Genomic DNA, 576,716 nt, shown 5'->3' on the forward strand with positions numbered 1-576,716 from the left:
TGTACTATTGCACCACAATGTTGCCAGAGGTTTTAGTTCTAAACAGTTCCGGTTTTTTACTAATGAGTGCACAAACTTTAAAAATGTCAAACCAAACTTTGAAACAAAAAATTTCAAACAAAAATCTTTGAAACAAAATTTTGAAACGAAAAACATTCAAACAAAAAATTTCAAACGAAAGAAATTCAAACAAAATTTTGAAACAAAAAAAATTTCAAACAAAATTTTGAAACAAAAAATTTCAAACAAAAAATTTGGAAACGAAAAATTTCAAACAAAAATTTTAAACAAAAATTTGAAACGAAAAAAAATTTCAAACAAAAAATTTACAAAAAAAAATTTTCAAACAAAATTCTGAAACGAAAAATTTCAAAACAAAAATTTCGAACAAAAAATTTTAAACAAAAAAATTTCAAACAAAATTTTGCTACAAAAAATTTCAAACAAAAAAATTTTCAAACAAAAAAATTTTGAAACAAATTTCAAACAAAATTCTGAAACAAAAAAAATAAAACAAAAAATTTCAAACTAAAAAAATTTTACGTTTCACGGTTAACCGTCAAACTTTATCCGGTTTTTAACTATTCGATTAACAAATAAACGGTTTTGATCATATTTATCAGTGAGTCCAAAATGTTGAACGAAACCAAGATTTTTAAATGTTAAACAAAACTTAAAAACTGAATGCAGCAAAGATTTGAAAATCAGCAACCAATCAGATTGCACGAAAGATAGTGATCAGCCAATCAGATTGCACGAAAGATAGTGATCAACCAATCAAATTGCATCAACAATAACTTTGCCAGTGTTGTAGCATGTATTCCCTTAAGGCTATGAGTCATAAGATTCAATAAGGTTAGCTATGTATCCCTGTACACTACCTCATCAAGGTCAATCACGTGGTACATCGTATTGCTTACGTTTATATTTGGCTGTAATAATCAATACCAATGACGCATTCTCAAATTATCCTACAAAGTTTCAATGTACCAATGTCCTGGACTCCTAATCCCATCATAGGTCAATAACTGATCACGTGATCATAATGATTTACCCAAAGAACAATTACCAATTATTGATATGACAATAAGAAATGTACCCCTCCCGAAATTAAAGATTGGTACACAAATACACCTGTGTGTTATGAAAAAAGTAATAAATCCTGTACTTATTCAATAATAAAGCCGGTCAATAACATTTAAATTTTGAATATTTGGCCATAAGAGGAACACCAATGGGTCCTAGAAAACGTTTACCGAATTTTGTTATTTGATAATTCCCAAATTTAAAAGGGAACATAAACATATAAAGGTAATAAACCATATAACGTGCTAAATAGGTGTCAATAACCTCCGAAATTCGATTTTTGGTAGTTCTTTACCCATGAAAGGGAACGATGTGGACCATCCAAATTTATAGTGGTACATATTGAAGTCCTGTACTATGATACCAAATGCTTATATTAAAACAATTTCTAAAACCGAGTGGATGAGCCAAGATACCCCTCCCAAATTTTTCAAGAGGTGCGTCAATGTACCCATGTTTTATGATAGGAAATGAACCCATATACATGACCATATAACCATATAAGGTAATAGAACCCCATCAAAGGGAAGAAATTGGGCCAAAAACCAAACGCATGGTACAACATATTGCTTATGTTTATATTTTAGTAATTTTTACCCATGAAAGGGAACAAGATGGACCACCCAAATTTATCATGATACATGTTGAGGTCATGTACTATGATACCGAATGCTTAAATTGGAAAATTTCCAAAATTTAAGGGGATATGGAATGGACCCCTATACATGATCATATAACCATATAAGGTAATAGGACCTCATCCAAGGGGATAAATTGAGCCAAAACCAAACACGTGGTTGTACTAAAATTTGGCAATTTCGTACCCATCAAAGGAAACGTGGTAAACCACCCAAATTTATAGTAATATATATTAGGGTTCTATACTATAATACCAAACATGTAAAAAGGGGCAATTTCCAAAACTAAAGGGGTGGGCCAAAGTACCCCTCCCAAATTTTTAAAGGAGTGCACAAATGTACCTATGTCTTATGATAGGGAATAGACCCCTATACATAACCATATAACCATATAAGGTAATAGAACCTCATCCAAGGGGATAACTTAGGTAAAACCAAACACGTGGTACAACGTATTGCTTACGTTTATATTTTGGCAATTTGTACCCCTAAAAGGGAACGAGGTGGACCACCCAAATTTATCATAATACATGTTAGGGTCCAGTACTATAATACCAAATATATAAAATGAGCAATTTCTAAAATTTAAGGGGTGGGCCAAAGTACCCCTCCCAAATTTTTAAAGGAGTGCACAAATGTACCTATGTCTTATGATAGGGAATAGACCCCTATACATAACCATATAACCATATAAGGTAATAGAACCTCATCCAAGAGGATAAATTGGGCCAAAAGACCAAACACGTGGTACAACGTATTGCTTACGTTTATATTTTGACAATTTTGTACCCCTAGAAGGAAACGAGGTGGACCATCCAAATTTATCATAATACATGTTAGGATCCGGTACTATAATACCAAATGTTTAAATTGGGCAATTTCCAAAATTTAAGGGGTGGGCCAAAGTACCCCTCCCGGGTGCACGAATATACCCATATCTTATGAAAGGTAATGGACCCCTATACATGACCATATAACTATATAGGATAATAACACATCATCAAAGGGAATAAAATCGACCAAAAACCAAACACGTGGTATAACGTATTGCTTACGTTTATATTTTGGCAATTTTGTACCCCTAGAAGAGAATGAGGTGGACCGCCCAAATTTATCAAGATACATATTAGGGTCCTGTGCTATAATACCCAATGTTTAAATTGGTCAATTTCCAAAATTTAAGGGGTGGGCCAAAGTACCCCTCCCAAATTTTTAAAGGAGTGCACAAATATACCCATATCTTATGAAAGGTAATGGACCCCTATACATGACCATATAACTATATAGGATAATAACACCTCATCAAAGGGGATAAAATCGACCAAAAACCAAACACGTGGTATAACGTATTGCTTACGTTTATATTTTGGCAATTTTGTACCCTAGAAGGGAATGAGGTGGACCGTTCAAATTTATCACGATACATATTAGGGTCCTGTGCTATAATACCCAATGTTTAAATTGGTCAATTTCCAAAATTTAAGGGGTGGGCCAAGGTACCCCTCCCAAATTTTTAAAGGAGTGCACAAATATACCCATATCTTATGAAAGGTAATGGACCCCTGTATACGCCCATATAACTTAATAAGGTAATAACACCTCATCCAAGGGGATAAATTAGGTCAAAAAACCCCGAAATTTGAATTATTGGCAATTTTTTACCCATGAAAGGGAACGACATAGAAACCCAATACTGATAGAGGTACATACTAAGGTCCTAGGCTACCATACCAAATTTTTAGATTTGGCAATTTCCAAAATTTAAGGGGGGTGGGGGGTCCTATATACCCCTGCCAAAATTTTCAAGGTGTGCATTAATGTACCTATGTCTTATGAAAGGAATGGACCCCTATACATGACCATATAATCATATAAGGTAATAGGACCTCATCCAAGGAGATAAATTAGGTCGAAAACCAAACACGTGGTACAACGTATTGCTTACGTTTATATTTTGGCAATTTTGTACCCCTAAAAGGGAACGAGGTGGACCACCCAAATTTATAGTGATCCATATTAGCGTTCTATACTATAATACCAAATGTTGAAATTGGGCAATTTCTAAAAATGAAGGGGTGGGCCAAGGTACCCCTCCCAAATTTTTAAAGGGGTGCATTAATATTCACATGTCTTATGAAAGGTAATGGACCCCTGTATACGCCCATATAACTATATAGGGTAATAACACCTAATCAAAGGGGATAAATTAGGTCAAAAACCCCCGAAATTTGAATTTTTGGCAATTTTTTACCCATGAAAGGAAACGACATAGACACCCAATACTGATAGAGGTACATACTATGGTCCTAGGCTACCATACCAAATTTTTAGATTTGACAATTTCCAAAATTTAAGCGGGGTGGTCCTATGTACCCCTGCCAAAATTTAGGGGGTGGGCCAAGGTACCCCTGCCAGAATTTAGAGGGGGTGGTCCTAGGTACCCCTAGGTCATTGACCCCGGGCCAAGGTCATTGACCTTTGACCTATGACGTCACTAAAATTTTTGCTGACTCAGTTCGCCATACGGGGGGGCCTACTACTCTATGATTGTTAGCGCTGTACTGTATATATAGTAACTAACATTATGAAAGATTTACGTTATATTTCTAATAGAGCATAAAATGATCTCTATCTTGCAAATTTCGCTGGGTATTTGTCACGTTTACGAATATGGAACTTAGAATTTGCCGATCAAAGATTCGCAGATTACTTTCTAAAATATAATTTGCTTATTGATTAATTTTCTATTGAATTTTTTTTGGAAATATGTTTCCTTCTGCACATTTCTAAGAAAACATGTGACAATTTTGATCATAAGAAAGAGAGTTATTCTCATTTATGTTATTTCTAAAGACATGCGACAGAAAAAATGAAATGTTCAAGTTTTAAGTCCCACGGTTCTGCCGGTTAGGCTAAAGGAGACGGTGAAGATAAGAAATGAATGAAATGGTGGAATGAAGGAAGTGAGAAAAAAGGGAGAATCCCGAGAAAACCCACTAGCACCGTTTGTCCACCGCAAGTCCACATGGCGCGGGCTGGAATCGAACCAGATGCGACACAAAGTCTGGACAGAAGTGTACTTCTGACGTAGTGTTATTAGCAATTTTGATATTTCGTGATCAAAAGTTTGGAGAGTTCTGTACTTCACCCAACCGTATTTTCAGGAATGTACGAAATACGTATTCAATCATTTTACGATTACAATATCTCTGCACACTTTTATTGACTTCGTTCCACTTCGTCTTCCCTTTCGGTTGGCAAGTTTCAATTCTGCAAACCCTGGCCATTGAAGAAAGCAGTGCAGTTCAATAGTAGTAGACCTGTTCTAGTGGAAAGTTACAAGACTGAAATTTTAAAGATACACACTTGTGCAGAGGAGATGAGGAGAGTGCACACTTGTTTCACAGCAACAACTATAAATGTCCATGTTCTCATACACTTTCGCGTTTTGTAATACCGCGTTTCAATGTTCAATGCAAATAAAACCAGCCTCACAAATGAGAGTAAATTTTCTCTTTTGCTGCAGGTGTCGATGGATGATCGCCATCGGGTTAGAAGATTAGAATTCTTCGAGCAACACGTAGGAAACCAACAGGATTACTGGAACAATTTTGTTTGGAGTGACAAAAAAGTATTCTGCACGGACGAAAGAGGTCCGCTTTTCGTCTGGCGACCAGGCAACACAAGATTATATCCTGGACAAGCAACATCATAGTCAAGAAAGAATATCAGTGTATGTTTGCGTTTGCATGATTGCATATGGAGTTGTAGACTTGATCGTGAGAACTCCAAGGATGAATGCCGAGGAATATACACGAATCCTGGAAATACATTTACAAGACATCATTTGATTTCCTGGTTATTTCTAACACTGTTTTATGAAACTTTGTATAACTAATAGGATACTATCTTTTTTCACTTAAAATATCGTATATCGTATTTCTATTTTATTAAGTCATTTTCTAAGAGCAATACAGGTGGTACTAGCATTTTATACTCTCAAACAACGAATTCGTAAGGAGATATTTGAGTTCTTGTTCACGAACATCTTAAAATTCTTCTGGAAAATTGTGTGATCAGAATATTTAATAAATTTGCAAAACAAATAAATACAAGAGTAAATAGTAATGAATAATGACGCTTATTTTGCAGAAGTTATATTGAAACTAGGAATTAATGAACACTTATAGTTATAATTCCAAACATGCCATTAAAGGGATGTTTTTACTCTTAGAAAGTGAAATACATTAAGTACTACAAACATATGCTATGACAGTTTAAAGAAATATGCAATTGCAATATTAATTGCTTTGAATTGCAATTAAAATCAATTCCGGTAGCTTTCTTAAATCCACAGGAAGGTAAATAACCAATACGTACTCACGCAACGCAAATATCAGATGGCACCATTTTTCTATGAAACAGTAATACATACAAAACCTTTACCAGGGTCTCCACATTCTAGAAAATAAGTAAAAGTCAAGGAAATGTCAGGGAAGTAAGAATGTATCAGGTTAAGTCAGGGAAATGGCAGATTGGTCAGGGAAAGTCAGGGAAAAATCGATTTAGGTCCATTGTTCAATTACTGAATTTATGAATTAGGGTTGATTTCGTTAGTTACTCGATGCAAAATGTGGTGTTCTCAATGATGATATTGAGGGAGTCAGTGTTATCTGATATAGTTGTTGGAACTAATTTTCTGCGAGAAAGACATATAACTGCATCCTGGCATATTTGCCCAAAAGGGTAGACGCTGGTCTAGAAAAATTGCATGGTGCCAAGAGGATATCTGGACAAGTGGCTGAGAACGCAAAGAAATAGTATCTCCAGCTCACAGTGAAAGCTCAGACTGAAGAATATGAGGAACACGCGAATGAAATCATAGCCAATGACACAGATGGTATTAACTTGATGAGTTTTTTTTTTTTTTTTTTACTTATTCTTAGGAAATAAGAACAACTTCGTTGACTTACGTTCAGTTAAGAAATTGTGTTTTATTTTCTTTCACGGAAACGCAGTTTTTGAAAGTGGTTTCACAATAAGTAAAATTCTCATTGTTGACAACTTACAAGAAGGATCTCTGATGGCTCAACGGATCATATATGATTCTGTGATGCGAATAGGTGGATCATCAGGAGATATGATAAATTCAGTGAGAAGTTCAATGAGATAATATCATGTGTGTTTGGAAAACAAAGAAAAATAAATGCTAGAGACGAGAAGAGGAGAGGGAAACGGAAGATTCAGCAACAACTAAAGAAGCTGGAGGAAGAAGAGAAGAAAACTATGAGAGAAAGGATGAAAACAAATTTCTAAATGGGTTGTATTTAACAACTGCACCAGCAGAATTATAATGTTTTTTTCTTAATAATCAGTAAAATCATATATGAATATTTTATTACTATAGGCAATATTATAATGCTGTGTAATTGGTACTATAATGTGTAAACATATAATGTTTATATTTTTTTCATATCTTAAGTACTCTGTATAATGCACACTTTCGTTTATAACTTTACATTTTGTGTAATATGTAGCCCTAATCAATATCGCCCTAATCCACATGTTTGTATATTTACATTCGTTTGGAAAGAAAATTGAAAAAACAAAGAAACAGAAGCGGAAGAGATCAAGCGAAACTATGGGGAGTGTCAAGCTGGGGTTTCTTGTTTTCTATATTTTTAAGTTATTCAGGGGTCAGGGAAATCTGTAACTTTCGTCATGGAAAGTCAGGGGAAAATCAGAGTTGGTTTTTCCAAATTGTATGGACACCATGTTTACATTTCCAGTTGAAACTGTATAAATTAGGGCGTCGTTTCAAAAATGTAGGCGGGGCTACTGCCCCTCTTGCCCCCTAATCGCCGCCCGTGCCCTGCCAAATTTATAAAAAAAAAGGACAGGAAACTTTTAGTGTATAAATAAAGCTTCACTTACTAAAAGTATATAATAAAATAGGTAACATTGCCGGGAATTATAATACTATTTAGTAAAGGAACAAGCGTGAATTCACGTGCTATGTAATACACTATTATAATTAAACGCGTAAAAATTTAACAGTTAAACACATGCTAAAAAACAGCACCCAAAACTATAAAAACCGATACTTTGCTTTAAAAAAAACATTGCGAAACTCGGCTACGGAAGGGTTCTAAAATGGCATGACATGACGCTAAAATATATATATATATTTAACACATAAAAAAAACACAAACCGCATAATAACAAAAACGTACCAAAACCAAATTATATAGTCATTTAAAAAAATATTCTCAAGACTCACGGGCGTCTCTAAATATTTATTAACACATATACTACGAGAAAACCTTGTCCTCATGCGGTCAGAGAGAGAAAAGAAAACGTCTTTGAAACGCAACAGAAAAAAAAAATCACAGAACAAGAAAAAACATAGAAAGGGGGTGTAAAATTACATAGGCCAAAGGTGTAAGGGGTAATGCACCATAGCGAAAAATCGCGCTTTTCTTAGTCCTCTTAACTAAAATTAATGTAATACGTAACCGGAATTGGGTATATTTAACATACAAATCTAAAAAATAAATAAAACACTATTTCTTTCAAACAATTTTCCTTTCTCTCTCTCTCTCAATATAATTAAACCTATTCACATACGTATAATTATACAGGGTGTCACAAAAAGATCGGGACGGTGGAATATCTCGAGAAATACACGTCTCATCAGGAAATACAAAAACACGTGGCAAATATATTTTTAAATTCTATTTCAGGGTGGAACAATGATTTCACACGGTTGCCCCCTAAGGGGGTACAGGGGACAACTTGAAAAGTTTAAATGGGACTCCCCAGTTTTTAGTGCAGCTTCAGATGCTACATTCAAAAATACGTAACTTTTACTGGGAATATTTTTGTGTATTCTTGACAGATGGCACTGCAATCTCGAAAAATCTGTTTTATTGAGTAACGCAACAGGAAAATCGGAACAGGAATATATCTCCAGAAGTACGCGTCCGAGCATGAAAAAAACAAAATACGTGTCAAATATGTGTTCGATTTCTATGTAACTGTGTGCAAATCAATGCTCCTTGGCGGCCCCTAAGGGAGCAGAGGGGGGAAACTTGAAAAGTTTAAATGGGACTCCCAGTTGGTTGTGCAGATTCAGATGCTACATACAAAAATACGTAACTTTTATCTGCAACATGTTTGTTTGTTTGCTCGATAGATGGCACTGTAATCGCAAAATTTCTGTTTTATCGAGCAACGTAACAGAAATGTCGGCACAGTGGAATATCTCAAGAAATACGCATCTGGGCATGAAATTAAATACAAATATATGGGTCTAATATTTTAAATCCCTAAAGTGTATGTGTGTGTAAGTGAATGAACTTGGTCAACCCCTAGAGGGGGTGGGTGGAGGGGGCACTTGGAAATGTGACATGGAAACCTCCAATTATTACTGTAGATTCAGATGCTGTACACAAAATCAACGTAACTTTTATCGGAAAAGTTGTTTTGTGTTTTTGAGAGATGACAATGTAATATCAAAAAGCTGTTTAATCGAGTAACGTATGAAATGTAGAGATGCAAAAAAGCCGGCTGTTTTGAATCGATGTTTTTTCACATAAAAGCCGGCTTTTTGGGAAAGAAACGAGAATTTTGGAAATTTTGGCTTTTTTCATTTTCATGATTTTTCTATCTAAATAGCTTTCTTATAGTATATTCTATAGTTAGATAAGAATTCCACGACCTAAATGCCATATTTCGCTCTAAAATTCACCAGCAAGCTGGATGGAGCACATATTTTACGAATTAAAACTAACGGGAAGAATGTAGTGTTTGAGGGCAATTTTAGAGGCTATTTAACTTTATTTTAACTTTTGAGTTATCGACATTTTTTTCTTCTCGGGATCATTTTAGTTTGTCATCTGTGTTTCATTTCTAAGAGGTTAGTACTCTAGCTTCCAGCGCAAAAGTTAAACTAACGTTTTTCTATATATCCGTCAAAGCGTACGTTTTTTCAATATATCCGTCAAACCGCACTTCCACATTTCTGTTATACTGTAGCTGTGCAACTATTTAGCAATAATTTTTCGAATACAACCTTGAATACCAATTTATACAAATAATCAGTAGCGGATTTAAAAAAGTACTTTGGGAGGGATTTCTCTGATTGTTTCGTTTTCTAAAATGTTCTAATTCTATTTGGGAGGAGCTTGAAGTTTATGAGTACAGGCATAACTAATATTTCGTTTCGTTGATATATTTAGCGATAATCTTCCGAACACAACCTTGAGGATCATTTTATACTGAGAATCATTGGCGGATTTAGAAAAGTATTTTGGGAGTTTTTTTTTGTCACTAATGTTTAGTTTTTCTAAACATTCGTAATTTTTATTTGACGGGAGCTTAAAGTTTATGAGTAAAGGCATAACTAATAGATATTTCGTTTGTTTTAGACATTCCGTAATTTTGAGAAACAGGCTTCAGTCCGAAAGACCACCCCCGTAACCTTCGCAAAATCGTCACTGCAGGTAATTAGTAATAATAACGATTTAAAAACAATAAGAAAGGAAGTCGGCCAACTCACAGAACACGCACTATTTCTTCTTCACAGATGGAATGAAGAAAAGCTTTGTCAGAATGGTCGAATGCTGAGTTGAATCCCGGACTTCCCGATAGAAGCGCAAAAGCTCCACCCAGACATGTTTGTTGTGCAGTTGTATTTATCTTAAGTTATATATATATATATATTCCATAGTCCTTTTTTTTTGGGAAGGAAAGTAGTGGGGTGATATGAAGGGTGTGAGCCAAGAGAAGGGTGATAACTAACAAATTTTCAATTGCTGAGTTATGCAGCACCAGATAGACAGCAACGCATACCGCTTCGTTTAATCCTTCATGTATAGTCTTACGTGAAAAATTAGCTTTCCGACTTTCAAAATGGATTGTGCAGCAGAAAATCTCTAATTTCTTAAAATAGTAAAATTGTGTGTTACCATGTTCTTGCCTCATACCCCTCATATGTTGAATCCCTCTTGTTAAAAATTCAGAAAACTTTAGGACTGAGTAAACCATGATGGTTGTTATATAAAACTGTAGAATTTCAAGAATATACAAACCAAAAGCTCTAGATGTGCAGCCTTTAAGTGTATCATATAAATCTAAGTATTTTTCTTATGTTTTATTTTTATTTTATTTTGTTCCAAAAAGAGGATATGGAATATTTTGAAAAATACTACATAGAATTTTGCTAGTTATTTGTGTATTTTTTTAAAAAAAATAAGTATTTACTTTTAGGGTTGGGTGGTTTACACAAGCTGGTTTTTTTTTTTTTTAATAAACAACTGGTTTAAACCAAAAAAAATAATAAAAAGAACGAAAAATGCGAATCGTGTGAACTTCATGGTGATTTTTCCACACATCAAACCATCTGCATTAGTTTTATTTCCTTTTCACCTTTTAATCAAGATGTCCCATGTTCATTTCTCGGACGAACCACAACCCTTTTTTCATGCGTAAACAAAGTAGCGGTTCGGATGTCACTTTAAGCGAAAGTCTTCTTCTTGATAACCTCGGTATTACGTAAGGATGTTAAGCCTGAACATACGAAACGAAACCAAATTGTATATTTCTGCATGCCTGAATGACTGTTGTTTTATAAAGAAGCCAAGGTTACTTAAATATATCGATATAAATTGGCAAAATTTATCGATTGCCTACGTAGCTTCAAACATTAGCTTAGATTGGACTTTCAATGATATGTACGTACTAAATTTGTAATTTTATACCTTGGTTTTAGCGTACTGATTATATGTTGACCTTTAAATTTTACATGCAAAGCAATAACAGGATTTTTCCGTTATTGATTTACATTTAGAGTATTGACGGGATTTTCCCGATGGCTAGGGCGGGAGTTTCCCAATTTAAGAAATTTACTGACCGGACTTCTTTAAGCTTATGTGACCTCTTCCAGCATAACCCCATTGTTGCATAATAACACCAAGGCGAAACAAACTTATTTCTGTCAATATGTAATATAAATACATAAAGCAAAATATGTAAACCCAAAAAAGCCTGGTTTAAACCAAAAAAAAAATAGTTTAAACTCCCCCCAAAAACGGGCTTTTGGCATTTTCAAAAACAACCACGGTTCTTGTCAACTCTGCTTACTTTTGTATGTAAGAGGTTAGAAAAATCTTATTACATACATTGGTTAATCCTTTGGAATTCATAATGTAAATATGTTGAGAAGTAAAACTGTTTGAAATATCTTTTCGAAATTCATGGTTTATTTTCGAGGTTTTATATTATTATCGACATCAACCACTAATTAAATGACTTTTTGTGTTATAGAGAAGCGAAACAAAATCTGGGTTATCAATTTAAAGCAGAATTTTTAAAAAAGCCCAAAATTTCCCAAGCAAAAAGGCGAAGCAGTAAAAACCGAGTTTTTTTTTCAAAAGAGCCGGGTTTTCTTCCGAGCCCTTGCATCTCTAATGAAATGTACTTTCGAGCAAGAGATACAAATATTGTATACCTGCCGAAAGTTTATGTGAATTGTTTTATTGGAGTTACCGTTACAGCAAGCTCTAATCATGTAATCATGATCGTTGACAAATAGGGAAATATGGGGCATTTGCTCCCTCTGGAATTTAAATTGCCCCTGAGTTTGTTAAATTATCTCTATATATGAGCACTCATTGTGCACAATTACTTTTTTAATGGTAGTTTCGCCACCCTGCCCCCGTCTTCTGAAACATCGTGCTTCCCTCTCCTCGGAAGAAGCCTGCGGTCGCCCATGACTGTAATCGCAACTACTAAATATTTCTTCCAAAGTGCACACAAATGTTGGAGTTAAAAACGCACACAATATTTCAAATTGAACGTTGTGCCCCCAAGAATGAGGGCAACGTTTGTCTAAAATAGTTCTCCGTGAAACGGAGGCATTACAAAACAAACAAGCATGAAACTACCCTAATTGCCAAAAGAGTTGTTTTCATATCGAAGCAAAGTTGGTCATCGACGTATATGTCAAATAAGTCATCGACATAGAGCTGGAGTAGTAGGGGCCCCGTTATATCGCGTCGAGTCAGCAAAAATTTTTGTGACGTCATAGGTCAAAGGTCAATGACCTTGGCCCGGGTCAATGACCTAGGGTTACATAGGGCCACCCCCTCTAGATTTTGGCAGGGGTACCTTGGAACACCCCATAATTTTGACAGAGGTACATAGGACCACCCCCCTTAAATTTTGGAAATTGCCAAATCTAATAATTTGGTATGGTAGCCTACGACCATAGTATGTACCTGTATTAGTATTGGGGGTCCACTTCGTTCCCTTTCATGGCCAAAAAATTACCAAAAATTCAAATTTCGGTGGTTTTTGACCTAATTTATCCCATTTGATGAGATGTTATTACCTTGTATAGTTATATGGGCGTATACAGGGCTCCATTCCCTTTCATAGGACATGGGTATATTGGTGCACTCCTTGAAAAATTTGGGAGAGGTACATTGACCCACCCCTAAATTTTGGAAAGTATCAAAATTAAACATTTGGTATCATAGTATAGGACCTCAATATGTATCATGATAAATTTTGATGGTCTACCTCGCTCCCTTTTAGGGGTACAAAATTGCCAAAATATAAACATAAGCAATACGTTGTACAGCGAGGAACACTTCTAAATGGTACAGTCATATGGAGATTTACGGTAAGAGTGCTCCACCGGTTGAGCACAAATTATTTGCCGGGAAGTATTGCAACCAAATTAACTATAAAAGAAGGCGGGTGGCATAATCGCCAGACACTGAAAATTCCCGTACACTTGGGTGAAATTACCACTACCATCTACAGCATCATTTCTCCGAAATGAGATCAATCTTAGACGTTTAGTTCTTATGCCAAACATACTACTTTATATTCATCCTATTCGTGAAGATAAAGTGCAAAAAAATGAAAGTCCAATCCTGTTGCTATTGCAATGAACTCTCTTTAAGTCGTTTGATCTGAAATGACTTTGCAGAACCTGAATAAATAATCTGTCACATCAGGGGGGTGTAGGAAGAGCGAATGCTCCCCTTCTACAGTATGAAAACATATACTTTTAATCAAATGCTTAGCGAGAGTGAGCCCATTGGTATAGCGCTTTTATGATTTGAAATCTTGCTCCCAAGCCATCTTTTGTCATAACTGACAACATAGGAGAACGGGAGATGCAAATATGATGAAGGAGAAATACACTCACATGTGCAAATTCAGAATTGGAGACAAAATGATCGGATAGCATCCATATTTTGTCGCAAATTTTGAGTTTGTAAGTAGACATGTAAAAGCTCGCCCGAACCTGAGAGCATTCCATTACCAATTGTTGAATTCAAGTGGAGAACTCAGTTGAGAGCATCAGATGATTAGGGAGGGAGAGAAACATCTTAAGATATGGGGAACGAACAATGGAAAAATACCAACTTCCCTCGACCGGACTCGATCCCTAAACCCCATGATTACTAACCCACGCCTTAGCTCACTCATCCACGGAGACACACAGAATGACAGACAGTCATACGTCAGGAAAAACCGTTCGTTAAGACCAGTGATTTATTTGCATGGGGAAGTTAGGGAAATTCCCCGTCTCTGGTTTTTCTTTCCTTGGCACTAACTTAATTACTGTTGTCCCAGCCTGGCAAGAATATTTTCCACCTCCCTAGAAAATTTCCTAACAATTTGCATACATTTTTAGCAACACAAAACATTTATTCAGCGCTGTTCTGCATAATCATACTTACACAACGAATTATTTCCAATTCTATGAATTCACGTATCAAGTAAACAGAAGTACTGAGTATGAAATTCTATATCTCGCGAATAGTTTTGCAGAAAATACCTAAACTAAATTTTCTATTGGAAACAGGGAGGAACACACACGCGGGGCTTAGGAAGCAGATTGCGCCCATAAGATTTGTTTTGGTCAGTAAGGGACATAAATTTACATTCAAATGGCAAAATCACACGTTTAGTTATACCATAATTTTACTTTTAAGAGCGCCAAATGCGTAGAACGAAGGCATTCTTCTTGGCTTGGAAGAATAAAATTATGGCTGAACGTGGAAGTAAACAGACTGATTATGATCAGGAACAATGGATGCTACCAAGCAGTGGCGTAGCCAGGAGGTCTGGAACGCCCAACATTTGTAGAAGTTGTTAATATAAGGCCTAAGATTGTGGTTTTATTCAAACTTTTTCCCGGGGTGAACCCCCGGACACATCACAAATGAACATTTAGCCACCGGTCCTCCTGCAATTAAATCCTGGCTACGCTCCTGCTACCAAGTGATGTATTCTCAGTCACATAAGAAAATGCAGTTTTTCCGTAAGATACTATCTTTTTCCATTACTATTAGAATGAAATCGCTACACGTTCCTTGCGATCATATCGCGATTTAATTAATTGTTTTAAAAGTTTTTAAAGCTCAATCGCTAACCAAATCGATAACTGCATGATCTATCTCTTTGCAGTTCACCCAAGACACTATAGAAATATCGTAAAACGTAATAAAAGGTAAAAAGTTCTTTCACAGCGTGAAGCTTACGATTATTGCCATATATTTATAGCGTAGATGTTTCGTGTACCTTATTCCGTAGCTCATTGGATCCGTGCAGAATTCCCATTCCCGCAACCCGTGTTCGAATCTTCGTGTCGCTATTTTTTATTTTTATTTTATTATTGATCAGGTAGGACTCCAGTAGAAAGAAACATATGGTTACAGTTCAAGGTGTGATTCGATATTCTGCAAGTATTTATTTATTTTTTTCTTTTCAAGCGAAAAAATGAAGTAGAATTTTACAAGCGTAAAACTTCTATATTTGACTGTTAATAAAAACTATGAATAAAATTACATACAGCTCAAAATAAATTGAATTCTCTTCAATTGTAGTCCATAATTAGCTACGGTCAAGGAAATAGATTTCAGCTGTTTTGTGTGTGATCAGCACATTGACTTCCATCATCCCTATTTCTGGAACTAAATATCACTAATTTTGTTTTTTTCGTTTATATATAAAATTCTCATCTTTTAGTCCTTAACAAAACAGAGATTATTGTTCAAACTGCCACTATGGGATTACATGATTACATTTCATTATATAAAGAAACGAAACTACATATATATATATATATATATATATATATATATTTAAAAATATCGAAAATAATATGACAAATATTATGAACAACTTTATCATAGAACTAAGCAATGTTTTATAATACAATAAACTGAATGAAATGCAGGGTATTTGAAGTTAGCGATAATATTGCCAGTAGATTCTGAAATACAAGTTTCTTGAACAGATATGGACACTTCACCTTGAAATACACACCTTGAATTTGATTCTCGATAGAATCTGATATATGTTAAGAACTTTAAACCTTGAATAACGCAACACAAGTTTGAATCCCATGGTTATAATAGTGTCGTTACAAACTCACTCTTTTTATATAAATCAACCAATCTAAAGCCGGATCTTTGATCAAAAAGTATTTTGTCCTTTGCGTATATTTCAGGGAGAACATTTAACGTCAACTTTTTATTAGCAAATGTAGCAACTGATCAAATTGAATAATGCTAAAAATAGCCTACTTTGCTTGCTAGAACTTGTTTGGTAGTTCATACATCAAATCGTTTTTTGCTTGTTTCTTGGTTTTTTCCTTAGGTTTCTGAATAGTTCGGAAGATTTTAACAGAAGGCTTGTAATTATACATTTATGGTTGCTCTGTTTGATATGAAAAAAATATTTCTTATGAAGAAAATGGTCTGCAGAGCTCTCTGTAGAATGTCTGTTATTAGTTGTAGTAGTTGCTTTTACTTTAGTGTCCCATTCAGCAGCGAGGCTATATGAGACATGGAGTTACAGCTTAACGTGGGATACGAAACCATAGGCTTCTACTGAAAATCGAGCTCCGTTTTTAGGGAAAAAATCTAACCACACTCATTTCCTACCCGTTGGGGTTACTGGTATTTGGAAGCAGTGATAATTGGTTACGAATTTCGTGACCTGGAAGCAATCACACTCGTGTCCCGGCATGACCGGAACAGACCAGGAGACGACCACACGTCGTCATACGCACGATGAAATTGTATGATACTGTTAAATATTAAAGTTAATACATCATTTTTATATCAATAAATAACATAATTAAAAAAGACAGTAACAATACTATTAACGTATATCTACATAGTATATAAATGAAAAATGTGTTGTCTATCATAACGAAGAATGGCTGAACCGTTTGAAATGAATTTTATTGACATAGTTAACTTCTAGCTTGGACTAGGTTGTTGAGATCTTGCTCGGGAGAGTACTCCCGGAAGTAGTAACTAAATACACGATTCTGATTGCTTGGCGTTATCCGTATCTTGCTACGTATCCTATACCTATGTATATAACACAAATCATACACTTGTTGCTATCGGTCCTCGTGGTCGTGCGCGCTAGCGTTGCAGGCTGGTAACGAGAGTTCAGCGTGGCGTGAGTTCAAGCCCGGCCGAAGGAAAATTTTCCATTTTTTAAATCGTTCATTACACTTTTTTGAATAAAATATGATGAAAAAATACTCAAAAAGGCGATTCGCTTACTTTTGGGGAGATAAGTAGTAGTGATAGTAGTAGTGGTGGAAGTAGTAAAGAAGCGAAGATATATATATCTTTCCATGAAATCATGGAAATAATAAAATTGACTTCTAATTCTATTCAGAAGGTAGATATATTGGCACGTGTCGAACCGAGTTATTTGCTACGCGACGTTATGTCTTCAGGCAAACTACTGGCTATCGACTAGGTAAATCTTAATGGCAACCATGAAGAAAGAGAGAAAGAAAGAAAGAAAAAGGTATGCTTATTTCATGAGGAGAACAAAACAGAATAGTCTATCTGCTCCTTGACATTAAGTGTTTGAAACCAATGCTGTTATGAATATCCATTTTTCTAATTTCGTGAGGAGACAAAGGGGAAACGTTAATTCTCCTATATAAGAAAGAAAAATATATCTCATATATCACACAGATAACGAAATAAAATACTATATTTATCTACGCCTTGGTGTTAAGTGTTTAAAACTGTTCAGAATATATTTTCTTATTCCCATAATAAACAGAAAAAATGAGAATTGTTAATTCCCATAGAAGAAGAAAGAAAAATATAATTATATTTATTAAACAAAAAGAATGAAATAAAATATATTTAAAATATATTAAAATAAAATATGACTAAACTAAGTAAGACATTTACTCCGAATAGTCTCTGCAAGTAATTTGTAGAATATTGTCAGAAATAATGAACATAAACTATTAGTTGTCAATTAAAAGTGTAGCAAGTGATAGTTCTAAACCCAAGTAGAATATTCACTCTGCTTCATTTAAATAATAGACAGTTTACAAAAATAATGATCTTTTGGCTGTACCGTAAATATTTTAGTAAATAAATAAATAAAATACATATGTATAATTTAATCATCGCAACTGCATAGCTGATTGCATTGGTGAAGATAATGAATATTACTACAAACTGTTACAAAGGTGGGGGCCGCAGTGGCCCAGTGGAAGCCGGTGGGTGTAGCTAAGCAGCCTGAGGTGTCAGCCTGTAGTGTTGTCAACGGCTCGAGCGGCTCGGCTCACGACTCAGTCACCACCGAGCCGAACCTTGAAGTGAGCCGACCCTACACCTCAACATACCGAACCGGTTCGAGATCCATAAAAGTGATTAGATGCTAATACAATATGAAGTATATGTTCTATAAGCCTTTCCCACAATTCTATTGCTTGGGGCTGAAATCAGTCAATACCGGGGAAGTTAATTATTCGTCCCTGAGTGAAAACTGTTCAGCGAAGACATCTTTAAACAAATCCCAATTTTATGGAACATAGTGAAATTGATCAAAGACAAGCTCCACAATTCGACTCAACTGACATATGTGTATGTGCGGCCCTTTGCCTGCTCCACAACTATGTTCTATTGTTTTGGTTTCATTTTAATGAAAATTGGCTTATGGTTTCAACTAATAATCCTATTGTTTGGGATTTAACTCTAACAAGAATAAGGGGTGAAAGCTAAAACACTCACCCTTTGCACATACACATATAAAACAATTTGTGTTATAGGCAAAAAACTTGAAGATCATCTGATTGTTCAAACCATAGGCTATTTTTACTTTAGGTCATCCGCATCATTCGAATTGGTTGCGGGTGAAACTGGCAATGAATATGCGCGTAAAAGGGAACAAGTTCCTCTGAACTTCGAAACTTGGTTATTTAAATATTATAATAAATAATTTTTAAAAATAGCTTCCACCATATTGAGTCAATTTGATTCAATGTGGCGTATATTTTCTTTGGGGCTTTTTGATCATCCCTATTAAACGAAGTCAATTGGGGTCAAGAGAAAAATGAAAATAACTTTTTCAATTTTACGTCCAAAGATTATGCCGTGTAGACTAAGGGGGACGATGATTGAGGGATGTGAATTTTGATGGTAGACTTGGTGGAATGATAATGTGAGAGGAGACGGAAGTACGCCGGCTATCAAGAATTAGAGATTGAATTACTTTACCCTACCGTTTTAAAATGATCCAGTATAACTTTTGTAAAAAGTAATTAATTTTTAAAGAATATGGTGCGAATGGAATTTGGAGTTTATGAATAAGCCACACTTTTAGGGGTAAAATCAGTCAAGAATGACCCATCGCCCCCTCCCAATCATGTTCCTTTACAAAATTCCAAATATAATTTTGTAGGTCCCCAATTATCTCCGCTGTTTGGAATTATAATTGGTCAATAATAAAGGAGTAAATTTCATTCCTCTTGTCATGTAACAAGAAATATTGCGTGCAAATTAGAGTTTTGTGAAACATAATGTGTTTTGTTTGAAATTACAGGTATAAAGTTATTGTTTGGAGTTGAAGTTGGAGGAAGAAAAGGTGAATTAATTTCATTTCGTGAAACTGTTAACAACATTTTTTCTCCAAAGTTTCCAATTTTCATGAAATAGTAGGTATGTTTTCTTTCAGGTTGTAGTTAGGTCTATTGTTTATGCTGTTACGCGTGAGAGTAGGGGGAAATGAAGCCAATTTCAAGATTACATTTTACGATAACTACTGTGCTTTTGTTAAACCTGATTTCATGAAGCAACTTTTTTTTTTTTTTTTTTTTTTGAAAGTGTAAGAACTACTATTGTTGGTTTTGACGGAAACTGATAAAGAGAAAGGTAATGTAAGTGTAAAAGTTGAAAATAAATCCGCTCGCTTCTTTAACACACAGCACAAGTAGTGGTGATAAAACGTTATTTTGTAAAGAAGAAATGAAATATATAATTCTAGCCCCAAATGTCTTTTGGGCATTAATTAGAAAAAAATAAAATTACAACTAATTTTTCTAAAAACGAAATAAAATATTTAACTCTAGCTCCAGAGGTCTCTTGGACATTAATTGGGATGAAAATAAAATCAAAGTCGAATCTGATGAAGAAAACGTAAGACATTTAATCTAGCTTCAAATGAAATGAACAACAGAAATGAAATGTATAAGTTTTTTACCATTGAACAAAAGAAGAAAAGATCAATAAAAGGCAAATATTTGGAAATGAAAGAATTCTATTTGTCTAGTCACCTTCTGCTTCTATAACGTCACCCAAACGATTATGTATACTAGCTACAAGATTCGAGAATATAGTTGGATGTTGTTGGAAATTATTCTAGAGTTCTATTACATGTGCCTCAAGAATTCCTTTGTTACGGTCTTGTCGACGTTCTTTCCATTCTTGAACCATTAACGCCCAAAGATGTTCTATGGGGTTAAGGTCTGGCGATCGAGGAGGCCATTCTATACATATTAGCTCTGGATGATCTTTCAACCATGCTTGAGTTTGCCTCGAACACCACTGTTGTCTTACATAAACATGAATTCCTCTTGTTCTGGAAATTTTTCGTGTAGAGACGGAAGCAGTGTATCCTCCAGTACTTGGATATAAGTCGCACTAGTCATTCGTCCAGGAACGGGAACGATCTCGCCCGGACATTCAGCTGTCATATAGCCCCAAAAATGGGCTGACACTCGTCTTGAATGTTCGGTTCTGTCTCGCGTGGCCTGTATAATATGATTCTCCCTTGCAGATCAGAGAGGAACACCTTCTCATCAGACCAGATGACGAGATCCCAATATGCTTGTGGAAGACTCACGTTCTTCTTAGCCCATTCTGAACGCCTTTCCTTGTGGTAATCTGTCAAAATAGTTCTTATAGCTGGTTGTGCGTGATGGAGTCCAGCCGCAGTAAACCGTTGCCTTACTGTCTTGTGTGAACATCCTAGTTCAACAGCTTTGTCTCTCAACACAGACCGATGACGCAAAGGATGGTTCCGTACTTCTTCAACGAGAGCTTTATCTTGGGTCTTTGATGTTGCCCGCGGTCTTCCACTTCTGGGTCTTGACTTAGTCCATTGTGTGTTTCCCTGCTCCCCCTGACGATCCAGCCACTTCCTCACGGTTCTAGGATCACACCCAAAATCTTTAGCAATGAGAGGCAATTTCTCACCACTAGCAGCACGGCCAATAATTTCGCCTTTTTGAGCGGCAGTCAACTCCAAAGCGCCTTTAGTTCTAGGCACTTTTGCTGACACTAGAATCACAAACGAAATACTCCACAGGTTGTATGAATGCGAAGGCGTGTGTTAAGGATCAGAGTAATATTATGTGTTGATTTATTAATTGATGCATGTTCTTTGTGGGTATTATTAATTTTATTTTTGTAAAGAAGCAAGTTACTACCCGCAAATATAAATATAATTCTAATTATACTCTTTTTTTTATTTTTGACAAAATAATATGACGAGTGTGGATCTTTTTATTTGTTTTCGGGTGTCAGACTGTTGACCAGGGTGAAAAAAATCATGATTTTTTTAAAAAAAATATCATTTTTGTTGATTTTTTACTTAAATCGATTCTTTATTTAAATAAAAACTTTCTCCTCGTATAATACAAGTCACGAACTGCAGAAAAGACATTAGGAATTAGTATTAAATGTTAATTATGTCATTTAGGTGAAAGTATTGGAATTTAATTTTGAATTAATCCTCAATCGTTTACCTATTACAACCCCAAACAATGTGTCTCAAGCATTAAGGAAAAAACTTACAACATCGTTTATCAATATGACACTTTTCTTTTCGCGAAAGTAATTGATGTTTGGCAGGGGCAAATATTTAAAAAAATCGAAACTAGCTAGCCGCACGAAATACATATAAAGTCCATAAATTTCGCCTAAAATTAACTAACTCTATGGCGTATGGAACCCGGAGGATCAATTCCACGTTCACAAAAGCTTTCCCTGACTTCTATCCTTAGCCAACTGGATCCAGTTTCTACTTTGTATTCCTATATCTGCGAAATTCATCTAAAAATTGTCCTCCCATCTAAGCCTAGGTCTTCCTAATGGTCTTCCAGTTAAGACTTTGAACGCGTTTCTACTTTCTTCCATCCTGGCTACATGACCTGCCCACCTGAGTCTCCTAGACTTGATGATCCTAACAATGTTTGGTAAACCGTATAAATTATGTAGTTCCTCTTTATGAAGTTTCCGCCATTCCCCATTCCCGTTCCTTTTGGGTCCGAATATTCGTCTGAGGATCTTGTTCTCCAATACTTTGTCTATGTTCTTCCCTCATAGCAAGCGACCATGTTTCGCAACCATACACAACAACAGGCATGATTATCGTTTTATATATTTTAAGCTTCAAATTTCTCGACAGAATTTGCGACGACAAGAGATTTTGAACTAAATAATAACACGAATTCCATGATTTCAGTCGTCATTTAATTTCTTCGTGAATATCGTTTTCGTCTCTTAATATTGATCTTAGGTATTTGAAAGTATTCACTTCATCAAAAGTATTATTCGATATTTTAACGCATCGAAAAATTGCCGTATTACGATCCCGAATAAGTTCTATGTATTTAGTACATAAATTTCGCCTGAAATTTTAAAATCTATTATTTTTTTTTTCGCATAGGGAATCGAGCTTTCCTAAATACGACCCTATTACCTGAAAACAAACAAATAGACGTGGACACAAAAGAACTTTCGTCTTAAATTTTCATGATGATTTCTCCGTTGGAATAGTTTTAACGATTTAAAAACCCTGTGTTACAAAGAGAATAAAGCAGGATTCACCCGTTAACCGTTCAAAACGGGATTTTCTCTAATCACCCTCTGCATGATACTCGTTTTCATATTGTGCTTACATAATTTGAGTCCCATTGTATTTTATTATTATCTTCCATAATCGAAATAACAGAACAGAAACGGGATTTTACTTATTTTCACTTTAAATTAATTTATTTCGGATTTTGATTTAAACCAACGACTTTTATTCAAAAAATCAAGTGATTTAAATCTTGATTAAAATCATGATTTAAATCAGACTGATTTAAATCAATCCACACTGGTGTTGACCCAATGAAATTTCCTTCAGTAGTAAGCAACTACTTATTCAATGAGTCATCACTAAACGCTATAGGCAAAGAAAGGCAAAGCAATACCGCCTGAAGGTCGCTTGAAATGCCTGTCTTGTCTTTGGTTTACCTGTGAAGTGAAAGCACTTTGCTTCTACTAAGTTCTGACACATTATGTCAATGAAATATTGGTCTGTCTGTGAAAACAAAGAGAGGAAAGAAAAAATATGAGCTATCCGCGTCAGTCTATTAGATCTTTAAGCATGATGGAAAAATAAACCATGTTTTGTATTTAACCAAAATATGGTTAATAAACTAGCATTATTATCATTAAAGGCCGTATGTGTCCTACAACCTTGTATTATACCTGGAAAAGTTCGTGTCAGATCCAGAGGAAATGTAACATTTTATGATGATGCAACGATAAATGAAAAAATGGAAGTACACTCTGTGTTCCGTGCGGAAAACCTGGGTTCGATTTCCAGTGTGAGTTTATCTGGTTTGGAATAACACGTTAGGCTGTAGGCCCATGTCTCATATAGTCTCGGTGCTGCAAGTTAAGTTAAACTTCTAACCATCCAACCCATCAGTCTTAGAGCTCATAGGATTATGTGAAAGTGATTGGTGTGATCCGTGATGCGTTGCATTTAAAAAAGCCACAATGAGAATCACAATGCTGGATATAAAAGTTGATCTCTCTCTGAAGCATCGTGACTTATAATTAAATTTCAGATTTTTAGCTTCTAAAAATTGGGCCTATGGGTCCCTAATATAAGCTTGGCAAAGTAGTTAAATATATTCTAAAACTCATAAAATAGAATCAACAATTAATTTAAAATTATTGACTGAATATAACTGTAAACCCAGGGTTTAAAAAAACAATGTAAAAATAATTAGACACATAGTTGCATTCGTCTCGATTTTGCAAAGCACGTTTTCACTGTTCACGTCAGTTTAAAAATTATCAACCAACTCATTACAATTTCAATTCTCCACACGAGAAGAATAAGTGTACGAAAATGTTATTTGGGAAGTATTTAAGAACCTTTCCTCCCCCCAGAAAAACAGCGAATGATAAAAGCTACCCCAGTCAATCCACGTGTTAACTATGTATGTTCAAAATTCATTGTAAACAGTTAAATTACTTCCTTGCTTTGACCTTTTAATTAGGATCTTGTAGCAATTACCTCCGTTCCGCACCCCGTACATTCTACACGACAAATTTTACTGGCTCGCTTGAGTGAATTTTGAAAATCCCATAAAATCAAATAAATTATCTTTTCTTTTATTCTCAAGCGCTTATACTCTTACAGACCTTGCAATTATCTTACAGTGCAATGTTTTGACACACACAGACGCACACATCAAACAAGAAAGGCAAATATAAATTTAGTGAGAACAGAAAGCAGAATCGTGTTGTTATAATTCCATTTAAAAATGAAATGAACATTAATGAAAAATTAGTTTCACGTTCCACGATAAAGTTCTTTAGGCTAAACGAGACGGATCATCAACGAAACTAATGGTTTTTAAAGTAAAGTTTTAATGATCTAACGAAAATCGAATCCGAGACTACACGAACCACAGGCACACACGCTACCCACTAGATCAACAGGAACGGTTAGCGCTTCTTTAACTGTGTCGTAAACACTTTCATTTCCATCATCTCCAGGTTTGTTCGGTCATACCGGATACAGGTAATGAAATTCTTATCTATACTGTTTCCCAATAACAAATTAATTTCGTTTTTCTCTTGACCCAATTGATTTCGTTTAATAGGGATGATGGAGAAGCTCCAAAGAAAATATACGCCATATTGAATCAAATTGACTCAATATGGTGAAAGTTAATTTTAAAAATATTTTATTATAATATTTAAATAACCAAGTTTCGAAGTTCAGAGGAACTTGGTCCCTTTTACGCGCTTATCCGTTGCCAATTTCACCCGCAACCAATTCGAATGATGCGGGTGGCCTAAAGTAAAAATAGGTTATATTTTGTCAAATCAAATGATCTTCAAGTTGTTTTGCCTATAACAAAAAATTGTTTTGTATGTGTGTGTGCAAAGGGTGAATGTTTTAGCTTTCACCCCTTATTCTTGATAGAGTTAGATCCCAAACAATAGGATTATTAGTTAAAACCATAAGCCAATTTTCATTAAAATGAAACCAAAATAATAAAACATAGTTGTGGAACAGGCAAACGGCCGCACATACAAATATGTCAGTTGAGTCGAATTGTGGAGCTTGTCTTTGATCAATTTCACTATGTTCCATAAAATTGGGATTTGTTTAAAGATGTCTTCGCGGAACAGTTTTCACTCAGGGACGAATAATTAACTTCCTCGGTATTGACTGATTTCAGCCCCAAGCAATAGAATTGTGGGAAAGGCTTATAGAACATATACTTCATATTGTATTAGCATCTAATCACTTTTATGGATCTCGAACCGGCTCGGAATGTTGAGGTGTAGGGTCGGCTCACTTCAAGGTTCGGCTCGGTGGTGACTGAGTCGTGAGCCGAGCCGCTCGAGCCGTTGACAACACTACAGGCTGACATCTCAGGCTGCTTAGCTACACCCACCGGCTTCCACTGGGCCACTGCGGCCCCCACCTTTGTAACAGTTTGTAGTAATATTCATTATCTTCACCCACGCAATCAGCTATGCAGTTGCGATGATTAAATTATACATATGTATTTTATTTATTTATTTACTAAAATATTTACGATACAGCCAAAAGATCATTATTTTTGTAAATTGTCTATTACTTAAATGAAGCAGAGTGAATATTCTACTTGGGTTTAGAACTATCAGTTGCTACACTTTTAATTGACAACTAATAGTTTATGTTCATTATTTCTGACAATATTCTACAAATTACTTGCAGAGACTATTCGGAGTAAATGTCTTACTTAGTTTAGTCATATTTTATTTTAATATATTTTAAATATATTTTATTTCATTCTTTTTGTTTAATAAATATAATTATATTTTTCTTTCTTCTTCTATGGGAATTAACAATTCTCATTTTTTCTGTTTATTATGGGAATAAGAAAATATATTCTGAACAATTTGTAAGCACTTAACGCCAAGGCGTAGATAAATATGCTATTTTATTTCGTTATCTGTGTGATCTATGAGATATATTTTTCTTTCTTATATAGGAGAATTAACGTTTCCCTTTTGTCTCCTAACGAAATTAGAAAAATGTATTTTAATAACAGCATTGGTTTCAAACACTTAATGTTAAGGAGCAGATAGACTATTCTATTTTGTTCTCCCCATGAAATAAGCATACCTTTTTCTTTCTTCATGGTGGCCCTTAAGACATACCTAGTCGATAGCCAGTAGTTTGCCGGAAGGCATAACGTCGCGTAGGAAACAACTCGGTTCGACACGTTCCAATATACCTACCTTCTGAATAGAGTTAGAAGTCAATTTTTTTATATTTTCATGATTTCATGGAAAATTATATCTATCTATCTATCTATCTATATATATATATATATATATATATATATATATATATATATATATATATATATATATCGCTTCTGTACTACTTCCACCACTACTACTTATCTCCCCTAAAGTAAGCAAATCGCCTTTTTGAGTATTTTTTTCATCATATTTCATTGAAAAAAGTGTTATGAACGATTTAAAAAATAGAAAAATACCTTCGGCCGGGCTTGAATTCACGCCAAAAGCAATTCTTGTTACCAGCCTGCAACGCTAGCGCGCACGACCACGAGGACCGATAGCAACAAGTGTATGATTTGTGTTATATACATAGGTATAGGCTACATAGCAAGATACGGATAACGCCAAGCAATCAGAATCGTGTATTTAGTTACTACTTCCGGGAGTACTCTCCCGAGCAAGATCTCAACAACCTAGTCCAAGCTAGAAGTTAACTATGTCAATAAAATTCATTTCAAACGGTTCAGCCATTTTTCGTTATGATAGACAACGTATTTTTCATTTATATATTATGTAGATATACGTTAATAGTATTGTTACTGTATTGTTTATTTAAGTTATTTATTGATATAAAAATGATGTATTAACTTTAATATTTAACAGTATCATACAATTTCATCGTGCGTATGACGACGTGTGGTCGTCTCCTGGTCTGTTCCGGTCATGCCGGGACACGAGTGTGATTGCTTCCAGGTCACGAAATTCGTAACCAATTATCACTGCTTCCAAATACCAGTATAATAATAGGGTATGTTCTAACCCCAACGGGTAGGAACTGAATGTGGTTAGATTTTTTTCCCTAAAAACGGAGCTCGATTCTCAGTAGAAGCCTATGGTTTCGGATCCCACGTTAAGCTGTAAGTCCTTGTCTCTTATAACCTCGCTGCTGAATGGGACGCTAAAGTAAAGGCAACTACTACAACTAATAACAGACATTCTACAGACAGCTCTGCAGACCATTTTCTTCATAAGAAATATTTTTTCATATCAAACAGAGCAAACATAAATGTATAATTACAAGCCTTCTGTTAAAATCTTCCGAAGTATTCAGAAACCTAAGAAAAAAAAACCAAGAAACAAGCAAAAAACGATTTGATGTATGAACTACCAAACAAGTTCTAGCAAGCAAAGTAGGCTATTTTTAGCATTTTTCAATTTGATCAGTTGCTACATTTGCTAATAAAAAGTTGACGTTAAATGTTCTCCCTGAAATATACGCAAAGGACAAAATACTTTTTGATCAAAGATCCGGCTTTAGATTGGTTGATTTATATAAAAAGAGTGAGTTTGTAACGACACTATTATAACCATGGGATTCAAACTTGTGTTGCGTTATTCAAGGTTTAAAGTTCTTAACATATTTCAGATTCTATCGAGAATCAAATTCAAGGTGTGTATTTCAAGGTGAAGTGTCCATATCTGTTCAAGAAACTTGTATTTCAGAATCTACTGGCAATATTATCGCTAACTTCAAATACCCTGCATTTCATTCAGTTTATTGTATTATAAAACATTGCTTAGTTCTATGATAAAGTTGTTCATAATATTTGTCATATTATTTTCTATATCTTTAAGTGTGTATATATATATAGAGTTTCGTTTCTTTATATAATGAAATGTAATCCCATAGTAGCAGTTTGAACAATAATCTCTGTTTTGTTAAAGACTAAAGAAAGAGAATTTTATATATATAAACGAAAAAAAAAAAACAAAATTAGTGATATTTAGTTCCAAAAATATGGATGATGGAAGTCAATGTGCTGATCACACACAAAACAACTGAAACCCATTTCCTTGACCATAACTAATTATGAATTACAATTGAAAAGAATTCAATTTAGGGCGATTCTCAGCGTTACGCACGGGACATTCGTACACAAAAACTGCTTTTTAAAACAAAAATGTACTTTCAAATAAAATAAAAAGTATGTCAAAACTAGGGGAAAAATTATTAGTGCATAGTTAAATACAATGAAACACACAAAACAATTGCAAATTTGAGTTATAAGCCAAAATTAAGCGTTACGCACGGGACTCAGACAAAAAGCTCATTTGAGAATCTCAATTTCATTGGACATTTTCTGCGATTTATGGCAGCATTTTAATTTTATATGTCATCACTTATGTTCTACATTCATTCTCCTTACTGTGCATTATAATTTTTAAATTGGAAAATAGAACTTAATTAGCTTCACACTATGTTTTCTTTTTTGACTCGCCGTTACGCACGGGACGTTACGCACGGGACAGAAAAGTAACCATGTAATTGTTTGGTTGTTCTAAGACTGTTATTATGCAATATTCTTACTAAAGAGATTGATATTTTAAGATTAACATTTGTGCCTTAACAAGCACAAAAAATTTGCATCCATAATTTAATTTAAATGAATTTAATTACATTCCAAAGTATCAAAGACGAACTTTGCTAGGCAACTCGCTTAGTGTTATTACCATGTCTTTAGGGTATTTGAGTGTTGATTGGTGGCGTTCAAACCAGATAATGTTGTACAACTGTCGAGCTTCTCGATCCTCTGTGCCATCCACTAAACGTTGAGTCGTTTGAACGCTGCCATTATCAGGTGAAATGCGGAAAAGTGAATTGAAAGGACAATTTTTTTTTTTTTTTGGTTATTTAGTATGATTGTTTGTTATTTCACAGTGAAGATTTGCTTTAGTGTGAGTTTTTTTATATAAGTAATATGGATTCACATGGAAGTAACTCTGTTCCAAGTAATATTGTCAGTGATGAATTGAATCGATCAACAAAAGCAATGAGTGGCGCTGAAAGGGCTAGAAAATTTAGACTTCAACATAGCAACAAGGTGAGACTGAAAAATAAAGTGAGAATGCAGCGTTATAGGCAGGTTAAAAGATTAATTCTTTTCCTCTCATGTTCCTTTTGCGAAACTCAATCCGCATTGTTTCGTTGTTGGCCATTTAGAAGAGGAAAACACTAAAACGTGCAGAAGAACAAGGTAATTCAAGTTAGATTGGTTCAAGGAAAACGAAAAGAGTACCAGTGTATAGAATGATATATTCACCAAGTGATGAGAGCGACATTAATTCAGAATACAACTTTGAAGACGATGTTCATAATGATATTCCAACCCTTCAACTGTCGGGCTGAGAATGGACAATATTAGAGCACGTGTATTTCTCGTAGTTAAATTTGATTCTGGTTCTTCCAGAAATAGGTATGTATTAAATATCGGTATGTATGTGTGTCTGAAAGTGATGTAGAAGAAGACATTAGAGTAACAAATCTGAAATGCATGGACAACAGTTGTACAAAGTTTTGTTTTGATGAAAATAGCAGATCTTGAGTCTCATTTGATCAAGTTTTAAATATACCTCAATCACCTAATTTTCTGATAAAGGGTGAAAGAATATAATAAAAAGTTGCGAATCCATTTGCCTCCTACAAGACTGTCAAACCAACTTAGATACCTGCCTTTCTAATGAAAAGAAAAAAGTGCGATTTATCATAATTTACTTTTAAGCCTCGTGGTAAATGTTTCTATGTAAGTTAACGTAAACGTTTTTGGTAGTTATGTTTAGTTATATTTGATTTAGTTTCTCTCAGCAAATTCATGTTTCTTTGAGTTAATATAAAAGTTTATTCTTCATTGTTTAATCTCAATAACAACAAACACGTATTGAAATCTTAATAACTTAATTTTATTCACTTCCTTGGATAAATCTGTAAATGTCCCGTGCGTAACGTTACGCACGGGACAACATTTCTATACCTCATGAAATAAATCAGGAGAATAATAAACAAATTTAATAAGTACCACTAACAGGCTAATAATAATTCTACTTTGGAGCAAAAGTTTCAATACTTTATCCTCTACAATTACAAAGGAATGACGAAAAATACATGTTTTCCGTTACGCACGGGACAGCGAAACATGACATGAGAAAACTATGATTTTTGCCTACCAGAATAGCACATTAATTAAAACAAAATTGTCAAATTTTTGCCAAAGGTCCACTTCATATTTTTTGCTATTGTTCATATAATTACAGATTTAAAATTTAATTTGAAAATTATTTGAAAATTGGGATATGTGAACAGTATTGAGCATGGTGTAGAATATATAAAGTTTATGTGGTCAAAACCTTGCAAATATATTTTACAGAAAGATTTTAAATGTCTCAGTATATAGTTACACTATTTCTTAATAGAAAAACATAAACATCATAGTTTCAAATTCATTTTGAAAATTTACTGACAATGGACCACTTGCCAGAGAATCGCCCTTTATTTTGAGCTGTATGTAATCTTATTCATAGTTTTTATTAACAGTCAAATCTATAAGTTTTACGCTTGTAAATTTCTACTTCATTTTTTTCGCTTGAAAAGAAAAAAATTAATAAATACTTGCAGAATATCGAATCACACCTTGAACTGTAACCATATGTTTCTTTCTACTGGAGTCCTACCTGATCAATAATAAAATAAAAATAAAAAATAGCGACACAAAGATTCGAACACGGGTCGCGGGATGGGAATTCTGCACGGATCCAATGAGCTACGGAATAAGGTACACGAAACATCTACGCTATAAATATATGGCAATAATCGTAAGCTTCACGCTGTGAAAGAACTTTTTACCTTTTATTACGTTTTACGATATTTCTATAGTGTCTTGGGTGAACTGCAAAGAGATAGATCATGCAGTTATCGATTTGGTTAGCGATTGAGCTTTAAAAACTTTTAATACATTTAATTAAACCGCGATATGGTAGCAAGGAATGTGTAGCGATTTCATTCTAATAGTAATGGGAAAAAGATAGTATCCCACGGAAAACATGCATTTTCTTATGTGACAGAGAATACATCACTTGGTAGCCGGGGTGTAGCCAGGATTTGATTGCAGGAGGACAGCTGGCTAAATGTTCATTTGTGATTTGTCCGGGGGTTCACCCCGGGAATAAGTTTGAATAAAACCACAATCTTAGGCCTTATATTAACAACTTCTACAAATGTTGGGCGTTCCAGACCTCCTGGCTACGCCACTGCTTGGTAGCATCCATTGTTCCTGATCATAATCAGTCTGTTTACTTCCACATTCAGCCATAATTTTATTCTTCCAAGCCAAGAAGAATACCTTCGTTCTACGCATTTGGCGCTCTTAAAAGTAAAATTATGGTATAACTAAACGTGTGATTTTGCCATTTGAATGTAAATTTATGTCCCTTACTGACCAAAACAAATCTTATGGGCGCAATCTGCTTCCTAAGCCCCACGTGTGTGCTTCTCCCTGTTCCCAATAGAAAATTTGGTTTAGGTATTTTCTGCAAAACTACTCGCAAGATATAGAATTTCATACTCAGTACTTCTGTTTACTTGATACGTGAATTCATAGAATTGGAAATAATTCGTTGTGTAAATATAATTATGGAGAACAGCGATGAATAAATGTTTTGTATTGCTAAAAATGTATGCAAATTGTTAGGAAATTTTCTAGAGAGGTGGAAAATATTCTTGCCAGGCTGGGACAACAGTAATTAAGTTAGTGCCAAGGAAAGAAAAACCAGAGACGGGGAATTTCCCTAGCTTCCCCACGCAAATAAATCACTGGTCGTAACGAACGTTTTTTCCTGACGTATGACTGTCTGTCATTCTGTGTGTCTCCGTGGATGAGTGAGCTAAGGCGTGGGTTAGTAATCATGGGATTTAGGGATCGAGTCCGGTCGAGGGAAGTTGGTATTTTTTTCCATTGTTCGTTCCCCATATCTTAAGATGTTTCTCTCCCTCCCTAGTCATCTGATGCTCTCAACTGATTTCTCCACTTGAATTTAACAATTCGTAATTGGATGCTCTCAGGTTCGGGTGAGCTTTTACATGTCTACTTACAAACTCAAAATTTGCGACAAAATATGGATGCTATCCGATCATTTTGTCTCCAATTCTGAATTTGCACATGTGAGTGTGTTTCTCCTTCATCATATTTGCATCTCCCGTTCTCCTATGTTGTCAGTTATGACAAAAGATGGCTTGGGAGCAAGATTTCAAATCATAAAAGCGCTATACCACTGGGCTCACTCTCGCTAAGCATTTGATTATAAGTATATGTTTCTATACACTAGGAGGGGAGCATTCGCTCTTCCTACACCCCCCTGATGTGACAGATTATTTATTCAGGTTCTGCAAAGTCATTTCAGATCAAACGACTTAAAGAGAGTTCATTGCAATAGCAACAGGATTGGACTTTCATTTTTGTTGCACTTTATCTTCACGAATAGGACGAATATCAAGTAGTATGTTTGGCATAAGAACTAAACGTCTAAGATTCATCTCATTTCGGAGAAATGATGCTGTAGACGGTAGTGGTAATTTCACCCAAGTTTACGGGAATTTTCAGTGTCTGGCGATTATGCCACCGGCTTTTTTTAAAAGTTAATTCGGTTGCAATACTTCCCGGCAAATACTTTGGACTCAACTGGTGGAGCACTCTTACCGTAAATCTCCATATGGCTGTACCATTTAGAAGTGTCCCTCGCTGTACCACGTATTTGGTTTTTGGTCCATTTTATTCCCTTAGATGAAGTCCTATTAGCTTATATGGTTATATGGTAATGTATAGGGCTCCATTCCCTTTTGTAAGACATGAGTATATTGGTGCACCCCTTGAAAAATTTGGGAGAGGTACATTGGCCCAACCCTTCAATTTTGGAAATTTTCCGATTTAAGCATTTGGTATCATAGTATTGGACCCTAATCTGTATCATGATAAATTTGGATGGTTCACCTAGTTCCCTTTCATGGGTAAAAGATTGTCGAAAATTTGTACGACCACGTGTTTGGTTTTGATCTAAGTTATCTCCTTTTATGAGATCCTATTATCTTATATAATGGTCAATTATTTTACATAAGACATAGGTATGTTAGTGCACCCTTCTTAAAATTTGGGAGGGGCCCACTACCCTTAAATTTTGGAAATTGTTTAATATAGGTATTTGGTATTATAGTATAGGACATTAATATGTATCACTATAAATTTGGGTAGTCCATCACGTTCCCTTTCATGGGTTACTACCAAAAAATCAAATTTCGGAGGTTATTGACTCCATTTGATGAGGTTTTATTACTTTATATGATTATATGGGCATGTATAGGGGTCTATTCTATTTCTTAAGATATAGATGCATTGGTGCATTCGCTGAAAAAATTTGAAGGAGTACATTGCCACCCCCACCTTACATTTTGGAAATTACCAAATGTAAGCATTTAATAAAGTATTATAGGATCCTAATACGTATTAGTATATATTTGGATGGACCATTTTTGTTCCCTTTTATGGATAAAAAAATTGTTAAAAATTCAAATTTCGGAGGTTATTGACCCCCTTGATGCGGTTTTATTAGTTTATATGAACATATGAATGTGTTCAGGGGTTTATTTTCTTTTATAAGGCATGAGAACATGGATGCTTCCATTTTAAAATTTGGCAGAGGTACATTGACACACCCTTGAAGTTAGGAGATTACCCAATTCGGTATAATAATATAGGTTCTTATAAATTTCGTTTCCTTTGATGTGTAAAAAATTGTCAAAAATGTAAATGAGCCCTTTGATAAGGATGAATGTGTAAAGAGGTTTATTACCTTTATATTTTTATGTTCCCTTTTAAATTTGGGAATTATCAAATAACAAGTTGGTGTCCCTCTTATGGACAAATATTCAAATTTTAAATGTTATTGACCTATTTTATTTTTCTTGATACAGTTTTATTAATGAATGAGTACAGGATTTATTACTTTCTTCATAAGACACAGGTGTATTTGTGTACCAATCTTAAATTTTCGGAGGGGTACATTTCTTATTGTCACATCAATAATTGGTAATTGTTCTTAAAATTGGATGGTATCTCATTCATTGGGTAAATCATTGTGAAATATGAGTATGATCACGTGATCAGTTATTGACCTATGGTGGGATTAGGAGTCCAGGACATTGGTACATTGAAACTTTGTAGGATAATTTGAGAATTGTCAAAAATGAAATTATGTCATTGGTTTTGATTATTCCCGCCAAATATAAACGTAAGCAATACGATGTACCACGTGATTGATCTTGATGAGGTAGTGTACAGGGATTCATTTCCTTTCTTGTGGTACTTCTTCAGTTCGAGTACACACTTGTAGAAAACTCTTGGTTCTACTAAGGTAAACAATTGACGGACACTGATATGATTAATTCTAAGTCTTAGGTATATCGAGAGAAGTATTCTTTAAATTTGGGAATTGTGATAAACAGAATTTTAACATAAGGCGCGAAATTTGAAAGAATACTTTGAACTTTAGTCACAGCGCATAGTCTAAGATTATTGGTGTAGGTTGATTTGACCTTCAGCTTTAGAAATCTGAGTCACAAGGTGATGTAATCTGACACTGGCAAAGTTATTGTTGATGCAATTTGATTGGTTGATCACTATCTTTCGTGCAATCTGATTGGCTGATCACTATCTTTCGTGCAATCTGATTGGTTGATGATTTTCAAATCTTTGCTGCATTCATTTTTAAGTTTTGTTTAACATTTATCGATTATTGTTTATAAGTGTTGGTTTCGTACAACATTTGCACTGACTGATAAATATGATGAAAACTGTTTATTTGTTAATAGAATAGTTAAAAACCGGATAAAGTTTGACGGTTAACCGTGAAACGTAAAAATTTTGTTTTCAAAGTTTGTTTAAAAGTTTTTGTTTGAAATTTTTTTGTTTCAAAATTTTTTCGTTTCAAAATTTGGTTTTAATTTTTTTGTTCGAAATTTTTTTGTAAAATTTTTTGTTTCAAAATTTGGTTTAATTTGTGTTTGAAAATTTTTTTGAAATTTTTTCGTTTCAAAATTTTTGTTCGTAAAATTTGTTTCAAAAATTTTTTGAATTTTTTTAGTTTGAAATTTGTTGGTAAATTTTTCTTTTTAAAAATTTTTCGTTTGAAATTTTAGTTTGGATAGTTTTGGTTTGATTTTTTTTTAAGATTGTGCACTCTTTAGTAAAGAACCGGAACTGTTTAGAAAAAAAACATCTGGCAACAATGTTTCTTTCATGATGCAATAGTACACGTCCAAACATGGGGTTGTACTTGAAATGAAAAACACAAAACATTGAAATGGATCATTTTATTACACTGCACATACATCGGTACCAGATATAGGATCTGGATATTGTCGATACAATGTATTTTGAACTTCTTGCACTAGTTTGTCTTTAGCATATATTTTTAATTCCAATTGAAGTCTTTTAACGTCTATTGCAATATCAATAGGTGGAAACTCAATGTCCATTTGAACACAAATAAACTGTTTATCAATTCAGGTATGCACCCACGAACGATTTTGACAACCATCACAACATCTAGATACATGTTGTACAATATGCATGACACATTTCTCAAAATAGTACTTTTTCAGAAATATATTTGTTTTGTTGCATACTTCCACAGCATGTTTTACACACTGGAATACATTGATGAATTTGTTCGATTCCGTTTGCGTCAGATACACCATGTTGCGAGGTACATGCAAAATACTCTTTTTACGTAACAGCACCAGCTTTTCTTCGAGGACTGTACGCAACACCACTTCATGATTTGAGCCTAATGATTCGACTATGGTCGTATTTAGCTCATCATGAAAATAATCATTATTTTGGTCGATACGTGTACATAATATTTGCCACTCTTCATAAGTCAGTTGTACACCAAATTTTTCTGCTTTGCCCAATCGAATCACAGGTTCAAATGTTGTAGCACTGATACCAATGATCACATGTTTTGTTTGAAATATATTTATTGGATAATAGCTTGCGTTAGAAGTACACATCTTTCCTCCTGAAACGCACTTGCTCGAATTATTTCATGGGCTGACATGGTAATTGCTGATTTCATAGTTATTGCTGACGTCATTGGAAAGAAATGTGCTAAGCAAACCAAATCCATAGAACACATTCTGTGATTGAAGATTTCATCATACAGCTACGGCTGACGTCATTATAAGGTAATGTGCTGACGTTTGAAATCATGATTTCATCACCATCGCTGACGAGACGAAATTCACAGATCAGGATGTGTACTAAATTAAAATTGATGACTTCGGCCCAAGAATCCTTTGTAACATAAAGATACAGATCCAGTATTTAAGAAACATAACAGTTCTTCTTGTTTTGATGCTTCCATGAGTAAGTATTTTGCTGGTAAAACTATATTCTTATCATATTCAAGCTTCACTACGATTCTTAAACCAAACTTTGTAGGGATTATTTGGCTAGCTAAAATTCTATAAGGTACATTTTGTTGTAAATCGGTAATGATTTCATCACATCACGTGTGTTTAGAAACTGTAGACAAGTAGCCATGAATACTAACTCGAACGATGATGCAAAACTGATGACGTTGCCATGTTCTGACGTGTACTATTACATCATGAAAAACATTGTTGCAAGATGTTGTTTTCTAAACAGTTCCGCTTCTTTACTAAAGAGTGCACAATCTTAAAGAAAATCAAAGCAAAATTTACCGAACTCAAATTTCAACCAAAAAATTTTTAAACAAAAAAATTACCAACAAATTTCAAACGAAAAAAATTCAAAAATATTTTGAAACAAATTTTACAAACAGAAATCTTTAAACGAAAAAATTTCAAATAAAAAATTTTCAAAAATTAAAATTTTGAAAAAAAAATTACAAAAAAATTTCAAACAATTTAAAACCAAAATTTGAAACGAAAAAATTTTTAAACAAATAAATTTCAAACAATTTTTCAAAAAAATTTCAAAAATTTGGAAACGAAAAAATTTTTCAAAAAAATTTCAAACATTTGGAAACAAAAACTTTTCAAACCAAAATTTTTGAAAACAAAATTTTCAATCAAAAATTTTACGTTTCACGGTTAACCGTCAAACTTTATCCGGTTTTTAACTATTCGATTAACAATAAACGGTTTTCATCATATTTATCACTGAGGGGAAATGTAGAACGAAACCAACATTTATGAACAGTAGTCGATAAATATTAAACAAAACAAAACTGAATGCAGCAAAGATTTGAAAATCATTAACCAAACAGATTGCACGAAACATAGTGATCAGCCAATCAGATTGCACGAAAGATAGTGATCAACCAATCAAATTGCATCAACAATAACTTTGCCAGTGTCAGATTACATCACCTTGTGAATAAATTTCAGTGCTGCAGCATGTATTGCCTTTCGTCTATGAGTCATAAGATTCAATAAGTTAGCTATCAGATTTCTTAAAGCTCAAGGTCAAATCAACCAACACCAATGATCTTAGACTATGCCCTGTGACTAAAGTTCAAAGTATTCTTTCAAATTTCGCGCCTTATGTTAAAATTCTGTTTATCACAATTCCCAAATTTAAAGAATACTTCTCTCGATATACCTATGTCTTAGAAAATCATATCTTTATTTGTTCAATAAGGTCAATAATGTAAGTCAATTGTTTACCTTAGTAGAACCAACATTTTTCTAGAAGTGTGTACTCAAACTGAAGAAGTAACACAAGAAAGGAAATGAATCCCTGTACACTACCTCATCAAGGTCAATCACGTGGTACATCGTATTGCTTACGTTTATATTTGGCGGGAATAATCAAAACCAATGACGTAATTTCATTTTTGACAATTCTCAAATTATCCTACAAAGTTTCAATGTACCAATGTCCTGGACTCCTAATCCCACCATAGGTCAATAACTTATCACGTGATCATACTCATATTTCACAATGATTTACCCAATGAATGAGATACCATCCAATTTTAAGAACAATTACCAAATGACAATAAGAAATGTACCCCTCCGAAAATTTAAGATTGGTACACAAATACACCTGTGTCTTATGAAAAAGTAACAAATCCTGTACTCATTCAATAATAAAACCGTATCAAGAAAGATAAAATAGGTGAATAACATATAAAATTTGAATATTTGTCCATAAGAGGGACACCAACTTATTTGATAATTCCCAAATTCAAAAGGGAACATAAAAATATAAAGGTATTAATCCTCTGTACACATTCATCATTATCAAAGGGCTCATTTACATTTTTGACAATTTTTTACACATCAAAGGAAACGAAATTTATAAGAACTTATATTATTATAACAAATTGGGTAATTTCCTAACTTTAAGGGTGTGTCAATGTACATCTGCCAAATTTTAAAATGGAAGCATCCATGTTCTCATGCCTTATAAAAGAAAATAAACCCGTGAACACATTCATATGTTCATATAAACTAATAAAACCATACCATCCAAACCATACCATACCATCCAATTTTAAGAACAATTACCAAATGACAATAAGAGATGTACCCCTCCCAAAATTTAAGATTGGTACACAAATACACCTGTGTCTTATGAAAAAAGTAATAAATCCTGTACTCATTCAATAATAAAACCGTATCAAGAAAGATAAAATAGGTCAATAACATATAAAATTTGAATATTTGTCCATAAGAGGGACACCAACTTGTTATTTGATAATTCCCAAATTTAAAAGGGAACATAAAAATATAAAGGTAATAATCCTCTGTACACATTCATCCTTATCAAAGGGCTTATTTACATTTTTGACAATTTTTTACACATCAAAGGAAACGAAATTTATAAGAACTTATATTATTATAACAAATTGGGTAATTTCCCAACTTTAAGGGTGTGTCAATATACATCTGCCAAATTTTAAAATGGAAGCATCCATGTTCTCGTGCCTTATAAAAGAAAATAAACCCCTGAACACATTCATATGTTCATATAAACTAATAAAACCGCATCAAGGGGGGTCAGTAACCTCCGAAATTTGAATTTTTAACAATTTTTTTATCCATAAAAGGGAACAAAAATAGACCATCCAAATTTATACTAATACATATTAGGATCCTATAATACTTTATTAAATGCTTACATTTGGTAATTTCCAAAATGTAAGGTGGGGGTGGCAATGTACTCCTTCAAATTTTATCAGCGAATGCACCAATGCATCTATATCTTAAGAAATAGAATAGACCCTTATACATACCCATATAATCATATAAAGTAATAAAACCTCATCAAATGGAGTCAATAACCTCCGAAATTTGATTTTTTGGTAGTATCCCATGAAAGGGAACGTGATGGATTACCCAAATTTATAGTGATACATATTAATGTCCTATACTATAATACCAAATGCTTATATTAAACAATTTCTAAAATTTAAGGGTGGTGGGCCCCTCCCAAATTTTAAGAAGGGTGCACTAATATACCTATGTCTTATGTAAAATAATTGACCCTTATATAAGATAATAGGATCTCATCAAAGGGGATAACTTAGGTCAAAACCAAACACGTGGTCGTACTAATTTTCGACAATCTTTTAGCCATGATAGGGAACTAGGTGAACCATCCTAATTTATCATGATACATATTCGGGTTCAATACTATGATACCAAATGTTTCAATTGAGCGATTTCCAAAATTTAGGGGTGGGCCAATGTACCTCTCCCAAATTTTTCAAGGGGTGCACCAATATACCCATGTCTTATGAAAGGGAATGGAGCCCTATATACGCCCATATAACTATATAAGGTAATAACATCTCATCAAAGGGAATAAATTAGGTCAAAAACCCCGGAAATTTGATTTTTTGGTAATTTTTTACCCATGAAAGGGAACGAAGTGGACCCCCAATACTAATAGAGGTACATACTATGGTCCTAGGCTACCATACCGAATTTTTAGATTTGGCAATTTCCAAACTTTAAGGGGGGTGGCCCTATATACCCCTGTCAAAATTTAGGGGGTGGGCCAAGATATTCCTGCCAGAATCTAGAGGGGGTGGTCCTATTTACCCCTAGGTCATTGACCTCGGGCCTAGGTCATTGGCCTTTGACGTATGACGTCACAAAGAATTTTGCTGACTCGACGCGGTATAACGGGGTCCCTACTACTGCTGGTAATTGTGTTTATAGTTGCAGTTTAGTTCCTTGTGGAGTAGCTTCGGCATGCTTGCTTCGAGTTAGTCTTGCATGGAAAACACTGCACAACAGTTTTCATCAGTGCAAAATTAGTGATTTACTCCGTAGTGGCCTGTTACGGTTGAGAGACAGTAGCGAATAGTGTGGAATGAGTGAGAATTGAAATCCTGTCAGACACTTCCTTATCACGAAGCCTTATTGTGAATCCAATTCGAGGTGTTCATTGTGAATGTCTTGTAAATTAAGTGCACTTTAGTGGCGAGGGTAAAGTCAAATTGTGGTGATCTCGAAGTGCTGGACAGAAATTAACTACTTGACGACATGGCCACTCTTTCTGAAGACGACAGAATAATTATTTTGATGATGCGCGGATGGGGTGATCGCCAAACATCGTATGCTGAAGTTACGGCGCTAGTTAACCAAACATTTCGCTGTCCAAACGATCTCATTTCAAAGTCGACTGTCGAACGCACCGTGCAGAGCTTCGAGAAAACGGGAAGTGTAAAGAATCGTCGAATTCCTGGGTGACCAAAGTCGTCGACTACGGCCGAAAAAAATGACGTTGAATTATTCTTCGTTGAAAATCTTCACCTGAGCACCCGTAAAGGTACTCAATAACATTATATCAGTCGCATGGCTGTCCACAGAACTTTGAAGGCAAACAAGTTCCACACGTACAAAATGCATCTGATACATGAGTTAAATGAAGATGGCTTTGACCATCGTAAGGAATTTTGTGAACAGATGATGAAGCGCATTGATGACGATCCTAACTTTCTTACTATAATTTTTTTTTTTAGACGAAGCCACTTTCGAATTAACCGACATAACTGTAGATTTTGGGCTAACAGCGATCCTCATTGGTCGGTTGAAGCACATACCCAATACCCTCAAAATTGAACGTCTGGGTGGGAGTGATTAACATCTCCATAGTTGGACCATTTTTCATTGACGGGAATTTGAATGCTCGGAAGTATGAAGATATGCTGCGGAACGACGTACTTCCAGCAATTAGAGACATTGTAGCGTGGTTCCAGCAAGATGGTGCGGGCCCGCACTATGGTGTAAATGTTAGGCAATTTCTGAATGAGCAACTGCCCCAAAGGTGGATTAGCAGAAGAGGTGAAATTAAGTGGCCAGTTCGTTCTCCTGACTTGTCGCCACTGAACTATTTTCTCTGGGGACATTGGAAGAATCGTGTTTATGAAAGGAAGCCTACCAACTTAGATGAGCTTTGGCACAGGATTATTGACGAAATTGCACTTATTGAACCCTACGTCATTAGGGCTGCTGTAGATGGATTCTATCATCGAATAGGGCATTGCCGAATCGAACAAGGTACGCAATTTGAGCACTCACTATAACAAACTGGTTACTGGCGAATATCATAGGCACCAACAAGCACCCCGACGGTGAGAGGCGAGGTGATGCCCCGACAGAATAGACCCAGGAGGGAATATACAGCTACTCAGGTACATTCACATACCTGCTCCTGTATAGCACAACAAATAGCTAATTTATCGCCTGTTGCTGTATCTGATGTACACATTAGGCTTTTCCTCCCTGATTATTTCCTTCTAAGATGACTAGAATAAAATATTTTCGATAACAACTCGGCATGTTCCTTTGTATCTTTTGATCGGAAACGCATTTCGTGCATTACAGCGGTAAAACATAATTTTGCCACTACAGTGTCATCTCTCAAGAACACAAAATACCTTTTCAGATAAAAGTTGTATATTTGTGTGTTTCGCATCTGAATCTGCAATCACAACTGCGGGGTCCTATTTCAAATTTCCAAATTGCCCCCTCTGTCTCACTAAGGTGTATGCAGGTGTCTTCATTTGCACACACACACTTTAGAGATCAAACATATTAGACCCATATATTTTTGTTTATTTTCATGCCCAAATGCGTATTTCTCGAGATATTCCACTGTCCCGACTTTTCTGTTTCGTTACTCAATAAAACAGATTTTTCGAGATTACAGTGCCATCTGTTAAGAATACACTAAAATGTTTCCAGTAAAAGTTACGTATCTTTGTGTGCAGCATCTGAAACTGCACTAAAAACTGGGGGTCCAATTTAAACTTTTGAAGTTGCCTCTTCTGCCCCCCTTAGTGGACACCCGAGTGAATTCATTGTTCCATCCTAAAATAGAGTTAAAAAATATATTTGCCACGTGTTTTTTTATTTAATGATATGACGAGTATTTCTCGAGATATTTCACCGTCCCGATCTTTTTGTGACACCCTGTGTAAGTAATAACATTACCAATCCACTCCTACGAAAACGATCACTCTTAACCTAGCCAAAAGCAGGACGTTGCATCAATATTATTACTATTATTATTATTATTATTATTGGTACTAGTAGTTAGCAATATCATAATTAAAAAATTGTAAAAAAAAAACTTTTAGTATTGTATAGCCTTAGAAGTATACCTTAAATACCAATATATATATATATATATATATATATATATATATATATATATATATATATATATATATAGATAGATAGATAGATAGATAGATATGTATATGACTTATATGTTGTAAATTTTGTTATATTTAAGCACGCACGTAGCCACATTTTTTCGTGGGGAACAATCAAATTAAAAAGAATATATATATATATATATATATGAAGAATGAATTCATGAATTAACTGCACAAAGAGCTTCATTCTACATTTAAAACTGTATTTTTTACATATAAATCATACGTTTACAAATTAGAATCTAATATATATGAAACTTTGTATATATACAAGTCAAGGAAGAATATATTTACTTCAAGAATATAATACTGTAAAAATGTTAAAAAAAAGTATTTAAATTCACTTGAAGTCTCAGGTAACACCCTGATATTTAGTGTTACTCAAAAACTACAATAGTAGTAGAATTAAAAAAGTATTATCTTCTCTCCATTGCTAGCCATCATATCAATCACCTTTCCAACAAAAGGTGATAACTGGGAACGAATGGATAACAATGCAAGTTCTATAAGCCGTTTACTACCCATCTTGTTTCGAAGATATGATTTGATTCTTTGAAAAGGAAAGGAATGAAGAAAAGGATCTTTCTACTGATGCTGTTGAAACGGGCAAGCAAGCGAAAATTCGGAGTATCTTGCTGATCGACGGAAAGAACGCTGGATCACATGCATCCAATATATCCATTATATCGAGAGATTTGTTTGGTTCTGCTCAGCAGTTTTCACAACACAGGCTGTACTGTGCTTTGATTAAAGGTTCAGAAACAAAAGTTACCCAATAGAATTAAATATTTGAAAGGTCTTGTAGTTTTCTTTTATCAGCAGTTTTTGGAAGCAGAATCGCTGGAGAAGATCAGAAAATCTTTTTTGAGTCCAGGGGTTAAATCATCCAAACATTGTAAAAATACTGATCTTCTAAAATACTCTTCTGGAGAACAGCTTGGTGGATTTGACCTTATTTTTTCGCCAATCACCCGAGGGGGCTGGATTTCATTTCCGAATATTTCCTTTGAAAATTTGGAACAAGATTTGAGAATATCACTGAACTGTGAGTCAGCATTTTCTCGCACGTTTTCCAGCTTCTTTGTTACTTGTTCAGTATATCCAACAGCAGATACCAAATCACGATTCGGATTTTGAAGGTAGGCCAACAATGATAGTGTAAAACTAAAAATCAGCTCACACATTTCACTGACACCAAAATATTACCTTTCTCTGTGGCAGCCAAATGTGACGAAGCAGTTTGTGCCACAGTTGGTGGGTCATAGATAAATCTCTCGACGTCAATCATGACGTTGCATGAATCTTGGCTCACACATACTGACGAGTCATTTACTCTTGTTCTCTGGTGATTTTTTTTCTATATTTACTTTCAGTTTTTCCTTCGCTAAAGCATTGTTGCTAAAGATATTGCACAATTCCTTCACAACATCGATGGAGTTTCTCACGCCAAGAACTGATAAAGAATGAGAAAACACCAAATTTAGCCGGTGAGAAGCACAGTGGACGTAGGTAGCTTTTGGAAACTGCGCTTTTATTCTAGCTTGCACACCACTAATTTTCCCTCGCATGTTGCTTGCACCATCATATCCCTTCCAACAAGATAAACCAGATTTAATCCCACTTATTCGAAATTGTCTCACTGATGGCTTCGGCACTGAAATCATATAATTAAAAAAAAACTCATGAAATCCTCTCTCAACGTGCTTTCATAAATGTAACGATCACACAACGAAAATTATTCTTTTCCAATCAAGTCCAATGTTTCATCTCCTAAAATGGCGAAATATTTGTTTTGATTAACTTGATTCACTATTTCTTGTTGTATGAACCTTTCACAAACTTCTATTATCTCATTTTGAATTTCAGGAGTTAAGTAAGTTGCATTCTTGGGACTGTTTATTACATGTTTTCGCAAAGTTTCATTAGAACGTGCTCTAAACCGCAACAATGCCCGAAATTTCCCATCATTATGAAGCGGTTTTTCTAGAGATAAGGAACCACTGTCTTTCCCACCTCGTAAAAGCAACTCTTGTTCTCCACAGAAAATGATAGTTTAAATAATGCTCTCAAAGTCGCTCTGTTTTGTTCTTTTTCCTTTCTTCTTTGTTCATTCAGTTACGTAGCAACATCCTCCGTTTTTGAGGTCATGATATTTAGAAACTTTTCTGCTGCCAATGTTGAAAACTGATAGAATTTCAACGTAGAATGTTCTCTAAATCTTTCAGTTGGGTCTTTCCAATTGTCGAAATGTTTTGATACCAAAATTTCCAACTTTCTGATGCAGGCTTTTCCCTGCATATTCTGACGAGGATATAACACAGTATTTACAGTAGGCTCCACATTTCACACGAGAAAATGCTAATCACTCCATTTTGTCATCCAGTCTCTCTGAAAACGCAATTTCCATTTTCCATAACAAAGAGTGGAGAAAATGAAAGATGTATCAGGTACAAGCACATTAGTTAACACAGTTAATCTTTGTTGATCTGTCAGTAGGGGATTTGTTGGATTCGAATTAAAGACAGTCCGAAACTTCGCCGATGTCTGGGAAATTAACACTCGCAACAGCTTGTGTACTTTTACTTGTCGTACACTTCACACTGTTTCTCAGATACATTTTTCTCTATTACCACTTCGGCTTAGTCACAGACAGGATTTACCGTTGAATCATTAACAACGACTTTATGACTCACAACAACCTCTGTTTATCTTTCTTTCCTACTGTCTTCACTTTCATCTGTGGCTATTTCCTTCGACATCAACTATCGAAAGAAAATTATACAGCTTTTATTGTCGAAATTTTTGTTTCCCGTTTTTAAAAATAGACGGCTTCTTTTGTAAAAAGAAGAAAGAACTGAAAACTAAGTTTGGACTTCAACGAGAAGAACACGAGAAGGCCTCTCATCTGGTTTCGTTTCGCTGGTGGCATGAACTCTAAAGGGAACGAAGCGATAGTTGTAGGGAATGAGAAATTATTAGTATAATTAAAGGAATGTGTCCGTTCAAGTCTACTCCCGTTGGTATTTTGAGCAACTGGACAAGTGAACGTTTCCCATTCCTCCTTCACGAATGTATTTAATGGATAATAATAATAATACTGATACTACTATTACTACTACTACTACTACTACTACTACTACTACTACTACTACTACTAATAATAATAATAATAATAATAATAATAATAATAATAATAATAATAATAATAATAATATAGCATAAAATTTCAGAAAAAATAAAAATTGGGACACGCCGAAATACGTTCGAACAAACCATGGTTCGACCAGGTATGCATTAAATTAACAGAGAACAGAAAACAGGCAAAATTACTCTGGCTACAAAATCCGAATGAAATAACTACACAAAATTTCGCAGTTATCAGGCGGGAAACTTCCAATAGTTTTAGAACAAAGAAACGCGATTTTTTGAAAGTTAAAATTGAGGAACTTGAAGATAATAGTAATAATAAAAACACCCGGGACATGTATAAGGGGATCAGCGAATTTAAAAATGGCTATCAACCTCGTGCTTATATATTAATGGAATCTGACAGTATAATTCCCACTGATACGGATAGCATCTTAAATAGATGGAAAGATTTTTTTTACGATTTGCTTAACACGCAACCAAAAACTACTTACTGTGCGTGGAGAAAAGGAGACACACACCGCAGAATCGTATATTCCAGAACCCAACAGAATAGAAGTAGAAACCGCTATAAAGAAATTAAAGAAACACAAATATCCGGTGTAGATGAAATTTTTACTGAGTTAATTTTAGCTGGAGGCGAAAAATTGTGGAACAAGATACACAAACTCATTCTCCTTATGTGGAACAAAGAATTGCCACAAGAGTGGAAAGAACCAATCATTGTTCCAATTCACAAGAAAGGCGACAAAACTGACTGTAGTAATTATCGAGGCATTTCTCTTTTGTCAACATCCTATAAAATTCTTTCAAATATTCTATTAGCAAGATTGACCCCATACGCAGATGAAATTATTGGAGATTATCAGTGCGGATGTAGATTAAATCGATCAAATATCGACCAAATATTTATCATTCGCCAAACACTCGAAAAAAAGTGGGAATACAATACCCCGGTACATCAACTATTTATTGATTTTAGAAAGGAATACGACTCGGTTATTAGAAAAATATTATACAACGTTCTTACAGAACTCGGAATTCCGAGAAAGCTAATTAGATTAATTAAGACATGTTTAAATGAATCCCAAAGTAAAGTCCGGGTAGGAAAAGTTTTGTCCACGAGTTTTCACGTCGAAAATGGCCTGAAACAAGGAGATGCGTTGTCACCATTATTATTTAACTTTGTTCTGGAATACACTATAAGTAAAATCAAAGTTAGCAACCAGGGTCTAGAGTTGAACGGTATTCACCAGGTTATGGCATATGTTGATGATGTAAATTTAATAGGGGATGATAGGAGAACAATAGAAAGAAATGCAGAAATCTTATTAAACGCTTGCAGGGACATGGGTTTAGAAGTAAAAGCAGAGAAAACTAAATACATGGAAGTGCATCGGGACCGTAATACAGAAATTATGGATGCGTTAAAATATTAAATAATACTTTCGATAAAGAGGATAGTTTCAAATATCTAGGATCAGTATTAACAGAGGAAAATCATATTCACGAAGAAATTAAATGTAGACTAAAAGCAGGGAATTCGTGTTATTATTCGGTTTAAAATCTTCTGTCGTCCCAAATTCTGTCGAGGAATCTGAAGCTTAAGGTTGGTGTAATGGGACAATCTTTGCCGGTAGATGTCACTACAGTCTTCGTATCTCTCATGTATTTTTACCTTTCATTAAAATTAACGATTTCTCTTACAAATTTCAGCCTAGAGACTTCAGATTTTTAGAGAAGGAATTTCATAATATCGAAGGTAACAATCTGTGTCGATTTTTTTTATTTAAACTCTTCTTCATTGTTGAAACAGTTATATTGTTAAAGGTTTTGATATCCATTCCAAAAATCACGCCATTTGAACATATACTCACTCAGAATTCAGAATCGATTATCGATTCACAGGTCTGAGGTCGATTGCTAACGCTCTACGAGCATTGTCTAGCATTTTTTGTTCATTTAGGGAGGATTGTACTGTTACAGACAATCGACATCCCCTTGCAGTCCGTATTGCTGACTCAAGTGGGAGCCCGTGGCCATCATCATCATTTTCGTCTCCTCATCTCTTTTGTGGAGGGCCAGTGCTCGCACTGACCGACATCTCCGCGAGGACGTATTGCTGCCTCAAGTGAGAGCCACAGTGGGCTTCCTCGATCATCCTCTTCACCGAAGTCTTTTGCGTCCATTTGGATGGCGTCAGGTGGCCATCCGGGACTACCACCGCAACCTCCTGGGCCGTCTCTGAACCCCACGTCAGTGGGCCAGGGGACTGACCGCAGGCATCCATCTGCTTCCCAAGGCAAAAATTCTGGTAGATCCCGATCACGCACACCGGACAAACATCACACTTCTTCAACTCAGCCACCGTCTAAGCGTCATCATACTGTTAGTGAATCCGAGCAGTCTGTTTCATCCATGAATCTCGACGACGCTAATGAATTTCCGACAATACTGGATTCTTCCAAACCTCGTCTTCATTCATTCCTGCTTACCAACTTTGATCCCAAATTTGAGAATACCAAGCTGGCTTTCCAACAACTCATAAAATATCTACCACGCGCCTCCGTCGCTCAAATTGTTCATACACGCAATGGGATAATCTTCAAGTCATACGATTCATCATTCTTAACCACTGTACGAAACAAATGTAGTTTCGAAATTTTTGGCAAACATGCTGAAATGAAGCGACTTGAATCAAAGGCGTTTAAACAGGCACCACCTCCACGAAGACCCCCGGCTCTTTCAGTTGTCATTAGGGGGGTGGATCCTTCCCTGACAGACGATGAGATTCAGGAAGAACTCACTCAAGAGGGGCACTCTATACTTAAGTGCATACGTATTAAAAACGACCATGGAGCCACATACATGGTACGAGTTCTTACTAATTCCGAAACCACCATCGATGACTTGCTAACTTATGGCGCTTTCATTTATAAAAGAAAGCATCGCGTCGAGCCATCAAAATCACCTCCACCTTTACCATTGCGATGCGAGCGCTGTCAAGCGTACAATCCCCACCCGACTTCAAAATGTACGCAACCTAGGAAATGTGGATACTGTAGCGGTGCCCACGATACTAAGGCATGTACCAACTTAGCTAAACCACCTAAATGCTCCACATGTCCGGAGCAGCATCCTACGTATAGTTATCGATGCAAAGCGAAACCTACAGCTGAACCTCTCAGCCCGGAACTCACGGTTCCTTTGCGACCTGTTTTACCGCCAACTCAGCAAGCGCTACCACCACCAGCTATCGACGAACCTATTACTCTCCAACAATTACTATCTTTTTTCACTATCGCAATGCAAAACATTCATCCTTTTCTTCGACAACACATTCTCGGGGTGGTCAATCACTCTGCTCGCCTGATCTTTAAATGTTCCTTTCAAGCTACCTACTCTGGCCCACACGTGTATTTTCATGTCACTCCATTCGAAGAACATGCCTCCACAGAAACTTCCAACCCTTCTACTGCACCATAATCATGGGTATTTCGCTCTTATTTGTTAATATTCGATCCCTTGCTACTCATTATACTCTTTTCGAACAGCTTCTCTTAGAAGAATCTATCCAAGCCTTCCTCATTAACGAAACTCACCTCACACCAGCTATGTCTTTTAAAATACCTCGATATACATTACTACGTTGTGATTCTACGGTAGCTGCACGCCGAGCAAATGGGGGAGTGGCTGTTGGCTTTCATCCTTCCATTAGTCATCGCCAATATCACCCTGCCTTATACAACATACCGGAGCACCTCATTATCACCCTCTATTTTCACTCCCTTTATGTCACTATAGCCACCATATATGTGCGCCCTGGACACCCAATCCCCCTCTCCTTTTTTCAGTATATCTCTAATAACTTTAAATATTACATCATTATGGCAGATATTAATATTCATAGCCGTTCAGATAACCAGAAACAACGTTTCCTTAACTTCATCACCAGTCATACCACAGGCCATATCTTTGACATACCAAAACCTACCCGACCTATCACTGAAACCACACCAGACGTAGCGATTTCATCTGTCAACCTTTCCCAACGATGTACTCTCGAGGTACTAGATTCCATTGGTAGCGATCATCTACCCATCAAACTTCACATTGATCAACCACAGCCTCATAGTCCTCGAACCTTACCAGAATCTCGACGTGTCCCACGTTTTGACCAAGCAAAATGGGAACATTATCGCTCAACAATCACTGCCGATTTAGCCAATCTTGAGCCGCCTACCACAGAAGATGCTCTGTATAATTGCATTTCTGATATCACCTACTCTATCCGTCATGCGTCCGAACTTCATATACCAACCACTGAAATCTCCCGGTTCCAACCCCGCCTACCACCAAGTTATCTACCTCTTATACACCGCTCCCGCGCATTTTTCCGAGAGTTTCAGCGCACTGGGAACTTGGAAGCACTGCAGCATCATCGCAAACTCCAGCGCACAGTCCGAAACTATGTTAAGGCATATAAACTCCGGACCTGGTTCAAGACTTGCAACACCTTGGCAGAAACTTCGCACCCAACTAAGTACTGGAAACGCTTTAATCTGCTGACGGGTAAGCTAACCAGGACGCCTTATCCATTGCTTATTAATGACTGTCCGCTACAAACAGATGAAGATAAAGCCAACGCTTTTGCCGACCACCTACAAACTACATTCACTCCTTTTTCACCAGACTTTCCCCGGAGGCATCCCACGGACATCTTGAACCTATCAGCACCTTACTTACAACCGAGTGAAACTCATAGTCTTCCCGACAATAATCCTCTCACCGCTCCTATCTCTACTGACGATATTTCGTCTGTCGTGAATCGCAAGCGTAATACAGCTCCTGGTTTGGATCGGATAACTTATCGCCACATCAAAGAAGCACCATACTGTCTTCTTCTTCTTCTTCTTTCTTATGTCTATACATTTATACTTCGTACCGGCTACTTCCCCTCAGACTGGAAAACATCCTCTACTTTAATGTTTCTGAAACCTAACAAACCTCCAGATTCTGTTGCATCTTACCGTCCAATACAGCTAACCTCCGTATTTAGCAAGATTCTCGAGCGCATCATCGTCGCCAGACTTCATCTCCATCTCTCTACCCATAATTTGCTTCCTGTGCATCAGGCTGGATTTAGACCTAAATTTAGCATCAACGATCAACTGCTCAGACTCTTAAATCTCATTACCAATCATTATAATACTGCTCGACCGTCTTGTCTCATCCTTTTCGATCTCGAAAAAGCTTTTGATAAAGTTTGGCATTTAGCTCTTCTGTTCAAACTACACCGCTTCCGACTGCCGCTTTCTTATCTCCGATTCATATTTCACTTTCTTTCTAATCGCCTCTCTTATGTAACCATCAATAGCTCCCTCTCTCATCCGATTTTTATTCACTCTGGTGTACCCCAAGGCTCTGCTCTCTCACCCCTACTATATCTTCTGTTTGTAGCTGACATGCCGGCACTTCCTCTCAATGTGCACACTTTCCAATATGCTGATGACACTGCTTTTCTCTGTACAGCCCGAACCATTCAACAGATTAACTCCTCTCTCAGCATAGCAATTGACTCCTTCTTTCGATGGTGCAATAAGTGGCGACTTCACATAAACTCCACTAAGACGCAGGCAATTGTCTTTATTCCACCTCGCAAGCGCTCACGAGTACAGAAAAATCCGAATCTCCTTAACATCAGTGTCGACGGTACACGAATTCAACCCACTAAACAGGTCACTTACCTCGGTCTCACTATCGACCATCATCTAACTTGGCGCCCACATCTTAAAGAAATCACTCGCAAGGCCTATAATCGTTTAAACCTTCTTAAACGTCTTATAGGTACTACATGGGGATTACAGCCTTCTACAGTACTCAATACCTACAAGGTATTTTTGCGCCCCGTCTTAACATATGGACATCCCGCCTGGGTTAGTGCATTACCTTACTTCTACAACAAATTAAAAGTGCTCGAACGACATGCTTTTCGTCTAGCATACCGAATCAAGCTTCCGAGTCCAACGCAGGAGTTGTATGACCGCATAACGTTTCCTACCCTACTTCATCACATCGAAAAATTAAGGCTCAGGTTCATAACTACCCGCTTTCAGCAACGGCACCCTCTACTTGTGGACACGATGGATATCGATCGCAACTACGATCTGGGTTATAATTTCATCACCTGTCCTTTATCTCTGCTCTTCTCCCTTTATCTCAAAACTCTTCCACCTGATCACCCCGACCATTTTGTCGCATCTGCCTATTCTTCCGATCATCTTCCCCATCATGTTTCACCCACATTTACTGCACTGTAAATCCATTATACTAACAGGGCTTCACATGTCTTCATCACTGTCCAGAGTAGCCCCTGGACAAGAAGATAACCAGCATTCGTCTTTTTAACAACCTGTTTGTGTTTGTCCTGTGAAGTGCACCTCACCATCATCTTTTCCTGCCCTTATGATTATGATCACAAGATCAAAATGTCTGATGGATACTATAATAAAATGAAATAAAGTTGAAATATAATAAAGTGTTACTGAAATACATGATGTTCCAGTTCTCCTACATCCCATAGACCAGCTCCAATCTCCTTACTACCCCAATACTTTCAGCACTCACCCCGGATAGAGGGCGTAACCCTCGCAAGGGAGCTAGCCTTCGGCTAGAAAAAAAAAGCCATTTGAACAATGAAGAAAATTCTGAATAAAAAATCGGCACAGATTGTTGCCTTCTATGGGTTATGAAGTTCCCTCTCTAAAAATTTGAAGTCTTTAGGTTGAAATTCATAAGAGAAATCGTGAATTTTCGTGAAAGGTAAAAAAATACATGAGAAAGATACGAAGACTGTAGTGACATCTATCGGTAAAATTTGTCCCTATAAACCAACCTTAAAATATATAAAACGATAATCATGCCTGTTGTTCTGTATGGTTACGAAACATGGTCGCTTACTCTGAGGGAAGAACATAGACTGAAAGTATTTGAGAACAAGATCCTGAGACGAATATTCGGTCCCAAGAGGGACGGGAATGGGGAATGGCGGAAACTTCATAACGAGGAACTACATAATTTATACGGTTTATCCAACATTGTTAGGGTCGTCAAGTATAGGAGGCTTAGGTGGGCGGGTCATGTAGCTAGAATGGAAGAAAGTAGAAACGCTTTCAAAGTCTTGACTGGAAGACCAATCGGAAAACGACCATTAGGAAGACCTAGGGTCAGATGGGAGGACAATATTAAGATGGATCTCGAAGAGATTGGAATACAAAATAGAAACTGGATCCAGTTAGCTAAGGATATAAGTCTGTGGAGAGCTTTTGTGAACGCGGCATTAAACCTCCGGGTTCCGTAGGCCATAGAGTTAGTTAGTTGTAATAATAATAATAATAATAATAATAATAATAATAATAATAATAATAATAATAATAATAATAATAATTATTATTATTATTATTATTATTATTATTATTATTATTATTATTATTATTATTATTATTATTATTATTATGTACTTTCAGCAAATATTAACTATTTCATAACCATCTTCATTAACAAATTTTAGGAATCCAAGGTATTTTACAACTTACAAAGTTTTTTTTAAATGTTTTTCTTAAAATAAATCACCCAAACTTCATTGCAATACGTTTTGTAATGAATTATGTCTTTTCTAATAACAATACAATACGATTAGATAATAATAATAGCATGTAAAATTTCAGTCAGATAGTTTATTTCAAAGGCAAATAAGAAATGCTGTTTCCTACGTCCAAATCGTGACATAACTTGCGCCTTAACAGTATGTACTGTTTTTTTTCTTCTGAACACTCGGAGCGGCGCCTTCTGAATTCTAACGCAGTAAGGAAAAATGTAAATTCCAATCAATTAATAACTGGTAGACAAACGGAGCCGCTATATGGCGCAAACAATACGTTGAGACTTTTCTCAACATTTCTGAAAATACAAGAGCTAGCTGTAGTAAAAAATTTGTTTGAAGTAGTATAAAATGCGGTTCCCTTAGCTCTTCACTAGTGATTCAAAACAAGAAATAAAGTAAATTTTTGTAAGAAGAGCGTACGTCCCCTGTGCCTGTGCGTTACCTGCCTATAAAATGAAGAGTTGAGTTGATTTTGAGTTTAACGTCCCATTCAGCAACGAGGCTATATGAGACGTGGACCCACTGATTAACGTCGAAGCCGAACCACATGAGCCCCCGCCGGGTATAAAATGAAGAGAATAGATAGTTTCTTTAAGCCAGTGTCGAAGAAAATAGCTACAGATGAAAGTGAAGAAAGTAGGAAAGAAAGAAGTTGTTGTGAGTGATAAAATCGTTGTTAGTGCTTCAACATTAAATCCTGTCTGTGACTGAAGCCAAAGTGGTAATAGAGAAAACTGAATCTGAGAAACAGTGTGAAGTGTACGCTATGGCAAGTAAAAGTACACAAGCTGTTGTGAGTGTTAATTCCCAGACATCGGCGAAGTTTCGGACTATGTCTTTAATTCGTATCCAACAAATCCCCCACTGACAGATCAACAATAATAAACTGTGTTGATTAATGCGCTTGTACCTGATACATCTTTCATTCTCCCGACTCGCTGTTACGGAAAAAGGAAATTGCGTTTTCAGAGAGACTGGATGACAAAATGGGAATGGCTAGTATTTTCTCGTGTGAAATGTGGAGCTTACTGTAAATATTGTGTTATATTCTCGTCAGAATATGCAGGAGTAGATAGGGGACACTTGGGGCAGTTTTTTTCCTACTGCGCATGCGCAAACCCTGGACGCTGATTGGCTGGCGCAGATCACGTGACCCCGCCCCCTTGGCCACGCCCCCAGCCACGCCCCTTGACGCTGATTGGCTGGTCACGCCCCTTGACGCTGATTGGTCGATTCTGGCCACGCCCCCGGCCACGCTCTTTTACGACCTCCTATCTACTGCGCTGACTGGCTGGCGGCGGACCCCGCTGACTGGCTGGCGCGGGACCCCCTTCCGATTGTCTGGCACCGGACCCCGTCCCTCTTGACGCTGATTGGCCTGCCACGCGCACGGTCCGCGCAGATCGGTCGGCGCCGGATCACCCTCCACGCACATGCCACATAAGATTCGTTCCCTTTTATGAGCACTTTTAACATAGCAGCTATTACACAGAGACTACGAACACATAACGCAGCACATATTACACAGAGACTCGTTCCCTTTTATGAGCACTCTTTTAAACAGCAAAGATTCGTTCCCTTTTATGAGCACTTTACAATCACATAGCGGAGCCGATATCACATTCTTCATCTACCTATTTAACATAACACATAGCAGAGTATGGCTTATTTTCTTTTACGGGGGTAGCAACACCCCCAACCCTCCTCCTTTCTCATCCAGGGCTTGGGACCGGCAATGGCGGAGTTTAAAAAAATAATACCATCATACTCTCATAAATGAATAAAGCATAATATCATTAGCATCAATAGTGGTGAGTGAGAATTTGTTTAAGAAATCGTGCAGTGAATAACCAGATGCACGACATGCTAGATATAGAAAACAGTAATGTCCACAAAATTGAGATAAATCACCTTGAATACGTCTATCATTCCATGTATAATACAGACAGTTTCGTTTTAAAAACCTTATATGATGTTGTATATAGGGAGGTATACCATAGCTATCGAAATACTCTCCCACACACATATTAGATATATAAACAGCAACCCAATGTTCACCAGGCTTATCACTAGAATCAGTGTTTATAATTATGGCTGCTGGAAATGTATGAATAAACAGAGGTAACTCATCAGCAGCATACACACCAATAAAATGATCTTTAGGCAAATTTTGTTGTAATGCTTCATAAAGCTCAATTGTATTTAACATTTTTTTCTTTAATTAATATATATTTTTCTCTGGAAATCAATTTCTAATTCTGAAGAGAATTCACCATAAATAATTGTTGTTACAGGAGATGGCAGTGCTTCTTTAAAATGAACCTCTAGGCGTACACTTCTCTGCCGTTGTGGACTAGTATGAAATCCAGCACTAGCACTAGAATCGGGAGTTAAATCGAACACCAGTAGAGTATAACCATTAGGATATTCGGCTAGTGAAATATTATTACCTTGATTAGAATAACAAATACCTGAACCTGTAAATAACGTGGAATATGCTTGTATATATAGCTTATTATCAAAATCAGGTTGTAGCGGTTTGGATGGCACAGGCGTTCCATCAACATACAGTGTAAAAAATGACATATTAAAATGCTGAAAATTGAACGGATTTGTCTGATAAGTACCATTGAAAGCAGTATTACTAACAAAACCAATAATAATACGTTTAGGCACTAGGCCTGAAAATAGATCTGGAAGTGTACTATCCATAATTCCTTGTGGCAGCGTTTCAGTCTTCACTTGCACTTTTGTTATAGGATATTTTACTCGAAATTTAGGATTTTGTAATACTTTATTTTGTGCTATTTTAACGGCCGGTGACACATCAACCTTTTTCACAAGCAATGTTGCATCTGTAATTACAACTTTTCCATCATCATCTGCGTCACCCATTAGACAAAATGTAGGTTTAGCTGGAATTAGTTTAATGCGCAGTTGTACACCATTCAGTAAAAATTTCTCCTGATTGAATATATCAGCATGAATATAGCCCAATAGTTCAAATGACTGACTTAAAGTAGTGAGAAGAAAACGTTGTTTAAATCCTACATTAGCATCGGCCACACTGTCCATATGCCCTGCAGTATCTTTAAACCACATTGATGTTTGAAGATGCGTTGATTTAGCTTCAGCATTATAATTTAGTAGTTTTTCAATATACGATCGATATGGATATGTATGTGAAGAGTAGGAAATAAGTTGATTATTTAAATATAATTTCAATTCACTGAACATTGCGTTGAGAAAATCGTTTACAGGGCCGATTTTCTTATCGGCAGAAGTTAAATTAGAACCATCTGATTTAGTAATTTTACCTTTAATATAAAACATTGTGTGCGGTAAGTCAATATAGTCATCCCCATGACCGGGGACAACAAATTCTATTGGTGCATTATCAGCTATCGAAGCCACAGGCTTATATGGAACTATTTTATTACCTATAATACTGGTTTGAGTGGGTAAACCAGCAAATAAATCTAATTCTGATTTCATACACTCACACTGCATTTTTCTTACTATTAATATTCACACATGGTAAAATTTATAATACCGTATTACGTTTGCGAAAATGTAATTTTACACATACACTGCCATGTTGGAAAGGAAGTGGATTACCTGTACTATCTCTTAAATCAATAATAATTTGATCAAATTGTTTACGTTGCACGGGGACATAGTGAGGATTGTCAAAAATATGTACATTATTAATACCATACTCTGTAATATTTGTATTTATAATACGTAACAACGGAGCTACTGTGTCACCCACCATTTGTGGTTCTACAATATCACTGTAAATATACATAAGTGTAGGTAGCGATTTTTGTAAATCAGGTGGATAACGAGCATGATGCACAACTGCAATATCTTCTTGTTGTATGTGATCAAAGCCTAGTATTCTGGCTAGTTCAGGAGATAGACGTACTTCTATACGCCTCTCTTGATCTTTTATTACTCTACTGACTTCGATTCGTTTTACTGTTGCTTTAACTTTTAATTGTAAATTTAATATATCACTTTTATGATTAATTTGAGATAGAATATCATCAACATTATAATAGTGTCCTGGTAAGATTTTAGTTATGTTCCAGCTTTTTGTATTCATGAGACGGTAATAAATATTATTAGTATATTTGGAAACATTCTGAAATGAATTTGTATAATGTACCTCAACAACTGCCGTCTCCCACTCACCTTTCTCTAGCACCAATGGATGATATAATTTGGTAGTATAACATGACAAAGTATTTTGTGGAAAATACTCCATAGAACTGTTACTCGGTAGTGTAAGATAAAAGCTAGTCTGTTCCATATTAATCAAAAATATCACTCTTCCTTTTCTTTTTACCACCAGTCTTTGCAAAATGAACCTTTCTCCGTTTTCTTCTTCTTCCAGATCCTTCCAACACTTGATTTATTTTATTTTGAGCTTTAGTTTTTAAATTAGTTTTAGCTTCTTGCCAACGTGATGTTAAAGCTTCGTCAATAGGTCTATTATCACCTAATACATCTCCAGCTACATTAATTCCTGTACGTAACAATTCTTTACCAACAGTTTTTGCTCCTTGTTTAATTAACGGAAATACACTTCGAAATAAACCACCTAAAAAACTTCCAATACCATAACCTTCTTGATATGGTGCACCTCTATACACGTTATAACCACCTCCTGCTTGGTGAGTATAGTATTTAAAGTATGGATCATTCATTATTATTATTTTTTCCTATATACACAAATATAACAGTTGTTTATAATATTGTATTATGGCTAAATGTTTTTTAAATGTGACACAGGAATCCATGAATTAAAGGAAGGAGGGTATCCCCGCCAACGAACAAGTACACGTTTACCTTTAACTTCTAAAATTTCATCTATTTCATAAACTTTAGGCAGAGGCACTCCTTGTAATTCCTCTTCGTAAAATGTACCATCAATTACTTCACCATTTAAGTCCTCCAACACATAAACCACTTTCTTTTCCTTATGTATCACCTGTTTTATTTTAAATATTTCTACAGTCCACTTTTCTTTGTACCCTTTTTCAAAATGCCGTTTTGCTTTAGTAATGCGCACAGTATCACCTTTTTTATATTTTGCAATGTTAGTATGTGGCATCGGTTTTATTAATTTATTCCAAACTTGTTGAAAAGTGTCCTGGTTCACACTGGCGGGTGGTAATTGATGAGCTCTATGGGGTCTAGAATTATATGCCTGAACAAGTTTCGATAGCACATCTATGTATCGGTAAGTCTTCTTGGCTGTAAAATATTTCCACATTCGTTCTTTAAGAGTTCGATTAAAACGTTCCACCACACTTGCCTTAATATCGGAGTTTTGGGTTGTGAAGAATTTAATATTTTGCTTTTTTAAGTATAACTGAAATGGTCTATTAACAAAACTCTGTACCTTTATCTGTTTGTAGACGTAAGGGTCTACGACGTGTAGATGCAAATATTTGCTTAAATGCTTTTATAATGTTTTCACCAGTTTTTGTACGTACAGGCACAGCCCAGGCGTAACGACTAAACAAATCAATCACTGTTAAAATATACCTATTCCCATCATTATACTTCTGCAGACTGTGCATATCGTTTAAATCAGCTTGCCACTGATCGTCAATATTGAACACTAAATAGGAATTACGTGGAAACTTTTTACGTACTGGCTTATGCAGAGTATAAGTCGACTGTTCTTTTACCCACTGTTGCACTTTGTGTAAAGGAATAGATTTCTTCACAGCTCTCCATAATGACGTAGCAGTTGAAAACGAGGCAGGGTGTGAAGGGTTATAATAAATTTCGGCCAGCTTCTTCATATTTTATAATCACACCATCTGTTGACAACTTTACGTTTACGTGGTGGCTCCTCCTCCTCTTCTTCTTCTTCCTGTTTTGGATCAGCGGCAGATGATGTCAGCTTACGAATATATTCTATACGCTGTGGGTTGCCTATATACTCTAAAGGTATATTGGATTTTGCTAACAGTACAGCAAAGGGTTCCCAACCTGTAGGGGGAATATTTTTCTTGCGATACCTGACAAAATCTGCTATTAGATCTACTATATTAGCTCCAGGAATTAATTTATTATAAATATTAACATTACCATTGTCATCCCAATGAATGTTGGAATTTTGTTTTAATTTACGTAATAAAGGTCTTGCTTTACGCAGACAATTTTCGGGAAGAGTAGATAGTATTTCATCCTCTTCCTCCTCCTCCTCCTCCTCCCCCTTCGTAGTACCAACACTAGTTGATGTTGTTGCAGTAGGTTTTTGCACAATGTGTAAATATTTTTGTAACACCTCTTTATAGCGTATCCATTTTTCTTCAACACTCATATTTTTATTATTTAAAATATTTTTCATCTCATCATCTAAATTAGATATAGTTTGATATTGGTGCAATTTTTCTGGTGCTATTAAAACAAGCTTTTGTGCATGCTGCATAATTATTTAATTAAAGTAGATAGTATACCTCCAATAATAGGTGCAAGCAAAGCAGTAAGAAACCCACCTTTTTGTACAATTATTCGTTTTTTCTTTTGTTTTAATGATGGACCTTCTTTCGCTAAATACCTCAATTCCTTTCTATACCTTTTTAATCTATTTTTCTCTTTTTTATTTAACGGAACATTTCCTTGTAATACGTTATAGGAACATTCACAAATAGAGCGAATTAATTCGGGATCAGCATTTTGTAAAATTGCTTGGCGTACTTTGGGTTTCGCCTTTGCTAAAAGTTTTAGTAAATGTGCACTCTCTGCTAATCATTTTTTTTTGTAGCTATTATATTAAAATTGAGTATTAAAATATATCAGTTATTGAGATTATTTTTTTACTGGTACATAAACATAATTGTAAGAATCTGAGGGGAAAATTTTTGTTCGAACACGATGTTCGTCGGGAGTGTCCTGTTTTAAATCAAAAACCAAATAACTATGAGGATCTCGTGTTGCGTCCTGATAGGCCTCCTGTACAAATTTTGTATTACCTGGATACAATTGTCGTGCGAGATAATTAATTTGAGCCTGGTCTCTGGGGTTTTTAAAACATATTATATAATGACAATTTAACGAAATATCCCGCATACCTTTTTGTTGATGAAAAATATTCTGTGTGATAAATATTACACTTATATTTCTATGATGGCTACCCTTAGTAAATATATCTACAATCCGATGGTCACACTCACGCATTAAATCATCTATAATGACAAGATGTGGACCTTCGTGTGCTTGAAATTCATTATTTTGAGGTAAACCTTCTTTAAACGTACAGTTTGAAAGAGTATCATACAACGGTTGCCATTCACCATAACACCATACAATATTTTTAAATAACTTGCTATAATGGTCAAGAAATATTTTAACAAAATATGATTTACCACACCCAGTGGGGCCAGCTATAATACAAGTAAATGGATGTTGAAACTCCATATTCTAATACACCACAAATAATTATGAATATAATAGCATATTACAATTCAAAATGTGAATACTTTCAGACATGTTTATATCTTTACATAATCGAATGCACGGCAAATGAAGCTGGAGTTTTCGCCATGTACAGACACAGAAATTTACCTGACCATTACTATCATCATCTGACAATGATATTTTATAATATACCTCCCTCATCATCTTATGCTACACCAACACATCGATTTAAAATTTGATTATCCATTTTTTTTAATTAACCTATTCGTTTTCTTTTATACCCGTAGGGAAGTGTATCAAAATTTTCTATTCGTTTTCTTTTACTAGCAGTAACCTGATAGATTTTATGCGCCTCCGGCTTAGTAATCAATTTATAATCTTTAGTACGTACAATTTGTCGACCGAGAGGAACGCTAATAGAAGGTGAATTATTTAAAATCATATCTTTCATCTGTTCAAAGTTAACATATTTTAATGTTTTATTATTCAGTGTGATTCCCTTGATTTTACATATTGTCTTTGTTTTACCATTAAGAGTGTTAACAACGGAATAGCCGTAACATTTGGGACCACCAGCACAAAATTCTTCCATATATGCATCCGGACCATATTCTACCAACTCATTCTTCCATTCCCCTAAATGCACTCCTATTTTTAACTGTGGCTCACCAGGCGATTGAGTGTAAATAATACTATCGGTATCATAATATAACACACGCTCGCCAAGTAAATCCAAATAACGAAATAACTCGAGGCGAGCATGTGTCGTGGTGTATGCGGCGATTATCACGTTAATGTTTTTAGCAGGAGCAATAACGCTCTCATTAACACTCCAGTTGAGCACACGGAATTTGTCGCCGATTGGAATACACGAATTAACCTCAATATTTGGATTTGTTAATTTATCGAAATACTCCTCGGGAGTTTTAATGATAGCGATTTGCTCCATGTTTTCTCTTTCTGCGAACTTACCCCACAGGCTCCTAGCTCCAGGCTGTTTACTCCTAGCTTTGAAATTCGTTTCTTAGGTTTGTTGCGCATAATCTTTTCCCGGTCTAATCGAATACCCTCTTTCTCATAATACTCCTGTATGAACTTGTCTTTTTGTTGTTCGGTGACGCATCCTGCAGGCCAACCGTTACACTCAGTCTTGATCTTCAGAAACAGGTTAATGTATTCCGTGAAAAGACCGCCCTCTTTCTTTTCAGCGTCATACATTAGAACCTCATAGCTCCATACCTCGTGTTTTTCTAGCACTCTATATCCTTTCTCGACAGCTACCCGCACTTCGTCTACAACCCACACTCCAGTCAAAGCTCTTTCCCCTTCCGAATGCGTGCATTCTTCTTCTTCATTCAGAGTGTCCGCGCACGTTCGGCATAAGGGGAATAATAATTTTCCACCACTCCGATAGGGCAGCACCGGGTGGTACAGATCGGCCGGTGGTAAAACCGAACACTTTATTATTCCCTCAAACGCTGAAATATCGGGACACTCGTCATCACCCACATAAACTTTCGGATGACCCACAGGATATTTTTTCACCTTACAACAGTAAGGATAGAGGGAGATTATATCGGTATACATGATACGTTCTCCCTCTTTCGTCTTTTTGTAGAGTTTCACGTTGTCGACTCTACCACCATACAGGGCATCCCGCGGGTGAATTGGGGCTTTTTTAGTCATGATGTGGTTTTTTACAAATATACTCACCGGTGGGTGTTCGTTTAGAAACTCGCGCCACCGGCATTCCCACATTTCATGAACTATATACCCCAGCTCTTTTAAACGATTAATTTTGTTTACACTACTTTCATAACGCATATTGAAAGTAGTGTACGCGTCATTATATATGGGGTTGTCACGGCCTGTGGGGTAACACTCCCGGCACCCGTGGAATAGACACCCGTGGTACTCCCAAACGTGTTCTGCACCGTTATAGTGTGCATATCCATCCACTTTATACCCACCTCTCACCACAACCTCTCGCCCGTTACCAGAATGCTGGATTCGTGTTTTCAATCTGTCGGCCTCGTACACGAGCCACTGAACGGCGCCGACAGATTGATTATCACGCCACCTGTACCCACTATGCGGGATAATACCAATGGTGTCTGGTCGCAGGAACTTTTTTCGATACATTAAGTTGCACGCGCTGGCAATGCTTATACTCTCGAGGAACGGGTTGACGCCAGATATAGCCTCAAACTCGTTCATAAATTTTACGCAAGCATTGCGCAGCACGTCCACATCGTTCACACAGTATTTTATAAGTTGTTCTTTTAAAATGAAACCCGTCTCTCCAAGTGTTTCCTTTTCCTCATTGTACCAACGCAAAAACTTCTCTTTCTGTTTCTTTTTCAAACCTCCCACATCGTAATACTCGATACCCGGTAAAGCACCCCTATACTCCTGATTAGCTTTTGCGTTGAATAAATGAGGGAAATGACCCTTCGAGACGGACAAATCGAACGCGTCGCCTAATTTGGCCAAAGGCATCGGCAAGAAATTTAGACTATCGATAAATTTTAAATATAAATATTCCATCGATAAAATTTTGCACCCCCGCATAATTATTCGCGGCGTCCACTCTTTATGAAGCATCATTGCACGTAAAATAAAATGGGCGTCGTAGCCCTTTGCGTTATGAGCTACAACGACTATTTTATTTATTTCAGAACGTCTTTGTGCTAAATAGTCTAAAAATTCGCCGATGCATTTGTCCCCATAAAATACATGTGTACTATCACCGCATACACCACACCGTTCAGTCTCACTGTTTTTACAACAGTAGCACACCTGTTGGCTGACTAACAGGTTGGGCTCATGCTCAAAAATACCACCGGCTACTTCTTTATCTTGGCGGCACTCAATATCGTAAAACGCTAATAGCCATTTCTGTGGGGTACGCGTTCGGCATGGTTGTATATAACATAAATGCCCTGACGGCATCATATTATTACACCCTGTGCAGAATACCTCCCCACAGACATGTGGATTCCGCCCTTTTTTCACGGCGTAGGCTTTACGACATTGAGGGCACACTTTCAGAATATTGCACAATGATGCCTTATGGTTTTTGAGACACTGAGGCCCGTAAAAACATCTATTGCATTCCCGGCAGTATACTACACTTTTCGTAATTGTGCATGGTGGTCTGTTCTGGCATTTATTGCATAAAGCTTTACACTTCCCCACGTGCCTGTCTTTAGTCTGAAATTTTTTGTGGCATTCTTCGCAGAAGTATCCACATGAAAAGGCTGCTGTCAGGCTAGTGATCACGTTATAATGATTGTTAATATATAACAAATTAATCTGTTTGCCATGACCGTGACCCTCAAAAAATATTTTTTCTCCCGATAACCCATCATACACGGTGATTTTATAGTCCACTAAATATGCCTGAAATTTTTTTAATTCCGGTATCCCCCCGCCATTCTCTAGGCTAACACCAGCCTTTTCACTTAGTTCGGATACCTTTTGAAACATATTTTTTGGGTATTTTTGGCGATATCTATCTCTTTCTTTTGTATCATTTTTATGTTCAATAAGCCCTATAGCTACCACCAGAGCTTGACCCAAACAATAGTATTCAGGGTTTTTAATGACTATAATACCTCTGTTATGTTTTATGTACTCGTTTATGTCAGAAAAATTCTGTTTCACCCGTCCCATTCCAATAGGTAGTTCGACATGGTGAAAATAAAGAATAAAGCGATCTTGATATAAGAATGAAGTATTGGATTGAATTACTTTTTCTAACGCACCCCACACATTTTCAGCAGTCATATTATTAGCAGTTCGAAACGACAAACAGAATGGTTTATTTGGGTGATTTTGGTTTATAAAAGTCAACCCTACACGATGATGAGGGAGCACACCTCTCATTACATACCGTACCAAATCATTAATACCATTTTCTACCCATTCAAGGGGGTTTTCTCCCTCTGGGGGAGGAGTTAATTCAATTGTCAGTAAATTCCCGTTATCTTTAAACTGTCTATAATATTGCTGAGATTCGGATATTATATTAAATCGCTCCATTTTTTTTGCTGTTTATCTAACTTTTAGAATATTGTAAAATCGTTAATGCTTGCTGTTTTATCTTAATTGATGTCTTCCAACTATAGAACACCAATTAGTGTTTTTTCTAATAACCTATTATTCTTAACGTTCAACAATTATTCACTGTAAAGCAATGCTTATATATATATTTTTTTGCAAAATTCTTCTCGGAAAAATCAGCTGTTTGCAAGAAAAAAGTAATTGGGGCTGTTCCAACTATAGAACACCAATTAGTGTTTTTCCCAATAACCTATTATTCTTAACGATCAACAATTATTCACTGTAACGCTATATTGAAAGCAATGCTTATATATATTTTTTTTTCCAAAATTCTTCTCGGAAAAATCAGGTGTTTGCAAGAAAAAAGTAATCGGGGCTGTTCCAACTATAGAACACCAATTAGGGTTTTTCCCAATAACGTATTCTTTCTAAACCTGTAAATAGAAAAAAAACGGAATTTTACTTTGCAAAACCACCACCGAAAATTTTGACAAAGTTAAAAAATGCTTATTTTTAAAAAATCTATATTCGGCCTTTTTTTGGCCGCTGTGACGCGTGGTTTTCACGATCGTATTCAGCACAACGTATATTTCAAAAAATAATCTATCATGGGTGAGGTTATGAGGAACACTTAAAATCTGCACCGAAAATTTTGAGTTCAAAAAATGCTTATTTTAAAAAAAATCTATATTCAGCCTATTTTTGGCCGCTGTGACGCGTGGTTTTCACGATCGTATTCAGCACAACGTATATTTCAAAAAATAATCTATCATGGGTGAGGTTATGAGGAACACTTAAAATCTGCACCGAAAATTTTGACAAAGTTCAAAAAATGCTTATTTTTTTAAAAAATCTATATTCGGCCTATTTTTGGCCGCTGTGACGCGTGGTTTTCACGATCGTATTCAACACAACGTATTCTTCAAAAAATAATCTATCATGGGTGAGGTTATGAGGAACACTTAAAATCCACCACCGAAAATTTTGACAAAGTTCAAAAAATACTTACCATTAATTCACACAAAATTCACTTCACTGTTCTCACACACTACACACGATGTTATCTTTTTGCAATCCGACGAATAACTGACTGAGAACTGCTTCGAACCTCACCCCTTATATAGTGTTCTGCTTTCCTCTGATTGGCTAAAATAAAACTTTTTTTCATTGGAGCAAAATCTACAAGTCAAGTATCTCATTGGCTAAAATAAAACTATTTACTATTGGCTCCAAACAAAAACGGCTAAGATATGTGCTAATATTTTCTAAGTTCATTTTTGGGTATCCAAAATTCGTAAAATGGCCCATATCTCGAAAACGGTAAAAAATATCAAAAAAATAATCGAAAAAATCCCCCCGTACCTCACCCCTTGCCGTTTTTAGACATGAAGAACCCGTGGAACCATGTTTCAATCTTGTACGACAAGTGTGGGGGGCCACGGTGGCCCCGAAAAAAACTTCTCTTGAAAACTGTAAGAGGTAGAGCAGCCATAACACATTGAAGTGCTGTTTCTCGTCTTTCATGGTAAATATTTTCTAAGTTCATTTTTGGGTATCCAAAATTCATAAAATGAACCATATCTCGAAAACGGTCAAAAATATCAAAAAAATAATCGAAAAAATCTCCCCTTTATAAATCCCCTTGCCGATTTTACACATGAAGAACCCATGGAACCATGTTTCAAACTTGTACGACAAGGGTGGGCCAAGTTGCCAAAAAAAACTTCGGATCGTCATATCTCGAGAACGGTGAGAGATAGAAATAAAATTTTAACGACATTCGATTTAGGATCATCAAATGTATAATCTACCTAAGTTTGGTAAACAAACTTCGCCCAACTTTCAACTTTTTCGAAAATCGAAATTTTTTGTCTCTAGACCGTCATATCTCGAAAGCGGTAAGAGATAGAGCCATATTTTTGACCAGTCTTTCCAGTGGAGTGCACATATACAGAGTTTCAAAAACTCAGAAACCAAATGGGTCGAAATTTTGAAAAATTCGAATCGTTATATCTGGAAAACGGTGAGAGATAGAAATAAAATTTTAACGGCATTCGATTTAGGATCATCAAATGTATCATCCGCCCACGTTTGGTAAACATCACCCAACTTTCAACTTTTTTTCGAAAATCGCAATTTTTAACACGGCTTAAAGAACAAGTTTTCAAGGGGTTTCACCACTTTCTGTTCTCATGTTGAATGAATACACTCCCTTATTATAGTGGGCTGGAAAATAAGCCATACTCTTTTATTAATTCTGCTATGTTTAAATTGGGGTTCGAAAATATGCCATACTCTTTTATTAGCTCTGCTATGTGGTTGTAAAGTGCTCATAAAAGGGAACGAGTCTTTGCTGTTTAAAAGAGTGCTCATAAAAGGGAACGAGTCTCTGTGTAATATGTGCTGCGTTATGTGTTCGTAGTCTCTGTGTAATAGCTGCTATGTTAAAAGTGCTCATAAAAGGGAACGAATCTTATGTGGCATGTGCGTGGAGGGTGATCCTGCGCCGACCGATCTGCGCGGACCGTGCGCGTGGCCGGCCAATCAGCGTCAAGGGGGCGAGGTCCGGCGCCAGCCAATCGGCGGGGTCCGCTGCCAGCCAGTCAGCGCAGTAGATAGGAGGTCGTAAAAGAGCATGACCGATCAGCGTCAAGGGGTGTAACCGTGCCGGCCAATCAGCGTCAGGGGGCGTGGCCAACGCCAGCCAATCAGCGTCAAGGGGCGTGGCCGGAGCCGACCAATCAGCGTCAAGGGGCGTGGCCAGCCAATCAGCGTCAAGGGGCGTGGCTGGGGACGTGGCCAAGGGGGCGGGGTAACGTGACCTGCGCCAGCCAATCAGCGTCCAGGGTTTGCGCATGCGCAGTAGGAAAAAAACCTGCCCCAAGTGTCCCCTATCTACTTGCAGGGAAAAGCCTGCATCAGAAAGTTGGAAATTTTGGTATCAAAACAGTTCGACATTTGAAAAGACGCAACTGAAAGATTTAGAGAACATTCTACGTTGAAATTCCATCAGTTTTCAACATTGGCAGCAGAAAATTTTCTAAATATCATGACCTCAAAAACGGAGGATGTTGCTACGTAACTGAGTGAACAAAGAAGAAAGGAAAAAGAACAAAACAGAGCGACATTGAGAGCATTATTTAAACTATCATTTTCTGTGGAGAACAAGAGTTGCTTTTACGAGGTGGGAAAGACAGTGGTTCCTTATCTCTAGAAAAACCGCTTCATAATGATGGGAAATTTCGGGCATTGTTGCGGTTTAGAGCACGTTCTAATGAAACTTTGCGAAAACATGTAATAAACAGTCCCAAGAATGTAACTTACTTAACTCCTGAAATTCAAAATGAGATAATAGAAGTTTGTGAAAGGTTCATACAACAAGAAATAGTGAAACAAGTTAATCAAAACAAATATTTCGCCATTTTAGGAGATGAAACATTGGACTTGATTGGAAAAGAATAATTTTCGTTGTGTGATCGTTACATTTATGAAAGCACGTTGAGAGAGGATTTCATGAGTTTTTTTTTAATTATATGATTTCAGTGCCGAAGCCATCAGTGAGACAATTTCGAATAAGTGGGATTAAATCTGGACTATCTTGTTGGACAGGGATATGATGGAGCAGCCAACATGCGAGTGAAAATTAGTGGTGTGCAAGCTAGAATAAAAGCGCAGTTTCCAAAAGCTACCTACGTCCACTGTGCTTCTCACCGACTGAATTTGGTGTTTTCTCATTCTTTATCAGTTCTTGACGTGAGACACTCCATCGTTGTTAAGGAATTGTGAAATATCATTAGCAACAATGCTTTAGCGAAGGAAAAACTGAAAGTAAATAGAAAAAAAATCACCAGAGAACAAGAGTAAACGACTCGTCAGTACGTGTGAACCAAGATTCATACAACGTCGTGACTCATTGAATGTATTCTGTGAGCTGTTTCAACCAATAGTTGTGACGTTGAGAGATTTATCTATGACACAGCGAACTGTGGCACAAACTGTGTCGACACTTCTAGCTGCCACAGAGAAAGGTTATATTTTGGTTTCAGTGAAACGTGGAAGCTGATTTTTAGTTTTACACTATCATTATCGGCCGATCTTGAAAATCCGAATCGTGATTTGGTATCTGCTGTTCGATATACTGAACAAGTAACAAAGAAGCTGGAAAACGTGCGAGAAAATGCTGGCTCACAGTTCAGTGATATTTTCAAACCTTGTTTCAAATTTTCAAAGGAAATATTCGGAAATGAAATCCAGCCCCCTCGGGTGATTGGCGAAAAAATGAGGTCAAATCCACCAAGCTGTTCTCCAGTAGAGTATTTTAGAAGATTAGTATTTTTAGTATGTTTGGATGATTTAACCCCTGGACTCAAAAAAGATTTTCTGATAACAAAGATATATTATCTTCCCCAGCGATTCTGCTTCCAAAAACTGCTGATAAAGGAAAACTATAAGACCTCTCAAATATTTAATTCTATTGGGTAACTTTTGTTTCTGAACCTTTGATCAAAGCACAGTACAGCTGTGGTGTGAAAACTGCTGAGCAAAACCAAACAAATCTCTCGATATAATGGATATATTGGATGCATGTGATCCAGCGTTCTTTCCGTCGATCAGCAAGATACTCCGAATTTTCGCTTGCTTGCCCGTTTCAACAGCATCAGTAGAAAGATCCTTTTCTTCATTCCTTTCCTTTTCAAAGAATCAAATCATATCTTCGAAACAGGATGGGTGGTAAACGGCTTATAGGACTTGCATTGTTATCCATTCGTTCCCAGTTATCGCCTTTTGTTGGAAAGGTGATTGATGTGATGGATAGCAGCGGAGAGAGGAAAATACTTCTTTAACTGTACTACTATTTTATTTTTTTGAATAACACTAAATATCAGGGTGTTACCTGAAACTTCAAGTGAATTTAAATACTCTTTTTTTATTTTTTTTTTACATTTTTACAGTATTGTATTCTTGTAGTAAATACATTCTTTCTTGACTTGTATTTATATATATATATGTAAAATTTCTCATACTTATTAGATTCTAATTTGTAAATGATTGGTTTATGTGTAGAAAATACACTCTCTTAAACGTGGAATAAATTTGTTTGTGCAGTTAATTCATGAATTTATTCTTCATATATATATTAACTTGATTGCTCCCCCCCCCCGAAAAAATCTGGCTACGTGCTTTTATTTAGAACATATAAGGCATATACATATCTATGTATCCATATATCTATCTATCTATCTATCTATCTATCTATCTATCTATCTATATATATATATATATATATATATATATATATATATATATATACAGGGTGGTTCAGTAATGTTGGACAGCCCTGAATAAATCGAAAACCAGAAGAGATATTAGCAAGAGTGTGGTGGATCCAGATACTTGTGGAAGGGGGACGTCTTTTGAGGTACCACACAATGTTACCAGGTCAACAGTGTTGCCAGCTCAGTGCAAAGTTGTATTTTTTTAAATGGAACATATAGAAGTTTATGCCATCGAAAGAAATAGTACAGAATGTGAATACCAACAAGCGAAACCGCACCTGTCAGTGTTGCCAAATAAGGAAGTTATAAAGCTTCAAAGATCAAGAAATTAAAGTGTCCGTAGAGCAAAACTAGCAAAAAGGCAAGAAAAATAATACTACGGAATGAAAAGAAGTAACCGAAAGAGTAAACCAAAGAACGCACAGCATCCAGTGAGTAACAGGGTTGCCACAGTAAAGGGGGGGAAAATTGAAAATTTTGCAGTTGCTATAGGAGGAAAAGTGCCCATATGACATAATGCTGGAAACACCATAGAAAGTCTATGTAAGATTCAGGAATCCTAATAGCGTTTGTTCGAAAGCGATATCTCTAACCGTTTTCGAGATACACCAAAGGTGTGCGGGGTTTGCAACACTGCATAATTGATTTGACGATTAGACACGTGTAGTTTTTACATTTTGTTGGGCGTATCATTTTCGTTACTCGTTCCTGTATTTTGGAGGGCGAGGGAATTATTATGCAGTGTTGCAAACTCCGCACACCTTTGGTGTATCTCGAAAACGGTTAGAGATATCGCTTTCGAACAAACGCTATTAGGATTCCTGAATCTTACATAGACTTTCTATGGTGTTTCCAGCATTATGTCATATGGGCACTTTTCCTCCTATAGCAACTGCAAAATTTTCAATTTTCCCCACCTTTACTGTGGCAACCCTGTTACTCACTGGATGCTGTGTGTTCTTTGGTTTACTCTTTCGGTTACTTCTTTTCATTCCGTAGTATTATTTTTCTTGCCTTTTTGCTAGTTTTGCTCTACGGACACTTTAATTTCTTGATCTTTGAAGCTTTATAACTTCCTTATTTGGCAACACTGACAGGTGCGGTTTCGCTTGTTGGTATTCACATTCTGTACTATTTCTTTTGATGGCATAAACTTCTATATGTTCCATTTAAAAAAATATAACTTTGTACTGAGCTGGCAACACTGTTGACCTGGTAACATTGTGTGGTACCTCAAAAGACGTCCCCCTTCCACAAGTATCTGGATCCACCACACTCTTGCTAATATCTCTTCTGGTTTTCGATTTATTCAGGGCTGTCCAACATTACTGAACCACCCTGTATATATATATTGTGGAAGAACTCGATTTTCGAGAATAATAATTTGTATATTTTAGAGTTATTGTTATGTTTATGTCTCGAAATCGTTAAGTAAGGTTATGGGAATTTAATGTTGAATATGTAAAGTTAATGCAAGCTGCACAATCTCGCTAATAGTTGTGTCAGCAATTCATTGTAAACAGTTGTGTATAAGAATGTCATCGTAACGTGTCTGGCAATGTAGGAAGGAAATGTTGACAATGTGTCTTTCCTCACATTAGCCAGATTCTAGAAATTGTACAAAACGTGAATTTGTGGGATTTTATGAATTTCATGAGATGACGGATGTACGGAGAATTGCTTAGAATCGGGAAGTCAGAACGTGTCGAGGGTTGCAGTTTTGAGTTTTGACACATGGAAGGAATTTGTCTCTCCATGTGAAAACGGTGTCGCACGTGCCACAGCAGACGGAAAAGCAGACGATGGTAGTTGGACCCCGCCAAACAAAACCACAGGACGAGAAGGTTTTGGAGGAGTTCCTGAGATTTCCTAGAGAGTTCGAGAGGATCAGTTCCTGAGTTCTTGATGATTAGTTCTGAGAGTTCCAAGATTGTTCATTGACTTTGAAGATACTTGGGTTCGAGTCTGGAGAACCAAGTTTCATTTAATTATCCACCAGATGACAGGAGAAAACAGTACGTTGTACTTCAACATATTCTAACGACGCAGAACTTCGAGGGAGATTTACATTGAGAGGCCCATTCCTCAATGCCCACTTTCATCGTCCAACAACAAGGAGTGTCAGCTTAAGGAGCAGAGTTCAACACCAGAACGACGTGGGACAGCAACAGATTTATCCAGGTATGTGTGACTCCGAGTCAGAATTCAAAGCTCAATACTTGATCGTACTATACCTTACTGGCAAATGACTCCGAATATCCGTTATAGCAAACATTCAGAAATCTCACAGTTCATTCATCAGATTTCAGAAATACAGTGTTTTATGTTAAATGAAGTGGACGTATATTTATTTGTTTAATCCCCATATGAAAACCTCTTGCAAGTTAAGTTATAATTTACCCACTCATTCTAGATGGTGAGTGGAAGGCGCCTAGTAGCACTCATCTTTGCATCCCCAAGTAGGCACTGAGTGGCTAGGTTGTCATGGTGGACATGCTGTGAGGTCATTTTGACCATTGTAACGATCCCAGGAGTAATTTAGAGCATGGTTGGAGATTGCTGGCTTGTAAAGATCCTAGTAAATTAATTCCCTCCCTTCCCTCCCATGGTGGAGTATGCTTAGGGTTCGAGTCCCGGCGGAAAGATCCAAGTAATTAATCCCTCCCATCCCTCCCATTTTATTAAGATTTTTAAGTGATATTTTATTACGTAACTAAAGCCCACCCTTCCCACCCTCTCTATGATGAAGTGTAAATTTTAAGTAGTGTTTCGTATTTTCTCGAATTAGGTTAAGGTGTAATGTGTTAATTGATATAGTGAATTTAAGGTTTTGCAATAAGAAATAGTGATCCGATTCTCCCGACAAGTTGATTAAGTAGCTCGAATATACGTATTATAAGAATAAATAAAGTTTAAATAAGTTTTAAGTAAATGAGTAACGAAAGTATTCGTACAAGAGCACAAAAAGCGGCAAAAGGAGTACAGGTCGGTAGTTTGTTTAATATTGCAAGTTCAAGTAAGAAAAAGCAAGAAAGTGCGAAACCAAATTTGAAACTAGGACCCGTCGAGAATTTTCCTTCCAGTCCTATAACGAAATCGTATACGGAGGATTTTACGTCAATCTTTCCATTTGAAAGTAGTGTAGTTAGTAATAATCAATCGAATAGTACAAAAGAGGATAAAATGGCGACTGGTGTAACATTTTATTCCGATGTTAACAAACTTCCAAAGTTTGACTTAAAAACAGATAGCGATATAATAGGTTTTTTCGATGAATTTGACGACGCGTGTCAAATGGCAGGCGTGAGTGAAGAAAAGAGAAAAGAGCTATTACCTAGTGTTTTCAAGGGAAATGGTAGACAGTGGATGAAGGTGTTTTTAAAGAGAAGGAATGTTAGTGAAACTAGTTATAAGCAACTACAGAATAGCATAATCGAAGAGTTCACACGTACTAATGTAACGTTAGATATAGAGGATCGTATAAGGGAAAGGTTGCATCTCGAGGATGAGCCTATAATAAATTACGTGTACGATATGCTTGTTTTGTGTGAAAGATTAGACGCTAACATGAATGATAAAAAGAAAATAGGAATAATTTTAGGTGGTCTTCAACCGTATTTTATGGAACGTGTAGGTACAAATTCATATTCGACGATTGATAAATTTGTAGAGGATCTTCAAAAAGTAGAGAAGAATAAGTGCAAAGTGGAGAAGCGCGTTAAACGGGAAAACGGAAAGGTTACCGTTAAAGATCTGTTAAAGAAGATGAGAGAGCAAGTAGAAGAGGAGGATAGCGATGTAGAAATTGATAAATTGTTGTTAAAGAAAGAGATTAAACATAAGGAAGACGTGAAAGTTAAGCAGGAACCAACGAGTATTACTCAATTGAGTGAGCTAGAAAAGAAAATAGAAAATTTACAGTTGACATTAGCTGCGAATTTTCAAGACCGAAATAGTAAAGAAGATAAAAACGGTAGTGATTCGAAGCAATACAGGAATAATAATAATAATTTTAGAGGAAATAGAAGTTTTCGGAATGGAGGACGAAATTTTTACAAGAATAATGGAAATAGGAATTGGAATAGGAATGGTAATAATAATTATACTAGGAATAGAGGTTCTAACGGATATAATAATGGTAGAGGATTTCGAAATAATTGGCGAAATAACAGAGGTGGAAGGAAGACAGGTTTCTGGCAACAAAGAGGAAACAGTTGTTGTGCTAATGGTGTTAATAGGCCAACATGGTGCCAAAATCATAGCCAAATAAATAATCCCGTACAGTATGTTCCGGTAGTACCGAACCAGATAAATGGTACAACTTATTATCAGGCTACAACGTCAAATAATTTAAACTAGGTCAAACTGTAAATGACAGAGGCACATTTACAGGGAGTAAAGTAAAAGTTAGAGAAATAGTAGCCTCTACGTTAACTGATAATAATATGCTCTATGTTCCGATAGAGGTAGATGGTAGATGTCATAAAGCTTTAATTGATACAGGATCGCAGATATCCATTGTAAACGAAAAACTAGTCCCTCCAAGTGCGAAGGTAATCCCTAGACCAACAAGGATTCGTGGAATAACACAGAATGTGTTAGTAGTGAATAAGATCGCTGTGATTAGATTTAGAATGGCCGGACAGACATTTCATTTGGAATTTCGCGTAGTAAAAGATTTTCCGTATCAAGTTTTGATCGGGAATGATTTTCTACAGAGTCAAAATTGCCAAATAAATTACGGTCAGAATAAATTGACATTGCAGAGATTTGGAAAGCCAAGATTAAGGAAAAGGGAAGAACTGGAATCTGTGACTGTGTCTGATAATGCAGCGTTAGGAATAAAACATTGTATTCGACCAAGATGGGTGTTAGGTCATAAGGTACGGTTGTTACCTAGGTCTAAGACTACGGTAGAAGTAAATTTGGTTAGTTCCTGGAATAACAGGGAATACTTGTTGGAACCAGATAGGAAGATAGAAGCCCAATACAATGTGTTGATTCCCCGTGCACTTTTATCCGAGGAAAATAACAAGATCGAGATTATTAATCCATCTAATAGAGCAGTTTTATTGAAACCGAATATAACATTAGGAAAAGCTGAAGAATGTGTGGATGAAGAGCAATTGAAGAGTGAAGGATTATCAGCCGAGGATATTGATAGTATTTTAAGATCTCGTAGAAATTTTGATAAATCTAGATTGAAATTTGGGAATGAAACGAAACCGGAAATTAGGAATAGAATTGAGAGTTTGTGCTATGATTTTGCGGATGTTTTTGCATGGCAGGAGGATGAATTAGGCCAAGTAAAACATTTTGAGCATCACATTGAGTTAGAAACAAAGGTACCATTTAGACGTCATCAATATCCGATTCCCATAGCGTTAAAAGATAAGGTTAAGGAGCAAATTAACATTTTGTTGAGACAAGGAATAATTGAAGAAAGTTCAAGTGCTTACAACTCTCCAATGTTGTTTATACAAAAACCGTCAGGGGGTATTCGTGCAGTTTTGGACTGTCGGTTTTTAAATAAACATGTTAAATTGCATAGCATTGCGTTGCCCCCGATACATCAAATTTTAACGTGTATGGGAGGACACAAATATTTTAGTATTTTGGACGTAAAATCGGCCTATCATCAAGTACCAATTTCTGAGGAGTCACGGGAGTATACTTCATTCAATATACCGGGCGTAGGAGCTTATCAGTATCGTGTTCTTCCAATGGGTTACTTACAGTCACCCGCCATATACACAAAGATAATGGCAATGACCCTGGCAAATGTAAATCCTGAGTCAGTTTCCTATTATATGGATGATGTATTCCTATATACGGATAATCAGGAGAAAATGGTGGACGTACTTCAATCAGTTTTCAAAAGATTGAGACATTACGGACTCAAACTATCTGTGGAAAAATGTCAATTCATAGAAAGGAAAATTATGGCTCTGGGACATATTGTCAGTGATGCGGGATACGAGGTTAGCCCGAAGATAATCCAAGCGATAAAAGCATGTAAGGCTCCGAATAATGTAAAGCAGTTAAAATCTTTTCTTGGTTTAACTAATTATGTTCGTAAATTCTGTAAGGATTATGCCAAAATCACATCAGCGTTTCAACCTATTTTGAAGAAGGGTCATAAGTTCGAATGGAATGAATCTTACCAGCAGGCGTTCGATCAATTAAAATCAGCACTAATGAATGCACCATTGCTAGCTCCATTTAGGGAAGATTTAGACACAAGAGTGTACACAGATGCATCGACTAGTTCGATTGGTGGAGTATTAATGCAAAAACAAACTAATGGTGAATGGACACCAGTAGCTTATTACAATCGCGTGTTACGTCCACAGGAGAAGACCAGGCACATAGTGGAATTAGAGATATTGGCAGTAATAAGTTCTTTAAGAGCATTTAATTATTACTTGTTCAATAAAGAATTTGAGCTGTACACCGATAGTAAGGCATTGAAGTATTTGCAAACGTCACCTAAATTAGCTCCGAAATTGGTAAGATGGAGTTTGGACTTAGCCCAATATAAGTATACACCGGTGCATTGTCCTGGAGAAAAGAATCCTAGCGATATTTTGTCCAGGAACACAGACATCGAACCGACGATAGAAGATGTTGAGTTAGAAACGTTGAAGGTGAATGCTGAAGATCTCCAAGTTAATTTGACTTTTGATAAGGATATTAACGTTGGCGAATTACAGAGAAAAGACTCATTTTTCGGACCGATCATGCATGCAATAGAACACCCAGAGGATGCCGATGTAAAAGCAGAGAGGCAGGCCCGATGGTATACAGTAAAGGACGATAGACTTTATAGAACACAAAGAATGGCAGGTGGTACAAAATTATTATTATGTATTCCTTATGCGTTAAGAGATCAAGTATTCAAGAATCTCCATTGTTCAGTATACGGTGGCGGACATTTTTCGTACACGAAATGCTATAGACGTGCTTTAAAAGTAATATACTTTCCAAACATGAAGAAATTCTTCATGGAGAAGATAGGAGAATGCATAAGCTGCCAGATACAGAAAAGGAAGACAGGAAGAGTACCATTTCACGCTCAGACGTACCCCTCTTATGCTCCATTTCAGTCAGTTGTGATGGATGAGGTTGGACCTTTTAAATTGTCTCGTAACAATAGAAATAAGTACATTCTAGTGTTTGTTGATAATGCAACTAGATTTGTTATCGCTAGAGCGGTACCCGCAGTAACGGCAGAGATCGTTGCGCAGGTAATTTTCGAAGATCTGATTACGAAACATGGGGTTCCATCTCAACTCCATCTGGACAGGCTATCATCTCATCGCAGCCGAATAGTGGAAGAAATGGCAGAGAAATTTGGAATGCAATTGCATTTTGCGAATACAAGCGCCCATTATTCTATAGGGAGTGCAGAAAGGGCCATTGGCTCATTACAACAGGTAATGAAGCATTACATTGATAAGGATTTTTCAAACTGGGACGAGATCTTGCCAAGTTTGATATTTACTATTAATACGCAAGTGCATGATGGTACTGGTTTTTCACCATACTATCTTTTGCATGGAATCGAACCAAGAACGTTTCTTGAGCAGGACTTAGACATTCCTTACGAATACGTCGACAATGAGGTGAGACTTCAGAGCATAAAAGAGGCACGCCAGCTAGCGTACAAAAATTTGCAGAGAAGATTCAGAGCTCAGAAGAAGCAAATAGAGAAAAAGTTTGATCAACCGAGTTTTGAAATTGGTCAGAAGGTATTAATAAGGGAAATGCCGAGAGCAGGTTTGCCCGCATGTTTTGGTAACCGTTATAATACTAAAGGGGTAATAGTGGACAAGATAAACAACAATTCATACAAGGTACAGTATGAAACGAAAAATGGTGAAAAGAAAAGTGATACTATAGACTTAAGACGTTTAAAATTATTTGTAGAAAGTAAAAATGGTGAAAGGTATGGTGAGACAGATCAAACATCAGATGGTGATGAATAAAAATTTTGATTTCGTGAAAAAAAAAATTTTTAATATTAACATAGGGTCTAATGTAACTATGGTACAAATTGGGTCTACCGATGAAGTGTCAGAAAGGGGGCACTTTCTCAACCAAACCCTAATCCCGAGATTGGAGGAAATGCTAATCTCCATCAGGAAATTTCCCGAATCGATAGACACTTTTTGAATTATAGTTACTAGAATTGTAAATAAAAATAAATGTATGGAATGTAAAATTAAAAGTATTGATTAAAATCAGGTGATACCTGGAAAGCAAAATAAAAATAAAATACATAGGAATGAAATACATTGTTGATAGTAGACTAAAATATAAATAAATAAATAAACAGTAACAGGAAATTAATATTAGGTTTTACTAATTCCAGAATTTTATTCAAGACTGAAAAGGAAACATTAGAATATGGAAATAACAATGTGGGTGATCTATATAAAATTGATAATTATGGTTCATGTTGCGAAGTCAGAAGATCATCATCAAGTAACTATGAAGGATGTAGGGGTAGCCCTAACACAAGATTCATTGGCTGTTCATGCATCAAATATGGTATATACAACCATTCGATTACATGTTAATTTTCACGAAGCTGTGCCGATGCACAAAGTGTGTAGTGAATCATATGATATTCTGGAAGAATACGCAGAAAGGGAAAAACAATTTAGACTCAATATGATAAATTCAATACCATGTCAGTTTGTATTCGTAAATGGTAGTTCTAAATGTATGGAGTCAGCAAGGACTAAACGTTCGATTTGGTCTATGTTATTAGGATTTGGGTCTATAGGGTTGTCAACCTATAACCTAATACACACACAACAGTTGTCGACCTCAATTCAAAAATTGTCCGAACACGAAAATGTATTGGCTGAGGAAATTCATAAATTGAAAATATCGCATAACGAAGAAATTTCAATAATGCATGGTGTGGTAGTTAAGGTACATCATGTTCTTCAAAATGTAAGGAGTAAACTGCAAGAAATGTATTGTTACTTGCAGCAAGCTCAGAGAAAAATTTTGACTAATCTATTTTCCCATTTAGCTAGAGAAAGAGTAACGAAAATATTCAACGACATACTTAGCAACCAATTATCTTATCATATTTTGTCAAACTTAGATGTGAATAAATTTATAAATAGTCATGATATTTTGAAGTATTCAATTTATCGTTCTGATATAGGAATGTTTTATCGAGTATCGTCGATTTATTTAATGAAATATGACTATAATGAAAATAACATCGACTTATTACTAAAAACGCCAATTGTTTACGAAAATACAGTTTCGAAAATGTTTAATGTAATTTCTATGGGTTATCTAACTAACAACTTTAGAACGTACTATAAGTTACCGGAAGTGGTATACTTAGCAAATGGAATATATCACACACTAGATCGATCGAAATGTGAATTCAAGAGTTTCTTGTATTTTTGTGAGCAGATAACATTGGATGATAATGCTAAATGCTTGAATAACATTGTGTTCAATGGGTCGTTAAGTGGTTGCGAACAACAAACAGAGAAATACCTAGGCAAGGTAGTGTACAGATACACTCATGCTGGAGTATTATACTCGTCATTGGAAAAAGGATATGTTACTAAGCTAGGTAAACATCATGAAGTTACATCAACGAAGGTGGATTATGGGAAATATCGCTCATACTTTATTGAATATGATTCATTTGATAACCTAATTTTTGGAGAATTGGCAATTCCAACTAGAAAAGTAATAAGTGTAAACAATAAGCATTTAAGTTTGATAGGGAATTGGACGCTAAAGCAACTAAATTTTAGTATACACCATGAGGAACTCAACAATCTAGCTGAAAATTTATTAAAACTGAAAGTGGATACCACTGTACCACTACTAATAATTAGGACGAATTATATAATGTATGTAATAGCAGGAATTATAGTTGTATTAATTATTTCAGTCATTGCATTAATAACGTTGTATTGCAGACTGTATAAATCGATAAGAAAATATAAAGTAGAAAATAGTGAACCATAATAATCATAATAATAATAATAATAATAACAACAATAATAATAATAACATTATTTAGGATCATATTGTATAAGATTTGTTTGTATTTCATGAACTACTATGAGAAAAGTTTAGAAAAGGTTGTAAACCAATTCGTAAACATTGGAATTAATTATTGGTAATTTTGGGAAATTTTGAGAAAAAAAAACTAGGAAATCGAATGTAAACAAACATGAAATATGTCAAAGTGTATTCAGATCATGCATTCCATACTCACCAAACAGCCATCACCAAGAGTAAACACCATCACCATATGAAGGTATAAAGTTATGTAAACAAAGTCTATAGTCTATGATAGTCCATAATAGTTATTCTACCCAAACCGGATAGGTTGTATTGTAATACGGTATATCAAACGATGTCCCATTTCCGTATAAAGTGTGAACAAAATGAAGAAAAGAGTGAAATAAGGATAGAAATAGATGAGAAATAGGTTACCTAGATGAATCTAGGATAGTGACATCAATCATCGATAGATAAAGTCTGAAAACATTTAACATTCAAGAAGGGATAAGGAAAATAAATGTAGAAAGTAATAATATTAGTAATAACAACACTAAAGAATAGTTAAAAATAGATAAAAATAGACAAAATAGTAATAGGTTACTATTATAGTAATAATAGATAGTATATATGTATAAATATTACAAGTAGTTTTAGAAAATAGTGAATAATGAATTTTATATTGTATGAAAATAGTGAATTAAAGGGTTAAAAGATGAAAATAAGCATAGATAAAGCTAGAAATAAGTCACAAATAGTGTTAAAGAATGTTTAGTGTATGTACTAATAACGTATTTATTTATTATTTTTAAAGTCCGAAAGTTTTTGTAAATTTTAGAGAAGAAAAGAAAAGAAAATAATGTATTTTATTATAATTAGTAATAATCAATCAATATTGATTGAAAAGAATCATTAAAAGCATTAATTTTAGTGTGCAATGTAATTGGTAAACGATATGAGCAAGGCTCACATGGTATTTTGTATGGGTTTGCGTTAAACAACAGTAATACTCTGAGCAGCTGGAGGAGAGAATGAGAAATGAGACCTGCGCGAGAGAGTAACTCCGCGCGAGGCTACGCTAATCTCCACTCCAGGCCCCGAGCACATGGTAAACTCGAATGGTTCCGAGTGAACACGAGCGGACACGAACAGGATTCGCTTCGTTCCAGCCGCGTTGAAGCGCCCGCAGCTTCAATTTTAATCCTAGTCCGAGCGTAAATTCATATAATATACTTTTAGAAATTCAAGAAAAATTAGTATTTAATAAATTTATTCATATTTAACCACGTAAATGATTAAAATAAGGTTTAAACTAAATAAAGACGTACGAAATAAGTAATAAAAGCTTAAATATAGAGAGATATAGCGAGTATAATTTAATGCTATATTTATGATAGAAAAAGAGTAAAAACATGAGTTTTTAAGTGTGAAATAGAGTCTCCAAGTTATGGTTTGACAGACTTCACACATAGCTAAAGTTTTAATCGTCATGCACAAAGATTACTAGGAAAGTAACAAGGGTGCTCGACACAGAGAGAACAAAATAAGACTGCTTCGAAAAATACGCGATTTTAGAACGCTATAAGTGAAGGCAGACACAAGATAGATATTTTAATAATTTAATTAACTATAATAAATGTACTTTTCTACGAATTTTAAGTAGGCCTATCCCGACTTTATCTATTTCTCGTCTATTTCAGATAATATCCGAAAGCGAAGGAAATGGACATCAATACAATATTATTATTAATATCAGCGTTAGTTTTAGGAAGTGTATTAGTAGTAATAGTAATTATAACATGCTATATTTTGTTAAAATTAAATAGGATAGAGAGAAAATACGGAAATAGTGTAAGAAATAGTAAAAATAGTGTAAGATCAAACATAGATGTAGAAATAAATGGTAGAAATGAGTCTGAGACTTACGCAGTTTCCCATGCATCACCAATTTATGCCACTATTTTAATAAGAGCAAATCTACACTAAAAACTATTCCACAAAGCACTAAAATCACTATTTTTAAGAATTTGCCAGATGGTAGTATAGTAGATTTTTGTAAGAGCACTGAAACTGAACGGAAACACACACAATTACACCACATCACTACAGAAGATGAGAAAGACACTAATACATCAATGGGACACTGTAAATTCACGAAAACCGACGTTTTCAACGAAGATTCCGACAAACACGGGAAAACTGAGTGCCCGAAACAGATGAAAAGTGAATTCTTTTGTCCGTGTGACATAGTGGTTTTGTAAAATAAAGTGTTTTAAAACTAATAGTGTAATAATTGCGACGCAATATTGGAACTTGATGTTATCCAGTCAACGGTGACGCGTGAATAGAAGGCAGGAAGTTGAATTAACCTTGACAAAGCTTGATTGAAAAACTGTTGAGCTTGCAGTTACTAGGTAGCATGAAGTGTCAGGATTTCCAATGCCCTGCTGCAGGATTTTCTTTCTGTTCAGATTAAATATCAGTGAATAAAATTTTTCATGAAAATAAAACATTAATATTTTCAAGTTTTATAGTGCAAATGTGAATATGTTAATTACATATGTTCTAAATAACTATGTTACAAGTTTTGATTTTACAGTTCCATCCATAGAGAGGTGGAAAGAGACGAAGTTAAAACATTACTGATACGGCCAATAAATTCATTGGTTGGCAAGTATGGACATTCAGAGTAATGGAAGTTTTTGGTTATTTGATACTGTAAAAGCGTTGTCGCTAAGAGGAGATAACTCAAGAGTACTTGCAAATGTATGTATGCACAATCACTCTTGACAAAATGTGATGTGCAAGTAGTTCAGCAAAAACTCGCTAGATGTCGCGAGGATATACTTTGCGACATTACATTTTGAAATGTCGTATTTTATAATGTTAGAAAGTAATACAAAGATTAAAAATTCGAATATATATATTTTTAAATAAATGTTAGGTGAAGGAAGATTAATTAATATTTATATAATTATGTTGAATAATAATACATATCTTATTTCATTTCAAGTTGATATTTATCTTTAATATGGTGTCAGTATATATTATGTACAGGGTGTTTATAGAAAATCGCCCTCTTACGATGTCGAATTTGGTTTGCGGAGCAACCAAGTTTTTAAGGGGGGACATGTGGAAGAACTCGATTTTCGAGAATAATAATTTGTATATTTTAGAGTTATTGTTATGTTTATGTCTCGAAATCGTTAAGTAAGGTTATGGGAATTTAATGTTGAATAAGTAAAGTTAATGCAAGCTGCACAATCTCGCTAATAGTTGTGTCAGCAATTCATTGTAAACAGTTGTGTATAAGAATGTCATCGTAACGTGTCTGGCAATGTAGGAAGGAAATGTTGACAATGTGTCTTTCCTCACATTAGCCAGATTCTAGAAATTGTACAAAACGTGAATTTGTGGGATTTTATGAATTTCATGAGATGACGGATGTACGGAGAATTGCTTAGAATCGGGAAGTCAGAACGTGTCGAGGGTTGCAGTTTTGAGTTTTGACACATGGAAGGAATTTGTCTCTCCATGTGAAAACGGTGTCGCACGTGCCACAGCAGACGGAAAAGCAGACGATGGTAGTTGGACCCCGCCAAACAAAACCACAGGACGAGAAGGTTTTGGAGGAGTTCCTGAGATTTCCTAGAGAGTTCGAGAGGATCAGTTCCTGAGTTCTTGATGATTAGTTCTGAGAGTTCCAAGATTGTTCATTGACTTTGAAGATACTTGGGTTCGAGTCTGGAGAACCAAGTTTCATTTAATTATCCACCAGATGACAGGAGAAAACAGTACGTTGTACTTCAACATATTCTAACGACGCAGAACTTCGAGGGAGATTTACATTGAGAGGCCCATTCCTCAATGCCCACTTTCATCGTCCAACAACAAGGAGTGTCAGCTTAAGGAGCAGAGTTCAACACCAGAACGACGTGGGACAGCAACAGATTTATCCAGGTATGTGTGACTCCGAGTCAGAATTCAAAGCTCAATACTTGATCGTACTATACCTTACTGGCAAATGACTCCGAATATCCGTTATAGCAAACATTCAGAAATCTCACAGTTCATTCATCAGATTTCAGAAATACAGTGTTTTATGTTAAATGAAGTGGACGTATATTTATTTGTTTAATCCCCATATGAAAACCTCTTGCAAGTTAAGTTATAATTTACCCACTCATTCTAGATGGTGAGTGGAAGGCGCCTAGTAGCACTCATCTTTGCATCCCCAAGTAGGCACTGAGTGGCTAGGTTGTCAATATATATATATATATATATATATATATATATATATATATATATATATATATATATATATATATGCTCTTTAACGGTTTGGAGCTTTGTATTATGATATTCCAGTAAATCTTCATATTATCATTCCACTTGCTAGTTATTTCATTTTTTTAAAGGCACAGTTCGGATATTGGGTTCTGTGTAAGGTCCTTACCTTTCTCCATTTCATTTTTTCCTTTTAGATATTAAACTAACTCTTTTAATCAGTTTACTGTTTTGTCATTTTCAACTATAATAACATAATAAATGCGAACTTTATTGTTACTATTATTAGGGTCATTCCATATGAAATCAAAAAAATTGAAACTAAAATGTGGCTCATGTGTTTTAAATTTTATTCAAATTTTGCATATGTGTTGTGGTACTCGAACATTACATATCTCTAAAATGTTGCAACTCTACCTCAAAGGGAACTGCTGTAGCAGCCATTCGAAATTTGGGGGTTTTGGGGAAAAAATAGAAAAAAAAACACCGTCCGTCCGTCTTCGACTTAAAGTACTGAAATTACTAGATCTCTGGAGATATTGAAGCAATTTGAAAATAGTTTTCACTAAAACAAACTTAGAATTTATAGCAATTAAAACATTGTAGTAATGAACTTCGCAAGTGAGGTTAAGCATAAGAATTTCATCTTCAAAAGAGAAAAAAAGAAGAAAAAAATCAAAATTTGGAAATTAGTTCTGAAAAAGGAACACCTAACACTAACTTCAAATTTTCAGAATAAGTAGCTCTGGTGTTCCTCTTTAACATATAAAAAAATTAGGAGGGAGTTATTTGGTATGTTGAAGAAAAACAAATTATGACAATGTAAGTTGACAGCAAATTTAGGCTCTTTTTGCACAAAACCCCCAATCTTCCAATAACTGTTTCCAATTTTCCATGTTGAAAATGTTTATAATTGTCAAGACTGAGGTGACTGAATAAATGAGTTGTGCCAGAAATCTGAAACTTCAAGTACCGGTACCATTGCTGAAAGAACTCAGACTCTGTCATTAGTTTCAAAATCATTGACGACTATGAAAACTGTTGAAACATTTCAAACAACCGAGTATCTCGTTCGTGATGTCCAGATGATCAGAAAGAAGCTTTGTATTTCAGCCAAGCCTGGTTCTGAAAAAGGATATGGTATTCCTGCAAACACCTTTAATTTAGTCACAGAGTTTTACAACAGTGCTGAAGTGCCCTGAAATGCTGGATTGAGTGGCAGCGTTAGTAAGTATATGAATTTCACCATCAAAGAGAACAAAGAAGAAAAATAATGTCAGAATTTTTCAATTATTTCTGAAAGAGGCTACCTAACATCAATCTCAAATTTTCAAAATAAGTAGCTTTGGTATTCCTGTTTATCATATAAAAAAATTGGAGGATGTTTTTTGATATGTTGAAGAGAAAAAAACAATTTAAGTCTAATTTAATTTTCTAGTAATACGACTTGCATGGCATTGGTTGATGATTCTTATAAAGAATCATCAACATCCTCTACATTGGTTGATGATTCTTATAAAGAAACAATAAAAAAAGTAGACACTCTTCCTTAAATGTAATTTATAAAGTTATTTTAAAACAATATGTGCCTATTACGCAGCCTACATAGTGCTTTTTGATTTAATAAAAGAAACACTGAACAGTAGTAAACTATCGTTATATAATGCGCAAATAACATTTACATGTTTGGTTAATTGTAAGCAATTTGAAATAGTGAGCCTAAGATCTCTTCTCAGTAATTAATTTTAGAGGTCTTCTCAGTAGCTTTAATTTCTTCTTCAGAAGTGCTGTCATTTCTGTCAGTACCAGTTGAAATACTGGGTACTCCACTATTAATGATGCAGTGTTCGTATGGAATCCAGCATGTGTGAGGTGTTTTTGGCCAGAAAAACATTTTCGTGGGTCCATGGGAAATTCACATTAGTCACAATGTTCCTGTGAATTCTCAACTATTTTTCCAATCCACCATTTCTCTTCAGAAATGCACGCAATAAATTCTTCACATGAAAGATTAATGTCTTTCGGTTCTGCACAAGTGTAGAGTGAATGTTGTCTTTGAAGAAGATACACGACTGACTTCAAGTTTCAACAGGCTGATGTGTTCATAGTGCTGAATTTCACGCGTTTCTTGCAACGTTATGGCTTTTCCAGTCTCTTTTGAAACATTGGACAAAGTTTCCAACGTATTTCAGCATAAAAAAGCGTTTGGTTATAGTTGGTTATAGTTTGACATTGGTTGTAGTTTGACAAAATTCGAGGAAATCGGCAACAGTAATAATCTGGTCATCCAGTGCCCTCTGTAAACTAGCATGTCTCGCTCGACATTTCAGCGTCTCAACTATCTCATTGCAAACACTTTTGCCGCGACTTGTGGCAAAATACTTTCAGGGGCGGATCCAGGACCGACTTCTGGGGGAGTTGTCATACTGCTACTTTTAAGGGCTCCAAATTTTGGGAAGGGTTTTATTTATATATATAAAATAAGAAAGTTTCATCTTCTGGGGAAGAGGGGGGGTCATCGCCCCCCTGGATCCGCTCCTGAAATACTTCCACTCACAAGTGAGTCCAAAATCACTCATGCAGGCATAAGTTGACAGTTTTTCTTTATAGTATTTATATCGGGCTGCCGACCAATCTCCAAAGTAGATTACGTGTTTAATTTCAGGAAAAACATCGTTAACATACTTCAAAAGAATAACCTTGAAAACATAAAATGTAACTGCATCGTGCTTTAACGTATCACTGACACAACATAATGAACCATTTCATAACAGAAGTTACAGGATCTTTTAGGATGTTGCATTTAAAAAGATTAGAATGTTGCACAGTTGAGTAGAATATTGGTCAAGTGCTACTCTTAAATTTCATCTTGAATAATACAGGAGTAGTTTTCAGCAAAATTCACTATAATTAAATGATTTGTCATCCAAAGTCTCTATTGTATGTATTTGAATTAGTGTTCTGGGACTTGGCTATGAAGTGATGCGCGCTAATTTATCATTTTGTTCCCCCCAAAATCTCAATGAAGTCTTCTGTACCTTTAATCATTGTCTCCATTTGGGTTCTGTCAGTTTGAATCCATTGTTTGTACTTATGAGAGTTCTTTTAATGCACGAACGAGATACTCGGTTGTTTGAAATGTTTCAACAATTTTCATAGTCGTGTGAGTCCCTTCAGCAATGGTACTTAAAGTTTGAGATTTCTGGCACAACTCATTTATTCAGTCACCTCAGTCTTGACAATTATAAACATTTTCAACACGGAAAATTGGAAACAGTCATTGGAAATTTGGGGGGTTTGTGCAAAAAGTACCTAAAGCCGACCTCAATTTACATTGTCATAATTTGTTTTTCTTGAGCATGCCAAGAAACACCCTCCTATTTTTTTATATGTTAAAGGGGAACACCAGAGCTACTTATTTTGAAAATTTGAAGTTGGTGTTAGGTTAGCTTTTTCAGAAAGGACCCCGCACTTTTCTTATGGAAAGTGGCTTTCGGCTAATGTTGTTGAAACTTCGCTGGTTGATAGTTCTTAACATGTGGATCAAAAGTCTCAATGGGCACAAAGACCGAAATCCACTCCTTCCCCCCAAAAACCGCCTCCAAGTAGCTGGGGGGAAGAACTGATTTCAGCATGTAAAACAATTTGTTGTTTTAATCAACTCAACAAGGACCCCAAACAACCACATGTTAGACTATCAAACTACCCCACTTGACACCGCCCTTTGCCCCCCACATATGCCCCCCGCGAATTACCTTACGGATGTTCCATATTACTGTAGTTTATAGTTGCGCGTATGTGTTGAAATACCTACAGTTTTGGTCTCACCGACGATATAATGGGTTTCACGTATCGCTGATTACGAATCTGAGGTGAGAGTTCTAGAATTCAAGATGGAGGATCAATATGGCGGATCAAAAACACGAAACTCCTGAATGTAGCCACAAATAGCTGTTTACTAGGGTATTTTGCGTCGTTGGTTACGAATCTGAGGTCAAAATTCTTGAATTCAAGATTTCAGATCCAATATGGTGAATAAACACGTCGAAGCCACAAATCGTAGTAGACTAGAGTGTTTTTAGATCGCTGTTTAAGTACGCAACATTCCTTGATACTTCAGCCACCATGTAGAATTATTCTGCACCCCTGCCCTTTACCAAAACCCACCACAGATATCTTAATGCTGAACGGTGTTAAAATAATTCATCAATTATCTGTTCATTATTTTCATCATTTCGGTTTGCAGCATGTAATGTGGTACTTAGAAATGAGTCATCGGGATATCTAATATTCTGTAAATGTCGTGCATGGCCTAAATACCACAAGACACTTGCAACGTGCGCACATGTACCTAATGTACGAGCACCGCTTTGACATATACAGTAGTAACCTTGAATAACATTTTGATCATAATCCTGGTCATTGTGTTAGTAGACAGAGGATACCGCGATGCAATTCCTTTACTGGAATATTTAGGAATTGATCATAGAATGCCCGCACTCCTACTACCACGTGAAAGACAACTATCAACAGAAGATGCGAGTACTTCTCGACTAGTTACTAAAAGTCGATGGATAGTCGAGGCAAGAATGGGCATCTGAGATCTGTTTTTAAGTTTCTAGCACAAACGTTGAATCTGCAACATGCAAAGAAACTGAATAGTTTCTATCGCATAGCTGGAGCTATTTTGAACAGATACCATCCCGTTATTTTCATGCAAGATGCAACCATTGAATTAGCTAGAGAAATGAGAAATACGTCAATCATGCCGAACGTTGTTAAAGCAAGAGTGGAGGTAGATAATCTTATTAGAAGGAACGGTCAATGGGTACCGCTGAATGATCAAGGCCTAATTGATTTCTCTGTACTTAACTTAAACTACTTACGAGATTTCACTGTAGGCACATATCAAGTAGATCTCTCATCCTCTTACGTCCAAGATAAACTAATACGAGATAAGGATGAGCAATTCCAGCTTGACGAAAACGTAACTGAACCGGGATTGTGCGCATACGTCTCTACACAAGGTTCCGCAATGCAACTAAGCATCAAGTTTTCATAGCATATGTAGCCAATGATGAAGATGACCAGGATTATGATCAAAATGTTATTCAAGGTTACTACTGTATATGTCAAAGCGGTGCTCGTACATTAGGTACATGTGCGCACGTTGCAAGTGTCTTGTGGTATTTAGGCCATGCACGACATTTACAGAATATTAGATATCCCGATGACTCATTGCTAAGTACCACATTACATGCTGCAAACCGAAATGATGAAAATAATGAACAGATAATTGATGAATTATTTTAACACCGTTCAGCATTAAGATATCTGTGGTGGGTTTTGGTAAAGGGCAGGGGTGCAGAATAATTCTACATGGTGGCTGAAGTATCAAGGAATGTTGCGTACTTAAACAGCGATCTAAAAACACTCTAGTCTACTACGATTTGTGGCTTCGACGTGTTTATTCACCATATTGGATCTGAAATCTTGAATTCAAGAATTTTGACCTCAGATTCGTAACCAACGACCCAAAATACCCTAGTAAACAGCTATTTGTGGCTACATTCAGGAGTTTCGTGTTTTTGATCCGCCATATTGATCCTCCATCTTGAATTCTAGAACTCTCACCTCAGATTCGTAATCAGCGATACGTGAAACCCATTATATCGTCGGTGAGACCAAAACTGTAGGTATTTCAACACATACGCGCAACTATAAACTACAGTAATATGGAACATCCGTAAGGTAATTCGCGGGGGGGGATATGTGGGGGGCAAAGGGCGGTGTCAAGTGGGGTAGCTTGATAGTCTAACATGTGGTTGTTTGGGGTCCTTGTTGAGTTGATTAAAACAACAAATTGTTTTACATGCTGAAATCAGTTCAATCCCCCCCCCCCCAGCTACTTGGAGGCGGTTTTTTGGGAGGAAGGAGTGGATTTCGGTCTTTGTGCCCATTGAGACTTTTGATCCACATGTTAAGAACTATCAACCAGCGAAGTTTCAACAACATTAGCCGAAAGCCACTTTCCATAAAAAAAGTGCGGGGTCCTTTTCGCCAAATTTTGACTATTTTTTCTTTGATGTTGAAATTCATATGCTTAACCCCACTTGGGCAGTTCATTACTACAATGCTTTAAATGCTACAAATTCTAAGTTTGTTTTAGTGAAAACCATTTTCAAATATCTTCAATATCTCCAGAGATCTAGTAATTTCAGTACTTTAAGTCGAAGGCGGACTTAGGTGCGTTTTACACAAAACCCCAAAATTTCGAATGGCTCCTACAGCAGTCCCCTTTGAGGTAGAGCTGTAAAATTTGACAGGTGTGCTATGTTTGCACACCACAAAATTCGTACAAAATTTCAAGAAAATCTAAAACACATGCGCTACCTTGATTTGTTGATTACATATGGAATGGCCCATTATTATTATTGGTCCACTTTAAAAATTGTCAAATAACAGGGACCCAGAACAAAACCGTCGTACACTCGCTAATGTGGAACATCTTTCCCTGTAATAAGAGCTACTTCACATCTCATTGCTATTTTATTTTGTTTCGTCCTATTTAAACATTTAATAGCATGGTACCTAGAGCAAACACATTTAAACATGTATCCTCGTCGCCAAAAGTGCCTTTACATCGCCGTGACGGGTATGTGACCTCGCAGTACTCCAAGGAAGGGATGGTTGCATAAGAAATTGAGATTAATTTTGAAGAGTTTTTATTTTGACTAGGGAAATAACGTAGATATAGGTAGCAAAGGAAAAGATTTGAAGCATCAGTACACTATCATCTCTGAAAAGATTCTTATTCTCGGTTTTTCATTTTATTCTCTTATATGTTAAGTTAATAACTGCTGACAACTGCTACTAGCGCTTTTCACTCTTCAGGAATTTAACACGACATGTTCGCAGGACACTTTTCTAAGTCCAAAATGTGTGCGTGAATTATTTCATTCGTCTTACTGTCCTTATTTCAGAATGGAAACTGAATATGCTGAACGTGAGTATGTTTCGCTGTCGTCAAGCAAGGGTTGTAATAAATGTAAATAAGGTTCTTATTATTAAATAAAACACAGAAGTATCTATTCCATGTATAGCACAATATAATACAGTAATTAACCAACATGATAATCACTAACGCCCGCAGGATTTTTTCAAATGAGGGGGGGGGCAAAAGATCGATATAGAGTTTTTCGATTTATTGCCCTATATATATTAAAAGTCATAGTTTATCATTGATAGCGTATATCCTTTTACTTTTTAAAATCGCCAGTGTAACCTATTAGTCAGAACATACATCTTCAGATATAATGTAGAGGGAAAAGAAGGAAAGAGATATGAAAAGTGGCGTAAGTAATTTTACTGCATCCTGGATAATCCATTACTCATACCCGCCCCTGTCCCACGCATTTCAACTGCTGCGTTATATATATATGGTTCCATGTCAGAAGGGCCCGAAAAAGGGCTAGGATAGAAAGGCCCGAGTCAAAACGGGGCTCGGTTTTAAAAGGCCCCGCGTCAAAAGAGCAAGTTCAAAAGTGGCCCCGCGACAAAAATGCTTGAGTCGAAAATGCACAGCGTGAAAATGTTCCCCTCGTAAAAGGGGCCCGGGTCAAAGATCATCGCGGGAAGAGAGTCCGAGACAAAAGGGTCTTATGTAAAAAAAAAACGGACAAAGTGGACACCGCCCCAAAAGGACACGGGTCAAAAGATCCTTGCGAGTAAAGAGGCTGAGTCAAAAGGGCCTTATGTCAAAAAGGCCGGGTCAAAAAGGACCCCGTTTCAAAAGGGCACAGGTCAAGACGGTCCCGCGTCAAAATGACCCGAGTCAAAATGACCTCGCGGCAAAAGGCCCCGAGTCAAAAAGGCCCCGCGTCAAAAGGAGCCAAGTCAAAAGAGCCCCGCGTCAAAGGGGTCGGCAAATACAATTCCACGGCTAAAAAACCTGAGATCAGGAGTGAAAATCAGGAGAAAGATACATATGACCAGTGGCGTAACTAATTTTATTGTGCCCTGATTCTTCATCCAACTCATACCTTCCCCCTGCCGCCCGCATTTCAGCTGGTATATATATATTGTCAGAAGGGCACGGACAAAGGACAAGAATAGAAATGCCCGAATAAAAAGGGTCGAAAGGGCCCTGCGACAACAGGATCCGAATGAAAACAGCCTCTCCTCACCTCAAAAAGGACACGGGTCAAAACGATTCCGGGTCAAAAGGGTTACAGGCGAAAGGGCACCGCGAAAGGAAGCCCGAGTCAAAAAGGCCTCCGTTAAAATGGGACGAGTCAAAAGACCCCTGCGTCAAAAAGGACCGACTCAAAAGGCTCCGCGTCAAAAGGGCCCGGCAAATATAATTTCACGGCGAAAAAGCCTGAGATCAGGACTGGAAATCAGGAGAAAGAAAGATATATATGACCACTTACGTAAGTATTTTTACTGTGACCTGGATCGTTGATCATGTATTTAATCATACCTGCCCCTGCCCTGCCCCACGCAGAGTTGATGTATATATATATATATATGGTCCTGTCAGAAGGACACGGACAAAAATCGAAGACAGAAATGCCCAAGTAAACTGAACCCCGGTCAAAAAGGACCGGCGACAAAAGTGTCCAAGTCAAAAGGTCCCCGCTGTCAAAAGTGCCCAAGTCTAAAGGTCGTAGCGACAAAAGGGTCCTATCTAAAAATGTCCGGTGAAAAAGGACACCGCATCAAAAGGGCACGGGTGAAGACTGTCCGATGTCAAAAGTTCCCGAGTCGAAAGGGCCACGCTACAAAATGCCCCGAGTCAAAAGAGGCCCCGCGTTAAAAGAGGCCGTGTCAAAGAAGTCCCGCGTCAAAAAGGCCCCGGGATAAAAGGCCCGGTAAATACAATTCCACGGCTAAAAAGCCTGAGATCAAGAGTGGAAATCAGGAGAAAGAAAGATATATATGACCACTTACGTAAGTATTTTTACTGTGACCTGGATCGTTGATCATTTATTTACTCATAACTTCCCCCTGCCCAACGCATTTCAGCTAGTGAATATATATCCGAAATGACCGAGTCAAAAGAGCCCCGGGTGAAAGGGCCCCATGACAAAACTCCCCTAGTCAAAAACGGTCCCGCGTCTAAAGGGCTCGGCGACCAAAGGGGCCGAGTCAAAAGGGTCCAAGTCAAAACGGCCTCGGGTAGAAAGAGCCCGGGTAAGGAGTCGGCGACAAATGAGCCCGTGTCAAAAGGGCGCTGTTTCAAAAGTGCCCTGGTCAAAACGTCCGGAGTCAAAACGGCCCCGCACCAATACCGTTCGAGTCGAAAGTGCCACGCGTAAAATAGTCCCGAGTGAAAAAGGCCCCGCGTCAAAAGGGCCCGGTTCCACGGCTAAAAAGCCTGAGATCAAAGCACGAGTGGAAATCGAGCATGCACAAGTGTATATTGTCCCTTTGGTAAGTTGATGGTTTTGTGCAAAAGAAGGAAAACTATCTGTAGTTATTAGTAGCAAATAGGAAATTTGAATGGTGATATAAGTTTTGTTTGGTTGTTGATTGTTCTGCAACAATTGCTATTACTTAAGTCATTCTCCATTAAAGTAAGGTTGCACTCCCGTCTTTCGGAGTTTCTATTCTCGTTACTTTATATATTATTCATATTCCCCTTAGTTCTAAAATTCGATTTCTAGCCCTGGATCAAAGTATAGTATGAAAAATATTCTGTGAAAGGGATTAGTTTAATTTTGCAGTGAGAAGACACATGTGGAGCTGTATACAGGGTTAGTCAAAAGTATTGGGACAGAACAATAATAACGACGTGCGTGGATGGAGGCAAAAAATGTTACAATTGGCATTATTGCATTGACTTGGAGTGGGGTCACCTTCGAACCGATATTGAATTCCGCCATATTGCATATCACACAATATTATTAAATATAAAAGTTATGTTTTTATACTAACTTATACCTTAATATTCCTACAAATGAGAATGTGAACTCGTTTGTGACACATCATCTGTTTGAGACAGAGTATGTTCTGTTTTGCAGGGTGTCCGATGTTTAAAAGTAAATTACAGACATTCAGTAAAGCGACATCAGCATCATCCCTATTTATCGTATGATCATACTTCAGGTCTCGTTTTATCACAATACAGCAGCCTTTTAAATGGTAAACTCCGTATCAAAAAATTGCGACAGCTAACGCCGTGCAGTTAGGCCACCAAATATACATCTTCTTATCACATAGTCGTGTCAGGTAAAGAGACCCCTCTCTCACCTCCTTTCTTCTCTCCCATACTAAAATTAGCTAACAACATGAGCGCAATTCTTATTTCAAACTATACATGTATTAGTATAGATAAAAATAAAAAACAAAACCGAGACGAAACAAGATACACAGGTTGATGTAGGGAGAAACTCAAACACCCACAATGAAAAATTGAAACCAATGAATGTCTATTACCCAGAGATTCAGAAATGAGCAGAGAGAGAGAGAGAGAAGAGGAAAGGAGAGGAGAAGAAGAAAAAGTAACGGGAGAACAGATAAAACTGTGGAATTCAAACGTAGTAAGAAAATAACCTAACATTATAAAGTTCCGTTTCCAGAAATCCAACAGTAATATAGAAATAATGTTTGTTTTTACATAGTTTTTCAGAACTATTTGAATATATAGACGATCCTTTAAATATTTATTATGTTACTTTCATAATGGATAGCATACTCAATTTCAAGTAGAACTGTAGATCTCCGAGACACATCTAGGATAATGTCAAAGGTTTAACACACATGCTTTGTTTCCGCGTGGTTAGATTGCAAATTCGGTAGTGGTCGTTGGACGTAATGATCCAAAATACATTCTAATATACCTAGTAGACAGCGTTGGTCATATCTTCCATTTCAGACTACTAATGCAAACTGAACGAAAAACAAGAAACGAAAAGAAAAGAGAAAGAAAAAAAGAGAAAATTGAAGAGTGCTATTTTATTGCTAAATATCTATCAGATATAACCTATATTAAAAGTCCAAACTGTATCGTAATGGAAAGCTGCAAATGTTGGAAAGGAAAAGTTCATGTTTCTCATAGATGTAGCATCTTTCAAATTTCAACGTGAATAAAACACATTGAAGTATAGGACGGGAACAAATATTGTGTCGAACTAGTAAAATAAAATTTTGTTTTCAAATAACCAGAGAGGAACCATTTTCTAGTCTTTTCCGAAGAGTTATCTATTCCGAACATCCAGCATTGATTTCATCTCTTCCGAATATAACGTAATTTGCACAGAGAAAGAACACGCTAAGAGCTCATACGCATCATCGTGTCAGTCGTATAATGTTGGTTAGGTTATAGACCACCACTGGATCGAGGAATTTAAATCGGTAGTGAACCGGTAATTCGACTGAGATTCGGTAACCCAGAGGATAAAAAAGAGATTTTACTTATTTCCTTGCGTTTAAACAGTATTTCTGTCAGAGATGACTAGGACCGTTGATGTTATCCCCAGAGCACGAAAAACACGACGCCAAAGTTAACAGTTAATTAGATTCCCCGGACCAGGCTTCTGCTCCGTTTTAACTTTGGAATATGAACTGCATGTATGTGCGAGAGGGAGAGAGAGATAGAGAAGTGAAAAATGCAAAGACAGATAGGGAAACGTCAAGAAAGAAAGAGAGAGGGACGGGACGAATATAAATATGAAGCATACTTACTATTGCAGTGTATGATATAGAACGCACACACTATTTACTCGAAGTATCGCTAGTGATGCCTTGTAAGTTCTCCATCAGAAGATGAATCTCTGCAGCCATTATTTTATGCGAAAAAATCATACTACCTGATGAGGAATCGAACCAAGATTTTCAAATTGGGAGTCTGACACGTTACCACTACACCACCGATTGCTTTAGCCAAACTTTTTTTAACAAGTGGTGTAGTGTTTCTTTCTGAGAACGATAACACGAAAATTGCATACTGCAGATCAATGATGTCTTTGGAATGTCCTGGTAATTCCTGTCCTCTTTCCCATCCAACATTCGTAAATCGTCTCTATCATGATACAGGTGTTTTCTTTCACATTGCTATGTATTGCCTGTCCAGTATGATAAGTCGATTCTTCACAATCACTATGCTACGAGGGTCATCCGGAAGTTGGTACCCGTTTGTGCAATAAAGACACAGCAGTACATATTAACAAATATATTTATTGGAAAGAGCATAGTTTATTGGAAAGAGCATTTTTATTGGAAAGAGCATAGTTTACACTACTTCTCCACATAATCACAAAACAAATTTAGGCATTTGTCATACCGTGTGACGAGTTTTTGTATTCCAGCGTCATAGTCCTCCGCCACCAGCGTATTGAGATACGTAGTCACACCTCGTTTAAGTTCGTCATCACTGTCAAATCTTTTTCCCGCCAGAAAGTCGAGACACATTAGGAAAATGTTCACAGAGTTCATCAATTGTGACGCGCCAATCGTTCCTCACTCATTCGTCTACTGACCTCAGCAGTTCGTCTGTAATGACAGATGGTCTCCCTGAACGCTCCTCGTCGTGTGTACGCCCCCTCCCCAGGTTGAAGTTGCGACACCAGCGCCGAACAGACGACTCGTCCTTCGCATTGTCTCCATACACCTCCTTTAATTGGGGATGAATTTCACAAGGTCGAACGTTTCGTTCATTAAGAAATTTAATCACGGCCCTCACTTTACAACTGGCGGGGTTCTCAATTAGTTTAATCATTATAAATGAGCACAGACAGAACAGAGGCACTGCTAGCATCACGCAACCTCGCATAGAGCAGGCAGACAAACCACTGACGCGTTATGACCTTGCCCAGCGGCTTTCCGAGTCGTCAGCGCTTCAAGCGGCGCAAACGGGTATTACTTTCTGGATGGCTCTCGTAGATAGCAATATTATTCATAAGGCCATTGCGTTACCCCTACACTATCATGCCATCTAAAATTTCAAGCCGAATATTACTTTCTTTAGCCCTGATCTTTGGAACGAATCGGCCTCTTCCTGTAACGTTATTTGCAACAAAGTGCACAACAAAAGTGATTTGTTCGACGACCTACAGAGAAATAAGTGCCCACTGATAAAAAACTTACAATCGAGGAAACAATGTGAAATTAAAACATATTTTGCAGTAATTTCTCCGTGCAAGTTCAAAAGTAAGAAAAATAATAATAATAATAATAATAATAATAATAATAATAATAATAATAATAATAATAATAACCTATATTATAAAATTGAAAGTAACTATGTGTGTGGCTCCTAATCTCTTGAACCACCCAACTGATCTCTATAAAGCTTTCAACATAGATAAGGTTCGGATCTGGGACTACTTTTGTCATTTCAGTTTGACGGTGCAACGTAGGGGCCGGTGAGAGGGAGGTACATGTAAAAAAAAACTGAAAATGAAAGTGTCTGTCTTTGTGACTTCATCACTCTTGAACCACCCGACCGATCTCAATTAAATTTTCAACACAGATCAGGTTCGGGCCTAAGATAGCATTTATCTATTTACTTTGACGATATAGCTTAGGGTTGAGGAGAGGGAGAAGTTAAAAAGTATAAATAAAAGTTGATAACTCGCGAAACAAATGATCCATCATGATCAAATTTTCAACCTAGATGAAAATCGAACCTGAGATAGTTTCTGTCATATCACTTGGACGTTGGAACTAAAGAGATGAAGAGGAGGAACGACATTTAACAAAGAAAAAAATTACTGGTATAAGTGGTGTATCTGTAATTTTTGGATTCGCTGAGATTAATAGTGACACATCTGATGCTGTTTAAATCCTAATTCAGTCCCTCTAGTGGGAGGAGGGAGTGATATATAAAAATGATCGAAATAACCAATATCAGTGTCGAATTCACAGTTTTCCGGCTCGCTGAGATCAACAATGACATTGCAGATGCCGTGCCCCACAACATAGGGATGGGAGAGGATATAAAAAACACAACGAAAATGACCGATATCAAAGAGGGCTTTAGTAATACGAAACAGTGACTGAGTAACGGACCATATTAATATTTTTTCTCAATTTAACCCAATGAAGCGGGTAATTGATGCTAATAATAATAATAATAATAATAATAATAATAATAATAATAGACTACTATAGTGTGAATGTACACATTTATTATTATTATTATTATTATTATTATTGTTGTTGTTGTTGTTATTCATGTACTTTTGAACTTGCACGACGAAATTACTGAAAATATGTTTTATTTCTGTAATTTTTCCTGGGTTGTATGCATTTCCTTCATTTATTAGTGGGCACAAATTTCTCTCTAGGCTGTCAAATAAATCAATTTCGTTGTGCACTTTGATTCGTTCCATAGATCACACCTAAAGTAATATTTGGCTTCTAATTTCAGGTGGCATGAAAGTGTTCGGGTAACGCAGTGGCTTTATGCATAATACAGTTATCTAACATAGGTTCAAATCTTATTCACGTCAAAGTTAATATTTTTACAATGTGATTGTGAAGAATCGACTTATCATACTGGACAAGCATTACGTAAGAATATGAAAGCAAACACCTGTATCATGATAGAGACGATTTACGAATGTTGGTTGGGAAAGGGCAAGGGAATTACCAGGACATTCCGAAGACATCATTAATCTGCAGTATGAACTTTTCGTGTTGTCGTTCTCAGAAAGAAACACTACACCATTTGTTAAACAAAGTTTGGCTAAAGCAATCGGTGGTGTAGTGGTAACGTGTCAGACTTCCAATTTGAAAATCTTGGTTCGATTCCTCATCAGGTAGTATGATTTTTTCGCATAAAATAATGGCTGCAAACAGAGATTCATCTTCTGATCGAGAACTTACAAGGCATAACTAGGGATACTTCGAGTAAATAGTGTGTGCGTTCTATATCATACACTGCAATAGTAAGTATGCTTCATATTTATATTCGTCCCGTCCCTCTCTCTTTCTTTCTTGACGTTTCCCTATTTGTCTTTGCATTTTTCACTTCTCTATCTCTCTCCCTCTCACACATACATGCAGTTCATATTCCAAAGTTAAAACGGAGCAAAAGCCTGGTCCGGGGAATCTAATTAACCGTTAACTTCGGCGTCGTGTTTTTCGTGCTCTGGGGATAACATCAACGGTCCTAGTCATCTCTGACAGAGATACTGTTTAAACGCAAGGAAATAAGTAAAATCTCTTTTTTATCCTCTGGGTTACCGAATCTCAGTCGAATTACCGGTTCACTACCGATTTAAATTCCTCGATCCAGTGGTGGTCTATAACCTAACCAACATCATACGACTGACACGATGATGCGTATGAGCTCTTAGCGTGTTCTTTCTCTGTGCAAATTACGTTATATTCGGAAGAGATGAAATCAATGCTGGATGTTCGGAACAGATAACTCTTCGGAAAAGACTAGAAAATGGTACCTCTCTGGTTATTTGAAAACAAAATTTTATTTTACTAGTTCGACACAATATTTGTTCCCGTCCTATACTTCGATGTGTTTTATTCACGTTGAAATTTGAAAGATGCTACATCTATGAGAAACATGAACTTTTCCTTTCCAACATTTGCAGCTTTCCATTACGATACAGTTTAGACTTTTAATATAGGTTATATTTGATAGATATTTAGCAATAAAATAGCACTCTTCAATTTTCTCTTTCTTTCTTTCTCTTTTCTTTTCGTTTCTTTTTTTTCGTTCAGTTTGCATTAGTAGTCTGAAATGGAAGATATGACCAACGCTGTCTACTAGGTATATTAGAATGTATTTTGGATCATTACTTCCATCGAACACTACCGAATTTGCAATCTAACCACGCGGAAACAAAGCATGTGTGTTAAACCTTTGACATTATCCTAGATGTGTCTCGGAGATCTACAGTTCTACTTGAAATTGAGTATGCTATCCATTATGAAAGTAACATATATATTTAAAGGATCGTCTATATATTCAAATAGTTCTGAAAAACTATGTAAAAATAAACGTTATTTCTATATTACTGTTGGATTTCTGGAAACGGAACTTTATAATGTTGGGTTATTTTCTTACTACGTTTGAATTCCACAGTTTTATCTGTTCTCCCGTTACTTTTTCTTCTTCTTCTCTCCTTTCCTCTTCTCTCTCTCTCTCTCTCTGCTCATTTCTGAATCTCTGGGTAATAGACATTCATTGGTTTCAATTTTTCATTGTGGGTGTTTCACTTTCTCCCTACATCAACCTGTGTATCTTGTTCCGTCTCGGTTTTGTTTCTTATTTTTATCTATACTAATACATGTATAGTTTGAAATAAGAATTGCGCTCATGTTGTTAGCTAATTTTAGTATGGGAGAGAAGAAAGGAGGTGAGAGAGGGGTCTCTTTACCTGACACGACTATGTGATAAGATGTATATTTGGTGGCCTAACTGCACGGCGTTATCTGTCGCAATGTTTTTGAATCGGAGTGTACCATTTACACTTCCCTATTGTGTCTCTGAAGTGAGAAATTTGGGAGAATTTTTGTCTGATTTTTAATTTTTTTTAGTCCCTTTGGACCCCCGTGTAAACATAGACATCTTAAAATCAACTGAAAAATATTCTATGTGTGTACAAAATTTCAATTTTCTATCTTGAATAGTAAGGGCAGGAAAAGTATTTCATTTATCAGTAATCCCCACAGTGCCCCAGACTACCGCAAAAGACCCTGATGGCAGGTAAAAAATTTCCTGAGGCATCCATGTTTATTCTAGGATCATGGTTTGCCATCATTCTCTTGAGAATAGAACTACCTTTCAAACGGTATTATTCACATGTCTCTATCATGTATGTAAAGCGGGAAAATCGCGAAAAAAGAGATTTTTCATCAAAATATCCTTTTAAAATTTGGCCTTCTGGAACTCTGTTTTAACGCAGAGATCTGAAAGAAATCTGATAAATACTATTCGGTGGAGTGAATATATATATATATATATATATATATATATATATATATATATATATATATATATATATATATATATATATCCATAATACCCCAGATTTCCGTATAAAACAGGATCTTGTGTAGAAGTTTCCTTGAGACATCCCTATTTATCCTAGAATCGTGGGTCGTACATAATTCTCTTCAGAACTGGCTTTCAAACGATACCATTCACATGTCTCCATCGTGTATATAAGGCGTGAAAATCGCAAAAAAAGAGATTTTTTTTTTGGTTAAAAATATTTTTTTACCTTTTTGCCCCTAAGGACCCCCAGTGTTAACGCAGAGATCATCTGAAGAAATCTGATAAATTTTGTTCGGTGGACTGCATGTTTGTGCAAAATTTCAATCTTCTAGTTGCAAAAGTAAATCCGCCAAAAAATAAAAAAAATAAATATCGGCCTAATAAAAAAATATTTTTTAAAGTTTTGACGTCATCACCTCCTATGTCTCGACGCAGAAAGGCGTGAAACCATACATAACGTGTTCTACAGTGCATCTAGGCTTGGAAAACAGAAAACCCAAAGTAAAAAGCTTTATTTGTTCTTTTTAAATCGAATAATGAAGACACTACTTTAGTAGCTAAAACATATTAACAATCCACAAGAACTGTCACTTGTTGAAACCTTCATATCGAATTATGAATGGATTTCAGGTGCTGTACTCAACAAACGAAAGTCAAGCCTGATGTGTGCAAACACAGCTGACCAACTCATGGCAGACACGTAGACTACAACTTTCGTGCCACAACATGCACTGTGGTAGTGGTTGTCCTTATTCATCAAAGTAAAGCCCGCCATGTAAGTTTTGCAGGCCGAGTATACCTTTTAAATGTTTTTATATTCAGTCGTCTTTGGTTCCTTACAAAACTATTTTCCTGCCAAAGAAATATCTCAGTATCATACGGAAACACAAAATGCAACTGCTGTGGCATACTCACTCCCTAAGGGTGAATCACGCGACAGTGTACTTATCAAAATGTGTTGGTGGCCTTGGCCTTGAAAACATTCAACTTCAGAGCTGCTCGCACATAGCTTGTGCCAAAAGGACTAGCTCACTGTCAGGAGAGTAATGCTCTCGGAAGTAGGAACGAGAAACACAGTTCTGATTGGTTGGTGTTATCAATTTCTTGCCACGTTGCATTTAAATAGCAGAAATCAAATAATTGTTGTTGTCGGTCTTCGTGGCCGAGTGGGCTAGCGCTATATGCTACTAATGAAAATCCCTTTTGGCGAGAGTTCAAACCCGGCTCGAGGATTTTTTTTTACTTTTTTTAAATATTTTTATAACACTTTCTAAATTAAAATAATATGAAAATAATATTCAAAAAAGTGATTTACTTACTTTTGTGCAGATAAGTAGTAGTAGTAGTAGGAACGGGTTAGAAACCCCGCAGGGCTCGTTTTGTTCCCCTTGTACTCCATGATATAAATTTTGTGACCAACTTAAAACAACTGGCTAGGATAGCGTTTAGAACAGCTGGCTAGAGTAGCGCGCGAAAAAACGTACTTCTGGGAGCATTACTCTCCCGAGTGGGTCGTGTGCCAAACACTGCTCATGGAGTCCCTTTCCAGCACAGTAAAAGGGCGAAAAAAAAGAAAAGAAAAGAAAGGAAAAAATAAAGAATACGGAAAACTGTTCCTTATGCAAAGAGCGTTTGAAAACATTTCAAAAAGTACGCTATGACTATTATCAGTTAATTGGCAAACAACCGATATCACGGACAGATCCAGGAAGTTTTGAGGGGGGGGGGGTGGTCAGGTCTGAAAAATAAATTTGAGACATTTTTTGATATGTGGTTGGCTAACCAAAAATGTGAACTGGAGTGCTTCATAATACGTATTTATCGCCCTACTGGAGGCAGCATTGAGGAAAGCCATGTTGTTCAACACGAGAGAATCCAGGATTACAATAAAAAACTTTTTATTACCATCTTTTTATTATTGCATTATTTTATTTTATTATTATCATTATTTTTCTTAAATTAGATTATGTAGAGTAAACTATTTTTAATTTAATTTCCTATTAACATAATTCATATTAACTCTTTACTAATATCCTTATTTTTATACTGCATAAGTACTATCGTGGGGTCAGATTTAACACCATTATTTGTTTTGAAATTAAAATATGTTAATACGTGTTACCATTGGCAGTTGATTGTGGACCGTTTACTAGTGCTATACCTTAATGGATTTAACTAGTTTTGGGGACAAAATTTTCAAAATATTTTTTGACTAATGGTCTTTTGGTAATAGATTATTACGAAGCGAAAGAACATACTTAAATGAAATAAAGTATTTTGTTATCCGAAAATAAAGTATGAAAATAAACTTATTTTTATGTAAAAAAAAAAAAAAGCATTCAATTATTAGTGCTGAGAAAATGTAACTTGTCATTCAAAAAGCTGACAATTGATGCTTTTGTGTTTGATTAGTTGCTTGGCTACAGGCCCGTATCCACAGGGGAACTAGGGTGCCGGGCCCCCCTAAAGTTTTACTGTTCTCCCTAACAGGGACGTACCCAGAAATTTATTTCGGGAGGGGCGTAAAGCGTTTTGGAGGGGTCCAAATACAATTTGAGGCTAAATTATATGAAAATTTCTAAAATTGCCCCTAAAAGTAGATTACATTTTTTAAAAGTCGGGATTTAGGGGGGCGAACCCCCAGGACCCACCCCTGCGTATGAACCCTAAAATATTCACGGTAGGCTTGCAAAGAAACTGCTATACTATAATGATGAACTATAATATGGTTAGATCGGCCCCCTAACTTCTACTGCCTCCTTATATTTTTGGGCTGGCTACGGCTACCTGCTTGGCTACCTACAAATACACACAATGATTAGTCTTAAGGGGCCGTCCACATATTACGTAACGCTATTTTTGACCAATTTTTATCCTCTCCCTCCCCCTTGTCACACTTCGTAATGCAAGGCTGAACCCCTCCCCCGTTCGTTACGTAACACTTTTGGATTTTTGTTTTCTCACCAATTTTCCTTATTTTGGGAGTTATTATAATAAAAACTATTTTTAATAGCAGAAATTTTATTACAAAATGCTCTTTTTCTGAATATATTTGTAGTATTTTTCACTAATAAATCAAAGTACCGGTACGTATTAGAAAATGGTAGGATGGTAATAATATTTTAACTCCATAAGATTGCTTAATTAACAGTCCTAATTCTTCAAAACTGCATACTGTCGTTTCCCAAGGAGATCACACCTAACCTTTTCGGTGAGATGATGACAACGAGGGTCACTACGAAAGTTTTGAGATACGCATTGTTGTGGCACACTATATGAATTCCAACAATTGCGTTCGGTAGTGGTATCCAGATCAAAGAAGCGAAGCAGGTTTCAACGGCGTATCGCCTTCACTTGTTTGTTGATGTGAGCAGTATTCGGCTGTCTAGAATGGAGCTCGAAAGGGAACCTTTTCGGGCAATGATCCTTTAAGATTTCAAAAGTGGTTTCAACGAGACACAAAGCCTTGACCGTTTGCAGGGGGCATTTTAGGGCCTTGCTAATTCCCGTGCTACAATTTTTCGGTGGTTTGGTGAATTCAGAAGAGGCCGGACATCGCTTAAAGATGGAGAGAGAGCTGGACGTCCTGCAAAAGCTGTGTCAGATGAAAACATTGCCGCTGTGGAACAAATGATTCAAGAATATCCTCGAACAACTTTCAAGGACATTGAATCTACAGTGAACATTGGATCGCCAGCAGTAACAAAAATTCTTCATGTTCATCTTCGGTTCATGAAGGTTTCATCTCGTTGGGTGCCTCACACTTTGACTGAACAGCAGAAGCGCATGCGTCTGTAATGGTGTGAAGAAATGCTTGCAAGATTTGATGGAGGCAATTCTCGACGCGTCTCTGACATCGTTACTGGTGATGAGACTTGGATCTATCAATTTGACTCTGAAAATAAACGCCAGTCTACAGTTTGGATCTTTCCAGACGGAAATCCACCGACGAAAGTGAAACGACCACGAAGTGTGGGGAAGAATATGGTCGCAACTTTCTTCTCCAAATCTGGCCATGTTGCAACTGTTCCACTTGAAGAACAAAGGACTGTTACTGCTCAATGGTACACTACTGTTTGCCTAACAAAAGTGTTCCAGAAGCTTCGAGAACGGCGTCCAAGAACTGGATTGCGTGGGATCCTGCTTCATCATGACAACGCGTCCGCACACACGGTCAATATCACAATTCAGTTTTTAGAATCAAGGGAGGTCAAACTTATGTCTCATTCGCCGTATAGCCCTGACCTGGCCCCGTGTGATTTTTTTCTGTTCCCCAGGATCAAAGATCGCATGCGTGGGAAGATATTTTGCAGCCCTGAAGAAGCTGTAGTGGCTTACGAGAACGAACTTTCAACACTTGAAGAAAAAGGCTGGCAACACTACTTCCAAAAGTGGCTTTCGAGGATGCAAAAGTGTTTACAGTGTAATGGTGAATACTTTGAGAAAATGTAAGTGTTAAATTGATTTTAAGTAAGTTATTTGGGGACGCGGCAGAAGTCCTAAATGGCAGAAGTCCTAAAATGCAGAAGTCCTAAACGGCATTAGACATAAAATGCACAAGTCCTAAAAATTATTTCGCGGCACAAGTCCTAAATGGCAGAAGTCCTAAAGTGCAGAAGTCCTAAAGTGCAGAGGTCCTAAAATGCAGAAGTCCTAAAGTGCAGAAGTCCTAAAATGCAGAAGTCCTAAAAGGCAGAAGTCCTAAAAATCATACCGAGGCAGAAGTCCTAAAGTGCAGAAGTCCTAAAGTGCAGAAGTCCTAAAAATCTCTTGTGGCGCTACCATCGCGTCCGTAAGAAGAATACTGTCAATCTGTTAGTCAAGTTTTAGATATACTGTTTCATATTACAGAGCCTTAGTTCTTACAAGTTATTTGTATAAATACATATTCTATCGTTCTGAAATAATAAATAAATAAATAAATAAATAAATAAATAAATAAATAAATGAAGCCTATTGTCCTTTCTTACTCTTTCCATGATATATTTCTATGTTGACAAAATTTTAACTTTCTACCAAATGTGATTCCCAGATCTTTCATAATATCTGTTTTTCTCTATTTCCACACCATTGACTTCATATTAGTAACATAATATTGTGTTTTAGTTATGTACGTCATAAATTTTGCTTTCCTTGTGTTGTTTTGAAGTAAATTATTTTTACACATATATTTCTTGTACAGAAGTCTTTCTGTAGCAAATAATTGTCATATTCGTAATTAACTACTCCTGGGATACGGCTGTTTCGGTGTAGGACGTTTTGGTGCAGGGCGTTTCGGTGTACGGATTGCTCGGTGTAAGGACGTTCGCCGGTTAAGGTCAGGCTGGTTCGGTGTAAAAGTTCTAATGTTTACACCGAAACGTCCACTCTTCAAAATGAAAATTATTCGTTAGGGAGAAATAAATTCACGAAGTAGAATATATAAATTAATAAATAAAATAAAAATTAAATGTTTCTGAAATTGGCAAGGGTTACTTATTTATAGTGAGTCCCCTCGCTTCACTCTATGTCAGAACTTCTTATATCCTCAAATGTTATAATTATTAATTGATTGGGAAAACGTTTTACGGTAATGATATATAGTAAAAAAGTGTGTGATGCATAAACATTGTGTACACCACACACACCTTATTACGGCAATAACTGTGCACAAATCGCAAAATGCTGCACAATCTTTGAAAGAAAATTTTCAAACACAGATGGTTTTTCTTCCAATAACCGCTTTTATATCATGCATACCCAATAAGATTAGCAAATCTAGGAAAAGAAAACTGATTATGAATCAGTGATGAGATCTTAATTATATTATTACGGAGATGTAAATTCATGTTATAGTTGTAGAGAAGGACAGTGTCAGAAAAATGTCTCAAGAAAATTTTTAACGGCCTAAAGAACACAACAAGAGGCTGAATCCTACCAGTTGTTCCTGCAGAAATTGTTTCTATTATGAGTTACTCTTTTGTTCTTAAACGTGTTTAATAATTACAGCAAATGAAGGATGTTTATAATATAATGTGAAAGAATACAGTTTTAAAAGAATTAAACTACGTCAACATGTTAAAATAATTAAAAGAACCTAATTAATTAGCCACTTTGTACTCTCATTTGCTTAACTGGAATAACCGAGGCCTAAAGGAAAAGAGTTTTCTGCCCAAATCTTATAAGCAGTGGGATATTTTAATATTATAGAAATTGACCCTCCTTCCCCTTAGAAGTGTAATTTTCAAGAAACTGAAACATATAGTATTTTATTACTTTTAGTTAAAAGTTCAAATACCGAGTTTCACGCATCTAGCTTAAACAAATCCTTCCTTAATTTATTTACATATTTTCTGAGTAAGTAATGGGGAATTCGAACATTAAAAAAGTGCTCCCTTTGCTCTTTCCTTTTTATGTGTTCAATTTTCAGTTTTTTTTTTAACAGGAAAGATTATATGCCAAGTTTCATTTTACTAGCTTCAGAAACTTGCGAGATACACTACCCTTTAAAAAAATCTTGCCCCACCCGTTTTACGATACTTATTTCCAAAAATTCTTTCTTATGTCCTGCTTTCATAAGAAAATTATATTTTATAATTAAAATTTAACGACTCTACTTGTAGTAGTATGCCCAAAAAATCACTCATCTTTACTCTTTTATATAAGAGTACAGAAGATAAATACAGTCAAACAAATGGATTTCCATGAACAGTTTCCGATTTCTTATAACTACCTGATTCGTACATTTCCCACAAGCTGTGATTTTAAATTTACGCTCTGTCAAGATCCAGGTTTCAAAAAGGAACTAACTGGAAATATAATAATATTATGTATTTGTGTACATGTGTAATATGTATAAATTTATTGTCTTATTGAAGCTTTCGTAATCTGGAAATAAACTTTTGATTTGCTTTTAATATATAAAAATCATGCTCCCCTAGAAAAATTTGCAGGCTACACCCCTAAATGACTATGTAGTAATTTCTGCAAAAATGGCACAGGACCTAAAATTTAGGTCTAATGCCTATATTTTTAGGACTTGTGCCATTTAAGACTTATTAATGTCACCCATTGTATTGCATAATAAATGTTCTTTGCTCAATTTTAAATTTACTGCGTTCTTTATGTATACAGTTGGTATTTAATGTTCACTCGTGAAATGTCTAGTGTGCTTTTGTCCTAATTAAGTAAACTTTGGTGGATTTTTGTCCTACTCTTAATAAAATACGCTCCGCACAGTATATATTGCAATTCTGAATGTTTGCTTGGTTTCAGAAGTCTGGTAAAATATTCTTTTTAAACATTTTTTTATTATTTATTTATTTATTTATTCTTGTTTTAGGAATTTGTCTTGGGATTCTCGTATCTCCATTCGAAAGAAACGAATTTCTTAACAAATTATGTAATTAATTCTTAGAATGAAATAGGTTGTATTATGTAATTCGTGTATAAGTGCAGAACAGATAGTGATAATAACGATCTTAGTAGTACAAATATAGCTGTTACTGTTGGAATTAGATACGTTCGTAACATTATTGCCAACTAGTTGCTGCATCGTCCCAATTTCGTGTGGTGGTGGCGAATTTCAGAACTAAAGCAAGTGAATGATAAAGGCACAAGTCCTAAATGGCAGAAGTCCTAAACGGCAGAAGTCCTAAAGTGCAGAAGTCCTAAAGTGCAGAAGTCCTAAAATGCAGAAGTCCTAAAGTGCAGAAGTCCTAAAATGCAGAAGTCATAAAGTGCAGAAGTCCTAAAATGCAGAAGTCCTAAAGTGCAGAAGTTCTAAAGTGCAGAAGTCCTAAAATTTAGGTCTAGTGCCCATATTTTTAGGACTTCTGCATTTTAGGACTTCTGCACTTTAGGACTTCTGGATGTCACCCAGTTATTTCACATCTGAAAACTTTCGTAGTGACCCTCGTACTGACAAGGAAGATGAAGGTGGAACAGGATCTGAAGAACTAACATCGATATCTTTTTCAGGGATCCAGGATGCTTCGTGCATTTGAAATTCGCCAGTTTCGACGATGCAAAGTTGCCTTCCTCGTCGACCACAGATTCAAAGTGGCTGCACATGTGAAGAAGCAGGAACATCTCGTTTGTGAAGAAGCTCTCGAGCATCTTTTTTGGACTTCGGACTTCAGTTTACCTCTTTTCATATTCTTCTTGTCCTAAATCAGTGCGAGAATGCGAATAAACTCAATTTCTTCAGAAATATTCAAATTCAAAAATCAAAAATTTAATACGAAATATCCGACGAATTAGGTTTTTTAATATCTTATTTTGATCTACAAATCCTGGATCGTTCCATCGCGGAAAATATAATTTCACGAAAAAGAAATTCTTCTGTTTCCCATGCAAAACCCCTTAGAAGAATAGAGTGAGTAATGATTCAAATCAAAGGTTTCAGAAATAGCAATACTAGTGGAAACATGAGGGCATTTTCAGGCGGTGGTTACGATCACTAACAACTAACTGCGGAAAAGCGTGTTCCCTAAATCCAATGCTGCGATAGCTACAAAACGGAGTTTTATTGTATTGTAATACATGCAGGATTCGCCACCATTTACGCTGGTGTCTAGTGCGTCTTCGAATCTCTTCTGTATGATTCAATTTATATAGGCTATAGTTCGCAACTTTCCAAAACAATAGGAATATTTATTTATCTATATCGATATATATATATATATATATATATATATATATATATATATATATATATATATATATATATATATATACGAGGGTTGGAACTTAAATAGTGGCAACACTGCTGTGGAGACACTATGCAATGAAATGTACTAGTGGCGCTGATAGCGCACGTTGTTAACATACCTACCTAACCTCTGAGCAAATAGACTCACCCGTCCCACGTCACCGGCAGGCTCACAAGCGAGGGAAGCACAGTCACTTGTGAGCGAGCGGTCTAACGTAAAGGTGTCACTATGTTTTCGAAACAGGAACAACGGAGTTGGATCAAGATTGAATGTGCCAGAGGTCGTACAGCACGACAGTGTCATCAAGGGCTTCAAGAGGCGTGTGGGGAATCGGCATTGCCGTACAGAACAGTGGCACGGTGGGTAAAAACCTTTAACGAAGGTCGGCAAACTGTGGTGAACATGCATCGGGCAGGTCGTCCTAGCGTCTCTGAAGAAGAAGTGCAAGCTGTTGCCGCGTTAGTAGACAGTGATCGACGCCTGACGATTCGTGAGCTCGCCCACGAAACCGGATTAGGGCTCTGACGCACTTTCGACTTTCGCGGCGACCCATAATGACGCCATTCGTTGGATTGGCGTTTCCGTGTTGGCTCGTAGGATCTGGCCCATGTCTCATCCAGTGTTACGATACGGCGTAAGGCGTACCCTCGCCTTCGCGCTCATACCGCTCCAAGTGCGTCTGAGCAGCGTCGTAACGCATCCATTTTTGCATTTCCATCAACTCATGCGGAACCCATTGTGATGCAGTTTTGCGCATGCCCAGGCGTTCCTTCAGAATACGAAGCACAGTCTTACGCGCTAATCCGGTTTCGTGGGCGAGCTCACTAATCGTCAGGTGTGGATCACTGTCCACTGTCCACTAGCGAATTTGACACCTTTAAGTTAGACCAGTTACTCACAAGTGATTTGTGCTTCTCTCGCTTGTGCGCCTGCCAGTGGGGGACGGGCGAATCTATTTGCTCGGAGGTTAGGTAGATATGTCAACAACGTGCGCTATCAGCGCCACTAGTACATTTCATTGCATAGTGTCTCCACAGCAGTGTTGCCACTATTTAAGTTCCAACCCTCGTATATATATATATATATATATATATATATATATATATATATATATATAAATGAAAGTGACTATGTTTGCAACTTAATAACTCTTAACCACCCGACCGATCTCGTTCAAATTTTCAACATAGATGAAGTTCTGACCTGGGATGTTTTTTATCATTTTACTTTGAAGGTGCAACTTGGGGGAGGGGGAATATATAAAAAATGATTGAAAATGAACGATGTTAGTATCAAATGCATAGATTTCGGGGTCGCTGAGATAAACAGTGACTCTTTCGATGCAGTTTAAATACAAATTCACCCCGTAACTTGGGTAAAGTGGAGGATGACATATACAAAATGTTCGAAAATGACTGATATTAGAGTCGAGACTATGGTGTTAGGGGTCGCTGAGATGAACAGTAACACTTTCGATGCCGTTTAAATTAAAATTTGGCCATGCAACTTGGGGAAGGGGAGATATATAAAAGTGATCGAATATGACCGATATTTGTGTTGAATCCATAGGAAGTTGATGGTGACAGTTTTGGTACCCGTTGTATCCAAAATGAAACGTATTCTCCCGTATGAAAAACGGGTATTCTAGCTAATTTATAAAAAAGAAAAAAACAATAACATTATTTGTTTAAAATATTGCATATAAATCTGAGAATAAAAATAAAAAATACAGCAGAAAAAACTGTTACGTAACGAAGACCTAAAGCCCCTCCTCCCCCTTATCACTCTTCATAACGCAAGGCCGAATCCCCTTCCCTCCTTGCCGCGTTACGTAATATGTGGACGACCCCTAAATGTGTCTTAATCACATATCCATTAGACACAGAACAAATATAGACACTTTAGTTCTTCTACTGACAGTCAGTACATATAGTGATTTTTCTTGATTGACCCTTATGCACATTTCGGTTGCACATAGAACAAATCCAAGAACGTTTTATGTCATCAATTCGAGGACAAATAGCACATCTCCTCATTTTAGCTGGAGAATCTGTTTGCGGACAGTCTTCATTGATGTTTCTATCAGTTAGTCGTAACAATGACTGCCGAAGCCTACGAGAAAGTGTCCCGCATTCTCCCCTTACTTTTAGGTGATCTTGAGCGAGAGTCATCGTAATACTCCTCATGAAGTCTCGTCTCTAAAGTCTTCTTGGTTCGTTGGAAAGATGGTTAAAAAAAACAAGGCTATTTAAGCATGCAACGTCCAGTATTCTATAGAAAATTGCAAGAAACCACCTTCTGCAAAATCTGCCAGTTCCGAGTTCTGCACACATCTCTGTAACACTCCCCAAGAAAACCACAGAAAAAAATGTAATGCAGGAAACATATAGCGCAAGTACTATACTGGGGAAAATTTCGACCCCAGAGGTCCGAAACTATCGAAACAACAAGTGCATGGACACGAACAACAAGTGTTACGAAATCTCAAGATCAACTGAAAAAATGCAACCGTTAAATTTTACGACCCACGATTATGCCGGCTAGGCTAAAGGAGGCGGCGATAATGAGAAATAAATGAAATGGTGGAATGAAGAAAGTGGGACGAAACTGGAAAACCCCGAGAAAACCCACGCACACAGTGTTTATCCAGCACAAGGTTCACTTTGCGCGGGCTGGAATCAAACCCAGGACCCCATGCACCAGAGGTGAATACTCTATCACTGAGCCACCGCGGCACCCTAGCAAGGTCAACTGAGAATAGACGACTGAAGCCTCAGTGAAACAATATATATATATATATATATATATATATATATATATATATATATATATATATATATTGTCCATAGCTAGAAATGTGTTTGCGGAGGTCAAATTTGATCCCCCACGATAGTAGTTACGAGTTAAGTATGTAGTGATAACTTAGGAAAAAGATAAGTAAAAACTTAGATTTCTTAATAAAAGTAACTTTGTATACTGTTAATATATATATATATATATATATATATATATATATATATATATATATATATATATATATATATATATATATATATAGATAGATAGATAGATAGATATATACAGGGTTTGTCCGGGAAGTAATAGGACTGATTTTATTCCGCCATGACTGTACTTCGGAGCGTGCGCGCACCGACTGAATCCAGTAGAGGGCGTTCCTAGCTAACGAACGATCGGCTGGTCAGTTGTCTCCGAGCACACGGAGAGTCAGGACAGGCTTTTTCGCGCGACGTGTTTCTGTGAGTGGTGCAAGCCGAAAATGCAGCGTTCGTTAGAGCAGAGGTACGCGATTAAATTCTGTGTTAAACTCGGCAAATCTGCGACAGAGACGTTTGGTATGATCAAGCAGGCTTACCCAGATGATGCTTTAGCAAGAAGTGGTGTGTTTCGGTGGCACAAGGCCTTTTCGGAGGGCCGGGAAGAGGTCGCCGATGAAGACCGTGCTGGAAAATCTTCGACTTCGACAAACACCGACAATGTGACTCGTGTGCGCGAAGTTTTGAACTCAGACCGTCGACAAAGTATTCGTTTAATTGCCCAGATGTTAAATTTACCAAAAACTGTGGTTCATGAAATTGTGACGGAGCATTTGAACATGCGCAAGGTGTGCGCGAAGATTGTCCCAAAAGTGCTCACTGACGACCAGAAATTGCGACGAGTGGAATTGTGCCAAGAAAATTTGAACATATGTGAAAGTGACCCCCAATTTTTGAATAACGTAATCACAGGTGACGAATCATGGATCTTTGAGTATGGTCCCGAGACAAAGAGGCAATCTTCCGAGTGGCACACGCCGGCGTCTCCTCGCCCAAAAAGGAAAGAATGAGCAAATCCAAAGTGAAAACGATGCTCATTGTCTTTCTTGACATCAAAGGCTTCGTCCCATATGAATTTTTCCCTCCTGGACAAACCGTCAACGCCAAGTTTTACGTGGAAATGCTCAAGAGACTCAAACAAAGGGTCAATCGGGTCCGACCAGACATCGGAGCTGTCTGGAAGCTGCACCCCGACAACGCCCCGGCTCACACCGCCTTTCTTGTGAACAGCCACCTGACCAAGGCCGGCAACCCAACGCTTCCACAGGCGCCCTACAGCCCAGATGTGGCCCCCCGGATTTCTTTTTGTTTCGTCGCCTGAAACGCCCGATGAAAGGCAAGCATTTTGAGACGACAGAGAGGATCCAAGCAGCTTGCACCGCGGCTCTCAAGGCTATTCCGGAGAATTACTTCCGTGACGCCTTCAATGCTTGGAAATCGCGCTGGCAGCGCTGCATCGACGCAGGAGACTATTTTGAAAGTTTTCAAAGAGTTGTAACAATTGGCTCAATAATTTTTTTTTAAATCGACTCAGCCCTATTACTTTCCGGACAAACCCTGTATATATATATATATATATATATATATATATACCCAGACAGCATGTTTGCTTGCCGCAAGCTTGCCTATCGCTTCTATTTGATTTTATTTCGCTTTGGCTTATACACAAAAGCTTATTTCTGCTTAGCGCAAGCCGTAGTGCGGGCAACCCACGCTTCGCTTGCGAGACGCTTTTCTTTAGATTGAAGTAAAAAGCCAGCGCGCGTTCGATTTTCAGTCGTTCTTAAAATCCACGTGACGCTGACCTCCTTACTTTCGGCGATAAGGTAGTGTTCGCGTTGTTAGTGTCTTGTTAGCATTCAGCTTGAATAAAGGACAAACTTAATTATTTTTTTAATTGTTCCGTCTAGTACTCTAGTACTCTAGTCCCACGTACCTATAATATCGCTCTTTATTTCCTCATATTTCGGTAACTATGAGGCATAACGAATTGTAGTATTTATGTATAAAGCATAAATGTGAACATAGATGGCAGCAGATTTGAGCCTACTTATTTCGCGAAAGAATACAGAACTGTTGCATATATTTTAATATAAACTTCAAGTTTAACTTAAAGTTTACTATAAACTTTATCTGAACGCTGTGTTTAAAGTATAAACATTTTTCTGCGTTTTTATATAAAAAGGTAGAAATTTCAAGTACTCGCGGCTAATATAGCAACATGTTAGATATTTGCAAGAGGCAACGGCGCGTTGCGTGTCACAACTAAACCGTAACAATTATGCTTATTTTGATGTTTTGCAGAAGCGGGTGGGAGACTTGGGTGTTTTCATGGTGGTGCATGTGCTTCAATAATTGGGGAGGTGAGGGGACAATATATTGTAGCATAGATTTGGTCAGACGGTTAAATTATACTGATTTCATACTGTTTTATGTAAATTCGCTTAGTGCAAGATTCCATATAACTTCTTTGGCGTGTGTTTCGCTTGCAATAAGCTTAATAAAGCTTGCCATTGATGAGAATACGCTTATACTTGGCTTGCGTTTGAGATAATTTGACTTGTGTTTAACTTGTGAAGACAAGCTTGCCCCAAGCCTTGCCCAGATGTAACTAACTAGCTTGCCACAAGCTTAAAGCAAGCTAATTGGCTTGCATAGTATAGCTTGCGGCAAGCTAATTTACCTTGCAACAGCAAGTTTGTGGCAACTTGCAGCAAGTTTAAATTGCTGTCTGGGTATATATATATATATATATATATATATATATATATATATATATATATATATATATATATATATATATAACGCAGCAGCTGAAATGCGTGAGGCAGGAGGGTATAAGCAAATCGATCACCAATGGAATGAATCGATCCAGGGCACAGTAAAGCTAGTTAAGCCACTGGGTATATCTCCTTCCTTCTCTTCTTTTTACATTATATCTGGAGATGTATGTTCTGACTAATAGGCTACTGTGGCATTTTAAAAAGTAAGAGGATATACGCTATCAATGATAAACTATGACTTTTAATATATATAGGGCAATAAATCGAAAAACACTATATTATTGTTCTGTCCCAATGCCCTGTATACAGATCCACATATGTCTTCTCAGAGCAACATTAAACTAATCTTTTCCACATAATATTTTTCATTCTATACTTTGATCCAGGGGTGGAAATGGAATTTTAGACCTAAACGGAAAGTCAATAATAGATAAGGTTTGATTCAGAAAGTCGGAAGTGCAAGCGAACTTTGATGGAGAACGACTTAAGCGATAAAGATTGTTGCAGAACAATTAACAAAACAAAATTAATATCACCATTCAAATTTACTATTTGTTAATAATAACTACAGATGTTTCTCCTTCTTTTGCACAATCACTTCAACTTACGAAGGGGATATTATCCCCTCGTGCATACCTGATTTTCACACTTGCTTTGATCTCAGGCTTTTTGCACGTGAAACCGTATATACCGGGTAACTTTGACGCGGGGCCATTTTGACTCGTTCATGTTTGTCGCGGAGCACTTACGCCCAGACCTTTTTCATGCTGGGCCGTAAGACTCGGGCCCTTTTGAGGCAGGGTTCTTTCGACCCAGTCTGCTTTGACGCAGGACACTTTTAATTCGATTCCTTTTGACCCGGGCAATTTTGACGCGGGGCCGTTTTGACTCTGGCCTTTTAGTAGCAGGGCTATTTTCACCCGTGTCCTTTAGAGGCGGGTCCTTTTGACCCGGGCTCTTTTAATGTAGGGCCCGTTTGTCGCGGGGCCCTTTCACCAAGCCCTTTTGGCGCGGGCTGTTTTGACTCGTATCCAAAGTAGCGGGGCCGTTTTGACTCTGGCCCTTTTGTTGCGGAGATCTTTTGACTCGGAGACTTTTCTCGCGGGGCGTTTTGACCCGGAGACCTTTTGACCTGGGCTCTTTTTTTACATTCGCTCAGCCGCGTAACTCTCAGCCGGTACCTTAAGCATTCAAAACCGGCGAGGAAACATTATTGCGAATGTTTCTTTATTTTTTCTAGGCTCTCTTGACGCGGGGCTGTTTATACTCTGGCTCGTTTGACGCAGGGCCCTTTTGACTCGGTTCTTTTTGTCGCGGGACCATTTTGACCCAGGCCTTTTTCACGTTCGGTCGTTTTATCCCGGAAACTTTTAACTCAAGCCTTTTCGACCCGGGCCATTTTGACGCGTGGTCATTTTGAATTGGACTCTTTTTTCGCGGAGACTTTTGACCTGGACATTTCACTCTGGGATGTTTTGACCCGGGCCCTTTTGACGCGGGCACTTTTGTCGCGGAGACCTTTTGACGCAGGCCTTTTTGACGCGGGCTCTTTTCTAGCGGGGCTGGTTTGAACCGTGCCCTTTTGAGTTGCATCCTTTTGACCCGGCCTCTTTCGAACTAGGAATCATTTGTCGCGGGGTCTTTTGACTCGGCTCCTTTTCACGCGGGGCCGTTTCTACTCGGGGCCTTTTGTCGCTAGGCCCTTTTGACCTGCAGACTTTTTGACTTGCGCTCTTTTAACGCGGGGCAGTTTCTTCTCGGGTCCGTTTGACGTAATAACCTTTTGACTCGGGTTTTTTTCTCACAGGATCCTTTTGACCCGGGCTTTTTTGACGCAGGGCCCTTTTAACTCAAGCCCATTTAACCTGGGCCCTTTAGACGTGGGGCCATTTTGACTCGGGTCCTTCTGTCGCGGAGACCCTTTCACACAGGTCCTTTTGACTCGGGCCCTTTTGTTGCACAGATATTTTGAACCCGGGCCTTTTGTCGGGTGGTTCTTTTATCCGAGCCCTATTGACCTGGGCTCTTTTCACGCGGAGCCCTTTTTACTTGGGCCTGTTTGACGCAGGTCCACTATGACTCGGGTCTTTTTGTCGCAGCACACTTTTGACACGAGCTCTTTTGACGCGGGGTCGTTTTGATCCGGGAACGTTTATTGCAAAGAGCTTTAGATCCGGGCCTTTTCGACTCGGACATTTTTGTAGCGGGGCCCCTTTTGGCACAGTCCGTTTGGCATAGAGCTCTTTTGACTCGAGCTCTCTTAACACAAGGTTCTTTTTACTCCGGTCTCTTTGTCGCAGGACGATTTTGACTTGAACTTTTTCACGCTGTTCCGATTTGACCCGGGCCCTTTTGAGGCGGAATACTTTTGACAGGGGCTCTTCTTACGCAGGCCCCTTTTAACTCAAGCCCTTTTGACGCGGGGTCGTTTTGAGTCGTTCCCTTTTGTCGTGGATACCCTTGTACCCAGACCTTTTTCACGCTGGGCCGTTTTGATTCGGGTCCTTTTCAGGAGGGTTCCTTTCGACACAGGCTCCTTTGACACAGGGCCTTTTAACTTTATCCCTTTTAACCCGTACAATTTTGACGCTGGGCCGTTCTGACTCAGGCCTTTTCGTTGCTTCGCTCTTTTGAGCCTTGCCCTTTAGAAACCGGTCCTTTTGACTCGGGCCCTTTTGTTGCGGGGTCCTTTTGACTTGTGCCCTTTAGAGGCCGCTCCTATGACCCGGCCTTTTCTGACACAGGGCCAATTTGTCGTGGGCCTTTTGACCAGGCCCGAGTCAAGTTCCCTTTTGTCGCTGAGATCTCATGACCCGGGGCCGTTTTAACTTTGGGCCTTTTGTCGCGGTGGTCATTTACCCGGGCCATTTTGACACTGAGACATTATGACCTGGGCGCTCTTGACGTGGGGCTGCCTTTTCTTGGACCCGTTTGACGCAGGCTCCTTTTGACTAGCGTCTTTTTTCGCAGGACCCATTTAACCCAGACCTTTTTCACGATGGGTCGTTTTATTCCTGGCTCTCTTGACGCGGGATAATTTTGTCTCGGGCCTTTTTCACGCCGGACTGTTTTGACCTGGGCCCTTTTGAGGCGGGGTAGTTTTGACCCGTACTCTTTTGACACAGGGCCCTTTTTACTCGAGCCCTTTGGACTAAGAACCTTTTGACGCGGGGTCGTTTTGACTCTGGCCCTTTTGTCGCGGAGAGTTTTGACCCAGGCCTTTTTGACGCGGGACCTTTTTCACTCGGGCTCTTTTGTAGCGGGGCTGTTTAGATCGGTGCCCTTTTGAGGCGGGTCCTTTTGACCCGGCCTTTCTTGAACTAGGGCCCTTTAGTTGCGGGACCCTTTGACGCGGGGCCGTTTTGACTCGGGCCCGTTTGACGCAGGGCCGTTTTGTCAGGTATATCTTTTGGCCCAGACTGTTTTTACTCGGGGCTCTTTTACCCGAGCCCTGTTGACTCGCAGACATCTTAGCCTACGCTCTTTTAATGCGGGGGCGTTTTTACTCTGACACGTTTGACGCAGGAACCTTTTGACTAGAGTCTTTTTGTCACGAAATTCTTTTGACCCAGGACCTTTTGAGTCGGGGTCCTTTTGACCCGGGTTCTTTTGACGCAGAGCACTTTTGAACCGGACACTTCTGATGTGGGGTAGATTCGACTCCCGCCTTTTGTCACGGAGACCTTTTGACCCAGTCCATTTACACTCGGGTCCGTTTTGACTCGGGCCCTTTTGATACGCGTTGTTTCGACCCGTGCCCTTTTGACCCGGCTCCTTTGATGCGTGGCTGTATTGACTCGGGCCCTTTTGGTACAGGGCCCCTTTGTCGCAGAGAGCTTATGACCCGGGGCCGGTTTTACTCGGGGCGTTTTGTCGCGGAGGCAGTTACCAGGGCCCTTTTAACTCGGGCTCTTTTAACTCAGAGCCATTTTGACCCGGGCCCATTTGACGCGGGGCCGTTTTGACTCGGGCACTTTTGTTTCGGAGACCTTTTGAGCAGGTTTCTTTTGACTGGGGCCCTTTTGTAGCGGGGTCCGTTTTGACACCGGTCCATTTGACGTAGGGTCCTTTTGACAAGGCCCGTTTGATGCGGGTCCGTTTTGCCTTGAGCTCATATGTCGCGGGTCCTTTTGATCGTTCCTGTTTTGACTCCGGCCTTTCTGTCCTCGTCCTTTCGTCTGGCCCTTCTGACATAGAACCATATATATAACGCAGCAGCTGAAATGCGTGGGGCAGGCGACGGGTATGAGTAAATCGATTATTAATCGATCCCTGGCGCAGGAAAATTAGTTACGCTATTGATCATATCTCTTTCTTTCTCTTCTCTCTACATCATGTCTGGAGATGAATGTTCTGACTAATAGGCTACAGTGGCGATTTTAAAAAGTAAGACGATATATGCTATCAATTACAAATGTTATGAATTTTAACTTAATATATATAGCGCAATAAATCGAAAAACTCTATATCGGCCTTTTGCTCCCCCCTCCTGTTGGAAAAATCTTGCTGGTGTTAAGGATTATCATGTTGCTTAGTTACTGTATTATATTGTGCTATAACTAACTAACTAACTAACTCTATGGCCTATGGAACCCGGAGGTTCAGTGCCGCGTTCACAAAAGCTCTCCACTGACTTCTATCCTTAGCTAATTGGATCCAGTTTCTACTTTGTATTCCTATCTCTGCGAGATCCATCTTAATATTATCCTCCCATCTGCGCCTAGGTCTTCGCAATGGTCGTTTTCCTATGGGTCTACCAGTCAAGACTTTGAAAGCGTTTCTACTTTCTTCCATTCTAGCTACATGACCTGCCCACCTAAGCCTCCTAGACTTGACGACCCTAACAATGTTGGGTAAACCGTATAAACTATGTAGTTCCTCGTTATGAAGCTTCCGCCATTCCCCATTCTCGTTCCTCTTGGGTCCGAATATTCTTCTCAGGATCCTGTTCTCAAATACTTTCAGTCTATGTTCTTCCCTCAGAGTAAGCGACCATGTTTCGCAACCATACAGAACAACAGGCATTATTATCGTTTTATATATTTTAAGCTTCAAATTCCTCGACAGAATTCGCGACGACAAGAGATTTTGAACCGAATAGTAACACGAATTCCCTGCTTTTAGTCTACATTTAATTTCTTCGTGAATATGATTTTCGTCTGTTAATATTGATCTTAAATATTCGAAAGTATCCACTTTATCAAAAGTATTATTTAATATTTTAACGCCTCCACAATTTGCCGTATTACAGTCCCGACGCACTTCCATGTATTTAGTTTTCTCTGCATTTACTTCTAAACCCATGTCGCTGCAAGCGTTTAATAATATTTCTGCATTTATTTCTACTGTTCTCCTATCATCCCCTATTAAACTTACATCATCAGCATATGCCATAACCTGGTGAATGCCGTTCAACTCTAGGCCCTGGTTGCTATCTTTGATTTTCCTTATGGCATATTCCAGAACAAAGTTAAATAATAATGGCGACAACGCATCTCCTTGTTTCAGGCCATTTTCGACGTGGAAGCTCGTGGACAAAAATTTTCCTACCCGGACTTTACTTTGGGATTCACTTAAACATATCTTAATTAATCTAATTAGCTTTCTCGGTATTCCAAGCTCTGTAAGAACGTTGTATAATGTTTCTCTCCTAACCGAGTCGTAAGCCTTTCTGAAATCAATAAATAGTTGATGTACCGGGGTATTGTATTCCCACTTCTTTTCGAGTATTTGGCGAATGGTAAATATTTGGTCGATAGTTGATCGATTTCGTCTAAATCCGCACTGATAATCTCCAATAATTTCATCTGCGTATGGGGTCAATCTTGCCAACAGAATATTTGAAAGGATTTTATAGGATGTTGACAGAAGAGAAATGCCTCGATAATTATTACAGTCAGTTTTGTCGCCTTTCTTGTGAATTGGAACAATGATTGACTCTTTCCACTCTTGTGGCAATTCTTCCTTGTTCCAGATAAGGAGAATGAGTTTGTGTATCTTGTTCCACAATTTTATTGTGCTATACAAACAATAAATACATCTGTGTTTTTTTTTTAATAAGAAGAACCTTATTTACATTTGTTACGGACCTTGCTTGACGACAGCGAAACATATTCACGTTCAGCGTAATCAGTTTCCATTCTGATATAAGGACAGTGAGACGAAAGAAATTATTGACGCATACATTTAGGACTTAGAAAAGTGTCCTGCAAACATGTCGTAGTAAATTCCTGAAGAGTGACATGCGCTAGTAGCAATTGTTAGCAGTTATTAACTGAACATAGAAGATAATAAACTGAAAAACTGAAAATACGAATCTTTTCAGAGATGACAGTGTACTGATGCTTTAAATCTGTTCCTTTACTCCTTATACATACGTTATTTCCCTAGTCAAAATAAAAACTCTTCAAAATTATTCACAATTTCTTATGCAACCATCCCTTCCTTGGAGTACTGCGCGGTCACATACCCGTCACGGCGATGTAAAGGCACTTTTGGCGACGAGGATACATAAAATTATATATTAACACCACTCTTAGGGATGGACACGAGCGTGTTCGAGCGAGTTATCATTGAGAGCGACATCTTTGAGCCCGACGCGAGAACTCGACTCTAAAAACTTCCGCCAACTCGACTCGAGTTTTGAGTCGAGTCGAGCCAAAACGAGCCAAATGCTGTGTATAGTTTCAAGTACTTTTTTCAAGTATGCTACATAAGTAATATAATTATTATCAATGATACTTACTACTATTACAACTTATTATTATTATTATTATTATAACACCGTGTATTAGATATCTGCACGGGCTCAAGCCCGACCCGGCCCGCGGGCCAGACTCATGTCTACTAAGGATATATCACTTCGGGCCCGGGTCGTAAATTTTAAAATATAAACTATATTTATTGGGCCTTCTCGGGCCAGACTTTGTAAATATACTGTACAAGGGTATTTATTGGACCGTTCTTTCTGGAGAACTTTTAAAGCACAACTTCAAAATTAAACTTCTAATTGCTGAAAATAGAAATGTAATTTTGCTTTCATTATTAAGTTTTTGTAATTTGGGCTCATTTGATTATCATACGAGCTCGAGCCGGACTCGGGATTAAATGCTCAAACATATTTCGGACTCGGGTCAGGCGTAACATTATAAATTCACGAGCCCGGCCCGGGCTAAAAATTCCGGCCCGTGCAGGCGTAAACGTGGATCTGAAAAGGTAGGGGGACGCTTCACATTACGACGTTTCCCGTGCTTATCTTTCCCCATTGTATTTTTTTTAGAAAGGGGGGGACGCCGCATATATTTTTCGGAAGTGGAGGACGACGTACCCCGCGTTCCCCCCACGTTACCCCTGCTACCGTGTATAAACATGAAAGATAGGCGGTTTCTATCTGAATACTAAAAACTAGTTGACTGCTGACCTCGGTAGTCGTGAAGTTTAGGAAGCAAGGACATCATTCACGAGGTTCTGGGTTTGAGTTCCGGAGGGGCAAGTATCGTTAAGAGTTAGGAAGCGCCAGCCAAACATGTTCAAAACTACTCGGCCCGGGTTTAGGATTCTCAACGGCTCGAGCGGCTCGGCTCACAACTCATTCACTATTGAGCCGAGCCAACAGTTCACCCAACCGAGCCGAAAGAAACCGAGATGATGGCACACCCCAAACGAGCCTATTGCTCACCTGAGCCGAGTCGGTGTCTCATCTCAACCGAGCCGGCTTGAGCTGTTCACTCAGTTGAACCGAGCTGAGCCGCTTAACATCAATACCCGGGTTGGGCTTCTGCTTCGGCTCAAAACTTCCATCGTACAGGTGTCAGCTTTGGTGGTAAGAAATACAGTACATACTTATATTGGTGTCCATGAGATTTGAGACTGTCTTGTTATAAAAATCCATTGTCGTCTTGTTAATCGAGACGAGACGAGATGCGAGCACTGTCCCATCTCGTGAGCAACACTAAAAATATTCCACATTATTGCTTACATTTCTCATAGCTTTCGCTTTCCAGTCTAATCAGGCCATGATTTCAAAACGAGCTAAACGAGCGAGCCATTTATCAAACTCGACTCGACTCGCGAAAGTTACCTTTGACTCGACTCGAATTCGCTTCGAGTCGAGTTTTAGCTCGACCCGTGATCATACCTAACCACTGTACCTAACCCAATGATGATGAAACATACCTAACCAAATGATGATGAGACCTATCTAACCGACTAATGATGAGATATGATAAAAGATATCCTTCACGTACATATGAATAATAATAATAATTGATACCTCAAAGATATGACGGCAAAGATTTCTAGCTGTACGGGACAAATCCGCTACAATATGCTGTACGGGACAAATCCGCTACATAGACCCAATCCAAACTTGAAATATGAATTATGGATAGCAAAAGAGGCATAATTTCAAGATATAATTATACCGAGCGACTATTTAAGATAATTATTTTCTGCCACCCTTCGCGTCCAAAACGAACTTTAAAACTTCATCGATGGCAATGAACATAAGCAATCAATTTAAGTTGGGAAAAACCAATATCACCTCTACAAGGAACATTTGCAGAAAATATAACACTATTACTGAACTCACAGTGACCGATTAATCTGCAGTAACCTGTTTCCTAATTTGATTTTCTTTCTCGCGATCACGTAAATAATATGCTCTATCCCAGAGTTCTTACAAGAAATAAACAGAGCCAAGAAACATTATTCATATATAACTGGAAAGCAAGTAATCATTCCCCCCACCCCCATGACTTGTCTCAGTGTGAAGTATTTAACATTTTCATGCATTATCTGATCAAAATATTTATTTATTTAAATCCGCTGACTCCTACAGGAGAATCCCAATTACAGGAGTCTTATATCACGAGAATTAATTACTAGATTCAGTTCAATTTCACAACTGTTCAAATCAACGAGAAACAGATTGCAAACATCGACAAATGGCGCGGAGTTAATGTCCTACAACAACTGGCCGAGAGGCTCTAACGTATCCTTATTTTACCTTTTATGCCCAAAGGAACCAGTCCAGGGGAGTAGCCACCTGGGAAGCCCCCCAAATGACCAGCTTTTAAAACATTATTATAAGATTACCTCGCTTCAGTCATTTAAAAATAACAAAGTTTATATATAATTATTAATTTACGGTCCGCATGGGTATTCTTGTTTTAAAAAATTCAGGTGGATTGAATGTTTTCAAGGTCTCTCATTCAGGCATGTTACGCTTATTTTAATATAAAACTTGGTGACCAGTCGAAAGAATGGACTCCGCATAACGTGTGCCGTTCAAGTGTAGCATCTTTGATAATTTAAGAAGGCCAAACAGGTATCTATGGCATTTGGGATTCCTATGGTTTGGAAGGAGCCGAAAAACCATAGTGGGGAATGCCACTTCTGCTCTTGTGAAATTGCTGGCTAGAAATAAGGTCGTATTTTACCCCAAAACTTTCATCAGCCATAAAACCTGTGGGTCAAGGTTAATTCTTATCCCAAAATCTGCATCATTTCTACAGTACATTAGTGATTCTAGTTCGCCAAGCCAGGAAAGTGGCATAGAAAATGACAACTTGGAACCGCCTAGTAGTTCCTCAGCCTATACTTTTTTTTTTCACAAAATGATCTTAATGATTTGCTTCGGGACTTGAAGCTATCGAAGAGTCAGAGAGATTCTTGGTTCTAGACTTCACGAAAGAAACCTTCTGGCCCCTGGAACAACGTTTGCCTGGTACAAACGTAGAGAAAAATTATTTTCCACCCTACTTTGTACAATAATAATCTCTGGTGTAGTGTTCTGATATGTTGAATTTATATACTTACACGGGAGGGTCCCACAAGTTGTCGCTAAACTCTGATTGCCATATAGCACATCTGATAGAGCATCATGAGAAATGAAAACGTGCAAAATTTAAGGTGCTATGGACCAGAAGGATAGGAACTACGGGGCTTCAAAATTGGAATATCCAAATATTATATCATGGAATTATGTACGTTTAAAGTAAATATCTTGAAAACCGTTAAATCAATCAAAACAAAAGTTGCACAATTTAATGAGAACAAAATGTCCTATCGAAAACCACACAGTGTTCCCATAGGTGAAGCAGTGTTGCCAACTCAGCATAAAATATTTTGTTTAAAATAGTACCATATACAAGTGTTCCAGATTTAGAACGCACTATTATCACTAAACATAACAGTGAAGTGTAGTGGTACAGTGTTGGACACTGTTGGAGCTACGTATGCTGAAAATGTCCAATGGGGAAGTCTAATATGTGGCAACACAGGGTAATAAAGGAATGCATTGGGAAAAAGAGACGGATCTGCATTACACTTCCATTCCATCGGTGAATAAGCAGACAACTCGCGAAAACAAAATGATACACGCTTTGAAAGAAACACGTGTTTTATAATTCTGTAAAATGATTCTCCAGATTATCTTATCAATATTTGGAAGAGTAGTTTCTCGGCGTATGCCTTTCGTGTTAAGTGACGTTCTTTTACTTCCTTTCCTACATACCATATGATTAAGTTTGTACACTGTAATATTACCATATTCACATTAGAAATATAATTATTTTATTACTATCTCATTTCGTTTCTAGACAACCAACCTATTAGGGATGCGGGTTCCAATTCTGCCTCGGAGATGTTTTCGTTGTACTTTTCACCTTATATTTCATTGTTATCTTCCTTTGTCATAGTGGTTCGAATCCTATTTTACACTATAAGTCCAATCCTATAAACTTCGGAGCTCACACAGGACGTTAAAATGGCATCACTCAATTTCGTTTTTCAAATGCATCAATATTTTGTGACACTGCTGACATTTTGCTATGTTATACTATCGGTGTTATGCATTTGAATTAAATTCATAGTATGAGACCCAGATTCCATCATTACCATCTGTTGTCACATATCAGGTTTCTTTATTGTACATTTTCAGCACACGTAGCTCTAACAGTGTAACACTGTGCCACTACACTTCACTGTTATGTTTAGTGATAATAGTGCGTTTTAAATATGTGAACACGTGTATATGGTGCTATTTGAAACAAAATATTTTTATGCTGAGTCGACAACACTGCTTCACCTATGGGAACACTGTGGTTTTCGATAGGGCATTTTGTTCTCATTAAATTGTGCAACTTTTGTTTTGATTGATTTAACGGTTTTCAAGATATTTACTTTAAACGTACATAATTCCATGATATAATATTTGGATATTCCAATTTTGAAGCCCCGTAGTTCCTATCCTTCTGGTCTATAGCACCTTAAATTGTGCACGTTTTCATTTCTCATGATGCTCTATCAGATGTGCTATATGGCAATCAGAGTTTAGCGACAACTTGTGGGACCCTCCCGTGTTAGTAAGTTAAATTTTCCTGCACTTTCTATCAGCTGGAGACTGTTTTTTGTTTCTATCAAAACAAGCTTAAAGTGTCTATTTACACAATGGAAATAAGTACCCATCTGTACCTATTGCCCATTGAATTTCAATGAAAGAAACTTACGAAACCATTAAATTAATTTTAAATAAAATTAAATATCATGAACATGGATGGGAAATATGTGATGATCTCAAAATTTCTGTCATTTTACTAGGACAACAATCTGAATATACGACGATGCCATAGTTCATTTGGGATAGTAGAGCAAGATGTGAATATTAGGTAAGAAGGGAAGTGGTCATTAAGGATACTCTGATATCCAGGATCTAAAAGTATTGCACATGGACGTTGTTTCAAGCTTATATGTAATAAATTTCCACCCTTATCTTATAGAAAAGTGAAAGAAGGCGTATTTGTTTGTACCGATATGCGTAAAGTTATGAAAAACAGAGATTTTAAAGGTGGAATGAACCCACCTGAGAAAGATGCCGGGGAGGCATTCAAAAGTGTAACAGAGAATTTTCTCCGTAACAAGAGCTCGGACTATAAGAACACTGTAGAAACAATGTTGAAATTTCGGTAATTAAGAGTCTTGCATTTACATCTGGATTACTTTCCAGAAAATCCTGGCCAAGCAAGTGATGAGAGATTTCGCCAGGATATGAGAGAATGGAGGACAGACATGGGCGGCGATTAGGGGGGGCAAGAGGGGGCAGTTGCTCCCCCCCCCACTTTTTTGAAGTGGCCACTTAACTCTTTTAAATTATATCATCTATTTTTCGGTTATAGAATAGAATCTTCACTATTCGATTTTAAAAAAGTACCAAAAAAGCTTTTTACTTCTGTTTTTTACTCAAGCCTGGAGGCATTGTAGAACACGTTACATATGCTTTCACGCCTTTCTGCGTCGAGACGTAGTGTGATGACGTCATACTAAAACTATTTTTTGTTATGACTTTTTTATTATTTTTGCAGGGATTACTTTCGCACCTAGAAGATTGAAATTTTGCACACACATTCAGTGCTCCCCTTAATATATTCCAGATTCTTTTCAGATTTGTGCGATAAAATAGGGGGGTCCAGAGGGGCAAAAAGAAAAAAAAATGATATCTTTTTAACAAAGATCCCTTTTTTTCGCGATTTTACCTCCTCAGATACATGATGGAGATATGTGAATGGTACCGTTTGAAAGGGTGTTCTGTTCTAAAATGAATGATGTACGAACCATGATCCTAGTGCAAATAGGGATGTCTCAGGGAATTTTTACCTGAGATCCCTTTTTATAAGGGAATCTGGAGTATTGTAGACATGTTTTTGGCGGGCTTACTTTTGCACCTAGAAGATTGAAATTTTGTACATATTTAGTACACCCCTTAGTATTTTTCAGATCTCTACGTTAAAAGAGGGGGGTACAGAGGGGCAAGAAAGTACAAAGAAGGAATATTTTTTAAACAAATAATCCATTTTTTCATGATTTTCCCAACTCAGGTACATGATAGAGACATGTGAGTGGAACCGTTTGAAAGTATCTTCTATTCTGAAGGAAATGATGTACGAGCAATGATCATAGGATAAATAGGGATGTCTCAGGAAAATTTTATATTATATCCGGGTCATCTGGGGCATTGTGGGAATGTTCTTAGCTCATTGGTAAACATTTTCCCGCACTTAGTTTTCAAGATAGAAGTTTGAAATTTTTTATACACATTTAGTACACCCCTTCGTATTTTTCAGTTGATTTTGGAGATATGTGCGTTAACAAAGGGGGTCCAGAGGGGATCAAAGTTTGAAAAAATCAGAAAAAATCTAAATTTCCCTCCTTAGGAACATGATAGGAATATGGAACCGTATGAAAGGTTGTTCTATTCTGAAAAGAATGAGGTACTAACCATGATCCTAGGATAAAACGGGATGATGCTGTAGTTGACTGACTGAAATTCAATAATTTACCTTTAAAAAGTCGTAACTTAAAAAGGTTAATGTATATAGTTCCATTTGGAAATGTAAAGTTTTTGCATATATTACTGGTTCATAGAAAAAAAATGGACCATATAATATTTGTCGTTGCGTAAGTGTATATTGGTTATATGTCTTCTCATGGGGTTAAGACAGCTACAGGAATTGCGTTTTAATTGCAATTCAAAGGAATTAATATTACAATTGTGTCGTAACATATCTTGTAGTATTTACTGTCTTTCATTTTCTAAGAGTAATAACATACATTTAATGGCAAGTGTGGAATTAAAAATGTAAGTTGTTCATTAATCCCCAGTTTCAATATAACTTCTACAAAATAAGCCTCATTATTCATTAATATGATTAATAATATCCTTTCTGTTTATTTGTTTTACAAATATGTTATTAAATAATCTGATCACACAATTTCCCAGACAGAATTTTAAGATGTTCATGAGCAAGGAATCAAGGGTTAGTACCTATGTGCATTGCTCTTGTCAATTTACTTAATTAAATATGAAACACGATATACGGTATTTTAACTGAAAAAAGATAGTATCCTATTAGTTATACAACCTTTCGTCAAACAAAGTGTTAGAAACAACCAGGAACACTAACATTGATATACACATATTCAGATCTTATCTTTGCCCCCCCCCCACTTTTAACGTCCAAACGCCGCCACTGAGGACAGATACCTGTGTAAGTGAAGTGTTAGCATGATAGCGGACTACTACTGAACCATAAATAGGCAAACAGCAGAAGAAGAACATAAGAAACTTACCAAAGCTTATAGAAGAAAGTGTGTAAAAAGTAACTAAAACTTATTTGTTTTACATGTTCATCAGATGTAGGCTTGTATGTGAGCATATATTGACCTAAGAATGAAAATATGTTTGTTGGTGAATGCATGGGCGGAGTTAGGAATTGTCTCCTGGGGGCAACCTTTTGTCTGCTGGGGGAAGGGCATGGTGAATACAAATGAGAATTAAGGGATCTTATAGGTGGCATTTTTATTTTTTGTCAAAAATTTGGCGGAGGGCAATGCCCCCCATAGCTCCGCCTATAGGTGAATGTATTCACATTACGCAGATGTCCAGTGTAGACATCTGTATAGTTCCTTAGTATTTATGTTCCCATATATATATATATATATATATATATATATATATACGCAGTGGCGTAGCGAAGGGGAGGCCCGGAGGGGCCGGGCCCCCCCCCAAAGAGGTCCGACAATGTACTTTGGTACTTAGATGTTTGTAATTTTTTATATATTTTTATGTTTATATATTTTTCTGTTTGTAATTTTTCTATATGTGCCTATAACAGCACTTGGGCCCCCCCCAAACACACATCCTGGCTACGCTACTGTATATACGTACAGGGACTGTCCTGGATGAAACTAGACTAAGGCTGTGGAACTGGATGTATTGAAAGTAACATAAACTACAACTAATAATCTTCAAAATAACGCCCACCGCCATCTACACAGCGCTTCCAGCGATTCTGCCACTGTGGATAAGCTCCCTGGAACTCCTCTTGTGAAATGCTATTCAGGGTCCTTGTAACGGCAGCTTGAACAGCTTGGATAGACTCGATTCGACGTCCTTTGAGGTGTCGTTTTAGCCGAGGGAGTAGGAAAAAGTCACACGGGAACAGATCAGGTCTGCAGGGAGGTTGTGGAAGGGTAGAACTATTTTTCTTGTCCAGAAACTCCTGCACAATCCTTGTCCTGTGACTGGGTTCGTTGTTGTGGTTCAGGGTCCAGTTGTTGGCGATGTCTCTTTGAACGCGGGCGACCCATCTGCGGAGCCTTTCGAGGGCCTGGACGTACAAAGTTGCTCCTTGTGGGACGAATTCCTTGTGGACGACGCGTTGAGCGTCGTGGAAAACGATGAGCACTCGCACAACGTCTCACTCAATACTCGATTCACACCGAACCACTGCTCGCAGCAGACTCAACACTTGTGCGTGGTGTTGTTACGGCCACCCACTACCTCTCCCGGCAGTTAGTTTAACTGCGCGACGAGAGAGGGCGTCACATCAGAGCTAGTCTGGTTTCATGCAGGGCAGACCCTGTATATATCTATCTATCTATCTATCTATCTATCTATCTATCTATCTATCTATATATATATATATATATATATATATATATATATATATATATATATATATATATATATATATATATATATATATATATATCACCGCCCGCTGGAGTCACTCCTCTCGCTCGCTCTCTATACTGCCTGTCGAATCACCAAAAATAACATAGAGATCGACGTACGAATATTTTTCCGAATTCCGCCGCATGGGTGCAGCACTAAGCGTGACTTGTTTGTGTAAATCTCATAGAGAAAAATACATTGTGGGGTTCAGTGTTTTCGTAAATTAAAATGTATTTCTGTTATATGGTTTATTCTAAGTTACGAAGAGGTATTTTAGAATACGTTGGGTTCAGATCTATTGTTTGTTGTCAATATTCTGTAAAAGAAGTTTTTTTTTTTTTTTAGTGTAAAGTTCGGAAGCTGAAACAAGACTCTGTGCCCAATGTGTTCTTAATAGGCGACTAAAAGTACCACCTAGAAAGGCGAACTTCCATAATCTAAGCTGTGTTACGTTCGTTGAGGCTACTATATCGGATTTCAAGAAATCGGTAGATTCATTGAGAAATATGAGCCATTATGTTTGTCAGTTCTGCGGAATGCACTTTGTAGAACTGTTACAGTAACGAAAAGTACAAATTGCTGTTATCAGAAAAAAATAGTGAAAAAAACTGAGAAACCACTATTCACATATGCAGAAAGCACAAACGAAGCGTTCTGACTTTCTTGCAAATTCAAATTCATTTCCAGAAAGACAGTCGAAACTCTAAAAATGAGTAGGCTAAAGGAGAAATTCTACTATGTTTGGTATTATTATTATTATTGTTATTATTATTATTATTATTATTATTATTATTATTATTATTATTATTATTATTATTATTATTATTATTATTATTATTATTATTGATAATAACATTGAGATTTGGAGTGAGTGGAGCGCATCGTTCGCCAGAAAATAGATGCAGGGTCAGTGTCAGATTTAATGTTTTTCCACCCATAGGCAAAAAAATATTTGCCACCTCTCATGTCGATGTACAAAATTTTAACACAGTATATATAGTTTTCAGTGTAACGTACCACGATTATACTCCTTAGGCTAAGGAAGACATGTTGATGGAAGAATTGGTAGAATGAAATGTGGAAGGAAACGAAAGTACCCTGAGAAAACCCACGGACACCATGTTGTTCATCACAAACTTACTTGGCCGAGGATTGAACCAGGGACCCCACGCATCAGAGGTAAGCGCTCTACCACTGAGCTACCCTGCCCCTATATATATATTATTTTTGTTCAAATTTTAAAGAATTTTCGTTTCGAATCTGGTGTAAAGAAAGTCAAACATACAAATTTATGTCTTTTAAAATAAACTTACAGATCAGTTTGTGTAAGAATAAAAGAAATTGTTTCGAATTTTCGGCCGTAAAGTGTTAATATTCAAATACTAAAAAGTCACAGTATGATTGTGAAACAGTATAATATGGAAATTGTTGTTATTGTCCAAAATCAGATGCGTAGGGTCTATAAGCATTTGCCCTTAAAACAAATTAACTGTCTTTCTCCTTGTTCTGTACCGAGCAAAGGTATCTATTAACATAATCATACTGAACGTCATGGAGGGTGTTTACTGTCTTTAATCATTTTTCGTCTTTTGCATTTTTTCGTTTCACTTATTAAATTTTGGTCCAACGCGTTATCGTAATATCGTTGTTCCCTTAGGCCTGAGTCTAGTTGTTCTAGTGTTAAATCCAGTCTTGCGCAGGATATATACATATCAGGTACAAATTTTTGGGGGTTGTCCTAGAAAAAGATGTATGAGAATGCATCTTGGGGAGATGGATAGTAAATCCTGACTTCATTTTATAGTGTGTAAATTCAACGGCATTCTTGTGTTTCTGAGATGATGAATCGTTGCTCTTTCTGTCTATAATAATAATAATAATAATAATAATAATAATAATAATAATAATAATAATAATAATAATAATAATAATAATAATAATAATAATAGCATAATGATGGTGGTGCTCAGTCAACATAAGCGATGTGAGCTGCTTATGTTGGGCCTTATCAACTGAGTAGATCATAGTTTAATTGGTTGGAGTGTGTTTCGTCTATTTTGGATTTATTTCTTTGAGAAAATAAAGATGATACTTTATGTATTTTCATTTAAAAATTATTTATTTTTATATGTGAAGTATGTATGCAAATCACAAATTACATACCATTACTGACTGATACAGCTAACGACGATTACATGTCTATTACGCTCTTTTTTTGTGTGTTAATCTTCCTATTACTTCGTGATAATAGATATGTAGAATTTCTTCTTTTGTTAATTAAAAGTTAAATTGTTATTAAATATATATATATACAACTTTGCCGTATGTAAGTCAGTGACGACGCCAGAGGGGGGCAAGGGGGCGAGCGCCCCCCTAACTGCCACCTAGACTGCCCCCCCAGACTCCTACAACCTTTAAACATTCTACATGTAGCATTTTATATCAGTATCATAACCAATCTCATTGTCAAATTGTAATCTACTTTCCATGCATTTACTATGTGGCAGATTAGTCCTCAAGCTTTCTTCTTTGAGCATCTGGGTATGCACGCATACTTCTGTTTTCTAATTTAACGCCCTTTTGAGGTAAATTTTAGTTATACTTCTTTCTTGTGATTTTTAATTATTGTGCCTAGCAAACAATACTAGATTTGGTCGATTTGCTTTTTTCTTATTGGATCAACTTCGATTGGAAACAAAAGAAAAGTAAAACTAGTTATGTAGCTTGTTTGTATTTATCCAGGTTTGAAGTTTTCAGTTTCATATTTTGTTTTATTTCAAGGTTCTATACTTCTTTTTTCTGAAACATTATTCTCGGCTCTCAATATTCAGAGGATGTGCTTATAACAGCTTAGTTTGCAACTACCAGGGCTTAATTTTTTGAAGGGGATAAAGAGAGTTGTTTTTTTCCTTTTCTGCAAATGATAATAATACATTTATGGAATTAAATTGATTCCCAATAAAATGTATTATCAGAGTGCTGATCTTTAGTTAGTAATTGGTTTATACTAGTGCTCCCTTACTTATTTTGTTTCAAAGTACTGACGTCTACATTTATTAACTAGGAATTGCTGAAAAATTCGTAGCCCAACCCAAAAGGAGTGCACGTAGAATGGTGAAGTTTTACTTCTTCTACACTTCCCCCGAGAGTCAATATACTACCTTATACAGTGTTCCAGTTTTTACAGAAAAGTTAAAAATCTAAAGATTTCCTCGCACCACTGTTCGTAGCACTACCCCTATCAAATCTAAAATGGTGTCCTTTTAAGTGTTATTTAAGTTTGGGAAATAACGGAAATAAGTACACGTAATAGTTAGATGGAGCTAAATCTGCGGAATAAGAATGATGATCTGGACATTGAAATCCTAGATTATGCAACGTCAGTTGTGTTCGCAGGGGCTTAATGGACAGGTGTATTCTCCTTAATAAACAGAATTCTTTTCTTTTCATTTTCCGCGGCGTTGAACTTCGAATTTTTCTTTCAGTTTTGTAAGTAATGTAGAGATTCTGGATTAAATATCTGAGCGTAGCGGAGGTAGTCTATGAGTACGACTCCATATTTATCCCAGAAGAATGTTGCAAACAGTTTCTCAACCTACTTCTGTATCTTGAACTTCTTGGGGCGGGGGAGACGACTCCATACTTATCCCAGACGAATGTTGCAAACAGTTTCTCAACCTACTTCTGTGTCTTGAACTTCTTGGGGCGGGGGAGAAATGAGTGCTACTACTTCATTGACTGTTGTTTTGTTTCAGGATCATAGTGGTAGAACCATATTTCGTCCATGGTTACTATTCGTGAGCGAAATTGATCAGCATTACGGTCAAATTGGAAGAAGACTTCTCTTAATGCCGTCACTCTTTTATTCTCCTGACAATTTTTTTGGGAACCCATTATGCCGAGAACTTGCGCATACCCAAGACATTTTGAATTATTCTACCGACGAGTTCGAAAGAAATGCCCAGAATATCTGACACAAGTTTTGCTGAGAAGGTAAAAACTGAGAAAGCGGGGTATAGCCAGTCCTCAGATTATAATAAGTATATCGTGAGTTTACTATACACTTTAAAAATTATATAAATAATAGCTTAAATTATTTCTTTTCACTCAAAAACTGGGGTGGCCTAGGTCCTGCGGCCCCGGGCTATATCCACCACTGGCTGAAATGCTGCAATTTTCAAGAATAATGTCACAAATTGCATCCATGATTTCGGGAAGTGTCATTGCTTTTAATCATCCTGGATTTAAAGCATAATTTGTTGAGAAATCGCCACGTTTATACTAAGCCACTTACATCTTCACCACTGTATATAACGGAGGAGAGTTCCCTGGTGTTTCACTGATTTCCTAATTAATTTACTTCGGTGACTTTCCTTGGTGGAACAAAAATGTTATAACAGTTAGGATCTGGATGTTCGTGAAATTATCTGTTTGGGCACACATAATCACTTCAGAGGCCTGAGAAACAAAAAGAATTTCAATATTAATATGAAAATTTGTATTTCTACGTACAGAGGTATGTTTTTCTAAACTACGGTTTCATTTTTCTACCTAGTACCTACACTCCTGGATTGGACTGTGACATTTTCAGCAGCTCCTCGTAAATTCTCTCTCTCTCTCCGATATATACATGTATATATATATATATATATACAGAGAGAGAGAGAGAGAGAGAGAGAGAGAGAGAGAGAGAGAGGGAGAGAGGGAGAAAGAGAGATGTAGCATATAGTACTAGACGAATGTGTTACTTGTAGCATACGCAAAAGTAATTCAATTTATGTTTAGGCTTCAAAAGTTTCTTTGAAAAATATTTCATGTGCATATGTTACTTATTTGTTAGTTACAAATTTTACTTGGAATAAGTTTAATTTGTAACTATGTAGGCCTAATATGAAAACAGCAACGAAAATACACAATGTAATGTAAAACAAGTCAAACGTAATAAATATGTCATTTTTGGTATGGCAAATAGCCGCCCCCGAAAATGTATCTGCCCCTCCTTTGCCCCCCTAAGAACTTAAAGCTGGCGTCGTCACTGATGTAAGTAAATTATTGAAAAAGTGTACTAGTTCCTACAAAAATTGGTGGAAATATGATGAATTACTGTGTAGCTACATTGAAGTAGACGAGAACAATCCTCGGCTGTCCCTGCCACCTAGCGGTCATTTTTTTTGTTTTTGTCGTACGCTATGAATCGTTGTTTCGACAGGCAGTGTAGAGAGCGAGAGCGACTCCAGCGGGCGGTGATATATATATATATATATATATATTGTATATTGGATTGGATTTTCAAAGCCAATTTACGGAAAACGGGGTGATGAGAGAAAACGGATTTCATTTTCGGAATCAGCGAGTCAAAAACTAGTAAGTTCACCTATCAACACGAAAACACGTTTTAGATGGTTTTCATTTGCAACCCTGTGTTATTTACCGATTGAAAAATAGTATGATATCTTGTACATAATATTTATGAAAAAACAAAAGCTAAAGAATGCTTTTAGTTTTCCGGACTGAAACCAAAATTTTCCATTCTTTTCAAGCCTCAAAATCGCTAGCTGTAACACATTTTATTTTTGGCTTAGTATATTGTAGCTGCCTCCCCCCATCAAAAACGACGGGCCCCTCCTAGATAAACCTGCTGGCCCTGAACCAGTCTTTCTAATTTTCGTCTAAGTTGTTGGCTAAAATTTCTTTTGATGGCTAAACAGAGTTATTATTTTTTCCGAGATCCTCCGAACGTCGACGCACTGCTAATCCGGTCCTCTAGTAACTACGCTCATCCTCCTTTGTGAGAAGAAGAGTATACATTTAATAACAAATAATTTCAATTATCATTATTTTATTAACTACATCCTCTTTTCCCATTAAAAAGGAGCTGTATTTTGCTTCTAACTTCAATTTTAATATTCTATTTTTTCTTTTTAATAGCACCAAATTATTCCCTATTCCGCACATCACATTTTCACACATGTCGTCAGGCGCAAGGGCAATATCGAATAAGACGTTGCGTAAGTTTTGTTCTTATTTCTTTCTGCCAATAAAGCAAATCGCAAATAAGTTTATGGAACTAACCTTGCTAAAAGTATTAATACTTTGAAATCCGTCCACTAAGACAAAAACTTCGTACTCTTAATGCAATGTTCAAACGAAATCCGGATTTACATTATCCCAAAGTCGAACATAGGCGTGGCGTTAACTATGTGTTTTTCGTTTTAATGTTTTTATATACCCGGGATTTTTATTTTGCACTGTTTCTATTCCTGTCTGAAGTAGACTATTATACTCACGATTACCATACCACTGTCACTAGTAGGTTATGTTTATCTGTAATATTACAGTCAAGTATCCGTATAGAGCATATTATTTAGTTTACATTGTTATACGACCCTGACACTTTTATTTGCATGTATTCACACACACCCTTATATGCGGGGTAAACTACATGTTAAAACGAAAATAAAATCATCCCATTAATCTGCACCCCTGTATATACAGAACACAGTTTAGTACAAAGTACACAAAGTTCACCAAAACTACTCAACGTGTAACAGTATATCCATTTAGTTATTTGCATCTAAATAATAATTTCAATATTTCGAATTGCCAAAAAGCAAGTAGTACAGACTTTTTAACATATGTGTTTAGAATTTTTTTCTTGTCAACTTAGATTTGTCTTTTGTTTTTGTCATATGTCTCAAAAAACAGACTGTGACATAATTCGTGTGTAAATATTAATTTCATAGTACTCAGCACTCGTAAAACCTAGAATTGTGAAATTTGCAGGTAATTTAGAGGAAGGTCAGAAGATTTGTCTGATAGCAAAATGAGATCACGGGTGTTATAGTCTGCGGAGTTACAGGGTCAAAGGTCAAAATGCGATTTTTTCCTTATGGGGTTTCAATGTTAAATAGTAGTCTCATAGGCCATTCTTTTGAATATCCATCTCAGGTAGCAAAAATTGGTATATCGACACAAATTCTGATCCCAAACAATGTGATAACGAGAAATTTGCGCAATCGTGACCCCATGACCTACCAGATCATCTGTGACCTTTGCGGAGAAAGCTCCCTTTTCAACAGCTTATTGCACACGATTAAGTCAGTTGAAGATAATGTTAAGAAACATATGCATAAAGGATCTACCTAAGACCTCTTTTAGCAACTCGAAGAGGTCAGCAATATTATCAGAGGTCAAAGGTCACGCAGTTAAAATTTCATGTTTGATGTGTTAACAAGTAAGAAACTGTGACGTTGGAAATAATGATTTGAGCTACCATAAAACACATGCATAAAGGTCCTTCTAAGGAGTGTGTATGGACAAAGAAAAAGGTCAACAATGTCATAAAAAGTCGAAGGCCACGTAGTTAAAAGGTCATGTTTCATGTGTTAGTAAGTATGAAACTGCGACGTTTGAAAAATGATTTGAGCTACCATAGAACACATGCATAAAGATCCTTCCAATTGGTGTGTATAGGCATACGAAAAAGGTCAACAATATCATAAAAGGTCAAAGGTCACTTAGTTAAAATAATATGTTTGATGTGTTAGCAAGTATAGAACTGCGACGTTTAAAAAATTATTTGAGCTGCCATAGAGCACATGCAGAAAGATCTTCCAATGGATGTATATGGCCACAGGAAAAAGGTCAAAATGTCATTAAATGTCAAAGATCACGCAGTTAAAATTTCATGTTTGATGTATTAGCAAGTATGAAACCGTGATGTTGGAAATAAGGGTTTGAGCTGCCATAGAAAATATACACAAAGGTCCTTCCGATTAGTGTATATTGGCATACGGAAAAGGTCAACAATGTCATAAAAGGTCAAAAGTCACGCAGTTAAAATATGTTTGATGTGTTAGCAAGTTTGAAACTGTAACGTTAGAAAGAATGATATGAGCTCCCATAGGACACATTCAGAAAGGTCCTTCTGAGAGATGTGTATGGGCATAGAAAAAGGTCAACAATGTCATAAAAGTTCAAAGATCACGCAGTTAAAACATCGTAGTTGATGTACTAACTAGTATGAAATTACGACGTTTGAAAAATGATTTGATCTGCCATAGAATGCATGCAGAAAGGTAGCCATAGAATGAATGCATAAGAAATGGTCAACAATGCCATAAAATGTCAAAGGTCACGAAATATGAAGTTCATAGTTTGTACATTGGCAAGCGTGAGACGGCAATATTTGAAAACTAATTTAGTTGGTATGATATTTAAAACTAGGAATATTTTATTAGGAAAATGGTGTGGGAATCGTTCCGCTTTCAACACCTTATAGTACAACACTAATTCAACCACAATTCCACTAAAAACATGCGTTAAATAATTATTGAAAGTTTCGTTCAACCAAAAATGAAACTCAGGATAGTCGTAAGGAGTAAAAGATCACGAAGGGTTTGTTTTTCGTGAATTGGTGGTATGAAACTATGCGAAATGTTAAACTCAATTCTTATAATATTTGAAAGTAAACTTCTGCTCTCGGAAAACCTATTCTTTTTAAATAACAAGAATACGTAATTTTAGGAAGTCATTATTGTGTGCAGGACATTCTAGGACATAGTGGTGCACGATTTTCTTTCCTTTCCTAGATTATAAAAAGCATATTATTTGGGTAGCATATTGCAATGAAGATATCACATGTAAATGAAAATCACTCAAGAGTTCTAAAAAAAACCTAAGCACAGACTGTACTACACAATTGTTTGCCATTTCTTTGTATCCATATCAAATAGGATAGTGCATTGAAAATAAGCTGTTTCCAAACAATGCATTGTGTTGAGGAGTTTGGGGAGAGAACAAAGATGTCCCGTAATCTCATGAAAAATAAATATGGCAGCCTTAATATTGACTTGATGCTTACCCAGAAAATTGAGAAGAAAATAAGAGTAACTCCACTGGAAATAAGTTGCTTCTCCATATAAGAAGGGAAAGGTGGTTTGGTGTTACTCGAATGATAATCTAGTTGGACAGAGACAGTGTGGCAGTAGAGTATGGAGTTGAGCTTAATATTAAATGAGTTAGTGAATCTTGTGTCTTGTATTGTGTAATAAAAATAAAAACTGTTCTATTTCTTATTTTCCCTACACCCATAGGCCTACGTTTTTGGAAGTGTGTGCATGTGTAATTGTTTGTCACATTGGATATTCTAACAAAGGAACAATGTGCCGATTTGCTTGATTGTTACGTTCTTAGTAGGAAGTCGGTTACCAAAACGCGGAGAGAGATGCTTTCACAGTGGGATGTGAAAGTAAGCAATAGCCAAATTCTTCGTCTTTACAAGCAGTTTTAAAATAACTGTTTTAGGAAGGAACATCTTTCTCAGAGACAACGAAAGGCAGGACCGCCTGTAAGGAACTCTTCCGAGGACACTATACACAAAGTGGTTCGTTCTGTGCTTAGTTCAATCAATCCGTCGCCGGAGTGTTGCACTCAACGTCAAAAGAAGTTCGCTGAGTAGGATATTGCGTTTGCTTGAAGTTCAGGCGTACAGGATGAAGATTGTACATAAATTACATGATGATGATCTGCATGCCAGAATTTTATTTTGTAACTAGTTGATAGACAAATTAAATGAAAATTCCATATTATTTCAGATTATAATGACAGATGAAGCTTTTTTTCTTTTTTAATGGAACGGTGTCTTCGTCACATGCACGGTTCTGGGGACCCAGTCCACCGGCGGAAAGAATTGAACGCTGTGCAGATCAAAGGGGTATTATTGTATGCATGGGACTAACATCAACTGGTGTAATGGGGCCAATTTTCTTCGAAGGGAACGTTAATCAACTTACATATCAAAATATGCTGCGAGAATTTCTTTTCCCTGAACTTGATCGCTTAAATCTTGATGCACACAAGGATATGTGGTTTCAATAGGATGGTGCTTCAGCACGTCGTACTAGGGCGACATTACAAATTTTAAGAGGAAGGTTTGGAAACCGTTTAACAAGTATGGGTTCTAATGTTGAGTGGCGAGCTAGAAGTCCTGATCTAACCCCATGTGACTTCTTTCTGTGGGTCTTTCTTAAGCAAGAAGTTTATAAAACTCCTCCAGCAACACTTGAAGAACTTCGACAATCGATACAAATCGATACTACCGTGCCGTTGAACAGATAACTCCAGACACTTGAAAAAATCTTCACAAAGACCCTTGTTCACACAGTGAACTTATGTTTAGGACATTACAGAGGTCACGGGAAATAAATTGCAATCTACTAAGAAGATTTACAGTATGCAAGGACGTCAGTGTTTGTTAAGCAGGTAAGACAATATTTCAAATATTTCTGTGTATTAAATATCTATTAATATGTTTCAATAAGAAAAAGACATTTCGAATGCAGTTTAGCAACGATAAGTAATTAACAAAAGGTAGAACTCATGCAATGTTTTATTCATTGTTTTAAATATCAAAGAAACAGATACCTACCATTTCCTGCAGTACCTGAATTACAAAATTAGACTTCTTCCCCATATGGCAATATTGACCTTTTCATTATGGTCATGTGTACCCGTTGGAAGGACTTTTCTGCATGTGTTCCATGGTAGCTCAGATCTTTATTTCCAACATCACGGTTTCATACTTGCTAATACATCAAACTTGAAATTTTAACTGCGTGATCCTTGACCTTTTTCCTGGGCCCATACACATCAATTGGAAGGACCTTTCTGCATGTGCTCTATGGCAGCTCAAATAATTTTTTAAACGTCGCAGTTCTATACTTGCTAACACATCAAACATGATTAACTATGTGACGTTTGACCTTTTATGACATTGTTGACCTTTTTCCTATGCCCATCATAGGTGTCCAAACTCGCGAGCCCGACGCTCGTGAGCTCGGCACTCACGCTCAACCGGGCTCGGGCTCAATAATTGAGCGCGAACCCGAGTGAGCGAGAGCCCAGTTGGGAGAAGTGATCGCGAGCTCAAGTGAGCGCGAGCCCAGTTAAGAGAAATGAGCGCGAGTGCGAATGAGCGCGAGCCCAGTTCAGAGAAGTGATCGCGAGCCCGAGTGAGCGCGAGCCTAGTTAACAGAAGTAATCGCGAGCCCAATTAAGAGAAATGAGCGCGAGCCCAGTTCAGAGAAGTGATCGCGAGCCCAGTTGGGAGAAATGATCGCGAGCTCAAGTGAGCGCGAGCCCAGTTGAGGAAAGTGAGCGCGAGCCCGAGTGAGTGCAAGCTCAGTTGAGAGAAGTGAACGTGAGCTCGAGCGAGCGCGAGTTAAATTGAGTGCGAGCCCGCGCTTACTTCACACTCACGTGCACTCATTTTCTTTAGTCAAAAAAATAGTATACTCATTCCATGTACAGAATTGTAAAGGAAGAATGAAACAACTTTACAAAAAGAAAAAAGCACATTCTTGAGGTCTGAGCTGTCATTTTATTGTCCAGAGGACTTCAAACACCTTTCGATAGAGAACCGACTTTTTCATAATTATTATGAGAGGATGGTATTTGTTTGTGGCAGGTATTAGTTTTTGTTGTTTTAGTAACAACTTCCATGACTCAAGCTTTTATTTATTTATTATTATTATTATTATTATTATTATTATTATTATTATTATTATTATTATTATTGTGAGATCATAGAGTAAGGTGCGTTCATAGAAAAGTCGAGCGAAATAATTATGTATTATTTAATTGTAGCTCTTTAAATCCCAATAAACAAGAGTAGCTCTTAAGAATGTAGATAACTTGCACCATAATCGTTATTCAGCCCATTAATTTATATGAGGAAACATTGTTTTAATTTTTTGAAATAAAAGAGTTTTAGCCTGTTAATTTTACTGACTACTTCTTCTTGAGATCTTTAAATGTATTCTATGTGAAATTTAACTACTGTATTATGTAATTTTAATATATACCGGTATAAATAAAAAACTAAAACAATATTGCATTGAATATTTTTAAAGCAAGGAACTCTTAAATAGGCCAGAGGAAATTAGTAAAATTGAATGATTAAAATCTCGTCTATTTAAAAGAAAATACTTCCTCATATAAGTCAATGGGCTATTTAAAAAAAGAAAGATAGCAATTCAACATCCAAAAAAATAAGATATATATATATATATACACACACACACACACACCTCCTTTCATTAAAGTCTTTTTTCGAAAGCTACCCTGAAACGATGGCGTGTTGTTTGTTACAACCAGAGTTAAAAGTGGGGGAAAACACGGGGGACGTCACCCCCACTTCCAAAAATATCTATGACGTTCCTCCACTTTCTAAAAAATATAGTGGGCAAAGATAGGCACAGGGGATGGCATGACGTCATGCGTTTCCCAATCTTTTCAGATCCATTTTTACCCCTAGGTACAACTCGATTTTGATGTTGTTTGACACAATATTTTCATTGCGGATTTATCAAATCTTATTACCGTGAAGATTAGCACATACCTGACGAAATAGCTAAGGGTTGCCAACACTTATTCATATTGATTCACTGTGAATAAGTGGTAAGTATTCTCATCTTCCAGACGAGCGAGATCTCATATAACCTCACTGATGAAAAAGAATATTAAGCTCCAACAAACAAACACAAAACATTCTAAATTTCACGATAGTTTCGTAAATTGACATAATTACATTTCCTCTTTTAACTCAGTCCTTAATATTACCTCATTTTATATAAGTACTATTTTTCCGTTAGGTTACGCCATTAAAGAACCGGCTTTTAATATACGGTACATAAGGAAATGTAAAGATGAATTGAAAACTAGAACCACAATATGCTTACCATATTCGAAAGTATTACACGTAACTTCTCGACTCAAACTGATGTTATGACGTAAATTTCATTCATAAACATCTTTATTGAGCTTTCATTAACTTCTAATTTTCTTTGGTGTTGTCATACTTTCAAATTTTCAGTTTTAATACTCTTAAACTTGGCCTAAATTAAGAAATATTCATATTTAATGTATTTTAGCAGGATAATATGCTTTCAAATACATAATTAAAAGTAGAGGTTGCTTCTGAGGGAAGTCACAAAGTTAAAAAAATAAAGTTTTCTTGCTTCAAAGTATGGGGAAAAAGTAATCTAATGGACTTAGAAAATGCAGGCCCGAATGGGAACACAATTGTGGGGCACCAGGTTCCAGAAAAACATGCAAAGAAATCGCATATCATCCCGGTATTCATGGAGGTGTCATATCACTTAATAGGCCTATTTTTTCATCGGAAGTTGGAAACGTAAAGAAATAAACAAACTACTGCAGAAATAACTTCAGAAAATATTGCTTGTTTGTTAATACAAACTATTCACTCCCTCAAATTCTAGATAGAAACCAACAGGCTATACGCACTCTTGTTTATGTTCATGGATGTATATTACAATATCTTATTGTGAGCATTTCACACGCCAAGAGTAACACAGCCATCTAACAGTCTGATGATCACTTGGCCGAGTGTCCCGCGAGCAGAATGTATCAATAAATAAAACATGTATTACTTGCAGAATTTAGTCATAGGAGCCACACTGGTTTCCACAGGGGAACATTATGCTGCTAAGACAGCACTGGATAGTAGATTACACTCTAGCGCGGGACCCGACTGGGAGCAATTGGTCCAATCAGCTGAAGTCCGGCCCTGATTGTTGTATACGACTATTAATATAGTAGGAAAGTCTTCTTGTTTTAGTTTGAAGCAACAAAAAGTCTTTTAATTTTTATCCGTGTTACTTCTCTTACAATCCCCCTCCGATTAAGAGTACATTTAAAAAAATAGAAAATATTTTTCTACATTTCCTTCTCTATATATATAAAAGTTATTGCTCTGGATTTATACACTACCAAAATTTCTCAAAAATCGTTAATTTTTAATGTTTTGATTAGCACGTCCCTGTAGGATAGGCCGGAACTCCTGCAAGTATTACTGGAGCCTATGAGACCATTGATATTGCAGTACCCTCTGAAGTACTATTATTTCGTTGTGTTACATTCAAACTGATATAAAGGGGCCAGAGAAAGTTGCCTTTTCCTTTTGGTTTGATTTTAGCTTCCGCAGAGGTAGCTGTTTTATTATAAAATTGTTTTAACCAACACTTATAGTCACTGATATCAGATCCTGTTACTTCCTTTACCACACGTTTAGCAGACTTTCGGGAAACGTTTAGCTCTTGTTACAGAAGGTCGATCCGCGTATATGTGTCAAATTTTACACCCGTACCCCTGACCACAGAAGCGACCGAACCAAGTGGTTAAACGCGTGTGCTATACCTGGAGGTCCATTCTATCGTCTACCAAGCGAAACTGTGTATCGTGTGCATCATGGCTCCAAAGGTGAACCGTTTTTGAAAGCTACGTAATTGGACTTTTCCACGCCAAATATTCGGTTTCTAAAATTCAAAAGCAGTGCAAAGAAAATGGTTGTGCATTGAGTTCGATGACTATCAAGAACATAATCAAGCAGTATAAAAAAGAAGACATACCAGCTAAGCATTCACCCACTAAGGGGTCGAGGAAGCGAGCGTGTACCACAGTGACTCCACAAGTAGCTCAGAAGTTGCGGCGAATGACCTTACAAGAAAATCCCCCTCCGCAACGTGTGATGGCAGCTCGACTTCACATACCACAGTCAACTGTTAACCGCGCCCTGAGTGGGAAATTAAACCTCCGGAGGGTCTTTAAAAGTCATGGACATTACCTAAGTACGGCCCATCGTCGTGAGAGAAAGACAAACAGCAGGCGCCTTTATGAACGCCATCTATCTGGGGAAAAGTGGAAGTTTGTGGCCACACTAGATGAAGCATGGGTGTATCTATCAGATTGTGGCAAAATTCGCTCTATAACTTACACTTCGCGAGATGCAAAAATCCGTCCTGCATTCATGTCATTGCAAAGCAACTTTCTCGAAAGGATTTATGGTTGTCGCCGGTTACTCTTATCAGGGCAAGTTAACAAATCGTCAGGTCCCCAAAAACTGTAAAATCAACTCTGCATTCTTTCAGCAACATATACTGACCCCAATTTATACAGAAGATCTGTCTCGTTTGTATGGGCATGCCATAAAGCAAGTGTCTGTGCATATGGATAAGGCCTCCTCACATACATCTCGTTCTACCCAGAACTTTCTGAAGCAGATGGAGACAGACACCGGTATCCGTGCTATTCCATTTCATGATATACCAGTGAAATCACCAGATGCCAGTCCAATGGATTACTGCGGGTTTGGTCTACTGAAAAGGACACTTTCTTCTCGTCGTGTCACTACTCTCGGGGCCTGTAGAAAGCCTGCCGGGAGGAATGGTAGAAGATTCCACTTCCTGTACTTCGTCGTAGTCTTCTACAGTGGAAGTTACGGTGCAGAGCTATTGCCAGAACACATGGCCATCACATTGAGGCCAACCAATGGTGGTCCCATGGATTTTCATAAGGTTAGTGCTATTTCAAAATTGGACATATACGTGGATCGCGGACTTCTGTATTACAAGTTCTGTGATTTCACGAATGTTGGATACCTGTAATGTCTCCTTAAATTTCTACTTCTAATTTTACTTCTAAAGCTGTCTTCTCACAAAAATATAAATAAATAAAAATTAAAACCTGAGAATCTGTGTTAGTTAAAAACAAGAGATAGCTATCTATGCGTAATGTGAGTGTCGGGCATAAGCTCACAGACAGTCTTATATTACAGGGACGGAAAAAAGCTCACCGATAGCAAACATAAGCTCCCTTGAGGGACTTGTAAAAATATTCACCGAATATTGAAATTCAGGTGTAAGTTACTTCCTAAGCAGAAAATGGAGCTACTATCTTATATGACTTATCTATCAACAGGTCTTTTTCTTTTTAAAGAAATCATCATACTCAGATATATTTGCTTCTGTGAAGTAACTGTGTATTTGATATAAAGAAACATGAACTTTTGAAAACTCACTGAAAGAAAACTTTTATTAGAACTGTACATTCTCAGACACCTGTTGTAAATGCATATTTGTTAAATAAACTCGACTAGCTTCCTTCTTTCCTTTCCGCATACCTTCAAGCACAGCCTGATACTTCCCGATTAGGTCATCATTCTTGAATTGATCAAAACCACGAGGAACAGAACAACAAGGGGTATTCGTCACGAAGTTGAGGAAGGTGCAGGATCATCGAAGACAAGCAGATCCCACCATTGGAGGACTACCGACTCCAAGTTTAAAGAATACCATTCTGCCGGTTCATCGCCGCAGATACTTTGGTCAGTTGTGATTAGAGTAATGAAGATGTAAGAGGACATCCTAAAGAAGTATTATTGTAGAGACGCATCACGGAGAGAATTCGACGCCCCTAGCAGTCCAGCAGGATTGAATTCCAGTTGTTGGCTGTTACTAGAAGATCCAGGTTCCTTCACGGCAAACCTTTCATCGTGCCAGATGACCAGGACGACGCCAGTCTCGATGGATCTGTCAGGCTAGTGCTCATCCCTTATCTTTTAGTCATAACCTTTCTCTCTCTCACCTATTCCCTACTAGTCATTTTTCAAATCAGAAGCATTTGAATTTCATTAAATTCAACCACAATTTTACAGTTAATTACCGTGTTGTGCATCAGTTCCATCCCCATTTGGTTGCATTTATTTATTACGTATTCTGAGCTATAACTGATGACACAGCACCGGCACATGATGGAGATGCTGTGAGGCTTACGCCTTTGTTACGATCCTAAAATTTCGATAAATTACGACTCTAAATATTCGGTAGATGCTTTAAGATCCCAAATTTTGAGTAATTTGTACTGTGTAATTTTAGTTTGTCGAGAGAAATTGAGTAGAGTTACTTTTAGCCCACCCGCCCACCCTTGCTACTTTATTCATTTGCTCTGTTAGAGTAATTTTTTGTTTTATTGTTCTTTAGTTGAATGATTAAGTGGGTGAGAAGAGAAATTTTGCCAAGTTATTATATTTTGTTTTTCTTTGTGTTAGTATATAAGAAGTGTTATTTACATTTTGGTGTTGGATATATATGCATAGTAGTGTAAGATATTTCTCTCAAGTGTGATTTTGAAAATAGATATAATGGAGAATACTAGTGTTACATCTTCTGCTATAGATCGTTTAGTAGAACCCCCCAAATTTTCCGGCAAATTGAACAAGTCAGTTCAGTCGTTTTTTAGTCATTTTGAGGATTTTTCTGTCCTTCATAACCTACGTGATATACAGAAACGTCATTTGTTGCCGTATTGTTTAGAAAATGGGGCTCGTGCTTATCTGTTAGCTTACAATCAACCGCAGAATATGATAATCTCATGTATGTACAGATTAAGGAGAAATTAATAGAGGCTTATAAAGATAATATAGTTTCGCAAGTTTTAGAGCAAGAAATTAGAAATAGGGAGCAGTCAGATTCTGAATCTGTCCTAGATTACATTTTTCAAAAATGGAAGTTAATACTTGAGTACGATCCGAAGATGCCAGTGACCGAACAAATTAACTTGATAATCAATGGGTTATTGCCTTCATTTTATTCTGTAGTCGTAAGAAAATCATATAAGACTGTTATTAAGTTAGCAAAGTCCTTAGGTCTAGAGGAACGAGTTAATTTTCTTGTCAGCATGCGTAGTCAGCAATTGAAGTCCTTGGAAATAACAAACGAATACAATATACATCCTGTTAGTAAGAATGCTATAGAGCAAAAAGAAAATACTTTAGATGTTAATATTCAGAACGAAAATGAAATTGTAAGTCAGCCTGAAGAAAGAAATAGCTTGATATCTCAGTTAGACGGTATCAAAGTCCAATTACAAAGCCTTGTGCAACGAACTGCGCTCGCAAAAGTTTCTCACGCACACAAAGGAAAATCTGTGTGTGTACAATCTTATGAGCATTCGCGTTTGGAGCAAAGAAATCCATCCAATGCATCCTCCTCTCATTCGCAGCGTTTTGCTTCTGTCAATGCAGTCAATGTAAATGAGAATGTTAAATCGAATAATAGGAATAAACTAGACAATAATATGTGTAATAATGTTAGAAATAGTAAGCGATATTATGTGCCTATTCAATATGAAGCTGATTTGCCTCATGTTAAAGCATATATAGATAATAAGCCGCATTTATTTTTATTGGATTCAGGCAGTACTGTTAGCATAATTTCTGGTAATAGTTTAAGCAATAAGCATAAATACTCAAAGGAACGACTTTTATTCGTGGTGTCACTGGAAATTCTCAAGGAAGTGATCAAATCGCTTGAGTGAAATTTAAATTAGGAGGACAGTATTTTACGCATCCTTTTCGAGTGTATAAAGATTTTCCGTATAATAGTATAATTGGCCAAGATTTTTTGAAAAATCATCTTGCAAAGGTTGATCACAATAAGAATTCTTTTAGTTTTGTTAAATTTGGTATTCCTCCAAGAGTTCAATTGCCGCCATACGTATCTTTTGATGGAATTTCTAACCATATAGCAAAATTATATAAACCTCAATTTTTAGTAGCTCGCTCTGTTGTTTTGCCTCCAAATTCAAGTGTTCAACTTACATTGAAAAATGTAAATGATCTTGCAGAAACTCGCAATTTATTAGTTCCCAATGAGTTAATAGATACGCAGGCAGAAATTTTTGTGCGTAAATCAGTTGCAGACGAAATTCATCCGGTAATTTCAGTGATTAATCCTACCAAAAGTAAACTTTACTTGAAAAAAGATGTTGTTTTGGGTTCTGCCGAAAATGTTATCAGTAATACCAACTTCAAGAAACAAAATAGCACTAACAATAAGGTTCATCAAGTTAATGCAGTAGATACGAAATCTTTTTCCTGAAGGTTATGATAAATATCGAGTAAATGTTAATCCTGATTTGTTGCCACATCAACAACAGCAATTATATGATTTACTAGAGGAATTTTATTCGTTTTTCCTTGGAATGAATTTGATTATGGTTGTGCTAAAGGATATAAGCATAAAATTGAATTAGTAGACAATATCCCAGTAAATCGACCCCAATTTTCGATACCATTTCATCTACGGGATGAGATCAAAAAACAAGTAGATATTTTATTGAAAAGTAAGATCATTGAGCCTAGTATTAGTCCGTATAATTCTCCGGTAATGCTTGTTAAAAAGAAGAATGGACAGTATCGATTTATGCAAGATGCGAAATATATAAACAAAAAAATGGTTCCTGACAGCTATCCGGTTCCTCCTATCCAGGATATTTTGACTAATTTGGCAGGACGCAAATATCTATGTTCTAGCGACGTTTTTGGAGCTTTCTTTAATATTCCCCTCACTGAAGAATCAAAACCTATTACAGCTTTTTCGATTCCGGGCGTTGGGGCGTATCATTTTAATTTTTTGCCCCAGGGGGTCAAGACATTTACTAGTGGTATGAACAGATTAGTGAAACTCACTTTGGAAGGTTTTCCACAAGATAAAATATTTGCCTATGTTGACGATTATTTTTGGTCTAGTGATATTTTTAGAAGAACATCTTGATGACGAAAACCGTGTCGTATTTTGTGTTTATGATAGAGAGAATTGGGACATTTATCAGCGATTACTCCCCATATATTTTCCCATTGATGAAGAATCTGTTACTCCGTCTGTCCGCACGTAACTTGTATGTGGATTACTTTTCTTGAAGATTGGATTGTGGATAGGAACACCTTGTCGATGGATGATGAACTTTCTTTTAGCACTGGCCACGCTTAGAAGTTAGTTTATCTTGGTTTTGATTTGTGCATCCAAATCTACCGGTAGAACACTTTGAAACTAGGAATACTTCGAAATTTGGAACACGTTAGTATCTTCAAGAATTGTACCATTTCATTTGATTGGACAACGTATCACTACAGAAGTTTCTTACTTTTATTTTTTTGAAATGTATGTGAAGAATGAAGAAAATCAACGACACACATATGGATAGATATTTCGATGGATATATTAAGAAGATGTCAGAAGATTAAAGTCAAGATCGCAAGAACCATGTTCCATTCCTTCAGATGTCTAAGATTCGATGCCATGATTGATGCCCAGCATTCGATGCCCGAAGAGGACAAGATTTAAGAAGATGAAGATAAGAATTTATGTTAGTTAGGGTTGTAGGTTATATGTGGTGAATAGTCCTGTCGTGCTGATTTCATATAGTTTGATTACAGCCAGTATATGGGGCTAAAACCATATTTTGGAATTCTTTTCCAGTCTACGGACGCTTTAAGCCTAAATAACTTAAAGCTCATTTTTCTCAAACTGAAATCAGTACCCTTCTTGTGCAGTCTAACTTTACTATCTTTGGTTAGCTAGATAGTATTACACCGTTTTTTTTTCTTTTCGCGTATTAGTCACGTTTGATATTGAAGTTATTTTTTTGCATTAGAGGAACACACACACACACACTCATATATATATATATATATATATATATATATATATATATATATATATATATATATATATATATATATATATATAGAGAGAGAGAGAGAGAGAGAGAGAGAGGTCTACATTGGATAATGAAATACTTATTTGATTATGATTTATTTTATTATACGTACCTAAGTTTTGATAATCTGTGTTAGTGATAATTAAATTTAGTATTATTCCTACCTTTCACCTCCCTTCCCTGAGCACTAACAGAACTCCACACTAACGTTTTAAAACACATGTCACTCACAATGATATTATGCAAGCACTAATGTTTATTTTTCTTTTTCTTACTTTCCATCTTCCCAGAGACGCTGTCGTTACATATCACAAGCTCAACCTACTGAACTACATGGACAGTCTCAGAAATATACACTCAGCAGTTTGCAGTCGAGAATTAATTCAAAACAAACAATATGTTATACAAAGAACTCTTTTATCTTCAACAAACAATTTTTTTCTGGAATTTCTTCAAAATTTTTTTTGTACTACGAAAAATTAAAATTTTCGTGTATTTTAGTTTCGAGGAGGGTGTGTGAAGTAACTGTGTATTTGATATAAAGAAACATGAACTTCTGAAAACTCACTGAAAGAAAACATTTATTAGAACTGTACCTGTTGTAAATGCATATTTGTTAAACTCGACTAGCTTCCTTCTTTCTTTTCCGCATACCTTCAAGCACAGCCTGATACTTCCCGATTAGGTCATCATTCTTGAATTGATCAAAACCACGAGGAACAGAACAAGGGGTATTCGTCACGAAGTTGAGGAAGGTGCAGGATCATCGAAGACAAGCAGATCCCACCATTGGAGGACTACCGACTCCAAGTTTAAAGAATACCATTCTGCCGGCTCATCGCCGCAGATACTTTGGTCAGTTGTGATTAGAGTAATGAAGATGTAAGAGGACATCCTAAAGAAGTATTATTGTAGAGACGCATCACGGAGAGAGTTCGACGCCCCTAGCAGTCCAGCAGGATTGAATTCCAGTTGTTGGCTGTTACCAGAAGATCCAGGTTCCTTCACGGCAAACCTTTCATCGTGCCAGATGACCAGGACGACGCCAGTCTCGATGGATCTGTCAGGCTAGTGCTCATCCCTTATCTTTTAGTCATAACCTTTCTCTCTCTCTCACCTATTCCCTACTAGTCATTTTTCAAATCAGAAGCATTTGAATTTCATTAAATTCAACCACAATTTTACAGTTAATTACCGTGTTGTGCATCAGTTCCATCCCCATTTGGTTGCATTTATTTATTACGTATTCTGAGCTATAACTGATGACACAGCACCGGCACACTTCTTAGTGCTGCCGTCGTGCTTGCAGACCAACACTCAAACAAATCTCTTTCTTATTTACTAAGCATTTTTTTTGGGGGGGGGGGTTCATAAGTTGTTTTGATCTCAGTAAATTAGAAAGAGATTCATTTGATGTGTGTTGGTCTGCAAGTGTGATGACAGCCTTAAGACTTGGAACTGCAACACACTTAATATTTTATTCTGTCTGATACCTCCTATATGACTTTAGTCATATAACCTATTTTCTATTGAGGAACTAGGCCTACTAGTAGTCAAAGCCCAGATTTAAATATTAGGAGCATTCTATTTCAAGTTCCTTAAAGCCCGGCCACGTTTAATACATTAAACCCTGCAATATCCTTATTATTTTATTTTTATATCTGACAACTGATATATAGCATCAATAGCTCTATTTTCTACTGAATTAGGCCTACTGGTAGTAAAAGTCTAGATTTTAATACCTCTTTATACCTATCATACGTTTTTCTAAAACGAAATGAAATATGTCTCAGATACTTTCAGCCATAGCGAAGAAGATACCCCTTCCCCAAAATCGTTTTCCGATATTTCTGTGCTTTAAAATTTCTTGCACCGAAAGTTTCAGCATAGGGAAGGGGGTTGGATTGCTTTCTTCAGTAAAAGGAAGTAGTATTCTTTTGTTTGTCCAAATCCGTTTTCAATTTATATTTTAATATTCAAAATCTACTTCATATTAATATTCAATCTCTAGTTTTCATTTTTGTCATATTTTCCGTTTGCCATTTTTCCATTGCTTACTTGTATTTATTTTATTCAGGTTCATTTTCCTTTCCAATTAAATTAATTAACCTATAAATGTAGTTAGTTATCATTATTGCATTCTTTATTGCATTAATTATCTTATAACACAATTTTATTATTAGTGGTGAGCTTATGTCTGCTTTTGCATTAACATAGGTCAGCTTATGTCCGGTGAGCTTAGTGGCGGTTAGCTTATGTCCGCGACATTTAAAGAGGGTCGCAAACGATATGCAGAAGAAATCTCTCTTCCTGGCTTGTTTCTTCCCTACTTAACAAATGTTATATTGCTTTGCTTGGTGAATCCGTTTCCTTGAATATTCAGAAAATCAACTTAAACTATTGCTTTTGCAAAACTCCTCTTTCTTTTAATCCCCAAACGGAAACATGACGGCAGAAAGTTTCGGAAAGTCTTGCTATTTTCACTGCTAGTTTCTCATTTTAGATAGTGTATATTTACAACGAACGCGGTGCACGTGCACCGGTTCACCCCCCTAAATCTGGCCCTGTACATATATGTATGTTGTATACGTCCATTTGTATGTGAGATCCTGACCGCCCATATTGTTTCATACGGAAAGTACGTACACATGGAACACTTAAAGAAAGTATTATAAAACATGCGTTTTCAGTTATACGTTTGTAGTACGTTTGCAGTCCAAAAACTACAGGATTTACAAATGTAACATACGATTTTACGTACGACACGTATCTTTTTTCTCAGTGTATGGTTTTGAAGCATGGTCTCGGATACATAGCTATTATCTACAGAGCACGACAATGAATGAACCTCGAGGCTTGGCAATACAATAAAACTTGAAGGTCTGCTTTTAACCTACCTGGGATTTACTAATTTTGTTGTACTTACTAATTCATGCAGTTCCTGAGCAAACAATTATCGGCCAAGGTCGATTTCCGTTTCACTGACTCGGGGTTGGATAGTTGGTTTCTTAACAAGGAGGATGGGACGGGGGAAGGGTTAACATTCTTCAGAGCACTAACACTTTCACTTTAAATGCCTTGGTGACAGGAGTTCAGAATGTGTATACTGGTTTGTGACCCATACAATGGTTCAATACTTGCACTTTTATATTCACAATCAGTATATCATACTGTAATTTGGGCATCTTCGTTACGCTGACTAAAGGATAAAAAAACACCTATAATTTATTCCTAATAAAAATCATTGGACAACAGTATTACAAGCCCTCCCACTGGTCTAGTGGCTAGCACGCGCGACTTTGATGATCGATTCCCTGTGGAAAAGTATTGAACGCCAGTGGTTCAGATTCCACGTTAAAACTATAAGTCCATGTCTCATATAGCCTCACTGATGAAAGGGGACGGTGAAAGATAATCAATTAATCAATCAACAGTATTTCAAATTTCAGCTGCATAAATAACCTGACTTGTAGGACTAGTTTATTTTGTTAAAGCAGCTGTTTTAACGAAGTTTAGTATTAACGTGTCAGGTATTTCTATGAGATAAGAAAAAACATTTTGTAACTAAATGATAGCTCTATCCACGTAGATTCTGCAAACAGAAACAATGAAAATCGATATAAAAGTGACTCACATTATTTTAACAAAAATCGATTTAGATAATAGTTTGGGCTGCCGCAAAAATAAGAAAAGTTAGAAAACTCTGATTAATTGTAACAACTCCATCAGGGGTTGAAATTGAAGGAGGCATATGCCATTAATCAGCCCATTAAGGTGTACATGCTCGCAAGCATGGCTCTTGCGCTCAACTGGGCTCGGGTTCAAGAACTGAGCCCGAGCCTCAATGAAACAAGTCAGTGCGAGCCCAACTTAGAGAAGTGAGCCCGAGCCCCAATGAAATACGTGAGCGCAAGCCCAATTTAGGGAACTGAGCCCGAGCACAAATGAGCGCGAGCCCAATTGATAGAAATGAGCCCGAGTGCAGTCGAGAGAAGAGAGCGTGAGCGCAAGTGAGCGAGAGCCCAGTTGACACAAGTGACCGTGAGCCCGAGTGAGTGCAAGCCTAGTGGAGAGAAGTGAGCGCGAGCCCAGATAATATCAGTGAGTGCGAGCGCGAGTGAGCGCGAGCCCAGTTGGGAGAAATGATCGCGAGTCCAGTTGAGACAAGTGAGCGCGAGCCCGGGTGAGTGCAAGCCCAGTGGACAGAAGTGAGCTCGAGCCCAGATAAATTTAGTGAGTGCGAGCGCGAACCCGAGTGAGTGCGAGCCCAGCCGAGAGAGATGAGCGCGAAACCGAGTGAGTGCGAGCGCGAGCCCAGTTGGGAAAAGTGATCGCGAGCGCTAGTGATCGCGAGTCCAGCTGAGACTGGCGAGCGCGAGCTCAGATGAGAGAAGTGAGCGCGAGCCCAGTGGAAAATGGCCATCTCTGATGCCCATACACACCAATTGGAAGGACCTTTATGAACGTGTTCTATGGTAGCTCAAATAATTTTTCAAACGTCGCAGTTTCATACTTGCTAATACATCAAACATGACCTTTTAACTACGTGACCTTTGACCTTTTTCTATGTGCATACACACTCCTTAGAAGGACCTTTATGCATGTGTTTTATGGTAGCTCAAATCATTATTTCCAACGTCACAGTTTCTTACTTGTTAACACATCAAACATGAAATTTTAACTGCGTGACCTTTGACCTCTGATAATATTGCTGACCTCTTCGAGTTGCTAAAAGAGATCTTAGGTAGATCCTTTATGCATATGCTTCTTAACATTATCTTCAACTGAATTAATCGTGTACAATAAGCTGTTGAAAAGGGAGCTATCTTCGCAAAGGTCACAGATGACCTGGTAGGTCACGGGGTCACGATTGCGCAAATTTCTCGTTATCACATTGTTTGGGTTAAAAATTTGTGTCGATATACCAATTTTTGATACCTGAGATGGATATTCAAAAGAATGGCGTGTGAGACTACTAACATTGAAATCCCATAAGGAAAAAATCGCATTTTGACCTTTGACCCTGTAACTCCGCAGACTATAACACCCGTGATCTCGTTTTGCTATCAGACAAATCTTCTGACTTTCCTCTAAATTACCTGCAGATTTCACAATTCTAGCTTTTACGAGTGCTGAGCAGGGTGGAAAAAAATCATGACTTTTTTTTAAAAAATCACTTTTGTTGATTTTTTTTTATTTAAATCGATTTTTTTGATTTAAATCAAATCTTTCTTCTCGTATTATACAAGTCGCGAACTGAAGAAAAAGCATTAGGAATTAGTATTAAATGCTAATTATGCCATTTAAGTGAAAGTATTGGGGTTGAATTTTAAATTAGCCCCAATCGTTAACCTATATCAGTCCCAAACAATGTTTCTTAACCCTTTTAAATTATGGCTTATTTTAAAGTTAAATTATAGACTTTCAGCCAAGCAGCTACAGCATCATCCCTATTTATCCTAGGAAAATGGTACATACATCAGTCTCTTTAGAATAAAACAGCTTTTGAAACGGTAACATTCACATTTCCCTACCATGTCCCTGAAGCGGGAAATTTTGAGAGTAATCTGCATTTTTTTTTAAAAAAATTGATTCCCTCCGGATTCCCCTGTGTTAACGCACATATCTCAAAATCAACTGGGAAGTACTAAGGGGTGAACTAAATGTGTGTACACAATTGCAAGCTTCTATCTTGAGTAGTAAGGGTGAGGAAACTATTTAACAATGAGCTAAGAACATTCCCACAATGCCACAGATGACCCAGATGTAATATGAACATTTCCTCAAACATCCCTATTTATCCTAGGATCATGATTTGTACATTATTCTATTCAGAATAAAACAAATTTTCAAACGGTACCCTTCAAATGTTTCCATCATGTATCTGCGGCGGGTAGATCACGAAAAAAAGGGATTTTCTGTTAAAAATATCTTTTTTTTTTTTAATTACCTCTGTGGATCCCTCCCCCTGTTTTAAGGCAGAAATCTGAAACAAATCTGAAAAATACTGAGGGGTGCACTGAGTAAATGTGCAAAATTTCAATCTTGTAGGTGCAAAAGTAAGCCCGCGAAAAATAATATTCCCCAAATACCCCAGATTCCCGTATAAGACAGGATCTTAGGTAACAGTTTCCTGAGACATCCCTATTTATACTAGGAGCATAGTACGTACATGATTTTCTTCAGAATAGAACAGCCTTTCAAACGGTACCATTCATATGTCTCCATCTGAGGCGGGAAAATCACGAGAAAAGCTATTTTTTGTTAAAAAAAATTCTTTTTTAAAACATTTTTACCCCTCTGGAGCTCGCTGTTTCCACACAGAGATCTGAAAACATCTGAAAATTATTAAGGGGTGCACTGAATGAGAGTGTAACATTTCAGTCTTCTGAATGCAGAATATAACCCGCAAATAATAATAATAATAATAATAATAATAATAATAATAATAATAATAATAATAATAAAATAAATAAAATAAAAATAATAATACGCATAACAAAAAATATCTTTTTAAATTTATGACGTCATCACACACTATGCCTCAACGCAGAAAGGCGTGAAAGCATATGTAACGTGTTGTAAAATGCCTCCAGTCTTAAAGAAAACGAAGGAAAAAGCCTTATTGGTACTTTCTTAATCGAATAATGAAGATTCTACTCTATTACCTAAAAATAGCTGATATAGCTTAAAAGGTTAAGCGTTAAGGAAAAAGTACAGCAACGTTTATCTAAATGCCACTTTTTTTCACGAAAGTTACTGATATTTGGCAGGGGCCTATTTTAAAAACTCAGAACTAGATTGCGGCATGAAATACATATATTTCGCCTGAAGTTATAAAATTAAAAAAAAAAAAAAATTCAGAGGGGATATACCCCTCTAAATACGCCCTATTATATGGGAACAAAGAAAGAGACACACACAAAAAAGAATTTTCGTCTTAAATGTCGATGGTGATTTCCCCGTTGGAATAGTTAACGATTTTATAAACCTAAACCCAATGTTACAAAAAAAAAAAAAAAAAAAAAAAAATGCTCCGTTACCTGTTCAAAACGGGATTTTCCCTAATCATCCTCTGCATGACACTTGTTTTCATACTATACTGTACATTTGAGTCTCATTGTATTAAGATTATTAACTTCAATAATCGAAATAACAGAACAGAAACGGGATTTTACTTATTTTCACTTTAATTTATTTCGGAATTCGATTTAAATCAACGATTTTTATTTAAAAAATCAAGTGATTTTAATCTTGATTTAAATCAGACTGATTTAAATCAATCCACCCTGGTGCTGAGTACTATGAAATTAGTTTACACACGAATTATGGGACAGTCTGTACATATTTCTTTACTTAGAAAACCGATGAATATGAGCAAGCTCACCTAGGATCATCGTTAGGCTGTGCTCGCAATTTCTCCCAGGTAATATGACTTTGCGTTTGAAAACGGTTCTCCCTCAACCAAATGAACTACCGGAATGACTTGGCTCATTCTGCGTTCGTGTGTTAAGTGACATTGATTTTAGATTTTGTTGTCGTTTTGAACTTTAGCTATTCGAACTTTCACATCAATCATGAAAGTGTTTTTCCTCTTTTATCTAAATTCGATTAATTGGAATTGAACTTCCATTTATTTTGTATAAAAGTCGCTTGTCCGGAATACGCCTTTGAACCGAGATTTAAATAATTGTCATCAGCCTAGCTTAGACTTCTAGGGCACCTTGTGCAGAGTCGGTCTGAGGCGTGATTAGTGCCATACTAAAGAGTTCGACTAACATGTTTCCTGCAGTAGTCAGGCCTTTAGTATGACGCTAATCATACGTCAAAACGACTCTGCATAAGGCTCCCATTGTTTAACAAACAACAGCGATTTCTGACTGTTACTACTTGAGGGAAAGTCATTAGGCCACCTCTGTAAGTCAAGCTCTGGCCTTCAGTTAGTTTAGAAGTGTCCACAGCTGGTTTTATTTTATAATATCTATTTCGATACTTGACTCACTTAGGAGGAATATTAATTTACTTTGAATTTGGTACGTGCACTAATTTGTCGTAGGAATTTAATCGTTCAACGTTTATAATACTTCAGGAATAATTAGTTTCTTCATGCTTTTGGGACATGCTATGATCAAGAACTTTCTTGTGGTGTAGGGGAGGAGTTTGTATAACCCTTGTCCATAATTGCAATACCGACGAATATTTTAGGGCGACTAGTTAGATGATTTAAATGATACTTCATATCATTCTGCACAAATTGGGTATTACTCTGCGTTGTTTTTGTCGCAGCTTATACTCGGAACTTTTTTTAATACTTTACTTAGTTTACCAATAAATGATAAACATTGTTGTCAAATCGTCATTGCTTAAGAAATTACTAGCTCCTCATAACCCCTGCAAATGTGATACACCTAGTATAGTGTTAAAGTTTTCTTACCAGATTCAATATATTGAAGGAAGTGCCACTCATTCTAGCTTTGGAACTTCTTGTATAATAGAAAAGACCAATTCTGACCAAAGCATACACTTTTTAATAAATAATATCCTTACAGTTTTGGCAAACCATCTTTGCCTTCATCAGTACATTATAAATTCAATCTCTAAGACTACAGCTTATATGTCTCAGATAATGAGAGATTATATCTAAGAGCGAATAATATGTCCTTTCATTATTGAATTTGTAATTGATTACGTATTTGCAATTTTAACTGATACAACTTTCACTTAAAAGCTTAAATTCTTAATTGGCAACCTGCATTATTTTAATGAACGACTCTCACTTTTGAGAACCTTATACTTTTAATTGGCTACTTGCTATCCAAAACACCTGTGTTACCTCTTTTTATTTTCCTTTATCTGCTTTTTTGAACGATATGATTTATTAAATACGAGGGTGGATCAAATATAAACGGAATTTTATTTTTTATTTAAATTCATTTATTGAATACCACAAGGTACTTATAATTTATTTTTCCACATAGTTTCCTCCTTTGGAAATGCATTTGTCCCAGCGTATGGGCAGCTTTTTGATGCCCTAATCGTAGGAAGAACAGGGTCGTGTCACCAGCCAATTGCGCACTAACTCTTCCACACTCTCGTCATCATCAAATCGTTGCCTTCCTAGAACTTCTTTAAGCAATCCGAACAAATGGAAATCGCAGGGCGATAAGTCCGGGCTGTAAGGAGGATGTTCAAGTGTAGTCCAGTGCATTTCCTGTAGCTTCGAGACAGTTCGAGCTGCAGTATGGGTCGCGCATTGTCGTGCAGGAGGATCTGTCGAATCGATTTGGTCTCGTCTTTTGCGGCGATATACAACTCTCGCCTTGTTCAACAGCTTGTAGCATTCAGCATATATTGTGCATCGCTCATGTAAAAAGTCAATCAGCAAAATGCCTCGCCGATCTTAAAAAACGGTTGAAAGAACCTTGCCAGCTGACAGTCGAATCTTAGCTTTCACTGGTGCTGCCTCCCGTTTCCTCCGCCACTCCTTCCTGGCTTGTTTGGATTCAGGAGTGTAGTGGTAAACCACGTTTCGTCGCAGGTGACGATTCGACTCAACAATGCATCACCTTCTTCCGCAAACCTTGCATTAAGCCTCTGACAGACCTCCAAACGTCTCGACTTCAGATTTTCGGTCAAAAGGTGGGGGACCCATCTGGAACACTTTACGGAACTGTAGGTCGTTTTTGATGATTGGTTGACAACTCCCATAGCTGACTCCGACTTGTTCTGCAATTTCTGTTACTGTTACTCGTCGATCGTCGTCAATAATGCCTTTAACCGCATGAATATTTTCGTCTGTAATGCTGGTCCGAGGATGGCGATCGTGTTGCTGATTTTCCACACGTTTTCGTTGTCCTTGAACTTTTTATGCCAGGCATACGCACGCGTCCTTGATAATGTTTGATCCCCGAACTGTGCAGTCAATCTCTGGCTAATTTTTGCCGCTGTAACTCCAAGAGCAAGAAATTTTATAATTATGCGTTGCGCAGTGGAGGGGTGCACCAGTTGCTCCGACATTATGAGCGGTACTGACGAAATGGAGGGAAATATCAAACAGCACGCTCTCTCCACTTCCAGCGGTCGCGCCTAAACATAGCAGAAGCGCGCGGCCAGTCCTACCAACTGTTGATGTCCAGGAACAAAAATCCCGTTTATATTTGATCCCCCCTCGTAATATGTGCTTTGGTCAGAAGTTGCCTTATTTTATTTAAGGAAAACAGTAATACAGCAAAACCAACTAATCTTTTCTCTATCTCTAGATTTGCGGGTGATACCAGAGTTTTTTTTCGATCCTAAAATTGGCGACGCTATGTAGTCAAGTGTATATTGTAATAGTCTAGTGACGCTCTTCCAAGTGAATGGATGGGAACAATCCTTGAGATCATACCGTCTTCCTTTAAGAACACACTACCCCCGAAGCTGCTCTCATACATTCATGACTAATGTAGGTAGCAATCCCTCTATACCTCTATTACACCTGAGAGGTCTTTTAGAAACGCTGCCAAGTAACTCTGGCGTGTCAATCACGTAACAATGGTGGCAACACAACACTACGTATCATGAAGTTTCTGAACAGCACTCCCACAAGGACATTACGGCCAGTTTGGAGATTGCTGTCTACTGTATCTGTAAATTGGTATTATTTATATTTATATAATTTTGCATTGTACACAGCAGATAATATCAAATTATTAAAGAACAGAAAAAAGGGAATGCAGTGCTTTTCTTTGGGACAAAATGTCTCGGTCATTTACACTGTATGTTTTTCAAAAAAATTTGTACGGCTTAGGCGTTTTCTTTATTTTATGGGTCTGTCTTTTGGAGGAGATGATTGTGGTGTGACAAGGTTTCTCAATAGTAAATAAATATAAAAAATTAATTATAGATTCTTTACTGCCAAGAAATGAAAATCGGGAAATCTTAATAAACATAAAATAACAAAACTGACTATTTAAATAGAAAACTGATAGATGGTTCACATAGTAAAATAAAGATTTTATTTACTAAAAATTATATATTTCATTATACAGCCACCATTAACTAAAATATATAATATATAATGATGATTTGAAAATTACATCATTCATTCTCACACTGCCATTTGTACACAATCCAAATCAATGATTCAATACAACGATAATCAGGCTTCTCAACCAGAATAAACTCTTAAAATTGAGTGTATACTTACAAGCACATATTTCACCATTATAGTGTGTATAAACAGTAACTGATGTACTTTATATCCAGACTTATATTAGGGATATGAAATGCTCCAAGAAAATACTGACTGATTTGTCAGAACATCATTTCATGTAACTGCAGACTCTTCACACCAAATACTTCCTAAAAAGTTTACTAACATACCTGCGCTTGATTCATATCTAACATTGTCAACAAATGATAAAAGTTACAGCAATGTTCTTTTTTTTTTTCAATAAAATCAATATTAAAAGTTTCCACCTTTAAAAAAATTACATATATGGGCTTAGAACAAACGGAATAAATGAGCCAACACGATGTTTTGCGATCAGTTATTTATGATATAGTTTCTTTGTATATATGAATTTATATACACTTAATATAACAGATTCAAGTATCCCTTCAACAATTCTCATTGGTAATCTCCATCGTGCAATACATTTCGTTATTGAATATACAATGTCAACATTATTGAATATATACTGTCAAACTGTACAAACAAAAATATGAAGATTTTTTTCAGGAACTTTTCACACAACAATACCATGGGTACGACTGCGCTTGGTCTCAATATGAAATGCTCACTCATTAATACACAACGACTATTTTTGTACATTTTTCTTTCATTTTCTTTCTGATAGTGAACATTAGGCACATTATTATCCTCCTTAATGGCAATGTTCTGTCACATCCACGATCACAGATTTTTTCCATCCGAATAGAAAGAAACCACATGCGGTTCCTAGGACAACTGCTAGGCACAACCATACGTTGAATGTCATGAAAATAAGCATAAGAAAATAGCTCACAACTATCTGGACCACATGTAGGAATGTTTGCAAGATATGCATCCCGCTAAACATGGAAGACCTAAAAGAAGAAATATATAATAGAAATCAGAAATAAATTATTAAATTCAGTTTCGTTTCAGTCATTGTTCGTATGCTAATATCGCTGAAATTCGACTGGAAGAAAGAAAATAAACAAACAAAGAAACAAAAAGAAGCAAGACATTACTATTAAGAAGCTTACCTTATGCACTCAATTTCTTTTATTTTCTTTTTTTTTTTTTTAATCAATTCCAATTATAGTTATTCACAGAAACTACAGGCCCGTAGACGGTTAAACTACAAGCACAACGATTTATTGATTCGAAAAGTTAACAAATGCCGATGAAATTGTCATTCCAAATTATGCATGAAAAATTCAACATATCAAGTCAGTTTGTTTATTGTAATGCCAATACTGTGGATTAAAAACTCTAACCTATTAAAAACGAAAGTGAAATTTTTCAGTTTTACGTCCAACGTTTAAGGAGACGGGATGATGAGAAATGAATGGAATGGTGCAATGAAGAAAGTGGGAGAAAACGGGACAATCCCGAGAAAACTCACGCTCACGATGTTTGTCCACCACAAAGTTCACTTGGCGCGAGCTGGGATCGAACCAAGGACTCTAAGTTATTAAATGTAATTTAGCACTTTATACAATTAGTGTGCACTTAGTATATACTTAGTAGGTTAAGAAACTAATTCTATTTCAAAAGCGATGCTGCTGAAAACAGGGGTCATATCATATATTAAAACCACATGGAGAAAGTTTAAAATACAAGTAACGTAAGTTTTCATATTAAAATTAAGATATTTTAATTTGACGAATCTTGTCAATGAAGACTTGGTAATTCAAAAAATTACTTCCGTTTTCTCCTATCCCAAGGCATAAGGCTGAAGAAAGGATTTTTGATCAAGTAATACGGTGAGAACAGAAACAAGGTTATTGATTCTTTCGAAAGTTAGAGATCTGGAGCATGGTGTTGCTTTGAATTCACCCTAAATTACACTTTTAAGGGAGGTAAAAAAAATAGGAAGACAGAACTAGCACTGAACGCACTGAACCAGCCACGTCTTTGTTCGTTTGCTGAAGTTTGGCGTCCCTTTCGAGCACCGAGGTTATTTGAGACCTAGACATACAGTTTATGGTGGAATCCAAACCAATGTCATTATGTTCAAACATTTAATGGTCTTACCGGGAATCGAACTAGGTTGCCAGCTCTGGAAAAAAAAACCGGCACCCTCCCAAAATTCCCTATGATATAGGTCCAAGTGCGAAGTATCTCTGTTCGGACCCATCAAAGTGTTATTGCCTTCCCGTAATAGTAAACATAAGGGTACGCTTCGAAGAATGAGGGAACTGTGGCCGTACTGAATATTGAGCAAAAAAGAGCTCATGAATCGGACATCTCTGATGTGATAAAAGAATTTGCAGAAGCATAAATGAGGAATAAACTTATCTTGTATACAATTCCTCGATTAAAAAACTGAAAATAAAAAAAAAATCTTATAAGCGGTTTCACAAGGTTTATTATTTATAATTATGTAAAATCGTATATATAAAATCGTACTATATATTAGGGTGATCCTTATTTTACAACATTGTAATTTTTTTTCGGGACATCCCTTCATTTGGTGCCACTTATCAAAATACTATCCTGTGCAAAATTTCATTTCAATCGAATGAGGATAAATGGTGCTGCAAACAGCCTAAAGTTTTTGTTAATTTATTGGGAGTTTTTGAATTATCCAATAGATGGCAGCGCAGTTATCCAATAAAGATATAACATGCACTTGTGACATTTTCAAACTCTTTCTTGTGATTTTCAAGAAAAAGTAGTAAGTGAAAGTGAATCACGAGTAATACTACAATTAGTGAAAGTGAATCAGGCTTTTACTCCAGTGAAATAGTCCGGGTGCCAAGACCGAAAACCTTTTTATGTGGTATGGCAAAGGTTTTATGACTGAATTTGATAGTTTAGTATATGTGGATTTCGAAACTGCTTGATGCCACTTTGTCACCCTAGGGCAAACTTAAATATTCAAGATAGCGTCCAATATGGCGGATCAAATATGCATTTGTAAATGTAAAGCGATTTCTGTAAACAAGGTGTCATTTTCTGTTTTCTGAGTCCAGAAATTCAAAAATGGAGTTCATTTCTTAAACAACTCTACGAAAATCTAAATATTCAAGATGGCGTCGAATATGGCGGATTAAATATGTATATTGTAAATGTAACGCGATTTTTTTAAACAAGGTGTCCTTTTCTATGTTTTCAGGGTCGAAGAATTCAAAAATGAAGTCCACTTCTTAAACGAAGCAACAGAAATCTAAATATTCAAGATGGCGTCCAATATGGCGGATCAAATATGTATATTGTACATGTAAAGTGATTTCTGTAAACAAGGTGTCATTTTCTAAGTTTTAGGGTCCAGAATTAAAAATAAAATCTATTCAATGTTAAAATGTAACTTTATTTTCCAAATATTTCTTAAGTACTTCCTTTTAACGAATAATTTTACAGTAGTCATGTAACAGTAAAGAAAAGTTGTAGTTTGTAACTTGAATATTATTCTATTCTTCTATCACATCAGCTATATTTTTAACATGTCCTGAACAATAACTAATTAATCCTCGATCACTAAATCATCTTCACTATCACTCATCCTTCCTTATTCTACCAAAGTATGCGCATCACAACAATTATCTCCTTAGTGTACGCAGTGGCAAAGAATGGTGCAGGAAATATTATTTGACCTACAGTTGCAACTCATTGTTCAGCAGGGTTCATTTGACCGACAGGAACATTTCGTCGTGTTCAAAACGTCTTGGGGAGCTATAGTATTGCTTTTTCGAATGGTAATGGGAATCAGCTGCTTGTCTTCTTCGTTTTCAAATCATCCAAAACAAACGGAATTGATATCTAGCAAAGTTGCGTCACTTGCTGACAGTTACAAACTTACTTGAAAGTAAGCACGTTTAACATTTTCTACAAAACTTTCAGTTGTTGGTGGATTAGATGAGAAGGCATGGAGGAGCATGAAGCTGTGCCTGACTAGCTTTTCTTGCTCAAATGCTATTTTGCATTCTGCAATGTTAACAGATTTAAGTCTATAACAAACAGTGACAAACTTCGTAGCTTCTTTTATTACGTCTGTTACATCACTATCGATGTGATCAAATATCTGAAGTTTATAGCCAACATTGAGACATTTTAGAACTTTTTCTGTTCCAATGCTATAATAACTAGCATCAGTGTCACAACCCGAAAGAATGTGGACTACACGTAAACTTATGTTCTTCCGTTTTTCAACTGTAGCCTTTATGTCAACTGGATTTCTTGTTTCTTTCAATGACACCATGTAGATTTGATATGACATAGAGTGTTTGTAGTAATAATAGAGGATAAGGACAAATACCTCAGTGTCGTCACATAACATGGACTGTTTAATTGCCTCTTTCTCTCACTTTTACAAGCCGATCTTGCATCATCATGATATCTGCCTCTTCCTGAAAGTTTTGTAAATCAATTCGATCTACGATAATACCACATTTTACTTGTATGGGTGGTGGATCCTGATTGCTAATGATGAGTATGTTTCCTAAGCACAACCTTGCCACTTTGTTGACAACATATCTGGTTAAAAGATGAATCAACTGCTCCTTATTGTCACTATTTTTTTAGGATTGCCTTCTGTGTAGGAAGTGGCGCTTCCTCTGTCAAACCTCCTACAGACTCCTTCACTTGAAAGCCCTTGTGGATGATTTAATACTGTATTCGTAATCTGTCGATAATTAAGTTGACGTTTGCTTGTAGCAAATGTGCAATGATTTTATTACAGAAGTTTTGCAAGAAATCTCTCGCTGGCCAGTTCACTACCCACAGATATGCACAACCATCAATAACAATCAGTGAAGGTTTGCTACAAACTCTAGCTGACATAAGTATGGCCATGTTAGTCTTTAAAATAGATTTACCTTTAGCTTCCTGAATATGGTCATCATCTGTAAACATCGATGTAGGTGTTGTAGCAATTTCATATTTTGAAACGTAAAGCACGTTTATTTCTTTGTATATCTGAAGGGCTACAACTCTAAAATATAGTAACTTTGTATCTATTGCAACAGAAGTTTTAGGTCCGGTATTTTACGTCCCTTCATTGATTTTGATAATGCCTCTATGAAGAGGTGCATAAAATCCATTTGGCAAACTTTGCTCATATTTGGAGACCACAGATTTTTCTGTTTCGTAAGCAAGTATTGCGACTTTGCTCACTCTTCTCCAAATCTGTCAATATACTTTCAGAATTTTTACTTTAACATAATCAATTATTGGATGTAAAATTTCTTTAGTAAGAAGCCGTAAAACTCGCATGTTTTGAGGACACATTTTTCCGTTTAATATCACCTTCACACTACCAATGCACAGTCCAGAATTTCTGTTAATCCGCTTCCATCTGACATGCCATAATATCATATGTTATTAGACTACTCAATATAAAATATGGAGACATGTACTCATATATCATTATTGTTCTTTATTAATACCATTTCTTCATTTCTAAATCCCGAAAGCAGAAAATGACATCTTATTTATGGATATTACTTTATATTTAAATGTGTATATTTGATCCGCCATATTGGACGTCATCTTCAATCTTTGGATTTCTGTAGCTGTATTTAAGAAGTGGCCTTCATTTTTGAATTCCTGGACCCAGAAAACATAGCAAATGACACCTTATTTACATAAATCGCTTTACATTTACAATATACATATTTGATCCGCCATATCGGACGCCATCTTGAATATTTATGTTTGGCCAAGGGTGACAAAATGGCATCAAGCGGTTTCGAAATTCACTAAACTATCAAATTCGATCATAAAACCTTTGCCATACCACAAACAAAGGTTACCCGTATTTTTCCAGTTTGGACTAAAAATAAATCACGGAAGAGTAAACTCTTCAAGGAAAATATGGCCTTTGCCATCCATCTGGCACGATGATAAGCCCCTGGGAAAAGTAATGATATTCTTCTGGGTGGAACTCCCCCGAGAAAAATAACAAGTTCAATAAGTTCAAGCCAGTCTTTTCTGGGTAAGTTTTTCTAGATATTCTGTATGGCAATCTGAAGAACGTCATTGGCAGTGTCGTGTACTTTTTCTTGAATGCGTTCATCTTGTATAGCGCGCTTGAATTTAGTTTTGTCAATATATCACTAAGCTTGCTGAAAATGATTGAAAATAGAAATGTTTCCGGACCGATCATGATCTTTGACTCGAAAACAACTTTTAAAACGAGTTCATAAATGTGATGCCTGCACAACAAATATAAAATATCTCTTCCCAAATATTGTTCCAACAAGATGCAGGCACGTTTTATTCGTCCAGTATTTGCGGAGGTTGTGTCACAGCAAAGAGCTTGAACTTTATCAACAAGACCACATTTTTCCAGAGTATTATGCACACTGGCGTCCCTGGCATGCAAAATTTGGGGGACATCAAAGAAAGGGCTTAGTACTACCTATCCCAACCTGTTTATTATCTTCGATTCCATTTGTTACCTTTCTGCTTACCTTCACAGACCCTCTAAGGTGTATCAAGAACTCCGTTATACACTGCCTGAATATTATATTCCAAGTAAATATAATTATTATTATTTATGTGTTATTCCGCTGTTAGTAAATAAATTAAATTAGAGTAAAATATTGAATATTTTATACTTCAAAATATTGGGGGGACGTTTCCCCCTCGTCTCCCCCGCCAGAGACGCTCATGATTATGCACAGCAATCACTTAATGTTTTCCTGTGACAGATGGTAATTTCGGAAGTGCTAGTAATCGTTCACTCTCATCGAAATTAACAATAACCGGTAGTCTGTCAACGAACACTGTCTTTGTTAATGCAGGAAGCATCTTTTCATCTCAGTGCACGTAACAGCTTTTATTTTTTCAATTTCACCACCCCCAAAAACTTCTTGCAGGTTGCAGATCCTAACTGACATAAATATTGACGACAAAGGCGAATAGATGATCTATTTATAACCAATGCATCTACATTCTGATTCAATACTTCGGCAAGAGTAGTTAAAATATTTACCACATCTCTGTCACTAACTTTGCATTTATCCAAAACTGCAACAAGTCTCGCTCTCTCTTTTTCCAGTAGGACAATGTCAGTTCCAATCATGCATCCAGGTCGTTCTTTTTTCCTCTAAGATGATCCATTTTATCTTCCTCGCACCACAACATAAATTTTACTTTCCTAAGGTCGTAAAATAACACCCTGACCATTTATGCATTTGATGGTAATTTGGAACCAACAATTTGACAATTGTCGTGCTTTAAAAGATAAATCTTATCGGTGCTTCTAGTCTCTATTGATTTAAGATATTCGCTTTTACTTCATTGGCCCTCAACTAACAACAAAACTGGGGAACTCAGCAGAAACATAAATTCAAGCGCTTGTGGTGAAGAAACTTTATGCCAAAAAACATATTAAATATGACATTCATTCAATCAGAATAATTTATTTTCGTAGCACATCTTAAGTTACTATTTTTGCTTGAAAATCACAGGAAAGAGTTTGAAAATGTCGCTTATAAGTGCATGTTATTATATCTTTATAGGTACTGCCATCTATTGGATAATTCAAAAACTCCCAATAAATTAACAAAAACTTTAGGTTGTTTGAGGCACCATTTATCCTCATTCGATTGAAATGAAATTTTGCACAGGATAGTATTTTGATAAGTGGCACCAAATGAAGGGGTGTCCCGAAAAAAAAATATAATGTTGTAAAATAAGGACCACCCTAATATATATATTCACTTGAAGTCCTTTTGGTAATGCTGGTGGATATATTACTGTTTATTTACACTAACACTGCAAAGAAGTACGAATTTTATATGAGTATATTTTTAATGAACAGGGCACTCTGTCGAGTTTACTTTTAAAAGACATACTACAACGATATAAAAAGAAAAACGATCAATATTCTCCCACTGATAATTTACGGTTTATGGCCGTTTTGCGTGTATGCGTAAGTTATAGATGATCATGCATGGGGCCTACCGATAAGTGAGCAGGGCGCCACTAGGGATTTTGCCTAGGGGCGCCAAAGGCTATTGTTACATAATATTCAGTGTATCATTCCTTCAAGTAGATGTTACAACGATAGAACACATGCTTTTGTTTATAGCCATCAATTCAGGCAGACAACACACGAAGTGAACACGAAGACATGTGGCCTGGCCGACGGAACCCTAGGAGGAATGAACCACCCAGATATCACCGATGAAAGAGGGCCAAAGATGACCAAACTATCAGTGGAGCACTGATCACATAACCTCAAGGGAGATCCCATCTCATCTTATCTGTGGTGGCTACATCGGGCGAAGGAGATTCCCAGCTACAACCTAAACCTGGAGGCCGCATCGGGCAAAAGGGGGTATCCTTGTAAGGCCAGCTACTTCAGTTAAGGAGATTCCTTTTATAACACCTCAGAGGTCGCATTGGGCAACGAGATGTTCGTACAAAACTAACCTCTCACCTTCATCAAACCAATGCCACTTTACGTGCGCTAATATTGGAAACATTTATTTGTATTACAAGAACTTTGTAATTAATTTTATAGAGAGTAATTCTATAATAAAATTGGTGAAGAGCAAAATCTCGGACTATTATTGTCTCTTACCAAATAGACATTACATGGTGATAGGCGCGGTTTCTTGCACGAGACGCTCATCTTACTAACAATATTCAAACTTTCATTTAGGAAAAAAAAAAAAGATTAGTACTAATTCTTTTTCATTTCTATTTTTCCCCTTTGTTGTTGTTCTTCTGAAGGTGCGATTTTTTTTATGTCGGATACAAGGTTTGGTAGGCAGACGCTTAGATCGAAAGACGATAATAGTGAGATTTCTAATAGTATGACGGGGAGTGCGTCAAGTATGTCTTTTAGTATGCCTCACCTAACCAAATATTTTGGTCATATAAATGAAGATTCGGGTAGATTTTTTATGCTCTACGACCATATGGCCACTATGGAGTCATGGTTACCAGTGAGGAAAACCGAACTTTTACCTATATATTTCCATAACACTGCACTGGATTTAGTTTTACAGCTTAAAAACCAAAATTAGTACGGGACATTGCCAAATTGATCGCGTTACCTTCATATTGTTCCCACAAATATCAATGCATTTTAAAAATTTGTTACTGAAAGTAAAATGGAATAAGATTGGAATTAATTAAACAAATAGACTCGCTTTCAAGAAAGTGAAAACAGGTAAACGAAAGTGACAATATCAAAAATACGAGAAGTAAACAGGAACTCATACTGGAAAAAGACCGAAAAACAAAAGTATATAAACTAATCAAGGAACACACAAGAAATCAGAATTAAAAGATCGGTAAGAATCCACAGAACGGTCTGAACATTCAGCGTCATTATAGTCAGTCAAGTTGTTGATAGTCATAATGTAAGAAGAATGGTCTTCAATTCTACATCCTTCCTGTAAGTAAAACTTAACCTCATGTAAAGAACAACATATAAGAAGTTCACAATGCATGGAGGTCTTCCTCCTGAGCATGCATAATTTTATTGTATTCAATTTTGTAACTATTTGTAGAAATGAGAAATATTTCAATGTAACATCATGAATACAATATAAAGAGATAGATGAACCTAATCTGAATTATTTTACTACCGAGATTTTATACCTTACTCATCTTTCTCAAAAGTAATGTTTCAATTGAATATTGACATGGTAAATTAAGCTATCTATCAACTCCTATCATCATATTGAAATCTCTATTTACTTTAAATAACATTTCAGAACTGTATCTAAAATTTTAAAGTTACGAAACATGGCTCCTTAATATACGGCGAATGGCACAGAAATATGAACTTCTTGTGTTTTGTTCTTTTCATAATTTATAGCTACATTTGGTTAACAATTATAGCACTCTTTAGAATGCCTATTTTTCAGTTATTCACGAGCTTTCTCTGAAGTATTTGGTTTATTTGTTGTATAATGCCACGGGCTAGAAATACCGCATTGGCCCATCAACCTAGAACTGTTTTTCATGATCCAACATTAGAAATTTTCTCAGGCCTCCCAGGAGTATCTGCTGAAAAATTCATACAGTCTTTTGATCGTTTGGGTGCCTTGTCAAATGGGTCAGATTAAAAAAGGGTGCATATTTTCCCCCTTTGTTTGTTGAATACATTGCTGTGCTGGTTTACGTCAAAAGACTCACATTTCACGTTAAATTGGACAGATCTCAAGAAAGCCCTTTTAGAGCAGTTTTCGAGTTCAGATCCAGGGCTCACAGTGATAGACAAATATAGATCAAGGGTACAATTACCGGACGAGTCTCTGTTGCCATCTATTTATGCAAAGCAGTATATAAGTAACTACTGGGTTGATATTATTAGTGGGTTGTTACCGAAATATATCGTGGATTTTTTTCAGCGTTCCATCGCATCATTTAATGGCTTAGTGGCGTAAGCAGAAATTTTACAAAAGGGCAAAAAGATTACAATCCTCTATGTTAGAAACACCTGTGAAATCTTCTGTTAGACCAATAACACTTTCGGGTGATGCTTTACACACAATAATTTCAAAATTAGATTCCTCGCGCTTTTACACAACACAGTACAAAATGCTGAGTAGAACACCTTAGTAATAATAATAATAATAATAATAATAATAATAACGAAAATACAAAAAGCATCCTTTTCATTTTTTGACCATACCATGTACGTGTTAAGATGAATGTACAAAAAAGTTTCAAAAGTTTTACAGTTGTAACTTTTGAGAAATGGCACAATTTGTGAAAGACCATAAAATTTGCTTTGCATGCCCATTAATGATTGGCAGTGTAACCTTATGCAAGGTTTCTTAGAATCTACTGAAAGAGCAAAAAATAAGCTTTCATTTGACATCTGGATGAGCCCAATAACTGGAAAAATAAGGAAGTTATGGTAATTTTAGTTCCATAATGCTGAGTGCCGGAAAGTGAAATTGGCACAAATTCACATTTTTCAAAAATGTCTCCCTGGTCCATTTCTCATCCCAAAAATAAAATAATAATAATAATAATAATAATAATAATAATAATAATAATAACAATAATAATTTAGCACAATTTCATTGGTATTTAAGTATGAAAAATTTTGAAGAGAATCTGAGACATTGAGGCACATTGTTCTAGGTGAGTTGACATGGAATGATCCATATCTGGAAGCAGCAGCAAATTTCCAGCGCATGTTACCAGGTACATGATGATGGTCTACGGTTCGAGGACAGCAATGTCTCCTTCGTGTTTGACCTACCATGATTTGCAACTTACTACGATGTCCGACGTTTAGCACAATATACGATAAATAAAGGCAACAGGCCCTACGAACTGATATGGTTCCCTACAGGAACTAGATGATTGGTTCGCCTTTCCAGTAGATGTAGATGGCTTGACTTTAACGTCTCGTTCAGCAGCAAGGCTATATGACGTGGACCTACTGATTAACGTGGAATCCGAACCACATGAGCTCCCGCCGGGAATCGAATCCGGGTCTCCCGCGCCAAAGGCGCGTATGCTAACCGCTTAGCCACGAAGGAGCTTTTCATTTTCCAGTTCTTTGATGACACTACTGTGCAACTTTCTGCAAGACGCGTTCTCTTGTTAACTAAATGGACTGGTTTCGATAACCAGCTGATAGTGCAGTGCTATGCAGTTTTGTTTAGTGTTTTATTTTTTCTTTATTATATCTTTATATACAGGTGAAAACCCTTAACTGTCTCTGCGGCTACGAAATTAAGTGTGATGTACTTAACGCTTGTTTTATTACAGCAAAGTCTCAGTGCTCCGCACTTAGTATGTTACACAAGCTAGCATTAGGTTAGCCGCCAAGCCATATTTCGGAGTATTTTGCACCCCACTATTTGTGCATCAGAATTATGCACATGGCGGCCAACGCGTTAATGTGCTGCACATATCAATGTATACTTAAAAAAAAAAGAAAGAAATAAAAAAAGATAAGGAGAGAGGAAGATATTAACCAATGATATTTTTACAAGCACTTGGTAATTTTTTTCTTCCCAGAAGAGGGAATATAATGTAATTCCCGAAAATATCAATGCATATTAAAAGTTTGCAAAGTACAAAGAAACAAGATTCTATAAACAAATAGACTCGCTTTCAAGAAAGTGAAAACAGGTAAAGGAAAGGGACAATATCGAAAATACGAGAAGTAAACAGGAACTCATATACGAGAAAGGTCGAAAAACAAAAATATATAAACTAAGCAAGGAATAAACAAAAGGCCAGAACTGAAGCGGTTAGAGGATAAAGGTGGTATGTAAGAAATTGTACATTTCGGGAAAACTGACATTCACACTATGTCTTTTAATATACAACATTCATCGTTTCCAAATTTCTTCACTGGGACGAGAACTTACTAAATGATGTCTTATGTAGCATGGCTAACATATAACAGGTGCATGAAGCACCAGAATTCGAAAAATTTAACTTAACACCTTTATCCTTTAAGCGCTTCAACTATAGATCAGTGAGAATCGACAGAACGCTCTGAACATTCAGCGTCTTTATAGTCAGTCAAGTGGTTGATAGTCATAGTGTAAGAATGGTCTTCAATTCTACATCCTTCCTGTAAGTAAAACTTAACCTTATGTAAAGAACAACACATGTAAACCCAACCTAACCTTATGTAAAGAACAACATATAAGAAGTTCATAATGCACGGAGGTCTTCCTCCTGAGCATGCATAATTTTATTGTATTCAATTTTGTAACTATTTGTAGAAATGAGAAATATTTCAATGTAACATCATGGATACAATATAAAGAGATAGATGCATCTAATCTGAATTCTTTTACTAACGAGATTTTATAATCTATTCATATCCTTCTCAAAACTAATGTTTCAATTGAATATTGATATGGTAAATTAAGCAGTTATCTATCATCTTTAACTTATTCCTATCATCATTTTGAAATCTCTATTTATTTCAAGTAACATTTCACAACTATATCTAAATTTTAAAGTTACAAAACAACATAACGCAGGACAGGAATTATTTCAAGTCCAGCAGGGACCCGACGAACTTATTGACTCCTATTTGCTTCGAAAATTAAGAGCTATTCGGCAACTGATACCAGACGCAACGGAAGAACAAAAAGTTCACCTTCTCTCGTTAGGACTCCAGCTAGATTTCTACAACAAAATAGCGTTTGAGAGGTTTGAAACTTGAGAAGCCCTACAGACAAAACTAAATGCACTAGACACCGCCAACGATTTGTTAAAGATAAGAGATCATGTCGAATTACGACAGGCATTACATCACTATATGGCTAGAGCCCTATATCTCATAGTTCATCCTATCTATTGGCTAACTGCCATATTGATCCATCAAAGTGGATGAATTTTACTTACACACACCAAATGGACTACTACTTACTAGAAGTCTACACGTATAGCTCATAAACGGAACCACATGACTGTTATGGATGAAATGAAGCATTCCCTCACCTATTTCTTTCCATATGAAGACTATGAATACGTACATCAAGACATATACCCTTAATTTACCCACCAGACATTCGGCCAACTTCATTTTACAATATCGCACACTTCCTGCCAACTATAATTTTAACTTTAGTTTCAACCTGCAAACTATTCAACAAACCATAACATCTCTTCACGCTCTTCTCCAACAAGAACGTAATAACTTACCAAGTCATTTCTCTGAATTTGCACCACTTTTTTCCATGGACTATTCTTATTATATCCTGTATTATATTTCTTTCGCTCGCCCTAGGCATAGCTTTATACCTCTTATATACACGTTTACAATCACGAGAGTAATGATCTTTTCCCCTTGGCAGGAAAACGCTCCAAGCCTGATCCCAATTATTATTCTTTTCTTCATTCTCACGATAACGATTATCTATTTGTGCCTCATATTTTGTAAGTCCAGTTACAATGATAAAGACTCATCATTACGCCTGGAAATTTCCCTACCATTAAAGGAAAGTATCACTTCGTCGGCACCTACTATTCACACGGATATACATAGATATAGATTTTCCCGGACATGGTACTAAAATTTACACCGAACATAGCCATCAAGAAAGTCAGGGCTATACCCACGGTGTGATTTAGTGTGTACAGTGATAGCATTTTCTGACCCCTTTGAAGGAGATAACGTTTTGATCCTGCTTAGTCGGAACAGAACTATAGTGTTAATATGATTTTCTTCTTTCATTGTATCAGTACAAGTGTTTGGAAATGCTTTAAACTTTTTGGTGCTTCCTTAATGCATCAGTATCTTGTGTTATGACACAATAGTACGTCGTATGTGTGTTTTTCAAAAACAATCATGTGTATTTTTTTTTTTTTTCAGTGTGGGGGTTGTAAGAATCCCCACCATTCAGTGTATCATTCCTTCAAGCACATGTTAAAACCATAGAACATGTGCTATTATTTACAGTCATCAATTCAAGCAGACAACACAGGAAGTAAACAGAAGACACGATGCCTGCACAACGGAATCCGAGGAGGAACGAACCACCCAGGAATCACCTATGAAAGAAGGCCAGAAGAGGACCAAAATATCAGTGGAGCACTGATAACCTCATGGGAGATCCCACCTCATCTAATCTCTAGCAGCTGCTGTATTGGGTGAAAGAGATTCCCAGCTACAATCTACTCCTGGAGGCCGCATTCGGCAAAAGGGGGTATCCTAGTGAAACCAGCTCCTTTAGTTAAGGAGATTCCTTTTACAACACCTCGGAGGCTGTATTGGGCATAGAGGTGTCCGTACATATTTAATCTCTACCTTCGTCAAAACCAAGGCTACTTTACGTACGCTGAGGTCTAATATTGGAAACATTTATATTACAAGAACTTTGTAATCAATTTTATAGATAATCATTTTATAATGAAATTGGTGAAGGGAGAAATCCCGGACTATTATTGTCTCTACCAAACAGACATTACAATATAATCCATAGAATTAATTTTCGTTCACTAGAGGGTATACAGCACAGGGTCATGAGAAACCACCACTTCAAGTTGGGCTGTCGATTCAGTGCGCATTACACAATTCTTTATCTTTATTTGAACTCAGGTACCCTAAACATTGTTTGTAAAGTGCTGAATCTTTTCAATGTCAGAATAATATTTTTAACTTATGAGGCGAATCTTCATAATTAAATCATTACAAATGTACAATTATTGGTAATATATATGTCGTCAAGCTGCAAAACGGGAGCACGGGACCTATAAGTGCTATAAATGTGTAACTATAAATACTGCAAATTCCTCGTAAGCGCTTTTGACGTGGGAGACTTGAGTTCGATTCCCAGCGAAAGCTCATGTGATTGGGATCCAACGTTAAGTTGTTAACTCCACATCTTATATAACCTTGCTGATGAACAAAACCCTAAAATCAAATCAAAAATGAATATTGCACTATAAGCACAAAGTAGAGAGTACACTTTGGTGGTCATAGATATAATTCTTATTTAAAGATCCAGAGCCCAATGAAATTAGCACGGCTGTCAACTGACTATTTGACCCAATGCATACGCTGATGTGCAACTGTATCAGTTATTTTTGTGAACTCATAAGCATTATCGAAGTAAACTTCCTTGTGATTTAAAATAAGTTAGTTGAAAACACAGAAGCTCGAATATGAGTAACTGAATCCTTTCATTTCTAGAATACGATACTCTCACTTAATCCAGAACAAGAAACTAGTGGGAATGAAAAAAAAAAAAAAAGACTGGAATTATTTGTGGATCATAGATGAATTGCCCATTGAATAAACGATCAAACTACAATTTGTGGTTGATTCGCCAACATGATACTGAACTGCACAAGCTATAACAAAAGATAATGTGCACAAGTATAGGACATAAATTTCTTATATCGCAGTGTAAAATACAAATAAATTTCTAAGTCTGAAGTTGCCAATGAAAAATATGCATTCAACCACATCTGAAATAATCTCAAAAGTTTTTTGCAAATGTTTTTAAAACCTCGTTTTTAGCAAATCGAAATTCTTCGACTATTCCTGGTCTTCTCAAATTCCCTGACCTTTTCCGGTTTGTAGCTACAATCGACTTATTTTAACAATTATCAACTAAAAGTTCATGTCAATTAGCTCGTTAGATAGCCATCACCATATTAACTATCAAACCCAGAAAGCTAAACTTGAAACCCAAAAAACAATTCGAGAAAATCGACTTTAAACTTTTCTCACAAACAAGGCCAAAGTGGATCATTCTGAATACAAAGTATAAATTAGCAATCAGTGCTTAATCTATCACCAAAGCTGAATTGATTTTCAGCAAACCACATCTGACTAAATCGCTTCCGAATTTTACTACCTGCAACATCCCCATAAAAAGTGAGTTGTACATTATGGGCCAAAAGTCAGATGAGAACCCTACCCAGCGAAGTCTGTTGGGTCGGGATCCATATTAGCCATATTTGTTGTTTGGGGAATCTGGTAATTTCAGAAACAAGTGACCATCACGACCGCCATTTTAGACACCACTTTAAATTTTTAAATATGAACGTTGACACTATGTCTCATGTACAATATTTTCGCAGAAGAGCAATGTCGTTGACCATTTTATCACTAACTGTTCGCAGTGATTTGTATCTTGGTCACTCACACACTTTAAATAACCATCCTCTGCAACAATGGTGTATGCACGGTGGCTAGCGATGTCTCTGGAATCACGGCAGCAATGCATCCTCCATTTGCAGCACTAAATGCTGTAGATTCCGGATCTTGAAGGTGTACACTACGGATTTAAGATAGGTGGTCCCACAGGTGTACATCATTGTTTTGAGATAGGTCACCCAGCAGTCCAGTTCCGTGATATCCAAAGAACGCGCTGGCCAGTTCACTGGTGTATGACGCCCGATTCACCTCCTAGGAAACTGCTGATGCAGATAGTTTCGCACACCATGTTCGTAATGGGACACCATCTATCCTTCTGAAAGAACGTTGGGTATGAGACATTCTCCTACAAAACTGACGCGAAGATCGCCTCATCCTGCAGTAGCATGTGCTAAAGGGCGTTCAGCGTGCCATAGTTAATGGACGGATTAATGATTCTCGAACCAAAAATACCACGCCAGACCTTTTTGCCACAAATTATCCCTGATGCATCAATCCAATGTAAGTTCCTATCACTAAAATAGCAATAGTTTGGTTTGTTTACTTCTTCGTTTGCGTAAAAATACATATTGCGGGAGAACAACATGTTCAAGGGCAGATTCGGTTTGCTTGGTAGTTCCTCTTTCGCCCATTCGGTAAACTAGATCCGATGATGTGGATTGTCTTCTATCATATGTTGGTGAATTTGAATTATATATAGATGCTACTTGTTAACAGAAAGCACCTTCCCTATGGATGTACGATTCACCCCAAATACTTCATATAAACGCCGTCTGCTACGTTGGGAGCTTTTGCTGAAGAATGGGAGGACAGCAACAGTGTTGTCATATCTGAAGAGGATTTCAGACTACTACTGCGAGGTTTATCGGACACAGATCTCGTCTCTCCGAATCTGCAGATAAATATGTTGAAACCACTGTGGAGTGGGAAATGAAACGCCGTATCGGGATGAAGCATATCGAACTCTGCAGCTATCACACGCGTGATGCGATTTTCACATATCAGGATTGTCTTCGCACGTTCCTCAGTCGTCAAGCTGCAAAACTAAAACAAGTTATAATTAGTTAAGGATTACTAATAGGACATAATGGTCAATGTCAATGTTAAGGGACACCTGCAAAACAACAACAAAGCACAATTAGTGTACTGTTAGTGGCCGGACAAAATGGGTAGCTGCATTGCATTTCTGTGAAGACTGCATATCAAACACGTATCGCATGCCAAACTTTGTATTTAAAACATCAAAGTAGTACTCAAGATGGCGGTCTCGAACATGCTGGCCATACTGATAACTTGTGTTTCTGAGGTTACCAGATCCTCAAAAATCATCTATGGGTAATATGAACGCCCAACCCAACCGCCTTTCCTGTGTTAGGACTGTCATATGACTTCTGGCTCACACTCTAAAACCCACTTTTATATGGATGTTGCAGGTGGTGAAGTTTGGAGGCGATTTATCGAAAGTGGTTTGCTGAAAATCAATACAATTTTGGTGGTTATTATATTTTGTTAATTTATATTTTGTGTTCAGAATGATTCACTTTGACCTTATTTGTCAGAAAATTTAACATCATTTTTTCGAATTGCTTTCTGGATTTGATAGTATCATGAGGGCTATCTAACGAGTTAATTGGTTCTTCGGTATCTCATTGGTACAGTGAAACCTGTCAACTTAGCCACCTCTCTAAGTTGGCCACCTGCTTATCTTGGCCTAGTTCGTCTGGAACCTGCATTTTCCCATAAGACATTTGTTACTTACTACTCTATAAGTTGGCCACCCGTCTATCTTGGAAGATGGCCACACTGAAGCAATGTTAATCCTATGATGATAATGATAAATTTAGCTGCGTGTCTTGGGCATGCAAAATATCGTTTTTTTTTTTGTTTTTTTTTAACTCTTTCATATTCCTATATGCGAGGCAGATGTTCTGTATTTGTGACTAGAGACAAGAAGCATGGATTCCCGCGATTTGCTCTTGGAGGTCAATGGCCAGAAGACTACCCTGATAAAGGGTAGTGAAGAAAAATGTGAATAAGAAAAAGCACGTACAGGAATTCAGGAAATGGTTGTACGTATTTGTTTACCCTGTCTGTTTTGGTAAAACCATTAGCTATATCAGCTCCTCTCATCGGTGGTGAGGTTTAGTAATTCCGGAAAATTCTCAAGGTTAAAACTAACTGTCTCAATTATCAACTATTGGCACCTGTCGGCTTGTCAAAAGATAGCGGAGTTTTTGATATATGAATTCTCCCTCAAGATTTTCTCAAAACATCTTTTGCTCCGAGGGAAACACTTCTAGCTCATTAACAAGAGGTAGTGAATGTACAATGTTAGAATGTGCATATCTCCCAAAAAGAATAAAACAAAACGTCTAGAATGAACCACCATTCAGTAACAACTGAAAAGAAGTCATATAAATTGCATATGAATTTCTTAATTTATAACTTAGCTTTTCTTGTTTTCAATCTGAATAACTCAGTGTGCTATAATATTAATTTCAATAAACTGCGTTTCTATTTCATGGTTGTTTGTGTTATTGTGTTTTCAATCCGAATAATCCAATGTACCACACTAGTTTTCAGGAAGAGAAAGGTATGCACATATATTAAACATACTATAGTAATATTTTTAGTACTGTATATTTTTATGATTACTCTATATACATTATTTATAAGTAGCTGTCGTGCCACTGCTATTAAAATTTTATAATCAAATAATACTAGATATCATATTCTAAAAATACACAAATCACAGTTATTTTCTGTAAGTTGGCCACTTTCCGATGGAACCAATGGTGGCCAACATAGACAGGTTTCACTGTACCTTGTGAGGTAACCGTGTTAGCTGATTATAAAAATGTTTAACTGATTAATTTAATCGTTGCTTACGGAAAGATTAAAATTATTAATGAAAATAACTGCTCTTAGCAACATTATTCTACGTACACGGAGCTTTCCAGAAGCATTTCCGTTACAAGTAATGCCCTTGTTAAGTATCATATAAAATTTTTATCTAACATAAAAGCTGCAAGATTGAAATATAACTTCTTTACACTAATTAAGAGAAAAAATGTGTTAAAAATATAATTTAACTGAACTAGCCATGGTCAATCAAAAATGATACGCTAGATTTAACCCTTTGACTACTTTTTTTTTCTTTCTTTTTTTTTTTTTGTGAATATTCTTTTATATGTACATGTACGACTCCTTTAATGTGGGATATTCCTGACATCTGTACACAGTTTTGGAAACTAAACACAGTCTCCTAGTTACATCTGAATCGATGGAAGACTAACATGTGTTTAACATGTATTTTTTTTTAATTTTTTAAAAAAATTCCAACTATATTTGAATTATTCGCATGGGACTCATGTGTCTCGGTGGTAGTCAAAGGGTTAACTGATTAATGTAAATGTAAGCAATGATTAAATTTAACTGGTTAACTTAATCGTTGCTTACGGAAAGATTAAAATTATTAATGAAAATAAAGCTCTTAGCGACATTATTTTACGTATGTGGACTTTCCAGAAGCATTTACGTTGTAAGTAATGCCCTTCTTAGGTATCATAAACTTTTATCTAACATAAAAGCTATAAGATCGAAACATAACTTCTTTACACGTAATTAAAAGAAAGTAAAAAAAGTGTTGCAACGTTCCTTTTTTTTCTGTATCGAAAGGATAATGTCCTCTACAATCTGCCTCCACTAAACTTATTTCATATAAATCTCCTTCGATAACACACTATAATAAAAGCTCACATGGACGGGTTAATACCTTTGTATGTTAAATTATTGCTCATTATTATATAGAATAAGTATATTTTGGCCTTAGCTATTACAATCTTTACAATGTCGCACGGACGTCTAAACACTAGGAACGTACCTCTCCAACTGACCTATTGGAATAACTTTTTCATGTTCAGTGTATCCAACTACAATATAATACTACCAATTCAATTACTTCTCTTTTCTATTTTTATATTGAATACAAAAATAATTCTATTGATCTTTACAGAATCTTAAACACTACAGTGTCAAAAATATAATTTAACTGAACTAACCGCAGACAGCCAAAAATGATACATGCAAATTATAAATATCATGGTAAAATACTAGATGTGCTTTCTGTCCATATTCATAAACATCTCATCTCCAAATGTTAACAGTATGAAAGCAAGTTGAAACTTTCAATCCCTCATGCTACCAAATATAACGTTAAAATATCATGCATTATATAATAGAGTCATGCATTACCTTTTCTTGAATACAACACATAAAAGTCATGCTTTGTTTCCTCTGGAGACATGTCTCTAACGAGAAAAAAATCAGTGTATTCTCTGCAAGTCTCACATCACAAAAATGTGTATATAATAACAACAATAAGCGTATCCTCTACAGGAAAATATGTATCTAAATAAAAGCAGAGAAATATGCAGCAAGGACCCTCTCATCGGCAGCGCACAAAAGGGCGAACCAAATGCAATAACTAAAAAGATGGTGGCAAATAAAAATAAAAGATATATTTATTTATTCGTTGCAGTTTATCGTTCCTTTTCGCCACCGAGGTCATGTGACAAACTTGTTGCATGAAGTGGGATCCAAACCATCACTTGGGTTTTTGATCCAAAGGAAACAATCCCACTCGATTATGATTACGAATTATATTTCTGAACTTCGGATTCTATAGCCGTATTGACCGTCGCGTATGAGGGACCGTCCATCGGCGATCATACTACCTGCGGAACTGGAAAGAAAGAAAGGAATGGGACAGGAAGTAAGCGGCATGGAAGCATTATATTAGACACATTTGCGTGGTGTGAATAAGGAAAACCTCACTAAATATGGCTGAGATTTAAAAGTTTTTACACTTTTTCGACCGAGTGTCCACATCGTGAATCAAACCGGGAGCGCTTATACCAAAAGCGAGAGCGTTAGCGACTACCCTAAGAGGAGCCACACAATCCCAAGATCAAACAGAAGAAGCACGTGCGTTTGCAAATTGGCCACAAAGGGACACTGGAAAAATTTATGTTGCTGATATGTCAAAGGTGGAGCAGTTGTCATTTTGTGTACTCGAAAATATTAACACTTCTGTAACGACTTTTTAATAATGTCACCAAATTGTTTACAAAAATGTTAAATAGATTCCATATGTGAGCAAAAATTTCTTTTAAATGAGAAAATTCTTGTGAGGAAATCATATAAGAAAATCCGGAATCTGTGGCGTAATCACGTTGCTTAGATTCCTTGCGAGACAATGTAGTGGGAAAAAGTCCTTTTCTGTGCGTGATCTGTGCATCTTCCAGTAGCGCCAGGTGTAGGGTCTGTTATTGTTAATCTCAGAACTGGATAAAGATATAATGTGAAATGCATGACTCGATCCAATAATTCTACTCAGAGGTAGTTTTAAGCAAAAGCACCATTATGTAGGCTACGATATACCTTTATGAACTAGCAACGAAAGATGTTAGTAATAGTAGAAGCAAGAACAGTGTGCACATGCATCAACTACGAAAGAATAAGTAAGTATGTAAAGAAAATGAAAAGCACTAGAAATGTAATTCAAAATTGAAACTTACGGTTCTTTCACCAACACGTCACCTACAACGCTGAGAAGAAAACATTACCAATTAGAATTAATTGTGAATTAAAAAAAAAAAAATGACTATGATTCTTTCAATTCAATAGAAGCACATGTATATAGAGGATGTAGACCATTTATCTTGATATGCCTTAATAGCTTATAAAATAATAGATGTAAAAGGCTGAAATTTCGTATCTTGCAAATAACGAGCAAGGGATATTGTTTGACATACTCTGGAATACCACCCGTTTAATAGTGCTGGCAACTCAATATAAGGGTGTTTTTTTTTTTTTTCAAATAGCACCACATTAGGTTATTACATATTTTAAATCAACATGTTAAATCAAATCTTACAATACAACCCTTCTTATTCAGCAGGGTTGGCTGGTTTAAACCAGCTGGTTTAAAAAAACTGGTTTAAACCAAAAAACGAAAAATGTTCGTAAAAGTGTAAGTATTCGTAAAGTCTTGATGAACACACATTTGTGGGTTATTACGTTTCCTCCCGTATATTATTCGTATTATACTCAACCCTAAATTCCCCATTCATTACTCAAAGAGATTATACTACAAAAGCAACTTTTTTTAAGTATAAGTCTATGAATGTTTCTTTTATGATTTTTAGTGTGTTATTATTGTTATGCAATTGCAAAGAAAAATTCTAAATATTGTTTCGTTTTAATAATGTTTATTATTGATAAAATACATCGAAATGCTGTACTTTCTTTCCGGGGGGGGGGGGGAGCATACAAACCCCACGAGAGGAATTTATTGAAATCAGAAGTATCTTTGGTATCTATTTATGTATAAATGGGTCAGAGCCAAAGTGGACTCAAATAATTCGTATCTGTATTCACTTTTCTTACTGATATGCAAATTAAGTCGTTGTATTTCTTTAACTTGGATTAATAAAAGTCGTAGTGAACTAACTTGGACTAAATTATTTCTTCTGTACTCTACAATATTTTGAAATTGTTCATATGTATTTCTGTATAATGGTTTCACTTGTGCAACTGTTTATCATTTTGTCCTTCTGAAATGACTCTTGACAGTCGTATTAACAAGTATGTAAAGATCACTACAACGTATTTTTTTTATCAGGAGTCCTTCTTGAGTGAGTCGGCAGACGTATCGCACTTGTGGCCAATTAGTTCCGGTTTCGAGTTCAAATGGAGGACAATTTTTCTCGGATGTCAGTCAAGAAACGGTTTGGATTCCGCTTTAAGCTTACGTGACCCCTTCCAGCATAGCCCGGTTGTTTAATAATAATGCCAAGGTGAAACAAACTTATTTCTGTCCATATGTGATATAAATACATAGAGCAAATTATTTAAACCAAAAACAAACAAACAAACAAACAGAAAAAGTTTAAATAAAAAAAAAGGTTTAAACCAATAAAAAAACTTTTTTGAGTTTTTTTCAATAAAAGCCATGGTTTTTGCCAACCCTGTTATTCAGTATCAAGAACATCTACAATTAAACATTGGAGGCTTCTACAGAGCGCGAGGGACAGCATGAGCTATGACCTTGAAATCCGCAACCACCACTCTTGGAAGGAACAGGCAACCCTAATAGTGTTGCTAACTGCCACAACGGAGAACTAGAATTTGGAGATTTGAAGCTTTATTCGTCGAACAATTAAGGAATTTCATATTGTTCACGGTCAACGACCTTCTGTAAAATTACTGTTGCGAGTGCTACGTGAAAATATTAATTTTAATGGAAGCACTTGGTCTTTACCTAAAATAATCCGTTCCTTACGATTTATATGGATTAAGGCTGAAAACAATACTTATTGAAAACGATGAATTTCGGTCAAAGAGATTGGTTTATTTACGAGCTATATATTATTAGAAAACGCAGAACTGCCCTATAATTTACATGGATGAGACCAGTGGCGGCGATTGGAATGTAAAAGTGGGGGGGGGGGGCAGAGAAGACATAACCTGAATATTTGTATATCAATGTTAGTTTTCCTGGTTGTTTCTAACACCTTGTTTGACGAAAGGTTGTAACTAGTAAGGTACTACCTTTTTCAGTTACAATACCGTATACAGTATTTCATATTATATTAAATAAATTGACAAGAGCAACGCAAGTATGTACTGGCCCTTTGTACTCTTAAACAACGAAAGTGTAACAAGAGATTTGATTCATTACTTATGAACATCTTAAAATTCCATCTGGAAAATTGTATGATTAGATTATTTATAAATAGAAAGGAAGCGTTCCTACCTTCTTCCACTCTGGCTGCATGAACTACTCACCTGAGCCTCCTAGACTTGATGACCGTAACGATGTTTGGTAAACCGTATAAATTATTCAGTTCTTCGTTATGAAGTTTCCCTCATTCCCGTTCCTCTTGGGTCCGAATATTCGTCTCAAGATTTTATTTTCAAATACTTTCAGTCTGCGTTCTTCCCTCAAGGGACCATGTTTCACACCATAAAACACAACAGGCATGATTATCGTTTTATACGTTTTAAGCTTTAAATTCCTCGACAGAATTCGCAACGACAAAATACTTTGCACTGAATTATAACACGAATTTCCTGATTTCAGTCGACATTTAATTTCCTTTATGATTTTGATTTGGTGATATTGATCCCAAATATTTGAAAGTATCCACCTTGTCGAAAGTATTATTTCATATTTTAACGAATCCATAATTTGCCATATTACTATCCCGGTGAACTTCCATGTATTTAGTTTTCTCTGCATTTACTTCTAAACCAATGTCGCTGCAAGCGTTTAATAAGGACTCTACAGTTCTTTGTATTGTTCTCCTATCATCTCTTATTAAATTTACATCATCAGCATAAGCCGTAAGCTGGTGAATACAATTCAGCTCTAGGGCCTGGTTGCAATCTTTAATTTTCCTTATAGCGCACTCCGGAGCAAAGCTGGACAATAATGGCGATAACGCATCTCCTTGTTTCAGGCCATTCTCGACGTGGAAGCTCATGGACAAGAATTTTTCTGCTCGGACTTTACTTTGAGATTCATTTAAACACATTTTAATTAATCTAACTAGCTTTTTCGGTATTCCGAATTCTGTAAGAATGTTGTACAATGTTTCTCTTCTATCCGAGTCGTAAGCCTTTTTAAAACCAATAAACAGCTGATGTACTGGGTAAGATATTTCCATATCTTTTCGAGTATTTATCGAATAGTAAATATCTGGTCGACAGTTGATCGATTTCCCTAAATCCACACTGATAATCTCTAAAAATTTCATACGAATATATGTAAGATAATACGAATATATGTTCGTAACGTAACATGGTTGGATAATAATAATAATAATAATAATAATAATAATAATAATAAGAAGAAGAAGAAGAAGAAGAAGAAGAAGAAGAAGAAGAAGAAGAAGAAGAAGAAGAAGAAGAAGAAGAAGAAGAAGAAGAAGAAGAAGAAGAAGAAGAAGAAGAAGAAGTAGTAGTAGTAGTAGTAGTAGTAGTAGTAGTAGTAGTAGTAGTAGTAGTAGTAGTAGTAGTAGTAGTAGTAGTAGTAGTAGTAGTAGTAGTAGTAGTAGTAGTAGTAGTAGTAGTAGTAGTAGTAGTAGTAGTAGTAGTAGTAGTAGTAGTAGTAGTAGTAGTAGTAGTAGTAGTAGTAGTAGTAGTAGTAGTAGTAGTAGTAGTAGTAGTAGTAGTAGTAGTAGTAGTAGTAGTAGTAGTAGTAGTAGTAGTAGTAGTAGTAGTAGTAGTAGTAGTAGTAGTAGTAGTAGTAGTAGTAGTAGTAGTAGTAGTAGTAGTAGTAGTAGTAGTAGTAGTAGTAGTAGTAGTAGTAGTAGTATATAATGTAGCTGTAAACAGTTTCGTGATGGTAAAATTTCCATCTACAAGAAGCATCTTGGTTTACATCTTTAACATTAATAAATCAAGTGCCAGTTTTGTGCTAGATTTTGGTGTGATACAAGCATTTTCAACCATTTAAATCACAGTTAAAAACACACAAAATAGTAAAAATGGTACTACTTAGAAAAAATGTCTGTTTGTAACTACAATATTTACCATTTTATAGACATATTTTTAACTGTGTTGAAAATGCCCACATGGACATTATTCGGACAATGGAGTCCGCTTTTATAATGTGCTCTGAATTTGTCTGTGGCCTTTTTCCAGTTCTTGAACCCTATGGCGGGAAAAACAATTCAGCTCCTTGTATCAGCATTTTACCTGTCAAATAATATGCCTTATACAATCAAAACACAAAACAATTTCTGACTGTATCATAATGTAACCAGGGAATGTATGGAACCATTCCTCGCGACGAGATCGGCGCGCAGTTCGTGAAAAAGTGAAATCCTTAGTCGGCTGAGTTTTATTTTCTAAAACAGGAATTTCGAATTCTTTCGCTTGATCGCTTACACAAGATCGTTCATCAAGTTCTTTAAGCAAGTCCTGTGTGGGAGTGTTGGGGGAATTTGTCGCAATTTGCCTGACGCTTTGCTCAATTTGCTGCTTGGAGGTGCTCGTGGAACCCTGTTCTTTAATTAGGGTACATTGCAGAGAATTCTGAGATGTATTTTGTTGTGAACTTTCTGTACCAATGCTGGCAGTGATTGTTAGTGAAGTTTTTCATAAACACCAGAAAGATTTGTATTTTTCGATACTTTATTTGTTGATGATAACCATGTGTTAAGAAGAGTTCTTTTTCGGTTAGACATAAAGTAAGGAACACATGTGTAACATATGCATTTCCTTGCATTTCCTACATAAATAGCATACGAGTTAGTAACGCAAAGTTAACTCTTTTATTTCAAGGTCAGACTGATTTACAGATTTCAACACTACATGGCCTAAGTGAAGCCATGTAACGTTATGTGATTAGGGTAGTTAGGGGATTCAAGCGAACGTTAATGCGTAAAGTGAGTGCTCCTTTCGAGAACTTAAGCAGTGTTCATTTTGCTTTCTGTTGTGCTGATAAAGCAACGATAAAAGAATCCAAACACGAATATCACGTGAACCAAAATTTCAACTCTGTAAATAAAACTGTGCGCTGAAAAATTGTTGTTAAGGTTCGCCAACTAGTAATTTGACCATCGACTTTGTGGATGGGATAGGATTTGAATTTTTATGGGCCCTTCAGCAAGTTTGGCTATATCTACCCTTCACATAACTAAGGGATGACGTTCCTCGGCGAGCTCACAACCCGGAAGAGGAACAGAGGAAGGAAAGGAAGAAGTAATTAGAAAAGGAAGTCATGGCCTTTAAAGAACCGACCATCCCAGCATTTGCCTGAGGAAAATCGTGAAATAACCTGTCACGATGGCTAGCCTCGGGGATCGAACCCCGGACCTCCCGAATGAGGAGCCGTAACGCTATCACTGCGGCACGCCTGCTAGTTATTGACTTTGTGGGGCTGATAAACGAATAATAATAACGCTTACAATATTCTATAATCACAAATCACTGGGTTCACAGCAAACAGAAAACTATTTAGAGAAATTCCTATATTTTGATTTTAAATCCAAGAAATTAAACAGAAAGAAAACGTTTTAAAAAGTTGATTTAGTGTATCTTTTCAGGGGTAAAAGTGACGGGGGAACGCGAGGGGACGCTGTCTCCTCACCTCCAAAAAATATGTATAGCGTTCCCCCAGTTCCTAAATAATTACAATGGGCGAAGATAGGCAGGATACGGCGTGACGTCATTCCGCAACCTACCGTCCCCTACCTTCTCAGATCCAATTTTACCCCTGGGATAATATGAAGAAAATAAATTGGTTGTTAGATATAGGACACTCTGAGCTTCAAAACATTATATCGTATTTGCTTAAAAAAGGCACACAAAGATGGAGAAAACAAAATTAATGAAAGAGGAACACCAAAACAAACAGTATTATTACACCAACGTGCTTGGTGCACTAACTCAACTACGAACAAGTAAACTATATAACTTCTAAATGTTATGATATTCTTTTAAAACCATCTGTACTATATATGCGTATGCAATGGAAATTTCTGATTCCCACCCTCTTGTTTCTTTTAGTTCAATATACAGAATAGTCGGGATTTCGGGAGAGGTCCGGACCCCCAGGACCCCCCCCCCCATACATCCCTGTCGGAAGTGTCTTTGCTGACGTTTTTGAACGTGTTCCCTCTTCAAGCAAGAACGTCTTGAATATTGTCATTCATTAGTGCACACAAGGAATATACCTTTCCTCACTATAAAACTCACTGAACTTCCCATATTATTTGCAAGAATAATTTAAATTTATAGAAAATATATTTAAATGTCCTATTACGCATTTATAGTATTAACTTTTTTTTAAACTTTAAAAACTCGCTCAACGACTCGTTTCATATTGCAGACTTACGATTACTTAAACAACAATTTTTAAAGAATTTACAGTGGTTTGAGAATGTACACCAAAGGAAAGAAAGAGAATTTTCAATCCTTTTTCCAAAATCTATCTAAAATGGGGTGAGAAAAGCGACCGTTCTCAAGTCTCAAAGAGAAAGATGAATCTGGAATAGAGATTTTTTTTCACATTACCATCAAGAAACAAAATTTAATTCATGTAATCACTTTTATGTGATGTTTTTACAGTCTCAAAACGAGTATCTTGCCCTCCAAAAAATTTCAGGGGGGCAGCTTCCCCCTTGCCCCCTGGTTCCAACGCCCCTGTATCATTGCAGGTAAAAAGTAGGATCAATCGGCAAGAAGAACTGCAAGTTGTGGTCTTAGTCTGTTTTTGATGCTCTGAACTCTATCGCCTAGCACGCCCGTCTACACCATGACTCATACGTCAGTGCAGGCACGTATCCAGGTTTTCTTTTCGGAGGGGGGCCAACACGAATCCTCGTAAGCACGTAATTCTAATGTTTTAAAAATATCAATAATAATAATAATAATAATAATAATAATAATAATAATAATAATAATAATAATAATAATAATAATAATAATAATAATGCAACAGTTCTGTATTTCTCTTAAACTCTTTCTTACTTTTCATTTATGAACCGGTTTACTTTAAACAAACTGAATTGTAGCACAAACGAAATCAAAAAATATTTTTTTTAGACACATGTAAGGAAAACTGTCTGCTACGTATATCACATAACAAAAATAGCAAATGGCAATGAGTGTATCGTTCTAATACATTGACGTTATATGACGGAATCGAAATTGTAATCTCATTTAAAAGTGTTCTTTAATTCCACCTGGTATCAATGGCATTACGGTATGTTCTTAGAATGATAACAACAACGTATTGCCCACAGTTTGGACACCGCCTCAAAGTAATCTGATATAAAAGAACCTCAAAAGGGAAAAAGGTTTATTAAAAAGTGCTTGAGGTTTGGAAGGGGAAAGCTTCCAGGACCTCACGCTCGATACGTCCCTGATTCAATGCATTATATTTATTTCTTACAAAACATGATTAGATGCGTAATATGTAAAATTATATCATAGTTTGACTTTTAATAGGTCTTTTCTTAACACATCCATAAATTCCGGCGTTCTGCCTATAAATTCCGGCGTTCTGCCTGGCTGTTTTATGTCGGATAAGCGAAACTCTACTGTATTTCCAAAGATAGCATATACACAGAGGCTAGTCTGCACGGGCCGGAATTTTTAGCCCGGACCCTTGAATCTATAAGCATTAGCGGATTAAGGGCGCAGCCAATGAAGCCGAGGCTCCGAGACTCCAAGCTCGGGGGGCCCCTTAAAATCCCTCTGTTTAATACTAAAATATAGCAATCAACTTATTATATTATAGGCTTCAGACCTATGCTAAATTTCTTTCGGCTCGTTACGCTCGCGGTATTGCTAGATTTAAGTCTTTCCATCAGCAGTATTTAACTGTTAATAATGAATATAATTATTTAACTGTTAATAACGAATGTAACTAAACTAATTATTTTAAACTTGCAGCACACTAAAATATTGCAGCATACTTCTCGGTGTTTCGATAAGCCTAGAAATGTCCGGAACATTCTGGAAGTTTCGTTACCTGTGTAAAAGAAGAGGACATTGACACTGCATGCCAGCAAGCTCTTAGCTCTATACTGGACAGGTCTAGCTGCAAGTGTCTATATAATGTTCAAGCATAGCCAGTGAGATCACAGTGACTATATAGCAGATTTCCGAGTATCAGTAGTGAATAGTCCCGTGATCCAGGTGCAGCATTACCTGTAAATGTAACTTAATTGATTCCATTTTGTCAGCACTGCCATGCATGTGCCAATCTGTTTGGCAGTCTAGCAGTAAAGTGAGGGTTGGACTCCGCCTGGTGCAAGCATGGATGGCATAACTGGCTCCATAACTCAAAGCTCAGTCTGAACAAGGTGTGTAACAAGTGCAGGAAGGAACTAAGTAGGTGCCGTTCCACAGCAGCTGACGTACAAGCAAGCGATAAACAAGAATCGTCTGATGGGCAGTCTCTTAGTGCAAATCTGATCATCACTTTCACATCACCTGACGTACTGAACCAGAGCCTTCAGGTACTTTGTACGTCACCAATTCAGAAAATGAAGCTGAAACAAATCCGGTACTCCGAAAAGAAGCTGAGATCTATAAGCAAATCCTTCAGGGAACACCTCCGCAGTGTCACTCATGTTGCACACTCTGAAAGTGATAATAAAAATGATGAGGAAAAGAAAAATGCAGAGTCAGAAATTATTAATCAACTGAAAAAGAAGCTCCACCATGCACCAAAGATCAGATCAGATAATGATTCTTACACTTCTGCCCAAGAGCTATCCAGTTATGAAAATTGAGAACGAATTTGGATGACAAATTACATGGCTAGTACTGGAAAGAAACTTATTAATGAGCATCCTATCAACTCCAAACCCAAAGCCAGGACGCTCACAGTCTGAAAAGATGATCAAAGAAATCCATGCTTTCTAAACAGTGATGATGTTAGTCGTCAGATGCCTGGGGAAAAAAGGAGGGAGAGTCCACATGTTCATCAACAAGGAGGAGAGTCCACATGCAAAAGCGATTGATCCTGATGAACCTGAAGCAAGCATACTTGCTTTTCAAGGACAAGAATCTGGATGGCAAAATTGGATTTTCCAAATTTTGTGTACTTAGGCCACAGAACTGCATCTTTGCAGGTGCAAGTGGAACACACTGTGTGTGTGTGTGTGTGTGTGTGTGTGTGTGCGTTGGTGAACCCGCCAATCTTTGTAGGTCGATCGGCTACAGAGCAGCACTCTGAGCAAGTTTTGCAAAGCGAGCATTTTTTAGTGGTTGCTCAAAACGTTTTTTACTTTTAGCGCGTTCAGGACCCTTATAGGGGTCCCCCCGCGAGTTCTTTTGACTCCGCTCGTTTATACGGATACAGCCGGTTTGTGTGTGTAAAGTGTGTGTTCAGACTGAAAAATTTCGTTTCTCGATCGGTGTGTATTCCGACGCAGTGCCATCTACGTGTGTATTCCAAGCAGGAACTAGAGCAATTCAAACTCCCAGCGTCTGCGTTCACCATTGTTGCCAATCAAGTATTTGTTGGAACGTTAAAGAAAAATAGCAGCTATAGCAGAGGAATTATTCAGAGTAAGGACTGGGATATGAATATTACGTAAAAGTAACCCTATGCCTAAAATGCTTTTTTTACTGGAGCTGAGGAGAGGGAGAGGGGAGGGAGACGTGTGTATATAAAAATATATCTATATATATAAAATTGAAAATCATTAAGTTTGTGACTTTAAATCTGCTGAACCGCCTGATCGATCTCGATCAAATTTGTAACATGGATGAGGTTCAAGGCCGGGCTGGTTTTAGGCTATTCACTTGGACGGTAAAAGTGAGGGGGAGTGGTTATAAAAAATAAATAAAACTTAATAACTCCCGAACCACTCAACCGATCTTGATCAAATTTTCAACATAGATGAGGGTTAGGCCTGGGATTGTTTCTATAATTTTAAATTGACTGAGCAACGTATGGCGGGAGAAGGAGGGGGAGGTATAAAAAAATCAATTTATATAAGACTGAAAGTGATTATTTTTGTAACTTAATAAATCTTGAACTATCCGACCGATCTCATTCAAAGTTTCAACATACATGAAATTCGAATCTGGAAATATTTTTGTAATTTCACTTTAACGGTAGATCCTAGGGAAGGGGGTGAGGAGGGGGACATGATCAAAAACTAATAAAACTAATAACTTTTGAACCACACAACCAATCTCGATCAAATTTTCAACATGTATGAGGGTCGGGCCTTGGGTGCTTTTTATCGTTTCACTATGACGAGCCAGCATAGGGGAGGGAGAGGGGAGATATATGTAAAAAAAAATAAAAATGACTGTTTTGTGACTTCATCACTCTTGAACCACCCGACCAATCTCAATCAAATTTTCAACATGCATAAGGTTCGGATCTGGAAACATTTTTGTAATTTCACTTTAACGGTAGATCCTAGGAAAGGGAGAAGAGAGGAGAACATATGAATAAAAACTAATAACTTTTGAACCACCCAACCAACCTCGATCAAATTTTCAACAGGTATGAGGGTCGGACCTTGGGTGCTTTTTATTGTTTCACTATGACGAGCCAGTATAGAGGAGGGGGAGGGGGAGATATATGTAAAAAAATAAAAATGACTGTCTTTGTGACTTCATCACTCTTGAACCACCCGACCAATCTCAATCAAATTTTCAACATGCATAAGGTTCGGATCTGGAAACATTTTTGTAATTTCACTTTAACGGTAGATCCTAGGAAAGGGAGAAGAGAGGGGAACATATGAATAAAATCTAATAACTTTTGAACCACCCAACCAATCTCGATCAAATTTTCAACAGGTATGAGGGTTGGACCTTGGGTGTTTTTTATCGTTTCACTATGACGAGCCACCATAGGGGAGAGGGAGGGAGAGACATATGTAAAAAAATAAAAATGACTACCTTTGTGACTTTATCACTCTTGAACCATCCGACCGATCTCAATCAAATTTTCAACATACATGAGTTTTCGGGCAGGGATTACTTTAGGCTACCCACTTTGACGATGCAACGTAGGGGAGGGGGAAGGAGGAGAAATTTAAAAATGATCAAAATGACCAATATTAGTGTTGAATCCATAGTTTGCGGGATCGATGAGAAAAACAGTGCTACTTCTGATGCTGTAACAATCCAAGTTCAGCCCTGATAGTTGGAGAGGGGGAAGTTGCAACGTAGGGGAGGGGAATAAACATTAAAAATGATCGGAAATGGCTAATATTAGTGTCGAATCCATAGTTTTAGGATTTGCTGAGATTAACAGTGACAATTTTGATACCGTGTGCCGCAGCATGGATGAGGGAGGAGGAGCTGTATATAATAATGATTGAAAATGACCAATATTAGTGTCTAATCCATAGTTTTCGGGATCATTATGATGAACAGAGACATTTCCGATCCGGTTTAAATCCAAAATCAGCTCCACAAGTTGAAGGGGAGGGAGAAATAGATATATTAAAAATGGTCGAATATGCCCATTATCAGTAGAATTTATAGTTATCTGGCTCTCTTAGATGAACAGTGATACTTTCGTTCCCGTTTAAATTCAGATTCAAACCTTCAACTTGGTTGAGGGGGAGTAAAAGGTTTAAAAATCATCGAAAATGACCGATATTAGTGCTAAATCCACATTTTTTGGGTAGCTGAGATGGACGGTGACACTTCCGATGACATGGGCCGCAACATGGGGGAGGGGATATAATGATTCAAAGTTAGTGTCGAATCTATAGTTTTTGGGATCGCCGAGATGAACAATGACACTTCTTATGGTGTTAATTCCAAATTCAGCCGCGCGTCTTGGGAAAGGGGGAAGAGGGAAATAAAAGATAACCCATATCAGTGTCGAATCCTTAGTTTCCGGGATCACTTAGATGACCGGTGACCCTTCCAATGACATGCCGCACAACATGAAAGAAGAGGAGGGGTTATATATATATATATATATGTTCAAAATTGTCCGACATTAGTGTCTGATCCGTAGTTTTTATGGTCGCTGAGATGAAGAATGACACTTCCGATCCCGTTTGAAACCAAACTCAGCCCCATAGCTTGGGAGATGGGGAGATAATAAAATGATCGAAAATGATTAATATTAGCGTCGGATACATGATATTCGGGGTCGACGGGGTGATCAGTGATCTTTCCGATGCCGTTTAATTCGAAGCCATTAAAAACGAAAACAGCATATTTCACGGTTACAAAACACATGAGATACGGAATTGTGCATTTAAATTTTCATTTCACCCAGAGGAGCGGGTATATACTAGTAAAACTCCATAACGTTTGAACCACCAAACCGATCTCATTCAAATTTTCAACATGGATGAAGTTCGGACCTGGGATGACTTTTATCATTTTACTTTGACGGTGCAATGTATGGAGGGGGAGAGGGTGTATCAGACCACCAGTCTTAGGCCTTTTTCTCAGCTTCTAGTGCAAGTAGACGCTGGAAACAAAAAATGAATGACCAAATGGTACATGGAAAATCAAATGGTGATACTTCCATATCCAGTGGTGTAGTGGAAATAAACCAACGGGGGTCAACTCCAAAATTTTTAATGGAAAATGGTATCAATTTCGATTTTTAGAAGTAATATTGAAAAAGAATGAACTTTTACGAGAAACACTTTCGTTAAATTCTACGGTTTCGGATCTACGTCGGTTATTTGTTGTATTGCTACTATCAGACCACCGGGTCAACTCATTTTTCTGTTCGTAGTGCACGGAGACACTTCAAACTTAAAATGAATGACTAAATCGTATCTGAAGAATAAAATGGTGATACTCCCATATCCAGTGGCGTAGCGGATCAACTCCAAATTTTTAATGGAAACTGGTATCAATTTCGACTTCTTTGGAAGTATTACTGATAAAGAAACAACTTTTACGGAAAACACTTTTCGTCATATTCTACGGTTTGGTATCTGCTTATGTTATTTGTTGTTGAATTGCCACTTCAGACCACCCATCTCAGGCATTTTCCTCTGTTTGTAGTGCACGCAGACATTTCAAACAAAAAAAAAACTGAATGACCAAATCGTACGTGAAGAATCAATGGTGATGCTTCTATATCAAGTGGCGAAGCGGGGATACATCCACGGTGGTCAACTCCAAAATTTCAAATGGAAATTGGTATCAATTTCGATTTCTTGGAAAGTATTATTGAAATAGACAGTACTTTAACGGGAAACACTCTTCTTTAAATTCTGCGGTTTGGGATTTACGTCTGTTATTTGCTGTTGAATTGCTACCATCAGGCCACCCGGTACAGGCATTTTTCTCTGTTCGTAGTGCACGTAGACACTTCAGAAAAGGATTCAAACTGGAGCAATAGTGTGCGTTGTGTGTGCTGACATCTCCATTACTCTTGAAGGTCGCTTGATCCGTCCCCAGAATGTCCCGGTAGAAATATGGGTTTCCCGTCACTCATCCACTGACAAAACTCTAGACGGATATGTAAAGTTTGTTCTCGGAGTTCCTGATTCATATGAACATGGTCAAGATGGAGCACGTTGTTGAGCAGAATCCTCCAAGCCGTCATGTTGCTTATCGCAGCATCCCTGGCGAATCGTGTTTTCGAGATTTGGGGAACCACATGGACTGCAGCAAGGATGCCGGGAGACCGTTTATCCTTACCACGACGCCTGATCTGCTGACGTCTTTTCTGTTGAGGAGGGACATGCCCAGTCCTCTGCACACCACGTGTGAAAGACGAAATGCTTTCCTCGACTGTCCAGCATGATTGGGAAACCGTTGACAATAGAGCCACGCAGCCTCGCGATAATTCTGCCGACTTCCCTCATTACTATTAACATATCAAAAGCTACGATATTCGAAAACATCGTTTGGGTTCTCTCAAGCTCACGAAATAATAGGCAATAGGAGCCGTAATCAACAAACATTCAACACTTTATCTTTCAACTACAAACAACAAATATTCAACTGTTCTATATCAGAATTTTTTCCCGTTTTCTTTCCTTCTTCTACTTTGTCAGGTGACACTTCATTAATGTATTTTTCGCTACTAATAACCATCATACAAAAATTTCTCCATTTTTACTCCTTTTTGCAGCTTCTTTTCCTCTTGACCCCCGTCTTCACCTGTATCTCATTCTTATATGGAGGTGTAGCTTTGGCGCAAGACCCTTTGAACTATTTACATGTAAAATTCAATTTTTTGTATGGATAGGCATGTTTATAAGGAACAAATATATGCATGCGACAGAATGAAATACAAAGTAATACTCTGTATTATAGGTTTACAAGTGTAGTGTTCCTAGCCTAAAATGATTACAAGTGGTTTGCGTCGGATATAATTAGTGAGTGTATATGAAAGATGGCACTATTAGATGTTATTTTCCACTGGCAGCATATTTTTACACAATGTAAAAACCCTGTATTTTGTGTGTTCAAATGCAACGTTACTAGAAAATAAACCATTACAAGTGCTATTGAAATTCGTACCACTGACCAAACCCATTGCTTTATATCTTGGCTTGCGCACATATCTCCGACTGCTGACAGACTTGTTCCTTTCAAACGCACTCCCGGGCTAGCGTACGGGCCCACCAGCTTTATTCTTCCCAGACCCGAGTGGATAGCATTCGTGTTTTAATGCCCACCTAACACCTTTTGGTTTGAGTTTTTGCACTTATTCATCCCTGTATTTTATCTATGCCAAGTGAGACATTTTCATGTCGCCAAGGGAAACCTTTTAGGGGACAATAAGAAGGAAATTAGTAAAAAAGAATTATATCTTAGTAAAAGAAAAGTTTTAACAATTGTTTCTAGTGGTGCGCCAAAAGTAAACTTGTACGCATTCCTTTTCTTTCTCTCTTCTTCACCTGTGTCTCAACGGTTTGCTTTAATTCTTCAGACTTCCATCCATCATCTTTTTATATCAATTCTTTAAACTTATCCCCTACATCTTTCTTCTTGACTAATTCCTCTATATCTTTGCCTTCTTTTATTTTTACACATCCTTATTATTCCACTATCTACATTTCTGAATTGTTTTCTTCTGTTTCTTTCTTTCCTAACTTTATTTTCTATTCTCACCTGTTTACCATATTTGTTTTGGAGACGCATATCATGACTAAATGGTTACGTATTAAGATGATATATTAGGTCAAAATTCTAAAATTTGATTATTTGAATTCTTTCCTTCTATTATTGTTGACCTTGTAGGTATTCCCTGACTCATACTAAGGTATTCCGTTTCTACTACCTGTTTGTCGGTGTGTCTACAGACCTGATTCCTCTGTTATCGATTTTCTGGTTCAGATTCTACTGTTTAAGCCCTGAATTTCGTTTTACCAATTAAATTCGATTAACTACTAGTGAACATATTTTCTTCTCTGTATTGGCTACCGGAATGGAGCTTAACATAAAATCTCCACTGAACTAAAATTTCGTTCATCTTCTATATTCGTATTTGCTTCTGTCATCTAATTCTTCTGTAATTCAGTAACGATGAAGATCTTGTCTTTCTTCTGAATATCTTCATCAGGTAACTCAATGATTCTTCTAAAGTACCTATTTGTATACCTTTTGGACAATAGTGTGCAAGATGATTATATTCGTTGCAATTCCTACATTGTGCGCTCCTAGCTGAACATTGATATCTAAAATGTTTTCCACATGCTAAACAACCATATTGATAACATCCATATTTTCCTGTGATTGTTTCAGAACGAAATCTACTGATTTTATGTAGTTTGTCTTGATAGATATTTGTATCTTTCATTGATCTGTTGCGACATTCACTTGTAGCGAGAAAAAAAGCTTTTGTACACTGGTTTAACAATGCAGAAGGCATAGATATAGCAACTCATGTAGCATTACTGGAAAGGGAAGTAACCATGTTTTGTGAATTTTATTCAAGAGTGGAAGAAGTGAATCTAGCTGCTCTCACTGTATTATTGATCTTCATTTGGGCCTAATTATCTGTTCTATACTAGCAGCCTGTGCTGAATGGATACAAAATCATTGAAAACATGGTCGTCCCTGCATCAGGATTCGTAAAACTCGTAGTGCCGTAACAAGACGGAAGGGTGGTGTAAGGGAGCACTGCCCCCCAATTTCAGGAGGGAACTTACTGGTGTCCAACTTTTTGTGATGCACAAATTAGTACCTAACTCAAGAGTGCTAAGCATTTTCCAAAAGTAAACTTGGAAATATAAACATGTGAATATTAGTTCACACTTTAGGGGAAAGGAGGTAGCCCCAGACATTTTAACACATTGAACTGCCTCTTGGTAAAAATATGTAAAATTGCCCCGAAATAAGCCTGAAATATGGAATGTGAACTTTATTAACAAACTGAACATATCGACATAAATGCTAAAATAATGAAATAAACAAATGGCAATACAGATCGCTAAATTTCACATATTTGGAATATTGGCGAGCACTAACGAACACGTAAGATGTTTGAAAAACATCATATTCTACACCTAGAAGGAACAATAAGAAAACCTATCCACGAAGCTAACAGTGGTACCGTGTAATGGATATCTGTTGACTCAATTGAGGTGCAGTTTCATGAACCCAGCCATCGCAGGATTCACACTGCACCAAGCATTCATTGAACGTTTCACCACAAATTATACATTTAGTGGGGCTTTCTTGTTAATATTTTCTCGTTGTCTGTGTAGTGCTTCATTAGCTTCTTGTGACCTTACTTTGCTACTTCATTTGCTAAAATCACTTTTTCTTTCAATTTGCCTCTTATATGGAATCGCGCTTTACTCAGTTCTTCTGGTGCGTGACGCTAAACGTCTCTTGCGATTTTCCGTCAATGATTATAACTGTTCACTAATGGAGAGCTCTTTACTAGATGATGGACGAGTAGATTCTGATTTGTCGGTCATATGTGGAGAACATGATTCGCTGCAGACGACAAACAAGAAGTATCCAAATTTTCCTTAACCCCTAATGAAGTTGAACATTGTGGGTCTTTAGAGGTAGATCCAGTGTATCATATTGCAACATGAATCAAGTTTGCGGAGAGATAGTCGGGTTTGTAAATATCTGAGGGTTCAGTGAATATATTCCAGTGCACGCAAATCTATTGAGAGCAATATCCATGCGACACACGTTTCAATATGCCTCTGAAACAATGCCGTAAATTAGCCGTAAATTAGTTTAAAAGGAGTAAATTAGTTTGAAATAAATAATTGCTAGCTTATTTTCAGATCGGTGTTATGGTTGCAACGACAGTAACAACTAGAGATGTAAAAAAGCCGGCTTTTTTGATTCTATATATTTTTTTCACATAAACAGCCGGCTTTTTTGGGAAAAATCGAGAATTTTGGAAATTTTGGCTTTTTTCATTTTTATGATTTTTCTATCTAAATAGCTTTATTATAGTATATTCTATAGTGAGATAAGAATTCCATGACCTAAATGCCATATTTCGCTCTGAAATTCACCATCAAGATGGATGGAGCACATGTTTTACGAATTAAAGCTAACGTGAAGAATGTAGTATTTGAGGGCAATTTTATAGGCTATTTAACTTTATTTTAACTTTTGAGTTATCAACATTTTTTTCTTCTTTAAATCATTTTAGTTTGTCATCCGTGTTTCATTTCTAAGAGCTTAGTACTCTAGCTTCTAGCGCAAAAGTTAAACTTATGTTTTTCTATATATCCGTCAAAGCGTACGTTTTTTCAATATATCCGTCTAACCGTACTTCCACATTTCTGTTATACTGTAGCTGTGCAACGATTTAGCAATAATTTTCCGGATACAACCTTGAATACTAATTTATACAAATAATCAGTAGCGGATTTAGAAACGTACTTTGGGACGGGTTTCTCTGATCGTTTCATTTTCTAAAATCTCCTAATTTTATTTGGGAGGAGCTTGAAGTTTATGAGTACAGCCATAACTAATACAGTATTTCGTTTCGTTTATATATTTAGCGATAATCTTCCGGATACAACCTTGAAGATCATTTTATACTGAGAATCAGTGGCGGATTTAGAAAAGTATTTTGGGAGGGTTTTTTTCTTACTAATGTTTAGTTTTTCTAAACATTCGTAATTTTTATTTGACGGCAGCTTAAAGTTTCTGAGTAAAGGCATAACTAATAGATATTTCGTTTGTTGTAGACATTCCGTAATTTTGGGGAACAGGCTTCAGTCCGAAAGAACACCCCTCTAACCTTCGCAAAACAGTTACTGCTGGTAATTAGTAATAATAACGCAAGGAAGTCGGCCAACTCACAGTACACGCACTATTTCTACTTCACAGATAGAATGAAGAAAAGCTTTGTCAGAATGCTCGAATGCTGGGTTGAATCCCGAACTTCCCGATAGAAGCGCAAAAGCTCCACTCGATCATGTTTGTTGTGCAGTTGTATTTATCTTAACTTAAATATATTCCATAGTCCTTTTTTTGGTGGTGGTGGGGTGGGGAGAGTTCCGTCATGATATGAAGGGTGTGAGCCAAGAACATGGTAACCAACCAATTTTCAATTGCTGAGTTATGCAGCAGATAGACAGCAACGCATACCGCTTCGTTCAGTCTTTCATGTATAGTATTATGTGAAAAATCAGCTTTCAGACTTTCAAAACGCATTGTGCAGGAGAAAATCTCTAATTTCTGAAAATAGTAAAATTGTGGGTTACCATGTTCTTGCCTCACACCCTTCATATGTTGAATCACTCTTGTTAATTAAAAAAAAAAAAAAAAAAAAAAAAAAAAAAAAAAAAAAAAAAAACGAGGACTGAGTAAACCGTAATGGTTATAGAAAACTATAGCATTTCAAGAATATACAGAACCAAAAGCTCTAGATGTGCAGCCTTTAATTGTACCATATAAATCTAAGTATTTCTCTTATGTTTTCTTTTAATTTTATTTTGTTCCAAAAAGAGGGTATGGAATATTTTGAAGTAAAAATACTACATAGAATTTTGCTAGTTGTTTGTGTATTTTTTAAAAAGAAGTATTTACTTTTAGGGTTGGCTGGTTTACACCAGCTGTTTTTTTTCTTTTTCTTAAATAAACAACTGGTTTAAACACAAAAATAAAAAGAATGAAAAATGCGAATCGTGTGAACTTCATGGTGATGTTTCCACACATCAAACAATCTGCATTAGTTTTATTTCCTTTTCACCTTTTAATCAAGGTGTCCCATGTTCAATTCTCGGTTGAAACACAACCCTTCTTTCATGCGTAAACAAAGTAGCGGTTCGGATGTAACTTTAAGCGAGTTTTCTCCTTGATAACCTCGGTATTACGTAAGGATGTTAAGCCTGAACATACGAAACGAAACCAAATTGTATATTTCTGCATGCCTGAATGCCTGTTATTTTACAAAGAAGCCAAGGTTGCTTAAATATATTGATAGAAATTGGCATAATTTATCGATTTCCTACGTAGCTTCCAACATTAGCTTGGATTGGACTTTCAATGATATGTACGTACTAAATTTGTTATTTAATACCTCAGTTTTAGCGTATTGATTATGATACGTTGACCTTTAAATTTTACATGCAAAGCAATAACAGGATTTTTCCATTATTGTTTTTCATTTAGAGTAATGACGGGATTTTCCCGATGGCTAGGGCGGGAGTTTCCCAATTTAAGAAATTTACTGACCGGACTTCTTGGGGCTTATGCGACCTCTTCCAGAATAACCCTGTTGTTGCATAAAAACACCAAGGCGAAACAAACTTTTTTCCGTCAATATGTAATATAAATACATACAGCAAAATATCTAAACCCAAAAAACCTGATTTAAGCCAAAAAAAGACCAGTTTAAACTTCCCCCCCAAAACGGGTTTTTGGCATTTTCAAAAACAACCATGGTTCTTCCCAACCCTGCTTACTTTTATATATAGGAGGTTTAAAAAATTCTTATTATATACACTGGTTAATCCTTTGGAATTCATAATGTAAATATGTTGAGAAGTAAAATTGTTTGAAATATCTTTTCGAAATTCATGGTTTATTTTTGAGGTTTTATATTATTATCGGCATCAGATACTAATTAAATGACTTTTTGTGTTACAGAGAAGCGAAACAAAATATGCTTTATCAATTTAAAGCAGAATTTTGAAAAAAGCCCAAAATTTCCCAAGCAAAAAAGCGTAGCAGAAAAAAAACGAGTTTTTTCCAAAAAAAAGCCGTTTTTTTCCCGAGGCCTTGCATCTCTATATAATAATAATAATTATTATTAATGAATAGGATGCTGCAATTAGGTTTTGTTCTATGAAGTTGGGAAGTCAACTACAAAATCTCATAGGTAGTTATATAATGCTTATATGAATCATTTAGTAGCATTTGAGTTTCGCAATAGTTCGTAAGGGCAGTGAGTCTTTGAAGCAAGCCGGTAGGACAGAAAACCGAGAGAACAATGGTGCATATGTAGAAGCCAGGGATCAAGTTTTGTTGGTCACTAATTTTGGATTCCAATGGTCTCGACATTCTCTCATTAAATTAACAGTTGAATCCCTTGGGAGCAAATATATGGATTTCATGGAGACCGAAGTAAATATATATATATATATATATATATATATATATATATATGTAAGAGTACTGCAAATATGTGATGACAGACGGATAAAAAAAGTTGTCAAAAAAGTGAATGCACAGATTATTGCTAACCATTCGCATTAAAATTGAAAACATTGCGTATTAGAATAAGCTATGGTTTGTTTCATAGTTACTACGGATAAAATAGTAAAATAGATAAATTGATTCGATTAGACAAATAAATTATAATATTCCAGAGCAACAGAAGTTTTAAGTGATGCAAGATTACGACGTTCAATAGTATATTAGTCATATTATATGAACTAATAGTATATTAGTTCAATAGTATAATAGTATATTTGTGTGTTGTTGCTAAGTGTTAATGCAAGTAACATGATAATGTCTTAAAGTTTTAAAATCCCTCACTTGTCAATTTTAAACTTACTGCCTGTTTCGTTTTATTGTTTTATATTATATCTTGTTTTGCAGTATTCTTGCCGTTTAGTACTTCATTTTCGACGTTATAACAAAAATATTAAATTCGATGGTACGAATAGTTGAGTTAAGTTGATTTTGTGTTTAACGTCCCTTTCAGCAGTGACGCTATATGAGACGGGACCTACTGATTAAAATGGAATCCGAATCACATGACCTCCCGCCGGGAACCCGGGTCTCCCACCTGGTATGAATAATGTATCTTGTTTCGGTGTTTCTTGTAGGCATATAATATTGTTCTCCCGCTGGCTTTGTAGCTGGCACGTGTCCCTTTGGTCACATTGTCTCATGGAAGCAATTATAAAATCTGAACTATTATAGTGGTTCGGATTCCACCTTGAACTATAGGTCTCCCTCTTATACAGCCTCGGTGCAGAAAAAACAATAACCTTCATTAAACACACAAACAGATATAACCCTACTTTAGTCTCGCCATTCCATTTCAACATAAAATGAAATCTTACAGTTTAGCGTCCCACGATTATGCCCGTTAGGTTACGGGAGGCGATGACTAAGGCAAGTGAATGGTGATGGAATAATTAGTGGAATGAGAATGTGGAAGTAAATGGGAGTACTCCGAGAAAACCCATGGAAACGATGTTGTCCACCACAAACTAACTTCTCCGGGGGATTGAATCAATGCGCTATTCCATTCGAAATGAAATGAAATGAAATTTCTAGTTTTACATCCCTTGGTTTTACTCTATAGCTTATAATAGACGTGTGATTAATGAGGGTGAAAGATTATGAAATAATTGGTGCAAAGGAAATGTGGAAGGAAATTGGAGGACCCAAGAAAGTCAACAGCATTAATCCATGTGTTTCATTTGTTACAAAGTTAACTAGTGTTTAAAGCAATTGCTCTAATTGCATTGCTCAAATTTACTCACTGAACTCGCATTTTACACATTTTACACACAATATCTTTGTTTGTTTGTTAGTGTCTTCGTTTGTTACATTTACTCGTTTTGCAAATGCCCAGTTGGTTTGGGTGCTCACTTGTACGTACCCAGTCAAGGACGAGATACTGCATTCTGGTGCTTCTGGAAATGTAGCTTTATCGATGACGCAACTTTTGGGAGCGTATCAGGAAAATAGCTCCATTAATAAAGCAGATATGAATGCATACTCGGTTTTCCTATGGCCCAGCTCGCATACGCCTTTTGTAGGGTAGACAAACAGGGGTGTGTGTGTGTGTGTGTGTGTGTGTGTGTGTGTGTGTGTGTGTGTGTGTGTGTGTGTGTGTGTGTGTGTGTGTGTGTGTGTGTGTGTGTGTGTGTGTGTGTGTGTGTGTGTGTGTGTGTGTGTGTGTGTGTGTGCGCGCGCGCGTTGGTGAACCCGCCAATCTTTGTAGGTCGATTGGCTACAGAGCAGCACTCTGAGCAATTTTTGCAAAGCGAGAATTTTTTAGTGGTTGCTCGAAAAGTTTTTCACTTTTAACGCGTGCAGGACCATTATAGGGGTCCCCCCGCGAGTTCTTTTGACTCCGCTCGTTTATACGGATACAGCCGGTTTGTGTGTGAAAAGTGTGTATCCAGACTGAAAAATTTCGTTTTTCGATCGGTGTGTATTCCGACGCAGTGCCATCTACGTGTGTATTGCAAGCAGGAACTAGAGCAATTCAAACTCCCTGCAGCAACGTTCACCATTGTTGCCAATGAAGTATTTGTTGAAGTGTTAAAGAAAATTAGCAGCTATAGCAGAGGAATTATTCACAGTACGAACTAGGATATGAATATTACGTAAAAATAACCCTATGCCTATTTTTTTTTCGTTTGAACTGAGGGGAGGGAGAGGTGTATATATATAAAAAATCTATATTATAAAATTGAAAGTGACTATGTTTGTGACTTAATCTCTTGAACTGCCCGACCAATTTCGATCAACTTTGCAACATAGATGCGGTTCTGGCCTGGGAGTCTTTTTAGCTGTTTACTTTGACAGTAGAACTTAGGGGGGGGGAGGAGTGGGGACGTATAAAAAATAAATAAAACTTAATAACTCTTGAACCAAATGACCGATCAGGATCAAATTTTCAATGTAGATGAGGTTTGGGACTGGGATGATTTTCATCATTTCATTTTGACGGAGAACGTAGGGTGGGGGTGGAGGGGGAAATTTATGAAATCAATAAATATAAAAATAAAAGTGACCATGTTTGTGAACTAATAACTTTTGAACAACCCGATCGATCTCAATCAGATTTTCAACATATATGAAATTAAAACCTGAAAAGTTTTTTATCATTTCATTTTGACAGTAGATTGTAGGGGAGGGACAGGGGAAGGGGAAATATATGAAAATGAATAAAACTTAACTCTTGAACCACCCTACCGATCTCGATCTAATTTTCAACATAGATAAGGTTTGGGTGGGGATGGTTTCTTCATTTCACTTTTACAGTACAAAGAAGGGGAGGGGGAGGGGAGGGGACATATATAAAAATAAATAAAACTTAATAAGTCTTGAACCACTCAACCGACCTTGATCAAACTTTCAACATAGATAGGGTTCGGGCATGGGATGTTTTTATCATTTAACTTTTACGGTGCAACCTAGGGGAGGGGGAGGGAGGAGATATATAAAAACAATTCATATAAGACTAAAAGTGACTATTTTTGTAATTTAATAACTCTTGAACTATCCGATCGATCTCAATCAAATTTTCAAGATACATGAGGTCCGGATCTGAAAACATATTTGCAATTTCACTTTAGCGCTAGATCCAAGGGGAGGGGGACGTATAAATAAATCTAATAAAACCTAATAACTTTTGAACCACCCAACCAATCTTGATCAAATTTTCAACATATATGAGGGTCGGGCCTTGAGAGTTTTTTTTATTGTTTCACTTTGACGAGCCGACGTAGCGGAGGGGAGGGGGAGATATATATGTAAAAATAATACAATAAAAACTGCATTAGTGGCTTCATCACTTTTCAACCACCCGACCGATCTCAATCAAATTTTCAACATACATGAGTTTTGGGGCAGGGATTGCTTTAGGTTATTCAGTTTCACAATGGAACGTATGAAAGGGGGGGGAGAAATTTCTAAATGATCCAAAATGACCGAAATTAGTGTTGAATCCATAGTTTTCGGGGTCGATGAGAGAAACAGTGAAACTTCTGATGCTGTTTCAATCCAAATTCAGCCCTGATAGTTGGGGAGGGGGAGGGTACAACGTAGTGGAGAGGAATAAACATTTAAAATGATCGAAAATGACTAATATTAGTGTCGAATTCATAGTTTTAGGAGTAGCTGAGATTAACCGTGACAATTCTGATGCCGTATGTCGCAGGAAGGAGGAGGGGGAGGGGAGCTATATAAAATAATGATCGAAAATCACCGATATTATTAGTGTCTAATTCATAGTTTTCGAGATCATTCAGATGATTAGTAACATTTGCGATCCGGTTTAGGTCTAAAATTAGCCCCGCCACTTGGGGGAGGGGAAGAAAGAGATATATAAATATGATAGAAAATGGCCACTATCAGTATCGAATTTATAGTTTTCTGGATCCCTTCTATGAACATTGGTACTTCCGATCCCGTTTAAATCCAAATTCAAACTCACAACTTGGGGGAGGGGGAGAATATATAAAAATCATCGAAAATAACCGATGTTAGTGCTAAATCCACATTTTTTGAGGTCGCTGAGATGAACGGTAACACTTCCGATGTCATGGCCCGCAACATGGGGCTGGGGGAAATGTATATATATAAATGGTCAAAAATGACAGATACTACTAATAAATCTATAGTTCCTGCGGTAGCCGAAACGAACAGTGACACTTCTGATGCTGTTTAAGTCAATGTTCAGCCCTGACACTTGGGGGATGAGGAGGGATGACATACATTAAAATGATCCAAAATGAGCAATATCAGTGTGCATTTAAATTATTTATTTCAACGCAGCGAAACGGGTAATATATGCTAATAAATCTATATAGATAGATAGATAGATGGATAAAATTGAAGATAACTGTTTGTGACTCTAAATCTGCTGAACCGTCTGACCGATCTGGATCAAATTTGTAACATGGATGAGGTTTGAGGCTGGAGGCTGGGCTGGCTTTAGGCTATTCAGTTTATTGGTAGAACTGAGGGTTGGGGGAGGAGGAGTGGCTATAAAAATAAATAAATCTTAATAACTCTTGAACAACTCAACCGATCTTGACCAAATTTTCAACATAGATGAGGTTCAGGCCTGGAATCGTTTCTATTTTTTAAATTTGACGGAGCAATGTATGGGATGAGAAGGAAGGGGAGATATATAAAAATCATTTTATATAAGAATGAAAGTGACTATTTTTGTAACTTAATAAATCTTGAACTATCCGACCGATCTCAATCAAATTTTCGAGTTACACGAGGTTCGGATGTGGAAACTTTTTTGTAATTGCACTTCAACGGTATATTCTAGAGGAGCGGGAGGGGAAGGGGACGCATGAATAAAAATTAATAAAACTAATAACTTTTGAACCACACAAACAATCTCGATCAAATTTTCAACATGTATGAAGGTCGGCCGTTGGGTGTTTTTTATCGTTTCACATTGACGAGCCAGCATAGGGGAGGGTGAGGGAGGAGAAGTATATGAAAATTAAAATAAAAAAGACTGCTTTGTGACTTCATCACTCCTGAACCACCCGACCGATCTCAATCAAATTTTCAACATACATGAGTTTTCGGGCAGGGATTGTTTTAGGCTATTGAGTTTCACGATGCAACGTAGGGGAGGGGGAGGGGGAGAAATTTAAAATGATCAAAATGACCGATATTAGTGTTGAATCCATAAATTTCGGGGTCGATGAGAGAAACAGTGACACTTCTGATGCTTTTTCAATCCAAGTTCAACCTTGATAGTTGGGGAGGGAAAGAAAACAACGTAGGGGAGGGGAATAAACATTAAAAATGATTGGAAATGCCTAATATTAGTGTCGAATCCATAGTTTTAGGATTAGTTTAGATTTACGGTGACAATTTTGATGGCGTGTGCAGCAGCACTGTTGAGGGGGAGGGGAGCTATATATGATAATGATCGAAAATGAACAATATTTGTGTCTATTCCGTAGTTCTCGCGATCATTCAGATGAGCAGTGACATTTCCATCCAGTTTAAATCCAAAATCATCCCCGCAAGTCGTAGGAGGGGGAGAAAGTTTTATATAAAAATGATCGAAAACGACCACTATCAGTATCGAATGTAAAGTTTCCTGGGTCGCTTAGATGAACAATGATACTTTTGATCCTGTTTAAATTCAAATTCGAACCTTCAACTTGGAAGAGGAAGAGATTTAAAATGATCGAAAATGACCGATATTAGTGCTGAATCCACATTTTTGGGGGTCACTGAGATGAACGGTGACACTTCCAATGACATGGGCTGCAACATGGCGGAGGGGGATATAATGGTCGAAAATGACCGATATTAGTCTTGAATTTATAGTTTTTGAGATCGCCGAGATGAACAGTGACACTTCTGATGCTGTTAAAATCCAAATTCAACCCCACATCTTGAGAGAGGGGAAGAGAAATAAATCAAAAGGATAAAAAATAAGCCATATTAGTGTCGAATTCATAGTTTCCGAGGTCGCTGAGATGACCTGTGACACATCCGATTTCCTGCCGCGCAACATAGAAGAGGGGGAGATATATAAAATTGGTCAAAATTTTTCGATATAAGTGTTTGATCCGTAGTTTTTAGGGCTGCTGAGATGAAGAATGACACTTCAGATCCCGTTTAAAACCAAATTCAGTCCGCAACTTGGGAGAGGGAGAGATAATAAAATGATCGAAAACGATTAATATTAGTGTCGAATTCATGATTTCCGGGGTAGCTGAGATGATCAGTGATCTTTCCGATGCCGTTTAATTCGATGCCATTAAAAACGAAACAGCATATTTCGTGGTGACTGAACACATGAGAGACGGGATTGTGCATTTAAATTTTCATTTTACCCAACGAAGCGGGTAAATATATGCTGGTAAAACTTCATAACTTTGGAACCACTGAATCGATCTCATTCTAATTTTCAACGTGGATATAGTTCGGAGCTGGAATGACTTTTATCATTTTAGTTTTACGGTATATATATATATATATATATATATATATATATATATATATATATATATATATATATATATATATATATATATATATATATATATATATATAGAGAGAGAGAGAGAGAGAGAGAGAGAGAGAGAGAGAGACCACCCGGTAAAGGCATTTTTCTGTTCGAAGTGCACGTAGAAACTTCAAACAAAAAATGAATCACTGCTGACGACAAACAGGAAGTATCCCCCTTTTCCTCAACCCCAACCGAAGTTGCGCATTGTGGGTCTTCAAAGGTAGGCCTAGTATCATCTTGGAACACGAATCAAATTTGCGGACAGATAGCCGGGTCTGTAAATGTCAGAGGGTTCAGTGAATATATATTCCGGTGCACGCTAATCTATTGAGAACAATATCCATGCGACACACGTTTCAATATGCCTCTGAAACAAGTTAAGAGCCGTAAATTAGTTAGAAATAAATAATTGCTAGCTTATTCTCAGATCGGTGTTGTGGTTGCAACGACAGTAGCAACTAGAGATGCAAGGGCTCGGAAAAAAACCGGATTTTTTGGAAAAAAACTCGGTTTTTTCTGCTTTGCTTTTTTGCTTCGGAAATTTTGGGCTTTCAAAATACTGCTTTAAATTGATAAAACAGACTTTGTATCGCTTCTCTATAACACAAAAAATCATTTAATTAGTGGTTGATGCTGATAATAATATAAAACATCGAAAATAAACTATGAATTTCGAAAAAATATTTCAAACAATTTTTCTTCAACATATTTACATTATGAATTCCACAGGATTAACCAATGTATATAATAAGAATTTTTTAACCTCCTATATACAAAAGTAAGCAGAGTTGGCAAGAACCGTGGTTGTTTTTGAAAATGCCAAAAACCCGTTTTTTGGGGGATGTTTAAACCAGGCTTTTTTGGTTTAAACCAGGCTTTTTTGACTTAGATTTTTTGCTTTATGTATTTATATTACATATTCACAGAAATAGCCTAAGTTTGTTTCGCCTTGATGTTATTATGCAACAGCGGGGTTATGCCGGAAGAACTCCCATAAGCTTAAAGAAGTGCGGTCAGTAAATTTCTTAAGTTGAGAATCTCCCGCCCTAGCCATTGGGAAAATCCTGTCATTACTTGAAATGTAAGACAATAACGGGAAAATCCTGTTATTGCTTTGCATGTAAAATTTAAAGGTCAACGTACCATAATCAGTACGCTACAACTGAGATATTAAATTACAAATTTAGTACCGGTACGTAGATATCATTGAAAGTCCAATCCAAGCTAATGTTGGAAGCTACGTAGGCAATCGATAAATTTTGCCAATTTCTATCAATATATTTAAGCAATATTGACTTCTTTATAAAACAAAACGCATTTAGGCATGTAGAAATATACAATTTGCTTTGTTTCGTATATTTAGGCTTAACATCCTTACGAAATACCGAGGTTATCAAGGAGAAGACTTTCGCTTAAACTGACATCCGAACCACTACTTGGGTTACGCATGAAAGAAGGATTTTGGTTCGACCGAGAATTGAACATGGGACATCTTGATTAAAAGGTGAAAGGGAAATAAAACTATTGCAGGTAGTTTGATATCTGGAAACGTTACCATGAAGTTCACACGATTCGCATTTTTCATTCTTTTTATTTTTGTGGTTTAAACCAGTTATTAAAAAAAAAGTTGGTGTAAATCAGCCAACCCTAAAAGTAAACACTTCTTTTTAAAGAATACACAAATAACTAGCAAAATAGTATGTAGTATTTTTACTTCAAAATATTCCATACCCTCTTTTTGAAACAAAATAAAATTAAAATAAAACATAAGAGAAATACTTAGATTTATATGATACACTTAAAGGCTGCACATCTAGAGCTTTTGGTTCTGTATATTCTTGAAATTCTACAGTTAAGTTTTATAGAACCACCATCACAGTTTACCCAATCCTCAAGTTTTCTGAATTTTTAACAAGAGGGATTCAACATATCATTACGGAACTCCCCCCCCCCCGCAAAAAAAGGACTACGGAATATATTTAAGTTAAGCTAAATACAACTGCACAACAAACATGACTGAGTGATTAGCTTTTGCGCTTCTATCGGGAAGTCCGGGATTCAACCAGCATTCGACCATTCTGACAAAGCTTTTCTTCATTCCATCTGTGAATGTAGAAATAGTGCGTGTACTGTGAGTTGGGCGACTTCCTTTTTTATTGTTTTTAAATCGCTATTATTACTAATTACCAGCAGTGACGGTTTTGCGAAGGTTAGGGGGGCGGTCTTTCGGACTGAAGCCCGTTCCCCAAAGTTACGGAATGTCTGCAACAAACGAAATATCTATTATTTATGCCTTTACTCATAAACTTTAAGCTCCCGTCAAATAAAAATTACGAATGTTTAAAAAAACTAAACATTAGTAAGAAACCCTTCCCAAAATACTTTTCTAAATCCGCCACTGATTCTCAGTATAAAATGATTTTTAAAGTTGTATCCGGAAGATTATTGCTAAACATATAAACGAAACGAAATATTAGTTATGCCTGTACTCATAAACTTCAAGCACTTCCCAAATAAAATTAGGACTTTTTAGGAAACGAAACAATCAGAAAAAACCCTCCTAAAGTACTTTTCTAAATCCGCTACTGATTATTTGTATAAATTGGTATTCAAGGTTGTGTCCGGAAAATTATTGCTAAATCACTTCACAGCTACAGTATAACAGAAATGTGGAAGTACGGTTTGGCGGATATATTGAAAAACGTACGCTTTGACGGATAAATAGAAAAACGGGCAAGTTTAACTTTTGCGCTAGAAGCTAGAGTACTAAAAGCCCTTAGAAATGAAACACGGATGACAAACTAGAGAAGAAAAAAATGTCGATAACTCAAAAGTTAAAATAAAGTTAAATAGCCTCTAAAATTACCCTCAAATACTACATTCTTCATGTTAGCTTTAATTCGTAAAACATGTGCTCCATCCATCTTGATGGTGAATTTCAGAGCGAAATATCACATTCAGGTCATGGAATTTTTATCTAACTATAGAATATACTATAAGAAAGCTATTTAGATAGAAAAATCATGAAGTTGAAAAAAGCCAAAATTTCCAAAATTCTCGTTTTTTTTCCAAAAAAGCCGGCTTTTTATGTGAAAAAAACCATCGATTCAAAAAAGCCGGCTTTTTTGCATCTCTAGTAGCAACACCATGCGGCTTAGCTGTAATGCTTTTGCCTCTACCAAAGTCGATGGTGATAAGTAACTTAAGATTAAAAGGTAAAATCTTCTATCCCACAGCGGTCTAGGTTGGTGATTGAAAGGATATCTTTCTTATTCATCGTAGTTTCAGGAGACAGTATAGTTGTATCTCTTTGCCTTTTGCAACCTCCGCGGCAGGTAGTTATAGAAATACGGAGTTTACAAAACCTCCGTAACACAAAACGATCTCAGAAATAGTTTAGGAAGGTCACTGGACCACCACTGGGACTTATTCTTCTGTCCACTTGAGGTCCTCTTTTATGACTGTCTTCTGAAGAGGAAGTTGGTGAAGAGAGGGTTGACCATCTTCAATTTCCTTCGGAACCAACTGCGCGTCTTTATGGTATCCTTCTTCCACCGTCTGTTGGTGATTATGTTTTGAATAGAAAACACGTGCTCCTGAATGAAGCATGCTTTATGGTAGTTGCTTACACCTGAGATACTGAACCTTACATCCCCCACATCAGGAACAGAATTCACAAGATTATTTGAAAAACACAAACATTGCTTTGGAAACATCTGTTAAAAACGTTCTATCTTCATGGCAAAATCCTTGATATGTGCCAGTAAGTAGGAACATAAGCCCGTAAAACTGCAAAATTCTCTTTTGGTGGAATCTTGAACTCTATATTTTTAGCTTTCTTGCAGAGGTTTTAAAAGAATTACCTGATACTAAATATACGAGAACATTCACTCTGAGTAAAATAAATTTGTCTTAGGTGAAGCACAAAAATTTCTTAATTTTTAAAATAAAATTCCCTTAGGTATTATTGAAAAGTGTAGCCTCTCAGCACGATGTCATCGGCAAAAGATCTTATTCGTTAATCAATGTAAAATCATCCTAGTTGCAATGAAGAGAGCTTGTGTGCTAATTTATTAGGTGGTTATGTATTTTTTGCCTTTTAAAGTGTTTAACACATACTCAATTGACTGGAATGGCACCCACAGGTATTTAATGTAAGTTTCACACTGCTGTAAATTCAAAACAATTCTAAATGCGTTCGTATTTGGTTTCTTGACAATAATTTGTGGCGAGGCGAAGCTATTATCGTCTGTGGGTTGTATAATTCTAGCATTAATAAGGTCTTGAATTTGTTTGTTTTCCTGATCTCGAACATGCATTGGAACAGGGAGATTTGTTCTGGAACACTGCCGATTTAGGGATTCTTATGACTGTAGCCCTATAATGTCCAATGCCGTCCGGAGTGTATAAAAACATTTTTGTATTTGTATAATAACTCGTGAATGGCATGTTTCTGCGACTGGTCTAAATTAGGATTAATATCAAAAACATCAATTTTGAAAATTTTTATCTATACTTCAAAGAATTGTCAATCTCCTATTTTATTGTACAATTTTTATTTTCTTCTATTGAGTTTGCTTTCATTATTGCAAAAGATTAATCTTGACATGCCACAAGTTCCACCACTGGCGTATTTTCCTAAAAGTTACAGGATAACTGGACTGGACATTACCAGTCATGTTGTTTACGTGTAACCTTTGCTCGATAGCTTGTATATGTCAAGGAAGTCTTGGAGAAACGATACGAAGAAAGATGTAGAATCATCAATCTGTCTTTTTGCTATCACCGGAATAAATGCGTGGAAAAGTGGAACAAATATATGTATTGTTACGGGAGAGAACACTCCCTTTTACAGTCGCCTTTCATATATGAACAAATAGTCATGTCCCATTGATGGCCGTTATTAAGAGGTTTAACTGAACTTATTATGAGATAAAAGGTTAAACAGTTTATTGGTTATAGTGAATTCTTAGCCATTATCGTTTCTGAATTGTTGCAACTGTATTGTTGAGTTGATTTGATTATTATTCATCGTATCTTTTCAGCAACAAGGCTATATGAGACATGGATCTACAATTTAAGCTGAAATCCGACCCACTGTAGTTCAACGCTCTCCCACCGGGAATCGAATCCGGGACTATGTGCACCAAATGGACGCGCGCTAGCCACTAGACCAGTTGAGAGGACTGCAACTGCATTGTGACGAGTTGTCAGTAGTCCATTATTGACGCACAGAAACAGGGAACGTAAATAGTGAGAAAGTGAATGAAAACTGTTAACCAAACGAAGCGGGGGGAGGGAGAACTTAGGCTACAAGCAGGGACGTAAGCAGGGGTGGCCCTGGGGGTCCGGATCCCGCCCCCGAAATCCGGACTTTTTTGTAAATTTAGTCTAATTTTAGGGGCAATTTTACAATTTTTAATATAATTTAGCCTGAAATTGTGTTTGGACCCCCCGAAAAGCTTTGGACCCCTCCCGAAATAAATTCCTGCTACGTCCCTGGCTACAAGGTGTCTAAATCCACTCTGATCAAAACCAGTTGCTTTTCAACCAACTAACCCTAAATCATTGTTTCTATTTAGAGTAGTTGAGCCCCCCCCCCAATGTTTTCTTCGTGTCGGCGCCTATGGGTAAAAGCACAGTGCCTACGCTTTCTGCATCTTGCGAAGTCCAGTATTTCATCTTCTGTTGTGGACTTTTTTGGAGGTTTTGTGGTGACCCCTGATTCCTGTATACTTCTCCCCGTTCTAATAGTTTTTTTTTTTTTTTTTTTTGCTTCATCGATTATTCCCTTAATTCCCATTTCTGTTTTGGTTATGCAAACTGGTTTGTGCAACTATTAAATACGGCTCTACTATTTTATTGGCCAGGGAAGAAAAATCGTTTTAAACAAGTTTTCTCCTGCTGTGGAGATTCTACGACGTCGAGGTTAGACTTATGATCTTTCTCTAGTTGTGGTGGTGATATTGGAGTATGTAATAGCAGAGAGGATTATATTGAAAAATAGGATTTTGTATAGGTACTGCTAAATTGACATTAACTTTATCCTGTAATGATTCAAGAGACTGAGGTAGTACATTTATGTATATACAAGTATAGTGCGAAATAATATATCGATTTTTTTTTTTTTTGCAATAGAGAAATGAAAACTGCGCCGAAAGCAAATATGCTTCTTCGTTGCTAAGCGGTTATCGTGCGCGCCTTTGGAGTGGGAGACCCGGGTTCAATTCCCGGCGGGAGCTCATGTGTTTCGGATTCCACGTTAATCAGTAGTTCCCTTCTCATATAGCCTCGCTGCTAAAAGGGATGTTAAACTCAAAATCAACTCAACTGAAAGTATATGTCTATCAAGTGGTTAGCACAAATGTTAGTAGTCGAACAATAACAGTTACACATTATTATTATTATTATTATTATTATTATTATTATTATTATTATTATTATTATTATTGAATAGAATCTTGCAATTAGGTTTTATTCCCTGAAGATGGGAAATTCAACTACGAAATCTCATAGGTAGTTATATAATGCTCATATATTAAGCATTGTGTAGCATTTGAGCTGCGCAATATTTCGTAGGGCAGTGAGTCTTTGAAGCATGTCGGTAAGACAGAAAACCGAGAGAACAATTGTGCACATGTAGAAGCCACGGATCAAGTTTTGTTGGTGACTAATTTTGGTTTCCAATGGTCTCGCTATTCTTTCATTAAATTAACAGTTGAATCCTTTAAGAGCATATGTATGAATTTCATGAAGAGATCGAAGTAGAAAAAATTCTGTAAGAGTATTGTAAATATGTGAGACAAATGGATAAAAAAAAGTTATCAGAAAAGTGAAGGCACAGATTATTGCTAACCATTCGCATTAAAATTGACAACATTGCATATTAGCATAAGCTATGGTTTGTTTCATAGTTAGTACGGCTAAAACAGTAAAATAGATAAATTGATTCGATTAGACAAATATATTATAATATTCCAGAGAAACAAACATTTTAAGTGATACAAGATTACGACGTTCAATAGTATAATAGTATATTTGTGTTTTGTTGCTAAATGTTAATTGAAGTAACATGATAATGTCTTAACCTCTTAAAATCCACCCTTTGTCACTTTTAAACTTACTGCCTTTTTCGTCTTCTTTTGCAGTATTCTTACCGTTTAGTACTTCATTTTCGACGTTATAACATAAATATTAAATTCGGTGGTACGAATATTTCAGTTAAGTTGATTTTGAGTTTAACATCCTTTTCAGCAGCGAGGCTATATGAGACGGGAACCATAGATGTTCATTTTACTTCGACCTCACTCACCCTCGCCCTCGCAGTAGCAGTTGGCCCTCGCCCTCGTTCACCCTCGCCCTTGCGAATGATATTGTCCGTCGCCCTCGCGCGCCCTCACCCTCGCTGTTGAAACTTGTCCTCGCCCTCGCGCACCCTCGCCCTCGCCGTCGAAGCTTGTCCTCGCCCTCGGGATAGGAGTTGTCCATTATCCTCGCTCGACCTCGCCTTCGTGCTCAAAACTTTTCCTCGCCCTCGCGCACCCTCGCTCTCATATCATTGAGGGCGAGGGTAATTGAGGGTGAGGAGGCCTCGAGAGGGCCTCCTTCGTGAGGATCAGAGCATCAATTATTCAACCTATTTGTTGAATTATTTCCTTATCGTCAGTGGCAGATCCGGGGGGTGATCGGGGCGATCGCTCCCCCCCCAGAAGAGGAAACTTCTTTATTTTATGTATACAAATAAAACGCATCCCAGAGTTTGGAGCTCTTAAAAGTAGCTCTAAGTAGCAGTATTACAACCCACCACCCCCACCAGAAGTCCGTCCTGGATCCGACCTTGCTTAACATACGTCCTAAAGAAAGGAAACTAAACATATCATCGTATAACTTACTGTGGAACACCTAAAATGGAACAACTGTTACAATAGAGATCTCGGTCGATAGTGACGTTTACATCATTTATCAACAGTATCCAATGCCTTTACTTCAAAATGTTCCTTGAACTACGATGCAAGCATAAGTATTCAGCCACACAAGGGCGGCTCTCATGAGGGTGAGGGTGAAATCAAGGTTTGATGAGTGGCGGCATAGTGACTGCCGCGGAATATCTGTCAGAATTTGACAGTCAACACGTTGGCCATCCCTGATGTATGTAGCGTAACTGAGGAATTTGAACAAATTCAAAGGGAAAGATCTAAAGAGCTTAATTTTGAAACTCCGTCAACAAACAAATAAAATACTTCAGAACACTATTGTTGAATTATCACTCGGAAATATATACCCACTCTAACCTATAACATGAATGACTTCATTGATTTGAATGTGAATCTAAGTTAATTGGTATTTTAAAATATAAACTGAAATGTGTCAATGTGCTTGTAAGGTTAATTTCGATGCTCAAATATTGTTAATATTCACCACTAATAGAGATACATTTGTCCTACCTTAACAATGTTAACATTTTTAATTATTTTCAATAATTGCCATAAATATGAAACTTTGTCTCAAGAAACTACCCTAGGGGCTAATTTGTGCACTTTATCACTTTGGTTTTGGTTCATTTTTGGCAGCTATCATTGCTGGAAAGTTTATTTTCAGTAATTCCCACAATTATGAAATGATACTTTCAAACGTTGTCTCAAGGATTCCTTACACTACAAATACGTAAAAGCAAATAAAAAATGAAATCTTTAGTTTAAGATCCCACTATTATGCAAGCTAAATGCTAAAGGAGACAGAAGTGAATGATGAAAGAAATAGTTGAATGAAAATGTGGTAGGAAACTGGAGAATCCCCAGAAAACCCACGAACACGATGTCCTCCACCACGAACTTACTTGGACGGGAATCGAACATGCGACCCTTCGAACAAAGGTAATTTCTCTATCACTGAGCAACCGTTCCTCCCTAAATGGCACGCTCAGAGCTTTGCACCTCCAGGGGCCTTGGAAAGATTATCGAGCCTAAAATGATTTAGCACTGACTTTTATATATCCACCAATTTAACAATTAATAATGTCGTGCAAACTTTAATACGTGCAAACTTTAAGATTGTAGTAATGAAAGAAAAGATGAAATATTTAGTTTAGCGCCCCAGAGTTATGTAACTGCTAAAGGAGATGGATGAAATTGCAAGTGAATGATGATGAAAGAAATGGTGGAACGGGAAAGTAAGAGAACAAACTTTATTTTCTTTAGCACAAATAATTAAATGTGTAGATTAATTGATTTCCAGAAATTTTATTATAATTAGCAATTAAAAACTGAAAGGGCGATCACAAACTTTTCTTGCCCAGGACCTCGCAACAATTTGTTACACGCTGCCATACATCATTAAAACAGGAGTAGAGTGACTGAATTATTTTGCTCTGTGGTTGAAAAGTAATAACGCAAAACAGACAATTATTGACTTGAAGAGATAGGATAGTTTAAAAATTCTGACTGGGGAATAAAATTGTGAAGACATGTGTATTTGGACATATGGAAAATTTTCTTATTTTGAACAAAGGGACATTTTATTTTAAAAGAGCATTTCAGTCAAAAGAATCATCATTCGTTTCAAATTAAATCACCTATCGACTTTTTTTTTCTAAGTTCATTTGCCTTTGCTGTCTGTCATTCATTTCTTACGTTGTAATTTTTCAATTAATAAAATAACAGATTGCTTCCCCGTCCGCATTCCTATCATCACCTCACCTTGGTTAATCTACGAGCATGCACTTTTCTCATCGAGACGCAAATCAGAGTGAATAACCGAGGATATGAACCCGGAAGGAACGCCAGACAAAAACGATTGAGAGACTATTGGAAGGGACAGTCGACATGGAGCGAGAGAAGAGTTAGAATGTAGACCGCGAGCTTAATTTTGAAATTTACGATTGATAGCTTTGCTCTGTCTTATAGAGCACCTTTATTTCTGCTAGCGCCAGATAGCCATCTACGATAATGTATTGCTTTTTGAAAAGAAGTTTCAAGTTTGACTTAAATTGCGGTCTTCGCTAAGTTGGTTTCTTTTTGGTTTCTTCATTTTTACGTCCTACGATTATCGCAGTCTTGTAGCCAACCTGGAACGAAAGAGATTCAGCCCAGTGAAGATTCTTTGCGAATATCATTTCAATGTGAATTTCGACCAAAGATCTAAGCTTACCTTCATGCTTACGTTACGTCAAACAACAACTTATAAGGTGGAAATTATTCAACTTTTTTCATAAGATGTAATCCAGCTTACTAATTAAAATTTTATAAGCTTTATATGTTATATGTTGATTGATTAAATGTTGCACCTGATAATATGTAGTCGTTACTGCTTGTTACATAGTATTAGCGTGTGTAATAGTTGTATGGGGGAGAGGAGTATTTAAACGCTAATATTCTAAAGTGAAATATTTACATAAAAATTAGGATAATTAAACATTTTCAATAACTCCCTCTTAGACTTCGACTCTGGTTATAGGTCGATTACCGGTGATTACTGAAAGTTAATGATATTGAAATATACAAAGGAAGTTAGTATAGTGTTTAGCAAGCATGTCTGCTTTGCAGCAAGTCTCAGGTTCGATTCCCTTGAGTGAAGTTTGAACGCATTATGGTGGTTCGGATCCTACCATAAACTATAGATTCACGTACTATTTTGCATCGGCATCGGTGATGAATTATAAAGGGACATTAACTCTAATACGTCAGAATACAGACAGATCGACTGATTCCCAGATATTCATAAGTAAAACTTATATTTTCCAAAACAGCAAATTACGTTAGTAGAGTGCTATTTTTTTCTAAATATAGATCATGAACGGTTTGAAATTATGTTTATTCTGTTGTGTGAGAACGTTTCTCTATAGTTAGAATTGAGGACATCTTCGAAAGTTCCCCTTCGGGAGGATGAACACTAAGAATCATGAAATTATAGGTGTAAACCTGAATGCAGTTTTACCCACTTATCTCAATAGTAATCTATGTAAATGTAAGGTCACTTGACAGGTCCAAATGTAAGGTCACTTGACCAAAGGCTTAGATAATGTCCCCACAACCACCACGATGCGGGGCCACCAACTCCAGGGATGTAAAATATATAGAAAATGTTTAGAAAGTAGAGGCGAATAACTAGGGGCTGCAGCGGGCAGGGGCTGTGTTGCAATAATAGACTATCAAAAACTTCCTACTCAAGTCCTAAAATTTCACACGGCGTACACCATAGTCTTAAAATTTTCACAGAGTATACGCTAGTCTTAAAAATTTCACAGGTTATATATGCTAGTTTTGAATATAGTACTACACGCCTTGAAGCAGAAAATATGCGCAAATGACTAAGATTGAGCAATACACCTTCGTATACTCTCGACTACACCCCTGAATATATGCTTTTATTTTCTTAATTTGCTTACATACGTGTGACGAAAATCTGGGAGGAACGCGACCACCCAAGCCCCTCGTTACGACGCCCATGATTAGATGAACCATAGCCGAATACTTCAGGTAGTTTTGTTTCTTTATTTCTAAGTTTTCCTATGATTTGCTGACTAAATATCAGTTGTCAGGGAGCTTTAAAACTTGCGATATAGAACCAAATCATTCTATTTTAATATCCTATTTAGCGAAAAAAAAAAATAATAATAAAAACGTCGATAATGAAGGGTAACAGATCACAGAAAGAAGCCTATTGGACGCCCTAAATAGTCTCCCTTTTCAAGACTGTGCGCTGCATATTCTTACACTATATTAAAAACGCTTTCAAAGATACCAATCTTTAAAAAAAATAAATAAATAAATAAATAAAAATAAAAAAAATAAATCTTTAGTTTAACATCCAACGGTTATGCCATCGATGGCTAAAGGAGACTGATGGAATTGCAAGTGAATTATGATGAAAGAATAGGTGGAATGAGAAAACTGGAGGAAACGGGAAAATCCCAAGAAAACCCAAGTATACGCTATCGTCCTCCACGAACTCACTTGGCCTGGGATCGAACGAGTGACCCCTGAAACCAGAGATTGGCTGTAGCACTGAGCCAACGTACTCACGTCCAATAATACCAATCGTGTTAATCGTTTAATTGCAATAAATATTTTCGTTTTTAGTTTTCTATGGCCATCTATGAACCAAAGTCATTCCATCCAGTCTTTTTCCATCTGATCTACTGCATTCTGATGGTTCTCTCATTGATTGTGTTTGTTCAGATATCAGCGCTCTTGTCATTTACTGCTGAATGACGTGAGTGACTGTCTGTCTGTCTACCAACACTCTTTAAACATGACAGTGTAGTGGACACTTCTTATCTAAAACGTCTCCAGCACAGGGAGGGCCACAATGAGGCACACTTACTTCTTAATGTAGCGCTATTTCTACCTGGAAACTTTCATGGGAAAAATCAAATATTATTCTTATTTGCATTATTATTTTTAATAATTATGTATTTACACACGAGAAATTGTCTACTGCAATTAATTGAAAGAAAATATACGATTAATGTATAACCTTGCTATGACACTAACTTTTCATCTAGGGGACATGGCAGATAATATTTTAAATTTTGCCTCTCTCCAAAAGAGGTCAAACAGCAAACTCCAAAACAGTTTCTTTTAAGGAAGCTTGTCCTCCTCCCTCGCGTGCCCTCGTTCTCCTGAAGGAAGTTGTCTCTAGCCATCGTGCACCCTCGCTCCCGCAGTAACACTTTGCCCTCACCCTCGTTCACCCTCGCCCTCTTCGTCGAAGCTTTTCCTCGCCCTCGCGCACCCTCACCTCCGCCATCGAAGCTTATCCTCGCCCTCGCGCATCCTCACCCTCGCTGCCGAAACTTGTCCTCGCCCTCGCGCACTCTCGCCCTCTTCGTCGAAGCTTTTCCTCGCCCTCGCGCACCCTCACCCTCGCCATCGAAGCTTGCCCTCACCCTCGCGCACCCTCACCCTCTTCGTCGAAGCTTTTCCTCGCTTTCGCGCACCCTCACCCTCGCCATCGAAGCTTGTCCTCGCCCTCGCGCACCCTCGCCCTCGCGGCCAAAACTTGTCCTCGCCCTCGCGCTCCCTCGCCCTCGCGTCACTGTGGGCGAGGGAAATTTAGGGTGAGGATGCCCTCGAGAGGACCACCCTCGCGAGGATGAACATCTCTGACGGGAACTACTGATTAACATGGAATCCGAACCACATGAGATCCCACCGGGAATCGAACCCGGGTCTCCTACCTGGTATGAATAATGTATCTTGTCTCATGTTTCTTTAGGCATATAATATTGTTCTCCCGCTGGCCTTATAGCTAGCACGTGCCTCTTTGGTCACATGGTCTCACGGAAGCATTAATAAAATCTGAACTATTATAGTGGTTCGGATTCCACCTTAACTTATAAGTCTCTCTTACAGCCTCGGTGCTGAAAAGAAACCCTAACCTTCATCGAAAAACAAACAGATATAACCCTACTTTAGTCTCGCCATTCCATTTCAAAATGAAATTAAATCTTACAGTTTAACGTCCCACAAATATCCTTGTTAGGTTAAGGGAGGCGATGATTAAGGCAAGGGAATGATGATGGAATAATTAGTAGAATGAGAATGTGGAAGGAAATGGGAGAGTTTCGAGAAAACCCATGGAAACTATGTTGTCCACCACAAACTAACTTTTTCGGGGATTGAATCAATGCAGTATTCCATTTGAAATCAAATGAAATTTCTAGTTTTATACCCCTTGGTTATCCTCTATAGCTTATAATAGACGTGTGATTAATGAGAGTGAATGATTATGAAATAATTGGTGGAAAGGAAAATGTGGAAAGAAATTGGAGGGCCCAAAAAAGTCAACAGCATATATCCATGTGATTCATTTGCTACAAAGTTAACTAGTGTTTAAAGGAATTGCTCTAATTGCATTACTCACATTTACTCACTGAACTCGCATTTTACACATTTTACACACAATATCTTTGTTTGTTTGTTAGTGTCTTCGTTTGTTACATTTACTCGTTTTGCAAATGCCCAGTTGGTTTGGGTGCTCACTTGTACGTACCCAGTCAGGTTCGAGATACTGCATTCTGGTGCCTCTGGAAATGTAGCTTTATCGCTGGCGCAACTTTTGAGAGCGTATCAGGAAAATAGCTCCATTGGTAAAGCAGATATGAGTGCATACTCGGTTTTTCTATGGCCCAGCTTGCAGACACCTTTTGTAGGGTAGACAAACAGGTAGGTAGAGGTAGGTGTGTGTGTGTGTGTGTGTGTGTGTGTGTGTGTGTGTGTGTGTGTGCGTGTGTGTGTGTGTGTGTGTGTGTGTGTGTGTGTGTGTGTGTCATCAAAATGTTGTCTTGATGCTTACTGGATCAAAGATTGACAAGGTGACCAGGGGATGGAAGGGGCCTCTCCACACATACAAGGACTGTCTCAGGTGAATGGTGTGTTACAATGCAACAGATAAGGGCAAGCTAAATGAGTGTTGTGAATGTCCAGGGAAAGCGCACATCAAGCAGAAACTTATAGACCTGATGAATGGACACATGATCGAAGAGGTGACCTAAAAACAGTGGGGTTTCAGTTGATCAAACCGTGCTGGAGACAATGACTAAATCTGCTGACGAGTTTGCATATAATCTCTGCAACAAGCTGAAGGTACTTCAGAAAAATTCATTTACTGTAAAGCAACAATCGACACACCTTACTCAATAGAAAGAAAACTTGAAACCAGGAGAGTTTCTTGTAGTATGTGACTTCTCTGAGAACTACTCCTTTGTGCTACAGGATGAGACACAGGGACACCACTGGAATAATGCCCAAGCAACTGTGCATCTATTTGTAGCGTACTATCGTGAGGAGGGTGTAATGCATCACATAAGAGTGGTGATCATATCTGAATGCCTCAGACATAACACTGTAGCAATTCTAGCTTCCCCAGAAAAAATGGTGTAAAACCTGAAAGACAAGTTTCCCAATGTGTCAAAAATGTACTACTACTCTGATGGAGCTGCATCTCAGTACAAGAACCGGAAAAACTTCATTAACATCTCTATGCATTCCCGTGATTATGGTGTAGCATATGAATGGCATTTCTTTGCAACTTCACATGGTAAGCGAGTGTGTGACGATATGGGAGGTGCACTGAAAAGGAATGTTGCAAATGCAAGCCTTCAAACACGCCAACTGGACCACGAATGACAGCATTCTAAAATTATGTATGTGTACTGTACAGAGGCGGAACATGAAGAGGAAGCCACCTTCCTAAAGAGCAGATTTGATGCAGCTCGACCGATTCCTGGAACTTGTAGATTTCACTCTGTTGTTTCTGTGACTCAAAGAAAGGTCGCAATGAGCCAATATCCTTTTAAACCAGACTTTAAGGAAGAGTTAGTAATTGTAGCAGATGGCTTACAAGCTGGCATTACCATTGATAGGGGCTGTGTTACTTGCACCTGTGGTGGCTTGCTTGTGTTCTGCAAGTCCACGAGACACACGAAACAGCAAAGTTGTGTTATCTGGGACCTCATGGACCAGAATCTTCCTTTATGTATCCAGATACACCAGATGTGCTGTCACTGTCTGCTTGTGACATCATCTCTCTCTTGTTGATTCCATAACTGCAACTGGCCGTACATATATGCTCAGCAACAAAGAAATGGAAGAAGCCAGTCGACTGCTTCAACACAGTCACTACTGACAATTGATCACTTCCAACAGGTCAGTAATAGCTAAATATTTCTTACACCTTACTTCACCAGTATTGACAAATTGGCAAGTTGCGACATTGACACCCCTGGTATTTCTCCCGACATGGTTACACGAAAATAATTGTAGACTCCAGGTTCATTCTTGACCCAAGTTAACATTTAGGACATTTATGCCGGAAATATGGGGCTACCTTGGTACCCAATTTCAAGGAAACCAAATAAGCACTTTCTGAGATACTACTGATCCAAAATTTTCCCGGGATTTTCCGAAAAATGATATTTGATTTTCAAATAAGTGTTCCTGACATATCTAGTAGCCTGTTCTTTCCTCTTCAAAATGGTATATTATTTTTCTCTCTACCTCTATATTTACTGGATATATGACCAATTCAAGCTAACAAGATTCTACAAAAAACATGAAATTTGTCCATATTTTTAAACCATCCTTTACCCTGAAACTACAGGCGTACATGGCTACAATTTGGTGCATGATCATCTCTCGTATGGGTCTACATGTACACCAAGTTTCATCGAAATCTGACAGCCTGAAGTTTTGGATTTAGTCGATTTCACACGGAATGACCCATGTGCCAGAAAAATCGTGGTCAAAGAGAGAAGAAGTCTCACAGCCTGGGACAAAGCCCACATTGGCACCTACGAACGAACGCTGAACTATGCATTTGGTGGGATTGGAAGGACATCGTGCATTACGAAGTGTTTCCGCCGAGAAGAATAATACCTTGATCTTGACTGTCGACTGGCACTGGACGGAACTGGTCAACAGAAACAGTGTCACGTTGACAACGCCAAACCACATACAATTTAAGTAACCCGTCAGAAATAATGAGAACTTTGCTAGGATATTTTAATGCATACATTGTATAGCCCCAACTTGGCACTGTCAGACTATCATTTATTTAGATCATTGAGGAACTCTCTGCATGGTGTTAAGTTAGTTTTAAAAGAGGCATGTGAAAATCATCTGTCAGATTTTGACAGAAACTACAGAAATTCTACAGTGACGGGACTATGATGTTGCCGGAAAAATGATAGGTCATCGAACAACATGGTGTATATGTTATTTTATAATATCTTCAAATTATGAATGTATTCTCAATTTTTACCTCCAAAGGCTCAATAAGTCATCGTGGTCATATGTCTATGTGGGTTGTCAGTTATATATTGGAGATTTAGCTCTTTGAAACTTAGCCTTCGAACTACTATTTACGTGGAAATAGTATGGCAACCATTGGCTCTCAAAATTGCTCCAATAAAGCTTTTCATCACCCAAATCTGTAGTAGAATTTTGTTTCTATTTTATCAACGTTTGTTGACATAAATATTTTAGAATATGTTGTCTTATATATATAATCATATTTCTCAATGGTCAAGACTTCATATTATAGTTTTTATTCAGCATTTGGCAACTACTTAATTACATTTATACTTATATCGGTGTTGACTATATGTGTGTTGGTGGAACCACACATGGGAAGTACAGTATTAAACGAGTTTCGTGATTTTAGACCAATCAGAATTATAACAGTACTAAAAGGAAAAAGTGATCACATATGAATTTATATGTAACCTATTCTCAAACTAATTCATTTCTGACCTTAATCCTTAAAGTTAGTTTAATCTAAATTTTCTATTATGAAAATTTTTGAGGAAACACGCAATGTTTTGTACATGGAACTGCCTGTAAAAGCCTGTCAGATTAATATTAATAAAAGTAAAAAGTAAATATTACAGGCACGTTGTCTTCAGGTGATATGGATGTCGAAAAAGTATTAAACTTGTGTTGGAAATTTTGCACGAAAACACGCGTTGTACAGAGCCTCTACATTAAAATGAGAACATGCAATGTACACGTAGTCACTCTCATGCAAGTGAATGGAGGGAATATGTGCATGTAAAGTACCTTGAATGGATTGTTGATAACATTCGCAGAAAAAAAAAAGTACAAGAAAGGTGCCTGTTCATCAACATGTAATTTACCTGTGTGACATTCGCATTACATGTAAATACCATTATTAGCGTATAGCATGGAAAACGCATGATGTAAAATATGTTATTTTACATTTATCATTTTCATGTACATTCGAAGTGTGTAACGCCCCTACGTGCAATGTACAGGCAATGTACAGGTGAACGGGAACATGCAATGATCATGATTGCCAATAAATGGATTAAACAGATGCATGTGGTTAACAAGGTGGATTGGAGCTAAACATTCACGTTATAGATATAAGAGACATGCAATATTCAGGTACAAGTCTCCAATTTCACATTCGCTATGCAAGGTCCTGACACATGTTTAATACATGGGATTACAACTGAATACAATACCTGTATTACCTTCGTGTATATGTGAAGTGTGAACCCACCTATAAGCAATGTATAGGCAATGTGCGGGTAAATGGAAAATGCAATGATCATGATTGCCAATAAATGGGTTAAACAGGTGCATGCAATAAACAAGGTTGATTGGAGTGAATCACTAATGTTACAGGTGTAGGAAACATGTAATATTCAGGCACCAAGTCTCCAGTTTGTCATGCACATATGCAAGGTCCTGACACATGTATAGTACATTGGAATAGAATCGGACACATTGCTTGTAACATACAAAGTGAGAACTCATCTGCATGCAGTGTACAGGCAATGTACAGATAAATGGGAACATGTAATGATCATGACTGCCAATAAATGGATTAAACATATACGTGTAGTGAGTTAATAGCTTAAACGGGTAATTGCAATGGACAAGGTTGATTAGAGTGAAACATTCACGTTACAGGCGTAGAGAACATGCAATATCCAGACATCAAGTCTCCACTTTGACATGCACATATGCAATGTGCTGACACATATATACAGAGGCGTGCGCACACCCTTGGATTAGATGAATCAAATAGTAGTATTACTCCTTAAAGTATCCAGCCTACATTCTAGTAATCGGATTTGAATTTTACACATTTTATTTTTATTTGAAGTACAGTATCACGCATGACCCACTTTTCGTCACTAGTAAGTACTCGATGGGAACGGTACATTGCGCTGCCAGGAAACGGCAAACAAACTGTTAGTAATTATTGCTTGTTGGCTTTCTGTCATGTGTGAGGAACCAACTTGCTCAACTTGCACGTCTTTCCTATGTGGTGCAGGTAAAGAAAAATATAATGTTGTGAGCAGAGGTGCCGATCTTCCCCCTCCCCTCACAAGTGCTTGAACGCAATCCCCCCAAATTTGCCTTTTCTTCCCTCAAATACACCAATACCCCCTCGTCAAAAGTAGGGCTGTTCCGATAAACGAATAATCGATAACAATTCGATAACATTTCAAAACCGTTTCATCGATAAAGAATTTTAATTTTATCGAATTATCGAACTTTCGAGACTCCCGAAATGTTTGAGACTCTCGAAATGTTTGAGACTCTTGAAATGTTCGAGACTCTCGAAATGTTCGAGACTTCCAAAATGTTCGAGACTTCCGAAATGTTCGAGACTCCCGAAATGTTCGGGACTCTCGAAGTGTTCGAGGCACTCGAAATGTAAGAAACATTAGACAACTTCGAGACACTCGAACTGTTCGAGAATCTTGAATTGTTTGAAAGCAGCAAGTACAGAAATATATCAATATGATCGCATTTGTCGAGTCGCTTGAGTATTTAGAAAAGTTTGGGATTATCGGAGTGTTCGAAAGAAACGATGTATTCAAGGTTATCATAGTTGTATATAATATGTATTACATATACCCTATATGCAGAGTGTTCATTTTATAACTTCTCTCTTTAGCAATGTAGTGAAGGAAAAGTTTTCTCCACAAGGTTTAAGCAGTCTGTCAGAAGAGAGAAAGAGGAAGAGAAAACACGCATCACCCGAATGGAATTGGAATCCAAGACAACGTTAGTCTACTAATAGTCACTTTGCCAATTGCGCCAATAACGGGGCAGGCAGAAAAATAATTTTACATATGATTTCGACAAATACAACTTTGCAATAACCTATCAGATGAAAAAAGTTGTTTGACTAGTTTGGCTGCAAGAAGAAATCATTGGAGAGGTGAAGGAACAGAACTGTTCATCACTACTTTTGATAATACCCGAAACGTCGATAATACTCGAAATATCGATAATACCCGAAACTTCGATAATACTCGAAATGTTGATAATACCCGAAACTTCGATAATACTCGAAATTTCGATATACCCGAAACTTCGATAATACTCGAAATTTCGATAATACCCGAAACTTCGATAATTTCAGATACTCGAACGGTTTCGAGTAACCGATGACAACTCGATAAATTTTCACTCTCGAAGTTCGATAGGTCTTCAGCCTTATCGAACACCCCTAGTCAAAAGTAGTAGAGAAAACTGAATTTGGCACTGACAAATTCAAGGTAACTTGTTTAAACTTTATTTAATTTAAGAACTCTTTGTCTTCATAATAAATGTAGACTTTTAGCTACCTATCCGCATGCATGTGATCTATATAATACATACCCAATTTATGAACAAGCAAACTGCATGTTACATGTGGCTCCCTTTTATCAAACGAAAAGCAGCTGTCGTCAGATCCTCATGAGGTAACGTATATGTCAACTACATGGAATATGCCGGTTACGTACATGTCTTTCCACTCCTTATGTTTACACGCATTTTTCACGTTGCAAGGTTGCAACCCTATCAACATGAAAACTACCTGTTTACGTGAAATGAACATGCAATGATCTTGAAGAAAATCGATACCTCTCATGCGTTTAAAAGTGTTCCATTTTTAGGCGCATGTACAGGTGCCTGTAAAAAATATGCCTGTTTATGCATGTTTCACAGGCGCCTGTAAACCACCTGCAGTTTCTGTTTGGGTTATAATAGTAACACTTGTTACATAAACATGTAATTTATACAACGGGTGTTCAATAAGTTTTGCACACATGGGTATAATATTTTGTTAATTGTAATATTATGATGAAATTTTATGTGAACATACTTTGATCCTTTGGCTTCAAAATGGTAATACTTAATGTTTCCTACTGTTCACAGGTAAATCGCAACGGGCAAAGTAGACATCCGGACCCGACAACGGTCGATAATGGAAATGATGTTCAAAATCGATGATGAATCAGCCACATCTATTCACAGGAAATTGCTTCCGGTTTATGATAATCAGCATTCGACCACGCCAGTATCCAAGGTTTGTTCCAGCTGTTTAAAAATCCTACACTTTGCAGATCAGGCGAGAAAATTATGGCCTCCTTTTTCAGGGTCATTTTCATAGACAATCTTGAAACCGACTACAATAACCAGCAGCATTATTGTTTGTCCTGGATAACGTACGACGATCTCTCCAGACTACGAGACCAGAGATGCAAGGTAAGGTTATCAAACCCCATCATGACAGTGCCAACTTCCCATAGCCATGACAACATAGAATAAAAAGCATGAAAATGGGATGGGAAGTCATCCCTCAGCCTTCCTATTGTCTGGGCTTGGCTCCTTCGGATTTCTTCCTATTTGGTCGTCTGTAGGCCCACCTATGAGGAAAAACATTCGGCGGTGACAAGGTTTTTATTTCTTGTGTAAAACAATGGTGCAGAAGTCAGCCACCTGAATTTTACCAAAGTACATTCAAGGCATGAAAGAAAACTGGACAAGACACACCAGATGGAAGCTACATTGAGCTACTATGGTCTTGTAGCCAAAGGATCAATATAGTAGGGGAATGAATACATGAAAAGTTGCAATCCGTAGGCTTTTCTTTGCTACAAGCGGCAATCATTGTTTTTGTGATTCTTAAAACTGGTTTTAACAGAAAATTGCATTTGACACCTGTCAATTTCTTGGAGTCACGAGAAATCAAAGACAACGGACAAGATGGCTGCCCCAAAAAGGGGGTAAGTTCACATCGCGTAAGCTTTTCTTTTCTACAAGTGGCAATCATTGTTTAAATGATTTTTAAAACTGGTTTTCACAGAAAGTTGCGTTTGACACCCGTCAATTTGTTGGAATCACCAGAAATTCAAGATGGCCAACCAAAAGGGAAGTAAGTTCAAATTCGCATATGGCATCAAACGTGGTGTCGATTTTCATGCTTCTGCGGCTGTTGAATTAAAAAATTATGTTGAAAATGATATGAGACATACACAATGTAAGGTATTTACATGATTAGAAAGGACATCAAGGAAATTAACATATAAACAAGCGAAAAATGTGATTACATTTCAGTAAAGTAAATTTAATGTATTTAAAAACATCAAATCTCAGCAATGGCATGTATTCTAAATACAGTATAACATATTTTCTTTAATACAAGAAATACTATAACTATGTTGTTTAATCCTAACAATGTATCAAGTTTTAAATTTTCAATATGTATATATACAGGGTGTTTCAAAACAACACTGACAACGTTTAGAAGGTGATTCCTTACACCAAGATAAGACAAAAAGTATAGACCAACCTGGGTGCACAAATGCTTCCTTTCGGAGTTATAAGTTGCCGAAAACATGAAAAAAATGAACTTTAAATGTCCATAGCTCCAATACTATGGGACCTACCGTAATCGGGTCAAGACTTCATTTAGAAACTAGTATGTTCCCTATCCAAATATCCTTGTTTCAGAATCCTGCGGTACTTCCGTAATAATTTTTCTAGAGGTAGTTGGTGAGTACTTCAAATTATATGCCCGTAGCCAAACTCCTCTATAAAAATTGTTGTGTGTGTACAGCAGGATTCTGAAACATGTAATTTTGGATAGTGCACATATTAGTTCCTAAGTGAAGTCTTGACGGGACTTCAGTAGGTCTCATTGTTTAGGAGCTACGGATTTTTAAAGTTCTTATATATATATATATATATATATATATATATATATATATATATATATATATATATAATTTTCGGCAGCCTATAACTCCGAAAGGATGCATTTGTGCACTCAGGTTGGTCTATACTTTTGGTCTTATTTTGGTGTCAGGAATCTCCTCCCAAACGTTGACGGTGTTGCTTTGAAACACCCTGTATATACATATATTATACGAACTGATGTAACAAGCAATCATTTTGAGTTGTTGGGTTCATACTTCAAATGCAGTTATGTGCCGCGCGGTTACTAAAGAGCATCCGACTTCTGAATCTCAATCACATGAATAGTTATGCAAGTAAGCAAATCATTAAATCTAAGATCCCGCACATTAAACATAACAATGCGTATCCACAACAATATTTATTCAATACGATACCACAATGTTTCTATATAATTAGACCATTCTTATATCATAACGAACTTAATAATATAACTTCACTTATTTAAAGAAACGAAAGGTTTACTTTACTTCAGTTATTTTGATAATATAATTGTATTAAAATCGTCTGAATATCAATCTTAACTAGTAGGATGCCAACGAACTTGTCCAGAATCCAATACTTGAAAGTATAGTTTGAAGACTTTTCCTGAATGAATTCAAGGAGCAAGTGCTCGTAGAAAGGAAGGGAATTCCTCAACATCAATTTGAGCTTGCATAAAATATCTACTCTCAAAATCTTTATAGATATGTTTTACGTTGTCATCAATTATATGCTGCTCATCTTCGAGATTTTTAAAGGAAAGCCAATTTTTGAATGATGCCATTAAAGGTCCCAATACAGCTTCAAAAGTTATTTTATGCAGTTGCAAACAACGATTGTAGTGCTTTCCCTTCAACACAGAAGCTGCTATTGTTACTGACACTATACCATCCTCTACCCAGCAGTCCTCAAGGCCTGAACTGGCATAGTGCTCCTTAGGGGCGGTCAAATAAACCAGTATCGAATGAAACCTACGTAGTAAAGGAATAACATTTTTTGTTTCATATGATGGGAGTCACAACATTTTTAATTTTGAGTAAAGAGCTTCATCAAAGGTTATCACATCATCATTTTGGTTTAGTTTCTTAGAGATCATCTTACACCTGGTAACGATAGTCCATAATGTGTCATACTCGCGAGCTGGATTAGAGATTATTGGGTACTACCCTATAATAATTTTGGACTGTTCACCTTCTGCTATTCACTGGTTGAATACTGTCCATGATGGCACTGCATTCTTTACATCATTTTCTCTGCATGATCGACTAAATAGCCAAGCCAAGTCCTGATTTGGTGGAAACACTGATATACACCGCCTTATGCAGAGTCGTTTTCACGTATGATTAGAGTCATACTAAAGGCCTGACTACTGCAGGAAACATACATTAGTCGAACTCTTTAGTATGGCACTAATCATGCCTCAAAACGACTCTGCATAAGGTCCATAGTCTTTAACAGAAAAGTTCATATTTTTCTTTGGAATTGTATGCATTGATTTTGAAAATGTTTGTTAAAGTCTCCAGACACACTTTTCAAAGTGCTATTTTTTCCCAGTAGCAAAGACAAAGAGACAATATTAGGTGAACCTTCTTGATATGGAACAATTTGTGTGGCATGAAATGTTTCTCTTCCATCTAATGTGTCTTCTAAAATGTCAATATTATCTGTTGCATAATAGATAAACCGATTTGGTGCGAGATTTTGAGGAACCCCTACATTATTTTCTAAAAGCCTGTTCACAGTTTTTTTCTGGAATAGTAGTGTCAATACGCCGAATCACATCATAAGTAACACGACTTCCGGTAGTATGTAGTGTGTTAATTAGCTTCTTTGATCTGCTTGATGAACAAGTAGGCATGTGCTAATGTTTTGGAGTTATTTTTTTCTTTTCGAAGATGCATAAAGAATATCTTGATCTAGTTAATCTGTCTGTTAATTTTGGTTGTGGGAGGTTCATCTTCAAAAATTTTATCATCATCTTTATCAGATAGAAGAATCCGAAGAAACATATACAGGATTTTCTTTGCAGAAGTTTCGTTTTAAAGTAGAAATTATATTTTCCAGCATATAATATGTTCTTAGTATCAGAAATAATTTCTTGAAAATTTCTTCTTGAGCCATCTTGATCCATGACACCTTCTACTGCTTCAATTGTACTTCATTTTCTTGGGAAGACAAGCGGAGGGAGATTTCTGCATATTTGTTGTTGAAGTTGTTTATTATTTCATTAATATTTGGATAGCATTTTCTTCATATCTTTGTTACTAACTATCACATGAACGCAAAGTCATTTTTTTCTTTTGTCATTTGGCTATACCTGTATGATAATTATTTTATTCTGTAAATGTTTCCAACATGAAATCTTCATTTCAGCTCAGTAGCTACCTCAGATAATACTGGATTTGTATGAGTACCAGTGAGTACCATATGTGAAGTACAAGTAGTTTCCACATTATTTTTCAATTTAAATGCCCTCTCTTCATTCCTTCGATAGGTTGGATGATAGTGTGCCTCCACTGCAATCAGGTCTTCTGTACCTATCCGACATCGAACCACGAATAGTAGAAGCACATTCAAATGTTAAATCTTGAGATATTTGCCATCTTCTCTTTTCTGACAGAAAATACAAAGCTGCCAATTAACGTTACGGACTAATGACCTCATAGATGGTTTAAAACCTGTTCATCTGTAGTTAGAAGCTTATCATCTTGACTCTCTACTTCCGCCTTTCTTGTGTTCATCTTTTCTTGTTTCTTCATCAACTGATCAATATGGTCTTGGTGTGTGAACTGACCGTAGTTTTTTTTTTTTTTTTTTTTTTAATGCCAAAATGTGTTCTCATATAAAGGCAGTCTAACAATGCATCTTTCTAGATGTACAATAGTCTTTAAATTCAGTGTCAACAGATGATCAAGTTTTTCTCTTTTCTAAACATTTCTTCACTTGATTTACACCATTTAACGTTGCTTTCATTAACTCATTTGTTGTCACTACTGTCACATACGAGGCATAATACAGGATTATCTTCTTCAAAATGAGGTTTCTTGGTAGGATGAGAAATTCCACAGGCTCCATTATGTAGGTTTTACAATAGTTACAATCTAATTACCATCATAAGAAAAAGCAAAACTTAATTTTTAAAGATAAGAAACAGTTAGAAAGTTTAAATTATGGGGAAAAGATCCTTTTTAACAGAAATCTATATAAAAGTGTAAACTTTTCCACGAACAGAACTCCAGTCATCTTAAATGACAATATATCATTTTAAATGAATGTTCCTTAAGCTTACAGTAACTTAACTGTTTGTCAAATTTGTCTATGTCTTTCTGTATGCATCTGGCGCTATTTCTGATATCAGTTTTTTTTTAATTCTACGACTATGAAAACATAGAAATCGATACCAAACTTGATACTATATGACAACTAAATTTCTTTTTGTTTTCGGACCGCCATATTGTCCGTCATCTTGAATTTTTGGGGACTCTACTTAAATAGATTATGAGGAATAGAAAAACAATAGTTGCCCCTTGTAGCAAAGAAAAGCCTACGGATTGCTTTTCGAAGCCTTCTTTCCGAAAAATTTTACCCTACTATTATATGTTGACCTAAAATTTCATCAGTATATTGTAACTAATAACAATATTATAACCGTCTATGCAGAATTTATTGAACGCCTCTTGTAAAATCACCTGTATACAATCACGAAGAATATTGTATACAGAGAATATATAACAAAGAAGAATTCTACAAACAAAAAGAAGAAAACAAATGCTGACAATTTTATTTTTACATGAAGAAACAGAAACACATTATCAGCACAACAGAATCACTACAGAAAGAAAAATAGAACATAAATAAAAATGTTGTTCAGAAGTATAATAGTCAGTAATTCCTTGCACAGTTAGCAGCAAAAGTATCTCCACTCTTAAGTGCTACAACCCCATTAGGTTGTAGTATCGCAAACGGTTTGGAAAGCTAACTTACACCTAACATTTCAGCTAGGACGACAATTGATAAGCCCATGGAGCACTGAAAGAGGCTCTTGTTATGCAGTTGATGCACAAAGAAATTTACATCACTTTGAGCGTCCTGTTCAATGAGTGCTGTAAATCAATAATATTCGTTGTGTGTGTATAATGTATCATTTCACTACATTATTTCCTCATCAATATGTATTATTATTATTATTATTATTATTATTATTATTAAGATGATCTTTCAAGGAAGGGAAACTAATGTAAAGTCAATTTCGTGACATATCCATCAACGCACGATACTTTCGTTGCGGATGTCAACCTTAATACTATGCGGTCCAACCAGTTGAACTCGTAGGAAGAAGTTGCAGTATTTTTCCTCATGGGTGAAGTGGTACGCGGAGATCTGAACGTGTTATATATCGTTGGAAAGGTCACACTGAGGACACCTTACTTGTGAAATATCTTGCTTGAATGGGGTCTATAGGGGGCGTGGCGACCATTCAAAGATCCAAACAAGACACGCTCCGAAACACCAGAAAACGTGGACGAAATAGGAAGCTATGATTGTTTTGAGCTGGATTGTTTTGAGACGTGGTATATATAGGTGAAAAGGTAGCTGAATTCGAATCTCACATCCCATGTTTACAAATCAAGATGGCGGGTCCAACATGGCGGACAAAAATTACAAAAAACAAGCTATGAATCTGAAATTGGGTATAAAGAGAGATTCGACGTTGCTATGTATGAATCGGATACCGACGGATTCAAGATGGCGTACAAAATGCAAAACATTGCTGTGTAACTGAAAGCGAGTAGGTTGAAGTTTTCGTGGTCGCGGAATACGAATCAAATGTTACAAGTGCAAAATGAATGCAGAATGACGGGCAAAAAGTCAGTGCTAAAGTTTTGCTGTCACTGACGACTTTCGGTACTAACGACATTGATGTAATTTATGGTAACATGGGTGTTTCAGAACAATTGCAAGCTGCTGCAAGTGCTTCTATACCTTTGGACTATGCACAATGCGTCTTGTAGGAGCAGGACCACCTGGTCCTTTTGTATCATCAGGGCACCGTTTCCGAAAACAAAACAAACAAACAAACAAAAAAAACTCTCACGTATTTACCTATGTTGACCACGAGGGAACAAATCGTGACAAGTATTCGTTGGTGAGCAAATACTGTTTGCAACAGTTCATTCTAGCACGAGAGCGAGGAATATCGGTTCACGATCAAACGATTCGACGGTGGGTCCTTTACTAGTTCAAGCTTCTTGGTCTGACGGGATTTAAAGCTTCATATAATTGGATTCAAACATTTAAGAAACGGTTTCGATTGTCATCCAGAAAAATTTGTTTTCGCATGTACAAAGAAGTCTCTTGAAACAGAAAACACTATCGATCAAGGCGTCGAATTTCATCTTCATCTTGACCATCCAAACTTTGGTCCAAATCGGATTCTGAATACCAACCAATCTGAGTTTAATTATACTTTACTATCAAACCGCACATTATCGCAAAGGAAAAAAAAAAAAACAATGGCATTAGTTCCGTAGTTAAATACTCGCACGAACTCGTACACTACAACCTGTTCTGTCTATAGTGGGGCAGTTGTTATCTCCAATGTTTATTTTCTTGCGAGGGGTTAGGGGTCAGTTTTTTTCCCCACAATAATACTTTCAAATTACCGGAATCTTGTCATTCGATGCTCGCAATCCGTAAAGTTAAACAAGGAACTGGTTGGCGATTTCTTACGTAATGCCCTCAACCTAACAGAAATTTCTTATTGCCGATGTCTGGAGTGCTCAAAGATACTATACCAAGATAACATTGTGGTTACATTGAAAATCTTTCCATCAGATTTCACTGCTTTCATACAACCACTGGATGTGTTTCGCTTCCATCAGTAGAAAGTTTTCCCGAAACGGTTCACTGAACATGCCTTTCTTACAGGAAACGAAGCATTGCTGCACGTCGTGAAGATGTCTTGAAAATTCATAGCGTTAATTTGAACAAATTTCAGTCGACACTGTATCGCTTCTTGTCTAGGTACGCCTGCTACAAAGTAGGTTCTGATGTATTATATGTTCCATTTCAAGCTGTTAAGAATATTAATTTTTCTTTCGACGAGCCCACTTGCCATAAGTGCAAGCAGAAAGAATCCTGCATTGCATGTTCTTATGTATTTTGTCGTAAAAGCCTGTGTTACACCTGTTTCTGTGACCTCTACCATTCCACTTTTCCCCCCATCCTCTTGCATGTATGTTACGCACAGCAGTGCATACTTAGGGGCTACATGCGTAAACGGCATAATGTAATACCAGAAAGAAAATTGTCGAAGTATAACGTATATTTTCACTCCAGAACGCGTACTTTGCATTGCATTGCAATGTTTCACTTCCATAGCAGTGTTTTGCATTTTGTCCGCCACCTAGCACCGACATTTTGAATTTAAAATTTTTGGTGTTCGATTTATACATAGCGACGTCGAATATCTTTATATATCCAATTTCAGATCCATAGTATTTTGAATACATGGACTCAATTGGTGATTTTACTGTTAGCAACCCTAAATTCTTGAAGTCTGTAATTAAATCTAAATCAAAATCTCCGAGCATACCGGCAACAGTTCAAGATGAGAATATTGAAGCAAGTGATGACAAAAGACCCAGACCTCTTTACTAACTACTTCTGCAAAACATTTACTTTCCTTCCTTTACAACCCATCTGCCCCCTCTCCACCCCATTTGTTTGTTCAGCTTATCCAACGTCTCTACCACCCCGGGCGAAGTTCTGGCTCCCTTGCAATTGTTATCTCCACATAGATCAGTTGGAACCGACAACATTGGTTCACTCTTTCTCAACAAAACTGCTTCAGTTATGCGGTTCCTCTATCTATCTAATTCAATAAATGCTTCAAGGAAGGGTATTATCCCACCAGTTGCAAACTAGCTCAGGTGATCACAATATATAAATCACGGCTTAAAGATCATGTATTCTCCTATAGGTCAATACCTCTTATTTCTGTAATATCAATTATCTGCGGGAAAAATAATCAGACTACTTACATCATCTCACCTTACATCCACACTTCTCAGCATGGCTTTCTACCGAAAAGCTCAAGTCTCACAAACTTAAGTACTCTTCTTTCATGTGCAATCAAATGTATGAACAGCAATACTCAATTAGATGGTATCTACTTTGATCTCTCGAAGGCCTTTGATTCTGTCACTCACATTCATCTTCGTAAGTTTTCCAATATGTTTGATGGAAATGGCAAATTTCTCTCTTTAATCACCATCTACTTGAAGGACCGTAAACAGGGAGTTGTTCTTTCAGGGGCAACTTGTAACCCCCAACCCGTGATCTCAGTGGTGTCTCAGGGGAGTATATTTGAGCACCTGCTAGTTGTCCGATGATCTCTACTCGCACTTATCAGCTCATCGTGGCCCCACGTAGGGTAGTCGCTAACGCTCTCGCCTTCGGTGCGGACAGTCCCGGGTTCGATTCTCATTGGGGGAACTCGATTGAAAGAAGTAAAAAGCTTTTTCAGGCCTGAAGGAAGGATTTATGGGTTTTCCTCATTCACACCAGGCAAATGCCAGGGTGGTACCTAACTTACAAGTCCCAGCCCGCTTCCTTCCTTCCCTTTCCCCGGATAGAGTGCTCGCCGAGGGACGTCATCCCTAAGTGACGGGCTAAATAGCCTTAGGTGCCGGAAGTCCAGAAATCTAAATCCTGAACACTTATCAGCTCATCCTAGTGGTCTTCTGCTTTTTGCTAACGATTTAAGTTATACCGAGAAATATCGTGTCTCCGTGACACAATTGCCCTAAAGGAAGACATAAATTAGTTTATAGGCTGGTGTGAAATGTGACACATGAAACAGTAAGAAATGTGACAGTATTACCATTACTTTGAAAAAGTCTCATGTTCCCTCCACATACCATATCAATGATTCCCCTATTACATATTCTGCTAGTCATAATGATCTTGGTGTCATCTTTGATTCTAAACTCTCATTCTCTAAACACATCTCCCCAATTCTTAAGAATTCAATGTGCATTTTGGGTCCTCCTTATTGATTTACTGGACTACGCACTGAGGCATCACTAGCAACTTTCTATAAAACACTAATAGCGCCCAAGATCGAATAACGCTCTCCCATACGCGTCATGGCAGCACCTACACCTCTCTCCAGACTTGATTCTATTCTCAATTTCTTTATTGCTATAGCCCATTTTCGTGTTCCCGCACTTTGAATATTATCTAAGGAAGAACTTTTGTGACATCTTAATATACAGACTCCGGGATTACGCAGAAATATCTCTGACTTGAAATTTCTTCATAAAATAGTTAAGATCGGAAACATTACTTCAGGAACTATCATTAGGTGTCCCTTCCCGCATAACCCAGAATATCCACCTATTCCATCTTGCCTGCTTTAGATTGGATATTATACAGAGGTCTCTTTTCTACAGAATAAAGAACTGTTATAATCAAGTAACAACTGATGTGGACATTTTTACGAGCTACCCGGTGTTTGAAAGAGCAATTAAACGAGTTTTAACGAAACAATATTACTTTTACACTCTTTTTTTTACTGTTATCTTGTTATTTCTCCTTTCTTTCGTTAACATTTCCCTGTGTAAACTGGCAAAGTTGTGCTGTATTTGAGAATTTGTTCAATAAATAAATAAATAACTTGTTTTTTGCAATCCCTGTCTGCTATGTTGGATTCGCCTCTTTTATTTGTAAGTATTTGATGTCAGGTTCGTATTCAGCTACCTTTTAAACCTATATATACACAACGTGTCAAAACTATTACATTATAGTTTCCTACTTTGTTCATGTTTTTTGGTGTTTCAGAGCGTACCTCGTTCTGATCTTCAAATGGTCACCACACACCCTACAGGCACTATTCAAGCAGATATTTCACATGTGAGTTGTCCTCAGTGTGTGACCTTTCCAACGATATATAACTTATGCAGATCCCCTTGTACCACTTCACCTACTTCTTGAGTGTTCGTGGGAAGAGTGAATACTGTTTCATTTCCAGAGTTCGATAGAAAATTCTCTTGCCAGAACATTTCTATTCTACCTATGGGCGCCAGTTTATGATTTTTGTTAGTGGAAATTTTATTCATATTCTAGTTTTGGACAATTTCAGAAAAAGAGCTAAAGTTTTCCTGCTTATTGTTAATTCCTGCTTGTTTATCTCAAGTCCCGTACAAACGCGATCTCGACTTAGATCCCATAACTACTTTAGCCCTGACAATCTGTCGATCTACAGGGCTTGAACGAAAAAAGAATCTAAAACGTTTGCAAAAGTCTGACAATCATACCTAGTATGGTATGGGGCCTCTTTTTGCGTCCAAAACACCTTGGATCCGACGTGGAATGGACGTATACAGCTCCTGAATCGTGGTGTGTGGAATTTTGTACCATTGTTCCTCCAAAACATGCTCTAATTCCTTAAGGGATGCTGGTGGAGGGTAATGAGACCGAACACACCTTTCTAACTGAGACCACAATGGTTCAATGATGTTCAGATCTGGTGATTGTGGGACCCAGGGAAGGTGTGATAGCTCCTGATCACGCTCCTCAAACCATGATTTTACCGTTTTTGCAGCGTGACAGGGTGCCAGATCATCTTGGTAGATACCATCACTATCAGGGAACAATATTTGGGCCATGGGTAGAACCTGGTCCCCCAAAATGGCCTCATACGCCTTAGCATTCATCATTCCATGCAGGGCTATGATAGGACCTGCGGAAAATCACGGTATCACTGCCCATACTGTAACAGAACCACCCGCATGGTTTACATTTGGGAGCAGACAGTCTGTATTATAGGCCTGCGACGGTGTTCTACATACGTAAACACGACCGGTTGTTGGAAACAAGGTGAAGGTCGATTCATCGGACCACATTACGTGTTCCCACTGCTCATGAGTCCATGCCTTGTGGTTCGTGCACCACTGGATACGCCTCTTCGCATTTACTGCTGTGACCAGGAGTTTGGCGATAGCGGCCCTGCCATGAATTTTCATTTTATGAAGTTCCCGTCGCACTGTTTTCGATGAAACCGGGTTCTGTAGGCCGGAATTGAGTTCAGACGTAATTCTGATTGCAGTGGTCTTCTTTTTAGCTGCTACAGTCTGTTTTAATGCCCTCCGGTCCAGATCTGACAGGATTGTCTTTCGACTACTGTTGTCCTTTGCAGACGTCGTTTACCCATGAATTGTGTATGCCCTCGTGACATTGGACACAGTGCCTTTCGATACCCCCACAATGTTCGCACTGTTGCCAATGAAGCTCCAACCAGACGGGCACCAATGATCATGCCTCTTTGGAAGTCTGTCAGGTCGCCCATTTTACCGCACCACTTTCACACCACGACACTCGCAGGTGAACTGGTTACTGCTGACGGAAAAGGAAGATCCACATAACACACTGAAAACAAAAAACATCGGCAACCGCAACAAGTGTTGTACAGTGGAGGGCCAAATTTACGTGTCCTGTATGAAGTGTTTTTAGATTTTTTGTCTACCCCTGTATATATCTTGGCCAATCTTTGAAGTCCCTGCTTTTTTCTGCTTGGCTACGACGAGGGTCGAACTTGCCCGAGAGACGACGAACTAAGCTAATTCTCGTGTTAACCGAGATTCCCGCGTGCACTTGGTGAATGACGATTAAACGATCAACATGTGAATACTTTTCCTTTGTGTTATATTGAAAATTGTGCTTTCAATTTTATCATGTGTTTTACTTTGCTCTAACCCAAGGAAGTATATACGTGGTTTAAACTAAAAAATAACTGATTTCGTTAATTTTATTTGGTTTGTTACAACATCCCTATCTTTGGTTACAGTATGACGCCACTATTTCATAACACAAAACCCGCATAATCGATGATAGTTTAATATACTTCCTAATAGATCATGTCTTTAGTTCATGGAAAATGAGAAAAAGTGATTTGAAAATGTATTAATTATATCCCCCCCCCAAAAAAAGAGACGTTATTATGTGAACAAAAATACAAGGTCATATTCTGTACAAAAGCACTATAGAAAAACAAATCAAATAATACGAAAAATAAACACATATTGTGGCAAAAGTAAGTACAACAGTGTGTAGTTGTATGACACATTAAACCGCAAAGTCTGAATGAATAAACAAGAATAGTGACTTCCACTTAAAAAAACGAAAACCTGTACGCCTTTCTGTATTGTATATCACATACAGTTCCGATCGGTTAATAATTGTTAATTCTAAATTATAAATGTTTATAAATATTTGGAAAGTTCGGACGGCCACCATTTTATACATTTTTTATTCTATTTGACTGATGATTCTTTCATTCCATTCATCGTACCAAGAAATCTATAAGACACCTTACACGCCTATTTCAGGCAACAATGGAACTTCGGTATTTTTGCCTTCCCCCTTCTAGAATTTTTCTGGACTCTTGGGTTTTGTGACCCTCATGTCTAAGGCGATGTATTACTACAGTATCGTGGATGAAGGAATTCTTCATTTTTAAAAGTCTTTTTTACTTGTGCTATGGCTACATATTTAAAAATTCGCAAATATTGGAAGACCAGCCTTCGCCTTAACCCTCCATATCTCAGGAACGATTGAGATGAAGGCTTTTTTCCCTTTAATAGGTTTTATTGTACACAAAAAACACTTCGTTTGCGCATAAACTCGTCCACAATTTCACACTTGAATCGGTTTTTCTGTTAGACTTGTAATCTGCTCTATCTAAAAATGCATGATTTTGAATCGTTCAGTGGTGGCGTAAGGGAGTTCCCCACGGGAAGTAGGGGGTCCAGAATATTCCGTTACGACAGATGGATCCTATTCTTGACAGACAGAATAAGGTGCCATCAAGTAACAGAAAGTTGTTGAAAGCCCATCAATATTTTGAACAAATCAAGATAGCGAAGGATTGTTGGTATGTTGTGCATGGTTGCGTAACTACATGAACCCACAGTCATGATCTGTGCGCTTGAGGAGACAGATATTAATAATACGTAATGATTTGAGAATAATTGACCCAATGAGCGTTTGCGAGAAAATGGGAGTACTCGCCCCCCCCCCCACAAAAAAAAAACTTCCACGAACTCACATGGTCGTAGATCGAAAGTGGAACCCCTTACCATATAGGTTCACACTATCACTGATATACCATGTATATCCCTTTTCCCCCTCCCACGGAGTGAACAACAGGAACAACAGATTGTTTACAACTATGGGAACTGATGACACATAAAAGCTACAATACTGGTTATGCAACAAAAAGGGGGGAAAAGGCGTGTTAAGAAGGTAGATATCTCGAGAATAGAACTTATCCTTTCAGATTTGTTTGAAACAACTTATTATTCAACAGTGCAGTGTTGCCTTTTAGACTAAAGAAGGCGGATAGTTGAACAAATATGAAAAGAGTTGCAGGATTGAAAATATGCATACAATGGGAGAACAGCGAGGAAACCCATGGATTCTTCCGGAAAGACACCTGTTTATTGCGATGACCAAAATGGAAAGTTTCTTGCCTTGTGGGCCACGCTGTAGTTAGTAATAGGATATATGGCACATGGTATTTCCAGGCATTAACAATCGTGAGAGTGTCATTGTCGCATCAGGAGCACACGGACATGTGTGGGAACGATCTACACTGAAAATAATCCTTCTACCTTCACCTCTCGTTCTCTCTTTGATGTATAAACATAAGAGGTTATCTCAGACAGCGAAAACAAATTGCAGATTGACTGAAAACCCGTTGTTTTAATAAGTCTTCTCAGGCTATCAGCCAGGTAAAAATATTGACACCCGATTTTACCCGTAACATTACAATCCCCAAAGATCAATGCACTCGGAACATCGGACATTACGTATTATTATCTGTCTCCTGAAGCAGACAGACCACGACTGCGGGTTCATGTAAAAAAATGAAATCTTTAAGTTTTACGTCCCACGCTTATGCCGGTTAGGCTAAAGAGACGATGATGATGAGAGATGAGTGAAATGGTGGAATGAAGAAAGTGGGAGGAAACGGGAGAACCCCGAGAAAACCCACGAGTACGGTGTTTGTCCACCACAAAGTTCACTTGGCGGGGGCTGGGATCGAACCTGGGGCCCCAAGCACCAGAGGTGAACGCTCTACCACTGAGCCACCGCACCCCCCAGCGGGTTAATGTAGTTATGCAACCACGCGCAACACTAAAAATCCTTCGCCATCTTGATTTTGTTCAAAATATTGGTCTTTCAACACCTTTCTGTTACTTGGTGGTACCTTGTTGTGTTTGTCATGAATCGGAACCATCTGTCCTAATGGAATATCCGGAATCTCTAACTTCCTGTCGGTAACTCCCTTGCGCCGCCACTGAACGATTCAGAATCATGCGTTTTTGAGTAGTAGAAAATGGATCGATCTGGAACAGTATTGGCCAACCTAGGCCAACTCAGGAGCCCCTGGGAAATTGAGCACCGTACACCGTGAGTCCACGGTCTTTTACGACCTCCATTTTAGGGGTGAATTTATTCCCTTTTATGAGCACTTTTTAGGGGGTGTATTCGTTCTCTTTTACGAGCACATTTTAGGGGGTGAACTCGTTCCCTTTTATGAGCATATTTTCCAACCCCTATTTTAACATAGCAGAAATTACACTGAGACTATGAACATACAGCAGAACAGATAATACATAAGAATACGTAACATAACAAGGGTGAACTCGTTCTCTTTTATGAGCATATTTTTCAACCCCTATTTTAACATAGGAGATAACACATAAGATTACGAACACATAGAAGAGAAGATAACACATAAGAGTACGTAACACACAGCAGATTAGATAACACATAAGAGTACATAACATAACAAGGGTGTACTCGTTCTCTTTTATGAGCATATTTTTCAACCCCTATTTTAATTACGAACACATAGAAGAGAAGATAACAGATAAGAATATGAAACACACAGCAGAGCAGATAAAACATAAGAATACGTAACATAACAAGGGGGTACTCGTTCTCTTTTATGAGCATATTTTTCAACCCTTATTTTAACATAGCAGAAATTACACTGAGACTATGAACACACAGGAAAGCAGATAACACACAGCACTATTTTAACATAGTAGGTAACATAAGATTACGAACACATATAAGAGCAGAAGACTACATAACATAGCAGGCCTCCATTTTAGGGGTGAACTCGTTCTCTTTTATGAGCATATTTTTCAACCCCTATTTTAACATAACAGAAATGACATAAGAATACGTAACTCATTCTAACCCTTATTTTAACATAACGAGCAAAGATTACAATCGAATACCCACGGTCTACAGATAATCATTTTAGAGGGTGTATTCATTCATTCTCTTTGATGACCATTTTTTCCACCCCTAATGAAATTACATAGGAGAGCAGATAATACATAAGATTCGTTCCCTTTTATGAGCACTTTTTAGGGGGTGTACTCGTTCCCTTTTATGATTACTTTTTCAACTCCTATTTGAACATTTTAACATAGCAGAAATTTATGAACACATTCTCCACCCCTATTTTAACGTAGCACTGATTTCGTTCCCAACTCTTAATTTAACATAGCAGAAATGACACAAGCATGTCCCCAAACTACTGACCATCGTGAACAAAGGTCAAACTCAAAAACAAAACAACATATCGAGGTGCTGTTTCCACATTGAGTAATAGGTCATCAGGTACTACAAGTTCCAAAATAATGACCATCGAGGTCAAAGGTCAACATACTTAAAACCTAATATCTCGAAAACGGAGCCACATACTCAGGTGCTGTTTCCACATTGAGTAATAGGTCATCAGGTACCACAAGTTCCAAAATAGTGGCCATCGAGGTCAAAGGTCAACATACTTAAAACCAAATAACTCTTAAATGGATCCACATATTGAGGTGCTGTTTCCAAATCTAGTAACTGGTCATCAACTACTACTACAAGTTCCAAAATAATGATCATCGAGGTCAAAGGTCAACATACTTAAAACCCAATAACTCGAAAACGGAGCCACACATTGAGGTGGTGTTTCCACATTTAGCAATTGGTCATCAGGTACTACAAGTTCCAAAATAATGACCATCGAGGTCAAAGGTCAACATACTTAAAACCAAATAACTCTTAAATGGATCCACATATTGAGGTGCTCTTTCCAAATCTAGTAACTGGTCATCAACTACTACAAGTTCCAAAATAATGATCATCGAGGTCAAAGGTCAACATACTTAAAACCCAATAACTCGAAAACGGAGCCACACATTGAGGTGGTGTTTCCACATTTAGTAATTGGTCATCAACTACTACAAGTTCCAAAATAATGATCATCGAGGTCAAAGGTCAACATACTTAAAACCTAATAACTCGAAAATGGATCCACATATTGAGATGGTGTTTCCACATTTAGTAACTGGCCACCAACTACTACAAGTTCCAAAATACTGATCATCGAGGTCAAAGGTCAACATACTTAAAACCTAATAACTCGTAAACGAAGTAACATATTAAGGTTGTTTCCTCATTTAGCAATTGGTCATCAACTACTACAAGTTCCAAAAATAGTGACCATCGTGAACAAAGGTCAAACTCGAAAACTGAGACACATATTGAGATGCTGTTTCCACATTTAGTAACTGGTTATCAACTACTACAAGTTCCAAAATACTGATCATCGAGGTCAAAGGTCAACATACTTAAAAATTAATGACTCGAAAACTGAGCAAAATATTGAGGTGCTGTTTCCACATTTAGTAATCGGTCACCAAAGACCACATGTCTCAAAAGTGTCAACCATCGAGGTCAAACTCGAAAACGGAGCCAAATATTGAGGTGGTGTTTCCACATTTAGTAATAGTTCATCAATCACTGCAAGTTCCAAAATAATGACCATCGAGAGCTTGTAAACGGAGCAACGGATAAATTTTGTACAAAGCAGAAAAAGTGAAGGAGGAATAAATTTGAGTGGCCTATTCAATTTTGTACCAACGAGAAATGCCATTTTAACTAGCTGAGAATTATATGTCTTCTTGTACTAATTAAATAAACGAAGGAATATTGTACCAATGAGAAATGTCATTTTTTCTAGACCATGTTCTAATATTTAAACAAACGAAGGGGTGAATTTGAGTGACCTATTCAATTTTGCACCAACGAGAAATAATTGCGTATTTTAAATCATTTTGTACTATTTAAAGAAACAAACAATCGGATAAATTTAACCGGCTCAGAAGTTCAATACTATTTTGTACTCTTGAGTGAGCTTTCCAATTTTGTAGCAAGAAGGACCATTTTTTTTAAACTAACTCAGAATTTCATTTCATTTTTGTAATACTCAAATCTGGATGGAGTGTTTAGTTTTGTACGAACCAGAAAAATTTGATTGGATTATTTCCTTAGGTACCAACTGGAAAAAGTGAAGGGCCATTATTCAAATAAACGAAGGAATAGAGTATTTAGTTTCTGTACCAACTAGAAAAAAAGAAGTGAAGTATGAATAAAATTTAGGTGGACTATTTTCTTTTGTACCAAGTGGAATGTTCTATTTTTGTATCAATCAGAAAAAAACAAAGAAGAGCCATTTTAACAAGTTCATAATTTCTGTAACGAAAGAATAATTTTGATGTTCTACTTTTTATACCAACGTGAAAAAATGAACTAGCTGAATATACGAAATAATAAATTTAAGTGACCTATTCAATTTTGTACCAATGAGAAATGGCTCAGCAAAAGGCGAAGAAGGACTATTTTATATAATTTTACTACTCAAATAAACAATGGAGTATTTAGTTTTGCACCATTTTGGAGTATTCAAATAAACAAAGGAATTATAATTTGTGTCAACTCTAAAATCAATTAAACGAAGTAATGCATTTGAGTGAGCTATTTAATTTGAAAAACCGAAGTTGAGTATTTTATACCATTTTGTATTATTTCAACAAACAAAGGAATAAGCAAAAAAAGGATCATTTTATATCATTTTAAACTAGTCTAATAAACAAAGGCATAAATATGAGTGAGCTATTTAATTTTGTAGCAACCAAAGGATTTTCACGAAAGAACAAAATTGTACTAATCAGAAAAAGCGAAGAAAACCCATTTTAACTAACTGAGAATTTCTGTACCTTTTTGTACTATTTAAACAAACGATGGGATAAATTTGAGTGACCTGTTTTTTGTACTAACCAGAAAAATCGAAGAAGGTACCTTTATACTAGCTCAATGAACGAAAGAACAAATTTGGGTGTTCTACTTTTCCATTTTAACTTGCTGAGTATTTTATACCATTTTGTACTACTCAAATAAACGAAAGAAAAAGCGAAAAAAGACCTTTTTAACTAGCGCAGAATTTCTGTAACGCAAAAATTAATTTGGATGAAGTAACAAGAAAGAAAGCAAAGATATGTCATTGTAACTATTTAAATAAACGAAAGAATAAATTTGAGTGATCTATTCCATTTTGTACCAAGAAGAAATGCCATTTTTATCTAGCTTAGAATTTTTAAACAAAACGAAGGGCTAAATTTGAGAAAGCGAACATGAACCATTTTACTCAAATTTGGATGGAGTATTTAGCTTTGTATGAACCAGAAAAAAAAGTGAAGAAGAACCATTTTAACTAACTCAGATCTTTATACCATTTTGTACTACTTTTTGTACCAATCAGAAGAAAATCAAAGAAGGGTCATTTTAACTAGCCAAGCAGAAAAAAAGGAAAGAATTAACACTTTGTACTAACCAGAAAAGGAGAAGAATGATCAACATTCTATACTTTTTGTGCCATTTATTGGGGTGTTCTATTTCTTTTTTTACCAACGAGAACCATTCTTAACTGACTTAGAATTTGATACCTTTTTGAAAAATTTGTATCAAATCGAAAAAAGCAAGGAAATACCATTTTAAATAGCTCAGCATGTTATAGCTTTTTGTGTTTTTAGTCTACCCAATTTCTTGACCATGTTGTACTATTTAAACAAACAAAGGAATAAATTTGTATGACCTATTCACATTTATAGCAAGCAGAAAAAGGAAAGAATAAATTTGAGTGGCTTAAGCAAAGAAGGTCAATGGTAACTAACCTTTTTGTGCTATTAAATTTGAGTGACCTATTGAAGAATGAATAAATTTTGTTTGGAATTAAAAAAGAGGAGAAGGTCTACTTTCTGTACCAACCATAGAAAAACAAATTTGTTTGACCTTTGCGTAACATCATGCATGGCCAATTTGAATCACAGCAGAAGAAGAGATCATATCAAAGTAAGAAAAGTTTTCAAAGTTCCATGTTGCTGCAGATATTTAAGGAACGTTACGAATGCGTTACCTAACATTTGTATTGCTAAGGTACTGCCTATTGTTCAACGATTGAATTATTTTTAGACTTTCCTTCCTCGTCTAAGTCAAAAAAGACAAATATATATTTTTGCATTTATGTATTTTATTATAATGGAATATAAGTTTATGGAGTATATTTGGAAATAATAGAACATACATCATGATGTTATATTAACGAATTGTTTTGTATTGTTTCAAAACATGTTATTAAACACGGAGAATGCATACAATGCTTTTATTGTAGGTATATAAATAGATGTATCACACTTGATTTGTTTTTGCTGAAGAGCATGGAGAATGTTTGTTTCACCTAGAGAAAAAGAAATTCAGCGTGAAAACGAAAAACCTATACTTTTAATTCACCCGTCTGACCCCGATTTGCCAGATGAATTACGTGATAAAGTGAGAATCATATATCCAACACAGGAAATAGATGAAGTGTATTATTTTAGACGGTATAATAGATATAATGATGAAATACTCCCGGAAAGTGATGATGACAGTATTTCAAATATTACCTGTTTTGAACTGGAAGCTAATGAGTGCGAGTGTACTAGTGAAAGTATTAGTGATACATGTGTTATACAATTATTTAATGAGTATACACCAAATTCAGTATTATTATGTGAAGCATGTTCTAAACATAATGAGAATGAAAAAGATCACAACAATTTGCTGCAGTATGATTACGAATTATTGCAAAAGGTGTGGACGATCTTAATTAAATGTGAAATGAAAGAGAAAATCTATAAACTTTATATAAAGAAGCAATTTAAAGGTTGTAATATTAAGAACACTTATACTTTGGAGAAAAAATTTAATCTGGTATATGAATACATTATAGAGTGCGATTATATCAACAAAATAGTAGAAATATTTTTTGAGAAAGATAAACAATTATTTAATTCTGTAAATGAACACTGAGACACTGTAGCATATACATTTGATTGTGAATGAATAGAAGAACTTGAACTGTTAACTATATTATTTTATAAATGGATCAATTTGTAGTACTGTAATATTACAAACATTGGACTCTGGCAACTGATTTGTCAGGGAGAGACAATTTAAGTTGTTCTCTGGATGACACAAAAATAATACAAAATGTAGCACCACAAAGGTATAACATTCTGAGCTGTTTTCTTCTGATTGTTACAAAATTGAAATAGACCACCCGCAATACAAAATGGTATAAAAATACCTAGCTTATTATAATGAACCTTCTTCCCTTTTTTTTCGTGCTTTTTCTGCTTGCTATAAAAGTGAATAGGTCAAACAAATTTGTTTTTCTATAGTTGGTACAGAAAGTAGACCTTCTCCGCTTTTTTAATTGCAAACAAAATTTATTCATTCTTCAATAGGTCACTCAAATTTAATAGCACAAAAAGGTTAGTTACCATTGACCTTCTTTGCTTAAGCCACTCAAATTTATTCTTTCCTTTTTCTGCTTGCTATAAATGTGAATAGGTCATACAAATTTATTCCTTTGTTTGTTTAAATAGTACAACATGGTCAAGAAATTGGGTAGACCAAAAACACAAAAAGCTATAACATGCTGAGCTATTTAAAATGGTATTTCCTTGCTTTTTTCGATTTGATACAAATTTTTCAAAAAGGTATCAAATTCTAAGTCAGTTAAAAATGGTTCTCGTTGGTAAAAAAAAAGAAATAGAACACCCCAATAAATGGCACAAAAAGTATAGAATGTTGATCATTCTTCTCCTTTTCTGGTTAGTACAAAGTGTTAATTCTTTCCTTTTTTTCTGCTTGGCTAGTTAAAATGACCCTTCTTTGATTTTCTTCTGATTGGTACAAAAAGTAGTACAAAATGGTATAAAGATCTGAGTTAGTTAAAATGGTTCTTCTTCACTTTTTTTTCTGGTTCATACAAAGCTAAATACTCCATCCAAATTTGAGTAAAATGGTTCATGTTCGCTTTCTCAAATTTAGCCCTTCGTTTTGTTTAAAAATTCTAAGCTAGATAAAAATGGCATTTCTCCTTGGTACAAAATGGAATAGATCACTCAAATTTATTCTTTCGTTTATTTAAATAGCTACTATGACATATCTTTGCTTTCTTTCTTGTTACTTCATCCAAATTAATTTTTGCGTTACAGAAATTCTGCGCTAGTTAAAAAGGTCTTTTTTCGCTTTTTCTTTCGTTTATTTGAGTAGTACAAAATGGTATAAAATACTCAGCAAGTTAAAATGGAAATGTAGAACACCCAAATTTGTTCTTTCGTTCATTGAGCTAGTATAAAGGTACCTTCTTCGATTTTTCTGGTTAGTACAAAAAACAGGTCACTCAAATTTATCCCATCGTTTGTTTAAATAGTACAAAAAGGTACAGAAATTCTCAGTTAGTTAAAATGGGTTTTCTTCGCTTTTTCTGATTAGTACAATTTTGTTCTTTCGTGAAAATCCTTTGGTTGCTACAAAATTAAATAGCTCACTCATATTTATGCCTTTGTTTATTAGACTAGTTTAAAATGATATAAAATGATCCTTTTTTGCTTATTCCTTTGTTTGTTGAAATAATACAAAATGGTATAAAATACTCAACTTCGGTTTTTCAAATTAAATAGCTCACTCAAATGCATTACTTCGTTTAATTGATTTTAGAGTTGACACAAATTATAATTCCTTTGTTAATTTGAATACTCCAAAATGGTGCAAAACTAAATACTCCATTGTTTATTTGAGTAGTAAAATTATATAAAATAGTCCTTCTTCGCCTTTTGCTGAGCCATTTCTCATTGGTACAAAATTGAATAGGTCACTTAAATTTATTATTTCGTATATTCAGCTAGTTCATTTTTTCTCGTTGGTATAAAAAGTAGAACATCAAAATTATTCTTTCGTTACAGAAATTATGAACTTGTTAAAATGGCTCTTCGTTTTTTTTCTTATTGATACAAAAATAGAACATTCCACTTGGTACAAAAGAAAATAGTCCACCTAAATTTTATTCATACTTCACTTTTTTTTTTCTAGTTGGTACAAAAACTAAATACTCTATTCCTTCGTTTATTTGAATAATGGCCCTTCACTTTTTCCAGTTGGTACCTAAGGAAATAATCCAATCAAATTTTTCTGGTTCGTACAAAACTAAACACTCCATCCAAATTTGAGTATTACAAAAATGAAATGAAATTCTGAGTTAGTTTAAAAAAATGGTCCTTCTTGCTACAAAATTGGAAAGCTCACTCAAGAGTACAAAATAGTATTGAACTTCTGAGCCGGTTAAATTTATCTGATTGTTTGTTTCTTTAAATAGTACAAAATGATTTAAAATACGCAATTATTTCTCGTTGGTGCAAAATTGAATAGGTCACTCAAATTCACCCCTTCGTTTGTTTAAATATTAGAACATTGTCTAGAAAAAATGACATTTCTCATTGGTACAATATTCCTTCGTTTATTTAATTAGTACAAGAAGACATATAATTCTCAGCTAGTTAAAATGGCATTTCTCGTTGGTACAAAATTGAATAGGCCACTCAAATTTATTCCTCCTTCACTTTTTCTGCTTTGTACAAAATTTATCCGTTGCTCCGTTTACAAGCTCTCGATGGTCATTATTTTGGAACTTGCAGTGATTGATGACCAATTACTAAATGTGGAAACACCACCTCAATGTGTGGCTCCGTTTTCGAGTTATTGTGTTTTAAGTATGTTGACCTTTGAACTCGATGATCATTATTTTGGAACTTGTAGTAGTTGATGACCAGTTACTAGATTTGGAAACAGCACCTCAATATGTGGATCCATTTAAGAGTTATTTGGTTTTAAGTATGTTGACCTTTGACCTCGATGGTCATTATTTTGGAACTTGTAGTACCTGATGACCTATTACTCAATGTGGAAACAGCACCTCGATATGTTGTTTTGTTTTTGAGTTTGACCTTTGTTCACGATGGTCAGTAGTTTGGGGACATGCTTGTGTCATTTCTGCTATGTTAAATTAAGAGTTGGGAACGAAATCAGTGCTACGTTAAAATAGGGGTGGAGAATGTGTTCATAAATTTCTGCTATGTTAAAATGTTCAAATAGGGGTTGAAAAAGTAATCATAAAAGGGAACGAGTACACCCCCTAAAAAGTGCTCATAAAAGGGAACGAATCTTATGTATTATCTGCTCTCCTATGTAATTTCATTAGGGGTGGAAAAAATGGTCATCAAAGAGAATGAATGAATACACTCTCTAAAATGATTATCTGTAGACCGTGGGTATTCGATTGTAATCTTTGTTCGTTATGTTAAAATATGGGTTAGAATGAGTTACGTATTCTTATGTCATTTCTGTTATGTTAAAATAGGGGTTGAAAAATATGCTCATAAAAGAGAACGAGTTCACCCCTAAAATGGAGGCCTGCTATGTTATGTAGTCTTCTGCTCTTATATGTGTTCGTAATCTTATGTTACCTACTATGTTAAAATAGTGCTGTGTGTTATCTGCTTTGCTGTGTGTTCATAGTCTCAGTGTAATTTCTGCTATGTTAAAATAAGGGTTGAAAAATATGCTCATAAAAGAGAACGAGTACCCCCTTGTTATGTTACGTATTCTTATGTATTATCTGTTCTGCTGTATGTTCATAGTCTCAGTGTAATTTCTGCTATGTTAAAATAGGGGTTGGAAAATATGCTCATAAAAGGGAACGAGTTCACCCCCTAAAATGTGCTCGTAAAAGAGAACGAATACACCCCCTAAAAAGTGCTCATAAAAGGGAATAAATTCACCCCTAAAATGGAGGTCGTAAAAGACCGTGGGCTCACGGTGTACGGTGCTCAATTTCCCAGGGGCTCCTGAGTTGGCCTAGGTTGGCCAATACTGTTCCAGATCGATCCATTTTCTACTACTTTTTTGGATAGAGCAGTTTACAAGTCTAAGACAATAACATGTCGCCTAAGATCAAAGGCGAATAGTTCTGGAGATATTCGCCCCCAAAGTTCATTTTCCCACAGTTTTGGACAGTCCTAGCTCTAAAACTTTGCACTTTTGACGACGGGTACATATGAATTTTTTTCTCCTTATTTTGATGTGAGGAATCACCTCTTTGAGTTTGTCGGTCTAGTTCATTAACTATATATATGTATTTAGCAAAGCCAGTACTAACTAGTTCTTTTTGTATTTGGTCTAGGAATTAATTCGTGCGGTTGGTACGCACACTTTGAAGCTGTAGTACAAACACAAAATACATAAATACCTTAAGAAAAATATTGTCCATCGCTAGCCACCACTTTCGCCCATCTGTCAGGCAATGTACGGATTCCGTGGCGAAAGAAGTCCTCATCCTTGGAAGCGATCCAGTCAGAGACCCATGTTTCGATATCTTCTGAAGAAGTAAACCGCTGTCCAATCAAATCGTTGTTCATGCAATCGAACAAGTAGTAGACCGAAGGAGCAACGTCTGGTGAATACGGCGGGTGGGGTAAAACTTCCCATCCGACATTTTCGAAATAGGTTTTGACCGGTTTTGCGACATGTGGGCGAGCGTCATCATGTTGAACAATAAGTTTATCATGTCTGTTCTCCCATTCTGGTCGTGTTCTGGCCAGAGCTTGCTTCAAACGCATTAATTGTCGTCGATAACGTTCTCCATTCATAGTTTCACCCGGTTGCAGCAGCTCATAGTACACCACACCTTTCATATCCCACCATATGCACAGCATAACCTTTGCACAGTGAATATCTCGTTTTGGTTGTGATGGACCTGGTTCACCTGGTTTCACCCAGGCCTTTTTTCGTTTAGGGTTCTCGTAATGGATCCACTTCTCATCACCCGTAATAATTCGATGCAGAAACCCCTTTCTGCTCTGTCGTTGAAGCAGCAATTCGCAAATGGTTTTTCGTCTTTCAACGTCTCTGTCTTTCAATTCATGTGGAACCCAATGTGACATCTTTTGAATCATTCCCATGGCTTTCAAGCGTTTGGAGACTGTTATTTGATCAACGCCTAATGCTGCTGCAAGTTGTTAGTGCGTTTGACACGAATCCTGCTCGAGCAATGCTGTCAATTCTTCGTCTTGAAATTTTTTTGGCTGTCCAGCTCGCTCTTGGTCTGCCAAGCCGAAATCACCACTTCTAAACCGTACAAACCACTTCTGACACGTTCGCTCAGCTAGAGCATGGTCACCATACACTTCCACCAAAATACGATGACTTTCAGTCGCACTTTTCTGCATGTTAAAGTAATGCAGCAGGACACCCCGCAAAAACATTTTATCAGGCACAAATTGCGCCATGTTCACTTAACTACAAACTGGTGTTGTTGACGCTTTAATCCACTGCCCTATACTACGAACGATACGCGATGACAGGGGTTTGCAACACATGTGTGGATACACGGAACTGTGGGACGCTCCGTTCGTTGCGCCATCTCTTGTCCACCCGCACGAATTAATTCCTAGACCAAATATATATATATAGTCGAGTCGACAACTTGGGAGGAAATCGTACACCACGTTGGCGGTCCTAGAAGCTCTCCTAATTGTCACAGGGACATGAACTATACCTCGTTGGAAATATTATAGAACACAAATTCCGACGAGGTAACTTTTGTACACCCCGTGCCCAACAGATAAAAAAAAAAGAAGTAAATAAAAAATTTGGAAAAACGAATTTTTGTAAAATTTGTGGGACGCTGGCAACATTGTTGTTTGTCGTACACAGGAAAAAATAATATCATATGTACGCCATACTTTGGCAACAATCATATAAAAAATGAAGAGCGTAGACACAATAGCAGGAGAGATAAAAATTCGGAACTTCGTACCTACGATGGTCACTCTGTACATATTTTTCGATGGACTATCGTCACGTTGGCACCCCTAGCAATGCTCCAAATTGTCATAGGGACATGAATGATACCTCGTTGGAAAGCTTATGGAACACATATTTCAGAGAGGTAACTTTTGTTCTCCCCTGCGTACGACAAATAATTATTGCCAGAGTCCTACAAAGTTAAGATTTTTTTTTTTATTATTTTCTTGTACTTTTACGGGTTGAGCATGGGGGGCGGGGCCACAAAAGTTTCCTAGTTGGAATCTGTGTTCTATAAGCTTTCCAACGAGGTATATTTCATGTCCCTGTGACAAATAGGGGCGTCGCTAGGGTTGCCAGACAACGTGAAGGTAGACGACATATATACAAAGGAAATACGAGCTTTCGATTTTTTTTTATCTCCCTTGCTATTACACCTACGCCCTTCATTGTTTTCATATGACTGTTCCCAATGTCTGGCGTACATGTGAGATTTTTTTCGTGCGTACGACAAATAACAGTACAACAACATTGCTGCAACATTGTTGTTTGTCGTAAGGAGGAAAAAATAATATCATATAAAAAATGAAGGGCGTAGACACAAAAGCAAGAGAGATAAAAATTCGGAACTTCGTACCTACGATGGTCACTCTGTACATATTTTTCGATGGACTATCGTCACGTTGGCACCCCTAGCAATGCTCCAAATTGTCACAGGGACATGAACGATACCTCGTTGGAAAGCTTATGGCACACAGATTTCAGAGATAACATTTATTCTCCCCTGCGTACGACAAATAATTATTGCCAGAGTCCCACAAAGTTAACATTGTTTTTTATTTTTTTATTTTTTCTTTTCTTGTTCTTTTACGGGTTGAGCATCGGGGGCAGGGGGGCACAGAAATTTCCTAGTTGGAATCTGTGTTCTATACGCTTTCCAACGAGGTATATTTCATGTCCCTGTGACAAATAGGGGCGTCGCTAGGGTTGCAGACAACGTGAAGGTAGACGACAAATATACAAAGGAAGTACGAGCTTCCGATTTTTTTTATCTCCCTTGCTATTATACCTACGCCCTTCATTGTTTTCATATGACTGTTCCCAATGTCTGGCGTACATGTGAGATTTTTTTCATGCGTACGACAAATAACAGTATTGCCAGCGTTCGTCAAATTTTAAGTATGTAACTTTCTTTTATAATATACACTGGAGAAATGAGCAAATTCAATACCCGCATTTACCCCTCGTAAGCCCAATGACAAAATACAGGGTATCACTAGTTAGTATATTCATTTATTTATAAGCTCCTCTGGAATAATTTTAAAGTCAATTTGAGTTTGGTATTATGGATAACATTTTTTGAAATACATCTTCAGTTATAAAATCATTATCATATTGTTAATAAATGTAACTGAAATAAAAATATAATATTAGCATTACAACGCACTTACCTTCATTTGTTGAACATTTGTGTTCCTGATGTTAATCCAGCCAATTTCAAATGTTATGTTATGTTATTTAACAACACTTTTTCATTTCACAAACGAACTGTTCTTGATTTTCAAAATTTCCACTTCTTTAACTAAACATCAATCACTTGAGGCCTAACGTATAGTAACTGTTGCGTTAAAGTTTGCATATGAGTTTAAAAAACTAAATGTAATACTAATGGTTTGTTCTTCTTAATCATTGCGATTGGAAATAATTTATAGTTAGTCACTATCGTCTTCTTTGCAGTAATATTTTGTCACAGGTTATTTGCAATTATCTTTACAAGCACAATACCGGCAGCAAGATGACTTATTTACAAAACACGTGCAAGAGTGTTTTGCAGATTTTCCGTGTGCAAGGTGGAATTAAGATATCTGGTACAGCAGGCTATGCCATCAGAATTGAACGTATGTTTTTATTGTAATGTAATGTTTAAAAAAAAAAGTTAAATCTAAAGGCTCTGCGAACGGAATTGTGAAGTTACAATTGTACAATTGAGCAGTGGACCTCAGTACATGTCGGAAAGAGTTGGAGGTGCATGGTAAACAACCAATGTCAGAAAGTGAAAGTGAAACTGCTGATGGGTATGTCAGAAAGTGAATGTATCTACTTTCATCACAAGAATTTCGCTTTATCTTAACAATCTTTAAATAGACAAGCTCTATTTCTGAAGTTTGTATCATTCAGATCTTGATGTAAAAACTGTAGCACATTTGATTCCTACTTTGCTCGTCGAGTCACAGCTTGTAAAACATGATGAGCTGGAAAGCTTTTGGAGAATTTTATCCCAAGTGCTTCTGAAGCTATATCACATCCTAGAGATCTTTTCCTTTCTCGATCACTAGCGACTAACCACAAACTATGGCAACTGACGTCTTATAATTCATGCCAGTATGATGTGGATAACACGATCACATCCGTGTCTGGGTTATGAATTACTAGGTTTACACTTCCTTTGTTTCTAACTGAATCAAACGCAAGAAGAAAAATTCTTGTGTCTGCTTCATTCTGGTTAGTTTTCAGGTATTAATACGTTCTTGTTAACGTATCATGTTCATGTTCTTGTTCATGTTCGTGTCATCTTCATGTTTTAGGTGACAGTCGTTTTCAAACTTTTCATCGTCAAGTTTTCAAAACTACCAGACACAGAAAATTGTTTACCTACAGGAATGATTAGTTTGTTAATTATATACTCTGAAATGTACTTGACGAAGTTTCTTTTGTCCTCAGACAAAGTTATGTAATGAGACCACTGTTTTGGAATCTTAGTCAGATCACTATGAATTTTTATGAGTAAAGGAGACTTTTCCGTACTTTTAAAATCGTTTTCACCATTTTTAAGTAAGTACTGACGTTACTGTACCTGTCATACAGAAGATCCTCCCGTGTTGCTGCACTGTTGTGTAGAAATCTTTCAACTTTCCTTCGTTGGTGCTGGACAAAGTCTTAACTTGATAAAACATTGTTTGGGACACTATGAGCCAGACCCATTCCATCTAAAACTTGTACTTGGTTCCCTAGAGAATTAATTCTTGCAAGAAGTCTCTGTTTCGATGACATTCATCAGGTCAGACTTCGCACTTTTCCTGAGATGGCAATTCGGGTGTGCTAAAGTTGGCAGATATCCAATAGCTCATGACTCAAAAAATCCTGGATATGATGCTCCTTTGATATGCTATTGGACTATCTTATATCCTGGACTATGTCTGGAGAGTGCGCACCGTCACGCAAAAACGGAAACAACTAAGTGGATGGCTGGAAAACTGACCGCACATCAACGGAGAAGGGAGCCAGTTCTGGACGGAAAGTGACTGTGACAATATAACCGCTACCAGGTTATATAAGTATTTTTTGTAGACGCTCTGTATATTTCGGAAAGACAGTGATTATTTTTTTCGATTTATACTATATTCTGCGACGCAAATAAGTTCTTTCTTCGGTGGAAATTGCTTCTTTCCCACACAACTGGACAAAGAAGTCTTTCATCATTTTTCCATATATACGTATATTTAAAACATTGCTTTTTGGTGAGAACATTTCAGTGAGCCACAAACCTTTTCAGTGTTTCTCTCTGACTTATTAATATGCACAGTATATATTCTGCAGTTATTTGGAACTGAATTAAGTGCTTTCTTTAATTGTTTATGGAAATACTGAGTTCTGGAGCACATCAGGTGCAGAAGCGACCAGATGGCACCAGCTACATCGCTTTTGCAGTTCCTTATCTGTACTTTCTCACGCCCGAGTTATCACAATGTCTCGTGCATTGTGGCCAGTGGACTAAAATTAACATAAATTATTTTCCGTATTCTGTTTGTATGTGCAAACAGGTGAGTTAACTGAGTGGTTTTTAGAATGAACTGCAAACACTCTTCAGTCAACCATTGCAGCTTGCATCTTAAACTTTTGAGCTCGGGGAGTTGAGTGCAGCCACCACGCAAGTTGCGTCGGGAATTAAGTCTGACTTTGTGTTAAGGGGCACAAGCTATTAGCCGGTGAAGGACGTTTTCTTACAGCTAGCCCCAATCAATAAGTCCCAGGTTTATAAACCTTGTGCGCCAGTTTTAAACGCGTTCTCCAACACTGGCACTCTACTTTCGAGACTTTCTTTTTTAATTTGCTGAAGACTCATCTTTACGCTTCAGGATTGTTTGGCGCAGCAACTGGATTTCTACGTGGGATTATCTCGGCAATTTTTCCCCCAGTGCTAATCCTCCAAGTACGTCAATGGTGTGAGAGAAGCATTTATAGTGAAATCTCAGACATAATCTATATATAAAGGGCTACAGTGCATTAAAAGGGCAAAGTGTGATCTTAGTAATAAAGATTATTATACATATTCTGTGTTAAGTGTTGTGATCATTTCTTTTCGTTATTTTTTTATATAATAGTATTCTAATAAATAAGTATAGTGTTATTTAATCCAGTGTGTTTTCATTGTTTGTGTGAATGATGTTTGTGTGCGTTATGGTCTGGATGACCGTCTGATCGTCCGTGAGGTTTTCGGGATGAGATATCCGAACCTCTTGGCGCCTAATGCTCATCTCATCATTGAGACCGACGAGCGATTTGGAAACAATTTGTAATCCCTTCTTGGAGAGGTCCTTCATCGTCCTATCCAGATAAGTTCAGGTCTCAGGAGAATACTTATTGGCACGACCACGGAGAACAGAACCACGAACAGTGACCCGATACACGAATTGGTTACAAAATAAATGGCAGCCCGAACAGCGACTTAAACCCAGGTTGGTTATAACAACACCAGTGAACATTTCAAGGGTAGAGCGGCTTATTCAGAACAACAGGCGCATCACGTACACGGAACAGGAGGCAGCCACAGAACTTGACAGAATTACTCTGCACGTTAAAATGGGAAGATATCTGCCAGGTGGGTTACCAAATCCCTGACTGCAACACAAAGACAACAGCGCAAGGACGTTAGCGGTGATCATGTTCAACGCTACAGCGAGAATACAGAAAGCTTCATGTACAAAGTCGTGACTGGCGACGAGACTTGGCTGCACTACCATGAGCCAAAGATCAAAGCCCAATCAATGCAGTAGATGCATAAAGGCAGCCACAGCCCTCTGTAGGCAAACGCATGGCCACAGTCTTCTGGGACAAAGATGGAATGTTCCTCATTGACTCGCTGGAAATCGGGGTCACAATTAACAGGGAATCATATGTGACATCGTTTCGGAGTTTGCGCCGTGCAATTCACAGGAAACGGCCAGAAAATGGGCGAAAGGTGTGCTCCTGTAATACGACAACGCTCGTCCCCACACGAATCGGGCAACCACGAATGGCATTAATGAGCAGGGGTTCCAGGTGCTGCCATAACCACCTTATTCTCCTTTCCCATCAGCAGTTAATGACATTGGTTGTTTACCATGCACCTCCAACTCTTTCCGACATGTACTAATGTGAGATGCACTGTTCAACTGTACTATTGGAGTAACTCCACAATTCCGTTTGCAGAGCCTTTAGATTTAACCAAGTTAGTTTTTTCTTAGATAACAATAAAACCATATGTCCACTTCTGATGACAGCCTGCTGTACTAGATATCTTAATTCCACCTTGCACACGGAAAATCTGCAAAACACTCTTGCAGATGTTTTGTAAATAAGTCATCTTGCTGCAGATATTGTGCTTGTAAGGACAATTGCAAATAGCCTGTGACAAAATATTACTGCAAAGAAGACGATAGTGACTAACTAATTATTTCCAATCGCAATGATTAAGAAGAACAAACCATTAGTATTACGTTTATTTTTTTAAACTCATATGCAAACTTTAACGCAACAGTTACTATACGTTAGGCCTCAAGTGATTGATGTTTAGTTAAAGTGGAAATTTTGAAAATCAAGAACAGTTCGTTTGTGAAATGAAGAAGTGTTGTTAAATAACATAACACGTGAAGATGTGCGCGTTATTTATCATTTGAAATTGGCTGGATTAACATCAGGAACACAAATGTTCAACAAATGAAGGTAAGTGCGTTGTAATGCTAATATTATATTTTTATTTCAGTTACATTTATTAACAATATGATAATGATTTTACAACTGAAGATGTATTTCCAAAAATGTTATCCATAATACCAAACTCAAATTGACTTTAAAATTATTCCAGAGGAGCTTATAAATAAATGAATATACTAACTAGTGATACCCTGTATTTTGTCATTGGGCTTACGAGGGGTAAATGCGGGTATTGAATTTGCTCATTTCTCCAGTGTATATTTTCTTATAAAAGAAAGTTACATACTTAAAATTTGAGGAACACTGGCAATACTGTTATTTGTCGTACGCACGAAAAAAATCTCACATGTACGCCAGACATTGGGAACAGTCATATGAAAACAATGAAGGGCGTAGGTGTAATAGCAAGGGAGATAAAAAAAAATCGAAAGCTCGTATTTCCTTTGTATATTTGTCGTCTACCTTCACGTTGTCTGGCAACCCTAGCGACGCCCCTATTTGTCACAGGGACATGAAATATACCTCGTTGGAAAGCTTATAGAACACAGATTCCAACTAGGAAACTTTTGTGGCCCCGCCCCCCATGCTCAACCCGTAAAAGTACAAGAAAATAAAAAAAAAAAAAAAAAACAATCTTAACTTTGTAGGACTCTGGCAATAATTATTTGTCGTACGCAGGGGAGAACAAAAGTTACCTCTCTGAAATATGTGTGCCATAAGCTTTCCAACGAGGTATCATTCATGTCCCTATGACAATTTGGAGCATTGCTAGGGGTGCCAACGTGACGATAGTCCATCGAAAAATATGTACAGAGTGACCATCGTAGGTACGAAGTTCCGAATTTTTCTCTCTCCTGCTAGTGTGTCTACGCTCTTCATTTTTTATATGATTGTTGCCAAAGTATGGCGTACATATGATATTATTTTTTCCTGTGTACGACAAACAACAATGTTGCCAGCGTCCCACAAATTTTACAAAAATTCGTTTTTCCAATTTTTTTATTTACTTCTTCTTCTTTTACTTGTTGGGCACGGAGTGTACAAAAGTTACCTCGTCGGAATTTGTGTTCTATAATATTTCCAACGAGGTATAGTTCATGTCCCTGTAACAATTAGGAGGGCTTCTAGAACCGCCACCGTGAAGGTCTACGATTTTCTGCGCCCCACCCCTTTCCCCCTTCCCCCAAGTTGAAAACCACACTGGGAGCGACGACATCGGTTTTCACGATCACTATAGTGCCTATAACAATAGTCAGAAATAAAACTGCGTTAGGCTTTCCATGCATGCTCAAAACCCCTCAGATCCCGGCCTATAAGTACGATTCTTCCATAACCTCCTAATCTCACTTATAATGAATTTGTGATCCAAACTTCCCCCGTAACAAAGAGAAATAATGAAACCTATTGACTTAAACGATTGAAACAATATTGGTGAAAATTTCACGAGCATCAATTACGCAATAGATGATTAGGATATTTAAAACACAACCTATACGACAGTAGAGATGCTACAACTATATGATCTTTTAATTGTAATGTTGCTGAGGAAACGACACAAAACGACATCTTCCAATAGAAATAATTAAACCGTTTCGAAAACGAAATTGAATCTCCATGATACTTCACGAGACGAGAGAGACCTCCATCGTGAACAACACTAGCAAAAACCACGATGTTTACGTCGTTGTTGACAATGGTATGTGTGCGTTTCGAATAAAAATAACCCTCACAACTATTCTCATGTAATCGCAAATCTCATTCTTGATATCTGAGCATTTGAGATTAAGAAATAAGCGCTTATGCCTTGTTCTGAGAGATCATATGTTTAACCCTGTACCTGTAAGAGGGTCTAAAAACAAAGATTGTTATACAAAAATGCATGTTTCTGGGTATAACTGGGTAATATTTACTGTTGTCTGGGTGTAACAAACGGTTCTGCGAACTGAAAATATTTTAACAACCAGTTCTAGCGAACCTGCTGAATGGCACCACCGGACCGCAGGGAACTCCCTCGTAATAGTTCGAGTGCTCGTCTTCAGCACGGGAGACCCGGGATAGATTTCTGGTGGGAGCTTAAGTGGTTCAGATTCCACGTTAAGATTGTCTCGGCGCTGAACAGAATACTAAACTCCAAATCAATCCACCACCCAACCAATCGACGTCGGAATCGGGAGCGCCTTTCCGTCATAATTAGAGTATAGTGGCTCATGATAGGACGCTAACTTTTGGTTTCAAGGTCATAGACTCGATTCGAGGCTATACTATGTAGGTTTGTGTTGAACAGCATTGTGTCCATTTGTTTCTAAGAGTTCTTTATTGCCTTCCACTTCATTCCTCAGTTCCTTTCATTAATCATTTCGTTCACTCATCATCTATTTCCTTTACCCTCCAGGCCATAAACGTGCGATGTTAAAATTCCCATTTCGTTTCATAGTATTAGACCAGTAATGCATTGTTTGAATTTCCGAAATCACTTTTCATTGTTCACTTCTCAATTACCTGTGAGTAGATCGTGAGTATTTAGATATTTAAATTAATTATAATAGGTAATCTGGCACTTGTAAGCTACTATGCATGAATTATTTGTTTCCCTCGAAAACGATGTTTTTCTTCTCTGTCTAAAAACACTAAGCTTAGTATCGAAAAGAACATTGCTTTACAGCAGAAACTGGCTACGTCTGGAAGACCTCCTAACAGACCTCACGTGAAAGCAGCAAGTCTCTCGAAGAAGTTAACTCACGTGAACAGGGTTGGGAATATTTTTTCCTCTTGCCCGGCTGACTTATTTCTTTCGTGACTGTACAACGCGTCCCCATGCTTAGTTCTATATTTCAAGCGGAGGTTGCACTAGAAGTTCTCGAGTCACTTCATTAATCGGAAGGAACCCACTGAGTAAACTCTCAGTTTCCCGGATATTCCACCATTTAATTTACCTCTGGGACCAACTCACAGTCGTGGTTTATCAAGAGAAAATTACAAACATAACACATCTTACATATGTAGATACATACGAATTTAGTGAAAAAACCTCCAGAAACTGCGACCTACTAGATTGCTATGACGCTGAACCCCTTCCCCCTAAGAACACCTCTGATGCGACATGGAATCAACATACGTAGAAAATGAAATGAAATCTTTAAGTTTTACGTCCCACGGTTATGCCGGTTAGGCCAAAGGAGACGGTGATGACGAAAGATGAGTGAAATGGTGGAATGAAGAAAGTGGGAGGAAACGGGAGAACCCACGAGCACGGTGTTTTTGTCCACCACAAAGTCCACACGGCGCGAGCTGGGATCGTACCAGAGATCCCAAGCACCGGAGGTGAACGCTCTACCACTGAGCCACCGCGCGCCCCTCAACATACGTAGATCGTGAATTGTTGCACATAGAATATTACACCATTGGTGTATCGCTCAGTTTTGAAAGAGAGGAGTATGGAGGAAGAAATCAGCGCCGTATTTGTCTCTAAAATAAACAACAATATCTAATTACGCTCAGATCCAGGGATTGGACAGGCCAGCGGAGGTGTGTAACTTCATCCTGATGTTCTTCAACCACGAGGCAACAGCTCCAGCTGTGTGAATGGGTTCATTGTCATGTGGCGTCACTGCCGGCGTCCTGCATTATGGAGAATATGCTCGGGAACATTTGGACCATAGGATGTACATAGTCCAGTAAAATGGTGGCATAATAAAGAAGAGTGAGTCTCTTAGTCACTTGTATGCAGTCGCAATAAAGTTGTGAGTAACAATCCGCTTTAATGATCCGTGGATTCGCTTCCGAACGCTGTTTCCTCTTGGCCGACGTGGTTTTGTCATCATCACCGTGTTTATGGGCCGTGAACACCGCGGATACTGCCTCTCGCGATACATCCAATACATTTGCCATTTGCGACATTCTCGCGGCATTTTCCATCGTTGGAAAGCAGAGATCCATTTTATACTATCACATTCTACTCCGTTCACTGCATACTGCATTTTTCTTCCTCCTTGCGTAGTACAGGGTTCGCTTTAACATCCATGACAAACGGCTTGGCGCTGCGATCGCAGCCTAATCTTGCAAAGCCTAGACATCTGATGTGCTTGCAACTCAGGTGTTTTCATTAAATTGATAAGTACTTGTACATTAAAAAACCTAAGAATATCTCTAGAAATACTTATAAACTCGAACCTTACATCACAAACAACTTGCGGACTAGTATAAAATTCTACACATGCAACACAAATAATACAACAACCCAAACCCAATTTAGTACCAGAAAATTAATGAACTTGATACTTATGTTTAAAAGAGGCTGGTGACTCGCGAAAGCCCTGTCCAAAAAACACACATTCAAAATTATTTAATCTAAATTTTCCCTGGAATTGAATAGCAACACAACTTATCTCTACGAATCACAGCACCACTCCGCTTTAACAATGTCTGAATACGAACAATTTAAAGAATCGATTCATCTAGTTTTTCATTAGCAAGATTTTACATATAACCTCAGACTATTTTGCAGTGACACACTAAAAATGAGGGAAAGAAAAATTTAGAAGGAAGTCAGACAGTTCAAATATACTACTTGAAACCAAAGATATAACGCTACGCCATACTTGCACAATAGGATATTAAAATGATTAGCAGTGTAACTCGGAAACGCATCACGTGTGACGGGCACGTCTTTAGGAACAGCAGCTGGAGGCAGACTAGCGTGCTAGAGTTCAGTATTAGCTTAACGTGTGTGTAGGTTCCGAACAATGCTTGGTCGCCAAATACGACAGCAATTTCAACAAGCTTCCGCCTTAATCACGGAAGAATTGTGGCATATAAAGATTGCGAAATATTCTGTCATTTTTTCTTTTTTCCGGAATGAAGCTACAGTTATACGAATATCCCCTAGGAAGGCAATGCACTACGAAGTGCACGACCACAACACCCGTAGCTTGTCCCGAACGAAAACAGTTTCCATGTGAGCACGGTTATGGTTGATTGGAAGCCTCCATTTTGAACATTGGTGCATCAATTCAGGCTTCTTACGCAGCGTCCGGTGTCTCCACGAACAATTTGATGTCATCGAGTGGAGCGGAGCATATTTACTTGGCGCGGCAAAGGTCGCGCATGTCAAGTCGAATGGCGGGATACCGTTTTCCCGTACGAATTCCGTTTCCATCTGCAGTGTGACGACATGCGAATCAATGGCTTGCATTATTATTATTCTTACTCTTAAGTGGCAGTTTAATGTCTGAGTCTGGAAAAGTTTCCTTCACGTCTCTCCATTCTCAGCGTCTTTGGCAAACGCTGGGCGATATCTGCATCTGATTGCTATACTCATCTACCAGCGGGTGCTACGGTATGGTATGCCATTGAATTCTGAGCCTAGTCACGTCTAGTACGTTTTGATTAAACAATAGTACATGTATGAAGTGTTCAATCCGGATGTGGCTTTTTTAGCACAGGTCTTCGACTCACTTGCCAATAGATAACATATTTCTTAATGAAGCAGCAAAATAAAACTTTGAACATGGCACTACAATTTTAAAATAATAAATCAATTGCATTACAGTTCTGGCGTTCTTATACTGCAGAAACTGTAACAGGTGGCAAATATACAATTCTAAAACTGTAGTAACTTGTTAGTTTACTATTATATTTTATTTTCTAAGAACTGAAACGGCTAATAATAAGTTTTCAATTACTTAATTAGAAGAATACTTACTGAACTATCTGCCGAGATCCCCTTACAATAGCTTTTTCCGGAGGAACAGGAACCGAGTTATACTGAAGAGCATTAGCTGTCCTCCAGAATAGGTATTCCCTAAAGGAAGAAGCACATTGTTATACTAACAACAAGAACAAGAACAAGAACAAGAACAACAAGCACCAAAAAAGCACAGGAGAAAGCACACATACACAAAGCAAAACTAGCGAGGAAAAAAAAAAAGTTCCCTAAAACTTGCGTTATTTCTGTAACAATACTTGATTTCTTCTTATGTTTAATTATACTTTGCATTTAGGTTTACATACAGAAGGGCATTTCCACTAATATCAGAGGTAATTTTTGTATAGCATAATCCATAATAGATTACTATGTCACACAGAATACGTTATGCCTTTAGGATACAGAAAATTGTCAAATTGATCAGTTCTTTCTGAAGGTATGCACACAAATAGCTTATCTTGGAAAATTTTCTTCTCAACGTAATTATACATAGTGGGGAATTTGAAAAGCTCTCGGACTTGCTCAAAGATGAAAACATTGTTTCAAATGTGATTACTTACATATACATAGACTGCCTCCCAGAGTACAATTTATTTTCCTTTTTTAACTCGTAAACTACGAGGATTTCCTGATATTTATGTTATGTTTTTCCGAAGGTGTTTTTCACACGTACCAGTTGCACAGCAGCAGTGCATTGTTGTTGCTCCAATACATAAGCGTGGGTGAAAAGTGTAAAAATGCAGTGGTGTAGGGAAATCCATGGAATGTTTTCAATTGATTTATACCATCGAGTATGAATGATGTATCTTCAGTTGATATTTTGAAACTTTGCCTTTGTCTTGGTCTCATTGGAATTTCCGGTCTGCTGTCTAGGTTTTAATGCCAAATTAGAAGCAGCTTCCCCTTCAATGAGCACTGAGGAATGAATGCGAGTTCTTTTCACATAGTTCAATTGAGGAATTCTCGAGACCTGCTTTCGGTTTCTCTCGAGACATTTCGATATGAAGATTAAGCTTTGTAGTGACAATATTAAACATCCGTTAATTTCATGAAAGAAGTTTGTCGACTGTCATGCATGGCTTTACATTTGACATATCAGAATCTTCATTCTGAATAAATTCTAGACAATTTTAACCGTTTTTAAAGACATAGTTCTGAATTATTTGCAAATATTCAAATAAACTAGAATGAAGAGAATACTACTAAGAAACATTATTAGAACAAAACATTGTTGTTAATAAACTGAAAGAATCAAGCTTTAAAAAATACTGTAGGCTATGGAATTTGAACTGATGGTACTACTACTCTATACGAAGGTAAGTTAAAATTTCCTGACTTAGTAAACGTATATAAGGAAATTACTAACACAAAATGCCTGATGGTTTCGCATGTTTTATGCCTTATTTTTATTTAGTTTGTTTACGTGTAACATGTTTAATTCCTATGTTCATTAGAGCTGTGCCATATGTATAGTAACTAAAATCATGAGATATTTACAAGTATTTCTAATAAAGCATAAAAGATGAAACTTCATTTCTAATCATCGTCATAACCAGAATAAAAAACTTATAAATATTTGAAATGTTAAAATATGACTAAACTTTAACCCCTTCAGACCTGAATTTTTTTTAAGCTTGAAAAAAATATTTGTTGTGGTTTTGAAACGTATTGGGGTCTTCTGATGCCATTTTGCTTGAAATTTTGTTTTTGTTGCCCATAGTTCTCCAGATATTTTATGTGCACAAATGTGTACATCTGGACTCCACTGTCATATAAATTTTTAGTTTTTATATAGCATTGGTGTCCCGTTGTACACATTTGTGTACATTAAATATTTAGAAGGCTATCGGACACACTGATATTGTTTTAAAATAAATAACCGGTGAATCTTCCTCGTTTCATCTTCAGATAAATCGAAATCAGAAATGTCACCTTTCTCCAACATACCTAAAATTTTCTCCGTGGAGAGAGATGGGCTGCTACCAGATGGTTTATCCATGATTCTAATTTCGTGTACACACTAACTCAATGTACCATATAATTTATAAGAAACTTTTGGTCTAATGTCGTTGATATAAGTCCGATCGAAGCTAAAACAAACCAATTCTTACTAATATTATCACCCCAAAACACATACTCAATGAGCTTTCATTGATAACGCATCTGTTCATTACGATCCTCTTGGGCACAATTGTGTACATTATATTTCAACAACAAATAAAGTTATAACAAATTGCTTGTCATATTTGTAATTTTACCACAAAAGATAACAGATATTCACAAACACACGCAAGCACTTCAAAAAGATAGTTCAGAAACGAGAAACTTCTAATTATTGTAATAAAATCGACGAGGTAGTACCTGTTGATAAAACTGCAACACCACAGACTATTTACAATTCTTTTATCACATACTACTCACTAGAACGCAGCAGCTACTTGTATAACAGTGAAGCAAAGCTACACAAATGTAAACAATCGGCCTATATGCCCACAACAATGCTTTAAGTAGAATTAATGCAATAGAAATTTAATGTACACAATTGTGACCACCAGGTCTGAATGGGTTAATGAAACATTACTAAAATAAAATATTTACAACGAATAGTCTCTGCAAGTAATATGTAGAAAATGGCCAGAAATAATGAAAGTAAATTATTAGTTGTTGATTGAAAGTATAGTAGGAATAGTTTCCAACCCAAGTAGAAAATTCACTTTTCGCTTCATGAAAAGATAAACATTTTATAAAAATAATTGCAGGGAAGTAATTTCGTAACATTTCCTGAGCGTAAGTAACACACTAACGTAGGTTAGTGGCTAGCGTTAAGCGTAACTGGGAGTCCCCAGATTTGAATTTCGATGCCATGCATTCTGACGTGATTTTACAGTGCTATCAGCCGAATAACAGAATATCTTTAATACAAACTTTCTTTAAAAATTTCTTTTGTTGTTAATGTTTCAGTGTAAAATGTCCTTTTGCTGCATCGCAAATATTTTCAAAAAATATATAAATAAAATATACATATTGTGTGTAATACAGGGTTTTCATAAAGTATGGACTGATTTAATTCGCTTATAATTTACATAAAAATGCTCATATTGAAATCAAATAAAGTGCAAACGGTAGCGGAAGAATTAAATTTTTACCTGTAATCTGCACCAGCTGAGTTCATTCACCGCCACACCTCCGACTGGGCGCCACTAGGAATCGACTTCTGTGAGCTGTTGTTGATGATTTCCCTTACCCTGCTCACTGTTGCAGGCGATGTTGGCGGCCTCCTACTTTGAGGACGGTCCAGGACGCTTCCTGTCTCCAAGAACTTAGCATGCCACTTTCGAATTGCAGTCTCAGTCGGTGCCGGCTTTTTGAACTCTTTGGTGAACTTTCGACACACCAGAATTGGTGATTTTAGCTCTGCGTACCACAGAACACATTGCGCTTTCTCTTTCACCGACGCCATCTTTGATACGGTAACAGTGTTGCCAACTAAAATTTAATCCTTCCGCTACCGTTTGCACTTTATTTGATTTCATTATGAGCATTTTTGTGAAAATTATAAGCAAATTAAATCCGTCCAGACTTTATGAAAACCCTGTACAATCACCGTGACTTGATAGCTGATTGAGTGCAAAACTGTTATAAAATACTATTACAAGGCATTATACAGTTAAATGAAGATATGAGCTACAAATTAATTCTATATAATCTGTTGCAAACAAATGGGAATACAATATTGAATCTTCAGATAAAATAATATAATTTTCAATGATTTCATCGTCTCAATCATCAAGTTATTGAGGCCTTGCTTTGTACCTACGACCATATGTGAAGATCCATCCTAGTTGGTACAGTTTTCATTATTTCAATTCCAAGAAATAGGCTTAATCACAGTTCGATAAGTTTTGCGAGTTTTGTTAGGAAATTTCACACACATACACCAATGTCTCATCGAATAACAGAAGTTATCTTCTGCACGCTTCAATAATAGTAATAATAATGATAATAATTTCTAATACGTAATAGCAGAAAGTATCTACAACAATGACTTTTATTCGAAAATCTTAGGTTCTAGAAATATTGAATATATATAAATATTGAAAATATTGTGGGTTTAATTCAATAGATGGATAATGTTTGCTAATTCATCTAGTGATGAGTAACAGCTTGTAATTTCGTATTCCATATTCAAAGTATTTGTTTTATCAGTTCATTAAACAATCAAATGTCATCGACAAAAGAAATTCGAATAAAATTTCAATTTAAAGGAAATAGGAAATAATTTATATCTATTGCTACTATCTGCAACATGATGTAGCAGAGAAACCAATTCAAATTAAATTTTTGAACTTAAGCATTGTCCGCGAGCTGAATTCTTATTACGTTATTCCATTTAAATCCGTATCCTAGAGAAGAAGAAAAAGATATTATGCCATAAATGAGTATCTCAGAATCTTATTATTATAGGAAGACGAAACCCGGTATAAAAACTTGTAACTGGAAATGATTGATCATGTGAGCAATCATTATGAGAATTTGAGCTCCTAATGCGGGATAGGGCAATTTGTATAATAGTTTTGCAAAATGGGCTTTGTGTTGGACAAACGCCGTGTGTGTGGGTTTTATCGGAATTCATTCGTTTCTTCCATTTTTCATTCTATCATTATCATCCACCTCAATATCCCTATATATTAATATATATATTAATGTTATATATTACAATCCTGCAGGCCAAACCAGGTGCTACAGCATGCTCTAATATTGCTTAAACCATGTGCACAACATGCTTTGTGGCCTGTGGGTGTAGGTGTACGTATAACTCATTCAGAGCAGTCGGAATGGTAGCGAGTTTTTCTAGATCCAACCGAAAACCATAAGATTTAACTTCTTATGGTATACACAGTGCAGGAACGGAAAATGTTTTAATACACATTTTAAAAATTATAAGTATTTGGAACTGTGGGAAAAAAATTGCGTGAAAACTATGCTCGACTTGGTCAATGTAGTGATTATGGTGATTATTCTTGAAAGCTACGTTTCCTCGACTTAGAAGTTTTAAGTATTGTCAAAGAACAAGAAAAAGCTTTATTTGTATACAAGGTTTACGATCTGTCGAGTTCGACCAGAACACTTTTTAGGAACCAACTACATAGGGCATCTGAATGTTAGTTACCTGATGTTTGAGAATTCATTCTGTGCATATGACGCAGTTCACAAAGTAAGAACATATTGTGCTTATATATAGAAAATATTCTGCTCTCTTTGTAATCGCTTCAGAAGTGTATTTTTTAGAGCTACGTAACTTTGAACATAGATTGTTTCCGGCCCATGTTTATTGCTATATTTTCATTTGGTTGCTGGAATTCTTTCCTAAACTTTATTAGTCGAATTTAGGAATACTCGATAAAATCTTGCATTTACTATCACCACGTTTTATGGTTATGTTTCTAACAAACGAGAAATATACCGTGACAAAATACATCGCAGAACGCGTTATTTCAAACAAGAGGAACCGTGAAGCCGGTGGTTCCTAACACTTTCGACTTCGTGCCGAAGCATTCTGTGCTTTCTGCTGTCAAGACTTATTTTTCTCCTTCTTTCGATCTACCTTGAAATGAGAGCATATTTGGGAATTATACCTTGTAGGGAATCCCTTGCACACCCATAGCACATTGATGAAAAACGCATTTTTGGATTTCATATATATGACCTCCTTTATGTTTATATGAACCACCACTCCAGAATTTCTCGAATTGGAAGTAGCACATGTTGAAATTTAGCTTTTTCATGATTTTGGACAGCCATAGGGGGACTTGCACTTTTCCCCACATGTTCATATGCACTTTTCTGTTATTTTGATGTGAGGAATGATCTCTTACAGTTTATTGGTATTGTTTATTAACATCCTGTATTAATGTTCCTGTAACATTAGTGTGAGAAGTGCTTGGGTGTTCCAGATATTAAGAACTAGCAGACGTGCCAGGCTTCGCACGGGAAAATGTTTATGCACTAGGAAGAATGTTTATGAACTATGTTTGAAAATGAATAATTGAGCATAACTGATAACGGAGAGAGACGCCTTCTGTGTTGCCCCAGACAATTACCGAGTAATCTTACATGCACGTTCGAGATTAAACTTGGGCTTAAATGACATCGGGAATGTTCTAAATCACCTAAACGACCCTGAAGCTTATGGATTCGACACTAATCTCGATTATTCTGGACATTTTATTTTCACAATTCTAATCTCCCATGCCAATAAGGCAGGGATGCAAATAACCACTCGCCCCGGGCGAGTGGTTCATTGGCGCGGGCGAATTTTTAATATCACCATTAAAATACGGAAGTTAAGTAAATCATTTCTATTGTGGGGTGTAGACTAGTAGCTTTCTTCTTGGGCTACTAAAATTTTGTTGCTTATTTGTATCCCTGCAATAAGGGCTGAGCTTCGAGTTAAGACGATATGGAGAGCGCCTTAACTCAGCGACCACGAAAACTATAAATTTGACAATAACATCGGTAGTTTTCGATTACTTTTAAGGTCCCCACAGTATTTTTCTGCATATTGTAATTCGTATGGTTATGTAAGCTTAATTTCAAAAATTAGTTTAGATACCAAGTTTCACCTTTCTAGCCCAAGCACCTCGTGAGATAATGTCTCGCATCAATTTTAAACCATACCTTCCTATTTGAAATCCCGTTGTTAGAATATGCATTAAAAAAATGTAAGTAGCCTACGGTCTATTCCAGCTTTCGGTCTCTTTGATACGAGGAGCTACACAAAATTCATAGTATAACTCAGAAGGAGTGCAGGTAGAATGATGAAATTGTACAGTTTTAAAGAACGTCTTGTAAATTATTGATTGTAGCTTTGGAAAATTCAAGATTACTAATAAAACTCCAACTAACGAAAGCAGTATATACATATATATATATTAAGAGTATATATTATGTTACAGCTTCGGCTATGTAACACAAATATATACTCTTAAAATATATATATTGCTTTGGTCAGTTGGAGTTTTATTAGCAACATATATATCTGTATGTACACTCATGCTCAAAAAAATTGCGCGTATACTGTAACTCACGAATTTTCGCATTTATTCCATTTTCCTTACATTTATGGATAAAAGTCTGTTATTAATAAATGGAGATAATAGAAAGCAATCCAGCTAACGAGATATTTCCAAATATAAGGAAATAATAAAAATATAAGCAAAAATCAAAATTATGCTCAGTTTTGCGTATACTGGCAATCATGCTTTCGAGCAGAGGTGACCACTTTGACCTAACCTCACGCTCACAAACTCATTTCCACCTCACGCTTACCTCACCGGTCTCTCACGCTCACGTCACCAGTCTCATCTCACGCTCACATCATTAGTCTGGCCTCATGCTCACATCATTATGCCCTCACGCTCACCTCACTAGTCTGACCTCACACTCAACCTCACGCTCACTTCGTGAGGTTGAGGTCGAGTGAGTTGTGAGTTCCGAACTCGTGAGCGCCGATTTCGTGATTTTGGCCACAGCTCTTCCCGCTAGCCTATTGGCTAGCAGGCGCACCTTTAGTGCACAGGGTCGTGGGTAGGACTTCTGATATTTCGATGTATCGACGATAGTTTGAAATGTCGGGATTTTTCAATGTCGATTTTTCGATAGTTTTCAGTATTTGGATAGTTTTCGATGTTTTCTTGTTTTCAATATCAAGGTATATTTATATCACTTTCTCAACATAACGAAAACTATTTATATAACACGGCCTAGCCTGTCAATACTTCAACGTTCTCTGTTTCACAGGATTACTACCTAATACAACCAAATATGACAAACACACGTCGATTTATCAGGATCACCCAAGTGGGATTTACAATATTGTAATATTAGTTCGTACGCCTATATGACTTTTGCTTCATACGCGGACTACTAAATGCAAGTGAATTACTGAATTCCGTCTCATGGGATCGATAGCTAAAATAATTATTTAGAAAAGTTCGTTAATGAAGATGATTTACCCATGGGTAGAGGTAGAAATTAGCCATTATCGGTTTAACATTGATTACTATAGAGCAAAGACAGTAACATATAGCGAGACATGGTTTCTTGCAATTGATCCAGCGTCCCAAGAAGACCTTTCATCTCCATCTTTAACAATGTACTAAAATCGGAAGTGATATAAATTTACTACAACTTTCAGTCTCAGTATTGATCTACATAGATCAAAAACTCTATTTAAAAAAATAAATAAAATAAAATAAAAAAAAATAAAAATAAAATCGACTTAATTTTCTAAGAAAGGTTCTCACATTCACTCTTAACCTTCTATTCAAACTGAAAATGGCAAAAATCAACCACGTCCGGTTCTAACGTTGATCACTATAAAGTAAAAACTGTAACTGAGATAAGCGTTTTTTTTTAATAATTAATAAAACATCTCAAGAATACCTTTAGTTACCATCCTTATCTTTCCACCGAAATCGGAAGAAATGATAGAAGTACATTACAACTTGTGGATTCAATACATATTACAAAAAAGGTAAGAACTAGCGAGAAGTAGGTTTGGAATATGGTTAAGAATCTAAGAATAGTTGTCATCTCTCGTAACCCTTCATTCTAAATGAAATCTTTGCGTTTACCGTCCCATGGTTACGCCGGTTAGGCCAAAGAAGAGGGTGATGATGAAATAATGGGAGGAAACGGGAGAACCCCGAGAAAACCCACGCACACGATGTTTGTCCACCACAAAGTCCACTTGGCGGGGGCAGAGATCCAACCCGGGTCCCTACGTACCAGAGGTGAACGCTGTACCACTAAGCCACTGCTGCCCCTAAAAAAGTCAAAGTTCAATAACAATAATAATAATAATAATAATAATAATAATAATAATAATAATAATAATAATAATAATAATAATAATAAGTAAAAATGAACATCTCCAAGAAACAATTGATTTTTCAAATTAATGGCTTGAATCATTGGTCGAAGTTAAGTCAAATTTAACCTTATACTTGCAGTAGACATTTGCATAGGGGCCGGTCCGTTTGATGCGCTTCGCCCCCTTTCCTAAATTCTCTTTCGCATGTGACCCTTGACTTCTGCCACCTTACCAATCTCTATCTAGATAAATTTCAACAGTCCAAACAGTTATTCTGGTCATTTCAGAGACACTCTCGGTAGTTTCAACATTAAAACTATTACGTACAGTCGAAAATACGAAACGAATTTCTTTTATTATTGAACTAGCTCGTATTGTAAAACTCAAATTAATTATTCTCTGTAAATTTACTTTTAAAAAAATGAATTTGTAACAATTCAAATCTTTCTTTACAGGATACAAAGTGAAAATGCATTAAATTTTGTACAAAAACGAAGATATTTATAAAATAAGTTTTTTCCTATATAGTTATTTTGTATTGTTAAAATTTTGTTCATCGACGGAGGGAAGGGAGAGCCAAACGCTTTTGGGCCAAGGGGCGGCAAAACATTAAATCCGGCCCTGGTCGAACACCAAAAATAAATCAATCATCGGTGTTTGTCCGACTAAGGTATAAGTTATCTCCGTTTTGGGTAAAATATAGATGAAATATAGCTTTAGAAACACCGTGAGCTAGTTACATCCTCCTAAGTTGTTCCGCTCTCTGAACAACGATTAAAGGATTATACGAAAATGAGTTAAGTGGTCGAGGACTGGCACATTTACCCTAGTAATACAAAACATTTATTTATGGCCGTTCTGCGTAGTTATATTTATACAAAACAATTACTTGCTAACGATATGAATTTTATTTCCAAGTAAATAGTCGGTGTATATGAAATTCTATATACTTATCAAGATGTAATAATGTCTCTCGAATACTCGCCCAGAAAATATGTAAATTTTATTTTCTATTTGGAGCAGGCAGGGGTGCCCACAGGCTGGTTTTAGGGCGTTGGTTGCACCCATTAGACCTTTTTTTTTGGGTGGAGGGGATATTTTCTTTCAAAATGACAGAATCACACTTTTAATTATACTGTAACTTTCCTTTTAAGAACGGCAACAGTGAAGGTGAATGAATGTATTCTCTGTGGCTTGAAATAATAAAATTATGACGGAAGATGGAAGAAAATACTGTATAGACTAACCCTGTTTAGAAAGAATAGACAAGGGCTACTAAGTGATGTAGCTTGCAATGTATTCGACATGCAAACCAGTGTGTAAACTTATTGGGGAGGGGGAAACTTGCTAAGAATTTAAGCACTCTGTTTTGGGGGCGAATAGTATATTCGGGGGGAACTGCGCCCAAGTAGTTGGAGAGATGGGCTCCCCTTGGCCGAGGGTGGGGGAGGGCTGCAATTCTTATGTGCTTAACTGCTAGCCCAAGATTCAAGATTCCCCTCGCCTCTAGAAAATTCGTAAATAAAACACTGACATAGCCTACAAAATTCCTATTAAACAATGGCAAGCGAAATCACAAGAGAAGGGACAAAGGAAAATATTCAAACCACTTTTAGCGGTAATGTATCTTTAAAAATGTAGGTAAATACAAAACAATTTAATTTAATCGGTTATTTTATGATACTAACTGATGAATATTCTTGACCGGATTTCGAGGCCAAATACTCCAGTTTGCTTGACAAAACATCAACACATTCCATGATTATTTTTTACTTGCTTCTAAGAAATACTTGATCACAAAGACAGTAAAACTTCTATCCTAAGTTGGCCAATGAAAAAAAAGTAGCGGATCAAAGATACTCTCTGTTTACCTATGGTCGTTTCACAGCAGTTGTTATCTTCAGATAGAGAAAAAGAAGCTTTTGTGTAGAGAACAAAAAATCTACAGTGTTTTTGAATTACAATATACTTCTCCCTGCTATTGGAAGAACCAGGTGTCTACTTTGATCCAACCTCACTCACCCTCACACTCATACTCATTTCGATCTCACGCTCACGTCACCGATCTGACCTTACACTCACATAACCAGCCTGTCCTCACGCTTACATCACCAGTCTGACCTTATGCTCACTCAACCTCACGCTCACATAACCAGTCTGACCTCACCCTCACTCAACCTCACGCTCACTTCGTGAGGTTTAGGTCGAGTGAGCGCCGACCTCATGAGTTTGGACACTTTTGCTTTCGAGGGATTTTTGCAGTAGCACAGCACGATTGCGCAGGGAATTTCAAATTGGCAGTCGCGGAGTTGAATGAAGGAAATGGGAAGTGGAGTAAAATATTGCACTTATTGGTTTAAACCTAGTGTCTAGATTGTCTGCCTAGTGTCTAGATTAATTAGCTTTTGTAACCAAGATGTAATGGAAATATAGAAACAAACAGGTAATCTCTTGTCTTGAAGTTGGAAGTGACATGCGCCAAGGCTATTAGCATTTATTTGTTAAGAAAAAGGGAACAAGCAGAAAGTAGTTCCCGTGGATAGGTGAGGAGCGCGGTGGACTAGTAGTTCTTATACTATTTCGCCACCAGATCGAATCCCATCCTTTTTTTTTTAATATAATAGGAAGTGAATAATTTTCATGTTAATAAGAACCGAAGCAATATAATAAGGCAATAGCTTATTGATATTTTCTTTTAATGACGTATTAATCCAGGATTAGAGTTTGTTTTCAGTTTATGCTTTTGTATAGCTTCTTCTCTCATCCTCTTTTATTGGAAAAAGAACAATTTTGTCTCCAACAAAGTGTGAAAGAAATATGCAGACAGAAACAGACATCTTACAATCAAACGTGATTTATCGTGATGAAATGGCAAGTTTGCCATTATTAAAAAAATAAATAAATAAAAATAAAAATACAACCTTTAGGAAATTATTGAAGTTGGTTTCTCTTTAGTTTTCAGCTAAAATAAAAATTATTATTTTCTTTATAAGATTATACTTTATATGGCAAGGTGAGCCACCATCCGATCAATTTATTCCACATACTCTATTATCTGACATATTATTGCACATAAAAAAAAAGCATCAATCGGTAAGAAGAACTGGAAGTAGTGGTCTTAATCTATTTTTTGATGCTCTGGAATCTATTGCCTAGCGCGCCTGTCTACCCTATGTCTTGTATGTCTATCATTCAGTGGAGACACGTATCCAGGTTTTCTTTTCGGAGGAGTCCCAATACGAATCCTCCTAAGCACGTAATTTTAATGTTTTAAAATATTATTATTATTATTATTATTAATATTAATAATAATAATAATAATAATAATAATAATAATAATAATAATAATAATAATGCAACAGTTCTGTATTTCTTTTAAACTTTTCATACTACTACTACTTTGTATCCTACTATGTATGTGTACATAATCATTTATAAACCAGTTTACTTTGAACAAACTGCATTGTAGCACAAACAAACAAACAAAAAAAACTTATTTTCGAGAGACATACTATAACTAAGGAAAACGTCTACTACGTATATCACTTAACAAAAATAGCAAGAAGGTAATGAGTTTATCGTTCTAATATATTAAAGCTATAAACAAAACGGAAACGAAATGTTATTCCTATTTAAAAGTGTTCTTTAATTTCACCTGGAATCAATGGCATTACGGTATGTTCTTAGAATTATAACAAGACAACATATTGCCCAAAGTTTGGACACTGGCTCAAAGTAAACTGATATAAAAGAATCTCAAAAGGGTAAAAGCAAGTTTATTAAAAAGTGCTGAGTTTGGGAGGGGGGCAGCCCCCAGGACCTCACGCTGGATACGTTCCTGATTCAGTGCAGTGCATTTATATGTTGTAAAACATGATTATTAAATACGTAATATGTAAAATTAGCCTATATCATAGTTTTACTTTTAATAGGTCTTTTCTTAACACATCCATATTATCCGGCGTTCTGCCTCCCTGTTTATGTCGGAGAAGCGAAACTCTACTCTTTCAAAGATAGCATATACATGAACTAGAATTGTATCATCCTAGAACAGTCAATAGTGTGAAATGCTTATATTAAAAGGCTGGAATAAAAAAGCATAAGTACTGTTTTTGGTAGCGTGCGAACAAATTAAAAACAATTCAATATATTTCCTAGGTTTCAGATTATCATCTTGTGTGTCGATGTGTATTCTTTTTTAAACATAGTTTTAAAAGTCATACCATTCGCAATATTCCTAAGGAAATCAAAAGAAATACTCCCACGTGCCTCTTGTAGCAAAGCGGCTTAAGTCCGAAATCCGATTCCCACGTTAAAGTATAGATAACAAATCGGCGCATAAAAGGAGTGTTAAATAAACCAAACCAAATAAATCAATCACTCAAACAAAGCATACAACTTTAGGAAGATATCAAGGATATATTTAGGAGGTTGGAGCGACTGAAATGTCCATCTTAAATGAGTCACTTTCAAAGGTAAAAAATGAAAACTACAATACCAGGTTTAGTCAGCAGTCTCTGGCTAAAGTTACCCTGCCAAGAAGTTACTGAAATACCAGAAAAGGCAGTAATCGATGACAAAGATTAGGATAATACTGTAAGTAGGGAAGGGTTTTATATACTTCAAATCATAGATAGTATATATCATCCTTTGAGGAGTACCATTGAAGTGCATACCTCTGCTGAGCCTTCAAAAAGTTCCATGTGCAGATTTTGCTCAAAGTATGATTTTTACAGATATAGGTGTGCCGTTTGGTGTTGAGCATATACCTACAACCGTGCTGACCGCACACCACCCCAAAGTCGTGAGTGCCACAAGTTCTCTTCTATACCTTGGCACAATAAGAGGTGTTGCGTTCAGAGAGAGAGAGAAATAACTTAAGTCCATTGCACTTACATGCGTTAATAAATGTTAACTTATGTTTATAAATTATGTAAATGATCGTTTCGTTTTATGTTTATTATTATTATTATTATTATTATTATTATTATTATTATTATTATTATTATTATTATTATTATTATTATACATTTCATAACACGTTGACTGCCATGTGTATGGAATTCCATACATACGGCTCTCTCGTGCAGCACTGCGTGTGTAATTTTCCATACAAAAACAATATCTTTCAAGTTTGTTGTGTTCATTCTATAGAGGTGTATGTAATTAGATACGTATGACGTAGAAGTCAAAATTTAATGTCCATACCACGTATATGCAAAACCATACAAAAAGAAATTTATGAATAAAGATATTTATGGGACTTAAACAAAGGCGAAAACAAAGTATTACTGGCAAGTGTTGCCCATGGTGCATAGGTGATAACGGTCAACAGTTTTAAATTTAAACAAATAAGTTTTAATTAAGCACGAATTTATTGTTATTTCATGTTATTAGAACTATAATGTACTTACAAATACATTAATAATTATAATTGTATAACAATTATATAGCACGATATAAAATAATTGCATAGGTTGACCGTATACATAAATAAGTTTGTTAAACATAATAAAGATTATGTGGAATTTCCAATGAATGTGACTGACAGTTTCAGTCCTCGCGGTGAAATATTGCACATTCCCGTTTTCATATTGTTCGGAGTTCATTCCACGAAACATGGTGTATTTCGACAGATCGTTCCATATCTATTCCCTGGATGGGTTTGTTCACTGAGGCATTTTTCATAGGAGTAAGATTTCGTCTAATTCTTTTCCTAGTGGTATAGTTCCCCGAATTGAGGCAACATTGCCTCTTTGTACGGCCATGCTTACACGTTGTGTTAAAAAGTAACTGGCTCTGTTATCTCCAGTTAGGAGAGTAATTTGTTGACCAACTTCCTTGATAAAACTGAGACCTTCTTTGCCCCAAGCTCCACTGGTTTCCATAGCTAAAGTTACAAATTGGTATTTGTCAATTAGGTTACTATATTTTTTTCTCTTTTCTGTTTCTTTTCTACTAGCTATGGTACGATTATCTCTCATCTCAGAGAGCACGAATTTAACTTATAGTGTACAGTAGGGAAGGCTCAGGAGTTCGCTAGGATCGTTACACTATCGAAACCTGTGAACTGCACTGCAAACCTGTCCGCAAGCCCTCAGCAATGTTCAACAGATATTTTGTTCTAATGTTCATTTCAGTGCAAACCTACATACGAGCTTCAATTCTCGCCCTCAAACGAAAATGCAGACTATTCACGATTTGCAGTATTATTATTTTTTAAATAAAATTCTCGCGAACCATATTTCTAAATCGAAGGGTAGGGAGCCTCTCTCTCACCCACTGTATTTTCCTACAATGTCTCGCAGCGATTACATTTTTTTGGTATATCAATCATTTCTTAGTAGGATTGCTTTACCTCGAGCTAGTGATTAATCCGGTATTGCATTTTTCCCTTGTTTACCTTTGCAACTGACAATCATCGGTTGGACATTTCAGCCGCACCTCTCTAATATTAGCAACGTTTCGTCGACAATTTCGTAACATTGCATTATTTCTTTGTATTACTGATTAGCTTGGTTAGATTTACTTTAAAACTTTTTCTTTGCACCGACGTGTCATCTATACCTTAACGTTGGATGAAAATACACTAGCTCTCACCGGGAATCAAATCCAGAACCAATGCACTTGAACCATTTAGCCACAACAAGGCACATTTGAAAAAGACGTTTTAATTTTGTTAGGAAGATTGTGATTAGGTGTGACATTTAAAAATATATTTAGGAAAGGGTACGGAACATACGCACTGAACTTTCTGGTTCGAATTTCTAAAACTGACTTGTGTTAGGCTGCAGCTATTACTGAAACATTTATTTGGAAAATGCGAATAAAATAATGGGTTTTGGAAAAATTTGTTCGAAGAAATTTTAGGCCCAAAAGTAAAGTACCCATAAGTCATATTTCCTTACAAATAACTTATGCCATATATTAGAATTACTAAGGAAATAGTTGTATGTGAACTATGAGCAAAAGTCTTTGTATAATTTCTGAGACAGTCGTCGAAAAAGTCACCCCCAAGAATAAACTATCACTTGTGGATCTTTTCAGAACAAACGGGTTGTGCTTTATTATTATTGTTTTCATGAAACATTTATTTATGAAATATGAACAAAATCACCTGAGTCGTTCTGGAGAAAATCGCAAGGTAAAACTTATTCCCAAAAGTGATATACCACTTCTAGATTTTCAGGATGATGGAATTATATCATTAAGTTATTTATGTAACATTTATTTATGAAAATGGAAACTTTAAATTTTACGTCCCACGATTATGCCGGTTAGGCTAAAGAAGACGGTGATGGTGAGAGATGAGTGAAATGGTGGAATGGAGAAAGTGAGAGGGAATGGGAGAACCACGAGAAAATCCACAAGCACGGTGTTTGTCCACCACAAAGTCCACACGGCACGAGCTGGCATCAAACCAGGGACCCCAAGCACCGGAGGTGAACGCTCTACTACTGAGCCACCGCGCCCCCATTTATTTATGAAATATGAACAACAAACATCTTTTGAGTTGTTTTTGCGAAGGTCATCGGGAAAAACTTACCCCCAAAGGTAAACTATTCTATCTGTAATTTTGAGGATAAAGGATTTATGTATATTGTAAATTATTTATGAAATCTGTACCAAGTAGCTCGAGTCTTTTTAAGCAAATCGTTGGGAAAAAATTAACCGTCAATGTAAATCTCCTTTGGATTTTTCTTTTCGGGACAAAAAAAAAAAAAAAAAATGAAAAGAAATTTTTGAGTTTTACGTCCCACGGTTATCCCAATTAGGCTAGAGGAGGCGGTGATAATGAGTAATGAATGAAAGGGTGGAATGAAGAAAGTGGGAGGAAACGGGAGAACCCCGAGAAAACCCACGCACACGGTGTTTGTCCACCACAAAGTTTACTTGGCGGGACCAGGGTTTGAACCCGAGACCCCTAGCACCAGAGGTGAACGCTCTACCACTGAGCACCGCGGCCCCTTCTTTTCGGGACAAGCAAGTTATACCACATTCTAAGGTTACTACTGAAATATTTATTACTGAAATTAGAACAAATTTATCTTAGTTATTACTAGAAAGACCGGATGTTAAGCAAAATGCCTATTCTTTAATCTTAAAGATATGATCAAAAATAACATTTTGAAGTTTATATCAGGAGGGTATAGTTTCAATTTAAGCTAATTTTATTTTGCACATTTCGCCTCTTCCTGCCTAAATAATTGCTTTAGTGCCTAATATTGCCTATTCTATGCATTTTCTTCAAAATAAAACTTTACTGGGAAAATATGTAATTTAGTATTTCAAGAAAGAATTCTGCCTCTTTCGAGAAATATAAGTGTTGTTTGTAGTGATAAGATGCCGTAAGACTTTGGACTGCTATGTGTACTGATAAACTGCTGTAAAACTTTGGACTGTTATGTGTGGTGATAAAGTGCTGTATAAAATGTATTTACCAAATACACATGGAATTAATGTCAATTCGTTTTTATATATACAGTAAAAGAAGATACTAACAAACAGGTATGTTCCTATATTCTTGGAACATTATCTATGACAAATTTATTTCTTAATTGTATTCAGCATTTATCTTCATTACTTTCGAGTTACATTTTAGCACCTATATTTTAAATTTTAAGTGCCTATTTTCCAGGTTTTTAATGCTTAAACATTCGGTATCTAATTATTACCAAGAAAATTGTCAAAAACAAATCACTCCTTGAAAAAACCACTTCTTCTGGACGTTTTCAGGACAAACGAGTTATGCAGTATATTAGGTTATTACTGAAACATTTCTTTACGAAATATGAACAAAATTGCCTGAGGCGTTACTGGGAAAATCGTCGGAGCTCACTCTAAGAGTAAACTACCCCTTCCGAATGTTTACATGACGAACGATTTATGTCATATTGTTACGCTATTAATGATACGTTTATATATGAAATGTGGTTGAGAAAATTGTTCGAAAAAATGCATTCCATACAGTAAATTAAACCTTGTGTATTTTTTTACAGCAATGATTCATACTACGGTGGAGGGTTGTTAATAAAATATATAACTGTAAAAATAAACAAAATCGTTAGAGCTGTTTTTGAGAAAATTTAAGTATTTTAAATTCCTATCCTTCACCAAACTACCCTTATTTTTAGGTGTCGGAGGGTATAGAATTCGAAACGATAAAAACCTCATGTGTAGAATTCGGTCCAGATACGTTGAACAGTATGGCCTCTATTTGAGTGAATGTGAAAGCGTAACGAACCGAAAGAAGAACAGATGGACAGACATCGAAAAATCATTCTTTCGATATGAAGGGGCAATGAAATTTGAATTCATTGAAATTTAGAGTTCGATTTTTACCACTATCACCACAATTTCTTCTTTCATCGCTCGAATGTGAAAACGAATAGGTATACACGGACAAGTAAGGTGATAATTTGTAATCCCAAAATTTTAATCAGTTACGTTTAATGTATTGTCATGCTAGAAAAAAAGCTTATACCTGATATCATTTTAATATCAGTTTTTCACGCTACTGTATAATTTAGAAGAATGGTATGATTATCGTTCATATTCATGCTATCTCTTAGAACCATTGTCTTTCGTACACACAGATCTGTATAATATAGTTTTGTTCAAAGAAAGCATTTTTTATTCCTTACACAGACTTATGATTGCATTTCTTGGATATGAAAACAAAAGAGAAAGTCAATACTCTAAAGAGAAACACAAACACTAGAACAATTTAACCACAGCTTCTTTCTTTCTTGAGTTGAACTTGAACTGCTGTGCAAACACGAAGCGGGGAGGAGTAAGAACACAAACTGAAAACAATCGCTCTTATCAATAGTACTCTAATCCTGAATAAATATGTCGATTAAAGGACACTATCAATAAGTTATTTCCTTATTATATTGTTTCAGTCCTTACTAACATGACAATTATACACTTCCTATAATATTTTGTAAAAAATAATAATAATAAAAAAAAAGATGGCATGAGATGGGATTCGATCTGATGTCAAAACAGTATAAGAACTACTAGTCCACCACACTACCCACCTAACCACGGAGACTACGTTTCCTTTGCTTTCTTTTTCTTAACAAATAAAGGCTCTTAGCCATAGTGCGTATCACTTCCAAACTTAAGACAAGTTTTCCTGTTTGTTTCTATATTTTCGTACACCTTGGTTACAGAAGCTAATTTATATTTGGCAGACAATCTAGACACTAGGTTTAAATCAATAAATGCAATATTTTACTCCACTTCCCAGTTCCTTCATTCAACTCCAAGACTGCCAATTTGAAATTCCCAGCGCAATCGTGCTGTGCTACTGCAAAAATCCCTCGAAAGAATGATTGCTAGTATACGCAAAACCACGCATAATTTAGATTTTTGTTTATATTTTTATTAGTTTATTATATTATTTGGAAATATCTCCTTAGATGGATTGCTTTCTATTATCTCCACTTATTAATAACATAATTTTATCCATAAATGTAAGGAAAATCGAATAAATGAGAAAATTCGTGAGTTACAGTATATGCGCAATTTGTTTTCAGCATGGGGGTACAAATATACATTTCCATATAAATAACGAAATTTTTATTGTGTTCTTTCGGCCCCTGGAGTGATCATGTGTACTCAATTACCGAATTTCACGAACATCGGGAAATTTACAGAGCTGTCATCAAATTTTTGTTTCACCAAGGAAAATCACCAAAACGAATTCATGACAAAATCAGTAAAACTCTGCGGGACTCTACTTCGCCACATGCAGTGGTAAAGAAATGGGTAGCACTGCATTTTAGAAGTGATGATTTCTCAACAAATGATGCTCCATATGCACAAAGACTAAAAACAGTGACTTACCGCGAAATCGTGAACAAAATTCATGATATTATCCTTGAGAATCGCAGAATTTCAGCAAACATGTAGCAGAGATTGTGGGCATTTCTCGGGAGCGCCTCGATAGCATAATTAATAATGATTTGGGGCATGTGCAAGCTCTCAGCAAAATGGGATCCCAGAAATCTGTCAGCAAATTAAAAGCGTGAAAGAGTGGAGGTTTCAAAGTAATTTTCCATTTTCACCGCAATGCTAACCAATTTCTGTCACAGAATAATAACGAAGGACGCAACATGGTTGTACCACTAGTGTTGTAAATAGAAAAAAAAAGTTCGTATTTTTTCAGAAATGTACGTTTTTTTTAGAAAAAAACATCGCCTCTCGTTTTTTTCTAAATTTCGCTTTTTTTCCAAATAGTCGTTTGTAATGCATCTTTCGTCTATTTAAGTATGAAATATTTTTATGTAGGTGTAATCACCGTAAAATGCAACATAAATTAAACGCTAGATACTGATACACTACAAATATTTTACAATTTACATGAATACCATACATGTTAACAATTCGGGTTTCAGCAGTTTTCATCAATATCAGCTAAGAAATAAAAGTAGAAATGATTTTTTTTTTTCGTGAAAGCAGGCCTTTAATAAGTACGAAAATAATGTCACGAATAGTATAAAATTCAAATAACTTGTCTAAAGGTAAAAACTAATACTAATTTGCCTAATAGTATTTTTCTAAATATCATAATTTGTCGACTAGATATATATGATATGCAGAGCCGGCTTTACCATGTATCAGTGGCGGCTGGTACTTTGAATTTTAGGTGGTGCACAATAGATGACCTCTCCTATTTCATTATTATTATTATTATAAATAATAATAGTTTAATAATAATAATAATAATAATAATAATAATAATAATAATAATAATAATAATAGCAGTGGCGTATTCACGATTTTGTTTCGGGGGGCTTTGCTAAGTTTCGGGGAGTCTTTGCCTGAAAATGTGTAAATTCTGCAAGATATTTCATATACTTTACTATAGTAAGTAAGATTTCGAGGGGGCTTAAGCCCGGAAGCCCCTAAATACGCTACGCCACTGATAGTTATTATAAATAATAATAGCGATTTCTTCATGGCATGCTTCAAGCATGCAATAGAGAAGCTCATTTTGTATGATTTCTGACGTACTCTTGAAAATTATTGTGCTTTCTAAATGACTCTTGAGAGCGCTGTTAAGTTCTGCACTGAAATTAATTAATCTACGAAAAACGCCTCGATTTGAAGACGAGTCTGTTTTTCATCATGTCCTCTTAAAGCCAATTCGAAGGTGCCACGAAACCAAATGCAATGGATGATTATATTAAGCACGTACCTGTTTTGCGTCACTTTTTGATTGTGTTTCTCAATTGACCGCCTATAACAAGCATTTAGTTGAGCAGCAATATTCACGTTTCCCAACACAGTTAGATCAGAACGTGTTTTATATAACCTGACGATTTTTTTTTTTTTTTTTTTTTGTCGTGCAGATGCTGGATATCCGCACCTTTTTTTTACTCTATGCAGCTTCCTCCGCCCCGAACAACAAACAGGGAAAACAAAACAAAGCATTTTTAATTTCACATTTACATAACCACTTATGCTGTTCGTACAAGTTGAGATTAAACTTCCTTGTAAATGTTCGTTTCTGACTTCTAATTACTTGCGTTACATTGTGAGTCAGAATTGGTCTTCCGATGTCTTTCATAAGTAGATTTGCTTCTGAAGTTCTTTTCGAAAACGGCTAATTCAACATAGACGTTCCAGAATTCATTGCTACTGCATTGCTATTTCACGTATATCAGGGACAGACACGTAATTATGCAATTACAGCAACAATATTCCAATGAACAACAAAGACCGGCACACACACACACACACACACACACACACACACACACACACACACACACACACAAACATACAACACAACAAAGTCCGCTACCCGCTTTAAAATCTCACCCCTTCCCCAATTAACGCCCTTTTTCTAAAAACTGCCCTCCAATTTTCTCATTCACCCATGCACACATGAAAAGGAAAACATTGTATCTATGCTGCCAAATGTCTACTTATTCAGATACGAGTCTATTAAATATCGACACCCTCAATTTGTCTTCACTCTTCACGGGGTCGCCTTTACTGTCTTCATAGCTGCCTTGACGTTACTTGGTTGACATAACCAATAGTTATGACCACTTGGCAATCTCACTTTTAGGCAAGGTGCAAGTCTCACAGTCTCAGTCAGTCTCTCTCTCTCTCTCTCTCTCTCTGTGTATGTGTGTGTGTGTGTGTGTGTGTAGCGACTTGGTTATGGTAAGCAACATTGTCACAAAGGAACAGACTATTCTCCTTCATGCGAGAACCGTGTCAACCAATACTCCAGGGGGAGGAACGGTGGTGAAATTCCAGTTCCAAGGCGTTATGTTTTGGAAAGGCTGTTTTTGTTTGGTAGATTTGTTTGCAAAAGATCTGCAAGCATATGGATCCTTATGAGGCAGTGCATGGCGTAATAACCCCCCTTCTTACTGCGCAACCTCCGCAATGGCCCAGAAGCTGTTAAAGCTGGGGAGTTTGGCAAACTATCAAGCAGAAAGCAACTAGCCAGCCCCGTTTCAAATGCACTTGTTTAAGAAAAGATGATGTTGACAATAAAATGAAAAGTGATTTAGCACAAATAAAAAATGAAAATATTGGAAGGAGGTTTGTACAAACATGCAAACATTAAGAGAAACCGCCACTGCCATGTATGCAACATGTGCATTTCCATTGAGCGGCAAGTTTGGAGGGTCCGGCAAAATCTGTCATAAGTATATTATTTAAATTAAATATTTCTTGTTGCAAACATACTTCATGATGATGGTAGTTACATTTACTAAGCTGACCTATTTGAATACTACATTCATAAATTGTGTTTAGGTTGCATTAGTTTAAGGTCACATGGACAATGCTAAAGCAAATGGTCGAATCAATCCGAGAACAAATTGCTTGATTGTTGTCAAATGCAAGAACTCAATTCTCGAATAGTAGCGAACACCTATTCCATTTAGTCAGTTATCACAGTTTTGATATGACAACTAGCCTTGTTTTTGTCAGAAAAAAGTTCCTTGTCATTGAAGATAGAAACAAGGTTTTTAAAAAATGTTAACAGATGTACAAGAAAAATCAAGAAATAAAGATAAAAGAGCTAGTTGCACTGGAATTGCAAACTGATACATTGATATTGAAGCTCGATATTGAATTCTATAAAAAGGATTACCATCTTTCCTCTGCAGATATGTTTGGTTTATCTTTCACTAACATAATAGATTAATATTTAAAGAAAAAAACAGACAAAACGAGATTGTATTTTTAGTAAGTATTTAAGCCTTTCTGAATGTGAGGAGTGCAGTTTCTCTCCCCTTCGTTGTTCATGCTGGAGTAGCATACTATAACGGTACTTAGGTGCTATGACTGCCGTTATGAAAAGTTAATTATGCATCAGTGGGATGCCTGTCACGTAAATAAAAGATTAAAAGGTTGGTTTTTATATTTTATTATAAAACAGATGATGATGATGATGGTAAGATGGATGATTAAACTGAAAGATCCGGAGTTCTTTAAACAAAGGGGAAGGATTTAAATTTCTGATTACACCAGTCTACACATTGACCAGAAGGGTCTCGGTTTATGACCGGGTGTCTCGTTAGCTGAAGGCTAGATCGAGACGGGAAAGTTAAAACATGCCAATGCAAGGCTATGCGTAGTCATAGAGTGATGACTTCCTTTTTCCTCAAATGAACCTCTTTGAGAAAACAATTCAAATATGGTTTTGTCTACTCACGTATATCACTGCCTGATGCTGTCCAAGGAACTGGCTACTGATTGCGAATCTGTTATTGCTTTTGGAACGTTTAAGCGACGCACTAACACTTGTCTTCGGTTGACGAGGTCCCTGGTTCAAACCCGCCGGGGAAATTGGATCCTCTTCTTCTTTCCTCAATGGCGTTGCCTCGCAGACTCGCTGATCTCGCTGCTCGGCTTGGAACCTTGTAGTCCTGGGTTCGAACTCGGCTGGCGGCTGTCCTTTGGCGTCTACCTTCAGCGGATCTGGACTGAAAGCTTGGAGTCCTTCCTGTAGATCGTCCTGGGTATGGACGGTTCTGGACACTCGGACTGGCCGGATCAGCTACCTGGACCTTTGATTCTTGAAGTTACATCCCTGAAGACTGGCGCCGGGTCCTATGGGTCCTCGCGCAGAGCGACGGCGTTGACACACTATTCACTCGTGTGAAATGGATAAGACTGGACGAGAAAACTTTCTAATTCTGGGCTTATATATGAATAAGCATCCTGGTTTACTGATATAGGTTTTTAATTTTAATCTGGGGAAAGTGTGTTACTGTGACATCTTCGTTTCTATTTCCAGAATAACAGTTTGTACTGAAATCGTACTTGATGTCTACAGCTTCACACAAGAAATGTGAATTTCTTGATACTCAAAGATGATTGTTAAAATAAACGTATAATTCACTCCATTTTATTCGCATGTTCGCTACATTCCTCCGACCAAGATATGATACGGGCGACATCGAAGTATGCGCTAAGGCTTGTATAATTCGTCCATTCGGGTCTGAGGCAAGAAGACCTGGTTAAACACCTGTATGAACAGAGTTGACTGTATACTTTGTCGGGGAACGCATGCACTGTTTGGACGGCAGAAGTCAACGTTAAAGGTAACGGTGAGTAAACAAAACCTTACAAAATCATGGATTTCATATTCCACGTAGCATGAGGCTTGAGAAAAAAGGAAGGTGAAAGGGTATGATCTTTCATGTAAAAAAAAAAAAAAAGCATGAAGGATGAATGATATATACATAGAGGTATACAAAAAATAAAATTGAAAAAAAAGGAAAAAATGAATGCCTTTTTGTGGCTTATTGCAAAAAATGCAAAATAGTTCTCGCTGGTTCTTGCGATATGATGAAAAAAAAGAAAAAACAAGGAAAAATGTATATTCCATCACCAAAAAAAAAAAAAAAAAAAAAATTTAAAAAATCAGTGTTTACACAAGTTTTGCACTGAACGTCCACAATCAAGGGAAAGTCCTGGACTGGCAACTTCAATGTCCTTGCCTCTCGTCGCCGGTGACAGGAAGCCTTGTTTGGGGGAAAAACACACAAAAAATGAAAAAAAAACACTGCATGTTGAACACATGTCCACAGGGGAGGTGATGAACACTGACGAAAGTCCTGTATTCGTCTGGGGAAACATCACTTGAAAAGAAAAAAAAAAACTCACAATTCTTCACTATAAGATGTTCCATGCAAAATCGGTGTGAGCAAGAAAACCATATTCGAGCTCTCGAGGTTCAAATCCTGATTATATAAGTATGGATCACATAGTGGAACTGTCTTGAGTGCACTCCAGTAAACCTTAGAGAAAGTAATCTATTACTACTAAGTTAGGTATGGAGTGGGGGAAAGAGCACACACGTAAACGAAATACAATATACCCAAAACCAAAAAAAGGATAAAATGTTTGTAAAATCGTTTTCCTACGTGAAAAAAGCGTATCCCAAGGCTCCAACGGGATGCTCCTGTGGGAGTTCCGGGGGCGGGGAAGGGTTCACGTGGGTATGGACATTTCTCATAGCAGGGGCAAACGTGACGTGACGTTTCGCGCGTTGGCTGTCAACTAAAAGATGAGTTGCCGGAGAGAAGTCACCACGGAGGGACATGGGCGGGGTTAAGGGGGAGGGGGACATGGGAGAGGACATGTTGGAGGACACCGGTGTCTGCAAAATTTCGGGGGGTGGGGTGTTGATTGAATCGCTTTCGGGTAGTTGTAAAGTATCAAACAAATTATCAAGTTCAGCGTCATTTGTGTGTTGTTGTGGTGTAGCCCTATATTGTGACGTGATGTTACGTCTGTAAAAGTGCGAACAACAGTTGCGGTTTTTCGTAAAAAAGCAAAAACAAAAGATGAGCAGAGCTAACAGTCCAGCGACGACGATACATAGCAGCGTAACCATTATGACATCTGACAACTGCATATTGAACATGACTCCTGAAAAGACAAAAGGAAGATGTCTGCAGGATAAGGAGCTACCGTGATTTTTTTTTTTTTTTTTTACCTACTCTTGAGAAGTGACACTACAGAGAGGGGAGAGAGAGAGAAGAAAAGCACAATTTTCTGGAAGTAATGTGGTGGCCAGCCACAGCTTCAGAAAACTGTGTTGTTCTCTATTTTCGTAATGATCCTGACGTATTGGCATACCAAGGGAGGTCAGTGCACTTTGACTTCCTGGTGAATCTCATACGTCACAAGCATACGAACAGGGAATACGGGGTTGCAGGTTGTTGGTAAAACAAAGTTGAAAAAAACACCTGCATGTAGAATTTCAAAACATACGTGTCAAAAGGAAAAAAAAAAAGAGGATATAATTTCGAGTAATTATACCAAAAAAAAATCGAATGGTGATACGATTGCATATTGAGTGGGGCGACGTGGAAAAGTGTCACAAGACAATGCTGGGTAATCACAAACACTGGCAAACTTCGTAGTGAAAGTTTGAGTGAGAAACACGTAATTTGCATTGGTAGTCACTTGCAAGTAGTAAACGTGGTTCCTACCGTGCGAAAAAAAATAACGCGTGTGAAGTAGTGATTCATTTTCGCGAAAAGCAAATGTTATTACATGAAATGCATTCATTTGTCGTTACAACGTGTTGTTAAGTTACAAGTGTGTTGTGAGACTGACAACTTTTCAACGGGACGAAAGAAAAAAAAAAGGAGGGACAGATGCGGAAGGTGTCTAAACGGAGTACCACATGTAAGTACCTCAACTTTTTTTTTTTTTTTTTATGAGCGAAGTTGTGTTCATTGTTTCGTGATTTTTCCAGGTCTGACATGATGCGCTGATAGCTTTACAAATACTCAAAAAGGTTTACCTAGTCAATTCAATATTAAACTCTCGTGTACATATGGTGGAATGAAAAGAGAGGAGGAAATTAATACTGAATTAAGAGGGTAGGGAGGAGGAGGGGTTTGAAACACAACAGAGTGATTCGCAAGCAAGGATTTGTGAATGCAAAGGAGGAAATCCAGAGAAAAATCCATAGCAGGAATTAGCAAGAAACGTACGTTGGACGCTATTGACTAAGCTATGGTTTTGTGATGGAGTTCGAGCCTTGCTTAGTGCAAATACTGCCTGTATTTTGTTTTCGAGCCTTGCTTAGTGCAAATACTGCCTGTATTTTGTTTCAAAGTGGGGGTCAGAACGGTCTTCAGGAAGATAGAGCTTTAACCGATTTTTAGCAACTGGAGTCGGTTTGCCTTCAATTGACAATAAATACGAGTTTTCATCCAGTTTAGCCAAAACTTGATACGGTCCTTGGAATAAAGCTCTTAAAGGTCCTGCTTCGTTCTTTTTTGTATACAATCTGCGAACCATCACCTGGGATTGTGGGACAAACTCAGTCGGAGTTTGTTTAGCGTGTTTCTTGTCACGAAGACGCTGAAACACTTTCTCTTTCTTGTAGAGGACATAATCCCGGAGGTCGGTTAGCGTTGTGAGTCTGTCCTGTATAGCCTCGTTATTCACGGGGGCTTGGAGTACCCTGTCAACCGCGAACACAGGTTGAGCACCGTACAGGAGTTGGAAAGGAGAGACAGCAACGGACGTAAGCGGAGTTTTGTTCATACTGGCGACAGCCATTTTAAGAAATGTTGGCCATTTCTTATGGTCTTCTTTCGTCAGAAAACGGAGCGCGTCTTGTGTAGTTTTCACGTGACTCTCAGAAAACCCTAATGTCTGATGATTTGCTGGTAAGGTGTATCGAACCTGCACTCCTAATGCGTCTAGAAACTGCTTTGCTTTCGTAGACGTGTGGCTAGATTGTCTATCGGTGAATAAAACTTTAGGGCATGAGTACGGAATGATTATTTCTTCCATAAGGAAAGAAATGAAAGCATCTGAAGTTGGGGTGACTATTGGGTGAACGACACAGAAACTTGTGCTGTGTTCCACTGCAACGTAATAGTACTGATATCCTTCAGGTTCGGAAGGTATTAATTTACCACATAGATCCACTGACCATGCCTCAAAGAGACCGTAATTCGGGTGTCTTTGTACGGCGTCAACAGTAGTTGTTTGAGGTCGTTTAAAGATCGCACACTCAGTGCACCGCTTTAACCGATGGTAAAGCCATTTTTTCATTTGTGGTATAAAATATTTAACCTTCAAGATATTGTACATTTTACAAAAACCTGGGTGTGTCAGAGAATGCACGTGAATTTCATCAAAAACTGCATCTCGTAACTTGGCTGGAATGCATAACAACAACCGGTTTTCAGGAATTGCAGTGACTTTTTTGTACAGGATGCCTTTAGAAAATTATTAGTATAATTCTTGTATTGTGGGTGGTCCTTGTCGTCTGTTGACAACACTTGCCAAATAACAGAAAAATACGGGTCTTCTCGCTGTAGGGCAGCGATATCAACATTTCTGTCTAATGCTAGCAACTGAAATGCATGAGGTTCTTCATTCGCTTCTCGTTCTGTCTGTCTTGTGAGGGGGAGGGGGTGACGCGACAATTGATCAGGTATTGTGTTTAGAATTCCTTTGACATGTTGAACATCAAATTCAAAACTGAGGACATACGCTCTCCAACGTTGTAGTTTGGGTGGGAGGTAATTTGAAGATTTTAGTGCTGTTATAGCTGTGGAGTCTGTGAAAATTGTGAACTTTTTACCCACTAAATAGCGATAGAATTTTTTCAAAGAAAAATAAACGCCAAAATATTCCAGTTCATACACGGGCGGTTGAGTTTTTCGCTCGGGGTGTCGACTGGATGCATACATCACAGGATGATATTCGGTTCCTCCTATCTTTCTCTGTAAAAGACACGCACCGACTCCGTGCAGGGATCCGTCGACGGCGACTGCGTGTTCAGTGTTTTCCACTGAATAGATCTGTAAGAGAGGAGGGGAAGTGAGTTCCTTTCTCATCCAATTGAAGCTGGCTTCACGGGCCTCATTCCAAACTAAGGACTTTGGTTTTCCACGCAAAGCCTCATATAATGGTGCTAGTTTTGTGGCCATATCTTTAAAATGGTTTCGAAAGTAGTTGACTGAAGACAACCAACTACGTAATTGTTTCACTGTTTTAGGTTTTGGAATGTTCAAATTTGCCTCAATCTTTTTCTCATCGGGGCGAATGCTACCATCCTTAATTTTAAAACCGAGGCACTTAATTTCTTGTGCACCAAAAACTGATTTCTCGAGGTTAAAAAGAACTGAATATTGCTGAGCTGCTTGTAGCACTTTTTCAAGATTTTGCAACAATTGTTCGAAATTGGACGAACCTAAGTAGAGGTCATCAATATAGGATACTAAAACTTTGGGGCAAACGTCTTCAAAGATTTGACGTATCACGCGCTGTAGATTAATGGCAGAATTTTTGGGACCCATTGGTACAGCGGTTAGCTGATACTGTGAATGGTCAAGATCTAAAGACGGCACCGAAAATGCACTGAATTTCCTATCTTTTTCAGCTAATTTCAACTGGAAAAAGGACTGATGGAGATCCAAGGATACAAACAGCTTAGCATCTGCTAATTTCTCTATTGTGTCCGAAACTGAGGTTATTGCGTCCGATATTAAATCGCATTGAAGGTTAAGGCGGCGAAGATCAAGGACCAGTCTCGTATCCTGCGAGTTAGGCTTCGGGACAATCAGAACGTTGTTTCGAACGTCAGAGTTCGACTTCTCAATAACCCCTTGACGTAAGAGTTTGAGAATCTGTTTTTTAGCCTTGGGCCTAAGCCTGTGAGGGATTGAAAATTGAGGTGTTTGGAATGGTTCGCGAGAATTGAGATTTAGACTCGCCTCAAATGCAGTAATGGATGTAAAGTCATCTGGGTGCCATTTAAACACATTTGCATAACGTGTTAGCAACTCACGTAACTGTTCCTGTTGGTTCAGTGGTAGGGTACTGTCAATGTTAAACTTGGATGGATCCACTAAATGCGCTATTTTGTCCCATCTCTCACGCGTAGCTTTTCGAACCTGGTCTGGGGTGGGGGTGTACAATTTCTTAATTGTGTTAACCTGAACACGCTTGTCATTTTGTTTATCAGAAACTTTTGCTAGCGCTATGGGCGTGTTTTTCAAAAAATAACGAGCCACTGGTGACGCATTCACCACTGGTATAAAAAGCTGTGTGGTTTTCGCTACAGTACACACGATCACACATTTATGCAAATTTCGTTCAATTGGAGAGTGAATGTACAAATCCTCTGCAGTGATGTTCAGTGGTAAAATCAAAGGAACTAACATGGCAGTTCGGGGTGGAATTAGAACTGTACGTTGAGTACTTAAAACAAAATCACAATTATTCGTAATGTGAAAAGAAAGCAAATTAGTCACTTTCGTTTCCATGGCAACCGAACTATTTTGGTAAGTGGGCCGAAACCCGTGATGCTGCAACGTTATTGTATTACGTTCATAATTTATACTCGCGGATTGTTGTTTTAGAAACGTATTCGAAAGTATAACCGGAAAATCTCTGATAGGAATTAACCGAAACAAAACTGAAAAAGATCTATTATTAAGTTTTATCGGGATGACACACGCTTGAGAAATCTGAATCGGAGTATTAGCAATGCCAAACAAGGTAGTATGCATCTCAAAAGGTTTCGCGCCAGGAGGCAAATTATAGTAACTCAAAATATTCGACTCAGCGCCTGAATCGAGGAGAAACATTGTTTGTTTACCTGCTAAATCTCCCTGAATAAACATTAGGTCACCTCTGTGTACTAATGGTAAGATAATTTGTTCTTTACTGTTATTGTTATTATTATTAGACGTCTCGCTAACGGGGGTGTCAACGGAAGCATGGGGCACATAAGCAGGAACGTGCTGTGTGCCGGAAAGAGAGTCACGAGAAGGAAGGGTTGTTTTCACTGGAGAATGAACAGGAAGGTGTGGAGGGGAAAGCGGGGAGGGAAAATGCACGCTGGCTGGAGGAGAAGTGAGCGACTCACCTGCCTGAGCAACTGTTACGGAGGCCGGAGGAGCGGGTGGGCTCTGGGCAGAGTGCATTATTGTTGATGGTGGTGGGGGAGGGGGTCCAAGACCCCCCTTCACAAGTTTTTTGGATCAGTAATCTGAACTGAAGAAGAAGTTTGTGAAGGAAGCGCTGGGAGGGAATTTGCACCAAATGTATTGACACCTGAGAAATTTGGCAAAAAACAGGGATGTGGAGGCCAGAAAGGTGCTTGCACCGCCATGGCGTGCTGAAAAGATTGATTGTTTCTGTTAAATTTCCCTTTCTTTTTTCGTTTCTCGTTTTTCTTTTTCTGAGAGCTGTTGGAATTTCCACTTTGCTGCTTAGAAAAAGGAGTATTGCTCTTGCAACGACAATCACAGCAAGAGGACACAGCGCGCGAAGTAGGGGAATGTGATTGCTTACGAACAGTTCTTGTAGCTTGAGGGGATGCAGAACGGCTTCGATGCGTAGTGGAAGTCTCATACTTCCTATCAAGCTTACCTGCTTTACTAGAAGCAAAGTGAACCCGCTCCTGCGACTCAATATGTTTGTTGAACTGTAGTTGCAATTGCTGGATTTGAGAAACTATTTCTTTCAGGGTTTCACTGGTCTCTTGAGTTGAAACAGCAGGGGGAGAGGGGGAAAGAAACCTGTCCCAGTTTCTGATCTGCACCTAATTCGTCGGCTGCTTGCCGCAGGCGAGCTTCTGAAATAAGCTTTTCAAATGTATTAATAGGCAACTGCGCGAACTGCTGTGTGTATCTTGGTAACACAGAAGAAACAGCTTCTAAAATAAACTCTTTATCTGGCATATTTCTATTCAAAAGATCTGCTAAATATTTCTTTTCGTATAGAAAGAGAGTTAACGGTTCTCCTGGTTTCTGCACACGGGACCTGAAAGCACGGAAACGTGAAATTGTATTGCGAGTTGCACCAAACTTTCAAAAAATCTGTTTTTATTTCATCCCACGTTTTATTGCGAAAGGTCTCTTTATGAGCCAAAAACCAAAACTTACTAGGACCATGGAGGGAGGATTGCAAAACGCTTAGAAGTTTTTGATGATCCCAATTGTGCAATTCAGAAAGACTATTAAATGAATCGATGAAATCTTGGGGATCTTCAGTTTCTAACGCTGAAAAGGTGGGAAGGGGCGATGACGGCAGAACAACCGTCGTTGTTTGTGGGGGATGTGGGGATGTCTGCCTATGCCTTGACATCTCTAAAATTTCTCTCTCTAATAAAAAACTATGCAACACACAAAAAAATTGTTGAGAGAGAAAAAAAGGAGTTCCAAAAGTACAGTAGCACAGTAGAATACAAGATTACTGAAGCATACAATCAGGATTACGTGTTAATCTGAGGAAAAAGAAGCCAAAATACTCTTATTATTAATTAATGCGGGGAGCCATATAACGGTACTTAGGTGCTATGACTGCCGTTATGAAAAGTTAATTATGCATCAGTGGGATGCCTGTCACGTAAATAAAAGATTAAAAGGTTGGCTTTTATATTTTATTATAAAACAGATGATGATGATGGTAAGATGGATGATTAAACTGAAAGATCCGGAGTTCTTTAAACAAAGGGGAAGGATTTAAATTTCTGATTACACCGGTCTACACATTGACCAGAAGGGTCTCGGTTTATGACCGGGTGTCTCGTTAGCTGAAGGCTAGATCGAGACGGGAAAGTTAAAACATGCCAATGCAAGGCTATGCGTAGTCATAGAGTGATGACTTCCTTTTTCCTCAAATGAACCTCTTTGAGAAAACAATTCAAATATGGTTTTGTCTACTCACGTATATCACTGCCTGATGCTGTCCAAGGAACTGGCTACTGATTGCGAATCTGTTATTGCTTTTGGAACGTTTAAGCGACGCACTAACACTTGTCTTCGGTTGACGAGGTCCTTGGTTCAAACCCGCCGGGGAAATTGGATCCTCTTCTTCTTTCCTCAATGGCGTTGCCTCGCAGACTCGCTGATCTCGCTGCTCGGCTTGGAACCTTGTAGTCCTGGGTTCGAACTCGGCTGGCGGCTGTCCTTTGGCGTCTACCTTCAGCGGATCTGGACTGAAACCTTGGAGTCCTTCCTGTAGGTCGTCCTGGGTATGGACGGTTCTGGACACTCGGACTGGCCGGATCAGCTACCTGGACCTTTGATTCTTGAAGTTACATCCCTGAAGACTGGCGCCGGGTCCTATGGGTCCTCGCGCAGAGCGACGGCGTTGACACACTATTCACTCGTGTGAAATGGATAAGACTGGACGAGAAAACTTTCTAACTTTGGGCTTATATATGAATAAGCATCCTGGTTTACTGATATAGGTTTTTAATTTTAATCTGGGGAAAGTGTATTACTGTGACATCTTCGTTTCTATTTCCAGAATAACAGTTTGTACTGAAATCGTACTTGATGTCTACAGCTTCACACAAGAAATGTGAATTTCTTGATACTCAAAGATGATTGTTAAAATAAACGTATAATTCACTCCATTTTATTCGCATGTTCGCTACAATACTTAAAATCATGACTTTTAAGATTTGTTATTCCTGGAGAAAGGGGGAGGCGGCAAATTGTGCCATTGCACGGGGCGACAAATTGCCTAGGGCTGGGCCTGAAGATATGTATATACAAGACATGAATATAGGATGACACAATTTGAAGTAATGCAGGGTGTTTCAAAATTAATATTAGGGTTTTGAAACTTTATAGTATCTATTACAATTAACTTACAATTATAAATATTACATCAAATGAAAGAGCAACTCAAACAGTTTTGTACGCACGCATGTACATGCATTGTTTCTTCTGTCTGCCGTTAAAAAGAGCAAGTAGCAAAGATAGAGAATAGAGAGAAGAAAGATTTTTGTTTTAATAAAAACTGAATCTGTCGTTACAGCGCAACCGTCTGTGTGAAGAATATTAAGGAGACGCTTACAACTACGTCCTTATCGTTTGCAGTTGCTACAGGACTAAAATCTACAGACTACGGTTTACGTGTCAATTTCGCAAGTGAAATATTGCTGCATAACAATGAAGATTTTCTGGATCGTATCGTCTTCAGTGATAAATCGACGTTTCATCTAAAAGCTAATGTGAACACTCAAGTTGTTTGCATCTGGCCGTCAGCAAATCCTCAGGAGATGGTACAGTTAAAACGAGACTTCCCCCCCCTAAATTGAATGTGTTTTGTGCCATATGGAGGAAAGTTTATGGGCGTTTCTCGCCTATCGACTAGATGTGTCCCGTGTGACGAATGAATCTCACATCGAATACTTGTAGCAAAGACTGTTTGAGGTGCTCTTTTACTTGATGCATTGCTTATAATTGTACGTAAAATGTAATAAGTACTACGATGACTTAAAACCCCTATATTTATTTTGAAACACTGCATTTCTTACCAACAGTGTTGGAACTAAGATGTAAAAAGGAGAGAAAATTTTCCTTATAAAGTTATTGTTTACAACAACGATATTATTATTAGTCGAGACTATAATTACAACAACAACAGGGGTTAGTAGTAAAAAAAAATGTAATCAAATGTACACTCGGTGGCCCAGGTGGCCAATGTGACACACACGTGTGTGTCACATTTTTAATCCGCTCCTGTGTGGACACTAATTAAGATATCGGGATATTATTCTTGCCAAATATGGTTGGACCATTGTTTATCATATTAATTTTTTTTATCTTCTGGTGTCGAATTTTCTTCTCAAATTTCACCCCAGTCGAAAATTCGAGAATTTTCCAATTTCGAATTTTCTTTACTTCTTTTTTCCCTGTAGCTTCCTTCGTTGTAGAAAGACTTCCTTAAGACTTGCCAGATAGATATCTCGGATGGATACCTAACTGTTGACATCAATTGGACGGGCCTGCGCGCAGTGTTGTCAATTAGGGAAATTAAAATTTCCTTAAATTTCGCCAAAAAAATTCGAGATTTTTGTTTATAAGTCCGTACCTATACATTCGAATGGAAGTCAACTTACGCCAATCAAACATTTGCCCTTACTTAACAAACGCAAGTACAGATCGTTAAAATGGGGTAATTAGGGGGCACAAGAAAAATTCCTATTTAGGTTCTAGCCCTTGATTTTTGTAGTTTTTCCCTACTTTTCTGATTACCGTAATATATTTTTGGTAATTAGAAACTTTTTTCCTTAAATATCGCCATAATACTTGTAGAATATATTAGTGGTGTACAAATGTTTAATTTAAGATGGTTTGCGTCTGTAGTGTTACCAGCTACAGAAAATTTTAATTCCAGATTTTAGGGGCAAATTTTGGGAAAATTATCTGTTTTGTCTCTTATTATTTCCCTTTTGTTGGCTACATCGGAACAAACGTACCAGTATCTGGAAGTCCCGTCTTTGCCCTACACAACGCACTATAGAAAGTTTTAATAGGATAATTAGGGGAAGTACAGTTGAGGTTTACAGTAGACCTTGTTCTCTAATTGGAAAGATAAATAATTTTTTTAAAGGTAGAATGAGATATTTTTTATTGACATGCTTACTTTATTAGGTATCGTCACAATACTTGTAGGATATATTAGAGCGATACGAAAGCTTATTTTAAGATAGTTTTTGTGTGTCTGATAGCAGTGTTGCCAGGTACAGAAAATTTTAATTCCAGATTTTAGGGGCAAATTTTGGAAAGAATTCCCTTTTTGTTTCTATTATTTCCCTCTTGTTGGCTACACTCGAACAAACGTACCGGTGTCTAAAAGCCTCGTCCTTATCCTACACAGCGCACCATAAAAAGTTTCACTAGAATAATTAGAAGAAGTACAGTTGAGGTTTATAATAAACCATTTTCTGGAAATGGTAAGAAAATGGTGAATTTCTGAGGTAGAATGAGATATATTTTTTTAAAATTTCATGCTTACTTTGTTAGATATCGCCATGATGCTTGTAGGATAAATTCTTGGAGCACTAAGATTTATTTTCAGATGGTTTTCGTCTGGCTGATGACAGTGTTTCCAGCCAAAACAATTAATGCCCGATTTTAGGTGAAAAATTCGGAAAATGTCCCTTTTCCCCTCTATTAATACCCTCTTGCTGGGTACATTGAAACAAGCGTACCACTACCTGAAAGCTTCCCTTTTGCCCTACAGAACGCACCATAAAAAGTTTCAATAGGGTAATTAGAGAAGCTGTAGTCTCGGCATATCTGTTGATTTTTGCTTCTGATGCGTAAAAAGTGTCAAAATTTCATGTGTATGATAACAGAGATTTTTTTCTTTCCCTCTTTGAATGGGAGGCAGCGACTTCAGGATTTCATTGTACCTTGTCAACACACTAAAGAATTTTTTAGGTGACTTGAACATATATAGCAGAAGTGGTGCTAGATACAAAAAAAAAAAAAAAAAAAAAAAAAAATTAAAATTCGGTTAGGAATATTTTGTAAATTTTCACCCCTACATTTCCCTCAATAATTTCCCACTCGTTGGCAACAGTGCAATGCAACTTACACCAAAAAATAGCCACATCCATTTTCTAAAAAACAAGGCCCTAACCATATCAATCGAACGAATGGTTTTCGAACAATAAGTCACTAACTCAAAATGTAGGAGAACGCCAAAAATGACATGGGTCCGAGAGGAATAATCACACAATTTTGCTCGGATAGGTACAAAGAAACAAATGATTTGTAAGTTACGAGGGCTTCGACTCAAGTTCTGCTGATTATTTCAATAATCTGCAACATAAATCAATAAATAATAGTTGCCAGAAAAAAAACAGACATTTGAAAAAAAAAACATGAAAAAGAACAATGATTTTTTTCGAAAAAAAAGTTCACAGAAAAAAAAACGTTTTTTTACAACACTATGTACCACTACGATCCCGAAACAAAACAATAGTCACTGGAGTGGCGGCACTCAGCTTTCTCTTTTCAAGAAGTTTAGGGGACAGAAGTCCGCTGGGAAAAGGTTTGCAATATTCTTCTGGGATAGGTTGGAATCATATTCATAAACCATATGCCCTAGGTCAGACATTTAATGCAGAGTACTAACCTGCATTACTCACGAAACCAATGAAAACTGAAAGTGCAACGCAGCGAGAAATTGAATACAAAAAGAAGGAATTCTGTTCCTTCAGAATGTCCCTGACCATCAAGCACTGCAAACATAACTTCAATTACATGATCTAGGGTTTCAATGTCTATATTATCCTTTTTATTCCCCAGATCTAAGTCGTCATACTATTACTTACTCGTAAAACTTAAAGAACACTTGCAAGGACGCAATTTTGGAAGGAGGTGACTAGTGCAAGGACACACTCTTCAAAATTTCTTTTTATTTGTCTTCAAAATTGGAGCATCGTGCAAATTTTGTAGGGGAGTATGTAGAGTAACTACAATTTCATCCTTCTACGTGCGCAACTTCTCGGTTGGGCTATGAACTTTCCAGCAGCCCTTCGTACAGTTACTTGGTGGTATCCTAAGCCAACAGTGTGCAATTATATACCGGACAGACAGCCAAACAAAAAACACAACCCTATTAATGCAACTATTAATTCATTCGTTCCTGTTTTCTTTTCAAATCCAAACTGGTCATCTGCTAGTACTTTATCTTGGATCCAATCTTCTATAGATTACTTTTGTCAAGATTTTTAAAGCATGCGTAAGCAAGCTTATCGTTCTATGATTCTCTATTTATCACCATCTTCTGTTTTTGGAATTGCCATTATCTTGTTGGTCTGGAAGTCTATAGGCACCCACCCTTCTTCGTAAATGTTGTTAATCAACTTACGCAATCTGTTCTGAACTTCGTGCCATGCACTTCGTAAGATTTCTGCTGGTATCTTATCTACATCTGCAGCTTTCCTATGTTTTAGGTCTTGTAATGTCTGTCGTCCTTGGATCTGAGTACGAAGCCTCTTCTTGCCTCTTGTACTTCCTCCATGTTTTCTAATTCTTCTAATTCCTTGTTGCTTCCATAGAGCCCTTCTAAATATTTCTTCCATGTTTTCATTTTATCTCCAGCTTGAGTCATGGATCTTCCATCTTTATCTTTTAGTGCATTCGTCTTTGGTTTCCGTAGTTTGAAATTCATCTTATATATTATAGGCCTGTATCAATATTAATTACTTTTGCAAAGGTTTAGATCCACTCTCAATATACGTATTGCAAATCATAAAAAAAAACTATCGATTCAAGAATAATTAGCATTAAGAATCTTGTTCCGTCGAAGATAGTCTAACAGTCACAAACGCAAGTGTTGTTAGCGGTTTTGTACCAAACACACTCCATCAGGCTTTCTCAATCTATTTCATAGTATGAACCCTCTTTTATCACGAACTCTTGCCAGAAACATGCAAAACGAATTTCCGCCTTCTAATAAGCTTTTTAATTATAGTTTATCGCTTACGGTTATAATATATGATATGTATGTGTAAGTACGATATATGAATAGGAGTAACAGTTTGACAAGTACGGAAATAAAAATATGTCTATCGAACTAAGAAATTCAAAATCTATACAAGGTGTGTTGCAAAATGATACCACCAGTGCACTAAGATACGAAAAGTGTATGTAAAAGGAGGACAGTGAACTAAATTAGATAGTTAGTGTAACACTGACAATAAATCACAGGAAATCACTTAAGTAGACATATATTGTGTGTGTATGGCATAGTGTGTAGAAATAGAAGAAATAATGGGTATACAGAGAAATGTACTGTTGCAAAATGATACGACCACTGCACAGTGGAGTAGAATTGAAAATTCCTGGCCAAAAATAAAAAACTTGGAAATTCAAGGACACATGTACTTTCACTGTTACGTGAAAAGTAAGTAGTCAGTGCATTATATACTGGAATAATTTGGCATTATAAAAAGTGCTTCTATTTTTTTCATAGGTTTTAAGTTCGGCCACTTTTAGAACCTATTTTACTTAATTTTGATCACAAACTTTTAATTTCAAATCGTCCAAAGTAATATAATTGTGCAAAATGAGTCCAGTCCGTAGAAAGTACATCACAGTATGAAGTTTGCTACAACATACATTGTTTTCATCTTGGTGCATATTGCATGTGGAACTATGACCTCAAAGAAATAGTTAAATTTCGCTCAATACAAATGACATTCGGTGGATTATAAAAAAGCACCACAGTTCCACGGCGGTAATTACTCTGGAAGACACAGCAGGGCGTGTTGAATATGACATATAAAGATAAAATGCCGACACACACCGGTTTGCAAGTTATGACATAACATCTTGAAAGTCGCTTTGTTTTGTGGCCGGCTGCCTCGCTGCGGGTCAGCACCTTTTTCCATTTACATTGCAACAATTGTCTGTCAAACAATTATAATCGGAAACCACAAGCCTACAGAATGTATTTTATGCAGTTTTTCCTCTTGAAAGCCATCCGACAATAAGAAACAAATATAAAGGGAAGCGGACAAGGTGTACAGAACCGCCTGATTACATGATATAATATGCACTGAATTTGATATTGTTTTAAAATTGGTTATGTTAAAGTACAGCACTCAAACGTCACCATATCATCGGGGTAAGAACTACAAATAGTACACAAATTAGTAATAACTATGGTGGACGGGAAGATTTACATCGCTGTGACAGAAACAACATTCACTTTGAAGTGTTACGTGTGTTCAGCGATATACAGTTCTCTTAACGATATTGACACTTATGTGAAGCGGGCTGTGGATCAGAGGACGTTTGAATTTGAACTATCTATTCTCCACAAACGTATCAGGTTCATGGAGTTTGTTTTAAACCTGTCCTACAAGCTGGAGGTGAAGAAGTAGAAAACTACGAAATCTGACCAGGCCAAAATAAACAAAAAAAAAAAAAAAAAAAAAAAAATGACAATTCAGAAGTGCTTCCGGGAAGAACTGGGCTTGTGGATGGACACATCAAAAGCTGCCAATATCTGTCAGGAAATATGAATGACGGAAATACAGCACGTCGCTTTTGCCGGGATCCAGCAAGAACAGCGCGGATAACATAAGTAGATAAGAGGCTCATCACACGGTTTGGGACTATTTTGCAAGCTTTTTCTAAGGGTATGAAATCGACCACAATTTGTTCCACACATACGCAGTCGAAACAGCTAAATTATATGTTTCTCTATACCCCTGGAATCACATGTCCATCACTGTACATAAAATTCTGATCCACGACCCTTCTATCATATCAGCTGCTCTGCTCCCAATCGGCCAGCTATCTGAGGCGGCTCAGGAGTCGCGACATAAAGACATCAGGTCGTTTCGTGAAAGTGTCTGGAGTGGCCATCATGGAAGATTTGTTTCTGAGGCTGCTTCTCACATCAGATCCTATCATCTCATCCATGCGGAAACTGCCCAGGAGGAGCGCCTCTAGTATGATGTCACAGGAGGTGTTGGAACTGCTCACTGCGCCTAAGCAGCTGGAGGCTCGCGCTATCAACACCAGTAGTGACAGCGTGGTCGATGTGTAATGCACCACAAGCACACCCTTCCACAAGTCAAGTGCTCCATGGTACGTAGATCCTTTGCTTTGAACATACTCATCTCAATTATCAATATTTTTTTGTACAGAACAATTTTTCGTTTGATGATTTCACGAATTTGGAAAAGTGAAATTTTTAATTCCTTGCTATAATATCTTCATGTAATATACGTATTGTAAAAATATTATAATTTTCAAATATATATAAATTTATACAATACTTATTGGGCAACAGTGTAAAGTATGAATTAAATTTTCATATTTGAAAATTGGGAGTTATGCCCTCCCCCGCCCCAGCTCGATACGCCACTGGTGTGTTTGTTTTATGCAAACTTTCTACAATACTGTATTACTATTCTTTTATGAGAGGAAAACAATTCTTTATAATATAACCAGTGTATTTGCATATTTTCCCATGTAAACGATTTTTGGCTAGAATTTTCAAGTTGTACCCCACTGTGCATTGCAGTTAATACCCTATGTATGAACCATTGTTCACTGCTAGTTGAAACATGCCGTCAAATATGGTATTCACTAGGTTCTGTAACATGGAAATACTACATACATCCCATGCAGCAATAACATCATCTTTCAAAGACTCGATACTATGGATTGTCGACCTCCAGCATACACTTGCCGACTCAATACACCCCAAACGTTTTCCATTGGATTTAGGTCCGGGGAGATTGCAGACCAATCCATTACGCGCACGTATTTGCAGTCAAACCATTCTCTTGTGGAACTGGCCATATGTATAGGGGCATTATCCTGTTGAAAGACCCACAAAGGTCCACCAATCACACTAGCGAAGGAAAGCAGATTATCTTCGAGCACAGTTTGATAATCAGTGCCCTTCATACGGCAAGAAAGAAAAGCAAGATTGGTTTCATCGTAAGTACCAAACCCACCCCAGATCATTATAGACTTGCCACCTTCCTACCGTTTGAAAAAGATCTGTTCTTCTTTCCTCAAATCATGCCAATAATATGCCCACCTATCTGGTCCGTCTAAATTAAATTTCTTTTCATCACTGAAGATTACCCGCTTCCATTCTTCTTTCCAGTGCACTTTCTCTTTCGCCCATCACTTGTCTTGCGCTTGTGATCGACGGTGAATCGAATTTGAACTTTCTTTTTCTTGTATTGCAACACATTGCACTGCTGCACAGCGCGACGCAAGGTTGATTTGTGGACGCCTATGGCAGGATGACCGGACAGCTTGCCTTAACTTGTATTGCCACCATTAAGTTTACGCACTACATTTCTTATTTGTCTCGATGTCAGTTTCCGTGGTCTTACGGCCGACTTCTTTACACTATACTTTGTTCTGAGTTTCAAACAATTATTCACCACATACGCAGTACGCCCAATTTTCCTACCTATAGCTCTGGAAAACATTTCTTCAGTATTATAAGCGGTAATTTCGCCCTTTTCATACTTAGAAAGAGCGTTCCTTCGACCCATTGTCCTACTCCTCCGTCACACACACTACGAGCGCGTTCCAAACACGATATTGTGTCTTCTTCAATCACACGAAATATAGTTTTCTGCTTGGAAACACTTTGAGCGCCAGCAACCTTTACCAATCTACAGTAACGTCCTCTATCACATAGTGATCGTATCATTTTGCAACAGCTGATATCCACCTTTTGGTTTGTTTCAGGGTGGATTGATTTAAATCAGTCTGATTAAATCACGATTTAAATCAAGATTTAAATCACTTGATTTTTTAAAATAAAAATCGTTGATTTAAATCGAATTCCGAAATAAATTAATTTAAAGTGAAAATAAGTAAAATCCCGTTTCTGTTCTGTTATTTCGATTATGGTAGTTAATAATCATAATACAATGAGACTCAAATGTACAGTATAGTATGAAAACAAGTGTCATGCAGAGGATGATTACGGAAAATCCCGTTTTGAACAGGTAACGGAGCAATCCTGTTTTCTTTTTTTCGTAACATTGGGTTTAGATTTTAAAATCGTTAACTATTCCAACGGGGAAATCACCATCCCCCCGTTTAAGACGAAAATTCTTTTTTGTGCGTGTCTGTTTGTTTGTTCCCAGATAATAGGGCGTATTTAGAGGGGTCCTATCCCCTCTCCAAATTGTTTTTTGTTAATTTTATAATTTTAGGCGAAATTTATGTATTTCAGGCCGCAAGCTAGTTCTGAGTTTTTAAAAATAGGCCCTTGAGAAATATCAGTAACTTTTGTGAAAAAAAGTGTCATTTTGATAAACGTTGCTGTACTTTTTCCTTACTGCTTAACCTTTTAAATTATATCACCTATTTTTAGGTGATAGGGTAGAATCTTCATTATTTGATTAAAAAAGTACCAATAAGACTTTTTACTTCGTTTTCTTCAAGACTGGAGGCATTTTAGAACAAGTTACATATGCCTTCACGCCTTTCTGCGTTGAGGCATAGTGTGTGATGACGTCATAAATTTAGAAAGAGATATTTGTTATGCGTATTACTATTATTTTTGGGCGGGTTACATTTTGCATTCAGAAGACAGAAATTTTGCACACTCTTTCAGTGGACTTCTTAATAATTTTTAGATCTCTGCGTGGAAACAGCGGCGTCCGGTGAGGCAAAAATGTTTTAAAAAGGATATTTTTAACAAAAAATAGCTGTTTTCATGACTTTCCCGCCTCAGATGGAGACATATGAATGGTACAGTTTGAACGGCTGTTCTATTCTGAAGAAAATAATGTATGTACTATGCTCCTAGGATAAATAGGGATGTCTTAGGAAACTGTTACCTGAGATCCTGTTTTATAACGGGAATCTAAGGTACAGAGGTTGTTCAGTCTACGTTTGGCCGATTTCGTTCCTTCTCCCTCCCGGGCAGAATGGACTCACCCGACTTGGCTCGTGGCGTCCTGCAGTGTTGTGCAGTGACTTCCTGCGAACGGAGTTGTTTTTCCGCGCGGACGATAATAACGGACAAAACAGGACCATTGTTGTGAGTGTTGTGTTAAATTTGTTTCCCAGTGTGCGGGTTTCCGCTCTGTGACCAAAATGCCACCAAAACTAAGCCGGTTTTGGGAAGGCTATGTTGCGGCTCTTTATGACGCCTACTTTAGTGTTTCTCTCATTAGAAAACCGTGCAAGAAGAATCGTTGTAACATCAGTTTAAGTGGAATAAAAATGTTATTAAAAAGTACAAGGGCAACGAAGCTCCACTATTGGATCACCAACGAAGTTGCCTAGGAAGCGGGAATGCACCAAGGCCACCTCCACCATGCAGAGGAAACTTCGCAAAATGGCAATGCAAGAAAATCCGCCAACACAAAGGTGTATGGCTAATCGTCTTGATGTGTCTTTGGGGACTGTGAGCCGGAGCTGGAAAAGTCATGAAAGCTCGCGGCTATGTTCTCACGGATGCCCACCAAAAGGAACGAAAGTGTAACGCCCAGAAGCTGTACGAACGGCATCTGGCAAAATAAAGGTGGATGTACGTTGTAACGCTAGATGAAGCGTGGATTTACCTTTCCGACTGCGGCAAACCGAGAGCCATCATGTACCGACAGAAAAGCGCCAAGAACTTCAGAAGGTGGGTCCGTGTCTGTAAAGACTCTTTCCCAAAAGGCTTCATGGTCGTTACTGGCTACTGTTACCGAGGTAAACTGAAGATTCATACGGTGGCGAAGAACTGCAAAATAAATTCGCAGTATTTTAAGGAGCAGATCATGCGGCCGATCTACAAGTATGAGATACCAACAATGTACGGAAATGACGCTAATCTGGTGCGCATTCACATGGACAAGGCCTCATCACATACCTCACGATCGTCCCTCGCATTCTACAGGGAGATGGAGGAGGCAAGTGGTATACAGGTGATACCTTTCAATGAGGTACCTGTTAAAACTTCAGATGCAAGTCTAATGGACTATTGTGGATTTGGATTGCTAAAGCGGGCTTTGGGAAAGCGGCGTGTGACAACTGTGGAAGGACTTTGGAAAGCTGTGCAAAGGGAAGGGAACAAGATTCCCCTCCCAGTTCTTCAGAGAAGCCTATTACAGTGGAAATTACGCTGTCGGACTATTGTTAGGAACGAAGGTAAACACATCGAGCAAATACGGACCTGGCGCCATGGATTCTTCTAAATTTTTAGGTAAGTCGAAATTGGCCAAATGTAGACTGAACAACCTCTGTATTCGGGGAATATTATTTTTCGCGGGCTTACTTTTTCACCTAAGATTGAAATTTTGCAAATTTACTCAGTGCACCTCTCAGTATTTTTCAGATTTTCAGATCTCTGCCTTAAAAGAGGGGGAGGGGTCTACAGAGGTATTTTTTTAAAAAAAATATATATTTTAACAGAAAATTCCTTTTTTTATGATTTACCCGCCCCAGATACATGATAAGGACATTTGAAGGATACCGTTTGAAAATTTGTTTTATTCTGAAGAGAATAATGTACAAATCATGATCCTAGGATAAATAGGTATGTCTGAGGAAATTTTTATATTACATCCGGGTCATCTGGGGCATTGTGGGATGTTCTTAGCTAATTGTTAAATAGTTTCCTGTTCCTTACTACTCAAGATAGCTTGAAATTTTGTACACGCATTTAGTACACCCCTTAGTATTTCCCAGTTGATTTTGAGATCTGTGCGTTAACATAGGGGAATCCAGAGGGGATCAAAATTTAAAAATAAATAAATAAATGTCGATTACTCAAAATTTCCCGCTTCAGGGACGTGATAGGGAAATGTGAATGTTACCGTTTCAAAAGCTGTTCTATTCTAAAAAGAGTGATGTATGTACCATAATCCTAGGATAAATAGAAATTATGCTGTAGCTGCTCGACTGAAAGTCTATAATTTACCTTTAAAAAGAGCCATAATTTAAAAGGGATAAGAAACATTATTTGGGATTGATATAGGTTAACGATTGGGGCTAATTCAAAATTCAACTCCAATACTTTCACTTAAATGGCATAATTAGCATTTAATACTAATTCCTAATGCTTTTTCTTCAGTTCGCGACTTGTATTATACGAGGAGAAAGATTTGATTTAAATCAAAAAAGTCAACAAAAATATCTTTTAAAAAAAATCATGATTTTTTTCCACCCTGGTTTGTTTCTTTCCTGGCTGCTAGTTATCAGAACAAACACCTGATAACACCTGTTGTTCTCCATGTCTTTTCTACTGCATACTAAAAGCTATTACTCTACGTTCTGTTTCGTTGTCATTTTCTCTTGGGCCTTGAGTTATGTTGATAACCTCTGGTATCAATTTGCAACGCACCTTATATATAAAATGAAAGTAACTATGTTTGTGATTTAACAACTCTTGAACCACCCCACTGATCTAGATCAAATATTTTACATATATGAGGTTTGGGCCTGGGATAGGTTTTGTCATTTCACTTTAACGGTGCAACTTAGGGGAGGTGGAGCGGGGACATATATAAAAATAATCGAAAATGAAAAATATCAGAGTCGAATCCATAATTTTGGGGTCGCTGACATGAACTGTGACACTTCAGATGCCGTTTAAATTCAAATTTAGCCCCGCACATTGGGAGAAGGGATATATATATATATATATATATATATATATGATCAAAAATTACTGATATCAGTATCGAATCGGTGTTGCTGAGACGAACAGTGACACTTCCGATGCCGTTTAAATCCAAATTCAGTCCCATTAGTATTCATAAGGAGGAGATGTTGACATGTAAAAATAATTGAAAATAACCTATATTAGCGTAGAATTAATAGTTTTAGGTGTCCCTAGGTTGATTGGTGACAGTTTTCGTGCCCTATATGTCCATAATGAAAGAAATTTTCCCCTTGAGAACATCAGACATTCTGTTAGTAACCTTTAAAAACATATCTTTCTGCTATTAGATTACAGTTACATTTATCTTTTTTTACCTTTCTTCGCGACACCTAGGGATAGAAACTCCGCACTAGATCAAGGACATCCATCCATACTATTTGCACAGAATCTACTACAGTATTTGATAAGAGTAAATCATACGGTATTAACATAGAAACTTTGTCAATCTAATTTATATGTCTAATTTATATGCACAGTTAATAAGTCTTTCTGAGCCGGATCTAAGGGATCGAAGACAGGACTATGTATGTATATAAAGGATACAAATCAGCCGAAAGCTTTCAAGTAACTGGTGTTTCAGAAGGGTTAAATATGGGAGTTCTACTATTTGCAATATTTACGCCCAATAATTATTATATACTCATGATCTTAACTTTTGAAATGTGCCAAATCAATGTATGCCTGATTCAGCAAGATGTGAATGCAGTATACAAGTAACGCCAATGTAGAAACCAGAAGCCAGTGTAATTTCAATATACTGTATGTACAATGAAAAGAATTGATCTACCTCTTTTAAATACTATTATTGACTTAATTGTAATTCACGATACAAGAACTCACATATCAAATGCACATTGAAAGCATACTATATGAACGAAACAGAAATGCTATTCATTATAAGAATTACTGAAGAATCTGGTAAACCAACCACTCTTCGAGAACTGTATCAAAGATATGTTCACTCCAAACTTAAACATATGACTCTTGTATGGTAGAGAGTCACAAAAACTGATTCACTAAAAACAGAAAATATTCAGTCCGAACTTCTGAAGTATCTTTATTACAAGGAAACAAACGCCCTTTCTAGAAATGGAAACTGTTATTCATTAAATAGAAGTTTAGAAACTGTAATCCTTAAGCAAAGAAAGACATTACATAGCATGATAATCTTGTATATACTTAATAATAAACTAGATTATAACGAACTGCTTCCGAGCTATAAAATAGTTACGTCGAATTGAAAAGCACACAGAGAAATGTACAATTTCTTTATTATAGAGAAGCACGGATGAATGTGCTAAGTAAGTTAACACCATACAAATCAGAGCAATCTACAATAAACTCAAAGAAGGACACGTAATATAATATTTATGCTGATTGCCTTACAAGGTTTAAAACTGAATTAGTACAATTAATGAACCTTGAAAGATGAATACTATAATTAATATGTTGTGTTCTGTTTCAGTATATATCATTATTTTAAATTCTCTAGGTAATTGAATTCAAGAACAAGTTGAAATTACTGTACCTGTAATACTTTAAGCCCTCGTACAATGCAGCCATAATAAAAATACCAATCATGGAACCTATCAATGTCCCCACTGATGATACTTTCCATGTTTCAAACAGTACTGTTTCATGATATCCAAAATGGAAAACCATCTAAAAAGAAAACAATCTAAGTAATATTTGGAATATGTGTTATTCATTTCCCTATTCTATGGAACATACAATAAAAGGTAAACATGTGTTGAATCACAATAAGAACATTAGATTTTCTACATACTTAAACTGATGATGAACTAAAAATTTATACAAAGTAACTTCAAAATTTCTAAACTAAACTTCTTTGATATAAGAAATATATAACATATCCATGCAGTCTTTCCCTAATTAAAGACAAGAAACTCCTGAGATTTTAAGGGTACAGAAGTGACCCTTGTCATCAATTATTTTGAAAAACTCAGTTTCTTTTCTTTAGAGCAGAAATATTATGTCGTCACCAAAACTGGAATTGTGTTTAAAAAAATAAATAAATAAAAATAGAAATGTGTTCACATCTGGAAAAGAAAAAGCAGGATGTGCGTATACTTCTAACAAGGACAACCCTAGAGAAAAAGCAACGGGAGCGGGCGCCCCTTCCCCACTGAACCCTGATAAGTTTGTAGCCAGGATTATTTCGTTGGAGGCATATCTTCTTATTGGGGCCATACTATTAATTATTTTCATGATGTATGTATGTATGAAGGAAATTATTTACGCAAAAACATATATATTATCATTCTACAGATTGCCTAAGATGGTAAATGGTTTAGGATGTTCTTAAAGATATATATATATATATATATATATATATCTTTTTTTGTTCTTTCTTTCTTGCTGAATCCATAATATCGTCAAGAAACTGAGAGTTAGCATTACATATCCCACGAAGTGAACTTTCATTTCTATGCCAAATGCATAACTTAATTCGTACAAGTGTTAATTTTCTAACTCATATTGTAACCAAATACTACCCAAATCAAGTTTATTCTTCTATTTCTTAGAAGTTGCAAACCGAATATACTTTTCTTACTCCATAAGCCTTCTACAATTATAATCGCCGAGAGCGTCTTCGAAATTAGTCGACAAAGGGTTTCATATCTATTGTGCTCAAGTGTTGTTTTCCGAATGGCAGTAAAACAAGGTTAAATTTTCTATCGTGAAGCATTGATTCTCTTTGTACAGTATCCTTCTAATGCATGCAAATGTGTTCTCACATGCAGCTGTTGAAGCACCAATTGTTACAGCTCCTGCAAATAATTCATACACTAGGGAAAAGCACTTTTATACCGTTTTAAAATGTTACTGTTGCTCTTGTTGCTCGATAAAATATTTACTTTAACGAAACTTTTGATTTGAAAGCTTGTTTGTTGCAGCATAGCAGATTCAATAGTGGCAATACTTCGGAACTGTCCGAAAATGTTTTTCATTGTGGCAACAAACAATCGAGAGACTTCAAATACTGTTCATTATTTCCTGTAAATCTCTTTTTCATAAATTTCTAATATTGTACGGTAGAATGCCTCATTAAAAATTTGCTTTAGGTGAATTGTTTCAGAATGAGTCATATATTTCTTCAACAACAAAATCCTTTAAAAGACGGGTGAATCTTCCGAATTTCTTTAGCGGAGGGAATTCAGGATTTAATTAATATTTTAACGCATACCTTCGTAATTTGTCTTTTGGCTGTAGTAACCGTGTTGTAAAATTCAGACTGTCTTTTCTGCTCCAAAACTGACAGACAAGACCTTACAACTTGATCACCTTTTCCGAAATGCATTTCTCTGTCTTGTAATGCACAGTTAGCTGACTGAAATGTTGATAGAACGAAACAAAAACACCTTCCATAGCTTCAATAGATAACTCAGCGTCTCCATGGCTTAATGAAAAAAAAAAAAAAAACTCCAGAACAGATATTATATCATCAAAGTTCCTTTGAATAGTTTCATTGTTTCCAAGTTTTCAGTCCAACAACCTCATAATATTCTGGAATTTGTACATCTGTAACATTGTTTTCTAAACTATCTCTATAGCAACTTGGCTAATTCAAAATATTCTTACTCATTAGAGATCGCTAAACAAGTATGAATTATTACAATATGAAATTGATGATTATAACAATGAATATAAGGGACTTTTGGAAAAGTTCTTTTCGTAATAGTTTTTGAACACCTTTCTTACATCCTGCCATCACACTAGCACCGTAACAACACTAATGAATTATTTCTTCTTTTCAAAATCTTCCTTTGGAAAGAACATCAAGTTTTCTTCTTCTTTTTTTTTCTAGTATGCCTTTAGATAATAAATCTCACAATTCAGAAATACCCAAAAAATGTTCATGTATCTTTACTTCTTTCACAAATCTACAACCCCTGACAAATTTTCCATATCAGAGGAGTATCGTCTTGCATATGCTTTCAAGTAAAATAAACTGTGGTTCACTTTATCATAATCTGTTGTTATTTTGTCCAGTACCATCTCTCCCAACATCTCTATTATTTCATTCTGAACTTTAAGTGACGTGTATTAAGCGTTCTGAGGAATATATATAACCACAGATTTCAGTTTCGAAACTGTTTCCATTGTGTACTTTAACAGTGCCATAAAAAGGTCCAGCAGATACGGATTTAATTCTTGCGGATATCTGAGTCAACATCCTCAGTCCCCACAATATGGTAGTTCATTTATTGCAAGAGATTGCACTACCTTAGCCACACACTTAACATGGTACCTGTTTCTTTTTCTCTGTTCCGCATCTAGACTTATCTTTTCTCCGGTGCAGTTTTAATTAAGTTCTTAGACTGATCCTAAAATCTTCCTACAAGGATAGTAGAATGCTTAGCTCCTTAAGAGGGAGAAGGAGTGCGCCACAGCGGTCGGAATATTGGTGTTCAATTTAACATGGGATCTCAAGCATTTTTTTAGGAAAATCATGGTTTCATTTCGTTCTTTCGCAAAAATGTCTCAATAGCTCACTTAATATGATGCATCTCATTTTAAAGGTGCAATTTGAACTCTGTGTGCGATATTTTCTTCTTACAAATACAGATAATTAGAATCCAAATTCCCATAAGAAAATGATCAAAATTAGAGGAAAAATTCTTCTGTTTTTTTACAGTAAGGAAAAGAGCTAAAAACTTCCGACTTTTTTGAGAATGGAGTACTGTCTTTGTATTTGTGCGCTACTGTGCTATTTTTTCGCTGTTTCCAAATACATCTATTACACAATCGATGAGAAATTATATCCTTCATCATTGAATCATCAGAAATCAGATTTTTTCGTGTTCACGTACTTGGCCGTCTAAATGCTAGATGGCAGTATAGTCATTCCTCATCCCACTTTCCTTCTCAGCGCGAGTCAGTCCTTTTGAAAACCTACTTTTAACTTCTTAACAGGGGGGGGAGGAAGGAAATCATTGTGAAGAACGGGAACTTCAATCACGAGGAATGGCAAAATTTATGACCTCTTTGGTTGATGGTTTCTGTTTCAGCAGTACAGTGTATTTGTAGATAGTTTCTATGAGAAGAAGTAATTTGTGTTTGTAGCGATAAAGTCAACCTTTCGTCAAAGATTTGTGAAGGAGAAGTCTTCGTTTACCTATTCCAAGAAAGAAATGAAAACTTCCTGCAGGACTGAGAATATACATGCAAGAGAAAAGATAAGATACATTATTATAATCTTGAGGGTAGATTACTCCCCGAAATAATCTTTGTTTTCCTGTCAAAAAAATCAAGAATAATATACACTTCTTCCATCAGCTTCCATCGTACAACATACTAGACACACACATATTATATACATACATACATACATACATATTATATATATATACAGTGGCGGATCCAGGATATGATCAAGGGAGGAGCTAAACCATAGTTTGCCTCTTTATCCAGAGTGAACAGATTGATTGAAGCCCATTTTATCCAGTGTATACCTGAACGTCAAGGGGGGGAACTATAGACTCTACAGCCATCCTTGGATCCGCGCCTGTATATGTATACTATTTACAGTGCCGGATTTACGTATAAGCTAAACAAGCTATAGCTTAGGGCCCCGCTCTCTTGGGGATCCCAAAAGCTAAAGAAAAACTGGATACACATTTCTAAAATATAAGAAAATTAAAAAATAAAATAAAATTTATATACGTAGCAACAGTGCTTCCTGCTGTGTAGCCTACGCTCATGTAATTAATGGGGCTCCTTCTGCTAGTTTGCTTCCTATTACTTCCTAGTTTCTTCATTTCTGTATGTAGGGTGCCTACGTTCATCTGGACACATAAAGGGCCCAATTACCTTCAACAGCTTAAGGCCCCACTAAACCTAAATTCAACTCTAACTATCTATTTATGCACGGTTGCTCCCTCTCCTTTCGAAGCAGCGTTTCTTTGATATTGCTTCCAATTCCGGAAGTTTTTACCAAGGGGGAAGAGTCCTTACTCATTCCAGGCATTCAAACTACGGACTGGACTACTTGCTTCCAACATTTTGTCCCCCATGTATCCCGGTCTGAATCAATTGTCTAAAGCCGATAAAACATTCAAATTCAAATGTAGATGTTGCTCATCAGTGTCGACACCTAAATATTTCTCAATCAACGGTAGGGGTTTTTGGTACTCTCAATCTGTCTCCCTCTTATTAGCGGAGAAACACTCTATATTCGTAATTCTGTAGTAATTCTTAAAAAGAAAGTGTTGTTTAATATATGTAGTAACTAGACTTCGGATCGATATGCACTAAAAAACGGCAAAATATGCATGCAAATATGCGCTAAAAATCACGAAAATATGCACTGAAGATATGCAAATATGCACTAAAAATTGTAAATATGCACCAATCAAAAGCTAAAGTTAAACGAGGAATTTTATTATCTTTAGAGAAAAAAGTTGTATTACTTGAACTACATATATTTGGTGTATAACTATGATGCATTCATGCTACAATCCGCAACTGTGTAGTTTTTCCGGTGTTTTCTTGCAAAACCTGCATTTGTCGGTTAAAATATAACTGTACATCGAAAAGTTCCTCCTGTGTCACGGGTCGTTAAGGGACAGTATTTCAAATAAAAACAAGGTTACTTGCCGATAAATCTGGAATTCGTGCGACGTTGTTCCCAGGAACACTTTATTTACATTAAACAAGAATTTTACGCCTAGATTTTTTCCATCTATTGAATGTGAGTTTCGAAGAAATGCTTGTCCGATTGGTCTTGGTGGCGTCTGCTTCGTTATTGAATCAAACATCTCAAATGGATTGCAAAGTCCTAGTTATCGCTCATCTAATTTCGTTATGATCTTTGAAATTGAACTGAAATGAGTATTGATAAACGCAAGGTCGCTTTTAGTGTTTTCACCTCCGCAAGCGTCCAAGGCTTCTTGAATACATTTCGTTTCTTCGAGTTAAAAACAGCTCACAGTCAGTATGTGAAATTAAAATACATCCCCTTATATATATATATATATATAAATCAATGCGCCAAGTATCTGTGAATAAAAATAAATATACTCAGAGAAATAAACATTTTCGGCTTAAAAGCAGATAATAAACCTGCCTAGCAAAATTGAACAGGACTCGCAAAAAATTCCGTTAAATGTTCTAGAGTTAACGGAGATAGATCTATGCTTAAAAAATAATCAAGGCACATACATACAATGGACATAGTGAGATAAAATGTTGTACATAGGCCTACCGTATTCAATTACAGCATTTATTTATGGTACGAATTAATACACATAAAACTTAACAGCGAAAAAAAAAACCTACATGCGGTTTCAAAGGAGAAGACAAAAAGTAGATGCTATGGCCTTTTCAGCGCTCCTCTCTCTACTATTGGCTCCCTTTTGATCTATTGTGTATAGTACGCTAATTGTTCCATGTCTCTAGAACAGCTAGAGAACGAGTTAGTGGTATTTAAATATAACTATGTAAATTGCACTTCGTTCAAAAGCTAGGCCTTACATGGCAGTGGACTAAAGGTTAAATGTGTAGGGTAACAAGTAAACGAAGACGATTACAGACAACGTAGTTCTTATACCTAACCACTCACAGAATGTCTAAAATTTTTCTACAAGCTGCATTCCGGAACTTGAAAATTTCCGTTAAAAAGTACATTTTAACATTCATTGTTCGCAACACAGGTTCCGTCTAATCAAGAGAATTTAACATTTGTTTAGCTACAAATTCATTTGACTGTAAAATATTTCCGTTTAATAAGGGGTCAGTTGAAGGCAGTTGTTACTGTATTAAAAGCCTGCATTCAAAAACCTTATGTTCTTGTTTAAAAGAAAATAAATTCACTTGAATTTACTTTTTGTATCCAATTATATGTAAATCCTACAATATTGTATTCTAGCGTAACATTGTCCGTTTCAAACAGCAATAATTTACACTGTATAATATTGATACTTTAAATGGAAAAAAGTGATCTGAGCGAGACACGGAGCATGAATGGGAAGAAGGTAAAGTTATCGAAGACATAACAGAAGACTTACAAGTAACACTTCTGAAGTGTAACACTCCGATTTTGATAAAATTAGGCAGGTAGATACTGAAATAAACGAATACGTATTTTTTTTATTTTCAGCGGAAAAACTGTTTTAGGGGGCAAAAGCCCCCACTCAAAATTTTGAAACTTGAGGCACAAAAGGCAAGGAGAAGTGCACCGAATTGAATGACATTGTGCTTAGATATTGTAGACTTAAAATGATATAATTGGGTTTCGTATTTTCCTGGGAAAAAGTGAGGCACGGACCTTCGGTTTACTTCTTCTTGCCTTTCGGGTGTCAACTTTCAAAATTTTGGGTGGGGGCTTTTGCCCCCTAAAACCGTTTTTCCGCAGAAAATAAAGAACACGTATTCGATTATTTTATGTGTAGTATCTACCTACCAAATTTTATCAAAATCGGAGTGTTACACTTCGGAAGTGTTACTTGTTAGTAGGAAAGTTACCTTTCGAGAAACCGAGGTACGTATCAAAGCAACACAAGCTTATACTTAAATACTCTCATAAACTCCTTAAAGAAAAACTTAAGAATTTATCTCCTTATCTCAGAAAGTAACTGTTGTGACAAGTTTTAGATTTTATAAAGCAAATATTTTAATCAATTTAGAGCTAATTGTAAAAAAAAGGATGTTCATTTCTTCCCGAAATACATTTTTCAACGGTTTCTTTGGAATGAACTCTGTTGAATATGAAAAAAAAACACCCACATACGTCGGGGTTGTTTCATAGTTGTAGAAACTCCTTACCAGACTTGAAACTGCTGTGAAAATATAAGAAGGCCAAAGAAATAGAATGCTGCTGAAGTTTGCGCTTTTGGTGTCGTACAAAACAGAAATGTCCTCTTGTGAAAACGATCTTACTTACTTTGAAAATATTATTTGCTTAGCATACACTTTGTATAATATATTTTCTTCTTGAATTGTTAACGTCTCTCAACTTCAATCCATTGTTTCAAAAGATAACTTCTAGAAGATTTTTCTGGTCCATTTAGTTGTAGTGCGATATCTTTGTCCAATTTTTGTCCATTTTTGTCCACATAAGAGAAAAAAATTGTAATATTCAAATTAACAAAAGAGGGCCATTTCAAAGTTTCGGCCACTTCGATCACCTAGTGTGACACCTTCAAATTCGAATTTTAACTAGCTCAAAATTGTGAACAATTTATGTCCATTTTTGTCCACCCAAGAAAAAAATGTGTTCCATTATAATGAACGAGGGGGGGCATTCAAAATTTGTCCACTTCGATCACCTGTAATGGTATATCTTCAAATTCAAATTTTACAAGCTTAAAATTTTGTTCGATTTTTGTACATTCATGTACCATAAACAAAACCTTTTGTACCATTAAAATAAACGAGGGAGGGTCATTTCAAAAATTGGCCACTTCGATTACCTGTTGAGCGACATCTTCAAATTCGAATTTTAATTAGCTCAGAAGTTTGTCCAATTTTCGTATATTTTTGTACCATCAAAAATTTTGTTCCATTCAAGTTAAGAAAGGAGGGTCATTTCAAAATTTTGGCCACTTCGATCACCGGCAGTGTGACTTCTTTAAATTTGAATTCTAACTATCTTTGAATTTTCCCTATTTTTTGTAGATTTTTGTATCACCAACATGGTTGAAATTCAAATTTGAAAATGTGTCACTATAAATGATCCAAGTAGCCACATTTTTAAATGACGGTCCCTGGTTTATTTCAGTGGTATAGAATTTATTCTTCGTGGTACAAAAATGTTCAAAAATTAGACAACTCTGAGCTAATTAAAATTTGAATTTAAATATCTCGCACTACAAGTGGTCGAAGTGGCCGAAAGTTTTAAATGGCCCTCCCTCCTTTATTAGAATGGTACAATTTTTTTTCTTGGGGTGGACAAAAATTGACAAAAATTGGACAATATTCTGAGCTAGTTAAAATTCGAGGATGTCGCACTACAGGAGACCGATGTCGCCGAAATTTTGAAATGGTCCTTTCTCGTTTAATTGAATGGTACATTTTTTTCTTGGGTGGACAAAAATGGGACAAAATTCTGAGGTAGTTAAAATTCAAAATTGAAGATGTCGCACTACAGCTAAATGGAAATATTTTTCTTTCGGTATTCTTATATTGTCACAGGAGCACACAGTTTACGAGATGGGTGACGGGGAAATTTTATTGTAGGTGATTTGACACCGTTATTTATATCTTCTTCCAAAAAGGTGACAGTCATTCATCATTGCCGGAAGGATAAATCACTCACTCCTTTCTTATTCTCCTTTCACATGACCTTGGAAGATATTCTAAACCAACGTCAATGAACCATTTCAAGATCTTGAGTCTATCTATATTAGAAACATGAAATTTCATTTATGAGGAAAGTTGTTGGACGTTAAAAATTTCCAATTTGGTTGTTTCTTTAAATATGCATTTATATGCATTAACGACATAAACATGCACTAACCTCCAAAATATGCACATATATGCACTATAAAACTCTGCTATTTTACTCCAAAACACCTGAAACGAATTTCTGTTTAAAGAGCATATCAATATCACATCAGGAAAAAAACATGCAAATATGCAAGAATCCGAAGTCTAGTAGTAACGCATAGGAAACTAAATTTTAATATACCCTAGGAGTATAGAAACGCACCATACGGTACCTTATTAAAAGAAGCACCCTATGCCAAGGATGCAAACATTAACAATAATAAAAAAAGATAATAATAAATATGTTAGACATTCTTTCATTAATCAAGTCGCACTTAAAAGTAAAAAACAATTTTGTTTATGCATGGCAAAAAAAAAAAAAAAAAAAAACCCTCTAATATAGGCTTACAGTTACTTTATAAATTCTTAAAATGGCCGCTCCATTCTTTTTATTTAGCCTTGCATAAACAAAATTATTTTTAACTTTTTAGTGGGAATTGATTAACAAAAGAATATCTTTAAAAGGTGTTTTATCATTTTTTTTATTCGTTGGACACATTTTCCAAATTCTAAAGTGATATGCAACCAGGGAAACCAGGGCAGGTTAAAGGCTAGTATTTATTTTAGAATAAAGAAGTTGAAAATAAAAACATATTAAAATTTGCTTTAAAAAAATAGATATATTGCAAAGTATGAAAGTAACAATGGAATATTGTATTGTCACCCGACTTACGTAGGTGCGTGAAGTTGGCAGGACCACTAACAGCTCAAATTCTGAAACTCGGTGCAGAATTTGAGTAGAATTTGAGCTCTCAGAGAAACCAACTCCCAGAATTTGAGCTTTCAATTTAAAGGCTCTAACTCCATGTGAAAGGTAGTCCTGCCAACTTCACGCTGCAGGACCACCGAAAGCTCAAACTCTCAAACTCCGTCCAGATATTCAGTAGAATTTGAGCTTTCAAAAAAACCAACTCCCGGAATTTGAGCTTTCAATTTAAATGGTCTAAGTCCACTTAAATTGTGCAATTTTGAACACATCGTACTAGGACACCAACAGCTCAAATTCTGAAACTTCGTGCAGATATTGACTAGAATTTGAGCTCTGAGAAAAACCAACTCCCAGTATTTGAGCTTTCAATTTAAAGGCTCTAACTCCATGTGAAAGGTGGTCCTGCCAACTCCACGCTGCAGGACCACCGAAAGCTCAAATCCTCAAACTCCGTCCAGATTAGAGATGCAAAAAAGCCGGCTTTTTTGAATCGATGGTTTTTTTCACATAAAAAGCCGGCTTTTTTGGGAAAAAAACGAGAATTTTGGAAATTTTGGCTTTTTTCATTTTCATGATTTTTCTATCTAAATAGCTTTCTTATAGTATATTCTATACTTAGATAAGAATTCCATGACCTAAATGCCATATTTCGCTCTAAAATTCACCATCAAGATGGATGGAGCACATGTTTTACGAATTAAAGCTAACATGAAGAATGTAGTATTTGAGGGCAATTTTAGAGGCTATTTAACTTTATTTTAACTATTGAGTTATCGATATTTTTTCTTCTCGATATCATTTCAGTTTGTCGTCTGTTTCATTTCTATGAGCTTAGTACTTTAGCTTCTAACGCAGAAGTTAAACTTACGTTTTTCTATATATCCGTCAAAGCGTACGTTTTTCAATATATCCGTCTAACCGTACTTCCACATTTCTGTTATACTGTAGCTGTGCAACGATTTAGCAATAATTTTCCGGATACAACCTTGAATACTAATTTATACAAATAATCAGTAGCGGATTTAGAAACGTACTTTGGGACGGGTTTCTCTGATTGTTTCATTTTCTAAAATCTCCTAATTTTATTTGGGTGGAGCTTGAAGTTTATGAGTACAGGCATAACTAATACTGTAATTTGTTTCGTTTATATATTTAGCGATAATCTTCCGGATACAACCTTGAAGATCATTTTATACTGAGAATCAGTGGCGGATTTAGAAAAGTATTTTGGGAGGGTTTTTTTCTTACTAATGTTTAGTTTTTCTAAACATTCGTAATTTTTATTTGACGGCAGCTTAAATTGTATGAGTAAAGGCATAACTAATAAATATTTTGTTTGTTTTAGACATTCCGTAATTTTGGGGAACAGGCTTCAGTCCAAAAGACCGCCCCCCCTAACCCTCGCAAAACCGTCACTGCTGGTAATTAGTAATAATAAGGATTTAAAAACAATAAGAAATGAAGTCAGCCATCTGCATTAGTTTTATTTCCTTTTCACCTTTTAATCAAGATGTCCCATGTTCATTTCTCGGATGAACCACAACCCTTTTTTCATGCGTAAACAAAGTAGCGGTTCGGATGTCACTTTAAGCGAAAGTCTTCTCCTTGATAACCTCGGTATTACGTAAGGATGTTAAGCCTGGACATACGAAACGAAACTAAATTCTATATTTCTGCATGCGTGAATGCCTGTTGTTTTATAAAGAAGCCAAGGTTGCTTAAATATACTGATATAAATTGACAAAATTTATCGATTGCCTACGTAGCTTCCAACATTAGCTTGGATTGTATTTTCAATGATATGTACGCACTAAATTTGTAATTTTTGTGTTGTAGAGAAGCGAAACAAAATCTGGTTTATCAATTTAAAGCAGAATTTTCAAAAAAGCCCAAAATTTCCCAAGCAAAAAAGCGAAGCAGAAAAAACCGAGTTTTTTTTCCAAAAAAGCCGGTTTTTTTCCGAGCCCTTGCATCTCTAGTCCAGATATTCAGTAGAATTTGAGCTTTCAAAAAAACCAACTCCCGGAATTTGGGCTTTCAATTTAAAGGGTCAAAGTCCATGTGAAAGATGGTCCTGCCAACTTCACACTGCAGGACCACCGAAAGCTCAAATTCTCAAACTCCGTCCAGATATTCAGTAGAATTTGAGCTTTCAATTTAAAGGGTCTAAGTCTACTTAAAAGCTGCAATTTTGAACACATCGTAGCAGGACAACAACAGCTCAAATTCTGAAACTTCGTGCAAATATTCAGTAGAATTTGAGCTTTCAAAAAAAAACAACTCCCAGAATTTGAGCTTTCAATTTAAAGGCTCTAAGTCCATGTGAAAGGTGGTCCTGCCAACTTCATGCTGGAGGACCACCGAAAGCTTAGATTCTCACCACCTTTCAAATGAATTTAGAGCCCTTAAATTGAAAGCTCAAATTTTGGGAGTTTATTTTTCTGAGAGCTCAAATTCTACTCAAATTCTGCACCCTGCTTCAGAATTTGAGCTGTTAGTGGCGCAAGTTTTAAGTGGACTTAGACCTTTTAAATTGAAAGCTCAAACTCCAGGAGTTGGTTGTTTGAAAGCTTAAATTCTACTGAATATCTGGACGGAGTTTGAGAATTTGAGCTTTTGGTGGTCCTGCAGCGTGAAGTTGGCAGGACCACCTTTCACATGGACTTAGAGCCTTTAAATTGAAAGCTCAAATACTGGGAGTTGGTTTCTCTCAGAGCTCAAATTCTACTCAATATCTGCACAAAGTTTCAGAATTTGAGCTGTTGGTGTCCTGGTACGATGTGTTCAAAATTGCAGCTTTTAAGTGGACTTAGACCATTTAAATTGAAAGCTCAAATTCTGCACCGAGTTTCAGAATTTGAGCTGTTAGTGGTCCTACCAACTTCACGCACCTGACTTACGTCGCTCTGCAACAGTTCTTAGTTCTATGACGTCAGGAAATAAGTTTAATTCATACGAACACTTATTTAATGTTTGAAACAATTGAAACAAACACCTGTTACGTCCTTGTACACTCATGTCCAAAAAGATTGTCGCATATCTATAACTGTCTTCTTGTAAGAATATAATGTAATAATGATTTTGCTGGGTACTTTTAATACTAATACTATGTGTACAATCGGGAAATGTATATGTGGTAAATTTAATAGGAAAATAATTATAAATACGAAAATTAGAATGAATAAAACAAAATGTTTCTAAATGGAAACGAAAGTTTTATTTTCGTTTTATTGTTCTTATTTACTGCTCTTTTGACATGAAATTTGCCAAATACATGTCTTTGCCGATTGTACACATACTAATATTATAAAAAATACCTGGTGAATTCGTTATCAAATTATATTCCTACAACAACATATTTATAGACATGCGACAATAATTTTGGACATGAGTAGAGGTCTGCGCGGATACAAAATATCACATCCGCATCCGTACCGCATCCGCAGCATCTCTATCCGCATCCGCATCATCTCTATCCGCACCCGCATCCGCAGATAAAGAGGTAGCAAATGTATACAATTTACATATTCTATAATAGTCATGATTTCGAAAATATTTTTAAATACATTTTAAATAACTAGCTCTTGTAGTTTTCTGAATCAAACGAAACAATACATTATATCAGTTTCCTCGTGATCAAATACCAACTACGATAAATAAAATGCAATATAAACCGTGCAGATACCAATTAGAAATTAATGAACGATCTATGTACTTACCCAAGATCTTCAAATGCAGATATCGGACCAAATTAATGTCACGTAGGTAATATCCCCTCAATCGACTAATTTTAGAGCACGTCACTAAGTTTATAAACTTCATTATTACTCATAAAAAACGGGCATTTGTTCAAAACACAAAAGCGAAATAAAAATAATCGTTATTAAGAAATAAAAATTAATCACAGCACCGCACATATTTACATATCCCGAACTGACAGTAGCACCAGTAATTGCACTAAATTTAAAAAATACGTGTCGCAACTAACAACGCAATACAATGCATGCTTTCACGACCAAGCTCCTTCTTGGCTAAGCGGCTAGCGTAGGCGCTTTTGACGTGGGAGACCCGGGTTCAATTCCCGGCGGGAGCTCACGTGGTTCGGATTCCACGTTAATCAGTAGATCCACGTCTCATATAGCCTCGCTGCTGAACGGGACGTTGAACTCAAAATCAACTCAAGCTTTCACGACCACACTTTTAGTGAAACTAGAAGTGAAAATAATTTCGAATATAAGTAGGAAGTCTATGCCTTTAATTTCGGGAAATGGCAATAGAGGAAGTTTAGAATTGATTGCTTTTCTTTGCAGCCCCACTCATTGTTGGACACATTTAGGGTAAAAGGTACAACGCATTGGTTGTTCTTTCTTTCTTTACCAGAGGCCAAGAACATACACACATACACACAAGAAGAAAAATGAGAGAGAAACAATTGGTGTTATAAAACTCCAATCCTTCGGAATGTTCATTGAGGTCCGTGGCATCTCTCCGAAGAGAGAAATCTGTGGGGTCGCAAATGTGCATTCAGTATCTGCTGTACTTCAAAGGAAACAGTGAAGAAGAATTTTTTTCTTTCTTTTAGAGGAAGAGAGAAAGATGAGCGTATGATGTGATTTGTTTACTATTTCGGTGACCTACGCGCTTTCCCAGTTTATCACAAAAGGCAAAGATAATTCTGCTGACCAGTTTTCAGTTTATGGAAGGGGATGCGGTGTTTTAAATTAGGGTTTTTGACCTCTCAGGCTAGAAAAACTTTATTTGAAGGCATTTCTTCCTCTTCAAGGCGAATGGTCTGAAAATTTTCAGCTTTATCAAAGGGGCTTTGGCGGCATTTTTTTTATTATTATTATTATTTTTTACAGTAAATAGCGGTACTTGAGGAGTAGCGAAGGGGCCAGTCGTTTCTTTCTGTTTAGGTCAGAGATGTCATTCACCTACAAAACGGCTGCTAAAAATATTGAAAACAGCAATAAAAGGACAACTCTCGTGTCATTTTTTGTCCTTTTGCTGTCACTGAGTCTCCAGCTTCAAACACACTTGTATTTTGATTTTAGTATTTTTCAACTGGTTTTAAAACTTTAAATTCAAAACGAACGTTTCTTAGTGCTCTTTCTACCATTATCAGAAAATTCACAGCATTTTTTTAGGTAGAAAAAGATGTAGGAAACATTATCCGCAACTTTATCCGCTATCCGCACAGAAAAGCTATATATATCCGCAAATACCCATTTTGATGCGGATATCCGCATCCGCGCAGACCTCTAGACATGAGTGTGCCTTCCTGAAGAGGTGACACATCTTTTAATTCTATTGTTAATGAAGTGGTCTATTTCTCCAAATAAAAACCAACACCAAGCAGGGCATATGCCCCCCTGTCCTTCTAAGCCGGTCCCCAAGGCTGAATGAATTGGGGCCCTTTCCTGTTGTAATAGGAAAAACTCAGGATGGTCAGCCACTGGTATCGAACCCAGGACCATTCGAATGTGAAGGCGAGAGAGAGGGTAAATCTGGTGGTCATATTTTGAAAAGAAAATAAGAAATGGATTCCACTAAAAAAGAGTCACATTGTCAATACATTTCAGATCTTTGCCTGGGTTTTCTGCCTTTCAATTCCGTTTTTTTTTTTTTTTTTTTTTTAACCACGAAGGCCGTAAATAAATTAGAATATCGGCTTTCCGGTGGGTTTTTTTTTTTTTTCATGGTTCTTCATTTTATGTCAGACTTTTCCCGTACTATTCTGTTATTTACCATAGGTAGAATCCTTTGAGAAAGAGACAGGCGACAAGTGCTTTAGTTCTCTATGATATGTTTGTGACCGTTGTAGATATTTGAGTGGCTCTCTAGACACGGAGCTGACGGCTGATATCATGTTGGTCCCTCTTATTTATTGTTTTCTTCAGTTCTGTTTCTCTTTTAGGCAAAAGAAAGGAATTTCACTCTTCTCTCCCATTTACATCGTAACCATCCCCCTCCTGCGCTGTTCGACTTTGTCCACATGCAGGGGAAAACGAAGGAAAAGGAGGGGTATCATTTGCTTTGACGGCATTTCAACAACCCCATCTGTTGCCAAAATAAGGAAACACTTTGAACTGCAAGGAGAAACTGAGGAAGGCTAATACCTTCGATTTGTCAAGGTCACTTGAGTCCCACCGACTCTTAAAACCGGAATATTCTAACAAAGGCCTTGTGTCATACCACTGACTTAGGAAGCTGCGTTCTTTTCCACCGAACTTCTGTTTCAAGATACTCACGCAGATAGGACTTCTGTACAAGAGATATATGTGTAAAAATAATTTACTTCAAAACAACAGAAGGAAAGCAAAATTTATGACGTACATAACTAAAACACAATATTATGTTACTAATATGCGGTCAATGGTGTAGAAATAGAGAAATACAGACATTATGAAAGATCTGGCAATCACATTTTTAATAAGTTAAAATTTTGTCAATATAGAAATATATCATGGATAGAGCAAGAAAGGACAATAGGCTTCATTTATTTATTTATTATTTCAGAACGATAGAATATGTATTTATACAAATAACTTGTAAGAACTAAGGTTCTGTAATATGAAATAGTATATCTAAAACTTTGACTAACAGATTGACAGTATTCTTCTTACGGACACGATGGTAGCGCCACAAGAGATTTTTAGGACTTCTGCAGTTTAGGACTTCTGCCGTTTAGGACTTGTGCCTTTTAGGACTTCTGCCATTTAGGACTTGTGCCGCGAAATAATTTTTAGGACTTGTGCATTTTAGGTCTAATGCCGTTTAGGTTTTGTGCCTTTTAGGACTTCTGCCGCGTGCCCGGTTGAGCGAGTCATATGTTCCCAAGATCCGTCCCTTGTGCAATGTAATTCGAGGCTGTAGCTTTGGCACGTGACAACTTGCTTTGAATATTATCTACTGAATCTTCAAGGTCAAGTATGTCACTATGACTGTTCATGTTGGTCACTTGGGGATCATTGGTTTAAGCATTCGGTTCTCTCGGCCAGCGAATAACGAACTTATGCATACTATCTTGAAACGATGACTACAAGAAACATTACTAATTCACGATGTCTTCTTTTTTTGTAATGACATTCACATCACTGACCCTTCATAAAATATCTTGAGAATTCAAAATTATCTCGAGATAAAGTTGGTTTGTTCTAAATTAAGAACCTTTTACATTGATTCACTAACCTATTGTAAGAAATATTTCTGGATTCAGAAATATGAAATTTTTGTTTTATAGTACACGTACCTTTGAATCAAAATTGAAAAAAAAAAAAAAAAAAAAAAGTACTAATATAAGCATGAATCCAAGTATGCATTTAAGAGTGCTTGTGCAATACCGCATTTTGTTTATGAGTATGATCGCTTTTACTAAAAATACGTTTTACATGCTTAGTGTAATTAGTGAGATTCGAAAGAACGGTTGAAGCACGTCAAGTGTAATTATCAGTGAATAATGTTGAGATTAGGTTAAAAGTCCTACTTATGTCCCCTTCCCCACCTATCTCCTGCTGTTATTTCAAATTTTGCCTTATTTGAGCCTCGAAATGACGAAAATTTAGCACCAATCGATGAACAATATTTCTAAACTAATAAACCTGATATCAAACATATCAAGCAATTTGTGTTGGTCTTTCACTTGGGGAGCACGACTAAATTATGAACGGGTCGGAAATTGGATGGGGGGCACGACTAAATTATGAATGGATTTTCTTTGGTCCCATAGAACGGTATGTCAACTCTCTTCCATAGATATTGGGAACCAGATACCTCATCCTTGTGGCTTCTATGATGGGTGAGGGTGGGCTAACCCCGTACACTTCATGCTTTAAGGTCCCATATCGTCCTACGGAGGGGAACCTCATTCACTTTTACGGGTGTTGATGATCAGTTATACAATCGTGAGTATACTTTGAATTGACGATGGTGGTTTTGAGTTTAACGTCCCGTTCAGCAGCGAGGCTATATGAGACGTGGATCTACTGCTTAACGTGGAATCCGAACACGAGCTCCCGCCGGGAATTGAACCCGGGTCTCCCACGCCAAAGGCGCGTACGCTAACCGCTCAGCCACGTAGGAGCTCTATTTGAATGGACGAGGGTGGGCCACTCTACACCCCATCATGCTCTAGGATGGGTGATCACAGGTCTATTGCTTTAAGCTCTATGCATGACAACCTTACTCTCTTATGACTAAACTTCGGATTTTTGTGTATTTGCATGTTTCTTTCCTAATGTTATATCGATGTTGCCTTTATATATATCCCTTACAGCTAATTTACTGATAAAATAAGTTTTATAGTGCATACAACGCATATTTGGGAGATTAGTGCATATTCCTATCTGCATATAATGCCTAATTTACAGAATTATTACGTTTACCCACTTCAAAAATTCACTAAAATCAATTCACGCAAACATAAAATATGAGTTCACAGTCGGTGGCCCAGATTAGAAGTTTAAAATAGCTTTTTATTAATTGGAATATCTTCATTGAATCTTCCCGGTTTTGTGAAGATGATAAAGGATGCATGAATCACACGCTGAACATTTGGGTTGAATTCAAACAAAATTTCTACCACAACAATACCAATTTTTCAAGTAATCAATGAAAGCAGTTCATAGAATTGTTGTCCTGTAGTGTGTACATCATGTTTGATGTCCTGATTGCAAACTCTTTCAAATCATCATCTTCGAAGCAGTGGGTTGTTGGCGAAGTAATTTTATCAATTGATAGGAAAATATATTCTGCAAACATTGTGCTAAACAAGTACAGTAACATTAACTTGAGCGGTATTAAGTACTATAACATTAATTTCGGGTTCGATTTGTTCGTGCTCAGGCAATCATTTTTATAACAGGACAGACGCTCAGTTTCTATTCGGTGCGATACAATTATAACCTTATAGTTCGGTTTCAACTCTTGTCTCTGTCTGAATAGCCTAATATATTGTAGTTCGGTGTTTAACTTGTCTAACTTCGGAATACCATAAGCAACGTGCTATGATTAGATCAGCAAAACAGTTTATCTACTTGAATCCATTCAAATTCAAGCTCTCGAGTACGGTTCGGCTATTTTACAGATATTTATTGCAACAAGATTCGAACCCGGCACGAGGAGATTTGAATGACACGAGCTTTCGCAACTTTGCAACCTTCAGATCACGGCAATGGGCGTGCCTGTGTGAAATATCATGCTGCTTAATCCATTCGGGTAAGCATATTTAACATATAAACAAAAAATCACACGGTATTATCATGTACGGTAATTAAAGCACAAAACTATTTACTTTACAAAACAGTATTGAATCGACTTGACTAAAACAATCGCATTCTTATAATATAAACTCTCAACATTTCCTGGCCAAATTATAGATGATTAAAGATTTATTGAGACTATTCTGTTTCTTCACTTGACTATTTACACATGAGAAAATGAAAATGAAATCTTTGAGTTTTACGTCCCACGCTGACTAGGCTAAAGGAGACGATGAGAAATCAATAAAATGGTGGAATGAAGAAAGTGGGAGGAAACGGGAGAACCCCGAGGAAACTCACACACACGGTGTTTGTCCACCACAAAGTTTACTTGGTGGGTATTTACACATGAGAGTGTAGTTAGAAAGAAAAAGAGTGACGCCATAGCTAAAAATAGTTTTCTGGTCGCGTGAAAAAAAAAACGCTCATAAGTATGCGATGTGACGCACCCTTGAGAACAATACACTGATTTTCTTGTTGAGGCTCGGATTAGAATCTTGTAGGCTACATAACAAGCAAGGTGGAAAAAATCATGATTTTTTTTTAAAAAAAAAATCATTTTTGTTGATTTTTTAAAAATCATTTTTTTGATTTAAATCAAATCTTTCTCTTCGTATAATAGAAGTCGCGAACTGAAGAAAAAGATTAGGAATTAGTATTAAATGTTAATTATATCATTTAAATAGAAGTATTGAGGTTGAATTTTGAATTAATCCCCAATCGTTAACTTATTTCAATCCCAAAAAGTGTTTCTTAAGCATTAAGGAAAAAGTACAGCAACGTTTATTAACATGACTTTTATATATATATATATATATATATATATATATATATATATATATATATATATATATATACAAAAATTACTGTTATTTCGCAGGGATATATTTCTAAAAAATCGGAACTAGCTTGCGGCACGACATCATATAAAATACATAAATTTCGCCTAAAGTTCTAAAATCTAAGAAAAAATTTAAGTTTTGGAGAGGGAATCGGACTCCTCTAAACACGCCGCTATTATCTGGGAATACACAAACAGACACGCACACAAAAGAATTTTCGTTTCAAGTGTCGATGGTGATTTCCCCGTTGAAATACTTAACCATTTACAAACCCTATGTTATGAAGAGAAGAAAGCAGGATTCCCCCATTACCCGTTCAAAATGGGATTTTCCCTAATCTTCCTCTATATGATACTCGTTTTCATACTCTGCTTTACATACATTTGAATCTCATTGTATTATGATAATCTTCCATAATCGAAATAACAGAACAGAAATGGGATTTTACGTATTTGCTCATTAAATTGTGATTGTTTCTGGTACCCCACGTACCAAACATTGAACAATCGTTCCCTATACTTATATAATATAAATAAAATAAAAATGTATACCTGTCTGCCTGTCTGTTGTATGTGGTCGGACACCAGCCGAGTGAATTGAAAGTGAATCAGAATTTGATCATGGTCTCAGATCAAGACGAAGCTTTTTTTTTTGGGGGGGGGGGGTGAATCCGAGTTCACGTTACTTTCAAAGTTATCACCTCATGAGGTTAGGAACACCCCTAATAGGGGTGGGTTATCGAAACATGTAAAGTAATAATAATTCAAAATTATCGATATTAATATCAAATCCATAGTTTTCGGGGCCGCTGTGATCAGTGGTGAAACTTCGATCCCATCAGCACATCATCTATGGGGGGTTGGAGTGGGGTTCCCCAAAGGGTGAAGTATCTAGACATAAGAAAATAATTCAAAATGTTCGATATTAGTGTCAAATCCGTAGTTTCTGGGATCTTTGTGATCAGTGATGAAACTCCGACCACATCAGCTCATCATCTATGGGGGTTGGAGTAAAAGTCCCCCGGGGGATGAAGTATCAAGACATGTAAAAATAATTCAAAATGTTCGATGTTAGAGTGAAATCCCTAGTTTCCGGGATCCCTCTGATCAGTGATGAAACTTCGATCACATCATATCATCTATGGAGGTTGGAGTGGTGAGTCACCAAGGGGTGATATCGAAACAGGTAAAAATAATTCAAAATGATCGATATTAGTGTTAAATTCATACTTTTCGGGTTCGCTGTGTTCGCTGATGGAACTTCGATTACATCATCTCATCATCCAATGGGGATAGGAGTGGGGTCCCCCAGGGGATGAAGTATCAAGACGTAAAAATATTTTAAAATGCTCGGTATTATTGTCAAATCTGTAGTTTCCGGGATCTTTGTGATCAGTAATGAAACTTCGATCACATCTTATCATCTATGTGGGTTGGAGTGGTGGTTCACCAGGGGGTGATATCGAGACATGTAAAAATAATTTAAAATGATCGATATAGTGTTAAATTCGTAGTTTTCGGGTTCGCTTTGTTCAGTGATGAAAGTTCGATCACATCATCTCATTATCCATTGGGGTCGGAGTGGAGGTCACCAAGGGGATGAAGTATCAAGACGTAAAAATAATTTAAAATGATCGATATTAGTATCAAATCCATAGTTTTCGGGGTCGCCGTGATCAGTGATGAAATTTCGATCCCATCAGCTCATCATCTAAGGGGTGGAAGTGGGGGTTCCCCCGGCGGATGGACTATCAAGACATGTAAAAACAATTTAAAATGATCGATATTAGTGTCAAATCCATAATTTTCGGGATCGACCTCCCAGAAAACTCATGGATACGATGTTGTCCACTACTGCATAGTGTCCTTAGTTCGATCTCTCGCAATCATTGAGACAACGTGCCCCCATGAGAGATGAAATCTTTCAGTATAACGTCCAACAAAAATGCCCCTTACGCTAAGAGGACACATGATTAAAGCAAGTGATTGATGATGGAATAAAATGTGGAATGAGAGACACTACCATCGAGAAAACTCAAGAATACGATGTCATGCAGCACAAATTTACTTGTTCGGAGATCGAACCAGGAACCCTAAGCACCAGAGATAAGCACACTTTATCATTCAAACACCGTAGCCCTCGTGAGAGAGCGATGAAATATTTTAATGTCCCATAAATATACCTTTTTCGTTAAGGGGACATATACAGTGACTGCTTTCAGGGGAAAGCCAATAATGTTATTAAAAATATTGATGTAACAATTCTAAGGTGAATATCTAATTTTTAATAGTATTATTTCGTTGAGTTTCAGAGAAGAAAGCAGGGAATAGATGTAGGTCAAGTTAGTTTCTTAGCTGAAGGGCACGGTAGCTTAGTGATACACCAGAGCTCTTACATCTATTGCATCGTGTCCATAGTTCGGTCTCTCGCAGGTAAGTTTATGCTGATTTAATGTTCTATGATTATGTCCTTTCGCTAATGGAGGCAATGATTAAAGCAAGTGAATGATGATAGAAGAACAAAGTGAGAGGAAACGGGAGTAATCCGTAATACAGTGCACAAGATGACAGATATTACTACTGAATTCACGGTTGCTGAGATCAATGATGAAATTGCACATGCATTCATCCCATTCGTCTACGGTAGGGAATAGGGATAGCGGGATATGCAAAACTGTCGATATTTAGTGTCATGGTCACTGAGATTAATGGTGAAACTCCGGAAGAATAAGTATAAAAAAAACTACGTACAGAGTGTTTGTCCATCAGAAAAAACACCTGAAGCAAACTGTAAACATACACTTGTTTCTCCCACGTGCTTATTTTATCGAAGTAAAAAATCATTTTAGTACACGTGTGATACTGAAAAAGTAAGCTTTTTGTTTTCTCGATGATATAAAGTTCTGTTTTACCATTTCCTTATAATTATTTTGAAATCAATGTGTATATATACTGTTTTATAACTATTTGGAATGTGTTTATAAGTAATGAGATGAATTTATTTTTTATTTTAGGTTGAATACAAATAAACAAAGACGAGTGTATACTTCTGTCCTTACCCTTATCTATATTGTTATTCCTTTTTAAATACTTGTTTTTAAATATCTGTTTTTAAATACTTACATACATATCCTGTTTTACATACAGGAAAAATACATATAGGAAAATATCCTTTTTAAACACTTCTCTCTCTCTCTCTCTCTCTCTCTATATATATATATATATATATATATATATATATATATATATATATATAAAGAGAGAGAGAAAGGAATATATTCTTTGATTAATATATATATATTGAGGAATAAAATGGAAAACAAGTAGAGTACGCAAGAACTATTAAGAGATTACAGACTTTGTTAACAACGTAGAAGAAGAAGAGTACATACGAAGTAGAGACGCAAGTTCTTCTAATGGAAATAGATGATGTAATCGGGGTAGAAGAAGAAGATGATGATGGAAGGAAGAAGAACGAAACACATAAGGAAGAATACCAACAGATGTAATTCCCCAAGAAGGAGAAGAAGTGAACATTGAAGAAGAGATGAGGTTAATTAAATTGTTATAGCAGAAGATGCTGAAGAAGAAGATGAAGAAGAGAAATACAAAGAACTATTAAAAATATTAGAAAATGAAGGTAATAGAATGATAACACAAGAAGAAAAGGAAGCATCCGCTTGTATTGAATAAATTAAAAATAGTTACAAGAAGAAGAAGCAGAAGAATTGCAAGAAGACGTTGAAGAAGAGGCAAATGTTGAAGAGGTGCAAAATCTTACGTTTTCACAGATAATACAAGAGGATTTCAATGAGGAAGAGAAGAATACAAAAGAAGAGTTTTACGAAAATGAACTACAAAATTGGCTTAACGATTTATTTCCCAATCCTGGAAAAGAAGAAGAAATATATCCATCTTTTATGGAAATATTAGCAGAGGCTAATACTGAACATGAAGAAATCGAAGTTGATTTGGACGAAATAGAGAAGAGAATAGATGAATTGCTATCTGAATTTCAAGCAGAACGAAACACAAAGGTACAAGTGGGATTTGGAAATAATCGTAATCATGATAATAATAGATTCCATATAATAGAAGAACGTAGAAGACAGTATAGAAGATATAATATGGAGGGTACAATGCTAAGAATCCGTTTAGCCTCCGTGCGTGCAGACGAAAATCTTTTTACGGCAATTGAACGAAGTTTACGGGCTCTAATAGATTATTTATTACGTAATGTGGACCAACATGATTATGCAGGAATTACAATCACAAATGAAAGAGAAGGACATTGTCCTTTTTGGTTATCATTCCGAGAAGCTAGAAATCTCTCAGCACAAGTACTATGGACGAGTTATGAGAAAATACTCCAAAGTAATGCGGCTTTTCTTATAAATGAAGATTGAATAGTGAACTTTCATCATGTACGTATGCCAATAGGACAAGGTCCTTTGAGACAACATGTTATGAATACTGATGAATATATAAAGGCAAAACGGGGTATTGTTACAATTAAGAACAAAGGTACAAGATGCTTAGCACATGCAATCGTCGTTGCCATAGGATTAAAAAAAAATTAAAAAAAAAGGGAAGAAATCAAACCGAATACAGTAGATATACAAATCAAAATATATAATGGAAAAAGAAGCAGAAGACCTGTGTGAAGCAGCTGATGTAGATCTCAGTCACGGTGGTGGAATTTCTTAAATTCGTAAATTTCAAGAACATTTAAAGGATTATAAAATCACAGTGTATAGGAGATTTTCAGGAAGTGATGTTATGTTTGAAGCACCACCGAGCTTTTATTGCGAAAGTTGCCATAAGAAATATGAAAAAAGCATGCACATTTGAAACATTGTACAGCTGTATGTTACCGATCTCATCAGAAGCCATTATCTGATTTTAAAAAATACCGTATTACCTAGTTATATCATAAATACTGTCACAAGTATGAATGTGAATCACACAGAGTATTAACACCAAGGCAATTTATTTTGGTCATGTTTTACATTGTTATGGTGTACACCTGAAGCACGAATCATTTTTCGAAATGTCTTCCCTTGGCCTTGATGCAGGCACAAAGTCTGTCCGGCCACTGGTCAATGGCATTACGCATCACTTGCATGGGAAAATTGTTCACTGCTCGGGTCAAGGACTGTCGACAGATGGATGCCGTTTGAAGGACTGCCCAAAGTTGGTAATCCAACGGGTTAAAGTCTGGGCTGTTAGAAGGCCAATCAGCGGTAAAAATGAACTTGGGGACGTTCCATGCCAGCCAGTCCTGGGTTGTTTTCGCTTTGTGGCCTGGAGCGGAATCCTGCTGGAAGGTCCACCTTTCTCCAGGGAACATGGTAGCAGACAGTGGTTTCACTATAGGTGTTAGCACTGTGTCCTGGTACACCTTAGCAGATGTTTTAACACCTTGTTCGCAAAAATGCAGCTGGGTTGTGTTTGAGTAGCTCACTCTCCACCAAACCATCACTGAGGCAGGATGATGTGCCCTCTGAACCCTTGGAGCTGCCTCAGCAGCTGCAGTAGATGACGTGGCATACACACGGTCATTTTGGACGTTGTAGGCCTGCTCAATTGTGAACACGTTTTCGTCAGTGAACAGAATCTTTCCGTGCAGATTGTTGGCGTAACGCCGCAACAGTCTCTTTGATTTACGGACTCTTTGCGACATTAATGTTTTGGTCAGAATGTGACCAGTCAGCCTCTTATACGCCCGTAGATGTAGGTAACTCCTGACTACACGAGGCATGGAATTTCAGCTGATGTTCATCTTAGCAGCCATCACACTTTGTGTTCGAACAGGATTTCTTCCAATTCTTGCTGCGACTGCTTTCTGGACCTCCGATGTTAATACCGTTTGTGGTCTGCCACTCCATGCGCTGTCAGCTGACGTTCCAGTCTTGGTGTATTGCTGTATTGCGCGATACACAAATCTCTTGCTGATTTCTAGGGTTTTCAGGAGGTTGAAAATCTCACCTGCTGTCTTCCCGACCTTGTGTAGTGCAATTACTGCTACACGATTTTTCGTAATCGCCTCACTCCATCAGAACTCAGTACAATATCAACGTATGTGATGAACTGTCAAACACACACTACATGCATCTTTCACTTTATACAAAGATGGCAGCACTGTGCCACTCCGGATGCCTACAGCGGAACTCCAAACTTTGTGACAGTATTTTTGATATAACTAGGTACATGCAATGATTGTAATCGAGAATTTTACGGTCAGTCATGCCATGATTATCACAAGTCAGCTCCTTATCAAAATGGAAAGCCTTTATGTTCAATTCTGAAATGTTATGCCCAGTGTTTGAAAATTTATGTGGTGAAAGAAGAAGGATCTCATGTATGTGGATAAACGTATTGCACTATTTGCTATATTATAGTACCACCTAATCACGAATGTTACATGAAAGTGAATGAAATACGAAGATCAAACAAGCCAATCAAAAGATTATCATGGACAAGAAAGCTATGATTGTATGGTATGGTATTGGATGTACCCAAGATACTAAAATAAAAGATTACGCAAGCATATATGAACACATATTTAATGTCTTCGTTAGTCAGCATGGTGTTACCGTTGTTATGAAGATAACAACATGAAAAATGAGTGTATCGTTTGTGCAAAACGTTAAAATATATTTGATGGAGAAAATGTAATAGAAGACTTCTTAATACATCTACAAAAACGACGTCCAAACACTAACACAATAAAATGCATTGCTTACAACTCGAAAGGCTATGATGCACATTTCATCATAAAGACCATGGTTGAGAAGATAATGTGGGCTCCAGAAGTGATCATGAATGGGGCGAAAATTCTCTCTTAACGTAGGGAATATAACCTTCATAGACTCACTAAGTTTTCTTCCTATGCCCTTAAGTAAATTAAATGGTGCATTTGGTCTTCAATCCTGCAAAGGGTATTTTCCACACTTTTTCAATCGACGTGAGAACAAAACGTATGAAGGTACACTTCTAGACATTAGATATTATGGAGCAGATACCATGAAAGTAGACGAAAGACTCAAGTTTCTGCAATGGTATACTGAACATTGAAATGACACATTTAAAATGAAAGAACTCATAAAGTATTGTGTACAGGATGTCGAAGTTTTATGTCAAACATGTATTTCCTTTGTGAATACATTTGAGTCAGAAACGAATGTAAATCCATTACTTGAATGTATTATAATCGCCAGTGCATGTAATGCATATGATTGTTTTTTCCCTTCAATTGTAATATATTCTAAAATGTTAATTGTATTTTTTCAACTGAAATAACTTTTCCTGTTTAAAAATGGTGAAAAATCAATAAAACGTAAAAATGTTATAATAAAAAAGGGCAGATTATTTTTAACTACTTTCGCACATACCCATATGTAAAGTTCTGGTATTCCTATTTATTACACTTTTAATACATTTGAAATGTGTTTAGCATATTACAATAAGACCACTCATTTTAATTACGAAAAGTAACTGATACTATTTGATTTTAAAAAAATGATTTGAAGAATCATTCTTTTATTAATCTGCGCCTATGATTCTGTCGCTTGAATTCAGTCCGTTTTGCCTGAATTTTCCTTGGGGCTTGTCCTCTTAAATTTTGTCCTGCATTCGTAATAATCTGTTTGATAATTCTAACAGAGGCTGTAAGAAGAATAACTATTTCTTCAAGTTTTATCATAAATTTTTAGATGTTATTCTTCTTGTTCTTCTCCAAAAATTACGAGGATACAGTTCTTTATCAGCAGTGTTATTCACATCTACTTTGGTAAAGATGAATTTATTTTCTTTAAATAACTGTGGGGAAATGGAAAATTGATTCAGTTGCAAGAAAGCCGTCTGATATCGTAACTAAAATGAACATAAAATAAACTTAATTCGGTATAATATCAAATTATTTCATATCAAGATTTTATTCACTTTTTCAGTAGTTCATCTCTAACATGCTAAGAGTCGCGGTACATAAAAAGGTGCCACAGTTCACATCCTCAAGACATGTTTGGCCATATTAAGTAAACAATTCAAGAAGATGCATAAGGCGACTCTTAAGAAAGAATGTTAGTGTTTTACATCACAACTCTTTATCAGCTGATTTGTCTTATATATATAATTCTATACTGTATGCAATAGTATCATATTTACTTCTATTTTCATATTTAGATTGTCAATGTAAATAGCAGCAATACAAAATATCAATATCAATATTGAAATACTTGTATGTTTTTTGTAGTTTCAATCAAATCAAAAGGTCAGATAACCGGGGATAACGGCTGTCATACGCATCCATTTGCATTGTTTACTTAATATATGGCCAAACATGTCTTGAGGATGTAAACTGTCTTACCATTTACGAACTGCGACCACGTAAGAGCACGGGCCTACCCAAAAAGTTTGAAAAACATATAAACACTAAAGGAAACAATAAAGAGTAAATATATTTTCCACTTTTTATATTAATGGTAAATAATTATTTAATAAACAGCATCAACCACTACTGTAAAAGTAAGTTCCTATTGTCGTTAATCAATCAAATGTGCATATGTATCCATACGCGAGGGAGCGGGCCTACCCAAAATTAAAATCTTAAAGCCGCACCTGACTGCGAGCCTTAAGGCATGTACCGAATTAAATATGCCATTTTTAAATTGATGTAGTACCTTTATTACGCATTGCACAAGTTTCTGCTTTTCATTTATTGAGAGCAAGTACATTGACTTAAAGTATGCTCACAGAAACAATGCAAAGAGTTCATGGATTGTATTTATGGCGCAGCTTCTTGCGGATTCCCTTCATGAGGATTTCGACAGACACTTTCTTGATCGTCCTGGCAGCAGCAATCCACTTTCGCTGAAACACCTGAATGGTTTTCGTAGCCTCACCTGTCTTCCTCAAAACGCCTTTCACTTGCGCGCAATAACGCTTGACAGGCCGGCACTGCGGGACGTTAAGTGTTTTCATGTCTTTTTTTGACAAATTCGATCCCGTTGCTCTTCATGTACTCTATCGTCGCTTTGGTGTAGTGGGCTGAGGCGAGATCAGGCCAGAATATAGTGGGGTCATCGTGTTTTCGAATTTGTGGCAGCAGTCGCTTCTGTAAGCACTCTTCGACATAGACCTGTGCGTTCACCGTACCCTTCGTGACAAAAACTGAACACTTTCTCCGCACTTGCAGATCGCCTGCCACACGATATATTTCTCGTCGAATTTCCCCACTGCAACCGCTGTTTTGGATCGTGTGAGATGCTGTCCAGGTGTGATAGTATAGAATTGTTCGCCAGCGCCCAAAGGAAGCGCTCAAAAGTAGGCCTTGACGTAGGTTTCGTCGTGCATAATGATGTGGCGAATTTCGCGTCCGAGGTAGTCATAGAGTTTGCAAGCACGTGATGTGATGACGGTGCTGATTTTCTGAAACTCATGGCACCTTCTGTTTCTTGTGTGTCCTCATACCTTCGCGTTGATTCTATCTCTGCACCATGCTGACGCTTGTGTTGCACTTCCTTGAAACATCCCTGACCGAAGCACTATGATTCTTCTTTATGGTACTCATGATCCTTTTGTGAAGTCGAGGGTCACATGGGCCGTAAGGATTTCGATTATGTGGTTGTCGTTCGATCGAATGAGTCGTAATGTACTGTGTCAGTATGGTTTGGACAGTTCTGCGCGGCATTTTCAGGTCCTTCGCAATCAAACTCCACGGGCGACAATAATTTTGAAGCCATTTGTCGACGACTCGTTCACGGCGATCTCTTTCATTCATTGCTGTATCTCTACCCTGCAGTATAAAACAATGAAAAGTAATTTATAAGTTGATGTACATACTATCAATACATGTGAAACATAAACAATGCGTAATAAAAGTACTACATCAATTTAAAAATGGCATATTTAATTCGGTACATGCCTTAGCAAGTTGGAGGTGAACTACTGGAAAACTGAATAAAATTGTTGTAAAATGACTTGATACTAGACCGAAGTAAGTTTATATTCGTTTCAGCTACAATGTTAAACGTCTTTCATGCAACTGAGTCAATCAAATTTACATTTCTCTGCAACTAGCTTTTTTAAAAATCACGTTCATTTTTACTGAAATATATATGAATAACACTGTTAATAACAGATTCTTCTTACAGAATCTATTACAATTACTAAAGAATAATTCTCTTGAAGAATTCCTTCCCTGGATAGAATTCCTCGTCTCGGAAGAGATTAGGCAAAACGGGAATATTTTGGTTTTTAAAACATTTTGAATTCTTGTTTTTAAGCGCCAATAGAATAAAACTACTTACTTTCGAAAAGATAAATTTTCAAGCAAAGCACGCAATGCAAGATTAAATGGAAATCAACCTTTACACGGCTGTGATCGTCACAACGTTTCATCAATCGACTGCCAACGATTTCATCTCGACGTTACACCAAACATGAGAGAGTCAATGCCTATTGGCTCTGGCTGAGGAAGGAGATCCAATGCAATCGTTCGCTGCATCAACGAATTTTTAAGTTTGAAAAAAAGGTAATTAAAAAGATGATAATAGTATACGACCTTATGCAAGATTGGACCCCCTAGATTTTTTTAACACCCCCTAAGTTCAAAACTCTGGATAAATCACTAATCATCATCAATAAATAGTTTGTATTCTCCTTTTTGTCTTTGAAAAAAAGTTTTATTTATTATTTTCTTCCATTTCCTAATAAATGTTTTATGATCAATTATGTAATTAAATACAGTATACCATAAAACATATTTTGTACTTTTTTCTGAAGTCATTGAATTAAACAATTTCATACTATGTTTTAAAAAAGAATCTACAGCTGTTTTTTAATTCAATAATTTAATCATATAACTAAATAGTAATAATGACTTCAAATACTTAATACGTTATTCTTTCGTAAATTAAATCAAGTATGTGCATTTATTATTATTATAGGACTTTGTTTTAAACTTTAATATTAATTATTTTAAAGTTTTTTTTTTTCAAAATAAAAAAGACCTACCATAAATAAGATAGTTATAATAATGAATTCAAATACGATTTTTTTAACAAACATTTTAAGTATGTGAATTTATTATTATTATAAATATAGAAGGAAAAATATGATAGGTTTTTCTTATCATAAAATCCTATCATACTGAAGTGTATGAAACAAACATAAATCACATTTTTTTTCTAAATAAAACATTTCACTTTCACTATATTTTTTTTATTTTTAAATTTATTACTACACTGTTCAGTATTAATGAAAGAAAAAAACACATCGATCTTCTTTATGAACAGAAGTCCACTTCGTCGATACCCTCCAAAGGTTGAGTATCGGTTTCCCCCACCATGGCTGTGTTTGTATACTATCAAATAAATCAGCCATAATTGAATCTATGAGTTTTTGTTTGCAAAATACTTTCATTACCAATTTTAATCTTGCACCATCAATGTTCACATCACTGTTCTTATCAAGAGATACACTTGGAAACCTGATGTTCATTCCATTAATAATACTCTGTTCATCAATACATGCATGAAGTCCTCTACATGTAAGACATTGCGATTGTACATGACTGCGAATAGTATCTGTACACAAGTCAAAATATTCATGTAACACAACACTGCAAGCTTTACTGCTTTTCACAGCATGTTCAATACATGGTAATATTACCAAATAAAGCCAATCATTTGAATTTAAGTACACAGTGTTTCGAGGAGCATGAAGTGTTCCTTTTTCTCTAACATTACTAATTTTTCACCCATTAGTTTTTGCACCACAAGTTCGTTTTTTCGTCCAAGAGATTTTATAAATGTAGTTTCTACTTGAGAATAGTCCGAAACAAACGGGGTCAAATGTACAAGTTTCTCCCACTCTGCCAAATTTAACTTCACTCCAAACACAAATCCTTTACCAACACTAATCACTGGTTCTAATGTATCACTATCCAATTCAATACAATTCGATCCCAGCCCCCGCCAAGTGAACTTTGTGGTGGACAAACACCGTGTGCGTGGGTTTTCTCGGGGTTTTCCCGTTTCCTCCTACTTTCTTCATTCTACCATTTTATTCATTTCTCATAATCACCGTCTCCTGTAGCCTAACCGGCATAACCGTGGGACGTAAAACTCAAAGATTTCATTTCATTTCATTTTTCCAATCCAATACAAATTAATTTGGTTTTCATTGAATTAAGCCCATATTCAACATTTAACTAGTACTCTTTCTTAGTAGCCACAGTTGATGCACAAGCACTCAAAAACATGTTACTCCAGTAGCTGATCAACATAGAATATCGGCACTATGCATACAGGTGTCTGTGTATGCATGAAGTGGAAAACGAAGAGGAAACTTCATGTTTTTTCTTGTTTATACATGCCCCCATTCACTTACGATGAAGATACCAATTCAATAAATTCAAGATTGAGCATGTTACGTCCAGATAAATTAATCTTCATTCCTTTATATGTTAAACATACATTTTCACTTTGTAAATACGTTAATAATGCGCCATTATCTGCTTCCAATTTTTCAGTACAGCGTCCTGGTAAAATTACTTTTTCGTCTCCTTCAAATGTCACACATGCCTTCCTGCTATATATCGTTGTAATTATCTCACAGTTTACAATACGAAATGGTACGCGAATCTCCAAATCTTGCATTTTTTAAAGGGAACCAATGTTGGCATATTAAGCTTATCTAATAAACCATCTTTAATTTGACAAGGAATTGATGTCTGATCACTACGTGTGTGTGTGTGTGAACTTGTTTGGATACATCATTAGTACCCACATCCTAGTATTATGTGTGATAAATTTTGGATCCTTATCGTGCAAAAATACGAAGTCATTATTGGGACCCATTTTTGCAATTATTTGCCAAAGATTGCTATTTAAAATATAGATGTAGTTTCTTTGGTTCATCGTTTTTTCTACAAAACAAAAGTTCCCGACACCAACGGCACTCATTGACTGTCAATCAAACATATATCTTCCAGCATGCTTTACAATGGGATTACGATTTTTGGGATCAATCTCTGTTCTCGTCATTCTTCGCATAGTTTTTATCCCATCTGACTCAAACAAGTTGTACTTAATTCTCGTCAATGAAAATAACTTTGTTTCAAACGTCAAAGGGCTTATTTACGTCCTCCAGACTGAATTTTAAGCTCTTCTTGCGTAAGCGAAACACATGAAATATTCCAAATTAAAAGATCATATGTTTATCGCCTTTGCTACGGAAACCATGGGAGTTTTTAGCCAAGAAGCTAGGGAATTCCTAAAGGAAATAGGATCGAAATTAAATCTCAAGACGGGAGATCCGAGAACTGCACAATTTTTATTTCAACGCATTAGTTTGGCAATACAGCGAGGTAATGCGGTTAGCATTTTAAGTTCCTTCCCTTGTAAAATGGAAGATTTTTTTTTTATTTGAAATGACCAGAATTTATGAACACTTGGAATCGAAATTTTTGTAAACTATTTATTAGTCAACTCCGTGACATTTCTCATGCTACTTCCATAGACAAAGAAGATGGACTCACTAGCTCTTCCTGCAATTATTGTTAATCCCTCAAGTTTTGTTTCTTGAGATACGCCAATTATACCACGCTGTTTTCAACGCATTCGTCATTGTAGCCACTGATACCTTTACTCGTCGTCTCTGCAGCCCATTTGGAATCTGATGGGCACTTATTTTTGGATTAATTTTGATAGTATGCACTATTATGTTTTTGTATCTATTTGATAGTCTTCTGAGTGACCACTCCTACATTCGTTTTTAATTGACTTCGTAACGCTGAATCTATCTAATACCAACTGCACCGTTGAGGGAAGTCGTTCCATGATTTCAGATATTTCAGACACTGGTTTAGTCTAACTGTGAATCCTGATGATAATTTTTCTTTCATCCTTTGTTATTTCTTTTCCTATGTGTTTCATCTTACCTTTTCTAAATGTTTGTGGCGGTCAGCAACTTTCACAAGCACCAATGTAAGAGTAATCACACTAACAGTGCTTGGTAGGTATTTTTACTAGGAACAAAACTACATTGTACGAACACTTTATCGACGGAAGTAAGACATGAAACCATCAAACTACACTGAATATGTGCGCAACTGGTGAACTAATGGTGCAAGGTAGTATGGACGTATTATCTCAATATACTCGTTAAACAATCGTAAACAGGTGTTCATTCTTAAAAAATAATAACTGTACGAATACTTTTTCGAGTCACTGTATGTATAACTCGTGCAGTGAAAATGATATGTTCCTTCAACGTCTTATCCCTGTTGAAGTTAACTGACATCATTCATATGCCCCCTTATTCAAACACAAACTGGCTATGAAAGATAATGGTAGGTCGCTCTCATTTCTTTAAACGCTCTTTATGATACTGCAGCAACTCCGACGATGCCAGGGTAGAGAACGAGACAGGGATGCAGGGTGTCGTCCTGGCATTGCCTAGTGTGACTGATTAGAAACACTGCAAAACCCTGGTCACGGTAGCCGCTGCAAGATATCGAACACCAGCGTACCGACTGGAAAAATGTTTTTATCCAACTGATAATATTGTTGCTATTGCAATCAGTATACCATAGTGTGTAATGTTTGTAATGCTATCACTGCGAATGTGTTAAATTACATGCCCCGTTTACGCATGTACTTCTTCCTGCATGTGGGTATGAAACCTTGCACATGATGTTCCGTTCGCCATCTTGAATCAGCTTACGCTATCAACATCCATCAAAGCATGTCGTATGCACTGAAGCAAGGCGTTACATGTCGCCTATTTCGGTCCATGTATCCTTCAGAAAATTGCTGGAAATCCTTCTCTTCCTTTGGTGAATCTTTTGCGCTGTCATTGTACACAATCGATCACTGCACTTTTGGATTCTCTGCGTACTGTTTCTTTGTGTTCCGCCTGTCGCTGCAGTTTAGTCACAATTCCAAGTGGACTGACGTTCATTTCTTCACACTTTCGGATGCCTGTAACTCCCAATAGATGCGGTATTCGACTTTGTTTTACACAGACACTTTTCCTTGTTTTCATGTCTAGAATCAAGCCTTTTCATGCCTCCTTTCGGTGTTATGATCAGCCAAAAATTTGTCGGAAAAACAGAAAAAACATTCATAACTGGAGAACAACACGTCGGATCGAAGTCGAGTAAAAGGGAATGTTCATCGCTTTTAGTCGTAGATTCCTTAATACACACTTGGAAGTGTACAGGCGGCACAAGGGTGACCTTCAAAGGAACTTAAGATTTCTTGAAGTATTTTATCAAAAGTTGAATGACAAAAATAAACAACGATCAAATATAATATTTCAGCGAATAAAAATCATAGAACATCGCTGAAGTTAGAAGAATTTGGTTAAATTCGAAAGAAGAAGAGACATACGTGTCTGATTGCTCTACTTTATCTTAGAACAAAATAAACTCTCTTGGAGAAAGATTTGTCCTCTATAGGCTATCCTTTGACTATCCTGTATACATTACACACAAACACACACACACACACACACACACACACACACATATATATATATATATATATATATATATATATATATATATATATAGTGTTCTAAAAATGGCGCCCATGGACCACAGAACACTATTCTACAAGTCACAATAAAGCAAAAAATATATACAGTGACTAGCAGAATTATTCGGACAGTTCCAATCAAATACATATAATGGGCTGTGGCTCCGAAATGAAAGCATATTTTGTACACAACACTACATAAGAAAAAGGAGCTATATATGCATACTCGAAAAACACAATGAAGCGTGTAGTTGCTGTTAACAGTACGGATATAAGTAATCGCAATGAATACTATGCCCAATTTTTCCCAGCAAAATTATTCGGACAGTACGACATCTATGAGAATGATGCGAGTACTACGAAAATTGGCGCTGGTTTTAAGTACTGCAGTCGTTATTGTGGCAGTAAGATACAACAATTCGTTGTCAACACGAAGAATGGGTCAAAGAGGAAAGAACACGACATTTGAACAGCGGCGATTAGCAATTTTACACCATGAAAAAGGAGAAAAGCTGCAGAAAAATTGCAGATGTCGCAAACGAAAAAAAAAAAAAAAAAAAAAAAAATACAGTATGGGATATCAAGCGATACACGATTGAAGATAGGAGTTGATTTCCTTCCTAACACGGGACGTCCAAAGACACTTTCGGAGAGACGGGAATCCGCAATAGTCCGGAAAGTAAAAAAGGATCAATGAATAAGTGCTCCAAAAATCGCTGCCGAGGTTGGAGAATAAATGGGGATCGACGTGAGTCCCGATACAATTAGAAGAGTCCTGAGAAGAACTGATTTTCATGGCCGCGTAGCATGCAGAAAGCCTCATATCAACAAAACAAACTGGAGGAAAAGACTAGTTTTGCAAAATAATACCAGTATGTGGGTGCCAACTGATGGGACTACGTAATTTTTCTCATGAAAGCAAGTTCAATATCTTCAGTTCTGATGGGAAGATGATGGTGTGGAGAAGACCCAATACAGAGAAGAGGAACAAAATCTGCAGCCGTCAGTAAGCGTAATGGTATGAGGCTGCATGGAGTAGGTTAGCTGGTGTTCATCGAACAGTCAATGAACAAACACCTCTACCTGCAAATTCTTAAAGATAATTTAAAGAAGAACGCAGAAAAATGGGGATATTAGATACATTCAAATTCTACCAAGACGACAACCCGAAACACAGCTCATATTGTAAAACTGTGGTTACTCAACAATTGCCCAAAGACATTCCATCCCCCTCTTCAGTCTCCAGATATGAACCCCATTGAACATTTGTGGGATAAACTAGAGAAACAAGTTCGAAATGTGTGATAAACTAGAAAACCAAGTTCGAAATGTGTGATAAACTAGAAAACCAAGTTCGAAATGTGTGATAAACTAGAGAAATAAGTTCGAAAAACATCCATAACCTTAATGGCGCATCTGAAGGACGTGCTTCGTCAAGATGGACCAAGATTATTGTTGCATACACTCGCAAACTTGTGAGCGGTATGTCAAATAGACCATATACAGTTCTTAAGCAGAAAGAACTGCCTACTAGATATTGAGTTTTATATTTTTTACTCGATAAGTGATTTCCCATCAGGTGTCCAAATAATTTTGCAACACCCGAATTCGTATTGTGTTTGTTTTGATCTCCCTACTTTATATTGATTGTTAACTTATTTTATTTTCGAAGTGTAAAATTGTTTATGTTTGTTGGATGTCAGAGAAAATGATGATATATTATTTACTTTTGCTTTTTCTTTGAAATAAATCCCATCTTTTGTTCAAACACTACAGTGTCCGAATAATTCTGCTAGACACTGTATATTTGTATACCTTCCGGGTTCTTGTTTGGAGACACGAATTACACTATGTGGTAACGTCGCAAATAAAGAACCATAGAGTAGATCTATTAATGTATCAAATAGTTGCATCGATTCTTTCCAGATGACAGCTGAAGTCAATACTGATTGATATTACCATCAGTTATTAGTGTAGCAAGCGACTTAACTGCTTGATGTATTTGTAGAGTAATGTTAATTGATGTATTTGTAGAGTGGTGCTAATTTTCCCAAGTTAATCTGCGACGTTGCTACTTTGTGAAATTTTGACTCCCCATAGCGGCTGAAGGAGGCCCCGGAGAGCAAACCATCATGTAACATTTTCGCTTTATTTTGGCCTGTTGAATAGTGCTCTGTGGTCCGTGGGCGCCATTTTCAGAACACCCGATATATTACAATATGTTGTGTGGGAGTTACTAGCTTTTGTAAGTGTAATTATTAAGATTGTCTTGTACTTTGTGAACATTCCACAAATTGAGTTTCTCTCTCTTTTTTCTTCTTTTTCAATTGTAGAATCTGTTTTTGGTGTATTTATATTCCTAAACTAATTCACTATCGAACTGCCTACTCTAAAATATTTTCACTTTTCCTGACAGTCTTTCTACTCTTACTCCTGAAGTTCCTCTAGTTTGAGTTTCATAATCGCGTTTCTTTCGTGGTGTCCTGCTACTTTTTACGTTTCAGTGCACCTAATTATGTAAAAGTTAAGAATCAGTGACTTTGCCAAAGGGAGAGAGGTCGTCGAGCTCCCACCCCGCTGATGACACCTGCTTCCCACACATATTGAATGTAATGTAGGTCAAGAAATATAAAACTTAGGTTTTTGGTGTATAAAAAATTGTTATTCCACAATTGTTTTTTCCTTTTTGCTTACCTCTACCTCCACCTCTGCAAGAAATTAATGCTGGCATCGTCAGTTCCTGTCAGTCTTTTAATTTCTTTCAAAATAAAAGAAAAAACTTCACTGAATGTTTTGTAGGTTAACAAGTTTCTCGTTTTGCAGGTTAACAAGTTCCTCTGATGCAATGAAACCGTCTGTACAACTTAGTTCGCTACTGTTCACTACGTAGGTCCTGCAGAATCGATGTTAAAACGTCTGCAAAATAACGTGTATTGCACTGTGAAATATCCTAATACGAAGGGTGGCCAGTACACATTACATACTAATATGTAGATCTTATCTTATATGAACTGAAGTTACCTGTATTATTTCTTGATGCAATCCCATACTCATGAGTTTCTTTATATGAGTTTCTTTATATTTCGGCATCCTAGAATTCTATTTTTCGTCCCTCCACCAATATAAAACTGTCTGAATCATCTAGCTATCCATGATACGACTAATAATGCTAAAGACTCGTAAACAGAATTTACTTGATGTCTCTATACAATATTCACGCAAGCTCGATACCATTCGTTCTCACTGAAAGTAAATCGGTGCCAAAGTCTGTATGGATCCTAGTGTCCGTAGTTTAAGATTTTTTGTTGTTGTTGAAAGATTAACTCTGCTGCTCTGTTCCCACCTACTATACATATATACTGTTTGGGTCAATATGACCCATAATTAAATTGTATTGGAAAAGGGCCCAGTTATCAAAGAATTACTAGTTTAAATAGGAGTAGGAAAATATTTTATTGTTTTTAATTTTTTTTTACAATGAACTACACGTACATACTGTCCGAGGTGGATGAGTGATTACACTCGTTGCCTTGTAATCAAGGGGTCCCTGGTTCGATTCATATGGGCCGCGGTGGCTCGGTGGTAGAGCGTACACCTCTGGTGCATGGGGTCCTGGTTCGATCCCAGCTTGCGCCAAGTGAACTTTGTGGTGGACAAACACCGTGTGCGTGGGTTTTCTCCGGGTTCTCCCGTTTCCTCCCACTTTCTTCATTCCATCATTTTATTCATTTCTCATTATCACCGTCTCCTTTAGCCTAATCGGCATAACTATGGGACGTAAAACTTTGATTTCATTTTTTTTTTCGATTCCCAGTGGGGACACAAGTGGTTCGGATCCCACTTTGAATTGTAGGTTCCGTCCTTAGGACATCATCATCATCCCATGGAAGGCAACAGTAAACCACCATGGGTTCACTTTGAACAGGAATCTTCCGGTCAAGACCTGCCTTCGGGCAGAAAACTTCATCGTCGTCACATGCACATTCTCTTGATGAAACCAAAATAGAAAATTTTGATTTAGACACAAATATTGAACATTTTATAATGGTTTACTCTATTTTAACTTGGAACATGAGTTATTTTCTCCTAAAATGAGATGACTTATGGTAATAAGAATGATAATAATAATAAGTACTATGCAGCTATTCATATGCTGTCCACATGCCACTGCATTGCTTTACTGTTTTTAGTCTTCACAAGATTGGTAACTAGTAAGTAGAATATAACACATTTGACACGCGTAATATACTTGTTGGTAAATTTGGTAAGCGTTAGACGCGACCACAACACTCTTCATTTACAGCGCGGAAAGTAATAAGCAGCATGAGATTTATGGTTATGTTTCTTGCAAATAAAGCAAACCAAATTTGTCTTGTTGTCGTTAGATGATGGATAGTATTTGCAGCTTGCATGCTTGATCGGAAAGCCTGTTTCGGGTGTTATCACTGTAGCTTCTGATTTACCAACTCCTTGTGCTCTGGTTAAATCCGTCGAGACTCGTCCCTTCTCGCCATATATTGTCTAGATTGTATCTCTGGCAAAATGAGAGATTTTCCAAGTTTTTTTTTTTTTTTTTTTTTTTTCAAATACTATCTTCTTTTGAAGAGCTTCCCTTGTTGAAAGCTTGGGTTAATTGAAGTCCGCAAAATAAACCCATTGTAAGCTGATACACCGATCATATTATACAACAAGATAATGGGCCACCTGTTGGTTTTGCGTTTACATGTGTCTGTTCACAAGTTGATCTAAAGTGTCTACAGCTCCTTTGATTGAATTAGAACCCAATATTATGTTGGGTTTCTTGTCAACTCCGTTGCTGATTTCTTTTCCTGTGGAAGAGTACTCATGAGCACAACGTTATTTTTGGCGGCAGGGGGGAGGGATATAATTTACAATGATTGTAGTTTTGCAAAATAAAAAGATGATGAATGCACTTCTTTGTTAAACAAGATCTTCGGAAGTTGATTCGTTTTTCCTTATAGTCCCAAGCATAGTTATTTTCTGTCCAATAAGATGCTGTCCTAAAGTGAACAAGGTGAAAGCATTATCACAAGTCACATTCCCCATAGTTCGCAAATAAGATCACTTAACACGCATACATACACGTACAGTGAGAGGAAAAAGTAGATACTTATGTTTCCCGAGAAATATAACACACCAGTTGAAAATTCACTAGCACAGTACAGAAAAACTTCCTCGGATCATGTTGACCCGAACAGTACGTTAGTAATACGTGTGTAGGAAAATCCCGAAAACCGTTAATATTAAAATTACGTGGTTTTCAGAAAACATCATTTGGATTGAATAAAACAAAGTCACAAACTTGATCCCCAACACAAAAATAATCATGAATTTTATGAGAAATCAGAATCCATTTCGGGTCAAATAGACCCGAACAGAGCAGCAGGGTTAAAACATCGGATACAACAGTAGTAAGTTACTTCCGACTTTAATCAGATTATTTTCTATCTCAAAAGAATGAAATAAAATCTTTGTTTTCTGTCCCACGCTTATACTGTGTCGGTTAAAGGAGACGGTGATAAATATGAATGAAATGGTGCAATGAAGAAAATAGGAGGAAATAAGATAACCGAGAAAACTCAAGAACATAGTTTTTAATCACCATAAAGGCCATTTGGCGCGAGCTGGCATCAAACCAGGAATTCCACGGACAAAATATGAACATTTTACTACTCATTTTTTTAAAAGGTAACTGATTAATCGAACATTTTACAGTAATTTTATTTCCCTAATTACCACTATTTCACCTAATTTCACTTTCTTCCACTCCACTTCCTACTGAAAGCGAGAGGGACACGAACATACATATATCGAGGAAGTTAAAATTCTACCTCGTATATATGCTCTGCCACCAGAAATGGAACTCAGGAGTATGTGCACCAAAGATGCACGTGCTAGCCACTAGACTAGTTGGACGGACGCCACGTAGCCAACGAGGTCCCATTTTTAACTGCAAGAAGTTTCGAACTCTGTCATAAATATGTTTAGTTATGAAAAGGAAGTATACAAAAGGAATCTGCTGTAGATAAAACCTAAGTTATAATTCCGTAATAAAAAACAGTTGTAAACCAAATATCATTCATAGCATTTCTTTCCACTCGCGAAGATTTTCTTCAGTGATAAGATGACAATAGTAACGTAAAATTTCTGTCCTGTCATTCAGTTTGAGCTGTATTTCTAGGACCCTTATTGAAACGGAAATGATCAGATCAAACAAGCTTACAAGTAACAATATACTGCCTAACAACAAGCAATATACATGGATCTATGGTCAACAAACCCGATTTGGCGCGGAACACATGAGTTCGGTTCTCGGTAGGGGTTCATGTAATTCGGATTGTACCTTAACTCGTTAACGCCCAGTGTACCTTTAAAGGTACAGTTATCTTTATGTTCATAGAGTGCTCCATAGTAGTCTCTGTCTTGCAAAATCTCGTAAATGAGATCACTATGGTCTTATTGTTAAACGGGAATGCATATTTGTGTTTTAAACTTTGGAATGAAAAAGATATAAACGACACTTTCTCCTTAAACAGTTAACTTTTTCAATTTCGCCATCTTGTTTTAGAAAATTTACAAAAATTTCCTAAAAAGATAAGAACAATATATTTTAAAAATCAAGATTATGTTTGTAAGGTCTCTGGAGTGATGCTAGTTGTGTTAATGCAGTATTCACTTGTGTTGTATGCTAGTGGGATGGCGAGAAAGAAAGGGACCCTTGAACGGTACACTGGTCACTAACGATATCAGTTTGATGTTTCCCTCCTTATAATATATATGTGAGAGCATATTGTGTACACTACTACTAGCACTATCAGTAGTTTGATAACGGATTCGATGATGTTTTATAATGACTAGCACAAGCCGAGTTTCTCATCAGCGTCGCTTCCTATCATTGCAAGAAGTTTTAGATGAATTGGAAACCTTGTCTGTGGATAATGAGTGTGATACAATGGATGTGACTTTCCTCCCACCTAAGGATGATGTTCTTACAGACGAAGAAGAAGGAGGTGACGATTAATATTCCAAGAATGCAGAAGGCGTTCCAAAACGTAAGAATAAAACTTTGCAAAGTGAATCTCTCCCAAAGTGGAAGAAAGGAGATACTGTATATGCGAGTAATCGGGAAGGTAAATCTACAAATGGTGCTGAAGAAAGATTTCAGATGATGAAGGGAGAACCTCAAAATCTTTCCCCCTACGAAATATTTTGTTTGTTTATGATCGACGAAGTATTTGCACATATTGCCGAGCCAACAAATCTATATGCTCGGCAGAAAAAAAAAAAAACAACCATGAGTTCAGTGTTACTGCTGACTTGATTAGGAATTTCCTTTGTATTTTACTCTTATCGGGATATCATACATTAAAGAGGGAAAGGCAATATTGGTTTCTGGAAGAGGATCTTCATGTAAAAGTAAACAAGAAAACGCCAAGCAACATATGGAGGTGATCGGAAATATCCCACAATATGTGCCCTTTAGCCCATTTGGACACTTTGCCGCCAAATTTCTAAATCGTTGCAGGTGCGTCCTGTGTCATATGAGAACTGTCTGGGAATGCAAAAGTATGATGTATACTCGTGCCAGGAAAGAGAATTTCGAAGAATTTCACACAAAGTAGGAGGTCCTTTGAAAGTACGTATGTAATGTTAAAAAATTTTACCTTGAAAGCCCAGTGTACCTTTTAAGGTACACATCTATATCACTGGATGGGTATAAGATATCATCCTGAGTAAATGCATATGTTCAAATTATAGTGTTCTTAATATATATACAAAGTCCCCTTAAAATATCTCAAGTACATTTCTCTTGGGCGTTAAGGAGTTAAGCTCTAAGAGGATCTAATACTAACACCACTTCCCAGTTACTATATACTGGTATCCTTAATTCTAATTCCCAATCTACCCGCCACTCCATCTCTCTAATTGGGGCCCTCGATGGCTCACTGGTAGGAGCTCATCTCTGTTGTGTGAGCTCTTTGGTTCGATCCCAGCTCCCACTAAGTTTTATGGACAAGCACCATGTACGTAGATTTTCTCGGAGTTCTTTCGTTTTCTCCCACCCTGCGTTCCACCATTTCGTTCACTACCATCATCACATTCTCCCTTTACCTCGGAGCACAATCACGTGACGTTAAGTTAAACTCCAAAATAATTGTCCTTATTTACGATATCTTAAACACTATTTAGATACACTTGGGAAAGGAATTGGTCATTCTATCAATGCTGTGTGGCTCTTCCGCTGATCTAATCACAACCGTGTCCGCCTTGAGTGCAGTGATCCCGGACAAGATTTCCGTCAAAGAATATTAAAATTAGATTACGGAGGTTCGGGTTCCATCTCCAACATTAGGTTCAAATCTCAAACAATGTCGTGCTGAAAAGGGACGCTAAACTCCAACCAACAAGAGCTACAATCCAACTTAGAGCAGCCTAATCAGACAAGAACTATTGTCCATCCCTATTAACAAAATATATTTAAAAATTTACTTTCGATATTCAACCAAATAGGGTAAAAGATCCCCTATACCAACATATAATTCAAACTTTACAGTCTGTTCAGATGCATATTAAATATTTACCATCACGCACGCATCATTATCAATGCTCACTCAACATCAGTTCACAAGTCCAACAAACTAACATCACGCTTACCTAACATCTAGTGTTGCCCACGCGATAATATGTTTCGTCTCGATTCTCAGTTCGAGACGATTAATACCTTTTTAAATTCGAGACAAAACGAAAGATTTCGTAAGTCTCGTGGCTAATTTTAATTCACCCAAGTCCTATATTTCAAACACTATTTTAGTGTTATACTAGCAGCGTTCACCCCGCTTCGCTGCGGTCACCCCGGAACGCAATAAACTTTGTTACTTAGATAATTTTTACTTTTTCGCTTTCAAGTGATATGATAAAAACCATTATAACGCCTGTCATTTATGTTAACCCGCCGAGTGACACGGTCATGCGGGTTGCATATACATACGTTTATTTTTATACCTATGATGAACTAACAAAGGATTTGTACGTAATGGACACCTGAATGGTCAATTATCTCAAGACACTGGTAATTGAAAATTAAAGTGATATGATAAAAACCATCTAGGGTCCAAATCCTAATAACCCCCCAAAAATAAAAGAAATTGGTTCAGCCGTATTAGCGTGATGAGCGGACAAAGGATTTGTACGTTCTCTTTTATATATATAGATTATTCAAAGTATAACATCTATAAATTAATAAAGTGATTGTACAACACCATGAAAAGAACTTATCAACGTAGATACAAGAATCATTACAGAATATACTCTAATAATAAAGATAGTTAAAATGTTATTATATCACACCCTTCGTGAACGCGAATCTCTCGTGACACGGTAGAATTCTGGTAACTTAGAGACGAAATAAGAGTGGAACCGGGCATAATGTTTGTACAGTCCGCGGCAAGAAACCTGCAACATGAGCATGTAAGTTTATTGTGAAGCTACGCCTAACAGCCCACGGAATCAACATAACGTCTAAGTGGCACGAATCACGCAGGAGAAAGCTCGGCGTCCTCCCCTGCATACTTATTTTGGAGCAAAAGACTTCGTTGTTTCGCCATAAACTTATATGCTCATGTTGCAGGTTTTTTTTTTTTTTTTTTTTTTCTGCGGACTGCACATAAATCTACAGAACGTAACAAGAGAAAAGCTTTTTTGACAATCGAGACACGATGAGGAAGAATTCTTCGAGAATCCCGACAACACTTCTATAAACGACACTTCTACAAGCCGAGACAAAAAATTCATTTCTCGTCTTACTACAACACTACTAACCTTATCTTATTGAACTATCCCGACATTACGCTTAGTCAACATCACAGTTCACATCAATTCGACATTTCATTAACTTATCATTATGATTGCAACTTCACACGCGAAATCGTAACACCATTTCAACACCAGGATTTTTCAACCTCAAGAATACAGCTCTAACATCAAGCTCACTAAACCTCATACTCACATCATCATGTAGAGTTTATGCACACTCAACCTCACGCTCAGTTTGTAAGGCTGAGGTCGGGTGGGCGTTAATTTTAACTCGTAACGCCAACTTCATGATTTCGATCATCTTTGCGGCAACCTGAGGAATTAAAGGGGCCGGAGAGCATAGTGCTAACATCACCTCCATCAGTCTCCGTCAGTACTGAGGCCAAGACACAGTTCTAGTTGTAGCCCTTAGGCCTTCGTAGGACGACTTCCTTTACAATATATATTACATTAACTTGCACAACGAGGTTTTTATCATTAGATTAGATATTTACAAACAGATAATATGTTTGCTAAGAATATGTTTCTCGAAGAATGTTTTCTTACCTCGTCTCAATTTTTGGAAAGATTTCCGAGTCTGATGTCGATCTTTTTCGTCTCGTTTCGTAAATTTATGTACAAAATTTATTTATGAAAATTAGTATTTTTCTTAATTCTATTTAGAAGTGACTAGAACACTTCTGCCTCACAAGAGATTCTCGAAGAGCGTAATATACCAATACTTAAAGCATATTTGTTATTGGATATATTCTGTACGATTTCTGCATCTTTAAACGCTGATACATGCTCTTCATCATGCTCATACAATCGTCTTATAAATTTATAGATTTTATACTATGAATCATGTAACACTAAAACATTGTTTGAGATTTAAACCTTGGGTGAACTAATACAGCCCCGAGACTCGAGATATTTTTCGTCTCGTCTCGTCTCTATCCTAGTCTCGAAAATTAGATGAAAATTCTCGTTTCTCCTCTCGTCTAGAATTTGAAATTTCTCATCTTGTGGGCAACGCTATCACAACTCAGATTTTTGGAAATGGCCAGATTGCATAGGTTTAGTCGATTATTGGCTTGTCATGGAACCTCTGGCCCGAGGGTTACTGGTTAAATCTCAAGCTGTATTACCTTATGGTGGTCACCATCGTGTCTATAGCTTTTCTCGAGATTCTCCCCTTTCTTTGTATATTTTCATTCAATTAATTTACTTCAAAATCTTTCACTTTCATTTATCATCCATCTTTTTTAGCCTACAGGGCATAATAATCGGCCATAAAACAGAAATATTTCATTTTATATTTACCACTGACGAAATACATACTTTCCTTTTCTTCCTTTTATTTTCAACTTTTACGTATTTAAATTAAATAAATGTGTGTTCTGAAACTTATTACCCTATATTCTCTGTAATAAACAAATTGAATTCAATAATCCGTTGCAAGACCCCAAATAACGCAGTCTTGGTATTATAAGAGTGGTTAGAGAGAAGATAATGGTAAGCACCACTTTCGGCGAAATTAAGTTATTACGATGGAATAGGCTGGGCTTGGACCACAGAAAAGTAGGTAGTTTAAGTTCGGAGATGTACCTGTTGATCGCTGGCAAACTACTGTCTCTCACCATCATCTTTCTCCGAGCCGACTATACCTGGAATAAAACTATAAGCTCTCATATGCTTACACTAGAAGTTAAAGAAAACGTTGTAACATTGGGATCACAAATGGAACATACTGCATGCCCAATCTCAATATCATTGCACAAAGGAGGAGGAATTGAGTCGAGTCTGCTCCCTGTCTACATCACTGGTTCATTCCACCATTTTGTTCAGTATCATCATCCTCCCCCCGCCCTTCAACTTGATGCATAAAGTAGAAGAAAAGTGTTAACTCATATCTTTATTACAGCAACTCATTGTAATTGTTTTCATTGATAGTTTGTCTATCTTCCAACATATAAATACGGTAGCCCTCTAACAATATATAAGTACGTTAATTAATGAAAAGATTAGAAACTCACAAGTACCACACACTGCCCTTCGTGAGCTATGGTATGAAGTAATTCACTTAATTAATGACCTATAAAACAAAATATACAAAAAAAAAAAAATCTTCAGCTCATTTTTCATTAAAAATTGTTGTTAATGAGGAACTAAATAATTGTGAAGTACATACACTACATATTGGGGTTTTATTTAATCAGTATCGTACGCAGTTTGCTACACAAAATCAGTAGGAAATCACAGGATTCTAATGAAATTAAAATCAAATAAAAAGGTTCAAGTAACATTTGGCTACAATATAAGTGAGAAATAAACAATTGTGTGAAATCGTCTTATTGTGTTTTTGTCATAGTTATGAAGGTTCACTTTCTTGACTGTATAATTCCAATTGTTTGCTTCAGAAAGTCATTAAGGATTCAGTATTTAACAACAAATTTCATATGGACTTATTTAAAACTTGCTTACACAATCTGTAGAGCAAACTAAATACATAATAATAATAATAATAATAATAATAATAATAATAATAATAATAATAATAATAATAATAATAATAATAATAATAATAATGATGATGATGAAAACAGGAATAGTTATGAATTTGGAACTACGAGCAAACAGTTGCAAAACTAGTGATCAGTGTTATTGTCAGGGTTTGTAAAAACCCGGTTTTTTTTAAAAAAAGCCCAACCCACCTGGGCCCATGTGGGTTTTTTCGGGTATTTTCGGGTTTAATCGGGTTTAATTGGGTTTTTACGAAATATTTCAATGTCTTTGGGGTAAAAGTGTTAAAAAGTTATTTATATTTCAAGATTATCATTGTCACAACTTGCAACAATTTTCTATTCACTGCTGTTTTGAAAAAATGGCGCCATTTTGAAATTTTACGTTAGATCGCCGCCAAAATATATATACAGCTAATTTAGTGTGTCTCGTGCTTATATTCTAAAAATTTCAACTTAAAAGACCGAAAATTGCACTTTGCAGCGTGGATACCCGCTACTTTTTTTAAAGCCATCATTTTGAAATTGTACTTTGGTATGCCGCCAAAATCTATACTGCAAATTTATTGTGTCTCGTGCTTGTACCCTGAAAATTTAAACTTAAAGCATCAAAGGTGGTACCCTGTAGTATGTGTGGTACAGGCAGACGAACGAACAAATGTAGATCGAATCATCCCAGAAGCCTCAGTGACGTTTGCCAGATATGAACACCAAATATATTAATTTTACAGCGTAAAATAATGGTTTTATTTGAAGGTTACTTTCGATATTTTGTGCGTTCAATTAGGTGAAATTCCCGAGCATTTGTTGCAAGACGTTTCTTTCCAGAAAATTAATTTAAAACAATTAACAAAGATATAATTCATATTTTATAAAGTAAATGTTTCAAAATGTTTTAAATGAAATTAAATATCTTAAAGCGTAAAATAAATAGTTTTATTGTTGAAGTATTCAGTTCCGATGCTTTGTGCGTTCAATTGCGGGAATTTCCCAAGCATTTCTTTCGCGACTTTTTTTCCCCCTCGAAAATGCAGCTTTCTTTACTGTACATCGAAACTTCCACTAGTACGGAAGTTTGAATTCAGCACTAGTAGTAGTTTTCGGAACTCTGAGCATTAAGCTTCTTAAATTTGACAAGAATTTTTACGCTATTGTTGGTGTTGAATCTAAAGAATGCTTATTTGAAGAGTAGCAACAAATAACTGAACTAAACTGTTATTGTTGGAAAACTAAATTTTACTGAAGAATTCTTGTGCTACCATCAAAGCTAAGAAATAATACTAATAGTTTTATTAATGCACTACATATTTACTGGTAGTACCGGCACATGACTTTAAACTCGTCAAACGTAGGGGAGACTGGGGCACGTTGTCACAGTAGCAATTCTGAAAAAAGCGAAAACATTAGCGTGCTGGTGCTGCTTACTAGATGTCACTACTAACTGTACTCGTTTGGAGATGCGCGGGAAGAACGGTGATGCGTCAGTTGAACTTTGTCTGTTTTCAGTGCCGGAATGTAAATTTTCCGAGTACTGAAATTGCTGTTTTGTGTGTTCGTGAAAGCGGTAGAAGCAAATATTTTTGTGTGTATTATGTAGGTTACAAATAGAGCTTCATAATGTGCTACTTTGAATGCGCCTAATATTGTCGTTTGGTATAGATATTTTGTAAAAAGAGTAATGGCGACGCGTGGGGCAAGTTGTCACAAATAAGACGGGGCATGTTGTCACTGTGACAATGTGCCCCACTGTGTGTTATGTATGTTACAAACGATAGGGTTATCTCTGTTTCGCAGACGGTGAGAATATACAAAAGAAAGACAGAGAGGAAAGCACCACCCATGGAAAATCTACTGGTTGCAGCAAGAGCTATGAAAATAAATAACAACCCCATATCAATACGTAGGCCTAAAGCTGCTAAAGAATTTTATGTTCACTACAGAACATTGGCAAGATTTTGTGCACGTGTTACAGATGGCGAACTACAGTTCGACCAATGCTCATTTACATTAGGTTACTCTTCGTAATACTAGGAAGAATTACTAGTATCATACCAAAACAAGCTTCGCACATATAATTTGGACTCACTACAAAGGAGGTTCGCGATTTGGCTTACAACTACGCAAAAGCGCTAGGATTGAAATGCCCAGAGTCGTGGAATGAAAAGGCCATTGCTGGCCCAGACTGGTATCCGGTATTTCTGAAAAGACATGCTGCTCTTGCTATAAGAACTCCTCAAGCAAATAGCTTTGCACCTATAAACAATGTCAACGAAGGTCCAAAAAAGATTACGATTCTTCCTCAGAGGACGACGATACATTGTGTTCAGTTTATGGTGATCCATACAGTGCGAGTACATGTAGCGAGAAGTGGATTCAGTGCATTCGATGTACGGAATCGGCCTACGAAAACTGAGGAAAGAAGAACTTGTTTTACGTGTGTATTAACTGTGGCTCTGACGATGACCTCCAGGTATGGTACTTTGTAGAAGCAAAAGGATAAACATTTTTCAAACTAGTTTGCGGTGCGTACTAATAAAGCCCAACGAAACTTCGTAATAATATTTACTCCTCTTCTAGCTATACAGTAGTCCTATCAGAGGAATTCTTTGCAATTCATAAACTACAATCAGAAGCAACTTAAGTGCAATTGGCTAATTTTGTGTAGGCCTATTGGAGACTTAAGCTATGATTTGATAATTTCGTCATTTTGTTATGACCTTTCAGTTTGTAGTTTTGATTCCTTAGCTATAAGTTAGTTCCGTTTTCATGGCAGTTTTGGTTTTCCTACAAAGCTTGATGTAACAATAAATCTTTTAGGTTGAGAAAATATAAGCTACAGATCCCCCTACTTTCCTTCCTATTTAACTAATATAGTTTCCACTTTCATTTAATTATGTTTTGATTCTTTTCAGACGCTAAGTATTCAATGCTTGTAACATTTACAGTCTTTTCGCACTAGTAATAATTACATTAATAATATCTACCAATTTCTGGAAAGTACCACAAGAATAACGTGTGACAATTTGCCCCATATATTGTGACAACTTACCCCGCATATGGGGTACATTGTCAAAACTGTATTTATCATAAAACATAGTACATAAGTCCAGTTCAGAGAGAGTTACATTGAACAGAGAAATATATGTTATGCACAAGATAACAAAGTATGTGTATACTAAAAATTACAATTTTCGGCTTTACACGAGCATCACAAGAAAATAAAACGTAAAAATTGTGACAATGTGCCAGGGTTTGAAAAAACCCGGGTATTTTTGAAAAAACCCAACCCACTTGGGCCCATGTGGGTTTTTTCGGGTATTTTCGGGTTTTATTGGTTTTTTTCGGGTTTAATTGGGTTTTTTCGAAATATTTCAATCTCTTTGGGGTAAAAATGTTAAAATATGATTTACATTTCATGAGTGTCATTGTCACAACTTGCAACAACTTTCTGTTCACTGCTGTTTTGAAAAATTTGCCGCCATTTTGAAATTTTATATAGGATCACCGAAAAAAATCTATACAGCAAATTTAGAATGTCTTGTGCTTCTACCCTCAAAATATCAACTTAAAAAGTCCGAAAATTGCACCTTGTAGCATGGATACCCGCTATTTTGAAAAATGGCCGCCATTTTGAAATTTTATGCCGTCAAAATATATACAGCTAATTTAGTCTCTCGTGCTTCTACTTTAAAAATTTTAATTTGAAAGACCTAAAATTGTGCTTTGTAGCGTGGATATCAGCAGCGGCGCAAATTTGGCTTCAACATTGGGGGGACAGGTAAGACGGTATATATATATTAATATATATATATATATATATATATATATATATATATATATATATATATATATATAAACCGGTATATATGCGATGTACAAAATATTTATGAAGGCGAAAAACAATGCTGAGGAGGATTACCCATGTCGGTCCCGGCGTCCTCCACAGGGGACATAAAATATGACGACATTATTATTGCTTTATAACTTTAATATCCGACTGGCAACATTGAAAACTGTTTACAAGGGATGATCCAAATATGATCATTCCCTGTAAACAGCTTTCAATGTTGCCAGTCTGATTTTAAAGTTGTAAAGCAATAATAATATCGTCATATTTTTTGTCCCCTGTATGGGACTCCGGGACAACTTGGGTAGGGAAGCAGAGTTGTCTTCAACATTGGGAGGCGGTCAGATTTGAGGCTTATTCTGGGAGGTATCAATTTCGTCTCACTTTCCTTTGTGACAGTTGGGCACAAATCATCACATTTCTTCCTAAAAGACACATTTCCAATCGGAGTATTGAGGGGGACAGTTCCAAGATTGTAGGGGATATGTTCCCATCACCCCCCCCCCCCCGGCATTTTCGTCAGTGGATATCAGCTATTTTTTAAAAACAAGCGCGCCATTTTGTAATTTCAAGTTGGTATGCTGCGAAAATCTAAACAGAAAATTTAGAGTGTCTCTGGTTTGTATCCTGAAATTTAAAAGACAAAGTTGAACACTGTGTGGTAAAGGCAGACAAACGAACAAATGTAGATCGAGTCATCCTAGGAGCCTCAGTGACGTTCGCCAAATATGAATACCAAATAGCTATATTAATTTAAAACAAAGACATAATTCATCAAATTGTCTTAAATATTTTTCAACGTAAAATAAATGGTTTTATTGTTGAAGTTCACTTTCGATGCTTTGTGCGTTCAATTACGGGAATTTCCCGAGCACGTGTTGCAAGACCGTTCTTTTCCGAAAATTAATTTAAAACAATTAACAAAGATAGGCCTATAATTTATATTTTATAAAGTAAATGTTTCAAAATGTCTAAAATGAAATGAAATATCCCCTAGCGTAAAATAAATAGTTTTATTGCTAAAGTATTCACTTTCGATGCTTTTGTGGGTTCAATTGCGGAAGTTTCCCGAACACTTCTTTCACGATGTGTTTTCCTTGAAAATGCAGCTTGCTTTACTTTACATCGAAACTTCCATTAATACTGAAGTTTGAATGCAGCACTTGAAATAGTAAGCGTTTCGTAGTCTTCGGAGCTCCGAGCATTAAGCTTCTTAATTTTGACAAGAATTTTTACGTTATTGCTAGTGTTGATTCTACAGAATGCTTATTTGAAGAGTAGCAACAAATGACTGAACTTAACTGTTCTTGTTGGAAAACTAAATTTTACTGAATACTTTTGTTACCATCAAAGGTAAGAAATAATACTAATAGTTTTACTAATGTATTTACATATTTACTGTTAGTACCGGCACCTATGACCTTAAACCCGTCAACGTATGAGGGATAACGTCCCTCGTCGGCGTCGAGTCAGGAAACACTATTCACGGAAAGTATTTTCTAAAATATACAATCGCTTACTTTACTTCAAATAGGCTATAAGCATAATCCACACATTAATTTGTTCTACAATTATCTCAAGCTAAGGTAAGGTTTTATTTATTTATTTATTCAGTGCATTTAGAGCTTTAAAAAGGTCTTATGTTGAATATTGTTGTCTATCTTAACATGAAAGCATATAATTCGCCCAAAGAAAGTTTAAAATCTGATAAAAATAACTTACAATGTGATCACCTTAGTTGTACCAATAATACGCTAACAAAAAAGTCAAAAACCCAGGTGGGTTTTAAGATGGGTTTTTTCAGGTGGGTCCAACCCGAAAAAACCCGGTGGGTTTTTTCGGGCTGGGCCCACTTGGGCAAACCCTGCAATGTGCCCCGGTCTCCCCTATGAGGGATAACGTCCCTCGGCATAGCCGAGTCGAAGAGCACACTATTTACGGAAAGTATTTTCTAAAATATAAAATTGCATTTTTTTCAAATAGGCTATAAGCATAATCAATACATTAATTTGTTATATAATTATCTCAAGCTAAAGTAAGATTTTTTCATTTATTCAGTGCATTCAGAACTTTATAAGGGTCTTATGTAGAATGTTGTTGTATACCTTAACGTGAAAGCACTTAATTCGCCCGAGGGAAGTCCAAAATTTGATAAAAATCACCTTCAATGTGATCAACTTAGTTGTAGCAATAATATATTAACAAAAAGCTCAAAAACCCAGGTGGGTTTTTTCAGGTGTGTCCAACCCGAAAAAACCGAGTGGTTTTTTTCGGGCCGGGCCCACTTGGGCAAACCCTGGTAATTGTAGGTTTTACTTTCTGCGTAGCAATTAGCAACACTAATTTAAATTTGCACAGCAATTCATAGAAAACTACCCTTCGCTGTCGAAAATGCTATACAAAACTATGAATTGCTGTGCAAATTTAAATGCGTGTTGCTGATTGCTATGCACAAGGTAAAACCTACAATAACGCTGATTACTAGTTTTGCAACTGTTTCCTCGTAGTACAAAATTCATAACTGCTATTGTTTTCATTTAGTGTTGATATTAAGAACTCTAGAAAGAAGACGAAATGAAAAATGTAGCAACAAAGATACTGTCATTCTCGTCTTTCCTAAAACCAGAAATAAGTAAACTCCCGTACTGAGTTTGATAAAATCCTCCACCACCTATTAGAGTCTGCACGGGCCAAAATTTTTAGCCCGGGTTCAGCCCGGCCCGTGGATTTCTAATGTGAGGCCCGACCCGAGTCCGATGTACATTTTAGCATTTAGTCCAGAGCCCGGCCCGGGCTCGTGTGATAATAATCAAATGAGCCCGAGTTACAGAAACTTAATAATTAACGCAATTTTTTTATTTATTTATTTACAGCAATTAAAGGTTTAATTTTGCAGTTGTGATTTATAAGTTCTCCAGAAAGACCGGTCCAATAAATATCGCTGTATAGTATATTTACAAAGTTAAGCCCGAAAAGGTCCGAGAAATATGGCTGTGTATTTAAAAATTTACGGCCCGAGCCGCCGAGCCAGAAATGATATATGCTTTGTAGGCCCAAGTCCGGCCCGCGGTCCGGGTCGGGCTTAAGCCTGCAGGCTCGGCCTGAGCCCGTGCAGACCTCTACCACCTATGATGTGTCGGCATCGGGCAGCAATTGTACAAGAGGATAGTGAATGAAGTATATATATGGACGGACGATCCAAATAGCACCTGTTGGACTAATATTAATTCTAATCATCCCAAGATGAATAAAGCAAAAGTTAGTAAAATTACTAATATACATAACATAATACATAATATACTTACTCCGTGAGACATGGAAGTACCATGGTTCATTCCTCCCATGGATCCGTGATTGTCACTCATGGAATGATGAGTATTCATAGGATGGTTATGTGAAGTTGTAGACGTTTCGTGTCCAGCGTGGTTATGGTCCATGACTTGAAACTCTGACTTCAGAAAACTGGAAACACAAATTTGTATATAGATCAGTTCAGATAGCTGTTATTTTACCAAAACTCCAATCTTGATTATCATCACATACTAGTACCCAGGAATAACTGCAAGAGTTTGGAACGTTGCTGGACTAGTGCCCGAGTTTTAATGTTTTATAAGAAAGGTTCAAACCTGAGAATTTTGTTGACTGCTTTCATCACAGACGAGGACAATTAGGAATTTAGTCTGCCTTCCCTGTGTTTAACACAAACAGCAATGAAGCTTGCTCTCAATCACGCGCTTCAGCTTCTGCTGCGTCGTGTGTTTATCTGTACTGACTCACAAAGTGTTATTATAAGCCCGTGAAAATGTCTTTAGTAGGCAAAAACCCTTTACTGCAAGACATACTTGAGAAACGCCATTAGCTGCAACAATACTAATCACCGTTCTCTGCTCGGTGCCGGCACACGTGGGCATTCAGAGAAACAAGCATGTTCACACAGCAGCCAAAGGCACCGCATTGGCAGATGTACTGGAGCACTCTTTACGTGCTCGGATCCCCTTAGCTATTTCGACCAACCAATGATTTCACTCACAACCGGATTGGAAGCAGACCAACGAAAATATACTACACAAACCTATTTTGAGCAGTTGAGAGGCATCGTCACGTAATAGAAAAATACTGAACCGTAAGTGTTTTACTGTGTTTACTCTTTAATTTTTGCGATTCAACTTACACTAGAACGACTGAAAGTGCTGTACAGAAATTAATATAGCCTATTTATTATACTGTACCTCAGACCAGTAGCGCCCTTTCAAATTTTGCAAGGGGGCATGTAGAAGATTGTCCACTGCCATAAGAGGTCTACGTTTTTCATTAGTACAGAATTTATTACAAAGCATGTATTTCTACAACTCAGATGGAACAATGGCCTCTCCTGTCCTCCTCAAATGACGTTCCAGTTTCACGCCTTTACAGCACTCACCTTCATTTTGCGGAAAGTCTGTAGGAGCCCCGATTATCTGAGGTGGTTAGTCCAGTTCATATTAGTTCAGATAATCGTTGCTCTACTGTACTTCACATATGAAAGAATTATATAATTTCTTTATGTACTTTTCTAGAGAACACAAAATATTACTTGGTAAACTAACCCTCTCTTCTTAAGATGGTATTCATTTTTGCTTATTTACTCATCTAAAGCAATGAAATCGTAATGAAATCAATGACTATTCCTTTACAGTGTCGAATATATCAGCAGCACAAACAACTTCACTAGCTGGTATTTTCTAAGTAATAAATAATTAGTACGTAAAGAAATTTTAGAAAAAAATTTTACTATCGCACGAAAACGTGAAATGTGAGCATCATTAAAATGTAAGTGCTGCTAAATATGTTTTTCAAGAAGATACTCAGGTAAGTGTGTGTATCTGATTTCCACAAGTTTAAAATCCGCTTCTTTAATTACACTTGAGCACAACCGTCCTTTCTGTTTAATTTGAATATGATTACCGTGAGCATTAACAGGGTAGCAGACCTTTTACTATTCTTATTATTTGCCAACAATATGAAAGCAAAGATGCAACATAATATGTTACCTTACCTCTACGTTATGTTATCTTTTCCAGTGTGAAACTGACAGAACTTTTGCCCAGGAAGTACAATGCACGGAATACCCTTCGCAGAATATGTTAGACTTGGTTTCACTGTATTTTCTTCCCTTACATAAAATGAATTCTCGTCTTTGATGTTATTATTTATTCTAGTTGCAATTTACAACGAAAGACTACGCACACAGGATAATGCAATATTTTGTCTTAATAGTGGTTGATGGTGCTTTTGTAATGAGAAATCAGTCAATTAATGTCAAAAACCTTTTGACACAATGTGGCTTCACCGCAATGGACTTTGAGCGCTCGTCGTATATTTTTTATACCTCGAGTGCACACAGCCCCTAGTTTATGTGCTCTTGCCCTACCGTCGCGGAATACAATATCTTTATTAATTTCCCTTTTTAAATGAAGCTTTTTCGATTTGTAAGTGACTGGCATACGAGAAAGACATTTTATTACTTGTTTGTACACTTCTGTTCACAAAAACCTTAGACTTCCTTCAAGAAACTAAGTATATATATATATATGCGTGATTCTACGAAAGAGGAAAATTTTCTTTCACGGGCATTTCTTCAAACTATTACTAGAAAGAATCACCTTTTTTTTTTTTTTTTTTTTTTTTTTTGTTCGATAGTAACCGTCACAAAGTAGGTATCCCATGTATAACAGTTTGCAGTGGGCTGTCACAAAGTACAGTTGACTGATTTTAATCAATAAATTACAACTGAAGTCGCAAATCAAACATCATTTAATGGTAATTGAATGAAAGAGAACACTTCAATGTTTCGGTTTTATGGAAAGTAAACCTTTATAACGATTATTTTCGAAAGCTTGACTATGCTTCGTTTCTGTCACCTCTATTTCGTCTCAACTCCATGGCATGAGAAAAAATTGTCATTGCTCTCAACAGATAGCATGGTCGTCCACCTTGGTAACACCCACAAGAAGACAAGGCAGACATGTTTGACTGAAGAACAGAAAAAGTTGTGTGCATGTGTCAAAAGCTATAGGAAAAATATTTTTGTGTGTGGAAAGCAGGTGCGTATATTAATTGTTACTCAACGCCATGGTATTTATTACTGAATGTATTTGTATGCTATATACCTTCTTTCCCTTGAGAAACCTACGCCTTAACGTAGAAAATTCGTACACAATTACTCACGTGTACTGGTTAAAAAGTGTGCCGGTCAAGATAAATTATATTCAATTTTCTCAACTTCATGTCCATCTGAAAACTAAGGAATCCACGGTGTTGAGACAAGTTCACGGAGTTGATAATACTATAGTGTTTGTTATGCTCATGCTCTTTCAAATATTTGTTCTTTCAATATATTGATAGAAATAAAGCTCGTTTATGGTCTAGTGACTAGTACACTCTAGGGATGGCCAAAAATTTTCGAATCCGGATCTCGGATCCGAACCTCAGATCTGGATCCGAAATTCTGACCTCGGATCTGGATCCGAAATTCGAATCTCAGATCTTGATTCGTATACAAACCTACATCTGAAATTGTGATGATAAAATTGAATACCTAAAATTCGTCAAAACTTTTTTCGGATTCACTAATATAGTATGTTGCTGTGCTTTTAAATATTTCCATAACACGTTTGTGTAACCTTTGTTCTTTATTTTATTTTAACCTTGCAATATTTATATCTTACACTTTCTGTCGAAGTCTCTTTAGTAAAATGTTTCCAAGTTTGACTTCTTCCCATTTCAGAGTATAGTGAACTGTCTGAAATGGGAACTGTAAATGGTAACACATTCTTAGCTCCTCTTCAAAACTTAATGTTAGCTTCACATTGAAAATATTTATTTTATTCTTAGAAAATAAACTTCACTATTTTCTCATATACAAATGAAATATCTTTTAGATAAGGCCCTTTTAATCGCAGGAATACTAGACAAAACAAACTCTCTATTAATTGTAGTTTCTGACTCACTAGAGTCCAACAAATGTAATAGTGAATATCTTTCACTTCGAAGGTACAACCAAAAATATAGACTGGTTGGCGTGAAACAACAGTAGATTTTTAAACATACACACGAGAATTTCAGGAGAGCAATATGGTTGTGTAGTATTAATAGTATCAATAAAATTGTTCGTTGTATGACTTTATCACCTAACTTATGGCTTGCCCTTCTGAGGTCGGGAGTTTGTTGGAGTAAATACGTATAAAAGAGATCTCTGTTATTTTTTCTTCACCCTCAGGTTTCTTTAATCATACATTGCAGGACGTAACCAGAACACATTCATGCATCGTATCATTGAAGCGTTTTGTGTTCAAAAATATTTAACATATTCGCATTTGTTCATGTGATCTCAGGTTCAATTCTCGGTGGGAACATAAATGAGACATTGAAAGCTAAAACAATATGAAAATAGTATTTGGTCTAGGAATTAATTCGTGCGGGTGGACAAGAGATGGCGCAACGAACGGAGCGTCCCACAGTTCCGTGTATCCACACATGTGTTGCAAACCCCTGTCATCGCGTATCGTTCGTAGTATAGGGCAGTGGATTAAAGCGTCAACAACACCAGTTTGTAGTTAAGTGAACATGGCGCAATTTGTGCCTGATAAAGTGTTTTTGCGGGGTGTCCTGCTGCATTACTTTAACATGCAGAAAAGTGCGACTGAAAGTCATCGTATTTTGGTGGAAGTGTATGGTGACCATGCTCTAGCTGAGCGAACGTATCAGAAGTGGTTTGCACGGTTTAGAAGTGGTGATTTCGGCTTGGCAGACCAAGAGCGAGCTGGACAGCCAAAAAAATTTCAAGACGAAGAATTGACAGCATTGCTCGAGCAGGATTCGTGTCAAACGCAGGAACAACTTGCAGCAGCATTAGGCGTTGATCAAATAACAGTCTCCAAACGCTTGAAAGCCATGGGAATGATTCAAAAGATGTCACATTGGGTTCCACATGAATTGAAAGACAGAGACGTTGAAAGACGATAAACCATTTGCGAATTGCTGCTTCAACGACAGCGCAGAAAGGGGTTTCTGCATCGAATTATTACGGGTGATGAGAAGTGGATCCATTACGAGAACCCTAAACGAAAAAAGGCCTGGGTGAAACCAGGTGAACCAGGTCCATCATAACCAAAACGAGATATTCACTGTGCAAAGGTTATGCTGTGCATATGGTGGGATATGAAAGGTGTGGTGTACTATGAGCTGCTGCAACCGGGTGAAACTATGAATGGAGAACGTTATCGACGACAATTAATGCGTTTGATGCAAGCTCTGGCCAGAACACGACCAGAATGGGAGAACAGACATGATAAACTTATTGTTCAACATGATAACGCTCGCCCACATGTCGCAAAACCGGTCAAAACCTATTTAGAAAATGTCGGATGGGAAGTTTTACCCCACCCGCCGTATTCACCAGACGTTGCTCCTTCGGACTACTACTTGTTCGATTGCATGAACAACGATTTGATTGGACAGCGGTTTACTTCTTCAGAAGATATCGAAACATGGGTCTCTGACTGGATCGCTTCCAAGGATGAGGACTTCTTTTGCCACGGAATCCGTACATTGCCTGACAGATGGGCGAAAGTGGTGGCTAGCGATGGACAATATTTTTCTTAAGGTATTTATGTATTTTGTGTTTGTACTACAGCTTCAATGTGTGCGTACCAACCGCACGAATTAATTCCTAGACCAAATATTTAAGTCAGGAAATTGATATTAAAACTTTAGCTATCTTATGGGACTGTAAGGCTGTAGTTAAATTAACCACACGTTTCGTGAAGATATATTATGTCGTTATTGTTTATTTACTATAAGCTACCAGATACATCCTCAGAGACCATTTTACACTGTACCAATTAACAGATGAAAACAACATTGGAAAAGGAATGGAAGGAAGGTCTCCAGAGCCTTAGATCAAGGTACCCAACCTAGCATTTCCCAGTATAACTGAGGAACAACCCTGGAAAATCATCAGTCAGGATGGCTAGACTCCGAATTCGAATCCGGTATTACCCAATTGCGAAACAAGAATCCTAACAACTAGCCTAATGTCGCTCCATATTATTATTATTATTACTTAGCTAATAATTAACGTCATCATCATCATAGGTATTCTGCCTTTATTGGCAGGTCACTTGCCGCAGCTGAGAAGCTTCCATGCTCCACGGTCCTGCGCTAACTTCTTTGTCTTCGCGTATGATCTTTCTGTTTTAATATCATCCATTAATTGTAGTCTCCTTCGCCCCCTCCCTCTCTTTCCCGCCATCATACTCTCTAGGACGTCCCTCATGATACAATCTCTTCTTAGGCAATGACCCAACCAGTTTCTCTTCCTCTTCCTAATACTATCTAAAGGTGTTTTTTTCTCACCCACCATTTCTAACACTCTCTCGTTCGTTTTCCGCTCGACCCAACTAATTCTTTCCATTCTTCTCCACACCCACATTTCGAAGGCTACCAGTCGATTTTCGTCACCTTTACGTAATGTCCACGTTTCCGCTCCATACAGTACAACACTCCACACGAAGCATTTTATGAGTCTTTTTCTCAACTCTTTATTCAAGGTCCCACAAAATATTTTTCTTCCTACTAAAGGCTTCTTTCGCCATTCCTATCCTTGCTTTTATTTCACGTTCGCACTTCATGTCATTACTAAGAATACTACCCAGGTATCGAAAACTATTCACTTGTTCTATTTTCTCCCCTCCTACTTTTATATTTGACACAGACCCCTTCGTTCCAATCACCATGGCTTTTGTTTTTCTAACATTTATTTTCATCCCATATTCTTCAAAGCCCTTTCTCATTTTTTCTAACATTTTATTGATTTTCTTTTCAGATTCTGCAAGAAGCGCCATATCGTCTGCAAATCTTATGCATCTAATCATTCTGCCTCCTACCGAAATACCATCATCATCATGTAGGCTCTTTTTCACTATATCTTCTAGATAGACATTAAATAGTGTTGGCGAGAGGCATCACCAATAATTAACGTAATGTTCTAAAATTAGTGGAAATTAAACACTACTTTCTTTATTGCTGATGTTATAGTTAATAAGCCTACATAAGACATCAGTCTCCCATTAAATGGGTCTTGCTCAAGAAAGAATACTACAGGGTGTCCGAGAAGTCCTTTTCTGATTACAGAAATTGATAACTCAGGCTAGAAATAAGATGGAAATATGAAACTGGTGTTGAATTGTTTACAAACTATAAAAGTTTTTGTCTGTGTTAGGTTTGTTCTGCTTTACCAAGACGGTGCACTACCTCATTGGGGTTTGGACGTCCGTGCCTATCTCGATCGGACATTTCCTGGGCGATGGATTGGTCGTGATGGACCAACAGCTTGGCCTCCACGCTCTCCTGACATAACCCCATTAGACTTCTTTTTATGGGGTTATGTCAAGGATGAGGTCTACCGAACACGTGTACCAGATCTTGAAACCCTGCAGCAACGAATAACCACAGTCGTTGCATCGATCCCTCCAGTGATGTTGGCTAATGTGTGGATGGAAATTGAATATCGCCTAGATGTGCTACGTGCTACCAAGGGTGCTCATGTGGAAGTGTACTGATGTGACCAAAACTTTTATAGTTTGTAAACAATTCAACACCAGTTTCATATTTCTATCTTATTTCTAGCCTGAGTTATCAATTTCTGTAATCAGGGAAGGACTTCTCGGACACCCTGTAGAACTGGAATTCAGGAAGCGGGAGTGAAGAGATTAATGAGGATGAGGGAACCACGTACGATGCAAAAACGAGTAAAAATTATGACTTCATTACAGATATATTCACTTGCATACGTCAATTAATATTTCTCTGATACAGTATACTCTTACTTTCTGTAGTGGCAGGAAAAAGGCTCGCTTTTGTAGACGAACACACTAAGCACGTGCGTATAGCTACAATGTCCGTGCACAGAAACACAGGTAAAACTAGAAAAAATAGGGAAAACGACGGGAAAATGATAAAGCGACCTTGAACTTAAAAAAAAAGCTAAAAATAACTAAACTTAGAGCTACGAAAGACGCGAGACGAATTTCATTGAAAAGATTTTTTTCCTTAGTAATTAGTTGTGCTAACTATGACTTTCGCAAACCAATTGAAAAGAAAATATTGGATAAAATTTAATAATAAAAAAGGCATTTATGATAATTAAAACAAACTAAACTCTTGGCACGACAGTCTTTTGGTTCCTACCAGCGGGCTTACGTTTAAAATGGGGATGTGTAGTTAGTGATGAGCGCAAGAGTCTTGGTCTTGCAGTTTTTGCAAGAGTCTTGCATGCAAGACTAAGACCAAGACCAGAAATCCCGATGCAAGACCAAGACCAAGACCAGGGGCGCAAGACCAAGACCAAGACCATACCTGCAAGACCAAGACCAAGACTCTTGCGCAAGAGTCTTGCACAAGTACCGGTACTACTTGAATTTTTTATAGAATGTAAAACGGAAGGTGAAAAAATCATTACATCTTTCACTTGAATTTCTTGGTTTCAGTAAAAATGCCGCTGGAGTGAATGTATAGTTTATGAAATCCGTGTGAGTCGATCTGCCCCTGTAGCATATAGCTACAGCATGTCGTTTTCGGAATTTGTTGTTCGCGTTTTCTATAGTTATTACTCGTTTTCAAGCCACATAGGTATTATTCTAATCAAATCTTGTTGCACACAAAGAAATGTGTCATTGTTGCTGAATTACAGTGCATTACTGCGTTTAGAAGACGACCGAGAGCATCATTCTATGAATTGTTACAAGGTATAAGAACTTCAGTGTCTGATTTACTTTGGTCATTTGATTCGCTTACGACAGTCCATGATTGGATTTCGGGAAATCATACGAAGAATGGTTATGTCCATAAAAGAGGATAAGCGAAAAGTAAACTAAAACATGTTATGGTCACGGTGGTTCAGTGGTACAGCGTTTACCTGTGGTGCATGAGGTTCCTTGTTCGATTCCAGCTTGCACCATGCGAGCTTTTTGGTGGACAAACACCATGTGCGTGGATAAACACCCTGAGTTTTCCAGTTTTCCCGTTTCCTCCTATTTTTTCATTCCATAATTTCATTCATTTCTCATCATCACCGTCCCCTTTAGCCTCGGTGCATAATCGTGGGACGTTAAACTAGACGGTGGTTTTCTTTCAAAATTATAGAGAAATGTAGTATTGAGTTGAGTTGATTTTCAGTTTAACGTCCCTCTCAGCACCGAGGTTATATGAGCCACGAAGGAGTTTAGCCACGAATGAGCTCAAATGTAGTATTTAACCTCGGTAATTCCGTACACCATAGGTGCCGACTACATGGGTATGGCCTTGGTTCAGACGCACAAGCATCCGTTGTAAAGTTTTAATGTGTGCTCATAAAATTAATACCGAAATAAATTTTCATTACATTGACAAAAACTTAATGCATGTGACCGCAAGTTTGATTTCATGGATGGATGCTTATACGTTGAATAATTGTTTATCTATATAACTTTTAGCCTCCTTACAGGGTGTCTAGCAAATTTCTCTCAGCAATTTCCTGACATTTTCCCGACTTTTCCCAAACATTTCCATATTTTTCCCGACCTAAGAAAAAATCGTAAAGTTAAGAAAGATTAAAATGTAATGAAACAGTGTGTAAAATCTTACCCAATCAAAAACTTTCTCCTTATTCATGTATACAATGATGTAATTTAATCATGCAACTTCTTTTCTTCTATAGTAGCGACTTCTGACAACTGATTCACGATTTTCTGTTTCTTTGCTTCAAGTTACTTTAATCTCTGTTGTGCTCTTTTTTCAGCGGCCCTACGATTTTTTTCTGCCATCACTTTCTAGTTGTATACGCAAGGTCAATTTCCTTAATAGTACTGAATGAACATAAATGTTTTCATTTTTCTCTATAACATCAATCTTACCCTGTCCATCGTTTCTTTTGTAACGAAGCGTGACTTCAGTAATTTTAATAACTGAGTGAGGATGCCATGCACAAATGAAGTCAGAGGTGTCTGACTGATATTCGGTCAAGAAATACCACAGTCCTCGGCTAGGGATTGGAAGAAAAAGAAAGAAAAGAAAGAAAGAAAGAAAGAAAAGCTATTTTGCAAGGAGCAATTTTTCGTTCAAACTTTCAGCTACAGTTAAGTTCTTTGTTTGTTCCTTTAACGGTTAATATACGTTTCAAATTACTTTCTCACATCCGGTTATATTTCTTGGCTTCGCTTTGCTACTTTAGCATTTTCTACTCACCGAATGTGGCAAAATGGAAGAGGAAATAATGACGAACCTGTTATTTCAGAATACTGAGCACGCCCTGCTGGTACCATTTCGAACAAGTTATACAAGGCTCTAACAAAAGAAATCAAATCCATCCAGGTTTTTTGTATGTCAGTCTTAAAACCACCGTGAACAACGTGAAGACATTTTGTCCTTGTGCAATTTCATATCACTAGCAACTGCACTGTCTGGAAACATACTAGTAAAAAAGAACAACACTATTTTCAGCACTGCGTAAAGAGTTGTGATTCATCACTGCGTTTATACACCACAAAATCTCTGCCTGTGTAACACTATCCTTCTCTTTATATTTGTCTAGGGTTGAAGTACTAGTTGGAGAGCGTGTTTTACTCGATGAGCATGTAAGACGATCAGTGCTGGTGCCAGGTACGTCTACATTTGATGCTGGCACAGGAACAACTGAACTTTCTTTAGGTTTTGTTGGGAAATGATATGTCATTATAAAAGTCTTGTCGAGTTGCTGCAAGGTTTTGACAGTTATCCGCCAGATTTTCAAAAGTATTTTTATTCTTTTCTTTCTTTATAAAACTCGAATCCTAAGATTATTATAGACAGATGTTATATTTTACGAATGGAAATTACGTTTAAAAAAACAAACTTACCTGCCTTCTACATCATAGACACAGTCATTTTCAATCTAACGTATACTACAAACAAATGACTGACGAGTTGCGTTCTAAACAAAAGAATGGCGAAATGCGATTTTGTGAATGACTATATTGGAACTTTCAAATCTAAATGCGGTAGCACAAAGTGTTTACCTCAAGCAAATAAGCACAATAACAGTCAAAAACGTAAATTCAAATTTCCCGACTTTTCTCGCGAATTCCCGACAAATCCCCGATTTCCCGACCAATTTTTTTAATTTAAGACGAATTCCCGACTTTCCCGGTTTTCCCGACTGCTAGACACCCTGCTCCTTAGGTATACGGCATATCGAGGATTGAGTGATATAACATTATACAACAATAAATAACCGATATTCACAAGTGAGAGTGACTTTGTACAGTTATTTCAAAAACCTTGGAGTTTGATGCCGTTATTTTGTATTTCTAACATAGGTCAAAAGTATTTATATATTAATTTAGTTTACACAAAAGACATAGACAGTTGAGTCGTTTTCAGTTTTCACTGAAACTATTCTAAAATATTAAGAGGTTTGTTTACAATTATTATTATTTTAATTTTCTCTCTCTTTTTTTTTTTTTTTTTTGGCCAATATTGCTAAACATATCATCATAGCTATTCTGCCATTATTGGCAGGTCACTTGCTGTAAGAGCTTCGATGTACGGTGGTACTCAGCTAGTCTCTTCGTCTTGACGTAGCAATTTTCTGTTTTAATACTTTCCTCCAACTACAGTCTCCTTCTCTCCTCCCTCTTTTCTTCCACCATCCCCTCTAGCTCGTCCCTCATAATACAGTTCCTCCTCAGCCAACGTCCCAACCAATTCCTCTTAATTACATTTAAAACAATTATTTTTCCCCTACTGCTACTATTTCTAATACCTTCTCATTCGTTTTTCGTTCAACCCAGCTAATTCTCTCCTTTATCCTCATGCCCACGTTTCGAAAGCCTCCAATCTTTTCAGCGTTTTTGGGTAATATCCATGTTTCTGTCCCATAGAGTACATATTGGAATCAGTAAAACAAAACCTCAATACTTAACTGCAAATTTGTTCAATACAAAGATTACCTAATCGTAGTTGAAAAGAAAAAAATCTGACGCCTTTAGTGTAAAAATAATTTTGCAGTGTCACTTTTTTTTTTTTTTTTTTCATGCGTCTTTGGGGTAGCCTCCCCATTTGGGGAACCACTGGAGTATTGGACTTCTTAAAAAATATTTTAAAAAAGATTACGAAATGTTATTTATCTAATAAGTAGTTGGCACCCATTAAAAGAAATAAATAAATAAAGGTCATCGCCTATGTTGTACACTATCATCATACTTACACGAAGGTACACTATATTATATTTAGAAACATATTTCCGTTACTATTGGCGCATTGTAGAATTTGTTATCCCTTATATACAGAGTAAAATTTGCCTATAAAAAGCATAAGATTTCTTAAAAGCAAGACTTGCACGACGCTTACAAGCAAGACCAAGATCAAGATCAAGACTGGGTGTGCAAGACCAAGACCAAGGATTCCAGTGCAAGACCAAGACCAAGACAACCCGAGTCTTAGTCTTGGTCTTGCATTTGCTCATCACTATGTGTAGTCAACGCATCGACACCCGAAGTCCCTAATGCCGGCTTTCTAGACCGGAGTCCGCTACCTCTTACTTAAAATAACTCCCCAATTGTCCTCACGATGCTGGGTCAACATCGAAATTGTTAAGTGCCTCTCCGGAAAGTGAACTCATGACCACGGGCACCGAAGGCACGCGCTAACCACTGTTTATATAAAGGTAACAGTTTTTATTAGATTATTTAACCTGCTGAACGCTTTGCACGGATTACACTGTAACCATTACGGCACCACACAGACATAGAAGTAAACGAGGACAGTTAAAAACTCATATGCCCGAAGTAGGATTTGAATCCAAGACATTCACAACAAACAATCCACAGCCTAATGCCGCAGACCACTCGACTATGGCTGTCGAGTTTTCTCGGCTAAGCCGTAGCACATTTAAGGTAACTGATTATTTTAAAAGTTGCTCCTAAATACTGACAACCTACTATCCATTTCATAAAGATAGGCCCCTGACTTCGCGGTGCTGCCGTGATGTCCAGTCAAAACTTATATTTCATTGTCGTACCTCGTTGGAATTGCTGGAATGTTATCTTTTCAATACTTAAGACATAAAAATTTTCTTTGTACTATGTAGTGAGAAAAAAATAAAAATTAATGAAAAAGTGCGTATTTTTTCGTACTTTTTTTGTAGATCAATGTTTATAGAGCTATATCTCAGAAAAGAGATCACGTGAAATAATTTCCTGTGTACAATACGTAGATGCATCCATTAACTGTAGGTTGTGAAAAGTTCAATTTTCATCACTTGATATTTTTTGTGTAATTAAAACAAATGTACGACGCTCTGATCTCCTTTACCATGGTAGGTAGAGAAACGTACAAAACACTGTTCGAAAATTTGGAAGTCTAGTGTTCCAAATATTTGGAACTATTAACAAAAAAGGGTTTAGTTGGTAGAGTACTTATTTTTTAAAAAAATATGTTTACTTCAACATGTTCTCTGCGTTAAGCGGTGAGCCATGTTGCAGCCCAATCTTTAAATTCCCCGCGCTTATATGAAGAAACAGCATACAGTAAATGGAAGTGCGGCAGCGCTGTCGTGCAGTGTTGTCGCGTTCAGGAAGCTTGTAGCGCGAAGCCTACTTCATAAGAATGTAATAGGAAAAAGTATTTATTATAACCTTTCACAACATCATAAAAATATTAATGCATGTACACTCATGTCTAAAATTATTGTCGCATGTCTATAAATATGTTATTGTAGGAATATAATTTGATAACGAATTCGCCTGGTATTTCTTATAATGTTAGTATGTGTATAATCGGCAAAGACATGTAGGCTATGTGGCAAATTTCATGTCAAAAGAGCAGTAAATAAGAACAATAAAACGAAACTAAAATTTTCTTATCCATTTAGCAACATTTTGTTTTACTCATGCTAATTTTCGTATTCTTTTCCTATGAAATTTACCACAAATATACATTTCCCGACTCCACATATAGTATCAGTATTTAAAGTACCCTGCAAAATCATTATCAAATTATATTCTTACAAGAAGACAGTTATAGATATGCGACAATAATTTTGGACATGAGTGTACCCATCTCAATGTAATCGAAATAAAACGTTGAAGTAACACATCCAAAAACTCATCTCTTAATCTATTTACTTCATTCACAATCGTCATGGCTTTGTTGACTCATCGCTGCTCCTGCTATCTTCCCTAATATTTATAAACAATGGCTCCATTTCTACCTCAAGATCTACACTCTCCAGCTTACGAACATGTTAAAGGTTAAAAAGAAATGTACTCTAGCCTTGGCGATCACGTGTTTACCCAAGTTCTGCGATCAATTCCTCTGCCGAATGTACAGTAACACAGAATGGGTCCTTTGTTTTCTTTCAACGAAAGAAAACAATGCAATGAGTAGGTGACGAGGGCTGTATTTGCGTCTAATCACGTCGAACTGATTAAGTCTTCAACACTTCCCTTCGGTTCGTAGGCGTCAAAAACTGACACACGCATTCATATCATATGGGTTCATTGCAATGAGACGGACGAACAGGCATTTATATTTTCGTGAGTATATCTTGTGCTTTTTGATTAAAAAAAAAAAAAAAGTGGATATTCCTTCACGAGCGGCGGTATTACAAAAAGAAGAGGCAAAATGTTTAGCGATAATGAAATTGCAGAACTGATGAATGACTCCGACTCAGACGGTTATGAGTTAGTAATTAATAGTAAGGACACTGATTATTCTGTGCTCAGTGGCGTATCCGGGAGTGAACAAGATAGTAACTCTGTTTCAAGTAAACCTGAGGCTGCGCCGAAAAAAAACAAAAAAAAAAAAAAAAAAAAAACCGCGTCATTCCTATTCAAAGGCAGATTCTAATGTAGCTTGGAGCTCTTAGATCTGAAAACAGATTTTCTGTGAAGTGTAAACTCAATATTACATATCAACTAAGGTTGTATCATATAATAAACTTTGTGCGTGTTTTTGTTTCTGTGCAAGTGTATTTTGTACTGCGTGCAATAAGTGAAGAACTGACAAAAAGCAACAAATTTTCGAGGACCATCACATGCAAATCCAAACAAGATAAGAGTTCGCTTTTCTAATTTTGAACACTTGGTACATTTACTATATATCCTGTTAATTTCTAAGAAATTGGTTTAAAATCTGTGGAGACCTTACATTTTAAAAATATCTCTAAAAAGTGCCGGACAGTGTGCGTGACAAGTTTAAATACCCGCCCGACTGAGAGTGTATACGCGTCAGGAAAATGTGGCAACGTAGCACTCCGTATAAACTGCGATAGCGAAGGGCGCAAAGCAGAGAAAATCATAATGTCATATTTGTGATTGTTTATCTTTTAACACAAGTCAAAACAGTTTGGTTGAAAAAGCTACTTTAAGATCTTTCTAAAAGTTTTTTCAGATTGTTAATACACCGCCGCAAATCAGAGATAATGATGTCTCACTTTTTGCTGAATAACAAGAAAATTACTACGTGTTGAGTAATGAAATTTTCAGAACTTGCAGGTACTATATGCATCTACATATCTTGCACAGGAAATTATTTCATGTTAACTCCTTTCCGAGATATAGTCCCATAAACGTTGATTTACCAAAAAAATACGAAAAAATACGCACTTTTTCATTAATTTCTATTTTTTTCTCATTATACAGTACAAAGAAAATTTATATGTCTTAAGTATTGAAAAGACAACATTCCAACAATTCCAACGAGGTACGACAATGCAGTATAAGTTTTAACTGGGCGTCACAGCAGCACCTCGAAGTCAGGGGCCTATCTTTATGAAATGGATAGTAAGTCTTATGTATCAAATATTTCCTGCGATAATACCAAACACTCTCCGTCTTCTACTGACGAAAAGCTATAGTTACCAACATTATCTAGTACAGAAATAAGTTCTGATTCTCTAATAGCTGCTGATGGTGATAGTCAAGGTTCCCCGAAGCATGATCCCCAAACCCACACTGAGATATTGATATCACTGGAACGCCTGAAAATTCATTGTGGGTAAGTGAATTGCCCACTTGTCAAGATGAAGGGCGATGGTGATATGAAATGCGGGGCTGTTAGAGGTACTAATTATAATAATTGGATTTATAATTTTCTACGTTGCCGTAAACCCTCTTCAAGAAGATAACTGTTAATCTTAGCTTTAAAAAAGTTACATAAGGTGTTTTATTGCTATTTTTAGGTTGCATTTAAATCTCTTCATTCCGGAATTTTTGGATTTATTTAAACGTTTAACTTTCACATCTCTTCTGATTTAAGAATATTTAAACCGCGATTATCTCCTTAAGGTCAATTAGTGATATTTTAACCCATTTCGAACCAACTATATATATATGGTTAGTCTTGTTATATGGGAATTTATTGAGACCAGGAGTCTACAGGCTAAGTTCAAAAGAATCTTAGCCGACCTCCTGATAAACCACGTCTTTCAGCAAGGCAATCCGATACTCACATGACGAAATCTTGGGTTCAGTGTGAAAGCTTCCATAAGAACCAGCACTCTAATCAGTGGAATGTACCTTGCTAATTTTTCCCCAATGTGGAAGTACCTAACTTTACTGTTAGAACTGAAAAGGCCTTTATTTCAAACAAGTCGCCACTACAGTTTTCGTATTTGAACACAGCACTCATCAAAAGTCATGTTAAAGCGCGACTTACCCCTAAAAATAAATATTTATATTTTATAAGTTTCTCGTGTTCCCCAAAGTACATGCAGAATTAGTGCAAGTGCCTTCCGCTTGCATTAAAACGGCTACGATCTTGGTACTAGCACATGTTTCGGTTTTCCAGATCTCAAATATTTATCTTTCAGCCTGGTTCTATGTATAAATCCGAAATTTCAAATCTAGATAAGAGGCACCAAAATTCATAGTTTATTCTCGGTGCTCATATTGTGATTTACTAAATCTATATTATAAAACTGAAAGTCGCTATGTTTGTCTCTTAATCTCTTGAACCGCCCAACCGATCTCTATCAAATTTTCAACGTAGATGCGGCTCTGGCTTGGGAGTGTTTCTAGCTATTTACTTTGACGATACAACTTAGGGGAGGGGAAGGAGGGGGGCGTAGAAAAAATAAATAAAACTTAATAACTCTTGAACCACTCGACCGATCATGATCAAATTTCCACCGTAGATGAGGTTCGGGACTGGGATGATTTATGTCATTTCACTTTGACGGAGCATCGTGGGGGAGGGGGTGGAGGGGGAGATATACAAAAATCAATAAATATAAAAATAAAAGTACTATGTACGTGAATTAATTATTTTGAACCACCCGATCGATCTCAATCAAATTTTCAACATATATGAAATTCAAACCTGGGAAGTTTTTTATCATTTCATTTCGAGAGTAGATCTGAGGGGAGGGGGAGGGGAAATATATGAAAATGAATAAAACTTAATAACCCTTGAACCACCCGACCGATCTCGATTAAACTTTCAACATAGGTAAGGTTCGGGCCTGGGATGTTTCCTTCATTTCACTTTTACAGTGCAGCGAAGGGGAGGGGAAATATATGTAAAAAAAAAAAAAAAAGTAAAAATAAAAGTGACTGTATTTGTCACTTCATCGCGCTTAAACCATCCGACCGATCTTTAAAAAATTCAACATAGGTGAGGTTTGGACCTCAGATGGTTTTTATCATATCACTTTAACGGTAGAACTTAGGGGGGAGGGGAGGGGAGAAATCTATAAAAATAAATATAACTTAAGAACTTTGAACCACCCAACCGATCTCGATCAAACTTTCAACGTAGGTAAGGTTCGGGTCTGGAATGTTTCCTTTATTTCACTTTTACAGTGCAACGAAGGGCAGGGGAGGGGGAGATATATGTCAAAAAAGTAAAGATAAAAGTGACAGTCTTTGTGACTTCATCACGTTTAAACTACCCGACCGATTTTAACCAAATTTTCAACGTAGATGAGGTTCAGATGTGAGGTGTTTTTTATCATATCCCTTTAACTGTAGAACCTTTTGGGGAGGGGGAGAGAAGGGTACAGATATATAAAAATAAATATAACTTAATAACTCTTGAACTACCCGACCGATCTCGATCAAACTTTCAACATAGGTAAGTGCAACGAAGAGGTGGGGGAGGAGGGAGATATATGTAAAAAAAAAATAAGTAAAAATAAAAGTGACAGTCTTTGTGACTTCATCACGCTTAAACCACCCGACCGAACTTAAAAAAAATTCAACATAGATGAGGTTCGGACCTGAGATGGTTTTTATCATAACGGTAGAACTAAGGGGAGGGGAGGCGAGGGGAGAAATCTATAAAAATAAATAGAACTTAATAACTCTTGAACCACCAGACCTATCTTGATCAAACTTTTAACATAGATAGGGTTCGAGCCTGGGATGTTTTCGTTATTTCACTTTTAGTGTGTAATCTAGGGAAGGGGGAGGGGGGAGATTATGTAAAAAGAATAAAAATAGAAGTGACTGTCTTTGTGACTTCATCACGCTTTAACCACAGGACCCATCTTACTCAAATTTTCAATAAGGATGAAGTTCGGACCTCGGTTGGTTATTATCATATCACTTTGACGGTAGACCTTATGGAAGGGGGAAGGAAGGGGACAGATATATAAAAATAAATAAAACTTCATAACTCTTGAACCACCCAAACGATCTCGATCAAATTTTCAACGTAGATGACGTTCGGGCTTGGGATAATTTCTATCATTTAACTCTGACGGTGCAACGTAGGGGAGGGGGCGGGGAGATATATGTAAAAAAATATATATATATATATATAAATAAAAGTGACTGTCTATGTGACTTCACTCTTGAACCACCTGATCGATCTCGATGAAATTTTCAACATTGATGAGGTTCGGGCCTGGGATGGTACTAATCTACTCACTTTTACGATAGAACTTAGGGGAGGAAGTAGGAGGGAGAGATATATAAAAATAAATAAAACTTAACTCTTGAATCACCGGACCGATCTCGATCTAATCTTCAACGTAGATGAAGTTCGAACATGAGATGATTTTTGTCATATCACTTTGACGATGTAATTTAAAGGAGAGGAAAGACATTTACAAATGATCGAAAATGACCGATATTAGTGTCGAGTCTATCGTTTTTGAGATCGCTGAGATGAACAGTGACACTTCTGATGCCGTGGCTCGCAGCATGGGGAGGAAAGAGGATATATAAAAGTCATCGAAAATGACCAATATCAAGGAATGCTTTAGTAATAGTAAAAAGTGACTGACTAACGAAACATATCACTATTTTTTCTTAACTTAATCCAGCGAAGCGGGTAATCGATGCTAGTAATTATTAAATCTAATTGTAAGGTATACATTTGATATTTTGAGCAGACTGAGCAAGATAAATATACGTAAAAACTAGTCAATACTTGTCTTAATTGTCTGTTTTCTTAACTGTCAATGAAATAGGTGTCTTCAGGAATTTTAAATGTTTAAGTTTTGTATTCCGGTTTCAAATATATATATGTGTGTATTTCATCTCGGTCCTGCAACAGGGCAGACCTAGATTCGACATTCGAGCTCTTATCTGAATCAAATCAGATATTTTTTTTATCTTTAGAGTAGAATGAAAGAGACAAATAGACTTGTCACTATTCGTCTTAGCTTTCTGTTTTCTTCTTCACTGTCAGGACTTCGTGAAATTACTTTCGGCGAATTTTAGATATTCAAGTTGGGTGGGTTGTTTGGAAGATAATCAAGATCTGAGATCCGGATCCAGATCTGAGATCCGAATCCAAAGGATCCGGACCCAATCAGATTCGGATCTTCGGATCCGGCCGTCCCTAGACACTCGCCCTTCGTGCGTGGTTCTGGGTTTGTTTCCCGGTGGTAGCTCAAAAATTAATGGTGTTTACTTCGCAGAGTGAGGCAATTGAAGAAATCATTTGAGTAGAGATGTACTGAAACCTGATTGCGCAGACCATTACAACGGTCGTAGGATCCAACACGCTGATCACGTGTCATTCATACTCAAAGGCCGGCTGGTGGGTCCTACCCATTTAAGGAGTGTTTCGCGGAAGTTCAGTTTTGCGGCTGTCAGGTAGCTGGAGGTAAAACTTCAGTCAAATCAAGATGAATGGTGTCTGTATTTTTAGCCTATTGACGTCTCAATCTATGCGCACCAACAAAAAGCTTTTAAAGAAGCTATTAGAAAAATATTTTTGTGTGGAAAACAGGTGCGTATATTAATTGATATTGGTTTATTTCCTCTCTTAATTGACTGATTAACTGATATTGGATTATTTCTTCTTAACTCATTTGTAAGTTTTTCCAACTCATTATTTGTCACATATGAGCCTCAATAGAAGTTTATTAAAAATTCCGAAAAATAAATTCGGTACGTACAATTTGGTACGTACGCGTTTAACGAAAAAAAAAAAAAAAAATCATCAAAATATTTTAATATCAATGGATTTCTTACATTTCTAAATGCTTCTTGTGTAATAGTCTATAAGAAGGACATTTGTTACAAGTTTTTATATATATATATAAGAGATTAAAATGCCGAGAAAACAATTATGTGAAAAGGAAAAGCTAGAAAGAAAGAGGGAAGCCGAAAAGAAACGTCGGTTGGTAATCAGGAATGATCCTATTAAGTATGAAGAGTTCAAGAGGAGAGAATGAGAAAGGTGGAGAAAGAGGAAGGAAGAAGGAAAAATAAAAGGCATATTGTCATTATTCGAAAAAGAGCAAAGAATAAAGAGAAAAAGGTGGCGACCATCATCAAGAGAACATTACGAAAGTAAAAAATCCGCACAAGTTGCTGAAAAATTTGCTACTTACCTGTCAACATCAATTATAAAATGCAAGAATATTACATGGAACTATTCCGAAACTGGAAAAGGTGCTTTCAATGGGGTCGGGGCCACTCTTGAAAGAACCGCAGAATGCCTTATTGCTCAAGGATATGATGTAGACATTGACTGAACAAATGAGAAAACATTGCAGAGTGTAACGTACCGTTTACCGGTAACGTGTACATTATTGTTATTATTATTATTATTCGTTGTTTGTTTTGAATGGTCCCCGCTTTGTGAAGTAGTACCATTCACTTTTATGTTAAGTAACTTGACTTGAATTGTTCGTGAATGTTATTCTAATCTTTGTTTATTATATGTTAATACTATAATGAAAATCTCTAAATGGTGAGTTTATTTTATACTGCACCGTACCGAAATTTGTGGTAGGGCTACGTTTTATTTAAAAATAATTAGAAATGTGATTTCATACGTTAAACCTATGTGAAATTCTTTTGGACATCACATTAGTTTCAGCAAGCACGAGTTATTACCGGTAATTGTTTTTGATGCTATAATTGTGATTTCTTATAAAAACTGTGTTTTATTCGTGTTTGGTTGCATATTGATGCACTCACCAATGATTTCGGTGGACGTGTGCTTTTCCAATGGATGTGTAGGGATGTTACATTCTAGAGCACGCCGTAATAAAATTTGTTATGATATATTAGCGTCGTATTTCGTTTCTCATTTGTTGCATGTTAAGTTGGAAGTTACCAAGATGGCGACTTCAGGCTGATAGCTGGAAGCTTGTGGTTGGTAGATGTGACGCGGAAATGAATGACGAACATAAGCGAGAATTAAAATTATTTTGTTCTTAGTTCAAGAAATAGTAAGATAGTTGAATATTTCATATTTGTTAATAATTAGTTAGGTCTTTAAAGTAGGTAATTGTGATAAAATTTTCAGTTTACGATATGGTAGATAGTGTTTAACCTGGGGTGTGTGTTTGCCAGGTATTGAATGACGCACTATTTTCTTGACTAGTGTGTGAACGATGTAACGCATTCAGGGCCTCCAGAAAACTCTCTAAATTAGTCAGCACAAATTGCTGTATTCGGTAAAAGATTGCAAAATTAATTAATTAGGCACAACCTGCATTTAGTAAACAGAAATTGGAGGTTCTGAAATCAAAATTGGATGATTAAACCTAATTAGGCTACGCGTCACAGGAAAGGATCATGCATGTCCTCGACAAAGAGGTTGAGGCAGATGATTTATTCGCTGTAAACAACATCCGGACCCATCTGGACATTATCTCTTCATCCATGGTGTAGAGGCGGTGACCAGAGGAGTGTGGGCGATGTGGACAGTGCATAGCGATGAGGTAAAACTAAGTTTTTCCTTAATTTTTCGTCGAACCTTTCAGACTGGTGACGACCCGACTTGCGGTACAATTTGAGTAAACTTCAAAACTTTGATCAGTATTAACTGTTTAAAATTTTGTGGATATCAGCACCTAAGAATATCATGACTGACATGTGTAAATAGAATGAGTTGCGTCACGCATCTTGTAGCTTACCATGGGGTTTCCGCTGACTTTAGTACAACCCAATATGTTGGTTTTAATATACTCATTCCGGTATACTGTTGAAAGTAAACGAAATTTTCATTATGTAGTGGATCACTAGGCTCGGGAAATGCTTCCGGTACACAATTTTGCAGAGATAGATGATTTATACTAAATTTACGGAAGTCTATGGTTGGAAGGAAGGTTAGGTTAGGATGAACGTATTACATATAGGATTAATTCAACTTGTCACTCTTCGTTATATAATGCATAATTGATATTTTGTCAGTATATCGATCCATCAGGAATATATTATGTTTAGATTATAACCAGGAAAGTACTATATCATTAAATACTCCGTCACATAGATTTTTTTTTCAGTCATGTATATCATTTGTATATAATCCATTTGTCATTAGTAGTAGTAGTTGTTATATTAAAATTGGTGTCCATTTGGCTAAATATGTAGGCCAAGTTTAGTACATGCTACCGATGTAAACTTTAAAAAATGAAATAATAGTGTAGCAGTATGTTTCTGGGACATATAGATCAAAGTGACAGGAGTGATTATGTTGTATTCCTAGGAGCTTTAACCTTTTATTTTTATTTATTTTTTTTTCTCTCGCTGAATCTGAATCAATAAATAATCATTGATTAAATCTCATCGTTGGTCAGCTACTTTAGCAAGAATCTGATATTGGCAGTCAAATTTCGTTGCATATATAAAATAGATTTTTTTTTATCAATATTAACCGTTGCAAAATAAGTTGCGTTATAAAAATGACTTACGTCAGCCAGGATACTAAATATTTCATCTCCCTCTGTTCATTGGATTTTAAGGAACGTTATAAATTGGCTACACCAGCTAGAATTTGTTCATTCTAGTATTTTGGTTCATTTTAAATAAATAAATTATGCTAGAAGAAGTACGTTATAAAATTAACGATCCCGGGATTTTCTTTTAAGTAATTGTTATAAGAGATGTCAAGATATACATTATTTCAAAGGAAGAAATTTCATCTGTCGAACAGCAGCTTGCTCTCACAACGAAACGTTTTGTGGGAACATCAAAAGTACATCAAGTAACATGGTATAGCACAACACCACAAGTAATTAATTTCCGCTCTCTTTCGTGTTGTGCGTGTCCAGCAAGAGATATCTACATTCATTTCCATCTCGGGCAACTTAACTACTATTCTCCATTATCAGTGACAGCAAAATCTTCAGATGTAAACATTTCTTGTCATGTTGGTTTAACAGATGACAATCCACCAAAAACTGAAGACTGAGTTGCGGTTATATTCTTTGATGAGTGGTACCCCCGTAAAATTCAAATTATATTTTAACTTTTAAAAGCACTCTAAAAACTCTCGCTTCTATTATTATTTGGCCAAAACTTCTGATTACAAGGACTTACTAAATCTTATCTTATGATCAGCTAATTGTTTTCTTTTCAGAGATTGTCGAAAAGTCTGAGGGCAATGTACGGAAAGTCAATTTTATGACGCGGATCGGGAGCAATTTCTCCTGGCCCACTAAGCCTGACGTTCAAAAAGCGTTGGCAGCTGACATTCTGTGTAGGCTAGAACAGCCCTTCTCTGTTTCCTCAAGACATTTCCTTCAGTGGAGTAGAAAATGTGGGCTACTTAACAAAGAACATCGAATTATCCAAAGAAAACTGAGAAATGATGAGTGCCTTAAACTGCCATTTAGTGTTCATTATACAGGGTGTTTCAAAACAACACCGACAACGTTTGGGAGGTGGTTCCTAACACCAAGATAAGAGAAAAAGTATAAACCAATTTGGGTGCACAAATGCTTCCTTTTGGAGTTATAGGCTGCCGAAAACATGAAAAAGTTAACGTTAAAGATCCACAGCTCTAAAACTATGGGACCTACAGTAGTTGGGTCAAGACTTCACTTAGGAACTAGTATGTACGCTGTCCAAATATCCATGTTACAGAATCCTGCGGTACTTCCACAACTTTTATAGTAGTAGTTGATGACTACTTCAGATTATATGCCCGTAGCCAAACTCCCTCTTTAAAAATTGCTTCATGAGCACCTCAGGATTCTGAAACATATTTTTGGATAGCGCACATATTAGTTCCTAAGTGAAGTCGTGACCCGCCTACGGCAGGTCTCGTAGTTTTGGAGCTATGGACCTTTAAAGTTTTTTTTTTTATTATTATTTTTTTTTTATTTATTTAATGTTTTTGGCAGCCTATAACTACGAAATGAAGCATTTGTACACCCAGGTTGTCTATACTTTTCGTCTTATCTTGGTGTCAGGAATCAGTTCGCAAACGATGTCTGTATTGTTTTGAAACACCTTGTATATATACCAAATATACAAATACACTTACCAAATGTTGAAAAAGTATTGCACTTTGACGTGTTGACTTGATCACACAGAGAAGACAGACGGTTTACATCAAGCTCAGAAAACAAATGATGTAGACAATGGGCAGGTTTAGTGACTACTTCATTTGTTTCGTAAGCTTATGTGAAGAATCTGTCCTCTTCATATGATAGTCAACATATTGAAAGCGCAATAATTTTTCAATATTTGATAAGCGTATGTGAATTTTTTTTTTCTTATTGTACGTCACATATTCATATATATGTACTCAATTTTGGAACCTTCATTAGATATATTTTCATATGTTTGCAGTATTTTCTGGAGTATTTTTGTATAACAAATTACGTGTCATCTAGTTTCTTAGAATTTTATTCAACATAAGGAAAATAATTATAACTTACAAAAATTATTAGAAAATTATTTCAATTTTTATGTAAATTATAAGCTTAATCATTTATAAACCGAAACTTATCACTCAGATGTGTCACGTTTCTCAACTCCACAGCAATTTTCAACTCCGTGTTAACTAATCTCAACTCTCCGTGATCTATGGACTCAACTCCGTGGGTGCTGATTTTTTTTTTTTTTTTTAATTTATTTATTTACTACACCAATAACGAATCAGCTCTGCTGAACACCTAATTAACATGTTCATAGTGGTCGTAAGTGCATTTGATATTTTTTTTCGAAATAGGCGACCATCAACAGAACAAAAATTTTCCAAGTGAAAATTACCCTTTTTCGTGGAATCACCCATATATATATATAATATACAGATCCTTAAGAATTCTATTTAGATCTGGATCATTTTCCCTGCATTTTGTCACAGTCAGGGAGCGGAAACTGAACAATACTACTGCAGTATGCATACGAAAATTTGTTGTACGTAGATAAACAGAATAGGTAGAATTCACGAAATTATGGTAATATTAAGTCGCAAATTTCATACATTTATATTTTTAATCTAGAACGATTTAAAAATAATGGAGGTAGGAGAAATATAATAACTAGATTTGGGCCGACCTTTTGAACCTCCCGATCTCATCGAGTCCAGTATTGTAGCGCCTAGAGTATCAGCTGACGAGTTTACGAAGGCACTTAAATCCTTTCCCTCCGGGTCATCAGGAGGTATGGACAGTCTCCGTCCTTCAATATTAAAGGACCTCCTACTATCCCAAGACTGCAAAGCTAAAGACCACCTGACTAACGTCATCTGTGATTTTCTCCACCTGATTATTTCGGGTGATGTGCCCACGGAAATTAGACCTATTTTCTTTGGAGCATCACTAATAGCTTTGAGGAAGAAAAGTGGCGGCATTCGTCCCACCGCAGTAGGTAATGTGTGGAGGAGACTGTCGGCCAAAATCATTTGCCACAGAATTAGAGAACCTCTAACACATTTTCTATCTCCACACCAACTTGGAGTTTGCGTCCCACATGGAGAAGACGCAGTCCACGCTGCTTGTATGTACTACTCTTTTCCACACCATCAGGAGAAAGTGTTTCTGAAGATAGACTTTAAAAACGCCTTTAACGAGTTGAATCGTGATTCTATGCTCATACAGGTAAAAAACAGTTTTCCGTCAATTTATCGATACGTCTATCAGTGTTACTCGCAACCGAGCAACTTATACTTAGGAGACGAAATAATCCTCTCTCAGCGTGGCGTACAACAAGGCGACCCTCTTGGCCCTGGTTTGTTCGCACTAACTTTACAATCCATCGTTAACAGTATCAATACGGAACTGAACATATAGTATTCGGATGACGGGACTGTAGCTGGAGACAAGGATGTAGTACAAGAGATGATCCTTAGACAGGCTAAGGAGATCGGATTGCAAATGAATTTCTCCAAATGTGAGGTCAGCTTTCTCGGAGTCTCCAATGAGCAGGCTAATAACCTTTTCAAGCTGTATGACGAAGCCGCGCCTGGGATTCAAAGAATTTCGACAGATAATGCCAGTTTACTAGGAGCAGCATTATCTAATGAGGCAAGACGAACAATATTAAAATACAAAATTTCTAAATTAGAATTCTTCTTTACACGTCTTTCCTTGATTTCAGCACATTCTGCCTTTTACTTATTACGCGCCTCATTGTCCATGCCAAGGCTGCTATACTTTCTTCGCAGTACTCCATCTTGGCGGAATGCTGATCTTCTGGAATGCTATGACGACACCTTATAAACCGGTCTAGAATCTATCCCGAATTGCTCACTCAACAATAACTCTTGGTTGCAGGCATCTCTCCCTGTTAACCACGGAGGTCTCGGCATTTGCCGCGCCATGGACCTGGCTATTTCATCCTTTCTGCCTTCATTCTATGGCGCTAAGTCATTGATCGAGACCATTCTCCAACAATATCTTAGCCTTGTAAGGATTCGGATGTCAACGACAGCATTTCCAAGTGGTCATTTATCGTGGGATCAGATCCCCCTGATCTTGATAAGAGAGGATTACAATCCTCTTGGGACGATTCCATTATAAATCATCACTTTTCTTCTCTACTTCAGTCATCCGATAACCCAGAATACAAGGCCAGACTCCTAGCTACAACACCTCCTGAAACAGGCGCTTGGCTCCATGCTATCCCATCACCTTCTTTAGGACTGCATCTTCCCAATGACAGTTTTCGAATTGCCAGTGCACTGCATTTGGGAGCAGATGTTTGCGAGCAACACAGATGTCCTGCCTGTAGAAGTGTCGTAAACAAGAAGGGCCTTCACGAACTCTCCTGTGCCAATAGTGCGGGCAGACATTCACGCCACTCCAGTGTGAACGACATCATCATGAGGACACTAATTTCAGCAGGCGTTCCTTCTATACGCGAACCGTTTGGATGCAGTCGTGCAGACGGTAAGAGGTCAGATGGTATGACCCTAATACCGTGGAAGAAAGGAAAAGCACTTCTATGGGATTTTACTTGTTCCGATACCTTAGCCCCATCAAATATACATTATTCTTCAGCACAAGCTGGCAACGTGGCTGCTCGCCGTGAAACAAAAAAAAAAAAAAAAAAAAAAAAAAAAGTACAGCATTTACTTGATAAATATAATTTTGTCACTCTATCTATCGAATCAGGTGGTTCCTGGGGTCAAGAAGGTCTTAACTTTATAAAAGAAGTCGGACACCGCATTTATTTATCGTCAGGAGACATTAGAGCAACCTCTGTTCTACTGCAACGTATCAGTATGGCAGTACAAAGAGAGAATGTTGCATCAGTTTTGGGAACGCTACCCTCTGGTAAGGAACTGGAGATCTTTTTTCTGTAATCATCTCGGCGAAAGTTTGAAACTGCTGTTGTTTTAAAGTTTCTCGGCAATTGTTAATTATTTTAAATTAACCTATATATGTTTTTCTTGTAATTATGTTCATTTGCTTATTCTTTTACATATCGCAACAATTGTTCCGCAGGTTTTGTCAATTTCCAATATTATTGTTCTCATAGTCTATGTTTCTACACACATATTATTAAATTGTCTTGCATTGTTAAATTTGTCTACATGCTTGTGTTGAGTTCCTTTTTCTAGTACAAACAATTCTGTAATCTCTTGAATTCTAATCAAACATTACTCTTTGTTAATAAATATATTTGTTATATTTTAGTATAAGTAGATCTAGACTACAACAATTAATCATCTGTTTTACGCAATTTGTTAATTATTTCACTGTCAATTGAAGTGTACCCAAAACACGCTTTTCTTCGGTTACCTTCCTTGAAGCCAAAACTAGGAAGAAATTTATTTAAAAACATCGATATTAGCAGGGTAAAACAAGAATGTTTGAAAACATTCTGATATAACATGTGATTCATTCGACCTGTCTTTTGCATAGGAGCTTAAGAGGGAACTGGTCTTTGTTTCTAAAAGGATCAGATTTCAAGAATTAAAGTAAAATCACATTTATATGCACAGGCTTTAAGAAAATGAAAGTTTTATGTCACTGTTACGCCGTTTAGGCTAAAGGAGGCGGTGATAATGATATGAATGAGTTGAGTTGAGTTGATTTTGAGTTTAACGTCCCTTTTCAGCAGCGAGGCTATATGAAACGTGGACCTACTGATTAACGTGGAATCCGAACCACATGAGCTCCCGCCGGGAATCGAACCCGGGTCTCCCGCGCCAAAGGCGCGTACGCTAACCGCTTAGCCACGGAGGAGCTCAATGATATGAATGAAATGGTGGAATGAAGAGTGGGAGGAAACGGGAGAATTTCGAGAAAACCCACGCACACGGTGTTTGTCCACCACAAAGTTTACTTCGCGCGAGCTGGGATCGAACCAAGAACCCCCCAGCCCTTGCACAGACTTTAAGAATCAAAGTAAATCACATTTATATGCAATGTCAGTACTACAACCTTCATATTTCACTTATTTTATGTTAGAATGTATTACAGCAGAAAATAAAAAAATGAAATAAATTAATAAAATTTGTTATGCATGTTTTTTTTAAGCTAGGCTTTTTTTTTAACAAAGACTTATGTAGCCTATCTTCTATGAAGTCTTTCGGCAAGTAACTTTGTAATTTGCATTGAAAATCAAACGTATGAAAATGAAAAGAACCTTTAAAATTATGAATCTCAATTGTTACTTCTATCTCTGGCGCGTGGCGTTCCTCGACTTTGTGATGGATAAACCGTGAGCATGAGGGTTTTCTAGTTTCCTTCGACTTTCTTCATTCTACCACTATCATCCACTTCATTACCATCGTCCCCTTTAGTTTCGGTGCATAATCCTCGGACATTAAGCTAAACAAAAATCTCTTCATTATTTTTAAATTAGATAAAAGCAAAACTATTTTAACCATTATCTTCCCAAATTATTTTTTTCTTGATTTTTTGTAGTTTTACGCTTTACTTGGTCTATTTACAATCCGAGTAACATCAATAAAGTAATCATTTATTTTTCTGACCGTTTACCTGTGTGCAGCAGACCGCCCCAAAAATGGGACAACGGACACCGGAGAGTGGGTGATGAAAAGTACCAGTAAAGCCTAGCTGCACTTTTAGTATATACTTACAAGCAAAAACACAGAGTGAATTTGAACGTTTTGTTTTATTTAGTACTTTATGTCTCATATTTTACAAACTGGAGTAAAGAAATATAAAGAACATATAATTGAGAGGGAAGAAAGCATACTTATAGGTGAGCTGCTTTTGTATCGTTTAGTATTTTAACTTTGATCAATTTCATTTTCTTATTATATTAGGTTCTTTCATATTCCAAATCAATATATCCTGTATGGATATTATAGCTGTATATAGTTGACTGACATAAAACTCAGATACCTCAATAATGTGGCAGTGGGAACTGTAGTCAAGGTGGGAGTATAATTTGCAGAAGTTCTTGGTTTGCATAACTTTACCTGACACTTCCAATCTGGATGTAAATAGGAAACGATATTTATAATATTTGATCCTTGTATCTGCATTACCCACGTTTAAGATAAATTTAGACTCACAAACACATAAACAAAATAACGGACAACATTTCGTATTAGTCATCGCGAAAGTTGCAGATTGAGACGCAACTCATTCAATGCAAGAAGTAATTATAGCTGGTACATCGATTACCGTAAACTAAAACGCAAAATTTGTGTTGCGTTGACGCAAATGCTACGGAATGAGACCCACAGAATACATGTAAGATGCATTGAAGTATGATATCTGTATCGAAATAGTGAATGAATCAGAATGAACACTGTTTACAAGAAATCGAGCGTAATTAATTAGCAATTGAAATATTAAAGTTTGTAACGAAATAAAACACTATTAAATAAATTGGGGGTCATTTAATAGCAGTTTTCGTTTGTTTCCGGTAATTGACACAGATATTATAATTACTATTAGCATGTTTTACGTTGCATTGCGACATGCAACTTTTGCGTTGGCTGTTACGGAATATTGTTAATTATTTCATTTGTGTGTGTGGGTCTAAAGTTATCCTGAACGTTGGTAATGCAGATACAAGAATCAAATTTTGTAAACATCGATTTCTATTTACAATCAGATTGCAAATATCAGGTAAAGTTAGGTAAACTAACAACTTCTGAAGATTATACTCCCATCATGCCCACAGTTCCCACTACCCCATTATTAGTGTCTGAGTTTTATGTCAATTAACAATATAGAGCTATCATATTCATACAAGTTACAGGGTCAGTCCTTAAAGTAGTAGGACTGATTTTTTTTCTTTTCTTTTTACAGACTGACGGCGGTTACTCCACCTGTTGTTGGTTGAGGTGGGTCTAAGGAAAGACAGGAAGCAGCGCCAGTCGGCTGCCAGCCATAGGAGGATAAAGATCGCTCGTCATCGTAACCTCTGCAAGTGACCCTCGTCACGCTGCGTCATGGCCAATCTTTTGGAACAGCGTTACGCCATGAAATTTTGTGTGAAGCTCAGTAAAACTGGGAAAAAGACTCATCAAATGATCAAGACGGCGTACGGTGATAACGCCATTGGAAGATCGAGTGTGTTTGAGTGGCACAAGCTGTTTAGGGAGGGGAGAGAAGAAGTTGAAGACGCTGCACGGTCAGGACGACCTTCGAGCTCCAAAACGGAGGAAAATGTTGCAAGAGTGAAGAATTTGCTGGACAGTGACCGAAGATTAACTGTTCGCAAGATTGCCGATGAACTTGGCATTGCTAAAACCCAAGTTCACGAAATTGTGCACGAGCAAATGAGGAAAATTTGTGCAAAGTTGGTGCCGCGAGCGCTGACAGGCGAGCAAAAGGACGTTCGCAAACGGATCTGCCAGGACCTTCTCGAAGAAGTGAGTGAAAATCCAAACTTGTTAGACAATGTGGTGACTGGGGACGAGACGTGGGCTCTGCGATCAAACGTCAAAGCGCGGAATGGCACACCCGAAATTCCCCACGCCCCAAAAAGGCCACATTACGAAATCAAAAGTGAAAAGCATGCTCATTTGCTTTTTCGATTCACAAGGAGTGATCCAGAGGGAATTTGTTTCACGCGGACAGACTGTCAATGCAGTTTTTATCTCCAGGTCCTGGAACGGCTGAGGAAACGCATCGTCCGCCTCCGCTCAGCCATCGCCAACTCCTGGCGACTGCATCATAACAATGCGCCGAGCCACACAGCCTTCCGAGTGGTGGCGTATCTGGCCCAACATAACATTGCAACCTTGCCTCAGCCACCCTACAGTCCCGATCTTGCCCCACCAGACTTTTTCCTCTTCCCCGCCTCAAAACCATCCTGAAAGGGCATCATCACAGCTCGGTGGAAGCATTACAGCAGGCCATGACGAGGCAGCTGAACAGCATTACAGTTTCCGCTTTCCAGGAAGCGTGTGAAAGCTGGAAATCCCGCTAGCAGCGGTGTGTGGATGTAGGAGGATCATATTTCGAAGAATATTAAGCATGTTATTTCTGTCAATATCTTATTTTTAATTGACTCAGTCCTACTACTTTCAGGACTGGCCCTGTATATACTGTTTTTGAATATGAAAGGATCTAATTTAATAATTAAATGAAATTGATCACAGATAAAATATTAAAGTTAGAAAAAACAACTCACCTTTTCCAACTCAACATTTTGTTGAATTTTCGCCAAATTCACTTCTTTCCTAAGCACTTAATAAACAAATGACAAGCTGAAATTGCAGGTCTAGTGTTGCTGGATAACAAAGCCATCTATTCATAAACTAATTACTTTTAAACAACATAGTAGGTAAAAGAAAAAATTAAAAGTGGACCGCTTCATGTTTGGGGCAATGGGAAGATACGGGTTAAGCTAAATTTCATAACAAGTCTACATTTTACCAGGAAGAGAAATTTGAATTTTTAAAATCCAAGAATTATGCTGATGTTTCGTTATGTGAAAATAACCCTTACGCAATTTAAATAGTACCCGACAACTAAATGAAACATCGAATTCTTTTAAAAGCATTCCTTTTTAGAATTCCAGTACTTCATATATATTTAAGTCACTTTGTCCTCAATAACGATTCCACTTGCGCCGTTAAAAATAAATGAGAAATTTTGCAATTTTGCTTCTCGTTCCTTTTATTTCATGAGATAGACTAACGTTAAACTCAAGTTTACAATTGCATTCATGTTTAACTTCACAGATGTCTTTATTTAGCTGTCACATACTCACATATCAACATCAGATTTCTTTTATATTGTACAACTTGATGCAATGCACGTTCCTGTATGAATACCCCCCCCCCCCAAAAAAAATAAAAACAAAAACAAAAATAATAATTTCCAATCGTAGGATTATCCGAACTTAACATTTTAACGTTCTTTCATTAATTCTTTATCATTCTTTTAATCACGAAATTACCTAACAAGATACCTGCGTTATCGAAAAAACTATCATAACATGTGTTTGCATATATATGGAGTAAATCTTTGAGAATAGCTTTAGAAGAACGCAAATTGCACACTTCACTCACGGTCATTCATCAACTACCAACGAAAGTATACCACTCAGTGATAAAATAGTCGTGGAAAATACGAAAATGATAGGTGGTTCGATTTCATTCAACAACGTATATTTTTCTTGTAGTAAAAGTATGCTACAGAAAGAGGATTAAGGACTGATAGTACGTCAGATGAAAATAACATTTCAAAATGACAACCTACACCAAGAAACACGTGTTTAATGCCAAAAGAATCGACTACATCAGAAACCACCAAATCTGAACGTTTTCTAGGTCTGTCTGCTCTTTCTGAACACTATCTAGGTCTGTCGAGTGAAGCCACAGCAAGGTGCTGTATAGTAAGTTGTTAACTGTCGAATGAAAAGCACGCTACATCACACAGTGTTTCTGCACTTGTGGAAAAAGTTCATTTTTAAGGTTTTCCTTTCTAATGGTAAACTTTATAGTTACATCTGCTTAATGTAGTAAAGTTCTTACTTTCCAGCGACGATAGGAGAGAATTCTGATCGTGAAATTTCAACATTTCATGACCCATATGATCCGAAAAAGTGATCTTTGGATGTCTATCCGTCTGTTTGTCCTGATGTAAATGTGTTCACTCCCCTCGACGCCATACCGTTCAACACATCCACACCAAATTTTACACTTAAAGTTTTTAAAAGATTCTCCTGGGGGTCTTAATTTTCCCAACCCCAAAATTAAAAGTAGTTTACTGAAGGATGATTTTTTTAAATGCTATTTTCTCAAAAACCGCTCCAACGATTGTTTATATGTCATGTATCAATATTTTAATAACCATATACTGTAGTATAGTCACTTCTTTGAGAAAAACCTACGACGAATGATTTATTTTTTGGGGTTCGTTGTTTTAGACGATCTTCTCATAAACCACTCCAGCGACTTTGTACATATTTAATACATAAATATTTGATCAACAACCTAACATACTCATTTTCCATCAAAAACCAACACAAGATTTTGCGAAATACGTATTCTACAAAGATATAGGAATGTTTGAATGTCTCTTTGCCGTTCGCCAGACCTCCGAAATTATTAGACGTGTTTAATGTTCTAGAAATATTTTCCTTCTACGCAGGCTTCAAATGAGGCGAGGTTTTGAAATGAATATCCTGAAGGGGGAATGGGGATTTTACTTTTTTTTAAAAAAAATGTATAAATATTTCTCTTGTGCCCTAAGCTGTAGCCGGTTGCCGAATCTCCAAAACTATCAGATGTAGAACCTTGACATCTTTATATCGGGTGTTGCAAAATAAGTGTTACAACTCTTGGGAGGTGACTCCTGACACTGAGACAAGAAAAAAAGTTCTCTTCAACTTTCGGCTATCGGACATAGTTTCAGATCTACAAGGTGCCGAAAGCGTGGGAAAATGACTTTCGGATGCCAATAGTTCGGAAACTATCCAACGTAAAGAGGGCGGGTAAAAAATTCACTGAAGAAGTCGTACCTACTGTATTGAATTTTGCATGTTTCACAATCCTACCATGCACGCGCAAGGGATTCCCCAAAGGAACGTAGGGAGTCCCGAATAATCTGCCAAATGAAAATTGGTCTAAATGGATACGAATTGATAGGGTTTCTACCAGGTAACAATAATTCGTTTGTATTAAGTACATATCAGGAACAAATACAAAATGGCGGACACGTTCATGCCCGTTGTGTGTGGTTGCATAATCGCCAGGTACGGATGCTGGCCAACAGTGACGTTCTGAGTATTAAGTGTAACGAATTTGTACTCAAATGCTCTAGAAAGACATCTGGAGAGTCGGTAGAGCACAACAGATGAAGCAGGGTGATTCACATGTGAGGAAGCACGTAACGAAAAATGCCCAGAGATGCACTCATACTCAGTAAACGTGAGTTGAAAGCATCGGAAATGTAAGGAATAGCATCAAGAACATGAAAGCCATTGTCAATTCACCAATAATATTTCATCAATCCGATGCAATATGATCTGTATGGTAGCATACCAATTAGGATGCAACAACTGAGGCCAAGTTGAAATTGTGCAAGGGGACTCACGAAGAAACTGGGTAAACTCAAGGAATGTCAGTAGTGGTATCGCATGATTCTTATTGAAATATGGCCAATGTGTGTTGATATCGACATGTAGGTAATGGACAAATATCAACATGTCCCATTACTATTGGGACACCGTCCCACGTGCAAAAATTAGGAAAATAATGTTGTACATTCTGCTATTACATCTGGCGCACTTTTTGGTAGAACCTAACTAAAACCTGATTGTATCAATGTCCCTCTTTGTTTGGGACATTGTCCCACAGTCGACAGATATGAAAAGATATCTCTTAATCCATGGTTCAAATTCTGATAGAGCGTTAAAATAACAAACTTGTATCATGTCCCACGTCTTCTGGGACATATGACGTACTCGAAATATAGGAAAATACCTCCAGAAATTCGTATCTTATACACAGTGCACATGCCAAGACAAAGACGAAAATGAACCAATTTGGCACATGTAACACTAATGCTGGTAAACCATACATATGGAAAATAAAACGACATGAGAAACGGGAAGAAACGTCTTAAGGTTGGTTTAAAGTGTTGGTCTTAAGGTTGGCGATATGTGCTACTACAGTCTTCGTATCTCTCTCGTGTATTTTTTAACTTTGACGAAAATTTACAATTTCCCTTACAAATTTCAGCCTAGAGACTTCAAATTTTTTAGAGAAGGAACTCCATACCCTATCAAATACAACAGTCCGTGCCAACTTTTCATTTAGAATTTTCTTCATTGTTGAAATGGCTGGATTGTTGAAATTTATATCCAAACCTTTATAAATATAACTATTTCAACAATGAAGAAAATTCTAAATGAAAAATCGGCACAGACTGTTGTATTTGATAGGATAGTTAGTTCTTTTTCTAAAAAAATTTGAAGTCTCTAGGTTGAAATTTGTAAGAAAAATTGTAAATTTTCTTGAAAGGTAAAAAATACACGAGAAAGATACGAAGACTGTAGTGACACCTATTGGCAAAACTTGTCACTTTACACCAACCTTAAAGCTCTGATTGTTCACAACTGTGCAGTAGCAGTAACAAAATGAAACACACAAGCATATCGGAGGTTGTACAATCCGCGGCAAAAAACCTGCAACATAAGCATATAAGTTTATTGTGAAATGACGAAGTCTTTTGCTCCAAAATAAGTGTGCACAGGAGGAGGCCGAGGCTTATCCTGGCGTGATTCGTTCCACTTAGACGTTATGTTCATTCCCTGTGCTGTTAGACGTAGTTTTACAATGAACTTGCATCCTCATGTTGCAGGTTTTTTGCCGCGGATTGTACAAGAGCGCTTGCCAAATAAAGTGGGTAATCCTCAAAATAGTGAATACAGAAAAAACGAGGCTCCGTCGAGGCCTGAGGGCTAGAGCGCTCTCTTTCGCTTGCGTGGTCGCGGTTTGCAATCCTACTGGGAGCCCACGGCCTCAGATTCAAGACCTGAGTAGTTATTTTCCTATTTCTCGTACGTGGGACGGTGTCCCAGCAGTAGTGGGACATGTTGATATTTGTCCATTACCTACATGTCGATATCAACACACATTGGCCATATTTCAATAAGAATCATGCGATACTACTACTGACATTCCTTGAGTTTACCCAGTTTCTTAGTGAGTCCCCTTGCACAATTTTAACTTGGCCTCAGTTGTTGCATCCTAATTGGTATGCTACCATGCAGATCATATTGCATCGGATTGATGTAATACTATTGGTGAATTGACAATGGCTTTCATGTTCTTGATGCTATTCCTTACATTTCCGATGCTTTCAACTCACGTTTACTGAGTATGAGTGCATCTCTGGGCATTTTTCGTTATGTGTTTCCACACATGTGAATCACCCTGCTTCATCTGTTGTGCTCTACCGACACTCCAGATGTCTTTCTAGAGCATTTGAGTACAAATTCGTTACACTTAATACTCAGAACGTCACTGTTGGCCAGCATCCGTACCTGACGATTATGCAACCACACACAACGGGCATGAACGTGTCCGCCATTTTGTATTTGTTCCTGATATGTACTTAATACAAACGAATTATTGTTACCTGGTAGAAACCCTATCAATTCGTATCCATTTAGACCAATTTTCATTTGGCAGATTATTCGGGACTCCCTACGTTCCTTTGGGGAATCCCTTGCGCGTTCATGGTAGGATTGTGAAACATGCAAAATTCAATACAGCAGATACGACTTCTTCAGTGAATTTTTTACCCGCTCTCTTTACTTTGGATAGTTTCCGAACTATTGGCATCCGAAAGTCATTTTCCCACGCTTTCGGCACCTTGTAGATCTGAAACTATGTCCGATAGCCGAAAGTTGAAGAGAACTTTTTTTCTTGTCTCAGTGTCAGGAGTCACCTCCCAAGAGTTGTAACACTTATTTTGCAACACCCGATATATATATATATATATATATATATATATATATATATATATATATATATATATATATATATATATATATATATATCAGGTGTTGCAAAATAAGTGTTACAACTCTTGGGAGGTGACTCCTGCCACTGAGACAAGAAAAAAAGTTCTCTTGAACTTTCGGCTATCGGACGTAGTTTAGGATCTACAAGGTGACGAAAGTATGGGAAAATGACTTTCGGACGCCAATAGTTCGGAAACTATCCAACGTAAAGAGGGCGGGTAAAAAATTCACTGAAGAAGTCATACCTGCTGTATTGAATTTTGTATGTTTCACAATCCTACCATGCACGCGCAAGGGATTCCCCAAAGGAACGTAGGGAGTCCCGGATAATCTGCCAAATGAAAATTGGTCTAAATGAATATGAATTGATAGGGTTTCTACCACGCAACAATAATTCGTTTGTATTAAGTCGATATCTAGAACAAATACAAAATGGCGGACACTTTCATGCCCGTTGTGTGTGGTTGCATAATCGCCAGGTACGGACGCTGGCCAACAGTGACGTTCTGAGTATTAAGTGTAGCGAATTTGTAATCAAATGCTCTAGAAAAAAACATCTGGAGTGTCGGTAGAGCACAACAGATGAAGCAGGGTGATTCACATATATGGAAACACGTAACGAAAAATGCCCAGAAATGCACTGATACTCAGTAAACATGAAAGCGTCGGAAATGTAAGGATTAGCGTCAAAAACATGAAAGTCATTGCCAATTCCCCAATAATATTCATTAAAACCGATGCAAATTGATGTGCATGGTTGCATACCAATAACGATGCAACAACTGAGGCGAAGTTGAAATTGTGCAAGGGGATTCGCTAAGAAACTGGGTAAACTAAAGGAATGTTACTAGTGGGATCGCATGATTGATATTGAAATGTGTCCAAATGCAACCACACACAACGGGCATGAAAGTGTCCGCCATTTTGTATTTGTTCTAGATATCGACTTAATACAAACGAATTATTGTTGCGTGGTAGAAACCCTATCAATTCATATTCATTTAGACCAATTTTCATTTGGCAGATTATCCGGGACTCCCTACGTTCCTTTGGGGAATCCCTTGCGCGTGCATGGTAGGATTGTGAAACATGCAAAATTCAATACAGCAGGTATGGCTTCTTCAGTGAATTTTTTACCCGCCCTCTTTACGTTGGATAGTTTCCGAACTATTGGCGTCCGAAAGTCATTTTCCCACACTTTCGGCACCTTGTAGATCTGAAACTATGTCCGATAGCCGAAAGTTGAAGAAAACTTTTTTTCTTGTCTCAGTGGCAGGAGTCACCTCCCAAGAGTTGTAACACTTATATATATAGAGTGAATCAAAAGTCTGGACACGGTGGAATAACTCGAAAACTTAAGAACGTGAAAAGAAGCTATTTAAACTCCTTCCCATTCCCTCTTAGGATAATTAATCAATTCTGAAAATCTCTCTTTCTTTGCAGCCTAAGGTACAAACAAAACAAAACTTCAAGCTTCTGCGTCTTACTAGTTTCAAATATGGCAAAAAAAAAAAAAAGGCTATGTAGTTTCCAAATCCCTTTATTTGCAAGCTAGGGTGCAAGGAGAATAAGATTATATATATATATATATATATATATATATATATATATATATACAGAGTGAATCAAAAGTCTGGACACGGTGGAATAACTCGAGAACTGAACTTCGGATCGAAAAACCAAAAAACACGTATTTAGTAATATTAAAAAAACTATCTGATGAAATCAAACTCGACTCTCTAGACCCACCCCTTGGGGGTTGGATTGGGTTCAACTTTGAAATTACAAATGGAAATCCCGATTTTTGATTGCAGATTTGGATTCTATGGCCAAAACTATGTAAAGTTTCATCAACACTTTTCCGTCGATGCATAACATGGCGCAGTAATCGGGGAAAATAAATGGGCCCTAAATATTCCAATTTCGTTCATGAGCTTGGTAGTATTTCCGACCTCTGTTCTCGTTCAGTGTCACTGGTTCACTTCTCTGTTCCTTCTCGTCACTGGATAGAAGCACACTACACACAGACAGAACACACAGAGAAATGCACACTTCTTCATTCCGGCTTCGGGCAGTATCAGTGTTGCAAACCAGAAAATTCAAAAGCGGCGAGTAGAGGACAAAAAATAAAACAATTAAAAGTAAAAGGAAAATTAAAGAAAAGTATAGCTATTGAAGTATCTGCTTATTGCACTATGGTGTTTTTTGACTTCTGTGTCTGAGATGAAAATGTATTGATATAACTGTTTTCTAATCGCTAAAATATGACATTCATTAGGGTCGATTGTACCATTCTCTGATAAAGATAAATTATCGGAATGATCCAACCTTGTCGCGGTAGTAGATCTCATCTTACACAAAATAACACGTGACCACTGCGACCAGTGTTATCTTACCTGACAATTAAAAGATATCAGGATATAACGTGCAAATTTTCGAATGGTGTGAAATTATTAAAAATAGCTTGTGACTCTCAAGCTAATTTATGTTTGAAATGACGAGAGAACCAAAAGTTTGGCCACGATAGAGTAACTGGAGAAATACACGTCTGATCAAAAAAACGAAAAAAAAAAAAAAAAAAAAGAAAGAAAAGTATTCAACATGTTTCAAGAAGCTATCCGATGATATCAAACGCAACACTCTACCCCCACCATCTGGAAAGGAGTGGGAGGGGGCATTGATTTTTCAAATGGAAACTCCAATGTTTTGTTGAAGATTCGGAGACTACATCCCAAATAATGTAAGGTATAATCAAAACTTTTTCGTCGATGTGTGATATGCGCTGTAATCGGCCAAATTAGATACTCCCCTCTTCGTTCATGAGCTTGATATTAGCTCCGACCATCTGTACACGGTGCAGTATTTTGAGAAATACGCGTCGGATCAACAAAGTTATTCAATGGTACCAAACACGATACCACATCCTACCGCTAGGTGGGGTTAGCTGAAACATTTTAAATGGAAGCTTTTATTTCTTATTGCAGAGTCGGATTCTGCGCACAAACCTCTATAAGATTTCGTCGAAACATCGTTGTCGCTGTGTGACGTGGCGCTGTAATCGCGAAATCAGGAGAACTTCCTATATGAACTTTAATTAGCTTCAATGCTGTGGACATGGTGAAATAAGTATACATGTGATCAAAAAACAAAAGAAAATGTGTGACTGTTGGGTTTGTTAGGGTGTTTATCATTACTTTTCCGCAGTGGAACGCGAGAGACTGGACCTACAGTTGAAAGTGGGATCCGAACCTCTATTAGGATTTGGAACCGAGACGTTCCCCATGAACAAATGCCGACGAAGTTCGTCCGACTGTTGTCGGTTATTGGGTGGCAGCAACGAAAAGGATGAGCTAGTGCTGGTTCAAAGGCGGCTGCCTATTTGTCGGCTTGGCAGCGGACACCGTGACGGCCCCGCCGCTGTTCAGGAACGGCAGCTATGAGATAGACGGTTGTCTTCGGCCCAGCAGTGGCACGACGTCGTCCCACGAAGCGACGGCATCATGAAGATTTTCGCCATCGTTTCGCCTGACTTGTGCGAGTAGTCTCAGGATACTGCTCGCGGTCTCGCATAGTTTTAGATGGGTGAAATTATTATGGATTTATTTGTTTTCTTCTTATTATTATTATAGTATATTGTTATCTGCTAGTAGTAGTAGTAGTATCAGTAGTAGTAATAGGAATTGTAGCATTAGTTGTAGTAGTAGTACTAGAACTAGTAGCAGCTGTAGTAGTAGTAGTAATTGTAGCATTAGTAGTAGTTGTAGTAGTAGTAATAGTAATAGTACTAATAGCAGTAGTAGTGGTAGTAGTAGTAGTCTGTAAAGGGTAATACTCTGTAGTAGTATTTCTTCTTTTTATTTTTAATCCTTTCATCCTTTAATTTTTAAATGTCTATAATGTGTCATCAACAAATTCATCACATTGGACCCTAGACAAGATTTGATTCTGTCGTTCCAATATAATTTCAAAACTAAAGGAGTTACCACTAAAGAGTATTGTGTGAACAGAGTGCACATTCCAATACGTATGTATGGTTTGGGTAAAAGTGTAATAAACATTACTAATGAATGTTTTGAGAAAATACCATTTGAGTTTGTTAGTCAGTTTCGTATATGTCAAGATACAATTCCACAGTTTGGAAATTGTAAATTAGTTAAAAATAAATGCATTGAGAATGTGTTGTATCAAAACCTGTTCTTGTACAACCCTTGCCAATGTAAATCAAACAAGCTGAATTACAAAAATTAGATGTCAAATTTGAAGAAATCACAGAAATATGTGAATCAAACCTTAAATTTCCATCTGAGTTAGTGTAAAAGTAATTAAAATCAAGTGTTTGAAAAAATATAGCATATTACAGCCAATGATTGCGCATTCACCACCTAGTGAAACCTTGCAAGTTAGGGATGAACAAAACAAGGTTAAATCAGATCTGCTAACATTGCTTCAAGCAATTAAGAATTTTTCAATCAATCTAGACAAAAAATTTGAAAAGTGTAACGCAGAGTTAAAAGAAAAGTTAAAGGTAGGTGAAGAAAATGGCATTAATGCAGAATTACATAAGAGGTTTAAAAAATAACAAAAAAAAAAAAAAAAAAACGAGGTAAATTTTGCACTTACTAGTACGAAATTTACGGAAAAATTAAACGATTTGCGTACTAACCTTAAAAGCAAACTAGTTGTTGAAGTAGGTCAAGTTCAACAAATATGTGCAAAACAATTGCAAATAGGAATTAAACAGTTACAACGTCGAAGTGGTACATGTGGTGTCGAAATAAATTGTACTGCTAAACAGTTAAAAGGTAATGGAAAACAAAATACATTTCCTAAAAGTGTGAATAATAGTAGGCCTAAGTGCAAGCTATTTCTTGTTACTCCAGAAGTAAAAAGTACGCCCACCTCCCCAATAAATGTTTTGTTAAAACCTGTAAATGCAGGGAAAACAAATGATAGGGTGAGGAATTTTAATAATGTGTTTTGGAAGAGTGCGGACTCGACGACCATATAATTTAGAAATATGTTTTTAAATGAAATACCTGGTTAGTTACAAAACGTGTGTGTTTCATGTGCTGTATGGCTAATGTGACACAAAAAAGAAAAAAATCTTTTCAACTCTTTACAAACAAATAAAAGTATTTGTGTCACCTCACCACCTGTTTCTTGCCTGCTTGTAAGTTACCAAGGTAATATTTGGGAGAGGAAAAAGTGAGTACAATCGTATTGAAATTGCATGTGCACAGAATTATCCAGTAGGAAAATTTTTAGTTATTGTTTTTGCCACAAATAAAGTGACTTGCATGCCACTTACTGTTAAAGAAAAATCATATATTTAGAATTTGCATCCTGTTGAGTTTTACAATAAAATAAACAAAATGCAATTGAAATTTTTTGCTAATCAAAAACTAGGATATAATGCCTTAGTAAAATATTCAAAGATTGAAAACTAAACGTAAATTGTCTAATAAGGTTAAAACTAACTCTAATGCGTGCAAAACGTTTCTAAAAATTAATAAAAGTGTCATAAATGTGAAACAAAAACCAACTGCCGAAATTAAACTAACTTCAACTAACAATTAAACTAACTATGGAAGTTCAACCTAAACTGGACTGTTCTAAAAGTAAACTAAAGAAATGTAAACAAAAAATTATAAGAACGCAAGAATGTTATCAAAAACATTTTTGTAAGTTCCAAAAGTAAAATCTTTCGTGTTATAATGAGTAAATCAAAATTTTCAAAACAATACATGAGTAGTGAAAAATATGGGTTGTGCCATTTGTTAGGTACAAAATCAAGTAGATTTAACCGTTTGGGGATCACATGGTACAATTTGTACCATACGGGTGTTTCATGGTACATTGCGTTATAACTCTCCTATTTGAGTTTTTTCGTCCGGTTTTTTTTCTTAAGTCCAGAGGAATTATAGAACACGCTACGTATGGTTTCACATCTTCCTGCGTCCAGACATAGGAGATGATGACGTCATAATTCTAAAATATATATTTTCATTTATTAAGCCTATGTTCATTATTTTTTAGCGGGCTCATTTTTGTACGTAGAAGATTGAAATTTTGCACAAACATTCAGTCCACCGAGTAGTATTTACCAGATTTTTTTCTTTCAGATTTCTGAGTTAAAACAGGGGTGATCCAGAGGGGCAAAGCGTTGAAAAAAGGGATATTTTTACCCCAAAAATCCCTTTTTGGGGGGATTTTCCCGCCTTAGATACATGATGGAGACACGTGAGTCATACCGTCTGAAAGGCAGTTTTATTCTGAAGAGAATGATGGGCGAAACATGACCCTAGGGTAATTAGGGATGTCTCAGGGAATTTTTACAAAATATCCTTCTGTATACGGGAATATGGTACATTGTCGGTATATATATTTTTGGCGGGCTTACTTTTGTACCTAGAAGATTGAAACAGTGCACAAACATTCAGTCCACCGAGTAGTATTTAACAGATTTTTTTTTCAGATTTCTGCGTTAAAACAGGGGGGTCCAGAGAGGCTAAAAGTTGAAAAAAGGGATATTTAGACCAAAAAATTCCCTTTTTTCGGGAATTTCCCGTCTTAGATACATTATCGAGACGAGAATGGTACCGCCTGAAAGGCAGTTCTATTCTGAAGAGAATAATTGGCGGATTATAGTCCTAGGGTAAATAGAGATGTCTCAGGAAATTTTTTACCTGAGATCATGGTGTTTTGCGGTAATTTGGGGCATTGTGGGAATTCTTGATAAAATTTCTCCCGCCCTTAGTATTCAGGATAGAAACTTGAAATTTGGCACACACATTCAGTATACCAAGTACTATTCATCAGATTTTTTTTTAGATCTCTACGTTCACACAGGGCCGTTCCAGAGGGGCCCAAAGTGTGAAAAAAAATTCCCTCCGAAATTTTCCCTTTGACATTTTTTCCTCTCCTGGTATATGGTATGATCATGCAAGTGGTACCATTTGAAAGCCGGTTCCATTCTGAAGAGAATGAGGTATGAATCATGATCCTAGGATAAATAGTGACGATGCAGTAGCTGCTTGACTGAAATTCTAAAAAATACCCGAAAAACGCATAATCCGGAAAGAGTTAAACCTATAAGGAATAAAGTAGGCATTAGTGCTGCCTTTTCTATCAAGTGTTTTCGTGCTTAATTCCACGCAGAAAAAAAAAAACAATAAAAATCAGTGAAATTTAATCGTAAATCATTAGCTGATTGTTATGCACAAATCCGTGTGAGTGGAGTGAAACAATTCATAGTGCATAGTAAAGCAAAAAATGTAACATCTAATGCATGTAGCATCAAAAATAATGGTGCAGAATTACAATCCGTCGGCAAACTAAACTTACAGTATAGGCCTACCAAACAAAAATTAAGATATTTGCGTGTCAAATCTAAAACATTGTTGCAAATTAACAGACTTAAGTGTTATGTACACATAGTGTGGGAAGTAATTCGTAAATTTTGCTTGCAACTTTGGAAGTAAATCAAATGGAAAAATGTTGTTATAAAATTCGTCCGTGTGGGTGTTGGATAATTCACATAATCTAATCAGCCGAATTGTGTGTATTTGGTAACGACTATGCAATATTTACGATTTACGGATAAATTTTAATGTAAATAGTTTTTTCAGTGTTTTAAATAAATAAATTTCATAATTTGCTAAAAATATATTTTCGCAGTTTTAAAAAGATAACAATTTTGTGTTTCTAAAATTATTTTATGCATTTTATAAAATATGATAACAGTTGCTGCATAAGTAAAAAGCAATTTAGCTACAAAGTATCGTAAATGCGTAAGTATGTGATAAAGTTATTTGTTTGTGTCTGTAAAAAAACCTGTCTGTGTCTGTAATGTTTGTTATTACACTTACATGTGAATTTTGCGAGAAGCTCCAAAGCTTATCTATTATAAGTATGAAAAATACACAAAAGTTAGAAAGTATTATTCCTTTTGTCGTATAAGGAAAATACTATAAAATGTAAATCTAATGTTAAAGGTGCCAGTCTTTTTTTTTTTTTTTTTTTTTCTAACCTGCAAATGCCAATTTGGTTTATGTAATGTTCATTTTTCATTACTTTTAATTAACTTATGCCACTAGTGCATTTACTGGTACCTTATGGGGATTGGAATTTATGTTATAACATTGTTAAGGGAAGGTAGACTTCAAACTTAATGCAACGCAACACAAAATGTTTTCAGGTGTGACAACCTAACATATCGTGAGCAATATTTCGCTTTAATTAGTTGAAGTATTCATTTTATGTACTTTGTGAATTCTTATTAACATATGTAGTATACCTAAGTAAACGAATTTTAATTTTTAAATATGTCAATAGTTAAGTTCTTTTATTATGTTACAATGATAGAATAAAAACACTTAAAAAAACGTAAAAAAAACTAAAATTAAAATATTCTTTGGTAAATATAAACAATATTTAAATGAGCACTACTAGTATAAAATTTATTATTATTACTAGTATTATTGGTATCGAAAAAATTCATATAATTATTGTAAGGGAGCATATATATTGTCTAATAGTGCAAATATAGTGTAATTAATGTAATCTTGAATGCTAATAATTTTGGGAAACCTTAAACTTCGGTTGAAAATAAAAGCAAAATACAAACATTAAAAAGAATCAACAGATAACAAAAGACTGCAAATAAAGTATTTTATTTATTATAAAATTATAATGGAAGCACAAAAAGTTATAATTGACCGTATTCCAATTAATCAATATGCTTAAAATAATGAAATGTAAATAAATGTTAATTTCTCTCTTCCATAATACCTCGCCCTTCCTCTCCTCGTTGTGTACTGTGCAGTTGACGAAAGATGAAGAAATGACGGAAGAAAGAAAAAAGTGACAGTGCAGAATTTATACCCAAAAAACAAAAATGTAGTAGGATATTAATGCGCCATTAATTTGCGCTTAACTCTATAGAATGTTGTTGGCTTCGTTATTATAATATTTACAGTGAAAATAAGTTAATAATAATCATCACATACCAAATTAACCTGCAGAAACAATCAATCTCTAGCGAAAACGTACTAATAGTGGCTGAATGAAACAAAACATAGTTTGATACGCAGCTTTATTATCACATTGCTTGGTGACATACTTTCTTCATTCAACAACTCAGTGGAAGCTGTTTCTTTTAAAATACACTGCTTTTAGCATATTGATTAATTGGAATACGATTAATTATAACTTTTTGTGCTTCTGTTACAATTTTATATTTAAAACACTGGAAAACTCGCTTAGAAGCACTGTTTATTTTGGTCCCATTGGGAACGTCCCGAAGTTTTACTCACATTGTTTTGACGAGAATGGAAGAGAAAAAAGTTACTTTTAGAATTGATCTAATTATATCATTGGAAACTTATAATGATAGAATCACACAAGGGTTGTTCAAAATGTTTTTGTATACTGATTTTTGTGGCACAGCCAGTGTCACAATGGTGCCCGAAAGGACGTTTGCAGCAGGTAACGTAAGCGAACAGATCCCTGGTAATTAAGTTTTTTTTCCCCAATATTCACTTTCAAAATTTTCTTCACCACTAGAAAGGTTCACTAAAAAATTGCATAAAGTTTTTTTTATCCATTAATCTTTATTGAACTGAATTTGAAAAATCTTTTGAAAAAGGATTACATAAAGTACCGAAAAGTAAAAATTTATACGATAAACGTTTTCGAACTATGGGACTTTATTTAGTTTCGGATGACGGAAGGGGCTTTATTTGCAGTCTTTTGTTATCTGTTGATTCTTTTTAATGTTTGTATTTTGCTTTTATTTTCAACCAAAGTTTAAGGTTTCCCACAATTATTAGCATTCAAGATTACATTAATTACACTATATTTGCACTATTAGACAATATATATGCTCCCTTACAATAATTATATGAATTTTTTCGATACCAATAATACTAGTAACAATAATAAATTTTATACTAGTAGTGCCCATTTAAATATTAATTGTTTATATTTACCAAAGAATATTTTAATTTTAGTTTTTTTAAATTTTTTACGTTGGTTTTTAAGTGTTTTTATTCTATCACCGTAACATAATAAAAGAATTTAACTATTGACATATTTAAAAATTAAAATTCGTTTACTTAGGTATACTACATATGTTAATAAGAATTCACAAAGTACATAAAATGAATACTTCAACTAATTAAAGCGAAATATTGCTCACGATATGTTAGGTTGTCACACCTGAAAACATTTTGTGTTGCGTTGCATTAAGTTTGAAGTCTACCTTCCCTTAACAATGTTATAACATAAATTCCAATCCCCATAAGGTACCAGTAAATGCACTAGTGGCATAGGTTAATTAAAAGTAATGAAAAATGAACATTACATAAACCAAATTGGCATTTGCAGGTTAGAAAAAAAAAAAAAAAAAAGACTGGCACCTTTAACATTACATTTACATTTTATAGTATTTTCCTTATACGACAAAAGGAATAATACTTTCTAACTTTTGTGTATTTTTCATACTTATAATAGATAAGCTTTGGAGCTTCTCGCAAAATTCACATGTAAGTGTAATAACAAACATTACAGACACAAACAGCTTTTTTCACAGACACAAACAAATAACTTTATCACATATTTACGCATTTACGATACTTTGTAGCTAAATTGCTTTTTACTTATGCAGCAACTGTTATCATATTTTATAAAATGCATAAAATAATTTTAGAAACACAAAATTGTTATCTTTTTAAAACTGCGAAAATATATTTTTAGCAAATTATGAAATTTATTTATTTAAAACACTGAAAAAACTATTTACATTAAAATTTATCCGTAAATCGTAAATATTGCATAGTCGTTACCAAATACACACAATTCGGCTGATTAGATTATGTGAATTATCCAACACCCACACGGACGAATTTTATAACAACATTTTTCCATTTGATTTACTTCCAAAGTTGCTAGCAAAATTTACGAACTATGTGTACATAACACTTAAGTCTGTTAATTTGCAACAACATTTTAGATTTGACATGCAAATATCTTAATTTTTGTTTGGTAGGCCTATACTATAAGTTTAGTTTGCCGACGGATTGTAAATCTGCACCATTATTTTTAATGCTACATGCATATGATGTTAATTTTTTTTTCTTTACTTGCATACTATGCACTATGAATTGTTTCACTCCACTCACACGCATTTGTCCATAACAATCAGCTAATGATTTACGATTAAATTTCACTGATCTTTTATTGTGGGTTTTTCCTGCGTGGAAGTTAGCACGAAAACACTTGATAGAAAAGGCAGCACTAAAGCCTACATTATCCCTGATTAGTTTAAATCTTCTTGATTATATACCTAACAAATGACATAACCCATATTTTTCACTACTCATGCATTGTTTTGAAAATTTGATTTACTCATTATAACACGAAAGATTTTACTTTTGGTAGATACAAAAGGTTTTTGATAACACTCTTGCGTTTTTATAATTTTTTGTTTACATTTCTTTTCGCTTACTTTTAGAATATTGCAGTTTAGGTTGAACTTTCGTAGTTGGCCGTTAGTGGAACTTCGGCGTTTTTTTTTTTTTTTTCACAATAATGACACTTTTTATTAATTTTCAGAAACTTTTTGCACGCATTATAGTCAGTTTTAACCTTATTAGAAAATTTACGTTTAGTTTTCAATCTTACATATTTTACTAAGGTATTATATTCTAGTTTTTGATTAGCAAAAAATTTCAATTGCATTTTGTTTATTCTATTGTAAAACTCAACAGGATGCAAATCCTTAATATATGATTTTTCTTTAACAGTAAGTGGCATACAAGTAACTTTATGCATAAACAATAACTAAAAATTTTCCTACTGGATAAAACTGTGCACACGCAATTTTAATACGATTGTACTCACTTTTTCCTTTCCCAAATATTACCTTGGTTGACCTGTACTTACAAGCAGGCAACAAACAGGTGGTGAGGTTACACAAATACTTTTATTTGTTTGTAAAAAGTTGACAGAAACACTTTTTTTTTTCTTTTTTTTTTTTTTTGTTATATTAGCCATATAGCATATGAAACACACACACACGTTTCATAGATGTCCAAACTCGCGAGCCCGACGCTCGTGAGCTGGGCACTCATGCTCAACCGGGCTCGGGCTCAATAATTCAGCGCGAGCCCGAGTGAGCCCGAATCCCAATGAAATAAGTGAGCACGAGCCCACTTGAGATAAGTGATCGCAAGCCCAATTGAGAGAAATGAGCGCGAGCCCAGTTCAGAGAAGTGATCGCGAGCCCAGTTGGGAGGAGTGATCGCGAGCTCAAGTGAGCGCGAGCCCGAGTGAGTGCAAGCTCAGTTGAGAGAAGTGAGCGTGAGCCCGAGCGAGCGCGAGTTAAATTGAGTGCGAGCCCGCGCTCACTTCACTCTCATGTGGACTCATTTGCTTTAGAGTCAAAAAAAAAAAAATAAAAAAAATAGGAAACTCATTCCACGTGCAAAATTGTAAATGAAGAGTGAGAGAACTTTACAAAAAGAAAAAGCACATTCTTGAGGTGTGAACTATTTTATTGTCCAGAGTACTTCAAACACCTTTCGATAGAGAACAGACTTTTTCATGGTTATTATGAGAGGATGGTATTTGTTTGAGGCAGGTATTTGTTTTTGTTTTTAGTAACAACTTCCATGACCCAATTTTTTTTTTTTTTTTTTTTTTTTTTTTTTTTTGAGATCATAGAGTAAGGAAACTGCTTGGCTTTGCGAAGTAGGATATTTATTTACTAACAACTAATGAAGCTGTGCGTTCATAGAAAAGTCGAGCGAAATAATTATGTATTATTTAATTGTAGCTTCTTTAAATCCCAATAAACAATAGGAGCTCTTAAGAATGTTTATAACTTGCACCATAATGGTTATTCAGCCCATTAATTTACATAAGGAAACATTGTTTTAATTTTTTGAAATAAAAGAATTTTAGCCAGTTAATTTTACTGACTACTTCTTCTTGAGATCTTTAAATGTATTCTATGCAAAATTTAACTACTGTATTGTGTAATTTTAATATATATAAGGCCAGAAGAAGAAATCAGTAAAATTGAATGATTAAAATCTCGTCTATTTAAAAGAAAAATACTTCCTCATATAAGTCAATGGGCTATTAAAAAAAAGAAAGACAGCAATTCAACATCAAAAAAAAAAAAAAAAATAAGCCACACACACACACACCTCCTTTCATTGAAGTCTTTTTTCGAAAGCTACCCTGAAACGATGGCGTGTCGTTTGTTACAACCAGAGTTAAAAGTGAGGGAAAATACTGGGATGTCGTCCTCCACTTCCAAAAATATCTATGGCATCCAGGGTTGGCAAAATCCATGGTTTTTATTGGAAAAAACCAAAAAACCATTTTTTTGTTTAAACCCGTTTTTTTTTTTTTTTTTTTTTTGGTTTAAACCAGGTTTTTTGGTATAAATAATTTAGTCTATGTATTTATATTAAATATGGACAGAAATTAGTTTCTTTCGCCTTGGTGGTGTTATGCAACAACAAGGTTATGCTGGAAGAGGTCACATAAGCTTAAAGCGAAATCCAAACCACTTCTCGGCATACATCCAAGAGAAATTGTCCATTTGGACACGAAACCGTGACTAATTGGTCACAAATGTTATTACCGACTCACTCACGAAGGACTCCTGATAAAAATACGTTGTACTGATCTTTACATAGACCTACTTGTTACTATAATTGTCAAGAGTCATTTCAGAAGGACAAAAAGATAAACAGTTACACAAGTAAAAACATTATACAGAATTATATATAAATCGGGAAACTCCCGCCTTAGCCATTGGGAAAATCCTGTTATTACTTTAAATGTATTTGTATGTAAAATTTTAAGGTCAACGTATCATAATCACTACGCTAAGACTGAGGTAATTCAATAAAATTAAAACCAAGTCAAATCCAAGCTGATGTTGGAAGCTACGTAGGCAGTTGATAAATTTGACAATTTATATCAATATATTTAAGCAACCTTGGCTTCTTTATAAAACAACAGGCATTCATTCAAGTAGAAATATATAATTTGGTTTCATTTCGTATGTTTAGGCTTAACATCCTTATGAAATACCAAGGTTATTACGGAGAAGACTTTCACATAGAGGGACACCTCGAATCACTACTTGGTTTACACTTGAAAGATGGTTTGTGGTTTAATTAAACACGAGACCCCTTGATTAAAAAGTGAAAAGTAGATAAACGTAATGCGGATGGTTTGATATGTGGAAACGTCACCACGAAGTTCACACGATTTAAAGCATTTTCGTTCTTTGGTTTAAACCAGCCAACCCTGATGGCATCCCTCCAGTTCCTAAAAAATATAACGGTCACAGATAGTCATAGGGGACGTGATGCGTTCCTCAACCTTTTCAGATACATTTTTACCCCTGGTTACAACTCGATTTTGACGTCGTTTGACAATATTTTCATTGCGGATTTATCAAATCTTATTACCGTGAAGATTAGCACATACCTGACGAAATAGCTAAGGGTTGCCAGGCACTTATTCATATTGATTCACTGTGAATAAGTGGTAAGTATTCTCATCTTCCAGACGAGCGAGATCTCATATAACCTCACTGATACATATAACCCCACATTAAGATCTCTCAATATAAACCTATAGTCATCTTAAGTTGGAGAAGCGTCAATGTATGTGTAGTATAGGCAACCCTCCACACGTACGCGCATTGCGGGTTGTCCGTACTTTTTAAGGGGCAAGATGCAAAGAACTCCACCATCGGGGAGAAAACAAAAACAAGCAAGGGAAGAATCACCATTTGGTCACTCAAACCAACAAGACACAACTTCAAGAATGGAGGAAGAGGAAGCGCGTAAGAGAACAAGGGAGGAAGCATCACCAGAGTTTCAACCTCTCAAAAGGCAATCAACCACTTCATCATACGGATTTGACACTATAGATCAATATGAAAGCGAATTAAGTTCGAAACATATCCGCTTCTGGATGGTCTCATTGGCATCTTTACCAAATTTTAATGTAATATGTTGATTACGCCTGCGCTGGACCGCCACGAATAACGGCACTTTAATTGTAACCACCCTGTTTATAAGACTTTAAAAAACTTTGTTCAGATTGGGATTAAGAGTGCCCATTTCAAGATTGTTTCAAAGTCAAGATGTTTCCAAGTGACGACTTTGTGTTTTAAACGCTTGACAAAACATCAACAATGACACTAACTGAACAAGGAGATATCTCCCATGGTGTAAATGATCAAGATTTTGTATTTCCAGAAGAAGAATTAATTACATTCCGTCAATCATCCAGCTACAGAGGTTGCTGCTAATCCAGTTACGGAATCATGGTCAGTGAACTAAATTCGTAAGCTGTATGCCACGAAAGCACAACGAAACCACTGCAGCTGTGGGTAAGTACACAAGACACAAAACCGAAACTGGCCAAACTCTTTGAAGCAGAAAATTCATCTTCAGAAGGAAATGAATCAAACAAAGCTTACGTAAGTTGCCGGGAATCTATGTTAAACATCAATTCAGCTTTTGAATCGTGTGAATCCTACACTGAAAAGATGCAAGTCCTAACAATTATTCCAGTGTCCTTTTGAAAGGTACAAATCTTGCACCACATTCCATCTGCAACAAAACACATGGTAGATAAAACAGAAAACGTGAGGTCTCCAGAAAGAGTGTTTGGAGAGCAGGATCGTTATTATGGTTATCCTGTGAATGAAGCACATGTTTAAACTGCGCAATAATTTTATCTGGAAGATAAATTGGATGGCCAGAGCGCCAACAAAAGATATTGTTACTATAACGTGTCAGGAGGAAAAGTGAAAGTAAAAAGACACATGACCCGCAGTATTAAAGAAACTTTCATGATGTATAAGAAAGTGGTTCCACACCCACCCAGATACGTAATTATGTGTTTATTGTGCTAATTTTGAACTTTGAGCGGTAACTTTGAAGAATTTGACGGCGTGACATGACACCATGATTGGACGTGTGAAGTCCTTGGTAATACAACTAAGAGACTTACTCGTATCAGAAATGTGGTACTTGTTCCTGGAAAGGAGGACTCGTTTTACAGACATTTTGTCTGGAAAATATAGCAAATGACTCTTATGGGGAAAGGGAAGGAAAATAAACTCATACAAAAAATGTTTCCTTTGACACCTTAACTGACGAATCTGGGAAATGGACAGTGAAAACAGTAACGCACCATCTAACGAAATTCTAACAACACATTACACAAGTGAAAGCATATGCAACGGCTGAACAACTATTTTTAGTGCTTCACTGTGATTTTGCTGAGAACTGGTTTGTGATTCTGCCATGAGAAGTACAAGGTTATCATTGGAATAATGGCCCAAATTCAATTTTTACAGTAGTCCATATTTTCGAAACAAAATTATAGGTGATGACAGAGGATATGACTTAGCACACGCATTGTTGGCAATATGCAAAATTTTTCGAGCTGCAATCACAGGAATGAAAGATCATTATTATTTCTGATGGTACCCTCGCCCCTTCGAAAACCGTTACAAATTGTTTAAATCGAAGTCATTTGTGCCAATGGGGCAGATATACAGCTCCTGGGAATGGAAAGGAACCTTGCGATAGTGTAGGGAGGCTGGTAAAGCACTATGTTACAAAGCATGGTCTTTACAGATAAAGTACAGCTGCAATTCAGAATGCCGAGAATTGTAGAAAAGTGGTGAATTCACGCACATCAACAGCACAAGGAGTAGGTTGAAGATCTCTGCCAGCAGAAAATAGAACAATGATCCAACCAAACTATCTATGTGAATTTAGAAATTACACATCTGGACTCATAGTGCTGGACAAGGGGGACATACTCAGTGGTAGAGTGCTTACTATCCATTTCATAAAGATAGGCCCCTGACTTCGCGGTGCTGCTGTGACGTCCAGTCAAAACTTATACTGCATTGTCGTACCTCGTTGGAATTGTTGGAATGTTGTCTTTTCAATACTTAAGAGATACAAATTTTCTTTGTACTGTATAGTGAGAAAAAAATAGAAATTAATGAAAAAGTGCGTATTTTTTCGTACTTTTTTGGTAAATCAATGTTTATAGGACTATATCTCGGAAAGGAGATAACATGAAATAATTTCCTGTGCACGATATGTAGGTGCATCTATTATCTGTAAGTTCTGAAAATTTCATTACTCCACACGTGGTAATTTTCTTGTTATTCTATAAAAAGTGAGACATCATTATCTCTGAATTGCTGCGGTGTATTAACAATCTGAAAAAACTTTTACAAAGATCTTAAAGTAGCTTTTTCAACCAAACTGTTTTGACTTGTTTTAAAAGATAAATAATCACAAATATGACATTATGATTTTCTCTGCTTTGCGCCCTTCGCTATCGCAGTTTATACGGAGTGCTACGTTGCCACATTTTCCTGGCGCGTATACAATCTCAGCCGGACGGGTATTTAAACTTGTCACGCACACTGTCCGGCACTTTTTGGAGATACTTTTAAAATGTAATGTCTTCACAGATTTTAAACCAATTTCTTAGAAATTAACAGGATATACAATAAATGTACCAAGTGTTCAAAATTAGAAAAGAGAACTCTTGTTTGGATTTGCATGTGATGGTCCTCGAAAATTTGTTGCTTTTTGTCAGTTTTTCACTTATTGCACGCAGTACAAAATACACTTGCACAGAAACAAAAACACGCACAAAGTTCATTATATGACACAACCTTAGTTGATATGTAATATTGAGTTTACACTTCACAGAAAATCTGTTTTCAGATCTAAGAGCTCCAAGCTACATTAGAATCTGCCTTTGAATAGGAGTGACGTTTTTTTTTTTTTTTTTTTTTTTTTTTTTTTTTTTTTTTTTTTCGGCGCAGCCTCAGGTCTACTTGAAACACAGTTACTATCTTGTTCACTCTCCGATACGCCACTGAGCACAGAATAATCAATGTCTTTACTATTAATTGCTAACTCATAACCGTCTGAGTCGGAGTCATTCATCGGTTCTGCAATTTCATTATCGCTAAACATTTTGCCTTTTCTTTTTGTGATACCGCCGCTCGTGAAGGAATATCCATTTTTTTTTTTAATCAAAAAGCACAAGATATACTCACGAAAATATAAATGCCCATTCGTCCGTCTCATTGCAATGAACCCATATGATGTCAGTGCGTGTGTAAGTTTTTGACGCCTACGAACTGAAGGGAAGTGTTGAAGACTTAATCAGTGCGACGTGATTAAACGCAAATACAGCCCTCGTCACCTACTCATTGCATTGTTTACTTTCGTTGAAAGAAAACAAAGGACTCATTCTGTGTTACATTCGGCAGGGGAATTGATCGCAGAACTTGGGTGAACACATGACTGCCAAGGCTACAGTACATTTCTTTTTAACCTTCTAACATGTTCGTAAGCTGGACAGTGTGTATACTGATAGATCTTGAGGTAGAAATGGAGCCATTGTTTATGAATATTAGGAAAGAAAGCAGGAGCAGCGATGAGTCAACAAAGCCATGACGAAAGTGAATGAAGTAAATAGATTAAGAGATGAGTTTTTGAATGTGTTACTTCAACGTTTTATTTCGATTACATTGAGATGTGTACACTCATGTCCAAAATTATTGTCGCATATCTATAACTGTCTTCTTCTAAGAATATAGTTTGATAATGATTTTGCAGGGTACTTTTAATACTGATACTATATATAGAGTCGGGAAATGTATATTTGTAATAAATTTCATAGGAAAAGAATACGAAAATTAGCATGAGTAAAACAAAATGTTGCTAAATGGATAAGAAAATTTTAGTTTCGTTTTATTGTTCTTATTTACTGCTCTTTTGACATGAAATTTGCCACATAGCCTACATGTCTTTGCCGATTATACACATACTAACATTATAAGAAATACCAGGCGAATTCGTTATCAAATTATATTCCTACAATAACATATTTATAGACATGCGACAATAACTTTGGACATGAGTTTACATGCATTAATATTTTTATGATGTTGTGAAAGGTTATAATAAATACTTTTTCCTATTATATTCTTATGAAGTAGGCTTCGCGCTACAAGCTTCCTGAACGCGACAACACTGCACGACAGCGTTGCCGCACTTCCTTTTACTGTATGCTGTTTCTTCATATAAGCGCGGGGAATTTAAAGATTGGGCTGCAACATGGCTCACCGCTTAACGCAGAGAATATGTTGAAGTAAACATTTTTTTAAAGAAAATAAATACTCTACCAACTAAACCCTTTTTTGTTAATAGTTCCAAATATTTGGAACACTAGACTTCCAAATTTTCGAACAGTGTTTTGTACGTTTCTCTACCTACCATGGTAAAGGGGATCAGAGCGTCGTACATTTGTTTTAATTACACAAAAAATATCAAGTGATGAAAATTGAACTTTTCACAACTTACAGTTAATGAATGCATCTACATATTGTACACAGGAAATTATTTCACGTGATCTCTTTTCTGAGATATAGCTCTATAAACATTGATCTGCCAAAAAAAAGTACGAAAAAATATGCACTTTTTCATTAATTTTTATTTTTTTCTCACTGCATAGTACAAAGAAAATTTTTACGTCTTAAGTATTGAAAAGACAACGTTCCAGCAATTCCAACGAGGTACGACAATGAAATATAAATTTTTACTGGACGTCACGGCAGCACCGCGAAGTCAGGGGCCTATCTTTATGAAATGGATAGTAGTTCTGGTGCATAGGGTCCGTGGGTTTTCTCGGGGTACTCCCCTACTTTCTCATTCCACCAATTCTTCCATCATTATTTACTTGCCTTAATAACAGTATCCCTTAGCCTATCGTGGGACGTTAAACTGAAAAGATTTCAATGAACTTATATTGCAAGAACTTTAAAGACGAGGAAAGAAAAAGTTTCGTTTGTTCTACTAACATCTCAGGAGAGAAAGGACATTCAGATTCACAACTTACAAAGAGTGGTAGTATGTCCACGACAGTGAACTGCAGGTTACAGATATAAATTGTCAGTTGTTGAAATTGTCGTGAAATTTATGCTAACACATCGACTGGCTGCTCGATATAGATGTCCAGCTGCAAGACAGCAATATCACCACCAGTGCTCACTTCTTATTGACGATGCTGTAAAGATTTCTTATTCTATCTCATTTCTTATTGGCTTAACAGGAAGGCATCAAAGGAAAATACCAATGTTGTTAAATACATTTCTAGTTCATTGCATTGCTAATTCCAGTTCTAAGCAGAGTGCACAAAAGTAGTAGGCTTTGGAGCCTCTAATATGTTTAGGAACTTGCAGATACAATGTAGATGATTTAGTATGTTTGAAAGCTGTATCTGTTACTTAACTTTACGCAGAATTAGTAAAATAAGACTAAACTTGATTTCATGAGACCAACATGTGGGAATGTGGTAACGGAAACTGGTTTGATGTATGACAAAACTTTCAACTATTTATAAAACCTGTCAAACTTCAAAGTGAATGTTCTCCTTTCCACGGAATGTAGTACTGTATGGTACTGATAAACTCACAAAATCAAGGACAGTAGATTTTCTATTTTCATTTTCCCTGACTATTCGAAAATTTCCAGGTCTATACAGCACATTTTGTGAGTTTCTAGTGTATATTTCAACCTCTAGGATTAGGAAATCTTGTTAGCTAAAAGTTGTATTTAAAAAAAAAATACACAGAAAAGCCCACCACAACATCCACCCTCTGAGCCTTTGTGTATTTTATACATATATATTTCTTACATAAGCAAAAAAATTAATAACAGGAAGTTACATAATGAATTTGGATGACAATAAACAGAACTGTAACTAACAAAAAATTGTGACAAGATTTCACTGCGTTACAGAGATTTTCTTAAGGTAGCAATTTCCACGATAATAGCTTCTGTTTCCAGATCAGTCTCTTTTGACAACTTTGCTTTCTTCCTCTCTAGTATAGTAATTTTATCAGCGATGCGTTTTCCGACTCAACTGCATTTTCTTCGCCATACTTTTTCTTCATGCCTTTCTCATACTGCTTCTATGAAGCACGAACAAATTGAAACACAATGTCTCCCACAACATTTAACACAATTATACACTAATCCTAATGTTAGTATTGCATCTCCACCAAGGTCTTCTACCATCATGTCCTTATTAATAGAAAAAACACTTTCCACATTTGTATTTCCGTGAGAAAGCATAAGCAAAATTTCCATTACCTTCCACAGTCTTCGAATTCATCATTTCCGAGTAAATTGTAATTAAAAGTGTCCAGCCAAACTTTTTCAGGATTGAAACTACTATAAACTTATGTTTCCATTCATTCTGTAATACAGAACATATTTTACTGTACTGATGTTTTGCTTCTTCTGCAGTTCCTGAGGGATTGTGATTTTCCTTATATAGTTCTTGCGAAATATAGTTTATACGACTTTCAAATTCCCATTTGCACGAATTTCTTTCGGAACGAGACAAGAAAAACTGCGCATAAACTTACATTATATTTCAAAGATCTTCTCGCACACTGATATTAAACTGTTTTTCATTCCAGCAGGAATTCAAGCTTTAGTCTTTCATTAGCTTTGCTATGATTTAAAAACTTCTTAGCAACAAATCCTACGTTAATTTAAGAAAGAAATCAAAGCCTATTTTCATCAGATACTTATATTTCTAACAGTTTTAAAGTCTTGTCCGCTTCTAATAAAGCTTCAGTTTTAACACTTTCGATCCTAAGCCCGAGTCAGACTCGTTTCGTATGTTTATTCCAAAACGCCAGAGCCCGAGTCCAACTCGTATTTTACGTAATAGTCCCTATGTAACTTATGGATTCCGGTCGGCTGTCGACCATATTAAACACTTACTGAGACTCAGTTCTTGAAGAAATACTACTCACCCGACATCCAGCGAAGAGTAAACAAACTTTAGCAGGTTGATTGTTGTGATCAACTTTCTGCAGCACGTTCGATAATATAGTGTAATATTTTGTTTCGAAAACTATTTAATTATACAGAACTTGTCTTGTTTGAAGCAAGTAAAATGAATATAGAACAAATATCAAAGATTTTAGAAGAGTACAGTTTAGATCCCGTTCGGAAAGTGAAATTGACGATTCATATTTAGATCCTGATTTCGAAATGTAAAAAGCAGGTGAGTACATGAGTAGTTCCGTTCCTTGCCGTGGAAAATCAGCGACCGGGGCGAAAGTATACGACGGCACCCTCCTCCCCGTACATGAGTGAAATCGACAGAACAGCCGTGGAGCGCCATCATAGTCGGCGGGGAGCGCAAGAAAATTTTCACAAATGAACCCTGCTTTTCCTTTATTTCGAGCACTTTTTATTACTTTTTTTTTTTTCATTTTATATATATCTTTTCTTTTTTCCTCACGAATTCTGCGCCCCTTTACTTCGGGGCCAGGGGCTGTTGCTTCGCTCCTTATTACATACAATTGTCACTGCTCACACTTCACACGCAGCGGGAATATTATTTTTCTACTCCAAATTTTTTTTCGTTTGTTCAAAAAATACATATTTCAAGCAGCAGTGTAGCGAACTGCCCCTTCTTACATCACCAAATTATATATTCATAATCAAATCTAAAGCCCAAAAACTTGTTTGCAATGTTTTAAGTGCGTCTATTATTATTTAGCAATGTGCTACAAATTTTTTTAAAAAGGCGTAAAAACCCCAGGACACTGGAATAAACAAGGTCACATTAGTCCAGGAATAAATCTCTCCATAAGGCGGCGAATGAAATGTTCACATTCTGTAGACAAAAAACGTGCTAGTGACTTTGATAATAGAAATTGAACGAGAATAGTCTAAACATCAGCACTGATAGCTAATACCAAAAAAGTCAATCCAGGCAGGGTTAGCGGATCATCAATTACTTTCTGACCAATTCCAATTTCCAAACACTTTGAAAAAGACTTCTTAAATTGTTCCACGTACTTTTTTACAAGGCTGGCAAAAACCGTTCTTTTTTCTTCACGGATTTTTGGTTTAAACTAGGTTCTTTTGGTTTAAATAATTTGCTATGTATTTATATTACATATGGAAAGAAATAAGCTTGTTTCGCCTTGGTGTTATGCAACATGGGGTTATGCTGGAAGGGGTCACAAATCTTAAAGCAGAATCCAAACCGCTTCTCGGCTTACCTCAGAGACAAAATTTTCCCCATTTGGACTTGGAACAGCAGAATGGAAGTTCCAGCTACTTCATTCTAAAACTAATAGTATATTCTCTTATTTGGAAATCGGGACTGTCTCGTTTCATTACAAAGTTGGATGATCCGGTTAGTAAATATTTTTTAAATCAGAAAACTCCTGCCTTGGCCACCGAGAAAATCCTGTTATTACTTTTAATGCAAAGCAATAACGGGAACATCCCGTTATTGCTTTGCATGTAAAATTTTGCGGTTAACGTATCATAATGAGTATGCTAAAACAAGGCATTAAATTACAAATTTAGGATGTAGATATCATTCAATAAAATTAAAACAAAGTCCCGTCCAAGCTAATGTTGGAAGCTATGTAGCCAGTCAATAAATTCTGCCAATTTCTAACAATATATTTAAGCAACCCTGGCTTCTTTATAAAACGACAGGCAAGCAGAAATAACAACTTGGATTCGTTTCGTATGTTTAGACTTAAGATCTTGGGTAATACCGAAATTATCAAGCAGAAGAATTTCACTTAAAAGTGACATCCGAAGCGCTACTTGCTTTATACTTGAAAGAAGGGTTGTGGTTGGACAGAGAATTGAACACAGGATGCCTTTTAATCCAATGTTCTCGGGATTGCTGCCAGAGTAGGTGTTGCTGTGCTGAGCTTTCGTTACCATACAGCGGCAACATCTTCAGAGCTATGTGTTGAAGTGTGCTGGTCGTACAGATTATATAGTGGTCTATAAGAATCGCTGTGTTCCTATTGGTTGTTTATGTTGGCCAATGGCATGCTCTGATTTTGCTGGTGGAAACTGCTCTCTGATTGGCTGATGGTTCTTTTCGTACTGAGAAGTTGGAACCAGATGTCAGGTAGATGATAACCTTCGTCTCTGTTGATGGATGGCTTGTATGTACGGATAAATAAAGATTCATGTATTTTCCTGTCCCAGAACTGTTTACATTTCTTTAGTACTTCAATTTGGTCCCACATGGCCGTATGATTGTATTGTATGCAGTGTTCGGCTATTGCAGATTTTTCGGGTTGTTTAAGTCTGGTGTGTCGCTGGTGTTCTTTCATTCTGTCTTCAATATTCCTTCCTGTTTCACCTATGTAAGTGGCGTTGCATTCACAGGTGATCCTATAGATGCCTGGTGTCTTTAATCCCAATGAGTCTTTTGCACTTGGTAGTAAACTCCTGATCTTCGGTGGAGGGCAGTGTACAGTCTTGATGTTGAATTTCTTCAATAGTCTAGCTAGTTGGTTGGAGGTTTTTCCCATATATGGAATAAGTGCAATGTTTTCCTTGTCTGCCGTGTTGTCCTCTTTTGTGGTGCAATCTCTACTGCTGTATTTTCTCATGGCTGTGGCACACTTCAACACATAGCTCTGAAGATGTTGCCGCTGTATGGTAACGAAAGCTCAGCACAGCAACACCTACTCTGGCAGCAATCCCGAGAACATTGGATTAATAGTAGACGCCAGCAAAGCTTCAAGATCATACAGGATGCCTTGATTAAAAGGTGAAAATGAGAGGATTTGATACATGGAAACGTCACCATGGAGTTCACATGTACGTTTTTGTTGTTGTTGTTGTTTTTTAAACCAGTTAACCTTGCTTTTTGATATATAGTAATAAGTCAATAGCGCAAGATTTTATTCTTTTTTATTCTTAAAAAAAATAAATAAATAAAAAATCAGAAGGCTACAGCACAAAAACTTGGACACATATTTCCACACGGGGGATGTCATTTTAATCAGTAAATTTATGCCTTTTTTAAATCAAACCAACTCTTGAACCATTCCAGGGACAGAATATTTTAATACTTCGACGAAATTCGCACGTGAGAAATCGTGCCGTCGCCATCTGACAGCCTGTATAATACGGTCAGTTTTTTTCCCCTCAAAACAAAATACGTATTCCTTACTTTCTCCTAAATTTTAACATCTGTTAAATTTAGTACCTTTTGACTATCACGATAAGGGATTTTCCTTTGTCTGCCTGAATTGACATGGACTATGCTATTTGGATATACAAAAGCCATCCTTTGATATTCCACAAAGAAATCCCAATAAAACTCACATTACACGGACATAACCGAACGTATGAATTTTCACTGGGTGTCCACTGGCAGAAATGTACGCCCCAGAGAGATTTATTCTGTCAACACTCGCCAGCTTATCAATATGTCAATAATGATTTATGAATTAGTTACGTTATTTTACATTAGTTATGTTAGTCTACTTGGTATATACGAGTAAGTACAACGCGGCAGGTTTTAGAGGAAGTTAACTCCATCCCAACATTACCTGAACGTCCAAAGAATGATTCATGGACATAAATTACACGTGATAAGACATCATTTGGACGTCCAAGGCGTGTCCGTGATATGTTGGAAGAAGAGTCAAGCTGAACCTAAACTACATTTACAAAAGGTAAATAAATGTAACCTGTAGTTATATAAGCCAGGGACATCCATTAGACGTGCAAGGATGTTCCACAGAGATCTCATTACTTCTACTGGACATTCCTTGAATGTTTGAGCAATTTATGTGGTATGGTGAAAGCGAACTAAACGTCAATAACCGATTCTAATCTAAGCTACAGTTCCAGAAGATATGCTTATCTAATCTTAGCTTACGTAAGGAACACTTCAGAAAGTAAAGGCTCCGCTTACAACCTTACTTGTATAATCTTAGTAGTGAAACGTTCTCATTACAGCTGAATGCATCAGCCACCCCTAATCCTTCACCTCCTAGAGCTTTATTAACATTAAACTTCTGAAGAAAATTATACAATAAAACGCGTATAATTCCTTTGAATAATTTAGCCTCATTCTGTATAGCTGTAAAATTTGCAGGTAGCAACGCAAGGCAATATAGCAACAATAGTACTTATCAAGGTATACTAACATAGCGAGAACCACAAGTAATTACAAATAAAATGTTGAAAATAGTTTCATGCACATGTGATAAGGGGAAGTCATTAGCGGAATCTTAATCCTGGCTGGCGGTTCATTGTAAATTATATTATGTTTTCCCAATACGGTGCTCTGACGTCTGTGATTCGTCATATAATCAAATTACTTTTAATTCCAGCACTGATTGGAAACAGTGAATCGTATTTGCCATAAACTATGGGTTAAATTTCTGTAGGTCCCACGGTCATTACTAATATTACGGTAACTCAAACAGAACCTAAATTGGCACAGACTAAGACTAGTCCATCATAGAAATGGTAATTTTACCGTTAAAATGAGTGAGTGCATATGAAAGACGATTATGCAGAATATTATTCCACTGCTGGAGGAAGTTTTCATGATGTAGGAAACCAGTAATTAACGTTTACAAGTGCGAAGCCATTACAACCGCTATACTAGGGTTAAAATTAATGTGCGTGTATCAAAGACGACTGTATAACATACTAATTTCCACCGGTGGAGTATTTCTCCATGATGTAAACAAACCTATTTTATAATTACAAGTATAGAGTTGTATCTATTTTTAAGTTTAAAACCAATACAAGGTTCTAACCTATCGGATTTTGTGATATCAAAGTGTTTTTCAGACTGCCCTCGTTCATGCGTATACTCACCCTCACTGACACTCCTTATCCCTCTGAGCTGGCCCCCTGTTATGCTCCTGCTCTGAGTCTTTAGACAGCATACCAGCTTTAAGTGCTCACCTAGCACAAGTTGTCGGTTAAGTACAAGAGAGTAGGTTTACAAATATGAAAAATACGTAAAATTTGCAAGAAGAATTTGTTATTTTTCATGAAACTTATACTAACAAAAGAAATGCAACGTAATATTTTCAAGTGTTAGAAGCTGTGTACTGTACTATTTTGGGTGGAGGAATGCTGACGTCACACATAATGGTGTAATGAGGAAATTCAAAGCTAGTTGCAATTGATGATGTGACATTTCGATTGTATATTTTATAAATGCTGGTGAAGATAATGCTATGGAGCGACACAGATGATTAAAACTGAGTAGAAAGTGTCAAATGTAGCAATGTATTGAAAATAAAGAAGTGGAGCAACATCAACACAATGTTCACACTTGAAAATGTTAATGATGTGAAATTATGGTAAAAGTCTGCATTCTTCTTTCGATCACACACGTTGTCGATAGAGAAGGAGTTAACCTAATAGTTTAGCAACATCCTCGTTTATGCGCATATCCTCCATCGCTGACGCGTATGCTCACTACAGACGCACGTCCTCGCTTTCGTTTGGGTCCCCCTGCTGCGCTCCTGCTCTGGCTCAGTTGCACAGTGCTATATAGTGGACATTAGAGGTTAAGTTTTGAGTTGGCCCTCCGATTTTTATAAAAATTAGGAAACTTTACAGGAGAAATGATATAAGAAATAATGATTTGGAGTTGTTAAGTGATGTTTAGGTTTATAAGTTTGGAAGTAGAGTTATGTTTCATACAAGAAAGGATATGTAGAAGTGAGTGCTATTTGCATGACGCGGAGGATTTTGATGATTCAGCAACATTGTAGTCGTATAGGATGGCGAATAGGTGCGTTGAATGTGATATTTCAGTGTTGAGTTTTACATAATAATGTAAGAATGAAGAGAATGTATTAAAAGTTTTATGAGGACAACGGATTACCGAGTTAAAGTGATAATTGAAGCTTCCGTGACAACCGATTCAAGTCCTGTTCTAGTCTAACTAAAGTCTTATCGGGTAACCTAACCTAACCACTACTAACCAAACCTAACTTAAAGTAACTTAACGTAACCTAACCAAGCGTAACCTAACAATTTTCAATATTTTAACATCTTTTTTGTAGGTTTGAAACTGGAGGGGCAGCTAAACTTAAGCCGACACTAGTACAGGTTCGTTTGTGTTTACACTAGTTTTTACGCCATATTTCCGGACACAGTACACGGAAAACTGTAAAGCCCTCCTGAAGTGAATGTGCGCCGAGAAATTCTTAAGAAACATTTTCTAAAGTAGAGAAAATAAATTTCCTCACAAATAACAAAATTTTCATGTTCTTCAGTCTGAAAATACTGAACCTCCTCTGCAGAACAAAGACCCAACCTGTTCTTATGACCTACGTACAAGTTCATATTTAAACAAGTACACGGTTCATCATAAAATGAATCTGCACCCACGAATGCAACTCCTACCGTAAGAAGAACTTCTAATACACTACGAGTGAATTTCAAGATGAAATAATTGCACATAATAGGATAGCATGTACTAGGGCAGCACATAGTCATTTGTAGGGCATATCAGTTTGAACGCATATTATCAATCTGTAGGCAATTAATTGGACATGTACAATTTTAACAACAGTCCACAATAACTTAGATCATTTAAAGCAACAAAAGTGAAAGAATAAATACCATCTTTTACTTTGGCGGAATATTGTTAATCTGCATCTCTAAACTAACCTATCCTGTTTGTAACCTGGCGGTCGTTAATGGAGTTTATGCCAAATTATTCGTAATCAGCGCCGTTAACTTGTTCTCCATGTACATTGTCGCTCTAATGATGAATTTCATCTGTCAAGTTTACGAATATGTCAATTTAGCATAATATTACATGTATACACAATTATATATATATTTCTTTAATGAACACATCTGTGTATATTGCAATCAACTCCATTATCACTGATGACACATAGAAATTCACATAGCAAACAAATGCACAATATATTTAATGACGTGACACAAAGTACGTACCTTAATAATATCAATATTACAACCTTCTTGGAATTATGCAAATATGATAAAAGTAATTCCAACTTCAAGCAAAGTAATTCAAGTACTTAATTATAAAGAGTAATTCCAACTTCGACCAAAGTAATTGAAGTACTTTATTACAAAACAAACGTTTTTCCTTTTCTTCCCATTTGTTACAAAATGAACAAACAGAACAACTAAATTTGTCCTTGAGCCTCATTCCATGTCAGATATTGTCAAAGCAAAATTTGCAATCTACTTTAACACATTCTAAATTACATACTGTTGTTATGATAACGTTAGGAACGAAAATCACTAGTTAGTAATACTCTTATATCCTGTACTTATATCAAATTTTAAATGCGGGAAATTATAAATGAATCTTAATTGGCAATGTGGCTCATTCCATACTAGTCCTCACAAGCCAGCATTTCCCAACCTTTTTCAACTTGTGGCACACTCATAAATATTATTATTATTATTATTATTATTATTATTATTATTATTATTATTATTATTATTATTATTATTATTATTATTATTATTATTATTATTATTATTATTATTATTTGTAGATATAAAATACTGTGGTAATTTTCTTCTCACAGAGAACAAAGCTCAATCACTGGTTTTCCCCAGTGGTAAATCATTATGCTTATTTTACATTCTAATTTTATAATAGAAAACAATTGCAATGAAATATAGTACCCAGATTTTTAAAAATATGCTTTCGTTTTCGAAAACTGTATCCAGCATTTCACTAAGAACGAAGATCACTAAATAACAAACGAACAAACAAATCTCTTGTACTTTTAACTTTGCTTTCTTAACCACAAACCCGGTCCATATCATTGTAATCACACAGCTTGCATGCCTCGAAGTCAAACTACAGCTGTTGAACAAGGAGTCGTTCTGTCATTCACATGCGAATGAGTGTTCTACGTACGTTCACTTAACGCGTACCGTACAAATGCTTCCATTTCACGTTGTTAGTATAAGCTTAGCGTATCATAGCAGCTAACCATGAAAATGTGTACGAGCCGTAATACTGTCTGTTACACAGTGATGTATGTACAATAATATATTACAGAGCTCCTCCTTGGCTAAGCGGTTAGCATACGCGCCTCTGGAGTTGGAGACTCGGGTTCGATTCCCGGCGGGAGCTCATGTGGTTCGGATTCCACGTTAATCAGTAGTTCCAAGTCTCATATAGCCTCGCTGCTGAACGGGACGTTAAACTCAAAATCAACTCAATAATATATTACAATTACAGTAATTTTTTCCATGGTAGAAATTCATAGTATTGTAAAATACAAATATATATGTTTTTCTATGTCTTGCAATTTGGTTGCTATAGAATTAATAATTTTGTTTCGATTTCCCCGTGGCACACCGGTTAGGAAACGCTGTCACAAGCTAAGAAAATCAATGGAGTTATATGGTATAGTGCTATAGTACGGATGTAATATTTAAATACAAACCTAAATGTAAAACATTAATATACGAAGTCCCTGGAAATATTTCTTTAAACTATTTTCAATATTTGGAGATATAAAGAAAATAAATATTGTCCGAGGGTGTCTGTCGCAACCAATGTTTCTTCCAGACACGTTTTTTTGGGACACTGTCCCCCGGAACACTGAGAGTGCCCCAATGGAAGAGACCGAAATAATACGTCTATAATATAATAATACATAGAAAAGTACCAGCAATGCCCCCGGAATATTAAATGTGCCCCCCATGGTACACTTTTTCTGTCGCAACCACTATTTATAAAATTCTACGTACAGCATGCAAAATCATGCTCAGATTTTGTGTTGCGGTGACGCAAATCGTTATTAAAGAGCCCTAAGTTGTCAGAAAATATTCAATTTTATTCCTTTAATGTAAGGTACGCTATACACTATGGAAGCATGTGTATTGGATTGTTTCCCCATACCACGAACCAGAAATAATGACAGGAAATGAACTGAACTAAGCTAAAGTGTAAGACAAAGAAGTAATTCCTTTCCTCTAGTCTAGCGGCTAGCGCGTGTATCTTTGTTGTATAACACTAAAGAATAACTCATTTATTATTAATTAAGAAAATTTTAACTTTCTAAGTAAACCTCGTACAAAGGCAGCTCTGAGAAATTTCTCTTCGCAAACAGACAAAAGTGTACATGTATATGTGCGTCTTTCCGACGCAGAAAATCCTTTCGCTTCTAGAAATATGGTTATAAAATGTGACCCAAAACGAAAATCTACTGCCTCTGCATTCTTAACCACAGTGCTTCATGGCTATTTTTAAGTATTACGTTATCCATTGGGTTGTGTTGGTGGCTGGGAGCACCTTTCTGAAAAGGCACTGGCAACAGTGCATTCATTTGGCGTGAAAACAGTGGCTTAGTGCTTTGATCTATTTAATTCGTCAGTGAGAAAATTATTGATTACTGTGAATTAGTGAATTCTAACGAAAAAGAAATAATAATGTCATAAATGGAAGCAGAAATACTGCAAAAGTGCGGCTTCATGAGAAGAGAATGGACAAACAGTTATTACTTCAAATAAGTTACTGTTGAAAGGGTTTTACCTGGGAAGAATAGTTCGCGACGCGCTCGTACAATAGGGCCTGTCAACAAACTTGAAATAATGTGATTAATATAAAACATAATTGTGTAAAACATGTAAAACATTTTAATTGATATTCATATAAATACGTAACTATGCATGATATCTTTGTGTTTTTGTGAGTTTCCACAAGCACGAAATAGAATACGACAAATGTGCATGAAACTAAAAGGATAGGCTAAAAGTTATGTTAATATATGTATATTTATAATACAGCTTAATGTTGTGCCCTTACACAAGGTAACCCCAGTACACTCTGGTTCCTGGACTCTGGATTACATAGGTCAAGAGATGGTTGTAACAGGTAAACTTTGTGGGTGCCTCTAGGTGGATCTGTGCGCGGGTCCAATATGCAATAATTTACGGTACTATAGCATAGTGGACTCGGGCAGGGTGTAGCTGGGGGGACTCGCAGAACGTATAGTGCAAGGCGTATTAGTGTCCTTGTGTCGGCTAACGGAGCAATACTCTTCCTAATCACTTATGCCATACAACCATTCAGTGTCAGCCTATGTTTTGATATTGAAAGTAGCGGAATGCATCTAGTGAGGAATAACCAAAATACCGCCACAGTTGCACATAGTTCTGGGTTCGATTCTCTGTGGGAGAACACAAAAATTTCATATCATCATTATTGCTTTCACTAATCACCTGTCTTCTTAAGCTTACAGGATATGTGCGTGAGACGATAAACTAAATTTTATTTCGATTTTTTCGAAGACATAAATGAAAGCTTTGTCGTAAATTTTGTTCGTATTCCTCGTAGAAAAATGAACGTTTTCCTACGGGGTTCTACTGCACAGACCATATGGGAACGCGCATACAGCTTTTTATAATAGGTCCGTGTCAATGGTCATGGGAATTACGTTATCGTAAAGGAGAAATACCTTGGAATCGAATAGGCCATGATAAATAAAGTAATTAGAATGGCCTAGTATTGCTTGCAAATTCAGACTTCCCGACAACGGTAGAGTGTTGAGCTTAAACACAGTATAAATACTTCTCGCTGATTTGAATTTTATTTCGTGATCACATATCGATAAATTTCGAATGGAGGAAAATCGATTCTGCAGCGTAACAATGCCTTACAATTTCTCAAGTGTAGAATGTAGTATTATATTTTCTTCTATAGTTCCCAAGTAAGATTTTTGCATAAGATAAAAAATATTAAAACCTGATAAAGTTAGTGTGATGACCAGACAAACATGGATGGAAGGAAGCGAGCAAATGATCTTTTTGACTGTGCAAGGGTTCAAGTCATGCTTGAATAATCAATAGGCAACCATTTCAATCTTCTGCTAGTTTCTCGTGTTAATCATACCATTTTGTACCATTTATGATATCAAGAAGTTAAAAGTATGGTATCCAACAGAACATAGTAGGTAAGGCGTAAAAACCTTACCTTTTTGGTAATTACTGTAATGAGAGTGTACCTAGCGCAATAAGTTTTTTGCAATTGAAGTCATGAACGAGTACGCTGTATGTAATTGAAGTTATAAAAGAGTACGGGATGTTAATGATAATATGAATTAAGTTTTTGTGTGATTTACATATGAAATTAATATTTACGTATGACATAATGTTCCGCGCAATGAGATTAATTTGTAATTACGATCTTTTATGATTTACATATGCATAATGTGCCGCACAATGAGACTACTTTGTAATTATGAATTTAAGTTGTATCAATTAACATTTTTGAATGCATGCATAAATAAAATATTTACTTACCGCTGACGTCCTTTGGCGACGTACGCCGATGACACACGGATTGCACCGACCGCCCACGAAGAGCGCTGAGACCGAAACTGGAGTTGCGATGCCGGAGTTTTTTCGGAGAAAATGCACGTGCTTGCAATACCTCGCACTTTTTTTTACCGGCTAGCCAAAGTGGCTAGCAACCTTTAAGAGGGTTACGCCCTCTGTGAGGTGAGTGAGAGGAAGGACTTTAGGTGCAGAGGACAATGGGTGGTCTATGTGCTTTATTGAACTTATTAATATCAAATGTTACCATAAATAACAAAACAACAAAATGAAAATAACTAAATGGGATGTAAGGAACTTTGATCCTTACCATTATGAAAGGAATGAAACATATATTCATATATAGTAAGTGTTAACTATAACAAATCAAATTAATGTAAAAGGTGAGATTCAATAACAATATACAAGAAAAGAAAATGAAAATTAATGGGAATTTGATAAGCGTATGAGGATGAAGAATGAGGCGAGGTGCGAAGCACAGGACAACACATGGGTTTTGTTAATCAGACAAATGAAATTATCTTCTGCCTAGGGGCAGCTCTAGGCGATGATGAAGAACAGGGGAAGCCCAAGTGAGTAGACAAAGGTAATTACTGTGCAGGATATGATGGATGAATGAGTGGAAGGTGGTCGTGAATAATGTAGTCAGAGATGATAAAAAACGAAGGATCTCTCGGGGGTAAAATGTATTGATACAGCGTAAACAGGAGAGATAAAGGTGGATGATAATAACGATGTAGGGTGGGATGCAACTCCAGGTATCGCATAGTGTCATAAAGTAAAGGGTGTTGGTTTTGGAAACGTTTGTTGATATAGGTGAGACGTAGTTTTTCGATGTAATACTGTAATGTAGGGAAAGTGATGCGTTGGTATAGTTCCTGGGTGGGGCTAGGTAATCGGACACGGAAGGCTATGCGGAACGCATGTCGTTCTAGGATCAGAAGCTTTTGATAGAATTTAGGTGAAGCGGCTATCCACGCCGTGAATCCGTATGTTAAGATTGGCCGTAAGAAAACTTTGTATGTATTTAGAATTACTTGTGCCTTAAGTCCCCATGTCGTACCAGTTAAGCGTTTCAACAAATTGAGTCTATTGTAGGCTTTTGCAGTGATAGTTGCTAAGTGTTTGTTCCATGTTAGGTGACGGTCATAAGTAATCCCAAGATAGGTGACTGTGTTACTGAGTCGTATAGGTTCGTCATCTACATGGAGTGCGATATTGCGAGGATTTCGAAGGACTCTTGATCTTCGGCGGGGTGGTAGAAAGACAATAGCTTGAGTATTAGCCGCATTTATGATGAGTTTTCAACGAGTACACCATGAGGTGAAGCGATTGATTGCAATCTGTAGAACTGAGTTTATTTGTTGTATGGTGTTACACAAGGCAAGGAACGCTGTATCGTCAGCATATTGAAATAAGTGGATTCCCTCTGGAAGCCGAGGCATGTCAGCAACATAGAGCAAATAAAGTAACGGAGACAAGGCCGAACCTTGTGGTACGCCTGATAGTAGAAAAATAGGATGTGACAGACTGGAGTTAACAGAGATGTATGCGAGGCGGTTGAAAATGAAGCTGTAAATGAAACGGATGTATACTATCGGAAGCTGTAGGGTAAGAAGTTTGTAGATGAGACCATTATGCCATACTTTGTTGAAGGCTTTCTCCAGATCGAATAGTACCAGACAGGATGGTTGTGCGGAATTAAAGTGCTGAGTGATAAGTGAGGTAAGTCGAAGAAGCTGATCATTTATAGAGAATGATGGTCGGAAACCGGCTTGTGTGATAGGAAGAAGATGACGATCGGCCAAATAAACGTGTAGTCGTTTAACCAATATACGTTCCAGGATTTTGCTGAATGTGGTAGTGAGTTGTATGGGTCGATATGAAGCAACATCCTGTGGTGGTTTATGAGGTTTAAGGAACATGAGCGTCTTAGAAGTTTTCCAAGAGGTTGGAAAGAATCCAGTACGGAAGATGAACGTGTAGATATTAGCAAGTAAGATTAACAGAGTGCCAGGACATTCCTTAATATGACGATAGGTAATATTGTCTAAGCCAGGTGCTGTATTACGTTTGTTGCGAACAACTGCAGTGATATCCGGGAGTGTAATTGGTGTCGTTAAAGGTGTATTGGCGTGGAGCATATGGTTATTGCTGGGCTGGAGTTGTACTGATGAAGTGTTAAGCCTATCGACCACATGTGGGGTAGTGCCCATCATGGGAGGTGTGAATATCGTCTGTAAATGATCAGCAAAAGCGTTTGCTTTGTCCGTGTCAGTATCTGCTGGTATGTCGCCGAGTAAGAGAGGGTATTTTGGTTTGGAGAACTTGCCACAAAGTGCATTGAAACGTTTCCAATATTTGCTGGGATGGGTAGTGTCTGAGAGATTATTACAAGCTTTAATCCAGCAACAAAGTTTATAGGCCTTAATATAGTTATGGACCATACGCTGTAGTTGTCGGTGATGGCGTAATGCCTCTGGATTGCGAGTATGTACAAATTCTCTGTATGACTGACGTGAGCGTTTGATCAGTGTGAGGTATTGTGGAGGAAGGTGAGGTGTGTATGAAGTAGATTTAGAGGTTGGGATGTATAAGTTACCTGCTTCTTGTATGGCAATGGTGATTTTGTCGACTGTGGTATGTAACTCTTCTTCGGTGCTGGGCTCCGTGAGATTTATGGTGCGAGTGGAAATGTGAGTGCGGTATCGTTCCCAATTAGCCTTATCAAATCGTAAACTAGTGCGTATTGGTAGTGCTGAACGAATAGAAGTTATTGCACGTGATTGGTATGTCAATTTAATAGGTGCGTGGTCACTACCGAGGAGATCGAGAACTTCGACGGTGCAGTGAGGTATGAGATTACCAGAAGCTATAACAATGTCAGGGGTAGTGTCTGAAATTGGGCGAGTAGCTTTCGGAAGATGGACAATAATGCCCGTAGTGTTAGTTGTGATGAAGTTCTGAAGAGTCGTTTTCTCGTGATTTGAGCGGCTGTGCATATTAAAGTCCGCCATGATAAGATACGAACGGTATGTATTCGAAACATATTGCACAAACTGATATGGAATTGGATGGCCGGGTCTAATATATATAGTAACCAGGGTAAGAACTATAGTTTTAAAGTAGACTGTGGTAAGGAGGTATTCTGGCAGAGGCGTCGTAGTATAGTGGTGCTGTCGATATGGTAAGGAAGGAGAGAAGCCAATTGCGACTCCCCCATTGGATCTGAGTGCCGGAACGGGGTTTTCAGCATGAAGCATTGTATAGTGTGGTAAACGGCAGGAGCGAGATGAAGTAAGAAAAGTTTCGTTAAGTAAAAATGCGGTGACGTGGTGTTCAAGGAGGAGATGCTCAAATAATAGTTTGTTTTTTGGCAGGGATCGGATGTTAAGAAAAATAAAGACTAGAGCCATAATAAGGAAGAATTTAATCTATGGATGAAGATTGAGATTTATGAAAGTGGACGGTATTGCCAGAATAGGTGGCAGTGAAAGTAACGTGAAAGGTAGTTTTTGCCGCTAATATAATTTGCTGAAGGATATGAGGTCTGATAAATGGGTGGATGTTTTGTAGTGCCAGTGTTAAGAAAGTAAGGAGCTGATCTAGATTAATAGGAGAATCGAGCGGATGCGGTGTGTTATCCGGTTGGGCCGGAGGCCTTAATGGAACGATCAACTCAGGACGTTCGGGAGCAGGTTCGGGTTTCGCTTTACACCTGTAGCTGTACGTTGGGTGTTGCTCATTGCACGTAGCACATTTTGGAGGTTGTGCAAGATTATTACAGGCGCGCGTATTGTGAGGTCCGGCACAGTAACCACATTTACTGGTATTCTTGCAATCTGTCGTGTGGTGTGAGTTATATATCTGGCAACGTTCACATCGTACTGGCATAGGAGCAGTAGATCGTGAAGGCTCTACACGGTGCGTGTGGTTATAAATGGAGGCTCCGGATTCTAACAGCGTATCAATCGTGTCTTGATGTGAAGTGAGCACACGGACCATATAAGTAGGTCCCCGGTCATTTCGAATTTTAATGACTTTGGTAATCGTGTGCCCTTCCTGAGTCAGTTCTTCTTGTATCTCTTCATCGGTGTAAGATGGATCAACTCCACGTATGACCACTGAAAATAGTACTGGTCTTCTCGGAGGCGGAGGTTGTTTCTGTCGAGGCGTGTTTAGGATTTCCAATTTTGCATGCTTGCCAAAAATGTCTATCGGCACCTTGTTCTTGATCGTGCTGTACAGTGCGGGGTCCGTTGTCTTCAGAATAATGCCATTCCTGGTGTGAATGATGTGAGCAATGGATGCCCGTGGTAGGTACTTCCGAAGTTGAACTGCGACCATCTTTGGAGTGCTGAATTTCGAGTCGAAGTTTGTAAGAAGCATGGAATGAGTAGTAGCTGATTGTTGGTTGTCGGTGCGGGATGCTGAGTCTTCGATATCCATTCTTCCAGAATCTGATTCTCGAGATGAATCTAGGTGGTGCTTCTTTGCAGGAGGAGATTGTTGCAGACGGTCGGCGTAGCTGATACTCTTGTCTGATGGCGGTGATCTTGACCGGATGGAGGCATGAGATATTACAGATGTTGTAGATTCGATGGATCCTATGGAATCTGTCCTTTGATGGTGATTCTTAGTAGGCTACTGAGGACGAGCTGAAGATTGATCCTTGCGTTGCCTCGCCTTGGTAGAGCTCTCGGAGTGTCCATGAACGACTTGTGGAAGGCCTTGGTGTTTACCCTTGATCTTACGACCTCCGACTGAGCCTGTGTCTGCCATAAGAAAATCCGTCCGTGGGCGGCTGCCCAATGGTATTTATACGGCAGTGTATGTGAATGTGATGAGATGATATGTTATGATATAAGGTTTGACTACCCGTTCGGATAGTAGTCAAGGTACAGCAGTTCACTTGCCAAACCTGTTGTACCGGCCGCCCTTGACTAGATAAGTCTGACGAAACGGTACGCCACGAGATGACAAAGCAAAAAGCCGTACCTCGCACTATACGTGTCGGAAATTTATTTGTGATGATGAATCGTTTACTTGTGCCCACTTTACTTTTATACATTTGTTTGAGTATAATTGACATATTATTTAACCACTGAATTTTTTATGGATTTTAATATTATATAATAAACTAAAAAATAAAATATACCGCAAATATACTTTAGCTGACTAAAATATTTTATATAAAAGGTTGAAAAGAACAGTGCTACTATCTATTTTGAAAAGAACGAAAGATTTTTTGGTGAACTAGGCGGTTTTTATTGTATGTTACGTAAAGTTTACAGAAAGCAAATATTTTTTGGCGATGCTGGGGGGAAGTGAAAGATTGAGAGTGACATGTCCTCTTTTGGGATTTTTTTAATTACATGGTAACATGAGTGGGAACACTTTTTTGTTTGTGGATAATGGAAGAGGTTAAAGGTAGTTTGACATTTGGGGAACCATATTATTGAAAATTTATGAGATTTGTAAGAGAATGGATTTAGTGATGGGTGGTTGAAACATGCAACGTGTGCGGGAATAGGGGATAACATCAGAGGATTTTATGTGGAGCAGTATTGTTAGAAGAAGTTAATTTTTGTATTAGCGGAAGGCAGTATTTTATACTTACAAGATTATTTTTTATTGTTTTTGACATACATTGTATTTTGGCCATGACAGAGAGAAAATATGTAGTTAAAATTCCAAGTATTGGAACATTTGTGACATACACCTGGTGAAGAATATATTTTTGTTTTTTTGACTTGGAAGCGAGAAAATTTCGGACATTTTTATCGTTTGACATGGAGATGTGATATATGTTTAGGAACATTTTGTTTGAGATTGCCTAGAGTTTGTTTGTAACAACAAGAGAACGGAAATGAGCACTAATGTTTGATAAATCATTTGGAAATTCTAAGAATTTCTTGTATAACGGCTGTTTCTTTGAGAATTGAGACTGTTGTTTGACGTGAGTTTGAATGGGAACAGAGGAAGTTTAAGTCATTTTGTTCACCTGAAGAAGAATTCTAGTTAATGTCGGTAGGATGAATTTATGTGATTTTTTAAAGAAAAGACCAGGAGGATTTCAAAAGGCAAGGATATACAGTTTTTGGTATGTTTGTTCTTAAGGGAGGTATATAGAATGACTTGGGTTTGTAACACCTGCATGTGAGATGCTTGAAATAGATCACTTTGAGAGAATGAAGCATTTTGTGAGATGAAAGAAACCCGTGTTTGAATAGAAGAAGCTAATCTTATTGTAACTTTTAGTTTGTTAAGAATTGAATATAGTAAAGAAAAATATATATTATGTTTGTGTGCTTTTTGACTTGAAGTATACTGTCTTTATTTGTACTGTTTTTTACCAGGCAATAGGACAATTTTCTAAAGTACAAAAATTCTTTGTGGTTCACTCGCGTAACCTTTACTATTTGGAAAGAAGAAAAGAGAAAAAAGAAACATAATAAGATTTATTTTCCAACTTTTTGTGTAGCCTAACAAGCTACAGTTCCAGAGTGCAGGTATATCTATTGGTATTCGGAAGAGAACATTTCAAACTATTGAAAATAAAAAGTGATTATTTACCGTATTGTACTGTTGAGTTGACTTTTGTTAACAAAAGAGTGTTAAAAATGCTTTTGGGCGAAGCGTCTTTGTATTACTGTGGGAACAGAACTTGACCGCGGGTTATTGTAGTAGGGTTTCTTTGTAAGCTAAATTGAATGAACAGAAGATGGCCACGTGTGTATTTTTTTAACGTTTCCCTATATAAGAGTTCATCAGAAGGAAGTTAAACTCAGTTGAATTTTCGTGTGTTTGTGTCAGATGATGTTCTACGACTGAAGTTTGAAGGAGAAAAGGTAAGTTATTATTTTTATTAATTTAGTTAAGTTGCGTTGCTAACGTAATACAGGATGCATTAAACTTGAATATACTAGGATTTAGATATCGTGCTTACCTTTATATGAGATGACGTTTCGTTGATTATAATATTTGAGAGGAAGAAAGGATTGTGGGAAAATAATATGAGACCCATATGCTAGGTATCATTTGGCATTTGCGTAGTGTAAATACAAAGAGAACTGAAATATTTTTTAGTTTCGTTAACTTTGGAACTTGTGACTAATAAAACTAAAATACAGATAATGTTGGAAGACCATTGAGGGATAGTAAGAATTAACGTACTACACCAGTTAACTATTGCTCAATAGGCAGGCTATACGAGACGTGGATCTAAAGCGAAATGTAAGCTTTTGCTTAGAACTGGTCCGGGGTTTGTAATGCCAAAAAGCACGTGTGTTAACCGATTAGTAAGAAAGAAGTTCTATTATTATTATTATTATTATTATTATTATTATTATTATTATTATTATTATTATTATTATTATTATTATTATAGCTGTTTTGATTTTGCGTACTTTAACAGTGAGGAGACAGAACTTGTATTATATATGAGGAACCAGAAACGGAACTTTTACGGAGCACCTATTGTTTGTGCCTTACTTATAGAAAGTCAGGATTTTAAAAATGTGCCCTCAAGAGCCGGCACTGCTGGAAAGACTTAATGCTTATTGTGCATAAGGCTAAGTTTTATTGCTTACTCTTGAAATTAATTGGAGACGGGAGTAATGCCACTTTTTATGAACAATATACGATTTACGAGAAAAAATAGAAGTGAAATTTTTGGTTTCTTATATTTGTATTAGTTGGGTCGAGCGGAAAACGAACGAGAGAGTGTTAGAAATGGTGGGTGAGAAAAGAACACTTTTAGATATTATTAGGAAGAGGAAGAGAAACTGGTTGGGGCATTGCCTAAGAAGAAATTGTATGATGAGGGACGTCCTAGAGGGTATGGTGGCGGGAAAGAGAGGGAGGGGCGAAGGAGACTACAATTAATGGATGATATAAAAACAGAAAGATCATACGCGAAGACGAAAAAGTTAGCGGAGGACCGTGGAGCATGGAAGCTTCTCACCTGCGGCAAGTGACCTGCCAATAAACGCAGAATACCTATGATGATGATGATGATGATGATGTTTGTATTTGAATTTTGAAAGTGTGGGGAGAAGATCATTTATGTTTGTGGCCTCCTTTCTTTAACTACATTGTGGAAAGCGAGAACATGGTATAGAATTTACTTAGTTAAAGTATGACATTGTTTGGAACTGTTTTCGTATTATGCCAGATACTGTTTTGGGAGAATCGTACTGTAAGAACATCTTTATAGCGAATACACGTAATATACTTTACTTGTGACAAGTGTACTAAATGCCGGGAATATAAAATAATTAAGTGAGACTAGATTGTGATTTGGTTTACATGATAAGAATGCATGGAAAGAGCTTATAGTAGATGTAAAATTTATAACTGTTTAAATGTGATTCTACAATGATGAACAGAGCCAGGCTCTGGATCCCCAGGCTCCAGGCTGCCCCCAAAATTCCTCTCTTTAATACTAACTTACTATATTATAGACCGATGCTATTTTTTTCCGCTTGCGGTATTACTATAGTTAAGTACTTTTTACTACCGATACTTTTTTGTGAGGTGGGGTGTATTTGGCACTTGTGTGTTACACTATAGTATATATATATATATGCATTTAACTATTTGTTAATAATGAATGTGGAACACATTAAAATATTACGGTCGATAAGCCTATGAAACATTAAAGGAAATTTACGTGGCATATTGAAATACTTAGCTTCAGAACCTCAAAAATATTAATTTGTTTGTCCTGCCTACAAGAAACCCTGTAAAAATAGATAGAACTGCAGAAAGACAAAGAGATAAAGAGACAGACAGAGAAACTTATTGTAATATTTAGTACTGTTTTCATTTTAATGTGATTTGGTAGGACGTGAAAGAATTTATTTAAGCAATATGACGTGAAAATATGTTTTAAACTACCTACGGATTTATTTTGATGCACTGCCGACACAATTTTTTGGTGGGAGAGGGGCTTTTAAAAATAATATTGGTTTCTATTGCTTTTAACTAGATATGCAACATTTTGTATAGTTTGGCTACATGAGATAATGGTGTTGGCATGAAAAATCTAAATAATAGTAGGAAAATTTTTGTTGGGAGCTGGGCTTTTTTTGTTTATTGTATGAAGAGCAAAGATAATGATTAGCAGGAGCAGAAATTGTAGGATTGCCTTACTTGCTTGGCAGGAAGAATAATGTGTTATTTGCGCTTTACCCTGTCCATTCTGGAAAATGAATACATTTCTTTTGAAACGATATTAGGTTATAATCTTTGACAACTAGTGAAGCTAACTAAAACTAAATTTCTGTACATTTTTTTGTTTGGATGATCGGGAAGAGATCGAATGGAATTCAAATAAAAGATTTTCATTTTGTTTAGCTGGACTGTTACGGGGAGGATATTGCAAAAAATCTTAGGAAGCTTAACTTGGAAAGTATTTACACTTTTTGAGTGTATCAAAAGACAGGGGCGGAGTTGAAGAGATGATTTTATAAAGTAAATAATTAACTTATTATTGGAAAGTACTATTTGTATATACTACTTTTAGGCGCTAATAAGAAAGGAGGGCCTTGAAAATTTGCGAGGAGGCTTGTTAGCATTGCATTTGGGAACCATTATTTGTTGCACCCTATGTAACAAATTTGGTAATTTTTGATAGGCCCGCGATAGTTTGCACTGATGCAATAAGTAATTGCTAGAGCAGGGAATGAACGGAGTTTTACTTATGAGATGCATTTAAACGGTGTTAAGGACATTTTGACGGGTTGGAGAAAGACTGTTTATGTTTGGAATCTATTTCATTTCTGTGACTAATAGGACTCGGTTTTTAAAAAATGAAGGAATCCAGGAATTAGGATGAGATCTAATCTAATGATTATTAGATTTATGCGTTCTCCTAGTGGGTGATGCATAGGAAACCTTTGAAATGTTTGTGTGGAGAAGATTATAATTGGTGCGGGACAAATGGATGTAGAAATGAAAACGAAGGGACTGTAGTTTCAGTGTGTTTGCTTTTCAATTTTAGCTGTTTACCTAGCATTGCGAGGGGAAATGTATATTTACTGATGCAGCATACATATTGCTAAATGCGAGTATGGAGAAGAATGACCCCTAAGGTTTACTCTTTGATGACTACATGTAGATATTGAATGTTTTCTTTTTCTCCTACTGGTTTAGCATTTATCTTATCCTCTATTACCACAGTGGTACATAGTATTTTATTTTTTGGGGCGCCATGATTTTATTGGCTTACGGCTGAGAGGTTTCTAATTAGCAGTAGTGATACGGTTCCCTTGCTTTTTTCTGAAGGTTTTCTGCGCTTAATTGATTAACATTAAAGAATTCTTTCATTATATAAAGGATAAAACCACATATACTTATTTTGATTGCACTTGCTTTGCTGGCTTTAGACTATTTTATACTTTTGATAACTAAACTAAAATCCAGTAATACTATATTATTATTTTAAGTATCCTTCGTATAAAGTAACAATAGGGCGAGAAAAGTATGAAAGCGGGTAATTATGTATCTATAGAACGCAAATCGGAGTAAACAGTTGTCATTGATACAGTTTGTATTGCATTGACTTGTGCGAAATGTGAATATGGAGAAAATAGAATACTTTGATTATAAGGAAACGTTACGAAATGTTGGATTCTTGTTTTAGTAAGGCAACCAAACGAGAATTTGCTTATAAGGAAATATTACTGCACACTAAAGTTAATCGTACTATCATAACGTGAAACGAAGAAGCATAACAACGGAAATATTTTTGTAATACCGATAATACGTAAAGAGGTGACGGTGACTTGCACTAATTTGAATAAGCTTATTGATACTACAAATTTTGGATTTTGCGAAAGAAATTTTCCTTGACATGATATCCAAGTGTTGTTCTTTATGAATTTGAATTTTCTATTAGTATTACATTATGTCTTTGTCTTACTTTAACTTTGACATTACTATTTTTCGGCTTCTAACTAAACTTAATCTAAGTTGTGTCCTCCCAACCATGCTTTTTTAGCTTTTCTTTTAATTAGTATTGTAGGTTTAAATGATTTTTTAATTTAACATAATGTGATTTCTTGCCTATAAGTTTCCACTTTCTGTTACCCACTACTGTTCCTGCTGTTACTCCACTTCTTAATACGAACTAAATTTAATTTATTGTATTTACGATTTGCCTTGTTTCCCCAACTGAAACTTTGCTTGAAGGGATTAATTCAAATTTTGTAACATCCTAATGTAAATGACTTAACATACGATATACTTTCTTTCTTGTAATGCACACCTTTCTTTGCATGCATAAGCAAAATTTCCCTCTTCCTCTCTACTTGTTTTGTGTATCTGTATGTCTCTACCTTTTGCTTGTTTTTTACTTTTTGTATGTATGTATTTCTACTGACCATTTCTTTCGTTATTTGAGTATCTGTATACCTTTACCTCTCTGCTTGTTTTTTACTTTTTGGTATGTATGTATATCTACTGACTATTTCTCTCGTTGTTTAAATATCTGTATACCTTTACCTCTCGGCATGTATTAACTTTCAGTATGTATTTCTATTAGCTTTCTCTGGTTGTTTGAATATCTATATGTCTCTCGCTATCTATATTTCTACTTTTCTGTTTGTTTTTTACTTTCTGTATGTATTTCTATTGGTTATCTTCGGTTATTTGAGTATTTATATGTCTCTCTATCCATATTTCTACTTCTCTGCTTGTTTTTACCTTCTGTATGTATTTCTATTGAGAATTTGCTTGTTTTAAGAATATACATGTTTTTCTCTATATCTTTACATATATATCTGCCTTTCTATTTGTTTTGAATTTCTGAATGTATTTCTTTCTATAGACCAATTACAAAATAGTATTTTCTTTGCTTGAGTTCGACGATCCTCCTATGGAACCTAATGTTACTCCAACTTAATTTACCTTAGCTTTGACAGTCGTCCTTCTTAGTAAAGTATATATTTTGTATCTTTCAGTTAACTTATTCATGCTTCTCTTTTTTTATTAGTAGTATGTATTTTAAATTGATCTCAAGATGCTCTAACTTATTTTTGTGGTTTCCTCATTCGTAGTTCTTGGTAGATCTTTTTGCTTGCTTTCTTTAGTGATGTCATGTTGCGACTCATATTTGTTGTCTTTTAGTATGATGCAACCTAGATGATCTGAGTAATTTATTTTGAATTAATTTAAGTTTTCACTTCTTTGATATTTGTGTCTGTACGTTTCATTCTTCTTAATGTAACTTATTATTTTTAGTTCTGCGTATTAGCTAATTTTTTCTTGTAAATACTACTAAGTAAAAGTTTCTAGGTTTTGATATTTGTTAATTAGCCAATATGAAGTTATTAATAAGCTCATACATGATTTTCTTTCTCGGAATATTCCTATCCTGAACTAATCTTAAGCTATTTGAAAAGTTTCTGCCCCCTTGTTTGCTAATCTATGTCTATTTAATATCCTTCTTGCTTGGGTTGTACTCCTAGATGATATTATTAGCACTACTACTGGAATTTCTCAAGATGCATGCCTGCTATTCTAATATGTTTAGTATCCTTCTTGCTCGGGTTCTTCTAGTTGGTATTATTAGCACTACTAGTGGAACTTTTCAAGATGTTTGTCTGCTATTGTATTCTATTTAGTATCCTCCTTACTTGGGTTCTTTTCCTATTTGGTATTATTAGAACTACTAGTGGAATTTCTCAAGATGCTTTCCTGCTATTGTATTCTGTTTAGTATCCTTCTTGCGTGGGTTCTCCTAGTTGGTATTATTAGTACTGCTACTGGTATTTTTCAAGATGCTTGCTTGCTATTGTATTATGTTTAGTATCCTCTTTGCCTGGGTTCTTTTCCTATTTGGTAATATTAGCACTACTACTGGTATTTCTCAAAATGCTTGCCTGCTATACTATTCTGCTTAGTAACCTCCGCACTCGGGTTCTTTTCCTATTTGGTAATATTAGCACTACCACTGGTATTTCTCAAGATGTTTGCCTGCTATTCTATTCTGTTTAGTATCCTTCTTGCTTGGTTTCTTCTGCTATTTGGAATTATCAGTACTACTACTGGTATTTCTGAAGATGTTTGTCTGCTATTCTATTATATCTTCTTTATCCTAACACAAGCTATTTCACATTAGCTATCCTATGTCTTTAATGTTTTTGTCTATAACAGAAGCTTTCTGTCTGTGTTTCTCTTTGGTTTTTTATGTATGCTATTGTTTCTTATGTTTTGTCATTTGTCTTTATGCATGTTTTTTGTTTCTCTGAAGTTTGCTTCTTATGCCTGCCTTTGTTTTCTTTGTTTGTATTGTTTTTTGTTTTTAATTCTAAACTTCTATAAATGTTTCCTTTAGGTTTCTCGTTAGAACAGTCGTAACTCACCAAAATTCCATCGACATCTCCTGTATACCTTTTCTTGACCGAAAACCCCCATCTTGATTTTTTCCTCTAACCTAGTATCTTGTAGTACTGATATTTGAAAGTATCACAAATGTTATGAAAAAACGAGTTCATTCTGACCAGAACCAAATGGTTTATACATATTTTAGAAATATATATTTTTAGATGTTTGCATGCACTGAATATCATGTTCTTCTATCTTATATTAGGCATACCATATAGTATACTAACATATAAGATAAATATAGATATAGATAGATATATCTATCATGTAAATATAGATATATAGTAACTTATAATGTTATTACATAGATATTCTTAGTACAACATATGTTCTAACACATGTTATGTTATATTTTAGGTAATCCTTTGTGGCAATACCATTATTACTCGTGTAGTACCAAAAGTATCAGATGTGACTACCAAAAGTACCAGAGGAGCAAGATATTTTACTGCTACCAAAGGTATTTTTATTCCTTCGTAATAAATTACTCAAATAGAACAACATCGTTGCGATGTAATTAATAATTCGTTTTCGAAGAAAACTCATCCTATTTTTAACGAATATTATAAATAACAGGAATTATTTCTAGATTTACATTTTAACGAGTGTTATAAGTAACAAGAAACAATAAATAAGAGTGAGCTTCCTATGGAAGCGAATTATTTATAAGACCACAGCAATTTTTATATTTTCACAATCATTTTTAACAAGGAATTTGCACAGGAAACGATCCAAAAAATAAGCAAAGCTTCCGCACGAAGCGAACCAGCAACAAATAAGAAAAAGAATTATTTACAAGTTTCGAAACATTTTTTACAACGAATATGCTCTGGCATACGAACCAAAAAATTGAAATCGATTCATCAAAATACAAGTTGCACAGAAAATTAAAGAAAAGACCAAGTAGAAATAGAAATAGAAGGGTTAGTTTCAGTGAGGTTAAGTTAGTTTGATTAAACATTCTAATATTCACAGCATAGCTGTTCTGAATTTGCAAAGCAATGATCCTATTTAAAATAAATAACAGAACTTGTACGTTCGCAGCGTAGCTGCTCTGAGTTTGTGTAACAATTATTTAATAGATCACACTCTAGGAGCGTTCTCTTTTAAAAATGATCAAAATATGAAAATAAAATACAAGTATTTAATAATGTTTCTTTTATTTCAGGACAACAGATTGGATATTGCAGGAAACTAGTAACTAAAAGTAACAACAAAATTCTAAAGTATCGAAGTTCACAGAAGTTAAAGTAAGTATTCAAACGTCATAAAGTTTGCTTGAGAATTTTTTATAGTACACATTAGTTTATAATATCTAAAAAAAATATTTTTTCACATGCATTATTTTTTGTATCACAAAGTTGTAACACTTTATACTACTTTAAAAAAATTTAAAGCATGCATTTTGTTATTGCGTATCGTCTTGCATAACATCAATTTATATGATATGCAATTTCTTTTTTTCTTGCATTCCTCTTTTCTTTTGAATTTATTTTATGTTTACATGTGTTTTTTGTGTGGCATGCAATTTGTCTCGGGACAGTAGCACACGTCATAGATTTAAGTTACATGAAAGAAGTTATAACCTACAGTTAATTCTTAAACGATGAATATTTTTGTAAATAATACGAGAGAATAAAAAATAAGATCCAGAAACAGAATACTTCTATCACTACTTAAAATTTTCTTGCATACAACACTTATTTTAAAAACATATATATTTTTATTTAAAGTTTGTCGTGTTTGTTTTTAGAAATCAGTTTTGTTAACAATACTTAAAAACTTTTCTTGCATGCAATATTAGTTATTTTTTAAAAAGCATACATTTTTTCTTTTGTGCTGAAATGTTTTTTCAACATGAATTTTATTAACAACAGTTATAATTTTTCTGATTTGAAGTTTTGTTATGCTTAAATATTTTTCAATATGTAGTTTTGTTAAGATTTAAATTTCTTCTTGCATGCAATTGTTTTAAGAACACAATTTTTTGTTCTAATTTGAAGTTTGTTATGTTTAAATACTTTTCAGCAGACAGATTTCTTAACATGAGTTAAATTTTTTAGTGCATGCAATTTTATTTAAACAAATTCTTTTCGTTGTAATTTCAAGTTTCTCGTGTTTGTTTTTAGAATGCAGTTTTGTTAACAATACTTAAAAAACTATTTCTTGCATGCAACAGCATTTATTTTTTAAAAGCATACATTTTCTCTGTTGAAGTTTGTTTTTTCAATATGCAGTTTTTAAAAACACAATTTCTTGGTATGCAGTTTTTAAAAACAATTTTTTGGTATTTTAATTTGAAGTTTGTCATGTTTAACTTTTACCATGCAGTTTTGTTGACAACAGTTAAATTTTTCTTTCGTGCAACAGTTAAATGTTTACAATATATACTTTCATTACGTGCAAATAAATTTTAAATATTCAATTACTAGTAACAACTTATATTTTCATTACATGTTACGTTTGTTAAACGCATACCAAAAGTTTTGACAGCATGCATTTAATGTTTACATGCAAATTAATTTAAAATATACAATTTCTAGTAACTACATATATTTTCATTCCTTTTTTTTAAATTTATGTTAGTTTTTAAAAAAATTATTAGTAAACAAAAATAAAATATTTTTTACCTACATAGATGAATTGGCACCGTAACAAAAATGATTTTATTCTAATGAAAAAACAAATATAAAGAATAACTAAAACTAATTACACAAAAATAATTATGAACAATTGAATTTTACAATTAACATAGAAATCGTGCGCAGAATTGCATTGAAAAAGTTTAATGTAATGAAACGAGAGGGTGAGGAAGTGCATACATACAATTTAAATAAATGTTATACGTTTGTAACCGTTCATATTAAGAATTGCAGTGAAAAAATTTTCATATAATGAAACGAAAGTATGAAGAATTGCAAACTTACAATTTCAAGAATTATAGATTAACATTATACAGTTAAAAGGATACGAAGAATTACAATGAAAAAATTTCATGTTACGAATTGTAAGAATTAAGAATTGCAATTTTGAACTCACGAGTTTCATATAATGAATTTATACATTCACAACATAGCTGTTCTATAATTTTGTTTGAAACATTGAAACAAAGTATTGCTAATTACATTTTTACTTTATAAGTAAAGTGGAAATATGAAAAGCAACTTACTAATACATATCTTAATTTTCACGGAATATAAAGTAGTAGTAGAAAAAATAAAATATCGCTAATTATTACTTAATGAATAAAATTATCGGTAGTAGTTATTAACAACATTTTAGAAATAAATTAAGTTACGCTTACATTAAAATGATATCAAACTGATTTGTTTCTTTGATAATTTTGTTGACTGATAAATTTCTTTTGTTAATGATTCTTTTCTTAATTCTTTCGTTTTCAATTATGAAAACTGCCTTTGTATTTTATCTTTACTTTGGAAACTGTAAATAACTTTGTTGGGATCATATTGAAATTCCTGTTAAAGCTTTTTTTCCTTCAATGATTTGTTATTTTGCTTTAAACTAACGTAACCCTTTTTTCTAACCTATTTCTTTTTTGTATTTTTTTCATTGTTTCCTTTAAACTTCTTTCTTTTTATATTTCCTTACTATGTTATGGTATTATCTTTTTTGTTCTATTATTTGTTTGCTACTAATTATTTTCCTTCCTTAAAATGTTTTCTTTTTTTAATGTGTTGAATTTTTCTGTTCTAAACTAAGCTAAGGTAACCTAAACTTAACCTAAAGCTAACCATAAAACTAGGAATAAATGCTGCACATCAAAATGGATGTACTTCGAATGACGTGAAAAAATAGAAAACCACCTGGCACCCAAGTACCAAATCATTGTATACGAAAGGAATCAAATGACACGGGAATTTTATGTGATATATCCGGGGATTTAGGGTGGTAAGCAAATATATTTGTTATACGAAGATAATCACTACCTACTGGTAACTAGTGTCCATAAACTTCTGGGAACCGACGGCTGTTGTAATCATTGTTTTCAGGGGTACAATAATTCTTGTATTTTTCATAAGTGTGAATTTAAGTGCATGTACTGTGAAAAGTATCACGAGTTATCGGCCTCTGATATGCAACGAAAATACGATGATTGCCATAGATTGTTGCCGACAAATGAGTGTTTTGACAATCACAAAGATGCGACCGGAAGAGGCAAGAGTGTATGTGATACGGTTAGGGTGTGTGATAAATGTGGTGTTATGTTTGATTTGAAACGTCGTCGGCAATCTGTGCATAAATGCGGGGAGCGAATATGCAAAACATGCTATGAACATGTTTAACTTGACCATTATGTTATGTGCAAAACCAGCAGCTTACCCGGGTAGAAAAGTATTTGTACATAGTCTTTGATGTAGAGACAATGCTTTTAGATACGAATACTGAGGGTGAACAGGAGCATGTAGTAAATCTTGTTTGCGCCCAATTGATTTGCTACAAGTGTAAGGGTAGTAGTTTAGACATACCATGCTATGAATGTGGAAATGAAAATGGAAAACGTGAGTTTTCTTTTAAGAACATCGACGAGTTTATTAGCTTTGTGTTAATATCTCGTCCGAAGCTCGAACGTACAATTGTACTAAGCCATAACGGTTCGCGGTATGACATCCATTTCTGTCTTAAAAATCTCATTGAATCCCAGTATATTACTCCATCAATGACAATGACGGGCCAGAAAATTACGGAGTTGCGGCTCGGTAATCATTTAATTTTCCGCGATAGTTTCCCTTATATGGGAGTTAAGCTGTCAAAACTCACGAAATCATTAGGCCTTTCTGGAAATTTACAGAAGGGAGATTTCCCATACTTGTTTAATACATCAAGCGATCAAAATTGTGTAGGCAAAATTCCGGACCTTAAGTATTTTGATCCTGAAAATCGTGCTCCGGAAGAGCGACAGCAATTAATTGCCTGGCACGAAAATCATGTTCAAAGTGGCGAGCAGTATGACCTGCAAAAGGAAATGATGGAGTATTGCCGCAATGATGTGAGAATTTTAGCAGAAGTGGTTATCAAGTTTTCCGATTTGGTAGAGGAGAAAACTGGCGGAATCCAGTGTTTCATTTCAACCGGAACCATAGCCAGTCTTGCTATGCTTACATACTGCACTTTGTATTTACCCAAAGAGTCAATTGCAATTATTCCACCTCTTGGATTCGACTACCGCGATCGGCAAAGTGAAAGCTTTGCAATGGTTGCGGTATATGAGCGAAACAAGAGGTACTGAAATTCAGCGTTCAGGAAATGGAGACGAAAGACGATTTGGAAAATACAAGGTGGATGGTTATGAGCCATCTAGTAATACTGTTTATGAATTCAATGGTTGTTTTTTCCATGGTTGCCTGACCTGTTACCCTGATATGCGTCATGAACAACTTGACGCGTCCTCACCCCATCGTACATCCATGCAACAAAGGTTCGAAGCGACCGTTATTAAATCCCAATATTTAAAAGAACATAATCTCAACGGGAATGTTCGTGGGATGACCAGATAAACTCCGACAAGTCCATTCAAGAGTTTATTAAAACTCGGTGTAATGATCTTGTTGATCATTTGGTCCCAAAACATGGATTTAATGGCTGCCGAACTGAATGCTTTAATGCCTTGTATGAATGTACTGATGAGGAATATATTCAGCATCTAGATGTAACTAGCCTCTACCCCTGGGTAATGGCTCGTAAACCGTTGCCAGTGGGTGGGCACAAAAATTCATCGGGGGGCGGACTTTCCAGAAGTGGAAAGTATTCATGGTATTGTTAAATATAATGTTTTGCCTCCAAGTGAATTATTCTTTCCGATCCTGCCATATGTTGCACATGGTCGATTACTTTTTGGGTTATGTCGCACATGTATGGAGGAAGAAAGTGTCACCGAGTGTTTGCATAGTGAATATGATCGTGCTATTAGTGGTACATTCTGCACCCCATAATTGCATAGAGGACATAAAGATACTCAAAATAAAGGAAATCTGGGAATTCGAACTCGTAGGTTCGGAGGATTGTAATGAGCATAGTTTGTTCCGCGACTATGTAAATTCTTTCCTTCAAATGAAGCCGGAGGCTTCAGGATTTCCTGCCTCATGTCAAAGCGAAGGAGACAATTAAAAATACATTAAAGAGTATCATGCCCAGGAAGGCATACAATTGAATTACAATAATATTAGAACGAACCTGGGTCTGAGGTATATTGCTAAAATATTCCTCAACTCGCTTTATGGAAAATGGGGACAGAGAACCGATCTTCCTCAATCAAAAGTCGTTGACACTCCGGAAAGACTTTTGCCGTACCTGCTGTCACCGCAATACGATGTACAAACAGTAACAAACATTGGTCAACGCCATCTCCTAATCACTTACAAAGACATTGAAAGCGAAAATAAACCATGGAAGTTTTCAAATGTGCTTGCTTCGTTCATCACGTCATGGGCAAGGCTTTGGCTTCATGACCTATTGACTGCTGCAGGACCTATTTACTGTGACACAGACAGCATTATGTTTGTGCAGCGACGAAATAGAGAATCCAATCTTACAACCGGATCCTACCTGGGTGAACTAACTAATGAAGTACCAGAAGGATGGGAAATCGATATGTTTATTGGATTCGAGGCTAAAAATTATTTGTATAGGATAAAAGAAATTGGGACGGGAAAATTTGATTATGTATATAAAATTAGGGGAATCACTTTGGACAGTAGAACGAGAAAGGAAATTAATTTTGAGCATTTTTACAAATTAGTTTAAAACAAAATTGAGAAAAAAGTGTTAAGGTTCCCAGGGAGGATTGTTCGTAAGGCTGGGTTTTTTCTCGTTTCTAAACACAGGTAAAAACACACCGTAAAGTAAATAATAAACGACAAAGACTAAACCCAGACAGTGAAACACATTACCGTAGTGTTCCATACGGTTATCGAAGGCAAAGTCTTGTTCTGTCACGCCATCTCCTAATCACTTACAAAGACATTGAAAGCGAAAATAAACCATGGAAGTTTTCAAATGTGCTTGCTTCGTTCATCACGTCATGGGCAAGGCTTTGGCTTCATGACCTATTGACTGCTGCAGGACCTATTTAGTGTAACACAGACAGCATTATGTTTGTGCAGCGACGAAATAGAGAATCCAATCTTACAACCGGATCCTACCTGGGTGAACTAACTAATGAAGTACCAGAAGGGTGGGTTTCATCCTTGTGCATAAATGAAAACAAGAGTGAGTGTGTTGTAAATATGTAAATAGTATTGTAAATATTGTATATATATATATATATTAAATGTATAAATGTCAGGAAATGACTATTTTAATTCCGCAAAACATTGCTATATTTCCTCGGATATAGCATATAATTATTCACATCGTTGCGTTTCTTTCTAGCATTCACAACTATTGAATATTATATTATCCTCATACCCCATAGTGCTTTGCGTTTAATACCATCGTACACGCATCAACGTGCAATGTAAATATATAAATATTATATATATGTAAATATTATTTTTTGTAAATATTGTACATATGTCAACATTCTTTTTTAATATTGTAAATATGTAAATATTCTTTTTAATATTGTATACATGTAAATATATGAATAAAAAACAACAATTAATCTATATTATAAAAGAGAACGTACAAATCCTTTGTTCCCTCATCACGCTAATACGGCTGAACCAATTTCTTTTATTTTTGGGGGGTTATTAGGATTTGGACCCTAGATGGTTTTTATCATATCACTTTAATTTTTAATTACCAGTGTCTTGAGATAATTGACCATTCAAGTGTCCATAACGTACAAATCCTTTGTTAGTTCATCATAGGTATAAAAATAAACGTATTTATATGCAACCCGCATGACCGTGTCACTCGGCGGGTTAACATAAATGACAGGCGCTATAATGTTAACATTTACTGCAATTTGAAAGCGAAAAAGTAAAAATTATCTAAGTAACAAAGTTTATTGCGTTCCGGGGTGACCGCAGCGAAGCGGGTCACTCGGCGGGTTAACATAAATGACAGGCGCTATAATGTTAACATTTACTGCAATTTGAAAGCGAAAAAGTAAAAATTATCTAAGTAACAAAGTTTATTGCGTTCCGGGGTGACCGCAGCGAAGCGGGGTGAACGCTGCTAGTCAAAATATAAAATTAAAAGTATCACAGTTGTAAATATATAACTATATGAATGACCACAACAATTAAGTAAAGGGATATTAATTATATATTTTTGAAAGAAAAAGTTGGAATCCATTACAAGGATATCTGACTTTTCCGCCAGCATCGATGTTCCTAGCATCATGAGCCACAAGGATTGTATCGAAATGATGGGAAAAGACCGGACGGAGTAACTTCAATCCCTTGGAAAATTGGCCAGAGTCTTGTATGGGATGTAACATGTGTTGATACTTTCGCTCCTTCATACAAAACACTAACCTTATACGAAGCAGGAAATGCAGCAGAAGCAGCCGTTAAACGTAAACATACAAAGTACTCCAGACTGAAAGAATATCGTCTTTTTGTTGCCTTTGCTACAGAAACGATGGGGGTTTTAGCAAAGAAGCCAGCGAATTTTTGAATGAGTTAGGATCAACTTTAATTAAGAAGTCAGGCGACCCAAGAAGCAAACACTATTTAATACAACGAATAAGCCTAGCAATACAGAGAGGAAATGCAGTCAGCATTTTAAAATTCTTCCCATCAGCACAAGAGCTGGATGAATTTTTTTATTAAAATAAGTAGTATAAACATGGTAATGGACAGCGATTTGTTTTTCTAAGTTTATTTAGAAAATCCGTTCTATTTCCCTTTATATTTCTTCGCTGGCATTATATTCTTATTTCAATTTTTTATCACTAATTCCGAAAAGATTTGACTAAGATATTGAACTTAGACGGACTTCTTCCTTTTTAAAAAAAAAATTTATAGTGTGATCTCCAGTTCCTGTTCTGTGTTCTGGTAACATTGAGTGTGTTTGTCGTTGTCAAAAATTGAGTGCTAGGTGTAGAAGTGTGTGATGAAATAGATATTTTTTTTACGTTTATCAGATGTTTAAACATGATATATGTGACTGTTTCACAAAATGTGCTAAAACAAAACTAGATCTTTAGTTTATTGTTTATAAAGAGAAATTTGTCATTAGAAAAGATTTTTAAAAATCGAACAAAAAGTTAATAATAATAATAAGAAGAATAAGAATAACAGAAGGGAAATGTCCAAACAAAAGAAAAATCAACTGTCAGTTATGATAGCACAAACTGAGCTAACTATTTAAACAGAATGCAATTACATTGTTGCTGATACGTCATTTTCATTGGTTAATTATGTAAAATATTGTTGTTTACTAATTTATATAAACTCAGCATGCATTGCTGAATATACATTGTTGTTGGGAAGTATTTTAATTGTTGACTTAGTCAAAGAAATTATTCACCACGAATGTATTGTAGGAGATTTTACACCAATAATGTGAATTAATCTTCAGTATTACTATATTTGCATCTGCCAATTAGCTGCAGAAATAATGTCGCATCATATATAAAAATAAAAAAATCATTAATGTTTTACTCCTATACCTATATACATCCAATATCAATAAGTATGTGTATTCTATATAAGATAAAGGAAGAATACATGTATTGCGTGATATCAAGTATCATACAATTAAATTTATTTACGTGCTTTAATAATGCTTTATGTGATGCTCTTACATTTTTTAAAAATTGAGTATTATGCATATATAATTAGTAAACATAAAATAAGTATGTGTATTCAATATAAGATAAAGAAGAATATATATATTTATTTATGAACATTAATATTTCTTAATGTGGTATGCTTATATATTTTCCTACAATAAATATTCCAATATCGTAAGTCCGGTTCGTGGTCGGTCGGTGCGGTTCGTGTGTCATCGGCGTGCGTCGCCAAAGGACGTCAGCGGTAAGAAAATATTTTATTTATGTATGCATTCAATAATTTTAATTGGTACAAAAACTTAAATTCATAATTACAAAATAGTCTCATTGTGCGGCACATTACGTATATGTAATTCATAAGAAAAATCGTAATTACATATTAAACTCATTGCGCGGAACATTATGTCGTACGTAAATAACATTTACATATGTAAATAACGTAAAAAAATAATTCATATTATCATTAACACTTCATACTCTTTTATAACTTCAATTACATACACCGTACTCGTTCATGAGTTCAATTGCAAAAAAAACTCATTGCGCTATTAGAGTAATTAGAATCTCATTGAAAATACTCATTAGGCTAAGTACAATTTTCTTCAGATTTTCCATATTATCCTACTGAACATGATTTTTCAAATAGAGATTTTCATTTGTCTTTCTGGGAAGATAAAGAAAATGCAAGCTTTGTAGTTAGTTTTCTTAGTGTTTCTGGTAGAAGTACGATTGTTTTCCACGGAGTTCTCTTCTAGATTACATTTGAATGTGCATAGAGCTGTTTAGAGTAGGGTCATGACTCTGATAATGACAAATATGATGCTTTAAGGGAGAAGTATTATGAAATCGAATCTGCCATGTTAAATAAAAACAATCAGAGAGGCCTAACGTTCATTAAAAGTTTCTGACTTTCAGCCAGCGGTAGAGCGTTGAATTTATTCAGAGCAAAAAGACAGGGTTCTTCTCTTCAATTGACATTTATTTCACCAAAATGTATCAATACCTTTCGAAGATATAGAGGAAAATCAATTATGCAGCATAACAATGCCTAACAATTTCTCAACTGTAGGGTGGGCTATTATATATTGCTCTATTGTTGCAAAGTAACATTTTTCCATAAAATATATAATAAATATCTACGAAATGAAAAAGTTATTGTGATGACTGCACCTGCATCGAAGATAGGATGCGATCATATGATTTCTCTGCTTGTGCGAGGTTTAAAATGATACCTGATCAACAATAGATAACAATGTCATTCTTTACTTATTTTTTTCTGTTGTTCTTAACATTTTATATCATTTATGATGTGTAGATTTTCAAAATGGGATTAGTTTTTTTCAGTAGCGTAGCCAGGATTTTTGCAGAACTCCTGTTGCACGCATATATACATGTAAAAGAAGTGATCAAAAATCAATATCGAAGATGAGTATTTTTAGCAGAATCATCATAATTTAGAAGTTTTTCGATGTCTGATCGATATGGATGATTATGAGATGGAAATGAAATCAACTTTGTATTTAAATACACTTCCACTTTACTACATAGAATTTAAAAGTTCATTAATAGGAGCCACAGCTTTATCATTTTCACCAAATGTTGATCCATCAGGCTTACCGATTTCAGCTTCAATGTAAAGAAGAGTATCTGGTAGATCTATGAATTCATCACTTGTTCCTGAGATGACAAATTCTATAGGTGCATTATCAGCTAGTGAGCTGATTGGTTTGTATGTAACAACATGATTATCCAATATACTAGTTTGCATTGGTTTTGTAGGAAAAATATCTAGTTCACTTTTTATATACTCGCAGGATTGATGATGAAAGAAAGCCACGATGATGGTTTAATCAAAGATATCGTGTGATAACTTCCTCTTCTTATACGACTGATTTTTCTTTGTTTCCTATGTAGGTTCCCTCTTGCCCTAATTCTTCTTGCGCTTGATGATGTGTAATGATGAAGGGTTAAAGATGGAATGACGTGTAATTTTTTCCTTCGTTGATATCCAGATCCTAGCATAGATTTCAGTTTATTTTTAGCTTTTTCTTGCAAGATGGACTTTGCTTCCCCCATTCGTTGATGAAAGGAATCGTTAATTGGTTGTTTATCAACGATGATATAACCGCTACCAGGTTATAGAAGGATTTTTTGTGGACACTCTGTATATTTCGTAAAGACGGTGATTATTATTTTCAATTTATACTTTATTCTGCAACGCACATAAGTTCTTTCTTTGGTGGGAATTGCTTCTTTCCCACACAATTGGACAAAGAAGTCTTTCATCGTTTTTTCATATATATATTTAAAACGTTGCTTTTAGTGAGAACATTTCAGTTAGTGACTAACCATTTCAGTGTTTCTCCCTGACTCATTATATGCACAGTATATATTCTGCAGTTATTTGGAACTGAATTAAGTGCTTTCTTTAATCGCTTATGGAAACATTACAATAGATTAGAGAAATACGGGCTGACCAGATGTCCCAGTAGCCAAAGTGGCACCAGCCTCACAATTTTCGTAGTTCGTTATCTGTACTTTCTCACGCCAGTGTTATCGCCGTGTCTAGTGCATTATAGGCAGTTGACTAAAATTAACATAAATTGTTTTCTATATTCTGTTTGTATGTGTATACAGGTGAGTAACTGAGTGAATTTTGAAATGAACTGCCAACACTTTTCCGTTGATCATTGCAACCCGTAGCTTGAGCTTGGATGCTCAGGGAGTTCGACTCCGGTGTTGTACGCAACCACCACGCCCGTTGCGTTGGTTAAGTTTTGTGAAGGGGCCCAAGCTATTTAGCCGGTGAAGGACGATTTCTTACGGCTAGCCCCAACTAGTGAAATCCCAGGTCCGCTGACCTTGTGCGTTTAAAAAGTTATATACGCGCCCTCCAATATCAGTATTCCACTGTGGAGATCTTCTTTTCGTTACTTTACTGAAGATTCACTTTTACGCTGCAGGACTGTTCAGCGTAACAACTGGATTCATCGTGGGACAATCCAGACAACTTTTCCCCAGTGCTACCCCCCAAGTGTGTCAAGGGTGTGAGAGAAGAATTTGTAGTGATATCTCAATCGTAATCATATATATATATAAAGGGCTATATTACCCGAAAAGGGCAAAGCGTGATTTCAGCGACTAAAATTGATATATATCCTCGGTGTTCAGTGTTGTATCCATTCCACGGTTACAAATAAATGACGCCCGAACTACCGACCCGAATCGAGACAGTTGGTGCTCGAATATTTATAAGATAAATATTTTAATATATCACTTCTTTTCCAGCTTAGAACCAGTAATCTGAAAAAAAAATCTCTTTCAGGTGATTTTAATCATATATTCTTGTGATAGTTCATTTTATTCTAATTGTATGTTTTAAGCTTTATCTTGTTCAAGATGGCATACAACGAGGCAGATTTGTTTACTAAGATAGCTTCAGTTTTTGAAAAGCATTTTGCTAGATTAAAGAAAGCAATGAAAGAGGATGTTGAGGAATATATAAATAAAAATAGAGAGTACCGTGCTGAAAATAGAGAGAATTTTGCTAGGTTAGAGCAAAAATTGGATAAAAATAAAGAAAATTTTGTTGAATTAGGTCAAAAGGTAGACGATTTACGGGACGTATTTCGTGAAAATAGTCAGCAAACGGAAAATGCTGAAAACAAAACACCGGAATGTGAACCTCAGTTAGTGACTGATATTCCTAGTGTAAACATAACACCGGAATTGGAACCTGAGCTAGAGACTAACACTACTAATGAAAAGGAAACGCAGGAATCTGAACTCCAACCAGAGACAGGTAGTCTAAACCAACCTCGTAACAAATCTGGCAACGATTTTATCTATGCAGGATCTAGTGACGCCGCTTGTAGTAGAAGAAGTGAAATCCACGAACATATGATTGTAGACGACAGAGGTCGTAAGCGCACAAAAACAACTACCACAAACTACAGAGAGAAAAGGCGTAAACGAAATGACAGTTATTGTAATAAGCTAAGATACCAAGTTCAGATCGTAAACAACACGAAATTTAAAGGGAATCAGAACCAAGACCGCACTCGAAAAGGTAGTAACAGAAACAGAAGGAGTCGTAAATCACGGCCACGTAACCTGAGTTATCACATACTAGACAGGAACCGCAATTTGTGTGACATTAAGAGTATTTTTGTACGTAGTAGTAATCACTGTAGGAATAAACGAACAGACTGCAGTTACCAAGGCAGAAATAGTAATCATAGGAAAAGAAGAAGAAGAAAAAAAGTAACCAAGACTTTGTGTGTTGATACAAATTTTTCTCCTCGGCGAGTGAAGCATTTCTAAGCGATAAACATGTATTCATTTTTCTTCCTTTTTGCTTTTAGTTTTTGATCGGAACACCTGGACACGAAAAGAAGAACTACGCATTTCTTTTAAAACTCCTTTTTGCTTCCAGCTTTTAACTGTTCAGCAAAGAGCAGATAACACGTTTTTCTTTCTTTATTTTGATAAGATAGTCGCTGCATTCTCGACCACCTGTGCTTATGGTCTTTACTCCGTGTCGCGCCTCACAATTGAATACTAATGTTGCAAACCTTATCACTGACTTACTATTAGTTTAATGTCATTAATTTTTTCTTGTTTTCATTTCAGATGTTTGAATTTAGATCTTTTAGTAAATAATTAACGTCTCAAATACGTAGGGGAATTGCATTTTAAAAGCAATTTGAAATCTTGGCGCGATTTCCGTATCCCCAGCCAGTGGGAAGATATTTTGGCCTTATAACATATTTTTATTAAATGTTTTAAATTTTAAATCCCTTTTTAGGATCCCTTCCCACTTTCGAAATTCTTAAATGTGCTATTACGTGTTATTTACAATTAATGTTCGATTTTCTTTTTAGAATTTTTCCAAAAAAAAAATATCCAGGTGCGCAGGTCAGAAAATTTTTAGTTCTTACTTATATATATAGTTGTATGTTTATAATTAAAATTTAGTATGTAATCACATACGTAGGGGAATTGCATTTTAAAAGCAATTTGAAATCTTGGCGCGATTTCCGTACCCTCAGCCAGTGGGAAGATGTTTTGGCCTTATAACATATTTTTATTATTTTTCATTTAAAAAAATCTTTTTAGAATCCCTTCCCACTTTCCAAATTCTTAAACATGTTATCATACGTATGACTCACAATTAGTTTGATTTCCTTTTAAGAAAAGTAGAATGTATAGATAAGACAACTTTAGTTGTTGATTACATATCCCGTATATATTTCTGTATTTGTAAATGAAACTTAGTATGTAATCTCATGCGTAGAATATGAAACTTTACACTTATAATCAATGTTAAATTTATTTTTCAGTGTTAATCTTAGATTTTCGTTTTCATTTTGAAGTGTTTACTGTAATTTGATTGAACCTCATTTACGTCATTTACCCGATTTTGACTTATTTGAATTTCCAGGATGTGACATGATATATTTTGTTCGAAGAGAAAAGTTTAGAACGGAAAGTAGGCTAAGCCTTAAACGAGTGAAACAGACATTTCCTTGTTAGCTAATAGTGTGTGTAGGAATGTCGTGTGAATAGTATATTCTTCGAACGAAAGCAGTAATCTTTTTATTTTAGAAGGAACTATATGAACAGATATTCTGATGGTGAACGGTCGTTTTTCCCCTCATATTAATATATATGCGGAAATATGTTTAACTTCTATATTTTCTTGTAATTTCTAATTAACATTTTTTTTCGTCTTTTCTAGACCATTGAACGACCGTAGGGAAACTTCTTCGGGTAGGATATTTTATGGGGATAAATATAAATATTTTTTTTTCAGGGAGGCAATTTTTCCTGGAATTGCAGATCTGTTGCAAAAATGGATCTGGCTAATCCATTGGATATTCCATAGCTAACTGTATTTTCGCCATCAATCGCAAAATATAGTTTTTCATTTCTCTTCTTCTTTTATAGTAACCCGTAACTAACCATGTGTATTCTTAGGTTAGATTTTTTTTAGTGTATGTTATTGTCTAGTAACATTTCAGCGAATATTTTAACGTTTATGAATCGTAACTATATTGTGTACTTGTATGCTAATGAGTTGTAATGTTTGTTTTTCATGTTAATTTTGAGAAAGTTATATTTTAGTCACAGTATGTCCCAAAACTATTTGGAATTTTTTAGTAAAATTGCTTTTGTTATGGAGGATTTTAGAAATCAACATGGCCAAAGGTTTTGGAATATAAATCTTTAGGTTTCAGCCATACTGCCAATGACGGATGATTTTCTTCAAAAATCGACATGGCCCATTATTTATGAGGTTTCAGCCGTCTTAGAGATATTGATATAGATCCCGAAAAATAAACTTATTTTCTTTTTTCCGACAGTATGAAGCCATAACGTTTTTTGAGAATTACTTTCTGTCAATTATTTCATATGCTCGATGACTGAATTTTAATATGTTAATAAGACCATTTTGAAAATTTTGTAGCGAAGATGCCTAAGGAAGCTTGTTACAGCTGTTTTGTAGGGAATTTAATCTTGATGTTTCGGACTGACCAGAAAGTTGTAATGTCGTTGACTATATTCTTGTTTGTATCTCATGTTTTTCTTTTAATAGGTCTCATGTGTTTTGTCTTATAGAGACATATCTTTACGATGCTACGAGAGCATTTGTATTTTGTGTGTTTACATATTTTTTCCAGGTGGATGATGTACGTTATGTTCCAGGGAACATACGCGCATTTTACTGAATATTAGTGTTGATATTTCAGTTATGTATAGAAACATTTTGTAAGTGCCTATGGTTGCAGGCCTACGCTCGTTTCTAGTCTTGCCTCGCAGGTGTCGATGGCATATTTTGTGTGTAAGTACGTGTAGTATTACACATTTTTCCCACCAATAGTTTTGGTCAATTTATGGCGTAATGACCATTTATTTTCAGGAATGTTTGGACTATTGAGTCAACTTCCTTGATTCAGACCTTCGAAAAACTTGGATCAATATTGAATAGTTTTCAACATTTTAATTAATAAATTTTTTGCAGATAATACCCATCTATTCTGGTAACCCTACAATGTTTACGTTTATGGAAGTGAACAACGACCATTATTTTAGGCTTAAGCTAATAATAACTTTGTTTCAGAATAAAATCATTTGTTGTATTGAGCATTATCGAACTAAAGTCTCGACGAGCAGATGGCATTTGATCTTATGGCGTGCCAAATTTTCTTCGTACATGTCAACGAAATCACGATCTTTTCTTTGATATGCAGAATCATGCTTATTTCTTGGAATCACTATGAACGTCATCTTTGACACTTAAGTTTATTTTTTATTTTTATTTTTGAAAAACGATTTTTCGTTCTTTTCTGCCAAACAACACGAGGCACAGTTAAAAAAAAGGACATACAGGTGAAAATCTTATTTTGTTTATATATTGTCAGTTTATCATGTGTTTACATTTCCATTCATTTTATTTTTTCAATGATTTTCATATTTTTCAAATATATTAGAGTGATATCGAAACTTTAACAATAATTTTAATATTTTAGTACCTTTAACATGTTTTGCTATTTGCTTATTCATCACATTTTGATATTTTAAATACAGATATCAGTATATTTACTAATTTTTATTGAGATATTTGATAATTCTTCAAGTCGATGCTTTCATGAATAGTTATTGAGTGTGTATCTTTATTTCATATTACACAAAATAAAGTGATCGAAACGGAACCTATTTGTATTTTTTTAAAAAAAAGTAAGAATTTTAATAGCCCTATAAACGCTTTCTGCGAACTTAAAAAAAAAGTTATCATACAGGTGTTGTAACCGTACTTCGTTTCTCACACCAGTGTTAAAAAAATCTCCCCTTCACCCCTCATCAACTAATCGTTGGAGAAACATGGAGGATATTCAACACATGGTTTCAACCTGTGAAGAAACGGAAGATAAGGAAACTCAACTGCACCAATTGTTCAAGAGGATCTTATTACTTCATGGAACACTTGGATTGGACATTGCTCATGCAGGAACCTCATCATGTTGTAGTGAGTGAACAAGATATTTAACTATTTTAATAGCCTTTTTTCAGGTGAAAAACCATTCATCGTTTATGCACGTAAGTCTCACACCATATGACAGTGTTGCCAACTAACTAATTTTAAATTTTCAGGTGAAAAACCTAATTTTATTCATACTTCGTCAGACGACCAAGGGTTCTCAACCTGTCCACGTGTGCACTTGACAGGTCGTTCCACGTTCAGACACCATATATAACCGCTACCAGGTTATAGAAGGATTTTTTGTGGACACTCTGTATATTTCGTAAAGACGGTGATTATTATTTTCAATTTATACTTTATTCTGCAACGCACATAAGTTCTTTCTTTGGTGGGAATTGCTTCTTTCCCACACAATTGGACAAAGAAGTCTTTCATCGTTTTTTCATATATATATTTAAAACGTTGCTTTTAGTGAGAACATTTCAGTTAGTGACTAACCATTTCAGTGTTTCTCCCTGACTCATTATATGCACAGTATATATTCTGCAGTTATTTGGAACTGAATTAAGTGCTTTCTTTAATCGCTTATGGAAACATTACAATAGATTAGAGAAATACGGGCTGACCAGATGTCCCAGTAGCCAAAGTGGCACCAGCCTCACAAATTTCGTAGTTCGTTATCTGTACTTTCTCACGCCAGTGTTATCGCCGTGTCTAGTGCATTATAGGCAGTTGACTAAAATTAACATAAATTGTTTTCTATATTCTATTTGTATGTGCATACAGGTGAGTAACTGAGTGAATTTTGAAATGAACTGCCAACACTTTTCCGTTGATCATTGCAACCCGTAGCTTGAGCTTGGATGCTCAGGGAGTTCGACTCCGGTGTTGTACGCAACCACCACGCCCGTTGCGTTGGTTAAGTTTTGTGAAGGGGCCCAAGCTATTTAGCCGGTGAAGGACGATTTCTTACGGCTAGCCCCAACTAGTGAAATCCCAGGTCCGCTGACCTTGTACGTTTAAAAAGTTATATACGCGCCCTCCAATATCAGTATTCCACTGTGAAGATCTTCTTTTCGTTACTTTACTGAAGATTCACCTTTACGCTGCAGGACTGTTCAGCGTAACAACTGGATTCATCGTGGGACGATCCAGACAACTTTTCCCCAGTGCTACCCCCCAAGTGTGTCAAGGGTGTGAGAGAAGAATTTGTAGTGATATCTCAATCGTAATCATATATATATATATATAAAGGGCTATATTACCCGAAAAGGGCAAAGCGTGATTTCAGCGACTAAAATTGATATATATCCTCGGTGTTCAGTGTTGTATCCATTCCTCTTCGCTATTTCTTTTTCAAAATAGTGTTCTAATAAATAAGTATAGTGTCATTTAATTCAGTGTGTTTTCGTTGTTTGTATGAGTGATGTTTGTGTGCGTTATGGTCTGGATGACCGTCTGATCGTCCGTGAGGTCTTCGAGACGAGACACCCGAACCTCTCGGCGCCTAATGCTCATCTCATTATTGAGACCGACGAGCTTTTTGGGAAGCAGTTTGTAACCTTTCTTGGAGAGGTCTTCGTCATCCTGTCCAGGTAAGTTAAAGTATCAGGAGTATACTTATTGGTAATACCACGAGCCAAGGACAGCGACCAGCTTATCCAGGCGGTTACAAATAAATGACAGCCCGAACATGGACCACGAACTGAGGACGGTTACAAATAAATGACGCCCGAACTACCGACCCGAATCGAGACCGTTGGTGCTCGAATATTTATAAGATAAATATTTTAATATATCACTTCTTTTCCAGCTTAGAACCAGTAATCTGAAAAAAAAATCTCTTTCAGGTGATTTTAATCATATATTCTTGTGATAGTTCATTTTATTCTAATTGTATGTTTTAAGCTTTATCTTGTTCAAGATGGCATACAACGAGGCAGATTTGTTTACTAAGATAGCTTCAGTTTTTGAAAAGCATTTTGCTAGATTAAAGAAAGCAATGAAAGAGGATGTTGAGGAATATATAAATAAAAATAGAGAGTACCGTGCTGAAAATAGAGAGAATTTTGCTAGGTTAGAGCAAAAATTGGATAAAAATAAAGAAAATTTTGTTGAATTAGGTCAAAAGATAGACGATTTACGGGACGTATTTCGTGAAAATAGTCAGCAAACGGAAAATGCTGAAAACAAAACACCGGAATGTGAACCTCAGTTAGTGACTGATATTCCTAGTGTAAACATAACACCGGAATTGGAACCTGAGCTAGAGACTAACACTACTAATGAAAAGGAAACGCAGGAATCTGAACTCCAACCAGAGACAGGTAGTCTAAACCAACCTCGTAACAAATCTGGCAACGATTTTATCTATGCAGGATCTAGTGACGCCGCTTGTAGTAGAAGAAGTGAAATCCACGAACATATGATTGTAGACGACAGAGGTCGTAAGCGCACAAAAACAACTACCACAAACTACAGAGAGAAAAGGCGTAAACGAAATGACAGTTATTGTAATAAGCTAAGATACCAAGTTCAGATCGTAAACAACACGAAATTTAAAGGGAATCAGAACCAAGACCGCACTCGAAAAGGTAGTAACAGAAACAGGAGTCGTAAATCACGGCCACGTAACCTGAGTTATCACATACTAGACAGGAACCGCAATTTGTGTGACATTAAGAGTATTTTTGTACGTAGTAGTAATCACTGTAGGAATAAACGAACAGACTGCAGTTACCAAGGCAGAAATAGTAATCATAGGAAAAGAAGAAGAAAAAAAGTAACCAAGACTTTGTGTGTTGATACAAATTTTTCTCCTCGGCGAGTGACGCATTTCTAAGCGATAAACATGTATTCATTTTTCTTCCTTTTTGCTTTTAGTTTTTGATCGGAACACCTGGACACGAAAAGAAGAACTACGCATTTCTTTTAAAACTCCTTTTTGCTTCCAGCTTTTAACTGTTCAGCAAAGAGCAGATAACACGTTTTTCTTTCTTTATTTTGATAAGATAGTCGCTGCATTCTCGACCACCTGTGCTTATGGTTTTTACTCCGTGTCGCGCCTCACAATTGAATACTAATGTTGCAAACCTTATCACTGACTTACTATTAGTTTAATGTCATTAATTTTTTCTTGTTTTCATTTCAGATGTTTGAATTTAGATCTTTTAGTAAATAATTAACGTCTCAAATACGTAGGGGAATTGCATTTTAAAAGCAATTTGAAATCTTGGCGCGATTTCCGTATCCCCAGCCAGTGGGAAGATATTTTGGCCTTATAACATATTTTTATTAAATGTTTTAAATTTTAAATCCCTTTTTAGGATCCCTTCCCACTTTCGAAATTCTTAAATGTGCTATTACGTGTTATTTACAATTAATGTTCGATTTTCTTTTTAGAACTTTTCCAAAAAAAAAAAATATCCAGGTGCGCAGGTCAGAAAATTTTTAGTTCTTACTTATATATATAGTTGTATGTTTATAATTAAAATTTAGTATGTAATCACATACGTAGGGGAATTGCATTTTAAAAGCAATTTGAAATCTTGGCGCGATTTCCGTACCCTCAGCCAGTGGGAAGATGTTTTGGCCTTATAACATATTTTTATTATTTTTCATTTAAAAAAAATCTTTTTAGAATCCCTTCCCACTTTCCAAATTCTTAAACATGTTATCATACGTATGACTCACAATTAGTTTGATTTCCTTTTAAGAAAAGTAGAATGTATAGATAAGACAACTTTAGTTGTTGATTAATATCCCGTATATATTTCTGTATTTGTAAATGAAACTTAGTATGTAATCTCATGCGTAGAATATGAAACTTTACACTTATAATCAATGTTAAATTTATTTTTCAGTGTTAATCTTAGATTTTCGTTTTCATTTTGAAGTGTTTACTGTAATTTGATTGAACCTCATTTACGTCATTTACCCGATTTTGACTTATTTGAACTTCCAGGATGAGACATGATATATTTTGTTCGAAGAGAAAAGTTTAGAACGGAAAGTAGGCTAAGCCTTAAACGAGTGAAACAGACATTTCCTTGTTAGCTAATAGTGTGTGTAGGAATGTCGTGTGAATAGTATATTCTTCGAACGAAAGCAGTAATCTTTTTATTTTAGAAGGAACTATATGAACAGATATTCTGATGGTGAACGGTCGTTTTTCCCCTCATATTAATATATATGCGGAAATATGTTTAACTTCTATATTTTCTTGTAATTTCTAATTAACATTTTTTTTCGTCTTCTCTAGACCACTGAACGACCGTAGGGAAACTTCTTCGGGTAGGATATTTTATGGGGATAAATATAAATATTTTTTTTTCAGGGAGGCAATTTTTCCTGGAATTGCAGATCTGTTGCAAAAATGGATCTGGCTAATCCATTGGATATTCCATAGCTAACTGTATTTTCGCCATCAATCGCAAAATATAGTTTTTCATTTCTCTTCTTCTTTTATAGTAACCCGTAACTAACCATGTGTATTCTTAGGTTAGATTTTTTTTAGTGTATGTTATTGTCTAGTAACATTTCAGCGAATATTTTAACGTTTATGAATCGTAACTATATTGTGTACTTGTATGCTAATGAGTTGTAATGTTTATTTTTCATGTTAGTTTTGAGAAAGTTATATTTTAGTCACAGTATGTCCCAAAACTATTTGGAATTTTTTAGTAAAATTGTTTTTGTTATGGAGGATTTTAGAAATCAACATGGCCAAAGGTTTTGGAATATAAATCTTTAGGTTTCAGCCATACTGCCAATGACGGATGATTTTCTTCAAAAATCGACATGGCCCATTATTTATGAGGTTTCAGCCGTCTTAGAGATATTGATATAGATCCCGAAAAATAAACTTATTTTCTTTTTTTCCGACAGTATGAAGCCATAACATTTTTTGAGAATTACTTTCTGTCAATTATTTCATATACTCGATGACTGAATTTTAATATGTTAATAAGACCATTTTGAAAATTTTGTAGCGAAGATGCCTAAGGAAGCTTGTTACAGCTGTTTTGTAGGGAATTTAATCTTGATGTTTCGGACTGACCAGAAAGTTGTAATGTCGTTGACTATATTCTTGTTTGTATCTCATGTTTTTCTTTTAATAGGTCTCACGTGTTTTGTCTTATAGAGACATATCTTTACGATGCTACGAGAGCATTTGTATTTTGTGTGTTTACACATTTTTTGCAGGTGGATGATGTACGTTATGTTCCAGGGAACATACGCGCATTTTACTGAATATTAGTGTTGATATTTCAGTTATGTATAGAAACATTTTGTAAGTGCCTATGGTTGCAGGCCTACGCTCGTTTCTAGTCTTGCCTCGCAGGTGTCGATGGCATATTTTGTGTGTAAGTACGTGTAGTACGTGTGATCATTAATAAAGGATCATAAAAATACCTGAAATTAATTATATAAAAAAGAGTTTATTTTATCTTCTCGTCGCCCCAACGCAACAATTAAATAGCAAATTTATCCATTGCCAACTACAAAAATTACTACCTAAATATAAAGATCTACAGGGTCTTATCGTCCTTTTAAATTATTTAAGCCTTTTCACTCAAAAGTAAAATTCAATATTACAAATAAAGACAGTCTTCCACTCGTCCAACCTTTCATACAAGCCCACAATTAAAGGACTAATGATTATGCTACCTTCGCACGGTCAAGATACCGCGGCCGTTTAAAGCCTCACTGGGCAGGTCAGACCTTTTATTTTAACAAAAGGACATGTTTTTGATAAACAGGCGGAGGAAGTCTTTGCCGAATTCCTTTAATCATCCTCTCCAATATACTAATAACACCATTATAAATCACCTTAACTAATTCAAAGCAAAAGTACAGTAATAAATTAAATGTAACAAAATATGATAAATAATTCAAATAAGTTATAACAAAATTACAAATGATGGCTACTTCTAAGCCCACATCTTTCATTTAACATAAAACCACATTATAAATGATACAAGTAAAGAGCAAATCCCCCTTACTATTACTCACGGCAAAACTACAAAAATCAAATCTACAACAAGTCTAGCCGCGGCTGAATTAAATTCAATTCCTGCACAACCAGATATAATGGAAACCGAAAGACATCTCACCACTAAAATAAAATTTACAAATAGTATGCCACCTATAATACCCTAATATTTTAGCTCTTTCCAATATAAAGAAGCAAAGGAAAATTGTAAAGATTAAAAAAATTAATAAATACATTTTAAATAAATTATCTTGTGAATGTTGAATTAATATTGAACCATCCTTAAAACTACTATACATGCCTTGAGCACCAAGACATTCTCTTCACCCTTGGTCAATGTTATTATAATATGCACCCCCTACATACAAAGGTAATTTAATAATATAATTTGTTGATAAATAAGGTAAAAATCACATGCTTCCTATTATTGTAGAACTAAAATAAAATTTCATACACACTAAAGACTGTCCAATAGAATAGCTTGATAATAAAATACCAACCCACAAACCTACTACACTCACAAGTAGGGCACCTATTTTTAGATGTAAAGGTAGAACAACACAATTAACAGTAGGAAAAATTAGTCAACTCAATGTGGCACCTCCTAAAATTGCCATTACTACCAATCCTAACATTCCCTTACATATAACTCAACCTTCATTATCACTAATAGAATGAATATTAGCACCCCCAAAGCCCTTACCCATTAAATAAAATCTTAAACGTACTGAATAACATACAGTTAGGCCCGTAGAAAAAAACAATAAAATAAAGCTTACTACATTAATTAAAGATAAAGAAGAAATTTCCAAAATTAAGTCCTTAGAATAAAATCCAGCTAAAAATGGTATTCCACATAAAGCCAAATTAGCTACATTTAAACAAGATAAAGTGAGTGGTATCTGACTTACAAGTGCTCCTATTCTACGAATATCTTGTGTATCACCCACACCATGAATAATTGCTCCCGCACATAAAAAAGTAATGCCTTAAATAAAGCATGTGTCAATAAATGAAAAAAAGCTAATACAGGAAATCCCATAGACAAAATTATTATTATAAGACCAAGCTGACTTAAAGTAGATAAAGCAATAATCTTCTTTAAGTCATATTCGTAATTAGCACCGATGCCAGCTATGAATATTGTCAATCCTGATAATAAAAGCAATACATTTCCCATATAAACACTCAATAAAACGTCTCTAAAACGAATTAATAAATAAACCCCAGCAGTTACAAGTGTAGAAGAGTGAACTAATGCTGACACTGGTGTAGGGGCGGCTATTGCTGCTGGCAGTCACGCAGAAAAAGGAATTTGTGCACTTTTCGTTATTGCTGCTAAAATGATCAAACTAGAAATAATTACTATCTCATTTTTATTTAAAACTCTATGCAAATAAAAGATATAATTTCAACTTCCATAATTCAATATTCAAGCAATAGCTAATAAAGTCGCTACGTCTCCAATACGATTAGAAAGGGCAGTCAACATGCCTGCATTATAAGACCGTACATTTTCATAATAAATAACTAAACAGTATGATACTAATCCTAACCCGTCCCAACCAAGTAGGATTGTAATTAAATTAGGAGAAACAATTAATAAAACTATTGAAAGAACAAATATTAATACAAGCATAATAAACCGATTAAGGTATCGCTCAGATCCTATATATTGTTCAGTATAATAAATTACTATTCTAGAAATATAAAGTACAAATCTTATAAACATAAATGATATTCAATCAAATAGAAGAGTTATAATAATTTTATTTCTATTAAAAGAAATAACTTCTCACTCAATAAATACACTATATCTATTGATTAAAAAACTCAAGCCTATTATGAATAAAAGAATACTTATTCTATTTAAAAAGGCAAATCTAGTCATACAAATTGAAAAAGGTCAAACCATGGCCGAAGGACAACTAAACCTTCTTTAGTCCCACAAACTAAAATTTTATTCTAAACTACTCAAGCAACTACAACCATAAAAATCTCGGTCCTGCAAAAAAAATTAATAGATTTAAAGGCAACCAATGTAATATCAATAATAAATATTCTCGCACACTTCCTCCTCAACAAGAATATAAATTAGAATAAGGCATTCCATGTTGAGTATATGAATATAAATATAGTCTATAAGCAGCTCTAAAAACAGAAAGCAAGGCTAACCCTAATATACTCAATCAAGATCAACCAACAATTCTATTTAACAAACTAATTTCTCCTAATAAATTTAATGTTGGCGGCGCAGCTATATTAGCAATTCTTAATAAAAACCATCACAAGCCTAAACTCGGCATAAAAGACAGTATTCCACGATTAATTAACAGTCTTCGACTTCCTAGACGCTCATAAGAAATATTTGCGAGACAAAAAAATCCCGAAGAACACAGGCCGTGAGCAATTATTAATGCAAGAGCACCTCTAAATCCTCATAATCCCATCGTTAGTAAGCCTATCAACACTAAGCCTATATGGGCAACAGAAGAATAAGCAATTAAAGACTTTACATCAACTTGTCGTAAACATACTAATCTAACTGATCAAATACCCACAACTCTAATACCAAATCAAATTAAATTTATACTTAAGCTACATTTTCCATAAAATACATAATACGTAATAAGCCGTAGCCTCCTAACTTCAATAATACTCCCGCCAAAATTATTGAGCCACTTACAGGTGCTTCAACATGTGCTTTAGGTAGCCAAAGATGAACTAGAAATATAGGCATTTTAATTAAAAAAGCAATAACTAAAGCAAAATATCACATATAATATGTAATTCCTAAATCTATTACACTTCTCATATTAATTATCAATAAACTACCCTTAATATATTCCGAATAAAAAATACCAATCAAAAGTGGAAGGGAAGCAAACAAGGTATAAAATAATAGATATATCCCTGCCTGTACTCGTTCGGGTTGATAGCCTCAACCCAAAATTAAAAATAGTGTAGGAATCAAAGAACCCTCAAAAAAAATAAATAAATAAAATATAAACAATCTAGAAGAAGAAAATCTCAAGTAAAGTAAAATAAGTAACAATAAAACTAAACTAATAAAGCTTGCACTATAAAATGAACTTCTCAAGACACCTTCTCTAGCTATAATTATAAGAATAACAATTCAAATACTTAATAAAATCAATGAATAACTCAAACTATCACTCCACAAATAATAGCCCACCTCCCAGGGAACCAATCCTATACTATTTCTTATTATAAATAAAAAACAAACTCCAATAAGGCAAAACTGAACAACTCACCATAATTTAAAATTAAAACCTAAAGGTATCAAAAACAATATAAATATTAAATATTTTAGCATCGTAACACAATTAAAGAATTCAAATAATCACCTCCATGAGTTCGCACAATAGACACCAAAATTGATAACCCCAGACTGCCTTCACAAACACTAAAAGTTAGAAACAACAAACAAAAATAATTTTCAACATACAGACTACCTAAAGAATAAGATAGAAGTAAAAAACTTATCAGCACAATAAATTCAAGTCTTAATAAAACCATCAGTAAATACTTACGCTGAATAACAAAACAAGCTATTCCTAAAATAACTAGAAAACAAGAAAATAAAATAAATAATATTTTCATAAGCTTTTATAGTTTAATTAAAACGTTGGTCTTGTAAACCATTAATGAATAAAATTCTAAAAGCATCAAGAGAAAGTGCAAACTTATCTTTAGTCCCCAAAACTAATTTTTTAATAAACTACCTCTTGAAATTAAAATAACCTGAATATTACTTATAATTTTAGTAGTTTTAAGATTCATTCTAATTCAAATATCTCACCCCCTCTCAATAGGACTAATGCTTATTGTTAACACCATTACTACCTGCTTAATTATTTCAACCATAAGAGAATCTCCTTGATTTTCTTACATTCTATTCCTAGTTTTTCTAGGAGGTATGTTAGTTTTATTTATTTATGTTACAAGACTAGCATCAAATGAAATATTTACTTTAACGCCTAATCTTTTCCTACTAATTTCTTTAGCTCCACTCCTCTTAATCCTTATAATAACTATCGACCCCCTTATACTTCCAAATATAATTTCACTACCAGACCCACATCACTATACAACTAATTACCAAGAAATTCCTGGTATAAAATTTTATATAACATCAATCTTAATAAATACTATTATACTAGCAACATACCTATTTATTACGCTAATTGCAGTAGTAAAGATCACTTCACTATACCAAGGTCCTCTCCGGCCCTCTAAGTCATATGTCAACACCAATTCGCTTACATCACCCTCTTTTTAAAATTGCTAACAACGCTTTAGTAGATCTTCCAGCTCCCATTAACATTTCATATTGATGAAATTTTGGTTCTCTTCTCGGCTTATGTTTAATTATTCAAATTGCTACGGGCCTATTTCTAGCAATACATTATGTATCAAGTATTGAATTAGCTTTCAACAGAGTAATTCACATCTGTCGAGATGTAAACTTTGGCTGGCTTTTACGTACTTTGCATGCTAATGGAGCATCTTTTTTCTTCATTTGTCTCTACTTACACGTCGGTCGAGGAATATATTACGGTTCTTATCTCTACCTTCACACTTGAAGAGTAGGAGTTGTTATTTTACTACTAGTGATAGCAACTGCTTTTGTAGGTTACGTCCTACCTTGAGGTCAAATATCTTTCTGAGGAGCAACAGTTATTACCAATCTATTATCAGCTATTCCCTATCTAGGAACAATACTAGTACAATGAATTTGAGGAGGATTTGCCGTGGATAACGCTACTTTAAATCGATTCTTTGCTTTCCATTTTCTCTTACCTTTCATTGTAGCCGCCATGTCCATAGTACACCTCCTATTTCTCCACCAAACAGGATCTAACAACCCTCTTGGTCTTAACAGAAATCAAGATAAAATCCCCTTCCACCCCTATTTTTCAACTAAGGACACTATTGGATTTCTAACAATAATAACAGCCTTAATATTACTTACCCTTTGAAATCCCTACATACTAGGGGATCCTGAAAATTTCACTCCCGCAAACCCATTAGTCACACCGGTACATATTCAACCAGAATGATACTTCTTATCTGCTTACGCCATTCTTCGTTCCATTCCTAATAAACTTGGGGGAGTTATTGCCTTAGTAATATCAATCCTCATTTTGATAATTATGCCATTTTTTCATACTAGAAAAATACGAGGCCTACAGTTTTATCCTATTAATCAAATTATATTCTGAATTATAGTTAGCACTGTAATCCTTTTAACTTGAATTGGAGCTCGACCAGTTGAAGACCCTTACATTCTAACAGGCCAAATTCTCACAGTTATCTACTTCGCTTACTTCCTATTTGTGCCATATCTCTCCTCCTTATGAGATTTCCTACTAAATAAAACTTAGTTCTTTGGCTGAGAATAAGCATATGTTTTGAAAACATACAACAGAGCAAAGCTCTAAGAACTTATTCTCAATTTAATACACTTAAATTAAAAGAGAAATAAAAAGAAGCTTTATACCTCCTAAAAATAAAAGATAATTAAGAGATAAAGGCAAAAAACACTTTCAAGCAAGATATATTAATTTATCATACCGAAATCGTGGTAACGTTCCTCGTACCCAAATAAAAACAAAAGAAATAAATACTACCTTACAAAAAAATAAAATAGAAAAAATATCATATCCTAAAAACAAAACTCTAAATAGGGCTCTCATAAACAAAATACTAGCATATTCAGCCATAAAAATAAGAGCAAACCCTCCCGCTCTATACTCAATATTAAACCCAGAAACAAGTTCTGACTCACCTTCTGCAAAATCAAAAGGAGTACGATTAGTTTCAGCCAAACAAGAAGCAAATCAAACTAATGCCAAAGGAAACGTGATTCATAAAAACCATAACTCTTCCTGATAGTAACCAAAATTCAACAATCTATATCTCTCAGCTAAAAATACAAAAGATAACAAAATTAAAGCCAAACTAACCTCATAAGAAATAGTTTGTGCTACTGCTCGGAGGCCCCCTAACAAAGAATATGAAGAATTAGAAGATCAACCAGCAATTATTACAGTGTACACACCCATACTTGTACAACATAAAAAGAATAATAAACCTAAAGAAAAAGTTAGTATAACACTTAAATAAGGAATTCTTAATCATACTAACAAGGATAAAAACAAACTAAAAACAGGAGCTAGATAATAAGGATAATAATTAGATATAGTAGGGAAAACTTGCTCCTTAGTAAATAGCTTAATTGCATCTGCAAAAGGCTGAGGTAAGCCACAGATACCCACCTTATTAGGTCCTCGACGAATTTGAATATATCCTAAAACCTTCCGTTCTAATAAAGTTAGAAATGCAACCCCAATTAAAACACAAATAATCAAAATCAAATAAGAAACCACACCTATAATATAGTCATAATACATTATTACCTGGACTCAATTCATCCATTATTAGATCCTAAATCTAATGCACTTATCTGCCAAAGTAATCTCCATTTACTTTTATTCCCTAAAAATAAATATTACTAGTACTTGGTCCTTTCGTACTAAAGTACTATTGTCAATAAAGGATAGAAACCGATCTGGCTCACGCCGATCTGAACTCAGATCATGTAAGATTTCAAAGGTCGAACAGACCTATACACTAAGCTTCTGCACCTAGATAAAATCTTAATCCAACATCGAGGTCGCAATCTCTCTTGTCGATATGAACTCTCAAAAAAAATTACGCTGTTATCCCTGAGGTAACTTAGTCTAACAATCATTAATAAAGGATCATAAAAATACCTAAAAGTAATTATATAAAAAATAGTTTATTTTATCTTCTCGTCGCCCCAACGCAACAATTAAATAGCAAATTTATCCAATGCCAACTACAAAAATTACTACCTAAATATAAAGATCTACAGGGTCTTATCGTCCTTTTAAATTATTTAAGCCTTTTCACTCAAAAGTAAAATTCAATATTACAAATAAAGACAGTCTTCCACTCGTCCAACCTTTCATACAAGCCCACAATTAAAGGACTAATGATTATGCTACCTTCGCACGGTCAAGATACCGCGGCCGTTTAAAGCCTCACTGGGCAGGTCAGACCTTTTATTTTAACAAAAGGACATGTTTTTGATAAGCAGGCGGAGGAAGTCTTTGCCGAATTCCTTTAATCATCCTCTCCAATATACTAATAACACCATTATAAATCACCTTAACTAATTCAAAGCAAAAGTACAGTAATAAATTAAATGTAACAAAATATGATAAATAATTCAAATAAGTTATAACAAAATTACAAATGATGGCTACTTCTAAGCCCACATCTTTCATTTAACATAAAACCACATTATAAATGATACAAGTAAAGAGCAAATCCCCCTTACTATTACTCACAGCAAAACTACAAAAATCAAAAAGCTTTGAGTTTTACGTCCCACGCTTATGCCGGTTAGGCTAAAGGAGACGGTGATGATGAGTAATGAATGAAATGGTGGAATGAAGAAAGTAGGAGGAAACGGGAGAACCCCGAGAAAACCTACGCACACGATGTTTGTCCACCACAAAGTTCACTTGGCGGGGGCTGGGATCGAACCCGGGACCCCAAGCACCAGAGGTGAACGCTCTACCACTGAGCCACCGCGGCCCCATACAAAAATCAAATCTACAACAAGTCTAGCCGCGGCTGAATTAAATTCAATTCCTGCACAACCAGATATAATGGAAACCGAAAGGCATCTCACCACTAAAATAAAATTTACAAATAGTATGCCACCTATAATACCCTAATATTTTAGCTCTTTCCAATATAAAGAAGCAAAGGAAAATTGTAAAGATTAAAAAAAATTAATAAATACATTTTAAATAAATTATCTTGTGAATGTTGAATTAATATTGAACCATCCTTAAAACTACTATACATGCCTTGAGCACCAAGACATTCTCTTCACCCTTGGTCAATGTTATTATAATATGCACCCCCTACATACAAAGGTAATTTAATAATATAATTTGTTGATAAATAAGGTAAAAATCACATGCTTCCTATTATTGTAGAACTAAAATAAAATTTCATACACACTAAAGACTGTCCAATAGAATAGCTTGATAATAAAATACCAACCCACAAACCTACTACACTCACAAGTAGGGCACCTATTTTTAGATGTAAAGGTTGAACAACACAATTAACAATAGATTAGTGCCGACAACTAAACGTTCACCACGCCATGATCTTGGTGTAATGGTTAAGATGCTCGCTTACAAATGAAAAGGACGTGAGTTCGAATCCCAGTCAAGGACGTTTTCAAAAATTTTTGTTAATAATACATACAGCATATGAGAGATGGTAAAAGAGGTCGTGTTTAGTTTTTCGTAGCAATTATTATTGGTAGTGTTTAGTACTGATAATACTTTTTGTCTTTGCGTATTGCTTTTATTCTCTTCTTAATTTTGAAAGAGAAGAATATCCGAACAAATGCCACCAAAATTCCTCATATTTTGAATGTAAATGCCATTTGCAATTAGTAAAGAATAAAAATTGAACGTTTCGATGTAGCTGCAAAAAGTAAAAAGAAAAACATGGAAGTGGAGTGTTCGAATCCATACTCATGGTTATTAAAAATACAATTTCTACATGCTTTACACCTCCCGACCACGTTTCTACGTTAGCAATTAAGAGGTTTGTGTTTAGGTTAGGCTGGTCAATACGTTTTGCAAAGGGGCCCGGTATAGCTCTGTCGCACCACAGGTGCGAGCAGGGAGCAAAACACTTTTTCTCTCTCCCTCTCTGTGTCTATTTATCTATCTATCTGTATATATATATATATATATATATATATATATATATATATATATATATATATAACGCTTTTTGTGAATGCCATAGCCACCCTAATTTTCAGCGGATTGAGACGAAACTCGGCACAAACATTAATTGTTGAAATATATTGATGAGTTCGTTAACCAGAATAATCAGACGAAAATGTTCAAAATGGCGGCCTTTAAAACTCTTAAAAACTTCCAAGGGAACCAAATTTCGCCCATAAATAGGTATTCAGAAAGTTTGAAATACTTTTCCTCTTTTACTGAGGTGGGTTCCTGTCACCACGACAGGGCGCGTCCTCAGGTTGCGGATCGAGGAGAAGGCCTCTAGATATAGAGGTTAGCTGCGAATATACTGAATAAGCAGTCGCGGACAGACGACTAGGAGTGGTCCTCCAGCTTGGGGGTTTGGGTAAGGCTAACACCCTCATCCTGTAAAAAAAGGTACTTGTTCAGAAACATTCACAAAAGCCTCGGACAAGGACTGATAACTTGGCACGACATCAGCAAAAGAAAATGGACATGAGATTTGGAACATGGAATATTAGAAGTCTCTATAGGGCAGGCGCGTTAAAACCTGTAACGAGTGAGTTAGAGAAATACAAGATGGACTTAGTAGGAGTTCAGGAAGTTAGGTGGGAAGGAAATGGATCTGAGAATTCCGGAAATTTTACGTTCTTTTACGGGGAAGGAAATAAAAATCACCAGTTAGGAACAGGGTTTTTCGTTCACAAACGAATATTACCAGCAATTAAACGGGTTGAATTTGTTACTGACAGACTTTCTTTTATTACTCTTAAGGGACGGTGGTGTGATATTATTGTTTTAAATGTACATGCTCCAACTGAAGATAAGGGTGACGATATAAAAGATAGTTTTTACGAAGAAGTGGAACGGATATTTGACCAACTCCCGCGATACCATATGAAGATTCTATTAGGGGATTTCAATGCGAAGGTAGGACGAGAGGATATTTTCAAACCGATTATAGGGAACGAAAGTTTGCATAAGGAAAGTAATGACAACGGTGTTAGACTCGTGAACTTTGCAACATCCAAAAACCTAATCGTGAAGAGTACAAAATTCCCACATCGCGACGTTCATAAATACACTTGGACATCACCAGACGGAAAAACACATAATCAAATTGATCACGTTTTAGTAGATAAAAGAAGACAATCTAGCATAATTGACGTCCGGTCGTTTAGAGGGGCTGATTGTGACACTGAACACTACCTGGTAGTAGCGATAATACGGGAGAGATTATCGTTGAATAAAGGTAATATTCAACGTCCGAAAACGGAGAGATTTAATTTAAAGAAATTAGAAGAGAGCCAGGTAAGAGAGGAATACCAGATTGAGGTTTCGAATAGATTCTCGGTCTTAGAAGACTCGGAGTGCACTAGTGTCGAGGATACTTGGATTGAAATTAGAGATAGCATTAAAAGTTCAGCAATAGAAAAATTGGGACACGCGGAAATACGTACGAACAAACCATGGTTCGACCAAGAATGCATTAAACTAGCAGAGAAGAGAAAACAGGCAAAATTACGGTGGCTACAAAATCCGAATGAAATAACTACACAAAATTTCGCAGATATCAGGCGGGAAACTTCCAAAACTTTTAGTACAAAGAAACGGGATTTTTTGAAAGCTAAAATTAAGGAACTTGAAGATAATAGTAAAAATAAAAATATTCGGGACATGTATAAGGGGATCAGCGAATTTAAGAAAGGCTATCAACCTCGTGCTTATATATTAAAGAAATCTGACGGAACAGTTCTCACTGATACGGATAGCCTCTTAAATAGATGGAAAGATTTCTTTGACTCTTTGCTGAACACGCAGCCAAAAACTAATGTGCGTGGAGAAAAGGAGATACACACCGCAGAACCGTATATTCCAGAACCTAATCGAATAGAAGTGGAAGCCGCTATAAAGAAATTAAAGAAACACAAATCTCCGGGTGTAGATGAAATTCCGGCTGAGTTAATTTTAGCTGGAGGCGAAAAATTGTGGAACAAGATACACAAACTCATTCTCCTTATCTGGAACAAGGAAGAATTGCCACAAGAGTGGAAAGAGTCAATCATTGTTCCAATTCACAAGAAAGGCGACAAAACTGACTGTAATAATTATCGAGGCATTTCTCTTCTGTCAACATCCTATAAAATCCTTTCAAATATTCTGTTAGCAAGATTGACCCCATACGCAGATGAAATTATTGGAGATTATCAGTGCGGATTTAGACGAAATCGATCAACTATCGACCAAATATTTACCATTCGCCAAATACTCGAAAAGAAGTGGGAATACAATACCCCGGTACATCAACTATTTATTGATTTTAGAAAGGCTTACGACTCGGTTAGGAGAGAAACATTATACAACGTTCTTACAGAACTTGGAATACCGAGAAAGTTAATTAGATTAATTAAGATATGTTTAAGTGAACCCCAAAGTAAAGTCCGGGTAGGAAAATTTTTGTCCACGAGCTTCCACGTCGAAAATGGCCTGAAACAAGGAGATGCGTTGTCGCCATTATTATTTAACTTTGTGCTGGAATACGCCATAAGGAAAATCAAAGATAGCAACCAGGGCCTAGAGTTGAACGGCATTCACCAGGTTATGGCATATGCTGATGATGTAAATTTAATAGGGGATGATAGGAGAACAGTAGAAATAAATGCAGAGATCTTATTAAACGCTTGCAGGGACATGGGTTTAGAAGTAAATGCAGAGAAAACTAAATACATGGAAGTGCGTCGGGACCGTAATACGGCAAATTGTGGAGGCGTTAAAATATTAAATAATGCTTTTGATAAAGTGGATACTTTCAAATATTTAGGATCAATATTAACAGACGAAAATCATATTCACGAAGAAATTAAATGTCGACTAAAAGCAGGGAACTCGTGTTACTACTCGGTTCAAAATCTCTTGTCGTCGCGAATTCTGTCGAGGAATTTGAAGCTTAAAATATATAAAACGATAATCATGCCTGTTGTTCTGTATGGTTGCGAAACATGGTCGCTTACTCTGAGGGAAGAACATAGACTGAAAGTATTTGAGAACAGGATCCTGAGAAGAATATTCGGACCCAAGAGGAACGAGAATGGGGAATGGCGGAAGCTTCATAACGAGGAACTACATAGTTTATACGGTTTACCCAACATTGTTAGGGTCGTCAAGTCTAGGAGGCTTAGGTGGGCAGGTCATGTAGCTAGAATGGAAGAAAGTAGAAACGCTTTCAAAGTCTTAACTGGTAGACCCATAGGAAAACGACCATTAGGAAGACCTAGGCGCAGATGGGAGGATAATATTAAGATGGATCTCGCAGAGATAGGAATACAAAGTAGAAACTGGATGCAATTAGCTAAGGATAGAAGTCAGTGGAGAGCTTTTGTGAACGCGGCACTGAACCTCCGGGTTCCATAGGCCATAGAGTTAGTTAGTTAGTTTGTGTGCAGGGACTTATTGAAATATTGGACCCGATTAATCGCATAAAGAAGGTTCACGCCCTTTCGCTACAGCCAGGCTTTTTTTTTTTTTTTTGCAGGAAGGGTTATTTTCGTATCGGAACAAGAGGATTGTTAGTGATGATATGAAATTACAAATTGAAAGTGAAGTAACTTGTGAAACGTGTTATTTGAAAGAATAATATAATAAATATGCTTTCCCCTAACACAGAGAACTGTAAATCATGTATTTCGAGTTCGGGAGCGTGAATGGCGAGAAGTGTTATTTGATTTGATTTTTAGTAACACATTGCATTGCAAATAAAGGTAGGCAACATTAGTGGTAAGTAAAATAATAATAATAATAATAATAATAATAATAATAATAATAGGTGTTGTTTGTGGCAAGGCAATATCTTCCGTAATAATTGTAACGCCATATCTCCCTTACAAACAAAATATTAGCAATTTATATCGAGAGAACGGGAAACTGTAGAGTGATAGGAGCAACATTGGACAGTAAGCACACATAGTAATCAGAAAAGTAAACGATTTCAATGGAAAATGAACGAAGAGTCATTGTCATGGGTAGTCATGGAGCCACGGCAGAGCCCTCTTTAGGCAAAATGTCGATAACTTATATCGAGACAACAGGAGGTGATAGTGAGAAGGTACCAACGTTGGACACCGTGGACCCATAAGGCGCATCGAAAAGAATTAGGGGGGACAGCCAGCCTTACTTATTTCCACATAATAATATAAAATTATATTGTCGAAATACGCACACGATTTAGCTAGTAATAATACACACGATTTAGCTAGTAATATTTGATATTATTATTATTATTATTATTATTATTATCGACAGCGTCTTTTCATTACGTGTGCATGTTTGACATGAAGCCGAAGATAAGATCCATCATTCGTACAAAGAATAAGAATAGTCAGTTACGTTAACTGTGAACGACAGCGAAAAATACGAAAAGAGTGATTACCTGTAGCGAAAAGAAACAATACTTTCTCTCAAATGGATAAAAAATCAAGCCGAGATAGATTCGAACTCGCATAGACGGCGTGAAAAGTCAGTGCTTTGTCCACTTTTTTTAACTGACTCACCGAACGTGTTTCAATAACTTATTTATTGCTAATTTTACTTGCTTCACTCGTTTAACTTGCTATTTCTAATAACTTATAACGACAGAGACACGAACACAGAAACATAAGGAACAGTTAAAAATCATAGATGCTCTCCCGCCGGGAATCGAACCCGGGACACCATACACCAAAGGCGCACGTGCTAGCCACTAGACCAGCGGGGAGGGCACCGCTCACTCCCTGTGTCGTTAGGGATTACGACCACTGTATTGCCAGCTATCACTTCTGTGGGTTGTATATTATGATCACATGTTTCTTCTTTGCTGGAAGAGTTAAACCTACATTCTATGTAATACATGAGGTATTTAGACCTACATGCTCTTCATATAATGTAATAAAAGGGTCATGCTGGGAATAAGAAAAAGAACATTCCTTGGACAAAACGGAAACTAGTGGCATCAGAAATATTTATCTACGAGGCATGCGCAGTAGTATATTTCAGAATAGTTACTGTTTAATTCAGTAAATAAAGAAAGGGCTATAAAAAAGCAAATATGTCGCGTCAACGAGATCGACCAGAGTTGACAGAGGCGGAAGTAGATGTGTAGTAATACAACTTGGTTAAATTGATAATTGGTTCTTTATTCTGTAATAGTTCGTATCAGAACTTTACGGGGGAGCAGAGAAAAACTTACTAACGCTGTCATATAGTAAGCTTTAGTAACACGATCATATAGACACAAATGGATGTAACTGTGAGTACTACAACTTGGATTTAACGAAAGCCGTTTAGATATTCAGTGGTTTGCAGGGTTGTATAAGACAGAAAAAGATAAGACACAATACAATTCTTTATACCTCCACTTCCATTAGCTAGATACATGCAATTTCTGGATAGATACTGAAACTGCTGTCGGATTTTAATACATGACGTATTGCAGGATACAAAATACTTTGCATTACTTGTTTGTTTGTAGAGAGCTACTAGGTTAGTGTTCTGAAAAGTTGTGTATAAACTAAGGATAGCCAATTCCGGAATTATTACTTTCCGTACTCCCGAAAGTAAAACCGGACAAATTCCGAAATTCGGAAAATTCCCATTTTGGAATAGTTCCGGAATTCGGAAAAATCCGGAATTTAGAAATTTCTGATTTCGTTAACATTCCAGAATTCGGAAAAATCCGATTTTTTTCGAAATCCGGAGTTTTTCTCAATTCCGGAATTTTCTAAATTCCGGATTGTTTCCGAGTTCCGAAATTCTTCTGAATTCCGGAGTTTAACTGAATTCCATAATTTTCCGAAATGCGAAAAGTGAAAGTTCCGCTTCCGAAAAATGAATTTATTTTGGTTAATATGAAACGTGGCGGAAATAAGTCTTTGACTAGGTAATGGCGACTGCTTTGAAAGAAATGGGGTGTATGAGAATTCAATCTGTCATATTTGCAGTTTCGTGTGGAGAAAAAACAAACTTGTGAACCAGCGGTTTAAGAAAAACTCAAGTTATTAATGTAAACTTTTCCGACTTCATAAAAGAAATACGAAAGACATTTTGAATCGAAGAAATATAACATACAAGTTTGCAAGCGGGGACAAAGAAACCTTCGTAACCAGACTAAAGACGAATCGTTTATCGCGTAGCGATCAAGGTCAAGCCGTTTTCGAGGGCGAGTTTCAAGTTGATTCGAGTTTGATAATGGCTCGCTCGCTCGTTCAGCTCGTTTTAACTCGTTTTGAAATAATGGCCTGATTAGACTGGAAAGCGAAATGTAAGCAGTAATGTGGAATAGTTTTAGTGTTGCTCACGACAGGGGTGCGTCTCATCTTGTAATTTTGGTGCATCTTGTGGGGCAATTTTAGTGTATCTCGTCTCGTCTAGATAAAGAGAAGACAAGAGTTTTTTTTATTATTACGAGACAGCCTCAAATGTCGTAATCACCAATATAAGTATATACTATAGTTCTCAAAATCAAGGCTGAGACCTGCACTGTAGAATTCTTGAGCCCAAGCAGAAGACCAACTCGGGTAGTGATATCAACCGGCTCGACTCGTATCAACTGAGCGAACAGCTTGAGTCGGCTCGGTTGGGATGAGCCGATGACCCGAGCCGGGTGTTAGAACGACCCATCGACTCAGCTCAATTGATCCGATGGCTCGAGCTTTCTCGGTTGGGACGGGTCCCCTACTCGGCTCATGTGAACCGGTTCAAGCCAGCTAAGTTGAAACTAGTCCATCGGCACGTTTCGATTCAGCTCAACTAAGCCGATGGCTCAAATCGGCTCGGTTGGGTGAGCTGTTGGCTCGGCTCACTTCTGGGTTCGGTTCGATAGTGAATGAGCTGTAAGCCGAGCCGCTCGAGCCGTTGAGAATCCTAAACCGGTCCCAGCTGTTTTGAACATGTTTGGCTGAAGCCTATAAGTTTTAACAATTTTTGGCTCGAGCCCGAATACTTGCCCCTTCGGAACTCAAACCCAGAACGTGACCGATGTCCTTCCCTCCTGAAGACTTCTCGACGACCGAGATCGACAATCAATTAGCTTTTACTATTTAGATACAAACCGTATATCTTTTAAAGATTATACACGGTTTTGATATAATAATAATAATAATAATAATAATAATAATAATAATAATAATAATAATAATAATAATAATAATAATAATAATACTAAAAGTTTTAAACTTGCCGTTCAAATTTGGCAAAACTTACTTAAAAGTAGAGATTTCGGGGAAAGGGTTCCGTACCTTCAAGACACACCTCTGCAACTACCTACATTTTAAACTACAACGTTCCATTGAAGTTTCATGTAGAAAGTATTCTACTGTATGTTTTAAGGAAAATAACTGTAATAAATATAACTGAATATCACGCAACAGTAACGCATATAATAAACTAATTTTTAGGATATGCAAAGGCAAATATAAAAGCTTTGCTACAAAATATCTCCACAGAGCATAATTCAATGAGCTCTGAAATATAATGTAACGAAATAGCCTATGAGATTCAGTCTACAGAGCAATTGTTACTTAAAGAATGGACATACACTATTTCAAGAATCGAGACAAGACGGGAAATTTTTACCATACTTTCCGTCTCGTCTCGATTCTCATCTCCAAAAAGAGACAAAAATTTTGAGTTAGCCTTGACCCGTCTCGAATGATAATTCTCATGTTATTTTATTTGTTTCAGAAACGAGATGAGAAACTCCTCTTCTCGTGAGCAACATTAAACCGAACCGAAATATTCTTTCCAAATGTGACATTTCTGCTTCTAATGGTATGACCTGAGCGATAATTAGCTCCTAGCTTTTATTCTTCTACGAGATAATAATAATTATTATTAGTTTATTATTATTACTATTATTATTCGTGAAGATTTGATAGTTCAAGTATTGAAACATCCGAGTATTCAAATATCTGAATATAATAAAACGTATGTTATCGCCGATCAATCGCCATCAAAAATCCTAAAGTTAAAAAAAATTACAATGTGCATTCGCACAAGCAACTTGACCACTGAACCGCGATTGCTACGCGGTAAAAGATTCGTCTTTAGTCTGGTTACATTAGGTTTCTTTGTCTCCGTTTGCAAACTTGTATGTTATATTTCTTCGATTCAAAATGCCTTTCGTATTTCTTTTATGAAGTCGGAAAAGTTTACATTAATAACTTGAGTTGTTCTTAAACCGCTGGTTCATAAGTTCGTTTTTTCTCCACACGAAACTACAAATATGACAGATTGAATTCCCATACACCCCATTTCTTTCAAAGCAGTCGCCATTACCTGGTCAAAGACTTATTTCCGCCACGATTCGTATTAACCAAAATAAATTCATTTTTCGGAAGCGGAACTTTCACTTTCCGGATTTCGGAAAATTATGGAATTCAGTTAAACTCCGGAATTCAGAAGAATTTCGGAACTCGGAAACAATCCGGAATTTAGAAAATTCCGGAATTGAGAAAAACTCCAGATTTCGTAAAAAATCGGATTTTTCCGAATTCCGGAATGTTAAAGAAATCAGAAATTTCTAAATTCCGGATTTTTCCGAATTCCGGGATTATTCCAAAATGGGAATTTTCCGAATTTCGGAATTTGTCCGGTTTTACTTTCGGGAGTCCGAAAAGTAATAATTCCGGAATTGGTTATCCCTAGTTTATACACAGCCTGTCAGAAAACTAAGCTAGTAGCTGTCTACAAACAAACAAATAATGCAAAGTATTTTGTATCCTGCAATACGTCATGTATTAAAATCCGACAGCAGTTTCAGTATCTATCCAGAAATTGCATGTATCTAGCTAATGGAAGTGGAGGTATAAAGAATTGTATTGTGTCTTATCTTTTTCTGTCTTATAGAATCCTGCAAACCACTGAATATCTAAACGGCTTTCGTTAAATCCAAGTTGTAGTACTCACAGTTACATCCATTTGTGTCTATATGATCGTGTTACTAAAGCTTACTATATGACAGCGTTAGTAAGTCTTTCTCTGTTCCCCCGTAAAGTTGTGATACGATCTACTACAGAATAAAGAACCAATTATTATCAATTTATCCAAGTTGTTGTGTTACTACACATCCACTTCCGCCTCTGTCAACTCTGGTCGATCTCGTTGACGCGACATATTTGCTTTTTATCCCCCTTTCTTCGTTTTCTGAAATAAACCGTAACTATTCTGAAATATACTACTGCGCATGCCTCGTAGATAAATATTTCTGATGCCACTAGTTTCCGTTTTGTTCAAGGAATGTTCTTTTTCTTATTCCCAGCATGACCCTTTTATTACATTATATGAAGAGCATGTAGGTCTAAATACCTCATGTATTACATAGAATGTAGGTTTAACTCTTCCAGCAAAGAAGAAACATGTCATCATAATATACAACCCACAGAAGTGATAGCTGGCAATACAGTGGTCGTAATCCCTCAAGACACAGAGAGAGTGAGCAGTGCCCTCCCCGCTGGTCTAGTGGCTAGGACGTGCACCTTTGGTGTAGGTGTCCCGGGTTCGACTCCCGGCGGGAGAGCATCTATGATTTTTAACTGTTCCTTATGTTTCTGTGTTCGTGTCTCTGTCGTTATAAGTTATTAGAAATAGCAAGTTAAACGAGTGAAGCAAGTAAAATTAGCAATAAGTAAGTTATTGAAACACGTTCGGTGAGTCAGTTAAAAAAAGTGGACAAAGCACTGTTTTTGCGCCATCCATGCGATTTCGAATCTATCTCGGCTTGATTTTTTATCCATTTGAGATAAAGTATTGTTTCTTTTCGTATTTTTCGCTGTCGTTCACAGTTAAAGTAACTGACTATTCTTATTCTTCGTACGAATGATGGATCTTCTCTTTGGCTTCATGTCAAACATGCACACGTAATGAAAAGACGCTGTCGATAATAATAATAATAATAATAATAATAATAATAATAATAATAATAATAATAATAATAATAATAATAATATGAAATATTACTAGCTAAATCGTGTGTGTATTTCGACAATATAATTTTATACTATTATGTGGAAATAAGTAAGGCTGGCTGGCGCCCTCCCTAATTTTTTCGATGCGCCTTATGGGTCCACGGTGTCCAACGTTGGTACCTTCTCACTATCACCTCCTGTTCTCTCGATATAAGTTATCGACATTTTGCCTAAAGAGGGCTCTGCCGTGGCTCCATGACTACCCATGACAATAACTCTTCGTTCATTTTCCATTGAAATCGATTATTTTTCTGAGTACTATAAGTGCATACTGTCCAACGTTGCTCCCATCACTCTACAATTTCCCGTTCTCTCGATATAAATTGCTAATATTTTGTTTGTAAGGGAGATATGGCGTTACAATTATTAGGTTTGAAGAAGAATTGAGGAATATATTGCCTTGCCCCAAACAAGACCTATTATTATTATTATTATTATTATTATTATTATTATTATAATTTTTATTATTATTATTATTATTATTTTACTTACCAGTAATGTTGCCGACCTTTATTTGCAATGCAATGTGTTACTAAAATGCAAATCAAATAACACTCCTCGCCATTCACGCTCCCGAACTTGAAATACATGATTTACAGTTCTCTGTGTTAGGGGAAAGCACATTTATTATATTATTCTTTCAAATAACACGTTTCACAAGTTACGTCACTTTCAATTTGTAATTTCATATCATCACTAACAATCCTCTTGTTCCGATACGAAAATAACCCTCTCCTGCAAAAAAAAAGCCTGACCGTAGCGAAAGGGCGTGAAACCTTCTTTGTGCGATTAATCGGGTCCAATATTTCAATAAGTCCCTGCACACAAATATCTCAGTAAAAGAGGAAAAGTTATTCAAACTTTCTGAATACCTATTTATGGGCGAAATTTGGTTCCCTTGGAAGTTTTTAAGAGTTTGAAGAGCCGCCATTTTGAACATTTTCATCTGATTATTCTGGTTAACGAACTCATCAATATATTTCAACAATTAATGTTTGTGCCAAGTTTCGTCTCAATCCGCTGAAGATTAGGGTGGTTATGGCATTCACAAATAGCGTTATATATATATACAGATAGATAGAGAAATAGACACACAGAGGGAGAGAGAAAAAGTGTTTTGCTCCCTTCTCGCACCTGTGGTGCGTCAGAGCTAAACCGGGCCCCTTTGCAAAACGTATTGACCAGCCTAACCTAAACACAAACCTCTTACTTGCTAACATAGAAACGTGGTCGGGAGGTGTAAAGCATGTAGAAATTGTATTTTTAATAACCATGAGTATGGTTCACTTTCATGTTTTTCTTTTTACTTTTTGCAGCTACATCGGAACGTTCAATTTTTATTCTTTACTAATTGCAAATGGGGTTTACATTCAAAATATGAGGAATTTTGGTGGCATTTGTTCATATAGTCTTCTCTTTTGAAATGAAGAAAAGAATAAAAGCAGTACGCAAAGACAAAAAGTATTATCAGTACTAAACACTACCAATAATAATTGCTACGAAAAACTAAATACGACCTCTTTTACCATCTCTCATAAGCTGCATATATTATTAACAAACATTTTTAAAAATGTCCTCACCGAAGATTCGAACTGGCGACCTTTGCATTTGTAAGCCAGTACCTTAACCACTACACCAAGATCATGGCATGGTGAACCTTTAGTTGTCGGCGTATTTGTTGTATTTGTGTTTTATGTTCTCACTTCAACAATTTTTACTCTTTTTTCTAAGTTTAACAGCTGTCCTTGGGCTAAACCGGGCCCCTTTGCAAAACGTATTGACCAGCCTAACCTAAACACAAACCTCTTAATTGCTAACGTAGAAACGTGGTCGGGAGGTGTAAAGCATGTAGAAATTGTATTTTTAATAACCATGAGTATGGATTCGAACACTCCACTTCCATGTTTTTGTTTTTACTTTTTGCAGCTACATCGAAACGTTCAATTTTTATTCTTTACTAATTGCAAATGGCATTTACATTCAAAATATGAAGAATTTTGGTGGCATTTGTTCGGATATTCTTCTCTTTCAAAATTAAGAAGAGAATAAAAGCAATACGCAAAGACAAAAAGTATTATCAGTACTAAACACTACCAATAATAATTGCTACGAAAAACTAAACACGACCTCTTTTACCATCTCTCATGTGCTGTATGTATTATTAACAAAAATTTTTAAAAACGTCCTTGACTGGGATTCGAACTCACGTCCTTTTCATTTGTAAGCGAGCATCTTAACCATTACAACAAGATCATGGCGTGGTGAACGTTTAGTTGTCTGCAGTGGCGTATTTAGGGGGGGCTTCCGGGCTTAAGCCCCCCGAAATCTTACCTAGTATAGTAAAGTAAATGGAATATCTTGCAGAATTTTCACATTTCCAGGCAAAGCACCCCCGAAAGTTAGCAAAGCCCCTCCCGAAAAAAAATCGTAAATACGCCACTGGTTGTCGGCGTATTTGTTGTATTTGTGTTTTATGTTCCCACTTCGACAATTTTTACTCTTGTTTCTAAGTTTAACAGCTGTCCTTGGCTTTCTCTTTCGGTGTCGTCCTTTATTTACACTATGCACTATTCGTATTCACAGATTGTGCCCCTCTGCAATGTCTTATTCAGATTAAACTTTCCTTTTTTCCCCTCAGCAAACATTTGATTGATTTAATTCTCATACTCTCCACGGATGGAGAGCAGGAATGCCAGACTCGAAAAATAGGTGTACATTTACTTTCCTGACAGATAATACATCTCAAACTTCTTTACGGATGATGCAGGTATCCAGGAATCGAAAGAAGAAAGATATCCTTTCCAATAAGCAAGATATTCTTTTCTGCTACCTTTTCTTCTTGTAGGCATGAGTTTATCTATGTAAAACGTCTTTGATAGAGTCACAGGTTGTATTTTCTATTTACAAAATAATCCATTTAGTGCTTCCTTGTTTAAATCTTCAATTTCATAAACAGGTGGATCTCTTGGTATTATCTTCTTCAGTTTAAAAACTTCCCAAGTCCAGTTTTGCATGTATCCTTGATCAAATGTGCGTTTAGTTTTGCTAATTCGTACTGTATCACCAATCCTAAGATGTTTTGAGAAATCTGGATTCTTCTTATTTATTTTACTATCATACTGATTATGCCATACTTGTAATAGGTTATTTTGAGAAACATCTAATAACACATCTATCACTGTAAGAATATAACGATATCCATCATTAATTTTATAAAGAGATTGAAGATCATTAATATCACTTTTCCACTGATCATCAATATTATTCACTACATAGAAATCTCTTTTAAAACGACGAAGTACTTGTTTGTGTAACGTATATGTTGTTTGCTTCAGTAACCACTTTCTTATATAGTGTATAGGAATTTTCTTCTTTCTAGAAAACCACAATTTTTTAGCAGTTGAAAACGAAGCAGGATGTGAAGGATTGTAGTAAATCTTGCATATTTGTTTGTTTATGGTTTCCATCTTGACCATACTGGCCGTTTACATGTACGTTTCCTTTTCTTTATAGGAGATACTACTTTCTTTTTCTTCTTCTTCTTCTTCTTCTTCTTCTTCTGCTTCTTCTTCGTCGTCTTCTGCAAATGATTTCAGAGATATCTTTTTCTTTGACGATGATGCTACTGGTGATGCTTTAGTTCGTCCTAAAATATATGACAAACGTTTTGGATTTCCAATAAGTTCTTGAGGTGTTATTAGAAAATAAATAATTAAAAAATTGTTCCCATCCAGATGGATTTGTGTGTTTCCGTGGTCGCGACACATCACAAATTAAATCTACAATGTAAGATCTTTCTAGTTTATTACCTTTGATGTAAACAGCTCCTTCATTATACCACCTAATAAAATCCTCATGTTTCATTGTATGTAGTACTAATTCAGCTTTTTTACAAAACATTTTTGGTATAGATAACAATATTTCTTCTTCTATTTCAGGCTTCTCTGGTTTATTTGACGTAATCGAAAGTGTCACAGGTTCTTGTTGTTTTCGCATTAAATGAAAATATTTTTGAAGAATATTATTATATTGATTCCACTTTTCTTCATCACTAAGCGATGATAAATGTAAAATCTGTTGCATTTCTTCATCCAAACTAGATTCACGTTTCTCGAGGGCTGCTGCTGCTGATGATGCTGGTATTTGTATACGATTAAGAACTTCAGCTGGAACTAAAATCATTTTCTTTGCGTGTTCGATTGCACTAACGGAATAGTAAACTTGATAATGGACCACTTAAAATAGGAGCTAATAATACCGGAAGGAATTAACCCTGTTGCGCTAATAAATGCTATTTCTTCTTTTGGATGGTGTTTCCTTTCTTCACAAGTATCGAAGCGTCCTCTTGTATCCCTTGAATCTTGTTTTCTGTGTCTTTGTAAGAGGTACATTCCCTTCTAATACATTATAACATTAGCAAATACTACGAATCACTTAAGAGTCTGAATTGGCCACTATAGCTTTACGTAATATAGGATTTACTCTGCTCAGCGTACGAAGATCTCCGTGTTTTACTTTTGGAGACATATTGCCAGAATCAATAAACAGTTTAAAACTAACATTATGAACACATATTCTTCTTCTACTTCGTTGGAACATAAAGGTAATGATAAATATCATCAGGAAAATATTTGTTTGAAAACGAAGTTCATCTGGCGTATCCTGTTTTAAATAAATAAATAAATATTTATATGCTAACAGTAGTAGGACATGGTTCTTCTGGGCCAAAACTCTAGACCAACACATTTCGGACATATTTGTGACCAGCGCAGAAGTAACCAGCTAATTATACAAAGTTACACGGCCCAAAGTATTCCCATAACTACAATGTTAAAGTGAGATCGTATAGGCTTTTATGACATTTAAAATCATAAAAACTTACATCCAAAATATTACAATGGAATGCTACACAAAATATATTTATTGCATCTTAATCTCCAGTTTATAAGCTTTCATTTGACACTTGAATCATGAAAATCCGTTAATAATTAGCTTTAAAAACTCAATGAGAAGGAATACATACAGCTCCGGAACAGGTGATCTGTCACTGATTCATTTTGAACGATCACAGTACTAACATTGGAACACCACAACACGAGATCATAAGAAATAGGTTAAATAAATATGTTTAAAAAACCAGAGTTTATTTCAGCAAAACTGCCGTCGCAGAAATCCTAGGATCCATCTGAGAGGTCAGCGCTGATGTTGTTGTTGTTCCCCCCCCAGATAGATCCTAGGATTTTTTGTTCAATTTCTATGTGCCTTTCTTCTTTTTTTCCTTCCTTCCTTTGAGGTCTGTAAGAGAACTTATGGCATTCCACCCAGCCTCGGTATAGCTACCTATCTGAATACGAGTCACAACATTCACCCACACAGCTTACAATCTTATTGTATCCATCCCGTCCCATCCCTGGCGCCAGGTTCCCCTCCCTTCACTTTTTGCTGTCCCAAGTAAGAGACGCCAGGCCATATCCCACACATGAGTCAGAGGTGAGGACACTGTAGCCATCTGTGATGAAAGACAGCCGTATAGCTCAGTTCACTTTACAGTTCCTAGAGAAATTACAAATTTATACCCCGGCCGTAGATATAAATTCGCAAGTCCTAGGCAAGGATTTGAACCTACATTCTCAGTGTCAAATCACAAGCTTTATGGAACCGCGCGCTAACCAACTGAGCTACGAGTTAACGCTGTATATAGGAGAGAAAATCGGTTCTTATATATGAACAAATACTTCTACAAGTAACGCCATCTATTAGCAAAGTGATAAACTACACGATATGCAGCACTATCTACTGAGTAAGTGAGTAACTTCTTAAAATGCCCACCTAGCTAGCAAATATAGCTAAAACATCAATGTTCAAAAAAAAAAGAAAAAAATGTCAGTGTTGCCAACTCACTTACTTATTATAGTGTTTACCCGAAATATTTTTAATAGGGTAGTTTTACCCCCCATAGTTATAATGTGCTAACTCATCAAATAAAAAAGTTGGCAAATTTCAGAAAAAAATGAGTTGGTATACACTGCAAAAATAAAAATTCAGATATTTGAAAAATAAAAAATACTAGCATAATCTCCACAAAATTCAAAGACTTTTTTAAAGAATAACATTTTTCCGAAAACTCAAAAATAAAGCGTCAAAAAAAATCCCGAAAATTTTGAATTTTTTCTAAAATTTGCCTTAACTTCCCCGAATATTAACCGATTTTCAAAATTTAAACGACAATCGATAGGGGCTTAAAAGTACTATTTTTTCATGTATAACTGGTTGCCTACCTTCAAGGATGCGATTCTAATTTTTAATAATTTCACTAATTATTATTTTTGAGAAATAAAAATACTAGCATAATCATCACAAAATTCTCAGACTTTCTTAAATAATAACATTTTCCCGAAATTTCAAAAATAAACCAGTAAAAAATTCCCGAAATTTCGAATTTGCTGTAACTTCATCAAATATTAACCGATTTTTAAAATTCAAACGGCAATCAATAGAGAAATAAATTTCCTATCTATGGAATGTCTTATAAATTGCATAATTCTAAGGATATATTTACAAAAAGCTCAAATAAATCCCTTATTTATACATGTATCTTTAAAATTTAAATGACATTATGTTCTGTATATCCAAAGGTCTTAGTTTTTTATAGTCTTGATACTATAAAAACACTTATACACTTAAAACATACTTAAAATTACAAGTTCGGATATTGATAATGGAATCTTCTGCTAACCTCGTTCTCTATAGGAAACAATGACTTCTTAAACTCTGTCCACTGATCATAATTCAAGCTGAATAGACAGCCGTTAATATCAAAAACTACTTGAACTTCGGTTTGCACATTTTTTACAATTACATTGAAATTATTAGTAAGTATAAATTTCTTTTGAGGATCCATTCTATCCACTCCATTTTTTACTTCTGACGACATATTTTTGGTCATTTTTATTATTTTTTGGATTTACAAAACCGATCCTCATTTGAAATTTACAAACAGAACTCAACAGTTGGATAATTATCTTTTAAACCTGTGTATTTGATTTTTATTCCATCTTTAACGATCTCATCAATCATTTTATCTGTTAAGTGTTTTGTAAATCTAGGTGGAAGAAATACCTTAAGCTCTTCACATTCAACTAAAATGCTCTTTCCAAACTTAGTTTTAATCTTTTCCATTTTCACAATCTTATATTCTGTATCTAATTCTAATTCTCTTAATCCAATAACTTGTTTTTGTTCAAGACTTCCAAGCTTGTTTAAAAAATCAACGTGTTTTGCCATATTTATTATATTGAATTTTTCTAATAGTCTCGAATTTCGTTAAGTATGTCATTGATTCTGTTAACAATATCTCTTACATTTTCATCTGTTAATTTTCCATTCATGAGCTTAATTACATTAAGCTCATCTTTAAACAGCCCAATTCGATTCACCATATTTTTATAATATTCTTTCTTTGAAGCTATATTAAACCGTGCTGATAGACCAGTGATAACAGCAGAAGCCGAAGCAAATGCAGTTGTAATAATTGAATACACCGTAACAATAATAAATACATTGATGAACCCTGTAGAAACTGATAATAGAATTGATAACGTAATAAGAGTAGTATAAACACATTTTATTCTCTTAAACTTCCTTTTGTTTTCATTAATAACTTCTCAAGATTTAATATAGTATCTTCAATTAACGCAATTAAATTCTCACGTGGAATGTTATCTGGAATAGGCATTTTATTAAATAAGTTTTTATGACATTGTCATAAAAACACTTACAAACTAAACAAATCTAATAAACATATGATTGATTTATATCTTTTCAATTATTTTTTCTTTCTCAACATCATACTCTAAATTTTTCTTACCAATCATAACAACATAGCAAATTGTTTTATCTGGTACATCGCTTTCAAAATTAACAGTCAGTTTCAAATTAGTTCTATCACTTACAGTTACTGATTTATGTTTGCTTGTGTTAATTACGAACATCGGTCTATTTTCTAAAAACTCTTTAGGATAATAAAACATCTCAGTGTTTCCAATTGTAGCTCGCTTATATACCGTATACATTTCATAAACTTTCAAATACTTATGTTTTGCAAAATCTAAGTTTGAAGATTCTAATGGGAAAGATTCATTTCTAGAATTACGAAAATGGATATTCTGAACTTTACAATGATCAAAATAGCTTGAATCTCTTTCTTGATTATCATTTCTATCAGTTTGGAAAAAGGCAATCACAAAATTAGGCATATCAAATTCACTTGAGTTAAATTGTGTGGTTAAATCGAATTCTAAATACTTTCCACTAACAGTCTTCTGCAAACATTGATACGTGTTGAATGAAATAGGAATCTTACCTTCTTTTAACATATTAGATTTTAACAAGGTGGCATAGTTAGGTTCATAATTAACAATAGGCATTCTTAACTCCATATTTGTAATCTTAACTTTACCTGGATGCGGTTGATCATTCTCATATGTTCCATCCTGCTTTTTGTTTTCCAAATAGCAAATGCGTTATCGTCAGAACCACTGCTTTTAAATGTATATTTCAATCCTCCTTTCCACATAATATCTTTAAAATCTGAACAAAATCCCGGCAAAAGTCTTAGCAAAAACACTATTTCTTCATCTGTTCTTGCCCACGTAATTCCTTCCCATCCACATTCATCATAATGATTTGCCTCTGGTTTTGAAATCGTACATGTGTTTACAGCTGTTGAAGTTAAACCAGGATAATCTATAATATCTAATATCTGTCCATGCTTACTAACTTGAATTTGAGAAAACAAATGTGAGAAGAAATTATTAATAAGTCTAATATTTTGACCAGTAGTATATTCCCCATCAGCGTCTCTACCTCTAATTTCAAAAGTTACATAAATATAAGCATAATAAGGATGTATGAAGCCATCACCCACGTCAATATCAAATTCAATAGACCTGTTTGGCTTATTTAAATTCTCGATTGTTTTTTGATTAGGGTTAAAGGATTGTAATTCATATGATACTATCTTATCCATATTTATTATAAAAAATATTTGTAATCGTTTTATGAGTTAAGCCCATAAAACTTAAATATAACTTCTCCAAATATCCTTATTCCTATTCACCTGACTAATAATTTCTGAAAAACTATACCCATCTGTAAACATTTTTAACACTGTAATGCATAAATGTCCACAAATTATCTCGTTAAAATGTTGTATACGGCTGCTATTGTACTCTATATTATGACCAAGATATTTTACGAGTGTTTTTGGCGGATTACCTCCAAATGAATCAAACACATACTTTCTATTTCTTTTTTTCCAATAACAAATCCAATGCGTTCCTATATTTTTAGACGTATCAAAATTAACAATACCACACTCATTCTTCCTTGGTTGTTTAGGCAATTCATCACTCATAAATACACCTCTAAAGTTTCTTATCTTCAGTTTTTTAACAAGTTGTATTAGGTCTAAATTACTTAAAGGTTTAATTTCTTCTTTTTCTTTACTGTTTTGGAGTTTACGTTTTTTGAAATCTTACCACCTTGTTTTTCTTCCATTGCTAAGTTATGTCGCTTTTGTTCCTCTAATTCCATTTTATTCTTTTTTGCATCATCTACAGTCTTAGCAATAGCAGCCGCACCTCCAGCAACAGAACCTAGAGCACCTATTAAAGCTAAAATCGTTGGAATAGTAAATATAAAACCACCATAATGAACTTTATTATCATTTACCTTCATTTCTTTGTTTATTTTCTTAAGCTGTGGTATAGAAAGAGATAGAGACATACATTGTCCTTTACTTAGTTTTGCTTCCTTTTGTTTGAGTTGTTTGTTAGTTAAAATGTGATCTATATTTAATTGTTTAAGTTCCTGATTAGGAATCGTAAATGTAAAACCTTTTAACTGCATATTTATTATATAATTAAAAGCTTTTTATGAAAAATTTCTATAAAATGTACATATAAACCTAATCCTAATCTTACTTTTGTTACTTATAAAACTAAACCTAATCTTACTTTTGTATTCATCACTAAAGCAGTTCCAAGAGCAGGTAGTTTTTCAGTTATTAAATTAGCATCTTTAGCAAAAACTCTTTCCCAAGCTTTATTTTCTAATCCCTTATCTGCAATATGTCTTGATTCTGTATCTTTATTATCCCTATAGTATATATCATGTTCTTTACAAGCCTCATCTAATGAGTTAATACCTTCATCACCTCTCTCTAGCCTTTCTTGAAGTTTAGTCCCAGGCCCGCAAAATCTAAATCCTGAAATATGTAATTCAAATGGGAGTTTATTAATCAAATCATTTACTAATCCTTTTCCAAGCTTCTCATCATTCCAGAATCGTGGTGGCAGCGTATTCAATATCTTTATCAAATAACCTATACCTTTTGGATCATTAGGAATAAATTGTATGAGTTTAGAATTAATCATATCCATAATACCTACTTTCTCATTATAAAAGTTATCATTTCCAGATTTTTCTTCCCCATCAATAACAATCAAGCGATTAATCAGTTTTCTCACATCATCCATCCATATGTATTCTTTTGATAATTCGTTATATACCTTTATTCCTTCTCCAGATTTTGGTGTCTTTTTTGAAGGTGTTGTTGGTTTTATATATTCATCCCAAATAGGTTTGATAATCTCTTTATATTTTTTACCTTTACTACATTTTTGTTTTCTTGTACTTGGATCATTATTATGAAATGCAACACTAGAATCAATTACTATTTGTCTATATTTTTCTAGATCATCATCATTATGATTTGTTGGATTATGTTTTGTCAATAATTCCCATAAACCTTCTGTTCCTGTATAATGTCGATTATTAATAACTAAATCATCACCATGAATTTTAACTTCCGCATTTCCTATCATATGAATAATTTTCCCATCTTCATCATATGGTTGTATTCCAAAACTTTTATCATCTCTAGTTGCATAATATCTTGAGGCAATCTTACCAAAATGAGTTGTTGCTAAAGATTCTATTCCTTCTACTTTATATTTAATTTGTTTTTTCATGTGTTTTATTTCTTCTGTTATAGGCGTATCACTTTCATTTATAGAACTATCATACATAGGCGGTGTTTCTAATAAGCTTGAATCCACTCTCGCACTTTTATGTACAACTGGAACTAACTCTTGAATTAGATTTTTATTTTCTTCTGCTACTTTTGATATATCTTGCCCTAAATCTTTAATTGCATCAATAACAGGCTGATCTTGTTCTTTAAATTTTTCATACTTACTTCTATTACTTTGTTTAATTTCCTTAAATCTTTTAATAAGTTCTTCTTTTAACTTAATATATTTCTTGGCTTTATTAACGTCCATTTATTATATAAAGAAAAAATAAAAACATAACATAACATGACATAACATAACATAACATAACGTAACATATACGTTTAGTTTACACTTTTAGAAATTCTTTAATTTTATTTCTATATTTACCATTATTCACCTTCCTAGTCATATCTATTGTTAAGAAACCATGTTCTTCACTCCAACACTTGCTACATAATGATTGTAATTTTTCAAACGACATATCAGATGCAACAAATTCATCATATATATGTTTTAAATTTACATTGTCCTGTCTAAATATACAAAGAAAGTTTAAGTTGTCCCTAATTAATTGTTTTGGTACTTTAGAATATGTTTGTCCAAGATAGAAACAGCACAAACCCTTATGACGACCTCGAGTAAAATATTCTCTAACGTGGTTTTGTTCTTCTAATATGAAATCATCAAATACTACCACAGAATAGTCCTCACATTCATCTAATGGAATAATCTCTTCATTGTTTCCTTTTATTATTGCTATTGTGTCTTTAATATTACGTTCTATATCTCGAAAAAGTTGTATTAAGTGTTGGTATTTAGGTTGATTTAAATTTTTAGAATAGATATAAACATTTGCATATTTTAACCATTTAGGTGCCAACAAAAAATTATCAATCATTAACGTCGTTTCACCACAACCACTAGGCCCAACTATTAAACATCTTATATCATCAGGTAACAACTCACCATTCCTCTTCCTCTTCGTCGTTTCTTCTGTTAACCTTACTTTAATATCCCAATTATCCATTTTATTATTTATTATATAATAAATGAAAGTATTTAATTTAAATGGTTATTCATCTGTATTAAACATGTCTTTGCATTATTCATTTGAAGACAACTTAGAAATAGCTCTTGCAGGATTTTATACAACATACTTAACTCCAAACATTACAGAAAGAAATAATAAACTAACAGTTTGTAGTAACGAACCTAACTATCCTATTCTTACAAAACAACTAATAGTTCAACCAGGTCAATTTAATTTAAAAGAATTAGAAGAATATATTAAATCAAATCTTCCATACTTCAACGATGATTTTAAAAATATTCAATTTACTGAAAATAGAAGGAAAAATAGAGTTAAAATATTTAGCCAGCAATGTGATATAACCTTAGATACCATTAATACTGTATTAGGTTTTAGTGAAAAGAACTTGACTAAAAAGATAGAACATGTTGGAGATAAGCCACCAAGGTTTCATCCGTTCGATACTATAAATATTCACTGTGATTTAGCAGAAGGTATGATTTTAAAACACAATGCTACAACACACAACGAAACAGACTTAATTGCAACATTTAGAACAAATGCAGAGTTTAGAGAACCAATTATATATGAGCCTAAAGAGAAGATATTTTTCCCAATACATCACAACATATTTAATAATATAAAAGTTTCAATTCGAGATGAAAATGGTGATTTGATTGATTTTGGTGGAGCTCGTATAACTGTTCTTCTCGCTGTTAAATAGATATAAATTTTTCTATATAATAAATATGGATATCTTTGGTAATGTTACTAATAAAGAGATCAAAAACCTTGGTAATCTGGATAAAGTTTTCACAACAAATAATAGAACATGGGTTGATTTTAAAAACAAAAGACTTGTTAATGTGTCTGATGCTATTGACCAACAAGATGTAGTAACTTTTCATCAGTTTGAATCAATAAATAGCCAATTTGTTACAAAAGAAGATTTCCAAACATCAAACAGAGAAGCAAATATGTTCATTATGAAGAAAGAAACTATAAATCTATTATGTCGATTGAGAACTAAAAATGTTAAAGACCCAATCTTTAGGATATTTAATCTGTCAAATGGTTATAAGTTTCTCTATAATGGGAAAATAATGCATATGGAATTAAGTATAGATAAATACTACCTACATATATTTTTGAACGATACTGTAGTTGAAACTCTTCCTTTAGACATTAAAAAAGGCGATGTAATTACGTTTCAAGCAGATAAAAATTCAGCTTTCGAAGGACAATTATTAACTGTTATTATGTACATAGAAAGAGAACTTAAATGATTTTCTATACAATAAATAGGATGTATTGTGGTAAGTGTAAGAAATCAACAGATACAAAGAAAGATACCATTAGAATTGAACAAACAAAAAATGGAAGATATATTAAGAAAGGTATTTGTTCTGTATGTGGTGTTACTAAGTCTCAATTCGTTAAAAAGAAAGATTGACTAGAAGAAGGTAAAGGTATTAGAGAAGACATTATACAAGAAATTCACAAACCATCTAGAAAAAACTTTGACAGATTAAGTGTAGTTATAAAAGGTATTGATGATCTTTGGCAAGCTGATCTTTTTGAAATGGATAGTGGAGTATTAAAAGGTGTTTCCAAATTAAATAAAGGTTATAAGTATCTGCTAACGATTATAGATGTGTTCTCGAAATATGCGTTTGCTGTTCCTGTTAAAGATAAAAGTGGTAAGAATGTTACAGAAGCATTCGAATCCATATTAAGAACAAGAAAACCTAGTAACTTACAAAATGATCAGGGTAAAGAGTTTTACAATAAAGAATTTAAGAAGTTAATGGAGGAAAATAAGATTAATTATTACTCAACCTATAGTGGTGGGAAAGCTTTTGTTGTTGAGAGATTTAATAGAACACTTAAACAAAACATGTGGAAAAGGTTCTCAACACAAGGGAATTATAAATGGATAGATATTACCAACATTGGTTAGTGAGTATAATAATAGAGTGCATAGAACAATTGATTTAAAGCCTATAGAAGTTAATAAGAAGAATGAGCGAACAATATTGGAGAAAGTATATCAAAAAGAATATAAGCGTGTTAAACCCAAATACAAGTTAGGTGATTATGTTCGTATAAGTAAGTCGAAAGGGTTATTTGAGAAAGGATATACACCTAATTGGTCAACAGAAGTATTTGTTATTAGTGAAGTTATTCCATCTAATCCACCTACATATAGAATTAAAGATTTAGAAGAAGAGGATGTACAAGGTAGATTTTACGAACCAGAACTATTAAAGACGAAACATAAAGATGAATACTTGGTGGAGAAAGTGTTGAGAAAGAAAGGAGATAAAGTATATGTTAAATGGTTAGGATTTGATGAATCACATAATAGTTGGATAGATAAAAGTAATGTTGTAGTGTAAATATAAATGTTGTCTTTTATGGAATAATAACCATAAAAGCCTGGTTTAAGAATTAAAAGAACTAATGCAATACTATAATGAAAAATTAACTGGAGCAGATATGCTCCGGTAAAAAAATCAACATTTTCTATATAATAAATATGAGTACTATGGATAGTTCTCTTAGTTTAAACGATATTTGCTATGAACAGATTAAAGATAATTATTGGTATGGTATTTTTGGTGATTTTAAACTGAGTATAGATAAGAGTACAGGATACTTCAATGCTACTAAACTGTGTCAAGATGGTGGAAAAGAATTTAAACATTGGTTAGAAAATAAAGAATCGAAAGAACTCATAACATATATTTCCAGGGCCGGAATTCCGGCTGTAGAAATTATCAAAAAAGTAGCAGGAGGTAAAGGTGAAACATGGAGCGAAATAAGAGGAACATATGTATGTAAAGAGTTGATTTTGGATATATCTCGATGGGTTTCTCCTGAGTTTTACCTTAAATGCAATCAAATCATTATCGACTATTACACAAAAGACTTTAAACAATACAAGGATGAACAGGAACAACTAGAAGCAAGAGTGCAAGAGATAGAACAACAAATGAATCAGTTACGTATAAACAATGAAAAACAAGAAAAGGAAATAAATCATCTTAAAACAATCGCAGCACCATATACAAACGATAATTCAAAAGATAATTGTCTAATCATATATAAGAAGAACAAACCTAATGATCCTTTCCCTTATTATGCTGTCAGATGCCAAAAGAGAAGTCTATATAAACCTCTTAATGAAGCAGAAGAAAAATATCCGAATCATATAATAATATATGAAAAGTTTAGAGATCCTAACAGTATTAAGCTATTCAATCTAATGCAGCAAGAAGTAGATATTCGTAAAGGTAAGGGTAATGAGTTTTGGACGTCCTTATCAGAAGAAGATTTGATTAAAGAAATTGATTGTTTATATGATCGGTTATTATCTGATAATTAAGGTTAATATTAGATAATTAAAATTACAACTTTTATGATATAATAGTCATAAAAGATAATTAGTTAAACATTAAACAAACCATCTGCTGTAACATCGAATGCTAAATTCAATATACCACCTAAATCAGGATTATTATGATATTTTCTTATTATAACTCTCCAATCTACGTAATGTCTAAATAAATATATAAAATCTACAGAGAGGTGTTGATAAATTGAAATGTTATCCCAATAAACGCGGTCTTTGAACTCTGCAATAAATTCTTCTGTTAAATTTTGAAACATCGAAATTATTTCCCAATCTACTTTGTCAGCGTAATCTCTTATAGGGTTTTCTGATAATTGTTGAGTTCCAGATAAGCACCCCCAAGAAACTTTATCTGCATGTTCTCGTATAAAGGCTTCAGAGAGTTTGTTACCATAAGATATAGCATCAAAATCAACTTTATCTATAAACTCATTAATAAATTCTTCAGATAGGTTTTGATTATACGATACTTCTTTCCAATCAACTCTATCTGCAAATTCTCTTATAAAGTCTTCTGATAAGTCTTGGCTTCCTGAAATAATCTCCCAATCAGCTTTATCAGCTAATTCTCTTATAAACTCTTCCGATAACTTTTTCCATAAACATATTTCACTCAAATTAACTTTCTGCAGATATTTACGTATGAAGTCTTCTGTAATGTGATCATAGTTATATTCCTCCTCATAATCATCATAACCTATAGATAACCATTGTTCATCAGTCAGTGAATCTAATATTTCATCAGACAAATTCATAACGTTCGCATAGAGAATGTTTTGTATAAGAAATGAGTTGTTTTCTTTAGTGGCTTTCTTGAACAAATGATCTAACATACCTATGGACACGCTAAAATTTATTTTGTCTTTATCATTATAACCACCAATATCTAAATGTTTACATACACAATGAAATATAGGTTTGTAAGATAATATTTCCTTAGCACTAGTCATGTTCGTTTTTATTCTTATATTTTTTAAAATTTATCTCATTTTTTTGGTTTTCTATATAATAAATATGGAGAAAGAATTTGATTTATTACATAATAGACTTAAACTAATTCATCATGATCTTAAACTCTTAGCAACACTACTAGAGAAGCAAATACTGTTAAAGGAAAAAGAATTATTAATAATGCATCAAAAAACAGCTGATTTGAGTAGTGATGATGAATATAAATATGGTAGTGATGATTATGATAATGATGATGAGTAAGTTTACAAAAATGACTTAATTTTAATATGTGTATATGTGACTTTGATGGGGTATTCTCATCAAAGTCGTGTTCTAATACAACGCGTAATATGTAGACAATGGCAGGAGTGTACAATGTTAAGCGTTGTATTAGGATATATGGAATTAAAAATAGTACAAAAATGAACAGAAATAATCCGGCGAAGATAAAAATTGAGTAGTATCATTTTCTATATTATAAATAAGATGAGTAATTATAATAGATTTACTGTAATAGAGTTAAGACGGCAAAATAAAGAAAAGACAATCAAAAGATATTCCCGATTAAGAAAAGCAGAACTGATAGACCTTAAACAATATGATGATGAACAAAGCAGAAGACAAATTAGAAATATATTCCTATTTAAACAATAAGTAATTGAAGAACCGAAAATCCAAGTTGAATCAGTACCAATTGATGTAAAACTCAAAGAAACGACAATGAAATCAAGATTAGAAACATGGGAATTTACAACAGATTACAAACCACAAGATCCACTTGAACAATATATTACTGCAACATCTAAAGCTATATTAAACAGATTACAAATTAGCTTAAGTAAACATAGTTCATTGAAAGCTAATCTTTATATAAGTTGTACATATAAGAAAGGTAAAGAAACTCAAAACTTCTATTTTAACACTTAAAACCAAGAAATATATCAATCAACTAATTTAAAAGAAGAAATAACTAAGATGAAACAAAGATTAAGAACAAGAATGGATGAGTTCCAAGCTAGAGGTTCTGGCTGGGCTCTTATAAACATTAACTTTTTACAACTAGCAATCGTCAAATATACACCATATAGAGGATCAACATACATAGAATTACCTAAACAAATTCAAAACAAAAAGGCAGTAATTAATGTAAAGAATGAAGACGAAAAATGTTTCTTATATTCATTATACAGAGCCTTATATCCTACAAATTCACATCCAGAGCGAGTACCAAAAAATAATGAACTTTTGCTAAACTTAGAATCTAAATTAAAAAATATTCATTTTCCTGTAAAACTAAGCGATATTCCAAAAGCTGAAAAATTACTTGATATTTCTATAAATGTTTATGCATACGATAAAGACTATTCAATCTATATACTACATCACACACAAAACAAGCAAAAAAATCATGTCAATTTATAATATATATAAGAACAAAATGAAGATCAAGTTAAAACACACTATTGTTGGATTAAGGATTTAAGCAGACTAGTATGTACACAGTTAACTAAAAAGAGAGCTCGAAAATATTTATGTGATAGATGTTTGTTATACTTTTACTCACAAGACGCTTTAAATAAACATGAGCAAGATTGTTCGTTAAATGAGCCAGTAAAAATAATAATGCCTGAAGAAGGTAAATGTGTTGAATTTAAAAACTACCAATACACAATGAAAATACCGTTTGTGATTTATGCTGTTTTTGAATGTTTGTTACATAAAGTTATGGGTTGTGAAGAATGTTATCCGGATAACGAGCCATATACGAAAAAATATCAACAACATAAACCATCTGGATTTTGTTATTATGTAGTAAAGAGCGATGGAAGTAAATCCAATCCTTTTTTGTATAGAGGTAAGAACGCTGCTAATAAATTTATAAGACTGTTAACAAAAGAAGCTAAACACATATCGAACATATACAAACAAAGAAACGAATTACCATTAACAAAAATCAGAGAAAAGAGTTCAATGAATCTAAATGTTGTTATTACTGTAAGCAGGAGTATACTAAAGAAAATCATAAAGTTAACCATCATGATCATATAACAGGAAAATTTATAGCAGCACTATGTAATAACTGCAATTTAAAAGTTAAAGTACCAAAGTTTGTACCAGTGATCATACATAACTTGACAGGATATGACTTACACTTGTTTATAAAAGAGCTTGGATGTAATAAAGAAGAAATAGATCTAATACCCAATAATGAAGAAAGATACATATCATTCAGTAAAAAGGTTGGAACTATTAAATTGAAATTTGTAGATTCATTTAGATTTATGGCTTCTAGTTTAGACAAATTATCATCAAACTTGAAACCTGAGCAAATGATACATACACAACACTTTTATCCTAATCAAGAACAGTTTCAACTTATAATAAGAAAAGGTGTTTACCCATATGATTATGTTAACAATTGGGATAGGTTTAGAGAAAGAAAATTACCGTTAAAGGAAGCATTCTTCAACAAGCTTATGAACACACATATAAGTGATGAAGATTATGAACATGCAAAGAAAGTATGGGAAACATTTGACATTAAGAATCTCGGACAATACCATGACTTATATTTGAAAACAGATGTATTATTGTTAGCAGATGTGTTTGAGAACTTTAGAGAAACATGTCTTAAAGCTTATGATCTTGATCCAGCTTGGTATATGACAGCACCAGGTTTAGCTTGGGATGCGATGTTAAAGATGACAAATATAAAATTAGAATTGTTGTGGGATTATGATATGGTATTAATGGTAGAGAAAGGTATAAGAGGTGGGATTAGTCAATGCTCAAAACGATATGTAAAAGCAAACAATAAGTATATGGAAGATTATGATAAAAATAAAGAAGATTCTTACTTAATGTATCTAGATGCCAATAACTTGTATGGGTGGGCAATGAGTCAATATTTACCGTATAAGGGATTTAGATGGTTAAGTGAAGATGAGATAAGAGAAATAGATTTCACAAATATACCTGATGATTCTGATACTGGTTACATATTAGAAGTTGATCTTGAATATCCTAAAGAATTACATGACTATCACAAAGACTACCCATTAGCTCCTCAAAATATATGCCCGCCTGGTTCAAAACAATCGAAGCTATTAACAACCCTATATGACAAAGAAAAATATGTAATTCACTATCAAAACCTAAAACAATGTCTTTCACTTGGATTAAAACTTAACAAGATACATCGAGTAATAGAGTTCGAACAATCAGATTGGTTAAATAAATATATTGATTTAAACACACAAATGGGAACGAAAGCAACAAATGATTTTGAAAAAGACTTTTATAAGCTCATGAATAATTCAGTATTTGGGAAAACTATGGAAAATATTAGAAAGAGAGTTAATATTAAACTTGTAAGTGATGAGAAAAAATACGAGAAGCTTGTAGCAAAACCGAATTATAAGAGTACTACAGTTTTTACGGAAAATTTAGTAGCAGTTCACATGAACAAGGTTAAAGTGCAATTTAACAAACCGATTTATGTTGGTATGTCAATTCTAGATTTATCAAAATATTTAATGTACGATTTCCATTATAATGTGATGAAACCAAAATATCAAGACAAAATAGAAGTATGTTATACAGATACCGATAGTTATATATACCATATCCAAACAGAAGATGTGTACGAGGACATGAAAAATTTCATTGATTACTTCGACACGAGTGATTACCCTAAAGATAACAAATATAAGATACCACAAATCAATAAGAAAATACTTGGTAAGATGAAGGAGGAAATTAAAGGCACAATCATAGAAGAGTTTGTGGGTTTAAGAAGTAAGATGTACAGTATAAAAGCACCTCAAATAGATTTAACAGATAAAGACTTTAAAGGTAAGTTCGATAAAGAAAAGTGTTGTAAAAAAGCTAAAGGTGTTAAGAAGAGTGTCGTGTATAAAGAACTTACATTTAACGAATATAAGGACTGTTTGATTAGCCAAAGAGAATATTATAAGAAGATGAATTTGATTAGAAGTTATAAGCACGATTTGTACAGTATAGAGGTAAATAAGTTAGTTTTAAGTTGCGTGGATGATAAGAGATGTGTTTTAAAGGATGGGATCAATAACCTACCATGGGGTCATTATAAGTTAGAAGAGTTGTAGTTTTAGATGTAAGATTTTAGATTGTAAGTTTTTAGATGTAAGTTTTTATGATTTTAAATGTCATAAAAGCCTATGCGATCTCACTTTAACATTGTAGTTATGGGAATACTTTGGGCCGTGTAACTTTGTATAATTAGCTGGCTCCTTCTGCGCATGAAAAATGTTTCTTATATTCAATATACAGGGCCTTATATCCTACAAATTCACATGCGGATTAACGCGGGTCCCCGTTTCCAGGAGTCGTATTTGTTTGTATGTAACTGTCTTCTTCATCTACGTGTCTTTCAATGGCGTTTGCGGTCTTCTCATAACCAAGTATGTCAGCAACGTCTTTACCGTGTTTGTCCACCACAAACTTCACTTGGCGGAGGCTGGGTTAGAGTTGGGGTCTTCGAAGCTTAGGACTGATTGACTTCTGGTACCTGTCTTTGAGTTCTGCTAATCATTGGTCTAGGTTTGTAGCTTGGGTTCTGATGGCATAGTATTGAAAGTCTAAGTCGAAGGTGTCTGTCGGTTCGGCATTCTTCTTAATCAGGGCAAACATGTGGCGTTCAGGACTAGGGATGGCCACATTTTAAGGAAAAACGGAAAACGGAAAATATTTTTTCCGGAAACCGGAAAATTGAAAACGGAAAATTTTCCGGAAAAACGGAAAACGGAAAATTTTCCGGAAAATCGGAAACGGAAAATTTTCCGGAAAATCGGAAGGCGGAAAATTTTCCGGAAAATCGGAAACGGAAAATTTTCCGGAAAATCGGAAGGCGGAAAATTTTCCGGAAAAACGGAAACGGAAAATTTTCCGGAAAATCGGAAGGCGGAAAATTTTCCGGAAAAACGGAAACGGAAAATTTTCCGGAAAATCGGAAGGCGGAAAATTTTCCGGAAAAACGGAAACGGAAAATTTTCCGGAAAATCGGAAGGCGGAAAATTTTCCGGAAAAACGGAAATGGAAATTTTTTCGGAAAAACGGAAATTTTCCGGAAAATGAAAATGTTCACTTGGAATAGTGACATTGGTCGTCTTACATTAAGAAATATAACGAAAAATGCTACGCGAAAACAACCTGTAAATGAGGCAATGCTCTTCACCATCTAGTGCTAAAGAAACGCAACTCAAACTTAACATTGGACAGGAGAGAAAAGATCGAGTAAATCAGCGACGAAACATTCCTTCCTCCTACATCTATTTGTACAATTGCTTAACCATGTACTTTTTTTGTTTGCGTGAGGGCTTGCAGATCATTCGTTTGCACCGGGAAATTCCCATCATGCGTGTGTTTCGGGGAATCCCCGATTGATTGAGTTGATTTTTTAGTTTAGCGTCCCTTTCAGCAGCGAGGCTATATGAGACGTGGACCTACTGATTAACGTGGAATCCGAACCACATGAGCTCCCGCCGGGAATCGAACCCGGGTCTCCCACGCCAAAGGCGCGTACGCTAACCGCTTAGCCACGGAGGAGCTCCGGGAATCCCCGATTATGCGTGTACCTGAGAGCAGTACTTTGGCAGTAGAGCTGGCAGTGTGTTATTAATACAACTGGTATGTTTATATTCCAACCATTTCTACATTGCTTATCGTGATCACGGTGATCTGTCAAGGTCACAGATCCTGGGGGACCGGGGGCAGCCCCCTCAAAGTTCATGTGGACCCCGCATTCTATTTATAAATATACAATATTTTGCACAATTTGAATTCAGTTTTGTCTTAAAACCCTCATATATACCTTCTGCATCTGAATGGATCCCCAAAGTTACAGAGAAATTGGCGCCCTAGATTGATTCTATAGAATCCACACGCAGTAGTATTGGCGGGAGTACACTACGTATTCCAACTGAGCTCAGGCGTTAGAACATCGGATTAACATTCGGAAGGCCGATGTTCGATTCGAGCACCCTATCGTCCCGATGTTTTTTTTTCTGTAAGTTTATTACTCAGTTACATCCGACCTGTGCCATAGACTTTTTAACCCTAAGATAAATTCAATTCTACTGATGTAATTCAATTTTACACTTTACCCTAGTGTTACCATCTTGCAACTATAAGCGTCACAAATTCCAAATACCGGTACTATTGAGATAAATACCATAGTATGTAGCACTACTTGAAACTAGCGCCAGCTATTCATATAATGATCTATTCCACATAATTCTCTTCGTAACTTTTTCCGCTACTTTCTCTTAAACTGAAGGACGATTCCACCTAGTTATCGATACATCAATTCAATTCTCAATGCTGACTTATTATCTATGATTCTGTATGCATTTGAAAGTTTTACTTATTATTAGAGCAACCAAAAAGCATACAAAAGCACAAAAAGCATAATAGCCATTTACACATATGGTTGGTACCTTGAACATGGTTGTGGCTGTCTAAGGGTCCAGAAGAAACTAATTTTAAAAGCATAATTTTAGAAAATAAAGCATAAAACATAATTTAAAAGATATAGCACAATTCTTTAAAAAATCTCTTTAACTTCAAGTTTAACATAATTTTAGAAAATAAAGCATAAAACATAATTTAAAAGATATAGCACAATTCTTTAAAAAATCTCTTTAACTTCAAGTTTAACATATTGTATTAATATTTTTAAGAAACAATATTTACAGTGCAAAATCATTGAGAACATAACAATGCAACAATGAAAAGCTTATTTTTATTTTTGTAAACTTTTTGGTCTAATCTTTTGACGTGGAGAAAAGAATAAAGGACAAAAACAAGAAAACTTCCAACAATGAATAGTACACAAGAACTCCACACTATAATGTTATGTGTACCTCTTGAAGTTGAGCACTTTCTGTACTTATTGGTGGCATCTTTTACTTTCCCTTTCTGTATATATGCACCTCTAAGGCGCACACAAGTGATTAAAAAAAAAACTGACTCGAGTAAAGCCTCTCTTTACAGTGCATTAGGTAGAAAGTTCATTAAATATGAAAGAAACTGGTTGCATAAAATATTAATAAATAGATCAAGATATTTAGAATATTTAATGTATAGTAAATATTATGCGTTATACACGATTGATGTAAAACAATGATTGAAATTAATAATAAAGCATAATAAAGCATAATTTGGAAAAAAATAAAGCATAATGTGGGTTGCTCTACTTATTATTCTACATTCATGTTTTGTTACTAAATTGTGAACTCCTAATGCAATCAAAGTGTTTTTATTATTATTATTATTATTATAATTATTATTATTATTATTATTATTATTTCATAAACGCAGATGATAATCTAGGTGCTGCTACTTCTATATCTCACAAGTAAACCTTACGTTTGGGTGAATCGAGTTGCTGACTGAGACACATATGAGAAAGTAGTACTAAATGTGGTCAGTATTTCAGTGAAGTTTTAGGTGCGAAGCTCCAGGGGTTTAGGAGATACAGCTACCAGAACATCACATGGAAGTACAGAATAGTCTTCATACAGTTGGAGGTAAAAGCTCTGTAAGGCCCCTTGTAACGACAAAAGATGAATAACAAATATATGGGTACATATTAGGACTAGGAGGAAGTCATATAGTAAGGGTATACCTGACGGCGGAAATCTTGAAATCCGCCATTTTGAATTAAGGTTAAGTTTTTAAAATAGGAATAGGGTTATGTGATACATGATTTAAGGCGCAAATTTAATCAGAAGAACAATGGTGACGTTAATTTTGATTTACGCGCAATTGGTAAAAAGTTACAGGGAAATTAAATATTGTTGCTTCATATGTATTAGTCCTTTACCGCACCTTGTAAATTTTGTGTTAATGATAATAATTAAATAAAAAGCAGATGGATAAATATTAGGTCTATGGTAAGAGTTGCCTTGATGACGGCCATGTTCAAATCCGCCATTTTGAATCAGACAAAAATTTTAAACAAAATGCATAACCTTATTAATAGCAAATTTTACCATAACTCCAACGGTATAACCATTTTTGCTTTATCATTAACCAGCACAAAATTAAATGGATCGCTCCTTACGACTACTGCTTTGACGGAATTGTTAACGACAAATGTGTCAAGTTTAACTCGATTGCCTTTGTCAGGTGTGCTCACTGTGAGCAGAGCATTTGTGCAAGTCATGTACTCTTTTCTGAACTACATATTGATTGTACTAATTGAGGACTTTTCTGGAAGAAAGACCCAAGTTCAATTATGACTCAATTCCACTTTGGTCGTTTTTCCTTAAATTAGCAAATTGTTTATGCGATAACAAGTGCTGGTTAATGATAAAGCAAAAATGGTTATACCGTTGGATTTATGGTAAAATTTGCTATTAATAAGGTGTCACTGTTATGCGTTTTGTTTAAAACTTTTGTCTGATTCAAAATGGCGGATTTGAACATGGCCGTCATCAAGGCAACTCTTGCCATAGACCTAATATTTATCCATCTGCTTTTTATTTAATTATTATCATTAACACAAAATTTACAAGGTACGGTAAAGGACTAATACATATGAAGCAACAATGTTTAATTTCCCTGTAACTTTTTACCAATTGCGCGTAAATCAAAATTAACGTCATCATTGTTCTTCTGATTAAATTTGCGCCTTAAATCATGTATCACATAACCCTATTCCTATTTTAAAAACTTAACCTTAATTCAAAATGGCGGATTTCAAGATGGCCGCCGTCAGGTATACCCTTACTATATGACTTCCTCCTAGTCCTAATATGTACCCATATATTTGTTATTCACCTTTTGTCGTTACAAGAGGTCTTACAGAGCTTTTACCTCCAACTGTATGAAGACTATTCTGTACTTCCATGTGATGTTCTGGTTGCTGTATCTCCTAAACCCCTGGAGCTTCGCACCTAAAACTTCACTGAAATACTGACCACATTTAGTACTACTTTCTCATATGTGTCTCAGTCAGCAACTCGATTCACCCAAACGTAAGGTTTACTTGTCAGATTATCGCTTCACCTGGCGCACGCTCAAATGCATCTAAAGTAACAGAAAGATCCCAGAAAAAATGTTTTACAAATAAGGGAACATAGTAGTACGTAAGAAACAGAAAAGAATTCTGTCTGATCTCAGAGACCCTAAACCTTGTTCTTCCGCAAGACCAGAGGTACTTGATAGTAAAATATGTAATACGGTACCAAAGGATTCTTCTTCCTTTGTCTTTCGTTGAAGCAATTCGGTTTCTTGAATTTATGAATGAAGTAGAACCAAGTTACCACTCACCATCCAATACATAACTCGCCGTATTGAGGCCTTGTTTTCTAAGGAGAAGTGTGGCTGCGGAATCGATTGATTTGACAACAGATAGCTGGGCTTCGCAGGCTACGGAAAGTTATATTACAATCACAACTATATGCTTTCATCTAAGTTCAATAAGTTCAGTCCTTCAAATAATTGAAATAGAAGTGAGGCAAACAAGGGTAAACCTAACTCAGCACTTAGCCCATGTTGCAGAGTAGTGGAATATTTTAGATAAAATACATGCAATTGTCTATGACAATGCTAGTAATATCACAAGTGCGGTACAAGAACTTCCGTATGCAAGCATATGTTTTTTTGCTCAGACCCTAAACTCTCTATAATTAAGGGACTTGCAATAGAGAAAATCGAGAAAATGTTAAGTGTTGTTAGTCGGATTGTTTCCCACTTTAAATATAGTACGTTGGCAACGTCAGAACTGGAAAAACAGTAAAGGTTATTAGGATTGGAAGTACATTTCCTTATACAGCAAGTTAAAACTCGGTGGAACAGCATACATGAAATGCTTGAGAGATTGATAGAACAAAGAGCTCTTAACAATGAATTATCAGATAGAAATGTAACAAAGACGTCAGATTGCAAGAAATTTAACCCTTTAGGGAGGTCCAAAATTTTAGACTTTCACTCAAACAGCTACTTCTTCCTTACTATTTATCGTAGGATCATGGTTCATACCTCGTTTTTCTCACGATAGAGCATACTTACCAACGGTACCACGTGTCGGTATCATAAACCTTAACCGGAAAATCGAAAAAAAAACGGAATTTTTCTGAAAAAAGCACCCCTTCGTAACACTTGCGCCCCTCGGGCCCGTCCCCGGTTTCACGTAGGGATCTAAAAAAATTGATAAATACCCAAAGGTAGGTCTACACATAATCCTTATGCAAGTTTCAATCTGATATCTTGAAAACTAAAGGCGTGAAAAAGTTTTGAAATGTGCCTTAAGAAAAAAGTCACGTCCCTTCGCAACACTTGGCGCCGCCAAGTTGACTATCCGGTTCCAAAACGCATCTGCGGTGTTCTTTGGTCCATCCTTGACTTAAAAAATAAAAAAAATTCCGGCTTAAATACCTGTTATAGAACCTAAATAAGCGGTCAAAGACGATAGTACGCCATGGTATATAAATATACCAGAACTCTTTAAAAGGTTAAACTTCCTACAGACTAGGGATGACTACATTTTCAGGGAAAACTGAATATAATTCTTCCGGAAACTGGAAAATTAGAAAGACGGAAAATTTTCCGGAAAAACTGAAACGGAAAATTTTCCGGAAAATCGCAAGACGGAAAATTTTCCGGAAAAACGGAAACGGAAAATTTCCCGGAAAATCGGAAGACGGAAAATTTTCCGAAAAATCGGAAGACGGAAAATTTTCCGGAAAACGGAAGAAGGAAAATTTTCCGGAAAAACGGAAACGGAAAATTTTCCGGAAAATCGGAAAACGGAAAATTTTCCGGAAAAACGGAAACGGAAAATTTTCCGGAAAAACGGAAACGGAAAATTTTCCGGAAAAACGGAAACGGAAAATTTTCCGGAAAATCGGAAAACGGAAAATTTTCCGGAAAAACGGAAACGGAAAATTTTCCGGAAAAACGGAAACGGAAAGTTTTCCGGAAAAACGGAAACGGAAAATTTTCCGGAAAATCGGAAAACGGAAAATTTTCCGGAAAATCGGAAGACGGAAAATTTTCCGGAAAAACGGTAAACGGAAAATGTGATTTCCGGAAACCGGAAAACTCTTTTTCCGGAAATGGCCATCCCTATTCAGGACTATGCTTGGTTCGATTGATGGAGGAGAGCCTCGCGTTTGAATAGGTTGGTGCTTAGGGTGTTGATGGTTTGAGACTGAAGTGAGAGTTGTTCGTCTTTGATTTGTAGATGTTCTTGAAAGCTGGTTACTAGCTGAGGACGTCGTTGGGCTGTGTCAGTTTGTACTGTCCTGTTTGTCTTATTGATGGAAGGACTTCGGTTGTTACCCAGCGTTTAAATTTTTTTGCTTTGGGTTTTTTTTGAGTTGAGCACAAGTGAATATAGGCCAGATTCGTTGATGAAGATTGTTTTAACATCTACACAACAGCCGTCGATTTTCCCGACGGCTGTAAAGGACTTCAACTCGTGCCTATCTTCAATATCAACGTGATTGTTTATGGCGTCTCTAGTGTTTTGAAATCCAAGAATGTTCCGAGCGTCCTTACTTTTAAACCATATTGCTCCGCTATCATCGATCCCAACCCCAAGCACCAGAGGTGAACGCTCTACCACTGAGCCACCGCGCCCCTGTATATGGCTTCAAGTTGGCGGATATGTAGTTTTAGATGTAAGATTTTATGATTTTAAATGTCATAAAAGCCTATACGATCTCACTTTAACATTGTAGTTATGGGAATACTTTGGGCCGTGTAACTTTGTATAATTAGCTGGTTACTTCTGCGTTGGTCAAAAATATGTCCGAAATGTGTTGGTCTAGAGTTTTGGCCCAGAAGTAACCATGTCCTACTACTGCTAACTTTGTTGCGTCAGTGAAACTTTCTTCAAGAAATGATGGATTCTCAGGAGTTAGTTGATAACTCGTATGTTTAATTTGTGATTTATCTCTTGGATTTTTAAATAATACGAGATAAGAACAATTCAAGCTCATGTGTCTGCTTCCTTTTGCCTGATGAAATATGTTTTGTGTAATTAATAGTACACTAACATTTCTATGATGATAACCCTTTGTAAAGAAATCAACTATATTGCAGTTCACTTCACACATATGAACATCAATAATAACAAGATGAGGTCCACTTTCAGATGAAAAGTCTTTTGTTTGAGGCAATCCTTCAATAAATTTTACTTTTGTCGAAATTTCTCTGTATGTGTTTTGCCATTCTGCATAGTACCAGTAAATATGACGAAACGATGTATTAACCATACGTGGTAAATTAGACAGGAATCGTATTACAAAGGAATTTTTTCCACATCCACTTGGTCCTGCAACAATACATTAAAAGGAATGTTTCCACGTCGTATCCATGTTAAGAAGTGTAATAATTCTCTCTTTATGTGTATATTTAAAAAGGGCCGTATTACATTTGTCTTCTTCTTTTGTTGGAAGGACTGTATCCATATGGAAGATTTTCATATGAATTTGGTATTCTACGTCGTTTTATACACTTAAACTTTTGTTTCGGGCATGCTGACGATAGTATGATCCTTACTGCGGCGAATTTTTTTCTCGTTGGTAATTTTGACTTCAGTGAGACGAGATTCTTCTTCCTCTGCCTCCTCTTCATTATCTACTATCGTTTTCTTAATTACATCAAAATTTAGGTGTTTTGATTGTTCATAGTTTAATGAAAAGCCCCGTGTCTTGCATACTTCAAACTCCTTTTTCGTACTTGGATCAAAAATAAGTAACCCATAGCTCTTGGGTCCAGCCGAAACGTATTCTGAAATATAGGCCTCTTTACCATATTCGAGCAATTCATTTGTTAAACCACCCAAAAAGTCACTAGTTGGAATTGTACTTTCACCAGGTTTTTGCGTATGAATTACTGAATCAGTATCAAAATACGATACTCTTTCCTGTAGTTGATCTAAATACTTATAGAATTCTAATCTTGCTTGTGGTGCTGTGTACGCGGCTATGACGAAGTTTATTGTTGTTAGTAAAACAGGAACTTCATCTGTATATTGCCAAGATACATATATCATATCATTTACTGGAAATATTTTATGAACGTCTATATCATGAGATGTTAATTTCTCATATAATTCCTTGGGGTCATTAATAAGGCTAAAATGCCCGTGTTCTCACGTTGACCAAATTTTCCCCAAAACGAGTTTAGCATTAATTTAGCTAAACTTCTAGCTGTTAGATTATGTTTAATTTTCATTTCATCTAGACGAATTCCTTCCTTTTCATAAAATTGCTGGATGTACTTCTCCTTTATCTCATCTGTTTCACACCATGATGGCCAACCACCAGCTTCCGTTTTTGCTTTCACGAAGGTTTTATGTACTCTGCAAATAAGCCGCCAATTTCTCTTTCTTCATCATATTGAACAACATCATATGCCCAAATTTCCTGAATATCTATTATTTTGTATCCTTTTTCTATTGCCTTTCTTACTTCATCTGCTACCCATGTACCATATAGAACTCGGTCTTCATCGTTGTGATTACAAGGTGTCTGGCTTAATTCATCATAACATGTACGACAAAGTGGAAACATCAATCTATCATTTGATTTGTAAGGCAAAACTGGATGAAAGACAGTTTTCGGAGGAAGAATACTTAGCTTAAATAATCCTTCTACTTCATGAATGCTGGGAATATTTGAATCTCCAGGCAGATAGATAGAGGGATGACGAATTGAAAATTTCTTAGTCTAACTTATATACGGATAAAGGCTAATAACATCCCTGTAAGAAATAGTTTCTTCTTCAGACTCTTGTGCTTTATGATACAAACGTATGACATTCACACGTCCTCCATAAAAAGCGTCACGAGGATTCAACGGTATTTTCCTTGTGTACGGATGGTTACTAACATACTTCTTAATCTCTTCATTTCCTGCCAATTGTTTTTTAAATGCACAGCTCCATATTTCGTGCACTTCACAGGCAAAATCTTTTAATTTTTGTATCTGTTTCTTTGTTGCCTCAAATCGAAATTCCATGGTATCTGTAGCATTATTATATTGTTTATCTCTGTCTTTAGGGTAACAGAAAACACAGCCATGGGTCCAACATCCTTCATGCTCCAATACGTGTATTGGGATCTGTCCATTCACCATCTACTTTGATTGAAGCAACTCCTTTTTCCTTACTACGTGCAGCATTGGTAATTTGGATGTTTCTTGTTTTTTCCTTCCCAAGCTACCCACTGTACTGCTTCAATCGATTGTACATCTCTCTATCGATACCCGTTCTTTGGCATGATACCAATCGTGTTTTCCTTTAAGAAATTTCTTCGATACACCAAGTTACATGCACTAGCGACTGTAATGTATTCAAGTAAGGGATTTACATTCGTTTCAGATTCAAATGTATTCATAAAGGAAATACATGCTTGGCGAAAAACTTGGACCATAGGTGTCCAAACTCGCGAGCCCGACGCTCGTGAGCTCGGCACTCGCGCTCAACCGGGCTCGGGCTCAATAATAGAGCGCGAGCCCGAGTGAGCCCGAGCCCCAATGAAATAAGTGAGCGCGAGCCCGAGTGAGCCCGAGCCCACTTGATATTAGTGAGCGCGAGCCCGAGTGAGCGCGAGCTCAGTTAACAGAAGTTTTCGCGAGCCCGAGTGAGCGCGAACCCAGTTGGGAGAAGTGATCGCAAGCGCGAGTGAGTGCGAGCCCAGTCGAGAGACATGAGCGCGAGCCCGAGTTAGCGAGCTCAGTCGAGAGAGATGAGCGCGAGCGCGAGTGAGTGCGAGCCCAGATAAGATTAGTGAGTGCGAGCGCGAGTGAGCGCGAGCCCAGTTGGGAGAAGTGATCGCGAGCGCTATTGATCGCGAGTCCAGTTGAGACTGGTGAGTGCGAGCGCGAGTGAGTGCGAGCCCAGTCCAGAGAGATGAGCGCGAGCCCGAGTGAGTGCGAGCTCAGTTGAGTGCGAGCCCATGCTCACTTCACACTCACGTGGACTAATTTGCTTTAGAGTCAAAAAATAGAAAATTCATTCCATGTGCAGAATTGTAAAGGAAGAATTAAACAACTTTACAAAATGAAAAATCACATTCTTGAGGTCTGAGCTGTCATTTTATTGTCCAGAGGACATCAAACACCTTTCGATAGAGAACCGACATTTTCATGGCTATTATGAGAGGATGGTATTTGAGGCAGGTTTTTGATTTTGTTGTTTTAGTAACAACTTCCATGACCCAAGCTTTTTTTTTTTTTGTGTGTGTGTGTGTGCGAGATCCTAGAATAAGGAAACTACTTGACCTTCCGAAGTAGGAAATTTATTTACTAACAACTAATGAAGCTGTGCGTTCATAGAAAAGTCGAGCGAAATAATTATGTATTATTTAGTTATAGCTTCTTTAAATCCCCAATAAACAAGAGTAGCTCTTAGGAATGTTGATAACTTGCATCATAATGGTTATTCATCCCATTAACTTATATGAGGAAACAAAGAATTTTAGCCAGTTAACTTTACTGACTACTTCTTCTTGAGATCTTTAAATGTATTCTATGCGAAAGTTAACCACTGTATTATGTAATTTTAATTTATATAAATAAAAACTAAAACAATATTACATTGAATATTTTTAAAGCAAGGAACCCTTAAATAGGCCAGAAGAAGAAATTAGTAAAATTGAATGAGTAAAATCTCGTCTATTTAAAAGAAAAATACTTCCTCATATGAGTCAATGGGCTATTAAGAAAAAGAAAGATAACAATTCAACATCAAAAAAAAAATAACACACACACACACACACACACACACACCTCCTTTCATTAAGGTTCTTCACTACAGCGAAATTAAACTACCGCTAAGTTTAGAGTTTTTCTGTAATATCTTCAAAACAAATAAAAATATTCGAAAAACAGAAACGTAGTGAACTAAACAATACGATTTTGCATGTGATATCTTTATCACAATTCACTTATCTGATTTTGGTATGTCGCTATTTACAGAACCCGCAAAAAAATGCTACATCTATCTACAGTTCCAAATCGAAAGCAGATAGATGAGTTGTGATAACGGCATCACATGTAAAATCCTATTGTCTAGTTCACTACGTTTCCGCTTTTCGAATGTTTTTATTTGTTTTGAAGATATTACAGAAAAAATTTAAAATTAGCGGTAGTTTAATTTCGCTGTAGCGAAGACCCTTAAAGTCTTTTTTTCGAAAGCTACCCTGAAACGATGGCGTGTCGTTTGTTGCAACCAGAGTTAAAAGTGAAGGAAAACATGGGGGACGTCATCTCCCACTTCCAAAAATATCTATGGCGTCCCTCCACTTCCTAAAAAATATAGTGGACAAAGATAGGCACAAGAGATGACATGACGTCATGCGTTTCCCAACCTTTCCAGATCAATTTTTACCCCTGGTTACAACTCGATTTTGATGTTGTTTGACAATATTTTCATTGCGGATTTATCAAATCTTATTACCATGAAGATTAGCACATACCTGACGAAATATCTAAGGGTTGCCAGGCACTTATTCATATTGATTCACGGTGAATAAGTGGTAGGTATTCTCATGTTCCAGACGAGCGAGATCTCATATAACCTCACTGATGAAAAAGAATATTAAGCTCCAAACAAACAAACACAAAACATTTTAAATTTCACGAGTAAATGAAAATGTAAGTAAATGAAAATGTTATTTTCCTATATGTATATGTACAGTAGATATTTAAATAGGATATATAAGTATTCTGTAAAACGGAATATATATATTTAAAAAGGATATAAGTACCTTTTAAGAATATATAGATATGTAAAAAAGAGGATATATATATATTTCAATACCTTATACGGAAAGTCAGAAATGTCAAGGAAACAAGAAGCATACCTTTTAAGTAGTTAACATGTGCTAAAAAATATTTTTAACCTTTTTTCGTATTCCGCGGGAGTGAAATACATGTATGTCAACAGTTTGCTTCAAGTGTGTTGTCTAATGTACAAACGTTTTGTACGTGAATTTTACAGTTTTTCTTTCAGAGTTTCAGTGGCCAGGAAATATATGTATTTGACACTAATACCGTCCGTTTTACAGCATAAGGAGCACATTTGTGGGACGATAAACTGAAAAATTTCCTCTCACTCTCTCTCTCTTATGATGGGGTATGATGTCTGAATGATAGCGAAAACTATCACTTAACTCAGTATGATGTTTTTATTCCGTGGCAAATACGAAAACTCAAGGGTCCTTGGTTTGACTCCACTTCGAACCCTGTGGACTTTGTACTGGACAAACACTGTTCTCGTTGGTTTTCTCATAGCTCTGCCGTTTCCTCCCAATTTCTTCTTCATTCTACTATGGGACTATTGTTCAATGTTAAAATAATCATGTTTGGTGGCCCCAGAGCATATACATCAGACAGACTTACAGACAACAGTTTTATTTTATTTATATTAAATAAGGGATGACTGTTCATACGTGAGGTGTCAAAACAATCACTGCATTTGTGCTGTGGTTTGATCGTATGAATGATAAAGTGTACTTATCTCTGATGCTTAGGGTCCCTGGTTCGACCTCCGAGGAAGTAAATTTGTTGTGGACAATATCACACTCTTTTGTCGGGGCTCCCTCTCTCTTTTTTCACATTGTATTCCAGCACATTTCTTAAACATGTGTTCCTTTAGCGTAAGGATCATATTTGTTGGATGTTAAACTGAAAGATTTCGTTTGTCTCTCTCTCTCTCTCTTACGAGTTGTATAATATCTCAATGATTGCAAAAACTATCACTTAACTCACTATGATGCTCTTATTCCCTTAAAAATACGAAAAGTCGATTTAGGGGGCCGTTCAAAATACTTTGTGACCCCTGATTCAAGATTCAATAAGTATATTTCATTCAAAAATTTTCTTGTACGCCTTATATCTGGAGAACTACTTATAGTGCATCCAAACCCAAACTATCACTTAATTCTCAATTTAGGGGGCCGTTCAAAAATTTTGTGACCCCTGATACAAGATTCGATATATTTTGAATCAAACATTTTTTGTACGCGTTATATCTGAAGAACTACATATAGTGTAGCTAGATCCAAACTAACTTGGTTTGGGTTAACAGCTAGAAAATAAAATCTTTACGTTTAATGTCCCACGATTATGCCTGTTAGGTTGAGGAAGACTATGATTAAAGCAAGTGAACTATGATGGACAAATTAGTAGAATGAGAAAGTGGGAGTGTCCCGAAAAGACCCACGAGCACGATGTCGTCCGTCTCAAGCTTGCTTGTCTTGGGAACGAACCAGGCACCCCACCCATCAGATAGTTCAGTAGGGGGGTCTCAGTTTCGATTTCCGATGGGGGAACCTTTCAAATATTAAATGTCCTCGATGTATTTGTGTTCGTGTCCCTGTCGTTCAACGTTACTGGATATAAATGTAAAACGAGAATAACCGAATATAATAGAGATAAGTTACGGAGATACGTTAGGTCTTTTTTTAAAAAAGATAAACTTAAATTCTCTGGACTATAGTATTTTATCATGACCGAAATCAGTGTTTCATCGTTAATAAAATATTGCAATCATAAACGTTTGCAATTTGTTATATACATGAGTGTTTCTTGACTCTTACTTAAAAGAGAAATCTTAGGAAAGTGGCTTGAGCAGTCGTTTCGTGAGTCAGGGCTCCGCGGTTCGAGTCCCTCCGACGAAGTTCATAAAAAAATTATAATTTACAAAGTTGATATTTCTGATGTATTATAACATGAAAAATAGTCAATTTCTCTCATTGTTACAAGTTGAAACGACTTCCTTCACAAGGGGAAAACTAACATGACGTCACAGTATACACTCTCAATTTCTACTGTTTGAAAACTTGGCGTGTCTCGCAAACAGTTCATGAATACAAAACGGTCATACTTAATGTCTAGTATGAGTCATAAATTTGTCTGAAACGACATTGTGGAATTGTTTCTACGTTCTTCCACTCTTACTACTACTACTAATAATAATAATAATATTTCCGTTCGTCATTTTCAAACACGTTCATATATTCGTTCAACCAAACTTGGTAAATAAGAACTATTTTTGTATATATATATATATATATTGTTAAAGTATCAATATATGGCAAACATAATCCAATGCCTTTTACCCAAAGAAAGGGCGTTACTATGTATCGTGATGAAGACAAATCCTACTTAATTTCTGTTAAGGCATCCGAAGGTTCGATTTTCATATTGTCCAGTAGCTGACACCTTTTTTCCCCTCTTTTCCTTCCAAAGTATCTCTTATAAGGCAGTTCATCCTTATAGAGGGTCCAAAAAATTTCTTTTGATGTTTCTTAACTTCAGTATGCTTATTTGCATTGGAATAGGGCGTAATATTTAGTCTCAAATATGCAGCAATAATAATAATAATAATAATAATAATAATAATAATAATAATAATAATAATAATAATAATAATAACAATAATAATAATAATAATGGTATTAAAAGTTTTAAAGTAGGCCTAAAATTTGGAAAAACTTACTTAAACGTAGGGATTTCGGAGAAGGGTTTCCGTATCTTCAAGATATACCTCTGCAACTACCCACATTTTAAACAAAAGCTTTCCACTAACGTTTCATGTAGAAAGTGTTCTACTGTATGTTTTAAGAAAAATAACTGTAATAGAAATAATTGAATATCACTCAACAGTAAGGCATATAATATACTAATTTTTAGGATAGGCAGAGGTAATTATAAAATCTTTGCTAAAAAATACCTACACAGACCATAATTCGATGAGCTGGAAAATACAAAGTAACAAAAAGCTTACAAGATTCCGTCTACAGAGCAATTGTTACTTAAAGAATGGGCATGCACAATTTCGAGAATCGTAACAAGACGAGAAATGTTTACGATACTTTTCAACTCGTGTCGATTCTCATCTCTAAAGCGACATGATAATTTGAGTTACCCTTATCCCGTCTCGAATGTAAAATGTTAATTCTCATGTTATTTTGTTTGTTTTAGAAACAATTTCTCTTCTCGTGGGCAACATATATATATAAAAAAAAAAGAAAAAAAAGAAATATTTTTGCCAACTGTCACGTTTCTGCTTGTAACGGTATGACCGGAGCGATAATTAGCTCCTAGATTTTTAATCTTCTACGAGATAATAAGAAGTATTATTATTACTATCATTATCCCTGAAGATTTGATAGTTCAAGTATTGAAACATCCGAGTATTCAAATATCTGAATATAATAAAACGCGTGTCATCGTCGATCAATCACCATCAAAAGTCCTAAAGTAAAAAAAGTGCCAGACGCGGATTCGAACCAAGAACCTCACAGTTAGTGATCCAGTGCCTTGACCACCCAACCACGATCACCACGCCGTAAATAATTCATCTTTAGTCTTGTTACGTCAGGTTATTTGCCTCCGCTTGGAAAGTTGTATGTTGTATTTTTTCGTTTCAGAACGTCTTACGTATTTCTTTTATGATGATACACGTGAATAATATTTGGCAAAGTTTATATTAATAACTTGAGTTGTTCTTAAACCTTTGGTTCACAAGTTTGTTTGTTCTCCACACAAAACTACAGATATGACATTTAATTCTCATATTTTGCACTTGCTTTCAAAGCAGTCACCATTAACTGGTAAAGCAACTTTTCCGTCAGGATTCATAAATTTTACAATAAAACACGTCAAGAAATGAGTTAAATGAAGGATGGAAGAGTTGATATCAAAGTTGAGTACTGTAAGCTAATGAAAAGCATGTAATAAGGTCTCGTGTTTGAAAATAATGTCAGCTACTTTTAATTCACTAACTGGTATTATATTTGGTTCAAGCTTGAAGATCTTGAATGCACAAACTCAGTGTAGCTAAAAGAAAAACGCAACAAGAATGGACGAGATTCGAAGGTAGGACCACCAGCAGAAGAATCCCGTTTACTAACCTCTCATCTAACAAGCCAACACGTTTTATAAGTTATAAATTTGCATGCAAATGATACCATTATACGTTTGTGCAATCAATGTTTTGCTCTTTTTCTCTTCAAAAACGTAACATGTATACGACGATTCGTTTCGTTTTCCATTAGAGCTTTGAAAGATGATTTGTGTTTGAGTATAGGATCGTTCGTCTCCTTTAAAATACAGTTCTAACAAATACAACTCAATTCACACAGCAGTAAAAAAAACTCGTACTGCCTTAGAAAATATTCCTAAAAGGGCGAAACTGTATCATGCACCCGGCGCAGTACGTGGCGTGACAATTTGACGATTGTTACCGGTTGCTGATACTACCAGCGTTGCCAATGTGTGTGTAAATGCACAAAATGTGTGCAATTTTGGCCTGTTAGTGCATTCTGTGTGTAATGCCAATCTGTGTGCATTTTGTGTGTAATTTGGCACGATTAAAAATTTTGATCATTGATGATTTTTACGAAGTTCCTTTCATTCAAATATTCATTATTTCCACCATTTTTTTTCTGAAAATTGCCTTCTAAAAACTACGAGCTCCAACGCCTGACTCCAGGCCAGCGCAATAAAACCACAGAGAAAATAACAAGTTACTTGTTATTATGTTTAATCTCTTGTTATTTTCTCTACAGTATGATAAAACCTATCCTGCTTCCTTGGTACCTCACTTCTTGTTTTTCAGAGGCGGGTGTCATGACATCCCCAAGCAAAGACGCTTTGTTCAAGCAAACAATGGGAATGAATGTTGACCCTCGATGTTGGCCAAAACATGAGGCAGAGGTGGTAAGAAGTCTTGTCTTCTCACCACTTGTGAAGAAAATGCCATTTTGCAAACAGATGAACGACAGAGTGGCCGATGTCCAATTAAAAGCATTAAGTACGTTGAAAGCAATGGCGCAGACTTTCCAAGATTTATGTGGGTGCATATCAATGGCGGGTCACATTAGCCTATATGTTTTCAGGGAAGCCTCGATGTTTGATTTAGTTAAAATATTTTATGAACATTGTCATAAAGGCCTGTGCTGTGAGAAAGTAAAATATATCGGTACTATAAGGATAAGTTTTGGCTGCCCTAGCTCAGTCGGTAACACGACTGATTTAAACGCAAGAGAAACTAATAATAATAATAATAATAATAATAATAATAATAATAATAATAATAATAATAATAATAATAATAATAATAATAAATCAAACGCTGAATCCTTGAACAATGGTTGGTCAATGTACACTCATGTCCAAAATGATTGTCGCATATCTATAACGGTCGTGTTGTGCGAATATAATTGGATAATAAACTCGCAAGGTACTTCTAGTATTGTTGTACTTCTAGTACTGTTACTATGTGTATAATCGGGAAATGTTTATTTGTGCTAAATTTCATAGAAAAAAATTATAAATTCGAAAATTAGAATGAGTACATCAAAATGTCGCTAAATGGACAAGAAAAGTTTTTTTTCGTTATATTGTTCTTATTTACAGATCTTTTGACATGAAATTTGCCACATACATGTCTTTGCCGATTATACACTTAGTAAGAGTGTTAAATGTACCCTGCGATATCATTATCCAAATATATTCGCACAACAAGCCTGTTATAGATATGCGACAATCATTTTGGGCATGAGTGTACGTATAGGTATGTACGTCTTCAGACATAATATACATATAGATAGGTAGTTATGTATTGTGTAATGTTGTGTGCACTGTCTTCCAGCTTGTGTGTAAAATTGTGCAATTTGGACGGAAGGTGTGTGTAATTTTGCTTGCCGTGTCTGGCAACACTGGATACTACAAGTAACTCTTGTTTCTCAATATCAGAAAATATAGTACCGTATTCTCGCGTGTATAAGCCGCACTCATGTATAAGCCGCACCCTTAAAATTTAACTTTACTTCCGTCAAAAAAAAATGTTCGTTTACCAGTAACTGTTGATTCAAATCAACAATAGCGGTATTTGAGTTAACGTGTTTGTTCCTGTATTGAATTGTTGTTTCGTCTGATTGTGGCTTTGTTTTCTATACGTGTTTCTTGTGATGTGCGGTAAATACCGTACAACAAACGCAAAAAATTAATACCGTAATTATCTTTAAGCCATTTTAAATCATTCGCGTGTATAAGCCGCACCATACATTTTCGTTTGCTTTTTCGTGAAAAAAAAAGTGCTGCTTATACACGCGAGAATACGGTACTCACTTTTTTTTTCAGCGTATCAACCATTTCAAACTATAGGCATTGGCAAAGTGGTCAAATTCCACTTCATTTACTCTTGACCTTTTAGAACAATGTGGCTCTTCATGTTCTTTCATTTTTTACTAAATATAATTGAAACTATCTCTCAATGATCTTAGATATTCTTCAAAGTTATCTATTTTCTTTCTGCAGTAACCTACATCATGAACTTTCTTTTGTAAGATATTGAACAAGATTTCTTATCTTGATGCTATAACAGAAAACAGTTCAAGTAAAAAAAAAAAAAAATTGAAGTCAAAACTTTGAAAGGTTTGATAAAATTTTGTTACACAAACTCTGGTTTGAGAATCCTATTTGTCGGTTTTATCCATTATAGATTTAAAGACTCCTAACAGTTCATCTTTAAAGCTATACAGCACATTATTTACCCTACTTCTATAGTTCCATACCTTGTGTTTGAGACTATTGGGATACTTTTGTTGACTACATAATCCAGAGCATATGTTCTTTTTGAAGACTTCGGGGAAGAAGAAGCAAGTCCCAACACATTTTTTTTAAAAAAAACTTATACCCTTTTCCAGTAGCGTAACTTGAAGCTTCAGTGCCCTTGCAACCTTTAGTTATGCGCAATAGTTTCTATATATTTTGCGCCCCTGGAGCCTGTGCGTCCCCCCTGCCGCGAGGGTTGCGGGGGTGCTATTTACGCCTATGCCCTTTTGTATAATCAACGGACTTTTCTAAAACTAAATTAAGTCTATGGGCATAAGAATGAAAATATAATTAACAAGAGGTTGCAGTTCCCTACCTCACCAACCATAACTGGAGTTTCATCGTATGTTTGAGCAACACGTTTTCTGTATTGAAAATTAGTTAGACAGTCAAACTGCGGCACGATGAAGACGATTGCACAGTTCTTTTTCAACACATCAAACTGCATCAAAGTCCAAATTCATCTAGTAGGCTAGCGGCTAGAGTTGGAAATTTGTTGCATCGAAAGTTTTCTATACTAAATTAAAAACAAAATATTTTCAGCTAAATTAGCATAAATCCTAAATAATAATAATTAGTCGAATCGGAAGGAGCGCGGGCAACATCTCTACTTCTCTCTAATTATCATTACTACTCCCCTTGCTCTTGGAACAGTTCCCATTATAAGGGGAGTGCCGGTCCTGGGTTCGAGTTCCGGATGTCCGTGTTCGAAGCGCCAGATATAAGGGGAATGGGGTTCGATACTCGTTTGTTCCAGTTCGAAGCGACCGACTAATAATAATAATAGGATTCGAACCTTGGATCTCTCAAAGTCTCCTTTACATCATTCAAATGCACAAATTAGTGAATCGAAATAAGAGACTGGCAATAAACAAGTATCTTCACTCCTCCGCGGTCCTAAGATTCGGGCGTTAGACATATCAGAGGCATGAGCCGTATACCCACCGTCGCTGTTGCGTCAGCTCCAAGTTACACTGATCAATACCTGTAAAAAGTGCAAGGTAGGACAGCCATGCGTGATTAACACCAGATGAGTAGTGGGAGGCGAAAGTAAATGTTTGAACTTCTCTATTGATAGATACTTTACCTTCTGACAAACACTTCACATCGTGTACGTTTTAATTGGTGCACATTTCAATCGCTAAAAGAAAGGCATAACGTATTAAACACATTTGGTTAGCACTATCATCACTTTTAGAAATGATAACAAGAATTGTAGGTAACTTTATATTAATATTCACTATGTGGGTTATACTACATATGATTTAAAACAATACTAATATTTTCATATTACTTTTAACATTTCACTCGAAAAGAAATTGGCCCAAAGATTTCGGAACGACACGTAAGTGCGCACGACGGTTCCGGCGCCTGTACGAAATAAAATTCACTAATGCATTAACAAATAGTATACTTCCATTGCTGTTAAAACATAATTTGTACACGTAGCACTGTTCCAAGGTGTCTTGATGCAGATTAATATTTGAAAGTGTAAATTATAGTATGTTGCACTAGCTTGACATTGCGGTGTGTATATTACAGTTGTCTGATTATATGGTTTTCATTATTCAGACTTTACTGGCTTCCTGAAGACAGAAACTTAGTACATTCAACTCGTATGACGTCTTGGAGAACACACACGCTTCTCTTCATGCGTCACATAGTTGCCAGTTAGTAGCGCAAGAATACACTGACAAAACTAAAATATAGTTCGTAGAGAGCATTGAGTTTTTGTATTATTATAACGTTAATAATATATAATGAATGGTCCATAGGTTAATAGAAATCACATTAAAACACTGATAGTTCCAATAAGTTGTGGAACTGATGATTATTGATAATTTTCACATTGTCACGTAAAGATCTGTCATCGTCATGAGGACTTGTGCGTGGGCGTTTACAACGAGAGTAGCTAAATTTTTCCTCCAAATATGGGCTGACGGGAGGAAGCAAGACTGTCTGGAGAAGTGAGGTACCTTCTGGGTGACAAATTCTTAAGTATTGTTCTCCTCCAACTGTTAGCTGATTGCATTATATTTCTAAGAATTGACGCTGGGGAAATACGAGGGTTGGTTTAAAAATCTAAGCCAATCCATACTGTTATACCATATAGCACAATGTGTTTTATCAATAGACATTTCTGTATATTTAATGACACTTCAGGGACTGACAATATCTTTGCTCCTTCAGGCATGAGACAACCATCTAAATTTATATACTGTTTAAACAGAAATAAAATCTCAATTAAAAAAAAAACAATGCCCATAAGCTCAAATTAACATTCAATGAGAAACTTTATTTTGAATCAAACCTTTATTAAATTTTTGTTAGAATATCCTATGGAATATATTCTTCTTGATCTTTTATTATTCAAATATAAAGATAACGTATTAACAATAGTCGTGTAAAAATGATACATTAACATATAAATAATGCATTGGAACATCAGTCTCACAGTAGCATGTGTTAAGTGCTATTAGTATGAAAAACCTGCTACTTATATTTGTCCGAAATTGTATGCTGTTCAGACAATGAAATAACCTTATGAATACTGAAATTAAAGCCAAGTTTCTACAGTATCCTTAGAATGGGGAAGCAAACGAAACAGTATAGTAGAATTACCGCCCGCTCGATCCTCTACAGCGAGAGGAGAGCGAATAGACTAAGCGGGCGGTGAGTAGAATATACATGATGATATTCTAGATTCTCTTTGTTTTCACAAGGAACGTTCCAATTTTTTCCCGTTCCACTCAGCCAAACGGTAACATAAGTTCTATTCCGAAAGTCCAAATACGAGCGCGCAGGATGCTTCTGGCTGGTACGCTAAAAGGTGCTTCTGGAGTGAACGAACGCTATCGGAGTTCGCGTTACCTCTGAAATCTGCGGTATCAACAACAGTATCCTTCTATTTGGTGCTGGCATGTTTCATTCCTTCACAATGTAAATGAAGCATAGACCATCCAAACTTTTTTTAAAAAAAAAGGAAGAAAGAAAGAAAAAGAGAAATGTAAACATCTTCCCATATCGATAATGAAATTTGAAGATATATGAAAACAACGAAAAACTGTGATATTTTTACCGTTACCGCCGGTAACAGCGGTAATACGCACTACACGTCCCTGACCCGGCGTAACTAACGGGAGTGTGATGAGGGAGTCCTACACTGAAAAGGGGCCCACTGAAGTTTCGTAATTCCACTTTGGAGGTTTTTATATAATTTCACACTTTTTCCTCAATGACTAAAATGCTACTACTTTAGCCTTAGAAGTTGTGAAGGAGCTATAGACTGTGAAGTCTACTGAAAAGATATATCATGTCCTTGCAGCATCAACTTTAAGTTTACGAACAGTAATGAAAAACAAGATTGATTGAAAGTTTACCTTAGAATGAAATATCTAAAGATCTAATCATTGATAGTAATGTTCCGTATTTGTTTAGACGCCTATTCTTTTATAACTTTACCTATGGTGCATGGGGTCATTGGTTCGATCCCCGTTCGCGCCGAATGAACTTTATTATGGACAAACACTGTGTGCATGAGTTTTCTCGGGTTTTTCCCGTTTTCTCCCACTTCTTCATTCCACGATTTCATTCATTTCTCAGCATCAATGTCACCATTAGCGTAATCGGTATAATCGTAGGACGTAAAACTTAAATATTTCATTTCATTTTTCTTTTATAACTGTATCTCACTTTTCCTGTGACGAGAGCAACATCTAAGCGAGCATTCAGTGAATGAAATCACTAAAACCTATATTCATAGGACAATTGTGCAGATGAAGTTGAGCCCTTTGGCAATTTTTACCATGGAAAGCAAAAAAAGGCAATACACTGATATCGAAAAAGTAGTTAACGAATTCCTCTCCGAAAAACATCAACAGTTATTTTTCAAATGATAATTTAGAATTATACTTACGCTGGTTGAGATTTCTTCATACGTATGGGGGCGAGACACTGAAACCACCCCTACCAAGAGGTGACGATGACATGTAAAAGACGTTAAATACGAACGATATTAGTGTCGAATTCATGTGTAAAGATGAAAAGTGACACTGTGGATGCTGCGTAAGTCCAAATTAAGCCTTGGTTGGCATAGAGTTGACAATGGGAGAGTGACAGGCAAAAAGAATCGAAAATATCCTATATTTGTGTCGAATGGATAGTTTTCGTGATCTCTGACATAAAAGATGGTATTTCAGATGTGGATATGTCCAAGGTTGACCCTATTAGCATGAGGTCATAGGGGGAACCAGTGAAGACTTCAGAACAGTTCCTTTTTAGTGCGTTTCAATACACTGCGGGTGAAAAGTGATAATGCATAAATACTGATAACACACTCGGAATTATCGGAGATATAACTTCTGGGAAAACATCACTAACTGCTCACTCCCTAAAATTTTCACTGCTTTGTAGGGGCGTAGACAAGGCTTTTTGAGGGCATGTTTTACTAAAATGTCTATCATCATCTCTAAAATTAGATATAATTTACAGAAAAGTAGTGATTTCGTGGGGCAGGAGCTCTGGATAGCCAAGGCCTTCATTCTGTGTATGTCCCTGCTGCTCTGAATTGTCATAAGCTCCTCTTCAAATGTAAGATGTAAAATGTAATTAAGAAACGTATAACATAGAATACAATATATATAGAAAATATGTTCAACATGCACGGCAGTGCATGGCAGCCAAGTTCCGCGAAGAAAATGAAAACTGGCCGGCACTGCCGTAAGCATATTATACACGAACAAGAGTTTTGGGTAAAATCGCCGATTTCAAGGCTTTGTAAAAACTATTCTATTAAGGGTAGAAACATGAAATTTAGAATTTAAGGAGATATCCGAGAGATGTATTCATATGCCAAATCTCACATTCATACCTTCAACCGTATTCGAGTACTGGACGCCTAAAATATGCAGTTTTCAGGCTCACTGACTCACTTCCCAATGAGATAGAGACGTGAAACTTTGCATAAAGATACCCTATAAAAACTTGAGTATGGGAAAACTCTGAAATCTGAAGAATGTGCTATGGAAATTTTTTTATGGACAAAAAACTGTCCTTAGCCAGGAAAAATATAGTTTCACTCACTCACTCATAAAATTGATTAAGTACTTCCAAATGAGTCAGAGACGTGAAACTCTGCACAAAGGTATCTTATAATGACTTCAGTATGGGAAAAGTCCGAAATTTGAAAAATGTCCTATGGGAAAGTTTTTATAGGCAAAAACTGTCCTTAGCCAAGCGAGAAATCGTTACACTCACTTACTCATCAAATGGATTAGGTACTTCCCAATGAGATAGAGACGTGAAACTTTGCATAAAGATACCCTATAACAACTTGAGTATGAAAAAAGTCCGAAATCTGAGGAATGTGCTATGGGATATTCTTTATGGGCAAAAAACTGTCCTTAGTCAAGCAAAAAATCGTTTCACTCACTCACTCATCAAATTGATTAGGTACTTCCCAATTAGATAGAAACGTGAAACTTTGCATAAAGATACCCTATAATGACGTGAGTATGGAAAAAGTCCGAAATGTGGTGCATGTGTTAGGAGAAATTCATTTAGTGGCGAAAAACTTTTCTTAGCCAAGCAGAAATCGGTTCATTCTCTCACTCATCAAATTGTTTAGGTATTTCCCAATGAGATGTAGATGTGAAACTTTGCATAGAAACACCCTATAATGACTCGTGTACAGAAAAAGTCCGAAATTTGAGGAATTGGCATTATATTCTTATTTCAATTTTTTATCACTAATTCCGAAAAGATTTGACTAAGATATTGAACTTAGACGGACTTCTTCCTTTTTTCAAAATTTATAAAACTGTAGTCTCCAGTTCCTGTTCTGTGTTCTGGTAACATTGAGTGTGTTTGTCGTTGTCGAAAATGGAGTGCTAGGTGTAGAAGTGTGTGATGAAATAGATATTTTGTTTACGTTTATCAGATGTTTAAACATGATATATGTGACATGTTTCACAAAATGTAATACTAAAATTATATAATAAAATAATAATTGGTAATAATAATAATAATAATTGGTAATAATAATAATAATAATAATAATAATAATAATAATAATAATAATAATAATAATAATAATCTTTATTTTAGTGCCGCGAACAGCTTTTGGCAAAAATACAGCACTTGGTATCGGAGTATGCGATGGAATAATAATACTACTAAAAATAAATAATAAGAAAGAAAACAATAAAAAGAAGGGTACTAATATAAAACACAATTTAGATAAAAGTCAGCTAAGCAGAAATAATTCCTTGTCAACGCAGTAAAACTTATCAAGTTTTCCATCCATCTAAAACAACAATAAGCTAAGAACAGCAGTCATAAAATTACATTTGGCTTAATGTTTCTAAACGTCATTGATTAAAAACTATCAGTCAGATGACATAAAACTTTCACATTGTTTGATACAATAAGTCTAAAATGAGCTTAAAGAATATGTCAATCTTTTAAAATTTCACATTTCCAATTCAGAGGAACTAAAATCATGGCATTTCTTATGCTATGATTTGGCACTTTAAAACCTATGTTTTGTAAACAATATTCACTGATATAAATGTTATCTAGTATTTTTTGCATGCATACTCTGTCGAAATTTTTTCGTCTATTCATAAGGCTTTCTAAACCCCAATAATCAGTCCAATATTCATAACTATGTGAGTAATAGCTCATTGTCATTTTAAAACATAGAAGTCGAATAAAACATTTTTGCACATATTCAATCTTGTTTGTCAAAGTTTTAGAAATGCTGTTCCAAATTACCGAACCAAATTCTAATTTTGGTCTTACAAGTAATTTATATAGAAATACATACGTTTTACCTCTTTGAAATACAGGCCACTGTTTAAAAATAAAACCTATTATCCTTCTCGCACCTTTAATACCTAGGTCTTTAATAATGCTTACTTTCTCAATTTGTACACCATTGACCTCATATTTACTGACATAATATTGAGTTTTATTGGTGTATGTCATAAATTTTGTTTTCTTATAATTAATTTTTAGAAAATTATTCCTACACCACGTGTTTACTGCATTTAAGTCTTGTTGCAGTAAATAATTATCGAACTCATTGTTGACTAATCTGAACAACTTCATATCGTCAGCATATAGGAGAATTTTAGAATATTTTATTTTTTTCTGTCAGGTCATTTAAAAATAAAGAAAACAAGAGAGGGCCCAAGGGCGACCCTTGTGGTATTCCGTTTTTTACATAGCCTACACTAGAATCTACAGGTCCGATTTTAACTTTGTAAGATCTGTTTGACAGATAGCTTTCAAACCACCGAATGTACAAAGGTGACAAACCAATATTTGATAACTTGCTAATGAGATACTTATGACTGACAGAGTCGAAAGCTTTTGATATATCTATGTATATTACATCAACTTGCAATTTATTTTTCAGTGCGTTATAGGTAAAGTCTGTAAAATGAATTAGATTTGTTACAATTGACTTGCCCTTATAAAAACCATGTTGAGACTCATTTAAGATATTTCTTACATTAAAATATATGTGTTTATGGACAATTAGTTCAAATATCTTCGAGAATGCATTGACAAGAGTCATTGGCCTGTAGTTGCTAGCAATCTGTCTATCACCTGATTTATACACCTGAACAACATATACTTGCTTCCACATTGAAGGATATACACCTGTACGTAATGAAACGTTAAATATATTTGCCAAACTAGTTGAAAATTCAGTTGCACAAGCTTTTATTACATAATAAGGAATATTATCTGGACCTGGAGTAGTGTTCGGTTTAATTAGTTTAATTGCTTCCATTACATCTAAATCAGTAACGGTAGGAATTCCGATTAGAGGACTATTACTAACGATATTCTCAGGCAATACCTCTTGACCTACTTCTAAGTTAAAAGCTTCATAAAATACATTCTTAAATGCCTCAGCAATTTCGACAGTGTCTTGAATTAGCATACCATTACAATTTATTTGCTTCGGTACTTGTTTACAGTCAGATTTTTAAAAACGTTCCAAAAATATAAGCTGTTCTTATAAATACTATTTTCTAAACCTGAATAATAAGATTTTCTTGCTTCAATGTATTTCTTTTTTACAAGTTTCCTTAGGTCTGAATATCTCTGATACCATACGTCATCATTTGTTCTTTTGGCTTTAACAAAATATTTAGTTTTTTTGTTTATTAGTGCTTTCAATTCTCGCGTCATCCATGGATTCTTATATTTTTGTTTACAACCAATTGACTTCTTAGATACATTCTCATTAAATACAGAATAAATTAAATTATATAATAATAATAATAATAAACATTTATTGGAAATATGGAAAAAAGTAAATAAATAAAAAAAATTAAAACAATTTTCCATTTATGCAAGGCTAGAAACAAGTGAGGAGTGCCATCGGTAGCCAGTATTCATCTCTTCGAACCAGAAAACTATGAATTTAACACCAATATTTTTCGTATTCTATTACTTTTTTTTTTACTTATAACCCCTTTCCCTCCCTGGAATGGTTTCAATGTCTTAGCCCCCGCAATAGATTGTTGAGATGGTAATTTATACGTATAGTAAATTCGTTTGAAATTCCTCCAAGAGTCAATGTTGCACTGTACGTTTTTTTCTGAGTCAAACTCTCTAAATGTATATACATACATTACAGTAAGAACTGAATTTTGTATTAACGCCTGACTGTCGTCGTTGTGCAAACATTCATGATGATATGCCGTAGGGAAATGAGTTACATTAAGGTTGTAAGATTTAATATCAAGTTAGAAACATCGCAAGTAAAAGAAATGCATGTAATAACAAATATCATATTTGAAAATAATTTCGAATTAAACTAGCTGTGACTACATTACTTCAAAATTGAACTTGTGGAATGCACAGTATGAATGTAACTCAAAGAAAATAATCAATAATAATGGTCTTGATTCGAAGCTCAGACCATACACGTAGGAGTAACTTACACTAACCATTCACCTAACAGACAATGACGCACAGGATTTGGCACTACTTTATCAGATGGTTCTATCAAATGTAACAAATTAGCACAATAGTAACAAATTTTACTGCCCTAAAAAGTGTTCTGAGCAAGGAGAAGTTCATTATGCACATTGTAACTAAGTTACAAGAGGTTTATATCCTATTAGAACGGCGCATCCACCACGTCAAGTCTTGGAATATCCCATTAAGTTAGCTTTCAACGTAGCTAAAGGATGAGTATGTGCATGAGTAGCAGAACGGATAAAGTCATGGTTCGATAACTATAAGGTTCGCGGTTCGAAACCCGTCTCGGAATCTGCAGATTTTTTAAAATTCTTAATTCCTCAGTTCTCAAGATCTTTCTCTCCATTCGTAATCATCTGATGCTCTCAAAAGTGTTCTCCACCTTAATTCGACAACTGCCTAATGTGATCCTCGCAGTTCGAAACCTTCCCTTCTTCTGTTTCAAAAATCACAATTTTCGTCATAATACGAATGCTGTCCGATCATTTTTCCCCAGTTCTAAGTCTGGGTATCAGAAAAATAAACACACTGCTGAACAAGACTGTACTTATTTAATATAAAAAACACATTTACACGTGACGTTTCGATCTTCTAGCCAAGATCCTCATCAGACGTACGCTCTGAGTGTACGTCTCATGAGGATCTTGGCTAGAAGATCGAAACGTCACGTGTAAATGTGTTTTTTATAATAAATAAGTACAGTCTTGTTCAGCAGTGTGTTTATTTTTCTGATTTTATTTGCAAGACGTATGACTATGATTGTGTATAAATCTGGGTATATAAATCATTCCACTCTGTCTCCATATTTCAATCTCTCTCTCTCTGTCTGTCTCTCTCAATGTCGCCCAGGAACTCATATGGCTTGAGATCAAACCTTCGACTCTTCAAACCAAAAGTAAGCTCTCTAGCAATGTGCTATCGTAACTCTATAGGTTTGTTGCTAAAAGCAGTTCATTTTAGATTTTATTCGGGGGGGCGGAGAGTCTCCGCCGACAAAAATTCTTCACTTTTTATTAGTGTATTACTATACATTTGCTCAAACAATATGTATTTATGAAGCTCAAGGGAGAGTAAATTACAACCTCCTGTCCTGCCCAAATGACGCTCTTGGAACATTTGCTTGCAATTACTGAAAAGAAATGAACGGAATCATTGAATAATACTCATTTCTGTCAATAGATATTCTCGAGCTCTGTGCGTGTATTACAGACTTTCGGAAGCACAAAACTTACTGCCGTTATTGGCAATTTCCATAGATTTCTTCTGTTTCACAAAATCACAATTTTCGTCATAATACGAATGCTGTCCAATCATTTTTCTCCAGTTCTAAATCTGGGTATCAGAAAAATAAACACATTGCTGAACAAGACTGCACATACTTAATATAAAAAACACATTTACACGTGACGTTTCGATCTTCTAACCAAGATCCTCATCAGACGTACACTCAGAGTGTACGTCTGATGGGGATCTTGGCTAGAAGATAGAAACGTCACGTGTAAATGTGTTTTTTATATTAAATATGTGCAGTCTTGTTCAGCAGTGTGTTTATTTTTCTGATTTTATTTGCAATTTCCATAGATTTCTTAGGGAGCATCTTACTAGCTTGCAGTCTTTAAAGAAGGGAAAGAATGAAACTAAAGGTATTAATGGAGGTATGGGAAGACTGTGTGACTTTTTTTTTTTTTTTAAATTGGCTCTTAAAAGATATTTCAGAACAAACAAATGAAAAAGACTATTTTAGAGCTATAACATTGTAAACTCGATTCCAGTTTTTTTCGTCTGAGTGGAAAGAGTGTACTACGTCACACACACTGCTTTAGACAAGCAGAGGTGGAGGAGGAGAGGAGTTGGAGTTTGATCGTACTAGAAGCAACTAATCGATTGAGACATGTATTTCTGGATGCATAAGAAAACGGGGTAAGAGTTTGTTATTAATTTGGACTTAAAATTTTTGTAACAATTTTTATGCCGCGAACTGCACATGGGGTCCCAGGTTCAAAATCCTGTTCCCACCAAGTGAATTTTGTGGTGGACAAACACCATGTACGTGGATTTCCTCTGGGTTCTCCCGTTCCCTCCCACTTTCTTCATTCCAACATTTCATCCATTTCTCATCATCACCATCTCCATTACCCTAGCCGGCATAACTGTGGGACGTAAAACTTAAAGATTTCCCATTAGCCTAATCGACATAACCATGGGACGTAAAATTCAAAAATTATATTTCATTGTTTCTCTCGTTCCACAGTCTTAATTCCCTTATCATTCACTTAGGGGACACAGTGGCTCAGTACTTGGGGATCCTTGATTCGATCTCAGCTCGGGGCCGTCAATGTTTGCTGACCCCGAGCACATACTACAGACAGACAGATAGACAGGAAGACATGATACTTTATACATTTTATTCTATTACCATTCACTTAGGGGACACGGTGGCTCAGTGTTGCTGGCCCCGAGCACATACTACAGACAGATAGACAGATAGGTAGACATGATATTATCAAAATTAAAACACATAATATACCTTTTCTTTTATAATATTATTTTAACATTAAACTATAAGTTATACGTCTTTATCGTTCAGCGTTCACTATCTGCTTTATACAAGACTCCAGACATTTCTCACGTCAGCTATAAGCTAGTTGCAATACGAGTCAGCAAATACTCAAGAATTTTATCTTCTTTTTCTTGGAATTCAATGTACAACGAGCAGAAGAAGCATTCAGTTCAGATTCGCTTATATGTATGTGTTTTTTAACGTTAGAATTTCATTTCATTATCAAATACGGAAACGTTAAGTAAATACACTGTCTGGAGTGCCTTTATAGTTAAATGAAGACATAACATACTGTTTTATTCTTTCAGGCATAATCATGGACCGTAATATATTTTTACTTACCTATTTTAATAAAAACGTCCGATGATAACACTTATTCACAGCTCTAGACATCCAGCGGAACACACACACATTATTCCAAGTTTAAGCGAAAGACGATGAAGACTATACACAGCTTCTCTATGTTAACTTTCACTTGGAATTATTCTTTTTCCGATCCAACACACACACACACACACACACATATATATACATGTTTGTGTGTGTGTGTTTTCATCTTTGTTGTTCATGATTTTACTCTTTTACAGTGAGAATGTAAGAATTTGCTACCTCAAACAACTAGGGTACATTAATACAATTGATTTCTAATATAAGTAGTTATTTAATCACGGCGTTTAAAACAAGTGTGGCTTGTTGATTAAAGGGAAAACAGAGAAATACACTTTTACAGGTAAAGAAAATAACTTATAGGTTCATGCCCCTACTTAAAAGAGGATCTTTCTATTCTTGTGGGCAGTAGCAAACTTATCAACAGCTTCATCAAGATCAAACGATTTAAATTCATCAAGAAATCAACTTTGGGTTTCTCTCGTCTTCATACCACTTAATGTTTTGGGGGGATTTTGTATTCACATTTGAATATTTCCGTATCACTTCCATAATGCTGGTCCATAGGCTCGACAATGTTGTAATTTAGGAAGTTTTCACTTTTTGGATGTGGAGTGGTGATTGATCTAATGATTTTGCTACGTGATCCAAAGCGTTTTTCCGTCTCAGTAATTGCTTTATCAATAGTAGGCAGGAAAATGTCTCTTAGTATATCTTTAGAAAATTCTGCTATTATCCTGTAGTCGATACTAAATTAATATTTTTAGTTTCCAGATTACATTTGAAGGAGGGCCATTAGTTAGAATATCCTGTTAAAAATTCGTCACCACTGATTTACTGTTCTGCATAATTCCTACAATGTAATTTTCTCAGAAATGCTGAATGCTTAATTTTCTTAGAAATTCATATTCTGACAAAGAAGAAATATAAATTTGCGATAAAATTGGGTATTCACTGACTGAATTCACTGTATGGAATATCCGTGGACCAATCCCACAAACTCCTCATATCTCTCTGATTACTAAACATTAGAAAACGGGATGAAACAACCTGGTCACGGAACTAACTACCACTTTTACATAAAATAGCATTACTGCCGCGACCAAGTTGTATCATCTCGGTATCTTAACTGATGGTTAGTAATCACTGGCACTGGCATTGATAAGCTTCGGAATTTCTCTAGAAGTAGTACTTTTGTGATTAAGGTACAGTTAAAATCGTTTAAAACAAAATAGTTCTGAACGATTTATTTTTAAAAATAACTGATTTTTACTACATTTCCTCAGGTTTTAGTTAGTAATATAGGTCCACCAAACTCTGACATCCTTTTCCTTGGATTCGCCAGTATCGCTAGTTAAGTAATAGCAGAAGGTTTCTACAGAGTTGCCAACGGCTAAAAGCGTTAGGAAGAAAATATACTAGAGACAAATACAGATGGTAGTCGAGAGGGAGAATCATTATCGGTAGCAAGTACTAGGTGTAGGTAGTATTCAGTATCTTATTTTCCTCAAGCGATCTGGATACGAACAACAGAGAGAATGACTATTGCAGAAATAGGACCTGATAAAAATATTTGTTCTCTTCTTTTACTGTATATTAAACAAGACGGCTCGATGTTAAGATTCTTTGAAAATAATAATAATAATACCAAATTATGTAATGGATGCTGTCGCTGCATTTGTTCTGTCGCCATAATCAATGGAAATTAATTACTTAGTGTACGAATTATAATAAGTAGCGTACGAAGACTTTTTTTCGTTGAACGCAAATTTCATGTGTTGCTGTAGTGTATGCTATTTGTAAGCAAGCATCTATATGACTTTCAACATTCAAGTGAATGAGAATGCTGACTGATTTGGCTTTTTTTCGGATTCTTTGTTGAAAACAAAGAAGATAACCAGATAAGGGACAGAGGTTAAAATGAACGTTCGGATGGTGAGGTCAATGCATGTGCGATACAGATTTCGATGAATTAGATCTTGCTGTACTACAAATAAAAGAGCTGCCTGAAGCTTTTTACTCTGAACGCAGACTACTGCAACATACAGTATTCTGCAGTTGGTAACTCTGCTGTTTCAGTAGTAGTTTCATTTGTGTCGACTATGAACTAGACGACTAGTGGCGACTCCGTTTGTCGACCTATAGCAGTATCACTCTGTGGGGGGCACTAGGGGGGCCAAGAATATGAGCAAGGGGGCCGGGCCCCCCTTGGCCCTCTTCTGGCTCCGCCACTGCCACCGGAGTTCAAATCTATCTTGGCTCAATTTTTAATCCATTTAAGAGAAAGTATTGTTTCTTTTCTCTACAGGTAGTCATTCTTTTCGTTTTTTCGTCGTCCTTCACAGTTAAAATAACTGTCCATTCTTATTCTTTCTACAAATGATTGATCTTCTCTTTGGTTTCATGTCACACATGCACACATATAATGAAAAGACGCTGTTGATAATAACAATAATAATATTAAATATTACTAGCTAACTCGTGCGTATATTTCGCACAATATAATTTTATATTATCAGTAATGCTGGCTGGCGCCCACTCATATTATTTTCGGTGGGCCTTATGGGTCCACTGTGTCAACGTTGGTCCCATCCCACTATCACCTCCTGTTCTCTCGATATAAGTAATCGACATTTTGCCTAAAGAGGGCTCTGCCGTGGCCCCATGTATCCCCATGACAATGCCTCTTCGTTCATTTTGCATTGATATCGTGGTTTATTTTTCTGACTACTATGAGTGCATACTGTTAAACGTTGCTTCCATCACTCTACCATTTCCGGTTCTCTCGATATAAATTGTTAATATTTTGCCTGTTAGGGAAATATGGCTTTTCAATCATTACGCTTGATGAAGAATTGAGGAAGATATTGCGTTACCACAAACAACACCTTTTCATAATATAATAATAATAACAATAATAATTATAATTATTATTATTATTATTATTATTATTATTATTATTATTATTATTATTATTATTATTATTATTTTACTTACCACTAATGTTGCCTACCAGTATTTGCAATGCAATGTGTTACTAAAAAGCAAATCAAATAACACTCCTCGCCATTCCCGCTCTCGAACTCGAAATACATGATTTACAGTTCTCTGTATTAGGGGAAAGTACATTTATTATATTATTCTATCAAATAACACGTTCCACAAGTTACTTCACTTTCAATGTGTAACTTCATATCATCACTAACGATCGTCTTGTTCCGATAGGAAAATATCTCCCCCGCCTGCAAAATAGCCTGATCGTAACGAAAGAGCGTGGACCTTTTTTAGGTGATTAATTGGGCCCATATTTGAACAAAAGAGGATAATTCCCTGCACACAAATATTTCAGTAAAAGAGAAGAAGTCACTCAAACATTGTGGATACTTATTTATGGACGAAATTTGGTTCCCTTGGAACTTTTTAAGAGTTTGAAGGGCCGCCATTTTGAACATTTTTATCTGATTATTCTGGCTAACGAACTCATGCAAGATATTTCAAGAAGTGAATCCTGTCTATGTTGGCCACCATCAATTCCATTGAAAAGTGGCCAACTTAAGCAGGTGGCCAACTTACAGAAAATAAGTGTGATTTGTGTACTTTTAGAACAGGATTTCTAGTATTATTTGATTGTAAAATTTTAGTAAGCAATACAACGACAGCCAGTTTTAAATGATGTATATAGAGTAATCATAACAATACACAGTACTAGAAAAAAATACTACGGTATATTTAATATATGTACTTTTTTCTTCCTGAAAACTTGTCTGGTACACTGACTTATTCCGATGGAAAACACAATCACACAAAAAAATATAAAATAGAAGCATATGTATGCAGTTTATTGAAATTGGTATTGTAGCACACTGATTTATTCAGATTGAAAACAAGAAAAGCAAAATTATAAATTCAATAATTTATATACAGTTTATATGATCTTTTTCGGTAGTAACAAATATTTTTTGTAGATACTTATCGAAAAGTAGCAAATCAGTTATTAATAACAAATTTATTCATGATGGTTCAATCTAGATGTATGTCTTTTATTCTTTTCTTGCACATATGCACATTCTAATTTTGTAGTTAATGAGGTACAAGTGTTTCCCTTGGAGCGAAAGATGATTTGAGAAAATCTTAAGGGAATTCATATCTCAAAATCTCCGCTACCTTTCGACAAGTAGCCAGGTGCCAATAATGACAATTGCGATGGTTACCTTTAACTTTGAGAAATTTCCGGAATTACTAAACCTCCCCACTGACGAAAGAAGCCGATATAGCTAATGGTTTTACCAAAACAGACAGGGTAAACATGTACGTACAAATATTTCCTGAATTCCTGTACGTGCTTTTTCTTATTTGTATCTTCCTTCACCACCCCTTTGTCAGGGTAGTGTTCTGGCCATTGACCTCCAAGAGCAAATCGTGGGAATCTATGCTTCTCTGTCTCCAGTAGCAAATACAGAACATTTGGCTCTCATACGGGAATACGAAAGAGTTAAGAAAATAACTAAACATATTTGCGTGGCCAAGATACGCAGGTAAATTTATTATTATCAACATAGGATAAGCATTACTTCAATGTGGCCAACTTCCAAGATAGACAGGTGGTCAACTTAAAGAGGTGGCCAAGTTAACAGGTTTTACTATCTATCTATCTATCTATCTATCTATCTATCTATCTATATATATATATATATATATATATATATATATATATATATATATATATATATATATATATATATAGGGGCGGATCGAGGATATGATCAAGGGAGGGGCTAAAGCATATTTTGCCGTTTTATCCAGTATAAAGCAGGATTGAAGCCCATTTTATCCAGTGTATACCTGAGCGTCAAGGGGGGGGCTATAGCCCCTATAGCCCTCCCCTTGGATCCGCCACTGTATATATATATATATATATATATATATATATATATATATATGCTTTTGGTGAACGCCACAACTGTCGTAACTTTCAGCGCATGAAGAACAAACTTTGCACAAACATTAATTGTTGACATATCTTGAATGATTTCGGTAACTAGAAAAATCAGATGTAAATGTTCAAAATGGCGGCAGTACAAACTTTTAAAATTTTCCAAAGGAACCAGATTTGGCCCATAAATGTGTTTTCACAATGTTTGAGTGACTTTTCCTCACTTATTGTAATATTTGTCGGAGGGTCTTACCCTCTTTATTGAAATTTTGGACCGGATTAATCACCTAAAGAAGGTTCGCGCTCTTTCGCTACGGTCATGCTCGGCTTTTTGGAGGGGAATATTTTCCTATTGGAACAAGACGATTGTTAGTGATGATGTGAAGTTACAAATTGAAAGTGAAATAACTTGTGAAACGTTTTATTTTAAAGAATAGTTTAATAAATGTGCTTTCCCCGAACACAGAGAACTATAAATCAAGTATCTTGGTTCAAGAGCATATATGGTGAGGAGTATTACTTGATTTGTTCTTCCAGTATCACATTGTATCGGAAATAGTGATAGGCAACATATGTGATAAGTAAAATATTATTATTATTATTATTATTATTATTATTATTATTATTATTATTATTGTTAATAATAATAATAATAACAGCGTCTTTCACTACCTGCGCATGTTGGGCATGAAATCAAAGACAAAATCCATCATTTGTAGAAAGAATAAAAATAGACAGTTTAACTGCGAAGGAGGACGAAAAGTATGAAACGAGTGACTACCTGTAGCGAAAAGAACCATACTTTCTTGCAAATGGATAAAAATACGCCAAGACAGATTCGAGTTCGCATGGCCGGCATAGAAGTCGTAGGCGAGAGATTGTAGGCATGTGACTATTGTATTTTTAATGACCACGAGTGTAGGTTCTAACCCCACCACTTCCATTTTTTTACTTTTTGCAGCTATGTCGAAACGTTTAATTTTCCTTCTTTAATAAGTACAAACAGCGTTTACATGCAAAATAAGATGAATTATGGTGGCATTTGTTCGGATATTCTTCTCTTTTGAAATAAAGTGATTCAAAGTAATACGCAAAAACAAAAACTATTACCAGTACTAAACATTGTCAATAGTAATTTCTACGAAAGACTAAAACGAACAGCTGAGCTCCTAACGAAGGGACTTAAAATTGTGGTCAAATTATGTTAAGAACCACTCTGTTCAATAGTCCCCAATGGACTTGAACTGGTGTTCGCTCGCACCAAGATGTGATCTCAACAATATAATCACCATAAAAAAGAGGTTATCGCACAAATCTTTTGTCAATTATCTCGGTTAAGCCAGTGGTACCAACCAACTAGTTTGTGGACTTAAATATCCATTAAATGTTCTAGAAAACAATAATTAATGAATTTTTGTGTCAAGTAATTGCTGACGAAAATCCTTGGACAAGAAATAGTTTGAAATATAACAGCAAGAATCGTGTCCAAATGGGAATGGACATAGAATGTTTTGCTTTGAAACTTTACTGCTGTAAGGTGTCCGTCATTTTGTAGTGGACAGGAGACGTTTTGAATGCAACTTCGTTTTCAAATCCATTCTTTTCTGTCTTCTGGGATGTTTTGACAAAAAATAAAAGTGCAAAGATCTAGATAAATATTCGATGATTCCGTGTATATTGATATCTCGATTTTCAACAAAAGTGGACAAGAGACGTTTTGATAATAAGCTCCACATTTGTTAAACAAGTTTTGAGCAGAGTGATCTATGGATATCGGTATCGTAGTGGACTTCAAACTGGAAAACCTCAGTTCGATTCTACACCCCATAACATCTTTTTTCACATAAGATAATGGCTCCACGGAAGGTGAATGATCAATTCTCTTTGTTCAAAGTTCTCCATCTAGAGATGAAATGCAAGAATCATGCATACATTAACCGAGAGAAAGAGAGAGTGGAAACATATCTTATTGAAATAATATCAGAAACATTCATCCCTATCCGTATTTGTTTATGTTATAGTTCCTTTTTGTTTATTCTTCTTTATGAAATTACAGCTCTCGATTATTTAGAGTATAGCAAGTAATGTAAAAGATATATATGAATATGGATGGGTTTGATGGGTTTGCGGATAAGATAAATTCTTGCAAAACAAAGATGAAAGTCAAACCACTCGCACCCCATGTTAGCTTTACATAAACTTCCAGTGGATATATGAAAACTGAAAAGGAACATAATTGAAGATAATGAATAATGTAAAACATTCAGATATTTAACAAAGTACTGTATCCTGTAAAATCAAATAAGTGTGTGACCAATATTGACGTTTCCTTATTATGTCTAAAATTAAGTAAATACTCTTTGTGCCTTTCGCGTGCTAACAATCACTCTGAACCCATTTTGTGGTATCAATGCCTATGAACCCATTTTAGAAATCATAAAACCTTAAACCGTAGTGAGTTCGAAGCTCCAGGCATTTTGTAACAACAACAGAAATGCAAATTAGTGATATTTGATTCGTTTTTGTTTGTTTTGAAGGGAGGGTTAAGATTTGGCCACAATTTTAACCCTTTTCTAGATACTTGTGGGGAAAAGCGAGATAGCCATTTTTATTAGAATTCCCAGGAAACCTCTCAAAGGGGACTTTGTGTCGTTTCCTTAACATCTGCTGGATTTGATCTCCGCCCCCTCACTAGAAGGCGATTCCGCTAACCATTTTCCACCGACGAGCTCACCGTTAAGACAGTTATCAACTTCCGACATTTTGTTCCACCACCACGAACGTAAGGCTGTTACTGTTATATCTTTCAAGTATAAAGAGATTGTTAAACCAAATTGTATGCATACAATTACGAAATACATAATAAACGTAATAGATATTTAAGTTAATCGAAATGGAAAATAGTGTTTACACAAACCCTTTCACAACACTAAACTACAAACAAACAAGTAATGCAAAACATTTTGTATCCTACAATACGTCGTGTACTAAAATCCGGCAGCACTTGCTTCATTATACAACAAGAAATCATAAGTATCTTGATAGTGGAAGCTGAGGTATGAAAAATTGCATTGTATTTTACCTTTTTAGTGAATATACAACCCCGAAAACAGCTAAATGTCTAAACGGCTTTCGTTAAATTCAAGTTGTAATATTCAGACTTACGTCCATTTGCGTCTACATGATAGGGTTAGTAAAGGAATACAAAGTTAATATATCAAGATCACAACACCAGACATTTTTCTTTCTCTGTTCTCGTGTAAAATTGTGATATATTACATACGATTAATTTCTATCAAATTTAACCTAAGTTGTTGTACTACCACATATCTCTTTCCGCCTCTGTCAATTTTGGTCGACCTCGTTGACGCAGCACGTTTGCTTTCTATACCCCTGTCTTCGTTTAGTGACGTAGATAGTAACTATTCTGAATTATGTTACTGCGGATGCCTCGTAGAAAAATATTTATTCTGATGCCAATAGTTTCTGTTTTGTCCAAGCAATATTCTGTTTCTTATTCCCAGCATGATCCTCTTAATACATTACATGGAGAGCATGTAGGTCTAAATACCCCATGCATTACATAGCATGTAGGTTTAACTACTACATATAAGGCCATTGTCGACTTTAAGGAAAGAAGGAACACGTGGTCAGAATATAAAACCCATGGAAGTGCTAGCTGTTAATAAAGTGTTTGTAATGCCTAACGATACAGTGTGTATAAGGACAAGGCAGTGACTTCTCGCGCCTACCACCCAAGTTCAAATCTATCTTGGCGTATTTTTCTTTTATCGATTTGCAAGAAAGTATTGTTTCTTTTCGCTACAGGTAGTCACTTTTCATATTTCTTGTTCTCATTCGCAGTTAAAGTAACTGTCTATTCTTATTCTTTCTACGAATGATGGATCTTCTATTTGGTTTCATGTCGCAGGTAGTGAAAGACGCTGTTGATAATAGCAATATTACTAGGTTACCCATGCGTATATTTCGAACAATATAATTTTATATTATGACGTGCCAATAAATAAAGGGGGCTAGTGCCTCCTCATATTTTTTCGATGCGCCTTATGGATCCATAGTGTCCAACATTGGTCCCATCCCTCTACCACCTCCCGTTCTCTCGATATCAATTATTGATATTTTGCCTGTAGAGGGCTCTGCCGTGGCCACATGACTCCCCATGAGAGCCCCTGAGGACGCACTTCTTTATTAGTTGCATTATTTTCACTTCTTTACTTTTTAATTGAGTTTTTGGGGACTGGCGCTCCCATATATTTTTTTCATAGGTCTTGTGAATGCGTTTGTGCCCATCTAAATTATTAATATTTTCCCTGTAACTGAGATATGGCGGTTCCAATCATTATGTTTCATGAAGAATTGAGGAAAATATGGCAAAACTCACAAACAACACCTTTCAACGATAATAATAATAATAATTAGGGTTAGGGTTAGGATTTTATTGCACTATAAATGCGGGGAAAATGCAAAATAAAAATGCAGTTATGCACTAAAAATTTTAAAAAAATGCACTATAATTTGAAAAAATGCTTTCACAGGGAATCGTCCCTTACTATTTATTAGTGTATTACCTACATATATATGGTTCTACTCTGTTGTGTTTTTCTCAAAAGAGGCACGTAACACTGAGTTGCTATAAAAAACAAAAATCATATGAAGGTTTTCGATCTGGGATGCATGGCGGTTGTCTGCAAATAACGAATTGTACATTGAATAGGTTCTTTCAGTTTCTACAGAAACCAGCGAAGCATATTCGAAATAGACCATATCACTTATTCCTAGATCACTTTCTAATTTGGGCAGTACAAATTTTCTGCCTGAAAGAATGTTCACTATCGCACACAAAACATGGTAACCTGAGTTTTTTCAATACATCTGTCATTTTCCTTGACACTACAAGTCCTACTTCCCCAGGAACACTTTCTAATGCACTTACTCCATTTTTGATTGAGTCAATTGAAGTTGTCAACTTTTCTGCAGATTTCTCTAAGGAAGTAATCACACCTAGTAGAAATCCAAAATTAGATTGAATGTACACAAGCTTACCTTGAATTTCACGATTGGCCAGTATCTCTTGTGCAGTTCGAATCGCGAAAGCTGCGGAGGGGTCGAAAGAGTCTATCGTTTTCTTCACAGATTCGAAGTTTTGACAATAGTGTTTACAGACTTCTAGCCACGTTCCCCACCTGCTAAGAACGGGGCTAGGTGGTAGAGGGAGTTCAGGATGCTCAGACTTAAAAGCAGCTACACGTGATGGGGCCTTACTGAACACTTTCTTTACACTTCCTATGAGTTTATCAACATCAGGAAACTGCACACGTATCTCTTCAGCCACTCTGTGGCAACCATGCGCGAAGCACGTAATGTGAATCATTTTCGAATATAGTGCCTGCAGTGAGTTCGCTGCTTTCACCATATACGGTGCAGCGTCGGTTACAAAGAGCAGCACATTTTCGTAAAAGACACCATTAGGCCATAAGAGATGTATTGATTTATCAAATAACTTACTGATCGTGGAATGATTGACCTTTTCCAGAACTTCGCAATTCCAAAGGAATGTTTTACCCGGCTCACCCTCCTGCATCACTCCATCAACAACATTCACTACATTTCGTCCCTCCGAATCACACTTTCATCCATGGACACCCATATTTTCTTTCCGTCCACTTCTTGTCTAATACACTGCATTGTTTTCAAGTAAAGTTTGTTCACGTAATTCTTCCTTAATGTTGAAGAATCGGAGAGGGGTTTACAAGTGTATTTTTCCAAAAAGGCACGCAATGTCACGTTATCCACTTTGTTCAACGAAATATCAGCACAAATAAATGCTTCGCACAAATCTTCGAAAAAAAAAAAAGATTTTTGGATGTACCACAGTGCGGGAGAAGTTGTTGCGCGGCGTTTGCCTCTCGTTTCGCACGTAACTTAAGTCCCCGTGTGTGTTTATCCCTTGAAACATGCTGTTCAACTGTAAATTTTCTTTCGGCTGAAACTGCCGTATCACACACCTTGCAGTAGAGAACACTTCCATCTGTTGTGAATACTTTTTCACCTCCAAATTCATTCACAAATTGTTTAAGCTTTGAAGCAGTACTCTCTTTTAACATCGGCATTTTAACCAGATAAAACTGCAGAATTAAGCGTCTACCAACAGCTCAACAAAACAGTGAATGCCAAGGTCACTGAACTCTCGCTCCTTCGCTTATTGTAACTAATCGCCAGAGACTGCAGTCTGCGGACATTGACCACGCCTACTACAACGAATCTTTGAACTAGAATCGTGTAGGCGGAAGCATTCTGTTTCAATTTATTGTTTTTATAAGAAAAATGAGAATTATGCTGTTAAAAGTAAGAATAAATACTAAATATGCATGTAAAATGCCCAAAAAACTGTAAAAAATGCACTTATACACAGAAATGGGCAAAAAATGCAAAAAAAAATATGCACACACAAGTTTGTCTTAAATTACTTCTTTTTAATAAAACAGGATTTATAACACAACGAACAATGTTTATATTAATCCAGAAAAAAGATGCAAAATCATCAAGATCCTAACCCTAATAATAATAATAATAATAATAATAATAATAATAATAATAATAATAATAATAATTATTATTATTATTATTATTATTATTATTATTATTATTATTGTTATTATTATGATTTTACTTATCACTATTTCCAATGCAATGTGTTACTAGAAAAAAATCAAGTAACACTCGTCGCCATTCATGCTCTCGAACTCGAAATATTTGATTTATAGTTCTCTGTGTTAGGGGAAACACATTTATTATACTATTCTTCCAAATAAAACGTTTCACAAGTTACTTCACTTTCAATCTCTAACTTCACATCATCACTAACAATCATCTTGTTCCAACAGAAAAATATTCCCGTCCCAAAAGCCGAACCTGACTGTAGCGAAAGGGCGCGAACCTTCTTTAGGTGATTAATAGAGTCCCAAATTTAAATAAAGAGGATAAGTCTCTCCACACAAATATTTCAATAAAAAGGAAAAATCATTCAAACATTGTGAATACTCATTTATGGGCTATATTTGGATCCTTTGGAACTTAACAGGAGTTTGAACTGCCGCCATTTTGAACATTTTCACCTGATTATTCTGGTTACCGAACTCATTCGAGATATTTGAAAATTAATGTTTGTGCAAAGTTTGGTCTCAATCCGCTGAAAATTACGGCAGTTATGGCGTTCACAAAAAGCGTTATATATATATATATATATATATATATATATATATATATATATATATATATATATATATATATACATATATACTAAGAGAAACTTTCGAACTGAGAACTGATTGTGGTTTTCGTCTCAGAGGGTGACGATGGGAAAAAGTGCATAGAAATTTTGCGCCATTTCTCACATGATGGACTCTGCAATAGGCATATCTCTGAAGAAATTTGTCTATCGTAGATACTCCCATGTGCGAAATACGGGAAAATTTGTTTTTTTCGATCACCGCCCTCTGATAAATACCCCTGATTAGATATAACTGTTTCCTCGTTTTCATGGTTTCACTTCTCTAATAAATGTCACTGGAATTTTTACCTTGTTTTCACTTAACATACTAAACGGGTAATATGCTCTGTTTTAACACCTCTCATAAACTGTATGCATTTTTAATAAACATTTTTTAGAAAATGCTCTCAGGAGTGGATTCGAACTGACGTTCTTCGGATTTGTAATCTACTGCCTTAACCACTACACCAAGATCGTTGCTTGGTAAGTGTTTAGTTGTCGGCGTAGTTATGTGTATTTTATGTTCCCACTTCGACAATTTTTACCATTGTCTCTCCACTTAGCAGCTGTTTCTGGATTTCTCTTTCAGTGTCGTCCTTTATTTACGAAATGCACTATTCGTACTCACAGTTTGTTCCCCTCTTCAATGCCTTATTCAGATTAGTCTTTTCTTTTTACTCTTTATTACACATTTGATTGATTTAATTCTCATATTCTCCATGGTGAGAGTACAGTAATGCCAGACTCAAAAAAGAGATGTACATTTACTTTTCTGACAAAGAGTACAGTACAACTACAGTACACATCTCATATAGCTTTTGCCCTTAAATTGACGTCCAACTTCAAACCAAACAACCGACCCATTTACTCTTCAATGCATAAACATGAAACGTCAAGGAAATAGGCAGCAAGGCAATTTCCTTTTTGAATATCTTTCTAAACCTAATATTTTTATCTTCTTTTTAAGAAAAAATGCACTATGCAACGAATGTGCAAAAAATCTAAGTGTGTGTTGTATGTGTGTTTTATGCCCGATATGTGTTACATGTGCCAATGTTCTCCCTTTAACTGAAAACTCCATAGGGAAATTTTGAGAGTGCGCTTTCTCAAGTAGGAAGCTATGTGCGGAATTTTCTACTCAGTGTTTTTTAAGATCTACATATGTGTAAAAACAGATTAACTTATACGCACTGTAAACGGAAGTTACTTAAAACGTGATTAGATACATTAGAACACCACTAATCGAGACACTAAGATGAACTTCTTTCACCTTCTGGTTTCGTATGTTACGTCCGAATTTGAAATGAATGTTTTTCTTTTTATATGTGAAATGAATATTCGTTACAATGTTGAGACACTCGACTGAGGTAAAGACAGGGGCGGATCCAGGGGAGGCGATCGGGGCGATCGCCCCCCAGAAGTATAAAGTTTCTTATTTATATATATATATATATATATATATATATATATATATATATATATATATATATAACCCATCCCAAAGTTTGGAGCCCTTAAAAGTAGTAGTATGACAACCCACCGCCCCCCCAGAAGTCGGTCCTGGATCCGCCCCTGGGTAAAGATGAGATTTTACCACAAATTAAAATACTGTTTCGTACTCACAGTTATCAATTTCTTGAAAGTCACCAATCACTTACAAAAGAACAATATATTGTATATTAATAGAATGGCCAATTATATATTTACATACGTACGTGTATTCGTTATATGAGATTTCCTTAAATTGGATTATGCTTCATTAGTGTTACACAAACAAGCCGTAAAATAAAATGTTATTACACTATATTTACACCAATGTTTTTTATAAATTTCAGCATTTAACAACAAACGCTTGAACATAGCGTAGTATGTCACTTGTCACCATTTCTTGAACACTTTGATATCCTGTTCCACAAATAAGGATATATACTTTATTTTTAATGCTCAAACTATGTCAGGTGTATTAATACATTTTACGTACCATGATTTCCAATAAGCTGTCACTTGTTCTATGATTTAATATTTCAATTTAAATTACTAGGAATAAAGAATTAGTCACTTTCTAGATATAATATTGTTCGAACACTTAGTACAGTACGTTGGGATAAGCTACTAGTACTCACTAAGTACAATTTTGATTAATGGAAATTGCCTCGTTACTATAATGCAAGGTTTGAATAAGTAGTGGATGTCCGAGATAGGTATTCAGTAATTTTATGTGTGCACTTTTCATTTACAGTATAGAACTGTTCCCTAATTTCTTGCACATCACACACGTATCTAAATCAATGTCACTCATATACATAAATATAATTTCAAAACGTTGAAATCAGACTCTAAAATCTTCTTTCTTTTGTTACTAAATTTATTATCTCTATATTCTTCTCAGAGCGACGTTAGAAAGATTTCTACATTTGTACCTGGATATCTATGAGGGTTATCTAATACTTTCCTTTGGACCCATAGGAAGCAAAAGCAATAAAGTATATTAGCTGACAACATTAAGTTTATTTAGTTGATAACATTATTTTTAAAGCAACAACTAATGATGAAATTTTATATGAATGACGTACAGTTATTCGTTCTGAATGATAATCCACTTTTATGCTCCTGGGACCTGACACTTAGGAGTTTTCTTCAACATTGTTCATCTTTCCCGATTCCCTTCAGCATTGTTGACCATCAACACCTTGAACGATGTTCTTCACTACACACTGAACACACTTGTCAGAATTTCACTGTCGCACTAAGTAACCGAGCAGAAACAATGAATTTTTTAAATAAGAGAGATCACCACTTTACGCTATCACCATATGCTCAATTCACAACACGCTGTTATTCTACTGCTCGTCGAGTAGTACTAAGTATGCCCTAACGCACCACCGAAAGCAAGCAGTGCTTTGTATTGTTGCCAAGCCAGACATCTAATGTTTATCAAACTACAGATGCTTCCATTATTCTAATAATGATCTGTGTCTACTTATTAACGTATTCACAGACTTAATTATGAAAACATTAACTATCAATTGTGCCACATGAATAAATATTTACTTCACTTAGATGTATAAGAATGAAGTTATAAACTCTCACCAGCCTCTTATCAAGCTACAGTGAGTTGAGGAAAGAAAAGACTCACAAATATTAAAGTAGATTGGCAAACCCGAATGATGCTAATTCAAGTGCGAATACGTTTGAGAGTTCATCACAGGTAAATGTCTCACTTTGCCATATACCAGTATAACTCGCTTCATAAACCGTTTTGAAGTGACAGTGTATGATAATATGAACATCAACTCAGATAAACTTCTAAATTGTTGCTGGACGACATTTGCAAACACAAAGAAAGTTCCCTTTAAAAAAAAAAAGATTGTTTCGAAGTTATTAATGTGCAAGTAGCCTAAACACATTTTTTGTTCGAAAAACACATAATCTTAACGAAGTTTATATACATCAAATTGAGTAGAATTACAAAAGTACTGAAAAATGTGATATGTACACCGTGCCTAGAAACGGCCTCTTCCAAACCACATCTTGGTATAGAGACGACAAAAAATATTAAGTTACAAACGCGATTCCCATTTATATACGAGCTACTTTGTGTCCATTTCGCAGGTAAGTGTATTTTACGTATTAATTCTATACTACTAGCTGTTGTGATGAGTTAGCATGTTAAGATTATAGAAGATAAGAGATATTCCATTATCAAGAGCTGATCGCTAAAACATTCTACAATAAAAATACGGTTTTAGGAAACATTTGGGGAAAAATACGAAGTAATAATGTAGCTAAGTGGGAGCATCCCTACCAGCCATCGTCGCAGGAGTAGATGCACATCAGTATATCCCACAAATCCATGGCATTTAGAAGTGGCTGAACAATAAAATAATTTGAAGACCATTCATAGTTAAGGAAACTACAATTATTTCCATTATCATGTAAATATGCCACTACTAGGTCAGTTAAATATTAATGTTTTCATCAGAGTCTGAATCAGTTAAGCAGTAGCTGAAAAAAACAAGGAAAAGTTTATTACGAAAAGTTATGGTTCTAGCTTAGTGCCGATTGATAAAACCTAACACTAGAAATTTTACTTTAAAAAAAAATACATATAGTAATGATATAGAAGTTACTTCAGAATCAGACTAAATAAATATGTTTTGCTCCTTCGATCGATGTGGTTTCAAATTATATTTACCACCACTAAGACGTTACCTTTACTTAAATAAGACATATAATTGTAATAATATAGTGTTATTATAAGTGCATTATACAAAGCAAGATATGACAGCTTTCTAAGTAATAATGAAAGCAAGTTTACCATCATCACGGAGAATTTCATAACGTAATGTATCATAGAGATACCATTAACAGAAAAAACCTTTTTATGTTTATTGAGCAATTAACATGTGGTGGTAAACTGTTTCAAAATATCAGATGGAATTCAGGTTCATCATTTTGGTAACTTAACAACCATTCTAGGTTACGTATTGTGCATGATTCTTTTATGTAACCATAGATTGGTATAGATGTAGTAAAAAAATCATATATTCACAGTTTAGTTAGGAACAAATTGAAAACAAAATTGGACTCAAGGGCATTATTTCTTACATCGAAGCCCACATCAAGAGAGTAACTCCTGTGTTGTGAAAGCAACACAAAACTTTATATCAGGTATTGTAAAACACAGTAGGCATTTCAGCCAAGAGATGGTAATAGTGTCCCAAATATCATAATATATATGACGCAGCAGGTCAGATATTAACGACGTTTAACAAGTGACAGTTCATATTCATAACGTCTTTGTTGCAGAAACTAACGAGGATATCCAAAGCATTACAATCGTCAGACCTTAAAGTTACAGATTCAAATGCAGATATTTACAGATATGGATACAGAAAAAAGAAAGAATATATATAATGTTTTATAATTCGAGTAATTTTCTACAGCACTGGGACAAGAAGAAGTTTTCACACTATTAATGTAAAATTTGGCACTCTTATTGAGAAATATCTGAATTTTTCGAATATCTAAAGGAAATAGGAGAAAATTGCTTTTTAGCCCCCCTTTTGGGGGTGTAAACACAAAAGTTCATTTTCCTTATGGGAGATTCAATGTTAAATTTTGGAAGCAGTTTTCTCCAATAGTTATTCGTAAATATTTTGGGGTAAATGAATTGTGTTTGTTACAAAATGCAAAAACACTCATTCACAAAGCTAGTAAAGCCGTCTCAAACATTATTTTGGGAAAGCCCCCCTTTTGGGGGCAAGGAGCGTAAAAAGGTGGTGGGTGATGTGTTACCAAAATCCCAAAATTTATTTTCGGAGTGCCAGTAGCCGTTAGATTAATCACGAATGTTACAGAATTAATGTTCCTATGCTCCTTACATCTAAAAGCGACTGATAATGGGGCTACAGCCTCCTTTCAAAAATAAGACAATCAACATTAATATCCCTAGTAGGGAATACGAGAAAAAGGTACTGTATTTCTTGTCAATTCATGTAAAATTTGGCGTCGTTGTAGCAGAAAAAGGATGCCTTTTTCATATCTGGAATGTTATTTTGGTAACCACCGCCTTAGGGGGGCACAGGGGGCGAAGCATAAGTTATTGGATCTTTATAAAAATTTCAAATTTTATTTTGGAAATGCCAGTGAGCGTCAGATTATTCACAAATGTCCCAGAATTAATATTCTAATGCTCCTTGTATGGCCAATGACTTATGTGGGGCTGTAACCCCCTTTCAAAAATTAAAAAAATCACCATAAATATCCTTAGTATTGGCATACGGGAAGAATGATTTTTCTCAATTAATGTGAAACTCGGCGTTCGGCTAGCAAAAAGTTATGTGTTTACCAAATCTTGAATATTATTTTGGTAATGTACCGCCTTAGGGGGGCACAGGGAGTGAAGCATAAGTTATTGGATCTTTATAAAAATTTCAAATTTTATTTTGAAAATTCCAGTGAGCGTTAGATTAATCACAAATAATACAAAATTAATATTCCGATGCTCCTTGCATGTGCTAGTGATGATATTGGGCTACAGCCACCTTTCCAAAAATCACATAATTTACGGTAAATATCCTTAGCAGGGACGTACGGGAAGGAGGTAAATATGCTTTACAATTAATGTGCAATTTGTCATTATTATAGAAGAATGTTTTGATTATTTTTTAAAATTTCGAATCTAGTGTAAATGAATATCGTCTGTCAGCGTAACAGATTGAGGATATAGCTTCGTTTTTTTTTTTTTTTTTTGAATATCACTGAAATATAATTAAAGAATTTTGCGTTTTTAAAAACCAAATTGGACTCTTCTTATAGCATAAAATCACACATAAAGTCACCAGCATATTTTCTGCAAACTTAAGCAAACCAGCTCGAAATAGAACACAAAATGACTATGGAAAATGCCGCAGGTGCCACGAAAGAAAATATCTTAATGAGAAATAATATTTAAAAAAATTAAAATATTGTTTTCCTTATTCATAGAAAAAGCGTATCTTTTCCCTACTTCTTCCACAATAACGTGTGTTCCCACTTTCCACGCAGTAGCCTACTCGTACACTGCACATGTAAGCACGTCAGGAAATTGTATACTATGGACATATGGTTTAGGGATGGCCAGACGGATCCGGATTTCGGATATCCGGATCCTATAAGACGTTGGATCCTATTTTGGATCTTATTTTCGGATCCTATTTTCGGATCTTGGATCCGGATCCGGCTATCCGGATCTCTGGTTCGGATCCGGAAATTCGGATCCGGATATCCAGTTCCTGGATCCAGATCCGAAATTTCGAAGTTCGGACTGCTGTTTTGAATATTTTAGGCCTTAGATTCAGAACCAGAACTAAAATATTCATTTGTATAAAATATATATATTTTAAAATTTACTAGGTGAATTGTATCTAACAGATAGTGGGAAGACAATTCAATTTAAATGACAACAGGTGACATCAAAATCTCATTTTCACATTTTTCGGGGTTAGACCACTGTTGCGCACACCCCATGATTTAGTCTTTAGTATATCTTTAAAGTACTACGAGTATGCCTCTTTCATCTCAAGTCAGTAGTTGTATAGATCTGCCTTTTGTTATATATTAATTGAGTTAGGATTAAAATTCGATTGTTTGTGACACCTATAATAATATTTTCAGATTGAGTTATAAGGTTGAAAAACTGCATAGTAATGCTGCATATTTTCTTTGAGCCACATTGGAAATTAATGTAGTCTATATTATACAGTCGCCTCTTATGATTAATCCAATGATCTGAACTCCTGCAGCATTACGCTAAAATGACGGATGTATTTGAATTTTCATATTTCTATTTTTTTTTTTTTTGTATAAGGAGCAAAATAAATATCATAAGCGGTATTTTACATAATACATATCGACACAGATCAATCAATTGATTGCTTAAAGTTTACCGCAAAGCTATTACATCTCTAAGACACTGGAGGTCTTAGAACAAAATCCGTGGCTTTCCCATAAAATCTTAAATCTCTCTATATAAAAAGGGAAAAATTCTGGGTGACAGTAAGTGAGTGACAGATCACCATACAGGACAAATCGCTTAAGCTAGAAACTTGAAATTTGGACAGTATATAGGATTTGTGACATAGGATTTACTTAAGCGTTTTTTGATGTATGTCTTAGAAAAGAACAAAAGGGGAGGGAAGAAAAGATTTTTATATCTCGGAATCCTGGAATGTTAGAGAAATGAAACTTATTTGAACAAAAATTCGTTATGTTTGCAGGCGTATGATGTGCGAGGCCGTAGACCGAACAAATGTGTGGGCTGGGGGAAAAGCCACCACGTACTCGCACTGAAATTTGGTGTATCTCGGGACACCAGAATGTTATTACATACAACTTGATAGATATTTGAACTGGGATTCGTTATGATTGTAGGTTTACGAGGTGCGAGGCCGTAGGCCGATCAAATGAGATATCAGAGGGTTTAAGGATGAATCCCCAAACATTTCTATTTAAATTGATTATGATTAGAGGCTTTTGTGGTGCGAGACCGTATTAACGGGGGTCTAGTGGCGAAGCCCGTAACTAGCTGCAGTCTAGTAAGTATATAAAGGTATTTGCGTAATGACTGGAAATTGCTTGTATGCCAATGGACAAAATTGCATAAGTAGCCACTATAAATTACAATCCTTTAAAATAAAAATGTTAAACAGCCAACAAAATGTACTCTTGAATGAGTTGTATATTATGTTTGTGCAGGGGCGGATCCAGAACGGGCTCCTGGAGGGGGCGGATGGATTCTTAGCGGGGCGGTTGGGGATGCTACTGTAGCAGTGAAAAATTACTTAGATGATCTGATATTGCCACAAATTACTACTAAAGTACACTGTTAATGGTGCCGCTGAGTAGGGGCGAACGACCTTTCGCCCTCCCCCTGGATCCGCCTATGTGTTTGCGTGAATGATATAGCTCCTTATACAACGTATGAAGACTTAATAGTAGTGGATTACTAATTATAAAAATACGTGTTACTGCTCGAGGCTGCATATGGTATTTTGTATATACACACTGCTACATTAATACATTAATTTTAATACATTAATTGATATTTAGAACTATCTCTACTACAATTCCTAACACTAACTGGGGTGGCACGGTCACAGAGAAACGTATTGTTGAAGAAAGAAAAAAAAGGCTCATCAAGAGCAAGAAAAGGAAGTTGCTCCTTAATTTGATTTGATCTAAATTTTATGGGTTGTTCTATTAGCTATGGCCTAGCCCATCACGACTAGGAAATGGCCTCATTCAGTAACCACAATAACTCAGAAAGAATTAGGAAAGAAAGCAGCCTGAGCCTAATGAAGAAGTTTGGGCTTGCGACTAAGGTTTCATCCCAGCATTTGACTAGTGTTACAGAAAACAAAGGACAAATTTCCATCAGGACGACCTCATCAAAAAGATTTACTACCTTCTCGATCGCGTATTTCCACTAGAATCGAATCTGACAGTGAGATTGCTCTCACCAAAGTCGGCAGTTTGTAATGGACCTGTTTGATCCATTACAGCATTTTGTGTGTTTTTGTCTGTGTGCGCCCATTTTCCTTATATTAACCAAATTTAAATGTTATTAATTATTGTTAACGTTGAATTGATTCATTATATCAATCTAATCTCCAAAGTAAAAGATGACATGAAATTTATCTGCACCATTGAAATGTTGGCAAAATTGATAGTGAAATTAATGCCTATTTTTATTCTTTTTCTTTGCATGACAATTGAAGTTTGATCGTTTTATGTTAAAAAGAATAGTTTTGGCATATAGAGAAATAGGTGGTTGATGTGTTCTCTTCTAAAGTGGCAACTTTTATATATTGTTTCTGGACGTAATATAGCTTAAATAATGTCCAGCTAAATTTAAATGTCCAGAATACGTAAGGATTCCGTGAGTGGAATATATTCCTTTCCTCGTATTTGTATATTTCATAACCATATCAGGAACTTGCTGTTTAATTCTAAATTAGGTTAAACAAATGGCAATAGCAGTCACAGTTTTAATATTGATACCCAGGGGCTGATTCTGTTGTACAATGCATTGGCTTTATATTAATGTAATTGCGTGTCTAGTGTGCTTCATGTTGTTAAAGGAGATCATTTATGATATATTCTGCGACGAAGATGATTCATTATAGTAGATATAAATATTTGATGAAGTGAATAAATAAATAAACATTTGTAATAATATAGTTAGATAATTATATATTGAATATATAAATGGTGATTCTTCTTAGGCGCTTGATGGCTAATGTAAACGTGAGTTGTACGTCACGCATTTTCCTAAGTGTATCTTAAATGCCTCATCTATTATGAAATCATATGTCGCATCAGAAACTGCACTTGCCTCTTAACCTAATTGGAGCTAAATAAAAGGTAATCCGTTGTATCAAAAGTGGTTGAAGTATTTTATTTTCATCTTTAGTAGATTTGCAACAATAAGTATTCCTGATATGTTATAATGCTTTCTGTTTTCTTCTCCTGGTGTGGCTTTCCTGCGTGGTGCAACGTATCTGCAGTATACAGTCCGATGCTTGCAGCTGATGAAAATAATCACTTTGTGATCTGGCATATCATCAGCCAACAAATATAAGCACTCCTTAAAGAGTAGCAGTACAAAATTGGCGACCGTTGATCTAGGATCTAGAAACTTGTGTGGAGAAGTTTCGTGCACGGCGGAGTGAGAAGTGACGCAGGAGAAAACAAGTCGTATAACCTGAGGGAAAGGAGATATCCAGAAGCGGATGAATTATGTGATTGTGGACACAAATTATGTACATGATGGACGACACGAAAGAACATAGTAAAGTCAGAATGCATGCCTGTTGTATAAATAAAACGGTATCAGAGAAGGAAGGACGTAAAATAGTAGCATCTGTAATATGTGCCACGTGTGATTATAGTTACCACTGTAGGTGTATAAACATGACATACGAAATGTTGGAACAATTGATTTTGAAAGAAGAAGTTTGGATATGTGATCGTTGTAAGAGTGAAAAAGTGAATGCTGATTGCGAAAAAGAAAGTGTTCCGCAATTAGTTTTGAAAGAGGTACCACAAGAAGAAAAGCACACGAACCTAGATGACATCAATGCAACTTTTGAAACTATTAAGATGATGTTAGGAATTCTAATGCAACAGTCAAATAAAAATGCAAGTGAGGTTTGTGATTCGAAGGATCAAACCCAAGATGAAAATAAGAAGTTGTGTGAAACCATTCCAAAGAATCAAGTAAGGAGCAAACAATATTCTGAAAATATGGAAGAGGTGAAGAATGCTGCAGACACCTCGCACATTGTACAAATGGAGGTTTCTCAAGAAGAACCTAAGGTACTACCTTGGAAACTAGCTGTTTGCTGTTTTTGTGGTTATACTTCAGCATATTTGAATCATTGTCAGAAATGTAAAAGAAATCTTCCTAAAAAAGTGAAAATAATTTCTGAAAGTAATCGTGGTAGTGTTGTCAATTTGAAAGATGAAATATCATCAGAGAAATGTTATAAAATGCCTAATAGAACGGACGAAAATACCAGGGAAAGTGGAGAGACAACTGCATTGGCTAATACAAAAACTAACCCTTCAGAACCAGACAAACCTACTGAAATTAAAGCTCTTGAGGAACCAGTTCGTTTAACACTTTCTTCAGAGCAAGAGAACTCAAGTAGAGTTGAAAACAGTGAATCAGGAATGAAATGTAATTCTTTTTTAGATAAGGAACACCCAGCGACTGAGTACAGCAATGAGAAGGAGCCAATCATTACGGATTACTATGACGAAGCTAGTTGTGATACCTATGAGCAACAGCAAAGAGTTAAAGGAGCTGGAAGAGAATTGGATATGGAAGGAATGATAGATGGATCCGCGCCAAGTCAGTTGGATTTATTACAGTCTCACAAAGTACGTATAGGATCATATGAAGCAGTGCCAAAAGATAGAGTGATGCTGTTGTCGGAAGGTGTACACGCTATTAGGAATGAACATGAAAGCATTGGCATTAAGGTTGCTTATAATGAACTCGATGATACTCAGAAACGCAGTACAAGGTTACCTGAAAAATTACCAGGAGATAGCAAATTTATTTTGAAACAAATATATGAAGCTCCTAAAGCTCTTGAAAAATTGGACAGCAAAGAATCAAATAAAATACTTGTAACAGCATCATCAAAAGAGGTACAACGGATATATAAGAAAGCAAATAAAAGGAGAAAAAGAATGGAACTAGTAGAACACCGAAAGAAGAAGAAAATTAAATTTTGTGGATTTGAACGAACAAAGGATGGATGGATGTATCTGAAAAAGCCAGGAATGGAACTAGTAGAGCATCGAAAGAAGAAGAAGAA

The 576,716-nt window shown here is 36.1% G+C and overlaps 2 protein-coding genes and 2 pseudogenes across 5 annotated transcripts in view; all 4 read right to left on the bottom strand.

Moving 5' to 3' along the window:
* Nucleotides 1–163,215: 163,215 nt before the first annotated feature.
* Ctr1A (Copper transporter 1A) lies at nt 163,216–440,456 on the bottom strand. 3 transcript variants are annotated; one of them, XM_081765599.1, is made up of 6 exons: nt 440,277–440,455; nt 374,083–374,239; nt 319,260–319,393; nt 271,918–272,016; nt 185,570–185,599; nt 163,216–164,310 (listed from the first exon to the last, which is right to left on the bottom strand). In XM_081765599.1, exons 2-6 carry the CDS (start codon nt 374,212–374,214, stop codon nt 164,109–164,111), a joined length of 597 nt encoding a protein of 198 aa, XP_081621725.1. In that variant the 5' UTR covers nt 374,215–374,239; nt 440,277–440,455; the 3' UTR covers nt 163,216–164,108. The 3 variants fall into 3 exon arrangements, with proteins under 3 accessions (XP_081621725.1, XP_081621726.1, XP_081621727.1); XM_081765600.1 differs by lacking the exon at nt 440,277–440,455 and adding an exon at nt 439,983–440,114; XM_081765601.1 differs by lacking the exon at nt 185,570–185,599 and having other exon boundaries at nt 440,277–440,456.
* A 40,802-nt stretch (nt 440,457–481,258) lies between these two features.
* Nucleotides 481,259–483,639, bottom strand: LOC145690576 (NADH-ubiquinone oxidoreductase chain 5 pseudogene; annotated as a pseudogene).
* Nucleotides 481,259–484,842, bottom strand: LOC145690577 (NADH-ubiquinone oxidoreductase chain 4-like; annotated as a pseudogene).
* Nucleotides 484,843–566,470: 81,628 nt separating this feature from the next.
* The window catches only part of LOC145690578 (uncharacterized), a 622,228-nt gene continuing 611,982 nt past the window's right edge, over nt 566,471–576,716 (bottom strand). The window contains exon 16 of one of the 2 annotated variants that reach the window (XM_081765603.1): nt 566,471–568,196. In XM_081765603.1, the coding sequence (XP_081621729.1) occupies nt 568,153–568,196 (44 nt within the window). In that variant the 3' untranslated portion in view covers nt 566,471–568,152. Of the gene's footprint in view, nt 568,852–576,716 lie in introns of both variants that reach the window. The other variant, XM_081765604.1, reaches the window with a different exon arrangement.

The sequence above is a fragment of the Thermobia domestica genome, chromosome 7 (assembly GCF_964235325.1).
Source record: "Thermobia domestica chromosome 7, izTheDome1.hap1.1, whole genome shotgun sequence".
Classification (NCBI taxonomy): domain Eukaryota; kingdom Metazoa; phylum Arthropoda; class Insecta; order Zygentoma; family Lepismatidae; genus Thermobia; species Thermobia domestica.

Excerpts from the sequence above, each read along its gene's own strand:
- Ctr1A (XM_081765599.1), bottom strand. The coding sequence starts at position 374,214 with ATGGACCATAACCACGCTGGACACGAAACGTCTACAACTTCACATAAC. Across the intron at positions 272,017-319,259 it reads GAGGGCTTAAAGTATTACAG|GGAATACCTATTCTGGAGGA; the intron begins GTACAGTAATTT and ends TTCTTCCTTTAG. Across the intron at positions 164,311-185,569 it reads GACGTGTTGGTGAAAGAACC|GTCTTCCATGTTTAGCGGGA; the intron begins GTAAGTTTCAAT and ends TTCTTCTTTTAG.